This window comes from Anolis carolinensis, chromosome 6 (assembly GCF_035594765.1).
Source record: "Anolis carolinensis isolate JA03-04 chromosome 6, rAnoCar3.1.pri, whole genome shotgun sequence".
Taxonomy (NCBI): Eukaryota; Metazoa; Chordata; class Lepidosauria; order Squamata; family Dactyloidae; genus Anolis; species Anolis carolinensis.
Genome location: NC_085846.1, coordinates 78948685 through 79524205, shown reverse-complemented (window position 1 = coordinate 79524205; position 575521 = coordinate 78948685). Strand labels below are relative to the sequence as shown.

The 575521-nt window shown below is 38.9% G+C and overlaps 2 protein-coding genes and 2 long non-coding RNA genes across 13 annotated transcripts in view; 3 read left to right on the top strand and 1 right to left on the bottom strand.

The window, feature by feature from the left end:
• plcl2 (phospholipase C like 2) overlaps positions 1-29001 on the top strand; it is a 149362-nt gene extending 120361 nt beyond the window's left edge. For all 4 annotated transcript variants that reach the window (XM_008112732.3, XM_008112733.3, XM_008112731.3 and 1 more), the window contains exons 4-7: positions 198-401; positions 8629-8704; positions 21619-21728; positions 27949-29001. In XM_008112732.3, coding sequence (XP_008110939.2) covers positions 198-401; positions 8629-8704; positions 21619-21728; positions 27949-28128 — 570 coding nt within the window. In that variant the 3' untranslated portion in view covers positions 28129-29001. The remainder of the gene's footprint in view (positions 1-197; positions 402-8628; positions 8705-21618; positions 21729-27948) is intronic.
• A 59686-nt stretch (positions 29002-88687) lies between these two features.
• Positions 88688-387042, bottom strand: tbc1d5 (TBC1 domain family member 5). Of its 7 annotated transcripts, XM_062957598.1 has the most exons (24): positions 386862-387042; positions 381014-381097; positions 367737-367799; positions 282341-282475; positions 249222-249288; positions 226486-226594; positions 225031-225120; positions 224877-224948; positions 220566-220633; positions 215528-215630; positions 205372-205460; positions 203482-203532; positions 203320-203389; positions 201945-202117; positions 154636-154778; positions 146490-146596; positions 137094-137179; positions 132837-133093; positions 127642-127731; positions 122643-122806; positions 114222-114321; positions 103697-103776; positions 101882-102058; positions 88688-92631 (listed from the first exon to the last, which is right to left on the bottom strand). In XM_062957598.1, exons 4-24 carry the CDS (start codon positions 282438-282440, stop codon positions 92335-92337), a joined length of 2493 nt encoding a protein of 830 aa, XP_062813668.1. In that variant the 5' UTR covers positions 282441-282475; positions 367737-367799; positions 381014-381097; positions 386862-387042; the 3' UTR covers positions 88688-92334. The 7 variants fall into 7 exon arrangements, with proteins under 7 accessions (XP_062813668.1, XP_008110931.2, XP_008110932.2 ...); XM_008112724.3 differs by lacking the exon at positions 381014-381097; XM_008112725.3 differs by lacking the exon at positions 381014-381097 and having other exon boundaries at positions 367737-367796.
• Positions 365179-380207, top strand: LOC134292492 (uncharacterized). The gene is made up of 3 exons (XR_009999735.1): positions 365179-365231; positions 370923-371086; positions 372800-380207. It is a non-coding gene; the product is annotated as an uncharacterized LOC134292492 (long non-coding RNA).
• Positions 387043-387186: 144 nt separating the features above from the next.
• LOC134292493 (uncharacterized) lies at positions 387187-394369 on the top strand. Its single transcript, XR_009999736.1, has 2 exons — positions 387187-387302; positions 388993-394369. It is a non-coding gene; the product is annotated as an uncharacterized LOC134292493 (long non-coding RNA).
• The last annotated feature ends 181152 nt before the right edge of the window (positions 394370-575521 follow it).

The window sequence follows — 575521 nt, the reverse complement described above, 5'->3', positions numbered from 1 at the left end:
TATTTGAATATTCTTGAGAAATATAGCCAATATCTAGGCACTTTGCTTGTTTTGGAAAATGACTACATCTTGAGGTCACAGCTTTGTATAAGTAATTGGTCGAGTTTGAAGTATGTATTTATTCAGTATAGTACTGAAAAACTGGAGTCTCGGATTATGCATCAATGAAATATAATTTTATTCTCTCTTTTGAACAGAATGCAGTAGGTTTATTTAAAGAGCTGTGCGGACTTTCTCCTGTAGCAAATCTCATGCAGTGCATTCTGGCAGTATCTACGCGCTTGGTGAGATCTGATAACACACCCTTGGTAGTAATGAATCTTAATGACCAGTATCCTGCTATGGAGCTGCAAGGGATTGTTCCAGAGGTTTTGAAAAAAATTGTGACAACGTATGAAATGGTGAGTTAATCCTTCATGTCGTTCTCAATTGTAAAATGTATTTCTTAACAATATTATTTCTGTTTAGAAGATAATTCCTGTTACACAAAGCATATAACAAATATTTTGGGATTACACAATAGCTGTTTATGAAAGTCAATAACTATAATTAAAAAGTGCCCTATATTCTCTATGTATTTATATATTTTCTACCTGTACATGGGTTGCTGCTGTTTCTCCGCCCCATGTAATTTTGAGAAGTAATCTGTATTTTAGTAGCATTCTGCTCTGTATTTTAGCTGACGTAAAAATAGAAAATTACATTGGTTGAGGGTTTAGCTTTATGAAATGTAAATCACTTTACAATCTGTTTTAAAACCTAGGATCAGTCACAAGGCTTAGCTCCATTTTTGGTAACCGTTTTTCCCCCCAGATTTAAATAACTTTTATATGTTTTGGAAAATGCTGTGTTTAATTCTAAGTATATATATCAGCATAAAAATTTAAATATACTCAATGTGGTAGAAATACTAGTTAAATTAAGCAGCTTTTATTTTATGAGAAAGAGGGGTGGAGGGAAAATTGATGTTTAGCCAAACAAAGTAAAACATCTTCTGTTATGCTTTTCCAAATATGGCTCCCTCCATATTGAACGGAATACAAAATATTGTTCTCATTGTAAAAGCGAACTTAGACAAACACTTTTCTAAATTTCACACTGAAACAGTTGCAGAAGAACAGCATAGAGTATCAAATAGCCATGGCAATCCTCATAAGGTTTAACACCTGCACATATGCAGCTTCCATAGTCAGTGATGTCACCATGTCAATGTTTCTTCCAAAGTTTCCAGTGGGAACTATCATATAAATTCATGTATAAGTGGGCTTTGTGTAAATAAGTCGGGCTGGTTTTGAGGCCAAAATTAAGGATTTTGATATGGTCTGTGGATAAGTTGAGGGTCATTCCACATAGAAGGGAAAGTACCACTGTGGATAAATTGACCCAGATTCTTGGGTTGATTATTTGAATAAAATTTCTAGACTTATTTGCACATGGTAGGTTACTGTAAGAATATGCTTGCAACAGTTCAAGCAAGGTAGGACAACAAAGCCTGCTCTTCTGGAAGTACTATCCAAAGCCTACTCTTCTGTGGACTATATCCAACAGTGACATTTCACTAGTGCCAAATATGGCACCAAAAGTGGTACATATTCAGAGGTAGGACAAGGCTGGTGTTCAGTCTAATTTTGGTGCACAAGCAATTGCACCATAGTTCAACCTGCTGCAACTAAGCTAATGGGATATTCACTCCAGTATTATGTTGACAGCCAATGTGGTGCAATCATTTTAGCATTGGGCCATGACGCTGGAGACCAGAATTTGAATCTCTGATGAGCCATGGAAACCCACTGTAGGCAAGTCAAACACTCTCGGCCTGACAGAGAGACCATGACAGTCCCCCTCTGAACAAATCATATCCAGAAAACCCTGTGATAGGTTCATCTTAAAGTTGCCAAAAGTGACAAAGGTCTTGGAAGAGAGATGTCATCAATATCATAGGTAAATGGCTTGTGGGGATGAGGGAGAGGGCCTTCTCCGTGCTGGCCCCTCAGCTCTGGAATTCCCTTCTCAGGGAGATCAGGCAAGCACCCACCCTGTCAGCCTTTAAGAAAGATGTAAAAACTTGGCTTTTCCGGTGTGTCTTTCAATAATTGATCTCAATGACAGGTCCCTCCTCATTGACGAATCACTTTGTCCAACACATTTTTTACTCTGCTCCATCAGTTGAAAATGATTTCATCATTTATCCCTCCTCCAAATCTCCCATCAAATACTTCAGCACTTTAACTATCTACCTCACCCATTAGGTTTACAATATACACTCCTTCCACTTTGGCCCAGTTCCCCCTTTTATTTTAATCTTTGTTCTGCCTTTATATGGCGACCTTTATTTCATTACTATGTTATTGTGTATACTATGTTTTTACTTTGTTTTAATATTATTCGTTGATGATGTGTTTTATGTACAGTAGAGCCCCGGTTAACCGAGCTCCGGTTAACTGAGACTCTGGGTTATCCGAGGCACCACCGGGAGTGCCCCTCCCTCTCCTGCTCCTTCTCTCGAGTTTGAGAGATGGAGAGAGAGAGGGAGGAGGAAGCGCATCGCAATAACTGCTGCCTAGCAGCGATGGCGAGGCACTTCCCAAGGGGCAAGGTTTTGTGGAGGGACATCCCTGGGCGAGACTTCGGCCCAGGCAAGCCCCTCGCCATTGCTCCTGCCTAGACAGCAGCGATGGTGAGGGGCTTCCCAAGGGGTGAGGTCTCGCCGAGGGATATCCCTCAGAGAGACCTCACCCTATCCAAGTCCTTCAGTTATCCGAGATGGGGCCCGCCCCTTTATCTTGGATAACAGGGGCTCTACTGTATGTGTTTTATTCTGTTTTATTGTGATTACCTGGGCTTGGCCCCATGTTAGCTGTCCCGAGTCCCCGCGGGGAGATGGAGGCGAGGTATAAAAAGAAAGTTACTTACTTACCTTAAACATTGCTAATTGTAGTCCAAAAGTAAGAGTTTCATCTTTGTGGGAAGTAAAAACCTCAAAGAATTATGTCCTAGTCAATTGCTCTCTGTTGTTAAAGTTTAAAGTTAAAACTACCATAGAACCCTTCTCTGTTGCAGGAAGTATAATTTAGGCTTGGTCATAAAAGTATCTTAATATAAGAATAAAATCTCTTTAGATTGGTGCAGTACAACTAGTTGATAACTTGTGTTCTACTGTGCCACAGTTCTTGCTGCGTAATATAGTGAAAGCATGAGCATTTTCTTCTCTAATGTTTTTAAAACAAACCTTGGTTACTATGGTACGTGCATGGGCTATCTGTGGTTTATATTGTTGTCTTTTTGATCTGAGTGTGCCTCATGGTTAGCATGGAAGTTTCCAAATGTGCAACAGTTCCAGGGTCAGACCATTTTCAAATAAATACACTAATTTAACATTTAACGTTTCTTTGTCAGAAGTATCTCTTTGGCAATAAAACTGAAAGCAAACATTTACAGTTGTATGGGTGAACACACTCTCACTCTTTGCTAAAAGTTTTGCACAGTGAACATAGAGCTCAGAAAAAAATACTAGCTAAATTATGAAAGTATGTAGACTTTTCCCAACAAAACACACATTCACACACCCCACATATTAAATTAATTGTTAAAAGACAAAATACCAGAGGGGAAATGTGTAATTATTATAGAACCAATGTCAAGTGAGAAAAGCATTTTCATTTAATTAAAATATCCCTGGATAGTAGTTAGAGCTATAAAACTATGAACCATGACAAAATTTATTCTACAAATTAATATATACTACTGTGTGCAAGCTGTCCGATTTGTATTTGTGTATTTAGGTTTGTATTTGTATATTGGGTTCCAAGGGCCAAAATACCCTAAAAGTACTAAATCCTGTTGGATCCTAGAAGCTAAGCAGACCCGGTTGGTACTTGGATGGGAGACTGCCAATTGATACCAAGAATTCTTCAGCCAAAATCAAAACAAAATTCTGTTTATTTCCACTGTTCACTGCAGCCATTCAATATCTCAAAAGATCCTGAAGACTTTGCAAGCTAAGAACTCGAGTGTGCCACTCTTATGTTTCTCAGTGAAAGAGAGACTTCTCATAATTCGTCTGGTAGAAGGCAATGAGATGGGAAGGATAGGAGAGAAAGACACTGAGAAAATACTCTGGCCATGCATGTGTTCAGTTCTATTTAAAGCAGTGGTTCTCGACCTTGGGTCCCCAGATGTTTTTGGCCTACAACTCCAGAAATCCCAGCCAGTTTACCAGCTGTTAGGATTTCTGGGAGTTGAAGGCCAAAAACAATTGGGGACCCCAGGTTGAGAACCTTGATTTAAAGTAATAAAAATAGGAAACGTGTACTTAGTCTACTTTAGAAAGAGAATAAGAATTTCCTCTAAAGACTTTTTCTACCCATCATATGTCTAAATAGCTCCAAGCAACCTATAATATTCAAAGTACTTGAAACTAGTTTGGAACATGATTTATCTGTTATCTGTTATGCAGTGAGATGGTACACGTGATTTCTAAAGAAATATCAAACAAACTTATTCTCTTAAAGCTTGCATAAAAGACGTGGTATATGTATGACAATGTGTGACAAGTACATAAGTAATGCCCGGAAGCTTTGTTTTCTTACATTGGCAATTTTGGACAGCACTTAAAGCAGTAGAAAGATCAATTACACTTCATTATAAATTGACTTTGACTGTCTGGATTTAACCACAGCTGGTTTGTAATGAGGTTGCTATTGATTGCTGTCTTGTTTGCACATTTTTTTCCCTCTATGGGTTGTCATTGAGGTTGCTACAAAAAGAGCATTTCTTGAAAAGCTTTATACTTTACCAAGCTCTGGACCCCCCCCCCCCCAATAGTAGTTTATATAAATGAAGTTAATTATTTTTAGTTATTTTAGTTATGATTTACTAACATATGTTAGAGGCTACGCATTACAATGGTGCCCACTGAAACTCATGAACTAAACCATCAGTGCCAGAGATTCTTCATGCTGCTTAACAAAATATATAGTTCCTTAAGGAATTTGCTTATTGAGTGGGAATTGTGGTAAAAGCACATACCTTCCAGGCAACAGGATGCCTGCTTGAAATGCTAGAAAGTTCTCCCATTAGAGTAAACAGTACTGAGATGGAAAGATCTCACGCAGCACAGAATAAGCTAGATATTGCCTGAAAAAAGCCCATAGCAATCTTGGGCTACCATCTTGATAATTACAACAGTAAATTAAAGTAACAGTACATCGTGTGAGGTTGGGCTTCATTTCCCATTTGGGAGAAAATTAAGAGGAAATGGTTCTGCCTCTGTTTTCTTCTTCACCTGTTAAACACACTTCACAATGCTTACTGAGCAGAAGATCAAATATTTAGTTTCTCTTATTTTTTAATGTACCTACCTGAGAATGGCCTCCTGTTTGCTGGTCTTAGTATCTCTTGCTAACCACAGCTTGTTCTGATCTTTAGCCTTCCCAGCATTGTCCCTACCAGTCTAGGTTACTCACCATTTCCCCACTTTCTTTTCTTTTACACATCCTTTTTATTTTTATCTCAACACTAAGCTGCTTGTGAAGCCACATCAGATGTAGGTTTTTGTTTTTATGGATTTTGCCATATTTGTGACTCACTTGAATTGACAATGGAAGATAATGTAACTGTAAAATAGAATAAAGCTAAGCAAAATAAATTTCAGTGGGTGTAAGGAAAAACTGCAATTTGAATGTGCTCCAAGAACCTTGAAAGTGTGATAGTGAAGGAATGACAAATCTCCTTGAAGAAGGACTATGGGGGATTATTTCAGGCAGTTGGAGTTTATATCTTGGGAGAACATGGTTATCAAGTCAGATGTGACATAAAGTAGCAGATACTGAGACAGTGGGCTTATTTCTGTATTGGATCTTTACAAAATTCACTCATGCAGAAATTTGTCTTTAAATCTGATGGCATCAAAATCAGTTTTTGAAAGGTCGGACTTGGTTGGCAAGTTCAGGATTTAGAATCCAGCACAGTGTAAATTAGAAAACCAGCAGCATGTATCACTTTGAGCATTGGACTTCAACTCTGAAGACCAGATTTTGAATCCCCGTTCAGCCATGGAAATCCACTGAGTGGCCTTGGGCAAGTCACACATTCTCAGCACTACAGGGATGCAAAGGCAACTCTCCGAACAAATCTTGATAAGAAAACCTTGTGATAGAGTCAAACTAAGTCTTAAATGACCTGAAGGCACACAACAACAACAACAACAACAACAACAACAACAACAACAACAACAACAACAAGAAACAGTGTAAATTAGGCGGGTGTTAAAGAGTTGTGCCAGCCTACTAGATGTTATGTGAATGACCCTTTACATCTTGTGAGAAATCAGAAATTGAGACAGGGCTATGTGTGTATCACAAATTGATACCTTGATTCTGCACCTAGTCCTAGACCATACAAAATCAGCTCACATTATAAATGTTCTTCCCTTCTGTAGTAAAATCTCTACTGTCCCATGAACCCCCTCTAAGTATTCAGTCCTTAAAAATATATATGAAAAAATTGTGTCTTAAAGGCACATACTGTAGCTATAAGATAAAGACTTTCAAGTACCATTGCACCGGTACTTGTCATGCCATCACCATGTGGGCATATCCTGCATTTTTATAACATTAAGCTGTTGTTCCCACCCTCACATTTGTAAAAATACCTATCTGCTAAGGATGTACTTCATGCATCTGAAGAAGTAGGCGGTAGTCCACAAGAGCTTATGTTGAAATAAACTAATTAGACTTTAAAGTGCTGTGAAACTCCTTTTGTACTGCTTTGGGGGAGCTTTTAGAAGAGACTTCATAAAAGAACCAGAGAGTTAGACAAATGGAATAACAAGAAAATTCAAAACCATGGATGGCTTGGTAGAACATGGTGGAAATTGTAAACAAAGCTATTAGGAGAAAATTAAAGGGCTATGGGGTGGAGGGGTAAAAAGGAAAATTGTAGGAAGGAGGAGTAAGTCAGATAGAAGAGTTTTTGTTCTGGATGTAGGTAGCAACAGCATGGAATACTGAGGAGGGGGAGGACAGAGAGAAAATTATCCTATCTTATGGACCAATTAAAAGAGAAAAGTGAGAATTGATTCTAAGAATACCTTATCATTTCTTTCTAATGTGAGTATTCCTGGTGGACTTGCTTCAGGAATGAGGAAGAAGATAGAGAAATCAGAAGGGAGGTTATTCTTTCAGTCAGTGAATATGTCCATGAAAGAATTCTAAAGTCTAAAGATTTTAAGTAGTCTACTTACCTCTTCAAACAAAACTTTCACTTCAAAATAGCTCATCATATGTGGGAGATGAAATAAAAGCAACATTAAGAGTGGGAGAGAGAGATAATTAAAATGACTTTTTTATTTCTGATGTATGAGGGCGAAAATGTCTCTTTTTCACTAGTTCTCCAGCCATCCATAGGTCAAGGTGAGAGAAACAAGAGAATCTCTTGGTCATTACCTTATAATATGTCACCTTGGTGACATTAACCAGTCATAAAGGATTGAAATGCAGGTCTAGTTGAGGCAAAATATGCCCTTACCCATCAAGTTTTGACATAATATTAACTAGGAGCATGGAATCTAACTAACAATAATTTGAATAAGTTGAAGTGGTACTTTCCTATTATCTGGGTGGAGGCCACAAAGGGGTGCTGGAGAGAAGCCAAGACCATTTTACTGGGGCGGAGGGGGGGGTATGAGTTAAAGGAGGAAAACTATTCCCCCCACATTTTCATTGGTTATCCTCTCTCCCCATTTCCCATTTCATACTCGAGGGTTGTTTCCACAATGGTAACATGGATGGGGGAAAATAACAGGAAAACAGGGGGAAATGGTTTTACTCCTTCAAACTAAACCCCCCTCCCCCCATAAAATAGACTATCCTTCTCTGTCTAGGGCCCACTTTTGGTCTCCACCCAAATAATGAAACAATACCATTAAAGTACAGTTTTTAATGCCCCCTCCCCATCACCTGATCAAAATAGGAAGGCTAAAACGAAACATTTCTGCTTCTTTGGCCCTTCCCTGAGACCTTCAATGATTTAGGGAGGAATCCAGCAAATTGGGAGATCCGAAGGCTCCCCTGAAAAGATTTCACATATGTTCAGTCTTTGAGATGTGAAGGACTTGAATGGAACTAATGAATGTTGGATCTTGCTACTTTTTCTAAGATCGTTGGAAGTAATTCCAGATGAAAACCCCTCTTTCCACTACAGCAGAATTTGGCGGTATATTATAACTATATGCAACAGTACCATCAACATAGCTTTTCTGAGAATGTTACATTGAGGTTATTAGGACAAAGCCATAACCCAGTGGTAGCATTCATGCTTTGCCTTCAGGAAACCTCTGACATCTTAAATTCAGAAAAGATTTTATGTAGGGAAAGATCATTTCTGCTTGAGACACCGGAGAGCTGCTTCCACATTATGCAAACATGGGGCTCAGTATGCTAGCGGTCTTGAGTCCTAGTTTTATTTATTATTATTTATTTATTTCCAATATTTCTACCCCGCCCTTCTCCCCGAGGGGACTCAGGGCGGCTTACACAACTGGTAGGATCACTACCAGTACATCATAATACAATAAATAGTTTTACACATTTGTTTGGTTATTTAAACTAGTTGCTCTCTTTTTTGCAGATGATTCACAGTATCAAGACTCTGATAGAAAATGCAGATAATGTATATGAAAAAATAGTCCAGTGCCAAAAGGCAGGTAAGAACACATATCTATTTAAAAATGCAAATATAAATATTAACTGTTCTACTTTAATCTATTTTGTGTATATGTATTATATTTTAGTATATTCCATAAACCAGCTGAAATATTCTATTACAAGATTTTGCATAATCTCCCAGATTCAAGAGATGAATTGCTTTGGGGGTTTGCATTTTTAAAAGATCTGAGAATTATATGAAAAGGGCAGATTACATGGCAAGTACACCTGTAACTGTTGTGTAGCTACTCCATTCTTTTAATCTTTAATTTCATGTCAAAGTGGATATAAGCTTAGTTGCTGGCTGAATGAAACATTTAGAAAGGAGGTAGCTTGCCAAAGGTCACAAATTAGTTTAACTGGGATAAGAACAAGGCTCTCTCAGTCTGCCAATGCCAAACTCAAGAAGTGTTAACTGAGATGAAAATCAAATAAGCAGTTCCCTCCTGACAACAGAAAGTTTCATAGTGTCTTAAATCACATACATAATATTTATAATGCATAATATATAGACTCCTCAATTATTTACATCTTTTATTTTACTCTGATATAGAGAAACCATGCCAGCACACCGTGTTTTTTAAAAAATTAGGATGGATGTATGCCATTTGGACATCACTTATATGGTAGTGTGCATTGAGAGCCAAAAGGTGTCACATTATAGGTTGCTTAATTTATTCTTAATTTTCCTTGCTCTGTTTGCAGTGCACAAAGTAATACTTGCTTGGCAGAGATGGTGAATATTCTTAGAACTAAAGAGGTGACCATGGAGAAATATATTTTGCAACTAAGTCAAGTACATGAAGTTAAAAAAATCAAAATATTTACATATGTTCATTTGAGATAAACTTGAGCTCTTGTCCCCCTCTTTTAAGGCTGCATCTATACAATGCCTTATCTATGAGGAAATTATTTTGCACTTAATTCAATTTTTATTCCTTTAGCAGAAAGCCATAGCAAAGAACAATATGTTACAAGATAATACAATATAGTACAATAAGAATTTCCATAGTCAGTGTAAACATATCATTTCTATATGCAATATATTATACCATGTCCTGTGATAGAAAAGTGAAAAGCTACAACTGAAATGCATTCAGTTGGTTTTCTTCAGAGTAAATATGTCTAGGTTGTAGTAGAAAAATACCAGTGGAACCATATGTTATCTTAGCTAAACAAAGTGCAACTCTGTATTTGAGAGGGGTGTTTTTCATTGTGTTGCATTTTATTTAAGCCAGTGAAATTTTTCTGGCATTTAACTGGAAGCTTGGAGAGAAGGAGTGAGGAAAGCATAGCTTCAGGCCCCAAAGGACTCCTAAGTATCCCTGCTTTTTAACAATATTATTTTTAGTTTTGAAAATAATAATGATGATAATAATACCCATCTCTTACTGTTTAAAATATTCCTTTTTGGATAAAAAGGGCAGGTGATGCTTAAAATTGGACAGAATTAGCATACTATATATACTTGAGTACAAACCGAATTTTTCAGCCCTTTTTTTAGAGTGAGGGTCCTGGACGGCTTATATTCGGGTCGGCTTATACTCGAGTATGTAGGTAATCAGAGTTGGACAGTCTTATCTTATTAAAGTATTATTATTATCTTAAATTACAGTTTTATGTAAATATTCAAAAACATTTAACCTACTGATGCCTCAATTAATGTAATTCTATTGGTATCTATTTTTATTTTTGAATTTTACCAGTAGCTGCTGCATTTCCCACCCTTGTATTATACTCGAGTCAATGAGTTTTCCCAGTGTTTTTGTGGTAAAATTAGGTGCCCTGGCTTACATTTTATTTGGCTTATACTTGAGTATGTACGGTATATTGAAGAACAACTGGAAGGTAAATATCACAAAAATGCAGTCCCTGACTACTGTAAGTTGTCCACCCCTGTACTAGACACTACTACACATGGCTACTGTGATTTATAATGTCTTCATTATGTCTTAAAAGAGAGACACACTTAAAACAGACCTTGAGTATGCCACACTATCAGCTTCAGAAGATGGCAAGGGCAAACCTCCTCTGAACAAATTTTGTCGAGAAACCCCATGATAGAGTTGCTTTTGACCACCATAAATTGGAAATGACTTGAAGGCATACAACATGCACATGTCTTAAAGTAGCTGAACTACTTCTACATTTAGCTTATCTGCTTCCCCTGTTAAGATGTCTGTGCCTACACTATTTTGTGCCCACTTGTTACACTAAGCTATATGGCAAATTACTGATTCCAATAGCATTGCACATGGACATTTGGACTGCATACAGAAATGCTGAAATGTTCAATTTAGTGCTTGAATTGGGTGTATATGCGAAGTCTGATTTGTTCTGCTGTTTTGACCCTCATTTAATAAGCCATTAGAATAGAGAGTTCAAATAAAAAAATGCAAATATTCAAATATTTGTATTAATAAGTGACTTTGGTGTGCGTATTAACTCCCTTGTGTGTACTTTTTCCTGTGTTTATTCTGCATGCGATAATGTTGCTCAATGATTTCCGAGCTACTTTTAAGTAAGGCCAAGATTTCCTTCTTTATAAAAGTTTACAGAGAAACTGGATGACAAATTTCGGATATATTTATTCTAAACACAATACTTAAATTTCTAATCCCATTAAGATAAGAATGAAACACTGACTTTAATAAGAACAAACTTCTGTTTAATCCTATGCTTAGGACCAACATTTCCTTACGTTTATATGGGAGGAGTATGATAGATATTTTAGGTTTTAGCCCCACTTAAAATTTCCAAGGTCACTTATTTCAGATGGAGAGTGGCCAGAATTAAAATAAGGATTGCTGCGGCCTTTGAGGCATAAGATAATTCTACACAGCTGTCTTCATGACTTTTTACTCAGGGGCTACTAGCCAATGCCATCTTACCTCATCGCCTCTGTTTTAGCTTGTAAGCTGTGCTTAACCTTGTGTATAATAATAAGATATTATTTAGATTGACCAGAGATATCATCACCGTAACCTAGGCTGATCAAACAGCTCATAACTCCAGAAACAGCAACAGACCTGGTGATTATACTATAAAAGTCATAACCTCTGCAGTGTTTGGTAGACATGAAGGTAGCAGAAACTGCCCTTCAACACCCTTCTGGCATTGAAAAGAGTATAAATAGGGCAAGGAATCTTGGGCTCAGCACATTTTTCTTATGGTAGCTAGAAAAGTGTCACACTCCCATGCTAAAAAGGACTGTGGTCTGGTACGAAAGGGGAATGTATACCATATGATGTGTTGTTGCATTAGTGTTGTAAAATATGAAGTTAATAACAATAATAATGAACAATAATTTACGTTCTGCTAGATTCTGTTAGATCTTAAGCTATATTAGCAGCAATGTTCTAGGGCAGTTGTTCCCAAACCTTTTTGGTGATGGAACTCTTCAGAAAACTACCCCCCCCCCCCCGAACCCTAAGCACTGTGAACCTACAAAGCTCTTAGGTTTTTGAGCTACGCCTCTTGTCCAAGTGTTTTGTATAATATAGGTTTGAAAATAAAGAGTTCCAAATTTGGTTTTTAAAACAGAGGTACTGTACGTTGAATTTCAATAAGATCTTCATAGTCTGGCATGGACTTTTAGAAAAGTTTTAAAAGATTTTTGTGGTACCCCTATGATGCTTTCACAGAACCCTAGGGTTCTGTGGAACAGTTTGGAAAACACTCTTCTACAGAGCTGACATATGGCCCTACTGACCCTAGCTTACAGCTAGTGAATGCATCAGCACACCAAGAAAATCTGTTAAACTTATTCAGGTTCATTACAGGGAACATGTTTATTTATTTACTGTATTTATATCCTGCTCTCTCTCACCCCACGGGGAACTCAGAGCGGCTCACAACATAGCAATATTCAATTCCGCATACACATTCAAATAAAACACAATATATCATATACTTAAGACAAATAAAAAAACATGTAAATACAGTAGAGTCTCACTTATCCAAGCCTCGCTTATCCAAGCCTCTGGATTATCCAAGCCATTTTTGAAGACAATGTTTTCAATATATCGTAATATTTTGGTGCTAAATTCGTAAATACAGTAATTACAACATAACATTACCGTGTATTGAACTACTTTTTCTGTCAAATTTGTTGTATAACATGATGTTTTGGTGCTTAATTTGTAAAATCATAACCTAATTTGATGTTTAATAGGCTTTTCCTTAATCCCTCCTTATTATCCAAGATGTTCGCTTATCCAAGCTTCTGCCGGCCCGTTTAGCTTGGATAAGAGAGACTCTACTGTACCGTAAAATTATTAAAATCATTAAAAACATATCATATATCATAAAGGTAAAGGTTTCCCCTGACGTTAAGTCCAGTCATGTCTGACTCTGGGGGTTGATGCTCATCTCCATTCTAAGCCGAAGAGCCGGCATTGTCTGTAGACACCTCCAAGGTCATGTGGCAGGCATGACTGCATGGAACGCCGTTATCTTCCCGCCGTTATCTTCCCGCCGGAGTACCTATTGATCTACTCACATTGGCATGTTTTCGAACTGCTAGGTTGGCAGGAGCTGGGGCTAACAGCGGCTGCTCACGTCGCTCCCGGGATTTGAAACTGGGACCTTTCGGTCTGCAAGTTCAGCAGCTCAGTGCTTTAACACACTTCACTACCGGGGCTATATATACTCATGTATAAATCTAGAAATGGTAGCCAAAAATCCTGAGTTGACTTATCTACATGTCAGTGTGAGTACTGTACCTTCATTCCTATCAAAAAGGAACCATCCCTTTCTCTGAGTAGAGTGACAAAAGGCAAGAACTTTGGCCAAGGAGAACCTAACATGCCAACCCCTTCTGACATTTCTGGACTTTTTGATGCTTGAAGGGGGAAATGGTAGTGATGGCTAGAGGCGGCTGCTCCCCCTGTGGCAGCATTGCTGCTTTCCCCTCTCCATCGAATGACTCTTGACTCATCCATGGTTCATATAGAAATCTATAATTTTGGCTGTAAAGCTTGTCCTCAAGTAGTACATGGGGTTGACTTATACATGAGCATGTACTCATAGACACAAATATTTATCTCCTGATTTGCATACAAGCTTATATAAAAGCGTTTTTGTACTATGTGTCATTTGTCCACAAATTGTTAACTTGTGAATTCAGAATAAATCTATAACCTTATAGCCTGTCAACAGTTAGAAAAATTATAGTCTCTTTAATTAGCTGAGAAAGAAGATCTGTTGGGACAAGCTCTATCAATTAACCAAATCTTTCGCTGAAGTGACTAATAATTAATTAATTAGCCTTGCTAAAATTTTGGAAGAAAAAGATGCAAGATTTCATTATTATGTCTATGGAGAAAGCTTGTATGTCAGGTAGAGTGTTTCTCTCTCTAACTTACTAGCTTTCAGTGTGAACAATGATGTCCATTTCAAAACCTGGCTACACTTTGGCTATTATGGTACTCAGAAAAATTGCTGTGGCTGTCAGGGTAAATTACCTTATCTGTCACTTCCCTTGAATTCCAATAATAAGTAGCAGTAAATAAATCATAGATGGCTTTTTCCAACAAAGAAATACTATTTTTAAAAATTGAGTTCTGTTGATTTTTTTAATGTTCTACCTTGTATTCACAGGAGCTAGAATTTCCTTTGTGTGGTTTGATGAAAAAATTGATTTAAAGTATTCACAAGGGGAAAGAAAGATAATAGAAAATAGGGCCTATTTATCTATCAAAAATCACAGAACTGTAGCTGTACTTCATCATTGATAAAGCACAGATGGGAACTTTTCGGTTCCTGAACTAAAGCTCTTATTTCTCAAGTACAAGATGCTGCTTGAAACTAAAATTCATTATTGCTGTTGTTTTGAGCAATATAGGTTGTATATCTGTTTAACACAAAGACTGGTTACTACCATATATAGTTTCATCCATTACCATGAATATTTGATAGCATATTGTAGAGAAAAAGCTTGTTAAATAAACAGCCTTGTAAAACCGTAGTAATATACATAGTACTCAAACTGCCTGAGTAGTCACAGTATTGAGAAGATAGCAGCTATATCAAGAGAGACAACATTAAGCTGAATATAACACAAAATATAGATATTTCCTATCAACTCTCTATATGACTTTCCCTTCTTGGTGATGATTTAGGATTCTATCCCAGCAATAAGCATACATTTGTTACTTGTTTGTTGGAGAAAATCAGTACATTTTTTTCTTAAGGAGCCTGATCAGAAACTTCGTTTTTCTATTGTCTATGTATTTTAGTGTGTTATATTTTAATGATGTTGATCGGGCTCATCCCCATGTAAGTCGCCCCGAGTCCCTTTGGGGAGAGAAAAGCGGGGTACACAAATAAAGTTATTATTATTATTATATTCATTTTGTTTGACATAGGAAGCAGCACAATGATTATTTGTAATGTCTCAAGTTACAAATGAATGGGTGGCTTAACATTACGTGCACAGACTCAGACAAATAAAAGTATGTATGTTTGTTTGTAAATTTGTATGTACAGGTCCCCAAGTTACAAACATCCTACTTACAAATGATTCATCATTAAGAACAGGGGTGAGACAACAGGAAGTGAGAGAAATCTACCCCTCAGAAAGGAAATTCAGTCCTGGAAGAGTTGTCATGGGGAAAAGATGTCTCAACTGAAGCTTTATTATTTATTGCTATTGCTTCCACAACAAGCCAAATTTTTCAAAATCCAATAATGACAGGGACAGAAAGTGAGGGCAAATCTTCTGAACAGAGGCACAGACAGCAAAACAAACGCTACAGGGGTGTTAACCCTTCCCAATGCTATCCAAAGCTAGAATAGATGGATGGATGGATGGAGTTACAATTAAAAAATGTATATGTCCCAATTTCCATTCAAATTCAACTTCAGAACAAATCTACAGAACTTATCTTGTTCATAACCTGGGGACTGCCTGTATATAATGTATACTTACATCTTTCTATTTGAAATATGAAGAATACTTGTAATGCCAAATGTAAAACTGAAATAATCAATACCAGGCTAAAAATTACATGCAAAGGCCATTGACCAGAAAGCCTTCTATGTGGTTATTGTTGTTGTTATTTGTCTGCTCTGCATTAGACAAAATCTTTCTGTTTAAAACAAATTAATGTCTTTCCCTCCCCCTCATTCATCCAATTTTATCAACTGTTGTCATCCTTTTTTGCTTCCTGCTGCGATACCTCTCTAACCAAGTGGCAGCCCTCAAAGTCTGCTTCTTGGTGTAATTTATCATGTTTGCCTTGTGTCAGTTTTGCCTTTCTCAGCACTGTGCTGGCATTACCAAAGATGCTGTGATCAGGAAAACAAGATCTTTGTCATCCACTGTAGGAGACTGGGTTTCTTTTATTTTCCTGTTTCAAATGGCAAACAGTTATGTTTAAGTCCCTGTGTTGTAAAACAAAAGACCTGTCACTAATTGGCACCTTGTTTCGCTAGCAGAAAGTAGACCTAGGTAATTCTGCTCTCCCATTCGGTCGGTATAAATTAATGTACGAACCTGTGTTTGCTCAGTTGGGTTGCATTGTTTAAAAGAAATACATTTTCATCAGCAGATACCTGTTAACAATTTCTGCTAGCACAGTTTTGAATGATAAACAAATCAGCAAACAAGAATCAAGAGGAACTGTAGTTCAGGGAGCAAGAGCATCAAAGTAAGGAGATGATTTGTAGAAAAAGATGTGCTTGCAAAATGAAATGCTGCATCAAACATGTTCCATTCCAGAACTGATCACTGGCCAACACACGTTTTGGTGCCTCAAATGTTAGACCTGCTTGTGGGTATATTTGACCTTCTGATTCCAAAAAAAGGCACCAGTTTCTCCCTATCAGCTCTTATTTTGAGATACAGAACATATGCCATATACCATCTTCCATCTGCTCGCCCATAGTAAATCATGAAAACTATATCTAAGAAACCAGAGCTGTTGTGGTCTATCCAATGCAGTTTTTTGAATCAGCGCCCCAAATAACCCCAGGAAGAGGCCTAAAAACCAAGACAACAATAATGTTTTCCCCAGTTGGGCCATGTTATCGTTTTTGCTTTAGATTTCTAGAGTTAATTTCTAATTTTGTCCTATTATAATGTTTTTGGCCAGTGAATTCATTAGCAAACTAACAGACCAGTGGCTGAGCTGCATTGGGATAAATGCAGGATCCAGACTGGAATACCACATCTTCCAATATGAGCGTATCTTGATCTTATCACTATCATGGTCACACTAGGCCGGAACATTGGAAAGAGCCTTCTCTGTGGTTGCTCAGAGGTTGTGGGAGCCATAGAAATCAAGGTTGCCTTTCCTGCTCTCTTTCTGCCAACAGATTAAGTCCTTCTGTTTATTCAGTATTAGCGATGTGATGCAGAAAGTCTTTTAATTCAAGGGTATTGTATTTTTATTATTTTAATAGCTTTTTAAAGCTGTTTTAAAGTAATAGTTGGCAAACCTCTTAGTTTGTTTAATTCTTTGAAAATTTTATTTTAGCTCTATATTGTTTTAATTCATATTGTGAGCCATCTGGTGTCCCATACTGGGCAAAAGTTGGGATAAGAAACAACGAAAGGCTTACTTGTGTCTTCTATTTGAGCTCCATCAGCTTAGCTTATATTATATGTTTTCTTTCCTGCTGTGCTAAAGTGATGTTCAGCAGAATAAATATTCATTTGATAGGAATATTAGAACATTTAATCAAATGTTAGGCCAACCTAGTTTGTTGGAGTTACTCACTAATGTACACAATTGGGGTAAACTGTAAAGGTGATGCAGATATTTGACCTGAACGAGATCTTGTTAACAGCTTACTTATTTTAACTTCTTTTGTACAGTGGGTTGTATGTTATATGTATGTCTATGTGTTAAATGTTTTGATACGGCCTATAGGCTAATGAATAAAAGGTACTTGTACTAATGTACACGTAAGCAGGTACATAGTGGTAGTCTACCTTTATCAAGTTGAGTATTCTTTTTCATATTTCTGTGAATTCATAAAGAAAATAGGCTAGAGTAAATGCATTCATTGTGACAACTGTGAGGACTAATACTGCATTTGAACTTTTAACTTTAAAAATGGCATCAAGTGCCTAAATGTGCTACTATGATTAGTTTTAGCAAATCTGCATTTTGATGAGAGATGATTCGTTATCAGTGTTCTCGAAAACTGTTACATAGTGACATTTTCTTGTGAGCTGTGAAAAGAATTCAACATATTAAATAAAATGGGTCCTGAAGTTACCATGCAGATGATTTTTTAATTTGGAATTAATGAAGTGTTATAGCTGGAGTCCTACCCACTCGCATGAAATTAAGTGGGACTTCATTTTTAAATAGCCATGTAGAGTTGTAGTGTAAGACGAGTGACACAAAAGAATAGTAACCTTTGTTTCCATGTGTTGAGGGAAAGTATCTGGGGGATGAATCATGGAACACATGCATTGTAGGATGAATCATGCATCACTCGTTTTTGGTTTGATTTAAGTTATTTTTTTGGATTTTCAGAGTGATTTACAATAATGAAAACAGTACACTAGCCTAAAGTCAGAATGCAGGCTAAAAGCAATAGTTTCCATAGCAATTTAAAAAAATACAGAGCAAACAATGACAGAAAAACTGAAAGGGCTGGACAAAACAGTTAGATTTTTAGTTCCAAGGAGACAGTGCCTGCAAATACTCCATGGGAGGTAAATTCTATAAATTGTGATGCCACAGTTGAGGTCATCATGAAAATGAAATAATGTTCTCTCCTTTCCTTCCTCTATTCATTCTTTGTTTGTCTCTGTCTCTCTCTCTCTCGCACACACAAACACACAAACACACTATGTATACAGTGTTCCCTCACTTATCATGAGGGTTAGGTTCCAGGACCACCCACAGTAAGTGAAAATCCGCAAAGTAGGGACACTATTTATTTTAATATTTATACATTATTTTAGTAGTTATACATTATTTTAAGTCTTTATCAACCAACCGTGTGTTGATAAATCGCCTCTTTCTCCTCCCGTTGCCGCTTGGGCTCCTTTTCTCTCCCTTTGGCTTCTCCTTCCTCCCTTCCTTAGGCAGTAAATTGTCATTTTTATGATTTATAATAGTCTTTTAGAGTTTATTGAAAAACTGCAAAGCAGCGAATCCGCGAAAAGTGAACCGCAAAGTAGTGAGGGAACACTGTATGTGTGTGTGTATAATCAACTCCTACTGCAGAAAACCTTGTATAAAACACCCTTAATTTTCAAATCATGAAGCTACTACTATGACTACTACTATTACTACTATAGCACCTTTCCCCTAGAGCTTGCCACAAGTTAAAAAAAAACAACATAGTTACAAATTCAGAGAATGCAAAAATTAAAATAACATTAAACAACAAAAAATTAAATCCAGATCGAAACATATATCACACACAGACACCCAGCACAACAGTTAACAGGATCCGGCATATTATTTAGAGGAAATGGGCCTTATACAGTCACTCTTCAAACGCTTGTCGAAACAGCAAACTTTGCGTGAAAAGAATGTAGGGTGCCAGTGTTACTTCTCAGGAAGAAAGTCTCAGTGTTTCCACTCGATGTATCTCTGAGGATTATGATACAGAGAGAAGGGCCTCCCCAGCAGACCTTGAAGCATGGGCTTCTTTGTAAAGGAAAACATGGTTCTTCAAATACCCCCCTTCCTCTTTTCAGAATACAGTTAGCCCTCTACATTTGCTAGGGTTAGTGACATAGGATCCCCATGAAAGTGAAAAATCACAAATGAGGAAATTTCTATTTTTATCTGAGAGACTATCTTACTAGGAATGTCTATGTATTCTAATACAACTTTGGTCAACTTCTTCTGGAAGCAGACCATAGAGAGGTGTTCTCTGTAGAAATCTCTAGGTATGACTGGAGGACGTTGACTATACGGTCATACTGGATGACCCAGAGATTCCTAGATAAAACATTTTAAATCAAATCCATGAATAATCAAATCTTCAAAAGTCAAAATTGCAAATGTGGAGGGACGATTGTATCATAGTGGTCGAAATGCTCATGATAAAGATAGTCATTCAGTATCATTCAATATACATTAATTTTCTGGGTATTCAATTGGATCATACTATATTTACTTCCTAGAAATCTACTTTTTATATTATTTTCCCCCTCCACCGTCCTCCCTGCACATTATTGTATTTTAGAAGTTAACACTGATAGTCTCGGTCAGGATGGCATCAAGTAGAGTCTCATCATCTATCAATTTTGGACACAATTATAAGTACTCATACATTTTCCACCACACAGAAATTCCATTCACCAGCTAGGGGTAAATCTGGACTGTTCTAGTGAGATCTCCAACAATGATATCAGTTAGTTGCTGGCAGGGCAGAAATCTGAAGCATGGTGTTAGATTTTATTCTTTTTGTGCTTTCTTCCCTGCTCAGTAATCAGAGCTGTCCTTGACAATTTGAATGAGTCTCCATGCATGTAACCACAGATGCTGAATTGTGCAATTGTAGTGGGAACAATCTGCATAAACAAATGACTTGACTGAGGCCAGCGATGTTTCTGGCACACGCACACACACATATACATACATATATACTGTATGTATACACATACATACTGTATTGTTTATATAGTTATGTTTGTGTGTGTGTGTGTGTGTGTGTGTGTGTGTGTGTGTGTGTATATATATATATATATATATATAGAGAGAGAGAGAGAGAGAGAGACTGAGACTGTATTGTTTCTTATGAATAAATAAAGATAAATATATTTACTGATACCTTTAACAGCAAACAAAATAGGATTTGGGTCCTGAAGTCTGAAATACTGACTTTTGAAAATGTGACTGATGCCCCTTCTACACTGCCCCTATATCCCAGGATCTGATCCCAGATTATTTTCTTATCCCAGATTATCTGGTAGTGGAGACTCATATAATCTAGTTTTAAGCAGATAATCTGGGATCAGATCCTGGGATATAGGGCAGTGTTGAAAGGACCTGAAATACATATGGCGGGCATAGGTAATTTCACATCCTCCAGAGGTTTCATATTACAGTTTTCATAAATCCTAGCCCACAAGGTTGGTCATGAATTGTGATAATTGTAGTCAAAAATATGAAAGTAATGGGTTTCCCATTTACCTAGTATAGAGCATAATGATTTTAAGGCCAGTTTGTGGAACTCAAAAAATCTTTTTCTTTTGCAAAGTACTCACTGTTGCTATTACGAAAAGTTGAATCCTAAACTTTTGTTACATCAAATTTCCAAAACCAGAAAGTAAGAGGTGTGTATATGTGTGAGAGAGAGAAAGAGAGAGAAAGGGAATGAGAGTAAGCGAGATATTGCATGGGCTAGTTCTCCCCAATTTGTGGAGTATGTCTTTAATAAATTTTACAAATACCATACTTGCCTAGATTTGCATCATACAGTTCAAAAATGTCTTAGGCAAATTCCAAGTTGGGACAAGGCATGATAATATACTTTTCTTTTCATATGGAGAAACGATGAGTGGTGGAGATGCATTTTGAGAACATCTATAATGGTCCTTAATTGTCATCAAACAATTGTATTGTTTTAGAGCCTGGTTTACGATGGCTTAATATTCTATGCTCAGTTGCGCCCTCTTTTAAATCCTGCAGTAATCTTAGATTCAACAGTAGCATTTTCAGTTGTGGGAGCAGGATGTGGATTGGAATAAGGACCCAGTTTCAGGCAATAAGGGTAATGAATATTCAGGGGTTTTTTCTTTACTCATCGTTTTGGTGAATGGAATCCCTTATTCTAAAATAGGATCAAGTTATTTAAAAATAATATTTTCAAATCTATTCTTATTCTTTAAAAAAGTCTTTCCTTTAAATGTGAAATACTGTTTTCGGAGATAATCCTCTAGCTGAGAAATTAAAATTGATTCGAAGGATTTAAATATTTTCCTTTCCCTCAGCAATGGAGTTCCATGAAAACCTACAAAGTATAGGAGCCAAGGAAGGTTTAAAGGAGAGAAAACTTCAAAAAGCAGTTGAGAGTTTCACCTGGAATATTACAATTTTAAAGGTAATACCGTCTAAGATTATTTTCGTCTCTTTAACTACAATATGCCCTTTTTAAAATTCTTTACTCAAGGATGATGATTACACTGTGATACTAAATGTGTTTTTGCTAGTGAATTTGATGAACCATTGAAATATTAGGGATGTTGCCTTTTGTGCTGAAATTACAGAAGCAGTTCATTCTGGACTGTTTCCACCAGATACTAATGGAGTTTTGCATGAATTTTCATCATATTTTGAACAGGAATAAAAAGCACAGATTAAAAAAAATGTTAAGATGGCAAAAAACCCCTACAGATTTATTTTCCAAACAGCCTTATCAACCTTAAAATAGTGACATCCAAAGTTAACCTATAAACATCATGTAGAACCTAAGATGAGTATTCTGTATATCAGTGATTCCCAACCTTTTTCTTTTTAACCAGGGTTCACTTTCACCAGGGACCACTCTCCAACAATAGTACCAAAAGGGTTACAAATCAGTCTTTGGTCAACTTTAGATTCGGTTTGGTTATTTGAGGTGCTGATTCAGAAAATTGCATTGGCTAGACCATATCAGCTCTAATTTCTGACACAGAACATATGCCATCCAGTAATCACCATCTGCCCACCAACAGAAAACCATATTTAATAATCTAGAGCTGATGTGATCTATCCATTCCAATGCAATTTTCTGAATCGGTACCCCAAATAACCCCAGGAACAGGCCTAAAAGCGAAGACACCAAGGCGCTCCCACTTCCAGATGCGCTCAGGGGGAGGGAGGAGGAGAAGCAGCAGTCAGGAGGCTCATTGTCACGCCTTTCGTGGGTAGTCAGTCTCTCCCCTCCTGACATCCCCATTGCCTCAGAGGGTTTTGTGAAACCAGTCATTCTCATCGCAACAGTGTAGTAACAGTGAGGCTGTGAACCGTATTTTAGTTCTTGAGGACCACTGGTTGGAAACCACTGCTCTATATACTACATGACATTCTGGTTTTCATATTGAACAAAGGGTGCTTCTTCCCCCCATTCCCCCCAGATGAATTCAATAGTTTAATTTTAAAAAGAAAAGAAACATTGCAGTGCTAAATAGGCAATTGAATATGGTTGCATTTTTTATTTTTACTTCATTAAAACAAAGTTTAATTGTTATTCTGTTCTTTTTTAAATATTGTATTCTTGTTGTTCTGAACAGAAGCCTGGAATCATGATCGCTATTTTTTGTTTGTGTGGCAAGAAGTCCAAAGACACTTCTTGTAGCCATTAGAAATCTGTTTCTTTCTCTGAAAAGAAGCAGCTGTATTAACATTAATGCAGTTAAGAAGAGAAAATTAAGTGGATTGCCACTCTTTCAGAATTCATCAATAGCATTTAATGCTGTACAGAAAAGATTAATGAATTAATGTATTTTCTTTTTTTAGTAACTTAATATGTTTGCTTCCCATTTCCCCATGCTTAACTACAGAACTTTTTTTATTTTTCATTTTGCCTGAATACAAAATCATGCAATAAGCAAAGCATTCCCCCTCACATATGGAAGTATACAATTAAAATGCAAAACTGTTTGCATTTGTCTCTATGATGTTTTTCATTCAGCAGAATGAAGGATGATAATATTAATGCAGCTGCCTCCTTATATCTTACCAGATAATTCCATCATTCATCAAGCAGATAAAGGTTCCCTTTGCTTGTTGAGTAACTCTGTTCTGCACTAAACTGTGGGATCTATTTTAATGACAAAAATATTCATGCCATTCTCTCTCTCCCACATGCTGTTGAAAGGTTTCTTTCAGTTTATTTCCAAAATGCAGTTTCATCTCACCTCCTCTCAGTATCCTTCTTCCCACTCAGAGGCTTATTGCAGGGCCTGTTACAGAAGTAAATTTGGTACATGAACTGTAACACTCATTCTAATCCCCTCCCCAAATATATTAATACAACCAATGGGTCTTTTGCATTCAAATTTCCGGTGTTTGCATGCACTAATAAGCCAAAAATCCTAACTTATTGAGAAGCAGCTATCTTATTTTATTCATTACTTTATTTTATTTTATTCCAAGTGGCTTTCATACTAGTGAATGCATTCTACATACATGTGCTTAGCTTCTCCCATGTGTGGGTAAACTTTTCCAAATTTTCAAAATTGCTGTGTTGTCTAAACCCATATTCTTGGTATATTGGATATTTTACAAAGATTAGTTCTTAGCTTAAGAACAAGTTTCCTAGCTTGTTTTGCAGCAACAAGTCTAGAGTATAAGTTTGAATGACATAAGATATCAATTTATTTATGATTTAGACTGTTATGTAACGAATGGACACAAATAGACACACAGATGGGTTGTATGCACCAGCACACAGATTCTTATAACATGCTTGGATTATTTAGAGACCTGGGTGCATATGAATATAACTCTAGTATTAACTCTTGGCATCTGAATTAAAATGGATCATGATCCAAGTTCTTGATTATGTGTGTGCATTCGTCTAAGAGAAAACTGACTGCAAGTATGCTTTCCCTGGAAATGAAGTTGAACACATACCAGACCCTGTGGTACAATTCATGTAATAGCAACATTTCAGAAAACATTATGCGCGACACATAAAAATATTCTGAAATTAATTCCCATTAAAGTTTGCTTCCATAGTGTTAGGAACAGAACCTGGGTGCTATAAAACTTTATCTAATGGTAACCATTGACTAGAAGCTGCACAGCAGTTCTCTGCTTTCTGAATACCTTCTTTCCATTAGTAATTAAGTTATGATTTCAAGCAAAGACTGTTTTGGGAGTTCTAGAGGAAGTGGCTAGGAATCTTGTGAGGGCCATTTCGGTACAATTTTTGTTTTTAAAAAATCTACCAATTTGCTGCATGGGAGTGAAATTGGGAGAGAAGAAATCTGTGCCACAGAAGGCTGACTTCTTCTTCTTCAATCACATAGTCGTTTCTGACTCTTTGTGACCTCATGGACCAGTCCATGCTGGAGCTTCCTGTCGGCCGTCACCACCCCCCAGACAGACTCTGCATTTCTCAGATGTGGGAGGAGAAAGCTAAAGATACTAAGGAAAATATGACTGTAAATGGTCAAAACCCACATCACCGAATGTAACATAAAACTACTCTAGGTAGAACCATCCCAGGTGCTATTTCTTTGTGATAGCTGTCCTCCCACAAACGTTTTCATGGGTGGTAGAGAACAGGAGGAATGAGAGAAGTATCTGAACTGTACCCGAATAGCCAGATGAAAGATTCAATATATCATCTGCCAAGATAAAGAATAATTGAATATTAGAATGGGAAGGGATCAGAAAAGGCTAACTTCTGCTTAAAATCTCCAAAGTCTATCATCTCCTCGGTGGGGGGTTCAGATATTTAAAGAAAACTATTACTGTATGTCATCTCTCAGTATTTTCTTCTTTGAGTTAAACATACCCTGCTCCTTAAGTTCCTCCTCCTAAAGCTTGGTTTCAAGAGCTTTGAGCATTTCAGTTGCCATCTCTGGATATGTTCCAGCTTATCAATATCTTTCTTGAATTATAGTGACCAAAACTGGACACAGTATTCCAGGGGAGATCTGACCAGACCAGATCTATCAAGTCCTCTGGAGATTAAGCACATGACATCGTCAGACTGTGTCCCCCGTGGGAGATATAGCCACATGTTCCTGTGATTCAGCTACTGAATGGCCATGGTGAGGGCCATCGCAACAAAATAGTGAGGTGGGGCTGTAGTCATTGTAGAGGCAAGAAGAGGAAAATCAACCTTAACAACACTTGGATCTTGGCTAAAATCTGTTTTCCACTGAGACAAAGCTATAGCAACAATGATATTAGGATTCTCTCCTTCATAAAATCTTTTGAAATGAATTGAAATTCTACAATTTCAGTGGGTCTTGCAAAGGAAAAAAGTTCTTTATTGGCAAAACGTACAATGTAATGTGTGTTTATGACTGATCCTATAGTTGCATACTGTGATCAAGAGAATGCAGTCTTGGGATAAAAATGAGTTCAGCTTTAATAAATGCACTAAATGCATCTCATCATAACGGAATGGAAAGTGTCTGGTATTACTTACAGAACTGCATAAGTTTCAACTTACTTATGCCTGTGCCTTAGACTTCTCATAGATTTCTGTTATCTTAAGCCTATGTATGGAGAATTCTATTGTTCTCATGTATTTCTGGATCAGCATGCAATATCTTACTGCTTGAAACAAGTATGAATAAATACATGAAATGACGGGTCAGTCATAAGTACAAAATAGAATGAATCATACAACAAACAGTCTTGAGAAAAAGCAGAAAATGAAACAGTCACATCTGAAATAGATACATATATCCATCTCTGTCAGTTAGAGCTAACTTTAAGAACAGACACATTTCAGTTACAGTAGAGTCTCATTTATCCAAGACTCGCTTATCCAAGGTTCTGGATTATCCAAGGCATTTTTGTAGTCAATGTTTTCAATATATCGTGATATTTTGGTGCTAAATTCGTAAATACAGTAATTACAACATAACATTACTGCGTATTGAACTACTTTTTCTGTCAAATTTGTTGTGTAACATGATGTTTTGGTGCTTAATTTGTAAAATCATAACCTAATTTGATGTTTAATAGGCTTTTTCATAATCCCTCCTTATTGTCCAAGATATTCGTTTATCCAAGGTTCTACCGGCCTGTTTAGCTTGGATAAGTGAGACTCTACTGTAATATTAAAATCTTGGGATGTAGTTTCAGTTAAGTTTTCTTTTTCAGTAGGACGAGAATGAATAGTTTGCATTTCATTAAGTTTGTTTTAACTAACATAAATCGGCTAAGATCTAAATAAACTGAAATCAAAGTGAACTAGAGTTAAAATAAATTTGCACAGTACTGAAGGTTGTGGCAACATTTGTGATAATGTATATATGAGTCATCTGGTGACAACTAGAATTTTTTCTGTGAACTTCCTCTGGTTTATGGGATTTTTTCCCCCCAAAACACCCACATTATTTTGAAAGACTCAAGGATGCTATTTGAGCCAAAGCTCCACGGATTAATGTTTTCTCATACAGAACAAACATTAATTCCCAAACACAAAATTTTACTCCTCCCAATTATGTGACTCAACAAAAGTAATGTGGTCCTCTTATATCTATACAAAAATGTGTATATCATTAGATCCATATCAAAATACTCTAAAGGCACTAGATCCTGTCTGATCTTGGAGCTTAAACAGGATCAGCCTGGGTTAGTACTAGAATGGGTAGTTACCAATTAAAATCTCATGCTTTAGTTATATTTCAGAGGAATGAACTGGCAAAATAATCTCTCAGTATTCCTTACTTTAAGAAAATGCATGGAGTTGCCCTAAGCCAATAGGCAACCTGAAAAAGATATCTACCATTAGATAGAAATGTGAATGATTAACAGCTTTTGTAGTTCTATAAAAACTGCTGTGCCTTTTTGGACCATGTTTACATTGTCCAGGTTGCGACGTGAACACAACATAATCAAGGAAATGCAGTTCTTGAATTCTGTCATGTTTGTAGTCTTGTGCTTGATAAAACATTGCACCTTTAGGGTCATTGTCCTTATCTTTTCAAGCGGGATTTGATGCCATGCTGCCTGAGTTCATAGAAGTTGCTAATGTTAAGGGGTGTCTCAATAATCTCTTAACAACTAAATGGAGATTGCTGAAAGACCCGCAGAGATGTAATTCTTGTCTCGTAAATCATTCGGCTTCATGGTTGGATTATTTAAAGAGGTCTAGAATGTAAACCAAAGCTTTTCTGCCCACACATGGAATTCTGCACAAAGCAACAGAGAATAGGCAGGAGCTTTAAAGTACATGTACATCCACATTCACAGTTCCCTTTTTTCAGAAAATCCAGCTGTATTCCAGTTGTATGTCCAGAGGTGGTTGTGCCTGATTGAAAATAATGAAAATAACGAAGAAGCCCTATATATGAACACTGAAATAACTGGTTGCAAACTGGTCATGCTTTCTGTGGTTCTTGGATTCCACCCAACATGCTAAAACTAGAGCAGAGCTCCATTGCCAAAATCGTTTGGTGGGAAAGATTCTTGCCTTTAATTCATTTGACTATTCAGATTAAAAACAATTCAAGTCCCATATCATCATGTGTCATTGCTCAAAGTATTCTGGTTTTCATCTTCATTAAGAGAAAGAAGTGTTTTACAGTACTTCAGAACTGGAAAATGGTCTTATTATTGATAGTTGTGACTTCTTTTGTTCCTAACAGGGCCAAGCGGATCTTCTCAAATATGCTAAAAACGAGGCACAGGAGAACCTAAAGCAAATACACTATGCTACTGTTTCATGTGGACTGAACAAGCCAGGATCGGAAAATTCAGAGTCTTCAAAACCTCGTCGAAGCCTGGAAGCTATACCTGAAAAGGCAGCTGAAGAAAATGGAGAATGAAAGAAAATTCTCACTATTTGGAGTTTATAACTCTTCAACCATTGTAGCTGCACAGGACATTTTGCTTTGCACTTACTAGGGGAGGGGAGGGGTGGGGAGATCCTGGAATTTCAAAAGCACAACTGGAAAAGCTAATTACAATCCATGAAAACTGTGAATGTATGTAATGTGTGTGAGGGCAATTGGATTGTTCTACCATGAGACAATACTGCTGGCTAAAACACGCTGTATATGTGTAAACAATGTTCATGATTCAATAACAGTGTGCAGAAAATACCATTGTCACCAAACAGAGAAACACAATGGTCTTCTTGACTGGAAATATGCTATTATGGTAAGGGAAGGAGCTTTTGTCATTGCTCAGAAAAGTGCCTTGATTTGGGGGGAAAATCTAGGTGTACGATACAATTTCCTTGATTTAGGAGCAGTGCAGTTCTACAGTCGTCCTGAGGTAAATAGATTAATTGTTGCACATCTGACCCCCCCCCCCCCGACCCCCTTTTTAAAAAAGCACACATTTTACCCAATTGTGTGGTTCAGATACTTGACAGTGTTGAATTCTGAAAGTGCTACAGTTGTTCTGGGTTTCTTTTTTGTTCTTGTTGAGCCATAAATAAAAAGGGGAATGTAAAGACGAAGTGCTTACCCACGACGCAGCACACTGTGCGAGACCCATTGCATAAGGAGGAACATGTGCAATCGGTCTGCCATTCAATGCCTGAGTAAAGTGCATAACCTATTTACACTGAAGAACATCTACAGATGTCTACAGTTAATGTAAACGTGACCAAACTGCAAACAAAAACATTGTAAATAATTTTATCATTTTGTGGATGTGAAGAAGTATTCACATTAAAATGTTTTATGATACAATTCCCATGTCCTTGGCCTACAACTGAAATTTAATTATGTATGCTTTGTTTCAAACTCAAATAACCTTTCTTAACCTTCCAGATCCACCACCAGTCTCAATACATGGTTTTAACAGTGGCGTATTTCTGTTTGCAAAATTTCATACTCACTGTGAGCTACATATACAATATTTGTATAAACCAAAATCTGCCTCCTAATGTTTCTGATACAGTAGAATCTCACTTACCCAACAATCGCTTATCCAACATTCTGGATTATCCAATGCATTTTTGTAGTCAATGTTTTCAATATATCGTGATATTTTGGTGCTAAATTCGTAAATACAGTAATTACTACATAGCATTACTGTGTATTGAACTACTTTTTCTATCAAATTTGTTGTATAACATTATGTTTTGGTGCTTAATTTGTAAAATCATAACCTAATTTGATGTTTAATAGACTTTTCCTTAATCTCTCCTTATTATCCAACATATTCGCTTATCCAATGTTCTACTGGCCCGTTTACGTTGGATAAGCGAGACTTTACTGTATAAGCAAAATGGAGTGCAGCACCATAAGGTACAATAAGTTTGAAGCATAAGAAGCGTGTGTTTTTTTTAAAACAGAGGTTTAAATCATCTTGTTTGATAACCTTTTCCTCTCATCAACAGTATTCTTGTGAGACACTAGACAATTTGCTAGTGTTTGGGCTAAAAATACAGATTGCTTGTCTCTGGTTCTGTGCATCTCAAAAGCTTCCTTCCCTTCCAGCCAGGATGTTCAATAAAACTACCAGATGCACTATTTTAGATCCTGTTTCTAAAATTTAAAACACTTTCTTGAATTACATTATGCAAAGACTGTTTCAGTGTATGTATAAATGCAGTATTGCAGCCTGAGACTTCAATAATTCAGAAGCAGAGCTGCAATCTGAAATAAGAAAGCAGTAGGGATTGTTGTTGAAGCAGGAGTGAGTGGGAATTATGTAGTCTCCCGATGCCGCAACAAAGCCAAAGATGAAGAATGCTGGTAGGTATAATTTAGCAACATCTAGAGGGCCAGAGACTGCACATCCCTGTCATAAAGTGAACGGATTCTCGGAGAGCACAACTTGATGCCATCAAGGAGAGGAATCTTTTCTTGGAGAAAAAAAAAACATTACCATGGAACCAACCCTAAGTATCCATTAATTGCCATTCATCACTGTGTCCAATTACACACATTGGTTTGCATATAATTTAGATGAGGTAAACAAGCAATTGCACTAGGAGTGGAATGCTGAAACAGCCCAGAGCATGGCCACTCGTTGCCGTCTTTTAAATAATCCTCTCGAATGCTTAAAACGTGTGCTTCAGAACCTTGTTTTTATTTTCAGTACAGGAACAGGCTTTTGTGAGTCAACTCAGGAGATGGAAGAATCAGGCAAGGATCCAAAAGAATAAGAAAGGTTCAGGGTTATTTGAACTTTGCAGACAGCCTTCTTCCCTTACCCCCATACAAGATGTATTGTCACTTTTCTGTTCCAGCGAGAATGGAAGGATTATAGCTGCAAGGATCCAAAGGTGCCTGCTGAAACTGATCTGAACATTCACTTTGAAAAGATAATGGTCAAGATTCCAGTTTTAATCCTTAGTTATGTAATTACCATAGTTATATTCTGGCTTTATTCACCCCAGTCGACTTATCAGATGCAGCTGCTGCAAGTAATGGGGGTATATTCTCCTGTCAATCAGGACACAGGAGACTGACACATGAGTGATTTTGGGTGTGATTGTAAGAGGCAGGATCTCTATTGCAATTTCTTCTCATACTGGACATTGCTTGCTGTGTCCCGATTGACAGAAGGAACAGACTTCCACCATTCGCAGTGGTTGCTGGGACACATTTACTGAACCAAATATATAGGGGTGCGACTATGAATTAATTATGGATGCATAATATTAGTTTACACATAATTACAATTGTGAATTCCAGTGAGTATTGTAAAGTGATATTACAACGGGAGGGCAACATTTCCAACCACATTTAGAACAGAATCCATACAGGACTGCCAGGACTTCTGTCCCTTTAATGGTTATGTAGAAGAGAGAATTTTACCAAGTAAAAGGATTTTTCAGCAGGTTTTGCTGTATTGTCTAAAATTCCTTCTTTTATATACCCATTAAAGCAGTGGTTTCCAACCTGTGCTCCCTGGACCACCAGTGGTCCCCAAGAACTAAAAGATGATTAGCGGCCTCACCATTACTACACCTTTGCAATAAGGTCAACTGGTCTTGTGAAACCCTCTTATAGTGCCGAGGCAACGGGGATGTCGGGAGGGGAGAAGCTGACTATCCATGAAAGGCGCAACAAGCCTCCTGACTGCTGCTTCTCCTCCTCCCTCCCTCCCTCTGAGCGGAGCCATTCCATGTGGCACTTGGAAGCAGGGGTGCCTTGATGTCTTTGTTTTTAGGCCTGTCCCTAGGGTTATTTGGGATGCTGATTCAGAAAATTGCATTGGATAGAACACATCAGCTCCAGATTATTAAATATAGTTTTCTGTGGGCGAGCAAATGGTGACTACTGTATGGCATATGTTTTGTATCAGAAACTAAAGCTGATGTGGTGAATCCAATGCAATTTTGAACTGGGATAACCCAGTTCAAAACAGATATTGTGGGATTTTCTGCTTTGATGTTCTGGGATATAGGGCTGTGTGGAAGGGCCCGTTGATGAGGGAGCAGGTGTACCTGGAACAATTTGCTAGCTTAAGAAGCACAGCATTATCTGCGAGCACTTCATAAAAATCATTAAGGAAGGACATAAAAAACATACAATCGGCAATTTTGTGCAAGCTTCTGCATTTGGTGTTTCTGATCTTTGAAAATAGTCTGAGAGTGAGCTCATATGGGTCCCATAGCCAGTGGAGAGACAACATGGTAAGAGTATTGTTTGCTTTGTAAATATTTGAAAAACTGAAGCCTCTTTGAGATGCAATGGATGCCACAATGTAAAACTGCAGAATTGAAGTGTGTGCGTGTGTGTATATATAATTTACAAATTCTGAATTGAATTAACTTTTTGGCCAACAAGCCAATTCCTTGTTAGGCTCTTATAGTAGGTTGCTCTCTTTCACTTGTCATTTTGGCATTCTCAAAAGTATGTGATTTTTAATTGATACACTGATTTTGGTCTTATTCCCCTTCTGCAAACACTCTTTTACAGTCTACCTTCCTGATTCTTCTGGCAGTTACTAGGATATCTCCCCCATTGCCTCCAGCCAAATCACATGTAATTTAAAATACTTTTATTATTAATGGTACCAGTGTTGTGAGAAATCTCAACAGCCATCATTTCTCCTTGCTTTGAATACTTGCAAAGTTAATGTTTTCAAGTCAGACTGTGTAATACTGATGCCTTAAATAGGTGAGAAAGCTAAGCTTCCTACCTTTTTTCCTCAACTGCCTTTTATTTCTTCAGGAACAGAAACCATCTCATGGTTACGACTCAAACACAGGAAGAACATAATGTAGTGGTTTCCTTTAGTGGTGCAATCCCATTCAATGTAGCTGTTCCTCTGTGTTGTACCACTCCCCTCTTAATAATAATATGTTTGAACACCATTCAACAGATGATTATTTTTGAGGAAAACCACAGAAGATCTTATTTTTGCTTAGAAAATATGCAGTCCAACAGCTTCTTTCTGTGTTTTGCTCTGAAATCTTGTGTTGTTGACCTGGAAGCACTATTGTTGTGAGATTCGTCGTCATCTCACTCGTTCAGTCGTTTTCGACTCTTCGTGACCTCATGGACCAGTCCACGCCAGAGCTCCCTGTCGGCCGTCACCGCCCCAAGTTCCTTCAAGGTCGAGCCAGTCACTTCAAGGATACCATCCATCCATCTCGCCCTTGGTCGGCCTCTCTTCCTTTTTCCTTCCATTTTCCCCAGCATCATGATCTTCTCCAAGCTTTCCTGTCTTCTCACGATGTGGCCAAAATACTTCAGTTTTGCCTCTACTATCCTTCCCTCCAGTGAGCAGCCCGGCATTATTTCCTGGAGGATGGACTGGTTGGATCTTCTTTCGGTCCAAGGCACTCTCAGGATTTTCCTCCAGCACCAAAGTTCAAAAGCGTCTATCTTCCTTCGCTCAGCCTTCCTTATGGTCCAGCTCTCGCAGCCATAGGTTACTATGGGGAATAGTTACTATGGGGAATAGTTGTGAGATTAAGTGAGGATATTTAATGTAGATCAGCATCAAAGATGTCAAGCTCCTGCTATCAAACTTCTACTACACACTGCATTATTCAGAATAATCTGCAACCTTTTATCATCGATCTTCCACAATGTGAGGAATTCTAAGAATGGAACAAATCTGATTAATATTTTCTATCAGATGCTAATTGGTTAATAAACATGATATTTTAATAGAAAGCTCCAATCAAAAGTTTTGTCAGCTTTAACTTTAGATACAAAGATCTCCCATATGTGTTGGTCCCCATGGACATCATTGGGATGGGGACAATCCGTGCATGCTGTTGACTTAGTAATGCAAGCCACAGACTTTCTTCTCTGTTATTACTTCATTATAGGATACATAATGGACCTAAATGGAGGTAAATGGACCCCCCCCCCCCCCCGTAAACTCTCTAAAGTGGGGTTATATGTGAAAAACATGACAGCTGGGGACCATTGTTCAAGAGGATGGGCTCGCTGTGAAGTGTTGTCAAGCTGCTTTGGGAACAGTTGGATGGGCTTCAGAGATGCTGTTTTAGAGGAGGGAGCAGGTGCACCTGGAACAATTTATGGCCTAGTGAGCACAGTATTAGAAGCGATTTACATCTTACAAAACCATAAAACGACATTAGGTCCTTCAAAGATGCAGGTTTATTGGGCTACTTAGAGTGAACAAGTACATGGGCAGTATTCTCAGAGCCTTGAGAATTGTGCAGAAAAGAAGCCAAAAAAAGTATGAATTTTTATCCTCGTTTCTGATAATCTGCACTAGCAAATGTATTATTCAGTGCATTTATGTAACTGAAAGCTATGGAGCTGGTTAGGCGAGACTGCACTAAGAGACATTACTTCTAAACTAAGAATGGGAATGAGTAACCTTCAGTATGTTATTGGAACTTCAACTCATATAACTTACCACTGTTTGAGATATCTGGGGCTTATGGGAGTTGCTTTCTAACAACACTGGAAGACTTTGGTATTCCCTCCGTTTCCTCTAAAACTTTGTTGGCTCATGCTTAGCCTGGTATCTCTGGGCATTTAAAATCCAGAACATTTCCTGCTTCTTGGCAGGGGGTTGGACTGGATGGCCCATGAGGTCTCTTCCAATTCTATTGTTTATTTATTTACAGTATTTATATTCCGCCCTTCTCACCCCGAAGGGGACTCAGGGCGGATCACATTACACATATAAGGCAAACATTCAATGCCTTAACATAGAACAAAGACAGAGACAAACGCAGGCTCCGAGCTGGCCTCGAACTCATGACCTCTTGGTCAGAGTGATTTGTTGCAGCTGGCTGCAGCTGGTTGCTCACCAGCCTGCACCACATTGTGTTGTCAAAGGCTTTCATGGCCGGAATCACAGGGTTGTTGTGTGTTTTCCAGGCTGTAAGGCCATGTTCCAGAAGTATTCTCTCCTAACAACCTCTGAGGATGCCTACCATAGATGTGGGTGAAACGTCAGGAGAGAATACTTCTGGAACATGGCCATATAGCCCGGAAAACACACAACAACCATCCAGAACATTGTCCTTTGCAGGAATATTTTGCAGTCCTTTTGTAAGTAATCTGTCACTCTGGAATTAAAATACTTATCAATACTCTATCGGATTACATTCTGCTTGGAGGTAGCTATCACACAATCCGGGTATCACCTGATAAACTTGCTTCGGCCAGTGGGTGTCACCTGATCAGAAGGCACTCTGTCAAAGCTCTTCTGTGATCACCACTTCATTCTGGCACGCTATCATATAGCAGGATACTTTATCGCATGATAAGCATAGATGTTTGAATTAGCCCTGAGTTATTCTGGTAACACTGCCACTGCCCAATGTGTTCTAGCCTGACTGGTTTCAGCATAGAATAAAATACTCCCAAGACATCTAACTTTATCAAAATTAGACTAAAGAATGTCAACAGCTGGTTATTTCCCTCCGTCACATACAGCAGTAAGAAGATCAGTTTGGAACTTTCTGTGGCATCACTTAAAATCTGATTACAAGGATTTAAAGAGCAAATGTTTACTTTCTTCTTTTTGATTTAACTGAAATCCACTTCTTAATGAATCTCAGCTTGGGAAAAGTTACATCCTGTTAAGACCAAATTGTCTTACTCATGAGCTTTTTAGCCTAATAATAGCCACATATTGACCACAATGTTCCAAATCCAATTACTGCATATATTCGAGTATAAGCCTAGTTTTTCAGCTCTTTTTTAGGGCTGAAAAAGCTCCCCTCGGCTTATACTCGAGTGGGGGTCCTGGCCGGCTTCTATTCAGGTCAGCTTATACTTGAGTATATAGGTATTCAGAGTTGGACAGTCTTATCTTATTAAAGACTTATTATTATCTTAAATTACAGTTTAATATAAATACTAGCTGTGCCCGGCCACGCGTTGCTGTGGCGAAGTATGGTGGTATGGGAAATAAAGTATCTTATATTATCTGCTTAGAACTGGATTATATGAGGCCCCTTCTTCACACCTGAAGTGGATTATATGGCAGTGTGGACTCAAGATAATCCAGTGCAAAGCAGATAATATAAGATTATAAATGGGTTATATAGCTGAGTGGAAGGGCCTTGAGTCTACACTGCCATATAATCCAGTGCAAATTAGATAATCTGTGGAAGAAGCCTAAGTGAGGCCTAAATCTGCCTGTCCCCTAACTGAACCCTGGCTGTCCCTTGGTTGAGTTGGTTGCTAGGAGACTAAGTGGGCAGAGATTAGCCCTCTAAACTGGCAGCAATTGGATAAAAACAATTATTGCTCTCCCTCTAATTAGGACTTTATTTTTCTTTTCTTTTTGTTGTATCAACCTAGAGGCATGGATGATGGGTTGTGTTGTCTAATTTTGAGGTTGGGCGGCCTGTAGTTTTGTTGTTTTGTGGGTCGCCATGATGCTATCACTCATTTATATATATAGATTCAAAAACATTTAACCTACTGATGCCTCAAATAATGCAATTTTATTAATATCTATTTTTATTTTTGAAATTGGCCAGTAGCTGCTGCATTTCCCACCCTCGTCTTATACTCGAGTCAATAAGTTTTGCCAGTTTTTTGTGGTAAATTAGGTGCCTCGGCTTATATTCGGGTCGCTTATACTCGCGTATATACGGTAGTTATTTATTCCAGGTAGACCTACTGAATCAATAAAGATTTTATTTATTTATTTATTTATTATTCAAACTTATATGCCACCACTCTCCTAGGGCTCGGGGCGGCTTACAAGAACAGGTTAAAATCTTTAAAAACATCCTAAAAACATCTTTTAAAAACATCAATAACAGAAATCAAAAGCGGAAAGTAAATACTTGTTAACTTAGTAGTTTACTCTTGCTGGAAGTAATAATGAGATACGGCTGTACGTGCTTTCAAAATTGCACAAAGCTACTTCATTAAGTTATAAAAGCAAAATAAAATGAGCTTCGCAAGCCCAGCTGAGGGTAGCCTTGTTACAGAGTCAGACTAAGGTAATTAAACATTTCAGCACGATAAATGTTTAATAAGATTCCTCATTATTAATCAGAGAGACAAGACATTCGTTTCAGTTTCTATTCAAATATCTGGTCTTCGGTGGTCTGCTCTTGGTGTCTTCATGTGACAAGATATTCATTCACTTCTGTCACCACTCGGATCAGGTGAATAGGAAGAAATAACCTCATGAAATGTTCCACTCGGTTTAAGCACAGAGTGTTTCTCTGCAGGAAATAGCAATTCTCTAACCATGCCCCACAGGCGATGCTCGCTCACCATTAGTAAAGCCTATAGCACGACTGTTGCATTTATTAAGTCTTTCTCTTTTTTGGGCCACCACTGTAGCCTGGTCACCATTTGACTCCTTTCAGAGCCTCACATTCAGATTCTGAGAAAATCTTTCTAAGAAGGGATGTGGTCAATGGTGCACATTGTCATTCTTTCTTTCCTTCCTTCCTTTCTTTCATAGCATAATTCTTTATGTTAAAGCCACATGTGCTACTTGTGCTTTCTCATGAGAAAAAAATAGATCAAAGGCCTCATATGGGCCTTTACTTGCAAGCTCATCAGACAGTTTTATTTATTTATTTACATCATTTATATATTGCCTTCCTCCCCTAGGGGACCCATAGCGGTTTACAGCATACTGTAACATAGTGTTAAAATGGTCAAACCCATAACATTTATTTATTTATTTATGTATTTACAGTATTTATATTCCGCCCTTCTCACCCCAAAGGAGACTCAGGGCGGATCACATTACACATATAAGGCAAACATTCAATTCCTTAACATAAAACAAAGACAGAAGACAAACGCAGGCTCCGAGCTGGCCTCAAACTCATGACCTCTTGGTCAGGGTGATTTGTTGCAGCTGGCTGCAGCTGGCTGCTCAACAGCCTGCGCCACAGCCCAAGTAGAAACAGATTAAAACATTGCAAGTAAAACAGTTAAAATCACACAATCCGAAAGCGTCGATCCAAGGCCAATTCTTTATTGCAGATATGGTTCAATGTTTCTTATTGCTGTTGTGTAAAGGTTTGGTCCCACAATCAGGCTTTTAGTTTCTTCCTAAAGACCAGGAGGGAGCATGCAGATCTGATGTCACTTGGGAGGGAGTTCCACAGCCTGGGGGCCACCACTGAAAAGGCCCTGTCTCTCATCCCCGCCAATGGCGCCTGTGAAGGAGGTGGGATTGAGAGTAGGGCCTCCCCAGGTGATCTTAGATTCTGGGCAGGCTCATAGGGGGAGATACATTCGGACAGATAAGATGGGCCCGAACCGTTTAGGGCTTTATAGGCCAAGGCCAGCACTTTGAATTGTGTCCAGTGTAACAGAGGAGTTGTATGCTCCCTGTATCCTGCTCCAGTTAGCAATGTGGCAGCCATTCGTTGGACTAATTGAACCTTCCGAGCAGTCTTCAGAGGCAACCCCATGTAGAGTGTGTTGCAGTAATCTATCTGGGATGTAACCAGAGCATGGACTACCGTGGTGAAGTCAGACTTCCCAAGGTATGGATGCAGCTGGCGCACAAGCTTTAGCTATGCAAAGGCTCCCCTGGTCAGTGATGAGTCCAGGATCACTCCCAGACTGCGAACCTGTGTCTTCAAGGGGAGTGTGACCCCATCCAACACAGGTTGTAACCCCACATCCTGTTCAGCCTTGCGACTGACCAGGAGTACATCTGTCTTGAGTTGTCGAAGGCTTTCATGGCTGGGATCACAGGGTTGTTGTATGTCTTTCGGGCTGTGTGGCCATGTTCCAGAAGTATTCTCTCCTGACGTCTGGAGAGAATACTTCTGGAACATGGCCACACAGCCCGAAAGACATACAACAACCCTACATCTGTTTTGTCTGGATTCAATTTCAATTTGTTCACTCTCATCCAGACCATCACAGTGGCCAAGCACCAGTTCAGTGAACAGCCTCCTTAGCAGCAGGTGAAAAGGAGTAATAGAGTTGGACGTCATCTGTGTACAGATGACACCCAACTCCAAAACCCTGGATGATCTCTCCCAGCGGCTTTATCTATATGTTAAACAACATATACATGAATTAATGCTGGTCTCCACTTCTTTTAATACATTTTATGCCCACTAATGAGTTCATTCACATGATGTACGGCTGGCCTTTTGGTATTTTTGTGCCATCCTATGTTGGCCACCACTGGCCGCCGCAAATTTCTATATCACAGGCAGCACCCGTGATATAGGTAAGTTAACCGCAATTTTCTACTTTTTCAGCTATTTTCGTGTTTCCCCCTTCTGATGAGGGGAAGCGACAGGACGCCCCATGCCCCGTAGTTTTTTCTCCACTATTCCCTTCCCATCACACAGGAAGGAGGACGGTTGGTGAAGTTTGCGGAGGGAGGTGTACAGTTTCTCACTGCAAGACAGGATTCTTACCTGCATTCTCCAGCTATCTCATAGATATGGTAGGCCCAATATCCCTGGATTCCATTCATGAACATTTCTCTGAAATTTTCTCGTATTTTAAATAATTTATGCAGGTATTTTCTCTTGTATCAAACTAAATGAGGCTTGGTGGGAAAAAAGTTGGGGGAATTTTCAGCTCAGCAGTATCTTGTACTTGAAGTAATGATGTCTCTTTGTTTAAACTTATGGGAATCTTTGCAACCTGAGAGCATTCTGTACAAGAACCGGATCTTTCTCATTTATACATTCTTGCTGGACTGAGTACCATTATCCAAGGCCTCATCATTGCATTGTTGGTCTGATAAGATAAAAGAGAATTAAAACAGGCAGGGGTTTTAACAGGTAAAACAAACTGTGAAAAAGCTGACCATCATAACACAATTTTTATTCATCTTCATTGTCTCAGAGTACAATCCTATATACACTTGCCTAGGAAAAAATTCCATTGAAATCTATGGCACTTAATTTTGAATAGACAAAGATAGGACTACACTTGAAGTCTTATTTTTGTAGACTATAAATCAGGGGTCCTCAAACTTTTAAAGCAGAGGGCCGGTCCACAATCCTTGAGACTGTGGAGGGGCCGAATTATCATTAAAAAAAAAACTGAACAAATTCCTATGCACACTGCACGTGTCTTATTTGTAGTGCAAAATAACAACAACAATGAAAGAACAATACAATATTTAAAAATAAAACAATTGTAACCAACACAAAACTATCAGGATTTCAATGGGAAAGGTGGGCCTGCTTCTGGCCAATGGGATAGTCAAGTTAATTAGGATTGTTGTTGTTGTGTGCCTTCAAGTCATTTCAGACTTTGGGTGAGCTTAAGTCTAAAATTATCTATTTATTCATTTACTACATTTATTTACTACATTTATATTCCGCCCTTCTCACCCCGAAGGGGACTCAGAGCAGCTGTATGTACATACAATATATTATATTATTAGCATAGCACAATATTAGCATTATATATTACTATATTGAACTATACCACTGTACTGTAATATTATATGTCATATATAACATATAATTAATATTATTATATGGTATTATTATTAGTATTATATTGTATGACATAATATTATTATCAATATTATATGTATATACAATATATTATATTATTTAAAATGATATAAAATATTATATTATAAAATAGGGTGGGGGCCAGGTAAATGACCTTGGAGGGCCACATCTGGCCCCCGGGCCTTAGTTTGGGGATCCCTGCTATAAATGATAGTGCTACTAGGAATGAAAATGAAACTGCATTGACTCTCTTGTTCTTTGGCCCTATGCTACCGTGTTTCCCCAAAAATAAGACAGTGTCTTATATTAATTTTTGCTCCCAAAGATGCGCTAGGTCTTATTTTCAGGGGATGTCTTATTTTTCCATGAAGAAGATTTCACATTTATTGTTGAACAAAAAATGAACATTTATTATATACTGTACAGTAGTTGTCATCACAAACCAGCATAACCAGACAAACTCTGAATCCTATCAAGAATTTCATGTACAGCTGGTATGTACATTTACCAAACCTGCATGCTCTGGTGTTCTGTTTGGCGGGCATGCTTCCAAACAAAAACGTTGCTAGGTCTTACTTTCAGGGGAGGCCTTATATTTAGCAATTGAGCAAAACTTCTACTAGGTCTTATTTTTCGGGGATGTCTTATTTTCAGGGAAACAGGGTAGTAGTAAAGCTGTAAGTCATGGCCAACAGGTATGCACTTCTATCAAATTAAATATGTATGTTCAATATGTATGTACATGTGCACTTAATTTAAGCAGTTAGATACAACACTACATAAAACAAACCACATTTTATCACATCACTCACATTATTCTTCATAGCAGCCATTCTGGATTCACAGACAGTAACCTGGCTGTCCTAAATGCAGTGGCTTAATTGAATTTAAATCTAGATCCAATCCACTGTATCTCTGTGTGTGCATAAATAAAAAAATTCCACTCTCACATATGTCTTTGCTTTCAGATGATGTTTACAACTTAACTGCTCAACCTCTTTTGTGATTATGTCACTGGAAACACAGCTTGTGCTATTCTGTGTTTGAATGTAGGACTTGTTTTAGTAAAGGGAAGAACATTACACAGTGAGACAAGTGAATGCCAATGGAACATGACAGCACTGTATGTGTGCTCCTGTGTGTGCATGTATGTTTTTTTGTCTCTGTGTGAGTGTGTACAAGGACATGTGCTCCATGAACAAAAGTGTGTGCAAGATTAATAGTGCAGAGCATGTATCAGGAAAATGCATGGAGTTAATGACACTCTTCATAGGAAGCCTCCATGTGCCGTTTTCAAGAGATGCTGAAATGTCACCTGTTTAAATTCTGTTCAGACACAGCCTTTACTATGAGAGCATCAATAACGGGAAAATCTAATTTGGGGGCGGGGGGAAGCTTGTAAAAATTGAGCCTTTTGTCATATTGAAATGCTGATTAATTAAATGCAAGTCATGGAAGATGTTTTTCTTTATCACTCATGAGTCATAAACTATTCCTCCTGCTGCAGTGTAATTAAGTGAACTGTTTTCCCCACTTTCTCACTCAGCCATTTCTTTTCTGAGTAAGCTAGCATGCAGATACACGCATACAGTGGATTATAAATGTTTTAAGACTGTCACAGCCATGATGGCAACTGAAGATAAAGAACTTGCCTGTGTAAACATTCCACATTAAAACTGCCAGATATAAGCTTACTTCTCATGTCAGGTGGATCTCTCATATCCAGAATTGATGTCCAAGAAGGTGCAGAGCTAGGATACTTCCTCTACATATAACTAATGTGATGTATACAATGGTTACTGGTCATGGTATATACATAAATGCCTTTTTGCTCTTGGCCCAATATCCATAATCATCATGTACATTAATATTATGGTCACTGTGTCTTGTATCTATCCAGCTTGGTAAGAGTCTAAACTTCAGACAGAAGTCAGTTGTAAATGCACCACTGGGCAGAAGGCTATTGTAATTTACACTTCTTTATTTCATATCAAAAGCATTGCATAAATCAGTATAAGGTAAAAGTAAAGGTTTCCCCTGACATTAAGTCCAGTCGTGTCCAACTCTGGGGGTTGGTGCTCATCTCCATTTCTAAGCCAAAGAGCTGGCATTGTCTGTAGACACCTCCAAGGTCATGTGGCCAGCATGACTGCATGGAACGCCGTTACCTTCCAGCCGGAGCGGTACCTATTGATCTACTCACATTTGCATGTTTTCGAACTGCTAGGTTGGCAGAAGCTGGAGCTAACAGCGGGCACTCACTCCGCTCCCCGGGTTTGAACCTGGGATCTTTCGGTCTGCAAGTTCAGCAGCTCAGCGCTTTAACACACTGAGCCACCGGAGTATAAAACTGAGAAAAACTGAGTATAAAACTGATAAAAATAGGAGTACAAGCGGCTAAATATCTTTTGAGCAAAAATGGGTAACAGTGACAAAACAATTTTTCCTCTGTACATGAGGCAGGACATTGTGGACAATCATACAGATGTGGAGTTGTCTGCTCTGCTCCACAGTCACACAAAGTGGAGGATTCTTTTAGGTAGTGCCATTTTGTCAGGTTGTCTTTTGATCTGCCAACTCTGCTTCTGAGTCTGTTCAGGGACTTCCAAGTTGCCCATTCTTGGTTTGCCCCTGGAGGCAGACCCTCTTGGGGGGGGGGGCATCCAATTGGGATTTCTTGGTTTAGCTGCCCAGAGGGATACTCTTACTGTTGTTGCGGGAACGTTAAGAGGAGTGGTGGTTCTCATGAAGCTTTTCCTTGATTTGAGTCTACTGGGAGGAGGCTGATAGTCATGAGGTGGATGGTTTAACAGTGTTCAACCTTATTTCTCTCACAGTCAGTAGCAACTTTGCACATCCTGGGGGGGGGGGGGGGCAATGCCAGCTAGCCTGTAGAGTTTATAAACAGGTGTAGGTTTGAGACATCCTGTGATTATTCTGCATGTTTCGTTCAGTGCTATGTCCACCTGCTTCGCATGGGCAGACTTGTGCCAAACAGGGCAGGCATACTCAGCAGTTGAGTTAGACAAGGCCAGGACTTATGTTCTTATTAATTGTTGGTCTGCACCCCATGCGCTGCCAGTAAGTTTCCGCAGGATGTTATTGCATGCATCTACTTTGTGCTTGGTGTCCTTGCAGTGTTTCCTACACGTTAGTGTTCGATCTATGATGGCAGCAAGATATTTAGGATGGAAACAGTGTTCGAACTCTTGGCCTTCCCAAATAACTTCCCAGGAAGTGTTAGCTTCACGGTTCCATAGGTGGAAAGCACACACTTACGTCTTGGCAGGCTTTCAGGTGGCTAGCTTTGTAGTAGCTGGAGAGATCTTTTAAGGCATTAAAGGTAAAGGTAAAGGTTTCCCCTGACATTAAGTCCAGTCATGACCAACTCTGGGGGTTGGTGCTCATCTCCAATTCTGAGCCGAAGAGCCGGCATTGTCCGTAGACACCTCCAAGGTCATGTGGCATGACTGCATGGAGCACCATTACCTTCCCGCCGGAGCGGGTACCTATTGATCTACTCACATTTGCATGTTTTCGAACTGCTAGGTTGGCAGGAGCTGGAGCTAACAGCGGGCGTTCAAGCCGCTCCCGGGATTTGAACCTGGGACCTTTCGGTCTGCAAGTTCAGCAGCTCAGCGCATTAATGCACTTCGCCACCGGGGCATTAGTAAGTTGGATTTTGACTGTTTCAAAGTCTTTTGTTTGTGTTGTTAGGCCAAGGTCATCAGCATATATAAAACTCTTTGTGAGTAGTGGTTGTGGCTGATGGTTAGTTAAGATGTTTAAAAGGTTGGTGTAAGAAGAATTTACACTTAAATCTGCCTTATACCATTCAAATCACAACTGAGTTACATGTAGGAAGATAATTACCAAAAACCGAAAGAGCAACAGTCTACATGTTAGTTTGCCCTGGATCAAAGCAGCTAATAGGTGCAATTGTAATGTTCATTTAAAGTATAAGTGTAAGGATCCTTGCCCTTTGTATCTGCAGAAATCATGGAGTTAAACTTAACAGCCAACAACAGCTTTAAAAGTTTAACCTTACTACTTGAATATAGAGCATTCAGTTCTGTTCAGGTACTTTCCCCATCTTTTATAACCAAGTTAAGCTTGCTTGGCTTTGCCCGGCATTCACTTATGTATCCAGCTGCTCACTCCAACATTATGGTCTGTCCCCAAAACCACGACTGGCAGAACATGTGCAAGACGTGGCTGCCACACCAGATGCCTTCTCTTCCCCAGTCAATTACCAGCTTGTGTGGAAGAAGTCCAGGCAAGCATCAGCACCACCAGGCTTTCTGAGAAAAGTAACACTTAGCAAACTTTCCTTTCCAAAGTCCTTCCCGTAGAAAGGGACACATAATGTCCTTCATACTGCTGTAATGAGAATGACTGTGGAGGGCCATTGTCAATCCAAATCACAGAATAAATGAGCAAATGAGGCTTGACAGTAAGAAAATGGGGATAAGTACAAGAGAGCAGCCAATTACCGAGAAAGAGGCTCTCTCGCACACTTTTCTCCCTGTATTGCTAAAAGTGACACCGACGTCTGATCCCAAAGTGCTCTATAGCTTGCATTTCTGAAATACCACGGATAAGGACCTTCTGAATACAGAAATGCTTTCATTGGGGGCGGGGAGGACTTTGTTTTAAAATCATACCAAAAGCAACAGCACAAAATTGAATTAATATTTAATTTGCTGGTTTATTTCACTTAATTTTATTGAAAGAGTGTTCTGCTTGTTTCTACCAAGGGGACTCACAGTACCTAACATTGAGGCACTTTCGTTAAATTAAGTAGCATTACAAAACAGGTTGGGGCCTACAGTCGGGGAAAGTCAGTTGGCTGTCTCAGGTGGCAGATTATTTGGAGTGGAAAAATACACGTCTTCTTTTGCCATTGTCTGACCAATCATCCTTTGTAAAGAAACACTGGCCTGGACATCTTTGCTCAGAAGCTAGAAAGACAACAGGATGTAATCACTACGTCTGCAAGTACAGGATGATCCATGTTTCCAGAATCCCTGCAGCATGTAGCAGAACAGGACTTTTTAATGGAATAGATTATATATATATATATATATATATATATATACACACACACACACACACACACACACACACACACATACATACACACACACACACACACACACACACACATACACACACACACACACACACACACACACACACACATATATATGAGTAAGGAGATAAAGGGAAGTACAAGTTTCCGGGCCCAGTGCAGGTGATTACCTACCGTATATACTTGAGTATAAGCCGACCCTAATATAAACTGAGGCACCTAATTTTACCACAAAAAAACCTGGGGAAACTTATTGACTCGAGTATAAGCCGAGGGTGGAAAATGCAGTAGGTACGGGTCAATTTCAGAATGAAAATAGATCCCAATGAAATTGTTTTGAGGCATCAGTAGGTTAAAGGTTTTTGAATATTTACTGTATTCCAAAGAAAAACAGTGAACTAGCTCTGTAAGTGGAAAAGGAGGGTCAACAAAAAATGTGGTATTAACAATAAATTATTATTATTATTTTATTATAATATAGCAAACAAGATAGATATGCTGGATTTTGTATCACAAAATCACAAGTCGAACACTTCCCAAGTGTCTAGGACTGTGTGATGTATTTTCAGATGATGCACGCAGATCCCAGTAGGGTGGCCTTTTGCAGTTGACAGATCGTAATTTTGTCAATGTCCATTATTTCCAAATGCCAGCTGAGATCTTTTGGCACGGCACCCAATGTGCCGATCACCACCGGGACCACCTGCACTGGTTTCTGCCAGAGTCTTTGAAGTTCAATCTTGAGGTCCTGATAGCGGCTGAGTTTTTCCTGTTGTTTTTCGTCAATGAGACTGTCACCTGGGATGGCAACATCAATGATCCAAACCTTTTTCTTTTCTACAACTGTGATGTCTGGTGTGTTGTGTTCCAGAACTTTGTCAGTCTGGATTCGGAAGTCCCACAGTATCTTTGCGTGCTCATTTTCCAATACTTTTTCAGGTTTGTGATCCCACCAGTTCTTTACTGCTGGCAGGTGGTATTTGAGGCATAAGTTCCAATGGATCATTTGGGCCACATAGTTGTGCCTCTGTTTGTAGCTGTCTGTGCAATTTTCTTACAGCAGCTGAGGATATGATCAATGGTTTCGTCGGTTTCCTTGCACAGTCTGCATTTTGTGTCATCAGCTGATTATTATTATTATTAATAATAATAATAATAATAACTTCATTTGTACCCTGCCCTATCTCCCCATGGGGACTCAGGCCAGCTTCCAACATAGTAACATAGTAAATATTCAATGTCTACATAAACAATGCAGAGCTAGATAGAGATCTATAATTAATTTCACATATGCATTTTCCCCCTGAAATGTTTGCAAATCCTCTCTCTATATATATGCATTTCCCTCCTGCAATATTTGCAGGCCCCTGGTGGCGAAGTGTGTTAAAGCACTGAGCTGCTGAACTTGCAGACCAAAAGGTGCCAGGTTCAAATCACAGGAGCAGAGTGAGTGCCTACTGTTAGCCTCAGCTCCTGCCAACCTAGCAGTTCGAAAACATGCAAATGTGAGGAGATCAATAGGTACTGCTCCAACGGGAAGGTAATGACGCTCCATGCAGTCATGCCGGCCACATGACCTGGAGATGTCTATGGACAACGCCGGCTCTTCGGCTTAGAAATGGAGATGAGCACCAACCCCCTGAGTCGGTCACAACTGGACTTAATGTCAGGGGAAACCTTTACCTTTACTATATACAGCATATTCTTCGTGACTTGCAGGGACCTCTTTCTTTTTTCAAAACATTCCCTTGCTTAAGACTGAGGGAGGCTTTGGAAAAGTAAACACTGATAAGGGAGAGTAAGGTGAGAGATAAATATGTCATCTATTGCAAGCAACGGCCTCTGGGCTTCACTGCCAGTTGACTTTGACCTGATTATAAGCCGAGGGAGGCTTCTTCAGCTCATAAAAAGGGCTTAACTTCGAGTATATACGGTATATGGCCCTATACACTTTGAGTCCAACCTATCTTCGAGACCGCATTTCCTTCTATGACCCAACATGGGAATTGAGATCTGATGGGGAGGCCCTTCTCTTGGTCCCACCACCGTCTCAAATGGTGGGAGAGAGGGCCTTCTTCATAGTGGTTCCCTGGCTCTAAAGAAATTAGACCGGCCCCCACCCTTCAAGCCTTTCAGGCGAGTTTAAAAATATGGCTCTTCAGACAGGCCTTTGAGCCTGTGTAATCTGGCCAGCCCGATGACCCACCGAGTGTGCCACTCCGCACTTTGTTATTGCAGAAAGCCACCTTATTCACAGATTCTACTGCATTTTAGGAAATTTTATAATTCTTACAATTTGTACTGGGATTTTATGTCTATTGCTGTTTTATATGTATTTATGTATCTGGAGCCCCCAGATGGCATAGTGGACTAAGTGGCTTGAAGGCTGGTTTGCTGACCTGAAAGCTGCCAGGTTCAAATCCCACCCGGGGAGAGTGCGGATGAGCTCCCTCTATCAGCTCCAGCTCCATGCGGAGACATGAGAGAAGCCTCCCACAAGGGTGGTAAAAACATCAAAAACATCCGGGCGTCCCCTGGGCAACGTCCTTGCAGACGGCCAATTCTCTCACTCCAGAAGCGACTCAAGTTGCTCCTGACACAGGAAAAAAAAAAGTATTTTCCCGTCAGGAGCGACTTAAGAAATTGCAAGTCACTTCTGATGTGAGAGAACTGGACGTATGGAAGGACATTGCAGATGTTTTGGTGTTTTTACCATCCTTGTAGGTGGCTTCTCTCATGTCCTTGCATGGAGCTGGAGCTGACAGAGAGAGCTCATCCGCTCTTTCCCCAGGTTGGATTCAAACCGGCAACCCAACCTCCAAGTCATCAATCCTGCCGGCAAGGGTTTAACCCACTGTGCCACCCTGATGTCATATATTTATACTTGTGTACTGTGTATAGTGGTTTATATGTGGCACTATTGTGCTTCTGTGAGCCTCCTCGAGTGCACCTGGGGAAATGGTGGCGGGGTACAAATAAAGATTTAATTGTTGTTGTTGTTGTTGTTTAGGAGACATTGAGTGGTGCACACACACTGTGGCTGGAAAAATGGATGACCGTGGTGCTCTTCTCCCTGGTACAGTTGATAGGGAAGTTTAAGCCACCACTATAATAAACTATTCTAACAAAATACTATAGATAAGTCACATTAAATATAACGAGCTACATAGCTTTGATGTTAAGAAATCCCTTCACTTGATTGTGAAGATGAGTAGCAGAACATCAGCAAGAGTGTCAACCCATCTGATTATTTATTCTTCTTCTTCTGGTTGTTGTGATTGTTTTTTATGGTTTTCACTGTTTTACGAGTTGTATAGATTTATACAACTCATAAAACAGTTAATCTATAGTCGTATAGATTGTATAGACAGAAAGGTCCCAGGTTCAAATCCCGGGAGCAGAATGAGTGCCCGCTGTTAGCCCCAGCTCCTGCCAACCTAGCAGTTCGAAAACATGCCAATGTGAGTAGATCAATAGGTACCGCTCCGGCGGGAAGGTAACGGCGCTCCATGCAGTCATGCTGGCCACATGACCTTGGAGGTGTCTACGGACAACGGCGGCTCTTTGGCTTAGAAATGGAGATGAGCACCAACCCCCAGAGTCGGTCACGACTGGACTTAACGTCAGGGGAAAACCTTTACCTTTACCTATAGATTTTTAATTTTGTTTTAATGATGTGTGTATTATGCCGCTTATGTGATGTATGTTGCTGTTTTTATGCTTGAGTCCCTTCAGGGAGAAAGGGCGGTATATAAATAAAGTTTTACTTACTTACTTATTTATTAAGAGTGCCCAATCTGCAGGCATGCCCAACGCTCATCAGTTCCATGGGCATGGGCACCAACATGCATCAGGCGCTTTGCTACATAATAATGTAACAACTGCCCTCTACTGGATGTGGATGTTATACAACTGCACAATTTTTTTTTTCGTGTCAGGAGCAACCTGAGTTGCTTTGGAATGAGAAAATTGGCCGGACGTTGCCCAGGGGATGCCTGGATGTTTTTAATGTTTTACCATCCTTGTGGGAGGCTTCTCTCATGTCCCCGCATGGAGCTGGAGCTGATAGAGGGAGCTCATCCGCGCTTGCGGACCAAAAGGTGCCAGGTTCAAATCCTGGGAGCGGAATGAACGCCCACTGATAGCCCCAGCTCCTGCCAACCTAGCAGTTCGAAAACATGCAAATGTGAGTAGATCAATAGGTACCGCTCTGGCGGGAAGGTACCGACGCTCCATGCAGTCATGCTGGCCACATTACCTTGGAGGTGTCTACGGATAACGCTGGCTCTTTGGCCTAGAAATGAAGATGAGCACCAACCCCAGAGTCGGTTACGACTGGACTTAACATTAGGGGAAACCTTTACCTTTACCTATATATATATATATATATATATATATATATATATATATATGCCATTTCTAAGCCAAAGAGCCGGCGTTGTCCATAGACATCTCCAGGTCATGTGGCCAGCATGACTGCATGGAGCGCTGTTACCTTCCCGCTGGAGTGGTACCTATTGATTTACTCACATTTGCATGTTTTCGAACTGCTGGGTTGGCAGGAGCTGGGGCTAACAGAGGGCGCTCATTCCGCTCCCAAGATTTGAACCTGGCACCTTTTGGTCCGCAAGTTCAGCAGCTCATGGCTAGCAAATGGGAGTAGTAGATAGCTCTCAGTAATTGATAGCAGATATAAAAAGAAATAATTTATGATCAGGAATTCTGACCAAATTTACTATTAATGCCACCTCTGAGGTTACACATAGCTGCTTGTTTTATTCCTTTAATGCAGATATTTGCATAAACATGTACTTGAAAGTTTCCTCCTATACTGATGTTATATATGCTGATGTGAGGTGGCAGAATGAGCCAGTACACATGATGCAGAGGTGGGATTAGAGACTTTCCTTTTCCAGGGCAGTAACTGTCTTGGGTATTGACCCTAGAGTGGCTAGAAGGAGATATCTTCTTGGAAGCTGATCTATGTTTACCTACTTGGGACATGTTCAAGTCAAACTATATGGAGAGGATTAGCCTTCATAACAGGTTTATGATTTAATTGCCCCTAACTGCATTTTTAAAGTCAAGAGAACAGTTCTGTAAATAGACAGTATCAGATTGGAGCTTTTAACCATTCTATTACCCCAATGAAAATATTATTATTATTATTATTATTATTATTATTAATAATAATAATAATAATAATAATAATAATAATAATAGTAATAATAATAATAATCCTTGACAAAATTGAAGGAAAAGCTGATAAGGAGAAGACCTGGCTATGGCTCACGAATAGGACATTGAAGAAGGAGACAGAAGGCCTGATCCTTGCAGCCCAGGAGCAAGCCATCAGAACAAATGCAATTAAGGCCAAGATCGAAAAATCAGAGGATGACCCAACATGCAGACTGTGCAAGGAAGCTGACGAAACCATTGATCATATCCTCAGCTGCTGTAAGAAAATCACACAGACAGACTACAAACAGAGGCACAACCATGTGGCCCAAATGATTCATTGGAACTTATGCCTCAAGTACCACCTGCCAGCAGCAAAGAACTGGTGGAATCACAAACCTGCAAAAGTATTGGAAAATGAGCACGCAAAGATACTGTGGGACTTCCGAATCCAGACTGACAAAGTTCTGGAACACAACACACCAGACATCACAGTTGTGGAGAAGAAAAAGGTTTGGATCATTGATGTCGAAACAATAGACATTGACAAAATTACAATCTGCCAACTGCAAAAGGCCACCCTACTGGGATCTGCGCGCATCATCCGAAAATACATCACACAGTCCTAGACACTTGGGAAGTGTTCGACTTGTGATTTTGTGATACAAAATCCAGCATGTCTATCTTGTTTGCCGTGTCATACAATAATAATAATAATAATAATAATAATAATAATAATAATAATAATAATAATAATAATAATAATATGTTGCCATCCCAGGTGACAGTTGCATTGACGAAAACCAACAGGAAAACCTCAGCCGCTATCAGGACCTCAAGATTGAACTTCAAAGACTCTGGCAGAAACCAGTGCAGGTGGTCCCGGTGGTGATCGGCACATTGGGTGCCGTTCCAAAAGATCTCAGCCAGCATTTGGAAACAATAGACTTTGACAAAATTACGATCTGCCAGCTGCAAAAGGCCACCCTACTGGGATCTGCGCGCATCATCCGAAAATACATCACACAGTCCTAGACACTTGGGAAGTGTTCGACTTGTGATTTTGTGAAACGAAATCCAGCATGTCTATCTTGTTTGCTGTGTCATAATAAAATAATAATAATAACTTTATTTTTGCATCCCGCCTCCATCTCCCCAAAGGGACTCGGGAAGCTTATACATGGCACAAAGTTCCTAAAACAAACGCAAAAAACACACAGTACAATACAAAATAAAACCAATAGCATATAACACAACAATTATAAACTCAGAACAGCACCCAAGATGAAAAGATGACATCCAGAACAGGGATACCACTGACAGGAACACTATCACACTCTATTAACTGTGAAGACATTAATTACATGTGTCAAACACAAAGCTTCTGGGCCAAATCCGACCCACCATACCATTTTGTGTGGCCCACGAGGCTTTCAATGTCAGGGCAACATAGTTACATTTATACAGTCGTACAATTACTACCAGCCCTTTGAGGTCAACCCTAAGGCTGATATGGCCTTTAGCGAAAATGAGTTTGACACCCCTGCATTAAAGGATTCATTCTGCTGATGTTTTAACTAGCTATTTCAAGTATTGTACATGTTTTCTGTGTTTAATTGATGAAGTTTAAAGCAACTCATCTAAGACATCTAAGATCATGGGTCATCCCACCTAGCTGTTTATTTATGTTTTTCCCGTCACATTGTTGGGCTCTTGCATTATTTCCCTTGTTATCACTATGACATTTGGGATATTATCTCCAGATTAACTAATTCCCTTTCCCAGATTTGTTTTGTTTCTAGGATAAAATTGGCTGAAGTCGTACAATGTTCAAGATTTTGGTCTAAGGTTTAATCTAGGTACAGGAGTACTGGACATTGACTTCTAAAACCTATTCTCATCTCAACACGGTGTCTGATGATACATTGGTGGATAATCTGAAATGTATGCCAGTTACCGTATATACTTGAGTATAAGCTGACCCGAATATAAGCCGAGGCACCTAATTTTATCACAAAAAACTGGGATAACTTATTGACTCGAGTATAAGCCAAGGGTGGGAAATGCAGCAGTTACGGGTAAATTTCAAAGTAAAAATAGATACCAATAAAATTTCATTAATCGAGGCATCAGTAGGTTAAATGTTTTTGAATATTTACTGTATTTCAAAGAAAAGCAATAAACTAGCTCTATAAGTGGAAAAGCAGGGGCAACAAAAATAATATGGTATCAACAATAACATAATAATAATAATAACAATAATAATAATAATAATAATAATAATAATAATAATAATAATAAACTTCATTTGGATCCCACCCTATCTCCCCTTGGGGACTCAGGCCGGCTTCCAACATAGTAACAGGCAAACATTCAATGCTTATATAAACAATGCAGAGCTAGATATAGATCTATAATTATAGATACTAATTTCACATATGCATTTCCCCCTGAAACGTTTGCAAATCCCTGTGTGTGTGTGTGTGTGTGTGTGTGTGTGTGTTTGCATTTCCCCTACAATATTTGCAAGCCATATATATATATATATATATATATATATATATAGACATGTCTATATATATCTGTGTGTTCATTTCCCCCCTGTAATGTTTCCAAGCCCTATATATAGGTAGATAAGAATATATTCATATCTATCCAGACATCTCTCTTTATATAGATATTTGCAGAGACTTGCAAACATATGAGGGTAAATTCATATATAAAAATAACGTATATGTATGGCTACAGATACACAGGTACATGGATCTATATGTATAAAGGATTTGCAAAGACCTGCAAACATATGAGGGGAAATTCATATATTAAATTAATGTATATAGATAGATACACATATAAAGGTACATAGAGATTGCAAAAGCTTGCAAAGGGTTAATGCCTATATATCTATAGGAGAGTTTAACAAATATTTCAGGGGAAAATGCTTTCATAAGATTAATGATTTTTTTTCTTCTTCTTCCTGATTTGCAAGGGTGTATCTCTTTTCAAAACATTCCCTTAATTAAGAGCGAGGGAGGCTTTGCAAAAGTAAACACACTGATAAGGGAGAAGAAGAGAGAAATAGATCACATATTGCAAGCCATAGCCTGCAGGCTCCATTGCCGACCTTGACCTTGACCCGATTATAAGCCGGGGAGGCTTTTTCAGCTCATAAATAAGGGCTGAAAAACTCGGCTTATCTTCAAGTACAGTAGAGTCTCACTTATCCAACACTCGCTTATCCAACATTCTGGATTATCCAAGCCATTTTTGTAGTCAATGTTTTCAATATATCGTGATATTTTGGTGCTAAATTTGTAAATACAGTAATTACTAGATAGCATTACTGCATATTGAACTACTTTTTCTGTCAAATTTGTTGTATAACATGATGTTTTGGTGCTTAATTTGTAAAATCATAACCTAATTTGATGTTTAATAGCTTTTCCTTAATGCCTCCTTATTATCCAACATATTTGCTTATCCAACATTCCGCCGGCCCATTTATGTTGGATAAGTGAGACTCTACTGTATATACGGTATTTTGTTCTGTTTGCTGGGCTGAGATGATATTTGCAGCTCCTTTTATGATGATAGTTGATCAACTGCACTATGGATCAGGCTATTAAAATCAAGTAGAGGAATCTCTTCCTTACCCTGCCTGCCTACTTGGAATCCAGCCCAGATAACTGGATCTGCTCATGGCTACATTGCCGCCCATAGATACTCTGGGAGAAAGTTTCTCTCCCCATGCACTAGGAATGCTCCCCTTCCCTACACATCATCCTTATAGGGAACACTCAGGAGATGGAGAGGAGCTTGAAGGCTCAGCCTGACATCATCTGGCCCATTGAATGGTGTCAATAAGGAAATCTGGCCCATGGAAGAAAAGAACATTCACATCCCAGCATTAAGGAAACTTTGCATAATAAATCGATAAGACATAATAGAGAGCAGGCCATCTGTGCACAGAGTTGTAAAAGTGGAGTACAAACAGTAGTCTCAAGCTGATTCTAAGAAGCAGTTGGCATATGTCTCGTCCCACAAAGCAAACCATCCATCATTGGTGCCTTATTATCGAGGGGTAGAATGTTAGAAACACGTCACAATTAGTTGTCCCAGTCTCCAAGACCATATCTTGAGGAGAGATTAGAATTCTCTGCCTCATAATGGTCTTGGTTGATGAACTTATGTCCTGGTCTTTCGGTAAAGTTATGTCCTGTTTAATCCAACTTGTTACTAAATATCACTTAATGTATTAGTGGAAGCAAATGTGTTTATTTAGGTGGCATATATGAGTCTGCGGATACAAAAGAAAGCATATTCTGAAGCGATTTTCTAGCTAGCTTCAGTGTAATATCCTATTTATTAAAAGTAAAATAATATAGTTGACACACAGTTGGCAACTAATTTCCGAAAGAATTAAATTAGAGTCTAGTTTAGCTTGGGGACAGTTCCAATTACAAGTAGAAAGGCAAGATTTTACCATTTATATATAAGGATTAATAGTGCTGATTTTGTATGCTGATGTTGTCCAAGTGTAATGGACTTACTGTTTGTTAACAATCACAGTGTATAACACAATTACAAACAGTTCCTCATTTAAATAGAGCCTAACATAAAGCAGTTATATTTAAATGCCCATATAGTGAAGATACCAGTAGATCTTTTTTTAAATTGTTTTCATTGCACGATTTGCAACCAACAGTGTTACATTTTCTTTAACATATATATCTCGTTTTTCTTGATACAATAAAAACCAAATTGACTGCTAAGGATGATTAGGGAAGGGGGGTCGGGGGGGGGGGTCAGGCGGGGAAGGGGAAGGAGCAGGAGGAGAAAAAGGGGCGAAAGGGGGGGAAAGAAAGAATGGTTAATAAAAAAAACAAAAAACAAAACAAAAACTATAAACACAGTTGCTATTATTTTCCTACTACTTCCAGAGTCCGTACCGTGGTGTTTTTTTTCTTTCCTTTTTATGTTCTCCTTTGTAGTTGTATAGATAACTAGACATTTGCCTTTTAGAATCGCCCTGGGGTTCTCAATAATCATATTTTCGTAAATAATCTATCCGTGTTTTCCAATCCGTTCTATTAATTGATATTCTATCCTGGGCCATTTTTCTAATACTAACCATATGCCATATTAATTTTTTAAAGAATGTGGGTTGATGTCATGCCATTTATTGGTGTTTTTTCCATCTATAATAGTGGTTCTAACCTGTGGGTTCCCAGGTGTTTTGGCCTACAACTCCCAGAAATCCCAGCCAGTTTACCAGCTGTTAGGATTTCTGGGAGTTGAAGGCCAAAACATCTGGATACCCACAGGTTGAGAACCAGTGATCTATAACAAAGGTTGGAGTGGGAGGAAAGATAGTGTGTAATGAGAGGTGGCTGTGGATCCCTCCTTCTTTTATCATCTTCTCACATTTCCTCTCCTTTGGTGTTATGATTTTCAGTGGCTTAACAGAAGCTATCTAGTGCAATGATGGGCAACCTTTTGCGCTTGGTGTGTCAAAATTCACCAAAAAACCTAGCATGACTTGAGTGGTGTGTCACTTCGAGAAAAAAACCACAATTTTGCAATATGTACAGTTTAAATAACAAAAATATATAATTGTAATATATAACTGTATTCAATAAATCAAAAACTATTTAATACCATTATTTCCATGTACAACAATCTATGGTACCTCTTGCAGTTTCCACGCTGATTTCTCTCTATTCTAGTTTCAATGTAGTCATGAATAATGAATAATAATCTATATAAAAGGGTGATGGCATCAGGGCAGTGGACAAAACAACAAAACTGCAGGCCCCCCAACCTCGAAATTTGACAACACAACCCATCATTCACGGCTCTAGGTTGATACAACAAAAAGGAAAAGAAAAATAAAGTCCTAATTACAGGGAGATGAATAATAGTTTTTATCCAATTGCTGCCAGTTTGAAGGTTAAGCTCCGCCCACTTGGTCTCCTAGCAATCTACTCAGCCCAGGGGACAGGCACAGTTAGGCCTCACTTAGGCTTCTTCCACAGATTATCATATTTTAACTGGATTATATGGCAATGTAGACTCATGGCCCTTCCACACAGCTATATAACCTATTTAGAATCTTATATTATCTGCTTTGAACTGGATTATCTTGACTCCACACTGCCATATAATCCACTTCAGTGTGCATACTAAACATAAAGACAACCATACAACAGACATTCAATACCACCACTAGCTCAACAATTTCTCACCAACACCACCAGACAACGCCACAGCAACGCGTGGCCGGGCACAGCTAGTATAATAATATAATAGTAATAATATGATAATATACTACAATAATAATATAATAATAATAGAATATATATATATGTGTGTGTCTCTGTGTGTGTGTGTAATGTGCATAATTCCCATGGAGTAAACAACAAAACCACTGGACCAAATCACACCAAATTTGGCCACAAAAGACATTAGTCATCCAATCAATCTGCATGCAGCAGCGTGTCAGCAAAAATGGCTAGGCGTGTCAGTGCTGACAAGCGTGTCATAGGTTGGCCATCACTGATCTAGTGTGTTCTATGTGGCCAAGTTTATATCATGGTGACATGGTGACTTGGATATGGTCACATGACAGCCATGGCAGCTCTCCTATGACCCACAGCTAACTGCAATCTTACTCCTACCACTGTAGATATAATAGATGTAAAGAGGGAAAAGCAGTTTTGAAAATCATAAATCACAAATGGAGGCTTTTCAGTGTGGTGTATGTGCAGAATAACAATAGGACTACCCCAATGTATTGAAGGCGGCACTGCATCATAGTGATGGAATAAGAAGCTGATAGTAGGGCCGGGCTGTGGCGCAGCTGGCTAGTAACCAGCTGCAATAAATCACTATGACCGAGAGGTCATGAGTTCGAAGCCCGGGTTGGGTTAAGCCCCCAACCATTAAATAGCCCGGCTTGCTGTTGACCTATGCAGCCCCGAAAGACAGTTGCATCTGTCAAGTAGGGAAATTTAGGTACGCTTTATGCGGGAGGCTAATTTAACTAATTTACAACATCATAAAACTGCCAGCAAAACACGAGGAAAGGAATGAGGAAGTACAGCCACTAGTGGACAGTGAAGCAACAGCTCCCCCTATGGCCGGAATCGTGAAGCTGGAAAAAAATGTTAAATGCCTCTGTGTCTGTCTATATATGTTGTTTGTCTGTTGGCATTGAATGTTTGCCATTTATGTGTTCATTGTAATCCGCCCTGAGTCCCCTTCGGGGTGAGAAGGGCAGAATATAAATACTGTAAATAAATAAAATAAATAGTTTATTCACTTCCACAAACATGCCCATCAGATCAACTTCCTGAAGGTCGTTCTGACCAGATAATTGGGAAAGTTCTTGGCCCACACCATGGTCATTTGGTCAAAGTGACCATTCTAATTATGCTTTCTTTTATCATGACACTTAGCAATCCTAATTTCCCCCAAAATATTGGGTAATTCCTCTTTCCTTTCAGTTGATCTCTTTATAAGTAGAAAGCTGACAAGAAGCAAGATTGGTGAGAAGAAAAGTCATATCTATTGCAGGTCTAGTGCAGATAGTCCACAGCAGAACCTTGCTTCTCTTCTACCTGTTATGATAACACTTCTGGACAGAAGTCAAGAATGGTTTAGAGAACACCACAAGAAAAACGTTCATAGGATTACCTCCAAAGTTAAACAGAACAGCTTGGGCATTAGGCATGGACCCGACATTAAATACTAATGACAGAACAAAAGATTTAATTTCTCTTGCCATTTTTGTGCTAAATGTTCCATTAATTTCATTTGCCATTTGCTTGAATTACATTTACTTTATTATTCATTTATCTGAATTAGATTTGTTTTGGTTTTTTCCACCATCCATTTTAATTACTCCATTGGTCTTCAGTTTTTCCTGGCATTATATTGTCAGGTATTCTCAGACTTACGTAGTAAATGTGAGACAAAATAAACAATGGGATTCCATTTATTAGGCTCAGCATTGTAGCTATTAATTTCACTGTCTCTCTCCTTTTCCCTGCCAACTGTAAATGTATTTTTTTCACAACTGAAACAAACAGAACTAATGGAACAAATGTGTTTCTTTTTAAAATCGACTTTTAAGAGCTTTTCCCTGCCAATTTCCCAGAGAAGAAAGTAAAGACATTGGACAAACAAAACATGCAATATTTAAAATAATTTCATACAACAACTTTAAAACCCCAAATAAATAAAGAATAACCACAATTTGTAAGAGTTCTTAATTGTGTACAAAGCAGAAAGCTGAAGGATTATTAAAATTTATAGCAAAAAAAGTTCATAGAAATAACAAGATTTTATACAATGTCTAAAGGAATATAGTGCTGAGGCCTGTTTACCATGAAACAGGAACCTGTGGATTATTTATTTATTTATTTATTTACAGTATTTATATTCCGCCCTTCTCACCCCGAAGGGGACTCAGGGCGGATCACAATGTACACATACATGGCAAACATTCAAAGCCATATGAACATAGAAACAGAGACAGATACAGAGGCAATTTAACCTTCTCTAGCTTCCAGCTTCCTGAGGGTATGCTCAATTCCAGCCACAGGGGGAGCGACTGATTCATCATCCACTGTGATGCCGACTTCCTCATTCCATATGCTGCTGGACGATTTTTATGGTGTCGTAAATTAGTTAAATTAGCCTCCTCAGATAGTGGTACCTAAATTTTCTACTTGATAGATACAACTATCTTTTGGGTTGCTTTGGTCAACAACGAGCAGGGCTATTTTTTATTTTAATGATCGGGTGCTCATTCCGATACAGGCTGGCCTTGAACTCATGACCTCTTGGTCATAGTGATTTATTGCAGCTGGCTACTAACCAGCCTGTGCCACAGCCTCCCCACATAGTGGTACCTAAATTTCTTACTTGATAGATGCAACTATCCTTTGAGTTGCTTTGGTCAACAACGAGCAGGGCTATTTTTTATTTTAATGGTTGGGTGATCACTCCGATACAGGCTGGCCTCGAACTCATGACCTCTTGGTCATAGTGATTTATTACAGCTGGCTACTAACTAGCCTGCGCCACAGCCTCCCCACATCGTGGTACCTAAATTTCCTACTTGATAGATGCAACTATCTTTTGGGTTGCTTTGGTCAATAACGAGCAGTGCTATTTTTTATTTTAATGGTCTGGTGCTCACTCCGATACAGGCTGGCCTCGAACTCATGACCTCTTGGTCATAGTGATTTATTGCAGCTGGCTACTAACCAGCCTGCGCCACAGCCTCCCCACATAGTGGTACCTAAATTTCGTACTTGATAGATGCAACTATCCTTTGGGTTGCTTTGGTCAACAACGAGCAGGGCTATTTTTTATTTTAATGGTTGGGTGATCACTCCGATACAGGCTGGCCTCGAACTCATGACCTCTTGGTCATAGTGATTTATTACAGCTGGCTACTAACTAGCCTGCGCCACAGCCTCCCCACATCGTGGTACCTAAATTTCCTACTTGATAGATGCAACTATCTTTTGGGTTGCTTTGGTCAATAACGAGAAGGGCTATTTTTTATTTTAATGGTCGGGTGCTCACTCCGATACAGGCTGGCCTTGAACTCATGACCTCTTGGTCATAGTGATTTATTGCATCTGGCTACTAACCAGCCTGCGCCACAGCCCGGCCCTGGATAACAGTGAATCCAAGTGACATTGACAAATTCTACTGGAAGTTACCATAAAATTGTCTTGGAAAAACTAGGAAATTCCTAGAGAGGTAGCCATTCTAGAAATTTGCTAGGTCCTCCAGTATGACTTCTAGCTGAAGCATGCCATAGCATCATCTGGGGGACCTTGACATTCTTAGAGAGGACATGCTTTATCAGATGTGGGTTGGTGAAATGGCAGGTACTAGAGTTCCATGGGTATGAAAGTTGTACTGTATTTAATCTTTAATCTATTGACATAAATATGACTTTTGTGAATATCAATTAAATTAAGAATGGATTCTGTTGCAGAAGGGGTGCAAAGGCTAGCAACTGTTTTTGTCCCATCAGCTTGGTTGCTTCTCAGGGTGCTCTTCACCTATGGCCTCATCACACAGGCCTTTTTTTTAGCATCTTAGGATGCTTCCCACCAGTCCAGCAACAGATGGGCACGCTGGCCATCACACAACATTGCTGGACTTCTGACGGAGGCCCCATCCACAACTGGAGTGGAGTGGAAGCCTTCCCATGTGATCCACTCCACTTCAGCGATGCTTCCCCCATGTGATGTGAAAGCAGTGGTTTTCCTGAAGGACTTCGGTTCCAGGAGGCCAATAACAAGACATTTTAGTTGGCTGGGAAATGGGCATTCACAGGCACCCCTGGAAAAAATGAAATCATCACACTAGTCTATCTGGGAATCGTAAAGATGTTCCCAGGTCATGTTTTGACCACTTAAAGTAGGAACTGGGAAAGTGTAGTTTGGCCCAACATGCTCCCTTAGGGGCTGTGGCCATGCTCATGTTATTTTAGGCCCTTTTTCAAACAAAAGGAAGTGACCTAGAAATTATTTCCACTTGGAAGCTTCCTCTTTCTGGTAGGCCAGCAAATTCTAATTTCAGTGGTTCTATTTATATCACACGTACTCACTATTCCTTGCTTGATAAAAAGAGTTTGTAATAATTCTATACAGTTACTTGGAGTATGGGCAAGTAGCATTAAAAAGGTAAAGGTAAAGGTTTCCCCTGACGTTAAGTCCAGTCGTGACCAACTCTGGGGGTTGGTGCTCATCTCCATTTCTAAGCCAAAGAGCCGGCTATGTCCATAGACACCTCCAAGGTCATGTGGCTGGCATGACTGCATGGAGCGCTGTTACCTTCCCACCGGAGCGGTACCTATTGATCTACTCACATTGGCATGTTTTCAAACTGCTAGGTTGGCAGGAGCTGGAGCTAACAGCGGCTGCTCCCGCCACTCCTGGGGTTTGAACTTGGGACCTTTCGGTCTCCAGCTCAGTGCTTTAACGCACTTAGATTAAATAAATAAATACATGTAAACATTGACCAGAAGACTGTGTGGGAGTTGTGTCTTTGCAAGTGGACCTACATATGTAGGAATTAACATTGTGAAGATGTACAACATCCACATATCCAGTGGAGGGCTGCCCTTATATGTATATGTAGCAGAGATAGAAATTTGATTAATGTACAGTGAGACTGGTGCACATCATGTGAATCAGGCATTCTTGTTGGTGACTTGTTTGCATATTTGCAAATCACTAACATGGTGGCTTAAAATATCTGGATGTAAATTTACATTGAGTGAAAGGTCATATAGGATTTCAGCAACTGAATAATGTTCTATAACCCGACTCAAGTCATGAGGAGAGGTGGGTAAGTATAATAATAATAATAATAATAATAATAATAATAATAATAATAATAATAATAATAATAAGTAAAGGGCTCACAACATTGTGTGGAAAATGGTATACATCTCCCACACCCCCAAGGGCATAAATACTGGTTATAATAAGGATTTCTGGATTTGGATTGTTTGATTTACACTGAGTTGCAGCCAAGCACATAGATAGTTGTTTTCAGAATGCTTAGACCTCTTTTTTACATGAAAAGAAGTAAAAAGAGGAGAGGAGAAAGACAAATAGTTGAGGGGAAGATTGGTAAGCGTTTTTCTAGATGAAATTTGGCTTATTGGATATTGTAACTACTAGTTGGGGAGAATCTGGCTATGGAGATGTATTGTGCTTTAATTTCTCTTCATACCTATTCAATATCTTGGATTTGTTAAATGGTTATTACCAAGATATCATAAATGACCACAAACATCTACTGCTGCATCTCTGGAAAAATATTTTGCATTGCAATAGGCATAAGTCACAGAGTCGACCCACGTGTACAAGTTGATTATTCATGGATTTGATTAATATATTCTTTCTACAAATCTCTCGGTCTTCCAGGGTGACTCCAAGATCAACTTAATCCAGATACTGACCACTGAGGTCCCTTCTACACAGTCCATATATCTCAGGATCTGATCCCAGGTTATCTGCTTTAAACTGGATTATATAAGTCTCCACTGCCATATAATCTGGGATAAGCAGATAATCTGGGATCAAATCCTGGGATATAAGGAAAATGTAGAAGGAACCTGAGTCTCCCTTGAGAACCTAGAGTAGGTCTACAGTTTTGGATTTCCACTCCCAGAATTCCTGAATATTGGAACAGTTGGCTAGAGCTTATGGGAGTTGGATACCCAAATACCAGGAGTGCTGGAGATTGTCCAGGCATAATCTAGAAATTCATAGAGAAGTTTTATCTCAGGCTGAAAAAGAAAGCATTTTAAAACTACATGTTTTTTTCCCATTTTCATGGGGGTTTGGCGCTCCTAACAACCACAAAGGTGGAGCTCCTAATATATTGTTATCTGGAAATTTACTGCTTCATGCCACTCCTTTCTATCTGTCTCTCTCTGTTTCTCTCCATTATGACGTCAACAAATAGTTCACATGCTTTGATTCTATCAGCCTGGATCCACAACAAACCTGCTGCTCAGGGCATTGGGAGCAAGTAAATAGTTTCATAAGAGGTAGTTGCTACTCCTTTCTAGTAAGTAGCTAATATCTCTAACGAAGCCTCAAGATTGCAATAAAACAAATCCCCTCTGTTATGGTTCCTGCTGTGAAGAAGCAGAGGCATTAACCCCATATAATTAAGTGATAATATTTATGGAGTTCAACGTTGTGTTGTTCTATGATAGACTAGCAGCAAACAAAAGATCAGGTTCTATTAACATTAAGGCTGCTGAATAAAATATGAACAGAAAAGCATTCTTCAAAAAGGAGCTGCTTCCGTTCCTTCTTTTACATTCCAGAAGAAGAGCTTTAAGATTCAAACTATAGTTCCTTTTCAATGCATTGTCTTTACTGACAGAAGACTGGAGACACCTACATTTGGGGGCTCCATCTCTTTTCCCAATCATGGACAAAAAAAACAGCTTGAAGAGGAAATTTACCTTTGTGCTGAAAAACAACAGAGGAGGTTTAAATAGGAACAGGAAGACCCCTCGTAAATGTGGAATCCATATCCACATTTTCATGTACCTGTGCCATGGGGGAAATGGACTGTCAGGGAATTTGCTGGGTCCTCCAGTCAATTTTGTGATATGCTTCTTTTGAGAATATCTTCCAATGCAACTTTATGGTATGCTGGGACAGAAAGTGAGGTAGTTCAATGAGATGTAGAACTGGCCTTGAAAGTGCAGCTCATCTCAGAAGTGTTCTTTATTAAAGCGTCTGCTCTTAAATTATTTTATCAGAAGCCATAAACCTCATTTTTCACCTCCCTACACCCCCACAGTTTTGTATGGAGTGACTCATCAATCACCTTCAAATTTTCCGAGCAATCAATCTACACTGTGTCCCAATGGCACTCGCTCATGTTCCTTCCAGCTGGTAACTCTACAAAAAGCTGTGCTAAAAACACCACAACACCTTTTTAAGAAAGCAGTATATGAGGGTTGGATGAAAAGTAATGCCTCCACCTTCGTAACTCCTCAACAGATGGCAGCCCTGGTATGCGGCAGGTACTGGCTTGTTCAGTAGACTCTCCTCTACAGTTCTGTTTGGCAGGAAGCCTTAGCATTGAATGGTTGTGTTGTTAAACTGCAAAGTATGGAACCCTGTGCAGACAGTCGGTCAATGAGACTTAAGCAACGTGCAGTCATTGAATTCTTGACAGCAGAAGGTGTCACCCCAAAGGAGATTCATCAGAGAATGCAAGCTGTTTATGGTGATTGTGTTGATGTGAGTACTGGGCGAATAAGTTTAAAGATGTTGAGGTGGGAACATCTGACTTGCGTGGCAAAGAGTTGGATGTCCTGTGACAGTAACCACCAAGTTTCACAAGCAAAAGGTTGACAGATTGATTCAGGATGATCATCGTATCACTCAGAGAGAAATTTCAAGCATAATCGGCATTTCACAAGAATGTGTGGATCACATTATTGCTTTGCTTGGCTATTGGAAGATCCGTGCATGATGGGTATTGTGAGACGCTGGTTGCGGAGACAGAGTGTCGACTTCTTCCGTAACGGCTTCAGAAAACTTATTAATCATTGGCAGAAACGTATCCAAGTGTCTGGTGATTATGTGGAAAAGTGAATAGTGGTAGTTAAAGAGCACATTCTAAGGATTGCTTCTGCGTTTGAATTATTAAAATATTCCCATCCAAACCCAAGTAACGAAGTCATTACTTTTCATTCAACCCTCATAGTAATCTGGGATGATTCAATTTTATAATGGTATTATTATTATTATTATTATTATTATTATGGAAGTTTGAAGTATATAACCCCTCGGGTCACATATGGATGTACGGGGCTGGGTACCCTTGATATGAGCTGGTCATTGACCATAATAAAAGTTTACTTACTTACTTATTTACTAATATAGAAATCTGACAAGTATTGTCAACTAGGTGAGCAGTGGCTCTCTAGAATTTTAGGTAGGATTTTTTCCTAACTATCTGGAGATCGTCTGATGGTCTCCTATCCCAATGGTGACCAGGCCTGATGCTACTTACCATTGACTATTTATTTTATTTATTATTTTATTTACAACATTTATATCCCGCCCTTCTCACCCGAAGGGACTCAGGGCGGCTTACAAAAATTGGCAAAATTTAATGCCCTGAATACAATCATAAAAACAAAACAGTAACAGATATATTAATAACATCGTTAAAACACATTATAAAACCTTAAAAACGTATATATAATTAATTCCATTCGTCCGAGATCCTCATTCTTCATCCTTAAATCAGTCCATGTCAACTTTGTCATTTACTCATCAAAAGCTTGGGCACATAACCATGTTTTCACAGCCCTTCTGAATCCCAGCAGGGTAGGAGCCTGTCGGATATCTCCAGGGAGGGCGTTCCACAGCCGGGGAGCCACCGCCGAGAAGGCCCTGTCCCTCGTTCCCACCAGCCGCGCCTGTGAGACAGGTGGGACCGAGAGCAGGGCCTCTCCAGATGATCTTAGTGATCTTACTGGTTCATAGGAGGAGATACGTTCGGACAAGTAGATTGGGCCAGAACCGTTTAGGGCTTTATAGGTCAAGACCAGCACTTTGAATTGGGCTCGGTAGCATATCGGCAGCCAGTGGAGCTGGCTTAGCAGCGGGGTTGTGCGCTCCCTGTAAGCTGCCCCAGTTATTAATCTGGCTGCCACCCGTTGTACTAGTTGGAGCTTCCGGGCCGTCTTCAAAGGCAACCCCACGTAGAGCGCGTTGCAGTAGTCCAAACGAGCTGTAACCAGAGCGTGGACCACCGTGGCCAAGTCAGACCTCCCAAGGAATGGGCGCAGCTGGCGCACAAGACGGAGTTGTGCGAAGGCTCCCCTGGCCACCGCCGAGACCTGGGGATCCAGGCTCAGCGATGAGTCCAGGATCACCCCCAGACTGCGAACCTGTGTCTTCAGGGGGAGTGCGACCCCGTCCAACACAGACTATCAGCTCTTCATGTCCTCCTTGTGGACTAATCAAAGGCATCTGATGGACTAAAGCAGTGTGGGAAACTATTTGGTAGTTGGGAGCACCATCCTCTTTGGACCTCTCCAAAAGTTAAATTGCTTCAGGGAACTGGGTTTACAAGTATCAATGAGTGTGAGAAGAAAATCTCCAGCATTTCCAACAAGCAAACAGAAGAATCCACACTGTTATTTTTGAGAGCTGATCAAAGACAATGGTGATTTTATTCCCTTTCTTCACCAACCAGGTATAAATAAGGTAATTAATTAAATAAATAAATAATAAATAGGGCTTTGAGTTTGGGGGCCTTTAGGAGGAGGGGACTGGACTCCCCACGGGCCAGGTTAGGCTTGGCCATATGGTTTCCTTTGCCTTCAGACTACAGGGATTTGAGCCAATAAGATTTATTAAAATGCATTAAATGTGCGTATAAGAGGAGCAAATAGGAAACAGCATCATGGATATAGATTTCAGAGAGCTGGGAGTAATTACACCATTACTATGCCAAAAAATTACACATTCAGAAATGTGAGATGAAATAACCTTATTCCCTAACCATATTAATATGTCTTTCTAGAGTGACCTCTTAGTTATGGGTGGTCTAGGATGCTTAGTACTTTTACTAATCAAAGATATAAATTTGAAACATGTCTCTAAAAGCCCATTATCGAATGCAATTTGATGTGCCAACGTTCTGGCAAGACAAACACAATTATTTTAAACTAATTTTCAGTTATGTATCTGAAAGTATTTATAGTTTTCCTCTTTACTGCTAAAGACAGAGAAGGTGAACGAATCCTTCAAGAGTACATTTCTGTCTATCACAACCAACACAAGGATTAATAAAAGGCCCCATTGTATGATTTGATGTGTTATTTCCTATTTTGGTCCAATCATGACTTCCAAAAAGTTATTTTAAAGTAGCAAGATCACTATGTGTGAGTTGGAGTATCTTGTTCCCTGGATGTTTTCCAGCACTGGAAGCTGAGGATTTTATATTGAGTCACTGGACTGTTTGGACTGTTACATAGAATTAAAATTGTTCTCTGGGGCCTATGATTCCACATTGCTTCTTAACCTACATTTGGCATGTGTGTGTATGTTCCTCCAAGTCGCCTGTTAACATATAACAACCTTATGCATTTCATAGGCTTTTCCTAGTTCAAGGATACTCATAGATGGTTTTATCAGCCCCTTTCTCTGAAATATAGCATTGAGTACCTGGTGTTTGTTGGCGGTCACGCACTATTACAAACCTTCAAGTTGAGAGGCATTTTTTCCAGGAGTGGAAAAAGAGTATCAAAGAAAACATAATGTCTTTAATATTCCAAGAATAGTGGTGGGGAAAGTGGGGTTTGTGGGTCACATACAACCTCCAGGGCTGTTTTTCATCCCCACAAAAAAATTTTTGGATCATTGTCTCAAAATGCTCTGAAACATATCTTGGGGGGCTGTGACATACAATACCTGTCCTGAACTTAGCCCCTCCGGAGCCAGTTGTTTTAGATCTCAACTAGCTGTGCCCGGGCACGCGTTGCTGTGGCTAGGACTTTATTTTTCTTTTCTTTTTGTTGTATGAACCTAGAGGCGTGGATGAGAGGTTGTGCTGTCAATTTTCGAGGTTGTGGGGCGTTTAGTTTAGTTGTTTTGTCCGGTGCCGGGATTCCATTACCCTTTTATATATATATAGATGAAGCCTTTTCCCCAATAATACTTTACTTCTGGGTCACTTCTTGTTGGAAAAATACTCCTAAAATGGCTTAAAGATGTCCAAAATCATGCTATGATTGCCTTCCATATCTCACAAGGTGATATGGGCCAATTAGAGAGCACAAGTAACTTTCCCAAACATTGTTTTTCTATCTCTTTTCCTCTCTTACATCTTTTTTCTGTGTATCAGATGGCTGCAAGAAAACCGGCACTGCATTTTGATCTAAGAATGAATAATGTTCATGCTTTACACTGCTTTGTTTCTCTTTTCATATTGAAAAAGTAAGTCTTCCCCTCCTACTAGAATTCACATTTACTATACATTGGTCTATTTTTATATGATAGAAAAAGAGTGCCAACTACAAGCTTGAGTGACATATTCAATAGGGCTGTGCACAGATCTGTTTTTCAAAATGGGCTTGGCTGTTCTGGCTCTTTCGGCCAGCCGTAACAGAACGGGCACCGCCACCTTCCTCCCCCCCCCCCCCCCCGGCCATATGTTTGTTGACCACAGCTAATTTGGGTTTCATTCAGCTATATGTGGAATGTGGAGAGACAGTCATGAGCCTGCATGGAGTTTCCCTGTGAGCCTTGTCTGTTGAGCCAATCAGAACAGAAGAAAGCCATGATGTGTCTTTTAGCCAAGCTGGGCCTCTATTTTTCTGTTGCGAGCAGGCTTCTGAGAGTAACAGATCATGCTCTAGTCTGCTGGTGATCTAAATGCTGCTCGCAGCTCTGCATCACTTGCCTTGCTTTTTTATTCAAGTAGCAGTATATGTGTTTACTTTCTACACACTTAAGAAGGTGCACACCAATGGTGCCTTTCACATGATACAAGCTTCAAATGTGGGGTAGAGGTATCTTCTTGCTATTTCTAAAACCACCATAAAATGAGGAGGTAATTTACATCTTTTTAAAAGAATGGCTAATGCTCATTCAGGTGGTGTGGCTCCCACTGAAATAAGTGTTTAAAAAAGGCACCTTAACTCTGCTTCATTGAAAGGGTGTTGAGGAGAAACGATACCAGAAAGTGTGGCTTCTTAAGTCTAATGCCTTAACCCAGGTGTTATTGAAGGATCTGAGGAGAAAGGATTCCAAAAAGGATGGTTTCTTAAGTCTGGTGCCTTAAACCTAGGTCTAGTTGAAGGATATCAGGAGAAAAAATGACAGAAAGGGGAGCCTGGGAAATTACCCCATTGCTGACAATGAGCCGGATCTTCCCTGAGCAAAAACAGATATTTTGTCTCCCAGATCAAAAAACAGAATTTTGCCCACCAGAATTCGGGAGGCTCCCAAAAAATGGATCAAGGAGGCCACTGAAACCTGGCCACCGAAAATGGCACAGGGTTTAGACAAATTGCACACCCCTAATATTCAACAGCTGAATGGTTGGAACTTGGATTTGTCTCTATGACTTCTCCACTTTGTGTTGTTAATGCACTAGCAATAGGAGTATAGTGTCTGTATTGAGGAAAGTCATAATCCCACTTCATTCTGTTTTATTCGGACTTCATCTAGTTCAAGATGGATATTGATAAGATAGAACATGTCCATAGAAGGGTGATCAAAATGATCAAAGATTTGGAAGCAAAGACCTATGAGAAGCTGCTTATATTTAGCTTGGAGAAAAGAAGGCTGAGAGGGTACGTGATAGCCATGTTTAAATATTTGAAAGGATGAGACATTGAGGTGGGAGCAAGCTTGTTTTCTGCCGCTTTGGAGATTAGGACCTCATCACAAGGAGGTCCATAATCCAAGGGACAGTGGGGGAATCTGTCAGGTAGCAGGGCAAATCCCTGGGACAATAGGGGAAACAGTTGGGCAGCGTCTGGCATCACCCCCTTACCATTTTGCATTTTATGATTCTCTTCTAAGTGACTTTCTAGGGCTACAACCTATTTGGTGGGAAGCGCAATGCTACATTGAGGGCACTAGACTGTGACTTCTTAAATTTTTCCACTCAGGATCCCTTTTGTCCTGAGAAATGTTTACATGACTACAGGTATATAAATATATAAAATAGGTATAAAAATCAAACATGTACTGATAATGAATCAGCATCTTTAAGACTTGCTGAATAAGCTGATTTTCCTTTTTATGAAGTATAGCTGAAGCATCTTCTGCAGACTTCACTGTAAACACTGCACAACTGATTCATGTAAATGTCTAAAACAGCCACTAGGAAAAAAATGGGACCTCAACATTGAACTAAGAGACATTTGGGGTTGGGACTTGTTTTTTTATGAAGCAGTGCAGGGAATTTAGCAGGTTGGGAAGAGTCCCAGTCTCAACCTATAGTCCACAGAGAAAGCTGTTGCTGAAGGAAGTGGGAGAGTTGAGCAGGTACCTTTCACATTTGGTCCAAGGCTAATTCAGACTAGAGAAGTACACAAAGTGCAGGAAAAGCAGCTGTTTTACACCAAAATTTTCACTGTAGAAGCTTGGCTTGCAATTACCCACAAAGAACCAAATTCTTCATGTTGAGTTGTACAAATGCTTTCGCTAATTACCACAATTACGCTTACCACTAAACGACCACATATTAAAACTCCAACTATTCAGTGTTCCAAATGTGCTTATTACTACCTCTGTTTGTTTTCATTAACTAAAGATTTAACTGCCTTGGTAACCAGCAATTCTGGCTATATTTGTAGTCCGACTGAGGTCAGGGCAACAGGCAAATGATTCTTTTCAGGGCTGAAAGTCTATGATTTATGTCAAGCTGTTAATCTATTATTATGCCTTGTCTGTTGGTTGCTCTGAAAAAGACAAGAAAAAGAATAAAAAAGACAAGTCAGGGTGTTCTTTTCATAAAAGTGAAAAAGAGGAGGAAAAACTCCAAACTTAGCATTATATATTTTTATATAGTGTCAATATACTAGTTATTGACAACCTGTTGCCTTCCAAATGTTATTAACCCCAAATTCTTAGCCACTTTAACAGCAGCTCTAACCATGTTGACTGGACCTAATAAGAATCCGAGAAATTTGGGCAAGCTACAGGTTTTCCATCGCTGCTATACAAGTGTGTTTTCTCCCAATATGTATAGAATTATTAAAATCTGAGGTCAAATAGAAGACAGAAGCAAGGGGAGAAAGTCTCTGCAATCCATGCATCTGTAAGGTTCGACTAGGGACACAGTTTCAGTATTCAGGGACTCCATTACAGTTTCAAAATAAATGGAAAACAACAAGTTCAGCACGGGTCAATAGCTCTGTTTGAGTCATGGGTGCTTTGCTTTGGGCAGGCAGAGGAATTAGCTCTGATCATAATAGAAATTAATTTGTTCAAGAGACTGTAAACAGCTCAGTCTCTCATGGGCAATTTGAAATATGCTCCACTGTCAGAGCTCTAGCGCACCAAACTCTGACTGTTGCAAGATGAAAATGAAATCAAGCCAATGGCCCGGTATTTTAAGACAGCTTTTGCTACTGAGGGAAATGGACTGACTGAGCAGGTAACATGCAACTCTGAACAATTCAGAGACCCCAAAGCCAAGTTGTAAGCTGAAATGACAACAATGTGCAGATCTAATGTTGCACGTTAACGCTAAACCTATGCAGCAAATGGGATGGGTGCATCTACCCTGTAGAATAAATTTTAACCATAATGGAACAAAGCTGTGGAATAATGAGAGTTATAGTTTAACAAGGTCTTTAGACTATCTTGTCAAGAGTGCTGGTTCCTCACCAAACTACAAACCCCAGCATTCTAGAGCATTGAGACATGGCAGTTAAAGTGGTGTCAAACTGCATTCATTCTGTAATGTATTTGCACTTATGCCTTTCCTTTCAACATATATATTTTTTAAAAACCACTATTTTTTCTCAAATCTAGAATTCCAGAGGCTGCTCTTCCTATGAGCCAAAGTCATGAGTTGCTCAGATTTTTTTTTCCCACAGTTTAGGAAAAGAAGCTTGGATGAGGAATGATTTTTTTCCCCAAAAAAGGCTATATGATGGAAAGGGGTGGGAGGGCGATTAAGTAGTCACTCTCAGTAGTGTTGTTCAGCCTCAAGATTCCAGTCTTCCAAGTTGTTTTTATTGTAAAAGATTGCAGTGTTGCAGGAAATAATAAATGGATAATTTCCACTGAACATCAGAGATTTATTGGTTTTAGGACAGAAGTGGACAACTGGTAGGATTTGGAGGAATGTTCTGCTTCTTACGTTTCTTCCCTCTAAAGCAAACTGCTACTTGGGAAAACGAATTTTCATCAGAAAAAAAACACAATATGATCTTTGCTGGATCAGATGAGTGTCTATCTAGTCCAGCATTCCATTCCCATAATCGCTGCCAGAATGCAATGAGCATAGTAGCACTTTACCACCGATGTATAAACTACTGGGAAGTAATTAGTTACAAATAATTATTTGTAATTATTTTCTTTAGCCAATCATTAAGGTAAAAGAACATGTTAATTACATGCAACTAAATTTTTGAGTGGTCACCTGTGCACAAGCAGCAGTGGTTGAAACCTAGCATAGCTTTGAATCCAGACACCCTACCTGCTTTTCTTGGTGTCCATGTTTAGTGTTATTGGCACTGAAACCTCAGTTTATTATATCCAGAAGATGGTTGCAAGGGTGGAGAGTGAGAGTGGAGATTGTGTTCTCCAGGCAGATGAATAAATGTCCTTCCTGACAATAGAAGCAGGGGAATAAACCCATCCTGCTATGGCCACTAATGTGTGATAATGATGACATTGTTGTATCATGACTGATTTTGATGACCGTTTGAGCTATCATAAAAACAGAAGGAAAGACGTACATCAATTGACTCAAGTTTAGAGGGATACATCCTTAAGTGTGGGATGTTGTCCTGTCCCTGAAGCAGAAATAGGGGCACTATGTATTGGTTGGTATGGTGAGGAGATCTGCTGATGGTCTGTCCCATTGATGGAAAAGCATGAGAGCCACAGCCTTCCTGAGGTTCTGTTCTTGTGACGCAGAGGTCAATCAGATGAGTTAGTCCATTAGAGTGCTGGATGTTTTCAGGTAATTAATGTTGAGTCATAGAAATCTCCAAGGAATGCAATAGTTGCAAAGCTGCGCATATTGGTGAAGAAGGTGATGAGACCTTGTGCCCCTTGCTTGTTGATATAATGTAACACAGTTCAGTTATTCCAAGGCAATCGTTATTGGTTTGTTGAGGATCAAAGGTTCAAAGGCTTGCAGTGACATGTATATCACTGTCATTTCCAGTAAATTTATGTAGAGTTTTGTTTTCTGCTAAGACCAGTGGACTTTGACAGCGAGGGAGTTGATATGTGCTTCCCAACTGGATATAGATGTGTCTGTTATTAAAATGGACGTCAGTTGCCATTCCTCTTTCAAGATTGTGCAGATTCACTTCTGAGTACAATTCAAAGTGAAGGTTATGACCAATGAGACCCGGGCTGTGGCGCAAGCTGGTGAGCAGCCAGCTGCAACCAATCACTCTGACCCAGAGGTCATGAGTTCGAGGCCAGCTCGGAGCCTGCATTTGTCTTTGTCTTTGTTCTATGTCAAGGCATTGAATGTTTGCCTTATATGTGTAATGTGATCCACCCCGAGTCCCCTTCGGGGTGAGAAGGGCGGAATATAAATACTGTAAATAAATAAATAAATATGGCTTGGGTCTATACTATATTAAAGACTAGATCTCCCTGTAAAAGCCAACTGAGTGTTAAGATCTTTGGGGAGGACTTTCTCTTGGCTCCACAACCATCATAGGTGTGCATGGTGAAAGAGCCTTCTTAATGACTGCACCTACATTGTAGATTTCTCTCTTACAGAAGGCTTGATTGGCCACTTCTCCATTCTCCATTCTCTTTTTGCTGCCAAATAACTTTTTAATATAGATTTTCCATTCTTAATTGATTGTGTGCTTTTCACAAGTTTTAGAATTTTGCTGTAGATATTTTCTCTTTCTCTCCTTCTCTTAAAGGTGCTCTGATTATGACTGCAGGCTCAAGCAACTCTGATCATTAGCTGAAATCTTGCACAATGTTTGGTTTATAGGCTGAATTGATTCATTAAAAATGATTACAGTGATATCCACAACACAGCCTGTCAGAAAGCAATGATACCAAGACTGAAAGCATATTCAAATTAAATTTACACCTACTGTAAAATACACACAGTGCTTTCGTTCTCCAGTTGGCATCATTAGCAACATACCCATGTGTTTTGCTAGGATTTGCAAGAAAATAAATCTGCTACATAGCATGCAAATACAATATACAGAACATTTGGTGGTATTTGTCTGAGGAAAGTCTTAGGAAGAGCTTTATTTGCATTGCTACAGGAAACTTTAATTTCCTATGTTACATTTTTTCTGTTTTTTTTTTTACCACCCTCCCTAATAGCCAGAGCTATTATCATATGGGAGGTTCTCGGATTGTACAGACAGGATTTTAGCTTACAGGGGAGCTGTGTGTAAGGGAAGATTAAGCTGAACCTATAAAGACCTGGCTCCTACCCTAAAATGATCATCTCCAGCTGAAAGTCATATTTGGCCAAATGAACAAGGGCCATTAATGGCTATTGAATGCAAAAACAGCACCAATGGGTGATACGTCTGACTCAAATGCATGCTTGACACATCACATATACTGGTTTGTGCATGAAGAATTTCTCTAATTTGCTTGTGTATCAAAATATTCTTTCCATGCATCAAAGACTAAATAAGTAAACACATAGCTGGATCTGCATAGAGTAATGCATGGGAGAGTGCACCATTGATGGCCTGCTTGCTTAGAGGCCAGACAATGCCATGTGCTGTGATGTAGTTCTGGGACACAACATGTGATTGGTGATAAGTGGAAAACTATTTAATGCCAGGCCACAGCCTCTTGAATCTAAGCCTGAAGTATGGGCGTGTGTACAAGCAAGTTGACACATAAACAATAACAAATAATAATATACTGCTCATGTCAGAGCCTGGAAAAATAGTTTTATAAATTACAGTTCCAAGAACCCACCTGGCCATACTCAGTCCTTAGCATCTTCAGTTAAAAGAAACTTCAGTAGGACAATATCAGAGCAGATACATTTAGAGGTTTGGCTGGATGAACCATGCTCTTGGCACATGGCCATTCAAATGATGCCATTGCATCTATGACTTCAATCACCATTCTTCTTGTTTTTTTCAGCTTTGCTTTTCCTTGGCCTTTGGAAATCCCATCGTGTCTCTATCTGTCAAATAATACGAACAGTTAAAGAACATTTTTGCACATAATGCCAGAGTGTCTTTCTCAATGTGATTAATGTAGAGTCTGCCAGGAAATGTTCCTGTGTATCCTCTTCCTCTCCACATTTAACTAAATATTATCTCTCCATGGTTCCACATAGTGAGATGGATGTATTCCTAACCAGAGATGTCAAGGATAAAGTTGGAAACTTGCAAAGTCAATTGGTTGAAACATGTTGGGCAGTTCCAGTGAATAATGCATTTTGTAGTTAAAGTTAGGGTACATAACTATCAAATACATCAGTAGTTCCCAACCTGTGGGCTGTGGCCCAGCAGTGAGCTGCGAGAACGAAAATCCGGTCCGCGAACGTCCTTCCTCTTTTTTCTTCGTGTACTCTGTGAATGCACACTAATGGAGAAGCTGCGCCTGCGCAGGTTCCGACGGAAACTCTTCCAAGCTGAAGTTCAAATTTTGGCGGTAACCACGCCCCCCTTCCCAAGGGGCATATAAGGCAGCCCCGGGCGTCCGCTCTCCAGTTCCTTTTTTTCCGCCGCAAGGTTCACTTCGGACTCTTCGCATGTCTACTACTCGTTTCAAACGCTGCACGCAGTGCGCTGCTAAAATTCCTGATTCCGATGGCCACGCCAAGTGTCTCTTCTGTCTTGGCGAGGCTCATGTGGTCGGTACCTGCCGCTTCTGCCTAGCTCTCACGGCTCAGGCCAGAAAGAACAGAGCCGCTAGGCTCAGAGCGGCGCTCTACGAAAGATCTCTCGCGCCAGAACCGACTCCGTCGACGTCGGGTGCGTCGTCGTATTCAGCTCTGAGAGCAATGTCGGCGCCAACAGCTAAGGCTCCGACAGCTAAAGCCTCCTCGGTCTCGTCCAGGGCGTCTAGGACCTCCAGGGCCGCTAAGCCTGTCAAGCCACCGTGTACTGTGACGACGGCTACCGTGTCGACCCGCTCCGGGAAGGTGGGGCCTTCCTCGACGTCGAGCTCTCTTGCTTCGGTGACCTCGATCCGCTCTCGTATCGGCTCCCCTCCGTCCTCCTCTGCTATCAAAATAGCCTTTAAGAGGGCTCACGAGGAGTCTCGTCGAGCGTAATCTGACTCAGCTGTGGTTCCTCCAACACCAGGCAAATCCTTGAGGGTTGCGTCTAAGCAACCGCCGACAAAAAAACGGCTGACTCAGCGCTCTTCTTCTTCGGCTTCCTCAAAGAGGGACCCGCCGTCCTCCTCGGCAACCTCCTCGAGAAGGTCTTCTCCGATTGTGCCGGCCCAGAGGCCTAGAGATGTCTCTCAATCCCCTTTGCACCCCCTGTCTGACGGGGAGCTGCAGGACTCACCCCACCACTCTACCCAAACGGTGGTCAGGGTGCCAGTGCCGGAGCCTCTTGCACCGCTTCACTCATCGCGCCAACAGCTCTTCCCTCCCACCTCGACACCGGAGCGTGGCAGACAAACAGCTCGCCTGGCTCGAGCAGCCCAGGCCTCAGCCTCTAAAGAATCTCGGCTCCCGGCCGTCTCTTCCCGTGAGGCCATGCCTCCCCCCGAGACTGTACTTTCTTCTCCCCCTCAGTCCCTCCAAGGGGCTGAGGAGGAAGATGTCGACATTGACTGCCCAGACTCTGTCCTCTCGGCCTCGGTGGTCTCTCTCGGCCTCGACCTCTCTCCTCCTCACGATGCGTATGAGGCGGACCCGCCTTCTCCTACTGACAATATTCGTGCTTTCTCTGATCAAATGGTCAGAATGGCCGACGTCCTGGGTATGGAGATCAAGCAGACCTCCAAAGCAGTGTCTGATCCAGTTTTCAAAAGGGTGCAGGCCCAAGCTCCGCCGGCCACGCTACTCCCTTTCCTGCCTTATCTCTTGGACGTTATCCAGGCCTCCTGGAAAACCCCTTCCTCCATACCCCCGACCTCGAAGAGAATCGAGACTTGGTACCGTACCGACGACGATACCCTGGAGTGGCTGAAACACCACCCCGACCCCAACTCCCTGGTCGTCAAGGCCTCCCAATCCTCAGGTCGTCAGTCGAACACTCCGGCCGACAGAGAAGGGAAGCGCTTCGACGCCGTGGGTCGAAAGCTTTACTCCGGAGCCCTTTTACTTTGCCGGATGGCGAACTACGGAGCCTGCATGGGTGCCTACCAGCAGATTATCTGGGAGAAGGCACAACCCTTCTTCGCTAAACTGTCGGACGAAGACCGCTCCGTTCTTACCACCCTCCAACAGGAGGCTGACTCGCTCACCCATCACCAAATCCAGATGGCGAAACATACCGGGGACACGGCGGGCAAAATGATTGCCCACGCGATTGCCATCCGTCGCCACGCCTGGCTGAGGTCGTCAGGTCTCTCCTCATCCTCCAGACAGGTCATTGAGGACCTCCCCTTTGACGCACTTGGACTGTTTAATTCCGGTACCGATGATAAACTCAAGTCCAATCATGACTTTAAAATTCTTGCGTCCAAATGTGGCGACCAACCGCAGCCACAGCGTACCCGCTGGTTCCCTCATCGCTTCCGTCGCTTCCCACCGCAATCCTTCCGGCACCAATCTTTCAAACGCCCCTTGGGCTCGAACAATCAAAGCCATCACCAACCCCGTCGGGGGCCTCATCCGCAAAAGCAACGGGGTCGAACCACCCCCACTCCTCCACAGGCGTACCTGACGCCATCCTTTTTTGCCAAAGCTCCTCGTCCGCTACCGATGTAGAACCCACGCTGCCTCGACACTCCTGTGCCTTCGCCGACCGCCTGGCCCCCTTTTACAATCATTAGGAGTCCATCACTTTAGATGCTTGGGTTCTTCGCATTGTCCAAGAGGGCTACGCCTTAGAGTTCACAGAGCTCCCACCTACAGGTCACGTTCTCTCTTCAACTCCTTCTCCAGAAATACTGGCCGAAATCGATGCCCTCCTGGCCAAAGGGGCCATCCGTCCCTCTCCTCCCGAACTGGACCCGCAAAGCTTCTTCTCCAGGTACTTCACGGTCCCGAAGAGGGGGGGCGGGCTACGCCCCATTCTAGACCTAAGGGCCCTCAATATCTTCATTCGCCCTTCCAAATTCAGAATGGTCTCTATTGCCTCTATTCTCCCAATGCTGCAGCGGGGAGACTACTTTGCCTCCATAGACTTACGAGACGCTTACTTCCACGTAGCGATAAGGGAGGCTCACAGACGTTTCCTCTGTTTCAAAGTCTTCGACCAAACTTATCAATTTACCGTTTTACCCTTCGGCCTAGTCACGGCTCCAAAGGTCTTTACCAAAGTTGTCGCCGCCGTAGCGGCCCACCTCAGGCTACATGGCATCACGGTCTTTCCCTATCTGGACGACTGGCTTCTGGTCGGGCCCGACCCTGTACTTCTCGAAAGCCACGTCTCCTTCACGCTGCGTCTCCTAAACTCTCTCGGCCTCCAACTCAATGCCGAGAAGTCAAATCTCTCCCCGTCGACCAAAATTCGATTCATCGGAGCTCTCTTCGACTCCGTCACACAGACTGTCTCGTTACCGCTCGACAGATTCCTAGCTCTCCGCCACCAGATCGCCCTATGTCGATCCGCCCGGAGGGTCCGAGCCCGTGCCGTTCAAGTCCTTTTAAGCCACATGGCCTCCACGGTTCTCACAACCCCCTTCGCCAGGCTGCGTCTCCGGGTTCTACAAAGGTGGTTTATAGACACTTTCAAGCCGCTCTACCACCACAACTCGAAGTACCTGTCGATACCGTCAAACGTTCGCCAATCCCTCTCATGGTGGACGTCTCACCGGAACGTGTGCAGGGGTCTTCCATTTCATCCAACCCTACCTTCAATAACCATAACCACGGACTCCTCCACCTACGCTTGGGGAGCCCACATGAACGGCCTGACGGTCCAAGATCTTTGGTCCCCATCCGAGAGGACCAACCACATAAACTTTCTCGAGCTTCTCGCCATCTTCAAAGCCCTGAAAGCTTTCTCCCGCCTCATCTGCCACAAATCCATCCTCATTCAATCGGACAATCTAGTAGCAGTCTTCTACATCAACAAACAGGGCGGTACGGGTTCGAGAAAGTTGATGCACCTCTCCTCCCGCCTCTGGCTTTGGTGCATAGCCCACGACGTCCAAGTCTCCGCGATTCACCTTCCGGGTGCCCAAAACGACTTGGCGAATGCCCTCAGCAGGATGGCATCCTCCTCCCACGAGTGGAAGCTCGATCCCAAGATTTTCCACAATCTGTTCCTCGACTGGGGGCGACCTACTCTGGACCTTTTTGCCTCTCCCCAAAACGCTCAACTACCCCGCTACGGAGCGAGGCTCCCCCCGAACTCCTTTCCAGGCTGCCTAGGGGACGCCTTTCTGCTGGACTGGTCAGCAGAGATGCTTTATCTCTTTCCCCCTATTCCCCTCATACCGAAAGTCCTCGAAAGACTCCTCTCGATCTTGGTCACAGCGATTCTCATAGCTCCGGCCTGGCCCCGCCAGCCGTGGTATCCAGCCCTTCTTCGTCTCTCCAGAGGAACGTTTCGCCCTCTGCCTCCCTCGCCGCACCTTCTCTCCAGAGAGGACGGTCAAATTCTTCACCTGGACCTTCCTTCTCTTCATCTCACTGCGTGGAAGATTCTTACCTAACCTCCCTTCCACAAAACCTCCAGGATGTTCTTCGGGCAGCCCATAAGCCGGCTACAACCAAAGCTTATACCTACAAGCTTTCTCGCTTTCACGCCTTCCTTCGATCCCGTGATATCGACTCCTTTCCAACTTCGGTACCGGTGGTCCTCGACTTCCTCATGACTCTCGTCGAGAGAAAACTCTCTCTCGCTTCTATTAAGGCTTACCTCGCAGCCCTTTCCTGGTCTTTTCAACGCCATGGTCAGCCGTCTCTCTTCTCTCACCACCTAATCAAAACCTTTCTCCGAGGCTACAACAACATCTGCCCACCGTCGCTGCCGCCTACGCCGGGCTGGAACCTCGAACTTGTCTCTCTCAACTCACATCCGCTCCCTTCGAACCACTGGCCTCAGCTGATCTCCGCTTGCTTTCGTGGAAACTAGCCTTCCTAGTGGCGATCACTTCGGCATGACGGCCATCCGAGCTTGCTGCTCTCAGGGTCGATGAGCCATATCTACGTTTCCACCACGACCGTGCTGTCCTTCGCCCGGACATTACCTTTCTCCCTAAGGTGGTGTCAGCTTTCCACCTCAATCAGGACATTGTCCTACCAGCTTTCTTCTCTAATCCCTCCTCTCCTCTCGAGCGAAAACTGCACCTTCTCGACGTTCGCAGAGCTCTCCTCTTCTACAAGGACTGTACCAGGGGCATCCGTAAGACTCAGAGACTCTTTGTCACCTATGCCCCGGACAAGTTGGGTAACCCCATCTCCTCCCAAAGGTTGTCCCATTGGATTGCTCAGGCCATTGAGTTGGTTTACGAGCTGGCCAAGCGCCCTCCCCCTCCATCCATTCGTCCGAGATCAACGAGGGGCCTCTCGGCTTCGACCGCCTTCCTCAGGGGTATTCCCCTCGACTCCATTTGCAAAGCAGCAATCTGGTCGAACCCACTTACGTTTGTTTCTCACTACAGGCTAGACAACAAAGCCCTGAAAGACTCGGCCTTCGCAAGATCGGTGCTCTCATCTTGCTTATCCTGACTCTCAAACGGCCTTCTTCTCCCTATACTCACCCGCAGGTGACTCTCTATACCTCTCCTTCAAGCTATGGGGCCAGTTTTCTCCCCATACCTACACCTCCGGGGACATGTTTTTTCCCTGATTGTGTTGGGCCGTTGCTCTGTAACACTTTATTGACCCTGATGGGTGTGCCAAGTTATATGATGTTTCCCCTCTTCCCCTGGGAGAGCGTTCATATGCACTGTACTCAACTTTTGTGTTCTATTACGTTTATTCAGTATTTTCCCTGATATGTTCCGTTTCTTATGTTATGTTCATGCTGACATTGCACTGGTCCTTTCGGACAACTTGTTGCACTGGTCTCTTGGGACTATTACCTCAATGTGTCCTGATGCACTGGTCTCTTGGGACTGTTATCTCAATGTGTCCTAATAAACTTATGTTTGGACATTCATTGGTTGTCGAGTTTGCCTTGTCCCACCATTAGTCAGTGTCAGTCTCCATTAGTGTGCATTCACAGAGTACACGAAGAAAAAGGACAGGTTGCTTACCTGTAACCATGTTTCTTCGAGTGTACTCTGTGAATTCACACAAACCCGCCCTTCCTTCCCCTCTGGCAAACCTCTCCCTTTCTCGTTGCCTTAGCGGCGTAGGAACTGGAGAGCGGACGCCTGGGGCTGCCTTATATGCCCCTTGGGAAGGGGGGCGTGGTTACCACCAAAATTTGAACTTCAGCTTGGAAGAGTTTCCGTTGGAACCTGCGCAGGCGCTTCTCCATTAGTGTGAATTCACAGAGTACACTCGAAGAAACATGGTTACAGGTAAGCAACCTGTCCTTATTTTATTTCCGCTCCTTTCCGCAGAGCTGACCATTGCATTGGCTAGACCACATCAGCTCTAGATTATTAAATATGGTTTTCTGTGGGCAAGCCGATGGCGACTACGGGATGGCATAGAGCTGATGTGGTCTATCCAATGCAATTTTCTGAATCAGATTAACCAAACCGAATCTACAGTTGACCAAAAACTGATTCGTAACCCTTTTGGTACTAATGTTGGAGAAAGTGGTCCCTGGTCAAAATGGTCCCTGGTCAAAAAAAGGTTGGGAACCATTGAAATACACTATCATTTGTGACCATATACACATTTGTTATGAGAATCAATAGCCCATTTCTGACCACTGTCATTTCTTATTTAGGCTTCTGATTTGACAGACATCAAATGGAGAAGTTCTAATGGTATAATATGTTAGCTTCTTACAAGCTTTATACTTATACTAAAATATAGACATGTTTGGAAACAGAATTAAACAGAATGATATCTGAATCAGAGTGGTTCATGGTACTGCATCACCTGTGTAGAGTTTTATTTCAAGCTAGATGAAGGAGAATGCCTTAAAATTATTGACTGGTGACACAAAATTAAATAGAATAATCAAGTCAACATCCCACCTCTACCAGAGGAGGATGCAGTTGGAAAGGAGCACCGTTAATGTTTTTGTGTTGAGAACTCTGCAATAAAACATTTTTGGATGTAGGTAATTGAGCAAATTGGTGAAGTCACTTAGAAAATTATTTCATTCTGAGAGAACTGCACGTGCTTTCTATTTTTGTTGACACCAATACGGGTCCTCAAAATAAGAAAGAAATTAATCATATTCTTGCTAAATGTGGCATGACTAGCGATTGATAGAAGTTGTAAGGGTGCAAAACTCACTTGTATGAATATTTAGAGGAATAACATCTGGCACACAGCACTGGTGGAAAAGAACAAATAAAAGAATAGGTGATAATGATTATTTTAATGAAGTGTGACTCCTGTTTATTCAACATATCAACATGTGATTAGCTTTAGAACTTTCTGGATAGGAATATTTTGATATACAAGTTACACTGACAAACTCAATGAGAAAATAATGATTAGCGATGGATACTAGCTAGTGTTGTATTTCACTGAATATAAGGCGCCATCAAGTATAAGGCACACCCCCTTTTGAAGCTTCAATTTTGGAAAAAAAGAATTTTCTTGAAATATTTCTTAGAATTTCCTCTGCATGCACAATACCTTGTTTTTGTTTCAATTTAGAAATCATCTTGTTTGCACGAGTTGAATTCCTAAATCTATGAGTTGTTGGAGAGATAGGGGAAGCAGGAAGTGGCACTTAGCTCTGCCAGGCTGGTAAACAGTCCTCTAGCCGAGTCTGCAGCCAAAATGGTGCGGGCTACAAGAGCTGTTGGGGCTGGAGCAAGACGCATGTTAGCCATTTTAAGCCCTCCACCAAACTGGAACTATTTGGGGATGATGCTCCCCCTCTCTTGGAGGTAATTTAAAAAAATGTAACCCAAAAATCTAATGTGCCATTGATTGTTGCACCTTGTTTTTGGAGCCCCTAAAATGGAAAAAGAGCATCTTAGAATCAGTGAAATACATTTTGGGATGGATTTTGGAGATTGAATATGTTCATTTCAATAATTTTTTCCTCACTGTTTTTCCTCTTCTCTTTCATTTTTTCATATTGAAGTCTTCTAAGAGCAATGATCAATCTTGATAAAATAGTGAAGAGTAGAGACATCACTGGGCCCCTGGTGGCACAGTGTGTTAAAGCGCTGAGCTGCTGAACTTGTGGTCCAAAAGGTCCCAGGTTCAAATCCCGGGAGCGGAATGAGCGTCTGCTGTTAGCCCCAGCTCCTGCCAACCTAGCAGTTCGAAAACATGCAAATTTAAGTAGATCAATAGGTACTGCTCCAGCGGGAAGATAATGGCGCTCCATGCAGTCATTCTGGCCACATGACCTTGGAGGTGTCTACGGACAACGCCGGCTCTTCGGCTTAGAAATGGAGATAAGCACCAACCCCCAGAGTCGGTCATGACTGGACTTAATGTCAGGGGAAACCTTTACCTTTACTAGAGACATCACACTAGCAATGAAGGTCCGCATAGTTAAAGCAATGGTATTCCCTGTAGTAACCTTTGGATGAGAGAGCTGGACCATTAAGGAAGGCTGAGTGAAGGAAGATAGATGCTTTTGAACTGTGGTGTTGGAGGAAAATTCTGAGAGTGCCTTGGACTGCAAGAAGATCCAACCAGTCCATACTCCAGGAAGTAATGCCTGACTACTCACTGGATGGAAGGATATTAGAAGCAAAGATGAAGTACTTTGGTCACATAATGAGAAGACAGGAAAGCTTGGAGAAGACAATGATGCTGGGGAAAATGGAAGAAAAAAAGGGAGGGGCAACCAAGGGCAAGATGGATGGATGTTATCTTTGAATTGATTGGCTTGATCTTGAAGAAGCTGTGGGTGGTGATGGCAGACAAGGAGCTCTGGCGTGGGCTGATCCATGAAGTCACGAAGAGTCGGAAGTGACTGAATGAATAAACAACAAAAAAGTCTCCTAAGGTGAGGAACCCAGTGAAAGAGGTGATGAAAGTTTAAACATCTCTTCTGCTGCTCTTCTCTCATCCTGTGCCTCAAACTTGAGTCTTCTATTGCTGCAATTCAGTTTGTAAGGAATAGAAAGGGATGACCCATTTACTACTTTCTGCATAATATGCTGTTTGGCCTTTAAAAAAAAAGTTCGAATGAAGTACAATGAGATAGTGAACAGCCGTGATGATCATTCTCTGGAGATCAACAGACTGCAGTAGGCAGAATGATTACAGTCCTGCCCTGAGACAGGTTTAGTGCACCAAATTACACCTTTCATGTTTAATTATTATCATAGGTATACACTTGAGATATACACGCTTAGCAGAACAAAAGCAATGTAGCACATTTTGAAGAAAAAATGTCTACATTAAAAAGCAAGGAAACAGACTGATCTGTCTGTGCTAATATCTAAGTGACACTGCTGTACTTAAGCGAGAGCATGACAATCAAAAATTGTTAACTATTTTGTACAAGTTCACACTGAACCCCCTGCCCCCTTCCAAATTATGCATCTTGGAAAAATAAATGATTCCAAGGCTTTAATTTTAAATTCACACATTTGATTTTAACAGAGATCGTATGTGATGTGCAACATAATGGACAGTCTTATCATGAACTTGTAGTCTGCATTAATATCCACAATCATCAAAGATACACTGAAAAGGAGATAAAATCTAAACATCTTGATTTTTAAAAAAGTAATAAGATCTACCAACTGAAAGGTGGCCAGTTCGAAGCCCTGTCGGGGCGAGGACTCGACCATCAAGCCCAGCTCACTGTTTACCTAAGCAGTTTGAAAACAGCTTTGAGCTGTAAGTAGAGAAATTAAGTACCGATAATTAGTGGGGAGGTATTTTACGATACCATAAAGAACAAGACCAGAAATGCGATGACCAAAAGGAAGGTGGAAGGAGGAAGTCCAGATGGCTCTTCGTTATAGAGAATGGAGCAACAGCACCCCGTGACTGTATCTGAACTCAACATCCAAGGCATTGAAACTGGACTTCTAGCCTGTCTGTCCAAACGGCATTGAATTTTTGCCGTGTATGTGTACTGTGATCCGCCCTGAGTCCTCTTGGGGAGATAGCGCGGAATATAAATAAAGTGTGATATATTATATAAAATATAAATGTGCTCAGATCAGATGTACTATTTTTAGTCTCTGAACCATGCTTATGGGAAAATCAGAAGTGGGATCCTAGTCTCTTTCCTTCTGTCTACCTCCAATGCTCCTTTCCAAAGATTACCTTATCCATGGTATAATATTATGTCCACTATTGTTAGCTAAAATTCTCTTCTTAATTAGAATTTGCAATTAAATTTATCAGAACATTTGCAAAAGTTAATGCAAAGCTTTAAGATAAAGGAAATACATTGCTTATACATACTATTTCAAATGAATATTTTATGCCACCAATTATGAATAAAATAATTATTGGTCTGTCTTACTGGCTAGACTGCTATGACTGTTTCTTTACCTGTTGCCACGAACCAGGTCACCATTCTGGAGATATTATGACATGCGTTACAAGTACAGACAATATATATTACATTTTTTAATTCAAATATGTCTTTGTTTTCTTGAAACACAGTACATTTTAATGTCTTTGTTGTGTTTGTGAAAGAGTTTATTGTTTGTTTATTTATTTATAAGTTTGTTTATTCTTACCATGATCTAATACATTAGAATGAGAAAAGGGATATACATTTGTAGAACTGGGGGCCAGAGAGGAATGCTCTTTTCTTCTTTTACATCTCTCGCTTCCTTAGGCATAATTATATAAATTGCTTTAACTAAATTATCACGAGGAGGAGAAAGAAACATATTTCATAAGATGGGGAGGATGCAAATGGGAAGCTCCAGGATACTGCATGTTAGTTCTTTCTTTAATAAAGTATTTCAGGTATTCTTATAGTGAAAAGAGCCCCTATAGAGGTAGTGTCTGGGAGGGGGAGATACGGGAAAGGGAGACCAAATCATTTAATTCGGCCTAGGGTTTTTGGTAGGACATTAATAGTTCCAAAACGGTCTCCTGACATAGCTAATCTGGGTAGCCAGGATGGCGGTCCCTCCAGGTTAAAGGTGGTGCTGTTTAATGCCAGGTCAGTGAACGGGAAAACATCTTTCATCCAAGATCTCATCTTGGATGAGCATGTAGACCTGGCATGTATTACGGAGACCTGGCTGGACGAGATGGGAGGAGTTAATCTCACCCAGCTCTGCCCGCCGGGTTATTCCGTACAGCACCAGCCGAGATCTGGAGGGAGGGGAGGTGGGGTTGTGGTGGTCTATAAGGATTCCATCCCCCTGACCAGGTGCCCCGTCCCACAGTCGACCATGTTTGAACCTGAGGGTGGGAGACCGGGACAGATTAGGGATTCTGTTAGTGTACCGACCACCCCGCTGCACTACAGTCTCCCTGCCTGAGCTAGCTGAGGTGGTCTCGGGCCTGGCGTTGGAGTCCCGGCGGCTCATAGTGCTGGGGGACTTCAATGTCCATGCCGAGACCAACCTCTCAGGTGCAGCTCAGGACTTCATGGCAACCATGGGGCTGTCCCAATTAGTAACAGGTCCCATCCACAGTGCGGGAGTCCACCTTGCGGCCAACATTGCGTCAGCACAGAACCGTCCGGCGGCGCTGTTCCCTGTCATCAGAGGGTTGTTAACTCCCACCAATCAAGGTGGGAGCCCTGATAACTCGGCAGCCCGCTGTGAAGCATTTGCTCGGTTCTTTGCGGACAAAGTCGCTCTGATCCGTTCCGACTTTGACACCATATTAACGGCAGTCTCTGAGGATGTAACGAGTGCACCTGCTTGTCCAGTTTTGTTGGATTCATTTCAATTGGTTGAGCTCGAGGATGTGGACAAGATCTTTGGAGAGGCGAGACCGACCACATGCATCCTAGACCCCTGCCCATCCTGGCTGGTGAGAGAAGCCAAAGGGGGTTTGGCCGAGTGGGTGAAGGTGGTGGTGAATACCTCCTTCGGGAGGGCAAGTTTCCAGCGAGCCTAAAAACGGCTGTGATCAAGCCGCTGTTGAAAAAGCCATCATTGGATCCCACTCAATTCGGAAACTTTCGGCCTATTTCCAATCTCCCCTATTTGGGCAAGGTCTTGGAACATGTGGTTGCTTCGCAGCTCCAGGGATTCTTGGTTGACACTGATTTTCTGAATCCGGCACAGTCTGGCTTTAGGCCGGGGCACGGTACTGAGACAGCCTCGGTCGCCTTAGTCGATGATCTTCGCCGGGAACTGGACAGGGGGAGTGTGTCCCTGCTGGTTCTGCTGGACCTCTCAGCGGCCTTCGATACCGTCGATCACGGTATCCTTCTGGGACGCCTTGCAGGAATGGGACTTGGAGGTACTGTTTTGCAGTGGCTCCACTCATTCCTGGAGGTTCGGTCCCAGATGGTGTCATTGGGGGATGCCTGCTCGGCCCCACAACCGTTGACTTGTGGGGTCCCGCAGGGCTCTGTGTTATCTCCCATGTTGTTTAACATCTACATGAAGCCGCTGGGAGAGATCATCAGGAGTTTCAGGGTCCGGTGTCATCTGTACGCAGATGATGTCCAGCTCTGTCACTCCTTCCCACCTGTCACTAAGGAGGCTGTCCAGGTCCTGAACCGGTGCTTGGCCGCTGTGTCGGACTGGATGAGGGCCAACAAATTGAAATTGAATCCAGACAAGACAGAGGTCCTCCTGGTCAGTCGGAAGGCCGAACAGGGTACTGGGTTACAGCCTGTGCTGGATGGGGTCACAGTCTTCGTTATAGAGAATGGAGCAACAGCACCCCTGTGACTGTATCTGAACTCAACCTCCAAGGCGCAGTCTGGGGGTGATCCTAGACTCATCGTTGAGCCTGGAACCCCAGGTCTCAGTGGTGGCTAGGGGAGCCTTCGCACAATTAAAACTTGTGCGCCAGCTGCGACCGTACCTTGGGAAGCCAGACTTGGCCATGGTGGTACACGCCCTTGTTACATCCCGTTTAGACTACTGCAACACACTCTACGTGGGGCTGCCTTTGAAGACTGTTCGGAAGCTTCAATTAGTCCAATGGGAGGCTGCCAGGTTAATAACTGGAGCGGCGTTCAGGGAGCGTACTACTCCTCTGTTACGCCAGCTCCACTGGCTGCCAATTAGCTACCGAGCACAATTCAAGGTGCTGGCTTTAGCCTATAAAGCTCTAAACGGTTCCGGCCCAGCCTATCTGTCCGAACGTGTCTCCCGCTACGACCCACCTCGAAGCTTAAGATTGTCAGATGAGGCCCTGCTCGCGGTCTCGTCAGCCTCACAGGTGCGGCTGGCGGGGACGAGAGACAGGGCCTTTTCAGTGGTGGCTCCCCGCCTATGGAACACCCTCCCCATTGAAATCAGGCAGGCTCCCTCCCTCCTGTCTTTCCGAAAGAGGACAAAAAAGTGGTTATGGGACCAGGCATTTGAGCATGAGTAGCAGCAAAAATGAGATAAGAATATATGACCTACTGACAGACCCCCACATGAACATGGAAAGCACCTTAAATGTATATTTAAATGTATAATTATGTATATTTTAATGGATATTCTTAATTTTATTGTAATTTTTAATCTTGATGGAGTTTTAAATTTGACGACAACTGTTTTTAATGTGTATGTTTATATTGTAAGCCGCCCTGAGTCCCCTGATGGGTGAGAAGGGCGGGGTAGAAGTGATGTAATAAATAAATAAATAAATATGATCATCACTATTCTGCTGTAACATGATGCACATTAGATGCAAGAAGCCTGAAACAGAGAGTTACAACAATAGAGATATGGTAAAGTTGCAAGAAAATCAAGTGAGTCTCCAGTCGGTTGAAAAATGCTTTATAGTCCCATCTATGAATGCTAATCACTCACTTATATTGCAGGTTATTTTCTATCAGATCACTATTATCAATGGACAGGATGAACAAACTATCTTTACAGACAAGAATAAACTGGTATCATATAGTGTGAGTAACCACTAGTAAGCCTAGTGTAAGGCAATATAGAATTATTATGAACGAATTGGTTTGCAATGAAATGAACATAAAGCTAAATTATTTCGGCATAACCAAAAGATATACCGGAACACAGTATCACCAGATATAACTCATTTAAAGGCATTATTCAAATTTCCTCTTTCTCCATGAGTAAAGTATTATTTATTTTCTGAAATAATACATAATTACATGAATTGCAGAAGTAAAGATATGCTAATTACAGCAAACTTAAAAAAAATCTATTGAGGTAAAAAGAAATCAACCATACTTAAAAATGTCATTGTTCCATGGCACTAAGTCTGTTAGGACATGTAAGCAATACAATCTTTGAAATCAATAGATAGAAAGAGACAGTATTTTTTAAAGGCAAAATGTACAGTAATTTTTTTCTCTACAAGACTAAAGATTATCTATTATTCTACAATTCCACTTTTGCTTGGGTTCCTGATTTTCAATAGTGGTTAGCTCCAAATGGCACTTTTCACTTGTGTTATAACAGCATCAAATCTAGGCAGAAAGGATTACAGTCGAGCATTTCTAAAGAATCATAAAGTGTCACCAATCATATAATCTTTGTGATGATTCTTACATATTGAAGGAAGTTAAGCAAAATTATACATAGCAAAAGATTGAATCCTGGGATGATTTTCTGTATAGTTTAATTGAGAGTGAGTGCTAGGTTTAAGGTCAATGCCTTGCATAACCACAATATTTTCTTCCATCCAGATCAACAACTATGTGACCATTCTATGTATCCCAGCCAAGCTGAATCTGCTATTAAGGTCTTTGTACAACCTCTTGGGATTACTCTCATTTATAAACTATCATAAGGTCTGTGTGTGATGAATGATTGGATAGTACCTGAATACGCAGATGTGAATCTGCTACTGTATAGCAGCATTTACCTATTAATTTTGATCTTTGCACAGATACATATGGAGAGAAAATGAGCATGAGAGGGCCTTCCACTGATAGCCCAATTGAGATTTAACTAGGAGATCCAATTCACTCAACACTTTACACTTCCAGCATATGTAAAAACAATGGTTTTATCACTCAGCACATTCCCCCAAGATCACAATGTCTGCCACTGAGAAAATTGCTAGTGTAACATTCTCAGAAGAATTCTGTTATGTAACACAATCTGATGTTTTGAGAGGGCATTTGTTAAACATGACTCATGGTTTAGATGGATGGGTCGAATAATTTTCAATGTTAGCTGCAATTAACATTTCCATGCTCTAGCAGTCATAATGTGACTATGCTGTATTGTTCCGTGTGCCCCCAGTAAAAATAAAGATTACAAGTCTTTTCCTCATAAATAAAATACTTAGAACGTCCTTCATCAACCTCTTCCTATGTTAATGCTAGCAAGGGTTCTATTTTGTTCATCACCGAGGTTCTAGAGATAATGAAGTGAAATACCTTTTGCAAAAATTCCCCTCCCTACTGTTACTGATTTCACGGATAAGAGGTTTTAATTTCCAAGTGCAGTCTAAAAACAGATTAGAGTGCTCATTAGCTCCAGAGTCTGAAATCACTAAACTATTACCTGGCTCTTTGCAAGCTCTGGAGAAAGCTTTTGCCATGGTATACTTGCATACACAAATACAAGAGGAGCTGTGGCTAGATACCAAAGTTTTTTCGTTGTTTAAAGCTATTTCACCTTTTAGTTTTACTATATTTAATCATCAAGTTGCACATGGGAAACTGATTCCCACAGGTTAGTAATTAAAGTGTATAAATCTTAATTAACCCAAATTCTTCCCCAAGGTCACTGAAACTAGTCAATGGGCAAGGTTTTATATATATAGTTTAGCCTTGGCTTAAAAGAAAGTAAAGCCCATACCTCTTCTATGATGCTATTTATTTGTTATTCTGAAACTGACACTGTTAAGAGAGACCTTAGAGCAGTGTTTCTCAACCTGGGGGTCGGAACCCCGGGGGGGGGGGGGGTCATTAGGGGGGTGTCAGAGGGGTAGCCAAAGACCACCAGAAAACACATATTTCTAATGGTCTTAGGAACCCCTTTGGCAGAGAAGGCTGAAGATCTCTCTGCCTGTTCTTCTCTTCCTTTTCGGAAACAGACGGCGAATCCTTCCACCAAAAGTATTCAAATTTGGGCGTATCAGGTATTTGTGGCAAATTTGGTCCAGTGAATGAAAATACATCCTGTAAATATTAGTTATTTACATTATGATTCATACATAGTAGCAAAATTACAGTTATGAAGTAGCAACGAAAATATTATGGTTGGGGGTCACTACAACATGAGAAACTGCATGGTGGGGTCGTGGCATTAGAAAGGTTGAGAACCACTGCCCTAGAATAACAATTACTTTGAAATTAGATGCAAAAAGTTAGGAAGAAACAGCACCACCTCATTAGCATGATTTGTTATGTGACAGTTCTGGACACTGATCTATGGATTCTCCCTGATTTCTTCTTTTATCATGGTAACATAGCAAACTGACTCCAAAAATACTTTACGTTGCTCCAGTGATGTCAAGAGAAATTTGCTTTTCTGTGACGTTGAGAAAATGAGTACTAGGAATGTTACTAACCCTTGTGAGAATAAAGTAAATGAAGTAGATGGTGGGCACTTAAGAAAAGTAAACTGAAAGTATTATAAAAGAACTGTGTCTACATAGTTAAGGAATATTGTAGGAGGATGCCCCTCGATGAACTTTGTTCTTGGGCCTGAGGGGATTGGGGAAGTCCTGAAATAGTTATAAAAATACATTCCAGTCAAAGCTTACAAGAAAATGTGATCCAGATACATTAGGGAATGAGTTTGTGTGTCAATGAGTCTGAGTGCCTGCAAATCATTTAATATGCACTTAAGCTGGGGTTTTCCCCTCATTTCATTCTGCCTTATACGAATCATAATTCAGAGCCTTCTCTCATAGATAAACTCAACATAGTTTTTACCCCCTCCCCCTTTTCCCCTGATGAGAAAATGGTTCAGGAGGCCAGCTGTTGTTTGAATCTTTATTTTTCTCATTTTCTAGCTGATGTATTCAGGAAGAAAATCCTAATCTCCCCAGAGCAAATCTTCTGTCAGGACCTGCAATTGTTAGCGTATCTATTTGCTTTCCTCACAAGCGGCGATGCCCACTTGTTTAACCCATGAGATTATATGCAAGGTGCTATTCTACAATGATGTAGGAGACTATAAATGGCTGCTTCGATATTCGAAGAAGCTGCTAAAAGAGAAAACCTTAAATATATTCAGTTTTACACCAGTTGACTATTAATGTGTGGATGTTTTCAAGGCAAACTTTACATATTTGCTTTTTTATTGTTTTATTTTCTTCTTGGAAAGGATTGCCTTTACCATGTCTGTGCTCTGTCTAAATCTTCAGGCTTTTTTTGAGTCTTGAGTCCCAGAATCAATCACCACATTTGTAGGAACGTCAGGTGTGTATGCTGAGGAGGTGTATCAACCTCATAGTCTTATCTGAATGGCTCACTTAAATCTCCAAGGGGCTGACAATGGTAAAGTCAGAATCTTTGCTGTTGTTGCTGCTGTTATCGTCGGGACTGGAACTGAGGTTACTAGATGAGGCAGATATGGATCCCATTAGCGGATCACAAAAGGCTAAAGAAGAGCGGCATGAGGCCTCACTCTTGGTGGTCACATCCTTGCAGGTTGGCACAGTCTGCACATGCTCGGGAGTGGCATTCACGTTCCTCTCTTCCTCTTTGGAAACTAGGATATAGTCGTCAGCATGCCTTTTGGCCAAGCTTGCAACTGGATCACTGGCAGCCTAGAGAAGAAAAAAAAGAATATGGGACAAAGTTGAAAAGTCTTTTATTTCTAGCATTTCTCATGCATCTACCATGACAGCGGGCACATACCTTTACAAGCGCAGCTGCCGTTGCTTCCACCACCACTGCTCACGTCTAAAGGTACATACCCGTAAAGGTACATATAAAGGGGATCCTAGTTGGGAACTCTTTAAGCAGCGTTTCTCCTACAGATCATAAAGGATGAGTGGGTTTACAGGATGGAGGTATTCCTTCCTTAACAGAAACATGCACAGGATTAAGACTATTTGGGGGATTTCTTAGCCTACCCATCACCCAAACGATGCTGCTTGCTTCCCAACACAAAAGCATATGCTCACTCTCTACTAGAATGTACAGTACACTTTGTTTCCCTAACTCTGTGAAGGATATCAAATGTGAAGTCATTCTTGATGACTCATCCTGGGGGAAAGCATTCATAAGGTTTGATGCTAACTGCAGTGTTGAAAATGAGCTATTCTAAAAGATGTGAGAACTAAATTTACACACAATTATCTTCCCAACCAAGTTTCCTATATTTCCCTACAGCCTCCTTTACCACGGCAGCGCTCTTTCGACCCTGATATTTCCAGAGGTGAAACATCTCCCTATCCCTTCCTCTGCCAGTTTTGGTTTAGGAAAACTCATAGTGACACGAAGCATGTTTTTCCCCATCTGCTGTTGCTTCTGAATAAATGGAAAATGACAGAATTATACTTCCAGTAGCTTTGAAAGTTAACAACCTGACACCCAGTGCCATATGGCTCCTTGAAACATTTTTCCTGATATAAATTTGCTAGTGGGATGAAATTTAGTTGTATCACCATAGGAAAAAAAAGCAGAACCCCCCCCCTCCCCCAATAAAATGTTTTAATGAAACTGTAAGCTTCATGGCATGCGTGCTTATTTTGTCACTGGCAAAATCCCTTGCCATTACAATTAGGAAGCAGTGGGGCAGCTCTATTTATGTGTTAGGGTTCATGTACATTGTAGATTTAATGCAGTTTAGCTGCCATGCTTCAATACTAAGGAATCCTGGGGTTTAAGGTTTGGTAAGGCACCAGCATTTTTGGTAGAGATGGCTAAAGATGTAGTAAAACTACAACACACATGATTCCACAGTATAGAGCCATGGCAAGTAAAGTGGTGCCAAACTGCATTACTTCTACAGTGTAGATGCAGCCCATGCAGTGTAGATGCACCTAAAAACCTGGCTCTTCCAAAAGGCCTTCGATGATTAATTATTGTACGTTCGATTTATCTGCCCACTCAACAATAGCTCCATCGGTGATGCCTTGCCAGTATTATAGTGCACTTTATCAACTATTTTAGCTGTGAAACTACCTCTCCCCGATTTTGAAATATTCTGCACTTTGGCCCAGATCCGTGTATTAGTCTCCTGTTTTTAACATTTTATTCTGTACTAGCTGTGCCCGGCCACGCGTTGCTGTGGCTTAGTCTGGTGGTGTTGGTCAGTCTACATTAGGTTGTATTTATGCTGTGACCTCCACCCTTCTTTATACTCACATTAGTAGTAGTTTTTGAAGTCTGTTACCTTCTTCAATTTTTGTGTTGATTGATAATTGCTTGAGATCCCTGTTGTTAGTTGTAATGTCTGATTCTGCTGAGTGCGGTTTATATTTTTATTGTGGTACAATAGTCTTTTTTTTTTTGTTTTGCCTGTGTAGGTGTTTATTATTATTGCTGTTGTAGTGGTCATGAAGGTTGGATAAGTTAGATGCTTCTGTATTGTTTTTTGGAGGCCCAGTGTAGCACTGACTGGCATCTCAGCCTCAGTGCCTGGCTGTTTCTTGCCTGTGATGGTGTTGATTCTTATTGTTGTTGTTGTTGTCATTGTTATTATTGTAATTGTTTTTTTGGAGGCCAAGTGTGAATGTAGGGATTGGGGAGGTGGATGAGTTGTGTTGTCAAATTTTGTATTTGTTATAGTCACAATGCGTTGTTGTGAGTTTTGTGGGTCTGGATTGTGGTTTTGTGGTGTGGTTGTGTTGTTACAACTGAGAGGCAAGGTTTTTGTGTTGTGTTGCCAAGTTTTGTATGTCTGGGGCATTTAGTTGTGTGTCAAGTTTTGTATTTCTGGGGCGTTTAGTTGTGTTGTTATAGTCACGATGCATTGTTGTGAGTTTTGTGGGTCCGGATTGTGGTTTTGTGGTGTGGTTGTGTTGTTACAATCGGGAGGGAATGCTTTTGTGTTGTGTTGCCAAGTTTCGTATTTCTGGGGTGTTTAGTTGTGTTGTTATAGTCATGATGCATTGTTGTGAGTTTTGTGGGTCCGGTGTGGTTTTGTGGTGTAGTTGTGTTGTTACAACCGGGAGGCAAGGCTTTTGCATTGTTTTGCCAAGTTTTGTATTTCTGGAGCGTTTAGTTGTGTTGTTATAGTCATGATGCATTATTGTAAGTTTTGTGGGTCCGGATTGTGGTTTTGTGTTGTGGTTGTGTTCTTACAACTGGGAAGCAAGGCTTTTGCGTTGTGTTGTCAAATTTTGTATTTCTGGGATGTTTAGTTGTGTTATAGTCACAATGCGTTGTTGCGAGTTTTGTGGGTCTGGATTGTGGTTTTGTGGTGTAGTTGTGTTGTTACAACAGGGAGAAAGGGCTTTTGTGTTGTGTTGTCAAGTTTTGTATTTCTGGGGCATTTAGTTGTGTGCCAAGTTTCGTATTTCTGGGGCATTTAGTTGTGTTGTTATAGTCACAATGCATTGTTGTGAGTTTTGTGGGTCCAGATTGTGGTTTTGTGGTGTGATTGTGTTGTTACAACCGGGAGGCAAGGTTTTTGCGTTGTGTTGTCAAGTTTTATATTTCTGGGGCGTTTAGTTGTGTGCCAAGTTTCATATTTCTGGGACGTTTAGTTGTGTTGTTATAGTCACGATGCATTGTTGTGAGTTTTGTGGGTCCGGATTGTGATTTTGTGGTGTGGTTGTGTTGTTACAACCGGGAGGCAATTCTTTTGCGTTGTGTTGTTAAGTTTTATATTTCTGGGGCGTTTAGTTGTGTGCCAAGTTTCGTATTTCTGGGGCGTTTAGTTGTGTTGTTATAGTCACGATGTGTTGTTGTGAGTTTTATGGGTCCGGATTGTAGTTTTGTGGTGTGGTTGTGTTGTTACAACCTGGAGGGAAGGCTTTTGCGTTGTGTTGCCAAGTTTCGTATTTCTGGGGCGTTTAGTTGTGTTGTTATAGTCACGATGCGTTGTTGTGAGTTTTGTGGGTCCTGTGTGGTTTTGTGCTGTGGTTGTGTTGTTACAACTGGGAGGCAAGGCTTTTGCATTGTGTTGCCAAGTTTTGTATTTCTGGGGCGTTTAGTTGTGTTGTTATCGCATGATGCGTTGTTGTGAGTTTTGTGAGTCTGGATTGTGGTTTTGTGGTGTGGTTGTGTTGTTGTAACCTGGAGGCAAGCCTTTTGCATTGTGTTGCCAAGTTTTGTATTTCTGGGATGTTTAGTTTTGTTGTTATAGTCACTGCGCCCGCAACTTTATCCTTTTATATATATAGATGCTGATTCTTATGACTGTTTTATTGATGCTGATGTTTTATTGTTGTGATATTTGTTTTATTGTCTTGCTGTTGTTGTTACATTGTTGTGTTGGGCATGGCCCCATGTAAGCAGCCCCGAGTCCCCTCGGGGAGATGGGGCGGGGTATAAGAATAAAGTTATTATTATCATTATGTCTCAGAGCACCAGAGACAAGTGACACGGAAGTAGGAGTAGCATTTCTGCTACTCTTGGTTGACTGCAGATATTGGTCTTCTGGATACAGAGGTTGTACTGTACAGTTTCCCTCCTTAGGGAATGAGTCGGCAAGTGAAATATAAAGACATGGTGATCCTTGAACATCCACTAAATTCAATGGGAGTTATTTCCAGTCCGTGAATTTAGGATAAAAACCTTGATACAATGATTGATCAGCTGCCCCATAATGCCTCAATTAATTGATGGCAAGATTTCAAAAGCTTATGCTACACTTGAAATTTCTTTCAGCGTGACCTATGGGCATTATTAAAATGCATTTTATTTCATTAAATCTAAAAGCTGAACTACTGCTCTCTTTCTGAAAAAGTAATTAATTAATATTCAATTGCACAGAGTATTCATTTAGCATTTTGAGAAATGTCATTACTAAGGATCATAGTAATCTCCCTCTGTCTCCCTGTCTTTCTCTGCCTGACTTGCAAAAATTAAACAAAAAATAAAATAAAATAAAATGTGAACACGCAGGGACTGTTTTCTTTTATCTGGGGTACAGAATCTATTTCAGCCCAAAGATTGAACTTAATTTTAGTGAAGTTCTCATGTTCCACCAGTGGGTGGGATTAGAAGCAAAAGGTCAGAACCCAGAACACTAGCTTAGTTGAATCCAAAGGGATTGTTGCTAGTGAGCTATCCTTGAGGTGTGCATTTCAACCTCTTAGATGTAATGGTATCAAGAGGAACCTCAGAAGGCCATTTTGAGATCTTAAGGGTATTGGTCAATCGATGATAGACTTGATTTCACCTGCTTCCTATAGGTTAAAGGTAAAGGTTTCCCCTGACGTTAAGTCCAGTCATGTCTGACTCTGGGGGTTGGTGCTCATCTCAATTTCTAAGCCAAAGAGCTGGCGTTGTCCGTAGACACCTCCAAGGTCATGTGGCCAGCATGACTGCATGGAGTGCCGTTACCTTCCCGCTGGAGCGGTACCTATTGATCTACTCACATTGGCATGTTTTCGAACTGCTAGGCTGGCAAGAGCTGGAGCTAACAGCGGCTGCTCCCGCCACTCCCGGGGTTTGAACCTGGGACCTTTCGGTCTCCAGCTCAATACTTTAACGCACTTCGCCACCGGGGTTACCTTAGTATTTTAAGACAAGCAGTAGATTATCTGGTGCTCGCAATTGTAATACTTGAATACATCTGTGTGTATTTGTTATATTTGATGTCATTATAAAAGTGAGTACCCTGTGAGGACATTATATAAACAGGATACCTATGTTTTCTTTACATCAATATAATCATAAATATGTATAAGGCATAAGGTAGTGTGAATACTTATGTGTAAATTATCTTCTCAAAAACCTTTATTTTCTTAAAAACTTCTGTTTCCGTACTATACCATTTGACTTTCATATTGGTCAATAGATTCAGTCCTAGGGCCTGTGATTTCTCACTCCTGTTTTAGTTCATTATTTTCCTTTTAAAAGAAAGTAATTACACAATTAAAATATTTGAAATAGAAAACTTGAAGCTCCCCATACGATGGTATGCTGGACCTCCCAGTGGTCACACCTAGCATAGCCAATTGTGAGAAATGATGTGTGCAATGGTCCAATATCTGTAGAACTACAAAAACATTGACTATCCAAGATTTAAGGGATTACTGTCTAAATTTATCAAATTAAACTTGTTTACACACACTAGAAGAGGAAAAGAGAAAAGAAAATTATAATACAGCATTTTAAAGCTGAATTCAGTATGTCCAGGCCTTATCTATGGAGAAAACCTTATTGGTCATCCTAGACCTGACCATGCCCAAGCAGAAACAGGTCATGATTCACAGATCACATAAGCTCTTATTCTTTACTTTCCTTAGGCTTCTGGTTGCCTGGATAGCTTTTTACAGCTATCTGTATGACATTTCCTTATAATAATACTGTAATTATTCTTATTTGTTTTTTGTTCCTGTGATCCAGCGCTACTTCTTGTAACCCATGTATTCAGTTATGTTCTGGGGCTATAAAATGATATCAGTAGCAGCTGCTCCCTGAGACAGTGGGATCATAATGTCCTGATAATGAAGGTCCTATCTCTTCTTCCTGCTGCCTCACCCTGTTGTCTCACTTCTCTTGCCTATACATAGGAAACATCAGCAGAAACAACAGATCTCTGAGACTTAAAAGGACATATTACATATATCAGCACCGCCTCTCTTTGGGGCCTTTTAGACAGAAAGCCAAGTCATAGTTGGTCATTATGGGCATGAACAAAAAATGAGGGTTTTTTTCTTTCCACTGCATGATAAGTCAGGCAGTGCTATTTAAACAACAACAAAGACAACTTCTTAGAGTTTTCTCAACAAGTGCTAGGTCACTTTAATACACATCCTTCTCAGTTGGTTCAAAGATTAATGTGAAGCAGAAAGGGGAGACTTTGCTATGTGTGTCAAATCCAGTGAAAAGACTACACAAAGACAAGACCTACCTTCCCAAACCACATGTAGATATTTACTGTATTTTACCTATTATAATTTACTGATTCATGGACCTCCTATCCTTATCTACATGTAGACACCAAAAAAATAAGACTCTAATTTTTGATGTTTGCAAGCATTTATAATGGAAGGACAGCAATCAAATCAGATTCTGATACTATATTAAGCATTTTTTTCTTTAGTACTTTCAACTGATTATGATAGCAGATATACTCTGATTGTTAAAAAACAAGCAAGCAAAGTAATTTTTACAAAATGTTTACATTTATGTGGCTATAATCTGTAAGAACTACTGCAGAAATGAGGAATCTCCAGGCTGCAGAAGTTTTCCATCTGTCTGCAAGAGTTTTCTGCTATTATTTCCAACCAGGGATCACACATTAACAAAATCATGAAGAAATGTGAGAGAAGGGGGTTTGGGTGGGAATTGGCCCCCATCCACCATTAAAGGTCTGTTTTTTTAAAAAACTTTTTACAACTTTACTTTTTGAAACCTTTGTTTCATTTTATTTTTTAAACTTTTATTCGCCAATTTCTGGTTTATATACAAGCGTGCCTCTGTTAACAAAGCCTCTGACAATCAGGAAAGCTGATAAAAGACAGACTTATGTTGTGTTGTAACTATGTATCTTCTGTAAACACTGCAATTGATCTAAAAAAGAACAGGATTCTACTTCTGGAAATTCTCTTGCAGCTTTATGTGCTTACATACAACAGGAAAGGTAAACAGCGGCCGCCAGAATCACTTACAAAACGTGTGTGAAGAGGAAAATAGAAAAAAAGCAAAAAGCAAATTACTCTGTTTCGCTAGCTACCCTGGCCTGGCATGTTGAAAATGCACAGATCTGTTAGTTTCAATATCAAAATAAAAATAATAAGAAGAGGGGGGATGTTGAAAGAAAAAAGTCATACTGGGAGGCAAAAATAAAAATAAAAATTGGGAGAAGCTTTCAAGAACTCTGTAGAAGATTCAGAATATTTCTGTTTACTTGTGCAAGCCTTACCTTACCTGACATGTCCGTAACGTTAGTTTTCAATAAACATTTTTTGCTAAAAATGTTTGAACTGCCCTTGCATTCTGTGGTGTGGGACATTATCTTTATTTTTTCCATATTACATCTACCCTTGGTTGCTGTTAAAGAAGTAAAATCCAGGAATACATCTACTTTGTTAATGGAGGTATATCTATAATTTGATGTGTAATATTCTACATTCTGAACTAATTAAATAATGATTGAACGAAAGGTAGAGTACATAAAAGAAATACAGAGTATGCTACTACAGACAAGACTTTCAGGATGGTTAGGCCTATTCGTTTGCAAAGGAGTTAGAAAGAAGTGACTTAAACAGGAGTTGCTCAATTAGAAACAGCAAGCTCTTCTGTAGATCACTGCAAAGGAGGTTAAAACAGAAAACTTCTTGGTGTAAGCTACCACAACTTCAAACACAATTTAAAAGATTTTGAATATTTTTTAAAAATATTGCTTCTCCCTTTAGTTAAAATGTAGCTTTGAACACCATGATAGACATCATCCTAATTAACGAAAATCAATGTTAAATGTATTTTTCAAGTTATTCTGAATTTAACAGGTACTAATTTAACTGGCATTTACAATTGATTCACAACATTGTTTAATTAGGTATTAAACTAAGTCTATGTTCCAACACAGACTGCTGTTTTCTGACAGCTTTATTATCTTTTACACATTTACTCTCTGATCAGACAGGTAGAATTCTTTGAACTGCTTTCTCTTCCTTTTACCTTTTACAGTAAAAGAAAGAGAAAATGACATCCTGGATTCAGGAAATCTCCCTAAGGAGGTAGAGACTTTACATACATTAAAAAAAAAGAATTGCTTCACAGAAAAGATATTTAAACCAAAATATAATTTCTTGATATATATATTGTGAACTCAATGATAAAATCTAAGAATTTTTTAAATCACAAAAACAATCTGGGAATTTCTCATGCAAGCCTTGAAATGAATGCAAATTACTCAAGAAGCCAGACCCCACACAGAAATTGTACAATTTATTGAAGGCACTTAAGTAGTCTATTCTGAAGTGCAATTATCTACTTATATTCGTATTTGATAGAAGAACTGTACACAGTGAAGGCAGACAGAATTATTTGCCTTTTTTCTTTTTAATAAAAAAGGCCATCATGCTGACATGAGATGAAAATACAGAATGGAAAGGAGGACTGGTTCAAAATACTATGTGATAGAAATGTTAGAGAAAAACAATGGCTCGACTGTCCAGAAAACATAAAGAGTCAAGCAATGTATAAAAAGGAAAACATTTTTCTCCAATTGTGGGATATGCTTCCAAAATGTACCAAATCCAAAAAAAGAAAAGAAAAACGAGTCATAGGCAACAGCACATTGTTGGGTAGGAGTAGAATATTATGTATAGATCTTAAACTATCAGAATGTATCAAGTAACTTCAGTATAGAGTTTGGGAAATTGCATTTTATAGCAAAAGAATGCATATCATCAGCGTGTTTTCCCCCTACAATTCCTGAAATTTGTTCAGATGGATACCTTTTGTAAGCAAGCTCCATGATTATGTAACCTTTGTGTTTCAGATTTCCTTCTCTCTCTCTCTCATTGAATATGATTGATGAAAAAAAATCTTATATATGAAAAATTGGAAGCAACATAGATTCTCTATTGGCTGTCTGTTTTTTGAAACCAAATTTTATGCACTTAGAATATAATTGTTGGGTTAAAGACTACCCTGTAAAGGTAAAAATAGTTCAAATAAACTATCAAAACTTTACAACTTTACTTAAAAAATTCACTGAAGGAAAATGAAATTGTTTCTCTTAATTGCTTCAACAAAAACCCAAATTGATAAATACCAGTTCAAAGGTTGGAATCCACTAAACGTTCATTTGTTTATGAATTGCATTGAACACCATGGGCGTTGCCTATAAGGAAAGATGTCTTATAACACGACTCCATCTTTTTTTTTGGGCTTTTAAATAAGAATTTTAGTCTCCTGGAAGGGATAAAGCATGCACTTTACCTGCTTCACTGGAGGGATGGGTTGTTTTGTGAATGAAGGATTTTCCATGACATCATTTGTTGCTTTGTTCTGATTGTTGGAACAGTAGTGATCATCTTCTATTGTAATTTGTTCATTCTCCTCTGCCTCCAATTGACTCTGATTGAAACGTAGGGAACCTTTCAGAATATCCTTGATCTGTTAGGGAAGCAGAGGGAAAAACACATACTTCAGGTGTATTCTAACATTTGCCATTTAGTCAGCAATGGCACAAACTATTAAAAGAAATTTGGAAAAAGAAAAACACTATCTCTGAACAAAACTATTGAGGCATGATGGAATATTACAGCATGAGCAAAATGACGTAGGAAATGCAAGAGAGTGAAGTACAGCACGCCAATCCAAAATCATTACAGCAGTGACCCATGTCATTGTTATTGATTCAACCATTTTCAAGGACTGAATCAGTCTACCATTCCACAAAACTATAATGTAATGCAGGCAAAGAGACATAGCTCGTAACTGATACTCTATATAAAAGCACATTCAATGCTTATTTTTCCACATACAATGATACTGGAATGTCAGAAAGATACTAAATGCCCCCCACAGCTCTGAATGGGATAGGTTATTGTTCTGTAATGGGAAAAGAGGATCTGTTGGGCACAATATCCTTACAAAGAGAACAATAGTGTCCAATATTCAAATCAACTGAAATGAAAGTTGATTTGAAATTATACAAATCCAAGGCATCCCAAAATTGGAGAATATCATAGAGACATTAGAATAATGATCTACCCACATGCCTCGTCTCAGTTTCATTGGCTCAAATAAGTTTTTGTTCAATGAGGGCTGGGAAGTAATTTTACAGACTAATTTGATCAGATGTGCATTCAGCAGGATATAATCTAGCCTCATTATGGAGTTCTTTGCAGTTTTTCCCCCAGTTGCTATATTGAGTAATTCAAATGGTTCCATTGTTTATAGGTCAATAACTGAGCACACCTTATGTCAAAAGTAACAGAGCACAACTAACTGAAACAGAAATATGGGGTTACAATTCTTTAGAAACAAGGTTCCAGCTCTTTGATGTAGCTCTTAAGAATAACCTGTCATCGGTAGTGGACTGGACGAGGGCAAACCAATTGAAACTTAATCCAGATAAGACAAAGGTACCCCTGGTCAGTTTGAAGGCAAATCAGGGAATAGGATGGGGTTACACTCCCCCTGAAGACATAGGCCTGCAGTTTTGGAGTCCAGGTATCAGCAGGCTAATTTTTTTTTTATTCAGGCAAGCTTTCAAAGAAGAAGGTTTTTAAGATCAATTCAAGGGGTGATATGGTTTTAACTTTGAATGTGTATTGAATATGTTTGAATGGTTTTTAACTGTGAATTTTTAATACTATTTATATTTATTTGTGTTTTAATGTGTGTGTATTTGTATATTTTAAATTATGTGCTAATGCTTTTATGTTAAATTGCTTTGAGTCCCCTTTCAGGAGATAAAGCAGGGTAATAATAATAATAATAATAATAATAATAATAATAATAATAATAATAATAATAATAATAATAATTTCTATTCCAGGTTGTGAGAACAGAGGCCACATCTACACTGACCATTTAATATAGAAAGTGGTTTTGCTGTAGACATGATTACAAAGGAAATTCTGGAACCAATTTGAGGCCCATATGGTGATTACACAAACCACAAAACACCAATGCACATTAAGGGCTTTCTTTTTGCATGCTTTTGTGGGAGTTTGTTGTCTAGCTGCCGGTTGGACACTGGCATAAATATTAGATAAATTATCTCCATTCTATCCACAACTATACCTGCTTTAGTCCAGCCAAGGAAACCAGAACTTCATCTTCTTTATCCAAATGTTCTTGCAGGATCACTTCTTGAATATTTCCTGCAATGCCAAAACAATTATTCCATAAGAATGCAAGACTCCAGATTACTGTCAACCAGCAGAAAGGAATAAACAGATTCCCTCCATGGTGCTTTTTAAATTTGTTAAATTGCAATTCCCTTCTGCATTGGCAATGACGTATTTGACTATGCTAGGCAAGATATCCAAGTTGCAGTACAACAAATTTGCAGGGCACTGGTAGGAGAACACTGGGAACAAATGTATACACAATACAAAAGGGTTTGATTTTCAAGTTTAGAATAAGACAAGTTCTGATCACAGTAGTGCTTCATGGTGACTATAGTAATGATACAGAATAGTGCTTCTTAAACTGTGGGTCCCAACCCCAAATGGAGTCTCTTTAGCACAGTGGTGCGATCTGAAAGAATTTGGCAATAGTAAACATTTTTGAACGCCATGTCGTGGCTATTTTAGACATTTACAGAAATCTGTTGTGCAATATTTACATTGCACTTTGCAGAGAATGCTTCAGTTGTACTTTATAAAAAGGAAAATCAGCCTTTTGGCAAGCCTTGCAAATGCTTGTGTAAACATTTCTTAGGCGCAAAGTTTGGAAAAGTTTAAGAAGCCCTGATACTGAACACCTTGCTCTGGGATAAACAGGAATCTCCTCCTCCCAGTGATCTCTTCTTCTGGTGGGAGGTGGAGGATGAGGAGCTGTCCTCCTCTTCCTTCTACTCCATGGTTCCTAGGCTAGGTCAAGATGGCAGTGGTTCCTAACCTTTTGGCCTCAAGGTGTTTTGGACTTCAGCTCCCACAGTTCCTAACAGCTGGTAAGCTGGCCGGGATTTCTGGGAGCTGAAGTCCAAAACACCTGGAGGCCCAAAGATTGGGAACCACTGCTTTACAGCAATGCAGCTCAGCTTGCAGATGCTGTGCATATCATCTCTACTTCTGCGCTGGGCCCCCATTCTGACTTAGACACTGCCACTGAAACAGCCCTCCCAGTTTGGATGACTATCTCACATGGACCATTTCCTTGTCACCTCTTCCATCCCATCCAGGGCCCTCCTTGATGTTGACCATGCTCACCATCAGCAAGGAGTATACCCTTCCCCTGAGTGTTTCTGTGTTGGTGGGGCCTGGTAGGATGGTGTGAGAGGGGGCAGACAAAGATAATACAATTATTTCCTTAATATATCTGGCTGTTAGCCAGAGAACTCATGAGCCAGTGCAGAGTCTCATTCAATGGCAGTGCCCTAGGTGGATCCAGCATCTGAGAAGGCGCAATGCCTCTGCCACTTCTCAACTGGGAATCATGCCTGATCATGTCTTGCAGGAGTGCCTGAAGCCCCTTGCTCAGGGTTTGCATGGGCTGTTGGTCATGCTGCCCAATTTGTCCATTTGAGATTATTATTTCCCCAGGCAACCCCCTCCCTGAAAGAAGAGCCAGTCTAAGAAGGGCTGGAAGGTGCTTTTCTCTTGCAAGCACGTGGCCACCCACAACTGTGACTTCCTGGATTTTTTTCCAGTTTGTCACTGATTGAATTGGGAGAAGTGTAACCCATGGATATGGCTAGCCATATCTGTGGATATTGGAGTTTATGGTTGAATACATGCAGACCACTGAATTTGCAATCAAGTTTCCTAACCACTTGAATTAACAGAGTAAATTGAACATATGAGTGAATGGTGAGTACTAAGGCAACCAATTAAGTCATGTAGGCATAAAAAAGTGAACACCTGGAACGACAGCAGATGGGATATTTAAATCTAGCAATGCAGGCAACAATTTTATTGTGTTTTTCCTGAGTCTGAGGTTTGCAATTCTATAGATAACTTTGCATCGCATATATGACAAAATGCCCATCTGGTAATATTTCTGCTTTGTATTTTTCTTCCTATCTGGGGCTTCTCATATAAAATTGTAATACTTGAAATTTCATTCTTAAAAGACAATAAAATGTTAATGAGCTACATTAAAATGTGTGGGTTGGGGGGGGATAAGGCTCAGAATAACTTTTCTGGAACAATGAGCACTGATATCACACAAATGATTTATGAGACATATAAATTATTTGTAAGGCAAACGGAATCTGTTTCTGTGTCATAAATGACTATCCTGAATTCTGGTTGATGTTGTTCAAAAGGAGATAAAAACCATGATTCTACATCAGGAAATCTGCAATTAATATACATTCTTCACTATCTACCAGATGAAAGATAGCCTGGTTTCCAAATAAATACCTTGCAAATAGTGATATATTTCTGTAACTTTCTTACACAGGTTAGGATTTAATCACAGATACTAGCTGTAAAGATGAATGACATCAAGAATTCAGGAGTACTTCTGAGGAGAAGATGTAATTTGCAACCCACGCTATTTGGCAAAGAATAATGAAACATGCCTCTTTCAAAACCTGAGTTTTGAATCCCAAAGCACACAGGATTACATGAATTTCTAGAGGAATGGCTGTATTGGTCTGCTGAAGCAAATTCAACAGAGTCTTGTCTTTTAATAAATGCATGATGCTATAATAACATTATTTGTCTTTACGGTGCCACAACAGATTTAGATTGTTCTGTCAGGCAATGGAAAAATAAGTAGCAAAAGAAAAAAAGGAATAAAGGTATTGTTCAGAAAGCGAACATCTCATCTGACACCAAAAGCTACAGTAGAAAAATATAGTGGTCACAAGCCCCACTGCAAATTTGCAATTAACATGTATGGACTAAAGAATATGGGACAAATTGTAAGAAGACATTGGTATTGGAAAAATCGGCTGTATCATGCTGATTCTTCTAGTTAGCTAGAGAAATAGCATCCCAACATTAGAAATAATATCCAATATCTTTAAATGATAAGATGGAGAGCATAAAAATACCAAATTAAATATGAAGAATAATTATGTGCCTTCCACACCCTGTCACTTAATAATCAAATGTATCTTATTAGTAAGTCTGAGATGTAAGCCAAAGTTTTCTTAGGAAATAAATATAAGCCACATAGCACAATAAGTCATAAAACCTTATTGTGAAGGACTCATTATCCTAATATACAAAACATATTGCTTGATCACTTCTACTGTGAGATGATCCAGCTTAGCTAGGGGTGAACAAAATGCTGATTTCAAGATGTTGTTAGTTTAACTATACTGGTAGTGTGACCTGTAGTCCAACATCTTTGCACAACACAACCTGCACTCAATAAACACAGGCTTTCTGACTGCATACAAACCCACAACCTTAGCTTGTCCCGTCCCTAATTAGTCAAAAACAAATGAGTCATGGCTTCTTATTATGGCTTGCTGGTGGAGGTGGGGGAAGAGAGAAAACATAATGTTTAGTTTGAAGATCATATAAGATAAACCGGTGATAGAAAGGCTTTCCTTCTGTCCTATCACCATCAACACCATCACAGGTATGGTGAAGATATGGAAGAGAGCCTTCCTGGTTGCTGCTCCTACACTGTAGAATTTCCTTCTAAGGAGGCTGGGTTGGCTTTCTCGCTGGCTACTTTTGTGAGCAGGACCAGACTTTTTTATTTGATTTCTAACTGGGTCTGGCAGAAGGATCTTTTAATGGAATGTACTTTATTTTAGACTATGTGCTTTAAATATTTTAATATAATTTTCTACTTAAGGGTTTTAAAGTTGTATTATGTTTTAATTCTACACTCTAAACCACCTTGGTTCCCATACAGAAAGACTGGCAGGGTATTGCATAAATACATAATTCTATTTTAGTTGTTTCCACTTGCAGCATTAGCTGTTGGCAAGCATATGTTATCATAAGTTATAAGATGTCCTTTCACTGGAACTTACGCAGCTCTGCTGTGTGAACTTGCCCAGTGTATAGACTTGTAAGGATAAATAAAACCTGATGCTGTTTGGAATGAGATTATTTGAAGGGCTGTATGACCCCATATGAGCCTGTTTGCTATTTGAGATGTTTAGATGATGACCTATTTGCCCCACAGACAGGGAGGACGGGAATGGAAGAGAAGAGAGGGTTTTCCCAGCAGCTGCTCCCAGGCTCTGGAACTCCCTTCCAAGAAAATTGAAACTAGTTTCCTCCATGTCTTTTTGGCAGCATGTAAATATGTTTTTGTTCCGAAGGCTTTGGGGAATTGTTTCTGGGCGAAAGGTTTTCTTAATAATTATATTGTACTGCTTTTGTATTTCATTTTAATTATATATTTCACGCTGTTTTAATCATATTGATGGTTTAATTATATTTTTGCTTTTTATATAATCTATTAATGAAATCCTTTAATTATATCTGTATTAATTTTTGTAAGTCTGTTTGTGTCTGATGTTGCCATTTGTTCTCAATGATACAGTGGGGGCCGGGCTGTGGCGCAGCTGGCTAGTAACCAGCTACTATAAATCACTACTGACCGAGAGGTCATGAGTTCGAAGCCCGGGTCGGGTTAAGCCTCCGACCATAAAAAAATAAAAATAAAAAAATAGCCCCGGCTTGCTGTTGACCTAGTAGCCCCGAAAGACAGTTGCATCTGTCAAGTAGGGAAAATTTAGGGATGCTTTATGCGGGAGGCTAATTTAACTAATCTACAACACCATAAAACTGCTCACGAGGAAAAGAAGAGGAAGAACAGCCACCAATGGACGGTGAAGCAACAGGTCCCCCTGTGGCCAGAAATCGTGAAGCTGGAAAGATGTTAAAAATGCCTCTGTGTCTGTCTAAAACTGAATGTTGTTTGTCTATTGGCATTGAATGTTTGCCATATATGTGTTCATTGTAATCCGCCCTGAGTCCCCTTCGGGGTGAGAAGGGCGGAATATAAATACTGTAAATAAAATAAATAAATAAATAATACAGTGGATGAGGATAAATAAAAATGTCCATGTGGATTCATCTTATGTTCCTTTCTTTATTGCTTCCTGGCTTTGTTCCTGAGTTATTCTCCTTGGCTAACTTGTAACTGGCTTTGAACCTTGGTTATCCTCAGACTGTCTCTCATGCTTTGACCTGGATTTCCTCAACACTGCTTCTGTCTTGCGGATTCTTCATGAATGGCCTTGGAATGGATTAGTTGTTCCTCTGCCTTTTGACTCAAATTATTGGTGCATGTTCCTGGGCATTTGCTACCCTTAGAATATTGTGCTGGATGGGGTTACATCCTGCCGCCATTGGAGGTCTTAAAATTGTTGTACTCTTGGATGTCAAGGTTTCAGAGGTGGCCAGGAGTGTGTGTGCCCAGTTAAAACTAGTGCACTAGCTGCATCTATTCATGAAGATGTCAGATGTGACTATGATAAAACATGCTATTTCAGTGTTTGTCATGCCCTTTATGTGAGGTCCTCTTTTGAAACTGTATGGAAAATTCATAAGATCCAGAATACTGCAGCCCAAGTTCTGACAAGCGCTGGTTGCAGAGATTATATAACTCCCATATTGAAACAGCTCTCTGACTATCGGTGATGTCTTGGATCCAGTCTTAAGACTTGTCTTTTTACATATGAGGTTTCCTAAGTCTTAAATGGGGGGGGGGGATATGTCAATTGTTCAAGTCACATCACTCTCATAGGTCTGTCTAGTGAACACTTAAAAAAACAAGAGGGAGCTTCTTGATGGTTGAAGAATGCTGTAGCACATTCTCCTCATCAGGGTTTAAGGTCTACTTTCTTTTAACCCATGACTTAAACTGCCAATTTCAGAAGAAAGATGGGATACAATTTAAATAAGCAGACAGATAAATAAACAGATAATATAACAGGACAGGGGACAAGATGAGATATAAATAAATAAAATACGGATAAAACTAATTATAATATCCTCCTGCCCATATACAGTGAGTAGCACAGAGCCAGTTCTATTAAAAAGCTACAAATATTTTGAGACTTCATACTTCACTGCAAGCCTCCATTATTTAAAATAAAGCTGATGGCCATTCCTCTTGTATGCGGCAAGATGTAGCAACCTATTGTGGATTAAAATGCCTGTTTAAATAAGGGCTTGGGCTCTTTGATCATTCCCCAAGAGAACATGTTAAGATAAAGTTTAGGAACAAAGCACCCTACCCAGGGATTCGTAATACAAATTTTGGTAGTATAAAGAATAGTAATTATATATTCAGGCCTGATTAATTTGGGTTAGATTCTAATATGCACATTTAACTTTCAAGAGCTCACAGAAAAGCACAGACCTCATCTTTCTTAGTTATGCCTTTAGGTGAAAAAGTTAAATCTTTATGTGAAAAGTGTTATTGAAAGACATGAAAGAAACCTGTGTAGACTTAAAAAACAGAGTTCAAGAAGGCTGGAAACAACTACTTATATAAGATTTATAGTAGAAAAAAATTATAGTCCATTGCAAAGTGTATGTTATCTCTAATGCATATCGGATGCTGAGGGATGTGAGAACGGAAGTACAGCAACCAGAATACTGCATGATTGTCATCTCTGAGATACACTTTTCCTTTTCCTCAGGGATGCACTAGGACTTGTTTACATTTGCAAATTCCTAAGAAACGCTGCTCTGTGTGTAGTGGATATATGGGTCTTCAAGTAGCCTGTCATAGGTGCTTATATTTAGAGAGCTGTGAAAGGTTCTTGTACCTGTTATTCTATTACAAAGCATTATCAAGAATAAATATAAATTTAACTCCATTGGGTTCATGGCAATTTCAAACCTTTGTCAGAAAGTCTCCCAGCGTGGTTTGCAAATCAATAGAAACAAGACAATTGGGTCACCAGGTGAACAGTCTAAAACATAGAAGATAAACATAGCATCTAAGCAGTAATTTATCAGCGGGGAAGATCTTCTGCACTCCTATTTTTTCCAGTTTTTCATGAGAAGTTCTGGATTCTCCTTACCCCTCCCCTCTTTTAAGCAGCCAGGTATGAAGTGCCTTTGGAGATGACTACAAATTACCTCCTACATCCTTAACTCTAAGAGAAAAGGAGTAGAGAAGAATGAAGTGGGCAGAGTCTTGGTTTTCGCAACAGGGCCAGAGCAAGATGTTATGAAAACGTCCTACAGAAGCCACTGGAGGTTTGGAGTGATCTCAGTTGCATCTTTTAATAAGCAAAAAGAATAAACACAGCAACCTACTCAGAGGGTCCTTCTTTTGAATTACTAAGCCCCTAGTAATTCTCTCTCTGTTTCTCTTTTACTCACGCATGCAGCTTTCCCTCCTTATGGATTCCCCGTTACCCTTCCAAAGGAGACTTCTAAAAACAGGATCAATATTGTACAGAAACATTCATGATTTGGAAATATTTCTTTCCCCCTCTAGCCCTGTCTGAAGATTTTGAGATTTGCATAAACCTTCTACTTTAAGGCTTAGTTTTGCCATATTTCACCCACTTTCTTTTGATTCTATTAATTCTGTATGTATGCCAGGACTGCACAATGCCACAGGAAAGAAACTGTAACTCTCACAACACTGGGAATGATTTACTATTTACCTTTGCAGTACAGTGTTCAATTTTTAATTAAATTGCCATCATACACATATCTACTCAGAAGTGAATCCCAATGAGATAGAATGATGGCAGTCAATGTGGAATAACAGTGTGATAATTGTGTAGTGTGAATGGACCTCTGGGTCAGTAGATACAAAACAATCTTCAGAAGCAATGCTGAAGATTTAATACACAGTGCAACGTCTCCAATATTATAATGAAAAAGTGTGATTTCAAATTTGTTATTTCCTAAAATAGCACACAAAATGTAAAATTTCTCCTCAGTTTATCAATCATTACCACAAGAAGCAATTTATTATTCTTATAAATGCTTCATTTAGCTTATTCAAAGCACCATACTTATTTCCATAGTAACTTGGAGGGAAGGGCCCAAATATATCATTATGTTGCTTTTATGTGGCAGAGCAAAAGCAATTGATAAACACGGAATGAGAATGCTTTTGTAAAAACATACAAACAAAAATTACTATTCTAACTTCTCTATTCCTCCTTTACATTCCATGGAATACAATTATAACCTTGACAGTATTGGATCAAGCCCATGGGAATAAATGTATATGTTTGAATAGAAACATTATATCATTATAAAGAGAGAAAAAAGGTTTTTTTTAAATAAACCAGTTCTCTGATTGTACATAGTATATTACATGCACCCAGCAATAATTAATAATATAGAAGAGATTGATTTATATGACAGCTGGGAAATGCTAAACATGTTTAGATCTGAAATAAAATGGTTAGTGCTGTGAGCTACTGATATCCACTGAGGTTTGGTTACAACCCCCACCCCTGAAATCAAAATCCATGGATGGTCAAGTGTATAGTAAAATGGTATCCTTAAAGAGAATGGAAAAATCAAGGATTACTTTTGGGATTTTGGGGAATATTTTCAAGTCATGGATGGTTGAATCTGTGGATACAGATAGCCAACTGATGTTGCTTGTATGCAGAGGCGGTCCAACCATAAGGCGAACTAGGCAATTGCCTGTGGCGCCATCGACCCGGGGGCACCATCATCCTGGGAGGAGGGTGCCACTCTCCGCCTCCTTCTCCTTCAGGTCTCCTGGCGGCCGCGCTGGGCCTCCCACTGCCCGTGCTGGGCCTTCCGGCCAGCGCGGGCCCGCCTTCACACCACGTGAGCCCACCTTTGGGACCTTCAGAGATTGTGAGGTCTGTGGGAACTTGGAAGCTAGGTATGTGGGGTTTATATATCTGTAGAAAGTCCAGGGTGGGAGAAAGAAGTCTTCTTTGAAGCAGGTGTGAATGTTGTAATTAATCACCTTGATTAGCATTTAATGGCCCTGTGTCTTCAAGGCCTGGCTTCTTCTTGCCTGGAAGAATCTTTTTTTGGGAGGTGTTAGCTGTCCCTGATTGTTTACTGTCTGGATTTCTTCTGTTTTCAGAGTGTTGTTGTTTATTTATTGTCCTGATTTTAGAGATTTTTTTAAATACTGAGGGCTATCTGGGTTATCTAAGTCCACACTGCTCTATATCCCTGTTCAATGTTTAGTGCTAAATTCGCAAATATAGTCATTCCTACATAACATTACCATGTATTGAACTGCTTTTTCTATTGATTTGTTGTAAAACATGATGTTTTGGTGCTTAATTTGTAAAATCATAATGTAATTTGATGTTTAATAGGCTTTTCCTTAATCCTTCCTTATTATCCAACATTTTCACTTATCCAACGCTTTTATTTTTCAGTGATTGGTTTGGGGGGGGGGGCGCCAAAATTCTGTTCGCCTACACTTGAAAAATACCTAGGGCCGGCTCTGCTTGTACGGATAGGGGTTAAACAAAAATCTAAACTATTAATGAACATTTGGAGCAAAATGGTCTCCAAACCATCACTTGCAACATTGTATCAATTGCAATGAAGAATTCTTCCAACCAGTGTTTCTGGATAAGACTTTAAAAACTAACAAAAATGCAGATCCTCACTGTGATGTTTTTAAAAGGGGGAAATTTCAGTTTTTCCTCCTAAATTCCTTCCTGGTTCGGGAGTACTATTTTTCTTTGTCATTGCTACCATTCCTCTGGCTTACATGTTTCACAATTTGTAATGATATGAATGGCTTAATTGTTGTAAAACCTGTTTCTTTTGTCCTTGAAAACTCAAAGAGCCTGTGAATGAGAAATATTTTAGTCCTAAAATCTTGCTACAGGGATGTTAGAAACCAAACATTGATCTTTTCTTTGACTTTGACTGGCTGGGAAATTCAGGATATCCCTCTCCCACCGCCTTTTCTGGTTATCTGGCAACAATTGCTGATCTGTTTCCAAAACTGATGTTAGAAAGGTTTTCTTGTTTTCTTTCATTTTAAAATTATTAAAATTTGCACTACCAGGTATTATGCTGCTTGTTCAAGCTGTATATCACCTACGGTAAAGTTTCTGGCACCTGATGCTGAAAATCGCACAAGTGCTTATCCTCTTAGAGACTAAAATTAGTAATTATATAACATGCAATTTCTATCCTTCTGTGCTGCCCAAAGTTGACTGCTTGCATTGACCAACAAACTTAGGGTTTTCCCTTATGAACAATTTGTAATAATGCTTGAAACTGACCAAATAAATTAGCCTGATGCCACTGGTGGTGTGCAGTCTAAGTAAGAGGAGACGGGGGAACAACTCATTACTCAGGGATAACATTAATGTTCTCTGCAGTGGGGGCTGATGCTACTTTTCAAATTTTTCAAATTACAGAATGACAAACACAAAAACCACATGAAAACAAAACAAAACTTTTATTTCATCCTCTTAAGTTATAATCAATCATCCAGCAGTCTAAGCATACCTTTTTATCCTGTCTTGAAAGAGCGCAATTTCACAAGTGTACTGAACCTGATGGCACTTTTCTTTTTAATATGTATTATATTAGATGATGGTGCTTCTTTTTCACAGTTGAAAATTTGCATGACAGTTCTACTTTTCTTTAGACTTTGTGACACTTTTATATAAACTTGTGAAGCATTCTTCAAAAGCCATATGCACAGTCATGAATGTCTATGAAATAGAGCATGTTCTTACCCAAATGGGTGTTCATCGTCTTTGCACAGTATTTGCACATGGCTTCCAGTTCATTCAGCTGACCTTGGAGAAATGAAATCTGAGCTTCCAACTCTTCTTCCTATAATAAAATTTTAAAGAAAACATATGGTAGCTTAACAATAATAGCATTTTAGTATCCAACACAACTTGTCTTTATTGCATTTCCATCCCACTCTTTTTCTATGAAATATGGGACAGCATACATGGTGTCTCTATTCACACACCTGTCATTTTATCTTCACAATCTGTGGAATGGCAGGATTCACCAATAGCATGGCCTGTGCTGTTCTCAGCTCTCTACTGGCCTCAATAAAAGCCTCTGAAAGGGAGTGTGATAAAGAGGCCAAAATAACACCACAATTTAGGAGGGAGGGAAGGCTGAATGGTAGAAACTGTATGACAGGAGATGGGTTGTAGGCATCTCCTTTAGATCTGAATACTGGGAGTGGAGATTTGAAGAGGACTGAGGACAAGCCTTTCTCCCAGTGAGAAGGCCATATGGAGGACCCAAGCCCTTCCTCCAGCAACAATTAAACAAAATCTTGCCAAGTCCTGTATCTTGAAGATACTTACTAGGACTTGTGCTGGTGTCCTATTACTTGGCTTAGATCTTGTTGAGCTTACATAAAGTCAATTCCCCCTAATTCAGGCATGTCCTGCCTTCCTCCTGGCATAAGGATGGGGCAAGCAGCCCTGTCCTTATACTGGGAAGACAACCTGATGATGACCCAGGTCCTGCCCTGCCCCCCGCCCTCCCGGCCCTCTCAGTCAGGCCCACAATGCGGCCCCAAGGCAAAAAAGTTAGCCCATGCCTGCCCTAATTGATAGACTTTGAGTGTGTTTGAGAGGCCATACAAGTACGGAAATGATGGATATGGACTCTGTAACACCCATACTGTTTTCCAAATAGAAATGCTCTAGATAGTCCACCAACACTTTGTCTTCACAACAAAAATGCTCCAGATATTATTCTCTATGTCTGAAGAACAAAAGATAAGCACATCTATCCAGAGCTCAGTTTGTCCATATGGTCATTTGGATGTGTCCTAGTCTTACCATTATGCAAAGTGGCTAGATTTTGGAATGCTATCCTCCCTAATTTCTGCTTCAGTCATCTCTGTCTGCATTCATTTCATACACAATATGAAGTCATCACATATTATGTTTACACTGTACTTGTAAATGTTTCAATATACTTGTCATCCCCAGATTAGTCAAACAATGCAACTGTACTCTATTGCAACAGACAGATGGTCTAGACTGCAAATTGTGTTATATCTGTAAGCATGATTCAATGACATTAAATCAATGTAGATTTCTTAGCTATTATCAGCCTTACATTAGCTAAAGCATGCTACATATCACTGATTCCTTTCCAATGTCATCATAACATTCTTTGTATGGAAAAAGGCACAGGAATATTTATGGTGCTATTATTATACTCTTTCATAGACTTTAGTAGAACAAAATGATCAGCTTTCATATGACACTATTCTGACAGACTTTTTTCATACTTTTACCAAAAAAAAAATGATTGACCTTTGTATGAGGTGATGCAGACTTCTAAATTTAGAAAGGCCCAAATAAATGGAAAAAAGATTGCAGATAGTGACCTCAGTGCAGAGAAACAGCGGGTAAGAAGCACTTGAAAAAACACTGTTGGGAATCCAACAGTGCACAGCAAAGTAGCTTATCAGTGATACCTACAGTCAACAGTCGTTCTGGGGAGGCTGAAGGAGTAATCCACCATTAATGTACTTATTCCCTTGTGCCAACCAGATCAAGGAAGGCGTCCTCAAAAATTGTATCCCATTCATACTGCTGATTTCTCTGTTTCCTTTCAGTTTGATCTCAAAGCATTGTTAACTAGACAGAAAAATACTGAGTACAGAAGGAACAGACAGCACAAGGATTTTATTTTATATACTTGGGTGAGTGTGAATAGAATCATAGAATAATAGAGTTGGGCAATTTCAGCTTCCCTAGACAGACTGCTCACTGTTGGATCAAACTCTCAGGAAGACTGAAAGAATAATCTAACATCTATAGTAAAAAGATAACTTCTCTCTAACTTGCAGAAATTTGGATTAATGGACAATGACGCCAACTCAGAGACACTTATAGCTGATGTCATTGCTATTAATAGCATTACTTTTAATAACAGAAAATAAGTGAAACCTCTCAGTTGGTTGAAAGGTGACTTGGCTAATACTTGAAAAAATTTAAATCCCATGAAGGGAACCTATGAACTCTTGGAGATGCCTATAAAATTGCCTCTCAAAGAAATATTTGTACATGACAGTGAGATGATAACGACTTCCCCCTTAATGTCCAGAATTGTTGAAAAAAAATGATAGTTGTGTTTTCAATATATTAGGCTTTAAACCTTTTGTCAGACCTGATTGCAAAATCCTCTTTGACAGAAGTTAAGTCATCTTGTACATTGTCTATGCACCACTTTTTGAATAATTCCAGGTATTCTCATAGATAATCTAAATGATTGTCTTTTAGATGACAAAATAGTATTTGCGACTGCATGCAAGTAATCTTGATCCAACAAATTGCTTTGCTCAATTTCCAAGAGGTTAATGTCAACTGACTTGAATTGGGGTGGAGAACTATACCTTGATGAAGTTCTCCCCACCTACAGACTCATTTGCACTAAAAACCACAGCCTGTGAGGCCAATGAGGTATAATCATAACCCCCTGAGTATGATTATTTGAATTATTGGCAGTGGTAGAAATGTATATAACAGACCTTTCAGCCATCATGCTTTTCTGCACTTAAACTGCACAACTTTCTGATCCTCATTTGGAACGCTCCCAAAGAAAAAAAATCTGTTCCTGCTCAAAAAATCTGTAATGTTGGCTCTTGAACTCTCTTGGTTTGTTAATTTATTTTTTTTGTAAATAATTTTTATTTATTTCCTGTGGGTGCAAAATAAGTGTGGAGACAGAGAAAGAGAGAAAGAAAAGAAGAGAGAAAAAAAAAGAAAAAAAGAAAAGAAAAAAGTGCTATTTGACTTCCCATCTGTGCTTCGAAGACTCATCTTTCCCTTTCCTTTAAGTTTTCTGTCAGTTTCTCTAGCCTCTTTCTCATTGATTCCTTCCTATATATAAGACAGATCTATCGTGAGATCCATTCTTCTTTTTCTCAAAAATTTTATAACTTTTGTCCAGTCAGTTTTATTTTTCCCTTCTTATTTTTTTGTGTCAAAGTGTCCAATTGGATGATATCTAATATTTTAATTAGCCAATCTTTTGTTAATATTTTCATCAACATATTATCTGTGCATACTTGGACATGTTGACTGTATCTTTGGTGCAAAGTGCAGCAAAGCCAGTTTGATTGCCCTCATCTCCAACAGACTTTCCCATGCAATGGGCCATCCATTCAAATAGGTTTACATCTGTTATTACCTTAATTTTCTCCTACAGAGTGAAGGAATTGCAATTGTTCAAAGACGTGTCCCTTATTTACCATTTTAAATCCTAAGCAACTTTGATGCCGCCTTTTCTCAGAAGGCAAGTGGCAATTGTCTTTGTCTTCTCAAGACTTACTCTGTTTATAATTTTTAAATCATCTCAGTTATAACTGAAGGCATAGTTTAATTTGTAAATGAATGGAAATTACTCTAAACATGTAGAGAAATTAGAATGATAAATAATGTGATAGAGGAAGAGATAAATAAAAAGCTTGACCAGTTGGCTAGGAGGGGTAAAGAAAACTGAAGGGAGAGAGGGGAGCCAGTACTATTAATGGAATGGAAGTTTTGAGGACTTAATCTTAATCTGGTTGGCGCAAAGGGATAGATCCACAGGGGATTACTTATTCAGCCTGCCTGAGAATGGAATATTCTGTATGTGTTTTAAAACATAGGTATCTGCAAAAACAGATTTACTGCCATCTGAACAAAGCTGATCAAGATGCCATCTTGGCAGACACAGCAGAATAATTACGAGATTTGGACTTCTATGGCAGCTAAAAATAGTGTTAATAGCAAGTCAAGCAAAAACAAGGAATACAGCAGTAATGATGTTAATAAAACTAATATGCCTCGAGATAAATCAAAGAGACGAAAATTCAACCCATTAGATCCCTCTTTTTGAAAACAAACTGTCAGCAGTTCAGGGAAAATAATTTCTAAGAAATGGCAACAAGTGCCTGCCACGTATAATATTCAGCTCTAGACCACTGTCAGCAACTCTTTGAATTCTATCCAAAAGTGAAACAGGATATTTGAGACAATAAAAATACTGCTGTTTCTTTTACAACTTTTCTATTAACTAAAAGATTACTTCATTACAAACAGTCACATAGCATGTTGTATATAATTATGCTATCAGTTCAAGACGTGCAACTTGATTCCCTCCAAATGCTTTTGGACTGAAATTACCACAATTTCTCACCTAATCAGCTATGTAGTCCGATGCCATTAGGAAGGTCATGAGTTGTTCACCTCAATTCTAGTAAGATAAGACTCTGAAAATAGATTCTTTTGCTTTCACTAGAACATGTGGCACATGTAATCTATTTTCATTTATATAAATGTTGTTGACTTTCTAACTGTCTCAGGACTTTGGCAGCACTACAGTTTTATTCCTAGTCCAATGACACCTGAATCTACTAATGTGGACAGTCAATATCTATTTTTATAGTCTGAATCAGAGCTAGGGACTTTACTTGTTTTACAGCTGAGGCATATGAAATTTGTTTTAAACACACACAGTATTTATTTTGGCTTGAAATGCAGAACTCTTTCAGTTGCTACAACATCTATTAATCATGTGTCCATATACCATACTTGATTCCAGTTCTATCTTGTGCAAAAAACTGGCTGAAACCTTTACTCTATCCAAAAAATCTGGATATACAGTAAAATGTGGTTAATTATTAACTATCACCCCAAGTTATTGCTAGAAATACGCATTTAAGACTCAACAAAATGTCTCACACATCTTTCAACATGAATGAATGAAATTGTAAACTATCTCCCCCAGCCTCTAGATTTATATTAACACATTAACAACACAAAAGGCTAAAGTGCATGCTTGATGAACCCATGCACCGAATGCTGCCTATCCTTTAGTCTGTGTTCCAACTTTTGTTCTAAACAAAGGAAATCTGATTTAAATTTTATCTCCACCAAGAACACACTAGCTATTCTCCTGTACAATTTGCCCTGTATATTTAGGTCCTCCGGGGGACGTTTACTTCAACCAGCCAGAACTCAATTGACAACTGTCATCCAGTGGACCTTTTCGTCAGCTGCCCCTGAACTCTGGAATAATCTGCTGGGAGAGATTCGACAGCTAAATGAGCTGTCAAAATTTAAAACAGAATAGAATAAAAGACCTGTCTTTTCCAGCAGGCCTAACTAGGTCAATTTCAACCTTAGGTCTATGTCTCTTACTATATGTATAACATGTTTCAAAAAGAAGGACCCGATTTGAAATCACTGTATTTATGCAACCATGAACCACCCATGAATGAAATCTTACCACTTGAAAGGGCGGGGTATAGAGTTTCAAATTATTACTGCTATATCCCTCTCCCAGCACACAACTAGCCATTCATGTAGACTTAACAGAAATTTCTACTGAATTATTCTCTGCTGTGTATGTGGTTGCCTTGTACTCTTCCCCTTACACAAACAATTCCTAAAAATTTTGGTACCAACTATAGATGCTCTTTGGCATTGCCAGCTCAATGCACAAACCCAGTTGAAACACATACTGCACGACAATTACAGATTCAGTCTTGATGGACTGTAGAACTCAAAATGTCTTGCGTTGCAGAGTAGCCTGAGGCTAGTGGCTGTTGTGTACCGGGAGAGGCATCTAGTTGCAATCATTCACAATAATCTGAAACTCTATGCCCCACCATTTCACGTGGTAAGGGTAGTTCGTGGTTGCAGAGAGATCATGATTTCAAATTAGTTCCGTCTTTTTGAAACACTCTGTATTTTAATTGCTTATGTTTTTAGTCTGTGTATTTTAACTGTGTTGTACCTTGCCCCGAGGAGAGGTAAGTAACAAAGTATTATTATTTCTCTGTTTCTGACTCCTTATCTTTAATATTAGGATACTAACAATGAAGGAGCACTGAGATGGATCTCTATGTAATACTGTAACCATCTAAATATAAGAATAAGAATGCTATGTATGATTATACTGAAAAGCAATGGTTCTCAACCTTTGGTCCTACAATTGTTTTGGACTTCAACCTCTAGAAATCTCAGTCAGCTTGCCAGATGTTAGGAATTGTGGGAGCTGAAGTCTAAAACACCTGGAGGACCAAAGGCTGAGAACCACTGCTGTAAAGAGACTAGGCAGACTGATAGTTATGGCTAATGTATGCATGTGTGCAGCTATATGTATGAATCAACTAACTGTGGTACAGTTATTTAAATAGGAAATATGATTCCTATTGATCTTTGATTCCTACTGTTTCCTTTATTACCCAGCCAAAATAGAAGGACAAAGAAAGGTCCAGCTATTCACAAACACGTCATCTTCTAGATCAGTGGTTCCCAACCTTTGGTTTTCCAGTTGTATTGGACTTCAACTCTCAGAAATCCCAGTCAGTTTACCAGATGTTAGGAATTATGGGAGCTGAAGTCCAAAACACCTGGAGGGCCAAAGGTTGGGAACCATTGTTCTAGAAACCACTAATTCAATGTCAACCTATTACTTAATATGATAATGATCTACTACACTGTTCCACTTTGGCTCAAGAATAAACTCTTCTGTGGGACTTGGGTTAGTCTCTGTATCTTCCATTCTTAAATACGGCAAGCAACCTATCTAATAGTGCATAATATGAGGTGTCATAAGTGATTAAACCCACAAGAAATAATATGTGAAAACTTGATTTATGTAGTTTGACAACTTTTGGTTTATTATTTGAAACCAATGAAAGTTTGGGAACTGACTAATTACAATTCATAGCTATTCCATTTTAACATATCCAAAACTCACCAATTTTGCACTTTAGATGTTTGGGACATGACCCTCTAGAAGCTCCAGGCAACATGGATAATAAGGAATTGTGAAAACTTAGTCCAATGCTTGGGAGGGGGGCAAAGGTTCTCAACTCCTGAATAAAAAGCAGTGCAAATGATGTTGGCCATGTGCTTCCCTCCTATGCCGTCAAGGACCCCAATTACATAGTATAACCTAATTTTATTTGGTTAAATGTACTATAGAAGGACTCGAATTATCCATATGTTTCTTCTATTTTGCTGATATAATAATAATAATAATAATAATAATAATAATAATAATAATAATAATAATAACTTTATTTATACCCCGCCACCATCTCCCCATGGGGATTTGGGGCGACTCACATGGGGCAAGGCCCAACCAGCATAATTTAAAAAAACAGCAGCATAAATACATTGTACAATATACAAAAAATAAAACAAAGTAAGACAATAAAACAGGAGTTAATTCAGCGGTAATAATATCAATCAACCACCAAGTACAATTCAGTCGACTTCATTGGTAGGGGAGACTGCAGCAGCAATATAAAAATAACATAATCAGTTAAAATACCCGAATAAAAGGAACCGAATAAAATTCAGGACAGAGTTATAATTTTATTAGCTCCCAATAATAAAATATAAAACCAAGGGACCACAATTTCTGAAAAAAATGTAAATATAATAAAACGCCTGTGGTGGCTGCACTGGAAAAACTGCACAGAAGATGTATTACATGATTGTCAAGGAATATAAGCATGACTAATATCAGAGAATTATTGTGGATTAAGAAAAGCATTACAAATGTTAGTTTCATAAGGAAAGATTATCGATCATATCCAAGTAAAACTGGGAATTTCAATAAGCTCATAATCAACATTTGGTGAAGAAAGCATTTTAAAAAAACAAACAAAACATAAATCCTGGAACATATTAATTATTGTGACTGAAAATATCCAGCTTGTTTGGGATAAAACCTATGCCCACCCATGTACACCATCTCTCCTCTCACCAAACTTTTTTTCTCTTGTGCTGATCTTTCTCTCCACTTTGTTATTTATTCATATTGTACCAACTTCATCTGGGTTTTAGAAGCCTCTTGATCTTATTCCTAACATTCCTCACCAACCAACTAGACACCAGGAGTTCTCCTGGATTTGCCATGTTCTAGTTCCCAGATCTCAGCAGTCATATTTGCAAATTTTGGAGTCATAATTGGAAATTACGTTGTCATGCATACACAAAGAACTAGAGTGTAGGAGAAAATTATTCTCTGTTCAATTACTCAACAAATATCTCCTGTGCATCTTCTCTGTCTAGAGATAATTTGCCAGCCCATTTATATAAGTGAACCAGTATAAGTTAAACAATATGAGACACATAAAGTATATTTTGTAGGAAGAAGAGACTTACAGATTCTTTCTTGGATATACTTCTGCTGTGCGAGCGAGAATGGGAAATAGTACTAAAAAAAGATTCTTTCCTGGTTGCAGACAAAGGTGGAGACTCTGTGTGTTCACGTCCCCCAGACAAACTTTCAATACTTGGAGAAGAGCTGACATTTTTTGAACTCTGTCCTGCAAAGCAAATAGAGGGAAGCAAAAAAAAAAAAAAAATCAGTGGGAAATACTGGCATCAAAGACCTCTCTATCTGAAGTTTCACTAAGCGATTTTCACGAACAGCTCAACACAGAGTGAGATTTCATGACACCAAAGCACATCTGTCCTCACAAGTAAGGAGATGTGAAGTGCTACTGTGAAACAGTCAGGCCTAAATTGAACAAGGTCACTGCAAAGCACACATTCAAAGATCGACAAGCAAACTAAGAAATAGAATTCAATGTACAAAGCACAGATACTGCACTAAGAGAAACCTACCTTCAGTAGTAAATTTGTCCACTTGTTTTACTTTCAAATCAAAAGTTTAATATTTTCTGTATTAAGAATTTGAAATGAAATAGCAGAGGAGCTAAGGAAATTGTTCAAAAAGGGCAAAGTAAATACATATTTGAGTATGATGAGTCAGTATGCCAAAAGGAAACTCATTTTCCTTATGCAGCCAAATATAGTCCCATTCACATACAAGGGGGAAACAGGAGCAGCATTTTGTAGAAGTACCGAAAGAAAATCCCAACTGGCATACAATATTGATTGTCTGTTGGTGTGTGTCTGCAAAAAAACAGTTTGAGGAGGGAATGGAACAGAATATCTGGCTGCTGATAACATTCCGGGCCCAATTCAAGATGCAGGTTATTACCTATAAAGCTCTAAACAGTTTGGGACCTGCCTATCTTCGTGACCATGTCTTCCCCTATGAACTTACGCGTTTTCTAAGATCTTCTGGGGAGGCACTCCTCTCATTTCCATCTTCCTCACAGTTACGACTGGTGGGGATGAGAGAGGGCCTTCTCGGCTGTGGCCCCCCAGCTCTGGAATTCCCTCCCCAGGGAAATTAGGTTAGAACCTTCCTTATCCACCTTCAGAAAAGAATTAAAGACCTGGATGTTTCGTCTGGCTTTTGAAGAGACAGTCATTGGATAACCAGCTCCAAATGAAGCTAATAATTTATTCTGCACTTTATTCATTCCTTACTTTTTCATGCACTTTAGCTATTATCCTATCCTGTATTGCTGCGTTAGCCTACCCACCCATGAAGACAATATTAACTGTGCTTGGTTGCCATTTGATATTATTAATCATTGTTATAACATTGCTGTTTAATATTGTATTGCTGTTTTTTACTCTATTTTATACTATGAATTGTGTATTATGTATTTTTTGTTCATTTTATTTCAATTGTGTTGTCGGACTTTGAGTCCCAGAGGGGAGATGGTGGTGGGATATAAAAATAAAGTAGTAGTAGTAGTAGTAGTCGTTGTTGTTGTTGTTATTATTATTATTATCATCTTGGAAGAAAGAGGAGGAATATTTCACAATGCAATGGTTGGCGGCGAATTCCAGCTGTATAGCCTTAATCCTGAAACCATTTGCAGTTTCTTAGACTCAATGTTAAGACAGAAATTGGTTTGTAGTTAAAAAGGAAAGGTTAAACCTACTGGAATTCAAACACGATGTCATTGAATAAATCACTTTCACTTTTGGTTTCTAAAGGCTGAGACAAACAAACAATATAATACTATAATAACTTTGCTGTTTAGTTGTTATAGATAATTTTATCTGAAACTGTTCATCTTTTCTTCTTTTATTGCCATTGTTTATAACACTGAAGAAATGTAGCTACAACAATTAAAGCGGTAAGTCACAATAAAAAAACAAAGTCAGAAGGTAACTTTCAGAAGCTATTTTGTCAGGAAGATTAAGAGATAGTCAATGACTCAGGGAGCTACAAAATCCAAGTACAAGCACCAGGGAAAACCTTCTTCTTTTTCATTCCATTCCAATCTAACCAAATCAGATGTAGGTCTGGTGCAAACAAATTCTGGTGCATTTGAAGAAGAGGAAAAAATACTGTGAAAGTAATAAAAAGCAAAATGAAATATATTTGGACAGAAGTAATATTAAGCAGTCACAGTATTAAGACCTAGTCAAGCAATATATCTGGATATAAAATTTAACACAAAATTGACAATATTGAACTCTTCAGCATCAGAAGTTCTCTCCCATATGTTCCTCTCACAATGGTGAAGGTACCCAGAAGGTACTGAAATGTATCCTAGACGTGAGTACTGAATTGTCTACAGTACATATAGGAATTACTATTCTATAATACTGCATCTTCGTATTCTGTAGTTCCTGACATTTTTAATAAGAAGAAAATAACAGTTCCTACTGTTTCTATTATTTTTCCTTGCAAAATCTCAGGTCAGAAAATTGCTATTGCTAACTCCTAGTCCCAGAAAAATAAACACCTGGAAGAAAACCAATCTCCAAACATGAGATAAATCAGCCAAGATTTTATAAAGAAATACAAATACCAAGGTTTATAAAATTATGTATTTAATGTTTTATAACCCAGACAAAATTGGTTAGAATACATAAAGATGTTTCAAATAGAGTCGTCTTGATTTGTTCAGCTTTCTGGTTGCCAGCTAACCTTTTATGGTTTAACTTGTTTTTTAAAATATATTTATTAAGAATTTCTAAATACATTAAAAGTATACAGATTTAAAAACCAAAATATTCTAGCAATGTGGATAAAAGTGTCATGGGAGACTCTTTTTCAAATACATTGGAGAATTTTCATAAACTAGCACTTTTTAACAGAGAAACATAGATGAATACAGTATCTGTTGCCTGATTTTCCTTCTTTGGAGCCTATGCTAACTTTCCACATAATATTTCTCATTATTTATTGTTTACTATTGTTTTTTGAAAATGGGATTATTCTCTAGCTGTTTACCAATATATCTATATCTATCTATTGCTGAGAGCAGCGTGCAGTGAAATCTGTTTCCTTATGAAGTAAGAAACAAAGTAGCCTATAAGCAGCATTTTTTGTTGGGAAAATGCAAGCAACTAGAAGAAACAGAAAAGTATAAAAGATTAGTCTGAAACTAGGGTTGTCATAAGAGAGAGGATGCAAGGTATGGAAGCAAATGTAAGGGTAAAGAGGGAAGTATGGTGAAGGCAAATTGGAAATTGCTGATGCAAAAAGTAATGAAGAAGCAAAAGGTTATAAGGTGCACTGGTGGGATGCAATGAAGAGAGGTGTGGTAGAAAGGAAGGAAGCAAGACTCTAGCAACAAGAAACGACAAACACATCCTATCTACAGCAATAGACAGGGAAAAGACTCATAGAGTTAGCTTCCCCCATATGGGATCACTGAAATATTTTTCTTTTCCTGCCTATCTGGGACAGTAAGAGGAGTATAACCGAAACTACAGATGTTTCACCCATATCAGCTTGGAAAAAGGGCAAAATAGGTAGCTGCATCATGTAAATGTTCCATTTTTAGAAGCTGGATTTAAATAATGATAAAGTAATATGTCCTTTTGGAAGACTAATTTCACATGCATTTGTCTTGGGCATCTGGTATCATCTATTATCATGTTACCCACACAAAAGAAGCAGAAGTGGGTATATTAAGAAATCAAAAGCAATCGGTAATACTGATATTTTTTAAACTCATAATTGACTCCAAAATGTAAAAAAGTAATACATGACAGCAGACATAGGAGGATAAATCTCAGGAATGAAATGGGCATATTAGTTGCATATTGCTATCCTTTCCTACCTAAGTATGGTACTGCTACCAGAAGTACAAGACAATACAGAGGCAGAAGGCAATAGAGATTTTGATTTTTTTAAATTAAAAGATTGGCTTTAATTACAGCACTGAACCAAAGCAATACATTCACTAGATCAGGAACAAACTTTCTATATATGAAACTCAGTTTGGAGAATTTGGCATTTAAGAATCTCTGTCTCACTTTCTCAAATACAATGAAGCATGTGAAATCGTAATGACAGGTACACCTTTAGTAAAAAACAATTGAATAGTCTGATGTTGGAACTTATAAAGTTTGAAGGACTAGAGATACATGGAAACATCTGAGGCAAAGAAGAATGAAGTATGGACCATAATATATATTGTCAGATTGAAATATTCTGAATTTACATATAAGTGACAAATGAACACAAGTGTTGGAAGAAAAGGTTTTTTATTTGACAGCTAAACAAACTTCATAAAACTCAAGTATTTCTCTACTTTTCATATAATTCCTGGACACTGATGGCAGAGATCAAGAGCTACACGGTTGCACAGAATCTTAAATATTAGTCATGATAGCTTTGGGCAGGTATAAGCAATGTATGACAAACTGACAAAGTAGCACTTTACAAAGAGCGGAGGTGCTTTTGACAATAACAAAAGTGAAATGAATTAAATAACAACAACATCAAAGAGCTCCCGCTCATGAAAATGAAAAATTGAATAGAGATGCAGATGCAGAGAAAATAGGCAACCCCCCCCACGACCACAACAATATATAGAATATAGCTTTATTTTTGCTATATTGAAATGAAGTATCCAACTTTAAACACATTATCTCTGTCAACAACAAAATTAAGAAGCAAGTAAAAATAAGTTCTCTAGATTAAAATGAACAAATATTATGCAGAAGTTCCAAATCAGATTCTTACAGTGGTCCCAAAAAGTATGCTGATAGAAGTGCCCCTCAGGCATAATACTGCATGAAACTGGGTAAGATAAAGAACATGAAATAATATGTATTTCAGTAACGAGTGAAGCTGCCACAAACACACACACACACACAAAATGTAAGAACCCACACTGAACACATTATATACTTCAATGAAATAAAGAAGGTTCTTTTTTCTAAACAACAGTGCCACTCAGTGGAAATACGATGAAGGGTACACACTGGAAACGAAAACACCACAAATGACACTAGTGTAAAATTGGACTCTCCAGTAACAATGTCAACATACCATGAGTTGCTGTAGCAACTGTCCCTTGGAGGGCACTTAGATTCTGGACAGGAGCCGAGACTTGAGCATCATTGCCTGTAACTACATCTCCTAGTAAATAAAGTTAAAAAAAGGCTTTACAGTACCAAGAATAAAGTCTTTCAACTTTTGTACAAGTAAGAATTGAAAAAGATGTGTTCTGCTGAAAAATCAGTATTTGACATTTGGTTTGCTTTTCTTGATATATCTTCGTAATAGCTGTCTGATCATTCCATTTCACTCCCTTCCTAGTTCGTATCTCCTATACCTCTGCCTCAGTATTTCTGAATCATTTGTAGGTTTCTGAAAATAATAAAATGCCATTTTTAATCACAAGAAATTAATTTGTGATCACTGCAAAAGACTCTACCAGAGATACTTCCAATAAAACATTTAAGGAAAATAATCTTATTTGATTTTGAGTTGCACCTGTAAAATACACAAAGAGCTGAGATGGTTAAGCAATTTTTCAAGGGATTGTCTGCCTGGTTAAAAATACTTCAGACGTGATAGAGCTATCTTTTCACAATAATACAGATCAATTGCAGTTTCATGCTAGTTTAAGGTCAGTCTGTAGTATCACTGTTTGTTCAATTATGTCTTCATATCCAAAACTATGAAGATTGCACAAACTTCAAATGGGAAAAGAGTCAGCACTATTTTAACAGGAGATTGTAGATCTTAGATAGTTGTTTATTTCCTGATTGAAGTATCTTGTCAAGGTCCGTCTTCTCTGCACATCTTTTTGATGTTGTTGGTGTATTTGTTAATTTCAAACCAGTTCATGTTATAGCCCTGTTGGTTTATTTCTATCATTGCTTTCAGTTGGAGGTTACCACATGTTTTCTTGAGTATTTCTGCATATGTTGGCCACCTTTTACTACCCTTGGAATTTCCACTTTGTTTGAAAGCTTCCTGGATCGAGTCTTATAACTCTGAAGAAGATAGTTTAAAATTTAGCTTACATACATACTTAATTTATGGAAAAGTGGCAGAAGATTCCAACTTTAACAAACACCCAATTAGGAAAACTCTGATGAAAATTTGGAACAAGTATAAAAAAGTTTTTACACAAGAGTCAACACTATTGATAATTAAATTATGTACAGTCTTCCAAATAATGAATAAAATAATGTATAAAATGTTAATGTATCATGCAGATCAAGAGAATATTTCTGTTCTCACTGTTGCCCAACAGCACTGTAGTGCAATAAAAAATTTAAGATTCAGGACTAAAATAATAAAAAATCTCCTTTTTAACTTTATAAGGTGTTTGAACCCTTGTTTTTTCATACTGTAGTAATGAATTCTAATCCAAGTTAAGAACTTTTTAAAAATGAATTTATATGAACATAATGGGAACAATCAATCTTTATTAACACGGGATCTGCAGATTGAGTTTGGAAGTCTAAAAATGTGGGATTATATATATTTTCTTCATTACATTATACTTTGCTTCGGTCTTCTTTCTTTAGTTTTATTTTATTATACTCTTGATCCTTTCTTGACTTTTCAATGTCACAGATCTAAATTATAGTAGCTGTGCAACCATTAAACCCCCTTTATGCTGAAGTAGGTGAACCCCAGGATATCCATTGTATGGATTTTAAAAAGTATCTAGTATAATGCTGTTAGAACAGAACCTTCTAACACATCATTTCAAAGATATGACAATTTTCCTATTATAAAGAACTGTAGTAAGTAGCAATCCACCTATAATAAGTTATATTGTCTATTGTATATATGAAGTAAATTTCCCCCTTAAAACTGTGTTTGCTACACATCACGCTGGACTGTACATGTTCAGATTTTGTTGCTTTTACTTGCCTAAGCTCTCCTCTAATACCATTTACCACATCTGAAACTATTTCAAGGCAGATGCACGTTTTCCAGTTGTCCCCATCTGACAGAGATTTTGGTATAAAATGCTAGCAGCGGAATTTCTCGAAGTCACTAAAAAGAATTAGGTTTTACACAACACACAAAAACGGAGATATTGCATTCTAATAAAGACACTTTCCTATAAACCTCAGCGGAAAGACTAATAGTGTATCTCAGCTACATTCCTCTTTGGTACCAATTATATGCTCTGAGTCAGCACTACTAGTGCCAATGAAGAAGCAGTAACATAATGTCTACAGTTACATTAAATAGAGACCACTGTTCAAACAGAGGTACACTCATGATACTCCTTTTGAGAGAGCTTTTAATACTAGAGCTTTTAATCTATGTTAATTTTATCAATATTTGTATGTATGTATTTTTATCCTTTACAATTTTATCTTGTAAATCGCCTAGAGCATCTTGGATGGAGGGCGATTAATGAGTAATTAAATGATGATGATGATGATGATGATGATTCTTATATGATCCATAGATAAGTTGAGGGTTATTCTACATACAAGAAAAAGTAACAGCATTGCCTTAGGGAGCAAGTTTCCCCTAACTGTCATTGTCATTTTATCATCCAGGCATTCAAATAGCCAGAAGCAATAACACCGTTGAGAGATTATAGGGGATACAGTTCTTCTTTAAGGTTCTCTCAGGACAGATCAGTCTCACATATTGCCACTTTACTAAGAGAATGGGATTTTTTTTCTTAAGAGTTAAAAGTATAGTACTTACACTGATCTGGAGCTAAGTTGATCCATTTTTGGGGGATTTTTTAATGAAAACGTTTAGACTTATCTTAGAAGGAATGCTGGCTACACAGTGACTGGTTCATTCAGTTAATTTCATTTTAAAGTGACAAACTTTAAAGAAAACAAACATATAAATCATAAACGGAACTTGAGGCTCATAGCCTTAACACATCTTCAATTATTGTTAGAAAATAACTCTGGGTAACAGGGTTGTTGTATGTCTTTCGGGCTGTGTGGCCATGTTCCAGAAGTATTCTCTCCTGACGTTTCGCCCACATCTATGGCAGGCATCCTCAGAGGTTGTGAGGTATGGATAAATTAAGTAAGGAATGGAAAGAATATATATCTGTGTATAGTCCAAGGTGTGGCAAGAGTTCTTTGTCACTGGGAGCCAGCATTAATGTTTCAGTTAATCACCCTAATTGGCATTGGAAATGTTTTGTCCCTTGCCTGGGGGCATCCTTTGTTCAGTCAAGTCCTTACTGTGTTGGTTCCCATCTACTGTTTTGATTTTGGAGTTTTGTAATACTGGTAGCCAGATTTTGTTCATTTTCATGGTTTCTTCCTTTCTGTTGAAGTTGTCCACATGCTTGTGGATTTCAATGGCTTCTCTGTGTAGTCTGACATGATAGTTGTTAGAATGGTCCAGCATTTTTGTGTTCTCAAATAGTATTCTGTGTCCAGGCTGGTTCATCAAATGCTCTGCTATGGCTGATTTCTCTGGTTGAATTAATCTGCAGTGCCTTTCATGTTCTTTGACTCTTGTTTGGGCGCTGCGTTTGGTGGTCCCTATGTATACTTGTCCACAGCTGCATGGTATCCGGTAGACTCCTGCAGAGGAGAGAGGATCCCTCTTGTCCTTCGCTGACCGTAGCATTTGTTGGATTTTCTTTGTGGGTCTGTAGATAGTTTGTAGGTTGTGCTTTTTCATCAATTTGCCTATGCGGTCAGTAGTTCCCTTGATGTATGGTAAGAACACCTTTCCTCTGGGTGGATCTTTGTCTTGACTCTCATGGCTTGTTCTTGGCCTTGCAGCTCTTCTGATGTCTGTGGTGGAGTATCCATTGGCCTGTAGAGCCCAGTTTAGGTGGTTGAGTTCACCTTGGAGGAGGTGAGGTTCGCAGATTCTTTGTGCAAACTCTGGGTAAGTTTAGTATCTTACCCATAAGTTTCCTTTTATTATGAAAAAACCCCAATGGATATTCACAGTAAGTTCAAAATAGACCAATAAGTCAATACTTTCCTGCACCCCATAGGTTTCAATAAAAAGACAAACAAAAGAAACAAATACAGGTAAAATATTTCTTTGCAATATCACTTAGATAACTGTGAAGCATGAAGGGTTGATATGGAGAAGGTAGTGGTGAAGATATGTATCTGGCAATGACTGCTCAGTTTCTTTATTGTTACAAAGGCAGATTTACAGTAAGTCTAGGGGAGCAAGACAGGCAGACTGACCTAGGGGAAAGAGTATGGAAGTGTGGCTATAAGAAAGTGGAACACCAAATTCCAAAGAGATAGCAGTGCAGCTTGGAAAAGTTACTAATTCTGCATCGCCAGCACTTGGGGATTCTGAAATTTTGTCATGGATAGTGTGGATGAGGGTTTGCTGAGTGATGGCTCAGCTGCAGAACTAGAACAGTGGTTCTGAACCTGGGGTCTCCAAATGTTTTGTGGCCTTCAACTCCCAGAAATCCTAATAGCTGATAAACTGGCTGGCATTTCTGGGAGTTGTCAGCCAAAAACATCTGGGGACCCCAGGTTGAGAACCACTGAACTAAAGTCTAGCCAGAAATAGCAACTCTCTCAGCCACATCTAGTAGGAACAACCAGATGCGGCCAAACACATGAGACCTCTGTTGAGCATGCTGAGGAAGAGTTAACTTTGTGGAATTAAGGATAGGAAAGTATCAGCTGAGGAGATCCTTGATGCTAGCTAAGAAGAGGGCCAGCAACAGGGATAACCTGTAAAAGTAGCATTTAAGGGACTGGAGTGCATTACCTGATTGCTGACTGCAACTTCAATATCCATGCCAAGACTGTGGAACGTTGAACTTGCATGCATTTTTGGAATCTGGACTGCTCTTGGACATCAGCTCAGGTCTTGTAGACTCAACCTTGTTACCTGTATTTTTGGCAATTGGCTCTTGACCCTGGACTGGACATTTGGCTTTCCCCCCTGAATTTGGTACTTCTGTGGATTAATTAGCTATACCTTGGATTGTTGTACATTCCTGTTCGTGGTTAGAGGTCGAGGCTCTTGATAGATTTGTAGTGCAAGTGGTAATGAGATTCAGTATTGGAAAATGAAGAATACAACAAGACTAAGTACAGTTGGTCATATGGGAATGAAGAGAAAACAAGATGATGGATAGTGAACTGAAAATTGAAAAAACAAATGAGTTCAGGTGGACCTGGTCAAAACCTGAGACATTAAAAAAAATCAGGTCACAGTTGGAGTGGCTATAGCCACTCAAAGGTTTCCCTTCTTTATTGCAGGCTATGACTTTAAAAATAATAACATCATGTATTTACCTTTACTCAGTTGCACTGGAACACTTTCTGATTTCATCATTCTCTGTTGCTGCTGCTGTGGTTGTTGTGGCTGCTGCTGTGGGAGCTCTACTGCGTTCCTAATGGGCACTGCAACAGATGAAAAGCTGCCAATGCTACCTACAATTGGTCCAGTAGCACCACCTGTAGTCATAGCTGGGGAAATTAGCTTTCGGCCAAAATTCAATAAACTACTGGAAACTTTATTTATGTTCAGTGGAGCAACCTTGGCATTGACCCTGCAAAACAGACAAATAATACACATCACTGCTATTACTAGTGAATGTGACATTGCAAAAATGGGCAAAAACATTCAGAGTAATTTGCTAAAAAGTAAAACTATGAGGAAATGTCATAAGTGATACAGAATATTTAATGATATTAGATTTGCTTGAAAACCCACTTAAAGAAAGCCTTGTTCAATTTAAACAAATTGAAACTGAATCCAGAAAAAACAGAGGTGCTTGCCATCAAGGGTTTCATCTGAGGATAGAGGTTTGTCAACTGGTTCTGGATGGGGTTACACTCCCCCTGAAAACTCTGCTCGCAGCTTGTGAGTACTCCTGGTTCTCTCTCTCCAAATGTCAGCCCAGGTAGATGCAACAGTACGAAGTTCCAGCTGGTTCAAAATATAGCAGCCAGATTGGTTGCAAGAACATTTAGGAGTGAGCATATCACACCTGTCCTATAGTCACTCAATTGGCTGCCATTGGTTTCCGGGCGAAGTGCAAGGTGTTGGTTTTGACCTTTAAAGCCCTACATGGTTTGGGTCCAGGTTACCTAAAGGATTGCCTTCTCCCATACAATCCACCCCACACACTTCAGTCCTCGGGGGCGTCTGCTCCTACCAGTCAGAAATTGACTGGCAACTACCACCCAGAGGCTTTTCATCGGCTGCCCCATGACTGTGGAACGACCTGCCAGAAGAACTCCCAACAGCTAAATGAAGCTTTTGGGATTTAAAAACCATGCAAGGACCTATCTCTTCCAGAGGGCCTATCCAGACAGTCTTTAAACACGCATTTTAAGTGTCCTTTTTAAAATCTCTGTTTTGTGTGTTTTAGTAGACATACGTTTTGGTGTGTAACTTTTATGGAGGTACGTTTTAGTGTGTGTATTTGTAGTGTTTTTGCTGTGCTTATGTATTTTAATTGTTTTGTAATCTGCCTCATGCCACGAGGAGAGGTGGGTATGTAATAATAATAATAATAATAATAATAATAATAATAATAATAGTAGTAGTATTGGAAAATGAGCACACAAAGATACTGTGGGACTTTCGAATCGAGACTGACAAAGTTCTGGAACACAACACACCAGACATCACAGTTGTGGAAAAGAAAAAGGTTTGGATCATTGATGTTGCCATCCCAGGTGACAGTCGCATTGACGAAAAACAACAGGAAAAACTCCCGTTGGTGATGGGCACATTGGGTGCCGTGCCAAAAGATCTCAGCCGGCATTTGGAAACAATAGGCATTGACAAAATTACGATCTGCCGACTGCAAAAGGCCACCCTACTGGGATCTGCACACATCATCCGAAAATACATCACACAGTCCTAAACACTTGGGAAGTGTTCGACTTGTGATTTTGTGATACGAAATCCAGCATGTCTATCTTGTTTGCTGTGTCATAATAAAATAATAATAATAATAATGTTCCATGCTTATCTAAAAAATAAAAACGGGAAAAGTTAGGCAAATAAAACGAAAAAGTTGATATACCTAAGTGACTATGGAATATATGAGACAGAGGATGGGGAGGATACTGACATGAAGAGAATCAGTATATTTTGCTGACTACTTGTCTCTAAAGGAATTAGACTCCATCTGATCATGGAAACTGAGCAGCATCAGCCTTGGTTAGTATTTGGATGGGAGACTACCAACAAATATGAGATGCTGTAGGTTACATTTTGGAGAAACAAACTAACAAAACTATATTTGAGAATCTCTTGCCTAAGAAAACCCTATGAGATATATGGGGTCTTTATAAGTTTCTCTCTCTCTCTGTCTCTGTCTCTGTCTCTGTCTCTCTCTCTCTCTCTCTCTCTCTCTCTCTCACACACACACACACACACACACACACACACACCCTGTGATGATTCGTGGGAATTGCTTGTGTATATATAACCCAAACAACTATGGTGCTTCATTTGCTTTTCTACAGTTAAATATTTTTAACATATAAAATACAAAATGTGACCTTCTTAATCTGCAGTTAAGCAAGCAAGGACTAAGATACAGAGTTAGAAACAGTGATGTTAAGGTGATACAAATCCTGTATCTGGATAGCTTGTCTTCCACCACAATAGTCATAACTGACCTTGTATAGCAATGGTGCATTTTTAAAATAAGATATTCTAAAATTCTAGGACCTCATCATGCTAGGAAATTTTTCTCAAACTGCTCTTCCAGGTGTTTTGGACTTCACTCCCACAATTCCTAACCGCTGGTAAGATGGCTGAGATTTCTGGGAGCTGAAGTCCAAAACATATGGAGTACAGTTTAAGAAACACTGCTAGAGTATCTATCTACTAAATCTTGTGGCTGCTCTCTGCAGAATTCTGGAGGTTGTAGTTTAGGGAGAGGCCTTTAAAATTCTCAGATTGATCCTGAGCCTCACTAAACTACAAACCCTAAAATTCTGCAAGAAGCAGCCATAGGATTTAAAGTGGATAGATACTTTAGCATGATGAGGTCCCAAATATGGTGAAAAGTAATACAGAAATATTTTCAATAGATCAATATATTTATTGCTGTTTTCTTCTTAATATAAAAGTCTTCTAATCACACTGTTGTTGTTTTTAAAAATATATTGCTTTCTTTGTTATATAAAAATGCTTTAACTACATTATTGCTACTTTTGGATCATGGCAATCCTAAGGTGAACCAACCAAGGGGTTTTCTTTGCAGGATTTTTTTCTGAGAGGGTTTAGAAGGAAGCTAAAAGTGTCCAGTGAGTTTCCATGGCAGCATGGGGATTCGAACCTTAGTCCCTAGAATTGCAGCCATTCAAACCAATTTAACATAATGGCTCTCTTTAACTTCATGGCTACCTGACAATAGACTTTTTTCAGTTGGTTCCAGGAAAAAGTAATTAGGCTAATGTTTTTAAATGCTGGTTGCTAGCAAAACTATAATTTCTACTGTTATTGTAATTTCTAGTGAAGTTTTTACAGACTCCAAAATACTCCAAATTTCTCCACATGGGTGGCTAAGAAAGTGCAACATTGTTTTATGATAGTATAATGTACACAAGCTTTGTTTTATGCATTAAATTATTAAAGTATTATGTTTAAAATTATCTTCAGGATATGTGTATATGGTGTATATGAAGCATAAATGAATATGGTATTTAGACTTACATCCCATATCCAATATATCTGATTATGTATATTCAAGTACAAGTAATCCCCGAGTTACAAATATCAAATGTACAAACGACTCATAGTTAAGAATGGGGGTGAGACAACAGGAAGTAAGAGAAATCTGCCCTTCAGAAGGAAAATTCACTTCTGAAAAAGTTATCATGGGGAAAAGATGCCTCCACTGAAACTTTGCCATCAATTCTTGTTTCCACAGCAAACCAAAAATTTCCAAAATCCAATTATTACAGGGATAGAAAGTGTGGCAAAATCTTCTGAACAGGGACATACATGGCAAAAGAAACATCACAGGGGTGTTAACCCTTCCCTATGCTATCCAAAGCTATATACAGTAGAGTCTCACTTATCCAATGTTCTGGATTATCCAACGCATTTTTGTAGTCAATGTTTTCAATATCGTGATATTTTGGTGCTAAATTCATAAATACAGTAATTACTACATAGCATTACTGCGTATTGAACTACCTTTTCTGCCAAATTTGTTGTCCAACATGATGTTTTGGTGCTTAATTTGTAAAATCATAACCCAATTTGATGTTTAATAGGCTTTTCCTTAATGCCTCCTTATTATCCAACATATTTGCTTATCCAACATTCTGCCAGCCCGTTTATGTTGGATAAGTGAGACTCTACTGTATCTATATCTCTGTATATATCTACATATCTATATCTATGTATCTGGAGTTACATATAGAAACTGTATCTGTTCTGACTTACATACAAATTCAACTTAAGAACAAATCTACAGAACCAATTTTGTTCATAACTTGGGAACTGTCTGTATTCCAAAATCTTTTAAAAATGCAAAATATGGCATTGTAAAATATTAGAAATATAAAAATAATTACCGAGTTTTATTCATCAAATCTGCTCCACGTGCTTTGTAGTAATCCAGATTTTGTTGGAACTGGTAAGTCACAGGTCTTGGGTTTCTCTAAAAAAAAAAAAAGGCAGAATATCATAGCAAACAAAATCATGGAACCATGCAGAACAAAGCACTATTTAGTAAAAGCTCTAGCTAGATTAAAATTATATGGTAATTTTTGTTTCAAGATTAAAAACAAGGAATACAAATCCTTGCTTTTCAAATTATCATAATTAAATTTAATAAATCAATCAATCTTCTGAGTCTGGGAGTGGAATTATTATTACTGAGCTTCAGGTTACCAAGTACAACCACTAGATGGTGCATATAACCTTCTCTCCAACAATTAAAAGACTAGATAAAATGTTAATCTTGAATGAAAAGAGGCATATCACTGAGAATTCTCTCAGTTACCCTATTTTCTCTTCAAGAGTGGAAGTGAAAAATATATATAATTAAATCCAGTTATTTTTTTAACAATTTACTTAGATTAATGCTCTTTGAAGGTATCACACATGCAAGACTTGAAGGGAAAAATGTAAAAAAAAAACCAATTGACAGAATCATATATAACCTGCTACATTATGTAATTTTATATACAGGTAGCTTTGTAACAGAGCCACTAGGAAACTGCTTTATCACATTGTATAGGTGTTTTTACAGGACACTGGCAACAGCACTTGATGTGCAAAGGTGTACAATGCACATTGATATGCAATCATTATATATTGCATATTAATGAGTGATATGCATTGCTACTAATGACACATAAACGTAACATCATTAATCAGCTTAATTCCATATAGTATTGCCATGATGTCAACATTGAGAAGAAAGAAATGCCCATAATAACTGCTTTCAGACTGCTTCCCACATTTATAGTTTTGAAGAAGTCAGTAAAATCTTCCAACCAGAGAAGTACATAATAAACCATACAATTATGTTTTGCAGGAATACAAAAGAGTTCCAGTGTCCCTGGCACAGAAGCAAAAAATTATCTCTCTCTGTACAATCCGTTTTATGTACTGTTTGGATCTAATGATAAAAACAATTATCCAACTCCATGACCAATAGGCACCTTTAAAGAAAATTAATATGTATTTTTAAACAAGCAGTTTGTTTGCGATTTCATGTCAGGGCCAATGTGTATCTATAATAATGACTTAAATTGAGAAGAGGTTTGATATTGTTCAGGGGATGTTTCCACTACACTCCTAATAATCCCTCTTACCCATATTGTTCATCATTTTTATCTAGAGAGGCCTTTTGAGATATTCTTTAAGGCCCTAAAGAGAAAGTGTGAAGGAAACTATCCTGTTAATGGTCAGGGTAAAACCATATGGTATTATCTGACCAGTCCAAGGTCAAAGAGATTAGCCAAAAAGTCAGTCCAAAAAAGGACAATGCAGAGACAGCATCAAGGATGCAGCATAGTCAGGAGCCAAGTACTACTAGTAAGCAAGCCAGTTCAATACAAGTCAAGGTTAAACAGTCCAGAGTCAGCACGACATCAGAGCAGAACCCGTATCAATAAAAAGCTAACTCCATGTCAAGGTCCTATGCAGTAAAATAATCACTACTGTAGGCAGTTATAAAAAATCTGGCTGACAAAGTTTTTTTTTGTTTTTGGCTGACAAAGTTTTGATGTTGTTCTTACTTATCTAGCAATGAAGTTGATGATATTTGAGCCTATTAGGCAGATGCAAGCTATTCGGGTATAACCTTTGGCTTATTCCATTCTCGCTCATGCAGCAGGTAGACTGCTGGTAGGAAAATCTTACAGAAATCACAATATCAGTGCACTGGCTGCCAATATTCTTTTTGTCAAGCTGAATGTGCCAAGATGATATTTAAAATTCTAGAATGCTTGGGACCTTGATATGTGAAGGTGAACTTCTTTCTACAAATTCTTATCCAAAGGACCAGTTTAGGAGACCCGTCTCCTTTGTCTTTTATTTACCTTATGCTGGGACAAAGTTGACTCCTCCTTTGTATGCTATCAATGCAGCAATACCTTATGTTGAAACAAGGTGCCTTGTGTAGTGCACCATTTCCTCCTGAGAGACTCAAAGCTGGTTTCATTTTTATGTCAATTGAAAACTTAGGTCTTCAAATAAGTTTCTGGGGTCTATTTATCATGGTTTGACTCTACTTATAGATTTCTGTATATTATTGTCTTCATTATTTCCTTTCAGTTGTTTAACATTATTTAAATTTGTTTCATTTTCTATACCCTGTCATGAAATCTATAGAAAAAGGACAGGATACAAATGTAATAATAATAATAATAATAATAATAATAATAATAATAATAATAATAATAATAATAATAATAATAAAGTACAATATTATAGACATTAAAAAGAGTATTAACAATACCAATAGACACTAAAATATTCCTAAACTGGGGGATTGTTTCATACAGTTATCTGTAATTCTAAATACAGTGCTATCAAGAGACATAGCAAAGTCTATTATATTATAAAATATTATAATATTTTGCTAGTTAAAAATAAAAAAAACACAGTGGATTTGAAAAATATTAAAACTGCCAAAGAAACTTAACTGCCAAGAAACTTTTCAGCTCTCTGGGTGCATTTTCCTAATATACACTAACACATTGTTTTTATACACATAAGCAAAACTTTTATGGTACAAAAAGGAAGAAAATGCACCAACGTCTATTTTATCTTTATCTTATACTTATGACTAGTGTGATATACATTTTCAGCATTTTTCTTGTCTGATTGTGTATTATTATAATAAAATCCATGCTTTTATTCCCCAATTCATCTTTAAACATATATGCTATAACCTCTATTCACTACTATAATGACTAGCCATTAGAAATGAATTCCAGTCAAACTGGGTTCTACGTTATTAATATTCCCATGCACTGTATTACAGAATTTTGATAAATAAACTGCAGATCTGTCCTTGAGGATGGACACCTCCAATTTTTGTTTTCTGATCAATTTGTTTCAATGGGAAATTAGATCCTATTGGAAGTGTACCCTTTCTCCCATAATTTAATTTATTTAAAGTATTTTCATGCCATCTTTCAAAGTATTTCAAAAGCTGCTCACAAAAGACATCCAATTATAAAAACTATAGCTGTAGTTTAAAGCAGTTTAAAACTAGGCAGTGGCACTTTTAATATAGCATTGTTTGAAACAAGTAAATTCCGAAGTTATGGAGCCAGTATGGAAAACTCTTTGCTGAATCAATGAAAAGTTGATATAATAAATTTTATATGAGTTTCACTGATTAAATGGATCTGCTCTGGATGCAATTAACAAGAGAATTCATTCTCTTTTCATTATTTTTGTGGTACTTGCCTCATCCCAATTTTTAGCAATACGCTTACCACTACTTAACCAAAGCTATACTTCTTAGGTTACAATTAAATTGTAGCTGATTCAATTGGTCACTTGTTGGGAATCATTTTTAATTCTTAATTTGAGCTACTGATGGACACTATATTACTGATAAACAGTATGTTAGCAACAATTATTCCATGGCGGAAATTAAAAAATACATATTTGAGTGAATTACAAAATACTATTGTTTAAGTATTGGTTTAAGTGTTGGACAAGGATTCCAGAAACTAGTGTTCGAATTCCTACTTTGTTGTGGAAACCCATTGAAGGACATCGCTGAAGTATCCTATTCATTTCCAAGATCCTAAAGAGTTTAGAATGTAGTAATCTAGGTATAGAAACTTCTTTATCTTTATGATAATATCGTATAATGTTGAAATTGCCTTATTTTGAGATCAATTCAGCTACCCTACCAATCTCCGCCAGGAGATTAGTGAAATGGATTCTGTTTTTGTTTCAGCAGGACAAGTACTGTAAACACTTAAGTAAAAGAGAGTTGGCAAGTTCTTTGTAAACCATCGAAAATGGTAATGTGCCATATAACAGTTAAGCTTCATAATAAGTCACAGTGATAAGGTTAGCACAGCCTTATACAAATAAGAACACCCAAAGATGAAAATTACTTTGCTTATGTCGCTGTATTAGAATTTTATTTGCTATAGGGTAAAACAGATTTACAAAATTCACAGTTAACTTAAAACAATAGTTTAAAACCTTTTATTCCTAGGCTTGACTGCCTTCAGGAAGAAAAGAACATCTGGTTATTTAAGGAACACAATATGTTCACATTTTCTATGACTTTTGTTTCTAATTGAGTTTTTAATTTTTCTTTATTTGAACAAATCTAGTTAGAACTGTTTTTTAATCGCTTTATATTTTTCGATTGCCATCCCTATGTATCTATTTTCCATCTGAAAGCGTCTGCTTTGAAAATTAACGGCAGTTCTCATTTGGTGGGGGTGCACACACACAAAAACAACTGCGGAATAGTAAAAATACAACAAACACCTCATCTAGGTACTTTGGTGAGAAAAACACAATTTCTTACAAAACACACAAACACATTCAGTATACTGTCATTTCCATATCACTATAACATTCAGAGGTATACTTGCATTCTAGATACATACATCTAAACTACATATAGTACGCAGATTTGGAATATATTCCCATTTAGCAAATTAAAATTTAGGGGATACCCTTCAAAAGAAAATTTCATATAAAAGGGACTGGGCTGGATCTAGACTTAATCATATACCTTGAACAAATTTGTATATGTGAATGGCATGCACATTAGTCACAGCTACTTCATATACTGTTTATTTAAATGGGTCTACTCCAGTCTGACTAAGACTACATCAAACCCATAGATCTTAGCATTATTGATGCTGTTCTCCCAGTCTGTTTTAGTGACAGCACCTTTGAAATGTTGCAAAAGAAAATAATGTATTTATTACAACCTTCTTTAGAAGATAAAAAGAAAGTCAAACTAAGCTAAAGAACTTTAGTAAAAACTATTATGTCGGGCAATATATTTAGAATGATCAAATCAGGCATTTTACACCTGTTCTACATAAATCACTCAAAAACTGCATGCAAATACTTTGAGAATTATATTATGCATGAAGCTGATAATGCTGGAGGCTTAACTCAAAACCTGGTATTTAAATTTTTGTAGAATCTGAGATCCTTTTTTATTTTTAGAGCTCAAGATGTATTTTCACTTATTCCCTGATTTTCCTCTGAGAAGATCAGAGAAAATTGTCAGTGTTTCCTAGGTATCAAGACAGTTTTTAGGGTAAAATAATGTATAATTCTATCTTTTAAAAATATTTTTCAGTTAGTACACTATATATGCAATCTATAAGAGTAGTGGTTCTCAACCTGTGGGTCCCCATTTGTTTTGGCCTACAACTTCCAGAAATCCCAGCAAGTTTACCAGCTGTTAGGATTTCTGGGAGTTGGAGGACAAAACATCTGGGGACCCACAGGCTGAGAACCACTGTATAAGAGGGAAGAAGGGAAGCTTTAAAGATAAGCCAAATACAAATATGTATTTGATTTTAGTAAAATGTAAGGCATGATTTTATTGTTTGACCATCTTGTAGAGCCGTGGTTCTCAACCAGTAGGTCCCCAGATGTTTTGGATTACAATTCCAGAAATTCCAGCCAGTTAACCAGCTGTTAAGATTTCTGGGAGTTGAAGGTCAAAACATTTGGGGACCCACAGGTTGAGAAGCACTGTTGTAGAGAAAAAAGAAAATGCATGAGAAACAGCTGCATGAGAAACAGCTATGCACAGGAAAAGAGCAAGGAGTAGTAGTAATGGTAACTTGTACTGCTGGGATCTATAGATCAAAGTTGCATGACCAACCTTCTTTCTGTGGATTGAACGTATTTCCTGAATAAATATTTTCTAAAATTGTAAAGATGTTACAGAGAATATGTGAAAATTGAATTTCAATTGTTTTATAAATGTAACAATATAAAGGTATCTGAAAATAAACCAAGAACTAATTTCTTAACCACATCTAACTGATAGGATACTCAGTAAATCTTATTTCTAAGTAAATATGTGTAGATTGTTCCCGTTATACATTTCTGAATTTATTCTAGAAAATATTCATTCAGTTATAATAATTACAATTACAGGCAGTCCTCGAAACATCCAACTAACAAACATCCGACTAACAAATGACTCATAGTTAATAATGGGGGTGAGACAACAGGAAGTGAGAGAAATCTACCCCTAGAAAGGGAAATTCACTCCTGGAAGAGTTATTATGGGGAAAATGTGTCTCTACTGAAGATTTTTCAACAATCTTTGTTTTTATAAGTCAAAGCTTTAAAAATTCAATTATCACAGGGACAGAAAGTGAGATGAAATCTTCTAAACAGGAGTACAGACAGCAAAACAAACACCACAGGGGAGTTAACCCCTCCTCTTAGGCTATCCAAAGCTTTAAAAAAATGGCTGCAATTACACTTAAAATGTACCTGACTTACATACAAATCCAGCTTCAGAACAAACCTACAGAACCTATCTTGTTTGTAACTTGGGGATTGCCTCATTACCATTTCCTAAAGATATACTAATTTTGTAGAAAACATTAATTTGTTGTCGAAGGCTTTCATGGCCGGGATCACAGGGTTGTTGTATGTTTTCCGGGCTGTATGGCCATGTTCTAGAAGTATTCTCTCTTGACGTTTCGCCCACATCAATGGCAGGCATCCTCAGAGGTTGTGAGGTATGGAAAAACTAAGCAAGGAATGTTTCTATATATCTGTGGGAAGTCCAGGGTGAGGAAATCTTCTAGAACATGGCCATACAGCCCGGAAAACATACAACAAAACATTAATTGTTCATATATATGATCTATTTTTCACAAATATAATTAAAACATTACCTTCATTTTTGCCTGTTGTGTAAAACTAACGGTGTCATTGCAGGAAAGGCTGAAAAGACTTTTAGTCAATACTAAACAAATAATGGCTCAAACTCTGATCTGGGACCTGACAAGAGTAGACCCATGGAATCTAGAGAATGTACCTATGTGTTGACTCACCATTCAACAATTGATTTAATGGTGTTAATCTAGTTCAGACTAACTTTGCAGGATGCCTGGCAAAATAAGAAACTTCTTTGCAGAGGATGAAAAAGTTACTTTCTTGGACTCCAACTTCCATAATTTCTCATATAAAATAATCAGCGACCATCAGCTATTTTGAGTGGGGCTCAAAGTAGCTCAAAAGGTAATAAGTAAAACCTGAGTATCAAATGTTAAACACAAGGAAAAATAATTACATTAAAACCATGGATTATAAACAGTTCATTCAAAATCACACAAAAGTTAAAAAGGAAATGCCCTAAAAGTGGTTTCTCATTAAAGGTCTTCGCCTGCCAGTGAAAGGAGAGCAGGTAGGGTACACATGTGGAAGAGAATTCCATAAGGTAGGAGCAGCTACTGAGAAGGTTCTGTGTTCTACCTTATTTTCACAAACAAATCTGTGATGGTAGAAGGACCAAAATAAAGCCAGCACCCATGGATCTTAAGATTCTGACAGGTTCATATATGGAAATAAAACTTTTGGAGAGTCTGGCCCTAAGCCATATAATGCTGACTAGATCAAGAGTAGTACTTTGTATTGTGCATCAAATCAGTCCCAGTAGCCAGTGGAGCTGTTTCAACAAGTAAGTTACATGCCCCCTGTCACTCGCCCTAATCAGCATTCTTTTTTTTTTTCCATGTTAGGAGCAACTGGAGAGCATTCTGAAACAATGTGAAGTTTCCAAACAGTTTCCAAAAGCGGCCTCATGCAGTGTTCTATTAGTCTAAACAAGATTAAGGAAGCAATGTCTTAACATAGCTAGATCCGACTTCTCAAGGAATGGGGGCAGCTCGCACACCAGTATTAACTGTGCAAATGCACCCCTAGCTACCACTGAACTCTGGGCATCCAGCTCAGGGTGAAATGAGAACATCCAGGATCTTGGGTTGATTGCATCCCAAACTATATTTTGCTTTACATATCTGAAGATGTGACCTGCTCTCTTCTAATATCAATTTTACAACAATCCTAAGTGAGTCTTTATGATGGCTCAAAGTAAAGAAACAAAAATGAAACAAGTACGTGACTGGCCAAAGACTCAGGTACTGGACAGAGCTTGAACAATGCTAAAATGTTTAGTACGGAATACTTGAAATACAGTTGGCCCTCCACATTTGCAAATTTCACTTTTGCAAACTTGATTATTTGCGGATTTGATTAATATGTTCTTTCTAGGAATCTCTAGGTCCTCCAGCATGTCTCTGAGGTCAATTTTCACCATTGAGTTGCACTGGAGGACCTAAAAATCCCTAGAGAGAATGCTTGTTAGCATTTGTAGATACTCTAGTGTGATTCTGTGGTCAGCTTGAAGCAGATCTTGACCAAAGTTGCACTGGATGACCTAGATATTCCTAGAGAGATTTTCTCTCCAGTTAAAAAGAGAGTTGGGAATTCTGCATCCCTAAACCCGGTAAATGTGGAGGGCTGACTGTATATGAAGTTTGTCCAATTGCGATTTTGCACTAATATGCTTATTAAAGACATATTAGATTACCTGCCTTCAGTGATGATACCATTATGTTCTGAAGAGTCACCCAGTCCTCTAAACCTGATTTTCACATGCTGTAGAGGTGAGTGGTGGCTAGTAGACAGCAATGAAAATCAAGTGCCCTGCCTTGATTTTTTTGGAAGTGCTTTCTATTAGTATTTCGTAAATCATTCTGTTTCATTATTTAAAGCTTCTACCAAGCTTGGATATGACTTGGTCATTATCAATGAAGCTACTTAAGAAGCAATCACCATAGTACATCATCTCATAGATCTGTTTGCAAAATAGGAATAGGCCATGAGGTTGGATCATTCTCTCAATCCAAGAGAAAGCTAAGAAAGAGCCCTTTCTTTTGGAGATACAAAACAGGTTGTGCAAGAGGCATTACAATAGTAAAGCAGTGTGAAGGAATACTAGCAATATACTAAACAGTGACATCCATGGAGAATAGTTATGCTAGCTGTGCCGTTTGCAATTTTACATTCCCTTCAAGAAGTGCTGCCATTGCTGGAAACCAACAACTTTTGTGCTATCATAGATTATGTCATGCGAGCAATTAACAATGGTTGTGTAGTCCCCATTAATATCTGGAAAGGCTCTAAGTAACTAACCCACAACCATTATTTTAATACCTGAAACTGGGATTAAAGAGCAAGGGTCTACATGAAAAAATGACATGTATATGCAAATTTGAATTTTAGCATCTTTCATTTTAGAACTGCAGTGACTGCTTTTTTAAACACTTTCACAGTTATTTTGCTGACTGGTAACTCTCCCCTTCCCTCATTACTAATCAGAAATGTAATCTTCAAGTTTTAAGAAGATATGGGAATTTCCACTATTTCAGAGATTTTCACATTTGACATACACTTGTATTAGTATTTCTATTAGTATGACATACCTTTGGATCTCTGAGAAAAAGAGCTCTCAAGATCAATGAGTGAACATCTCCAATAGGTGGGTAATGCATCAGAAGTCCCAAGCAGGTCTGATAATTACTCGATATCACTAAAAATAAAAGGGAAAATGATTGCTATTCTTCTCAATCAGTTTAACAAGAAAGTTACAATTTCACATGAAAGTTATAGTTTTAGCTCCAGTTTGCACTAATAAGCAGATTTGGGTCAGATCATGTTGTATCTTGAACCACTTTATAAAAAGATTATGTAAGCCTTTGTGTGCTCTTGCCACTCACATTTCATTATATTTTGTAATGTTATGATTTCTAGTTTCTAGCTACCATTGTTTTTTTACAGTATTATTATTATATTATTATATTTATTTATACCCCATATCTCCCCCGAAGGGGACTCAAAGCGGCTTAGTATAAAAACATCAGCACAGCATTTAAAATATATAAATATTAAAACAGATTTAAATATAAACATTATTAAAAGATTCACAGTTAAAACAATTTAAACATATTTGATGCATATTCAAAGCTAAAACCACAGCACCCTCTGAATTGAACTTAAAAGCCTTCATCTTTAAAAGCATGCCTGAATAGAAAGGTTTTAGCCTGCCACCAGAAGGACAGCAAGGTGGTGGCCATTCTGGCTTCCCTGGGCAGGGATTTACAGAGTTGTGGGGCAGCCACCGAGAAAGCCTACTCTCTTGTCTCCACCAAGCTTAGGATGGAGGTGGGACCGAGACAAGGGCCTCTCCTAAAGATCTCAGGGCTTGGGCAGGTTAGTACATGGGATGTGGTTGGCCACATAGCCTGGACCTGAACCGTCTATGGTATGCTGGAAATAAACATGAGTTAAATTAAACCCACCTCTTCAGGCAGGACTAGTAAACTATTTAATTTCTTACAGCACGATCTGGCAATCTGACTGTTGGAGCTGTTAAGAACAGTATATTAATCATTTTTACACAGTTCATCATATCTACATAGGTACTAATAGTGAATACATTTTAGTACAACTCTACCGTTTTGGGAACTTCTGTTTCAGAAATATCCTTTTCACATTAATTAAAAACCTTGGTGAGAAACATTCTTTGAGCACAGGCAAAAAAAATCACTGTGATTAAATGAAATCCTAAATATATTGACTGTTTTATAGCCTTAGAGACGTACTAGACTGATTTTTTTCTCCTTTCATGTAAGTCAACCCCATCTCTTTCAGTACCTTTCCATCTCTCCCCAAAGAGGTTTATGAGGAAAAGATGCAGGACTGGGCAAAATGAATAATTATAATCTGTGTAGGAGCTACTTTATCATCTTCATTTCCGTTGCTGATCCGACAGCTTGTAATTTTATACATCTGCTTTCATTTGTAAAACACTCACTTATCCTACTCATTCTTTATCTGTTCTGCCTGTTTCTTTTCCGTTCCTTTTGTTTTTCTTGTTCATGTTCAGATACCTGTTTTTTTCCTTCTCCTTGAAGTTAGCATAATGAATGTAATACAATAGCATCAGTCAAGAGTTCTTTCTGCTGAGTATAATAGATGGACTACCTATTATATAAAACCAATCAAATCAAATGTAACACACTACAAGGCAGTTATGATAAGAATCCTTTATACATTGTTAAAATAAATAATAATGCTGGATGTAGTTCACTTTCCCTAAATGGGTTTTGCGAGAAAAAAACCCCACTTGTTGTATTTTTTTCATCATTCCAACTGAAAACCATTTTAAGACTTTACTTGTTTCTGTTGTGGAAATGAAGCAAAACTAATTTTATTTTTAAATATTATTTCAGTGAGTGGATTTTATTCAATGATTTGGAGGCATTTGCAGTTTTAAATTGTATAAAACAGCAATAATCTCATGTACCCAAAATCAATTAATAATTCTAAAGTGGAGCGGGGAACCTAAACAACTGCTCTACTGTTGGTATTACAGCAGTATTAGGACAGAAATATTTTATACATACTGTAGAAAGGACACTTAGAATACAATCCTGTGAATGTTTATTTTTAAGTAAGTTCAACTCTGTAAATGTAATGGTAAAAATTAATTTGGGTAGAGTCTATTAGATCCAAAGGTTAAGAGATTTGGCAGTTTGTAAAATCTAATTCTTAATTTTATAGCAAACCTGTTGTTTCTGTGTGTCTTCAAGTCATTTCTAATTTATAGTGACCCTAAGATGAAGTTTTATTGGCAAGTTTTCTTGTTCGGAGAGGTTTTTTGCCACTGTCTTCCTTTGAATGAGAGAATGTGACTTGCTCAATGTCACCTGATGCATTTTCATGGATGAGTGTGGATTTGACAGTCCAACACTCAGACCACTACACCATGCTGGCTCAAATTAATTTCCAAACATTAGAGAATATTTTTATGGCAACCATATAATAGTGGACATTTTATGCTAGTGTGCTGGCCCTCTAGAATGCTCTTCTCTCCGCTATTCATGAAGTATCTTATGTCAAGTGCTTTGTATGTCTTCCAAAGATACACCTTTTCACTTATGTCATTCCCAGCACAAGATGTTGAACCTGTCAACTGACAATAAGTTAAGAGGAATTAGCTGTATTGAAACTACAGTTTGTATTCTACTTTTGTGGGGATAGGGGTGCTGCCTCCTCATGAATGTGCCAAGACTGACAAAAGGGCCGGCGAGGGGGCAGGTGGGAAGTGGGCTACCTGACATGGACCCAGTGAGCTCCCTTGTTCCTGCCCTTTTTTTGTACCCCCTCCCCACTTTTTCTCTGCCTGCTTGCTCACTTCTCCTACCTTTTGATGCTTGCTCGTCTCCTGCCTTATTCTCGATTCCTGTCTCCTGCCTCATTTCCCCATCGCTAGGGCCCCTCACTCATTCTCTCATGGCTAGGGCATGCATGGAGATGCCAGGTGCAGCAGAGGAAAGGATCCCAGCATGGCATGCAGGACAAGGTAAGGAACTGTGCTGCTCTCCTCTGCCTTTCACCGCCTGCTAACCAAGCCACAAAGAATGATGCCACTCCACAGGGGCCTTTTCTTTGTGGGAGACTCATCCTCTTCCTGTTGCTGCATGCTATGTGTGTTTCACCTGGATAAAGAGAAGGAGGAGCTGGGTGCCCCTTTCTGTCTCCTCCTGCCGGATTGCTTGCTGCCTACCTACACTTGGGTGTCCAATTTCTCTGTGACTTTCCCTGCCCCTCTATCCCTCTGCTATTGCCTTGCATCATTTAAAAAAAGAGATATGCAAGCTTTGTTATGCATTCACAGTCTCACGAGACTTTCAGTCCCTAGTAATTGGCCCAGGGAATCGGCAGAGGTGACGGCAAATAATATGCAAATGATCAAATTCAGGAAGGTGGAGGGCTAGCTGTATTTCTAGTTCTTGGAATCATTTAAATCCTCAGACAGTGCATGGTTTTACGTGAAGTCATGCACACAACTTTTTAAAAACTGGCATGACAGATATTTGCACGGAGAGCATATTTTGCTTTTATTTAAATATACAATATTTTTTGTATAAATTACCAGATACCAGTTTCCATGTTAGAAAATTCCAGTATTCAGTATGTTTGTCAGTATTATCTGAATAAATAGTGTGCTACTATCCATTCTGAAGACCAAACTATAGTTTCTGTTTGGCAAGTTTGGCAACCACAGAATATTTTTTGTTCTTTTTCATAGGGGAGGGGCAATTCTGACTATGAAAGAGAACCAACTGCAAAAAAAGTTTATTTCTCAGAAGAGAACAAAACCAGACCTATTGCCTGTATTGTGAGGACTAAGCAAGCATAGAAAGAGAGACTCTTTCATCAACATCTAAAATGAAAGCCAAAAGAGAAGACTGCCAGATGTTAAACCTTTCTCAGCATGAAAAAATACTGATAATATTAAACCTTTCAGAATTTTTGGAGTGGTTTGCAGTGACTAGAAATTTCCTTCCCTCGAGAGTAATGTGGCCTGTAGCCTGTCGTTATGAAAACTGCTTTCTTTTAAACTGGGGAGGGGGAAGAGTGATAGTAATATTTTCAGTGCATAAGATGATGACAAGCACACCTTTATAGAACACTTTCTTCTGTTTCCATCTCATCTTCAAGGCTGAAGAAGTGAGCCTTCATGAATTCAGATTGTATGTCATAAGATCACAATAAAGAGAAATTGATAGTTTATGACAGAAAAGTCATTTCCCATTTATAGCAATTATTTGAAGATAAAGGCAGCCTCCCAAAAGCGTAGCTTTTAATTTTTTATGATTAAATAATTCTTTCTACTTATTTGAACAACAAAGTTTGTTCAGAGGAAAAAAAGATACCTACACAATAGGTGAGTAATTATATTTCCAAAAAGTTGAAAGCATCATGACAAAAATGGTGAAGTTGGGGAATGAATTAAGATGAAAACCTTAAAGTCATAGAATCATAGAATAGTAGAGTTGGAAGAGACCTCATTGGCCATCCAGCCCAACCCCCTGCCAAGAAGCAGGGAATCGCATTCAAAGAACCCCTGACAGATGGCCATCCAGCCTCTGCTTAAAAGCCTCCAAAGAAGGAGCCTCCACCACAGTCCGGGAGAGAGTGTTCCGGGGGAGAGATTAGAAAGACTAATCTGGCATGACTAGCACATCTGGGCTCCAGGGACATGGCATATGACGTCATTTGCAAAGCTTGGTCCATACATAATTTAAAAATAAAGCAGTTTAAGAGGAGAATTAAGGCATTTAAGAACTCTCATGTGCCAAAAGTATGGCAACTACAAGCTAAAGCACCTGCCTTAAGTCTTGTACCATATGTTACTTGATTCCAATTCAATTGAGCTTTCAGCCATGATATGACACTGAGACTGCTGTGGTTGCATTAATACATGACCTACAACAGGAAATGAATGCAAGGAGCATAGCCTAATTAATGCTCTTGGATTTCTTGATGGCTTTTGATGTCATCAGCTATGGCATCCTTCTGGACTGCTTCACTGGAATATGCACTGAGGCCTCTACTGTATATTGATCCTTTGTATTAGATCAATCTCAAAAAGTGGTGTTGGATGTCCTCATTTGACTTCAAGGTCTTTGGTATATTCTGTCTTCCACGTTATTTTAACATCTATATAAAACCACCAGAGGAGATAATTCGTTTTAGAGTGAAATGTTATCAGTATGCTGATACTACCTAGCTCTTCTGGTCTTTGTCACTTAACAACAAGGAAGCAGTCTATTTCTAACTCATCTTCAAGGCAGAAGAAAGAAAATTTAATGAATTCAAATTGTATGTTGTAAGATTAAAGCAAAGAGAAGCTGATAAATTAAGTCATTTTCCATTTATAGGAGTTTTTTTGAAAGAGAAAGGCAGATGCCCTGAAATGCAGTTTTTGTATTTTTATCATTAAGTAATTTGTTCTGCTTTATTTGAACACCCAAGTTCTTTCTGTGGAAAAAAATATTTGAAATATTTAAAATATTGCCTTTCTAGATCACTTGGTGGCTTTTATGCTATTAAGCATAGCATCTTTCCAGACTACCTAACACATTTCAGAATACACAGTTGGTTAGGGTTCTTAATAGACTGGAGGAGGATGAATAACCTGAAATGAAAAAATGAAAAAATGGTGCTGGTGGTCAATAGACAATGTGTTGATTGGAAATCAGTGTGTTTTGGATGGAGTTGTACCCCTGAAAATCCAGGTTCAAAGACCTGATAGTATACCTTGCCTTTGCACTGATTCCCATATGACAGAAGTACAAGTCCACCTAATGTGACAGCTACAATCTTACCTCATTTGACTGATTTGGATCTATGCCTTAGTTACATGCATCTTAACTACTACAATGCAAATGTCCCAGTACATCTGTGGGTACAACATTTAGTAGCGAAACTGCTAAATGATGCACAGTATTGATGTCTTCTATCTAGTATTGAAAGACTTAAACTGGTTGCCAACAGCATTCCAGGTAACTTGTTGGGTTTAACATCAAAACCCAACAGTATGCAGCCTGGTTTTCTAAGGGGCCAATTTTATTCTGAGCCTGACTGGATGTGAAGATTTTAAAAAGAGGCTGTCTGAAGAAAGCGGAAACCTGCAGAGGCCTGTTGAACATCTTGTACTGTTCCCAGATGGTGGACCACACTCCCCCGAGTTGCAGTCAGTTCTCATTCTTACTACTTTTAGGAAGAATATAAAACCAACCTTTTACATTGTTTTGACATTTATGCTGTAGATTTCAATAATTTTGATGGTGCTAATTTGGTAGTGGTTGAATGGGCTCTCCCTGGATCCTCTGAACCTTAATAACAACAGGCCAGTCTCTAGGCTTTCCTTTTTAGACAAGGTGATTGAAAAGACAGTTGCCCTCCAACAGTTTGACATGGCACACACTTCCTTGACACATTTCAAACCGGCTTCAGAGCAATACAATATATTATTATTATTGAAATCTTCACTATTTATAAGCAGAGTGTGGCAACTCTGATCATCGATGAAGGATAATAAGTCTAGTGATTGTAGAACAGAACTCTAATGTATCACATATGCCTTCATCTAACAGTGAGTAACTTTGATTCCTGTCTGTTCTCCACATGCTGGATCTTATCCTGAAACAATGCAATGTATGGCTTTGATAACTTGACCTTTGAAATCTTTTTTGTGGCACAAAGTTTTCTGCTATTTCTAACTCTGTTACCAAATTTTCTGTTAAATTTCAGCAGGAACAATCTACTTTGTTAACTGAAGAGCAAGGAGCAACTGATGTCTGGTATTAGCTTTGTGGGAGGAGGCCATCAATAGGTAGCTTGTATTATTCCCTTTATGAGACTGCTAAAAGGTTAGTGCTGGGATCTATACTGTACTATTGTTGTTCAATCAAAGATAAAGGCAGTATAAGAACAGAAAAAATAAAAAAAGGGGGGGGGGAGGAGAAGAAACACTTCACTAAGTTTCCAAACTTTACTAGATACATTATTTTAGCATTAGTGCTCTAGAAATAGCAATAAAACAAAATAACAACCTGGAAAAACCTGGATAAAGCCCATTTTCAAATGATCCTATGAGTTTAAATCCAAATACATTGTTGGAGCCAATTAGAAGATCTAAAGGACTGGAAACAGAATATTTAAGGCAACGGAGTCCATCAAAATAAAGTGTGAATAATTGTTTGCAAGATTTGGCTCTAAAATACTACCAACAGGTGTATGACTCTTACAAGTTAGCTAATACAATCCTTTCACCGATTTACTCATAAAGTGTTTATAGACTTTTAGTGCTGGAATGTTGCCAGGCTATTTTAAGATAAGAGTCCCTGTTATTGTTAACTGTAATTTCTTTAATTTATCATTTTATGGTTCTGCCTCAACCAATCAAGATAAACCGGCAGGGTTTATTATTATTATTTTTAACAAAAAACTTCATTTAGTTTTTAAAATATATTTTGGCATCTATATAAAAACTTGTGTTTGCTCTATATACTCCCATGCATTTGTGCTTTTAATCCACAATGTATAATCCTCTAACCTAAAGGCTCCAGATCCCATCTGATCCTGGAAACTTAACAGGATCAGTCTTGGTTAATACCTGGATGGGAGATCCCCAATGAATACCAAGTGCTATTGGCTAGGTTTCAGAGGAAGGAACTGATAAAACCACCTCTGAATATTGCTTGTCTAAGAAAACCCTGTGAAATTCGTGGGTTGCTATAAGGCAACAGGTGACTTGAAAACATCAGTGCATACACTGTAAGCATTTAAATTAATTTGAACACTTACGTGATGTACTCAAGTATAAACATATATACATATAAGTGTGTTTTATGGGTGAGTGTGCGTGGATGTATATTTGTACATATATGTTGCACAATTTCAGAAATGCAAGCAATATTTTAGTAGTGAACACAATGTTTCACTCAATACACTTCATCTGACAGAAGGAGGAGCTCTATGCTTACTTTGGCCACATAGTTTTAAGGAATGTAGCTTACAGTTCTGCATATAAAAAGCAGCATAGTAAAAATAGGAGCCTAAGAAATGATTTCAAATAGCAATGTTATTGCTTTCTTATATATTGTAAACAATTTGATACCAACTCCAATTAAAATTAATGTTCCATTAGAAATATAATGAAAATTTTTAAAAAGTTATCCATATTTTTAAAAAGACAACATAATTGATACTCACAGGCATCTCTAATATACAGCAACATGGCTAAGAAAACATAGTCAACTAAGTCGAGAGTGATGCTGTCAGCAAATAAAGCATCCCAGATAACTAGAAGGTCCTGGAGTGGAAATTCTCGTCCAAACAGAAGCCTTACCCATCGCCTAAAAAGAAATTCAACAGAACATATCAAAAGGTGCATAATGCTGCCCAAGAATTAATGGTGTACAAGAAAATACAAAAACAACAACATTAATAACAACTTTATTTTGTATCCCACCTCCATCTCCTCAAAGGGACCCGGGGCGGCTCACATGGGGACAAGCCCAACAACACAAGTTAAAACACAGAACAATCAATTAAAACATTATAACTACATAAAACAATAAAACACATCAACAGAATTAAAACCAGGACAATAATAATAACTAAACATTCAGAAGGTAAAAATGTGTAGAACTCTGAATAGGGCTCCTACCCTAGGTATAAGGGCGATCAAAAATAGGGGCGGAGGAGCAATCTCAGTAAACACTAAAACCATAAAGGGTAAGGAACAATGATAAAGTGCAATTACTGATAATCAGTTTTAAGTAGGCTGAGTATCTAGTGGGACTGTTTACTCAAAAGTGCATTGGAACATCCAGGTCTTTAGGTCTTTGCAAAGGTGGACAGGGTAGGTGCTAGTCTGATCCCTGGGGAAGGCGGAAGCAAGAAAAGGGCCTCCCTGGCAGATCTTAAGGCCATCTGGTTGGTAGGGGAGGAGGCGATCGCGAAGATATGCAGGTCCTGAACAAGACACAGTATCTTATAACATTTGTACTTAGATGTGCATCTGTACATAACTGGTTGGTAGAATATAGCACTGGAATTCAAGAGAACTTAAATTAGTCATGGCTACTTTATTCCCCATGAGTTCATTAAATTGACTCCAAGTTTTGTGAAGTGGAGCCAAACTCTCGGATAATGATAACAATGATAATAATATTATGATTTTTTGGCCGCCTCTCCTCGTGGCAGGGCATAACATAGCTAAAAACATATAATTGCAAAACATTAAGTACCAGTAAAACAGACATATTAAATACATTTTTATGAAATACATACTGGTATAATAAAATATCAAAGATTAAAATACAATAAATACTGTCTGTTTGTAATGAATATCTACATTGTGTCTTAACTTGATCAGAAGAATATGGTCTTCAGGCTGTAAGCTCCTTGTCTGCTTTTCTTTTCATTTTCTTATTAAGTGATTCAAGCAGAACACCTCCAAAACTGGAGTCACTAAAATTTTACAGATGACCACAACAGATGAGAGTTTTCATAACAAGTGTTTTTCTTTGGTCATCAGAAATGAATGCATTGTTTTAGGATAATATTAAACCACACTTGCCCTAAATTTTAGCTTAAATTATTGCTTAAGTTTTGGCAATCTCTAGTCAGTGCAATATGGAAATAACTTTCAAGAGTGACTTATGATACTGTAGGGTTATTAAGGAATATGATAAACCAGAGGTCCTCAAACTTTTTAAGTGGAGGGCCGGTTCATGGTCCCTCAGACTGTTGAGGGACCGAACGATCATTTGGAAAAAAAAGTGAACAAATTCCTATGCATATGTCTTATTTGTAATGCAAAAAACCCCCAACAACAATTATTTATTTATTTATTTACTACATTTATACCCCACCCTCTCTCACCCCGAAGGGAACTCAGAGTGGCTTACAAGTTTTATGTAATTACAATATATTATATTATTAGCATAGCACAATATTAGCATTATATATTACTATATTGTACTATACCAATATACTGTAATATTATTTGTAATATTACATTTAATATATAATACATAATTAATATTATATTGTATTATTATTAGTATTATATTGTATTACATTATAATACAGTATTACTATCAATATTATATGTATACACAATGTATTATATTAATTACCATAGCACAATATTAGTAAATGAAAGAACAATACATTATTTAAAAATAAAAACAATTTTAACCAACATACAGTGGGCCTCCTTCTGGCCAATGACATGCTCAAATTAAGTAGAATTGTTGTTGTGGTATGCCTTCAATTCATTTCAGACTTTGGGCGAGCCTAAGTCTAAAACTGAGGGTGGGGGCCAGGTAAATGAACTTGGAGGGCCACATCCGGCCCCCGGGCCTTAGTTTGGGGACCCCTGTAATAAACTATTTATCAACATTACAGTAAAAGTACAATAATGTGTATTTATAAATATTTACTTTAAAAGCTTGCAGAGATGTTACAACAGAAGATGTGGGAGAAACTCCAAGGAAAGCTAATTTTACACATTGTGTTTTATGGTATTGTAGAAATCCTCTGCTCAGTGACTAGCCCATAGAAAACTATTACCTTTCAGTGCCCCATACATTACTTAGACTCTTTAGAAAGCGTATCACTTTAAGTGGGGGTTATACCTTTTGTTAAACCTCCGAACATGCACTGTAAGCATGTCAGTTGATTTAATCCATAACTACCTAATGCAGCTTGGGAGGATAAAACTATTACACTTTAAAGAGAACAAAAATACTCCAGATCTTAACAGGATTTGTTATTAGCCTTTTATCAGAAATCTTGTCTTTATTCTTTGTCATTTTATTATATAGTGCTAATCTTTTGTAGATGTAAGTTTATTTTGCTCAAATCAAAGTCAGTCAGTTCTTTTTCCTCCCCTTTTACATTTTCTCTTGGGAATATTAACTCATAGTCCCTAGAGATATCCTGTTTTCTTGGATGTAGACAGCTGAAGAACTGAACTGCTTTAGTAACTGTAATGCTGCCATTAATGATATGAACCTCTCTGATTCAATGGGTGTAAGCACTTTACACAATTGTAAATGGATATGTAATGATCTGTTCCTTTTTAGTTATATTTTCCTTAAAGCATCAAAACATTAAGGGATCCATGGTCTCTGAACTATGTTCACAAATGGCTTGACTTCAGCAAGCCATCATAACAAAGGATGCTTCAAAGAATTAAGTTCCAGGATGGAGTGTTTGCTAACTAATTAACACATACTTATTGCTCTTTCAAATATTTAGAAACAATCTAAGTTTCACTTAATAATACCATTGGACAAGTGGAGACCTTTTCTTTTCAGATAGCTGTCTATAGTTTAATTATAGCTCTGTCCTGTCCTGTTAATTCCAATTTCACATCTGCTACACCTGCAGATTATCCTTGCTCACAACAGTATACCCTTTTATCACATTCAGTAACAAAATAATTCTTATTTTGCTACAGCAACATAGCAATTTCAGCCAACCCCATCTCTCTCCCCCCCCCCCATACACAAGGTTTCTTTTTTAAAGGAATGGCAAATGATAAAGTGTTGCTACAAGCTCTTTGATGGAGTGTGTAATTCTATGTTCTATACATGTGATCTATGTAATTAAACCATAATTTCAAACAATTCCTAATTACTACCCACAGACTATGACTTAAAAATGACCTGCAACAGAAAGAATTGAATGATCTGGAAACTACAAAGAATGGCATTTTTTTTTAAAAAAAAGGAAATTTAAACTTTAAAATAAAAGCATTTTTATTAAAGATTCTTGGCAGCAAGGTTGCTGTGAGTTTTTCGGGCTGGATGGCCATGTTCCAGTAGCATTCTCTACTGACGTTTTACCTACGTCTGTGGCTGGCATCCTCAGAGGTTCAGAAAATCTGAAGATACCAGCCACAGATGCAGGCGAAACATCAGGAGAGAATGCTATTGGAACATGGCCATACAGTCTGAAAAACTCACAGCAACCCAGTGATTCCGGCCATGAAAGCCTTCGACTACACATTCTTGGCCATAAAAATGATGGAGAAATTAGTCCTGGAAGTGTTCCCATTGGCGGAAATGGGCAGATTAACAAAATAAAATATTAACCATTTTTTTGGTGTTATGAATTCGAATCAAAACAGACCCCTCAAGATAGTTTAGAAACAAAACAGGGGGCATAAGTAATTCATATTTCAAAATGGTATTTTGGCATTCCACACACCTCTAATAAATAGTCATGTTTGAGAAGATGTAGTTTGTGGAAGTTACAGGTCACTTTGGGTCCCACTCTGGGAGAATGGCAGAATACAAAGCAAATAAATAAACAAACTTTTTGGGTGGGGACTACTGCCTAGTCATTAAATCATAGAGGGTGCTTGCAGGTCAATCTTTACTTTAGAATTGCCTCACTCATGAACAGTTAGAAAAAGTTCCGATATCATTTTCAGTTAGCAACCTGCCATTTTTAAAATTGTTCATTTTTTTAACCGATCAAAATAAAATTATGTTGAAGAGAAAAAAGGATAGTGCAAAATGCATAATGCCTTATATCTGTGAATGATATGTAGATTCTTTTTGGAAGTACATTTTCCTCGCATTGAAGGTAAGTAACATTTTTGGTGTTGATATGTTGATAACAGTGTGACCCGAACTTTCCAAAAGCTGCACATAAATATTAAACTGAGCAAGATGAAACCTTGTCAACTTGATTGCTAATCAAGTTAACTTCCATGGAAGTGCCAATTAACTATGTCATCAAATCACCCCATCAAATTGGATCAGAAACATTTCTTAACATTGTTTTATATATGGGGAAGCATTCTAGCAGATATGGAGGCCTCACAATTGGTGCTGATATGGAAGGTGCTAAGGAATGTTAATTGAATGGTTGAAATTAAAGGGAGGAGGCCATGAAACGATAGGACTATATACTTGTGTATAAGTCAATCTCATGTAAAAACTGAGGGTGGGTTTGGGGGCCAAAAATGATAGATTTTGATATGACCCATGAATCATAGAATCATAGAATAGTAGAGTTGGAAGAGACCTCATGGGCCATCCAGTCCAACCCCCTGCCAAGAAGCAGGAAATCACATTCAAAGCACCCCTGACAGATGGCCATCCAGCCTCTGTTTAAAAGCCTCCAAAGAAGGAGCCTCCACCACAGTCCGGGGAAGAGAGTTCCACTGCTGAACAGCCCTCACTGTGTGGAATTTCTTCCTGATGTTCAGGTGGAATCTCCTTTCCTATAGTTTGAAGCCATTGTTCCGCGTCCTAGTCTGCAGGGCAGCAAAAAACAAGCTTGCTCCCTCCTCCCTATGACTTCCCCTCACATATTTGTACATGGCTATCATGTCTCCTCTCAGCCTTCTCTTCTGCAGGCTAAACATGTCCAGTTCTTTAAGCCTCTCCTCATAGGGCTTGTTCTCCAGACCTTTGATCATTTTAGTTGCCTTCCTCTGAACGCTTTCCAGCTTGTCAACATCTCCCTTCATCTGTGGTGCCCAGAATTGGACGCAGTATTCCAGGTGTGGTCTGACCAAGGCAGAATAGAGGGGGAGCAGGACTTCCCTGGATTTAGACGCTATTCCCCTATTGATGCAGGCCAGAATCCCATTGGCTTTCTTAGCAGCCGCATCACATTGCTGGCTCATGTTTAACTTGTTGTCCACAAGGACTCCAAGATCTTTTTCACATGTACTGCTGTCTAGCCAAGTGTCCCCCATTCTGTATCTTTGCATTCCATTTTTTCTGAAGTGAAGTATCTTGCATTTGTCCCTGTTGAACTTCATTTTGTTAGTTTCGGCCCATCTCTCTAGTCTGTCAAGATCGTTTTGAATTCTGCTCCTTTCTTCTGGAGTGTTGGCTATCCCTCCCAGTTTGGTGTCGTCTGCAAACTTGATGATTGTGCCTTCTAACCCTTCGTCTAAGTCGTTAATAAAGATGTTGAACAGAACCAGGCCCAGGACAGAACCCTGCGGCACTCCACTCGTGACTTCTTTCCAAGATGAAGACGACGCATTGGTGAGCACCCTTTGGGTTCGTTCGTTTAGCCAATTACAGATCCACCTAACTGTAGTTTTGTCTAGCCCACATTTTACTAGTTTGTTTGCCAGAAGGTTGTGAGGGACTTTGTCGAAGGCCTTACTGAAATCTAGGTAGGCTACATCCACAGCATTCCCTGTATCGACCCAACTCGTAACTCTATCGAAAAAAGAGATCAGATTAGTCTGGCATGACTTGTTTTTGGTAAATCCGTGTTGACTATTAGCAATGATCGCATTTGTTTCTAAGTGTTCGCAGACCACTTCCTTAATGATCTTTTCCAGAATTTTGCCTGGTATCGATGTAAGGCTGACCGGACGGTAATTGTTTGGGTCGTTCTTTTTTCCCTTCTTGAAGATAGGGACCACACTTGCCCTCCTCCAATCTTCTGGGACTTCTCCCGTTCTCCAAGAACTCTCGAATATGATTGCCAGTGGTTCTGAAATAACTTCCACTAGTTCCTTCAGTACTCTTGGATGTAGTTGATCTGGCCCTGGCGACTTGAATTCGTTTAGAGCGGCCAAGTGTTCCTGGACAACTTTTTTCCCTATTTGGGGTTGGATTTCCCCAAATCCTTCGTCGATTTCATGTTGCTGAGGTTGAAGATTGTTTTATTTTTTTGTGAGAAGACCAAGGAATAAGTTGAGGTTGTTCTGCAGAGAGGGAAAATTGATGGGGTCAGCTGCTCCTGGGGTCACTGCCATTTTCCTACCCAAGTATTAAAATGGCCAGAAGCACCACCATGGCAGAGAGAATTGAGGGTGATCAGTGTTTCTTTTATGTTTTCCCAGGATGGAGTAAACTCTCCCCTTTCACCACTCTACTCAGAGAAAGGGGATGTTTCCTTTTTTGATTAGAGTTAAGGTATAGTACTCACATTGACTCATGGATAAGTCAACCCAGGTTTGGGGGCTTTTTTAGATTAAAATTCTTGGGCTTACACATGAGCATGTAGGGTATATGTATATAACGATTATACAGTCCTAAACAACTACAACACTAGAATTACTTGTTTCTGAAAAAAAAATGTAATTGGAAGATGATGGGGGTCTCCTCCATTGAGATGATGGGGAATACAACTATTCCTTACATATTGATCTTCCACATTGTATAAGAAGATATAAACTATAAGTATAACTTGAGTATTTGTATGCCATATTTGTTGTTAACTTCTATCAAATCAACATTGACTTATGGTGACGTTGTGAACAAAAGGCCTCCAAGTGACTCTATTATCAACAGCCCTGTTCAGATTCAGGGCCGTGGCTTGCTTGCTTGAGTTTATCCATCTGTAATGAGGTCTTCCTTTTTTCCTACTGCCTTCTACGTTACCAAGTATTATTATATTTTCTAGGGTCTAGTGATTGCTTGTTATAGTTCAGGTTAAGTATTTAAACTAAAACATTTTAAGAGTTGCCAATATCTGGACTTTGAAAGATCATTCTTATAGGGTCCAATTGCTGCAAACAAAATGGCACAGGCCATCCTTATCCCCGTTAATAAACTGCTCTCTATCATTATAGCTCTATGTTGCTACCACCCTCTGATAAATCTTAGCCTTGTCTTAGGTAGGTGGCCGTAGGTGTACAACAAAACAGAAATTTAACAGCAACTGGACTAAGCTATTGAAAACATATGTTTATAAAAACCAGCAGAGGTTTCAACTTCTGCCTTCTTTGTTAATGTCTGTTGGGATGGCTGTGATAAAAACCAGTTAAAGAATTCCCAGTGTTTATGCATGGAATTCAGAAAATGGTGCAAGAAAATGGCAAGAGTGATTTGCCAAGGCTGCAGATCTGTTTTTAAAATAATGGTTGATCACAAGGTCCACTTGCTGGAAATATAATCATGTTGGACAGTTTGTGTCCCTCAGAATCAAAATGCTTTTCAACAAGCTATACCAATTTTTTAATTGTAATTTCCAATTTTAGGCTCCTGAAGCTTGTGTGCAAATCAGTTGTGACCTTTACCACATACCGTATTTGACCGCATAATAGTCACCCCTCTCTTTTTGGGGGGAGGGGTGTGTGACTATTATGTGGTGGTGACTATTATGTGATGCAAAAATATGGCTAGCTGAGGCAAGCCTCATAGCTGCAGAGAGGTGAGACGGATAGGCGGGTTCACTTAATCCAAGTAGACTTACTCCCCATTAAGTTTGTCTAGGATTGTTGCATCCATTTCTGATAATCTCTTTTATTAGGTGAGATGAGATGGGATTCAGGATGTTTTAGAACATGGTCACTTTGGAAAAGCAGGAATAGATTATCAGAGTTGATGATTGGATGATCCTGTACCCCTCCTGTCAACATTCCACATGTTCCATGTGTAACAGAGATAGTAAACAAAATAAACAAATCTAAATATTTGAATTTATTTCATTAGTCTGAGAATGTAACAAAAAAAAATTAGAATCCAATACATAAACCCTGAACATTGGATGTACTTGGTTTTATTATGCTTCTGGTTGTAAGAAGAAAGAAAGGCACACAAAGGTATGAAAAAGGCATTATTTTGATACAGTCATGGGATGGGTGGGGTGAGGACAAAACCTGTCCAAAATCCCATTAGCAGGATTTTGATGGGCGATGCACAACTCCTTCTCCTCTCTCTGAAATTGGCTGTCAGCATAAAAAGCAATATCATTTTTATACCCTAATTCCCCTAAATAAAGGAAAAGGGAATAGAGATAGCACCTGGTATGGAAGGGCAACTTCAGAAGACCAGGTTTAAAAACCATTGGATGAAAAGAGGCACCACGGCTTGTATAAAGAGATCAGTGAGAAGAGTCTAGATAATATCTGGCCTTTTGTTTCACCCATCTGTATCTTTCTTTGGTCTATTTCTTCATGAATTTTCCTTCTTTCATATTTGCAAATGTTACTTCACCCTTCTCCCAATAGGTTATTCAGTCTCTTTGTTTTCCTTTATCTGGAACTTGCTAATGCCCCCCCCTCCCCGAAATTTAAAAAACAGGAGTAAAAATTTGAAGTAGAGATGGCTTGCATGGCTGTACAGAACTGAGCTTAGATCGAAGAGGAAGGAATTTTGGATGCTTTGATGACAAGTAGGTCACTCCAAGATGAAGCAGATATTGCAAGATAGGATGACAGAAACTGCAAGGCAAAGAGGTTCATAGTTCAGTGTCTGGGTGATCTGCTAATGTATGAAAAAATGAAACATTTGTTAAGAATATGGTTAAATCAATGGGTTTTCATGGTGAAGCAGACATCTGAACCCTAATCATCAGAGTCATAGTTCAGCGCTCAAACCACTACACCATTCTGGATCCTATCAGTGATTAGAAACAACATTTTCATATTGTTTGGCCAATAAGAGATAAAAAAATCAGCCGATGTTAACCCTAACTTTAAACAGAAGAAGCCTATAAGCAACCCAAGGATGCAATGGAGGAGAAATGATCCAAACCATTTTAAGCCAAAGGGTCCCTGTAAGAATATTGAGAGCATGTTTGGCAGAAAACATCAAGTTCTCAGACCAATAATACTTGTGAGTATGTATCACATCACATCCAAAACATCAGGGCACAAAACTCTCTATATAAGTGAAGAAAATTGATTTGTAGAGAGAGAAAACAGATCCTTAATGGAAATATTGAAAAGTATGTTGCTGGACTCCTAGCTACCGAACTAATATTGCAGAGATGTTATGATGACAGTTACATATCTATAGAAGCGGTGGACAACCAAATAACCAACGGAACTACATTGAACACTGACACAACAGAAGACCAAATATGGGATGTATCAGAGTGTTTGGATCCAAGCTTATGTTCATATACCAATGGAAAAGCAGATGACAAAGCTGGTAGAGCATGAGCCAAGATGTAAAGGCTACAGAATTTGGAATCCAAGATAGGAAGAATCATAGTAAATAGAGTTGTGTACTTTGATGAGACTGAGAGAACAGATGCAGATACGGACTACACTTCAGAGAACACCAGCAACACTGAACAGCTAATAACATATTGGCCTAAACACAGAGATGAAGTCTGTTTGCCTCAAACACCTGCCAAAAATGAGGAGATGGAAGTAAATACACAAACAGAAGGAGATGCAGACCAAGTAGAGAGAGGTTCAGAGAGCAGATGCAGATGGAGCTCTAGAACTGGAACTCTGATGCTCATCTTAGCCAAACAAAAGCATATGACCTCAATTCTCATCATACCTTGCAAGGACAGTGGTTACATGTGAATCTTCTTCTTGGGAAGAAATGGAAAAACTGCCTGCAGTATAAGCAAGTATGGGGAGAATAGCGGCTAAAGAAAAAATAGAGGTGCTTCATAAAAATCAGATCTGGACACAGCTACTAATATTCAAGAAGGCTATAATATGTAAATGGGTCTTCAAACTCAAAAAAGATGCAGAAATGGAGATCCAGAATTGCAAAGACAGATTAGAAGCAGAAATATGGTGAAGACTTGATGTGACTTTTGCTCTTGTCATGTGGGATGCCAATAATAGTGGCAGCATCCAGAAAAATGAAAAGGCTAGGAATATTACATATTATTAGAAAATATAAACAGAAAGAGAGGAAGATAGAAGCAATCTCCTCAGCAAAGAGCTAAATATTCATGAGTTATCAGGGTATCAAGGACTCAAGGAGGCAATCAGGGGCCATACCTATGGAAATAGATCATTACTCAAGAAAAATGAATACAGTGAGCTCCTATCAAATAATAGCCAATACGGAACCACCACAGGAAAGCTGCTATGCCTAGTCACTACAACAAGGCCAGATATTGTCTCAGTGATTGGAATTCTTGTAGAAAATCCAACTCACCAAATAAAAAGGACAGGACTGTAGTGAAAAAAGGGGAGATACTTAAAAGACACAGTATGTTCAGAATTATCAGTATTCTCATAATAGTGGCTTAGAGAACTTGTTCTTCTATAAAGGTGAAGCAATTAGCTGGGCAAGCAGCAAAAAATGCTGTAACATCTAAATAAAAAGGGATGCACAGGGATGGGTAAAATAACTCCTTGTTCTGCTAGTCATTACAAAGCATGCCATATTTGCAGCAATGTGTGTATTGTAGAGTTTTGTCTTACCAACTACTTTACTTGAAACATTTTTCAAATAAGAGCTCAATGGGTGGAGCTCAAGGAAGGATTGGTATTCTTTGGTATTATCATTCATGTTATCTACTCAAACCAAATAAACTTTAAAATCAGGACTGTATTGAGTCAGAATTTATTTCTGAAACTCTTCCACGAGATGGCATTTTTAAAAAGAATTATTTTCAGCCCAATTCAATTACACTATCCAACCATAGCTCCTACTTACGGAAAAGCATGACCTCTTAAGAGATCATAACCTCTTGGAAAACCAGAATCTCCATAACCCTTTGGAGAAAAATGGCATTCACAACCATTTGAAAATCATAACCTTTTGGGAAAGTATGATCTTCCAGAGAAGAGCCAAAAACTTGTTTTGGGTAAAATCTTCTTTTCAGTGGTATATATCCATATGCAAGGCAATTTGGTCTTCAGTTGTCAGACTGATAACCTTGTTGTCTCTGATCTGTTAGGAACAAAGATTATGCCGATGTACAAAAACTGCAGAATATCAGAAGTGTTCCTTTCAGTGCCCCAAAACATGTACTCTCCCATAAAATATCTTGTTTCTATATCATGCTCTCAAGAGACAAAAATAAAGTAGACTTCACTAAAAGTAACGTATCTAGTTTACTCACAACCTTCATGTATTCAGCATACAGATACATAACTTGTCAGTCCAGTTAGATAGGTTTGATATAGTTTCTCTGTACAGATAACACAGGGCATCTTTCTTCTTGCTCTTAACAGTCCAGAGTCTCATAGAGTCTGTGCTCTAATGGAATCTGAGATCTAAAATGGAGTCTGAGCATTGAGCAGTCCCAGATCTGATCATGTGGTCTGCAGCTCCTCCCACAACCTCAGGAAACACAGAGTAAAGGGAAAGCTGCATACCAAAACATACATATACAGTGCAGGAAGCAAACAGAATCATATACAAAACAAATTACTAGTGGAGGCTTGAAAAAGGTTTCTATTTCCAACACCTACTATAAAATATACCTCTACAGAAGAGCAGCTGACAATCTTCAATCAAAGCCAGCTTACAACTTGGGCATTTCGGGGCACTTTCAAAAGAAGCAAAGAAGATTTCAAAATATATTGTTCTGTTTTCCATTCAGAAAAACCGCCCACAACTTTTCAAAAACGCAGGAACAGGCAAGATTTATGTCATCACTGTATTACATCTGTGAGCTCTAAAACTAAATTAAGCTGCCCTTCAAAGGCCATAGACAGCAGTCCATTTCAATCCATTAGTTTGGCTAAATGCCTTCATACATTCATGAAGAGAGTCATTATCATCAATCTTCCAGTTATACCACACAGTTGAAGAATATTTACGCAGGTACCCAGGATATACTGGGTGGCTTCTCAATGCAAGCACAGCTTTAAAAGAGATCCCAGTAAACAACTAGCTCAGTTTGAAGTGTATCAGCCCCAGAGGGTTTTTAATAATCTATCCCGTTTTTATTACGATTTTACCATTTATGTGTTTTAAATGCAATTTTTATCCTGTATTTTTGTTTTAATTGATATATTGTATTATTGTTTTATCTTTTTATAGTGTGATTTGTATTATGTTGCTTATGTTTTGTTCTATGTTGTTTGGGCCTCTGCCCCATGTAAGCCTCCCCGAGTCCACACCGGGAGATGGTGGCGGGGTATAAATAAAGTTTTATTATTTTATTATTATTATGAAGATGATGATTTAGATACTCAGTTAAGCAAAAAGAGCTAAATATCTGCTTTATTTACCACTTGGGTTCAAAGGTAGAGTATAACTGGGAGTTTTAAAACACTTTCAGTATGAAATGTTTTTTTTTTTTAAATAAACAGCATTTCTGAACTCAAAACACAAAGTCTGGACAAGACTTTACAATCATGATAGCAAAACATCAAAGAACTTGAACACAGTATGGAATACATATATTTAAATGTACTTAAATTGATATACAGAATGTTTCTCCTGCCAACCTAGCAGTTCGAAAACATGCCAATGTGAGTAGATCAATAGGTACCGCTCTGGCGGGAAGGTAACGGCGCTCCATGCAGTCATGCCGGCCACATGACCTTGGAGGTGTCTACTGACAATGCCGGCTCTTCGGTTTAGAAATGGAGATGAGCACCAACCCCCAGAGTCAGACATGACTGGACTTAACGTCAGGGGAAACTTTTACCTTTTTTATTACAAGTTTACCACTCTGATTACACAAATTTGTGTATTTGCAGTTTTTATTACATTTGAAACTCTGCAAACAATTACTCTACTGTGACATATTTTAACTCTATTTTACATAGGACAGATAAGCAAGCAAGAATTCCCAAGTTTCTAACAGTCAATTCTCTATAACCAGAAGAGATTCACGCATCATAGTTAGAAACTGCATCTCTGGTAAGAAAACTGTGGTCTCAATCAGTTACCTATACATTTCTAGAACTATAGAATCTGCTGGTAATAAAAGGCTTGAATGAAAAACAGATAAACCAATAATTACTGCCTATATTTGCTGGAAAACATCCACTAAACAATGTAGTACAGAAATTGTGGTTTTCCAGATCTCTGTTTGCAGCATTTGTGTATGTGTGATGTGGAGAAAGAGACTCAGAGGCAAGCAATGCCTATGCTGCTTCTAATTATTCCAATTATCATGGCACACTATGAAAACTTGATTAATAACACTGAAGATATTGTTGTGGCAATTAGCCATATGGTTGTGGGACTTTATTCTGTCACGATTTAGCCATTAGCATCTACTTATGTTTGTCAGAACAGTGCATCCGTGACAAGTTGAAGTTCCGCTCACCTTGCTGATTCCCCTGTGAGCAACACTAGAGAACTGTTTATTCCTGGGAGCCCTTTGCCAGAGTAAATTTTTCATGTGGCATGCGGTCTGACTGGGGACAAATGTCAAGTAGCTTATGCGACGACCCATCAAACCTGGCTCGTTCTGCAAAGGTACTTACTAAATTGCTTGTCAAGGCAGGCTTCTTTCAAAAAAGGATTTGACCAGGAAAATTAGTGTCAAGTGACATGTACTGAATGTTTTCAATGGTTAGTAATTCAAACAATATGCACCTTCCATTATTTAGACATGATAAAATGTTCCATTATGATTTTATACAACTATATGGCACACATTACAGTACACGTGAAATGTATACCTACAAGCCCTGGGACTCGGGGCCCCGGCCACTGTCAGGTCAGACCAACACCATTTGGGAAATGTGTTACTTTTTCTTTTCTGTGCAAGTCAACCATATTGCTCTGATTTCTCCCTTTTTACATGTATGTAAATGTGTGTAAGAAACATTACATATGTGCTGACAATGCACTCATGTGAACAACAGACCTACAGGGACATTTCACTTGATCAGTAATCGACAACAGTTTTATGTTCTGTATGTTCTTATTAATAAATGTTAACATGATTAAAATGATTAAAATAATGAGGTGTGTTCTGAACTGGGTAAATATGGGACCACTGTATTCCCTCGTATTTTGGTCTTCTTAGATCACTTCATATATACATATATATGTATACAGTATATGTATGTATAAGATGATTACTTGGTTGTGAACTGGTGACACAGAATCTCACTTGGATTCTCCCCCACCTCCTGTATTAAGAATTGTGATGCTCTGGTAGTTTAGTTGATGGTACTGGAGCAACCAGACTACAAATTTAATTTGGCTTGCAAAATAGGTCCCAAGACACTGAGGTAAAGAGAAGGCTAAGGACTCTCTGAAGGATTACAAGTACTTTACATATGGGGGAAAGAATAGTGATAAAGGGAGGAGTTACATCTCTGATTGTTGGTTGCTTATGATTTCACAGAATCATAGTTGGAAGAGACCTCGTGGGCCATCCAGTCTAACCCCCTGCCAAGAAGCAGGAAAATTGTATTCAAAGCACCCCTGACAGATGGCCATCCAGCCTCTCTTTATTTCATTCAGGCTAGGAGAGAAGACAGGGAGAGGAGTGTCCAGTTCACTAAGTAGACCCTGAAAATTTAAGCTGAGATGGTCTGTTACCAATTTCTTAAACTACAACTGCATTTAGAATTAACTTCTCTTCAGAAGGGAAGGGAAAGACAGAACAGCCAAATAAAAAGTGTTGATAAAGAAAGAGGTCTTTTGCACTTTTTTTGAGGGAAAGTAAGGAAGAATTTTAAAGACCTTCAGCTGCCTGTGAAAAGCACAAAAGGCAGCTATTGCAAACACATTTTGTGAATTCCAGGTATACAGTAGAGTCTCACTTATCCAACGTTCTGGATTATCCAACGCATTTTTGTAGTCAATATTTTCAATACATCGTGATATTTTGGTGCTAAATTCGTAAATACAGCAATTACAACATAACATTCCTGCATATTGAACTACTTTTTCTGTCAAATTTGTTGTATAACATGATGTTTTTGTGCTTAGTTTGTAAAATCATAACCTAATTTGATGTTTAATAGGCTTTTCCTTAATCTCTCCTTATTATCCAACATATTCGCTTATCCAACGTTCTGCCGGCCCGTTTATGTTGGATAAGCGAGACTCTACTGTATTTGCATTCTTAGGCCTGAATCCAATTTAATGCTGGTGGAGTAAAAATCCATGTAACTGCATTTACACTAAATTATACCTTTACCTAAATTATTGTGCAAAACAGCTTGTGTAAGACTGGTCACTCAACCACTCCCCACTCTCACAACGATATATGTAACTACTTTGCACAATTATTTGCAAAGTAAAACATGGTAGTGTATTTCATTAATTCTGAAAGTGTGGAACTGCTCAAACAATTTTCACACTAGAGCACTGTCTTAATTTGAAACAGGCCCAAGTTTAAATATTTTCAAATTACATGTTCTTGGGCATTTAAAGGCTGCCTGGAGAGAATATTTATAAATAAAAAACAGGGTTGCGAGTTTCCAGTTTAGCTATTGTAAATAAGTATGATTTCTGGTAACTTCAAAGGAAATGCAAAAGAAGCTTGTCTGCATTTACTAGATTTAGATACAGAAACAAGGTGCCCTCCTCTCCGAACCCATTGTTAGAACCTTCAGTAGCTTACTGTAATGCTTTTACAATCATTTTGCAAATAAAATCACTCGCGTAAGAGCCGACTCAGATGCTGTCATTGGAGCAGAAGCTAGCAATGAGATGTCCAGCAACTCTGTGAGTGGGATTAAGGTAAAGGTTTTCCCCTGACATTAAGTCTAGTCATGTCCGACTGCGGGTTGGTGCTCACCTCAATTTCTAAGCGGAAACTAGCGTTGTCCCTCCTAGGTCATGTGGCTGGCATGACTGCATGGAGCGTCATTACCTTCCCGCTGGAGAGGTACCTATTGATCTACTCACATTTTCATGTTTTCGAATGGCTAGGTTGGCAGAAACTAGGGCTAACAGCAGGAGCTCACCCTGCTCCCCGGATTCGAACCGCCGACCTTTCGGTCAGCAAGTTCAGCAGCTCTGCGGTGTAATCTGCTGCACCACTGGGGGTTCCATGAACGGGATTACACTAGATCAATTTCAAATTGGTGAGTACTATGGATGTGGACAAGCTGCTGGGTATGGTGAGGAGAACAACCTCTTTTCTTGATACCTGTCCCTCTTGGCTGATTGTCCAGGGAGGAGATGCAATTCAATTTCAAATACAACAATTTATTAATGCATCTCTCAGGGAGGAAAATTGTCAATCATGTTTAAAAGAAGTAGTAGACCGCTGCTGAAAAAGCCCTATCTGAATCCCCGGGACCTTACAATTACAGACCAGTGTCTAGCCTTCCTTTTTTTTTCCAAGGTTTTTTTCAAGGTGATTGAGAAAGTAATTGCCTTCCAACTCCAGGCAATCTAGGATGACATACACTTCCATTACCCATTTCAAACAGGCTTCAGAGCAGGATCCAGAGTTGAGATTGCTATGGTCTCCTTAGTAGATCATCTCTGTGTCAACACGGGTCCAGGTTACTTACGGAATCGCCTTCTCCTGTACAATGCACTCCAAACATTTAGGTCCTTTGGGGGGTATCTGCTCCAGCCTGCCAGAACCCTACTAGCAACCGGGTTCTAGATCAGCTGTCAGAATTTAAGACACAAGTAAAGACCTATATCTTCTGGCAGGCCTACCCAGACAGTTTAAAATTTAATCTTGTGTTGTGTATTCTAATATGTATTTTATGGAAATATGTTTTAATATGTGTATTTTACGGAGTGTTTTTTACATGATTGTGTGTTTTGATTATGAAGTTTAGCAATGTTGTAACCTACCTTAAGCCATGAGGAGAGATGGGTAAGAAATAAAATTATTATTATTATTATTATTATTATTATTATTATTATTATTATTATTATTATTGCATTTCTAATTCTTCTTGTTATAATATGCCAAACCCTCGTCTTGTGCTCACTTTTAGCTATAAGCCAAATGGTCAGTTAAATTCACCACATACTAGTCTAAGTTCTACAAGTAATATTATCAAACTCTCTCTTCTCTTACTGTTTCATCTTGTCTCTGTATTGTTTCTATTATATCATTTGCACTTTCTGTTTGCTTTTAATAGCATTTATTTAATTTATATTATTCCTTTGAATGTTCAGAATACTGAAAAATTCTACTTCAAAAAAGAACTTCTTAAAATGCCATATTAGAATTAGAATCAAAATTTGGGATGGCAAAGTTTTGGATGCAAATTGTTTTGTGTGCTGTAGGGTAGAATTCTACAAAATAACACTAGAAGTGGAATAACTAGTCATTCCCAACAGAGTACAACCACAGTGAAGTATTTTAATCTGTTGCCTTATTTAATATGTTTATATGCTGTTTCAAACCATTCCCACTGAGTGAAAAGTAACATATAACTTTTGGAAGCCGCCCTGAGTCCCCTCAGGGAGAGAGGGCGGGTTAAAAACAAAGATTATTATTACCATTATATAACTTTTTGTTGTGTTTGTGGGATGGGGGAGAAGAATTAAGATCATATAAATAAAAGCTCTGGGAGTTGTGTTTTGCCATTTTTGCACATATTTGGGGCAACCTTGAGGTGCATCAAGGGCTTTTGAACCAAAGACTGGCACTAGAGCAAGGTCTCCAAACTAAAGCCCGTGGGCTGGATGTGGCCTTCCAAGATCATTTACCTAGCCCCTCGCCCTAAAATTTAGATTTAGGGTCACTCTAAGTCTGAAATGACTTGAAGGCATACAATAAAATACTGCTGCTATGCTGCTTTTGCATAGACAAGCAGAATACAACAAGATAAAAATAAAATTATATAAAAAACTGATAACCACTTCAGATATGATCCGTGTTTGATAGTGTCACCAAACTGAGATATGAGAGAGTTTGCCCTATAAGTTATCACTTGTTTTTAATTTTAAGTCCTGGAAAATGATACCCTGGAAGAATCTCCTAGACCAGTGATTCTCAACCTGTAGGTCCCCAGGTGTTTTGACCTTCAACTCCCAGAAATCTCAGCCAGTTTACCAGCTGTTAGGATTTGTGGGAGTTGAAGGCCAAAACATCTGGGGACCCACATGTTGAGAACTACTGTCCTAAACAGTGGTTCCCAACCTTTTGTCCTCCAGGTGTTTTGGACTTCAGCTCCCACAAAGTCCAAATATTTGAATATCAACTTGTGGGGCCAGAAATGGGAATATACAATTGTGCTAATACGCTGCATGGTGCATATTCTTATATCCTTCAACTTATCTGTTTTATCTCAGGTAGTACTACTCTAAAACTTTCTAGGCAGTAATTTGCTAACTGTAGAGACTATCAGGAAGGAACAAACAGGCTTCTTGAATAAAAGTCAAAATATGTTTTTGGGCTGTTATGGTTATGTTATTTCAGGCAAAAATGGGCATGATCAAAAACAAAGATGGCAAGGACCTAACAGAAGCTGAAGAGAACAAAAGAAGGTGGTGAGACTATACAGAAGATCTGTATAGGAAAGATAATAATATCGAAAATAGCTTTGACAGTGTGGTGAGTGAATTAGAACCAGACATCCTAAGAACTGAGGTTGAATGGGCCTTAAGACGCATAGCTAATAACAAGGCAGCAGGAGACTACGGGATCCCAGCTGAACTGTCTAAAATCTTGAAAGATGATGCTGTCAAAGTGATGCATGCCATATGCCAGCAAATATGGAAAACACAAGAATAATGCTCAAGATCCTGCAAGGTAGACTTCAGCTATACATGGAGCAAGAGTTGCCAGATGTACAAGCTGGGTTTAGAAAAAGCAGATGAATGAGAGACCAAATTGCCAATATCCGCTGGATAATGGAGGAATCTAGGGAATTTCAGAAAAACATATATTTCTGTTTTATTGACTATGTATTCTAAAGCCTTTGACTGTGTGGATCATAATAAATTGTGGCAAGTTCATAATAATTGTGGTATGGGGATACCAAGTCGCCTTGTCTGTCTCCTGAGAAATCTGTATAATGAAGTAGCCACAGTAAGAACAGATCATGGAACAACAGACTGGTTCAAGATTGGGAAAAGTGTATGGCAGGGCTGTATACTCTCTCACCCTACCTATTCAACTTGTATGCAGAACACATCATGCAACGTGCAGGGCTTGATGAATCCAAGGCTGGAGTTAAAATTGTTGGAATAAGCATTAACAACCTTAGATATTCTGATGATACTAATTTGAGGGCTGAATGCGAGGAGGAGCTGAGGAGTCTTATAACCAAGCTGAAAGAAGAATGTGCAAAATCTGGGTTGCATTTAAACATCAAGAAAACCAAGATTATGGCAACCAGACTGATTGATAACTGGCAAATAGAGGGCGAAAACGTGGAGGCAGAGACAGACTTTATATTTCTAGGCGCAAAGATTACTGCAGCCAGGAAATCAGAAGACATTTACTTCTTTGGAGGAGAGCAATGACTAACTTAGATAAAATAGTGAAGAGTAGAGACATCACACTGGAAATAAAGGTCTGCATAGTTAAAGCAATAGTATCCCCTGTAGTAACCTATGGATGTGAGAGCTGGACCTTAAGGAAGGCTAAGCGAAGGAAGATAGATGCTTTTGAACTGTGTTGTTCTAGGAAAAGTGCCTTGGACTGCAAGAAGATCCAACCTGTCCATATTCCAGGAAATAATGCCCGACTGCTCAATGGAGGGAAGGATATTAAAGACAATGATGAAGTACTTTGGCCACATAATGAGAAGACAAGAAAGCTTGGAGAAGATAATGATGCTGGGGAAAATGGAAGGAAAAAGGAAGAGGGGCCAAGCAAGGGCAAGATGGATGGTATCCTTGAAGTGACTGGCTTGACCTTGAAGGAGCTGGGGATGGTGACAACCGACAGGGAGCTCTGGCGTGGGCTGGTCCATGAGGTCATGAAGAGTCGGATGCGACTGAACAAATAAACAACAACAATGGTAAAACTAAAACTCCACAGTCAGAAAGAGTGCATTAAACTGAAATGATTCACAGAGGCTGAAAATCCACTCCCTCAGATGGCTGCTTTTACAGCATATGAAATGACCCCCTTGGTCATCATGATAAAGACTGATGATATTAAGGACCACTGCTCTGGCTAGAGTAGGAGCATAGAGCATAAGTATGTATAACTTTAAAAACACCTCAGAACATAGTAAAAGAAGGGAGGGTGCTGGAATTGAAGGACAAAAATGCTATAGGTAAAATACAGAGGGAACATCTCAGAGGACATTTTTCCTCGGGCATCTTCCAGCTTAGGAATGCTACTGGTAAAAACTTCTTTGGGAAAAGCATAAAGCCTACTTGCCTATATTAATTAATATTTTAAAGCCTGAAATATTATTCACCAGCTAAGCCTTTTCTCCTTTTTAAAAAATTTAATGTTAATTTTATTGGATACATCCATTCAATTAACAAACTTTTGCCATACAGATCTTATCTCAATATACATTGTTCCAAAAGTCACTTTACCTTAATAGACGCTTTATATATTCCTTGTATGTGTATCACCCGTTTCCCATGCCCCCCCCCCCCATTTTACCCCTCCCTCCTGGAACAGCAATTCTATATAATAACATTGCATAGATTTAACCATGGGGAAAGCCTGGTTCAAAATCCTCATCTCCATTTGTTTTGTCGGTTAGAATAGACCATTTCCTATACCAGTCTTGTTTTTGTATAACTATTCATATACTTGTTTTTAATATGATTAATAAAATAATTGATTATATATTCTGAGGGATAAGACCACCAAATTTCCAAATCCCATTTTGTATTGTCTCTCCATCCTCGGACTATAGTAGCCTGTATTGTGGCTATCATATATTTTAGGATTTCTGTCCATTTATAGTTCTGAATTTTTCTGCAATCCCACCACAAATGAGAGAATGAACTTATCCCCCAACAATTATGTTGTTGTATATTTGTTGGAAATATTTCCCATTATATGTGCTAACTGAAAGGGGGTTCTATACCATTTGGAGATTATTTTATGTTGAGTTTCTTTGATCCTAATATGTATAATTTTCTGAATATTGTTGATCCAAGACCTGATTAATTTCTCACTAAAGTTTTTTTCTCATTTCCAACTCTTTATAAGGGTGGTGTTTGTGATTAATTCCTTATACATTAACCCAATAATTCCTTTCTCTTTTTCTACTTTCCTTTTAATTATTCTGTCCAGAGGGGCATCTGCTACTTCTCTTCTTTTCATGGCCTGAGCTCTACTGGATAGGTATAATAACATTATCCAGTTTGTCCATCTTTATCTTTTATCTTGTCCCAGTTTGTTATTTCTCTGTTGGGTTCCACAAGATCCCCTACCTTTTTAATCTTCTTCACCAGCTAAGCCTTGATAAGAATTTTCCACCTAATGTTCTGGATTCTTAGGGAGTCTCAGGATTTGACTTTCTATCTTGGATGTCTAAACTCATAAGCCAGGGCAAAACCTCTCTGTAATTCTGGAGCAGTACATAGGCCACGGCCTTCAAAAATCCTCAAAGCTTGCATTTCTTTTTTGCAACTATCTCATGAAAGATTTTCTTTCATTCATATCTGCCTTATGAGTTTTGTGTTGACGAGGCTAAAGAGGACAGAAAGCTATAGCAAGCAGAGAAATGCTCCATAATGAAAATAATTACTTTGTCCTTTCCAGAAATTTCTTAATGCCTTCAGCTGCAGAGTGCTGATCCCTGGCATTTCCCAGGTTCTCTTGTGAGGTTCATTGTGACTTTATGAGTTAATCACGTCAGGAATAGTCATTTTAGCTCGCATGCCTTTAGGAGTAATTACACATTTAAATGATTAAACAAATCAGGAAAAAATATCTACCGCCTAGCGAAAGCAGTTAGCGCTGAAATCCTTTTTTATATATTAGTATCACAAGTCGTTTGTAAATAACATGTTCATTTTAGAGATGTAAAGAGTTCTGTCATGCCCTATGAAATAAATTATATTTTATTGGTGCCCGGGTGTTTCATAATTTCTATTTATTTGCTGCAAGAGTGGAGAATTAAGATGGAGTAGTTTATTTCACCAAAAGACTGACAAATGGCTCATTAGATACTTATGGAACTGAGGCTAATTGTATGATTTTTTAAAAGGGGGTGTATTGACACTGGCTGTTTAAATAATGCTGGACACAATTATCTTGTCCTAATCCTGTATTCTCACTCAATTCAAAAAATTTTGCATGTTAAAAGAAACAGTAATTTTTTTGCTAACATAAACCAAATATCTCTCTTTGGATTGGAAGAGTATGTAGGAGGAGTAACTGAGGATTAATGGTTCCCATTGGAGACACCAATGACAGTCATATCCAAATTACAGTCACCTCACATCATATAACAGCTTGAATCACAGATATTTCAAGATTCTCCTTTCCCCCCACCCCACCTACAAATTAAATATAATTTACATTACTTAGGATTTTTTTATTTCATCAGAGACATAAGGTCAGAATTGATTGAATATGTACTACCTGCATATAATGATTTCCAGTTTTTTTACAATCATGTGCTAATGCTCCACAGTAATGGCCTATGGATGAAGAGACAGATGTACTACCAGTCATTCGCTACACATTTGCATTAACAAATCATCATTTAATTGAAGCCCATCCAACAAGTTTATGCTACTTAAATAAAGTTCCTTTCAATAAAAAATGCCACGATGACACATGGCTTCTAACTGCAATGAAATTGTGGGTGGATAGGTTGGGATACTTTCAGATTATAGATTTAGGTGTATACTAAAGATGCATTTATTAATATATATTTTCCTGAGAGATAAACCACCTGACAACTAACACAGTGTTCCAAGCTGAAATGAGACCATTTACTCTTTGAAATAATTATTTTGTAACACTACAATTTCATGCCTTGCAGATTTTATCTCCCAGACAAATATATACCAGAGTACACTAATATTCTTAGGCATGCTCTGATAAGAAATCAAACCCTGCCTCTCTGGAAACTACAAACACTGGCTTTACGATTGGAAATATAGTTGCTTTTTAGTAACTTTGGTTTTTGTTAAAAAAAAGTTTACAGACAATTCAGATCATTTGTATGTCTGCATGTATAAAGGAGAGCACTAACTGTTCACTTTCCATTGCACAAATTATTATAAGAAAAATAAAACTGTGAAGACAGTATAAACTCAAAGTATTTGTGAAACTAATCAGGCAATACTATTTGTGAGCACATTTCACTTTTTTGATTTTTACTTGTTGATTCAAGATAAAATATTACCCTTATATGGAACGAAACTACACGTTTCAATTCAGATGCACACAATACACATGCCCATCTTGGTGCTTAAAAGGCAGAAAAACAAGCATTGCTTCCTCACATTAAGAATAGTATATAAAAGTAAAACAATACCAAGTAAATACAGATACAAAATGCCCTACTGTGTCTTGGCTGTATGTTCTCTATGCTCTTTTTATATGCTAACTCAGAACAGTAATTACAGATCTTGTAAGTTGACTTCTGCTTTCTAGAACTATGAGTTGTACATAAAACATGCTTTTCATCACAACAATTACCATTAATCAAAACAGATGAGAGCTAATACCACTCAAGTCCAACCTACTGCTGTGCCTAGCAATATATCAAACTGTATGTTGTCAAACACTCTACACAAACTTAAACAGTCTATCACTGCAAATAACAAAAAGATGTTTGCTGAGTATTTATTTTTAGTCAAACTTTAATATTGCTAAACAATTCTCTTACAAGATTTAATATTAAGTATATCATGCCGGAGAGGGGAATAACTAGCAGTTATTTGTTATCACCTATGCACAATTACTAGATCCTACACAGTATTTATAACCTCTTGACATTTATAGTGAGGATTACAAGAATCATCTAAGAAACTAACTACAGTGGTACCTTGACTTAAGAATTTAATTCATTTAGTATCTGAGCTCTAAACTCAGAACATTCTTATCTCGAAGTTAAGTTTCCAATTAAATTGCTATTAATCCGTTCTGGCCCCCAGAACCCCCAATTTTTTGTTACATATTTTAAGTAAGAAAATATACTTTATAATAACAAATAATTTATGAATGCACATTCACATGGAACAATAAAAAGTATGATCGACTTTAAAATGGTAGAAGCACACATTTGTGGCAAGGAAGCACAAAGCAAAGAGGCAGAAACATCATTTTTTTCATAATGTACACATTCCAGCTTCCCTCCCTTCCTTGCTTCCTCTCTTGCTCCCTCTCCATCTTTCTCTTCATAAAGTCAAACATACCAAGAATAAAAAACACATAAAATTAACTAACCCAAAGTTCCCCAAAGCAAAGTTCCCACAAGAGCAAACAAGACAGCAATCTCCCAAAGCGGACAAGAGCACGAGGCACGGAGGTGGCTCCCTTGAAACCCTAAAGCCCTGTACTGTTGCGCTTGTGCTCCCTTTGGTGCTTTCACTCCCTTTGGCCCTAGCTTTTTTTAAAAAAATGATTTTATTGTATTTTATATTCATAATCATAACAGTAGTACTTCCCTTTCTTTAACATTTGTCTTCCAAATCATCCTATTTTTTCCCTCCCTCCCTCACTCTCCCTCCTCAACCACAGTATAATTCTACTAATCTTGCATGTCCAGCCACATATAAAGTCTTTGTATTTTTTCTTTGATGTAATCATTGGCTCCTCCATTTTTCACCCAGTTGAAGGAGTCCTTCCATTTATTTGTAGTGTCCTTTTGTTTGTTCGTTCTTGTTACTTGCTTAGTCATAATTCCTGTAATGTCTAACAACACTTGATCATACAAATAATAATTCCAATTACTTAACGTCCATTTTGATTTGTCTTTCCATCCTCTAGCGATCACTGCTTGTGCTGCTTTTATTGTTACTTTAAATAATTCCTGGCTGTTGGGTTTTATACTCGGATGATCCAACACTCCCCAAATTAGCAAATCATTGTTAATTTGTATTTTTATCTGTAACAACTCCTGAGTTTTACCTTGTATCATTAGCCATTTTTTTAAATTCAGAACATTCTCACCACATATGTGTATAAGTACCCTTTTCTTTATTACAGTGCCAACACTTTGAATTCTTCCCTTTTATCATATAAGCCAGTTGTTCAGGAGTTCTATACCATCTTAATACCATCTTTTTTCTAATTCGTTATATTTTTCTGTTTTTATTTTATTCATGTTCCTAATTATTTCCTTTATTTCTTGTATGCTTAATGATTTAACCCCATTCCATTTGTTACGTATTGCTCTGATCATAAATTCCTTATCTTTTACCATTAAATTGTATATTTTTGCCACTGTTCTTTTGCTTGTTTTTTCTCTTGCATTTAGCAGTTTATCTACCTCTAATTCTTCAATGGGCTGTGCACCCTCTTTTTTAATTTTTCCCAAATCCCTCTTAATTTTAACCAATTTTCTCCCCCCCCCTTTCCCAAAAACTCTGGCTTTGGCCCTAGCTCTTAACTCAAAATGCTGCTCTTATGTCAAAGCAATACAAGGGCCGGCTGACACCTCTTACATCACTACATAATGCTCATGGAGTATTGGATGCTTTCCAGTTTACAAGAGTAACCATGAATAACTTTATTATTGATCTAACAAGGTTTGTTTTTTAAAAAAACAGCAACAAAAACCAATTTTGTTAAGTCTATTTAAATTCTGTCTGGAATACATGTAAACCCTGTTTACAGAATAGATGTTATCAAAAATCTGCATAAATGTAAGTAGAAAATGTATTAATATTTTTAAATTCCATAATACATGCATTAATATGTAAGTAATGTGATTTACCCTATGGCCATAAATAAATACAGTAGAGTTCCGGTTATCCGACTTAAACGGGTGGGCCGAATGTCGGATAACTGGAACTGTTGGATAATTGGGAGGTCCGGTTTAGAGAAGCCACGGTGCGTGCTTGCTGCTTAGCAACACACGCCGAGGCTTCTCCAAAGTGCCAGGCAGTTGTCGAAGGGAGGAGGCTCCTCCCTTCGCCAAGCGCCCCATTTAGAGAAGCCCCGGTGCGTGCTTGCTGCTTAGCAACATGCACCGAGGTTTCTCTAAAGTGCCAGGTGCTGGGTGCTTGCTGGGAGGGAAAGTCTGCAGCAGCCGCATCTCGTCCCTCCAGCAAGCACCATGGACCACGCGACCTGGCCTGGCATCTCGGATAACATGGAGTGTCGGTTAACCGGAAGTAGGATAACCGGAACTCTACTGTACCTCTAAAATCTACTTACAAATTCTGTATTCCACAATTTGCAAGCCACAGTCTTTTGCTTATAAAGAAAGGCAAGGTTTGCATCTAACACAGACAAAGTACTTTCTATCAGACATAGTCAATCTTTCTTTTGCAATTGGCACAGGCTTTGAATAAAGAGGTAGAAGTTAGGTTAGGCATTGTGGAATTTAACAAACAGATCGGTCCTCAATTACCAGCAAGCTCCATTATGGATTTGTGAGCTTTGTAAGCCTTGGTCTCCCAAGTATAATTACATTTTTATTTATGTGTTTGTGACTGTTAACTTCATGTTGTCTCTGCTTGCCCCCCCCAACCCTCCACCTACACAAGAACACACAGATCACAATGTAAAATGGTATTCAGTGTTTATAGGTGCAGAGTTTATAATAGAAATGTATATCTGGGTTTAAAGAGAAGCTATATAAAAACACAAAATATTTCATTTATAGGCAGCAGCGGAATACATCCAAGACAAACTGTAATACTGAAAAAGAGGCATATGTTACTCAGATGGGCAACACATATAAAATGATATTATTTCCCTAACAAGAACACATTGTACAGTTACATGTGAATATTGTACTGTGAACCTGAAAAGCTTCAGCACTGAGAAAGTAAATGCTCTGCTCTGTATACATCATGCTTCTATTGAAATCTGTTGTTACTGTAAATGTAGCAAGAATGTTTATAATTTCAACAAAGCCATGATATGCTTTAAAAATCCTCTTGTAAAAAAACAAGTCTAAAAATACCTCTGCCTCAATTTTTTTTGTTCTCATTAACTCTTCCTGTACTTAGTCAGGTAACCTTCATATACCCAATACTTTCCCAGAAAACCTTAATCTAAGTAACCGGAGGGGGATCTCTTCTCCCCTTGAAAAACTGCAAATAAAGATGTCAGCTATTGAGTATATTTGTGGCGTCTCCAGCAGCTGCTGTTAAATACCAGCTGGTCTAGCTGATTAAAATTACCTCCGAGTTGGTATTATAAAGATGCCTGGGCAGCATTGCTGTATTAATGGATTATTGAGTGAGCGATGAAAACCTTGGCCAGCTGATGCGTTTTATTACAGATAGGCTTTATGATGTGTAATCACTGTAATTTTTACAACTGGAGAAAACAGGAGGGGGGAAAAGATGAAAAAACTTACAGAAAATGAATTTGCCTAAATATTTTTGCTATTCTGATACCTAACTGTTATGGTATTGCTTTCTTTCTGTATTTAGCCACATAGATACATTCAGTAAATATGAATCACATACACATAGACAGGCATTTAAATATAGGACAATTCCGAACATACATAAATGACTAAGAAGCCAATCTAACTATGTGTTGCTCTCAGTCTTGTGTTACTGAAATCCAACTGGCTGTTTGTCAGTCATGTGATAATAGTATTTCCTTGCATTATTCATGATATAGGATACATTTTTAAAAACCCACCACACCAACCAAATAACATGAAAATAAACATGTCTCCTATTCATCCAAGTAGGCTGCATTTTTCATATAGGCACTTTCTCTTTTTCCTCTTTCTAGTCACATAATTGACCTGTGGTTTGTTTGTGATGGAAATCATACACTGGGGAGAGAAAACCTTGTTGACCTTTGCACTGAGGGTTAAGTGGCTGAATAAAAAGCAGTTTATCTCGGACACAGCCTGTTAGTTAGGAAGTGCAAGAAAAATCAGTCTATCTACAAGAAGAGGCAAATGTCTTGGTCCAAATGACATGTTCTGCAATTCTTGAATGAATGTGTGGTAAACAACTTAGTTCCTTGTGGGATATGACACGTCTTATACATACAGGCAGTCTATGGGTTATGAACAAGATAACTTCTGTAGATTTGTTCTTAAGTTGAATGTGTATGCAAATTGTTGTGGAAACAAGGACTGGTGATAAAGCTTCAGTGGAGACACCTTTTCCCCATGATAACTCTTCCAGGAGTGAATTTCTGTTCCTAGGGGTAGATTTTACTTTACTTCCTTTCACTTCCTGTTGCCTAACCCTAGTTTGTAACTAGGAGTCATATGTAAGTTAGATATTTGTAACTCGGGGACTCCCTCTATTGCCAAGTAGTCCTCTGCAGTTTAAACACCCAAAATAGTATACACCCATGTATAATTTAATTTCATGTATATGTTGAAGGCAGACATTGGGATTAAAATAATAGATTTTACTATGACCCATGGATAAGTTAAGGGTGCAACTTAGAAGGATATAACAAACAACTATTTTTCTCTCCTTTTAAAAATGCATAGAGGGAACATGGGAAGACCTAAAGAGAAGGAGAGGAACTATTTGAGGTGTCACAATGGGTGTGTGAGAATCTTAAAATGTCTACATATATATACCAATACAGATAAGGAAAGGAATATAAATCAGGAAAAAGAATGAAAATGTGGCCTGAAAAATCAGAGAGGAGGAAGACCAAGGAAAACAACTTTCCTCTATTTGGAACCCACCATGAAGACAGAGACAAGAAGTGCTACTTTTGGCATTTGCAATGGTATAGAGCAGTAGTTCTCAACCTGTGGGTCCCCAGATGCTTTGCCTTTCAACTCTCAGAAATCCTAACAGCTGGTAAACTGGCTGGGATTTCTGGGAGTTGTAGGCCAAAATTTCTGGGAGTTGTAGTTCAAAATACCGTATATACTCGGGTATATGGCTGAAAAAGCCCCTCCTCAGCATATATTCGAGTGAGGGTCCTGGTGAGAAGGCAAGGGGCTGAAAGAAGCCCTTCTTTAAGCCCCACACCTTCCCACCAGGATCCTCACCTCTCAGCACAGCAACCAAGCTGGGTCTTTGTGCCGAGAAGGGAAGGGACTTTGATCAGGGACTTTGACCAGAGACCACTTGACCGGAGACCACTTTGACCAGAGACCACACTCCAGCATTAGTACCAAAAGGGTTACGAAATACTTTTTGGTCAACTTTAGATTTGGTTTGGTTATTTGGGGTACTGATTCAGAAAATTGCATTGGATAGACGACATCGGCTCTAGTTTCTGATATAGAACATATGCCACCCAGTATTCGCTATCTGCTCATCCATAGAAAATCATATTTAATTAAGAGCCAATCCCCCCCCCCCCATATCTCACATACCTTATTTTAGATGGGCCACGGCCCTCCGGTTGGGAACCACTGCTTTACAGCATCCCTTACACAACTATATTTTATGTTTACATGTTTGCTTCTTTGTTTCAACCTGGCTTGTGTTGCCATCAAAATATATGTCTGATTGCACTCAAAAACATTTGTGGGATTTTCAACAGGAATTTGCAAATCCTTCAGTAACTGCTTAATAACACAGATTTCTGTGTAAGCTAAACTTAGTGCTCCAAATTCAGCTTCACTGGAACTTAAAGCTACAAATCCTTGCATTTTAGATTTCTAGTCTATGCCTGCATTAAAAAACCTAATCAAAACTCCAGTTGTTGAATTCCTGAATGGACTGTTTCCAAAATCACTATCTACATAGACTTCTAGAGTCAATGAATCATCTGGTTTTAACATGAGACAAAAATTTTGGCTGCAGCATTTGGGTTACTTGCATACCTACTTAAGAAATGTACAGCAAAGGCTATATCTACTCGTGTGTAATTACTTATATATAAGGATTGATCAAATACGCTTTAATACAGTGCTTTTACTTGCAGTGGTTCAGAATTCTCAATTTCATTCTCAAAACCTAAAACCATAGGCAATTATACCCCTTTACAGTCTTCCATGTTCAGTTTCTTTACGATTTGCAATATATTCCTTTTTTTTTACTTAAAGTAAAACCCCATTGTTCAGTTTTCATAACATGCACCCCAAGGAAGTATTGTATCAGACCTAAATTTCTTAACTGAAAACATTTGTCTAGTTCCTCAGCAAATTGATTAATTTCTGATTCAGCTTCTGCTGAAAAACATAAATGATCATTCTACAAAAACTAAGAGAATCTGATTATCTCGCTGAAAATTCCTAGTATATACATATAGATCTGATTTGCTTCTTGCAAATCCCATTTTAGATAGAGCATCACTTAAGACAATCACATCAGGTGAATCCTGCCTGTTTGAGGCCATATAAAGCTTTATTTAACTTATAAATGATATTCATCTTTACATTTGGAACCTGGTAGATGTGTTATATAAATGTCCTCCTTTAAGTCAGCATTTAAATATGTTGTGCTTACATCAAAATAGTAAGTTTTCAGACATGCGGCCAGACTTAAAACTAATCTTAAAAAATTAGGGTTCACAGTGGGTGAGTACATCTCTGAGTAGTCTATGTTTTTTGTCTGACTAAACCCACATGCTACTAGATGTTCTTTGTAGTGCATCTGACCGCTTGTATCAATGTTCTGTTTGAATACCCATTTAGTTTCAAAAGGATTAATACGTTCTGGTAAATTTACAGGTTAATAAACATTCAACTTTCTCATGTTTTGTAATTCCTCATTCATGGCCTCTAACAATTTCTCTCTCTCCAGTAGGGTTACTTCTCACTATAGACTAATCTGCTTTCCCCCCCCCCCCCCCCAAACAGGCTACAATGAACTGAACATCTCTTTCACTAATGTCCCTCTCAGTGTACAAGAAGAGAGTGCTTAAAGAATAGGATTAAAGCATGACCATGCTAAGAAAAGGAGTACACAAGCTAGAGGTACCAAAACTACTGAGAATCTCTCATTTGGACCCCAGCCTGATTCAGAGTAATGAATATCAGACTATTCAAGAAATGCCTCATTTCTTTTATAATGTGTTCCATATCTGTCCAGCAGCACTTCTGGGTCCTTCAGTCTTAAGGTTGTGTACAGCTGCCTAAAAACTTTTTATTCAGGCAGGCTTTTAAAGATGAAGGTTTTTAAGATCAATTCAGGGGGTGCTGTGGCTTTTTACTTTGAATTTGTTTTAATGGTTTTTAACTGGGAATTTTTAATACTGTTTATATTTAATCCTGTTTTAATGTTCTTATATTTGTGTACTAGCTGTGCCCGGCCACGCGTTGCTGTGGCGAAGTCTGGTGGTATGGGAAATAAAGTATTGAGGAATTGGTGGTAGTAGTTAAGGTAAAGGGTAGAGGTTTTCCCCTGACATTAAGTGCAGTCATGTCTGACTCTGGGGGTTGGTGCTCATCTCCATTTCTAAGCCGAAGAGCCGGCGTTGTCCATAGACTCCTCCAAGGTCATGTGGGATGACTGCATGGAGCGGCGTTACCTTCCCGCCGGAGCAGTACCTATTGATGCACTCACATTTGCATGTTTTTGAACTTCTGGGTTGGCAGAAGCTGGGGCTAACAGTGGGGGCTTTCTCCGCTCCCCCAATTCAAACCTGTGGCCTTTCGGTCCAGAAGTTCAGCAGCTCAGTGCTTTAACACGCTGCGCCATCAGGGCATATTATTTCCTAAAGGTTGTGAATATACAATATTTCTGATTGGTTTTTTTTTCTGTTGGAGGCAAGTATGAATGCTGCAATTAGGAAAAATGATTAGGATGTAATGGCCTTGCAGCTTTAAAGCCTGGCTGTTTCCTCCCTGAGTGAATTTTTTGTTGGGAGGTGTTAGCTGGCCCTGATTCTTTCCTGTTTGGAATTCCCTTGTTTTCAGAGTGGTGTTCTTTGTGATATTTTATGTGCTTCTACTGTCTGTGGCCCTGAGAAAACAGAGGATTTGCCAGATTTTGATGATGGGAATACTTTGTTGGGAGGTGTTAGCTGGCCCTGATTGTTTCCTGTGTGGAATTCCCCTGTTTATTTACTGTCCTGGTTTTAGAGATTATATTGTTCTGCATTATTCTATCCCAGTAATTATTTCATATTAAAGTAGAATCTCACTTATCCAACATTCACTTATACAATGTTCTGGATTATCCAACGCAGACTGCCCTTTCATAATAATGTTTTTGTAGTCAGTGTTTTAAATTCATTGTGATATTTTAGTGGTAAATTTGTAAATACAGTACAGTAGAGTCTCACTTATCCAACATAAACGGGCTGGCAGAATATTGGATAAGCGAATATGTTGGATAATAAGGAGGCATTAAGGAAAAGCCTATTAAACATCAAAATAGGTTATGATTTTACAAATGAAGCAATTTGGCAGAAAAAGTAGTTCAATACACAGTAATGCTATGTAGTAATTACTGTATTTATGAATTTAGCACCAAAATATCACGATATATTGAAAACATTGCCTACAAAAATGCATTGGATAATCCAGAACATTGGATAAGCGAGTGTTGGATAAGTGAGACTCTACTGTAATTACTACATAGCATTACTGCGCATGGAACTACTTTTTCTGTCAAATTTGTTGTATAATTTGATGTTTTGGTGCTTAATTTGTATAACGATTACCTAATTTGATGTTTAATAGGCTTTTCCTTAATCCCTTCTTATTATCCAACATATTCACGTATCCTGCTGGCCTGTTTATGTTGGATAAGTGAGAGTCTACTGTTTATTGATAATCTTATATTATCTGCTTAGAACTGGATTATATGAGGACCCTTCTTCACAGCTGTATAAAATGCACACTGAAGTGGATTATATGGCAGTGTGGAGTCAAGATAATCCAGTTCAAAGCAGATAATATAAGATTATAAATGGGTAATATAGCTGTGTGGAAGGGCCTTGAGTCTACACTGCCATACAATCCAGTGCAAATTAGATAGCCTAAGTCTGCCTGTCCCCTAACTGAACCCTGGCTGTCCCTTGGCTTGCTAGGAGTTGGTTGCTAGGAGACGAAGTGGGCAGAGATTAGCCATCTAAACTGGCAGCAATTGGATAAAAAAAATTATTGATCTCCCTCTAATTAGGACTTTGTTTTTCCTTTCTTTTTGTTGTATCAACCTGGAGGCATGGATGATGGGTTGTGTTGTCAAATTTCGAGGTTGCGGGGCCCGTACTTTTGTTGTTTTGTGAGTCGCCATGATGCCATCACTCTTTTATATATATAGATTTTAAATGGTTATGCTGATGCTTTTATGTTAAGCCACTTTGAGTCCACTTTCGGGGAGATAAAGCAGGGATAAATATAATAATAATAATAATAATAATAATAATAATAATAATAATAATACCCATATTTACCATTTTTCTTTCTAGCTTCCCACTCTAACCCATCTTTCTAGTCCTGTCACAGAGAATCCTTTGAGGCAGTGTTCTTGTACATTATGCCTGGCCTCCCTAAGCTTGCTGGATGGCTTCCATCTTTGTCCAACCAGTTTTAGGGCAATTTTCATTTTTTCATCCACTACTGAAGTATGTCTTCAGCAATGTGATGGCATGTGTATACTGGTGGGCATCAAGGGTGTGCAAAATAAAGGACCCCAAGAATGGTTTAGTGATTCTGCTAGGAATCTGTTATATTTACAGTCTACATACACATGCTACAATCACACTGCCCAATGCATGCTATGCTGTACATTGGGGAAAAAATAACAGTGATTTGAACCATACAGTCAGAGCAGACAAATGATCTAAAAATCCTGGTTTGCATCAAAAGGATTGGCAGTGTCATAAACACCTATGCTATACTTTATAATAAATTAAATACAGGGTTTTAAAAACAACATTCAGTAAGCATTTACAATTAAAATGTATTGGAAAACTGGGAATACTGCCATTTGTTTTTGTTTCTTCTGATGTGTATAGTCCCCGTTACTCAAACTGTATGGTTTGTTACCTAGGAAACTGCCTGGAAGCAATATAATTGGATGGGTTTTCAGAGTGATTGTCAGACTTGTGGGCAGAGTTTCAGGTGGAAGATCCATGGTGGTATCATGGCCTAAGTTCAAATTTGTCCTGCAAAAAATAGAGTATTAAAATCTCTCTCTGAGCAGCTCAGGGGAAAGGTTCTGTAATCTCAATCTGCAAAATTAGAAATTTGCTTATTTCTGTATGTAACACAGGGTTAGAAAAAGAAACACATTGCTTCTTTCAGATATATATAAAGAACCATTCCTGGGTAAAAGAAAGTACCACATCCCCTGCATATAAATAGGAAGGCATTCATTTGATTCCAAAATATTGTAAGTTCAAATTCTTCTCTATATTTTGTTTATTTACTGGATTATTGCTCCCTAGTCTTCTCAAAACCAGGACTCAAGGCAGAGCACAACACAATTTATATACTATAAAAATGAATAAAAACTACAATTAAAACACAAAACAGATTAAATATTAAAGCAGAATTAAATTAAAGGCACAATTCAAACAGTTTAAAACAATTAAACCTTTTCTAGTTGCTTTTTATATGTATGCAAATAAAGCATTCACATTAATGTTTGAATATTTGGAATCATGGCACAACCTTATTTATGTAAATATCTAGACATTTTATAATAGAGCGTCTCACCATCCTACCAAAAAACAAGTCCAGTTGATAAAATAAGGAAGAGCAGCTTGCCATGAACTTTAATTTAAAATGACTATTAAAAGATCATCATTGGTAAGATAGTAATATAATGTCCTTAAGCTTAATATATTCTTTTTGCAATACTCTTTTTTATCTGCCCGAAGGTACTAGTTAAATTGGAAACAGTGCATTGTGAAACATGATGGGAGTTGCAGTCTAAAAACACCTGTAGGACCATGCATTGCCTATTCCTACTATACAGGACTACAGGTTTAGTCTAATTCAATCCACATGGTTTACATAGGCATTCACATAACAATTTAGAAGTTAATTTAATGAGTGTACTGTGGCTGGGAATGTATGTTGGATTTATACCTTAGTAAAAATAAGCTATGAAGAAATTAGAAGATTTGGAGGAATTGTTTGCGACAATTTTTAGCTGGACTGTGGTAGAATACAACTACAGATACTCATTTGGAAGTTAATTTTAAGGAAAACAGAAAATGGTAACTCATAAATATGTACATTCAAAGATATACACAAACACAAGACAAATTTAAACATGCTTTCAAAATGGAAATGAGATCCAATGTTATTGTTCTTAATGCATTGGATACACATGCCATAGAGTAAAGATGTTAACTACTGGAGGCAATGAGATTAACTCCAGAAAATTTATTTTCATTACAATATGTTGTTTTAATTGTTAGTCTTATGTATTCACTACTTTTTCATATCAGTTTAATTGATGGACTGCATAATATTCCATAGTATATCTCAAACACATATAAGTAAATATTTTCTCACATACTGTTAAATGAGCAGCACATTGTATGCATCGAAGTTGAAAGATAATACAGACGGTTAAGTTTTCCAAAGTTTATTTATTGATCTGTGAGAACAATCCCAGTTAAATTACCATAAACTTCAACATCACAACAACTGCTAATCCAGCTAATAGGAATTAAGGGACATAGAAGATACATAATAAGCATCTGGGGGATATAGAATTTATCCCATGAGTGCAGTAAAGGAATCATAATTTAAGAGTGCTGAAGCCCTAGTGCATCATGAAGGTCCTTCCTCACAAGTGACATTAATTGCATAGCCCACAGATGCTTATTATGCATTCTAGATCACTGCAAAGAAAAATATTCATTTAAAATGTAAAGGTTTAATGCTATTTCAAGTACAATGCAACACAGCTGTTTGGTGATGTCATAAGCAAGGCTGAATAGCACAATTTGGAGATATCATTCAGAAATTCAAAACAAAAAGGTGTGAAAAAGCACACCTCACACATTTATCTGTCCAAGATGTGCATTCTTTCGCCTGAGAAATCATCTATAATAAGTACTGCATGTTTCAATTGATGTCTCTACAGTGTACGTTTATTGCAACCCTCTAGATGAGAACTTTCCAAGCTCATCGGGTTGGTGACACGCTTTTTAAACATGCATCCTTTCTCAACACAGTAATTCAGTCTATCTAGCAAATCAAAGGTTAAAAACCAACCCCTTACACACACACATATACATACACACACGTTTCATATAACTTTTACAGTATAAATGAGGTTTGGAATTGTTTTTTGTACACTTCTATACTATAGTTGATTCTTGTGCAATTTCCTCTGTGGCTGTTGTGTGGTTCATCACAAACATTGTTGTTAACAGATTTTATTTTATTTTAATTAGCAACTTATCTATTTTAGCGGTAATTACTGTAGCTCAATCAACAAATTGTGCAAATAATGAAAGTTATTACACTTGAACATTCCAGCACTCCAGTCCTGTAGTAATTAAATCTCTCTGAAGGTTTTTGAACTGAGCTGTGATGGCCGTCTTTTGGGAGGTCTTTGGCTGTGTCTTCATGCCTGTCTGAAGGGGTTAGATTAGATTACCTTTGGGAGTGTCTTCCAACTCTGCCCCGCCACCTGCAGCCAGCGGGGGAAGGGCCTGGCAAAAAGCCTAGCTCTCTCCTTTGCCCCTTTGACCAGGGGAGGGGCTTAGCTCTCCTTTTGGCTATTGGAAGAGCTTGGCTCTTCCTCCTCCTTGTTCCTCCCCCCCCCTCCGCTGCCATTGAGGTGGAGAGCTGAGGACAGCAGGGGGACGTGGATGACAGGGCCACAGGCTTGGCGTTGCTGAGTGGCTGCTGCCACCACTGTTCCCGCTGTTGTTTCCTCTTCCTCTTCTTCCTACTCCTCCAACACACTCCTTCATCACATGGCCATTGTTTGTGGGGGCACCAGAGGGGGTGGGACTGGGGAAGCACCTTTCAAGTGATGCACCTTAGGGCTACAGGTGCCACACTAGTATGTCGTGGCCAACAGTTTGGAAAGCTCTGTCCCAAATGAATAATCAACATCTCTTTTTGGAACTGAAAAACTGGCATTGTACTTTCTGATGCCCAGATAATGTATTTTATTACACCTGAATGTATCATAAGATATTTATAGAAATTCACTGGCTATTCTGTACGCAAATCTTCTGCAGGTACATTTAAGCAAGACAACAAGGTATCCAATACATTTTTAAAGCTCTAAGCATCTATATGGTTGGGATAATTCAACAAATCTCTCTCTGCTGCAAGCAACAGTCCACGATTAAGCATTCTCAGATATGGTCAGGCCTGAGAGCCTCATCCTACACATGTTTTCTTTCTTTCCTGCAAGTAGTCTGACTAACTGTCAAACACAAACACACATGTTACCAAATAGCAGTGTCTGTGACTAGTCAATACAGTTGTGCCACATTAATTTCAATGTCTTGGCATATCTGTATCTGACTCTTAAGAACACAAGGGTACAAAATCCTTTTCATGTGAAATCTTTGGTTGCATCTACACTGCCATATAACGCAGTGTAGGAATTGCATTAGCTTGGCATGTCCATACAATGTACACAGGCGAATGCAATTGACCCAGATTAAAAAACACTGGGAAAGATCTGAATCCTGCAGCAAGATCAGAACCTTTCTAAGTGTTGGGGCAGTGGGGATTGCCATTCCGGATCCCAATGCAGCATTCAAGGTCAAGTCACAACAGCCATCCTGTGTTTCCTAGGCTCAGGTAGCCCCACTTAATCCCCAATCTCTCCACTCTCCACCCCCCAAAGACAGAAAATCGTCCTTTCCTGATTTTTCATGATTCAGGAAGCAAAAGAGCTTCAGAGAAGGAGAGGGGGTTTACTGAATGATAAAGAATCAGGAAGGGAAGATTTTCTTTGGTGGGAAATGGGCATGCAGGGAGGTGGGACTGTCCAGCTTCAGCAGGCTGGACAGTCAAGGCTGTTGTTTCCATGCAACTCAGAACCGGTATTTTTAAATGACGGTTTCAGGACACATTATTTGTCTGTGTGGAAGGGCCTTCAGTTAAAGGATTTTTTCTCCCTGAAATGAAATTTCCTCTCTGCCTTGCTGCTTCTTATGCAGCCATGCAGTATGCGTTTACTTTGGTAGTGCTGGGCTTGTATTTTCTATTTATAACAACAACAAACAAATATAAATTGCTAATATGAGCACCCGGTAAGCACAGTTACTATGGGATGAATGATAATTAGCTTGGAAATATTCTTAATTTCTCTACATTGATCCCAAAAATATGTACCCAAATGCTTCTGTACTCTTGAAGTTAGTTGTTGTGATGGAGTCTTTGAGTAATGATACTACTAGGTGCACTAGAAGAGGAAGAAAGACTACTCATGAGCAAGACTCCGATGAGGAGCAACAAAGGAAGTGGATCCAGGAAATACTTATGGAGCCTACTGATGATGACACATTTGAGGGCTTTGAGGGGGATGTTGGGGTTGAGAATCAGGAGGATGGGATGACAAGTTCAGAGGATGAGGTAATGGACTGGACTAAGGTGCGGGAGATCCAGGACATCTGTAGAGAACCCACAAGTAGCGACACGTTTGAGGGTTGGCACAGTGGGGATCCAGCTGGGTCTTGGGGAATTATGGGTTTGGATAAAAGATGGACTGGGTGGAGGGATCGGCAAGGGGCTTCAGCTGAAAGGAGGTCTGGTGGGGCGTTGTCTGATTCTAGCTCTGAGGAGGAATTGAGGCAACAGGCTGCAGCTGCTAGCAGGGTGTTGGCTGATTCTAGTTCTGAGGATGATTTGTCAATAAAAGTGGGTTTGGGAAATGGATCACCTTTGCAGTTGGCAAAGTGTTGTTGAGTGTCCGTGTGTTCATGTGAGCTATTTGGAAAGACGTGCCTTGGGAAGACTTCTGTGAACGTAAATTTAATCTGGATTATCCATGGCTGTGGGGGTTGGAACTGAGGGTTTTTTTCTGGACTGCTTTGTGTTGATCTTATGCATTAGTTGCCGTGCTGCATTCTACGCTTTGGCTCTGTGTATGACCTGGACTGGATTTCATATTGCGGATTTTCCTTCTCTGACCTGGACTGGATTTCGTATTGCTGACCCGGATTGGACTCAACAACGTCAACATTATGTTTGAGTGACTTCAACAGACGTCTTTGGGCCCCTGCTGGTTGTCAATTCCTGCCTGCTGATGTCCTGCTGGGAATTGGAGTGCCTTTTTCGTTGTTTTACAAAGTTTGTTTTTAAACTGGATTATACTCTGGTTTAATCCGGGTTATTTTCCAGGGTCTGGGGTTTTGTGTTGTTTGCTGGGAATTCTGTGTTTCACACTGAAGATTAAGTGTTCTGAGCCTTTTGAGTTTGTTTTTGGGCTCCTTTTGGTTGTGAACTAATAAACTGTATTTTTACTAACGTCTGGTCTGGCACTTTAAGGAGTCTGTGTTGCAACATTAGTCTTACATTAACCAACCTTTGGGAAATACAGCTTTATGTTCTCTACAGAATATGCCCATGGGATTATTTATATGCAGTTCTTTCTTTTAGTTGCAAACTCCATTTTATGTTGTTCTGCTTCTGGATTGATATTCCTAGCAGTTGTTTTGTATGTTATTCGTCTTTAGCAAGTTCCCCTTTATCACAGAGCAGATACTGAAGTTTTAAATACTTTAGCTCTCAGTTTGAGTAAAGCAGGCATCTCATTAAAGTTTCTATCACTCTGACAAACATAAAAAAGGGATTTTCCTCCCAGAAGATTAATGGAAACCATTGTGCATTTTAAATAGTAGCACAATTTACGATACTGCTTTCATAGAGCAGTGTTCCCCCCACCATTACATATGTCCTTTGTTTACACTGACATGTGATTATTCAAACTCACAATGAATTCTGAAAAATATGAACTGACGTCAATCTTACAGATCTTACAGTTCTACAAAACAATGAGAACATACTCCTCCATCTACGAACATCAGAAATGTGTAATAATTTAATAACAAAATAATATTATGAAATTTTACTCTGTAAAAGCAACTTTAAACATGATCAAATTCTTTTTATATGCTACTGTACAGTTTATTGTACTTTCCCAAGCTTATTCTTCTATAAGAGAAGTGATAAATCAGCAGTATTACTCCTAAAATGCTGCTGGAGTAAGACACTTTTGACGATCCTAATAAGTTTTACAGTATATTTAGGAAATATTTCCTTCATTATCTACCTGTGGAAAAATCACTGTGGATCAGAATAATTGAGGTCAAGTCAATGGGCAAATCCTTCAATGATTTGAATTATTTGTAGACATAATATTTTTCATCTATAGGATTCTCTCCCCTTATAGGATTGTATAGAGAAACATTTGTGTGAATTGGCTGAAATACTGTAGTCCATAGCATCAGCAACCATTTCCATGAATGTGGTTGAAAAAAGCATCTTAGTTTCTCTCAATGTGGATAACCTGGTTCCTACATGGAGGTTTCTACATACAATCCTACAAATGAGAGGGTCTCCTGGAAGAAAAAGGAGATCATTGGCATTTGGTCTTCAATTGTACTTTGTGACATTATCCGCGAGTCTATACATGAAAGGCTGCAATAATTCTATCATTTTAGAGGAGTTAAGGAAATTGCAATATTTTATCCTAGTCATATTCTCTCACTTTTCGTGAGGCACAGCTATTTGATTTACAATACCACAGACAGAAATAATCAGTTACCATGTATATAATTATTTCCTCACTTTCAAAATATGACTCATATTTCTTACTCCACTAAGAACGTATTCCATTTACCAGAATATCCTTCTCATAATCTAAAGCTATAGCTACAACAAATTATAATGTTTGCTTGGACTGGAAGAGGAGTAACCAGGAAATAAGTAAAGTCATGCAGGACAGGAAAAGGAACTATTTAGCTCGTTTTATTTTCATGTAATGTCCAACAAAACATAGTTCTTTTAGGGGTTTAGGCTTGCCAAATTAAATCTATTGATGCAGATTGGTATCTCAGCACCAAATTCTGGAAGTTGCAATCCAACACCTAGAGAATCACACTTTGGCTATCCCTGTTCTTTATCTTGGGATTTTTGTGACCTTCACACCCGATATGTTTCTTCCCAAATTAACCATTATCAGTTACTAAACACATTGAATGTTACAAGACCTGTGATTTTATTGGTGCAGGCATTTATGACACTGATAAATCGTGACATAATAAATGGTTCTATCATCTGGACGTCCAACTTCTAATAATGAATTTCTCTATATTCAGTGAAGCTTGTCCATAAATGGCAGGTCTCTAGTCTGCTGCTGAGACCATACTCAAACCCCTAACAACTCAGGAAAATTGACACAGCACCTGTTCCATTGGTATAGCAACTGAAAGCCTAGACTCATTTAACCGTGGGGTGACCATGGTTTTCTGATTTCCAACTATTTAACTACCACAACCACTGCAGAAGCACACATGATATAGCTGAGAAACAGCAACAAAAATGTTAAATGACAATGAATGCATTTTTGTGTAGAAGGGCTGAGAGATCCACCCAAGTCTGATACACAGAACAAATTCCTAAGTTCAACCTTTTTAATGTTCTTTTTGACATGCCTTATTCTAGTTAGCAGATCTGAGGGTTAGAGTAGATACCACGTCTGAAATGCCAACATTAAGCTATAACACATATTCATGTAAAAAGCTGCAAGGGCTAAGACCTCTTCTAAGCTGAAAGAACTGATGTCAGATTGGTAATCTTTTAAAAGTTTACTTCTTAAAGGGAGAGTACTAGCTGCAGGTATCCACTTCTAAATCATATCTGTCTGAAAAGTTTACTTTGATGCAAGTCCATTTTAAATTCTGTTACCAAAATGTTACTAGCTAAATGACTGTTATAACTCAATCAAAATAGAATGTTTCTAGGAACACATGGCCTTATTTATCTTTTTGTGGAATATAGGCTACAAATATCATGTAACCCATTCACGTGCAGCTGTTTTGTTCTTTCATTAATTCTAGCAATCATAATTCCTACGTAGATTTGTAAGGAACCATTATTTGGATAAACACTACTGCAATATTGGATCTTTTCCACTTGCTTCTACAATAGTAACTGAATTGTAGCAAAGACTGCATCTCAACACATTACTGCCAACTTCCACTTATAAATCAGTATGGTCAAATATCTTCATCCAGATTAGATAACACTTTAATTTTAGTACTTAGCAATGTTTCAGTTAGAAGGTTCCTGTCCCTATGGTCCCAGGAAATTTGGTGAGAGTTATTATTAAGTTTACTTGCCATACATGCACTTTAACTGTACTTTTATTCTCAACACTTGAGACTGGAAGCACATCGCCTGCATTGAGGAATAACATGACAAATCTGTATTCTATCCTCACAGCTATACAGTTCTACTCATTAACATCTCAGCACATAATTAAGTGGCAAGAGAATAGAACTCAAATGGATACTTCCCATTTCTCAACCCATCTTTCATCCTACTTATATACCAATCACTTTTGACACCACATATGCAAAGAGAGAAAATTATTGAACAAGTCTAACTTCTTACTTAAACTAAAGTGGATCAAGAATATCAATTTCGTTAGCGCTTTTCATCTGGCATAAAACAGAGCAATATATAGCAGTAAGTTAGAAACACAAATATAAATTAGAAATTTAAGTATTTGAGGACAGTGCTGTAACTGCTTGAATTTATGAAATATGTATTAGCCATGACTGTTAAATCAGTCTCTGAACATGGCTTAATAAGGACAAAAAATATGTTGTTTGAAAGAAATAAGCATGTTAGCCTGTTTCAGTATAAAAAGAAGGGAAGGAAGGAAAGTGGAAATACACTGGGGGTGCATCTTGGCAGGGCAAAAATGGCAAGGCTGATTCAGAGTTGGGTATCCTATATCAGCATCGCTGGAGGCTAAACTGCCTACCTTCAAGTCAACTTGGGAGTTGGATGGAGGCTATACTCCATGCTCCTGAAGCACTCCATCAGCTGGACAGAATTTGTACAGATAAGCAGCAGACAAAAGCAGTTTGGCACCACTTACCTTATCATACCTACCTCAATCTTCTGTTTATGGTGCCCACTGGACACGAAAATTGTGCTGTTCATCGCTTGGTGCCTTGAGTGATGATATCCAGAGTGACAAAGATGGGGGAGGGGGGAGAAGAGGAATGACTCCTCTCTTCCCCAATTGCCCCCATGCTCTGGATATTGTCACTCCAGGCGACAAACAGCTCCATTTTCATGCCTAGTAGGCACAGCAAATGGAAAGTTGAGGGGGGCAAGGTTTTCATGTGCCCGAAGTTACTGGTTATTCTCAAGTTCTTCTGTTAATGTAGTCGAAGGCCATGTTACGCTGAATTAGTTCCATGCATCATGTAAAGGCCAGAGAGCTGATTCGACCCTCCCACTCCACTGAAGTTGCACTCTGAATCTGACCTTGTTGTCTATGACAGCTAGTAGGTAAAGGTTTCCCCTGACGTTAAGTCCAGTCGTGTCTGACTCTGGGGGTTGGTGCTCATCTCCATTTCTAAGCCGAAGAGCCGGCGTTGTCTGTAGACACCTCCAAGGTCATGTGGCCGGCATGACTGAATGGAGCGCCGTTAACTTCCCGCCGGAGCGGTACCTATTGATCTACTCACATTTGCATGTTTTCAAACTGCTAGGTTGGCAGAAGCTGGAGCTAACAGCGGGCGCTCACTCCGCTCCCCGGGTTTGAACCTGGGACCTTTCGGTCTGCAAGTTCAGCAGCTCAGTGCTTTAACACACTGGACCACCGGAGGCTCCATGACAGCTAGTAACTAGCCTTAAAATGCTTTTCAGAGAGAGAGAAATGACGTTTGCTCTCAATATTAGCAGACAGTAACTTACCTAGATAGATAAAAATATCTATGGAACAATATTAATCTAACTTGGGCAAATCATACTCTCTCATCTCTTCTGAAGCAAACCCCAAGATAGCTTTGCCTTGGGATTATCCTAACTTGAAGACTTGAAAGCATAAGAGCAACAACAAAGGTAGCTGCTTTACAGTGTGAAGAGGCAATTCTTTTAAATGCACTGAAGTGTTTATGCTGAATTGCTACTTAAATGCTGGGTTATCAATGTGATCAGTACTTGTCCTCTATCTGGGAAAAGACAAATGTTTGTAGGGAAAGCTATCAGAATGCTGGACACCTCTCTGAGAATGCCTGACTTACATGAATAACAATGCGTGCTTGACAGCTGTGTAGAAAATCAACAGAAGTGCTTACTTAGCATTTCTTATATAAAATGTCTTTAGCTTTTGTACTGAAGACAAAGCATGATAGTTAGGTTTCAAAATATTTAAAGTAAAATCCTAATTTTGTTAAAACAGCAAGAGGTAATAAAAACTAGTAGGAACTGATCCAACTAACAGCTATATTTAAAATTTCCTTGAAACTGTGTATAATATATGCCTTGCATTTGGTCTACCAGTGCCAGCCCCAGTACAAGAAGTGAAGTAGATTATAATAATCACTTTGCACTATAATTTATTAGATTTAAGGGTCAGAGAAATTAACATTTAAATACCATTTAATCTAGGGCATTAATCATTGTTAGTGCATATAACTGTACAACTATATTGGATATTCAATCTGTCAACAATTTATAAGATCTAATATTCTCATTGACTATTTTTGTTTGGAAATAAGATATCCTTCTAATCAATCTATATAAAATATAGATTATTTTGTAAACCAAAAGGGAAAAAGAGCATGTAATCAAAATAGCTTTGGAAATACTGCAGAAATTGGAATTTCAGTATTTCTAGGCAGATACAGATAATATTTTATTATAAGATACTGTTTCATCTTTGTATACTAACCACTGCACTCTAACATTTTCAAATATTCCATATAAAATTTCCATTATAAATAATTGCTATAAAACGTTGTATCTTCCACTTTAATAATCCTATAATATCCGTGGGGGAAATCGTCTCCTCAGAATTTTGCTAGGTTCTGCAGTCAATCCTATGTTGTATGTCCTCAGGAAGTTAACATAAAGTTGTATGAGACTACCTAACAGATTCCTGGAGAAGTTACTATCTAGTAAGGTCTAGGGATGCATCTCCACTGTAGAATTAAGGCAGCATGATGCCACTTTAACTGCCATGGTCAAAGCTATAGAATAATGGGAGATCCACTGTAATGTAACAAATAAATATAAACTTTTGAGTCTACTTCTTCATTAAACCTTCCAAAAATTGTTAATCAATTTGATGATCTGACAAGGAGAGGAATGAATTGATTGTGAAAATCTTTTTTTTTTCTTTTTATCAAAAACAAAGATTTGGTAATAGCTTTAGTAAAATACTAAAATAACATTTTAGAAAAGGGAGTGTTAATATCCATCAGGCTGGTGTTGAAGAATTTGCAGAATTTGCAAAAAAATTTCAGAAGAAAAAAATGTCTATGGATAATTTCTAGCTAGAAATTAAAGTAATAGGATCTGTTAAGGTTAAAGTCCTAAGACAGAGATGGTAAGTTTGAAGAGTCACTTTAAGATGCAATAGCATACAGTTTGGTTTTAAGGGATATAGGCACATAACAAGAATACTGCAGAGAAAAGAACTGAGTAATCCTTGCTTAAGAAAACTCCATGAAATTCATAAGTCATCGTAAGTCAACAGGCAATGTGATGGCGCATGTACAGACAGACAGACAGACAGACACACACACACACACACATAGCTTCAACTGCATTTCTTTTTAATTACAGTGTCCATACACAGACAGCATCCATTATAGTGTTTTTAGGGGATTGTACATGTTTCTTCTTCTTGTCCATACAGCATTGTATCCTACACTACCAAGGCTGGGCATGCCACAGATTATCATCTGTTTTTTAATCCTCCTAAAATCCTGTCTGTTCAGAGACGCTGATACACAGTGCTAATAGTATTTTAATATAGCATTCCACTTTTAAATAACTCTATAAAACCCTGATATTTGTAGGAAAAATACATTATTTTATACTAAACAAGATAAACATTAGTAGCCATTAAGCACACATACGGGATGCAATCTATGTTCATTTATATTTGTTAGGGTGCTTTATTTGCAAAATTTTGAATATGAACACTATCTAATAGTTAATGCAGCCATCTGTACTCCTTTGCCGGGGGATAAGCAATGAGCAAGGTGAATTTGTATGCTTCAGAAGAACACAGCTGGTTGATGCTAGAATTTCTTCCCTATACACTATGAACAATTGTTTCATTTCATTTTGGTTTTTTTGCTAAGGAAGAACAACACTACAAAATATTTCCTAGGCTTAAGATCAAGCACTTTCATTTTTCCAATTTCTGTAGAACACATTCCATACTGCTTTCTTCAAATTAATCTTTAAATTGATTAGAAAGCAGACTAGACAACATTTGGTCTAATTTCATGTAGATGAGATGAACTCAAAGGAGTAAAAGTGGGGCATAAAACTGAAAAAGGGTAGAAGCATGGCAGTGTAGGAGTTGGCAGAAAGAGAAGAAGAAATGATGGCCATGCTTCCTGTTGATTTTAGCCACACCCACCCTTGTTTTCTTTAGCAGATTAGTCATGATGGAAAGCTAATTTCAAGAGGAAAAGGGTCCCTCTTGCCTTGTTGAACAATTGTAGCTTCTATGGTCTTCAACTACTTATGTAACAAAAATACTGAGGATTATGTATCAGTTTATCAGGAGTAATAAGTCACTTGTTCCTATAAAAAATCCTGCATAAGCAGAAGCATGAGTAACTTAAATTCTGCTTTTTTTTGTTGGTATTATAATGTCTGAAGTAGGCATCTCCTAAGGAATGAGCCATAAACTGCATTACATATTAAAAACCTATTGGGGGAGGGAGAATATTAATGTGCATTTATTTAACGGAGTTATATTTGGCCTTTCTTAAAAAAACAGGATTCAAGATAGCAAAGTACAATATCAAATTTATATAAAAACTTGGTAGTTGTTGTCATCATTTAGTTATACTAACATGCTAGATAAAATATCAAATATACTTACAGTCCATAAATCTGTGGTGCAATTTCTAGTCTGTTCAAATGCATGTAGAGCTCAATATCGTGCTTCTTCAGCAAATGATCTTGAATCTGGTTTACTTTTGCTACAATAGCAATGGATGGTCCTAAATCTTGTGGTCTGGCAAATGGAATAGGAGTCAACATTGCATCTTTCTCCTAAAGAATCAACAAAAATTTGAAATGTAAAATTTGATAAAGTATTACATTATGTAACAAAATTTGGAAAAAAAAATCTGTTCGTAGTTTGAAAGTGTTATTCCTGTTTAATTGTGCAGTACTTACTTTGAAAGTAGTTGTTATACCCCAGAAACTTCATTTTTGTAGCTGCCACAAACTAAGTTGAATTGGTTGAAACTCGATGAGATATCCATTGAAAACTATAGCAAAATGTGTTGCAGGATGTCCCGCAAAAACAAAGTTTTTTGCAGTTTAATAAACTTTCCCATTTTTTATGATAGAATAAGGAATTGACATTTATAACCCAGGAACAAACACTGTGTTACATAGTGTTCTATGAGATTCCAACCACAGCTTATTAATAATTCAGTAACTGATTCCTGAAGCATTATTATCATCTCTAACAGCTGAGTTTTATTTCAGAGACAAGGAGGGCCTGTAACTTATCATTTCTGACGAGAATACTATAAGCACTTTTAAAAAATCATTACTTCAGAAATCCCTGCCATCGAAATACAGAGATAGAGAACACGGGGTGGGCGGGTTTGTTACATTCACTATTTATTATGTAACTTTCATTAAGTAATGTCCCCCACCATGTCTGCCAGAGCCTATTCAGGATTTCCTAGTGGGTCATCGTTCTGTTCCTTCCAGCGGATCATCCTTTTGGTATACCCTCCCCCCCTTCCAAAAAAAAAAAAAAAAAAGGAAGAGCAGGCAAGATAAATAGTTGCTGCTTCTCAGCATTACTATAATTTGCTGGCATTCTTCTTTTGGGTCAGATAAGGTGGCAACAGAAAAAGAATCAGCAATCTACTAACATTGTCACTGATGCCTACAATATCTGTGTTTTTCCTGCTGTTCCAGTGTGAGGAGTGGTAACAAATACTGAATTAAAAATTAAAATCTATTAAAATGAACGGATTTTCCTGTTCAAATTGTTCAACTTCATGTGTTGCAACACTGATCAAGAAATAAAACCTCAAAAATCTTAGCCCTGTTCAAGGAACTGCCTGAACACATCAAGAGGCCAATGGGTGGTAGATGATGCAGTTAGCAGGCAAGTCTGCAGAAGGTTTTGCAGTTGTACAGCTCCTCTGATTGATAACCAGGATTTTAGAGTTTAAAAAACAAAACAAAAAACACAAAATATTTTATTAATTTTTTTAATTGGCAAGTACCTTTTGACTATCATGTTCATAAGTTGAAAACCAGTGCTCTGCTGTTTTCATGAGATAGGTGAACATTGCGCTGAAAATAAACACAATCATTTGATAAGCATGATAATACTAATAATTCTGATACAAGTAAATGAAGAAGAAGAGAAAATTATTGAAACTTACTAGGCATCGTGCTCCAGGTATTCAGGCTTCAAAAGTACTTTCATTTCCTCACTGTTCAGAAAAAGCAACACTTTAGAAAACGTGTGCTAGTTTTCTTAGTTAACTCACACAAGAACTACAAGTAAGTAAAACTAGCTTTTGTAATTAAAAAGAGTAACTCCTCTGAAGGGAAATGAAGTCCTTACCCTCTCAAAATATCAAAAACAAATTAGCTGCCTTGTCTGCACTACAATGAAGTAACCATCTAATTATTCCAAATAACAAATTACTTGCATAGATTGGCCAGGATCCAAACATATATATAGAAAGGCCCATGTATCCTGAAGATTTCCTATCCTGCCCCCTTTGCTTTCTGAAAAGCAGGTCCTGGGGTCCCTTCTGACTTTGAAACAAGGCAGCCATGGAATGGAAACTCTGACCTTGTTTGCATTCAGAAATGCATGCAACTTATAGATTGAGACCAAATACAGCCATAATTTGATGCAGCAGCATTTTTTTATCCTATGCTTCCCCCCCACAGTGAGAATGTCAGCAATAATTTTCGATATAGATTGGGATGATAACAGAGAATGTCTGCCTATTTTGACTTGTTCTATTCTCAAGAAACAACTTCCTGTGTTGTTAACAGAACCCATAGAATATGCAGGCTCTGCCAAAGTAGCTGGATAAAAGGTAATCATATATCATTTCACAATTTTAGTGGTATGCCTGATCTATCTATTCATCTATTCGTTCATTTATCCACACCCTTACCCACCTATCCATCTTGTTGAGAATTGCAAAGAGAAATGATGGTAGTAATGCAATAGGAAAGACAACAGGACTAGTAGAAAATGTGTTGAACTTATTTTGGTAACTAAACTTAAGTACAATGGAAAAGAAACCATATATTGGAATAAAATGTATTTGTTCATCTTTAAATCAAGTTAATGATCTTTTTTCATACTATTAACCGATACATTTTAAAATAAAATTATAGTTGAATAATGTGCATATGAACAACAGATATACTCATCCCAGATTTGAAATGAGAAGTTGCATATGGAATGTAGAAACACAGTCAGTTTTCTCTCACTGTTCTTATAAGCAGATCTCAGGGAAAAACCTTTGCTAACATACCCCAGTGTTGAGGTAGAAAAGCTTCATCATTTTGAGAACTTCATGCCAGTAATAGCACTGGTATCTTTTCATCTTATCTTCACAAACATCATGACTTTTATGCAGAGCTGTCCTTAGGTAATTTTCTGTAGTAGGCAAAGGTAATTTTGGCGCCCTTCCCCCGTGGCGCGGGGGACGGGGCCAGGTGGCGCGGGGCCATGGGGGGCGGGAGGCGAGGCCAGGTCACGCGGGCCGCGGTGGGAAGACCCAGCCAGCCTGGCTGGGTCTTCCCGCCGCAGCCTGGCTGGGACTTCCCGCCGTGCGGCCTGGCCCTGGCCCCCGTGAGGCCCTGGCCCCTGCGGGAAGGCCCAGAAAGGAGGAGGCAGGGGGTGGTGGCATCCTCCCGGGGCCTCAACGGCTCCCCCAGGACGATTGTGCCACAGGCAAAAGCCTACCTCGCCTGGTGGTTGGACCGCCTATGCTTTTATGTGTTGTCAAAGGCTTTCATGGTCGGAATCACTGGGTTGTTGTGAGTTTTCTGGGCTGTATGGCCATGTTCCAGAAGTATTCTCTCCTGACGTTTTGCCCACATATATGGCAGGCATCCTCAAAGGTTGTGAGGTATATTGGAAAACACAGATGTGGGCGAAATGTCAGGAGAGAATGCTTCTGGAACATAGCCATACAGCTTGAAAAACTCACAACGTAATACTGACTTTTACATTTTTCATATGTTATAAACTACATGTACTGTTATTTGAAGCAAAGCTTTAAGAAATATAAGATATCTACCTTGGTTGTGCAGCTTCACTTGCATGTAAAAATGCTTGATGATCACAATGTAGAATGAAGACAATGGGTGCTAAGAGTTCATGCATGCCCTACAATTAAAACAAGTCAGAAAGTTACTTCACTTGGCGAGAATTGCACCCAATAAGTTAGGAAAGGTCATTGTAGCATAAAAGGATTACTATCACAGTAAACCCGAGTGTTTATTCTTCTCTAAAGTACAGATGCAAAATCACTTAATTATTCAATAGAAAGTTGTCAACAAATCATAATTTACCATTCAACAGGTATGTACATTAAAATCTACACAAAGAAACGTCTCGTTTTTAAAAATGTACTTAAGATGTATCTTGCAAATACTTGCCCAGAGTACAACTAAGTTTAGCAAAGACTATTTCATAATGTTTAAAAATAGAAGTAATTCATATCAAAAATATAGAAATTTATGTTTAAAAAGAGATTTAATTAGAAGGAATCTGAGCGGTATATTGCCCTATGTTCTAAGATAAAGTCAGAACTTGAAGTGTTTAGCTTATCTCTTGTTATGCAATTTAGATGAATTGCAGGCAATGAGTAGGTTATGCTACACCAAAGACAGATATAGGATACATTTAGTGATAATACAAAATACCATATAGGGTCTAATTATTATTAAATTTGAACATCAAAAGAAAATTACTCATTTTGTACAAGTTGATTCAACAAAGAACTGATCTACATGCTTTGAAAGAAATGATTTTACAAAAAAGGTTTATGATTACTCTGGAGACACTAGCATACTATTTCTTCTCTATAAACATGAAAGATATGTGTTTCTGGGTTCATCATGTGCTTTGTTTTACAAGAGAAAAAGTATATTAAAATATGTAATTGTATGTAGTGCCAAAAAGAACAAAAAAGGCAAAGACATTCTAAAATCAGATAAGGCTGATGGGAGCTGAAATCAAATGACGTCTGGAGGATAAGCTGCACTACAAAAACATATTTGGGATTTCTCTTTGGGATTTGGTAGCTTAGAGCATGTTTTATCATCTTGGGCCAATATATTGATTATGACCCTCCTTGGACAGAGATAGCAAAAGTTATTCACATTCATGTTACCTCATGTTTGGATTATTTCAAGGCATAATGTTGTTTGTTTTTCAGGTATAGAAACTTCATTAAGTCCTTAAATGTATGGGTATGTCATTAAATACGAATTCAGGGGGATGATTTTAAAATTTAAAGCCACAGGTACATCTGAAAAATTGTTTCCTCCCATATTAATATACCATATATACTCGAAGATAAGCCAGATTTTTCAGCCCTTTTTATCAGGTCAGTCCAGCAGCGGAGCCTGGAGGCCACTGCTGGGGTCAAGGTCAGTGCAGCAGCGGAGCCTGGAGGCCACTGCTTGCAATATATGATATATTTCTCCCTTATCAGTGTGTTTGTTTTTCTAAAGCCTCCCTTTCTCTTAGCCAAGGGAATGTTCTGAAAAGGAAAATAAGCCCTTGCAAGTCAGGAAGAAGATGATATATATACTAATTAATCTTATAAAAGAATTTCCCCCTGAAATATTTGTTAATCTCTGCTACAGATATGTAAACACTTCCCCTTGCAAGACTTTGTAATCCCTATGTACCTAAATATTTGTATATCTCTATATATTAATTTTATATATGATTTTCCCCTCATATGTTTGCAAGTCTTTGCAAATCCTATATACATATAGGTATCTAGAAATTTCCATATACCTGTATATCTGTAACTATGTGTATACATTATTTTTATATATGAATTTTTTCTCACATGTTTGCAAGTCTTTGCAAATCCTATGCAGATATAATTATCTATATAGAGAGAGATGTCTAAATAGATATATATGAATATAAATATATAGGGCTTGGAAATACTACAGAGGAAATACACACACATACAAACAAAGAGATATTTCTAGATTGATGCAGGAGGGAATGCACATATATAGAGAGGATTTGCAAATGTTTCAGGGGAAAATGCATTTGTGAAATTAGTATATATAATTATAGATCTATATCTAGCTCTGCATTGTTTATATAGGCATTGAATGTTGCCTGTTCCTATGTTGGAAACTGGCCTGAGTCCCTTTTTCTGAGTTCAAAGCAGAAGTTCAACCCTTCCTTAAATTTCACTCATGCCAGTAACTTGCAGGCTCGATGCCTGGAGGTCATATTGGAAATCCTGCTTACAAACAGATAAATAGAGCATACCAGATAAGACTTCCAAAGGAAAATCAATAACTATTTGGGAATCAAGCTCCTACAATCCCTTTGAGAATCCCTGTGTCATTAACAAAACAAATTTTGACTCTGCAGAAACTGAAAGAGCAGCATTCACTGCTGGTTAGTTCAAATAACAATCAGGTGTATCGGAAGATTTTACCTTGATTAGTTCTATTCACTCAAAATCTTTCATTGCCACACTGACCACTTTTGAAATAAATTACTTATTTCTTCATCTTCAGAAGCTGCACATATTCTATTTTAAATTATGGTGTATTTATTTCATTTGTTACAGTTATTTCAGAATATTGATTTCTTTGGTATAGTTTGTTATATTATTCCTGTTAGTTTGTTACACATTTATTTTATTCATTTATAAATACAGAAGTTTGGTACCTAAACGGAACTAGGGATATATGATTGATCCTGCTGCTATTATGATGAGAAAACATAGACAATACTTCAGTCATTTCACTATTTAACCATGGCCATATCATTCATTGCTTCAGCTTGCCAAGACTAGCACTTCCCTTAATGTCCAGTTGTAAGGTAACTGGATTTTAGCCAGAGGCAGAATACTTTACTAGTTGTACCACCAGCAAATGTTTCAGAGAAAGCAAGTTTCAAGACTAATACTTGATACAATGTAATGCTGTAGTTACAGCCTTTTCATTCTATTTGACTACATAACATATTATGAGGTCTTTCGGATATTACCATACAATGAAAGTCTAATGTGGAGTAATCCTGAAGTGAAAAAAAAAATCCAGGATTTGGGTATATGTGTGTGTGTGTGTGTATATATATATATATATGTGTGTGTGTGTGTGTGTATGTATGTGTATATATATATATATATATATATATATATATATATAGAGAGAGAGAGAGAGAGAGAGAGAGAGAGAGAGAGAGAGAGAGAGAGAGAGAGAGAGAGAGATAAAACTGTAGTGTTTGGTAAAAGGCTAAGAAATCAATGAGGAGATGTAATGGTTAGTGATCTGAATTTAGTGAAATTACTGCCACAATAGTCCATCAACTGCACATGATATATTCAAAATAACATACTGTTTGGATTTGAAAAATGAACTATGTTAAAAACTGCAATGATACAAAGTTTATGTCTCATGAAATGAAATACAGGATAGCTTCTTAGAATGCAATGACCACTGTAAACCGCAGTTATAAAAAACTTATTTGAAAAGTTGTAAATTTATAACATTCAGCCATATATTTTATTTAACCTTGTTTCGTAACTCAGTGTGGTTTGGTCACTTGTTCATATTAACAGTCAGTTCAAACTGAGACCATGCAACAGTGATACGTGTACATAGTATAACAATATATTTCGGATCACAATATAAAGAATGCTTTTTGTTTATTGTAATATTGTGTTGGAGCCACTTAGTCACATTCAGAACACAAATTTTGAAATCACTGAGGATTTAGTGGTCCATGTGATCTCTTCTAGCTCTATGATTCTATGACTTTGATGTTGACAGTGAAGGTACCAAAGAAGCTCGAGGAGGCAGTTGGCTTCTTCAATTGTGTGCCCCAAACATTGCAAGTACTGTCTCATAAAAGAGAGCCTTGAGACATTGCAGGTGAAAAGGCCTGGCAGTGTTTGCAGGAACAGACTACAAGTGCCTCATCAAAGTAAAGGAGGCAATGAGAATGTCTGTCTTTATTGGGGAATCTTTTTCTACAGTTGAGGAACTTTTTTAAAAAGGTGGCAGATGACATCATGCAATCCAACAATCAACAAGCCCAAGCCCAAGACACCAAAGCCCAACATGAACATGAGATCTTTCTTGGCCTACTATTATAAACAGTGGAAGTAATGAACAAAGAAGGCCAAAGTATCAAAGAATAGGATAAGATAAACAAGGGCAATGAAGACAAAGTGCAATTGAGACAAAATGGGGAGTGGAGTCAAAATGAATTAAAGTTGCTTCACTGTTCAGGCAATTCAGCACTAGCACCTAAATATTTGCTATTGTAGTTAACATTTCTTAGTTATTGTACATATACACAGCCATATCTAGCATACTCTTTAGCTTTTTTAACCCCACGATTAACCATCTTCTAAAATTATTGCAATGTGGGAAATTGACACTATTGAAAAACAGAGGTGAAAAAGTTTTCTTTGTTAAGAGCCTGTAGGCTCACAAAATTGAACCTGTTCTTTTATCTGCCGATGTTCATTTAGCCCACCAAGCAGTCTTTATTAAAGCAGTGGCACTAGGCAGTCAAAGTTCATTAATACCATTTATATAATCTCTGCAGTTTCAATTAACTCAGCAAGACATTCTACAACATGATAACAGTCTCATTAATTCAATAAAATCCCATAACTATTAACAATATGGTCTATGTTAAACGGGGTGTCACCTAGTACAAAATAATAGCTTTAACAGCTTGTGAGAAAACTCAAAAGTTTTTTTTAATTGATCTGACTAAATACTCAATCCTTGTGTAGTAAGGTATTATTTCTTTGGAAGCAGTCTTTAAGAGTTTCAGTATAAAGAGAGAACACTTAAGCCTATTAAAGAGGGACATATCACTCTCTATAAATTACTGAGCATCAATATTCTTTTAATCTATCTGTTCATCTCAGCAGATGTAGGCTGCACTCCCTGAAAATAAGCAGATTGGAATTGTTTATCTCTTCAACAAACTAATATCAAAAATATCAAGAAAATTTGTTGTGTGGCTAGACTAAATAAGTGGCAGTATTTACATTTCTCTTTACGTCTTATCAAAGCTAAGAAATATAGTTCCTTTTCACATTCATGTAGAAGGCACCGTGTATTCCAAAACAGAATGAAATTGTCTTGGTGTCCTCCCATGATCTGATTCATGAAGTTTGCCACAAGTCTGCTCTTTCTACATAACCCCCACCTTTCCATTTATTCCTATGTGATGACTAATACCAACTTTTTAAGGGAGACTCAAAATTTTGTATGATTTGGTGGAGATAGGCATAGAACCAAGCCTGCCTGACTGGCTTGACCTCAGCCTCCAAGAAGTAGGACTCTAAAAACAAAGACAACTTCTTTTGATGTTTTGACAACCTTACCCTGATATTCTTCTGTACTACTGACCTGATATTTTTTGAATAGAATATCTGGTGTTTTGGTCTACAATTCCCAGAAATCCCAGCCAGTTTACCAGCAGTTAGGATTTCTGCGAGTTGAAGGTCAAAACATCTGGGGACCCACAGGCTGAGAACCACTGCCTTAGCTCAATGTCGGGGTCGCAAAAAAATTGGTAACAGTAAAAGGTTTTTGAACACCACCTATGGTTGTTTTATACATTACACAAATTTGTTAGCAACAACGTGCAGTGTTTACAATGGACTCTACTAAAAATGCTTCTGCTATACTTCATAAAAAGGCAAAATCAGCCTGTTTAGCAAGCCTTGTGAATGCTGGTTTATTATTAGTAAATGTTTGATTTTATACCGATTTTATATACATATTTATTTATTTATTTATTAATTATTCAAACTTATATGCCGCCACTCCCCTAGGGCTCGGGGCGGCTTACAAGAACAGGCTAAAATCTAACAATGTAAAAACATCTTAAAACATCTTAAAAACATCTTTTAAAAACATCAATAACAGAAATCAAAAGCCTGCCGAAACAGGTGTGTCTTACATGCCCTGCGGAAGGCTGATAAGTCCAGCAAGGCACAAACTTCAGGTGGCAGAGTGTTCCAGAGAGATGGTGCCACTGCTGAAAAGGCTCTGCGTCTAGTTGTTATTAGATGCAAGGTCTTAAAACTGGGGACTTCCAATAGGTCTTGGTCCTCAGAATGGAGGGATCTCTGGGGTTTGTAGGGGGTGAGGCGGTCCCTCAGGTACATCGGCCCTAGACCATGTAAGGCCTTAAAGGTAAGTACCATATTGGACAGAAAGGGCACGCAAATTGATAAAGTTTAAGAAGTCCTAGTCTATTTCATCTCAAACAACAAATCATAAGGTAGAATCTCTTGTTGTTTTAATTCACTGCTTCATGTTGTATCCCTGGACCAGCAAAAAAAACCCCTCTGCCCTCTATCATATCAACTCTCAATCTTTTTTTCTTCAAGTGAAACATACACTGCTTACTAAACTGTTCCCCACAAGATTTGATTTACAGATATTTTATCACCTTGATTGTCTTTCTCTCGAAATGTTCCAGCTTGCCGATATCCTTCTTGAATTGTGGTGTGCAGAAATGGATGCAGTATTACAAGTGAGGTCTAATAAAAGCTGAATAGAGAGGGTCTGTTACTCCTTTCGCTTTGGGCACTGTGTTCCTGGTCACATCACATTATTGGCTCAAGTTCGATCCACTGATCCCTCCAAGACCACTTGGAAGCTCTCTGAAGAGTGTGATTGCTACCTATTCCTGTACTTTATCACTCTTGATTAAGGGGAAAACCTCGAATCAATCACATAGTCATGGTATAGGTCCTTGTAGAATTCACCTCCCAGATCACGTTTTTCAAAGTCTGCTTTTCCTGTGTTTGTGAAACATCTTCTTCCATAAGGGAATTATCAGGTTGTTGCTATTCCAGGAGTATGCAATGCTCTGTCCAAAAAAGTCACTGTGTGTGCAGGGGAAACCACTCTCAGACCTAGCCCTAGAGACAGTCTTACACACTGTTGAGATAACCAAAGGCCACAACTTGTTTATTGATTGCAAGCAAAAATGGGGTTGGCACCAATACGTGGGTCCTATATACCAATGAACCTAGAAATAGATAGAGAGCACAGTGCCGGCTCCTGTCCATGCCGCTCTGGGTCACCGTCTCCATTGTGCCCTCCAGAGGCATATGACATACGCCATACTCCTCATCGAGAGGGGAAAAATTCCTGCACCAGATTCAGGTCCCATGCCAACTGCAACAAAAGGTCTCAGGAAGTGAATTCAAAGCAGAGCATCACCTTAAATACTCTGCAGGTGAACCAGTCTTCTTTCTGGTCCGTCTGCTTCAGCCAACCATGGTGCAGCGTAACGTCTGCCTCTGACTGGCTGAATGAGAAGGTGAGTGGCAAGCATGACGCAAGGCTTCCTGGGGAGTATGAGCCCTGCAGGGCCCGGTAAGTCAGGCAGGGCATTTCATCTTCCAGGCATTCTCTTCCAGAAGTGCAATCAATTTGCACTTGCTGCAAGAATAGTTTCTTACATCTTCATTAAGAACACAAACAGTACTGATGTTTCAAGTCACTGCAGCAGCTTCTTCACCATCCATGCTTGGTTGTCCTATATATGTCCTATATCAAATAACTTGCGGCTTGATGTTCTCAAATACTTGTTGTTCTCACATGAAATGTTCACATGAAGTACTTGCTGTTTTTATCCTGTTTCCTGAGCCCTTGTTCAATCTGCTTCAAAGACTGAGTAAGAATAACACTGGGCTCTTGAGACTATGTGCTCAGATAATACATATGACCCAAAACATATAGGCAAGCTTTCACACAGTTTAATCACCCATCAGCTTTGCTCACAAGGTTGAAACTCCTTCCATTTTGTCTCTTCCACCAAAGGATAATGTTTGTTATCCTTTTCATTATAGCCAGGCTTCTGTTCAACTCAGACTCCTGTTCAATGACAGACAACTCTGATTCTCTTCTGAGCTTAAGGCCTAACACTCTAAAACAGGTTTTAGAACTATTTGAAGTATTATTGTTTGCTGAGAAAATATTATCATTCACCCACATGTTAAAAGGTTTATCCAAGGCGCAACCCTAGAAGCTCTACAGGCAGTTCCTATGTTTTCCTTATGCAACCAAAATGTAGTGTTCAAATATTATAATTGGGTTTCGACTTGAGCCTTTGAAGGAGGCCTCACTAAGATGTCTTTTGTTCAAGGTGCTGTTTTAGTGGCCATTATATTGGCTCAAAAGGTTTATGAACTGGCATCTTTATCCATTAACGCTAATTTTTGTAGCTTTGATGATGACGAGTTATCTTGGTGCATAGATCCTTCTTTTATTCCCAAATCAATACTGATGAGGACAAGTACTCAATCACTGAGATTGCCTTTCTTCTACCCAAATTCCAGACATCCACATGAAAAAGTGCTCGTATCTTTGTTATTGAAAGGGTTCAAGTATGATAGTTTGGGTACAGTTATTCATACAGTAACCTCCAGTTTAGACTGCTACACAATATTACAGTAGATTCTTGCCGGCAGAATGTTGGATAAGTGAAAATGTTGGATAATAAGGACGGTTTAAATAAAAGCCTATTAAACACCAAATTATGTTATAGTTTTACAAATTAAGCAACAAAACATCATGTTTTACAACAAGTTGACAGAAAAAGCAGTTCAATACACGGAACGTTATGTAGTAGTCACTGTATTTACGAATTTAGCACCAAAACATTGCAATGTATTGAAAACATTGACTACATAAACACTGAATACTAAAAGGCAGACAGTGTTGGATAATACAGAAGGTTAGATAAGTGAGATTCTACTGCATATATGAGCTTTTTTCTGAAGACTGAGTTATTTCCTACTTGTGGTGACGTTATCGCAGGGTTGGTTTTTTTTGGGGGGGGGGCAATATTTGTACAGAGGGGGGGTTGTTTTTGCCTTCCTCTGAGCCTGAGTGTGATTTGCTCAAGTTCACGTAGAGGGTTTCCTTGGCTGAATGGGGATATGAGCAGTGGTCTCCAGAGTCAATGCTCAAACCATTACACCACACTGGTTTAGTTAAAAACAACAATAGATAAGCTATCTTAGAAAAATATATATAATCTTTTGTTTTTTAAAATGGTGTTAACTGCCAATACAATAAAGCCCCAGTTAACCGAGATAAAGGGATAACTGAACGGCTCAGATAGGGCGAGGTCTTGCCGAGGGACGTCCCTGGGCGAGACTACACCCCTTGGGAAGCGCCTCGCCATAGCTGCTGTCTAGGCAGCAGCAATGGCGAGGGGCTTGCCTGGGCCCAGGTCTCGCCCAGGGACGTCCCTGGTTGAGACCACGCCCCTTGGGCAGCGCCTCGCCATTGCTGCTGCCTAGACAGCAGTGATGGCGAGGTGCTTCCCAAGGGGCGTGGTCTCACTGAGGGATGTCCCTGGGCAAGACCACACCCCTTGGGAAGCGCCTTGCCATAGCTGCTAGGCAGCAGCTATTGCAGGGTGCTTCCTCCTCCCTCTCCTTCTCCTTCTCTCGAACTCAAGAGAAGGAGGGGGAGGGGGAGAGGGAGGGGCGCCCCCGACGGTGCCTCGGATAACCCAGAGCCTCATTTAACCGGAGCTTGGTTAACTGGGGCTCTACTGTACATTTTAGAAACAAAGTATAGTTGCTTCCCTTTAAACCTCTATACTGCTTGCATCCCAGTCTTTGAAAGATCACACATTTCCACCTGAACTGTAAACTTCTTTGGAGATTTGAACAAAGAGCTCCATCTGCAGTCTCTTGAATGTGGTGAGACATGCTGAAAAAAAATCTCTGGAGCAGATCTTTTTCATTGTGTGAAGAGAAGAAAAAAAGACTAGAAGTTAGAGCATGCAAGGAAGAGGAAATATACTGTAAGAATGTGGACAATGGGACATAAATTATTACTAATTTGTCATGCTGATTTCACTCGGACCTGTGTTCAGCTAATTTAGCCTTGATTTATTTTGTGTATATATAATGGCAGTTTAGGGATAAGAAGATGGAATAACATTATTTTTTTTAAAAAATGGGAAAATTTGCAACAATGAGGGAAAAATCCAAAACTAATGTCACACATAAATGGGATGAATATGGTCTGAACTGATGTTTTTCTTTAACAAGCAATTATTGGACTGCCTGTGCCTCAGCACAAAACTTTCACAATTTACAATATAATTAAAAACAATGTTGTTACTCAATCAATTGTAAAAAATATAGAAGACAGATACTACCTGTAAAACAGTTTCATTACCTGTTTATAAAGTAATTGCTCATTTTCCCGGGCATAACAAAAGAGAACATCTGTAAGAATCTTTCTCACATTTTCTTCTTGGAAATACTGCATTTCTGGAAATCTGAAAAATTAAGAAAATTTCATTTTATAAAGAGACGAATATGAAGGTTGGTCTCTGGCCTCTCCCTAAAATGGTTTAATCCTGCAATCTTAACTCAAACATGCACTAGTTTGGGATGGGTTAGCATTACAGTAGAGTCTCGAATATCCGACTTAAACTGGCGGGCTGACTGACGGATAATTGAAACTGTCAGATAATAGGGAGGGTGGCAGATGAAGGAGCTTCTTCCCCTGTTGCTTCCTCCTTCTCCTCCTCTTCTTCTGAGGGAGAAGAGGAGGGAGATCGCGAGGAACAGTGGTGGGGCACCTTCCAAGCCTTGCTTGTCTTCTTCCTCTTCCTCCTCCTCCTCCTCCTCTCCCTCCAGAGCCAGCTTGCTGGAGGAAGAGTACAAGCAAGGCTTGGAAGGAGCCCCACCGCTGTTCCTCGCAACCCCCCTCCTCTTCTCCCTTGGCAGGCTAACTCTGGAGGAAGAGGAGAAGGAGGAAGAGGACAAGAGAGGCTTGCAAGGTGCCCCGCTGCTGCTCCTTTGCTTCCCACTCGCCCTCCCTTGCTCGTTGGCTTACTCACCAGGCTGGCTCCTGGCAGCAAGGGTAGAACCAGGACCCCACCTGGTGAGTGAGTGAATGAGCAAGTGCGATGGCGGGCGGCAAAGGCCCTCCCTCCCTCCGCTCACTCACTCACCAGACAGGTCCCGGCAGTAATGGCGGCAGTGGCAGCAGACCCAGGACCTGGCCTGGTGAGTGAGCAAGGGAGCAGGGGAAAATGGCTGCCACCACCTTTTTTGCGCTGGCCTGAGAGGGGGTGAGTGAGGGTGCCCCAGGCATCGGATAATACGGAGTGTCGGATAAACGGAAGTCAGATAAGTGGGGCTCTACTGTATATACAAACCATGTCTGCTGGCAGAAATGTCATTCTATTAGCTGATGTCTGCAATCTCCCAAAAAGAAATGAATATTCTAGGCGAACTGAATAGCTTTGGCAAAGAAATAAAAAGAACGAGGACAACAACAGTAATGATGACATAGATAACAACAACAACAACAACAACAACAACAACTAAAAGGGGACAGTCTAATGATGTGAGATATCCAAACTTCCTTGAAGGCAGGAATACAAGCCCAGTGCTGGCATAAACCTAAGCCATGGCTGAAGTAGACTTAAGTGACTTCAAGACTGGGTGGGCTTTTGGATCATCACAATGACAGTTGATTTAAGGCTGGCTCACCCGGTTGTTGCCTGTTTTGGCCAGTTAAGTCTGAGCTCTAAGATTTCAATATTACATAGAATTATATAATAATCCTGTTCATATTTACAGGGAGTCTCCAAGTTATGGACAAGACAGGTTCTGTAGGCTGTTCTTGCTGAATCTGCAGGTACATTTTAAGTGTAACTCCTATCTATCTATCTATCTATCTATCTATCTATCTATCTATCTATCTATCTATCTATCTATGTGTGTGATAACTGGATTTTGAAAAAAATGGCTTGTTGTGGAAACAAGGATTGGTGAGAAAGCCTCAGTAGATGAAGTATTATATTATTGTTACATAACAATAACATGATACTTCATCTACTGAAGCTTTCTCATAACAAATAACAATAACATACTACTTCATGTATCTTAGTTATAGATATTTGTGTTCCAAATATAAAGCTTCAGTAGAGACATCTTTTCCTCACGATAACGCTTTCAGGAGGGAATTTCCCTTCCAAGGGGTAGATTTTTCTCACTTCCTGTTCTTAACTATGAGTAATTTTTAAGTTGGATGTTTGTAACTTGGGGACTACCTGTATATGAAAATTGAAATCAATGGTATCTGTTTCACATTTAAAAACTTTCAGGGAACAAGTGATAAAAGTGTAAAAAGAAAGTGAACATTTTGACACACAAATTAGGATTAAGGAAATAAGATGATGTATGAATTCCTTCAATTATATCCAGAATACTGATCATTGATGTGAATTCTTTATAAACAGTGAACTATCAATTTTCTAATGGAATCATTATGGAAAGGAAAAAGGCTGAGAATTAAATATGGACAGGTTGCTTATCTGTAACTGTATTTCTTCGAGTGGTGATCTGTGAATTCACATAACTGGGTAATCTGTGTCTGTGCAGAGCATTGTTTGGAACCTTCTAGAATCACTAGGCAGAAACGTTTTGGTGGTAATGGGATACAAAGGTGGATGGGGTACTCCCTTTAGCTGCTTTACACAGAGGGGAATGAAGCTCATAATCTTCATTGATGAAGTCCCCATTGAAGGAACGGGCAGACCTCACAGGAGAGTTGTACCCGCTGGAGGCATATAGCAATGGTCATCTGAGAGGAGGTGTTGGAGGCTTTGTCTGCTGGACAGTTTTTTCATGATACTAAGACACTGCATGGGTCTTAGTATCGTCCTGCATGTTGATGATGCGGTGGTACCAGAGAGGCTTCAGCCCCAACAGGGCAGTCCACAGAGGCAGCACGTGACCTCTGATGGGATCTGGCTATGACGGATTCATTCCCATAGTCAACTGGAGGTGTTGCTGGGGGCACCGTGGTGACTTCTGCAGGAGGCTCAAGCTCTTCACTCTCGGAGTGTGGCTCAGCAGTCTCAAGCCCTCCTTCCAGAGGCAAGGCCAATGAGATACATCAGGAGTTGCCCTCTGGGCCCTTGTAATTCAGTGGTTAGGACTGGCAGTTTGCTGTGAGATGCTCAAGATTCCCCCTTCAACATTTTTTTACCTTTTTTTCTAGCCTCCTCAGATTCAAAGGCCTTCACCAGTGTCGGGGGCTTCTCGGGCAAAGGAGTGGACTCCTTGGGATTTAGTTTTCTTTGAATGGGGAGCCATGGTCTCCTCGGCTGAATGTTTCATAGTAGCCTTTATCGAAGAATCAAAGGAGAGATGGGCTTCCTTGAGGCAGGACTTCAATGCGTCCACGTCCGAGTGTTTTGATCCAGCTTGGGATTTTGATGTTGAGCGAGAGGCCATGGAAGAAGGTGAAAAGGCCTGTTGGTACAAGGAGGAATGAAGCCTCGTCTTCCAGTTCTTCCTCGACTGAGGCATACAAGTCTGGCAATGAATGTATAACTGGATGGAGTGGCCCTCACCAAAGCAAAGGAGGCATCCTTTGCTTTGTCCATCCATGTTGGGAAGTTTGTTTGTACATTGTTTGCACCACTTAAAATGAGTTGTATTCATGGAGCAAGATGAACTGAAAGCGGGACCCTTTGTAAGACAAGACTGTATCTGAGGTTCTTCCGAGAAGAAACACAACAGCTAAGTTTGCTTCAGGAAGCAAGAAGTCTGATGAACTAACAAGTTCAAAGTGCAAAAATTCCTGAAACCGGTTGCAGCATGGTGAAAGAAACTGAGGAATTTTGGTGGCAACCAGGCCTTATAAGGCCACGGGATGGAGGACAGGGTTACTGCCAAAACCTTTTGGCCTAGTGATTCTAGAAGGTTCCTAACAATGTTATGTGCAAGCACAGTTGTGTGAATCACAGAGACCACAAAGAAAACATATTTATTCTCTTAGTTGCAAATCAGTTGCAAATCAAAGTGACAGGGGAAACATAGTTGTAGATACAAATGCTAAGAGTAGCTTGAATAACTGGCAGTACACAACTATTTTAAATACCTAGATATTTGAATTTTCCATATAGTAGGACTAGTTAAAAAGTATGGGAATATAATCCCTTTGAAATCTACTATAACTAGTAGATTTATCACTATTCAAACTTTAATTTCCCAATTAAAACTTGGATATTTATATCATCTTAAATATTCTGAATTATACCCATTTAAAAACAAAAAAATGCCATCTGTGAAAATTTGCATGAAGGCATACTCAGATTTTAATTATAGAATGAACCGTATAAATGCATTTGAAAATACATCTAGTGCACAGAGAATAAAATATGAAGCAATTATCAGTTTTTCCTGTCTATTGTTCCCCCCCCTCTATCAATTCTACATAAATGGAAAAAGGTATCAAAATAAATTGTACATTTTGAAATCCACATGATGTATTTACTCAGTCTAAACTTACTGTAGGAGTATGACAGAGTCAGAATAGGAACATGCCACATAACAAGTAATTGAGTTTAATTGGAGTTACAATAAGTGCAATCAGAGTTCTAAGTCTGACAAAATATTTTCTGGAATTGAGTTCTGACACTGATAAGTTCCTTAACAGATATGACCCAAGCACTGAAGAAATGGAAACAAATTCACAATGGTAATAAGGACATTTTAAAAGACATCTCTGGCAGTAGGCAAAGCAATACACATGCTAAATTCCTCTAGATGAATGACATTTCTCACTAATTATACATCACTGTTTATTGATTAAGTGTTAAAAATTATAGAAAATCATCTGTTCAATCTTAAATTATAAACATAATTTTGTCAAACTATCTGTCAGTTCCTCTCATATTTTCTGCCCTGTTCTTACTCAAAATGAATGCAACATCTCATAATATTAATTTAAAATAAACCTGTCTGAATAGTTTAAGAGACAAATTTAAAATATTTCTTACAGACTGAGATTATTTGAATTCTGTCCTTTAATCAGATCTAAATCTTGTTGGGCACCCTTTATGTCATATGCTGACAAGAGAACAATAAAATCATTTATAATAATAATAATAATAATAATAATAATAATAATAATAATACTTTATTTATACCCCGCCACCATCTCCCCGTGGGGACTCGGCATGACACCATCAAAGGCATGACACCATCAAAGATTGGGTTGAAATGTTAAGAAGGGATAAACAAATGTCTGGCTCTGCAACTGTATTTGTGCCACTAATGTATTTCTTTTATGAGAATTATTTTCCTGGGAGTTATTTCCCTGGGGAAATAACATATAGCTCTGATGGATTGAATGTGGTCAAAAGATGACTATCTTTCAACAGAATTTTCTAAAATGGTTAACTCACGTTCTTGTCACATCTTGCTCAATCATTCCTCGAAGTTCTTTGTCCTGAAAAAATTTGTTCCAAAGACTCTGAAAAAAAAATTAGAAAATCACATGAAACATAGAATAATACTGGTAGGTTACATAATGGCATACAAATTTTAAACTTCCCATCTGTAAAGATCAAACCTTCTGATCAAACTGCCCACAAAACAAAATCAATCACAAAACCTGTTGCAATCCAGAAAGCATTGTATGTATTTAAGGTCCCAGTGAAATCGAAATAGCAGGAGTTAACTTTACAATTTTTGGAGTGAAATTTCACTATACCTTGCAAGCAAACATTTATGGAATAAATACTTTACTGAAGGCTATTATATGAGTGCATTTATCTCCTTTATACTGTGGTTACACTTTGCAGAGTTTCTGACTCAGGTTCTTCCCTACTCTATTTGGAAGTATCAAGGATAAAATTTGAGATATTTTGAAAGCAAAGTGTATGCTACTAAGCTGTCGTTCCCATCCAAATGAAGTACAGTAGAGCCCCGGTTAACCGAGTTCCGGTTAACTGAGCCTCCATATTATCTGAGGCACTGCTGGAGGCACCCCTCCCTCTCCCTCTCCTTCTCTCAAGCGAAGGGAGTTTAAGAGAAGGAGAGGGGGGAGGAAGCACCCCGGAAGCACCCTGCGATCGCTGCTGCAGCAGCGCTCATGGGCTGCTTCCCAAGGGGTGAGGGTTTGCTGAGGGCTTCTCTGGATTTCCCTCGGCCAGGCCCTTGCTGGAGGAAAGTTTCCTCCAGCAATGGCCTGGCTGAGGAAAACCCGCAGCACGCTCCTAGTTTCTCAGAGGGAGAGGGCCTTGCTGGAGCAATGGCCTGCCCCTCCGAGAAACGCGGAACACGCCCCAGATCACCCTCGCCCTATCCGAGCACTTTGGTTATCCGAGATTTGGCCCGCCCCTTTATCTCAGATAACCGGGGCTCTAATGTGCAGGTAATACTGGAAAATAAATACCAAATGGGAGAAACAGCTGACAGGTTCTAATTATATAAATATGATAGCATAGTGTTGCTTTTACTAATTTCTGTTCTTCTTACTCCTGACTCTAATTCTGATCTTCCATATACCCCAAGATTTCTGAGGGTTTTAATTAGACCTGATTAAAACTGTGATGTTCTAATTTTAAAAATCTATTGCTGAAAGTTAAACTGAGCTTATGACCCTGAGTTTGGAACCTCTTATCACAATATTGCCCTTCTCGTTTTAATGGCTTGCATAAATATAAAGAAACATTTGGATTTGTCATAACTAACATTTATAGAGCAACTAGCTGGACCTAGCCATGCATTGCTGTGGCCTAATCTGGTTAAATGGGAAAGAAAGGATAGTGAAAGAGCAGATTTCAGATATATGTGATTGCACAATGATTGTGGATAGGCAATATTTGTGGTTGTTCCATTGTCTGTGTAGATATAGAGATGGCGCGGTTTGGAAACTCTGGAACACACATATTATTGTCCATGTGAGAATCAATCCGTGTCTACATGTAAACTGCAGAATTCTAAAGATTGTGCCTGAGTGTAAATATAGATAGCTGGATGGATGGATATAGATCTCTTTCTTTCTCTGCCCTTCGATTGGGGAGAATGATAGGGGCGGCTGTGGCTTCCTTTCTGGCCATGCTCCCATGTTATTTTCCTGCTGGGAGAGGCCATAGGCCCCTCCCAGGAAAAGATCCCAGTGCCTCAACCTTGCCGTCTCCATCCCTGCTCCAGCTGTTCTCCTCTATCCTTAAAAAGTTGTTTGTAGTACATCGGCTGTTGCTTGTTCATCCAACAGATGGTGCTGTTTGTGAACCAAATAATGGTTTTACCTGTCTCAGGTGTGACAGGTATATAATATTACGTATGTTAATGCATTAAAACACTCACGAGTTTGAATGCTACGTTTTGTCCAAATTTCAAAAGCAATTGGTGAAAAAGTTTGGGAGATATGAGGTCCCTCACAAATGGACATTACATTTTTATTTATATAGATTGTTACTGAAACTTTTGCACACTTGTGAACAATGCAAAAGCAGACCTTACAGAACTGCATACAAAAATGGGAGCTTCGTGCTTCCCTTAGCTCTTTCCCAATAATATTTGCTAATTTGCTAACAGAAACAAATAATGTTTCTTCACTACCACACAGATCCACACTTCTTGTAAAGTAGGAAAACTTGAAAAGGAATGATGTCCTACCAAAGATTTTGTATTCGTAGTCATCATTAGGGGAACAAAATGGAGAAGATTCGGAATGTCTGCCTTCGTTGGCAGCCACAGGCCTGACTATATGGTTAATCTACAGCACAATGGAAAGAGCTATTCTATACTATATTGTCTAATTTAAACCAAAAGCTATTCCTGTGATATTTTTACAATTCCACAGCTGCAAACATTTGCAGAAGGCTCTGATCCGTATTCATGCAAAGCTTAAACAAAATGGCTTAGCCTACTAGAAAATAACAGAAAGCCATAAGCTTCACAAAAGATTTCTGGTTATGTGGTCATTGGATAGTTCAAAACTGCCATTGTAATACAGTACATTGCTTTAAAATAATATGAGATACAAATTCAACAGGCAATATATCGACATTATTGATTCCTCTTGATATTCACTAGAGGAATTAATCATGGTATATTCAGCTGTTTTTTTTTAAATTGCAGAAATGTTTAAATAAAAGAGCTGATGACTAACATTTATTTTAAATGAATAAGAACAGGTGGCAACTCTCTGAGAGAATGAAACAAAGTCCCAGCTCTGATCTCTTGCTCATCAAGACATCATCAGCTGAGAGTGATGAATAAACAGCATGCTCCACTTCTGGAGAAGAGCATCTTCAACTCCCTTTTGTCAGTTTAGAGATGGTGTATGAAGTGCAATACTTTTGTTTCATTTCGCTCTTGAATAGTGGACCTAAAGGTGAATTTGAATGGAGTGAGCACAAAATCTCCCCTACTAGATATAAGAAGTAAAAGTATAAAGCTCTGGATTTTGTTTGTATAAAACCTCTGCATTAATACTGGGAATGTTGAGGAATGAACTGGGTCACATCATGCTTTTTTTGGGGATGTTGGAAATTCAGGAATGAATTGGGTGGTGATTATATCTATTGTTGGGTGTAGATGAGATGACAGCATAAAATGATTAATCACACCCCTACTTAACAATTCACCAGGATGGGTTAGGTTATATTAATATTATTATTATTAATAATAATAATAATGTTTATTTATATCCCACCTTCTTTCTCCATATGGGGACTCAAAGCAGCTCACAAACTTATATAAGCTTGTTGAATATGTCAAATGGTCATAGGCTATATAGTAACTATATGTTTTAAGCTTGTATATGTGTTTTTATCAATTATTGTTAATTGTTGTAGATGTATTGTTGATTTTTACTGATTGTATTTGGGCATTGAATTTTTGCCAGTTGTTATAAGCTGCCTTGAGTCCCCTCGGGTGAGATAAGAGTGGTAAAAATGTTGTAAATAAATAAATAGACAGTTCAAGAAGGATAAGCTGTGACTGAGACTGTCTACTTGCTACACTGTCTATCCCCTTCAGCCCCACCCACTGGTAATTGGTAGGGACGAGAGACAGGGCCTTCTCAGTGGTGGCCCCTCAGCCATGAACTCCTTCCCCAATGATACCAATGATATCGGATTGGTCCCCTCCCTCCTGGTCTTCAGGAAAAAAGGTAAATCCTGGCTCTGGAACCAGGCGTTTGGGGAATATGGCAATAGTGTAATATGGAACAGATACGAATACAGCAGCATAAAGGATGAACACAAGTCTAGGATTATGTTTTTAGTCGTTTTAACAGTTTTGTTGCATTTATATGTTTATTTGTTTATTGTTTTAATTTGATGTTTTATGTACTGTGTTGCTATGTTGCACTGAAGTGGCCAAATTGTAAGCTGTTCTGAGTCCCCTTCAGGGTGAAAAGAGCGGGGTATAAGTATAGTAAATAAATAAATGATAATACATGTAATCCACAATCATTATTATGGCACATATATAAAATGTTAATAGCATATTTTATGTTTCAAAACTGAAGGGTAAAGTAGAACTCACATACTGGCCTTGCAGGTGTTGGGCATTTCATATTTACTCTGATAACACTGTACTTTATGTATTTCTTTGGGAACATCTTTGACTCCCACATCCACATTTTTCTGTCACACTGACCAGATTTATCATATGTAGTTTCTATACAAGCAACTTCATTAGAAGCAAGTATTAAATGTTTTGTTGTATACTCAATACATAAAGGAGATTATGCTTACCCCTTCATCCTGTGAAAGTGGATTGTTGATCATCACATCTTGCTGTCCAGCTTTCCGAGGATTTGTAATATGCTGTAAGTGTGAATAAGGATTTAAAGTTTAGTTTCTTTCCTACCAGACAACACTGAAAATATGGAACCATAGAACAACTTACTATTTCTTTTATCTTGTTATAAAATGTTCTTAATTTTGTTGTTTTACTGATCCATTGATTTCTATCAGGAGGTAGAACATTCAAAAAGAGCTGCAAATTAGATGAAACAAATGCTGGTTAGATAGACATACAAGGTGTATCAATCTACAATCTAAATAGCAAACCTTTTATGCAACGAACTAAAATGACCACTGGATTCACCTGTATTGTATTGGTTTAATGTATCAACCCACTGAAAAAGATCAGAGGTTTTCAATTCACTCAAGATTGCATCCTTGGTTGATACTTCACTGATATGTGCATGGGAAAATGCATATGCCTCAACCTAAAACTACATGGAAATATGCTGCTTAAACTTGCCAATTGTAGTCAATGTTATAATCAACACAATCATAACTGATTGTGTTGGTTCTACAAATATGAAATCTGGATATGGAATATGGACCTAAATATTATAGAATCTATACAGGCAGTCCCCAAGTTACAAATATCTGATTTATAAACAACTCATAGTTAAGAATGGGGATGAGACAACAGACAGTGAGAGAAATCTCTCATTCAGGAAGGAAATTCACTTCTAGAAGAGTTATCATGGGGAAAGATGTCTCCACTGAAGCTTTCTCACCAATCCTTGTTTCCACAACAAGTCTTTTTTTTCAAAATCCAATTGTCTCAGGGACAGAAAGCTAGATGGAATCTTCTGAACAGGGGCAGAGACAGCAAATCAAACAGCACAGGCATGTTTTTGGCTGGAGTTACACTTTAAAAAGCACCTGTTCTAACTTACATACAAATTCAACTTAAGAACAAACCTACAGAACCTATCTTGTCTGTAACTTAGGGACTGCCTGTACTTGGTTAGGTACATCTGAATTAGACATACCCAATTTTTCACGATGGTACCAGGCAGCTTCTGTGGTCCCTGATAACTGCACGGAGGAGGTAGTGTTGAATAAAATGTATTGTGGTTCATAGTAAATCCCTCAAAATAATGTAAAAGCCTCTTTGATAAGTGGAGCCCTTCTGTTAATGCAAAGCAGATCCTGGATTTAGTCTTTTTATTGTTGCACTTGATCCATACCTTCTACATGCTCTCCTAGCTTCTTGAACCCAATCAGCTTATAAATTTGGACTTGCTCTTTCACATTTTTCTCCATCCACAGATGGAGAAAATGATACAAAGAACAATTTAAAAAGTAAGGGTGAATTTAAATAGTTACACAATTTTAACAGTATTTTCAATTAAAAACTACTAACGTGATTGAATATTTATTATGAAATACTTCCAAGTCAAAAGCATTTGAAATAACTCCTTCAATTTGATCAGGAAAAACAGACAAAAAGTGATGTCTTCTGCAAAACTCAATGACTCTTCACATAAGCAATATTCAAGTGCATCAGGTAATGTGTTGATATATTACAAATGCAAGCTGTAAATAAATATTTTCTTCTTACCTTCCAACAAACACTACGGAACCTGCTGCTTCTCAGCTGCCCATTAATCCCCTTCAGTCGTATTGTTGCCAAGTAATTGTTGTTTACAAATAATTCTTCCCATTCTTTACTGCACAGAATGAATGAGAGCAAAAAAACTTTTAAAATTATTATTAAGGACTTAGCTAACTGAAAAGCAATATAACATGAAGTAATTTTGGGTAAACAAAAGGAAAGGAAGTTTCAAATGTATATATTTAGTAGTGTGCTATTTCTAAACGCATGGTTGTCTTTTTGGACACATTTCTTCCCTGGATTTAATGAATATGTAGATCACTGTAATTATGCCAGCTACAGAAATTCATAATGTCTGTGGAGGCTATTCTATTTCCTCTAAAATATTGGTACCCAAGCTTAGTGAATAAACAAAGAAAATTAATATTAATATAGCCATATTTTGGTTTCACCCTTAGATAAAACAGAACCTATTTGAAAGGATACCTAATTTCAAAACATGAGAAGAAAAAAGAGTGTTGTCTATTACCTCTTCTCATAACACATTTACCTAAATTAAGCTCCTTTTCTTCATAACATCAAGCTGGGCAGTTAAGCATAAGAGAAGATGACTTCCGTTAACTTTTAGTGCTGTTTACCATCGCCTTCTCTTCTTTCTACATGATCAGTTTTAAAATTTTAACAGGTGCTAGCAATTTTTTAAAAGAAAAGAAACCCTCACTGTATAAACTGTTAAAGGCAAGCTTGAGTACCTGGCGGTACCTACGGCTGACTAGATAAACAACCTAAATATGCCTCCTAGGCACAAAGACACCAGGGGCCTAACACCTGTGCTTCATTAATGTACAAGTAAATCTACTCTACTGGGAAACAATTGGAAATTAATTGTCCCAAACCATTTAGTGAATTTGAATACAAGAATTAAACAATATCTCCTCTATTTTCCACTGAACTGAATCTCAGGAATGCTACCTCCCACCTGAGGATCTAAAGTGAAATAGCCCAAAGACTTTCTTGAGTCAATGAAATGTCAAATATAATTTGAGGAAAACTAAACCAAACTAAATTAAAAACACTGTAAGTATTTACGTAAGTAAAACGGAATAGTACTGAGTTTTTTGGAGTGGTAGGACCAAAGCCGTCTGAATACATTTTGCAAAGGACAAGATAGTGGCCTAATGTATTCCGACACATAGAAGATGCTAGTCTGGCAGCTGCATTGGCAATAGGATAGAACCCCATTACACCTGAGGTGGTGCAGAACAGACTGGCAACACACACTTATCTGTCCTCCAAAACTGGGGAATAGCTGGGAGCTCAGAAGGGAAGAGACGGTGATATCCACTGCTGTCCTCTAAATTACTGCTGCTTGCCTCAATGTCCCTGATAATAAGACTAATTCTGAGGGTAGGTAGAGGTAAGCAACATCACACATGCAATATGTCACATTTCACTGGCACAGTTGAAATACTAATAGAGCATTTGTGTTGTTTAATGTTTCACCTGTATTTTATTATATGAAAAAATCCATGTTTGCTAAGATGTTCCATGTTCAGCTTTTCAAGGCTATAGCATAATTTTGAAAGCAAGTTCCAAAACTGAAATTCTACATATGGTGAATATGTTTCCATTTCACTGAAGCATTTTCTACAACCCAAGGAACTGATTACTGTTCCTTGAATGCAGGAGCAAAAATCTCCTAAGTCCTGAGACTAGAATACAAAAATTATAACCCCACATAGGTGAGAAAACAGAGGAGGAATGATCCAGATTGCCTGTGATTCCATCTGATTGTTTAATTATAAAACCATTGTTGTTTTGTAAAGGACAACCGCTTAGGAAGAATATGATCACATGAAGTCATCTCACTCTAGTTGTCCAAAGATACTTTTATTAAACAAGTACATTCTATCAAAATAGTATTTTCAGTTTTTAGCCATTATAAAGCCAACATCTGTTCCTGCATGGCAGGGGGTTGGACTAGATGGTGCATGTGGTCTCTTCCAACTCTATGATTCTATCTTAAAACTTGCATTACTTGTTAGGATCCTTATATTATTTTTGTTGAACAATTAATTTATAAATCCAAAGAAATAGAAAAGTCTTGCACCATATTTATCATCTATATCTATTTTAGAGTTTTATTAAGCTGGTATGCATTTTGTACTGATATGTAAGATGTTTTGTTTGATAATTGTTTTAACTGAATTGCTTATCTTAAACTAAAAATTACTGCAGTCTTAACTAATCAAGATTGCTTAAATATTATGATCCTTCTGAGTATAGGTAAATAAATCTGTTGTATCAGTCTTCTGTCTAGAACATGTTGGGTATATCTCCATACCTTAAACATTGATTTAGAAAAGATAGCTGCAGAATTAAATTAAACAATGGTAACAAGCTTTTGGATAACTGTGCAGGGCAATAATGGATGCCTAATATGTATAATGACCACGGAATGGCCATAGATCACGATTTTTTGGATGGCGAACACATTACTGTTTGTAATGTGTTCATTTTTTCTGTTTTAAATTTTTAAATATTTAATATTTTAAGCTTTAATTTTATATGTGTTTTAGGGCATCAAAGTGTGCCATGTGTAAGCTGCCTTAAGTCCCCTTCGGGGTGAGAAAGGTGGGGTAAATAAATAAATAAATAAATAGGGCAAATAAAATAAAATAAATAAACAAGAAAGTTACCACTGTTTAATAAAAAAATGGATTCAGAAGAAACTAGTCCTGATGACACACACTAAAAAGTTCTTAAAGAACTCAAATGTTGTCAATCTAAATTTATAATTTAGGAAAAATTGGCAACTAGTAACAAGGTACTGGAAAATAAAGGGATTTTTAAGTAATCAAAAGGAAGCGAAGAAATTACCAACTTTTCAGTTTCAAACAAACTGATGAGACGCATTTGATATATAAGCTTGATTTTCTTTGATTTTCTTTGATATCTAAGGTTAATTTTCTTTGTATTTGTGTGGATGGGGTGAGCTGCTGGTAATTATTATACATTAGAACTTCCAATAGTTATGGAAAAAGAGGACATGGCTGCTCACAGATCAGTATCATAATTCAGGCAACTAAGCAGTCAAATTCCTCCAAAGATCTTTATTAGAACCAGTGCTTATTCTAATAGGGAATAGTACAGTAGTCAAATGTGAAGGAAATGTCAAATTGTTCACACTATGTTACACAATATATTCTTAAGAAGGTCAAAAGGAACTCACAAAACTGATTTTAAAGTAAACAAGAACTATGACAAAAATTGCATGGAAGATTCTATTTAAATATGAAATGTCTCTGGATCAAGGCAGAATAATGACACTAATGATAATAATAGTGACAAGGTGTGACCTAGGGAAGATCTTTAGTTCTCTGAAAATCTGAATGTAATATTGGGTGAAAAAGTGGAATCTCTGGGGTTGTCAAAAATGGATTGGAAATATACTGGTTTAGTACAGTATGTCCATCTGCTATACTATGTACTGCTCTGGTGCCCAATTTCTGTACATTTTCTACATATTTAGAAAAGGCACAGAAGATTCAACCAACAAAATTACCAAACAGATGAAACATTACCCTCACTAAAAAAGACTAAAGCCTCGAGAAATTCCTCAGCCAATGACAGGCTTGCTTTCCCTGTCTTTGCTGGGGATGTAAATATTTGCGAATTTTGTTATTAAAGGCAATTTTACCATTTTCTTCTTTACTAACAGAAAGCCATCATCAAAACTATTCAGTTTCCTAAAACTCACATTCTGATCAGGACATACTCTGTGCCAAAACTGTAAAGTGATATTTTGAGGATTTTCTTTTCACAGAAAATAAGTTTCCTGTACTAAAAACATCAGTACACCAGGAAGCAACTGATCTTCAAGTAAACTGGCCTCCGGAAAAGGTGGAGTATAAATAAAGAAAATATTTGAGTCCTGTCTGTGGACTTTCCATAGGTAGCCATGATTGCGCCAGTCAGGCATTTGTTCTGATCCAGTAGGGGCCTTCTTACAGTCTTATGTTCCTTTAAGCAACTGGACAGAAGCAAGGTGAAGGGATGCAACCTTTGTTTCCCTTTTCCTCTGAGTGGCTGTGCACAAGGACAGGGAACAAATGAATGTTTGAAGTAATGATGAAGAAATGAATCCATGTAGGAAGAGACTCTATCAGAAGAAATCTGGAACTAGTTGATGCTGGCTATGGTTGCTCCGAGACTCTGGAACTCCCTTACCAGGGGAGTTAGATTAGCACCCTCCATACTTTCTTTCTTCTGTCTTATGAAAACCTTTTTGTTCTGGTAGACCTTTTTTAAAAAGGAAAAACAGGCCTTGTATAATGTACTGGATTTTTATTTACTGTGGCTTTTAAATGCTTAATGCTTTTAATTGGTTTTAATATTCTGATAATCGTAGACCAGGAGCAACAGGAACATCCTTGGGAGAGTAATGGGCTCTCGGATGTATCTCAATGGATTGTCATTGATGAATGCACTGGGGATGTTGAGGAGGAGGACAACACTTTACACCTACACGATTCACTTCAACAGGAACACTCTTCAGGGGACATACACACTGTCTTGCACAAAAGGGACCCTGTCAATCCTCAAAGGAAACAGGTCTTGGTAGTAGGTGACTCTCTCCTTAGAGGAACGGAAGCCATCATTTCCAGACCGGATGGAATGGCTCGAGAAACATGCTGCCTCCCGGGGGCAAAAATACACCATATCACTCAGAGGCTCAGCAGGCTCCTAAAGCCCCATCACCCTCCCCACCTTATGTTGATTCATGTAGGTACCAATGACACCGCTGGGCATACTTTTCAAAAGATCACAAATGATTTTCGAGCTCTGGGAACAAAGCTAAAACTGTATAATGTACAAGTGATCTTTTCATCCCTCCTCCCCGTTGAAGGACATGGCTCTACAAGCGCCGGAAAAATAGTACAGGTCAATAACTGGCTCAGAAAATGGTGTCAAGAGGAGCATTTTGACTTCCTTGACTATGGTCTACTCTTCCAAGAGGATGGACTACTGGCAAGTGATGGGGTGCATCTCATACAAGTAGGAAAACATCTTTTTGCACACAGACTCACAAACCTCATCAGGCGCACTTTAAACTAGATCCACTGGGGGAGGGGAACAACAGCCTGGCGAACACTATATTACCCATGTCCACAGGGAACCGCCAAAAGGCTAAACAGAGGGCTGCACAAACACAGCAAGGACCAAGTACGGAAAGCACAATAATCCCAAATAAACAGCTCAAGGGGAGGTCACAGGGGCTTACATGTCCTTACACCAATGCTCAGAGCATGGGAAATAAGCAAGACGAACTCCAACTCTTAGCACAGCACAACACATACGATGTCATAGGCATCACTGAAACCTGGTGGGATGACTCCCATCACTGGAATGTAGCCATTGAGGGCTATAACCTCTTTCACAGAAATAGAACAAAGGGGAGAGGAGGGGGAGTAGCTTTATATGTCAAAAACAGTTACATTGCAGAAGAAATGCAAGACTGTAATCTGGGAAACCAGCTTGAAAGCATCTGGATAAGAATCAAGGGAACCGGGACTCAAAAAGATCTTGTCGTGGGTGTCTACTACAGACCTCCAAGTCAGGATGAAGGACTCGATGAAGCCTTCTGTCAACAGCTGACCAAACAGGCACAAAGAAGAGATATAGTAGTCATGGGCGATTTCAATTATCCCGATATCTGCTGGAAAACAAACTCAGCCAAGAGTACAAAGTCCAACAAATTCCTCACTTGCCTTGCAGACAATTTTATGGTCCAGAAAGTAGAAGAGGCAACAAGGGGATCAGCAACTCTTGATCTAATCTTAACAAATGTGGAAAACCTGATCAATACAGTTGAAGTCGTCGGATCCTTAGGGGCAAGTGACCATGTGCTCTTGCAGTTTGCAGTACAAAGGAATGCTGAAACTAAGACAAGTCAAACACGCATTCTGGACTTTAAGAGAGCTGACTTCCAAAAAATGAAGGAATTACTGAGCGGCATTCCATGGACGCCAGTATTAAAAAACAAGGGAGTTAAGGATGGATGGGAGTTTTTCAAAAGTGAAATACTCAAGGCGCAAATGCAAACAGTGCCAACAAAGAAGAAAAATAAGACAAGTGCAAAGAAGCCAGAATGGATGTCCAAAGAACTTCTAACTGAGCTAAAGCTCAAAAGTGACATGCACAAGAAGTGGAAAAGGGGAGAAATCACCAAAGAAGAATTCAAACGTATAGCCAACACCTGTAGGGAAAAGGTTCGCAAGGCTAAAGCGCAAAATGAGCTCAGGCTTGCCAGGGACATAAAAAACAACAAAAAAGGCTTTTTTGCTTACGTTGGTAGAAAAAGGAAGAAAAAGGAGGCGATAGGGTCACTGCAAGGAGATGGGGTGATGGCGACAGGGGACAGGGAAAAGGCAGAACTGCTTAATGCTTTCTTTGCCTCGGTCTTCTCACAAAAAGAAAGCCATCTTCAACCTCAGCAACATGGAATGGACGAAGGACTGGGGGAAATCCAACCCCAAATAGGGAAACAAGTTGTCCAGGAACACCTGGCCGCTCTAAACGAATTCAAGTCCCCAGGGCCAGATCAGCTACATCCAAGAGTATTGAAGGAACTATCGGAAGTTATTTCAGAACCACTGGCAATTATCTTCGAGAGTTCTTGGAGAACAGGAGAAGTCCCGGAAGATTGGAGGAGGGCGAATGTGGTCCCTATCTTCAAGAAGGGAAAAAAGAACGACCCAAACAATTACCGTCCGGTCAGCCTCACATCGATACCAGGAAAGATTCCGGAAAAGATCATTAAGGAAGTGGTCTGCGAACACTTAGAAACAAGTGCGGTCATTGCTAATAGTCAACACGGATTTACCAAAAACAAGTCATGCCAGACTAATCTGATCTCTTTTTTCGATAGAGTTACGAGTTGGGTCGATACAGGGAATGCTGTGGATGTAGCCTACCTGGATTTCAGTAAGGCCTTCGACAAAGTCCCCCACGACCTTCTGGCAAACAAACTAGTAAAATGTGGGCTAGACAAAACTATGGTTAGGTGGATCTGTAATTGGCTAAGCGAACGAACCCAAAGGGTGCTCACCAATGCGTCATCTTCATCATGGAAAGAAGTGACAAGTGGAGTGCCGCAGGGTTCCGTCCTGGGCCCGGTTCTGTTCAACATCTTTATTAATGATTTAGACGAAGGGTTAGAAGGCACGATCATCAAGTTTGCAGACGACACAAAACTGGGAGGGATAGCTAACACTCCAGAAGACAGGAGCAGAATTCAAAACGATCTTGACAGACTAGAGAGATGGGTCGAAACTAACAAAATGAAGTTCAACAGGAACAAATGCAAGATACTTCATTTCGGCAGAAAAAATAGAATGCAAAGATACAGAATGGGGGACACCTGGCTAGACAGCAGTACATGTGAAAAAGACCTTGGAGTCCTTGTGGACAACAAGTTAAACATGAGCCAACAATGTGATGCGGCAGCTAAAAAAGCCAACGGGATTCTGGCCTGCATCAATAGGGGAATAGCGTCTAGATCCAGGGAAGTCATGCTCCCCCTCTATTCTGCCTTGGTCAGACCACACCTGGAATACTGTGTCCAATTTTGGGCACCGCAGTTGAAGGGAGATGTTGACAAGCTGGAAAGCGTCCAGAGGAGGGCGACTAAAATGATTAAGGGTCTGGAGAACAAGCCCTATGAGGAGCGGCTTAAAGAGCTGGGCATGTTTAGCCTGCAGAAGAGAAGGCTGAGAGGAGACATGATAGCCATGTACAAATATGTGAGGGGAAGTCATAGGGAGGAGGGAGCAAGCTTGTTTTCTGCGGCCCTGCAGACTAGGACACGGAACAATGGCTTCAAACTACAGGAAAGGAGATTCCACCTGAACATCAGGAAGAACTTCCTCACTGTGAGGGCTGTTCGACAGTGGAACTCTCCCCCGGGCCGTGGTAGAGGCTCCTTCTTTGGAGGCTTTTAAACAGAGGCTGGATGGCCATCTGTCGGGGGTGCTTTAAATGCGATTTCCTGCTTCTTAGCAGGGGGTTGGACTGGATGGCCCATGTCTCTTCCAAATCTACTATTCTATGATTCTATGATTCTAATTTGATTTTTAACTTTTGTATATTGTAAATTTTCAACTATGCCTGTTATAAGACTCCTTGAGACTGAAACTGGGGAAAAGGTGGGACATAAACATAATGAAAATGATGGTGAGATTGATAATGTTAAGTGCCTTCAAGACAACTCCAACTTATGGTAACACTATCAATCAATCAATCTTTCTTTATTACGGTCCATGATCAGCACAAGGTGGGGCACAAATGCCCTGGGAAGGGGAAATGCAGTTCTCTAGCAAAGCAGTTATATATATAAACAGATTAGAAAACAGTTTGAAATTACAGTTTAAAAACACAGGTTAATGTAGCAGGTATGGAACTGAGTGGGGGGGGGGACTGATAGGAGGGGTCAAAGCACTGGGGAGGGACACTAAAGGGGATGGGAAGAGCACATTACAAATCTTGTAGCATTTTAGCTGTAACAGGTTGCTTTGGCTACATTCCTGATCGGGTGTTGCCTTGCGGAGTCGATCATCATCCATCTAATTTTAATTGCTGCAGTACAAAACTTAGTAACATTGTAAGTTATTGTAGTGTTAGAATCCAAAAGCAGCAGGATATTTTAGAAGCTATGGTGTAATGAGATTAGCTCTAAGGTCTCTGTAGAACATGCATTGAAAGAGGACATGGTCAGTTGCTTCTAGGGGCATAATTACTCCTTGAAGGGGATCTTCCGATACCTCCCTATCACTATATTGGGTTTTCTTGACAAGATGTATTCTGAGTTTTGCCACTGCCTTCATACAAAGCTCTAAGGTCCTGACTTGCCCAAGGTCATTCAGTGGGTTTCCAAGACTGTATGGAGTTTCAAACCTTAGATTTCTTGAGTCCTGATTAAACGCCCCAATTGCAACACACTAATTCCAATACAGCTACTGTACATTCAGGCTTTGCTGAATAATAGTTTTTGGGCCAATATAAACACAAAACAATATGCCTTGCAAAAACTGTTCTTATTTGTTATAGTAAAGAAAGGAACAAAGCAAAATATACAAATCTTGCCATCACTGCTGTTTGGAAAAAAATTTCCAACACAAACCTGTGTTTCACCAAATCCACTCTCTGGAAAAAAGTGCTTTCTGCACAGCATGGCATTTGAAACTTTTATAGGAAATTCAGCAGAAATATAAGAAGCTCAGATTAGTAATGCCAGCCACAGACGTTAAAGCCTGGCCTCAGAAACAGGAAGCGCTTCAGCATTAGGACTGCAGGTGCCAAGATCAACCAGATAAACACTGTTATCTATAATTACTTCATTTTTAGCTTAAATCACAGGTAATGAGGGAACTCAGCCTCGAAAAGGCAATTAAGAACTGTACACAGTCTTTTTGCTTTCTGTAGAAAGAAAAATATTTTAGAAATTGTTCGAGGATTCATCCATTTTAATTCTTCCCGCAGTAAAGATCTTTTATAATGTTGAAATAATGATTAGTATTATGCACAGTTTGGACAAGTAGGCAGAATCTGCTAGTAAAATGAAATGAGCTATCAAAATATGAAACAATCCAGCAAATTTATTTTAAATATCTGGTATCAAACAAATACTTCTTAATTATCCTTGATATTTATGTTACACAACCATTTCATGATTTTATTTTTATTTTTTACATAAATTGTTTTATGTAAAACTGCTATTCAAAATATAGATATATCTGAATGATTCTACTATATTGTTGTCATATGTATATCGCACCTTAGAATAGTTAAAAGAATAGTTTTTAAAATGTTATTTTTCTGTGCCTTCCAGTTGTCTCTGATGGATGGCAACCATGATGAGAACCTATGACAAGGCTTTCTTGGCAAAAAGCGTTTGCCATTGCCTTCCTCTGTGATTCTGACTATCCAAAGTCACTCAATGGTTTTCATGGCTGGGTAGGAATTTGAATCCTGATCTCAGGGAACCCCAGTACTACACTCAAATTACACCACCATGCTAAAAAAAACCAAAACCCTTCCAAACACGCATACACAAAATTAAACTACTGATAAAATTAAAACCAATTAAAATACAAACACAACAAATAAGCAAAACAAATATACACAGCTCAATTCTGTAAAGATCAGTTTGTATAATCTGTGAAGGCCTGCCAAAATAAAACAAGTCGTAACCTTAATGTGGAAAAATAGCATGTAGGATGCCAATCAAACCTTTCTCAGAAGGGAGTTCAAGAACTTGAATGCAACCCCTGAGAGGGTCATCTAATCAGGTATACATAAGGTTGCTGGGACAAAGAGAAGCCCCTCTGCACAGAATCTCAAAACATAGCCGGTTCATATGGGAAAATGCGGTCCTCCAGATAACCTGGGCAATTCCAAAGCAAACTTCAACCCATGCCACATTATAAGACCTTTGCAGATATGTTTTAAAAAACCCCAAAAAAACCCCAATGTTCGCCCGTTTCCTTAAATTCCAACAACTCTGTAAAATAAATCGAGGAAACATGTTCTGGTTCTCCATTGGTATATGGAACTATGTGTGAAATAGCTGAAGAACATCCATTCTATGTTTGTCAAGTATGAAGCTTTAGGGTGATGAATAAGCCAATAATCTTTTTCAAAAACAATTGATCAGAATCTTGCAATGCTACTCTTCATGAGAAGACATAACTAAGTAAAATGACAATAATACTTGTTAATGTAGAAGGCAATAGGAAAATAGGAAGCCAAACAGGTGGATACACTTAGTCAAGGAAACCACATCCTTGAGTTGGTAAGATCCGAGCAAGGCTGTTGATAGCAGAGTGATTAGGAGATGCCTCCTTCGAAGATTTACATAAATCAAAGTTTGACTTGATAGCAATTAAACACAACAAAGCAATTCTACATCTACTATCCATCCATCCTATTTTTTCAGAGTAGTTTCCTAAAATAACCCTTTTAATTGCTACCTATTGGCACATGGTTAGAGTCAATTTTGGATTTCCTTCTAGAACAACAACAACAACAACTTTATTTTGTATCCCGCCCCCATCTCTCCGAAGGGACTAAGGGCGGCTTACATGCCCAGCTTACAAGCCTGGGTAATTACAATAAACAGAATAAAAATACATCAAATTAAGGCACAAAGTTATACACATTAGTATAGTAAGAATTAAAATGGTGACCACAGTATAGTTAAACATAATTTAGGCACCAGAGTAGAGGTCATTAAAAAACGAACTGAGCCAAAGTGCACCAAATGAGTGTTGTGAACACAGAGGATGAGGTAGATGACTAAAGTGCTAAAATCACTAAAAGACTTCGGATGGTGTAGTGAACCTTACCTATTAGGCCTGGAATGAAGCCTGGGTAACAGTGAGTGAGGCAGACCTCCATTTTGTAGAGGAAATGCCAGGCAGCCATTTTGAGTGTGGTTAGAAAGAGGGAGGCGCTTAGAGAGAGAGACTCCTAGGATTGGCCAAACAGAGCAGATGGGAGAAGGCAAGTCTTAGAGTGCAGAGGGAAAAAAGAGCTCCGGGGAGTTCGGTTTTGGAGTTTGGAGAGGAAAGAGCAGTTTGGAGTTTGGAGTGTGTGTGAGAGAGAGAACTGAAAGCTGTGAAAACTGACAGGCTAGGTCAGGCAGTTTGGATCTCTTGGGGGGGGGGAAGATAACTCAAGGGATTGACTCTCACTACTAGGCTGGTTAATAGAAGGACTCTAGGTTAGAGTTAATTAACAACCCAGGGGAACTCATGACTATTCTTAGCAAATAGAGCGAGGGTTTTTGTGACTAATAGATAGATTGGGTGGTTGGAACTGTTTGAAACTAAGTGAAGTAATCTGAATCATACATGATATTCCTTCATGTGTTTGTGTATGTATATGTATACATTTATTTTAAATTATACATCTTTAGCAGGACTCACTGATTTTAGTTGTTTTACTGGAAAAGTGCCATGCACACCAATGGTACATATACATAAGCAGTACTAACAACAACATCAATATGTTAATTATTCCTGGTTTCATCAGCAGCAGCTGTATATATGTAGTAAATTAATGAATTTCTCCTATTGCCAGTATGGTAATAGAGCACATCATGGTTTCCTTAGTCTGTCATGGAGCTAAAGTAGGATGATTTTCCTGAAGAATTACTACTACACACTGTGGTATCCAGTCACTTGGGTATTACTACCTCCATAAGAGTGTGGCATTCATCTAAAGAACTGCACAGGTAACAACTGTTAAACATCGCTGGATATTGAAAATATTGGAAGCAGTCATGAAACTGCTTGATTCTTGCTGACCTGATACTATATCTGTCCCTTCGTTAACTGTTTATCTATCTATCTATCTATCTATCTATCTATCTATCTATCTATCTATCTATCTATCTATCTATCTATCTGATCACTGGACTTAGTATTCTTTTCTTTAGTTGGTAGAGGTTGGTCAAACTAGAGATCTTATGACCTTTAAACTATGTGTACATAAATGTCAGAACATGGAAAATGGTATATAAAATTACCATTTCTTTAAATAATGTCTCACAAAACAAAAGCAAACATAAAATTTAAAATATAACCTGAATTCTGAGATATTGTAATATAAAAGTGCAAAAATTTCTGGCATTATTGATTATAACAGGATTCAATGGAATGTTACCATTTGCAATGACCATCTCCGTGATGAGAAAACAACTATCATATACAGGTCCCTAAACTTGGTCAACAATTTGCTCATGGTTCAGTCACAGATGTTCTTGCTTTTAGGTCACTAAAAACCTTATGGACTAGTTTCACTCTCCAAGGAACAAGTGCCAGCATGATTAAGATCTGAACATGCACAACTCAACACTAACAGAAGCATGGTGCCATTTATCTGTCAATTTCAGTCACAAAGGCACAAAGATGATTTGAGTTTAGAGTTTAAATGAATTCTGATACAGTAATTTCACTGCGTTATTTAGTCCCACTGTGCTTTAAGAAATTTTAATAAATATTTTAATTCATGCTCACTTTAGTAATGAACAATTTTTATAATGCATATGTGAAACAGTACTTGTTAAAACTTTAAAAACCTATGACAAAGACATTAACATAAGGCATGAAATATATGAAAGGGATGCTAGAATTTATCAGAATAAAAGGAAGCCTTTTAAAATTACAGCCACAGAACATTAATGATTCCAAAATACTAACAATTTATCATGACTGCTTTTGTTACTCAGAACAACTTTCTTGGATACTTCCATTAAAGCTAGCTATAGAAAAAAAGTATAAGAATGTAGCTGTATTCTCTCTGTTCATCCAGACTCCTGCCTGCGGCTGTCTTGACATGATCATTCTCAAAGGCTGTCATGGCAAAAGAAAGCACAGCTCTGTGGTCCTCTCCATACAGAATGAATTGAGTACAGGGGCTGCTTGTCCTACAACCTGGAAGTTCCTAACATCAAACAGCAACGCGGGTAGCTCTCTGTTCCGGCCACCAGGAATAACTTCTCTCTTCTTGTAATTGGAGTCCAAAGAAGGCAATCCCTGTATGCTACTGCCAGAAAGTGCCATAAGTAGACCCTGCTCACAGGCACATGTGGGAGGAGAAGTTTATGTAGTCTCTTTCGGCTGCCAGAAGTTGAGGGGGGCCTCCTGCTGGCAGCTGAAGGAGCCCCTGTAGACCACACTTACCCACATGTGCTGGCATGGGAGGCCTATGAGGTCTCCCTCAGCTGCCAGGTTTTGGGGGGGGGGGCTCCACAGGTGTCCAATCATCACCGCATAATAGTCGCACCCCCATTTTTTTGAAGGGTAAAAAGGGAGAGTGCAATTATTATGCAGTGAAATACGGTAGTTACTTTTTAGGGCTTGAGATAGAATAAGTATATTACCATATGGCCAATATAGCATATTTCCAGGCTTGCTATTTCTCATATTTTCTATCTCATACTTTATATTCGGGAACACCAGGAATATAAGTAATTTCTGATTTTTGATGACACTAAGGCGAAGTTATCCTGGGTTTTGTCAGCAAGGTTTGTTCAGAAGAAGTTTGCCTTTGCGCTTTGAGTTTCCTTTGTGGAGAGAAAAAGCAAGGTATAAATAAACATAATCATCAATCATAATTCCTCTGATGTTGGGAGAGTGTGACCTGCTCAAGATCACCCAGTTAGTTTCCATGGCTGAGCAGGGCTTTGAATCCAAGGCTACAACTGGGTTCCACAGTTATCGTCTTGCACTCAAGTTACTACATCACATTGGCTCGCTGTTCAATGATATACCTGGACATCATTAAAATTTATAGACACAACTAGAGACAAAACTTTTAAATTACAGATGCAGTAGCTGAATAAATATGGGTAAGGAAGACGAACAAAAAGGAACTCTTCTAACACTCATGCTACAAACCATGCAATTCATTTTTAATGGAGCCTAAGTTTACATCCTTCTCAAAGGCAACAAATTTGGGTTTTAAAAAAGTATCAGTGATATTGGTAATGTAGCTTCTTGTTCCCTCCTAGTTGCCCATACAGATCAGTTCCTTTTACACACCCTACAGTTATCCTCACTGTGTTTTATAGTGGCAGATCAAGACATTTTGCATCAAATTTCACCTCCCTCTTCACTGGTATTCTGGTCTAATGTTTTAAAATTCCCACTACCCTAGTCAGATATCAGTCCTTCCCTTCATCTATCTTTCTGTGCTTGGGTGTTGGAAGAAGATTCTTGATGCAGTCAGGCTTATATACAAAATGATTACTTGTCTGACAATATAAAGGAGGCAGGTGTACACACTAACTCGTGCAGATCTACAACTTAAGGTCTTTCACAAATTTTATATAGTCCTTAATGCACAGATGGTGGATACCAGCTCAATATAAATGAATTAAGCAATAGTGTTGAAAATCAGAAAAAATAACCAAAAGTGTCAAAGCAGTCTGCATTTATTAGGATTACATTCAGAGCAATAGTTATAAACCTCAGATCACTAAAAGGAAGAACTAAGGTTAACTTTTATGAATTTACACAATACATATGAGAAATACAGAACAAATTATGAGAAAATCAATTTAAATGATTTTATCTGGAAAATGACATTCCAAGGATTAAAATGAAGGTCTAGTTCAATTTGCTTCCACTGAGGAGAAAAAAACAGCTAGTATTAGTATATATTTAGGAAAATAACTATGAAACCAAAAGTTAAAAATGTTCACCTTCACTTTTATTTCATAGGTCACTGTTATACCATCTAATAAGATAATTAAAAACATGCAAGCAGCTGGTACTGCGGCTAAACAGATTAATGTAATAGTCTGTAGTCATATGTGCTGGCAAGAGGTTCACCTCTTTGGCGAGGAGAAGGTCAACTGCCCTTGGGAAGTAGAAAAAGACAGTATTTCTACTTTCTAGTGACATTGTATTGCAATTGAGACTGTAGTTTTCTGGCCAAGGGAGCTGCTATGCCTGGTAACTGATAAGAGCAAAAAGTTTTACCTAAGAAACAGGTAAATTTCTTCAATTATTATTTGTCTTGTACAAAAAGGCCTTGTTATCACAAACTTACAGCAAATTCAATACCTGCTTCTTTCCTCTCCCACTATTGAGATAATCAGAAACCAAACTGTGGATTAGAACTAATAAGAAGAAACATGGAAAGCTTTGCCACAGTAGCAGTTCATTTTCCAGGCAGAAGTGCTGCCTTTGACCTTTTAATCTCTTGATAGATTGGAAGCAAGTTACATGAAGGATCATATCCCGTGTGAGCTGCCTGTCAATCTATGGATATCTTATTTTAATCCTTCTGACAATCTGCAGCACAAGCAGTGATGTGAAAGAGGGACTTTTCAGTAGTCATGCTTCAGTTCTCATTCTATAATCACCTTTATCTTTCTGTAATACCAGTAGTTTTTTTTCTCCTTAATATTTATATCTCCTTAATATTAAAGCATTAAATCAGGTGTTAATTTTATCTTGAGTAGGCCCCTCATAGTGTAGTGAAGGCATGGGCAAACTTTCTTGCCCTGGGGCCACATGGCGGGCTGGGTTGGGAGTGCGGGCCGAGCCAGGAGGGAGGGTGGGGTGGGCCCAGGAGGAGGTAGGGCTGGGGATGGAGTGGGCCCAGGAGGTGGGGCTGGGGGCAGGGAATGTCATGGAGGTGGAGCTGGAGCAAGGTGAATCCAAAAGGAGGCGGAGCTGGGCGGGGTCAGGGGCGGATCCCCCTCAGGCTTTCCTCCCAGCATAAGGGTGGGGCTGCTCGCCCCATCCTTATGCTGGGAAGAGATTGAGGCTTTGGAGGTCCCTCGCCCCGCGTCTGCCTCTCCCTTCTGCCAGAATCAGGACTGGGATCCACCTCATCCTAATGCCTGGAGAAGGGACGGGTAGGCAGCAGATGAGATGGCTTTGGAGCCGCTTCGCCTGCTGCTTGCCTCTTGGCTCAGGGACTTCTCCCAACATGAGGACAGGGCATCGTCTTGTCCTGATGCCAGGAGAGGGAGGCACCAAGTAAGGCAGCTTTAGAGCCCCTTCACTCGCCACTTGCCTCTTGGCCCGGGAGCTTCTCCGTCTCATCCTAATGCTGGGAGGGAGAGGGAGGTGGAAGGCAAGGCAACTTTAGAGCCACTTCGCCTGCCACTTGCCTCTTGGACCGGGAGATTCTCCTGACATCAGGACGGGGTCTCGCCTCATCCTGATGCTGAGAGGGAGGCGGCGGGTGAGGCAGCTTTAGAGCCACTTCACCCGCCACTTGCCTCTTGGCCCGGGGGTGTCTCCTGGCATCAGGAGGAGGCCCTGCCTCCTCCTGACGATGGGAGGAGGGCCTAAAAGGCACGCAGCAACTGAGAGCCCTGCAGAGGGCTCACAGCCGCCATATGCTTTCCTCCCTTGCGCTTTCTGCATAAGGACATGGCAGGCCACCGCATCCTTATGCCCAAAGGTTGGGGGAAATTTTGAGGGCCGGACATAAGTGCCCAGAGGGTCGTGTCCGGCCCGTGGGCCTTAGTTTGCCCATGCCTGGTGTAGTGGTTTCAGAGCTGGTCCATGACTCTAAGAGACTACAATTCAATCATGGAAAGCCACTGTGAATGTATAAAAAAAGTCAGAATCTCTCAATTTTCCTTTTTTTTACAATGAATTTTTCTTTATTATTATTTCCAAAGTGTACTCATTATAACATAATTACAGTAGAGTCTCACTTATCCAACATCCACTTATCCAACGTTCTGGGTTATCCAACGCAGTTTGCCTCCCGCCCCGATCCACAGTTGTTTCTCTAGACAGCAAGGACTGAACATCTTATGGATTTAATTTCTGACAATGTTGCTACTATAAGTTCATTTTATGCAATTCTATCTTTATTTGTAGTCAATTTGTTAGTAGCCAATGTTTTTGTAGTCAATGTTTTAAATATATTGCAATGTTTTGGTGCTAAATTCATGAATACTACATAACATTACCATGTTTGGATTGCTTTTTCTGTCGATCTGTGGTAAAACATGATGTTTTCGGTGCTTAATTTGTAAAATCATAACGTAATTTGACATTTAATAGGCTTTTTCTTAATCCTTCCTTATTATATTTTAAATAATCTTTATTAGTTTTAACAGAATAATAAAAAGCAAAATCCCAAATTGGGCAAAAAAGAAAAGGAGAGAAAAGGTTAAGAGAAGAAAGGAAGGAAATGTAAAAAAAAAAGATTTTAAAAAGTGAATATAAAAATGACTTCTCGGCAGTTTCTTCAAGGTAATTTGCCTTTTCTTTCTTCCTTCCTTTCTGCCTTTTCTTTCTTTCTTCTTATATATTTGCCATTTGTCCCATCCAAGTTCTCTTCTTTGTAATGTCTCCAGTGGAGAGACCCACAGCAGAATTTTCAAATAGAATTATATTTTCCCCAGATTTTAATTAGAGCAGATCTTATGAAATAGTTGCCTAACTTCTTTTCTATTTTTCTTTTCTCATACCACAGATAGGCATGCCAACCGGCTCTGAGGTCAAATCCTTCTAATGTTAATGTTTTGCATTTATTCAGAGCTGTCCACTCACTTAACCAGAAACAGCCACAACACCTATTAGATTTTTCAAATGGTTATTGCTTTTATATTTTCATATATATTACTAATGTAAAATAAGACAGAACTTCCTGGAGAATCAGAAAATACTGTCTTAACCATTTTTCTCCCCATCTTTCCCCCCCTTTTTATAAACCTAATTTTTATTAAATTTTCCAAAAATACAAATTAAATCCACCCAATTAAAACAAAAAATACAGGCACTAGAATAAAACAATGAGAAAATAATTCCCTAATTCTCCACCCGTATCCCCTTCCTTTAAAAAAATACATAAAAATATTTTGAAAACATAATTGAAAGTAAATTGTAAACAACAGCTATGTTAAAATAGTGCTAAATCTTTTTTAAAGAGAGAGAGACAGCTTTTATTGCCATATGTAGTATTAATTTATTGTAACAATTATGAAGTGAAAATGATCTAGCTAGGTCATACAGTATATTAAAGAAGGGGGGAACTCGGGCTTTTAATAGTTGGCAGACTGACACTCCTATTAAGTAGTATAGCAACATTTAAGGTGTGAAATGAATATTTTATGCTCAATAACAAGTAACTCCAACATATAATGAGGATAACTGTAAATCTGAAAGCTCCAAGTTACAAATTATGATGCAAAGAACAGATAAGGATTTGATGAGCAAGAATACATGATTGTCACACTAAAAATAAAGTATAATTATGTAAAAATAATTTTTAAAGTAATGTCTTAATAATCAACTTTACCACAACAACCTTTCACAGTTTTTGTTATTATATTTATATGCAATTAAATTAAATTTAGGAGCCCCGGTGGCAAAGTGTGTTAAAGCACTGAGCTGCAGACCGAAAGGTCCCAGGTTCAAGCCCCGGGAGCGGCGTGAGAGGCTGCTGTTAGCTCCAGCTCCTGCCAACCTAGCAGTTTGAAAACATGCCAATGTGAGTAGATCAATAGGTACCGCTCCGGCGGGAAGGTAATGGCGCTCCATGTAGTCATGCTGGCCACATGACCTTGGAGGTGTCTACAGACAGCGCTGGCTCTTCGGCTTAGAAATGGAGATGAGCACCACACCCCAGAGTCAGACAGGACTGGACTTAACATCAGGGGAAACCTTTACCTTTACCTTACACAATTAAATTAAACAATTAGAAAGTAATGGCTATACAGTAGAGTCTCCATCATGTTAGACAACAAATTTGACAGAAAAAGCACTTCAATACACAGTAATGCTATGTAGTAATTACTGTATTTACGAATTTAGCACCAAAATATCACGATGTATTGAAAACATTGACTAAAAAAATGTGTTGGATAATCCAGAATGTTGGATAAATGAATGTTGGATAAGTGAGACTCTACTGTATATCTTTTGAATACTTTGCATTGATTCCAAGTACTTAGGGACAAATTGCTTTCCTTACTTTTATAGTGATGACATTTTTTCTGCCATCAGATTTCTTCCCACCTAAAGTGCTTACAATGCATTTTACCCTGGTTGCATAGAAAAGGCAGACAGTGAGGGGAGTAACAATCAGAATAAAATGCTAGTAACCAGTGCAAATAAATCACAATATCAAAACAGAAGAAAATAAACACAGACTATGATAAGAAAATAAAGTAATAAACCAATATCCCATTTAAGATGTTGCTCTTAACTGCTGCAAAGTTGACTTTGTTTTATGGTGACCCTGTCACCCTGTCATCAAAAGCCTTGCAAACTCTGATATTGCGTGTATCCAACACTGATCTGACCTTTCTATTTTCCCCACTGCCTTCTATCTTACCAAGTATTATTTTCTTTTATAAACCAGTCATACCTTCTCATGATACATTTGTGAGAAGATGACTACATTGTAGTCATCTTGACCTCTAGGAAGAGTTTGTGCTTGATTTGCTCTTGGGCCTACTTATTTGTCTTTTTGGCAGGCCATGGTATCTGAACAAGTTTTCAGATTAGTGGATTCTCTTTCTGACAGTTTTCTTCATTGTCCAGCTTCCACAACAATACATACAAAGTGGAAATACAATAGCATGGAGAACCTTCACTTTAATGTTCAATTATATATCTTAACACTCTTCTTACTGTCTGGATGTGTAGCGATGTGCTATTACCTTCCTATAAAATTTAGAGAGAAATTGTGCAATATTTGAAACAGATTAAAACAATTTTTTTGAATAGACAGATATTAGTAATGGAATTATATAAAGCCATTGAAAAGTTAAATGCAGGGAAATTTATTTATTTATTATTTATTTACAGCATTTATATTCCGCCCTTCTCACCCCGAAGGGGACTCAGGGCGGATCACATTACACATATTAGGCAAACATTCAATGCCTTTTAACATAGGACAAAGACAAACAACAACATAGCTCCGAGCGGGCCTCGAACTTATGACCTCCTGGTCAGTGATCCATTGCAGTTAATTGCACTGGCTTGCTCTCCTGTCTGCGCCACAGCCCCGGGCTATCTCCGGGCCCAGATGGGCTGGCTACAAGTTTTTATCAACAGTCTAAAGAAGAATTGACCCATGAACTATGGCAACTTTTTCAGAAAATAGACCACACAGACTTTACCAAATACATGGCAGGAAGCTATAATAATGTTGATTCCTAACAAAGGAAAAGATGAAACCAATATGGTAAATTACAGACCAATTTTACTTTTAAATAAAGACTACAAAATATTCATGACTGTATTCGCAGAAAGATTTAAGAAATTTTAAATGGAAGTTTTTCAAAAAGACCAGAATGGATTTCTCCCAGGAAGACAAATTAAAAATAATACCAGAGTGGCAATTAATGCACTGGAATATTGGGAGAAACATAATGAGAAAAAGGTTCACTAATATTCGTGGATACAGAGAAAGCATTTGATAACATCAGCTGGGAATTTTTAATAGCAGTGTTGGAAAAAATGCAAGTAGACACAAACTTCATAGGATGGATAAATCCAATTTACAAATGACAAGTAACAAGGATAAAAGTAAATGGAGAAGCAACGGCACATTTTGAGATATCTAAAGGAGTTAGACAAGGCTGCCCTCTCTCATCACTTCTCTTCATCAGAGCATTCGAAGTGCTATTAAATCAAATACACGAATAATCTAATATAAGAGGTTTAAAAGTCAGAAAAGTGCAACAAAAATATGTGCATATGCCAATGACCTAATGCTGCTGGTGGAAAACCCAACATAATCAATATTTGCGCTAAAGCAGTTGTTAGGAAATTATGGCACAATATCAGGACTTAAATTCAACAAAGAAAAAAACAAGAACATTGTTAAAAATTTGCAGCAGAAACACAGACAATAATTGATGGAAGACCCAGGATTTCAAATAGACAGAAAAGTGAAAAACTTGGGAATTTGGCTAACAGACATGGTGTCAACAATATTTGAAAACAATTATGTTCAAGTTTGGAAGGAAGTAAGGAGGGATCTTTTGAATTGGAAAAATAAAATTTTCTTTACTAGGAAAAATTGCAAAGAGGTGGACTTGGTCTACCAGACCTGAAATTGTATTTTGAAGCATCTGCGATTTCATGGATGAGGTATTGGATGATGCTAGAACAGTGGTTTTCAACCTGTGGGTCCCCAAATGTTTTGGCTTTCAACTCCCAGAAATCCTAACAGCTGGTAAACTGGCTGGGATTTCTGGGAGTTGTAGGCCAAAACACCTGCAGACCTACAGGTTGAAAACCACTGACTTAGAGCTATCTGGTTGTTCCTCTCTAAAAGGCAAATACCAGGATTCCATAGGATGGAATTAAAATGCTATCAAAGTATTATAATTATATAATGGGAAAGGACCTCTGATTACGGCAGCTGGAAAATGATACTATAGAATTTTTTAAAAGTACAGAATAGGCTGAGTAAAATTATAAATCAACTGGAGTTCTCTGTGAGAATTTTTTTTACAATATTTGGGACTTTTAAAAATGGAAAATAGGTAAGTACAGGGAAACAGGTCCAGGGTATATAAAGGTACATGTGGTGTGAACAGTGTAGAGGGATAAATGATTTTCACCTTTCACACAAAACTAACATTATTCCCTGTAATTGAATGGTGAGTTTCACAGAAAATAAAAGAAAGTTTTTTGTTTTTTTCCCCCCCGTAAGAAGTGATAGCTGCTTACTTGAATATCATTAAAAGGGAACTGGATCAGTTAGCTGATTATGGGGTATCAGTGACTTCTAATCAGTATGAATGCAGATATAGATAGATAGATGGATAGATAAATACACACACACACACACACACACACATATGGGGGCAGTATGTTCTTATACATTAGTTTGTGGAGAGCATGGGCAAAGGATACTGTTGCACATATATCCTGTTTGTGGACCTTCTATCAAACTGTAAAAGGATGAAGGACCACACAAGCTTTTTGGTTTGAGTCAGCATTCTATCTTTTAGGTTTCTAACAACATGCAGGTACTGTTGGCTAATTTATGGACTCAAAAGTGAAAGCTTTCAGGTGTCTTCCTAATTTACTTCATTGATACTTTCACCATACCAGAAATAGAAAGGCAAGTACAAATCAAAATATGTAATATATAGATTGAATATACATCATATTTTTCTGTCTTAACAATGTAAATTTCAACAAAATAATTCACAAGGAGACACAAGAAATTCTCACCTATATGTAAGAAATGTCCCATCAGAATCTGAGGTATATTGCTTTCTTCCATTCTCGTTTGACACATCTGGGAAGATGAACACAACCATTTTAAGCATATTTACTCAGTAGCATAAATTTAGTACATGTAGAAATAATAGACCTTTTCACATAGGATTGCGCCTTAGGAGAATATGCATAATTACGCAATTTTAAAAATGTACTTTATATACTTATGTACTAATCCTGTCTCTGAATATAGTGGGGAAAGGTGAGACCTCAGTCCATCCTGAGAGAACCTAAAAGAAGCACTGACCATCTTTGGCAAGAAAATGGCAGTGACAACCAGGGATGGCTGATCACCTGAGTCAGTGCTGGTGCTTTCCCCTTTGTGGAATGACCACAAGTTACATCAAAATCCATACTTTTGCCCCCAAAACTTGCCCTCAACTGAGGCTGACTTATACCTAGGTATATATGGTATAACATAGTTTGCCAGGTAGGAATCTAATAACGTAATAAAAGATCAATGGTAATACACAGGGATAAGTAGCAATAGTTTATTAATGCCTAGACCATAAGTCATTTGCATACAGGTTGAGGACTTCATCCTACGGTTTACCAACTGTTAAAATTTATGGGAGTTGAAGGTCAAACCATCTGGGGACTCACAGGTTGAGAACCACTGTCCCAGCCCCATCACAACGAATCCTTTTCTCAACTGTCTTTAATATTTATCCATTTGATTTGCCATCACATAGGAGACATATGTCTCCTCTCACTGTCTCTGTTGTTTGCCCTGATACCTTTCAACTAGAGCAGAGTGAAGGCATCAGACTTAAGAAACCACTTTTTCTGGGGTCGTCTGCCCTCAACACCCTTCCAATGAAGCTGAATTAAGGCATCAGACTTAATAAACCATTATTTCTGCGATCGTCTGTCCTCACCACCCTTCCAATGAAGCTGAGTTAAGGCATCCTTTTTAAACACTTATTTCAATGGGAGCCACACAACCTGAAGGAGCATTAACCATTGTTAAAAAAAATAACTTATATCTGTTTGGCTCTAAAGATTATGTCAGAAAAAAGACTTCTATACTGCCTCGAGAGGTGGAGAGTGAGGTAAATTTTACCATGTTTGTTGACATTTGGGCTCCTGGGCCATTTTTTAAAATGGAAATGAAACAGATTCCCTAGAAGGCATTTGTGGACAAATATTTTTGTAGTAGAAGGTAGGCGTGAGGTGCTAATCTTTCTCCCAATCCCTGGCAGTTCCCCAACATTTTCATACTCAACCATTTCACAAATAAGTTATTTGCATTTCCCTTACACAGTTTTATTGTAATCCTTGTACTTCATCTCTTGGTTGAACTGCTTTTGTAGAGTTCCCTTTAAATATGAATTATTTTACCTTATGTACACCTCTTTCCTTCAAACTACCAAGTTATGAAATTTTCATTTTTTAAAAAAGTTTTAAAGAGAAGGGATATAGATCAAATTCTTTTCTCGAAATCCTAGGCTCGTTTCTTGGACATGTTGTGTATGTCCATACATTTGGTGGAACAAAGCACATGGCTTTCTGGGTTACCGCTGACAGGCTCTGGAAGTTTCTATCAGGGGAAATTAGGTAGCTCCCTCTCTACAGCTCTTCTGCAAACAGACATACATATTTTTTTAAAAATCCAGTTCTAAGACAGATGAAAGATGAGTCTCTGCAATCTGTTTTTATATTTTAATTATATTAATTTTTATCTGAATTACTGTTAAGCTCGCCCAGAAAGTTAAGATATGAATACCATTAACGATAAGAAAACATGAATAAAAAGGAATAATATTTATTGACTAGTTAAGGTAAGACATACATATATATAATACAAAAGTAGAAAAAAACACAATGGCTAGAAAACTATATTTGTTCAGACTGGCAAGAATAAAAAGAAAAGGAAATGTTGCTATTAACGTTACAATGTTTTGCAGTTCAAATTTCTACTCTGCACATAAAAGTCATATGGCTGATAAGCAACTAGAACAGTATTAAATTCTGTTTTCATGGTTAATGTTCGGTAATGATTAATCACCATGGTTTCTGCTCTGAAGACATTAAATCATACACCAATATGTATATTTTAAAGGGCATAATTTGTGATCTTAGAGAAGAAAAAGTAACAGAGAAGAATTTCCTCACATTATTAAGTTTGAATTGTGATAAGAGTTTTAAAAATGTTCGCATATTTAAAGCTTAATAATTTAATGATTTATTCAAGTTTAAGTTATACCTTCAAAACATTCTGATATGCCACTGGAGATCATAATAGTGGTCTTGCTTAAATCAAATAATAATTAGAGCTTTCACTTTAAGGATGAGATTATTTTTAATTATTGAGTGAAGTACTTGAGGTACCATACTTACATAATTACACTACTCATTAAATGGTTATTGAAAGCTGAAATGTAATTTTAATGACAGCTACCTATTTTTCTTTGCACATTTTGTAGATGACAGATCAGTCACGAATACTGGTTTGTTCGAAAGTTCTTGCAGCTGCAGTAGAGATTTCAGGTGTAAAACAATTAGGCTATGCTTATTTTTAAACTAAAAAACCCCACACTCTCAGGCAGTATTGAGTGCAAAAATATCAAGGAAAATAAAATGAAATCAAGGATAGTAAAGAAGATTCTAATAAGTGGATACTTTTTCTTCTGTGCGGTAATAGTAGACACATTATTCAAATATGGTTGTTGACGTGTATAAGCTTTTGAATTCTGGCCCCTCAAAGAAAACTACCAAGCTTGGGCATAAATTAATTACCAATAACCTAGAAAACAAGGTAACCTACAGTATTAAAAAGTAGCCTATTAGTTAATTCCAGAACTAGCAATTTGTCAACAGAGATTTTACTATATCATCTGTTCAAAGCTAAGTAAATGTTTAAAGTAAAGATACTGAAACATTATATAAAAAGTACAACCATGTACTATCACATAATTTTGATCTATTTATATAATACGAATTAATGTAAGAGGAAAGTGGCACCTAATGGAATAGTTTAAATTTGAAAAAAATCCTGAAGACTGATACTTTCACTGCTGTGTTGTCGAAGGCTTTCATGGCCGGGATCACAGGGTTTTTGTATGTTTTCACTGCTTATACAATGTTTTCTTTTTGTTTCAAAAGAAAGAATACAATACAAGTTAAACTTTTATTTCTTGCTGTGAAAATCAAACAGAGAAGCATATTTATTTCGTAACAGTATTAAAAGAACGGTTTCTGAGTTTGCTATATGGGAGAAAGATATTAAAAGTTTAGAAAAATGCACAACTGCTTTGTTCCCCCAATCTCCTAGTTGAAATTAATTATAGCAAATGTTTATGAAAACATCTGTTCCATACTGTTATAAACTCTAAATTTTAACATGGACAATTTCAGGTTCCTCCTATTTTGAAGCAGTGTAGTCTACGAATTTCAACGTTAACAGAGGAAAGTCTGTACTTCAGCACAGCATAGATGTGAAATCTGTAACATTTTGGTATTTCGGTTAAAGAAACCCTACAAAAAAGGACCTTTTTGAGGAGAAAAAGGCTACATAAAGTATATCAAAAGAGGTACAATTGTTAAAATATAAGTCTATGATTTAATTGATTAATAAAGAAAGAAAAACTCAATTTAAATTAGCTTTTGAAAGATTATGGGAGTGAAAAAGTACACATCTGAAGGAATTGTGCTGAATAGTTTGATAATTTTGATGACTATTCAGCTGACAGAGATAATACACTTGGCATTGCTTGTAAATGACAACAGAGGGTGCTAGAGAGTTTAAGATCAGTAAGAGCCTGAGCCATAAGCATTTCTTTTGGACTTTTTACATAACACCCTTGCAACTACAGTGTTAAATTCAATTTACACCAACTAAGCTTTTAAAATGATTAAATGGAGCAAGCTTGAAGCGGTATACAGAAACTGAATATAATGCCTTCAGCTAAAGAATTAAGTGCACTGCACTTCTGATATTTATAAAATAATTATTAGGACGCAAAATTGAAGTACATTACACTTTGCCAAAGTTGCTGAAGTTTTCCAAAGTAAAAAAAATGCAATATATACCTCAGAATTTTAGAGAGAAACAGCCTGTAAAAGATAATTTTGCAGCTGCTGAAGTTTAAATGTTACTCTTCTTTGCTAAGGGATAAATCAAATAGCAGATAATTTGGGTCCTTTAACCTATCAATTTATGACCTCATGGAATAAATACAAAGGTAATCAAGGGCCAAAATTAAACTGCTTTTTCAATACACCATGGGTCATGTCTCTCAAAATTAAATATTATTAGTTCTTGAGTTAGAACATATTGAAATCACAAATTATGAAATTCCAAAGCCACAGAAACTATTTAGTGATGGCATCACATGAGCAACTGAAGGTGGAAGTGACTCTAGAGTTCAATATTAACACATAATGGGACTGGCACCAGCTTTCACACTAGCCTTTATTTGTCACAGTTGCAGCTGCCTCTGTAACCTACTGCCACTAGCAGATATTGGTGGATCCAGAACCTCAGAAAGACCTTTTCGTAATAATATCCAAAGAATAGAAACCCTGCATCTTGGATACTCACTAAAACCACTAAACTTCTAGGGCAGATTTCATCAAAATTTTTAAGCAGAATGCTGGTTCATGGTCCCTCAGACTGTTGGAGGGGTGTAATATAGTTTGAAAATAACACGAACAATTTCCTATGCTCACTGCATATATCTTATTCATAGTACAAAACGATAATAATAATAATAATAATAATAATGAAAGAACAATACAATATTTAAAATGAAGAACAATTTTAACTAACATAAACATATCAGTATTTCAGTGGGAAGTGTAGGACAGCTTTTGGCTGATGAGATAGTCAAGTTAATTAGGATTGTTGTTGTTGTGCGCCTTCAAATCATTTTAAACTTAGGGTGACTCTAAGTCTAAAGTTTAGGGCAGGGGGCAGGTAAATGACCTTGGAGGACTGCGTCTGGCCCATGGGAATTGGTTTGGGGATCCCTGTTCTAGGAAGAAAACATAATTTTATTATTTAATCAAGTTTTAAGCGCCTAAATTTTGGCTAACTATTACAGGAGTGTTAGGATAGGAATTTGCGTATATTGTGTCTTTGTTTATTTATTTACCTTATTTATACTCTGCCTTTCTCAACCCCTCAAGGGGACTCAAGGCAGCTTTACACATAGGCAACTATTTGATGCCTTAAAAATAACGTACAATTAAAAAACATTAAACAGAATTTAAAACATATTAAAACATTTTAAAACATTACTATCACTATTAATCACACTATCCGCAATCCTAATCCAGGCCGCTCCAATAGTAATTTCACATAATTCCATATCTATTGCACTACAATTGTACACGGAAGGTTTGATCCCAAAGCCATGTTTTTACTTTTTCAGAAAGTCAGGAGGGAGGGTGCTGATTTAATATCCTTGGGGAGGGAGTTCTATAGCCGAGGAGCCACCACAGAGAAGGCCCTGTCTCACATCCCCACCACTCATGTCTGTGATGAGGGTGGGATCAAGAGCAAGGCCTTCCCGGACAATTTTAATCTTCGAGATGGTTCATAGGAGGAGATACGATCAGAAAGGTAAGCTGGGCCAGAACCGGTCTTTATAGACTAAAGCCAGCACTTTGAATTGTGCTCTGTAGCAGACTGGCAGCTATGTACCCAAGCCCTTGAGAGACATGTTTGTTGTGACCCCCTACTAGAGGACAGAATGGCATTCTGACAGTCCATCCTACATCAAAGAATGATGCATGCTCTGCAGAATCATGAGTTTCTTGCATGGACAGTTGGTGAGAAGATCAAAGCAAAGATAATAAGCTTGTCTCATGACTTTCGCCAAATGAAACACCAAGGTTGTTGTGAACATGAGTTCTAGGAGGACCTGAACATCTCTGGCCCACACTATTTGATTGCAAAGACTCCAGAAGGTGGCCTGAGTGTGAGAATCTACAAAGGCTCTGATAAATTATACCAGTTAAGATGGTTGTAGATGGAATTTCTTGTAGTTCGCAACAAGTCTGAAATAATCCAATAGCTGAAATATGACATGAATTTTCATAGAAGCTGCTTATGAGTGTGAGCAACCAAGACTCAATAATTAAGGTATAAAAAAAGAACAATGCCTTTTTGACAAAGCCAAGTAGACATTCCCACCATGTACTTGGTGAATATGCATGATGCCAAAGTGTACAGAATGTAAACATTATGCTCACCTTCTCATTGCAAAGCAGAAGAAATGCTATGGAAACTCACTGGATGACCCTGGGCAAGTAAGTTGGAAACAATTTGAAGGCACACAACCAACAGCGAACATACTACATTACTGTTGAAATTTTGGGGCAATAATATGTGCAAATAGCCAAAGGCTACTCGAGAGCTTAATCCCTCCATTAAATGCTATCAGGAATCCTACTGTATGCATCCAATATATGAATTTAAAGAATTCATCAAGTCAAAATACTAAGCAAGATGAAAATGGCAGTGCTCAAAACATTTGTTGTACTTATTATTTGGTACCATGTTCTGAAGAATGCTAAAAGAACTAAAGCTTGATGGTACTTTATAATCGTTCTACTGTAGTAAGCTGAGGGCTAAATAAAGTAATTATTACCATACAACTGATTTTCTAATTACACCCTATTACAATGAGAAGATCTGTTACAATAGAAACAAAATATGTGTACATTCTAAAAATAGATTGAACAGAAATTAAGTTCAAAAGCAAGAAAACATGAAGTTCTTCAATATTTTAACATGGCCAGGTCAGAAAGCAGCACAGTAGTTATAAAAATCAAAAGATAATGTCAAATATTTCAACTTCTGTTGCAAAATCAGACCAATAATACTTCTATATCTTGGGACATGCAGCAATGCAGCAATGTATAATATGGACAGAGCTTAGAAACCCTAGACTTAAAAGCGATTCTGTTAATTTTAATTTGAAAATAGAATAAATTGAAACTAATTCAATGGACTGTTTGTTAGAAGTTAGTGACATGTTACTTTTCATTGGAAAGGAGATTTACTAAAATAGCCTAAAATGACCATCCCCTCCAAATTTCCACCCTAGTAATAAATTAAAGTAACAGGATGTGTTAATTACTTCTCACACCACCAAACCATTGATGTTATAATGACTGAAATAATGACTTTCAAAATCATTGCTAAAATTATAGCAAATAGAAAGTAACAAATTAATTTTTAACAAATTAATTCCAAGGTCTGCCCAAGGATTACGTATTTCCAATTTATGTAATATAGGAATGTGGATAAGAGCAACAGTTTAGTAGAGAAACTATCCGTTTATTTAATTGAACCAGATTATCCTATTTCCAGGGGACTCTTGGAATGATCCTTTGAATGAAAAATGTGCATTCATTGTAGACAAAGAAGGAACCTGAATAAAAATGCAACAAAAGCTGGTATTTACTGTCATCTCCAGACACTATTTTGTATTTCTTAATGAAAGTTGATGAATAATGCCTTCTTTCATATATTTAAGAAGACAAAATACAGAATGCATAGTAGGAAAGATATGAAAAAACAGACTGAACAAATGTTTGTCTTTCCCATTTTTTGACACCTTGCATGGAATATTTGTGAATGGATATCATTACTTATTTTGCTAAAAGACAGCTGTCTGCCAATTTGTTTAGCACAATCACAGGAAAACAGGACGATAAACCCTAATTTCACTTTTCTAACTTTGGATGATTGATTTTGATCTGGAACATATTATGTGGAGGAGAAAAGGTTAAAATTCCCTTGGACCAAATTGGCAGCCACCCACAGACATATTTCAGAAAACATACACACACTGTCTCACTCTGTCTCTCTCTCGCTTCAAATCTGAAAAACCAAACAGGTTTGGCCCTTGTTAGATATTACTAACAGAATTAATATCTCACTTAGCTTGAATGCTGGATTGGAATAGATGGACAAATGGTCTCACTATGTACATGGCAATTTGCTCTGTTTCTAAGGAGGTTTGGTATGAATTTAGAGAACATTGGCTGTAATATTGCAGCTTTCCAAACAGTTTTGAAATTAATAAAATAGGAAGCATCAAACAATTGTTATTTCCTGTCACAAGGTTTTTTTTTTTTACCTGAACCAGGTACATGCTGGATCTCACCAAAATGGTGCACATATTGGGGTAACTAAGATTACCAATAACATATTTTCTGAAAATTGTCGTTGTCGTCATCGTCATCCTCATTATCTTGCCCCTTTCCCTAGTTCAGGTCTCTTAGAAACATAGCTAATCCAAATGTTTATATTTTATTACAAACATATTTATAATTATTAAAATAATAAAATCTGTTAAAACATATATCAAAACGTTGGCCCTTGCAGTTGGATTGCCATGCAGTGGGATAACTCATCCATGGTGGATTGATCCTTGTGTCATTTCAAGAATATAACCCAGTACCCTTTGCCACACCTTTTCTAAAGTATGTCAAAACAATTAAGTATTTACCCTGACGGCGGAAAAATAGTAAGAAATAAGCTAATGTAAACAGTCTAGGAAGACAATTTGAAGGACTGCGAGCAGCTACCAAGCAGGCCTGCTTCTGTGAAACTACATCTTCCTTCCCAAATGAGATAACACACAACACTCTTGTTTATCTCAGGATATCATCAACGGCTTAGAAATGGAGATGAGCACTAATTCCTAGAGTCAGACATGACTAGACTTAAATGTCAGAAGAAACCTTTACTTTTACTTATCATCAATTGTGCATACTGCATCAGGGTAAACTGCATTTATATACTGCATCAAAGTATACTGTAAGTTTTCTATTAGTGGGGAGATAATTTGAATCTAACAAAATGTAGCCGTATCTCAATTTGCCAGTCTCATTTTAGATTGGAAAGGTATTATATATGCTCATGTTTAAGTCTAGAAATGTTATATAAAAATTGACCCACCACCCACCCACCCCTGCAAAAAACACCCTAGGTCAATCTATCCACAGGTCAATATAAGGACTGTACCTTAACTCTTATCCAGAAAAAGGAGCTATCTCCTTCCTAGAGTAGTGCAGAGAATTTAAAAGAAACAAGGTTTCCTTCTACTCTCTCCACTGCAGTGCCACGTCTAACCTTTAGAATGCTTGGGTGGGAAAATGGTGGCAGTAACAATCAGGGGTTACTGCCTACACGAGGTGGCATAAGAGTTTTCCCATCCCCACAGAATGACCTTCGGCTTATCCACAGGTCATACCAAAAACCCACAATTTTGCCCCTAAAAACCTGCCCTTGACGTATACACCAAGTCAACTTTTCACTGTATATTTTATTTTGAATTATTGTTCAGGACTTCCATAAGAGCACTCATTAATCTTCCGATAAAATAAAATACATGCCTTCTCTTCAAATCAATGAAAATGCACATTTGTCATCCCAGTTTAGCCCAATAATTTACTACTTAAATAAAATGTAGGATAGATATAAGTACATGTGGGAAGTGGAAGTATTATTTGCTCCTATTTGCCCCACTTATATAAAACTTCCAAATAATATATGGCAATCCTATGTGCTTCTACTCATAAATGTGTTGCACTGAATTCAGTGAGGCTTATTTCCAAGTTGAAGGACTACAACATAAAGGAATTTTCTTAGAACATTGCAGTTCTAAACATTAGCCTGGTAACATGTAGAAGAATGAGATAAAATGTCTTCACAGTGACATGAAATTGGAACAGTTTGCCACAAAGACAGATGTGTGACTTAAGTCGCACGCTGCTGATATTGTTTATGACCAGCAGTGTTATGTGACTGCCACACACTTCAGGTAAAATGATGTTATGTAGAAGAATTAAATGGTAACAAAAATGTAAGGAGAATAATTTATATCATGAAAGGAACAAGAAATTTGGAATGTTTTCAATGTTTTACCACCACCCCAAAGAAAAATTTAAAAAGTATATGCCAATGTTATTTTAAAAAAAAAAAATTAAAGTTTGAAGAGGACCATTGTTAACCTAGCCACAAAAACCTGACAGGAGAGAAAGAATATCCTAACACACTACTATGTAAGCTAATGTTACCGTTATGTCTTCATTTTCTAGGACATGTCCTCTTTTTTCTCTCTCCAGGCAGAATTTTCAAATGTCTAAGTTTTCTTTCAATGTCTGGATTAGAAAGACTGGAATTCAAATAGTATAACTCTGAAGAGCAGGAAGAGAGACAGTCCAACTTAACTCAGGGTGAGGGAAGTAGCTAACCTCAGTTCCATGAAGGTTACCTACTCATTGATTTCCATCTGGGTTAGGACCACTACTGTTGTTGACGTCACCAGGGCTGCTATCCTCCTATGGTGAAGGCCAGTCAGGGAAGAAGGTGGTGAGAAAAGAGGTGGCCCATCACCTGGAGCCTCAATGCTGCTTTTTTCTCTTATGTGCAATTGTGTTTTATATAGATTGTTTATTTTATGATGCTTTTATTTTATTTTCTTGGTGGTTTTGTTTTAATGGACTGTTGCTTTTATATATGTATGTAGGACTTTCTGTCCCATATGTAAGCTTTTTTTATTTCGTGTCAAAAGCATTGTACAACAAATACATTTCAAATAATGGAAATTAAAAAAAAAGAAAAGAAAGAAATCACAAGCAACTAAATAGTTTTGGACCAAAAGCGGGCAACAGCAACCGCATTGTCTGTAGCTTTAAACAACTCCTCCTCCGTACATGAGGCAGGGCATTGTGGGCAAGCATACATGTGCTGAGTTGTTTGTTCAGCTCCACAGTCACACAAGGTGGAGGATTCCTCCAGGTAGTGCCACATTGCCAAGTTGTCTTTAGATCTGCCCACTCCACTTCTGAGTCTGTTTAGGGACTTCCAAGTTGCCCATTCCTGGTTTGCCCCTGGAGGAAGACCCTCTTGGGGGGCCATCCAGTTAGAATTGCCAGGTTTAGCTGCCCAGAGAGACAACCTTGCTGCTGCTGGAGGAACATCAAGAGGAGTGGTGGTTTTCATGAAGCCCTTCCTTGATTTGAGTCTGGTGGGAGGAGGGTGATAGCCATGCAGTGGGTGGCTTTCACAATGTTCGACCTTTTTTCTCTCACCGTTAGCAGCAACTTCCCGTCGCACGTCAGGAGGGGCAATGCCAGCTAGCTTGTAGAGTTTATCAACAGGTGTAGGTTTAAGGCATCCCGTGATGATTCTGCATGTTTCATTCAGTGCTATGTCCACCTGCTTTGCATGCGCAGACTTGTGCCAAACAGGACAGGCATACTCTGCAGTTGAGAAAGACAAGGCCAGGGCTGATGTTCTTATTACTTGTGGGTCTGCTCCCCATGCGCTGCCAGTCAGTTTCCGCAGGATGTTATTGCGTGCAGCTACTTTGTGCTTGGTGTTCATGCAGTATTTCCTATATGTTAGTGTTCGGTCTAAGGTGACACCATGTGATGTCTCATGGGCCTTGTAGTCCCGTTCCTAGTGCTATTGTGGCAGATGAGGAGGAAAATTTGGGATTTCCACCGGTTCAGCTTGAATCGGAGCCTCGCCACCTGGAGGATGTTTGTCCTCAGGAAGCTAACCAAACAAGCCTTGGGCAGAATTCTCCCCCGTTTTCCCGAAAGGACAATTATAATAGAGATAGAGGAGCGAGGGAGGCTAATCGCCAGAGCCTCAGAATCGCTGCCAGACAATTAGCTGATTAAGTCTGCTTCCCTTGGGAAATTCTAAGGAGTCATGCATCTGGACACAGTTTGAGTTTCACTTCTTGTTCTCCAGGGAAAGTGTTCTATTGGCGGGAAAACAAGATCCTATATAGGGGTTTTGCCGCAAGGGGAACCTTGCGGAGTCAATTTGTTCAGCTTGAGGAGAGAGATCGTGTGTGGACTACGAACCCTAGTTCTCTGTTTCCTGGATCGAGTTTTCAGCCTTGTCTTGTTTCACGGATCAAGTTTCCAGCCTAGCCTTGTTTCACGGACTTCTATGGACTCAGTTCATGTTTCATGTTTGCCTTGTTTCATGTTTGCTTGGCAAAGTGTGTGTTTTGGTCAAGTGGATTATAACTTTGGACTTTAATATCTTATATTGGACAATATATTTCTGGACTATATTTGACCTCATCAGAAAGGTCTGCTTCTGAACTATATTCTTCACTTGTTTTTATTGACTTTATATATTTCTTTAATAACGATATTAGATAGATTCTGGTCTCTGCGCATGGTTATTGGTGCTCTGCAGCCTGGGTCCTGACACACCAAGGTATTTAGGATGGAAACAGTGTTCGAGCTCTTGGCCTTCCCAAGTAACTTTCAGTTTCCTGTTGGCTTCGCAGTTACGTAGGTGGAAAGCACACACTTGTGTCTTGGCAGGGTTAGGCTTCAGGTGGTTCTCTTTGTAGTAGCTGGAGAGATGTTTCAAGGCATTGGTGAGTTGCTTTTCAACTGTTTCAAAATCATTTGCTTGTGTTGTAAGGCCAAGGTCATCAGCATATATAAAGCTCTTTGTGAGTGGTGGTTGTGGCTGATCGTTCGTGAAGATATTAAATAAGGTTGGTGCAAGAACGCTGCCTTGGGGTAAACCATTCTTTTGCCTCCTCCACCTGCTTTTCTGGCCCTGAGACTCCACATAGAAGCTGCGGTTTTCTAAGAGAGTCTGGACAGTTTTTGTAAAGTCAAAGTCCCGGGTGATATGGTAGACTTTATGCAGCATTTTTCTATGTTGCACCGTGTCATAGGCTGCCGTAAGGTCCACAAAGACTGTTCCCGTAATGCAGCCTTTCTCATAGCCTTCCTCGATATGTTCAGTCAGATAAAGAATTTGACCTGTACAGTTTTTCCCTGGTCTGAAACCTGCTTGTTGTGCAATAAGCTTGGGTTCGATAACAGGTCCTAGTTGATTTAATAGCATCCTCTCATAGACTTTATATAGATGACATAAAAGGGAGATTGGTCGGTAGTTCCTGGCATTGGAGGCATCTTTACCAGGTTTTAAGATGGCAATTATCTTAGTTTTCCTCCATGCTCTGGGAATCTGTTTGTGTGCCAGGCATTGATTGTAGAATTTCAAAAGCCAGTTTTCAGCTTTGGGCCCCAAGTGTTTGATTTGCTCCATCATCAGGTCATCTAGGCCAGGTGCTTTACCAGTCTTACATTGCTTGATGGCTTCTCTGAGTTCTTTCAGGTTTAGAGGAGAAGACAATTGGTGGGTTTTAAGTTCTGGCATATGTAAGCTGCCCTGAATCCCTTCGGGAAGATGGTGGCAGGATATAAAAGTAAAGGTATTATTATAGTTATTATGTCTGTCTTCTCTGTTGAACTGATCCAACTGAGGAGTGGGAGCTCCTCTTACAACTTATTTGTAATTTGAAGAAGTCATTTGGTAAATGTGTTCTCTTTTTTATTTTACCTTTTAAAATATGGCAATCCTAACCTGGATATCCTTTTTGGTAGAAAAAGCTATCTGCTTCAGATAAAGGGAGATTTCTTTATTTAAAAAAGTTTCCTGGATCTTTTCTATAGAAATTATCCATATAATGATCTATGTATAAAAGTAATGTAAATCCATTTATTTCAAAGAATATTGGGTTGTTGTACGTTTTCCAGGCTGTATGGCCATGTTTTAGAAGTATTCTGACATTTTGCCCACATCTATGGCAGGCATCCTCAGAGGTTGTGAGGTATGGAGAAACTACACATCACAACCTCTGAGGATGCCTGCCATAGATGTGGGCGAAACGTCAGGAGAGAATACTTCTGGAACATGGCCATTGTAATGCCTCATGGACCTTGTAGTCCTGCTCCCAGTGCCACCGTGGCTGATGAAGATGAAAACATGGGGTTTTCGCCGGCTCAGCAAGAGCCGGAATTTTTCCAGATGCCTGATGTTGATGTTTTTGCCCAAGAACCCATCAAAACAGACCTTGAGCAGCTCTCACCCCCTTTTGCTAGGAGACAGTCCTATGCTGCGGGCAGGGGAGAGAAGGAGCAGGTTCGGAGGAGTTTGAGACTTGCAGCTAAACAAGACACTGATTAGCCATGTTCCCCTGGGAAAATCTAGGGAGTCTCACATCTGGAGAGACTAACAGCTCCGTCAACTAACAGCTCCGGAAAGGAATTACACCATCTGGGAAAAGGAGCTCTTAGCCATAAAGACAGCCTTCGAAAATTGGAGACATTGGCTAGAGGGGGCCAACTTCCCTATCGAAGTTCATACTGACCATTGAAATTTGGAGCATTTAAGGACTGCGCGGAAGCTAAACCAAAGACAACAACGCTGGGCTTTGTTTTTTGAACGTTTTGACTTCCGGATCCACTATGTGACTCCTGCCCAGACCAAGCAAGCAGATGCCCTATCATGGAAGCCAGAGTATGCAGCAGGGCGTAAAGACATCCCAGAAACCCAATTGTTGCAAGCCGAGAACTTTGCCACACTCACGGTGGGAAATACCAAATCCACTTCAGTCGAGCCAGCTTCACCTAACCCAAAATTCACAACCACAGACTCTCTTTTCACCCAGGAGATCAGGGCCAGTCAACAGACAGATGCCTGGGCCCAAGAACAGATTTGACAAGGACTACGTTTCCCATTCTCACTTAAGAATGGATTATTATGCTACAGGAACCATGTTTATATTCCTCCAGGGCCCGAAAGAGAAAAGGCTCTTCACTTGTGCCATGACAGCAAGCCTGCCGGGCATTTTGGACTGTTTAAAACCATACATCTGATCTTGCGGGATTTCTGGTGGCCCAGGATATATAAAGATGTAGAGAACTATGTCACCACCTGCCCTATATGCCAGCGCTCCAAGACACGAAGGGAGAAGCCGACAGGACTCTTGCATCCCCTTCCCACACCCTCTCGCCCGTGGGAGATAATTTCAGCGGATTTTATCACAGACCTACTGCCGTCCCTTGGATTCACCATGATCTTAGTGGTGGTGGACCTTTTCACCAAGATGGGCCATTTTATCCCCTGCGAGGGGCTTCCCACAGCCAAGGAGACTGCAGACCTATTCCTTCAGCATGTATTCCGACTGCATGGCCTGCCCAAGAGTTTGGTCACAGACCGAGGATCTCAATTCACCTCTCGCTTTTGGAAAGCCCTTCAAAAACTATTGGGCATTGACTCCCGTTTATCCTCAGCTCACCACCCTCAAACGGATGGACAGACTGAGCGCACCAATGCCACTCTGGAACAATATCTCCGCTGTTATGTCAACTACCAACAGGACAATTGGGCATCCTTGCTACCTCTATCGCAGTTTGCGTTCAACAATGGTGTCCAGAATTCAACTAAAGAAGCCCCGTTCTTTGCAAACTATGGAGACCTCGGAAGTTCCAGCAGCAGAAAATTGGCTACAGGAACTCACAGCAGTACAAGAACTCTTACACCAGCAACTCGACCAAGCCAAGGAGGACTACAAACGTCACGCTGACAGCCATCGCCAGCCTGGCCCCGAGATCAAGGTAGGAGATTGGGTTTGGTTGTCCACTCGCTTTTTGCCCTCCCAACGCCCTTGCTGCAAGTTAGATGCCCGCTTCATTGGTCCCTACCCAGTGGTGACGCAACTTAACCCCGTGACTTTCAAACTCCAACTTCCACGTTCCATGCACATTCAACGGTGCACGTTCCATGCACATGTTCCACTGTTCCCTCCTCCTTCCGGCGGATGGTGTACGTCCAGATGTGAGCCGGCCACCCCCTGCCCCTGCATTGGTGGACGGGGAAGAGGAATTTGAGGTCCAGGACATTTTGGATTCTCGCCTTCATCGCCGCCGCCTCCAGTATCTGATTGATTGGGTGGGTTATGGACCGGAAGAACGCTCCTGGGAAGACGCTTCCACAGTCCATGCCCCTGACTTAGTTCGGCGCTTCCACCGGGCTTACCCTTCCAAGCCGCGCCCCCGCAGATCTCAGGGGACGGCCCTGAATGAGGGGGGCCATGGGAGGGAGGATAGTGTAATGCCTCATGGGCCTTGTAGTCCTGCTCCCAGTGCCACCGTGGCTGATGAAGATGAAAACATGGGGTTTTCGCCGGCTCAGCAAGAGCCGGAATTTTTCCAGATGCCTGATGTTGATGTTTTTGCCCAAGAACCCATCAAAACAGACCTTGAGCAGCTCTCACCCCCTTTTGCTAGGAGACAGTCCTATGCTGCGGGCAGGGGAGAGAAGGAGCAGGTTCGGAGGAGTTTGAGACTTGCAGCTAAACAAGACACTGATTAGCCATGTTCCCCTGGGAAAATCTAGGGAGTCTCACATCTGGAGAGAGCTGTGTTTCGTTTCCTGTTCTCTAGGGAAAGAGAACGCTGGACACCTGCTTTGCAGGAAAACGAGACCCAGATAAATGTGCCTGGCATGGTAGGTTCCGTGCGGAGTCAACAGAGCAGTTTCAGGAGTGATTTCATGTTTCCAGCCTAGTGTGGACTTCGCAAAGTCCGCAACTCCAGTTCCTTGCCTTGCCTTGTCTAGCCAAGTATTCAAGAAAAATCTTGCCCTGTTTCCAGCCTTGGACCTTGCATCTAGCATCAAGCTTTGTTTCTACCTTTGCTGTGGACTTACTTTGAACCTTGGAAAGTATTTGGACGTTTCCCCACTCTATTGCTTGCAATTAGAGTGTGTTTCGGTTTGGATCTACAACTTTGGACTCTAATATAAAATATTGGACAATATAATTTTGGACTATTTCTGACCTTTCCTGAAAGGTCTTTTATTGGACTATATTTCCTACTTGTTTTTATTATTCTTATATATTTCCTTAATAAAGATATTAGATAGTTTTTGGCCTCTGTGTTCGGTTCTTAGTGCTCCGTTGCCCAGGGCGTGACAGCCATACAACCCAGAAAACATACAACAACCCTGTGACCCCGGCCATGAAAGCCTTCGACAACTCAAAGAATATTGTTTAGTCATTTGGCCAACACAAGTTTGCAACTTTTTTGAAAAGACAGGCTTATACATTTAAGGTTAAATAGAGATTTTTCTGCTTTTCCAGAACAGAGGTTGTAAATACAAAAAAGGAAAAAAGCAACCAGAGCTTTGCCAGTTATTAGCTATAAAGTAACCTATATAATACCATAAGCCCCAGCATAACATAGATATCTATGTGGGTCTGCCTCATGTGCTAGATAAATATTTAAGAAAATAACTAAACATTTGAATAATGGTTTGTTTTTACATGAAAAAAACAGCTATCTAATGAAAATATTTATCATGATCACATCATGTCTATATGCCACCAAATGGAATTTTAGAGAAATGAGATGTTGATGTCAATTACACATAGAAGTGGTAGAGTATGGAAGTTTACTAGAGTTTCTTTGATGAAATTATCAAGAGTTACAAATGCTTCACGTCTAACAGTAGACTAAAAAGTATGTTAGTGAGGTGCCAGTGTTGTGTATAAATAAGATTAACAAGGAGGGCTCGGGCTGGTTGGGGTTGATAGTGCAGCGAGCTCTTCAATCATCTGATGATCAAGTAAGAGTGTTCAAATTCTTCTTGAGTGGTTCTTCCAAAGTTCAGATCATGGATCTGTCTGTGCTTCAAAACTTCTTGGGTCCTGAGATATTTGTCATCAATGTGGCAATCTGTGAGGTGGACAGGAGCTAGTAATACCTGTACTGGTTCCAAGACTGAAATGGAAACAAGCTGAAGTTACTGGACATGTCAGAAGGAAGGCAATACAATGGTACTACATTTGGCTCCCCTGGATTTCTTTGCCTTTGCCGTCTTTGATCCTTAAGGGCCTCATAAGGATTTTTCTTAAATAGGAAGTTCATATGTCAAAGTTGTCAAAATTGCATCCAAGAGTGAAAGAGCACTATAATCTATTGATGTGGAATATTATACTGATTCCCTGAGACAAAAGAAGTTGGTATAAAAGAAGTTAGAGTTGGTAGTCAGAATATTGTCTGCAGGGCTCAATACTAGTCTCAATGCTTTTGAAGTGTACTGTGATGTAGAAACTCTTTCTTGAGCAATTCTTTGACAAAATATTTTATATTATGGGGAGGTTATTCATGAAAGAAGATGCAGAATGTAGTGGACAATTTCGAGCTCATCAAGAACTTTTAACGGACATTTCCAGGAGTAGAGATGAAGCTAAATCCTTAGGTACTAAAACTCCAGCAACACTGTGAATGGAAGAAGACAATATCTGGTCCTTTTGAAAACATCTTCATATGAGTGAGTATCGAGCAAATTATCTAGTAAAATGTAATCTGGAAGCATCTAAGCAAGGATAAACCATAGATTTCAAAAGAATAAACCCAGCTGTATAAACTATGATATATACATAAACATTACACTATCCAAATTCTTAGTTACTGTTAGTCTGTGTACTACTCACACATAAGAATTAATTGATGCAACTATATTTCGGTTAAAAAACATTTTAAGCAAATGTTTATATAAAACTTTCACCTGATGGGTCAAAAAGTAAATCTCCCTACTTTATATATAGTTTTGGAGAAAAATAAAATAATTAACATCTAGAAAAACATAGAAACAGAAAAGTTTGTCTATTCCTCTATGTGAAACAATAATTCTACAAAGATGCTTTTTCATTTTATATTTGTGCTCCAGGAAAAGGCCATTTTCTCTATAGACAATTCAATTTATCTTAGAAGTGATAGTCATACAGTCACAGATGTGGAGTAAAGATTTACAAAGTTATTGAAACTTTTTAACAAGTAAAATGCATCTTTACTTAGCTACACCAGAATGAGGAATAAAGGGGTTTACATATGTTCCAATTCTAAACCTATCAATCAAACCCATGTTATTCCTTTGGGAACTTATTTACATGCATATTTATCAGCCTCACATGCTAATTCCCTGCTGTTTTATGCCTGCGAGGCATGTTTATGAGTCATAATTGTTGATCTCATTTGATGTATTTCACTGAAGAAAGACATTATTCAGTTATGTGGCCTAATGTCAATGAATTACGATGACCTGATCTTCCAAATGCAACTTGCTCTTTAATTTTTATTAGAGCATAACTTATGCAGACAAAAAAATGCATTAAAATGGGAGATCAAATGAACTTACTGTTGTGTTAGTTAACTATCTTATATCAGTACACTTCCCTCAAGCTGTGTCTGATGGAAGAATACAACCTTAAATGTTTTCTATTATAGATTTAAAACAAAATCAGCTTTATAATATAGAAAATGACATATATGAATTATACATATGCACAGATCCCTGGTTTAATTCAAATATTCTGTGAAGATTTCATTGTAGGCAAGATAACATTTTTAGAACTTGTACAATGAATTTCAAACATTTGATGTTAGCAGCAGTTGCAAAGTACTTGTTCATCTTTTTTTGCATCAAAGTTTAGGTGGTTTCTGTTCCAAACTGGAAGTTTGGTCAACTCTCTGGAAGTACATGTTGTACTACTGCTCCTTCATGCAATGCTGGGGTAATATAAAAATGCAAAACTATGCAAAAGGATCCAACAATAGCAATCTTCTCCCAGAAAAATAGAGGGTTGTAACTTAAATGTGTTAATAACGCATTATCAGGATGACTCAAATTTAAAGGTTATTGATTCAAAGTTATCTAATCATAAGTATTTGTATGGATGCATAGCCAATTTTACTGAATTGGAACTAACTTTTAGTTGTAGTGAATTTTTACTCTGTGCTGATCATTCTTATCCTGCAGTGCAATTGTGGAGAGAAAGGAAATTAAAGGGCATCCAAGTCACAAGGAGTGTACAAGAGGAACAGTGTTCCCACATGAGGAATAGGACAATATCCAAAGAAAGCAGACAGTAGCAAAGTCTTCACATGTACAAATTAGGTATTGTATACTTGAGAATCAAACTGCACAAGGAAATACTTCATATTATCAAATTTTACCTTAAAATGATTTACTAGCATGGGCCCTGATCCAGACATACCTATGCCCAGAATTCCACTCAACAGATGGTCAGTGCTGCCACCTTCGACCATACCAATCACATGCTGGAAGGAGGCCTAATCCCACCACCCTTCTGCCTCTCTAAACCAGTGATCAGCATTGCCAAAGCCAACACCACTGACCATCTGTTCATTGTTGCCCATAGATTTTGGATCCTCCCCTCTAAATTGGTACACCCCCTGCCCTTAAATTGAGATGACAGTAATATTCATATATCGTATTATTAATGTTTATGGAAACAAGGTAAAACAGTACTATAGTTACTACACAACATTTGCAGAATTTAGGCATATCTGTTGTAATATGAAATGTTTTGCCTTTGAGGTTATATTAGAGAAGGGGGCGACAAAAAGTAAGTTTTCTTACTTAGATTAGTTTTCTACACCTAAATGCAACAGTAGATATTCATAATTCACTGGACCAGAATATTGTGCTGTGATATAAGGCAAGGATATATTTGCAGGTATAAAGCCAGTACTAGCAAAGGAAAGTAGACCTTTCTTATTTAACTAATACTATTTTTATTCTAGCATCATTTATAATACTTTTTAAAAAGCAGGATTGTAGCAAAAATGCCTGTATACTTCTCACTTCATTTCTTTTATCTAGATCCTATTGTTATTTTTGTTTGCTTTATAATTCAAAAATTTAAGAGCTCTGTTAAAAAGGGGAAGGAATCATAAATCTGTCCATTAGCAGGCATTTCTACCTTGCGCTCAGATGAATTCTCATCAAATTTGATTTGCTGACTGGTGGCCAGAACAGATGTTATCTTAATGGAAGAGAGAAGAAAATTAAGTGTGTTGAGCCACTGAGCCACTTCTGAATTGCTATGGCTCAGTTTGTATTTCTTCTAAGATGGAAAACATCAGCATGTTCATGGCAAACAAATATTAAAATGAGGAACATGGGAGTCTCTTTCCAGAACAGAAGGGACAAGCACAAGGGATATGCTGAATCCTTCCCTTACAATTCCCTCAAATCTCCACTCAGGTTCCTTCTTCCAATCCCTGTCAAATACTGAGAATGAATGTATGCACTCCTGGGAGAAAAGCAACCATAGGGAGCAAGTTCTAGAGTGGCAGCAGGGCTGCACTATGGCCCCTTCTGAATTTTGATTGCTTTCACTTGTCACTACTCCTTTATTTGGCATGTGTATATCCTAACTCACAAGCTGTGCTATTATTATGAATTGGGTTCTTTGGTTATTTTATACAATGCATACATAGAAAAGCACATATCTGCAACAATCATATCTGGTTCAGATGCAGCAATTCATTTGAATGGGATATTTCACATTCATGTTAACATTTGTAAAGTTTCTGCTCATGCAAAGGGATCTCCTCAGTAATTCTTAAAAACAGGGAAGATGTTGCTCAATATCTTATCATGTGGTTTAGTGCAAATCTCGTAGTGTTCATTTTTGTTTTCCAATGTTGCTGTACATATATTTTATATTGAATTATACTTCAGTAATGATGATAAAACGGTTCAATGAACAACATAGACTGAAAAACAGGATAAACACTCTTAGAACCTCTCTCTCTCTCTCTCTTTTTCTTGTTCCTGCAATAATAAAACTGCTTAACACTATGTTATTCAAAAAATTATCTCTCCTCTCCACCTCTTCAACTCTATGATTGCTTTATTTTATTATTCTATTGCCCTCCCCTAATTTACTAAGCAATTATTTTGAACAGATTTTCTTGGAAAATCTGCTTGATCTCCTCTTCTAGAACCCCCCACAATGCATCGGGTGTTTAATATAAAATTAATAGCACTAAGAAACACCTACCTAAGCCTCAGCCTGCAATATTTTGTTTTTCCTTAACCATAACAATTTTAATTCTTACTTTTTTAATAGTCTATTATTTAAAAACTGTTTACCTCTAGTATTTGACCACATAAATATAGAAAATTTGCAGTGAAATTACTATGGAACTAATAAAATCCTAATTTTATATGCCTACTGTATAGGTTAATTTATAAGGTGACCTCAGGTCTAAGTGGAGGGCAGGTTTTGAGGCCAAAATTATGATCTGCTCTGAAGACAAATGCTTTCAATAATGAGTTAAACGATGATAGTTCTGTGAACTAAACAAATCCAATTATCAGTGTTGATGATAATGAATAAAATCTATTTCTAATGGCTAACAGTCCTGGGTTTCTTTTCAAATCCAATGTGCAATGTATTTGTCCAGTTCCCTTTTATGCTACACAAATTCATAGTTTGTCACATTAACACTAAACGTGGTATATTACCAAAAGGGACCAAAATAAATAGTACCATAAGAAGTTTCTAGTACCTTCCAAGCAATATTACAGGCAATGAGTAATAGTCTTTCAAATTGTTTTCTTCTGGAGTAAACTTCACTCAATGTCAGCCTTATCATTCTTGTGAACAAGAATACAATACAAATTTAACATTTATGGTTTTATATAAGCTCCCAAAAATATTTATGCTTCTGGCCCAAGAATAACACAGAATAGCACTGGAGGACCTAGATAGGCCCGCAATGTTTGTGAGCTTCACTAGGTCCTCCAATGCTATTCCCTGCTATGCTTCCAATCTAAATGTAATCAAAATATAGGATTTGTTATTATCCAAAATCTCTAGGTATGCATGGCAAGTCTTGAAACTTAAATTAATTTCAAGATAAATTAATTAATCCAAATATTACATTATAATAAAGTTGTATGAATAAGGACAAATATAATCTCAATTTTCTTCATATGTAAGTATATCAAGGAGGAGGAGGGAGAAACATTATGGCATCTGTCTTGGTAAACAAATCACACTTCCCTAAAAAGCCCACATATTGTACCAATAACAATAAGATATATTAGAGGCCACCACAAGGGAAATCTAAATCTCATCTGCTACATATTCTTCTATGTCATTTGCACTGTATTTTCAGACAATACAGCTATGTGATTACCGCTTCAGAGAGATGAACAGATCTGACAATCAGAGTGAAGTTAAATGATATGCATAACAGCGACCACTTTGGATAAACTTTAAAAAATGTATACAAGCACTCCCCGGGTAATGAACAAGATAGGTTCTGAAGTTGTATTTGTATGTAAATCGGAACAGGTACATTTGTAAATAAGTTGGCTGGCGCATGAGGAGAAACTCCACCCAGGGTGTAATGCACAGTGGCAGAAAGTACACTCTGTAATTTGGTCAAAAAAAGGTATGAATTACAATTGCTGTGTGCTAAGAATTCCTTCTTAAAAAACAAAAGTGTTAGAACATCAAAGCTCCCAGAAATGGAAAGGAAAACCAGATAAATAGGTAAACCTTCTCTAAAGGAACCTTTTCTGTTTATCCCACCTCAGCTTCCTTGGGGGTGGGGGGGCACATATGCTTTTGAATGCAACTTGACATCACTTTAACTGCCTGGCTCAATGCTGTGGAATCCTGGGGGCTGTAGTTTCACAAGGTCTTTACATTCTTTGCCAAAGAATGCTGCTGCCTCACCAACTACAAATCCCAGGATTATGTAGCATTGGGCTGCGGCAATTAAAGTGGTGGACACAAAGGAAAGGAAAGGGGGAAGAGATAAAGACATAAAGGAAAGGAAAGGAAAGGAAAGGAAAGAGAGAGAGATACAGAAAAGAAAGCAGGGGCGAAACAGACATGCCTTAGCTCAGCACTAAGATTTCGTGGCAGGGAGAGAGGGGAGAAGCCCATTCGTAACTATGAGTCATATGGAAGCCAGATGTTTGTAACTGGGGGACTGCATGTAATTTAGTTGTAAAATTTGATAACATATACACATGCATAGTGTATACATGGGCCATATACATTTATTGCCATTTAGCGAAGCAATGAATGTACTCTAGGTTTAAATCTGAGCCCAGAGCCTATACATGCGTGAAATGCTAACTGTGAAGATATTAATTACAAAATACAATTGTAAGTTGACAAGAGAAAGTTGTGCATTTGATATAAAGTTTATAAAGTAAAACAGTTGGCTTTTGGAAATTGTCTACATTAATTTATTCCATTTTTCATAGCTGAATTATTTTAGCCCTATTAAACAAAATTCACATTTTACATTTGCAATAATTTACCAAAAATCTAATGGCGTCCTGAAAACATCTTCCTGTGAAAAAAATCTTGACTCATTGTATATTGTCCCTGAAAAACCCTTTTTATTATCCCTTTATTCTTGGTTTGAAAATATCAGTTAACAAGCTTTTGTTAAACATATGTATATCTCTTTAGAAAGATGAAAGAGTCCATTACAAGAGTATAATCCAAAACAGAGGTGAAAACTATCCAATGTGGCCATTTCACTTAATTACCAGCTATGTTGTTCAAATTGATACAAATGGTCTCCTTCTGTTTCTGACTGTCAGCTCGTCTGATTAGTACAACTAATTGTTTGGGCTGGGAAGATATCCTATATCTAAATAGAAGATGTGCAGTTTGTAACCTGCTTAATTTGCCTTATGTCCTACATGGCCCTCAGTATGGTGTTCATTAAGCTATCAGCTGTTTTGTTCATAAAAGTGGCAGGGTAAGCACAGAAATATTTTTCTTTGTTTAAAAGGCCAGATTGCCTATAAATAAAACACACCTTTATAAAAATGGCAAGAAACTTGATGGCACTTTTAAAATTTCTCCATGTCATTCTTCCTCCTTGTAGCTACACTGGATACAGTGACAGTAAAGATATTAGAGGACAGAGACTTCAGGAGGAATTAGGCCAACTTGTCCAAACCGCCTTCATTTTGGAATTTGCATTTTAATGTAACGTTTACATGACAACTAATGACTGAAAATCAAGAGGAGCTAAGTGTAGACATATATTTAGGGCTTATATCCAGAGTCAGATTGCGTAGACAATTCAGCATAATGACCAAGAAACAAAACAAACGGAAAAAAGGACAAACAATTTCTCTACTGTACTCATCTTTCTGTATTGCAGCCACACTTTATAATAGCATTACAGAGGTTAGTTTTCTGTATTTGTGTGTGTGTGTGTGTGTTTAAAAACAAACAAAACAAAACAAAAACAAACAAACAGAAAAATTCGTGAAGAACTGTTTAGTTTCCAGACCTATTCTCTGGAATTAAATACATCTAAATCTAAATCCATAATAAAAGCGAAAACCTGAATGTGTGTATGTGGCACAGATGTCTGCTCACACAGACAGCCTCCGGCCTCCACAAACAGGCTATAGTTCCCAGGGTCAATCTAGCAAGTCACTCTTTTCCACTGACATGTGGTCACAGCGAGCGCCATGAACATGCAGCCCAGCTCCTGCCAATGTCCTTCCCAAACACTACAGCCCACCACCCAAGGAATGCTTTCGTTTGGGGACCATTTCATCCTAGATTTTGCTTTTTCTTCCACCACAGGCAGGCATCCCAGGGTTCTCCATTGCTGTGGAATTTGCATGGCCCCGCCCACTGCCCTTTCCTTTCCAATCTCTCTGCATAACAAACAGAGCAGAACTGAGCAACAACTAAACTTACTGGAGGAGTTTAGGAACTGACTCCACATGGTGGAAGTTGTAGTTCACCCTGCATCAAGTCAGAGCACTGTCACTCCTACTGGGGAATATAGAGGAGTTGTAGTTCACCTACACCCAGAACACTATGAACCCAAATTATGATGGCTCTCGGCCAAACTTGCCATGCAGACCCAATATGCCCAGATTTGACTACTGGTGGGTTTTGAGGGAAACTGGACTGGAAGTTGAGGAGTAGTAGGTACTGGGATTTATAGTTCACCTGCAATGAATGAGCATCACACTTGGCACACAGAGCCCCCATAACCAATACAACATATTGGACAAGTTTGGGAAAAAGGGAGTTATAGTTCACCTGCAGCCAGATAAACATGACCTACTGAACATACTGCAGGTATTTGTGGGAAGAGGCCTTGATTTTGGGAGTTGTAGTTCACCTCCATCCAAAGACCACTGAATATAGCCAATGACGATTCTAGACCAAACTTGCCACACAGACTGAATATTACCTGCTGGGGATACTGATAGATATTTCGGGGCAATTGACCCGGGAATCTGGAAGTTGCAGTAGTTCACCCCCATCCAGAGAGTACTGCACCACACCTGGTACACAGGCCCAAAATGGCCAACTTATAATACTGGCAGGGTTTGGGGAGGATTCAGCCACAATTCTGGGAATTGCAGTTCACCCACTCCAAACAGAAAACATAACATTAAAAGATGAATAATACCATTCTCAAATGACCCGGGCATCGCCGGGTCCCCAAGCTAGTTATTGATAAAACTTAAAAACAAAAATCTATATGCACTGTTATAAAACCACTATCTATTCCACTTTACCGTATCTACATACTACTTTAAATACATGGAAACTAAAATTACCAAAGGGATCTAAAGAACTGCAACAGAAGATTTCTATTTCTTTGCTTCTGAACCATTCCAAGTTGATGTATGTGTATGAGTGTCTGCGCAGATTACTAAAAAGTTGAAGCTGACAATAATCTCGTTTAACCTATCTTATGCCACCATTCTGCTATTAAAGCTGATGTAAGAACAGGTATCATGATATAACCCCACAAGGCTTTTGTTGTTGTTTATTTGTTCAGTTGCTTCTGACTCTTTGTAACCTCATGGACCAGCCCATGCCAGAGCTTCCTGTCGGCTGTTGCCGCCCCCAGTTCCTTCAAGGTCAAGCCAGTCACTTCAAGGATACCATCCATCCATCTCGCCCTTGGTCGCCCCCTCTTCCTTTTTCTTTCCATTTTCCCCAGCATCATGATCTTTTTTAAGCTTTCCTGTCTTCTCATGATGTGGCCAAAGTACTTCATCTTTGCCTCTAATATCCTTTCCTCCAGTGAGCAGGCAGGCATTATTTCCTGGAGGATGGACTGGTTGGATGTTCTTGCGGTCCAAGGGACTCTCAGAATTTTTCTCCAACACCGCAATTCAAAACCATCTATCTTCCTTCGCTCAGCCTTCCTTATGGTCTGGCTCTCGCATCCATAGGTTACTATGGGGAATGCCATTGCTTTAACTGGAAACCTTCGTTTCCAGTGTGATGTCTCTGCTTTTCACTTTCAAGGTTGGCCATTGCTCTCCTCCCTTCTGATTTCCTGGCTGCAGTCTGCATCTGCAGTGATCTTCATGCCTAGAAATATAAAGTCTGTCACTGCCTTCACGTTTTCTCCTTCTATTTGCCAGTTATCAATCAGTTTGGTTGCCGTAATCTTGGTTTTCTTGATGTTTAACTGCAACCCAGCTTTTGCACTTTCTTCTTTCACCATGGTGATAAGGCTCCTCAGTTCCTCCTCACTTTCAGCCATCAGAGTGGCATCATCTGCATACCTAAGGTTGTTAATGTTTCCTCCAGCAATTTTAACTCCAGCCTTGGATTCGTCAAGCCACGCACATCGCATGATATGTTCTGCATACGAGTAGAATAGATAGGGTGAAAGTATATAGATCTTCCGTACTCCTTTCCCAATCTTGAACCAGTCTGTTGTTTCGTGGTGTGTTCTTATTGTTGCTACTTGGTCGTTATACAGATTTCTCAGAAGACAGACAAGGTGACTTGGTATCCCCATACCACCAAGAACTTGCCACAATTTATTATAATCCACACAGTTGAAAGCTTTAGAATAGTCAATAAAACAGAAATGGATCTTTTTCTGAAACTCCCTAGCTTCCTCCATTATCCAGTGGATATTGGCAATTTGATCTCTCGTTCCTCTGCTTTTTCTAAACCCAGATTGTACATCTGGCAACTCTCGCTCCATGTATTGCTGGAGTCTACGTTGAAGGATCTTGAGCACTACCTTACTGGCATGTGAAATAAGTGCCACTGTATGAAAGTTTGAGCATTCTTTAGTGTTTCCCTTTTTTGGTATGGGGATATAAATTGATTTTTTTCCAATCTGATGGCCACTTTTGTGTTTTCCATATTTGCTGGCATATGGCATGCATCACCTTGACAGCATCAACTTTCAAGATTTTAAACAACTCAGCTGGGATCCTGTCGTCTCCTGCTGTCTTGTTATTAGCAATGTTTCTTAAGGCCCATTCAACCTCACTCCTTAGGATGTCTGGTTCTAATTCACTCACCACATCGTCAAAGCTATCCTCTATATTATTATCCTTCCTATACAGATCTTCTGTATATTCTCACCACTTTTTCTTGATCTCTTCAGTTTCTCTTAGGTCCTTGTCATCTTTGTTTTTGATCATGCCCATTTTTGCCTGAATTTACCTCCCATGTTTCTAATTTTCTGGAAGAGGTCTGTTGTCCTTCCTATTTTATTGTCTTCTTCCACTTCCATGCATTGCTTGTTTAAAAATAGTTCCTTGTCTCTTCTAGCTAACCTCTGGAATTATGCATTAAATTGGGAATATCTCCCCCTATCACTGTTTCCTTTCACCTTCTTTCTTGGGCTACTTCCAATGTCTCAGCAGACAACCATCTTGCCTTCTTTGTTTTCTTTTTCTTTGGGATGTACTTTGTTGCCGCCTCCTGAACAATGTTGTGAACTTCTGTCCATAGTTCTTCAGGAACTCTATTTATTAAATCTAGTCCCTGCAATCTATTATTCACCTCCACTGCATGTTCACTAGGAATATTTGTGAGATCACATCTAATTGTGTATTTATTTATTTATTTATTTACTTACAGTATTTATATTATTTTCCCCAATCTCTTTAGTCTGATTTTAAATTGTGCAATAAGAAGTTCATGATCTGAACTACAGTCAGCTCCAGGTCTTGTTTTCACCGAATGGATGGATGTCTGCCACCTTTGGCTGCAAAGGATGTAGTCAATCTGATTTTGGTATTGACCATCTGGAGAAGTCCATGTATAAAGCCTAAGTCCTGCTTCATTCTGTTGCCCCAAACCATGTTTGCCTGTGATCCTGGTTGTCATTCAACTGCCCACCTTAGCATTCCAATCTCCTATAACGAAAATAATGTCTCTTTTTGGTGTATTATCCAGTAGGTGCTGCAGATCCCCAGATCAGAACTGATCTAATTCTGCTTCTTCAACAACTGTGGTTGGGATGTATATTTGGATCACTGTGATGTTAAGTGGCTTACCGTGAACTCAAATTGAGATCATTCTATCATTTTTTGGGATGTATCCAAGCACTGCTTTAGCAACTTTATTATTAATTATGAAGGCTACTCCATTTCTTCGGTTTTCCTCTTGCCCACAATAGTAGATCTGTTGTGAAGTGGCCCATTCCAGTCCATTTCAGTTCACTGATTCCCAGAATGTCTATCTTTAATCTTTACATTTCACCAATAACCATGTTCAATTTGCCCTGGCTCATAGATCTTATATTCCAGGTTCCTATAGTGTGTTGATCTTTAGAACATCGGATTTGTTGTTCACCTCCAGCACCGTCGGCCGTTAGCCTTCCTTTCGGCTTTGAGCTAACTGCGTCATCACATCTAGGGCTAGTTGAGCTTATCCTCTGTTCCTTCCCAGTAGCATTTTGACCATCTTCTAACCTGGGAGTCCTATCTTCCGATGGTATACCGACATATCTCTGGTTGTACTGATCCATTTAGTTTTTATGGCAAGAATACTGGGGTGGGTTGCCATTACCTTCCCCAGGATCGTATTTAGTCTGACCTCTCTGCCATGACCTTCCCATCTTGGGTGCCCCTTCACGGTTTAGCTCATGGCATCATCAAGGTGCTCAAGCTCCAGCACCGCATCATGGTAATGATTCTTTGCAAGAGCAACAAGGCCTAAACATGGTCATTAAAGCACAATATTATAAATGACTACTTATGTTCCTCACCTGAGTTCAAATGTCACATCTTCAAAGCATAGTCAAAATATTTTCAAGGTGCACCCTAACAGAGGTAGCATTTTAATGAACTGGTTTAAATACATTGAAATGTTTTATTTATATGATGGTGTTAGAACTTTTAAAAATGCTCCATGCTATGTTTAATGCTGTGTCCAATAAGAACACCGTACATGAAAGTATTAGCGTGATTACAAGACAAGAGAACACTATTTAAGAAGGAAGTGACAGGAAAGATTATTACAAGACATAAGTGGAGATGTGATATACCAGTGGCCTTTGTCACTACAGATCTGTAGCTGTTCAAGTAAAATCAAACTACACAGAAGCTATTATTAATAAATGACTATTAAAAGCTTGCTAAGTAAGCATCTGGTGTTGGAAAGAGTAGGGGAAAAAGCATAGCTACTATTTAGAGAGAATAAAATATGGCAGCCTGGATAAGTTTCAGTAATGAATGTTCTATTCAAAATTATTCATCACCATCTTATTACAACACAATATTTTCAGTGATACCATATCCTAAACATCTGTCAAATTATGATGTACACTTGTATTGCTCTCTACATAGTTGTTCCTATCATTTGAAGAAACTTGTAACACTAATTTCTTTCAACAAACTGTATGAAGTAAGAAAATGCACCACGTATATCTAATGCCTATACAGCAGGCCTGTATACTTGCCCACAAACTAAATCCCAAACCATTATAGGTGGCTAATTTTAACACACGAGTACAGAAATGAACTCAATCCAAGGACAATAGCACACATGAAAATGTTACAACAGAGGAGTGATTAAGTGTGAGAAGTTTCCATGAACACTCAACACTCAAGCTGCCAACCCAAAGACATTTATTTTATAACAGATCCGTTGGCCATTTGCGAATGAGGAATTCTTGGCTACTCTTAAATGAGTGTCACTGGCAGAATTCCTAGTACTGACTTTCTCACTGTATGGGAATCATATTAGGGACCTAAGATATCAGGTTGCAAACTGTAGCTATATTTCTTAAACGATAAACTAGCCAAGGACAGTTTTTCTTCAAAACAAAGACGGACAGTTTAAACATGCTTTTCAAAAAGCGTGAGTAATGTAATATGTAGTTTGTCTCTTGGATTTTTATCCAATGACAGTTATAGTAATCTTGTCAATCTGAGATGAAATATTGTTAGATGCTGCAACAGGTCTTGAAGATTAACAAGTCATACTCCTGTCATTCTAAATGGGACTAGCATTAGATGCAGCCACATACGTTATCTCCTGGATTACAATGCTGTCTGTAAATGTAAGCTGATACATAAACACATAGTTGAAACACCAAGAATGGAGGCCTCCATGCAACACATAACATTAAATTCCTATCATGTGATGATGTCTTTGTTACAAAGCAAGTGCTGACTTTCAATATTGAAATCCTGATTTAAAGCACTTGGCCTAGGAAAATTACAGGTTAAAGTCCATCCCACCCTCAATATCCATAGCATACTTCATTTTAAATAATAGCACAACACTGAATGATGATGAATCTTGACTGCATATGGCATCAAATTAAAATGCAGTCTGTGTTTCACTGTAAAAAAGCCATGAAGATGAAATGGATGCTTTATATAAAATATTTACATATAGAATGTAAAAATGTACTATGGTTGGTAACCTTTATGACTTTGGGGAACCATGTATTTACATATCTCTATCTTTGCATGTGCGGATCTGTGTGTTGTGTATATATTTTTAACAGTTGACAGCTGTTTTAGAGCATACAGAGATGCCAAGCTGAATGAGGGTCTTGATTACTTCAAGATTAGCTATCTTAAGTTTCTATTCATTTTAAGTGTTGTTAGTGCGAAGAGTCATTAGTCACTTCCTTGTCTCATAGAACATCAGCATACATTTACATTGTTAATGAACATTTGGGGTAAATGAATTAATGGCACTTTTAAACATCAATTCAATACTAATAACATTTCATGTTGCAGCAATGTTAAAGTTCAGATAAAAACTAGAAAGTCTTCCTTGGCTACATAACTAATTACTCCTGGGCACACATACAGACAAAAGGGGTAAACTAAAACCCATTCCAGGAAAGGTTAAAATCATGCACCAAGTCCAAGACATACAACAGATTATCAGTTTTGCCATTTCTAATTTCTATTTAATATTAGTTGAAAGATAGCAGGGGATATGATATGATATGGCGTATTCCAAAGGCTGTTAATTTAGGACAACAAAGATGTGAAAAATTGGGTATTTGATTTATAATACTATTTTCTTGCATTTGTACCTTATCAGGTGTTTTCCTGATAAGTGCATTCATTACTTACAACAGTAGAAACTGTCACAGTAATGTTTCTACTGCTTTTCCAGACCTATACCAACATGCATGCAATCTTTGTACATTTAGTAGAACACCAGACAGTTGAAGTCTATGTTACTGTACATCTGCCTCAATGAATGTGCCACAGTGAGAGGTAGGGGCACATGCCCATAAGGATAAAAACCAAAAGGTGAGCCCTGCTTCTTTCTCTATGTACTGTGTACTATGCACTCTGAGAAACCCTACCGTATTCAGCTGTTGTTGTGTGCCTTCAAATCATTTCTGACTTATGGATGCTCTAAGGTGACCCTATCACAATTTTCTTGGCAGAATTTGTTTGGGGGGGGGGGAGTGCCTTTCCTTTGTGCATGAGAGACTAACTTGCCCACAGTCACCCAGTGGGTTTCCATGGCCAAGTAGCGATTTGAACCATGGTCTCCCAGCATACCAGTCACATCATTACACCATACAAACAACTCTCACTATAGCCAGTAATATCAAATAATAAGAAAATGCATGTACTAATGTAAATTAGTGAACGTATTAATATGTTCATGCATTTGCATTATTCCAGGTACAAATGTGCTGCCATAATAATCCAGGTGTTCCACGCGCTTTATAGACAAATATCTGAAGGATTGTGTGACCCATAAAAGTGCTATACTGTTAAGATCACATTCCGAAATCCAGTGTACAGTGCCTCATCTTCTGAAGTGAAGTGTGCAGCAAAGAGCATTCAGGGCATCTCTCCTTTGTGATGCCCTTGCCAGGTCCATTATCCTAGCCCAATTTTGGCCAATATATAGAAATTATTTGTTTTTTCATGATTTTTCATTAGCATATATCAAATTTCAAAATTCATGAAATGGATTTTTGTTATTGTTTCATAATTGTAATCTGATTTTTCAAGATGTCATACTGTTACATTAGTGTCGTACTGTTCTATAGGACCTTCCCAAACACAAAATGAAAATGTTAATATTTCAAATTCAGTATTTTTGGAGGAAGGAAAACATATTCACAGAAAACAAAGAAGCACTTATCCTTCAAGTTTCTAAATAGGAAATGAAGAAGAAGAGTTTTACCTTCCTCGGGTTTGTTCACATAACTTTGCAAGGGATCAATCCCTATTTCTTGTTCTTCTGTTTGTAAAGGATGGGTAGCTCCAGCAACTGATTGATACATGTTCACACCCAGCACTTTCAGTATGTAGCAATTACCTGGACAAAAATACAGAAACAACAACAACAAAAAAGATTATACTCCCCATTCTTTAATTTTCTGAGGCTGACATTATTCCAGAAAATTAATTATTATTCATTTATGTATGGACAAATGGTGACTCTGAGATTGCATTCTGAAATAGATTTGATACCTTCACTCATGTTTCTAAATTAAAGACTGAAGTTTCTTAACGTGGAACTGTAGAAGTAGCAAGTAGGTCAACAATGAATTTCCACTTATGTTTACAACTGGGTACTTGCAAAGCTATAGTTCTTATATATTCAGAAGAATTTGAGCAGTTTTATAGTTCATGATTTATTTTCTATGCACAAGGTGATTAGTACCTTTGGAAGCATATCATTGAGTACATCGATATTTCATAATTTAAAGTACATTTCATTGTGTTTAAATTAAGTTTATCATTATAAGGCACATGTCATGATTACAAGTTACATTTTAGAAAATTTCAGTATTCTAGATATACTACAATATTTCAACATTTAACACAGTAAGAATTTCAGTGTAAAAGACGTGAATTTGGAGAGATTGAATACAGCTCATCGACAATTCTATTCTTCCAATTTGTGTATAAGAAGATATAAATTCATACATCAGAATATTATTCCACACCCACCAGAAAATCATTGTTTCCATAAGAGAACACAATTCAGTTTCAGTGAAAGTGGCCCACTGAAGAACCTTACATCTATCTCGTTGTTAATTCAGTTACTTCATTCTATTCTGATAGGCATGAAATGAGTATTCAAATGCACAATTTATTTGTCTGTGCCAGTATGCAAAGAAATCTTGTAGCACCTTTTGAGACTGAGATAAAGAATTTTGTAACATACGCTTTTGTAGATTGGGTCTACTTCATCAGATGCGTGGAGTGAAGTGTCCACAGACAGATGCTTGGTATAAATGTCCATAAGTACCTCGCTCCATGCATCTGATGAAACAGATTCAGTCTAAGAAAGCTAATGCTATAGACTTCTTTCTCTGTGCTAATCCAGAGGTGTTCTAGAGAGTGCCACTCACTGAATTTTTCCTGTTCTGTAGTAACATTCTTACAGTCTTTTCAGCTATGGATCTTTCTGCTATAAATGAATATTCCATTTCACTTATAACACATTCCAAATCCTAAACACCTTTTCTGGACATTTTTTGGTTAAAAAATATCCAGATTTATTTATTTTCTGCCTAAAAATGGGTTTCCTCATATCTAGGAAATTAGTCAAGGATTTTTTTTGGGTACAGTATTTGCCCATTCACAAATTACTGAGGTTTTGTTTTGTTTTGTTTTTCTGGAAGGGGGGATTTTTGTGCAGAAATACACAAAGGATCTTTGTCAATGTGTGTGTACAAAATAATATATATATACTTTTTTTCTAAAATACATTTCAAAAAATCCACAAAATTTGTGTGTGTGTGTGTATGCAAGACTGCTGTTTTTGTGTGTGCAAAATAGTGTATTTCTTGTTCATAAATATTGTTTCCAACAGACCTCACAACCTCTGAGGATGCCTGCCATAGATGTGGGTGAAACGTCAGGAGAGAATGCTTCTGGAACATGGCCATACAGCCTGGAAAACTCACATCAACCCAAAAATATGTTCTTTCTGCAAGAATGCTGAGTTGTGCTCAAGATATTTTTCTTGGTTTTCCGATGACCCTTTATCGTTTGACTCATTGAATCCAGCAGTGTTCCCCTGCATGCCTATCATATGGTATTAGATATGATTCAATTGCATGACTTGCCAGGAAAAACCCATTTGTCTCATTTTCTTTAGAATTCTTGGATTTAATTACTCAAAAATAACAGGATTGAGAACAATTATTTCACTCAGGTTTGCTCAAATGCGTTGAAAAGTCTGACCAATAGTGTAAATCACACCCTAGGGGAAATATCCAGTGAATTTTTTTTTTCAGATCTGCAGAATTATGCTCTGTTCATTTCCAGTGCAGGACGGTATGCTAAATTTTATTTTTTATTTATATTTAACAAGATGTAAAGTAACAAGCCACTATATAATGGAACCCATTTTTCCTCCCTAATTTGATAGTGCAGCTTACTATGTAAACAGTACACCATTGTTTAGTATTCAGTTTATCTGCAATCATTGTATAGAATGAGAAATAGTTACCTTTGGGGTCAACATAAGAAAGGAAGATGGCTGTCAAAATGCAATTTAAACACCACCTTAATAAAATGTGTGTAAAAGTCGTAGAAAGTTCTACCAAGTTCTACCTAAAGTAGCAATGCAAATTCTATTGAAAAACTATTTTTACATCAGAAATTATGAATAATGGCTTGAAAAAGGATCAATGAACAATATCTACTAACCCAACCTCTCTGAATATCTAGAATCCTTCCATGAGTTTTAGAACTTGAAACATCAAAAACGCGCATGAGGCGTTTTTTAAAGGAAAAAACCAACAACGTTCTTTACTGATTTATAATGGCCTGCAAACTATTGTTCAACGTGCACATGATACAATTTAACAAAAGCGTTATATAACGTATTTTTAAACACCAAAACAGCCACTGAAAGAGGCACAATTTATTTAAGGCTTTAATCTTAAGACCATTTACTAAGAATTTAGTCCCACTGAATGGAGTGGGACTGGTATTTACTCCTCTGCAAGCGTGCACAAATTTGATAAATGAGTCGTGTTGCTTTATTTCTCTACATCAAACTCTAGCAGTTTACCACTCTATTTTAATTAAAATATAAAACTCAGGCTCATCTGTTCTTCTCTTAGGACTATAACCACAGTAACAATATCCATCCTAAAACAGGTTAGTGGCAACCCATGCTCTGGGTGTGGAGGAAATACATTTACTGTATACTTCACAAGTAGCTTAGAGACTCTCATGTTACTTTAGAAGCAGGGGAAAGAGGGTAATGCAAAATAATGCAAGAGAACTTTACAGCCTACCCAAAGGGAGAAAGTATGTCATAGTATCTATAAAAGCAATTTATGTTCAGATTTTGACAATGTAAAGAGCTGGTGGTGGAACTTGAACAGGATTAGTGCTGTGTTGAATCAGAATGAGGTCTCAAATCTTCGAAAGCAGCCCCAATCAAAATCACATAAAATATATCAAAACCCACACAAAAATCATACTATCACACATTAAATGCCACCTGATAGAGCAAGCTTGGAAACTGATCACATAATATTTGTAGTTTCTCATTCAGCTAGAGAAATCAATGCAGAAGCTTGCTTCAAAAGTATGTAGGTTAGGATCTCTATATGTCAGGACCTGGTCTCTCCTCGGGGATTAAAGAGAAATATCTCAGGCTTGAAAATATTTTTCCCCCAACGGATTCTCCAGGGCCCTGTGTGGCCAGTCCCCAAATCTGTTTTGTCTCCAAGTCCCTCAAATCTTTGGCACTAGGACTCAATGACAGAGAGGGGTGAACATAAGGAACTTGTTGCTTCAGTATTTGCTTCATCAAGAATCAATGAATAAAGTACAGTAGGATTACTTCTTTCTGATCAACCCTATTGTTAACTTTCCCAGTTCTTTTCCCATCTTCCTTTCTAGTATGATTGCCTCCTTATGTACTATTGCTCCATTGGACGATTATTATTAGTAATGCAACAGCATCTCCCCCTGCCCCCACTTTACCAGATTTACCAGCCTGGGCTGTGGCGCAGGCTGTTGAGCAGCCAGCTGCAACAAATCACTCTGACCAAGAGGTCATGAGTTCGAGGCCAGCTCGGAGCCCGCGTTTGTCTTTGTCTTTGTTCTATGTTAAGGCATTGAATGTTTGCCTTATATGTGTAATATGATCCGCCCTAAATCCCCTTCGGGGTGAGAAGGGCGGAATGTAAATACTGTAAATAAATAAATAAATATTAATAGCATGGTGATGACAATGAGAAAGATGTTTGAGTGAAGGAAGATTCCACAATAATAATAATAATATGACTATCAAGGAAAGGGAACAAAGAAAGAAACTATGATCAATAACAAGCATGAGTTAATGGGAGCAAGTCATTAAAGCAGAGCTTAGAAAAGTGTTTCTGACTGGACTGCAACTCCTATGTTTTGTTAAAAGCACTACAGTAGAGTCTCTCTTATCCAACATAAATGGGCCGGCAGAATGTTGGATAAGTGAAAATGTTGGATAAAAAAGGAGGGATTAAGGAAAAGCCTATTAAGCGTCAAATTACATTATGATTTTACAAATTAAGCACCAAAACATTGTGTTTTACAACCAATCGACAGAAAAAGCAGTTCAATACATGGTAATGTTATGTAGTCATTATTGTATTTACGAATTTAGCACCAAACCATCACAATGAATTAAAAAAATTGACTACAAAAACACTGACTACTAAAAGGCAGACAGCATTAGATAATACAGAATGTTGGATATGCGAAGTTTGGATAAGCGAGACTCTACTGTACCACCAACAACTGCAGAGCTTGGCCAATAAATCTTGTTCTCCAATGAACATGGCAATTCCATTCACTCAGGGAAATCCTGCCTATTATATTACAACGCTCACTAACCCCATATACAGGAGAGCCTATATGCTGGCCAGATTCAACATTATGCCATCCCCACTTCATAGAGGAAGGCTCAACGGATTACCGAGCGACAAGAGGCTCTGTCTCTGCAGCTCAGGGCAGCTGGACTCCATCGCACATATTCTTCTCCACTGCCCACTCTACCAGGAACTAAGATCAAACTTGCTACTGCAAGCTATAGATTTTATGAAACACAACGCCTTTTCAATGTTTAATATTTTTGTTGTCACAATGGCCAAAATGGAGCTCATTATCAATTGGCAGTGACTCTGAAGAGTTTCAGATATGACTGGTTCCCAGATTTACCTGAAGATGACATGGAGAATATGGAGAACATGGAGAAAACCAACCACTAGGAAGGGAAATTTAAGGGGAAAACGGGTATCAGCTGAAGCTTCTTCATCAATCCTTGTTTCCACAATAAGCCAAATTTTTCAAAATCCCATTATCACAGGGACAGAAAGTAAGGTGAAATCTTCTGAACAGAGGCACAGACAGCAAAACAAACAACATAGGGGTGCTAACCCTTCCCTATGCTATCCAAAGCCTTAAAAGTATTTTGGCTAGAGTTACACTTAAAAATGTACCTGTTTCAATTTATGTACAAATTAAACTTAACAACAAACCTATAGAACCTATCTTGTTTTAACTTGGAGACTGCCTGTACTGCTGAAACGACAAAATTGTATTCAGATGTACGTACAGGGCAGCCAGGAAAACTCAGTAAGAGGCAATAGAAATTGATACATTCCCTGTGCAGGAGGAGGCTGAATAAAATTTGTAGAAATCACTGAATAATCAGCACCTGCAAAACCCTGTGAAGTGTTTTGACAGTATAAATATTCCTTTGAAGCGTTTGCATCTTCTAAACATGGAGGATCTTAAGCAGGGCAAACAAAAGAATCCAAACTGGCTTTAATGTTTTGTTTTTCATAGTTTTTAGATTTGCAATTATACAAGCCTGCCTTGAAAACTGTTCTCTCTCTAGCACCTTCCACATCGGTATGAGGGGCATTAGGTCCTTCCATCTCCACTGCATACAGCAAGAGAAGTCATCAAGGACTGAGTTTCTTTCTTATTCACCCACCAGGCTTCTTTCATAATTCACTACCAACCATCTGTCATTGAGGAAGTGTTTCCTTTAGATATAAAAAAAATGCACAATTTGACATATTTTAGGTAACGCAAAGCAAGCATGTTTTCTTTTATAAACTGTATCAGATTATAGATCATTAAAATGGAATGATGCAGATATATATCTACACACACACACACACACACACACACACACACACTAATGCATGTAGTTGATAAGCTGGATTCCAGAATGTGGCACACTAGCTCGTATCACCAAATGACTTGATGCTAGTAACTAGCAAATCTAGCTATTAAGAAGGGCAGTTAATTTTGATTCCATTTATTAAAACTTCTGGACTTGTAAGCCATGAGTTGGATCTTTAATATAAAACAGTTACATTAGAGTTTAAATAAGTTAATTAAGTATTAAAATCAATCATGTGGAAGTCTTAATATTTAATATTGTTAGATTGTGTATCAAAGTGGTTTTATTATTTATTTACTCAAAACCTTTCCAGAATACTTCATTTTGCATCAGGGGGTCTGTATCTCACAAGATAAATGCATTTACAATGCCAAATAAATTATATATAAAAGCATTTGTCTTAATACATGTCATTCAATATTAAATATCACCCATTGGTACCACCCTGAAACCTTAATCCATTTTTACCAACCAGACATTTGTATTATTCAAGTGTTGTCTATTAAACAGTTGTCTCTAGAGCTATAATGTAGAACTACATACCCAAGGATAATCATCATAGGACTTTTAAAACATTGTCTGCAAATTTAACTCTGCATTCTTTTGCATCTTAGCAGCACTTAACACAAAGGGTATAAACTCTTTGGTGAATTAAAATGTCAGGCATGAAAGATCATATTAACTACCCAGAATAAACAGAAGCCCATGTGTGTAGATTCTTTTAAAAAACAATGGTGTTACATTTGAAAAGGAAAACAGCACAAAAATATGTATTGCTCTACCTATAGCATCCTGTCCTTAGATCCATCATAACATTGGCAAGACTGTGGATTACTACAGAGCGGTTGATCAAAATGGCTTCATTTGAATTGCCTAAATATGGAACAGTATCCTTTCTAGATCTTGGCTTTAAAAAAAAAACCATCACCCTGTTACTAATATAATTCTTTCCTTTGTAAATATAAATTATTTGCATTAGAAGGCACTGATTACTAAAATGAAACTCCTAGCAGTTTTGAGCTCAGGAAATAAGGAGGAATCATGAAGAGGTGACAGTCACCATACGCATGACAGACAATTGCCAGCAACCCTTTAATATTCTCTTACTGAACAAGGTTCTGTAGTATGTGGTGTTATCCTAGCACCAAGGACTCCCATATAAAGTAGGCTATATATCTTCACAGGCTTGATAAGGTATGAAGTTGGTTTTGGTCACCTTGGTAAATCAAACGTGACTGCATCCCTGTTGCTTCTGCTGGACTTCTTAGCAGCTTTCACGCAATCTACTATGCTTCTGTCTCCCAGAAACAAGACTTGGAGGCATTGTTTTACAGTGGCGCTGGAATTATTTTGAGAGGTAAGCACAGACAATGATGCCAGAGGAATTGTGTTCAGTATTCTAGCCCTTAACCTAGAGGTCCTTAGATCAGTTCTATCCTCTTTCCTATTTTGCACATGCTTGAAATTGCTATGAGGGGTTTCCTGGAGTTTTGGGATTTGATGCCAGCAAAATGCTAGTGACATACTCTCTTCTTCCCACCTAACTGCAAGGAAAATGTTTTGGTGCTAAACTACTGCCAAGTGTTAATAATGGACTGTATGAGTGTAAACAAATTGAAGGTGCTCTGTCAGTCAAAAGATATATTAACGCCGATAAATACACAAATGTCCATCCCTGATATAAACCAATCTAGGTCTAGGCATCAATGTGTATCTGAACAGAATAGTCTCTGCCAGTACCTGGGGTAAGTTAACAGTCCACGATTTCTCCTTAGATAGTGTTCACCATCATTATAGTTCCTTTGATGCCATTCACCATTGCACCATATTGGATTGATTCTGTGATATGGAGACTGGAGTTATGATAAATCTCCTTATTGCAGGGACTGTTTCGAAAAGCAGCATGGTCAGTCACTGAATCTCACAACATTTAACTTGTGATGACCTACAAGACTCCATCTTGCACCAGAGTCCCTGACATTCAAACAAATCAGTTGAGTGATGCTGTACGGAGATTTGGTGTGACACCCAGCTCTATTTCAACTTGCCTTATATAATACTGTGAGCTGAACTAATGTCTCTTACAGAAAGAAGAAACCCTTTCCTGCCTGTTTCATTTTCATCATTCTGTTATAGTTTTAGTATTTTTATTTTAATAGTATCGATGTACCATCTTGGTATTCAAAAGGGAAGTTTGGTTTAGATGTTTTGATAAATAAATAAATAAAATTATGCATGTATAATCTATTCCAATATCTGCTTAGGACCTGACAGCCATGCGACTCATACAGCCATAATAAATAAACAAATGAGAATGGCTAATTTACTTCTCAAGAGATTCATTTCTTTGGTTGATGCTAACAGAGATTGAAGAGGTCAGAGAGAGAAGGATTCTCTCTTATTCTGAGATATGCCATGACTCAAATTCCCAGTCTCTTATTTAAAGACAAATAATCTCAATTGTTGCCTTGGATCAAGGGGTTTTGCCAGATATTATTCCTGTGATAGAATGCATTACCTTCTGCCTCAGGAAAGCTACCACTGCTCTGAAATCCTAGTGCTTTATTTGAAAGGTCTCTGGGAGGTTTCCTTTTAAACACACACACATAGAGGGAGAGGGAAGTAGAGAACACTTCTACTAAATTCAGATTTAGAGCAGAGAGCAATTTGAAAATAATGTGGTTGCTGGTTGTCTTTAAGTCATTTCCAACTTACGGCAACCTTAAGGTGAATCTAACATATATTTCTTTTGGCAAGATTTGTCCAGAAGGGCTTTTCTTTGTCTTCTTCTGAGACTGAGAGAATGTGGCATATAAGTGTGGCATACAAAAATGCTGGCATATAAATATTTCATTCTTTTCTAATGTGTTTGCTTCTTCTAGAAGGTGTGTGTGTAATGAAGTAAGAATGCAATTGTATTCACGATTTGATTCCTTAAAGTAGTAGAAAACCATGAGACATTGCACATCTGACTGGAAGAGACTTTGTGGGACTCCTCGTCTCATATGATGGCTAAGATGTATATCCACACTTTGTTCACCTCCAAATAATAAATGGATCTGTAAATCCTTGAGACTTGACAAATACATACATCCTATATCTCTAGTTTATAAACTAAACAATTTCCTGTAGTTTGTAATGTGCACGTATGGAGTCTCTCTCTTCAATACTGATTTTCACTGAAGCTTTGCTTTGTTGTTATTTGTGTAAAACAAATACAAGATAGTAATTTAATTTTTTCACTGAACATTAAGAAGAGTCTAAGAACAACATCTGGTTTTATATTTTATATAAATCTTGCACCACCTTGCGACTAATCTTTTAAGCTTATTTTATTAAAAAATACAAGCGATGTAAACAAGCAATAGACATAATTCTCCTTGATTTATTTTTCTTTTGTTTTAGGAAACCTATTGTACTCCGGTTTTCCACTTCATTTTTATTACTAATCTCATTCTCCAACCTTTACTAATTCACCAAAAGTGTTATTTTCATATTTTGTTTAGCAAGGACTCCATTACCTGCTGGGCTGTGCAACCAACTGGGAAAATCAAAATTTAATCAGAAGTACATCATCATTCATGAGTTGTAGTTGGGTCTCTGTTTTAATGATGACAATTTCTGAAGCTAAGCTGTCTTGAGTTCCAGACTGGGAAAATATTATCACTACCACCACAATAAGATGGAATGGGAAAACTAAATTCTTTGCTCAAGCACCGGAAGTAGTTTTAGTCAATACAGAGTCATCACTGGATGTAATTAAATAAAATTTGTACTTGTGAACCAACCTGATTATGAAGAGTATTTCATACTGAACTAAAGAAGCACACCACTGCAAGCTAAGAATTGTATACATGAAGAAAGTTTTTGTTAGTTGTGCCTGAACCAAGATACTCTTGCCTGTCAGTAGCTCTAGAACTTAAGTAAGGAAAATAATACCTTAGCTGCTAATATCGCTTTCTCTACAAAGATCACAAAACCAAAGAAAAATATAAGAACAATGAGCCCAGCTATCAGTCATAGAACAGCTGTAATGAGTGGGCTTTTCCATTTCTTTGCCAGGAAAGATTTTGTATTCAATCACTATTTAATCTGTGCAAAGGAATAGTTATCCTAGTCATGCAACACCAGTCTTAGCCAGAAAAGATGAAAACATTTCTTATTAATTTGCTACTTTCTGTAGGATTGTGAAACCAACCACTATATGGTTCAAATTTGTGGATGACACCTTAACCATTTGGAGCCATGGAGAAGAACTAAATAAGTTCCTGGACCATCTCAACAGCATCCACCCAAACATCCAATTCACCATGGAAAAAGAAAATGAAGGAAAACTGCCATTTCTAGATGTCCTAGTCATCCGCAAACCCAATCAACAATTGTCCACACACAGATAGATATCTACATAAAAACTCCAACCATCACCCAAGTAAAAAAAGAAAGAAAGAAAAGAAGCACAATTAAAGCCCTGGCAGACAGTGCAAAAAGAATCTGCGAACTCCACCTCCTCCAAGGAGAACTGAACCACCTAAACTGGGCTCTACAGGCCAAGGGATACTCCACCCCAGACATCAGAAGACCGCAAGGGCAAGAACAAGTCATGAGAGTCAAGACAAAGATCCAACCCAGAGGAAAAGTATTCTTACCACACATCAAGGGAACCACTGATCACATAGAAAAACTGATGAAGAAACACAACCTACAAACCATCTACAGACACACTACGAAAATCCAACAAATGCTACATTCAGCAAAGGACAAGAGGGATCCTCTCACCTCTGCAGGACAATAAATAAAGAACACCACTCAGAAACCAGGGGAATACCAGACATGAAACAATCAGGGCCAGCTAACACCTCTCAACAAAAGATTATCCCTGGCAGGAATTACCCCGGCCTTGAACGACATACTACACTCACACTTGCGTCCAACAGACAAAAAGTTATTTCTCCCACGCTGGATCTTCCACCTCCCTTGTTTAGTTTTCCAATATACCTCACAATGTCTGAGGATGCCTGCCATAGATGTGGGTGAAACGTCAGGAGAGAATGCTTCTGGAACATGGCCATACAGCCCGGAAAACCCACAGCAACCCAGTGATTCCGGCCATGAAAGCCTTCGACAACACATGTTCTCTTGCTGTAAATCAATCTCTCTCCCTCTCTCTCTCTCTCACACACACACACTAATTAATATAAATGCTCTACAAAATAAACAAATTTGTTTCCTTCCATCAAAAAGATCAAAGATCAGCAGCCTACCATGAAAAACAAATACAAAAATGGAAACAAACCCCACTCAGGGGGCGTGGCCAACCATACAACATGGCAGATATTTAAAGAGAACATATACACTAATATATCTGGTAGTTCTGATCGAGGAATGATAGCATTGCAATCTAAACATAGCAGCCAGCAACTACTAGGAGCAGTTAACAAGAGGAGGAAAATCTGTAAGGTGGAGCAGAAACTTATTGTAACAGATCCCCAGTTTAATGGCATGAAAAGGTGTGACAACACAAAAAGGGAACCAAAGAGACCCCCACTGAAGCATGAGCTGTCCTACCGGAACAAGGGAAAACAAATATGTTGCCACTGGGTTCTGTCACAATATGCTATGTGAAAACTTTTTGCAGTGTGCACTATTAAAATATCACCTATTTCAAGCTAACATGTTGTCTATAAGAAACATTCTAACCATGCATGAACATGACTTAATGGGAGTTCATATGCAAACTAAATCTGCATCTTGAGCTGAAAAGTCTTTCTAAATGTCAACTCTCAACATTATAAAATTATACAGAAGGAGAAGAAAACAGGGCTTACAGTGCATACAAATATGATAGTGTATTAGCCTGCATTTAATTACCAGTTCAAACAACAACCTGATCTAACCTCTGACAAGTAAAATAAATGTTCTGAATAATTTAACCAAAGCAAACATTTGCTGTTAATGCTGGCTAATTATAGTAAGAGTTTGGGAGGTTGGGAGAAGAGAAGAAGAAAATGTACAAAATTATCATTTCTACACTTGTATTTCTATACGTGTACTGCTGTTGTCACGACTATTTGAGACTTTGAATGTTTTCCTTTGTAATGTTCATATTAAGCAGCAATTTAGTACTGTACAAAATATTAAACATCCTTTTGTTACACAAATATATAAGAACCAAGGCAATTGGCTAAATATGCAACAGTTCCTAGACATCTTGTATTCTTTGGTAATTAATTAATCAGCTCCAGGCCTTATATGCTTTATCAGGTAAAGGGCTATATAACAGATGGTTTTCTCTCACACAATTATTAGAACCTTTGTCCAGTAAAAGTAAAACTACATACTTCACACATTATTTGCTGAAAATATTTTGTTACATGCAAGAGCTAATCAAATTGTTAAACGTCATAATTTCAACCACATTAACATTTGCAGATGTCTTAAAGGGACTTGGACAACTGTTCCATCAAAGTCTGTCTATTCTGCATAGCAGTGGTTCTCCAGCTTCTCGAGGAGAGGTTTTTATTTCTTTGTTCTTTGAATTTTTTTTAAAAAAAACTATGGATTTTGTTTACCACAAAATAGTGATAGAAAAACCTGGATGGCTTTAAAAGGAGTAAAATACTGTGGAAAATAAGAGTATCAATTGGTACTGGTTATATTGCCTATCTCCAAGAATGTATTTCTCTATCAGTTACTGGGAAATGTGAATGGAAGTGCTTTTGTGTACATGACCTGCTTATCAGCTTCCAACCTTCTGAATGGTCATTCTTGGTAGGATTAGATGGACCTTTTACTCTGACCCTGCATAACCTTATTACTTTTTACTGTACACGATGATGATGATGATGATGATAACAATACTTTATTTATATACCACCCTATCTCTTCAGGGGACTCAGGGCAGTTTCCAACATGATAACAACAATACAATACAATAAAATACACATAATAAACAGAACCATGCAACAATTTAAAATAATACAAGTAGTAAACATAAATACACAACATACAAACCAAACAATGAAAAATAAAACTAGTAACAAAACTCCCTTTATGTTAGATCCCAGCCACCCATAGCACCAGGGCCTGCAGTGTTTCAGGACATGCATTTTGACACAGATAATGCTGAGGATTATACTAACATTTCACCCTCCACGGAGGGGCCTTTGCAGCTGTAGGTGCCCAAAGATATTGACTTTGGAGACTTACTAATTGGGGAAGATTCTTCTACTCCTCCCTAGCAGATAGAGCCAGACATTGCTAAGACGCCTGAGAATGCGTTTTTTAATCGTAAAGATTTTGTGACCAGAGGGAGAAGTGCAAAACAAGGGGTTCGCCGGAGCCAGAGACTGGCGAATAGATGGGATAATGGATAGTGTTCCCATGAGAAAGTTTTGGGAGTTCGTACTCCCCAAATTGTGAACAGTCCGGAATCTGTTAAAAGTGTTTCAATCTGTAGAATTGGTGCGGTGTCAACGTTGCTCTTCCTTGAGAGAGGTTTTCTCCATCTCCAGCTCTTGTTTGTTTCCAAGCCAACTTTTCCAGTTCCAGTCGGGCCATGCCGTGCCGCAACTCTCGAGTAGACCTTGACTTTACTTCAGTTAATTCCTTGTTCCTGATTCAAGTTGCCTCAGCCTTGACAACTTTGCTGCCTTGATTGCTACGAAGTTTTTCCAGTGGATTGAGCTCTGTTTCTGCCAGCCTTGTTTCTCTGTTTCAACTCATGGGCACTTTGATTTCTTTGGAGAGATATCGAGTTCTCATTGTGGATTGTAATATTGTACCTTTTCCTTTACCCATTTGGAACTACCACTGACTTTCTAAAAGAACTATTCCTTACTCAGACTTTATACCTGATTTCCTTTGGATATATAATTGCTTTAATAAATATATAGTGTGTTATATTGGCTCTTGTTTGGTTTTTGAGTGCTTGTGCTGCCTTGGGGTACAACACTTTATGGTGACCCAGAGTTCAATGTTGGAATGGCCAACTATAAAGTGCTATTCAAGGCTTGTGCAACAGGAGGGCTTGGGGCCAGGAAGTGGATAAAGTGCTGAGCTGGGGTCAAAAGGGCGGGCCAGGGACTAATCCTGCTCAAAGATCTGTAGGAACCACCAAGTTTTCAATCCCTTGTGGAAGGGGCTTGTCTTATCTCTCTAGGATGGGTGTTCCAGAGCCAGGGGAGCCACCACTGAGAAGGCCCTCTCCCTCGTCCCCACCAACCGTGCTTGTGACGGTGTTGGGAGAGAGAGGAGGGCCTCCCCATGAACTTCTGGAAATAGATTTTGTAACCATTAAATGGGTGCAAATCTGTATTTGGAATAATGAAGAGTCACTTTAGGTTGCACTGTTCCAGTAACGATTTGGTTTTAAGTCTGGAAAGCTAAAAGCAATAGATAAAGTTTTACTGAGCATTCTTCAAAAGCATCATTCATCCAGATCTCATGTAAACTTAGTTTCAATACTCTAACATTAATTTATGTACATATATATTAATGAAGAGGGCATGTTAATCCCCCAATGTCTGTGTCTGTGAGGCATCTTAGCTCTTACTTCCTTCACTGTCACTCTTGTGTAAGTAACATACTGTGGCAACATATGAATAGTTCATAGTACCAGCAATGAATGAATGAATGATGGCTTAAACTCTGAGTAGCAATTAAGGGTTCTGTTTCTTTACTGATCAGCTGCTCCACAGTTACTGCAAACAAGTGTGTTTCCTGATACACGCACTTGTCAGTTAGTTTGATTTTTTTTAAAAAAAATTCAGTCAAGGATATTTCCAGTTTTATCTACAAATTCTATTTCTTGATAAAGATTAAGATTATTCCATTAGAGAATTCCAATACAAGAACAAGGCAGAAAAGAGATGATGGAACACTGGCTATATCTTAAGCAAACAAAGGTCTGTTAAGAGCCTCAAAATGTTTCTAGTTTCCTTCTTTCAAAATCTAGGGAAAAACATATGGAAACACCCTAAGGCTTATAAACAGGTTTATTTGGCTCCTCATAACTTGGATGAACATAGACTGGCCTCTGGGAAAATTATGAAGAAAATCTCAGTGGAGTAAATATTTTGTTTCTCATGGACTTTCCAGCTTTTGGCAGATTTCTCCTGCATAAAAATGAAGACATTTATTTATTTTATTTATATACCGCTCTTCTCCCCCAGGGCGACTCAGAGCGGTCTTACATAATGGCAGGATTAAATGCCACATATAATACAACATGTAGAAAAACCAAACATAAAAAACAAATAAAAGCTGGTATCCAAATCAAATTAAAACAATTGAAACCATGTGACCATTACAAAGGGGAAGTTTCAAGCCAAAGTCAGAGCCGGTCTGTGTTCAAATTAATACCAACCCATCAGGTCATATCAGCTGATATTTTAGGATGGGCCAAATGCTTGTTCCCACAGTCAGGTCTTCAGCTGCTTCCTGAAAGACGTGAGTGAGGGGGCTTTCCTAATCTCCCTTGGCAAGGAGTTCCACAGCCACGGAGCCACCACTGAAAAAGCCCTGGCTCTTGTCCCCGCCAACTTCACCCGTGACAGTGGTGGGACCAAGAGCAGGGCCTCACTCGAAGATCTTAATCTGCTTAATCTTAATTTTCTTACAGAAATGTCATGTGATATACTTACAAGTACATTACAAGGACAAAATAGCTTGTACAGGCCAAACTTGTTACATTATCAATTATATTAGTGTGAAAACCCCTCCCCTCAAATGCACTGCTACCCTGTTTACCCAAAAGTAAGACAGCCCCTGAAAATAAGACCTAGTAGAGGTTTTGCTGAATTGCTAAATATAAGACCTCCCCCGAAAGTAAGACCTAGCAAAGTTTCTGTTTGGAAGCATGCCTGCCAAACAGAACACCAGAGCATACAGAATTGGTAAATGTACATACCATAGATTGCTGTACATGGAAATAGTGGTAGTAACAAGAAATTCTTGATAGGATTCACAGTTCGTCTGGTTATGCTGGTTTGTGATGACAATTATTGTACAGTATATAATGTTCATTTTTTTGTTCAACAATAAATGTGAATTCTTCTTTATGGAAAAATAAGGCATCCCCTGAAAATAAGACCTAGCACATATTTGGGAGCAAAAAATAATATAAGACAATGTCTTATTTTCAGAGAAACACGGTATTATACCATCCCTTAATAAGTGGGAAATAGAAAAGGGATTACACTTCTGGAAAAGATTTGGGATGGTCTTGGATTGCTCTTGCTAACCACCATTTTATTTTCCTCATAATACCCTCTGAACACTACATCAAGTATGATAATTTTGAAAAACATAATTGAAAAATAAAATAAAACAAACAAAATAGACTGTAATCATCAGCTTCGTCATTTCATTTTCCAAATCATGTTTTTTCATGTAAATATGTTGCATCGATGTAAACTAAGTTGTGGGTTGTTGCCTTCAAATCACCTGTCAACATGGTAACCCCAATAATTGTATAGGGTTTTCTTAGGCAAGGAATAATCAGAGGTGATTTATCCAGTTCCTTCCTCAGAAAGATAGCCTACAGTACTCGGTATTCCTTGACAGTCTTTCATGAGAGAACTAGTACTATATGAAAAACTATATGCCTACAAAATGTGTGTGCTGCAAAACAGACTGTCAGAAGCAAAAGAGAGAAGCAAACTTCATCTTTCATCCCTGAAACCACTTTAAAATACGGCCTAACAATTTCTTATACTAACCATGGGGTACAAAAATAATTCAGATTACTAGACAAAAGGTATCTACATGACCAAGGATAGAAAACGTAACCCAGATTATTGGACAATAGATTAACAGTTTTAGGGATGCAGGTACCTAGAAGTTTCTCAGTTTTCTAAAATTATACATTCACAAATTATATGGATGTACTTGTTTTACAGCCCCCAGTGGCACAGCAGATTAAACCGCTGAGATGCTGAACTTGCTGACCGGAAGGTCGTCGGTTTGAATCTGGAGAGTGGGGTGAGCTCCTGCTGTTAGCCCCAGCTTCTGCCAACATAGCAGTTTGAAAGCATGCAAATGTGAATAGATCAATAGGTACCGCACCGGCAGAAAGGTAACAGCGATCCATGCAGTCATGCCAGCCACATGACCTTGGAGATGTCTACGGGCAATGCTGGCTCTTAGGCTTAGAAATGGAGAAAAACACCAACCCCCAGAGTCGGACAGAACTAGACTTAATGTCAGGGGAAAACCTTTACCGTTACTAGTTCACCTAAATCCAGAGAAACTGTGATCCCCATTGACGATGGATCTGGATCAAACTTGCCTCACAGAACCACCATGACCAACTGAAGATACTAGAGGGGTTTGAGGAGAACTCACTTTAATTTCAGAGAGTTGTAGTTCATCTACATCCAAAGAAATGGAGACACTAACTGACAATGAACCTGGATCATAAGTTATATGGATGTACTTGTTTTACAGCCCCTGGTGGCACAGCAGATTAAACTGCTGAGATGCTGAATTTGTTGACCGAAAGGTTGGCGGTTCGAATGTGGAGAGTGGGGTGAGCTCCTGCTGTTAGCCCCAGCTTTTTCCCAGCTACTAATGGATTTATTTATTTCTAAGTAAAAATAGACTAACATAGCTATCTTTAGATGCAACTGCACTTTTCAATTAATGCAGCCTGATGATGTAGAAAGGATCTCTGGAGAGATAAGAGCTGCCACATGTGTACTAGGCACTTGCCCTTTGTGGCTAATTCAATAGGCTAGGGGGTGGAGGGCTGGTTGAGTGGGCAAGGGAGTGATTAATGCTCTTTTGGATAAAGTGAGAGTTCCAACATGCTTGAAGAAGGCTGTAGATTCAGACCTGGTTATGGAACAGACAGCTTTGGTCGTGGTGGTAGATCTAGGTATTCAGGGAACAGGACAGGGGGAGTATGTCCCTGTTGGTTCTGGTGGACCATTTGATACCATCAACCATAGTATCTTTCTGAGTTGCCTCTCTGGGATGGGGCTTTCTGGTACTGTTCTTCAATGGCTTCATTCTTTTCTAGAGGGGTATTCACAGAAGGTGGTGCAGGGAGATTCTTGTTTGACTCCTTGACCTGTGGAGTCTCTAAGTGTTCAGCCCTGTCCCCATGAAATGGCTTGGAAAGATTGTCCAGAGATTTGAGGTTAGATGTCACTAGTATACTGATGACACCCAGCTTTATAACTCTTTCCCTCCTAATTCCAAGGAAACTGTTCCTGTGCTATACCAGTGTCTGGCAGCCCTAAGGGACTGGATGAGGGAAATCAAATTGAAGCTTAATGGATACTCAACCTGGTGTTACACATCTATGAAGCAACTGGGAGAGATTGGAGATTTAGTGCCATTAACCAACTACACCTCTTTTTATTTACTTTAAGCCAAGGAAACTGTTTCAGTTCTAAACTTGTGCTTGACAAAAGAACATTCTAGAAAAATAACATACTTCCCCAAAATTTAGGTTGCATACATTAAGTGTCAGCGGGGATGATGGGTAGCAGAGTGAAATCCAAAAATTCACCATCCCGGTCTTAACCTCCTTCTCTACAGACTGTCTCCCGGTGTGGAAATACAGCACTGGACAAACACACTCCAGCAGATGAGGGTTCGGTTGGAAAACCAACGGCAATAAACTTTTATTTACATTTCTATATACAAAATGAGCAAATCAGTCCTTCTCTCCATGAGTGCTTGCCGAAGCGACTCATGCACACACAGCACACTGCTCAACTCAGGAAACTCCTCTGCATTCCACAGGAACAAGAAAGAAAGTCCCGGTCAAAACAAACTTGACCCCATTGGTCCTGTGATACATCAATCATAGCAGACTCTCATTAACTCCATAACTGCTGAAATGCCTTGCCGGAAAAACTAACACATAAGGCATTTCTAATAACCCAGATTGATTTTAACATTTCACAATACACAATACCCTGACATTAAGCACAGATTGTAAAAATGTTTAAATATATTTAATATAATGTTAATGCCTAGATGAATATTTAACTGCTCACTTAATACATTTTTTCAGAGCATTTAGAGAGAGGCTAACACTGCTGAATTGAGAGAGCAAGTCTGGAAAACTGGTATAAAGAAACACAAATACCCACAAATGTAGCCATTAAACAGAGATAACACCTATGCCACTGAGACATGGATTTTCCCAAACACTACCTTAATATTGTAGAGGCACAGAAAAAAAGTTTAAAACAAGAAAGAACTGAATATTAAACATTACACTTCAATCCTTGGATCATTTCCATTTCCGTTAGAACAATTTAAAATTAAACACCCTGTGTACAAAGTAGATAACACATTCTTTCTAGTCTACTCCTGTAATGCAGAGGTTTGTGAACTTCAGTCATGACTATGTTACAGGGGTTTGAAGACCCACCTATTTGTGGCAGTTTCCCTACACTGTACTTTACACCAAATGCAAATATAAAGATGTGCAAAATATATTCTGTGCATACTTTCTCTTGGAACTATCTCATTTTGAATGTTTCCATTCAATAATTCTTAACATCAGCCTTAGTTTTTTATTGTGTGCCTGATATGTCACATCACACTTCAAAGCACTAGATTTACACTTACAAAAATGTAGAGACATGGGAAATTTTCATGGACCTTTTACACATTTATTAATATCATCAGTTCCATCATATCCCAGGGAAAACATCCTATTAGTGCTACAATTAAATGATTCAGCAACCATCCACACTATCTTTGCCTTTTAACAGTTCCAATCAGTGGCAGATCTAGGTGTAATCAACAGCAGCAGGGGGTCTTAAGAAGCAAAACAAAACAAAAACAGTAGGGTTCTTTACTAGTATACTCTAAGTGATAACAAGGAGACATATTTTATTCTACCTAGCTTCCAGACAGAACTTTGTAAATCTTGTGAGATAATTTCTACAAAAAGCACATTAATTTCTCAGCAGCAAGACAAAAATATCTTTAAATGTTCATATTTGTTTTTTAAAAAACCACTAACACTATAAAAAGCTTCTGTAATTTATATAACCAGTTATATGGATACATCTGTATCTGAGAAGACAACACCAGAACTGCTCCTACCCTCAAATTTCAATGGGATGTGTGTCCAAATAGGTCAGGCCAGGTACAGGTATGATAATTACCTATATTAACATGCACAATATTCCCAGTCCCAGTCCATGAAATAACACAATGAAGTGATATCACTGGTGAATAATAAAATACTGGGGCAATATAATATTTCAACACGTCTATTTCACATTGGTTTTTGGTTGGTGATTTCAATTCAACACCATTAAAAAATTTCAAGAAGTATGTTCTCACTTAAAGTCACATTCCATGACATTTAGAAGCCTACACAGATTGATTGAAAACACTTGAAAGTTGGCAGGAGTAGTATTGAGCTTCACAAGAGATATCACAAACTACAGCAAAACTTTATTGATATATATTCAACAAAGCTCAGTAACAGGAAGAGGGGAGTGGACAAATGTACACAGGAGGGCACTCTCAAAAATTTACTGGGTATTAACTCTTATAACTTTGACAACGTCACATTACTTGTCAGAAAAAGGTCTAAAAATTCTTCACATGTTCTAGAAAACAAGTGAAGAACTTTTAGAGTATAATATAGTCCATATGAAGTAATAATAATAATAATAATAATAATAATAATAATAATAATTTTACATCACACAGTCCTAGACACTTGGGAAGTGTTCGACTTGTGATTTTGTGATATGAAATCCAGCATATCTATCTTGTTTGCTGTGTCATAATAAAATAATAATAATAATAATAATAATAATAATAATAATAATTTTATTTTTTACCTGCCTCTCCCTGAGGCTTGACATGTGTTACAACAAAATTAAAAACATGAACATTGCAAAAAATTTAAAAATATACTTATTTCTATAAAAGATCCACATTAAAACTGCATTTCTATAAAATACATATTAAAGTACACAAAACAGACATCAAACAAAGGGCATGGGTTGAAGATTCATAATTAAAGACTGTCTGGGGTAGGCCTGCTGGAAGAGATGTGTCTTTTAAAAAATATATATATTTTATTAACATTTGTTTTAATATGGAAAAGAGAGAGAGAGAGAAAAAGTAAAAAAGATATATATACAGTAAAATCCTGCTAGTCCAAGCCTCCGTGCAATCCAAGCGGGTGAACGGGGAGGGCCGCAAAGGCCCTCCCCGTTCATCTGCTCGCTGGCTGGCTAGGTGCGCGTGTTGCTAGGAAGCTTGCTATCTATCTAGCAACACACACGGCTGGCTTCTTCACCATGCCGGGAGCTGGTGCTGTCGGCCCCCGGGGTGACGAAGGAGCCGAGGCACGGGCAGGCAGGTGAACAGGGAGGGCTTTTGCAGCCCTCCCCCTTCACCTGCTCAATGGCTGGCCCAAACGCCCGCTGAAGGGAGGAGTTTCCTCTCAGTTCAGCGGGAGCTTGAACCCAGGGAAGCGCGAAGCATGCCGCTTCCCTGGGTCTAAGCACCCGCCAAACGGAGATGGTTCCTCTCCCTTTGGCAGCCGCTTGGACCCAGGGAAGCGCAAAGCGTGCCGCTTCCCTGGGTCCAAGCGGCCCCCAAAGGGAGAGGAAACCTGTTAATCCGAGTGATCTGGGTTGACCGAGCTGAGGTCTGCCTGTTTAACTCGGACTACCGAGGTTCTACTGTGTGTGAGTATGTGTGTGTGTGTGTGTGTGTGTGTGTGTGTATATATATATATATATATATATATATATAGAGAGAGAGAGAGAGAGAGAGAGAGAGAGAGAGAGTAATAATAGGAAAAACAAGAAAAAAAGAGAAAAGGGGGGGAAGGATATTTGGCATACTTCCAATCGCCTTTGAAGAGGCCTTGTTCCTCTTCAAATGTGTCTTTAGATGGTTTTAAAATTCCAACACCTAATACAGCTGTTGGAGCTCTGCAGGCAGGTCATTCCAGAATCTTGGAAGAGACCACATGGGCCATCTAGTTCAACCCCCTGCCATGCAAGAAAAGCACAATCAAAGTATCCCTGACAGATGGCTATCCTGATTCTGTTTAAAACGCCATAATATATGAATAAACATCTTCTGAGGACAAATGCAGTATGATAACTTGTCTAGGGCTTGGTCTAAGAGAGAGAGAGAGAGAGAGAGAGAGAGAGAGAGAGAGAGAGAGAGAGAGAGAGAGAGAGAGGACATTCCTTAGGCTTCCAAGAAAAAATAAGAGTGTGAAGGCTCTCTTCAGGGTATACCCACATACATCTTTTTCTCAAGACCTTTACAAATTATATTTCTCGTATGATCCGTTTCACATTCCTGAACCTGCTAAATTCTGGGTGAAAAACCATTACTACTGAAAACTGGATAGCATGGCAAGGTTGTCACACCTACCTTAATTCCCTACTTTGCCTTGCTAATCCACAGCCGTCTTCTATAATATGACTGTAATAATCATGCATCCATTGACAATGGATCTTTATCTAATCTATATCTATATATTGTGTGTGTCAGTTTTTTTTAAATTACATCTAAGAAAATGAGGCTGTCTTGGCTGCTCCCTTTTGTTTTCGAGGAGACATGCTAATGCCCAATCAAAACTTTATATTTTGCTTCATTTATGGTACTACTAGAGGCAAAAAAAGGATGAAAGCTAGGAAGCCAGAGAATATATCTTAAGGGGGTAGCAGTATCCTATTTCAATTGTCTTCTCCTCTGGATACTCAAGTTTATACCCCTTAATTCTCTGAGACTAACCATTATCTTTGTATTCCTAACAAAAAAATAAATCTTAAAAGAAGGATTCAAACAACAACCATTTTAGTTTCAAATAGTGTGTATTTTGACATATTTATTTCTCCCCATTTATATGACCAGCAAAATATTAATAACTATCATTTTACCAATTTTTAATTTAATAAGCCTATGTTTTTATACTTGCTCAAAACATTACCTGAAGGTTGTGTGTAACCCTGTTAGAAATAGGTACATTTTCTTTTCTATGTATAAATTAATGATTAGTAACAATCAAAACAGCTACTTTTTCTAACTAAAGGACTCATGTTGTTCCACTTGATCCATTTCATTTTTGCAGATAGCATTGTCAGTCACACTGAAGATTATTCTTTCAGATAAAAAAGCAAAGGTTAGAGGTCAGATGGTGGTCCCCAAAGCTCATTTATATGATTAAGAGTTGCTGGGATTGTTTGCAGTATATAAAAATGTTTTTACACTTCTTAAACTTTAGTGTATGTTTATTGTTTGTACCTTACAGCCGGAGCTCCCTTTTGAAACTGTTATAGTCTTCTCCACATGAAAGTGAATAGCAAAATACTTCCATCTCTTTCTGTATAGCTCCCCTCTGCTATGTGCTTAGCGCTTAGAAGGAAAGCAGCAACTAATAACTATTCTCCTGAGCTTAGTGTGGCAGTATGAAGGTTCTGATCTCAGAAAGAGCAATTATGTATTTCTGCTCAAGAAGACTAAATAATAATATGTTTACAGATGGTACTGTAGAATTTCAAGCATCTTTTCAATAGTAATTGAAGATGTAACTGGTGCCATAAGTATGGTAGTTAACCACACAACAAGCAGTAGTTTCTGTACTAAAGTACCAGTCTAAAAGAACTCTTACAACTAGTTCCCTAGATAAATAGGATTACAAGAGATGAAAAAGGACCACCCAAACTTCTAGCAAAGTGAGCATTACCTATTCCTAGAAGTAATAACATTTGCTTCAGACTGGGTGAGACAGAGAAGAGTCCTCCTTTTATTTGTCATTTTTAACTAAGAAAAATCAAGATCCTCTACACAGAGAGATCAATTTCTGTGCTTTATGTATTTCAGACCTGACTGAGATTATTATGATATCATAACAGTTGGTACTACACATTTCTGTGTTTATTTGTTGTGTATTTGGTTATTCATCAATTTGATTAATATGTTCTCTCTAGGAATCTCTAGGTTCTCCAAAGTGACATTATCATCACCACAGAATTATGCTGGAAGACCTAGGGATTCCTAGAGATCATTCTCTATGAACCTCTAGGTCACTTGAGTGACTCTATAATAAACATTCATTGGAAACTGACCATGGAGTTATCCTGGAAAATCTGGAGAATCCCAGAGAGATGTTCTCTCAGGTAAAGAAAAGTGGTTTTAATTTGTGGTTTTTCCATTTTTGCAAGAGCCTTGGAGGGCTATTAAGTGGAGGGGCTACTAAGGTTTCATATAGAAAGGTGTAAACTGTTTTTTAAAAAGGTACTTACTGAGAAGACCTTATATACATATTTCTTTCTCAATGTGAAGGAAAATGCATACAGCGAGTGTAGAAAGTTTAGCTGGCTAGTGAAAAGACTTTTAAAATGGCATATTTGAATTGTTTAGTACTGTAGCTAACATAGTTTTGTGCATTTGTGTAAATATCAGCTTCGCAAATGCAAAAAAAATCAAGTGAACAGGGATATCAACATTTGTTTGTCAGTGTACTAGCATACAGTATTTCAACTTCATTTTGAAAGGGGGCACTAAATATACAAAACTAAATTGAGAATACTTGACTAGGATGATAATCTGATGAAAAAAGTTATCACTTGTAATTTTTCCACTTGTGATTGTCCTTCCTATTCCACCAAGATTGTAGGACCAGGCTGTGGCGCAGCTGGTCAGTAGCCAGCTGCAATAAATCACAACTGACTAAGAGGTCATGATTCGAACCCAGCCTGGGTCGGACAGAGTGCCTGACCATTAAAATAGCCCCGCTTGTTGTTGACCTAAGAAACCCAAAAGATAGTTGCATCTATCAAGTAGGAAATTTAGGTACTGCTTATGCCAGGAGGCTAATTTAACTAATTTACAACACCATAAAAATCGCCCAGCAGCATGCAGAAAGGAATGAGGAAGTAATTCATCAAGGTCTCGGTGTCACAGTGGATGATGAAGCAGCAGCTCCTCCTGCGGCCGAAATCGAGCACAACCTCATGAAGATGGAAGATGGAAAATGTTAAATAGCCTCTGTGTCTTTGTCTCTGTATGTCTAGTGGCACTGAATGTTTGCCATGTACATTGTGATCCACCCTGAGTCCCCTTCGGGGTAAGAAGGGTGGAATATAAATACTATAAATAAATAAATAAATATTGTAAATTGGCTGAAATTAATTTTGTTTTCTAAAAGTAATAGCGCCCCCCCCCCCCCATTATATCAATCTGAAACATATACCGCTTTTAGGCTGCAAACCTATACCAATATACAGTAGAGTCTCACTTCTCCAAAGTAAATGGGCTGGCAGAACATTGGATAAGTGAATATGTTGGATAATAAGGAGGGATTAATCTTGTACCCATTACTCTGGCCCGGCCCAGTTCTATTGTGTTTTAGCTTATTGTTATTGCTTGTTATTTATTCTGTTTTAATTGTTTTTAATTTGCTTTTTGTTTTGTATTGTTATATTGTGTGTTGAGGCCTTGGCCTTTGTAAGCCGCATCGAGTCCTTCGGGAGATGCTAGCGGGGTACAAATAAAGTTTAATAATAATAATAATAATAATAATAATTAAGGAAAAGCCTATTAAACATCAAATTAGGTTATGATTTTACAAATTAAGCACCAAAACATCATGTTATACAACAAATTTGACAGAAAAAGTAGTTCAATACGCAGTAATGCTATGTAGTAATTACTGTATTTACGAATTTAGCACCAAAATTCTACGATGTATTGAAAACATTGACTACAAAAATGCATTGGATAATCCAGAATGTTGGATAAGTGAGACTCTACTGTAACTGGGTATAATGCCTATGAATTCAACGACATTTCTGAATAACCACACAAAAGACTGAGATAAAAGAATATATTTGTTTTCGTTGAAAAACTCAGATAACTTTTCACACTGGAAGTTCAATAATCACTGAGTGCCATGCAGATTCTGAAAGATGGGCATTTTACAAAAAGGAAAAAAAATATTCAACAGACATTCAGAATATAACATTATTTGGCCAAACCTACAAGGGTACAGACTATGGAGACAGGGCTGGGGCTGTATGAAAGCAGCCTCAATCCCAAACGCACACCTTTGCAAAATTAACTGTCCCTTCTATTCCTTTGCTTTGTGCGTTTAGTGTAATAGATTGAAAGAAATTCTTAATACACTCATTTGGGATTAGTTAGACACCCTTTTACAATTGGAGACTAGCAGTGCCATGATTTTTGGTCACAGGCTTCTAAAATGAACAACCTTAGATCATGAACATATTTAGAATTGCCACCATGACCTTGAAGTTAAATATAGAAAGGTCAGGAGGTGAGAAAATAAAGACAACGTGTACTGGTTGTTGGGAGGAGGGACCGTGTGTGGAGCATCCAACTTGTTACACCATTCATGCTTTTGACTCTAAGCCTAAAGGAGGAGGTGCCCCCCTTCCCCCAAATAGGTATGAGTGTTCAAGTATTTAAACCTACTGATTGTAATTGTCGGAAAGGCCTACCTATATCTCTTTCGCTTCATGACAGAAGTAGATTAGAGAAAGTATTTTTATCACATAAAGATTAATTGCAACATAGGCATTCCAGGGTAAGGATAACATATTCGTATTTGAAACTGATATCTTCAATAGAGAAGATAGATTTTGTTAATGTTTGATGAATGGGATAAAACAAAATCAGTTGGGATATACATTCCATTTACATGGGCCTAGAAGCTTTAGCTAGATAAGTGAAAAGACAAAAGCATTGCAACCTTCTTTTTTGTTACTATTCATTTCTGAAATGTGTGTGGAATCACAGCGATTATGAGGAAAGCGGCATGTATATGTACACAATAACCTCCCCCTGTACCAATATTTCTGTGGGTCTAGACTCTAGAAGCTTTGCCAAAATGAAACAAAAAAGCAGAACAGTATTTTTAATATTCAAAATATGCTATGCAACAGAGCTCAGAGAAATATTGTCCAACATTCCTCTATTATTTGTTGAATAGTAATACAAAAGCGTTTCAAGAAGGATTGGCAAAAATCCATAAACCTAAATTACAAAAGTGTTACTGAACATCCTCCTTTCCACTTGATAGGGACCCAACACAAACCCTCTTGAAATTAAAATATTTTGAATATTGCCAATGCTTGGTGAATTATGCCCCACATATTTCTGTATTCAATATGCATTTACCCCTCCACATAGAAATAGTTGCTTATGTACAACTAATCACAAAATAGCATATAACATACCAGGGCTGTTATATTACTGATGATTAAGATTTACAAAGAGGCATAATTTTCCCTTTTCATTTTTATATCCAGCTTCTGAAATAATGTAAACGCACCCAATTTCCTTTAAACATACCCATTTTAAATGCTTCCACATCTTCCAAACATTTCCAAAGTTTTAAAATATGTAATGGTTGCGCTGAACTTTTAATATACTTAAGCAATTTCAACTTCATTTCCTATACTAACAAATGAGGATTAAATACAACAGAAAGGAAAAGACATGCCCACGCGCACAAATGCAATACCTACAAAAGATTTCCTCCCTTGGCTATACCATTGCTTTGCAGACAACAAGCTAATTTGAGTTCCTATCATGCATCTGATCGGTCATACAGCAATACAAAACAGAAATAAGTAAAGACGACCATCTGCTTGTTAGCTGAAACTATAAAAGTACATCTTTTTAATAAACAATAAAATTAGTTTGACAGGGCAGAGACCACCTGAATAGAAAATCAAATATTTCATGTTATTTAAGGTGTATGTCTGCTGGCTATTAAAATACTCCTCTTTAATTTATTACAGCAACACACACAATACTCATGTCATCCTCATTTTCTAAATCAATAATCAGCACAGCATGCTTCATTAACAGTGACCAATCACGAATGAGCTAGGGATCTCATTTTACAACATGAGCATTCCTAAGACATAAACCATCTGCTACTTGTAGTAACAGAAAAATCAAATTAATCCATTCTTATCATGCATTCAGATTTTAAAGCAATTAAAGATGCTCTTAGTGTAATCGCAGCCACAGAAGTAGTTCTGTAATGAGGAAAGCAAACTCTTCACTGAACTTTCTGTCATTCTCAATACATTTGAAAACTTTACAAGCTTCCTGCACTCCAGTGGGCCATTGTTCTCTGAACACAGATGCTGAAAACAACAAGCAATTTTTATTAAACATTTAATCTTTGCACATTTGAAGGAGTTTAAATACTGAACAGTGATTGAACATGGAACATAACAAAAATTATTTTCCAGTAAAATAATGCAGAATGCAACTTAAATATATTACGCTATGTTAGTCATAAAAGGTGAAATTTTCACAATATATTTATATTTTTCTCTTGCTGAAACATATGGTATGTAAGATTTCATACGTAACAATAGATATCCTTGATTTTCAAAAAAATGTATCTATCTGTAAAGGAATCTATCTTGCCTGTTAGCTTTCAAATAGACATGTTCAACATGCCATAAGAAACCCAATATATTCTCTGTGTGTCAAAGATATAAGCTGGGCAATTTCCTTTCCCACTGGCAACAAACTGAAGCCAGACCCCAAAAGACACTCTTTGGGTTAAAAATGCAAGGTATGTTAAATGAGGGCAAGATCACCAACAGCAGCAGGATATCAAGTGAAATGGAATATAGGTTGTCAGTTTAAACATCTCCAAGCAATCCAGTGTGCTTTTAAAAAGGCATTAACATATGTGGTGACTGGCAAGAAAAAAGAAGTCAATTCAAAATGCCCAAAAGTCAGTCAGTTCATAAGACTGTTCTTCAAAAAGAGATTTTCTTTTTTATATTTAATGTGTCCCCAGAAAAGGTTAAACTTAGAATGGATAATTGCACACCCTTAATATGGGACAGCCTTGGTTCAGCCAGAAGGAGCTATAATATGTTTTATTTATTTAAAATATATTTCATGTAGTAACTCAAAGTGGCTTACAAAAAAATTGCAAGAATATCAACACAGTTTAAAATGGAGCACTCCAGTAACAAAACAACAGCAATTTGTGGGGAAAATGTAAAATTGATCCTTAGCCAAAAACAGAATGTTCGTTAACTGAAAGGGCCTGCCTCTTGTATTCATCAGCGTATTTTTGTCATCCAATTTTTGGATAGAATTGAATTATCAAACTTTTATTTCTTATTGTAGAGTCAGTACTCAATCTGGTTTGAGACTCTAGCATGGAGATGTTCCAGGACTTTAACCCTTTAACATATTGATAAGGAAATCTGCAGATAACTTGAAACATACCACACTAGGTAACATAATTGGAGACATAGGATCACACTGAAGAGGAGCATTAAATGTACTTTAATTAAAGTAATAAAACAGTACCTCGATATCTACAAATTTTGCATACTGTGATTCTCAACCAGAACATGCAAGAGAACACATAATGGAGTGGCCTCCGCCCTGATAATGGAACAGTACTGAATTTGTAAGTAAACTAACAATGTAGATTTGTAAAACACTAAAACAATATTGTCTGTCAAGCCTGTCAAATGTCTAGCAGAAGCATGTTGCACCAGTTGAACCTGGTAAAAAGTACTGCACATTCATGTCTCAATCAGGCACAGGCTAGAAAGGACACTCTCTCTGTCACGTGACTGTTATATACCTGCTCATTTCTGCCTGTTATGTATCAGTTAAAAGCACAATATAAGAAAATAATTGACTATGAGGCTATCCTACAGGTAAGTTCCATCTGGCTAGTAAAGGTCTTTATTTCCAAACTGCAAATGTGTAAGTATTTATCTCAATTGCCTTGAGATTCTTAAGGAGAAGGCTTACAAAGTTCTTTTTAAACAACAAAGCTGATACACAACTGTTCTGGTAACATCACTCAAGCTAGCAAACTATGAGTGCTTGCTGCTTGAATATGGGAGTATTTTTCAATATGAAAGAAAGAACCCAGGCATCATCCCCGCACATATCCAATCTATGATCAGTGCTGCATTCCAGACATTGTTCAACTGCCGCTATCAGCATCTCTAGCCATCATGTTGGTATTTGCAGTTCAATCACATCTAGAGTGTCACATGATTCCCAGCCTGTCTTAATAGATCTTAATTTTGAATAATTCTGCCTGAGATTTTTGAAAGTAGCTGTATATCAAATAAAGACGATACTTGGATAAAGCAAGGGTCTTCTTAGAGCACCACAATATAAAATCAAGCATACACAAAAAAGATTCTGAAATATCCCTTTCAGTTCATGATAACCATCTGATCAACACATGATAATGAGCCTCTGATAATTTGTACAGCAATATAATTATCTTCCTTATCTTAGTCACAAATCTTTCTCTTCTAAAGATCTCAGAGACCAGATAGTCCTTCAGAATGCTTAGACAGGAGCTATATGGACCTTTGTAGGTCATAATCAGAACACTGAATTGTGTTTGGAACCCTTTTGTTATAACAAGGTAATCACATGGTCACCAGTCTGGCCCAAGTGCTTTGGTGCAGATGAAGTTTCTGAATGTTTTTGAAGGTAGCCCCATGTACAACACGCTGTAGAAATTGAAATGGGATATAACTAAGGGCATGTTTACACAGAGAGAAAAAACAACAACTCTGGACTCTTCTTGAATCTAGTGCTGGCTGTCAACATAAAGCACTAGAATTTCTGGTGTGTATTTTGGGTCTTTTGCCCATAATCCAACTTGGCTACACTCTAATTTGTTGCTTTCTAAGGCTTCAGGCCTCTTGTTGGTGAAAACACTGAATGTAAAGGTTGTTTGATTTGCTGAATGTACTGAGCTGCTTGATCTGCTAATTGAGGGGTTTTCTTCCAATGAAGAAGGGGGAAAACTTAGTACTTCAGGCCTTGGACCATAAAATCTTGAAAAATATTTTGTTTGTTTATTGACAATATCTCTATCACATGATGTATGGGCACCTTACAGCAAAATAATCTGGAACAATTTAACAATTTAAAAGGTAAGAATTGAGAGAAGGCTCAAAAAGTTGTTTCTCTAATGATAGACAAATAGGAACAGAGAGATAGCAGTAAGACCAGCATAAAGGACAGGACAAGTCTGCCACCAAAGCTAATGAGATCTAGAAGTTTGCAGAGGAGTCTTTGTGCAGGCATGAGATCAATCTGTGAGTTGCACAGAGACCATGACAAAGAGATGCTACTTACTGCCTTTAAAGCTCCAAATGATCTGTGACTAGTTTACCAAATGGATCTGATTGTCAAGGATTCTGCTTATCTGCCCATCAGTTTGGCTGGTATAGTGATTCTCAAATTCTAATCCTCCAGGTGAGGTACTTAAGAAAGTTATTATGGGTTAACTGAATGGCCCTAAACTGGTCACCAGTCTCAACTGTGAAATGATGCACACTTTCTAGACTGTAAATTGTTGGTTTGTGTGTGTGTGATGATACACATGATGATGTTCATTTTCTTAATTTTTAATGTGACTTCAATCATTTGCTTGAATCATGATGCCATCATCTCCTGGTTTGCCATCATCTACCATTTTTCTGTGTCACAATGTACTTATGCACAGGATTGCCCACACTTTCCTCTGACAGATCACGTAGAAAGGAACAGAATAAAGATATAGAACTACAAGAACTGTGATTATCTTTTATACTGAGTGTATATGTATGTTTGAATGTATGTATGTATCAGTGGTGTATACTGTATATGAAAGGCATGAATCAATTGTATGCATACAAATAATATGTGAGAATTGTGATCTCACAAAAGATACCTCCTGCAGGTGTCTATTTGTACACAACAAATGATGACCAAATGTGTTGTCATGGATTTTTTCTATGTGAAAAATCTAAAGCACGTCATTAAGTTGCCTCTCGCAACTACATTTGGCAGCAAACGATTTATGAGAACTGTGCATTATTTAATTTTCTATTTAGTGGCATATTGAACCAAACAAAACATGTGGAGTGGATTCTTTTGAATCCCTCTCTATTCTATTCTATTCTATTCTATTCTATTCTATTCTATTCTATTCTATTCTATTCTATTGAGTCCCTCTCTATTAAGGAATAACAGTATTAGGTACAACAAAGCTCAGAGATAATCATTGGAACATAAACACTCTGAATGGACAGAATAATAATTATTTCTATTTATGTTGATAGCTTAAAAACTAATTATACACAAATTAAACATTTTTTTCTATTTTTCTGTTGTTCAAATACATTACAAAAAGATAGTGTAGACAGTCAAATGTTTTAGAATTGCTATGTGATTTCAGTGCTGCTAATTTCTTCATGTGAACATGGTAACAAAATAATCTTTGGTTTACAAACCCATCTAAAATAATCCCATACTATCCCCTCACTTGTCAGTAGATCTATTTAATGATATATTTTAAAGCAGTACGTGTCCTGGGAGGAGCAATTAAGAAGGAAAGAAAGAAAAGTCACCATAAACACATTAGGTGTAAGTAGCAAAAGTTACAGGTTTCAGGAAGGGAATGGAGCGTGGTAAACTAGTCTCAGTACTAAGCATCTGTTGTTGTAGCATATGTATAAAATGTATAAAATGTGTGCCAGAAGAAGAAGGCAATTTTATAGATCAACTGTTTGTCGAGTCGCCCACTAAACAAGTCTTGAAATTACAGCATTCCATGTGGCCATCTGTTTATTTTCCCTAACAAAACTCTGACCGAATCTTCAAGAGAAAAACTGTCAATATTTTAAAACACTAATATTACTACTGATTACGCTTTCATGCTTGTTTCCTAATTTAGGAAAAAGATCTGGATAACACAACCTAACAAACTTCAAAAGTATAAAGTTATCCTGAAAGGGAAAAACATTAATTTGGTTTAGATACCCTTTCGAGAATATAGAGGCCTTACAAAAGCAGGAGCACCCTTCTGACAAGATCAATTCACCTTTATTTGTGAAAAAAACAAACAAACTTGGAACCAGCTCACAGCTTACTTCTGCTATTTCTTCCAAAAAAAAAAAAGTCATCAACTTGCATGAACTATGCAATTTGTGAGGTCATAACCTTTGTTGCCCTTCCCCTGACAAAGATCCTTTCAACCAAGAAGTTATTTAATAACCTTCTAAAAGATAGGTTAAACCTAAGTCTAAAACTTAAACCCTAAATTGACGTGCTGCACTTTTCATGTACAGGTATACCTCTGTTAATCAAGTCAACAGGCTCGAGGCCATTAGTTCTTAATGGAAAAAATTGTACTAGAGATAGAAATAACATCAAAAGAATAGGGGTAGACTCCAGTGCTACAAAAAGGAAGGGTGGTTCAGCATGTTTCAGTGAACCTTTTCATCCAAAACTGAAAACACAAACATGTGAAATAACCAGCTGAGGATGAGACTGGGATATATAAACAAAGGCATACTGAACCTTTGTCGAAAGCTTCTTCAAAGTATATTCAGGGATTATTTTTTCTTCTTTCACAAGCCTCCACTTTTCTTTTTATTTCTATATTGATGGCCAGGGATAAGGATGTAAGATTTGAAGATGCTGGGAGCACTTGGTGAGGCAGCTTGTGTGCTTTCCACATTTCTCTCTATTTTGATATTCATAGATTCTCAATAAAGGATTCTGGAGACAGCTGTAGTTTACCTTGCCTGTTGTAGGCACACACACCAGGCACACACACACAGCAGAATTAGAGAAGCATTTTTCAACCTGGGGTCAGAACCCCTGGGGGGGGGGGTTGCGAGGGGGGTGTCAGAGGAGTCACCAAAGACCATCAGAAAACACCTATTTCTGATGGTCTTAGGAATCCCTTTGGCAGAGAAGGTTGGATGTAGGTGAACTATAACTCCAAAACGTAAGATCAATGCCCACCAAATCCTTCCAGTATTTTCTGTTGGTCATGGAAGTTATGTGTGCCAAGTTTGGTTCAATTTCATTGTTGGTGGAGTTCAAAATGCTCTTTGATTGTAGGTGAACTATAAATCCCAGTAACTACATTCTTCCAAATGACAAAAGCAATCCACCTCAACCCCACCAGTATTCAAATCTCAGCATATCAGGTATTTGTGCCAAATTTGGTCCAGTGAATGAAAATACATCCTTCATATCAAATATTTACATTACAATTCATATCAGTAGCAAAATTAGTTATGAAGTAGCAACAAAAATAATTGTATGGTTGGGGGTTCACCACAACATGATGAACTGTATTAAGGGGTCACGGCATTGTGAAGGTTGAAAACCACTGAGCTAGAGAAAGCTTCTGCTCATTTCCAGTTTGGTTTTTATTGCATTGTTTGTTGGGGGCTGGGGAGAGACTTTGTAAAAAGAAGTTATTTTGTCAGAGGTATGCCTTCATTTATTATACTAGTGTTTTAAAGTAGTTGAATGACTGTTTCACACTTATATACACGCACGTACGTGCGCATGCACACACAGTTTTATTAGATCTTTCAATATGATGTAAACTGCAATGTATGTCACCCTTTGGACAGTGGTTGGATGTAAATGAAATAAATAAAAATAAATTGTTACCAGATCTTTGTGAATTGTGAATTATCAAGATGTTTCTTAGAAATCAAGGACTCGTGGACCTTTAGATCATATGTTGGTCATATAAATAGCCTACTACTTGAACAAAGAAAACTGCCCAAAGCATTTAAATCTGTTTTGGGAAAGTACATAATGATTTGAGTTGAACCTTATATTTCAAGCTAAATGCAGTCAACAGCTGAGAACATTTTTATTTAGAAGGTTTTTAGCTGAAGGGCAGAGTATGCAAACTCTAATTAAATAAATAAAGGTTTGAGCCTTTCTGAATGTTAATACAGTAGAGTCTCACTTATCCAAGCCTCGCTTATCCAAGCCTCTGGATTATCCAAGCCATTTTTGTAGTCAATGTTTGCAATATATCGTGATATTTTGGTGCTAAATTCGTAAATAAAGTAATTGCAACATAACATTACTGCATATTGAACTACTTTTTCTGTCAAATTTGTTGTATAATATGATGTTTTGGTGCTTAATTTGTAAAATCATAACCTAATTTGATGTTTAATAGGCTTTTCCATAATCCTTCCTTATTATCCAAGATATTCGCTTATACAAGCTTCTGCCGGCCCGTTTAGCTTGGATAAGTGAGACTCTACTGTACCATACTTTTATAGTTTACATCATACAAGTTTAAAATCAAGGAGAACAAAACATCTAAAGCAGAGGAAGATTAATGAATTTTGTCAGAAACATCTTAGCCATACATTTAAAACATTTAAAAAATCCAATAACTCTGTCTTTGCAAACAAATGCTTTGGATGACTCTTTTACTTTGATGCAAATGCCACTAATTTCTGCACAGCCAGTTCTATGGCATGCATTACACCCTAAGCACACTTCCTTGGACACTCTAAAAAAAAAATCAACATGTGTGTAATGTTTAAAAGTTCTTCAGGAGAATAACCTGAGTAGAGCAGACTACATACTAATAAAGTGCAACTTAATAAATCATGTGGAATCTTATTTTGTTCAAACCCTTACTAACTCCTAGCACCATCTGTTACCATCAAAACTATATGACAAGATATGATATATAATTAATAGGTAAACAACAATCTAATTAAAATGGACAAATACTCCATGTTCCTGCCATTTGGGAACTCTAATTACAGACTAAATTTTAAGCTTGAATTAAATATTTAAGCTGGAAAATTAACTTTCCTTCTCAAGCCTTGAATACATTAATACAGATATGTGAAGCGACTTCCTGATGGGAACTTAAACATGTAATTTAGTTTCATCAAAGCAGTTACTAATTGTTAAGCAGCAGTACCTTACCATATGTACACAATAGCTATTTAGAGCTGAAAAGGTGGTTTTAAAGTACCCCTCTGCAACCTTTCTCTGAGATAAATCTAAAATGTATATGCAGTGCAGCAGTTCCCACTGCATGCAGAAAATAAAATACATGGATTCCTCAAAGTTTTAAGCTCCTAGGTACTTATATACACAAAGAGAACCACAGAAACAAGCATGCCTCCCTTATATATTTAGGCTCTAAGAGGTCAAGTAGTAATTAAACACAGTACTACATTCAAACACCCATAGGTATAAAAATATAGGCACCTAAGGATGGTTTTCAATCACATGGCTTGACATTATTTATTGAGGTCTTGAACATTGCTTATAGAGTGACATTTCAAATGTTAGTATGCCTGTCTTATCAATGCAGCCAAAAGAAACCACCTACAAAAGAAGGTGCTTCAAATGCAAATGATAGAAAAATAGATGTCTTTTGTGACCTATTAAATAGCAGCATCAGTAGGTTATCACAAGTAGAGCTAAGGGCAAGTTTCTCAGAACATTTTACACACCAATAGTAAACTCTCTCCCCGCTTCAGTTATAACCATACACAAATTGCCTAGAACTTCTAAGCAAACCGAAACAAACGGGATTATGAAGATGGATATCTTTCATCAGCAGTGCTCTAAGCAATAAGTCCAAGCTAAAATCAAACAAAATTAACCTTGTTAGACATGTAGGAAATATTAGCACTAGGTCTTACTAGGTACATCTTAATAATTTGTCCTTCTGAGAAGTGTAATGTAGACATGTAATCTAGCAATCATATGTTAGAAATAAGACATAGTAGCATAGGAAATGCAAGATCCAAAGAAGGTCTGCTAAGGAGTCATGGGGGCCTGTGTGGTTGTTATATAATTCACTTGCCTATATTTGGCCCCAGTTGCAGGCAGCAGGCCCGTAGCCAGGATTTTGATTTGGGGGGTGCTGGGATTTTGCTTCGGGGGGGGGGGCTGAGTCTGGGGGGGAGAGGATCTACCCTAGCAAACCTTTTGTATCGTTATCCCAATACCCCCTTGCATATGGGATATATTGAGCATGGTGATCAGATCATGATATGAATAAACATAACAGTTTAAATAATAAATGTAAGGCCTTCTCGCGGACCACCCTGAGAATTTCGAGGGGGGGTTAAGCCCCTCAACCCCCCCCCCCCCCCCGGCTACATGCCTGGCAGGCAGGCCCATTAATTCAGTTAAAAAACTAGGTGGTTTTTAAATCCCTGTGATCTCTTGGATTTATTTAAAGACAGAGAACCCTGTTGTTCCAAAGATACGAGGGGAAATATGCAGGCAAAAATTTTCCCAGTCATTCATCAAAAAGCAAAACTTCTGCTTTCCAGTGAATGGATATCAGTGAGATGGCTGACATAAGAAGAAAACAATCATTCCATGTTTCCTCCTCTCTCGAATGAATATAACAGTAAATGAAGATGTCACAAGTAGGATCCCTATCAATTATAGTAATCAGCTCCTCCTCGATCCCCACAGTTATGGGGAAAGTTACTTTTCTGACTAAAGGTCCAAGAGTGCCCCTTGTCAGCAAGTTCAAAGAGATTTTCCTACTTCTTGACAATGAATAGGCCAGAGTCTTAGCTGGATTCAAAAATAAAATAATAAGCAGTGCAATTTTACACTTTCTTCAATCTGTACCATGTGTTTCTAAACTGTTTACACCACCAGATCAAGGAGCAGAGCTGAAAATGCATTGGTCCCATCAGCAGATCTCACACCTTAAAATTCTGTAATATGTATGTAATAGAGTCCCCCCCCCCCCCCATTTGCAGCATGCCAATGGTGAAACCTGCTGGCAAGGGAAATTAGACTGACTCCATTCCTTCTAAGCTTCCCGTAGACAGCTCAAACTGTGTTGCTTTGCATAACTAGGGTGGCCACTCAGGTTTTTTCTAACTTTCTGTGATTTGGTTTAAAAATATTTTAAAGAGTTGTTTTAGTCTATTTTTATTTGTGTATTTAATGTTTTAAAATATGTAATTGATTGTACGTTCATCAACATGTTTGCCCTGACAGATTGAGAGGAGATGGACAAATATGTTAAATAATTAAAAGTAGTTTTATACTGACCAGAAAACACTAAGCTGTAGATTTATCTTGTGGAGAAAACTGACACTGTCTCAAAGAGCATTATTATGGATAACATTTGTTTCTGCAATGCTTTGTTTGTTTGTGTCTTACACAAACCCAACACAGTAATTAGTGGGGGTTTTTTATTTATTTATTTTCCTAAAGCAGAGTTAACAGTACTCAAAAATTGGCAGTTTGGTTGTAGAAAACTTTCAATTTTGTCTACTCCCTAATGTTTTGTTTCCAACTTAATAAACAAATTTCTGATTGGATAAAGTGGGAAATATGCTGCCACAGCATGACATTTACAGGCACAGATTGATTTGTGAATATTTTGTGACTATTTCTGAGCTCAGCTGTATGCAGCTAGAGTTTTTTTAAATCACATTTCTGGGCTATAACCTACATCTAATAAGATATGAAGTACATTTGATACCATTTTACCTGTCATCGGTCAATCCTATGAAGCATCTGATATGAATGTCTGAAAATGCTTTCAATATTTTGTTAAGACAGCCATAGTTCTGTAATTCGGATAACTGTACACCCTAGTAGAGATTTAAAAAACCTCACCAGGATTTTGAGGTGTTGAGTCTTAACAATTAAAGTGATATCAAACTGCTACAATTGTGTAGAGCAGACACATGACATAGAATAATATCTGAAATGGTTAGCTCAAGCCTAAAGGGTTATTAAAAGCAATCTGGTCTGTGGGCCAAAGTGTCCAGGGAGGACTGGCTTCTGTGTATAAGACTTCAATTGCAGACATGGTTTTAGGAACTATTTTGGTATATATTTTATGCTGAACTCTACAGCCAGATTTAAATTGTGTAAGAATTTATTTTAATAGCATTCATCATCATTCAGAGATGAATGGATATCAATTTTACTTCTTCCCATGTCTGAATTTTTAAAATATAAAGTTTTCTCCAACTGTTGTATGCAAAAACATGAACAGTCTGGTGAACTGTAATTAAAATTTTCCTGCTTCTTGGCAGGGAGTTAGACTGGATGGCCCGTGAGGTCTCTTCCAACTCTATGATTCTATGAAAAGTAATTTTTAAAAACCCACACCAATTTGCACTGACCAGATTCAATTATTACATCTATATTCCTACTAGAGAAAACCAAGATCTGCCTGTTTGATGCATACCTTTTAAGTTGGGGAAAAGGGCTTGCATACATTTTTTCATACTTAGAATCATGTAATTGGAAGAGACCACAAGGATCATCCACTCCAAGCCTTACCATGAAGTAACACAGAATTAAAGCACTCTTGGCAGGTGCCAAACCAGTCTCTATTTAAAAACCTCCAAAGCCTCACAGTCATTCAAACCAGTCTCTATTTAAAAACCTCACTCTGAGGAAGTATATTCCAAAGCTAAACAGATCTTACTACGAATCAGGAAGTTCTTCCAAAGTTTTAAGTGGAATTGCTTTTTCTACATTTAAATCGATTGCTCTGCGTCCTAATCATTGGAGTAAAAAAAAAACCAAGCTGGCTCCATTTTCAGTATGGCATCCTTTCAAATATTTAAATATGACTATTGAGTCATCTCTTAACCGTGTCTTCTCCAGGATAAACATACCCAGTTCCCTAAGCCATTCCACAGAGGGAATGTTTCCAGGCCTTTAATCATTTTGATAACCCTTCTCTAGACACATTCTACTTTGTCAATATCTTTTTTGATTTGTAGTGCCCAGAACTGGACACAGTATTCTAGGTGAGGTCTGACCAAAGCAGAACATAGTGATATTAACACTTCTCTCGATCTAGACAGTATACTGCTATTGATGTAGCCTAGAATCACATTGGCTTTTTTAGCTGTTGCATCATATTGTTGATTCATATTCAGCTTGTGGTCAACTCAGACATCTAGATTTCTTTCGCATGTACCGTTGTCAAGCCAGGAACCACCCATCCTATATCTGTACATTTAATTTTTTCTACCTATGTGTAGTACCTTGTATTTCAATATTTGTGAACATTCATTTCACTAGTTTGGCCTAGCTCTCCAATCTGTTAGTTATTTTGAATTCTGATCCTGTCCTCTGGGTTACTTCCCAGTAATTATTCTCAAGTTCCCAACCTTAGAGAAAAAACATGTAAAAAAACCCTATCTATACAAACACATTCAAGCTGAAAGAAGTATAACCAACATTTAGCAGGATCAAACCTTAGAAAAGAAAATCGCAAGTGTTTGTTAATAAGCTATTAACAGATTCTTCACACTATACACAATATGAAATGTAACTGCTTTCTATCATATGGTATTACATTTGCAAGAAACACCAATTAAAATATACTTGAAAGCATTCGGGTGAAATTAAAAATGCATGGTATTGATGTATTTTGATGTATTCTGATATTTTGAATAGTATACAATGTTATGTATATAATACGCCACGTGCACAGTATAATAGCAACACATTGACCATGAACCTGGGGCATTCTGTGCCTTCAATCAAACCATTGCAATTAATATGAAATTCTAAATACAGAGTATAATGCCACATAAATACTATAACAGCCAAGTCCTGTCTAAGAAGCCATATGTTTTTTCCCATTGTTCAAAAAAAGGAGATGACTTCCCGTCACTTATGTTTCTGATTAGCAAGGTGATTTATGCCACAATCACTAAAAATGCCAGCAAGTGAATGAGAAAATGCATAGTGACTGCACCAGATGTGCACAATAAACAGGAATCCCATTGTAATCTCTGGTACTTAGTTTATATGAAGGTAATGTAAGAAACACTCTTGGATATGGCAAAGTCACTTTTTTTTACATTTGACTATAAATGATATGAAATAAATTGTGTGTTTTATACTTTATGGCATGCATACATTGATAAATTAGGTACAGTTTTGTATCCTGACTTATCTTCAAGACAAACCTGGCTAAGATCATGGGGATTAATTGCTTCAGAAGTGTGAAATGCAGCTTTTCCATTCTTTTCTGCACACTCAGTGAAGAAACAATGATTAATCACTGTTTAACTATTCTCTTGAGGATCTACAAGATTGCCAAAGCAGGACTTATCCTCATAAATCCAAAAAAACAGAGGTTTAGATTTGTTGCCAACAACTGAAGGAACATGAACTTAAAGCCATTCGTTATCAGATTAAAACCATGTCAAGGCTTTAGAACTCTAGCAACACAAAATTCTCTTTAAATCTTCAAGTGAACAATAGGGATTGCATTATAAAGTCAGCTTATTTTTGAAAAACAATATAGGTGTTTAAACAATATTTAAATGTACACCCTGAAGAAAACCCATATACTATTAAACATTAAACCACAATAAAAATAATAAAACTTATTTTATTAAATTTAAAATAGTAAGCAACAGCACAAATTACCACTTTTAAGGCCAACATAAATACATCCTGGTGCAGCTGAAACTGCATCCGTTTTCTCACCTGAAACTACCAATTAACTTGAAACATGAAAACATGGGCTATTTGCTATTTGAATGCCAATTTTATAAGAGAAAATCAGCTTACTTCAAATGTACAATAGACACATTTTCACACTTATGGGGAAACGTTGTATCAAACTATTTTAGATATAAACTGCAGTAATAAATGAAATATTTAGTCACATTTTTTTCAAAATCTTCAGTTAACTAATTTTAAAAAATAAAAGACTGGAAGAGCTAAAATTTTATGATGGAAAGAAGAGTTGGGAAATCAAGGTATTTTCTGAGGCAAACTCTTCCCTATGACTACAAAAATGAAGAACCTAAGATCTACATCCCAAAAATGTCTTATGTGGAAAAAAATATTGGGTATATGATAGATTAGAACAGATAAAGAATATGCCTTGTCTTGATTGCATCCTGTTAAGACTACTATAACACATTCTACACGAGGCTACAGTTGGAAACTACAGTAGAGTCTCACTTATCCAACGTTCTGGATTATCCAACGCATTTTTGTAGTCAATGTTTTCAATGCATTGTGATATTTTGGTGCTAAAATCGTAAATACAGTAATTACTACATAGCATTAATATGTAATGAACTACTTTTTCTGTCAAATTTGTTGTATAGCATGATGTTTTGGTGCTTAATTTGTAAAATCATAACCTATTTTGATGTTTAATAGGCTTTTTCTTAATCTCTCCTTATTATCCAACATATTCGCTTATCCACCATTCTGCCGGCCCGTTTATGTTGGATAAGTGAGACTCTACTGTATTTGGAAATAGTTTACACATGCATGGTATTATGTGAAGAGGAAATGCAGAACCAATTTAGACATCTTTTATGTTTGGAAGAGCAAGTTACCATAAACATAAATTGGTACCAAGTAGGAGGATATGATGGAATAGCAAAAATATCATGCATTTAATACAGGGTAATATGTTTGATAAATCATCAATTGAATATCCTGAACACAATTTTAAATTAAACTCCAGTGGTAACAACAAACGTGGAGGCAGTGACAGACTTTATATTTCTAGGCGCGAAGATCACTGCAGATGCAGACTGTAGCCAGGAAATCAGAAGATGTTTACTTCTTGGGAGGAGAGCAATGGCCAATCTTGACAAAATAGTGAAGAGCGGAGACATCACACTGGCAACGAAGGTCCGCATAGTCAAAGCAATGCTATTCCCCTTAGTAACCTATGGATGCGAGAACTGGACCATAAGGAAGGCTGAGCGAAGGAAGATAGACGCTTTTGAACTCTGGTGCTGGAGGAAAATCCTGAGAGTGCCTTGGACCGCAAGAAGATCCAACCAGTCCATCCTCCAGGAAATAATGCTGGGCTGCTCACTGGAGGGAAGGATAGTAGAGGCAAAGCTGAAGTATTTTGGCCACATCATGAGGAGACAGGAAAGCTTGGAAAAGATCACGATGCTGAGGAAAATGGAAGGAAAAAGTAAGAGAGACCGACCAAGGGCAAGATGAATGGACAGTATCCTTGAAGTGACTGGCTTGACCTTGAAGGAACTGGGGGCGGTGACGGCCGACAGGGAGCTCTGGCGTGGACTGGTCCATGAGGTCACGAAGAGTCAGAGACGACTAAACGACTGAACAGAAATATTATAATCCCTCTACTCATCCTGAATTCATGTTCTGTGCTTGCCTATAGTTTGAAGATTACTGACAGAGAAATAGCTTCTTCCAATTTAACAATGCTAACATACATTAAATGTAGAGACCCAGGCATAAACCCATATGTTGGTTCTAACTAGAGTAGATGTATTTAATCAAAGGTGTTTTTCTAACTATTATTTATTTTTAAATTTTATTTATTTAAAACATTTATATTCCGCCCTTCTCACCCCGAAGAAGCACAACATATATACTGCAAGCATTCCATGTCGGAACATAATAACTATAAATATACACAAACATTAAAATCAGTTATATCTTCTTTAGAATCATAGAATCATAGAATAGTAGAGTTGGAAGAGACCTCATGGGCCATCCAGTCCAACCCCCTGCTAAGAAGCAGGAAATCGCATTCAAAGCACCCCCGACAGATGGCTATCCAGCCTCTGTTTAAAAGCCTCCAAAGAAGGAGCCTCCAACACAGTCTGGGGGAGAGAGTTCCACTGCCGAACAGCTCTCACAGTCAGGAAGTTCTTCCTGATGTTCAGGTGGAATCTCCTTTCCTGTAGTTTGAAGCCATTGTTCAGCATTCTAGTCTGCAGGGCAGCAGAAAACAATTCCAATTGTTCAATTGGTGAGCACCCTTTGGGTTCGTTTGCTTAGCCAATTACAGATCCACCTAACCGTAGTTTTGTCTAGCCCACATTTTACTAGTTTGTTTGCCAGAAGGTCGTGAGGGACTTTGTCGAAGGCCTTACTGAAATCTAGGTACGCTACATCCATGGCATTCCCTGTATCGACCCAACTTGTAACTCTATCGAAAAAAGAGATCAGATTAGTCTGGCATGAGTTGTTTTTTGTAAATCCATGTTGACTATTAGCAATGACTGCATTTGTTTCTAAGTGTTTGCAGACCACTTCCTTAATGATCTTTTCCAGAATCTTGCCTGGTATTGATGTGAGGCTAACCGGACGGTAATTGTTTGGGTCGTTCTTTTTTCCCTTCTTGAAGATAGGGACCACATTTGCCCTCCTCCAATCTGTTAATTTATTCAGCTGTTAATTTAATCAGCTGTTTAAACCAATTCAAGACACCATGATGGCTCCGGTCTGCAGAATAGGTTTCCTATTATTACATTATTATTAAATTACCATGCTCCCATTGATTTGGGGATCTGCTCGAATCATTAGATTTGTGACACAATTGGCTCTACGAGGTTTATTGGGTACTATTTTCTCTCAGAGTCGGTCACTAAAAGCAAAGGTTTAAAACCTCAGAGACTGCATACCTTCCATAAAAAATGCAAAAATTGACTCCCGATATAAAATCTATAGTTTACTGATGGGTTACTAACAGTTTTAAGAAAAAGATAAAAAGTACTCTATTAATTTACCTTCTTGTATCAGATATTCATCATCTGACCCAACCATTAAACAATTCCTCTGAACAACAGGTGTGATGTTTGCTTTTTATAACTTTAAAAAAGGCCTCCTCCAATTTCAACTTTTTGGAAAACTCTTTATACACTACATAAACTGTAAGAAAAAATTAGAAACAGAAATCACAACATACACATATAAAAGTTATTGTCAGTTATAAGTTACGGTTACCAAGGGATTGCAATAATTTATGTAACATCTGTTTTCATATTTTTTCTAATTAACACAAATATTTAATGCGTAAACGCTCAGGCCACTTTTTTGCTACTGACTGTCTTCCTTCATTCTGCACCCCCTCCGTTTTAAAATCATCTCTGCTCCTGGAAACAGGTTCTTCTATTTAACTGGGGAGAAATGGTCAAGGGAGTTGTAAACTGTCCAATGAAAATTTAGGTAGAATGAGTTGAAACACTGAAAGGAATATGCTCTAAGCAGCTATCCTGCCAAACAGGGCATCAAGCTTCTGAATATTGAATTGAGACTTCACGTGCTCATGTTTATGTAGCAAAAACCACACCACTCAAGTGAGAAAACTGCACAATTATAAAAAATAAACAAACAACAACAAACAAACAAAACAAACAAACAAACTGCAAAATGGAGGAATCCTCATAGAGAGGAACTCCAAAAACAGCCCCATAAAAAGTTGACAAGATGAGATTTACAAGACTGAAACACTATCCGAAAGTTCTATACCCAAGTTGTGATCTAAAACCTGGAAAAACCATAATGGTTCTAACTTATGCCCAGGTCCTATAATGATAGGAATGGCTCCATTGCTGAAAACTGCCCTGAACACTTGAAAAGTAATGTACAGCAGATGAAATGTTCATATTCATCCTCTTTATTTACTCATTAAACTTATTACAATGAAAAAGAACCTGAGGGATTGAAAACCATTACCACTAGACTGGAGGCAAATAGAATAGATGGTCTACAAGGGGAAAAAAGAAACATAAAAGATTAGAGGGGATACACAGAAAATAAACTGTCATTTAGAAATTTTACTTCCTGGTTCATACCAGCAAAAGCTTGTTAAATGGAACCGAGTCTAGATTCAATGACAAAATCCAGGATTTTATTAATGCACCTCATGAAAACAATAATAAAACAAAATGTAACTGTAGGAACAGAGGAATTCCTGTATTTTTTCACTCTATTTGTATTCAGTATGAAACTTTTTTTACCCAAATCAAATAACTGGAAAATGTAAGTTTCGAAAATGTTGCAGGATATTTTCCATATTGCATGTTAGAAAGGTAATATGGAGAAAGTGATATAAAATGTTGTTTCCAAATTAATAACTCAAGCTCATCAAAAACCGTTGGGTATTATTCTCCTTTTGGAATGAAAAGGCACAGATAGTTAAATTCACATTATCTCATCCCTGTCTTTTGTTTTTAAAAAATACTCAGAAGCAATTTAATTCAATAAGCAAAATCTATGCTCTATCTTTGATCTTTGCAGATCATGTTCCTCGATGAGACACGGGGAGGCAGAAAACATGTATGAATTCAGTTGTACAGAAAAATGTCTTGCAGATGCTCAGATACATTCAAAACATTTATGATTAACAAATGTTCACCCTTGATTCATTGACTGACTTTATATACATTATTCTAATTAAATTAGCACATAACTCTTTAATAACACAATAGTGGAAATCATGTGGTAGCCCTATTCAGCATAGCCAAAGCTGAGGAACACCAGACCCTGCAAAACAACATGTGAAAAACGGCAAAATCTCCACTCTTGTTTTAATATAACTCCTTATCAACCTATATTAAACATATCATATGAAAGCTAAGTTTACATGTTAATGAGGGTGTAGAAAAAAGAAGTACAGAATAGTGACAACTGTTAAAGGTTATAACAGTGATTCCCAAAGTGGGCATTACCGCCCCCCGGTGGGCGCTGGAGCGATCCAGGGGCCGGTGATGGCACCTATTAGGACACAGGGGCGGGGCCAGAGGAGGGGCAGAGCCTCTTCCCAAGTGCCAGAGACAGGGCTGAGCACCTGAGGCGACTGATAGGACACACAGGGGGTGGAGCTAGAGGAGTGGCCGTGGCTTCTGCCCAAGAGCCCAAGACAGGGCTGAGAATCTATACCTCTCCTGAGGCGCTTGTTGGGACACAGAGGGCGGAACTAGGGAAGGGGGTGGGGCCTCCTTCCAAGAGCCCGAGACAGGGCTGAGCCTCTGTACCTCTCCTGAGAGGCCTTTTAGGACTAAAGGGCAGGGCTAGGGGTGGGAGCGGGGCCTCTTCCCAAGAGCACGAGACAGGGCTAAGCCTCTGTACCTCTCCTGAGAGGCTTTTTAGGACTAAAGGGCAGGGCTAGGGGTGGGGGCGGGGCCTCTTCCCAAGAGCCTCTGTATACCTCCCCTGAGATGCTTGTTAGAACACGGGGCGGGGTACAGAGGTCCAGTCCTGTTAGACACTTGGGAAGAGGCCAATCCCCTCCTCTAGCCCCGCCCCCTGTATCCTGGCAGGCACCACAGGACAGGGATAGAAGCTCAGCCCTGCCTCAGAGCTCATAACTTCGCCCATCCCAGTCCTGGCCTCCCATTTGTGGCCCCGCCCACCTCCCCCTCCCAGCCCTGCATCTTGGACTGGGGAGAGGCATAGAACCACGCCCACCCCCTCTAAGCCACACACCCTTTCCAGGGGGCGCTGAGTAATATTTTTTCTGGAAAGGGGGCAGTAGGCCAAATAAGTTTGGGAACCACTGGGTTATAACATAGCTTTCCATGAAAGCAGCAGAGGTCAGTCATGGCTAGTGGCTCGAATGGGGTCCCTGAAAGTTGGGAGAGTACAAGCTTGAGGCTCCAGCCAGGCATGGGTGGACGGACTGGAGGGTGGAGGTTATTGCACTCTTTCAAGAAGGTCTTGACGAGGTGACTGGCAAAGAGGGATGGGTGTCCTTGCTGTTGTAGGGACCACAAGGTAGGCCTTGATCAATGAGAGTGCCAGAGTTCTGTTTAATAAGGTGAGGAGGAGATTGAGTACATTTGGAACTGATGCTGAATTCAGCAGGATGCCTCAGGTTCCAAGCAATCCTGTATGCGTAGGCCTTCACTGTTGAGGGCTTGTGTGCTGCTTGGAGAATCGACAGGAGGCCCAATGAGAAGGAGTTCCACGAAGCCATCAGGTGCAAGGAGGATACATCTGGGTGCAGAACCTTGCCATCTTTCATTGAGAGGAGGTGTGGGAGAGTCGAAAACTGGTAGCAATGACCCCTGGAGATGCTTATAAGAGTCGGATACCAGACTTGCCTTAGCTACAATCCCCAACATTCTGTGTCAATTCCCCCTCCCACCAAACCCCAACAATATTTAAAGTTGACCATGGTGGGTAGGTATGCCACGTTTGGTCCAGATTCCTCATCAGTGGGGGTGACAGGGCTTACTGGGTGTAGAGGGACTGGAACTCCCATTATTCTGGATCAATCACCCCCAAACCCTTCCAGTATTTTCTGTTGGGTCATGTGTGTGTGTGGGGGGGGGGGGTCCTGCATGCCAAGTTTGGTCCAGATTCATTGTTGATGGGAGTCAAAGGCTTCTTTGATGTGTGAACCATTTTGGAAATCCCATACAAATATACATAGATAAATAAAAACACATTTCCACTTATATTATACATATAGATATAGAACATATAGATATAGATAAGAAGAATTGCACTCATGATCTATAGGAGATATCCAAAGCCTCAGTTACACTCCTAATTTACAGTTGCACTCCTAATTTACAGTTACACAACTGATTTTCTGGATTTATCAACAAAAGAATGCTATCACTTTTTCTCCTCATACTGATTATTCTCAAATAACAAGCTATATTTCCTTCAGTTTGATTGACATAAAAATCACTATATGCATCTGACAATCAGAAAGTAGTATCTTCTTCAGATCAGCATTCAAATACATTTGACAGATGTCTATTGAAATAATGTCATGACCAAGAAATTCTTATTCTATCATTTTAGGAAACAAACCAACCACAAGATTCAGTTTGCCCCTCACTTTATCCTTGAAAGAAACCAAACCCAATTTGGCATCTTGAAGACAAGCCTAAATCTGAACCTTAATTTGTAAATTCATAACTTTATGCCTACTATTGACTTTCACTGAAAATCCATAAAGAATAAATAATTGTGATTTTCTTTCCTGTATAGCAGATTTAGAAGAAATTTCAGGCATAACAGCATTTTTAGAAACACTACCACAGCTGATATTCAGGGTAACTTTGTCCAGAAGAAGTTGGGAGATGAGCCTATTACATAGGCCTCTCCTATAACAGGAATATTAATCAACCAAAATTCAAGACAGAACTGTAGACAAATGGAAACGAATGTAACAGGACAACTTGATGTAGGTAGAAAATCCCAACTATACAAGAGGCATCTGCATACTCTTAAACTACTCTCTTTTTCCACTAAAACTTAACTGATGCCTGGTGTCAGGGAAGCTCCAGTTCACAAAGTCTGACTTTATTCTGGGCCCAACCCATCCTCCCAGATTCATTACCTGTTTGCCTTCTCCAGTACTGTACACTAAATTTTTTGAGAGGAGACACTGGAAAAATTGAAGCAGCAGATCACATCTCTGTACAGATGATCTTTCAATTACAGTCAAACATCTCTGTCACTTTTTTGACAATGGAACCTGCTTCTATTCCAGCACCAGGTCCATGACAGTAAATTAGCACAAAACAATTGAGCTTTAAATCAAAACCTGCTTGTATTTCAGCCTCCTTGTGATACCCTACATCCTACCTACTTGCTTGTCTTGGAAAAAGAACTTTTAAAAAATTGCCCACAAAAGTTATAAACCTGGACTAGCAAATTGAATATTTCAAAAGTGATACATCTAAAGTAGATCTTGGCTTGACATGTCTCCAAACCCAATACAACACATTCATGTTAAGAGACTTGCTCTCTGTAATAAAGAAGACACAGTCCTCTGATACTGCATCTCACTGATACCACTTTTTGTTATCTTTAAAAACAGTCTTAGTTTTAAGAAAAATGAGGTGAGGCTCTATAAACTGCAAAGTTTGGAGAACACCTAAGACATGTTATCTTTCCTGCAGCTGGACTTCCAACAACAGTATTTATTACCCACACTTGACTTAATAAGAACTCAACATGATGGCGATGATGGGCAGAAATGCTAGTTGTAAGTTTAAACTGTAACTTTCCAAACATCTTTCAAACCATTTGCAGCCTACACATACAAATGATCGTGTATATGTGAAGACAAGGGTCTAAATTTTCCAAATTCCTTGAGTTTAAAATTGTGGTTTGGGATTATAAGTAATATTGAAATCTTGAAAGAACAAGTAGCATTGGGCAAAGAGGGTGAGTGGGAGTGAACTTCTATTTACTTACTCATGAGTTAACCAGCCTCTTTCTGTTCTGAGTAGGCCAGAAAAGAAGGAGCTTAGTCCATCCCAGCCCATCTATGCCAGTGCGGAAAATAACAAAATAGCTTCCAACACTGCTGTTTTTCTGTTCAGACATTCCAAAAGCCAGAAACAGCACTGAGGTGGAAAGAGGCGTTCCCACTGACTCATGTATAAATTAGCCCAGAATTTGGGGGTCAATTTATTCCAGTTTACAGTACATATGGCACGATCTTTCAGCCTCCTTTAAACATTTCTATGTCAAACTGAATTCAACTGACTGCAATGAATGCAAATACCTTGAGCTTGTTTTATGTGAAACAGTGAATAATCTCTCCAATCACTGAGTCAAAAGTCAGGAAAAGTGTCTGGGTGTACCTGGGGACAGACTGACTGCACTAGGACCTATAATGGAAAAATGCAAACACTTGTGCATCCTGCTTTACTTCTGAACTACATAATCTAGATGAAATCTTTTATAGCCTTGTCAACAATAATTTGCAGTATTGGTGAATTTCTGCTAAAGAAAATTCTCAGTTTGAAAAATATTTTTAAGTACGCTGTCCACTGCATTTCAATTTTATCTACAATGCTAAGAAAATTATGTTGTCAGTGTTTTCAGATAATTAGCTGTTTTATATTGCAACATCTGGTAGATTATGAAGCATGTACCAAAATGTACAATATTTTGCTACACATCTTCAGCAGAGTTTGTGAAAGTCAACGTTGTTTCTACTGCAGCCATTTTCTTTTAAGAGAGGAGGGTTACAATATGGAGTGTGCTCCTGATACCCTTCCTTATTAAAAAAAATAGAAAGAAAGAATGCAAACATGTTTATTTCAGTGTCAAAGACCAATATGAAAGGATCCTAGTTTACTGAGGTACAGTAAAATGTTCAGAGTGTGCTGCATAAGTCTTTTGTTTGTCTTTTTATAGTAAAGTAATTTTATGGTATTTGTGTCACAATGAAGGACAAAGATAAGCCAACTGTTTAGATTCCTTTCCTTTATGTTATGCCTTTGATCACTAACAATGCTGCATGAACAGCCAACAGAAGGCTGACATTTCATAAAATATGCAGTGATAAAAACTAATACTGTAGCATCTGGGAACGATATATAAAATGCAGGAATACACCTAATAACTGTGATCTTAAATTACAAGTTACCGAAAAGCTAACTTGGAAGCAAACACATCAGAAATACTGAGATTTTTTTGTGTGTTTTTTCCTTAAAATGCTTAAAATATTAATCTCAAAAAATAAATCAATAATTTGCCACAATACCTCAGGTGCATAAGAAATCTATTCAAAAGCAGACTTCTAAGTAAAGTTTTCTTTCTCCCTCTCTGTCTGTCTGTCTGTCTGCCTCCCTCTCCCTCCCTTCAGAGAGAGAGAAACAGAGAGAGATGTCTCAGCTGTAGTTATCTATATGAACAGTTTTAACTTTTTTCAAAAGTTTCTTGTCTCCAAAACTACAAATCATATTCTTCTGAAAAGCTTTATAATTTGTTTTTATAGCAGAAAATACAAATTTTCTAGGTGTGAAGTTCAACATGTTTGTATAACACAAAGTTATAGAAGTAGATTCAAAATCAAATTCTATTGTATCATAAATGAAGCGTAAAAGGTAGAGGTAACTTTTGAATTTCCTTGAATCCCTACAAGGACAAAGGAACTATGTAAATCAAATAATAACATGAGTAAAAATGCAAGACACTGAAGAAGAAGAATGTATAGGAACAATTTAGACTATCTTTCCTGCCTACCATACTTTTCTGTCCATTCTGATACATAGGTCTTATCTTCAATGACCCATAAAGGGTAACTGAAAAAATGCTATATAATTTGAGATGTGGATCAATCAATAGTCCAATAGAAGTATGGAACCATGAGTTAGTAAACAATAATTACCCTCAATTGGCTTACCCAGTACAGGCACAGAATTGAGTGTGTGCAAGAATACATTAAACCATCTTAATTGAAACTCCAAAGGAAATTAATTATTTTTGTGTGAAAGCTTTTGAAATATTTTTTCCATTCCCAACTCCCAGAATTCAATCAAAGATATATTCCCAATAAAAACTGTATATTAGTTATAATTCTGTGAACAGCAATTCCATGGATGTTTATTCCACAGGAACCTCAACTGATTTCATCTGAACTCATGTTTAAACATATACAAAACTACAGTCTTCTGTGTACTAGTCCTTTGACTGTTTTTAAGTTTTTTAAATGTATCCAAGTAAAAACAATGAACAGAATAAACAGAAATCTTTTTTTAAAAAAATGCATGGTTATAAGAGCAAGTTTTCTTTTTGATTCAAGCTCTACATTCAAAATTAAATTTAAAAAATTGAAAACACTAATGGAGAGGCTACACTTGGACAGCTTTGCCGCTCCCTGCCCACCCAATCACCAGACAAAAGATTTTCTCTGGATTAGTACTGTCACCTTCAGATCTAACATTTGCTGATAGAGATGATAATATGTCCCCATGTATAATCCTAGAGAAGATGAAAAACAAGAATTTCATGTGTCAAAATTTTATTACCTTGAGGGCAGGTAATTTGGTTAACTCTGCCAATTATCTTCATAGATGCATAGGTTTCACACAGTTAATGTGCAATATATTATTCCAGACACATCAAAGTTTTGTTTTAAAGTAGGAATGCTGTGATATGTTTGTTTTCAGAAGATAAGGGAGAAGCAGACTTTAAACTTGGGTTGCTACTTCCACTTGCTCTAATAAGCTGGAAAAAGAGGACCTTCAAGAAAGACATGGGGAAGCACCCCTAGAAGGTCAATTGATAACAACTCTCAAGAGACAAATGCTTCAGACACCAACATTCCTTTTTCAAGCAGGTAAGTGAAGAATATACTTTAACTTGGGATCTACTAAAGCTTTCCTAATTAGAGTGGGCAATGCTGGCACCCCAATGTTCTAGGTTTTAATTACCTGCTGTATGATTAGCCCAAAGGCAGCTTCAGCGGAGTCAAATGTGCAAAGATTGTAATGCCTAATGAAATGAGGAGGGTGACTTCCCTCTAGCTGCCCAGCAAACATTTGCTAGGTTATGTTTGTGAACAGTGCTGCAGTTGCTGCACTCCTCATGGAGTATATTATCAAGTACCACAGGGGTGGCATTTTTAGTTTCATAACAAGCTGCAATCTGTTCACGGTCGAAGTGGGCACCTTCAATAGAGGATGGCTAGAAAGAGATTTAAAAGAGCACCTGAGGACTGGATGCTGCTTGTCATCTTTAGGTAGATCCAGATGGCCCTGTGCACTTCTAAGGTATGTCATATCTTCTCCAATTCTTTGATTGGCAATGGGCAGGAGAGGAGGATCACTGTGCTCTACCCAGTATCCATGCCCGAACATAACTAAGACTCATTGATCTCAGATGAAGGTCTTGCATATTGGAGTCAATGGGAGGAGAAATTCAAGTTACAGAATGTTCTTCCCTTACAGGATGTCTTTCAGACATATAGGATTTGCTCTGGAAAATACTATACGCAAATGTAAAGAAAAACTGAAGTCTATCACTACATTTGCAATGAACTGGCCAGAAAATTGCCAGCTGAAGTTCTTCAGGACAAACGTCAACTTATTTTTTTGATCCTTGCAAGCCACTTTGGGGGATCTTTTGGCTATCAAAATTTTTTAAATAGATTAATTAATAGGCCAATACTTGCCTAATGTTGAACAGCTCAATTATATATATTCAAAAGTAATTTATGCTGTATTCAAGGAAGATTACTCCAAGAGAGAGATATTGTGAGAGTGAGATCGAAAGACATACACTGCTGGTAACCTAAAAAGAATAGTAATATCGCATCAGGATCAGTTACAACCATGGATGCCAGGTAAATCTGAACTATGTGTCAAAAAACAACAACCCTGAAAAACCCCTAAATAATTATATATGTGGGTGGCAATTTTCCTTGTGTTGGTAATTAACACCCAAATTTAAGTATTTCACAGCTAGATATACACCCACCTACCAGTTACTCTTACATTATTTTCATCTTACATAATAGAGATAAACATTTTCCTCTCATATTTACATCAAAGCTCTTTAACATTTTTAAGAAATGCTGTAATAAGTGAAAGTTACAGTAATGACACAGCTCCCCCCTTCCAGTTCTGTCATCTTCTTTCATGTAGAAAGGGATTTTCTGAAGTGGAGATATTCTGCCACTTCTATATGAGCTAGATTGTCCAGGTCCCAACTCAATTAAAAACTTTCAAGGAAAGCAGAGGCCTTCTACTTCAAACTTCACATTTAATTTACAGAATAACATGGAGTTGATGACAAAATAGTATGGTTAGTATACTCCATCACCTAACATGGTGAATGAGTAGTATTAACAAATGATCGATCCAATTACAGTCAGCCTTCAAGCTTGTGGGTTTCACAGCCATGGCTTTGATTATTCATGAACTTGTACTGTCAAACCTACCAAACACACCTAGTTCCTGAAGATGGGACTCTGACATGCTAGCTCCATTCTCAGGAGATGAGGGGGGCTGTTTGGGAGATGGGGATGTTGCGGGCAGTGATGACTCTCCTCCCCATTCACCTCCTGAGGATAGGGCTGCCTCACATAGCAGTGCCGTCTTCAGAAGTCTGGTGTGCCACTTCACCAACTCCTTTTCCCCTTCCTGTGTGCTGTGTGTTTTTGTTTTCTGTACACATACAGTATGTAGGAAAAAGGAAAGGGGCCCAGGATTTGCAGGGTAAGTGAAGTGGCAGTGACACAAGGGGACTGATCCACCTTCTCTTCCCCCTGGCACCACACTGGATAGCAAATTCCCCCGGAGTTATTCACAGTTTTTCCACTTTTGCAGGAATATGTGCCCCTAACCAGGGTGAAAGTAGAGGGCCAACTCTATTAGGGCTTCTGATATCTCTTGGCTATATTGCTCTTTGGCAGATATTGGCTTTATTATAGGCAAAAATGATTTTGAAATCAGAATGAGGGCCAAGTGAATTAGGTTAAGTCCATTGGCTTTCCACTATGACACAGAACAACGTTGCTGATTACATGAAGGAACCTTAACATACAATTTATATTTTTGATATACATGTTTAGTTGTACCACCTCTAACTTTTCCATTAAGTTGAAGTCTTTTTTTAAAAAAAACAAAAACAAAAATGACCAAGATTAATTTCTGTATCTAACTCAAATTAACACAATCATATTTTATCTGATTGTGACTTCATCATTACACCAAACAATATACTTTAAACAGTATACTGTATGCTAGATAATTATATTCTATTCTGAGGCATAGTTCACAGAGCAAAGTTTTGTCATGTATTCTTTCTCTGTGCTCATATGCTAAAGTCAAAAAGACGTATGAATTAAAAGGCAGAGGTAGCAAAACTTTTCTAACTCTTTCCAAACACAATGCAGATTATAAATTATGAGCTATTAAAAATATCCAAAATCCCATGTATCTAGACACTCACATTAGCCAAAAGGTGATAGGAACTGCATGAACTTCAGTAAGCAGGTTGGCACAGGAGAGATGGAAGATTTTGTTCTCTTTTGTTTCCCATGGGAATTTTAAACTCTGGATGGCTTGTAAAGTGAGATACAATCTTTCAGACAGTCTGGACCCAAGACATACAGATCATGTCAAGATCGTTTTGAATTCTGCTCCTGTCTTCTGGAGTGTTAGCTATCCCTCCCAGTTTTGTGTCGTCTGCAAACTTGATGATCGTGCCTTCTAACCCTTCATCTAAGTCGTTAATAAAGATGTTGAACAGAACCAGGCCCAGGACGGAGCCCTGAGGCACTCCACTCGTGACTTCTTTCCAAGATGAAGACGATGCATTGGTTTGGATTTGAGATCTTATTTTTTAAGAAGAAATATAAACAACAAAACTCAACTAAAATATGGACATGACAGTGTCATGTATGACCGCAAAGTAAGTAGAGACAATTCTTTGCATTATATATTAAAAAGAGGATCTAGACCAGATATGTACTTCCTGAAAACATTTATTTTTATTATTCTGCATATTTTAGTGTAAGATTTGTTTAATTCCAGGTACTTAAAACTAAGTTAAATATCTGATTTATCTCATATTATTTCACTTTTTATTTTAAACGAAATAATTTTCAAATTTATGCCAATGTGTTCACTACATGTTCTACACTAGTAAAGAAAAGCTTTAAGGGAATGCTTGCAGCTATTGCTTGTTCCAAGAGTTCCAGATAATTTTAAATATTATGTTTGTGTGAAGGAGTAAGTCAATTTCTTAACTTGTTTTTGACAGTTCCAAAACCCATACATGAATCCAGAACAACTTTCTACCCTAAGTCTGGTCAGTAAAGAAATTGAGGTTAACCTTTAATTTTTAATGTCACCTGCAGCCAGTGATTGCTTTTTCTAATGCAAGTGACAGATAAACAGAAAAACACTCCCAAGATGATACACAAAGCACCACACACCATAAGTGCATTTTTATTTTTAAACCAACTCAATTTCTCAAATGGATAACCAATGTTCTTACTAATTTACATTAGGAATTGAGTGAGGCATGAAAATTGTTCTGATGCATAGACACACTATATAGGATGCAGAATTTCTACTGCAACATGAAATAAATTTAAAGCTGGAGAACTTCATCTTCTGATTACCAGCACAAACTATGAAGAGCCTCTAAAAGCAAAAGAGAATAATAAGGATGAGGAGAAAAGAAAACTAGTAAGAACAACTGCTTACAATATAACTTAAGAGCAACTACTAACTGTCCTTATGTTAACTGTGCTTAATGGGCACAAGTAAAAAATTACTCATACTAAAATTAATCATGCATCAGTGATATCAATGTGATATCAACAATACATTTGATAGTAGCCACAAGCAACAGTAGAGGTGTTCATGGACTTTGCCTCATTAAGGATTTAGCATGCAAGGTGTTACATTTGCAACTCTTCTGGAAAAAAAGGTAGATAAATCTGTGGTGATTCTTCTGAGAACTGACATACAAGTGACTCTGCCTCAAACAAATAGAAGAGTTAAGAACTTTCCTACTGAATATTAGAGTCCAATAACAAAGGGCATTACTGCAACTAGACTTAACAATGATCATAAACTCACTTCTAAATTAAGTCTGAAATTAAAAATGAACCCAGTTACACATTTCGGAGCAACCAGAATGGATCTCAAAAATAAAAGCTGGACATTTTCAGGGTGGGCTGCAGGTCAATGATCGGCACCCTTATTACATATGCAACATGTGGAATTAATCTCAGACACCCCAATTACAGGGGAGATAAAACTATCCTTTAGTAAGAAACATAAGATGACAATAGTAATAGTTGCAACTGCTGTTCTTAATCAACATTTTTCTGTTCTGCCAATAGCATATGTCTTACAACATTTATAACAGCTAAAAAATAGATATCCAGGAATTGATCTTCCAGCAAATATGATTTAAAAAAAAAACATGAGCAAGCACTTTAGACATCTCAGAATTAATAGCTAAGTGGCTAATTCTGCAGTAATCTCCAAAGCTTCACAATCTTTTAAAATACTACTTAAGTGTAAAACAGTAATTCTGTGTCATCTGCATATATAAGGTGCTTTATCAAGACTAGTTTTGAGATTAAAAGCATATTATGCCAAGTGGATGAGGTAAATCATCAAGATTCATTTTAAATAAGAGGTTAGTTTCTGTGTGCTTTCAAGTCTTTTCCAACCTATGGTAAATTTACAAATTCCAACAATGTGGTGCAATGGGGGAGGGAAAGAGAGGGCGAGAACAGCCTTAACTGTACATTGTTGCTGTTGTTGTGTGTCTTCAAGTTATTTCTAGAAGGCTGTGTAGAAGCTGTGAAAAGATCCTCGAGGCTCTCAATCTCTAGAGGCTGTCGCACAAGTTACCTTCCAGGCCTAAATGAAGAATCACTAGTTCAGCTACAGGAATACCTCAGATTATTTCAAGAGAATCCATACAGTGATGAAACCATAGCAGCAGGCCACAGATTATCTACAGCCATAGCTAATGCTAAGAAAGGCGGCTGGATAGAGCTGCTTGAGAATCTTGATATGTCCCAGAGTAGTTGTAGAGTCTGGCAGTTGTTGAGAGGCCTGGATAATGACCCTCTGATAAACTGTCAACATGCAAACATAACACCTGACCAGATAGCACACCAGCTAATTCAGAATAGGAAAACCAACTGCAGCAGAGTAAAGGTGAAAATCAACAGGGCACCAGAACTTGAAACCCACCAGATGTCATCTCCCCTAAACCTGAAAGAACTCAGAGAAGCTATTAAGTGATACAAAACTGGTAAAGCACCCGAGATGACCTAATGATGGAACAAATCAAATACTTGGGCCCCAAAGCTGAAAACTGGTTTTTGAATCTTTACAATCAATGCTTGGCACACAAACAGATTCCCAGACAATGGAAGAAAAAAAGATTATTGCTATTTTAAAACCTGGTAAAGATGCCTCCAACGCCAAGAACTACTGACCAATCTCTCTCCTATGTCATTGGTATAAAATATATAAGAGGGTGCTATTAAATCAACTAGGCCCTGTTATTGAACCACAGCTTGTGATCCCACCAGTTCTTTGTCACAGTTATTATTATTACCGTGTTTCCCCGAAAATAAGACAGTGTCTTATATTAATTTTTGCTCCCAAAGATGTGCTGGGTCATATTTTCAGGGGATGTCTTATTTTTCCATGAAAAAGAATTCACATTTATTGTTGAACAAAAAATGAAAATTTATTATATACTGTACAGTAGTTGTCATCACAAACCAACATAACCAGACAAACTCTGAATCCTATCAAGAATTTCTTGTTACTACCATTATTTCCATGCACAATTGATATGTACATTTACCAATCTTGCATGCTCTGGTGTTCTGTTTGGCAGGCGCTAGGCATGCTTCCAAACAAAAACTTTACTAGGTCTTACTTTTGGGGGAGGCCTTATATTTAGCAATTCAGCAAAACTTCCACTAGATCTTATTTTTTGGGGATGTCTTATTTTCGGGGAAACAGGGTATTATTATTATTATTACTGTGCCATTTTAATTATGTATTTCATTTATCACCTAATGGTCTGTTGCTTGTAATAAAGGTTATTGTTCTTATCTTTGCGTTCTATAATCTGGGTCAGTATGATGATTCCCATTTGAATAAAAAGTGCCTCCAGAAGGCAGGGCTGGGAAACCTCATGGGGTAAAGAGGACATGCGCATTCCTCCCTGGACTTTGGAGAGCCACACTTTTTAAAACAGGCTCTATAAACAAAAAATAAAATTTGGGTGGGAGAATGTGGGATGCTACAGAAATGGGGTGGAAATTGCATTAAAAGCCATGAACAATAGCTAAGCACAAAATCCTTGTTCAGTGCTTGGACTATTAACCACCAGGTATTGGGAAAACGGAAGAAAGCAACATCATTCACAATTCATTGTAAAAGATGCCAAATGTTATCAATTCTAAGAGGATTTTCATTACTATGTTTGATGTTAATGAGACAGAAAGCAAGATAGGTTTTTCCTACCTAATTTTTTGAACAATGAAAGAGTTACTTATGGTACAAACCTTTCAGTTTAACTTCAGGCCTGGTTCTGAAACTGGTACAGTTTGGATCACCTTTTGATAACCAACGCAGATCATAGATAGGTGGAATGTGATTGTGCTGGACCTCTCTATGGTTTTCAATACCATTGACCAAGCTATCATTCTAGAATATGATTTGAGTGTACTGTTTTACAGGGGTTCTAGGCCTTCTTGGAGGAGCAAACCCCAAGGCTGATGACTGGGGATTCATGTTTGATACTAGCCATAGGCCTGTGGATATCTCAGGGCTCAATGTATCCCACATATTATTTAATACTTACATTAACCTGCTGGGAGAGGTAATTTAGAGTTTTGGGATTTGGTGTCACCAGCATGTTGATAATACTCAACTCTATTTCTCTTTTCCATCTAACCCCAAGAAAGCTATTTTGGAACTAAATCAGTGTCCACTGTCAATAGTGGGCTGGAGGAGGGTAATCAAATGTAAACTCAGTCCTTACAAGACAAAGATGATCCTGCTTAGTTGGAAGACAGCTCAGAGAATAGGGATTCAGTCTGTGCCAACAAGGGTTAGACTCCCACTAAAATCTAAGGCTTGTAGCAGAAGAGTATTTTAAGGGGATGTGCTATGTACACACACATATGTATATGTGTGTGTGTGTGTGTGTGTTATATCTTTTAAATGAGTGTTTTAACTGCCTTAATGTTGCACTTTTAGTGCAACTGATCATTTTAAAATATATTTTCGACAATAAGATATTAATTTTATTTTGTTTTAGCTTGTTGTAAGCCACTTTAGGTTCTCTATCAGGAGAAAGACAGAATATAATCTCATACAGAAATGAAAATAAGTAGTTAATTACTATTATGTATGGTTCTTGTGACTTTTTGGACCAATTACTACAACATGCTCTCCATATACTTGCCATGAAGAACTACAAATGATTTTAGAACAGTACATTTGAATTTTTTTCATGATTTTGCTTTTCTGTTCAAAGGAGGAAAATAATTTCCGTTTCCTTATGCACCCGCCCCCCAGGTTCTCCAATGCCCAGATAAGATTTCAGGCATCTGGAGATAGGAAGGGGACAGGAAGTCCTATTCCACTAATGTAATGTAAAGTAATGATATGACCTTGTTCGTTGGCTGATGGATTTAAGGTCACATCATTATTTTTTCAATATACCGTAATTAAAAGTCATACTAATGATTAAAAATCTAGTTTATACTGCTCACTGTAATAATACCATCTTCAATTCTCAATAGCCCTTTGGAAACTACCTCCATGTGGGGACATGAGAGAAGCCTCCCATAAGGATGGTAAAATATTAAAAACATCCGGGCGTCCTCTGGGCAACATCCTTGCAGACGGCCAATTCTCTCACTCCAGAAGCAACTTGCAGTTTCTCAAGTCGCTCCTGACACGAAAAAACAAAACAAAACTAGTTAAACAGTACCTGCATCACATAATACTTATCTCCAGACTTCTGGTATTTTATATGGATGGACATTAAAGTACAAGAATAGTCTATGATTTGTGTTAGCATGGGGAAATGATTTATGCTCCAAATTTCTTATGGGAGGCAGAGAGAGGATACTTTCCAAATATAATGTACTAAACATGTTATACCAAAGGTGTTATCTAGAAAGTGTAATACCGATCTTGGAACCAGTTTGTGGTGTGCCAAGCGCATTACAATTGTATCCATCCTGGTAATATATCGAACATCGTTATAACTTCTACCCAGTTATCCAAAGAATTAAAAAACAACTTTCTCCCCCATTGAAGATATATATGAAAGCAACAAACAACAAAACTTTTGAAAAGTCCATTATTTATATGACATGAAATATACCCTTAAATTATTCACTTATTCTTTTTGAATGAAAAGATGTCAATCTAACACTAAGAGACCTCAGGAAGATTTCTAAAGGTTTCAAGGAAATTGCCTTATTTATCAAAACTTTATTCCACACGTCAGTTCATTAAGTACTGTAGTTGTGCATTAAGGTCAAACTGTGTCAACCAATTATTTTGTAGGGAAATTCCTACTCAAAACAAACAACGTAGACACTAAATTATTTTAATAGGCTGGTTGAGCACTATTTATCCTAAATGTATTTCAACCATAAATGCATATTTTAAGGTACTGAAAACTATCACTTATAATGCCATTTTACCAAAGCAAGCATTAAACACTATATTTCATATTCTTGCATTTATTCAAATACTCTCAAGTCAGCATATTTAGAAATGGGTTTCTAAGTTGTTTGATTTTAATTAGAAAAATGTAACAACAATAGTTGTTGACATATATACTACATTTTAAAGGTCTTTGAATTTTTTTTATTTTTAAGAGTCCGCTATACTAAAACTATATCTTAGTGTGCATGTGTTTAAAATGAAGCAACTGAAAGCTTAAACATCTTTCTAATGTGTTGTGAAATTTGTTGTTGAAGGCTTTCATGGCTGGACTGGGTTGTTGTGAGTTTTCCGGGCTGTATGGCCATGTTCCAGAAGCAATCTCTCTTGACGTCTCGCCCACATCTATGGCAGGCATCCTCAGAGATTGTGAGATATATTGGAAAACTAAACAAGGGAGGTTTATATATCTGTGGAAGGTCCAGAGTGGGAGAAAGAACTCTTGTCTGTTTGAGGCCAGTATGACTGTTGTAATGTCTGACCTCCAACAGATAAGAGTTCTTTCTCCCACCCTGGGCCTTTCACAGCTATATCAACCTTTCTTGCTTAGTTTTACAATATGCCTTGCCAGTACTGAAGGGGTGGGGGGCAGTGGAGCTTGCTTCCTTAACCAGACACTCTCTGAATCTCCTAGAGTTTCTATTATCAAAAATATTTTATATTACGTTAATGAAAATGTGTGAGACCAGGCAGTTAGACATCAAAGCTATAGAGCTCAGACCCAAGGGTTCAAGAGCTGGATGTTTTCAAACCCTAAAATTTTGTCCAGATGTCCAATGCATTTGTATGTTATTAATTCATTCACTGGATCCCTTACTGGAAGAAAGCCTTCAGTCCAGGTGTTTGGGCCTCTTAATTCAGGAATGATCAGGAATTCTGGGAGCTGAAGTCCAAAATACCTGGAGTGCTGCAGGTTGTGCAGGCCTGGTGCAATATAATGTTAACAAACATAATTTCTATACCTCCTCTTTAGAATTTACACAAATAAAAAAACCCCTCCAGATCTTATTAAAACCCAGTCTTATCTGCCATTTCTCTCCATCCTCACCACAACATGCCCAGACTGCCTTTATCTGTCTATCCAATGGGTTTCAATGTTTCATTTTCTTGCAAGACGGTAGAGCAAGGGTTGGGGTAACTAATAAGAATATATAATTATTTGTCATATGTTTATTTTTTGCTACCAATTCTTATAAATTATTACCTTATTTCCTGTCTATTTGCGCAAAAAGTAGTAGTTCTAAATATTACAAGTAGATTTATCTATATATATTTAGAATTTTGATTAGTTTCCAAGTGGTCCAAAGCTGATGAAAGATTATCATACTATCTCAGGCCCCATCTACACTGCCATATAATCCAGTTTCTGAATCTAAATTATCTGTTTTGAGCTGGATTATATGGCAGCGTACATTCATATAATCCAGTAAAAAGCAGAAAATCAGGTTTCAGAAACTGGATTACATGGCAGTGTAGATCCAGCCTTAAGTTAAAATGAAGACTCTCTACTTTGCCAAGATTATTAACCCCAGTGGACAGATTTATCCTGTAGCCATATGGAGGTGGCCACTAAGATAAAGAACAGGCTACAGGCAAGTAAAGTTCTTATAATTATAGCTGGGAACACCATTTGTTAAAGGAAGTGTACTGTATAATTATATTTGAAATTTTAGCAAGATGCCCAGAGGCTGTCTTACAGCTGTCAGGAACTGGTAATACTCATGAGTTATTTCAAAAGGCAGCTACAATAGCAGTTCAAGACACCTTTTCTCTAGTCAACCTAACTTTGGAGGAGGAGGGGTAAGAGTACACAGGTCAATTTACTTTATTTATCTGAAATGCTTTAAATACTATCACTTGGCATCGTTTGTTTGGTGGAATACATTACTTCTCAGAGAAGAAATATGGGATATACAAATCTACTTAGGTTACCAACTAAATCAAGATCTACTATGGAATTTATAACAATGAATAATATGCAAGGACTTACAGGTTATGTGTCATCCTGACATTCTTTCCTATTAAAGAAACAAACAACACTGACACGCACAAACATTTCAGTACTTTTGAGCTGCTTTCCATTTTATAGCCTTTTGAACAAGGAGAGCAATTTAAGAATCAGTAGCATGTTTCGGTCAATATATGTTTAAATCAGGATGGGCAAAGTGCAAGCCATGTGTGGCTCCCCCAGGGTCATTTTTGTGGCTCCCAGGGAGTCAATCTTTTTTTTTTTTAAAGGAAGTCTCCCCCCTCCCCCTTCCTCAAAAATGACCCCAAAACCCTCTAAGGGTATGGATAGCATTCCCACCACATTTGAAGCCCTAGCTGGGGTAATTTCAGTTCAAGAATGCTTTTGAGGTTTTTTTTATAAGAGAAAGTAAATGGAAAGTAAATGGAAAGAGATTTTTGCATCTTAAAAGGGGGGCTCCACTGAGCTTAAAATGGTTCAGGCTGGCCTAAAAGCATGCTGAAAATGGCATTTAGGGGAGGAGGAGAGGGGGGGAGAAGGAGTTAATGATGTTGTTTTTAAGGAAGTGTGTTGGAGGCATGGCCGTTCAAGCTCTCCTGGAGAGCTAATGAAGTCCTCTACGCTTCCAAAATTGTGTATCACTGGTTCAAATGTGCAGAGAACATAGAAATTACTTATGGATTGAAGGGAAAACAATGTATTAATTTATAATAATATTTGATATTCATCATTGAAATCCATTACATTTTTGTGCTTTGTTACTGGCAGCCCACGTTGTTATGGTTTTGGCTTGTATACACCATGTGTATAAAAGATTAAAAATCATATTAACTAGGCATATGCATTTTGGCTGAACCTCAATCTGTTTCTGCTACCTGAATTTCAGTGGACTCCCGGATCTGATTTTGCGGCCGGCTGAATAGCCGTTTTCAGTCTGCAGACGGAAATGTGGCTAGATCCGGTCCATTGGCAGCAATGGGGGGCTTCCTGGGCTTTCCTTTCTGTCATTTTTAGGGTTATCGGGGTGAAAATGGAGGGCACATCTATCCTAAATCCAAAATAGGAGCCCCCCCCCCCCGTGGCGCAGCGGGCTAAGCTGCTGAGCTGCTGAACTTGCTGACCAAAAGGTTGGCGGTTCAAATCCAGGGAGCGGAGTGAGCTCCCGCTGTTAGCCTCAGCTTCTGCCAACTTGGTAGTCCAAAAACATGTAAATGTGAGTAGATCAACAGGTATTGTTCCTGTGGGAAGGTAACAGTGCTCTATGCAATCATGCCAGCCACATGACCTTGGAGGTGTCTATGGACAACGCTGGCTCTTCGGTTTAGAAATGGAGATGAGCACCAACCCCCAGAATCGGACACAACTAGACTTAATGTCAGGAGAAAACCTTTACCTTTACCTAAATCCAAAATATGACAAATTCTGAAACTGACTATATTGGTGGCTGAGATACTGACACAAAACTTTGTTTCATGCATAAAACTATTTAAAAATATTTTATAAATTTGCCTTCAGGCTATGTGTATTATATGAAACATAAATGAATTTTGTGTTTAGATTTGAGTCCCATCTCCAAAATATCTCAGTATGTACAAAATATCTCATTATGTATAGAGGACCATCAAGGGAGTGAAGGTACCATCACCAGGGGCTTTGAGGAAAGAGGCCGCTTTGTTTTCTTTGTTGCCTCTGGCTCAGCTCTTGGAACTCATTCCTTGCAGAACTGAGGCCCTATTTTATTTTAATTGCTGAAATAACATGTTTCACCCGTATACCTATGTTTGATGTTTTTGTAGTTTTAATGGTATAATCTACAGCTATGTTTTTGATTTAGATATGTGATATATTTTTATACATATGTGAGGCATTGAATTTTGCCATTTATTACGTTGTAAACCGCTTTGAGCCCCCGCCCCAACGGGTGAGAAAAGCAGTATAGAAATGCAGTTAATAATAATAATAATAATAATAATAATAATAATAACAATAACAATAACAATAATAATAATAATAATAATAATAATAAACAGAAATATAGGTATGCCCCCCCAAACACTTCAATTCCCAAGCATTTTGGGTAAGGGATAATCAACTTTCTATATATAAATAAAATAACAAATAAATAATAACTCTGGGAAGACAGGATTCACGAATATGCTATACAATTAACTTGTATTGTGATAAATAACAAAAAAAACATTAGAAATATTCTTTGAAATGTATTAATTCCAGAGGAGAATGACAAAATGTACAATGTGTGCAATTTAGTAATAGGCACAGAGAATTTTGCCAGCAAATGACATCCACTATGCTATTACCATAATAAATGGGGAGGTACGGAAAATTCTGTCAACAATATGTTTTGGGGAAAACATCATCAGAATGACAAATATGTCATCCCTAAACAAATATAGGTCATGCTGACATTTAAAATTTACAAGTTAACATTTCTTCTTCTGTTCATTTTCTTTCTTTTAAAAAATAGGTTTTAACTTTTTAAAGTATTTTATTTTATCTAAAATATATACCTGATTGTTCATCATTTAATATTAAGATTGCTAATATTACACAGTGCAAATAAAAGTCAAGATTTGCTTTCTTCCTAAGCACTAATGATAATAAAAATGCTGAACTTTTTAAAGGCTTATACAAATCTATAGTTTGTGTTATAGCTCTCCATATTTCTTTAAACCTTAAATATATTTTTTAAAACTCTGAAGCTAATATGCAATCTAAGTCTTGTGGGGATAACACATCTGGTTGCATGCACATGCTGTAAATTAATTTTATCATATCAAAGAAAGCAAAAAAGAATCAATGCTCATTGAAGGTTTAGGTTTTTATAACGCATTACCATTGTAAAGCTTGTTTCATATTCTTCCTACCTTCTGTATTCAATAGTTAGCATTACCTCTGATGAACAGAGGCCCAGCTGACTGAAGACAAAAACATGATTTTATAAGTGTAAAAAGGCACTGGGTTGGATCCAATATACAATATACAGAGATCTTCTGTTGATGGAAATATAGTATTGTATCTTGCTTTGGGGCACTACATGGAAGAGAAAAATAAAATTTGAATGTAAAATTACCATCCCTATCTAGGTGGTGTAAATTTTTATTCATCTGATGGAAGATTCAGATCTGAATGGCTGAATGCAAAATGTTCCAGACAAAATAAAAACAAAACACAACTGGTCATACTACACTATAAGCAAAAACAAGATTCATGATTGGATTAATTTTAGAACCAACCTAATTGCACCAAAAGTATGAAATCTTTAAGGTTTTCCAGATCTCTTTATCAGAGCAGGTGATATCAATGAACGGACAGACAGTATGGAAAAGTCCCCAGATTAAGTCATGTCTATGAGGTCTGAATTTAAACTCAGGATGGTTCTATACTGACCACTTAACCCACAGCTGATCTGGCATGGCGAACACTGGCTCACTCTTAGGATAGTTTACACCACCACCATCCCGGCTGCTGTAAAGGTGGGAGGGAGTCTTGACCATCCTGTGGGGCTGAACCTGGTTTGTTGGAGGAGGGCCAGCCTTGAATCTCCTTCCATTCTCCTTGTTGTGGCAGCCAGGGTATTGAACATAAGTTGTGCTGGTTACTCGTTGAATGAGTGACATCAGCTGAGGTGCTGGAGTAGTGGGGGGGGGGGGGCACAGGGGAAAGGAAGAATCGCTTCCTCCTCTTCCCCTCCCTTCTCCAATCATCTCATCATTCTGGCCAGCATCACTCCTGGCAATGAGCGACTGGCATGACCCATGTTGCACCTGCTGCTGACGTGATTAAGAGAATGGTGAGTGTGTGTTGGGGGGGGGGGACAGTGAGTGCCATCCTGTGTTCCCACATCACTTGAGCCCAGGAAACATGGGTTGGTCATGTAAAGAGTTGTGGATAGTTCCGTTTTGGAACTGGTCCAACTGATGGCCCAAAGTCACAGGTTCCTCCAGATTCTACGGGATAATTTCAAGAAACCCACATCTTTGGTTAGCATTGTTAAACAGCTTTGACCTGCATTTTCCTGGATTAGCTCTATGCACCATTTAGCTGCCACAGATCTGATTCAGCTGCCCTTTGCACTAAGTGGGTAGTGTAAATGTGCCCACAGTCTCAAAATGGAGATTGCAGATTAAATGGACAGAAAGTTACACCTGTAGATTACACTCAGCAGTGCATTAGGAAAACAATGTACTGTGTGTTTGTATATGGGTGATCTGAACTGTTAAGAAACATGAGGGTAAGTAATTACCAACAAAGGAGAAAAAACCTGTTTTCTGTACCCTGCAAAATACATACAGGTTTCTTTCAATCCCAGCTCTAATACATAACAAACAAAGCAACAGAGGGTTCTCTCATTTTGCAAACAGGGGTCTGCAAGAACAAGCAGCACATAAGGGTAATTTTTCAAAAAGCTGCCTTCTGAGAAGTACTGTAAGAGGAACATTTGCCCTCACTGTCTTTCAACGTTAGGCATTTTTATGTTTTGGCTGATATGACAATTTTTTCTGCTTAGCAAATTGGCCATTTTAAGTCTACTGGGAACCTGCTCAAATGCCTCCCCCCCCAAAAAAAAAAACTTATCTTGGAAGTAGCAGCATACAAAACCCACGAATAATGGGACAAGAATAAAGGAGCATTCAAAACCCAAGAATAGAGGAACAAGATCAGGTACTTGTCCTAAGGGAATAGAGAAGGCAAGAGGCATGAAAATGTAAAAGCTCAAGTGAAGCATATATGCAGGAAGTAAGAGGCCTAAGAAAGCGGAGATGTAAGCTGGAGATACAAAGGAAACTTCGGTTAAAGTCAGTATTTGGAAAGAAAATGAGAAAGAAATCTAAGGGAGGAACATTGCCGAAGTGGATAGCAAGTAAAAATTAGGTAAGGAAAATTCAACTCTGATTTATGAATGAAAGTTGGGGCTAACAGCTATTCAACTTTCAACCTATTTTTATGACCATATTTCAATGTGCGTAATTATCTTGTCTGAATGTCCTAAGCTTCCTTTCATACCTCTCCTAAACTGATGTGTTTCCTTTCAGAAGAAATAGAATAGCAGAGCAACACATATAACTCAAACTGGAATAAGCAGCTCCACTTACTATTAAAAAAAAAAGGCTGAGAGGTCTAGAGGTTTGAGTATTAGACTGGGAATCTGGGAGACCAGGGTTCAAATCCCTGCTCAGCGTTCAAAACCCATTGGATGCCCCTCCTTTCTCATACTTTCTCAGCCTGAGAGAAAGGCAATGGCCAATCTGAACAAATCTTATCAAGAAAACACCAGTTGTAGATTTGCCATTAGAGTCACCAAAGTCAGAAATGATTTTAAGTCACACAACAGCAGCAAAACCTACAATTGAGGCTTCTGTCTCTCTCTCTTACCCACACACACACACACACACACACACACACACACACACACCTTATTGAAATTTAAGCATTTTGAAAATTTACTGGCACGTTATATTTATTAATCTGGAACTACAGGAAGTCCCATTGCAGTTATCTAACCAATAAATAGATTTATCCAAGGTTATGTAAAGTACTGCAAAAGAAGCTATTGATGACACATTTACAAAAAAAAAAAAAAAAGAATTTTCAATCTTGCCCTGAGGGTGGATTAATTTGGTGACAATTTAGAATAATGCCATACATGTTTCCAAAGCAGATGCTAAGGGACTCTAAAAGGACACCCAGCTCAATCAGAAGTTATATTAAAGTTCCATCTGGAATGTCATTTTTCTATAAATGTAAGTCGTTAATGTCTGGTGCTAAAAAGTTATACAACAGACCAGAATCACTGTATATCCCATGAACCAGTCAAGTATTCTATCTAATAATAAAATAATAATAATAATAATAATAATAATAATAATAATAATAATAATAATACTTTATTTTTCTATCCTGCCACCATCTCCCCGGAGGGACCCGGGGCGATTAACAGGGGGCAAAGCTCAAAACAGAAACAAAGAATAACAAATTAAAACACATATCAATAACTAATAACAATAGTACAACAATCAAGTAAAATAATCAGTTAAAAACATACCATATCATAAAACATAGAATGACCAAGTAAGTTAAGGCAATAATATCAACATCACCACTATGGATAAAAGGGTCGAGTGCAAGAAAATACATAATTCCAAGGGCTTTTGATAAAGTGCATAGACAAGTGTCAGAGAGACGGCTGGGATAATGTGGGGTAGGATAAATAGGAAGAAAATAAAATGCTGGAAAGTATGCATCAGTTGTAGGGGTCTGTCAAATTGGTGGTTATTCAAACTCATGCTGGCAGTGCTATGTTTTCAGCTGTTTGATAAAGACAGACAGGGTTGGGGCCAGTCTGATCTCCCTAGGAAGGGAGTTCCAGAGCCAAGGGGCTACTACAGAGAAGGCCCTCTCCCTCATTCCAGCAAGCCGAGCCTGCAATAGTGATGTGAATGAGAGGAGGGCCTCCCCTGAAGATCTAAGAGATCGTGCAGGCTCATAGGGGGATAGGCGATCGCGAAGGTAGACGGGTCTCAAACCGTTTAGGGCTTTATAGGTCATTACCTGCACCTTGAATTGGGACCGGAAAATGACCGGCAGCCAATGGAGCTCCTTGAACAAGGGGGTTGACCGCTCCCTGTAAGTTGCTCCTGTTAGGAGTCTGGCTGCCGATCATTGGACAAGTTGTAATTTCCGGGCCGTCTTCAAGTGCAGCCCCACGTAGAGTGCATTGCAATAATCCAACCTGGAGGTAACTAAGGCATGGACCACCATGGCCAAGTCAGACTTCACGAGGTACGGTCGCAGTTGGCGCACAAGTTTTAATTGTGCAAAGGCCCTCTCGGCCACCTCCGATACCCGAGCATCAAGCATCAGCGATGAATCCAGGAGGACCCCCAGACTGTGGATCTGTATCTTCAAGGGGAGTGCGACCCCCATCGAGCACAGGTAGCCACCCTATGCCCTGATCAGCCAAGCGACTGACCTGGAGGACCTCTGTCTTGTCAGGATTAAGCTTCAGCTTGTTCATCCTCATCCAGCCCAGCACAGAGGCCAGGTACTGGTCCAGAACCCAAGGGGCTTCCTTGGAATTCAGTGGAAAGTAGTAGTAGAGTTGGGTGTCATCTGCGCAGAGATGGCACCCAACTCCAAATCCCCGGATGACCTCTCCCAGCGGTTTCATGTAGATATTAAAGAGCATGGGGAAGATGTTGCTTTTAACATGTCAGATAAGAGTCTTGTGGCATTGCAAGCCAGATAGTTCATGAAATAGTGATTTGTAAAGGGCCAAATGATTTCTGGAAGACTGGAAGGAGTAATACTAAATTCTCACATTCACTCTATATATAAGACTCATAACACAGCAAGTGAATGTTTAGTGATTATTTTAATCTGTGTTCCATGTAGTTTAAAGTGTGTACATTATCAACAACTTTATGATTTTTTTTTTTAAAAAAAAGTGTCTTAGAAGACAGAGTTAAAGTATTCAAACACCCATACTTTGCCTAGGTCTTTGAGCCCAAATCCAAATGGGGAAGAGTGACTGTGTGGTACCAGCAAAGATTTTTCACCATCTCCTGATGTCATTTCACCTTATGGAGCCCTAGCAATAGTATTGTTAGAGAAATTCCCCTATGAATTCACTCATACCTATTTGTTGCTTAGGTCACTAGCTGCATGGTATTTCAACTTTGCTCTAAACAGGTAATGGACCTCTCTCCAGGATGTAGAAAATACACAAATGTAGAGGCTCTGCTCTTACCAAGATTTACTCTTAGTCTGTTGGTCCTCAACCAGGCAAGGCCTGCATCTAAAGAGTGGTGTTTCCCCCATATGGCCTCAAGTGATGCAGAGGTCATAAAGAAATATGCAAATGTCAGCAGCATAACTGTGGAAAAATACTCTAAATCCCCTAATAATTATATCCAATAGCTTCATGTGAATGTTTACCAGCACAACTGCAAGATAGAGAAACAATGCCCCCTCCCTCTGCCATGCTATTCTTTGAGATTACCATCACAGATATGAATTGAACCACAGGTCACTTGATGCCCTGCCCATCCCATGGATACTCATGGTCAAGGAAGATGCTATCATCAAAAGGCAATCTATTGACACACATACTTAAAAGCTATCTGGATGATCAAAGTCAACTTGAGATTAAGCTCTGAGGAATAGCATCACAACTATGGTACATACATCAGGATTTCAACTAAAATGCATATTGGGCTTTGCATATAAAAGAACATGGATTTGATTCAGACTAAGGTGGTTGTATTCCACTCCCATAAACTCAACAAGACTTAAGTTAGCCATTATTTAAAATGTTCTATGATGATGCCTCAGAGCATTGATGTGCTGCTCAAGACCCCACACTGATTGCTTTTAAACTGATATAAGTGAGATTCAAACAGACTGGATTTATCGCTATTGCTACACATGAAACATATAATGCAGTGTCATTTTACAGCACTCAATACAGTCAACAAACAGCACCATAATCAGTCCTCAAACAAAACCATAAAGGAATAGTTATGTATAGTTTAGGGGGTGGAACTGAATTTATTTTAACAAAATTTGATTCCCTATGTTTCAAATAGAAGAATTTCAAGGTTGTTATCTATTGTGAAAAAGAGACCTCACAACCTCTGAGGATGCCTGCCATAGATGTGGGCGAAACGTCAGGAGAGAATACTTCAAGAACATGGCCATACAGCCTGGAAAACATACAACAACCCTGTGATCCCGGCCATGAAAGCCTTTGACAACATATTGTGAAAAACTAAACTAAATGTTTAGCTACAGGCAAAAACAGGCATTCCAAATATATCAACATCTACACAATTAATGAGTACTAAATGGATGACTGCATACTTAAGTTTATTCACCATATGGATAATAAAATGGTTTTTTGTATGACACCCACTTTTGATATAACCATATCTGAACAAAAACTAACAGGTTGTCTGTATATGAGGCTTTTATTGCACACTGACCTAGGATTCTGTTTTGGTTCTTTCTTAACTCATGGGAATAGATGTCATTGTTTACTATATGTTACCTTGTTTTCTTCCTCTGCTCCTTCAGTTGTTTTTTTCTTCACAAAAATGAGGGAAAATACATTTGTTTTTCATGTTTGCGGTATTTGGAATTGTCCATCTGAAAATATCCCTAACAAATCCATAATTATTCAAAGGATCAACCATTTCTTTGCTACAAAAAAAATGGCTGTAGCTCTTATGTAACTGAAATGGCAAGTTTCATGCAAATTTGATAACACATAACAGTTTGGAGTAACCACAGTGATTAAGAAATTTAGTCTTAAATAAATGTTTCCAAATGCGGAAGCGAAACAGTACACTTCTGGGTAGGTCTACAAACAGTTCTAAACAAACAGCTAGCAGCATACAGAAATGTAGAATGCCTGTATCATATACTGCACTTGCTCAAGAAATCTTCAAAAATAAGGGTAGGTAGATAAACAGCAATTCTTCCCTTAACCTGTAGAAAGTTTAGATAAACTTGCCTTTGATAATAGACTGAACAAGCTGCATTGCCAGCATCAAGGGATGGTGGAAGGATATCTAGCAGGTGCTGCAGTTTATCACAAAACCGTCTAAAATAATTGGAAGTGACAACCAGCACTACCACAAATGATTTATTAGTCTTTCACTCAGCTTTTCAGCTTCCTTGGGGCCAGAATAAATAATTTACCAACTCTGTATCTTCCAATCATTAATTCTTGCCTGTGCTTCCAAACTACATTTAACTCTGCTGGTTTCAGTTGAATTAAAAAACACAATATGAAGACACTTACTCCTTAAGTATAGTACTGTTTGGCTGCATCTAAAGCATCTGATTGAAACAAATTCATTATTAGAAGAGAACCAAGGTCATTTTGTTAATAAAGAGCAGACTTGCAGAATATCTTAAAAAACCCACAACTTTTAAAAGAAAGATTACATACCAAAATTAAAATCAAGGGAGGGGCAGCAGCTGTGGGGAAAAGCAGAGTATTTTAAATATCCAAGATATTCTCATACCTCAGGGGCAAAGTTAGCACACCTGGCTTTCCAATTCATGAGCATGCCGTCTGCAGTGATCCTAGAGAATTGTCTTGATTATGAATATAAACAGATCCCCCACCCATTCCAAATTGACAGAGATTGATAAAGCAGTAAAACAGACTTAAGGTGGAAAAAAGAGAAAATATTTCATTTCTTTTCTTCTGAATAACTCCAATGTTGTTCTGTTTAAATGACACCAGAATTCTAAAAAAAATGAACTAACTCTCTCTTTCAAATGATTACAAAAGGTAACAGATCATTCTACTAATTCCACAACTAAAAAGAAAGTGCTGTACTTTCTACTCAGCACAATTCAATTTAAAGCACAAGGTACCATATTTCCATTATGTAGTGAAAATACACAGAAAACGAAATCACACCCTAAATCCATTTTTCATGTAAGCTGGTTGTGTGTCTCATTAAATCAGCATCTATGATTAAAACAGAGATCATTTTTGGTACATAATGTATTGCATTGCGACGCAGCATCTGTTTATAAGCAGAGGATAACTTTTTTTTCAAATTAGAAAAATACACAGATACAAAAAAAAGGCAATGTAGATTTCAATTATATAAAAGCTATTTTTGCTACTAAATGTACTAAAGGGGTTAATGACACTAACATGCTAATATTTTGCATTCTTGTAAGGGGCTTCAAGCTGTTGGAAACATTCAGAAGAAGAATTTCATAGTGCTAACAGCTTTTTTAAAAGTCCTATGGGGCTGAGACAGCTCAAACTTTAAGTGCTTAGAAGAAAAGCTCTGTCAACCTGTGAAGGCTAATCAATAGGGTTTTCATCAAATGATAATACAATCTGAAATGAAATAAATAATCCCTATGAAAAATGGACTATGATAGTTGTGATATGAATTACTAGAGCATTTTTCTCACTAATATCAATACAGTCATTTACTTCTCAATAGCATCAATATAAAATAAAGCAAGAAACTCCTTTTCTATCAATCTGTTATAATACAGTACATCTACATGCTTGATCACAGACACCTACCTACACCATAGCTTATCTAATGGAACCAACAAAAATTATAATAAGAATTGGGACCTGGTCTGTCAATGACTCTAGATACTTCCAAATAAAATTTGGATTTTATTATATAGGCAGTCCCGAGTTACAAACATCTGACTCATAGTTAAGAACAGGGTTGAAACAACAGGAAGTGAGAGGAATCTACCTCTCAGAAGGGAAATTCACTCCTGGAAGAGTTATCATTGGAAAAAGGTGTCTCCACTGAAGCTTTTTCACCAATCCTTGTTTCCACAACAAGCTGATTTTTTTTTTCAAAATCCTTTTCAAACCGTTCTGAGTCCCTCGAGGAGATAGGGTGGTATATAAAGTTATTATTATTATTATTATTATTATTATTATTATTAATTATTATTAATTATTATTATTATTATTATTACAGGGCCAGAAAGTAAGGTGAAATCTTCTGAACAGGGGCACAGAGAGCAAAACAAACACCACAGGGGTTTATTATGCTATCCAAAGCTTAAACATACATTTTTGGCTGGAGTTACACTTTTAAAAAGTACCTGTTTCAACTTACGTACAAATTGAATTTAAGAACAAACCTACAGAACCTATCTTGTTTGCAACTTGCAAACTTCCTGTATTTAGCCACTGAGTCCCCTTCAGGGGAGATAAAGCAGGGTATAAATAAATATAATAAATAATTAGTTCTAGGATGTACATTTATGAGTTACGTAATTCTGACCAAACTTGAAGGAAAAAACCCTTTAATAACTTACACCAAGAACAGTACACATCACACCAAAATTAGTCAGTTTTTTCAAACAGTATATAGTAAGTGGTAGAGGACAGCAGTTAAATACATCCCTGTGAGGGAAAACAGAATGTGAAGAAAGAACAGGACAGGGCCTGTTGTGTTTTGGGATTTGGGGGTGGGATATGAGTTTTAAATGCCATATTAGTATATTTACTGTATTATAATTTTTTTACCCCACTGCTACTATTGAATTACTTTTTAATTGATTAACTTTTGTATTGCACCTTTTAAACTTGCCAAGTGTGAAGTGTTAGCTGCCTTGAGCCCCCATGAGGAGAAAGGCAGGGTATAAATACACAGCACACACTTTTGTAAAATGATAAAACCTGCTTGTAACTTTGCAGCTCAGGGCTAAACGAGAACTTACATGGAATACCAAACCTTTTGTGTTCAAGGAAGTTACTATTTCATTCAAGTCAAAACAATACGTTTCAATAGGTAATGAAATTCCATTCCATTCCATTTCAGCATGACCAAAAAACAACTCAGAACAGGTGTTGCAAATTATACCAGTTCTGCTTCATTAAGTTTTCATGGAAGAACCAATGCCCAATTTCTGTTCTAATTCTAAATATTGTGTGCCTAATTTTGAATTCTGCATTTGTATATATTCTATTATTCTTATAAGCAGTGTTGATCTTCCAGTGAATTGTACAGCTAAACAAATATTTGAATTGGGTATTCTCAGCCGAAATCTGACATGATAACCAGAGTTCTTAACATAACAGCAAGACTTCTCAAAATGTGCACATTTATCATTCCTTCCATATACACTATTAAGGTTCTTCCCCTTCCTCTTTTACACATATGCCTATAAAGCTTACATATTCATGCATATATCTGTATATAAAACACTGAAATGTATTATGTCTCAGCTCAGAAGGTTCAAGGATGGTAATGGAGTTTAAATTCACCGTTACTTATATTGTGAATTCATGTGGTAAACACCACAAGAATATAGCCAAATGGAACCACACAAATTCAAAAATGAGATATCAGAATGTTTAAGGAACTTCAAGGTCCAACCAGAGGTGTCAAACTCATTTTCATTGAGGGCCACATCAGCTTTCCGATTGTCTTCAAAGGGCTGGCTGTCATTGTAAAACTGTATATACGTAACTATGTTGTTTTGGAATTGAAAGCCTTGCAGGCATAAGGCGGCAAGCTGGATTTGGCATCTTGGGATTTGTAGTTGGTGAGGCTCCAGAATTTGTTGGCAAATAGCTAAATATCTTGTAAAACTACAACACTCATGATTCTGTAGTATTGAACCATGGCAATTCAAGTGCTGTCAAACTACATTAATTTTATTGAGTAGATTTGCCCTATGTCCAATAAAAATAAGTCAAATTTAAAAATAACAACTCTACCTGTTCCACAAAACAATGTATCCAATGACCTTTGGAAAAGATGTAATTAATAATAACAACAACAACAACAATAATTTTATTTATTTCCAAGCACCATCATCTGGAACCTTCCTCATGCATACCCGATGCATGCATGGTGAGCACACAAGTACCTGCACACAATTCAAGCCCAGCCCCCCCCCCCCAAACAGTTTGAGGAACCATGAACTGGCCCTCCGCTTTAAAAGTTTGGGGACCCCACTGCACCAAGGTGACCAGTCTCAACTCCATGAATACCAAGGTCTCACTGTACTTTGAAATGCTGTGTGTGTGTCTGATCCTGGAAAATGTTTAGAAACTAAAGTTAGTGCAATACATGGAAAACAGATTTTTATCTCACGTGCATTTTACAGACAACCAATTTCCTATTGATCTCACAATCACAGGAAGAGGATGCCAGCCAGTATGTATAAAGAATCTCTCATGATACTTTGAAGACATTCCAGCACATTTCATATTCTTCCAGAGATCTAAAAGATTGCAAGATATATTATGATTGCTGATGACATAATATACCATTTCTTTTGGCCTGCTGTATGGCAAAATTCTTACTTTTGAACAAGGATTTGTAGTCAGCAATAAATAAAATCCTTTCAAAAAGGTTCAATGAGATAGTTTGGAATCCTAACGTCAGCAAGTATCCTCTATAGAGTCATGTCAGATGGTATCAAATGTTTTTTTGCATAGTCAATGAAGCACATGATCAATGAATGACTCAACTCCTTAAATTTTTCAATGATGTGACAGATGCTCATGATTTGCTCATATGTACTTGTCCTTCTTTGAAATGGTCAGGATGTGGTGGGATTTCTTCTATCATTTGCTTCACACAGTGTTAGAACCGTTATGATTGCAAGTGACAGATGAAGTACATGAGACCCTAAAAAATGTTGCCTATACCATGGAAATTAGAACGCACCTATTGTTGGGCTGGAACAATAGTTGTAAGATAATAGATTCAGTAGTTAATTTTCAGAAGACCCCTTCAAAATCTAAGAATACTTGAAATATAAAAAAATCACAGAGTCCAAGTAAGTTTTTGGGACTAAATAAAAGTATAAAAACTTCAGTGGACTGCCTAACAACAGTGAATATCTATGAGACATGGTAATGTCATCAGTGCATAGCTTGCTTCCTTATTTACTTAGGCGATCCCTTGTTATCTGCTTACGATAGCCTTCCAAGTGTAGTGTCTTGGCGGTGGGTACGTAGGTGACTATGGAGTCCTATTCTTGACCCACATGTTCTTCCACAGATAAGACATCGGTTTCCAGGTGGAAGGCAGTCCTGGTCAGGGTTAGCTTGATGCACTTTACTCTTGGCACTTTTCTCCCTTTCGCCTTCCATTCATGCCTCTTTCAATTCCACGGTGCTGCTGGTCACAGCTGACCTCCAGTTAGAGCACTCAAGGACCAGTGGTTCCCAGTTCTCAGTGTCTATGCCACAGTTTTTGAGGTTAGCTTTAAGCCCATATTTAAATCTCTTTTCCTGTCCATCAACATTCCATTTTCCATTCTTGAGTTGGGAGTATAGTAACTGCATTGGGAGACGGTGATCAGGCACAATTAATTAATTAACATTAATTGTGTATCAACAGTTGTTAATTAATTGTGCCCTGCACTCATGATGTTACTATGTCTCATATATATTGTAGACAGTGTTCCTATTAAAATTTGCAATATTCTTGAAAAAACAATAATTTTTTCATTAGAAAACACAAACTGAAATTCTCCACATGTTAATTAATGGTGGTAGTTCCTACATATTAGCATAGGAACAAAAATTGTGGCCAGGAAAAAAACATATAAGGACATTTCTGAACATTTCTAAAACACACCACATTATAGATCATATAATTTCATAATTAATCCAGTGAACTCAGAAATGTTTGATATTTTCATTCTGGAGCATTGCTGATTTCTGGATAAGGGACACTTAACTCATGTAGTTGATGAAAAAGGTTTGAAGACTACATCTTTACATACACTTAATATAGGGAGTAAATTACAGTTGGGTTCATTTGTGAATTAACTCCCATAGGATTCTGCTAGAAATCTTGCAACTTAATCAATTAAATTTTAAATGTCGTACTTCCAGTCTTTATTGTCACGTTTCATGCCTGAAGCCTGCTTTGGTTTGCTTTTGTTGCATTTCAGCAGGCATCAATAATATGTGGTTTTAGATAATGGTGATATTAGAGATATGTAATTTATTATTTTGGTTTGCTCTTTTGATATTTGTTAATTTATAATCTTAGCTGTGCTGGTTTTACACAGACTCTAATCCACTCTTAAGCTCTTCTGAAGAAGGGAGTGGCATAAATGAAATATTTTTAACAAATATAAGTAAAAAAATTAACAACAATCACAGCAAGAAACAGCTGAATATTCACACAAAAGAAAAGTTGAACAAACAGGATGGAAGTGAAAAAACCTATAGTAAATCAACATGAATATCAATTTTATCCTGGATATATTACACAGTTATTTAATAAAATGATTTTGCTGATTTAAGCAACAAAAATCTTTAATATTGTCATTAAAACATATACCACCAGCTTATACTACAAGAATCCTTATTGTTTTCAAAAAAAAAAAAAAGAGTATTTCAATCACCATATTATCCGTCCACCTTGGCTGCCAAGACTTTGCCCACATGTCCATATCATAACAAACTTCCACATGCTCATTTTGTTTCCTCTTGACTTGTTTCCAAAACATTCTCCTCGTGGGACACCTACTTCAATCAAGAACAAATGTTTACCCTTATTTACTTTAAAAAACAACAACAACAACAACAACAGCGTACAGAGTCAGGTCGTCTGTTTGATACAAGAAGTTATCAGAGATTTCAATTCCCTTTTGAAACTCAAACAGATCATCCATTCACTTTTCTTGGTCATTGCAACAACTTTCTGTAGGATTCCCACAACTAAACGCTGAGCAGCTGAAAAATGATTCTAATGAGCAAAACATATTTTGCAATTCTTAATATATAATGTTGTCTTCACAATGGGCTCAAATAGTTGAGTGACAAACATTGCTTTCTTCTTTTGAAAACAAATGGAGCCATCTATTTTAACTTTCATTCTACAAATCCTGTGTCCTATTTATTCAGCAATATTCATACCAAGTTTCTGGCATACCCTCCAGCATTATGTATTTTAATATACTAGTGAAGTTTTAGCTTGAATGGAAACTGGGGACAACTACTCTGCCAAAGACAACTGACTCATTAGGAATATAAAGACAAATTTCAGTACAACAAGAAGGAATGCTGTCTTGTGCCAAATATACTACCACATCAACAAAGCAACTGACGAAGATTCAGGATGCCATGAAATTGTCAACATTAGATAAACTTTAGCGGCATGTCTGCAACTCTCATTTGGAACCACACTGACAACAGAACTCATTGGGAGATTCTTATCACATTTCAGGCTTTTCTTAGAATGACACTATGCCACAACTTGACACTGTTAGTTTATAATCATGGGCTGTGTCATCAATAAAGTCTTCTCATATCATTTTCCTTGATGTTCTTTCAAAGTTTGTACTGGTGATGTTTCTCTTCCTTGCTTTGTTATATCTTCAAGTTTCCCAAAAATTCAATACTTCTCTTTCTGATATCATATGTATATGTGTATATATGTATGTATACACATACATTTTATATAACTGGAATATATTTTATTCAGCCAAATACAACCATAACAAATTCATCAGTACCAGAAAGACATGGTCACAGTACAGAAATCAAACAATAAGGGTTTAATAATTCATATGTCTTTTTGTTTCTTCAGCATAAATTTGATATGATCTATCAAATTAGCTACACAGAATTTCCACCACTTTTAGGACTATAGGGACGAAAATGGCCACACTTGGAGGGCACATTTACCACTGTAAGCCTCCTAAGTTTCACAAAGTTTGGGTCATCCGGTTATTTTTAGGAAATTCTTAAGGTTTCTGCAATAAAATCCCCTTTTTAAAAAACCAAAAAGGAATCTCCCGGTATTTTTCCAAAGCAACAGAACAGGAGCAGCAGCAGGGCATCATTCCTGCCAACTTTCATAAAGATTTAAGAGTGTATGTGTGCGCAACTGCAGTACTTTTGCAAGCACACACAAACCAGACAAATAGGGGAAAGCGTAACAATGGGGGGGTGGGTTGTGTGTTTTTAAAATATTTTTGAGGAAAAATAGGCTCAAGCTCCTGGCTTTGCAAAGAGATAGTTAAAGACGTGAACTAACAAGATAAGGCTTTTTGGGGGTAATTTTTTAAAAAAATGGGGAGGAGGCTGCTGGACTGGTGCAGGGCACACACACACACACACACACCAGCCAGAAGGTAGGGCTGGGAAAGGTATAGCAAAGAGACTGGGAGTCAAAGAGGTGAAAGGGCTTTTTTTTTGGGGGGGGGGGACGACTTAGGCTGCTTGTGCAAGACAGAAATCAGAAGACTGGGCTGGAGAAATTCTCCCCATGATAACTCAAGTGAATCAAGCTATTATTATTCCCAAAACCTATCCCACAATCAGTCAACTTAAAACTTAAAGCAAAAAAGCCCTAAAAATTAAAATACTTAAATAAAAACTTTAAACTCACAGCGCCCCTCCTCAAAAGTACGCCACCCACCAATTCCTCCATAGAGAAATTGCTAGTAAAATAAAAGGACTAAGGATATTAAACTAATAAAATTTATTAATGCAGAAGAAAAATAAAGAGTAATTCTCCAAAAGTGTTCCTATTCCCAAGTAGCTACTAGAGCTAGCACTAGAGAAGTGACAATGAGAGATACAGAGTGATCTCCCCCCTTGAACACCACGACCCAACTGAAAAATGGTGGAGCTCGCCCTGTATATATAGACAATGCTATTGCATTCCAAGACACAATTATTTTTTTCAACTTTAACTGGTAAGTTGTTTTAACAGCCGTTGGGACAGGTGGGTGAAAACAGAGCTACTTTAAAGAAAAATTAAGTTGTACTGTACAAATCTAAATGTGAACACATGCATTTGCATTTGAAATTATTTTCAACCCTGGAGTTGTTGAATAAAGCTGCAGAAATCATTATTTAGCTTTTTTGAAATTACTAACACTGAAAATCCTCAAATCATTAAAAAGCAGTATGCAAAACACAGTTATTTTGTTCAAGAAGATATAATAATAGAGGATTAAATTAGGGTGGGATGTGAAATAACTTGTTTCTTTAATAAAACCTTTGGTTGCTCTTTCATTGCCATTAAGTAGCTATTTTAACGGTCAGTACATGAAATATCTTACATTACTCCTGTAAATATCATAATATGCCATTCAGGAAGCATTTAATAATACTACAAGGAAGTAAGAGAAGCAGTAACAGCCTTTTCCAATGAGGGTTTTTATATTGTGAAGAGTAGCTTTTGCACTAGAGAGTTTCAACTTCAGATTAAAAGGTTAAAATAAAGCCCAAAAAATCCTCAAACAGAAAATAAGAATTCTTGGAGATACTTTAATTTAATTTAGAAAGTATAACTCAAACTATGCCAAAATGTTTCAGTATATATTTTCTTCTTAGGCTATACAATATAAAAATCATTGGAAAATAATAGAAAATTCAACCATAGGTGTTAAAAAAATCACAGTCAACATGGTTTATGCATCTTCTGCAAATTTAAGTATGAAAAAAACTATAATTATCTAAAGCCGTTCATCTAATACAGGAGAAGAGGGAGAGAAACCATTGAATATAGACTGTACACAAGTTTTTATCCATGTATATAAATCAAAAGAAACAACTTCCTTTAAGGCAAGCACACGAAGATACTAAAGTAAGATACCAATTAAATATTCATACATTCAATATTTCAAAATAAGGAATTTAGATATACACATGCATAATTTAAGTTATATAGTGAAACCTATCTGGCAAGGCTATTTCTTCTGTATTTCAATAGCAACTCAAGTTGAAATGTACAATGCATCCTTTCCCTCACCATGTTAAACTTTAAATTCTGTAGTAATTCATTTCCAGCACTAAACACAGAATAAAGGCCATGGTACAATTATGGGTACAGCTTTGTCCTCATCAGTATACCAACCACAGCACACTACACAGCTATAGAAAAGAAAAACCGGATTGGTAAGTAAGTACAGGCATTAAATGAAAAAAAATTAACTGTAAAACATTTATAGCTGATGCTATCACAGAACTACTATGTGTGTGCGTGTGCGTGTGTGTGTGTGTGTGTGTGTGTGTGTGTGTGTGTGTGTGTAACTCTGCACTATATATTCACATGTAAGGTATAAATATAATTCTGTGTCTTTCTTTCAAACACATTAAATATTTACAGATTTACTCAAAGCACACATACATCCTCCTCTTTGGGATTTTTCACGATCTCCAACTCTATTCAAGACATTCTAGATATCAAAAAGTTGCCTGAGCACTTATGAATATATTTTATCTCTCATTGCCTTCTCTCCAATGTGCAAATTTCTTATTGTAACTCTGTATTGTTTTCTTCATTCATTATACCTGCTTTTATTTACACCAACATTGTATCCCAATGAGATTGTGCTTGTCCATGAAATATAACCCAACCTTCATTGAACACATGGCTTGGTAGCCAGTCTGTGACCTAGGAGGACTCTACCTTTTTAGAAAGTACAAGGAGCCTTCTTGATATGTGTACAGTTAGTACAATTTGGTGTATTAAGATGCACATCCATACACACAATATTTCAAAAGTTTGGATATAAGCGCTGACAGCACTATGTAATTACCACCATTACTTTGTGCAGTGAAAGCTTCCACATTTTATACAGATGGTAGATTGAAGCTGGAAAATTATTTAATGCACTTGCACTGTTGAGAAGGCTAAAAGGTAGCTCCTATCCTTTAGAACAGTGGTTCTCAACAGCTGGTCAACTGGCTAGGATTTCTGGGAGTTGTAGGCCAAAACACCTGGGGACACACAGGTTAAGAACCACTGGTGTGGAGGAACAATTTTTAATAGGATCTTACATTGTAAGGGGGGGTTTCTACTTTGAAAGGTGGCACATAAATATTTTAAATAAATCCATATATAAGCTTATCAAGGAGAAGGATTTCTCTTAATATTACAATTTAATCAAGTACATAGGACATTCTTGGTGACTTCTTCTATACAGCTAACCTACCCCCTTTCTACCTGCAGGAAAATGACTTTTTATTTAGAATTTTGATTACTAACTGGTTGCTGCGGAAACATGTTTTAATTGGGGTGGAGCTGTGGGGGCTGCCATATTTCACTCACATTGTTATATTTTAATTTTCTAGCTCATTTTATTCTAGGTATATCCTGTGTACTTTAATAGGAATGTTTAGTTGTTCACTTTTTAACAAGTACTATAATTTAGTTTTATGTATGTTATGAACCATCTTTAATTCCATATTGGGAAAAAGGAAGGATATAACTTTAAAAACATGAATGAATTAAATAAAATGTATTATATCTGCTCTGTAACGCATGAAACAGAGCACATGTGAGGTTGAAGAAAGCTTTTCTGCTCTATAATACATGAAACAAAGCATTTATGAGGTATAAGAAAGCTTAGCATAGCCACAAGTGTCTAATTTGGAATACTACTGTAGTCAAACTTAGAAATTGAATGATTCATGGGACATTTACAAAGCAGAGTCTACTGAATTTGGAAGAGTTTTCAATATTAACAGGTATATGTTCTGAAAGATCTTTGTAAACCAATCCAATTATTGTTCTATTATGGCATAACAGTGAAACAAATATTCATACAAATAGCTGTGTCAAGATAAGTTTTTTTTCCATCACAATGATCCTCTTGATCCACAAAGAATATATAGAGAAAGTATGTTTTTTGCACTTCTAAAAAGTTTTCATTTTCATCCTCATGTTTACACATTTATCTCTGCATAACTTTTTAACATCTTGACTAGGAGTGTGAACAGGTAAGTACAGAATCATGGTACAAAAAACACCTCTATGTAAAATGTGTACCTATAAAGAAAAGTACTTCATATGCACAAAAAACGTCTATGGGTTTTGCAATGAATATAAACTTGCCTCAAAGCTAATACTTTAATTTTCAAGAAGCAAGCAAGGGGATAAAAAACTAGTCAGTAACAATGCAGCGTCAAAAAGCAATAAAATCAAAATTAAGTTATAAATAATTTAAAGCTTGTCATGAAGATGTATTAATAATTCATCAGATAAATAATTTACTAAATAATCAAATAAATAAATAATGAAATACATAAATAAATCAGCAAATAAATAATTCTGTAAAATAACCTAAACAATAAGTTACTAAAACAAATGACAACCCTACAAAACTATAACGATTTTCTAAATTCTGATAGTTTTAAATAAACAAATGCATATAAACTAGATCAATCTCTGTTAGAGAAAAAAGAGAGAGATTTGTCTGTGATACTGTTGGATTCCTGATTACATTACAAAGATACAATTTAAATTTCACCAGAATGAAACAATACTTGTAAATTAACAAGACAGCTTCTTTGTATCCTGTCCCTTACATTCCATACCAGTTTTACACAACTAATTTTTCATCAAATATATGTGGACAGGGTTTTTTGTAAAGTTCTTTATTTCAGTGTGGTACTTACAATACTGCTATAGTCGTCCTTGGTAGTTTTCTTACTATCTTCTTCAAATCTTTAGAAGTTCTGCTGCAGGGGAAAAACAAGGAGAGTAACCTTAATTATTACAGATGGTATCTCATTCATTAGTGGATGACAACATTTTATTTGAAAGCACACAAAAAGCTGTTTTATAATTCTACAAAGCAACTTAATGTGTAACAACCATTGCTGTTTGCCGACTACCTAAAGTTTTAGAAGTCTTTGGTGGAATGATTTCAAGCAGACTGATGCCTGTTTGTTGTATTTAAACTGACACACAATCTGTGCAAACTGGCACTCATTCAGATATGAAAACAAAATGTGAGGAGGACAAACTGCTTGGCTGACTTTTAAATCCCATCCTTAATGCTTAAAGCTCATGTTCTTGGAAATATAGAGGGGTTACAAAGTCTTTACTTTAAGAAGCATAGCCGTATTTGTCTGTTGAAGGAAAGGCAATTGTTGTGGTATCCAGAAGGGTACACATGTATTCAGGCACTGCATTCATGGAGTTCACATTTTCAGATACGGAGTCCCTCTTATTTGAGTATACTTGTAACCTAAAATTTGAACAGTGGAATATACTCAGCATTAACAAGGTCCATCAGTGGAATGTTACAAATAAACGTGGCTTCAATATTTATTTTAATGACTATAACACAGGACAACAAAAAGGTTTTTTTCTTGGTGTCTTTTTAGGCCTGTTCTTGAGGTTATTTGGGATGATAATTCAGAAAATTATATTGGATAGACCACATCACCAAGACTTTTTCTTGGTGTCTTGGTTTGGAGGCCTGTTCCTGAGGTTATTTGGAATGCTAATTCAAAAAACTGCATTGGATAAACCACATCAGCTCTCGTTTCTTAGATATGGCTATCATCATTTTACATGGGCAAGCAGATATATGGCATATGTTTTGTATCTGAGGCTGATGAAAGGGCCCGGATTCCCCCCACATTCGGGTTCAACCCCCTCCTCTGCATCATGCCATTCCCATGGAAAGGAAAGCAGCTTTCCTTTCGGCACGGAAAGAGGGAGGAGGTGTGGCCTGCCAAAGGGTTTGGGGCTGTGCAGGCCTGTTCTAAGCAGAACATCAAATGATGCTACAGATATGGTTGAGGAAATATTACAACAACTGAATGCTGGATGTCAAAATGTTTTACATTGTGTCAGAATCATACACAGGGCCATTTCAATAGTTTTCATGTCAACAACTCTTACTACTTCAATATTACAATAAATTTGCAAAGAAAATGCTAATCATTTTCCTTCCAAGTTATTAAACAAATGACAAACAACAACAATGCAATAGTGATACTCCAACAATAGTGTCTGACTCCAGAAACGTTTGATTTGTGAAGATGTATTGAAACAGTTCATTATTCCTGTAAAATGCAGTGGGAAGTGTCAATAGCTCTTGTCCTATTGGCAGCACAACTACTTTAAATGGGATTTTGTTTATTTCTTGAATACAGCAGAATTAATGACACTAGAATTACCTAACACTTCTTGACGCATTATATGAGACTATTCTTTGGTCTCTTCCTCTTTGATTTAGTATACCTTTTAAGATTATTTATTAATGTTTGGATATCTCATCCATCATCCATTATTATTGATGTCGTAAATTAGAGGAATGGAACGAAGCACTGGACTATTCACTTTTTCCATATTCATCAATAAAACCAACGCCTTCTCTGGCACACTGTGAAAAAAGTAAGTTTGGTCTAGCTGTCAGAATGAAAGAACTATCTCAGCATAAACAGCTACGGGATAATTTCTGAAATTTGGCTCAATCAAATCAAAGGCCACTGAGAACTCCTCCATCATGGCAGAAAGTTGCTGGGGCTGATCAAACAGAAATAGAAAGAGATTTGACACTGTTATAAGAAGAGAAACTGATAAGGAATGATATACTGTATTGTATATTCAGGCAGACTAGGATACGAATGGCACAAACTGGAACTCAGTAATAGTGAAGCTTTCAAGCAGTGGCAGCAATAAGGGTGCAGGAAAAAACATCCGATTGTGTGATAATAATTGGCTAATACAAACTAGTCATAAATGTCATTAACGTGTTGTCGAAGGCTCGCATGGCCGGGATCACAGGGTTGTTGTATGTCTTTCGGGCTGTGTGGCCATGTTCCAGAAGTATTCTCTCCTGACGTTTCGCCCACATCTATGGCAGGCATCCTCAGAGGCTGTGTGGCATGGAAGGCCACTGAGGATGCCTGCCATAGATGTGGGCGAAACGTCAGGAGAGAATACTTCTGGAACATGGCCACACAGCCCGAAAGACATACAACAACCCAATGTCATTAACCTTGGCCCATAGAAATCATTTGTGGGAACTAGAGTACAGCACATAGCTAAATGTCCCTGGGGCATCTGCCATTATGTGTAAATGGCATTCAAGACAGAACAGATCATATGAGTGTATGGAATATGTATTTTTTCTGTAGAACTGTACTGTTTTCAAAATATTATGCCAAGTTTCTCTGTGATGGTACAAATTTCTTCTTTTTTCTATTTATTGCATTTTTAAAATTATTTATTTATTTTCAGCATATTATTCTATTTACAAAATTATAGGAATGGAAAAGATAGGAAATCTGCTATTTGTGAGTAGAGGCAACTCCACTATGTGTTCTCAATAATGTTGGAAGATACTTTCAATCAACTGTTGTTCAGCTTGAGTCCTTTGTCAGTTCAACGTACTTTATTCAATTTACGAAGCCAGCATTTATATTTTTAGATTTTCCAAGTAGATGGCTAACAGTTCCCAATTACTTTTACTTATGGTAAAAGAAGCCAACCGCTACATTACATTTGCAACAAATATTCTTTCTCTTAGGTTGAGTTTTAGCTAGTTCTTCTGCCATCATATACCAACAATGTATTATAAAAATTCTCATGGCCATAGTTGTGCGTGTATTCCCATGTACTCATTTTAATATTATGTCCAATGTTTTCTGCCCATTTAATCATGTGGTCTTTTACTTGCTCTTCCTCTTTGTGTGTTTTTAGTAATACTATGTAGTTTCTAGCAGTTTGCCTTTTCTTTGCAGTTGTAGATCTTATTCTGTATCTACTTCTTGAATACCCAGTCTTAGATCATCTTGCCATCTCCGATAGATTTGAAAACACTGTTATATTTTTGTATTTTTAAGCAGTCTCATTCTTCATACAAATAGAAAACTGAAGACTTTTTGGAATACCACAGATACACTTTTGAAAGCAGTACAAGTTCCAATTTTGCCATATCTTGTAATTGGAATTTTGTCTACCTGTTCCTGCCTGAAACGTAGAGGCTACTATAAAGATCTACTTAAAGGTAAGCCACACTGAGGTTAATAGGATTTCTTCTGAAGTAAATGTGTAGAATTGCAAGTACTTATCTGACACAATGATAATGTAGTGTTTCATTCCATTTTCCTTAGAAACAAACAGCTGAAGTATTTCTGTTTGTTATAGGTATACTATCCACTTACAATTAATTCCATGTAATTTTAGATCTAAACTCAGCTGACAGATATTAGAGTATATTCTGTCTCTGTAACTTGAAGCAATCTTATTGGTATGCTATCTGTTCCTGATTTATTTATCTCAAATGTTCTATGTGCAGTTTCAACTCCATTTTCTAAAACTGTAAGTTCATTTTCAAGTGGTTTTTATTTTACTGGATCTGTCATCCTCTCATCTATAATTCTTCAGTGTATTATTTCTACCATCTTTTTATTTGTACTTGGCCATATCATGCGTTCTCGGATGGAGAGCATACCCACTTTTGGTTTTAATTTTCTTTTGACTTCTCATATTTTCTGCAAGAGATTCCTTGTTCATCATTTTTTCCCTCTATTTCTATCTGCTTTTACGTTTGCTTCTTATCTGTCCTTAATTAGTTTAAGGGTTTTATCTGTCATCCATTGAGCCCTCTCTTTTTTATGCCTTCAGACAGTGTCTTTTTGCAATTCTTCATGCTAATTGTCCCTGGCTTCAATTCAGGCCTTCACCACCTTCTATTTCCAATTATGTAATTTTATTTGATTTATCTATTGCCCATCAGGTGATATCCATGCACAATTGGCCCTCCGAATCCATGGGTTCACCATCCATGGATACAACAAACAATATATTGAAAATATTCAGGAAAAAATCTCCAAAACCAGCTTTTATTTTGCACAACACTGATGTTTAGAGATATCCTACTATAGCCTCTTGCCATTTCACTGATCCTTGGGATGTTTGCTACATTTCATTCCAATCACCTATGAATTCATTCCAATCGCCTTTGAATTACTAGAAGTCCTGTTTTGGTGTGAACAATTTTCTCCTGAAACCTCTTCTTAAGTATCTTGGAGCATTAACTTGGATTATGGTTAATTTGTTGGGTTTTCCCTGAAGGCTTATTGATATTATTTGATCAGACTTTGGTTTATATCTCCTGACTGATTTTGCTACATCTCTCCTCACTGTTACTGCCACCATGTTTTTCCTGAATAAGACATTATAAATTATCTGATTTAAAATATCCTGTTCCTGTTGACATAAGCTAAGTCACTCCACTATATTCAATTTTTTTATTTTATTATGTCTGGCTTTCCTTTTTCATGCTTTTCACATTCCATGTTTTCATTATATGTGTTATGCAGCTTTAGACTTGCTTTTCACCAGATACATAACATGTCAACTGCTGAATGCTCCCTCAGTTTGAGTCCTATTTTATCTTTAGCCACAGTGGTACTCCTCCTTATCATCTGCTATTTCCTAGTACAGGCATCCTCAAACTGCGGCCCTCCAGCTGTTTGGGCCTCTGGCTCCCAGAAGCCCTAGCCAGCTTGTTCAATAGTCAGGAATTCCTGGAGTTGGAGGCCCAGACAGATGGAGGATGACAGTTTGAGGATGCTTGCTCTTGTAGCTCAATGAATGTAATGCAATTGGGGAGTATCATCTTTTGTCATTTTGTTTCAATTTGGATTGTCTCATCATAGTATTTTCAAGATTAAAAAAAATCAAGAAGTGGTTTACCATGTCTCCTTTTGTACAGTACAGGCAGCTCCCGAATTACAAATATTCAACTTATAAACGACTCATACTGAAGAACGGGGCTAAAACGACAGGAAGTGAGAAAAATCTACCCCTCAAAAGGGAAATACAGTCTTGGAAGAGTTATCATTGGGAAAAGGTGTCTCCACTGTAGCTTTCATATCAATTCTTGTTTCCACAATAAACCACATTTTTCAAAATCCTATTATCACAATGACAGAAAGTGAGGTGAGATCTTCTGAACTGGGGCAGACAGTAAAACAAACACCCTTCCCTGTGCTATCCAACACATATATAGATGGATAAAAGTTACATTTAAAATGTATCTGTTCAGGCTTACAAATTCAACTTTAAGAACAAACCTAGAGAGCGTATCTTGTTTGTAACTTGGGCGTTGCCTGTACTAACATGTATTAGAATGGGGCCACTGATATTATCTTTGAGAGAATCTTAGCCAATGTCACCCACTATTGTAGCTGCTATTTGGCACATTTATTCGTGCAACATTGTTGCCATCAGCATAGCCTCTTGCCTAGAGAAGCATACATTCCCATGAGCACAGAAAGATAGTGCTATTGATGAAACCTGTATTCTACAAGAAATGAAAAAGGCCAAAAACCGATTGGAGCACAATACTGTTTGATGGTTCTAAGTCACTTAAGAAGACTGTCCTCACAATTAAGGAAGGGGGGAGGTGTGTCCCAATACATCATGATAAGCACTACAGTATTATTTGATTTCTGTGTCTCAGTGTTTTGCCGGAAAACTTAAAGTTCTGCTCAGGGATATAACCTAAAGAAGCTAAAGATCACTTTTAATTGTTTTTTAACTTTTGTACTGCAGTTCTTAAACTTGACTAAAGTGTGAGATTGTCAGTGCCTTGAGTTCCCACAATGAGAAAGCCAGAGTATAAATAAAGTTAATAATAATTTTGACTAGCACTCTGTATCTCACATTGGCTCTACAGTGTGGAGACCTCTGAAGGCCTATCATGCAGTCAAAGAGGAAAAATTAATATCACTAATCAAATAAACCAATTATGGGAGTAAGCAGAACAAATTCTGGGTCAAGTTACAACTACCTTCCTCTGCAAGACATGAGAAGCTAACATGATAAACAGAGGTGGTAGGTTTTTCGTTGCCTTCTTCCTTTGTATTTCCCAGAAAACTACATTTTTATAAATTGCATATTAAAGAACACAAAATAGACATCGAACAAAGGACATGAGCTTAAGATTCATAGTTAAAAACTGTCTGGTTAGGCCTGCAGGAAGAGATGTGCATTTAGATGGTTTTTAAATTTTGACAGCTGATCTAGCTGTCAGAGATTTACTGGCATGTCATTCCAGAGTCTTGAGGCGGCCGATCTAAAGGTCTTCTGAGTGATAGTCAAGTTCTGGGAGACTGGAGCAAACACCCTCCAGAGGACCTAAGTGTTCAAGGTGGATTGTATAGGAGGCGGCGATCCTGAAGGCTTGATGGCACAGATATTACTACCACTGAAGAAGATAGCAAGACAAAGAACAATTTTAAATCTAGTCCTACATATGTTGCTTTATAGGATATAAGCCACAACGATTGTTTTATCCTTCTTGTTAGCTTTTCAAATTTTAAAGAGGCTTAATGAAATAAATTTAGGAAGATCTTTATCACAATATTCTTAGCTTTGTATGTGAGTGCTTTACTTCCCTGTTTACATTTTACTTGTAAAATAATCTTTTAAAGTCAGTTTTAAGTATCTTTAAACTGTTTGTGTGTGTCTTCAAGTTGCTTGCTAACTTACAGCAATCCCTAAAATTGCATACCGTTTCCTTAGACAAAAAAAATTTAAGAAGTGGTTTTGCTAGTTCCAGGCTCTGGAATATATCCCACAAGACCTGGTATTCATTGACAATCTCCCATCCAACTATAAACTAGAGTGGATCCTTTTGAACTTTCAAAGTCAGGCAGGACTTGGTGCCTTCAGGGTATTTAGGCCCAATCCACTGAAATAAAAAGCTGGAAACTTCTACTGCCACAACTTTTGCCCCTTTCCCATTTTGGGGTGTTTTCTTAAATAAATTAAAAGGCTCTCAACTGTATTTTCAGATTTTATCCACATTCAGTCTTTGAAACACCTATAATACTAGGTGGTAACTGTCCAATGCCAGGGTTTTTTAAAATCCACCTGCTTTAAATTTTCTAACCTACCAGTCTACTGAGGTCAATACTAACCAATTAGATAGATTGTCACTTTTGAAAAATGGAATTTATAACCTTTTGGGAAAAAACCTTTTGGAGATCATAACTTTTTTTAGAAATGAAGGACCTTTCGGAGGAAAGCCAAAAACCCTTTAGAGTAGAATCTTCTCTTGTGTTATACAACCATAGAATCATAGAATAGTAGAGTTGGAAGAGACGTCATGGGCCATCTAGTCCAACCCCCCGCTAAGAAGCAGGAAATAATTAGATATAATTATGCAAGGCTGCAGTAAAGGAAGCTGCATACCAAACATGCATACGGGAAACAATAAGCAACAGGGTCAAGATAAGCATATTACTAGTGAAGGCTTGAGGATGGTTTTCATTTCCAACAGTCACCACTTTTTAATATATCCATTCAGTCACAGTTAGAGGAAACTCAGACATAAATCAGTTTTGAGTTCTAAAGGCCAAAATAATATCCACTGGTGGTCTAGAACCAAAAAACAAGAAATTAAGGTTGCAAATGCTAAAACACCACTAAAAGTCAGTAAGGACAATAAACATCATTTAATAGTTGAGATTACTTGAACTCAAAAAGAACAACACAATAATCTATGCATTTTTTAGAAAACTATCCAATTATTACAGCTACTTTCATAGTAACGTAGAACTACAAACTGTTGGACAGAAAAAGAAGCAGAAAGGTTTTGAATGAGATGTTACATGCCATCTCATCCCTGAAAATAAAAATATGTCTGAATCTAGCCAAAGTGCTGAGATAACTAACACTACTGGATAGAAACAAAATTGCCATCAATCTATAAATAGGCTCTGCAATCATTCTAATTACCTTATTGACTTCTTTCACCATTCCACATTTGCTTTCAACCACATTCAAGAGTCTAATTGTCTCAGCTCTTATATCTTTACTCTCATCTTTAGTGCCTGTCATTATATTTGCCCCATGAAAGCTGCTAGGAATACTTTTGTATGATCGTAGTTCCTCACAGTAGATTTAATATACCAAAATTGCCCATCACATAAAATATTGTGCCAGATGCTCCTATGAAGGTGTAGCATTGACTGTGATACTAAGAAGTGTTAGTCCATGGACCTGACTTGGCATGTGAGCAATTACCTGATGCTCTACGATAGGTTTCTAAGAAAATATTATAATAATGTGAAACAAAGACAACATAGCCCCTTACACATTAGGGAAGAATGCTGGTTTGCTATATCAAATAGCTTAAGATGGATAAATAGGACCAACTGCTTGAAAAGAAACAATCTTAAATTACAAATGCCATAATTATGGAAGCATTTTAAAGATATTCCAAAATATTGTTCTAAAATTAATTTGCTCTAAGAAAACCACAGTCCATTAAAAATTAAGCATAACTTTTTTGGAATATAATAACTTTAAAATCTGTCATATCTGAAATAATAAAGCTTCAATCAAGTAAGCAATGTGCAAACCCTAAGAACATTTCATCACATTAGAGATTTAATATCACAAAGTGCCATGTCATACTAATTGTGATATACAAAATATATATTCTCACCTCCATGCTCCCCAGCAAATTTATATTGATTGCAATGACTGTGATTTGTTAATTCAAAATCCTATTTAAATGGAAGCTTTCAACTGCTGAAGTCAGCAGCCATGCCATTCATGTCTCCAAGACTAAGAAAACATACTATTTTCCTTCCTAGAACCAATATGACTGTGATGAAATAAGTGCTTATTCAGCAAGCACTTGAAGGCAATGCATTACTCTACTTAAATATACTACCACTTTATTATCCATTTTACACACGCTTCCATAACAGTAACAAGTGTATTGTTTGACACATAGTGAAAACTTATGAGTAACCCAAAGATATTCTGTCTGACCCCTGTCAGATCAATTAATAATTTATTTAACAGTGACAAAGTATTATGACAAAAAAATCCCAAGGCAACACACAGAGAGGTATTCTAATACTGAGCATACTATCTGCCAAACAAAACACATACAGTGACAACATATGCATAAAGTAAAAATATAAAATGGTGAATAATGATTTTTCTTCTGGAAATCTTTTTGTTTTAATCATATATTGAATGACAGAAATGAGAACAGTCAAAGTTATGAACACCGTGATGACATCGAAACAAGATATTGTTTGCTGTACGTATCATCAGTAAAAAAGTAAACTATTACACCCAAACCGTGTTTCTTAGAAATATGTTAAAATAGAAGAATGCACATACATGAAAGCATACCAAAAAATAAGTATAACTCTGTATGAACACATACTCTCACTATTCAAGCATATGATCAAATTTCACCCTAAAATGAAACTTATCATCTTTTAGCTGCAATTGATTCAATGTCAGAAAATCAAAGGTATGTAACGGATTCCTTCTCGTTATTATAGGCTGAATCGGATGAATTTCCTTTACTCCCACAACCAAAAACCCAGAGGGGACAGTATTTTCTATGATTACACTGAGAAAACAGCTCAAAAGATTGGCCTGTAACTAGGGCCATTCCAATTCAATATTGATGATATAGGTGTTATAAAGATTCCACATCACATTCTATGAACAAATATTAGTCTTAGGTCCAGCACTCTATTAGAAATGAGTATCTTGCTTCACGGTTGTGGCAAAACTAGAACTAAGCATTGCCTAGAATAAGGCAGATGAAATGAAGTGTCAGCTAAGTGCATAGGCCTGAAAAGCTTAAACTTCCTGGCATATTGGAGTTTAAGTATACGTAATACAACAAGCTAAACAAGCTGCTTGTGAATTTGATTACACACTTATATAGCAATAGATTTCCATGACCAGGAGGTAATTTGAACCCTGGCCTGACAGTGTGCTAGTTCCACAATCAAACAACTACACCATACTGGTTCTCATGAAATAGTATACCATTTGCAATAAAAATCTAGGCTGATAATAAAGTATGGGACAAAAACAACATTGAGAAGCATGTTGCTAGAAAAACAGATGATTTTAGAAAACCTTTACCAGAAACAACAAGCCTGCTACGGGGGTTGGGCCAGCAACAATTGTTGGACAAGGGGACTACAGAGAAAATTTGGTCTTCACAGTACAACTATTTTTCTAGCAGTCTTTAGAAGACGGAAGTGAGATGTGTGGAAAGAAAATGCCCATATACTCTATACTGCAAGAAACGCCCATATACTCTATATTGCAAAAACTCTATACTGCAAGAGTTTACCTTCTCTAATTCTTCAAATACTCAACAGCTTTACTATACCCAGGAATTGAGATTTTGCCCTTTTGTAGTAAGTCTTTTTGTGCATTCTCTTATTTCAATTTCACAAAGATGTGAGATGGCTATGACCAAATTTAAATATATCACTACCCTGTTTCCCCTAAAATAAGACATCCCCAGAAAATAAGACCTAGTAGAGGTTTTGCTGAATTGCTAAATATAAGGCCTCCCCCGAAAGTAAAACCTAGCAAAGTTTTTGTTTGGAAGCATGCCCGCCTAACAGAACACCAGAGCATGCAGGATCGGTAAATGTACGTACCATAGAGTGTTGTTCATGGAAATAATGGTAGTAACAAGAAATTCTTGATAGGATTCACAGTTTGTCTGGTTATGCTGATTTGTGATGACAACTACTGTACAGTATATAATAAACATTCATTTTTTTGTTCTACAATAAATGTGAGTTCTTCTTCATGGAAAAATAAGACATCCCCTGAAAATAAGACCTAGCACATCTTTGGGAGCAAACATTAATATAAGACACTGTCTTATTTTCGGGGAAACACGGTAGGTCCAGATGTTACACACTGGAGCTTTTAATATACTCAAATCTGAAATTGTTGGTCTTCTAACATATGAAATGTTACTAATTCAGCTTCTTTACTGAAGGATTGCAAGACCAATATTAACATCAGTGTAAAAAAAAGTGATCTGAAGAAGACTCAAAAGATTACAAGCATCATAATATCCATCCAAAATAGAAAGCATTGTTAAAGCAAGATTTTATAACATTTAAAAGAAAAAAGATCTTGATAAATCGGAGATCGGAGCTCAGTGGTAGACTTGGAGACAAAGCCCAGCATGAGGATTAAAGATTGTGCCAAGTGATTCAAGATTATGAAAATCCAGAAAGACCATGAAGCTTTCCATAAACAACTCTCCTTTCTGAAAGAATGGCTAGTAATATGAAGAATTAGGTTTTGTGGAAATAAATATAAAGTTATGCACACTAGGGTAAAAAGGAATCCTAATCAGGTGTATAAATTATAAGAGTCTAAAGTAAGTACTGTACTTCTTCAAGTAGAATATATGTTGCCAGAAGATTTGTTGATGGTGACTAATTTAGAAGGCTTTAAAAGCAGTTTAGATAGAACAATAACAGGTAGATAGGCCTATGGATAATAGTGGTCATGATTACTAAACGGAACCACACAGAAACTCTTCCAATACTGCCTGGGTGTGCATATCCTTCATACCTTTTGTGAATTCACTGTAGTCATCTGTCTACTAATGTAAGAAATGATATGCTATACTAACACAGAAGACCTGGCCTGTGATGCATGAACAGATTAATAACAAGTCCGTTATAATTCTGGTCCTTATCTATATTTGAAATTTGCTTGGTCACTTTATAGCTGATTTCCACCTCAGAATTCATCCTTCCCTTTCGTGTGCCTTTCATGTATGTCCTATCTGATACAGACACTTTTACCAGTTTGGTTGTTGCCCATTCATGTCCTATTGGACTTTTTACTGACATGTGATGACTGTTAATTATTTTGTGTTTTTAATGATTTTTTTTAATCACGATCTGTTTAAATTGTTTTAATTATGATGTTGCTGTATAATTGATGATTCTATGATGTTAAATGTATTGATTGGGCCTGGTCCCCATGTGAGCCGCTCTAAGTCCCCGTTGGGGGAGATGGAGGTGGCATACAAAAATAAAGTTATTAATAATAATAATAATAATAAATGGCTGAAATTTTCTTATTTTACTAAGAGAGTTAAGTACAAAGGATTTCCTAAACTTTGCTGATGGGATTACAGAATAGGGGTAAAAACAAAAGCTAGGGGAGAAATAACAGTTTTCTCACAGTGAACATCAACAAGCAGAACAATATCACTGCAAGCTCTCTCTGTTGCACACATGGGCACAAGAAACAATCATGTGTGAGCCTTTTATGCTTAGGGTTTTCTTGGGGCACAAGCTACAAATAACTGGATAGGAACCCATGCACACCCTGATTTCTAAACACAATGACAACTCAACTGCCTCTCCTTGCTCCAGTACCTTCATCCTCTGATTCATATGGATGAAGTGGTAATATAAAATTCAGTCTGTCGTTAACGTTTATCCATATATTAAGCACTAATCCTAAAGGTGTGGCAGCATAGGAAACTCAGAAACTGACTCAGAAAAAAAGAGGTGATGGTTCAATTATTTTTATAATCTAATTTCAGACTATAAGCGAAGGAGAAGAAAAAGGCACAAAGGCTACATTTCCTTTTCTTGATCTGAAAGCTACAAGAACTACTTCCAGTTCTAACCATCTGAACCACAAGATACTAAGTATACTAACAAAAAGAAGAGGAAAAGAAGACTTATTCAATACTAGGCTATATTTTTGTACCATTCTTTTACCAGGTTGCTAGCTCATACTGGCAGTTAAAAACTTTAGGCAAATATGGCAGCCATTCAGAAATTCACCACTTCACTTCTAAGACACCAGGCTATGATCCACTATGATGTAGTAACAGCTATTCTATCATGTTACAATAAAAGGAGAGATGGGGTCACTGAGAGACCTAGCATTTGCCGGTTTGAACTTCCCTCACTGTCATCTCTTTATTCATTACTCGTGCTTTGGGAACCTTCTGTGTCATTCAGCTTCATCAAACAAGTATTTTCTTTCTCACTGTAATTATGACATTTTGATGCCACTTTAACCATCATGATTTTCATCTATTTGAATCCTTTGATACTTAGTTTCATGAAGTATTTAGACTTCTCTGCCTTACCAAACTATATATTCCAGGATTCAATAGCAGCATGTCACCATAGCAGTTAAAGGTGTCATCAAGGTGCTGTGGATTGTCTTCCAGCTGGAAAGAGAACTATATTTGTTAAGCAAGTCCTCTGTGCTTTTTGGCCTCATCTTATGCATGATTACTCAGAAATACCGGTATGTGCCACTGAGTTCAATGGAGATTATGACCATGTCAGGATACAAGACTGAAGTCTTTAATCACTAATAATATCTGCTATTTCTGTGTTTCTGTATATGGAGCATGGGCTGATGAGCTTCCTTTATGAAGGAAAGCCAGAGCCATCAATACAGAGATTATCAGGGAAAGCAATCATGAACTCTGACACCTTGTTTACTCTGTTACAGAGAACACTGTTACTGGGCTGCATATAAATGTGTTAATGATAAATAATGTATGAGATAAAGCAACTGAGAAATAAAATGCATAATACAAGTATAATAAAAATTATATAATAATTACAACACACTTTTCCAGGGTATACCACTTTCTCATCTTGTACTGAAAAGCAGTATGCAATAAAATGCTATTTTATGTCCTTATGCCTTTTCAGAACAAAACGGCTAATTTCACAGGATTATCAAAAGGGTCATAAAAGCAAAGAATATGGCAGCTCAAAAGGAGAATAGATGCAATGTAATCACACCAGGAAATGTTTCCATCCATCTGGGTAACTGAACCAATTTCCATCCTGCTTTCACCCTTCTCCCTCAGTACAGACAGTCCTCAAGTTATGAACGAGATAGGTTCTGTAGGCTTGCTCTTAAACTGAATTTGTATGTTTTGGTGTCTGTGCCCCTGTTCAGAAGATTTCACCTCACTTTCTGCAATAATTGGATTTCTAAAAATTTGGCTTGTTGAGGAAACAAATTCTGGTGAGAAAGCTTCAACTGAGACATCTTTTCCCCGTGATAACTCTTCCAAGAGTGAATTTCCTTCCGAGGGGTAGATTTCTCTCGCTTCATGCTGTCTCACCCCCATTCTTAACTATGAGTCATTTGCAAGTCAGATGTTCGTAACTTGGGGACTGTGTGTACCATTATTTATGTCTGATGCTTTTGTATTGTAAACCTGAAGACAAGAAATGTCTTATTACTGTAAGCCACTCTGGGAGCCAGTTTTCACAGAGTCTCATTATGGAGAGAAAAAGTGGGGTATAAACACACACAATAAATAAATACCTTGATAAAGATTATGGCTAGAAGTAATTTAGGGCTGTCCACGTATTTTGTTACACTTACTGAGACTTCTACCTCTTTAAATAGCACACCTCCATGCCATATCATAAACCTACCATACCAAAAGTCGTGTCAGTTTCAAATGGGATTAGCCAAGTGGCATGGAGGGAGGTTTACAGTTTGGAAGGAAGGAAGGAAGGAAGGAAGGAAGGAAGGAAGGAAGGAAGGAAGGAAGGAAGGAAGGAAGGAAGGAGCATACCATCAATTACGTTGTTCTTCATAACTGAGTGATTCTTAATCCACTTTATAAATGTACACTTATCGATTATAAATGTAGAATGACTGATAAGCTGAACAAAGGTGTGAATAAACTTCAGGATCCCTCTCCACCCCAGTTTCTCGAGAAAACAAAGTTTGTAACATAAGCTTTTGTATATTAAGTGTGCATCTGCACTTTAGAAATAGTGCAAGTTGACTCCACTTTAGCTGTCATGGCTCAAACCTAAGGACTACTTGGCTTTGTCGTTTGGTAGATACTACATCATACTACACTGTTATTGAATTATTATTCTACTTGGAATTCCCACAGCAACTTTCAGTGGATTGCTGGGGTTTGTAATTTAATGATATCGAAAAGCTTTTTGGCTGGGAGTTATAAACACTCCTCCCTAAACTGCAAAGAGAGCATGGTGTACCAGTTAAAGTGTTGGCCTATGCCTCTGGACACCAGAGTCTCCTGCTCGGCCACAGAAACTAACTGGGCGACCTTGGGCAATTCACACACTCTCCACCTCAGAGGAAGGCAAGGGCAAACCTCCCCTGAACAAATTGTACCAAGAAAAGCATGATAACTGCATTTTAAATTGGAAACAGTTACATATTCTATGAAGTGCTACAAGATCCCTCTGATACTCAAACTTTTTTCATGTCAAGAACGACTTGAGAAATTTGAGAAGTGATACTCAAAGGTTTTTTTTTAATTGTAGCCATTGGAAAAACAAAAGAACATTAGAATCTAACTATGGCTGCATCTACACTCAAGAATCAATAATATTTGACACAACTTTAATTGCCATGCCTCATTTCTATGGAATTCTGGGATCTGTAGTTTGTTGAGACACCAACGTTATGTGGCAGTGTAGACATTTTAAAATGGCAACTCCCATAATTCCATACCATTGAGTCATGGCAGTTAAAGTGGTGTCAAACTGCATTAAGGCATTGAAGCAAGGGATCTTACTTCTGAGTTAGGACTGTATCTGCAAAAGTGAAACTGCCCTTAAGAAAAAAGGGAACAGGCCTGAATTGAAGCTTTGGTTGAAATAAACAAAATACAGGCAGTCTCTACGGGCCCATCCAGACAGGACCTATATCCCAGATCTGATCCCAGGTTTTCTGCTTTAAACTGGATTATATGAGTCCACACTGTCAGATAATCTGGGATAAACAGAAAACTTGGGATCAGATCCTGGGATAGAGCGTCTGTCTGGAAGGGCCCTGAGTTACAAAATATCACATAGTTAAGAATGGGGGTGAGACAACAGGAAGTGAGAGAAATTTACCCCTAGGAAGGGAAATTCACTTCTGGAAGAGTTATCATGGGGGAAAAGGTGCCTCCACTGAAGCTTTATCAACGACCCTTGTTTCCACAACAAGCCATTTAAAAAATGCAATTACCAGAGAGACAAAGTGATCTGAAAACTTCTGAACTGGGACACAGACAGAAAAACAAACACCACAGGGTGTTACCCCTTCCCTATGCTATCCAAAGTTTGCGTGCACGTGCGTGTGTGTGTGTGCGCGCGTGTGTGTATGGCTGGAGTTACACTTTAAAAATGTATCTGTTCTGACTTACATACACTCAACTTCAGAACAAATCTACAGAACCTATCTTGGTTTCTGTGAGTTTTCTGGGCTGTATGTCATGTTCCAGAAGCATTCTCTCCTGATGTTTCGCCCTCGCAGGCGCGGTTGGTGGGAACGAGAGAGAGGGCCTTCTCTGTCGTGGCCCCCCAGCTTTGGAACCTGCTCCCTAGGGAGATTAGGCTGGCCCCCACCCTCCTCTCCTTCCGGAAGAATCTGAAAACCTGGCTTTTCCGGAAAGCCTTTGATGAGTGACTTTTGTTGGTTTAAGATGCCTGCCTATGTAATAATAGACCCACTGATCTGCCCTTTTATTGTCACTATTGTCATTTATAGTACTTTATTGACTATGTCAATTATGTAACTATCTCCTCCCGATTTGACACATTCACCTTTCGGCCCAGACTTGTGTTTGATATACCTGTTTTAACATTTTATCTTTTAAGATTGTCCTTTTGATTGTTTTACCGATATTGTTGATTTATTGTTGTAAATTTGTGTTTTTGTTTTGATTTTATATTGTGATGTTGGCCAAGACCCCATGTGAGCCATCCCGAGTCCCTTCAGGGAGATGGGGCGGGGTACAAGTTTAAATTTAATTAATTAATTAATTAATATCTATCTATGGCAGGCATCCTCAGAAGTTGTGAGGTCTGTTGGAAACTAGCCAAGTGAAGTTTATATATCTGTAGAATGTCCAGGATGGGAGAAAAAACTCTTGTCTGTTTGAGGCAATTGTGAATGTTGCAACTGGGCAACTTGATTAGCATTGAATGCTAATCAAAGCCTGGCTGCTTCCTGCCTAGGAGAATGCTTTGTTTGGAGGTGTTAGCTAGCCCAGATTGTTTCCTGTCTGGAATTCCCGTTTTCTGAGTGGTGTTCTTTATTTGTTGTCCTGATTTTAAGAGTTTTTTTTAATACTGGTAGTCAGAGTTTGTTCATTTTCATGGTTTCCTCCTTTCTGTTGAAATTGTCCACATGCTTGTGGATTTCAATGGCTTCTCTGTGTAGTCTGACATGGTGGTTGTTAGAGTGATCCAGCATTTCTGTGTTCTCAAGGGCCAGCTGACACCTCCCAACAAAGGATTCCCCCAGTCAGGTAGCAGCCAGGCTTGAAGCTGCAATGCTATTCAATGCTAACCAAGCTGGTCAATTGGAACATTCACACTTGCCTCAAACAGACAAGGGTTTTTTCTCCTGTCCTGGACATTATTCCAGATATATAAACCCCACTTGCCTAGTTTCCAAGAGACCTCACAACCTCTGAGGATGCCCACCATAGATGTGAGTGAAACATCAGGAGAGAATGCTTCTGAAACATAGCCATACAGCCCAGAAAACTCCAGCAACCTAGCGATTCTGGCCATGAAAGCTTTCGACAACACATATTAGGGCCTCATCACACTTGAGCATTTATCCACTTTAAACCTGGTTTCTGCCTCCTGCAGAATTCTGGAGTTTGTAGTTTGGGGAGGCCCAGGATCTTTATGGTTGAGCTGTTTAAAGGTCCCTCCCTAAAATGGATTCAAACTCTAGTGTGATGAGGTTGTATCAACTACAGTAGAGTCTCACTTATCCAACATAAAAGGGCCAGCAGAACATTGGATAAGCGAATATGTTGAATAAGGAGAAATTAAGGAGAAGCCTATTAAACATCAAAATAGGTTATGATTTTACAAATTAAGCACCAAAACATCATGTTACACAACAAATTTGATAGAAAAAGTAGTTCATTACACATTAATGCTATTTAGTAATTACAGTATTTACGAATTTAGCACCAAAACATCACAATGCATTGATCACAGCCCGGGCTGTGGCGCAGGCTGTTGAGCAACCAGCTGCAGCCAGCTGCAACAAATCACTCTGACCAAGAGGTTATGAGTTCGAGGCCAGCTCGGAGCCCCGCGTTTGTCTTGTCTTTGTTCTATGTTAAGGCATTGAATGTTTGCCTTATATGTGTAATGTGATCCGCCTTGAGTCCCCTTTGGGGTGAGAAGGGTAGAATATAAATACTGTAAATAAATAATAAATAAAACATTGACTACAAAAATGCATTGGATAATCCAGAACGTTGGATAAGTGAGACTCTACTGTATCTTGTTCGTAGACGTAGAAACTATCTTCTTCCTAAGACTGCCTGTAATTTGATGTTCCATCTACACTGCCATGTAATGCAGTTTGAAACTTCATTCAGGCTGTTAGGAATTGAGGGAGTTGGAGTACAAAACACCCAGAGGGCCCAAGTTTGCCTATACCTGGTTTAAACCAGTCTATATGGTGAGCCTATAATGCAGCTTCATATGATATAGATGGGGCCTGATTCACTGCCTCATCACACCAGAGCATGCCTCCTGCAGAATTCTGGGGTTTGTAGTTTGGTCAGGCCCAGGCCCAGATGTTTAAAGGCCCCTCCCTAAAGTGGATTTAAAGTGGGTCCAAGCTCTAGTGTGATGAGGTCCTGAGAAGATGGGGAAAGTACTACCAAAAACGAGGAGTAAAAAGATGAGAGGTGGTGAGGCCCCCAAATGTCCTGGAAGGCCCAGGAAGCGCCTGGCTCAGTTTGGCTCCCAGGGAAACAGCTGAGGAGTTGCCTCAGCAGCATGTACAGGCCGCGCCGCCGCTCCCTCCCCTCAGTGTGGTCTCTCCTTCCCTGACAGCCGGGAATGGAGGCGAGGGAGGAGTAAAGTAAGCAGAAAAGGGGGGAGGGATGGAGGGAGGCAGGAAGGGAAGCAATAGTGTGAGAAACGCGGGCCACGGCGGGGCTGCGTGGGGTTTACCTGCTCCCGTGGCTGCACTGGCGAAGCGGGCTGGGCTGGGCTGGGCTAGGCCGGGCCACGGAGAAAGCAGCAGCTGGGGGGCAAAAAAGGGGAAGGGAACTCGGTTCTTTCTCCCTCCCTCGCTGCTTCCTTTTCCGCGGCCCTTCGGAGCCCGCCTTCCCGCAGCCGACGACGCGGGTTGCGGAGTTCAACCGCCGCCCCTTCCTTCGCCTCTCGCTCGCACGCAGGCGCCCGGCTGGCAGGGAAGCCGCGCAGGCCGCCCACAAGCGAGGAAGAAGGAAAAGGAAGAGGAAGGAAGCCCCTCATTGGAGGCAAAGGCCGCGTTCCTGAAGGGACTCTGAAGGCACCGACTCGAGGCCATGTGTCCCAACAAAATGAATACACAGGCAGCCGCCGAGTTACAACTATCCAACTGAGGAACAAACATCGAACTGGGTTGCTGTGAGTTTTGCCGGCCTTGTTCCAGAAGCATTCTGTCCTGACGTTTCGCCCATATCTATGACAGGCATTCTCAGAGGTTGTGAAGTTGGGAACTAGGCAAGGGGGGGGGGGGGGGTTATATAACTGGAATAAAGTCCAGAGTGGCAGAAAGAACTGTCTGTTGGGGGTACAGTAGAGTCTCAATTATCCAACGTTCTGGATTATCCAACACATTTTTGTAGTCAATTTTTTCAATACATCGTGATATTTTGGTGCTAAATTCGTAAATACACTAATTACTACGTAACATTACTGCTTATTGAACTACAGTAGAGTCTCACATATCCAATGTTCTGGATTATCCAACGCATTTTTGTAGTCAATGTTTTCAATACATCGTGATATTTTGATGCTAAATTCGTAATTACAACGTAACATTACTGCGTATTGAACTACAGTAGAGTCCCACTTATCCAACGTTCTGGATTATCCAACGCTTTTTTGTAGTCAATGTTTTCAATACATCGTGATATTTTGATGCTAAATTCGTAATTACTACGTAACATTACTGCGTATTGAACTACAGTAGAGTCTCACTTATCCAACGTTCTGGATTATCCAATGCATTTTTGTAGTCAATGTTTTCAATACATCGTGATATTTTGGTGCTAAATTCGTAAATACAGTAATTACTACGTAACGTTACTGCATATTGAACTACAGTAGAGTCTCACTTATCCAACGTTCTGGATTATCCATCGCATTTTTGTACTCAGTGTTTTCAATACATCGTGATATTTTGGTGCTAAATTCATAAATACAGTAATTACTCCATAGCATTACTGCGTATTGAACTACTTTTTCTGTCAAATTTGTTGCATAACATGATGTTTTGGTGCTTAATTTGTAAAATCATAACCTAATTTGATGTTTAATAGACTTTTCCTTAATCTCTCCTTATTATCCAACATATTCGCTTATCCAACGTTCTGGCCCATTTATGTTGGATAAGTGAGACTCTACTGTAAGTGTGAATGTTGTCAGGCCCCAGCTTGATTAGATTGAGTAGACTTGCAGCTTCAAAGCCTGGCTGCTTCCTGCCTGTGGGGAATCCTTTGTTGGGAGGTGTTAACTGGCCCTGATTGTTTGTTGTCTGGAATTCCCCTGTTTTCAGCATTGTTTTTTATTTACTGCCCTGATTTTAGAGGGTTTTTAAAAATACTGTTCATTTTTATGGTTTCCGTCTTTCTGTTGAAATTGTCCACATGCTTGCAGATTTCTATGGCATCTCAGTGTAGTCTGACATGGTGGTTGTTAAAGTGGTCCAGCATTTCTGTGTTCTCAAATAAAATGTGCCATGGATCCCGAGGAGGAGGCAGTGAAAACAAGCATGTGGACAATTTCAACAGAAAGGAGGAAGCCATGAAAATGAACCAAATCTGGCTACCAATATTAAAAAACTCTAAAATCCGGACAGTAAATAAAGGACAACATTCAGAAAAACAGGAATTCTAGATAGGAAACAATCAGGGCCAGCTAACACTTCCCAATAAAGGATTCCCCCAGGCAGGAATCAGTCAGGCTTTGAAGCTTCAAGACTATTCAATGCTAATTGAGCTGGCCAGTGGCAGCATTTACACCTGTCTCAAACAGACAAGAGCTCTTTCTCCCACCCTGGACCTCCCACAGATATAAACCCCCTCTTGCCTAGTTTCCAACAGATCTCAGAACTTCCAAGGATGCCTGCCGTAGATGTGGGGAAAACGTCGGGAGGTAATGCTTCTGGAACATGGCCATACAGCCTGGAAAACTCACAGCAACCCAATGATTCTGGCCATGAAAGTCTTCAACAACACATTAAACATCGAACTGAGAAACATACATCCAAGGAAAGTCCGCCCCTCTCTTGGAGACAAAGACCACGTTCCTGAAGTGACTCTTAAGGAATGGAATAGATGCCATGTGTCCCAATATAATCAATACACAAGCAGTCCTCCAGTTACAAACAGACAAGGCTGAGGCAACAGGAAGTGAGAGAAATAAGCCCTTCGGAAGGGAAATTCACTCCGGGAAGAAAAAATGTCTCCACTGAAGCTTTCTCACCAATCCTTGTTTCCACAACAAGCCAAATGTTTTAAAATCCAATTTTCACAGGGACAAAAAGTGAAGTGACATCTTCCAAACAGTGGCACAGAGAGCAAAACAAATTGGGATGTTCCACAAGAATGTTTACCCTTCCCTAGGCTGTCCAAAGCTAAAACATATATACAATGTGTCACGCACCACTAACAACAAATAATTCTGGGTTTTTTAAAAGTAAAAGTTTCCCTTGGGACCACGTTCATGAGGGGGGCAACTCTGAAGGAGGGGTTTATGCTTGGAATATGCATTGCTCATCCATTTTAATGAAATTTTAACTGAGTTGTTTTAATGATTGTAACATTTAATTCTATTTTAATACTTACGTTTTGTAAGTTTTTCAAAATATGTAGTTTTTAAGGTTGTGAGCCGCTTTGGGGCTCAGTCCTGAGAGAAAAGCAGGATATCAGTAAATATCATATCGTCTTTATCATCCTTGTCCAACTCACAATCTCACCAGGATGGGTTTATTCCAAGGAATGCAGGGACCCTGCACCATTCAGAACAATTTTTCAGTCATCACCACCGAAGTATGTTTTACTACATGATGAAGGGTTTATGGGCTCTGCTGTTTTGCAACTCAACCCTCTTTGCAACCTGGCACTTCTTTTCAAAAGTTTAAAAGAAAATATCCAATTCTTCCAGTTGTATCAACAAATTGTATTCAGGATAATCAGAAGGTGATACTTCTCATATTTTAGGAAAGATGCCAAACACTGTCTTCTAGGCTTGTGCATTTTGGCAGGACCTTAATCTGTTTCTGGTACTCCAATTTGGAGGGGGTAGCCATTTTTGCATGCCTCCCAAAAATGTCCAGCTGGACAAGAGTTTTCGTTCCATAGCCAAAAAATGTGGTTTGATCCGGCCCATTGGCAGTAATGGGCGAGGGGGCTCCACAGGCTCCCCCCCCCCCCGTCATTTTCAGGGCTATTGATGTGAAAATGGCTACATTTGGAGGACACATCTACCACTTCCTTGTACAATGCTTTTGACACGAAATAAATCTACCACTTCCTGCCCACCAAGTTTCAGAACGTTTGGGTCATCTCATATTTAGGATTTTTTTTCTTTCTAGAAATACAGTGTTCCCTCACTACTTCGCGGTTTGCTTTTTGCGGATTTGCTGTTTTGCGGTTTTTCAATAAACTCTAAAAGACTGTTATAAATCATAAGAAATTACAATGTACAGCCTAAGGAAGGGAGGAAGGAGAAATTGAAGGGAGAGAAAAGGAGCCCAAGCAGCAATGGGAGAAGAAGGAGGCGATTTATCAACACACGATTGGTTGATAAAGACTTAAAATAGTGTATAAGTACTAAAATAATGTATAAATATTAAAATAAATATAGTATCCCTACTTCACGGATTTTCACTTATTGTGGGTGGTCCTGGAACGTAACCCCCGCGATAAGCGAGGGAACACTGTAATACCTCTTTAAAAAAATCCCAAAAAGATATCCTACACTGTAACTTCTCCAGGAGCAACAGCAGGGCACCATTTTTCCTGCCAATGTCAAAAATGCCCTTCCACAACAGCCTAATGATTATAATTTTTATTAATTGAAATTAAGAAGACAGTGAGATTGCAAATGATAGTTTTGGTCTAAGACAAGTAGAATTTTACTTTTGTTTCTTGCTGGTACAATCCTTTGGAAGATTATTATATTAACAACAATACCCTTTTATGTCCAGAATCAGGGACGATAGGTTCTGTTGGCTTGGCAAAGATGCCACAGAAGACCAACGCTTTTGTTGTTATTGTTATTTTTGGTAGCCGGCAGCAGCCAGATTATTATTTATGACTTGAAATTAAGAATGCAGAGAGATTGCAAATGATAGGTTTGGTCTAAGGCATGTAGAACTTTGTCTTTATTTCTTTGCTGGAACAATCCTTTGGAAGAGTATTATATTAACAATAACCTTTTATTATATGATTATAATTACAGTAGAGTCTCACTTATCCAAGCCTCGCTTATCCAAGTTTCTGGATTATCCAAGCCATTTTTATAGTCAATGTTTTCAATATATCGTGATATTTTGGTGCTAAATTCGTAAATACAGTAATTACAACATAACATTACTGCCCATTGAACTGCTTTTTCTGTCAAATTTGTTATAAAACATTATGTTTTGGTGCTTAATTTGTAAAATCATAACCTAATTTGATGTTTAATAGGCTTTTCCTTGATCCCTCCTTATTATCCAAGATATTCGCTTATCCAAGCTTCTGCCGGCCCGTTTAGCTTGGATAAGTGAGACTCTACTGTAATTGAGATTAGGAAGGCTGACAGTACAGAGAGAAATATAAACAGAAATAACTTGTTTGCAAAGAATAAAAATGGTGGTAAGTTTAGGGAGTAGAATGAGGCCTTGCTGGAATTATTATTATTATCAATAATTATCTTTTAAAAGTGATTTATGAAGGTGGGGAGGGAGGAGAAAGAATATAAGGAGAGGAGAGAAGGGAAGAAGCTAAAAGGCGACTCAAGGCTCAGAGCCACCCTAAAGAAAAGCACATCCACTCACCCAAGAGATGCTTTCTTTTTTCTCCCCAAATGCACCCACCCACCCGCACTCTCCAACTCCGAGTCCCACTAAATATAAATCAAGAAAATGAAGGAAAATAAAAAAGATTCCATTCTACAAGCCAAGCCAAACCAAAAACTAAAATGTGTATATGAAATGTATTCTTGTGTTTCTGCATCATGTATGGCTGATAGTGTTGTAGTTCAGCCCATAGTTGTGCCTGCTCCTAATGTCTACGAGAAGCGGATCATGGGATTTCTGGGCCTGCGAACCAGCATGAGATTTTAGGTCCTGAAACTGAGTAGTCTGTGTCTCTAGCAGCGAGTGAAGCCCACATTCCAAAGAGGGGCCCAGATGCTGCTGAGAAGTCTTTCTCTAGGGAAGCAAGGTCAGAGGCTGAAATGAGTTCAGAGGATGAAATCCCAGGTGGAGAGGATAATGAGCTGATAGGTGGAGAGGATAATGAACTGACTTCATTTTCGTAAACTCCAGGCTGCTCAACAGACTTGGCAAAAGTCACAGTGCTTGTTTGAGGAAAAAGCCGTTATCAGGGAAGACAGCATGATTTCATGTCTGTATTAGTGAGACCAGAGGGATTTTCCAGCAATCTGGTCAACGTTGGTTATTGAGGCCACATCTCTTGCCATGTCCTGGTCAAGCCTGCTAAGGAAATTTAGTTCCATGTCTTTATTTGTTCATGTTTCATGCTACCAAGTTTAAAGGACTGTTCCTGGATTTTTGTATGGGATTTTATGCTTACTTGTGTATCCTGCTTCTTTTGTATTTCTGTATTGGAAGCCCTGTTGTTCTGGGTTTTTGAAACTATTCTTGTACCATTAATCTTGTGGACTATTTCATACATTTAGACTTTGACGTTTTTACTACTTTTGCTAAACTGTTTTTTATATAATCTTCAGTAAACTGCTTTGCTGATTTAACTGGGACTGGAGTGTGGTGGTAAAGTACAGAGGTGCTTCCTGTCCTGGAGTGCAACAAATAGTTCATATTCTAAGGAGGACAGACTTAATTCATATTTAGCACCCATTTGAAAAAATCAGATCTTATAGATACTATACATCAGTGGTTCTCAACCTGGGGTCCCCAGATGTTTTTGGCCTACAACTCCCAGAAATCCCAGTCAATTTACCAGCTGGGAGTTGAAGGCCAAAAACATATGGGGACCCCAGGTTGAGGACCACTACTATACATGGTCATGTGATCATTTGAAAAGGAAATACTTTCACACAGTCCGTTTATAAGATATAACATTGATCTTCAGCTTTGTAGTTGATTTTATTAGAAGAAACACTTTTATCCCTCCTGAGCAGCTTCTCATTTTTTTTACCTTTCTGACATAAAAATGAAATAGCTGTAAAATCTAGACTGCTGACAATGGTATTTTACAGCCGCACATTTAAACATCCTGTTGTAATATGAGCAGAGTAAAGTTTTAGGCTTATTTCTGGCAACAGCAATTGCAAGTTATCAACTGCTGAATATGTACAAGATTTCCTCAGTATCAGGACATTTTAATTTCACTCTGATCAGTCTGCTTCGTGAAGAAAATCATAAGCCATCCTTTCAGCAAGCTGTGGTTGGCAGCAGTTTACCAGGTTTTCTTATGCTCATTATGAGAATATGTAGCTCATATGAAACACTAAAGATTAAATTCACACATGCAATTACAATTAAAATTGACTATTGTTTGAGTCATTTCACACATGGCAATTAGTGATTACATACTAATAAATTGTTGTTGTTGTTGTTGATTACATACATGTGTTTTATGTATATCCATATTGCTTGTAACATAAGATATGTGGCAGTTCTGGGGTTGATTTTCAAACTATTTTTAATATGCCTTGTGTATATAAACTATGTTGGTCGACGGCACATAGTGAACACTGAGGTTAAAAACAATATGTAGAGCTCTCAGGTGACATGATGTATGAGATGGTTGTATATCTACTTATATAGTATGTAAAATGGCTCTTAAAAGTATCAGGTTTTGCTTAATACAATTGTAGAACAACTCTACTAGCGGGATACAATAAACAGAGTGATGGTCGGTGAGTAGGAAGTCTCAATTCATTTTGCAAAATTGTGAGTGAAAATGTGTGCTTGGAATGCTTAAAACCAGGTGAACATACTGTAGCATGTTTGTAGGGCTATTGTTGATTCATAGCAGATTTCAATCTTTGCACTTCTTTCCTCTCTACTGTATTTGTATATATTATATGTTGATGTGGTTTGACTGTTGTATCCCGCCTCAAGCTGTTAGGAGAGACAGTCAAGAAATATTTATTGTTGTTGTTGTTATTGTACTTGTACACACATTGAAAATTATGTGAAGATTATAGCTTTAATAAATAATGTCCTTCTGGGGAGATAGGGCTGAATATAAATAAAGTTGTATTTATTATTATTATTATTATTATTATTATTGTATGACACAGCAAACGAGATAGATATGCTGGATTTCGTATCACAAAATCACAAGTCAAACATTTCCCAGGTGTCTAGGACTGTGTTATTTATTATTATTTTATTGTATGACACAGCAAACAAGATAGACATGCTGGATTTCATATCACAAAAATCACAAGTTGAACACTTCCGAAGTGTCTAGGACTGTGTGATGTATTTTCGGATGATGTGTGATTATTATTACTACTATTATTATTATTATTATTACATCTCCCTTCCTTGCCCTACCCCTAGAATTTTGCTACAAAATAGTGTTAAACAGTGGTGGGCAACACACACACAACCAAACTACCCCCAACACGAATCTACAATACTTTTAATGTTTTTCTGAGCCTTCACGACATAGGAGTGACAGTTTTAATTTGCAGTTGGTTGCTGCATTCCCCAAAGGACACAATCAGTGAGTGAAACTAATTGGAAATGATCCATAAAAATAGAACGACAAGGCTGACCTTATGTATCCTGCATTCAGACTTTGGAGTCTGGCTAGTGATCCTGAGGTCATGCTGAATAGAGACGAGTCTGTCAACAAGGTAGGCAGCAAACACATCAGTGTGGGCAGAATTTATCTAGGATTCCAGAGACAGCATGGATTTACCACACTGTTTATCACCCATTGTCCTTTTAAAGAGATCTGTGCCACAAATGGTTGACTTTGGCACAAGTTAAGCACTACATGGTCTCACTCACTACCCTCCTGTTTATAAAGATTTAAAGGGTCACTGCAATGTCAAGTGCAGTTTTTGCTACCAGTGAACTTTCCAATGTGAAATATTCAGAGCATATTCATATTTTAAATTAACTTTAGAAGAATTATTACTTTGGTATACAAAGCAGTTGCTGAAAAATGTTTTTGGATTACACAAGAACACATACCAATATACTAATGCAATCATATTAACTGGTACACAGCAGTTTCATTTATGTAGGTTATAAGCAACAGTATGTCAGTGTGTTTTTTATTCAGACAAACATGGGTTGTTATTGAAGTTATTGTACTTCTTTTTTATCTGCTACCACAATAGCAGCATTATATGTTGTCTATGGTCTTTATCATGCACTGTATAATTAAAAGTCAGTTTGTATTTTATGTTTAGAATACAATTTAGAATTATGACATAGTGAAGATTAATTGAACCGATACTTCAGTTCAGGTAAATGGTTTATATATGCACTTAGTACTAATGTACATATGTGCATCTTTTTAGACATACCATCAACCTTGGCTCATTTTTGGCTCATTTTTTGTTCTCTGTCAGATCTTTCACCTAGATAACATGGGTTGAGTTTTGAGAGGATTGAAGGGGCCTAGAGTAAATGATCTGCTGGCTCTACAAATCAGTTTATTGTTTGTCAATATGCCAATAAATTGACTAAAATTATGGATGATAAAAGATTTGCTTTTGCTATGGTTATATTTTGTAAAATACAAGAAAATATGCATGGTGCACATTTTTGTATAATGCATAAAGTTTGTACCTATATACGACCTCAAAATATAGCATGGTCCAGGAGACTGCCATCTAGTGATAGAGAGAAGTCATGCCTCCAAATATAAATTAATCAGCATGGGTAGAAGAGACAAGAACCAGAATGAAAACCAGTGGGGTATCTTGAGCCCCTGCTATACTGCCATATAATCCAGATTATCAAATCAGATAATCCACGCTACCTGCTTTGAAATGGATTATATGAGTCTACGTTGCCATATAATTCAGTTCAAAGCAGATAATTTGGATTTTATATGGCAGTGTAGAAGAGGCCAAAGTTATTCAGGAGGAGACTATCTTTAAGGACTAAGGGTTAGACTAAGGTCCTTTCTAAACTGCCATATATAATCCAGATTTTCAAAGCAGATCATCTGGATTTTATACAGTGATGTAGAAGGGACATAAGGTCCCTTCTACGCTGCCCCTATATCCCAGGATCTCATCCTAGATTATCTCATCCCAGATTATCTGGTAGTGGAAATTTAAATAATCCAGTTTAGAGCAGATAATCTGGGATTGGATCCTGGGACGGAGGGCAGTGTAGAAAGGGCCCAAGGACTCTGAGGGCCTTTCTACACAGCGCCTAAAATATGCAAGTTACTATGTTAAAGGAGGGGTTGGCTAAATGATGCTAGTGCTAAATCACATTAACAGATGAAAAACACATGGTAAAAAGGTTTCCTTATATCCTGATTGTCGCACCTCAGGTTAGCTTCACCTTGCTAAAGACACCAGGCTGCACACAGAATGTAGTCTTTTGTAGTTTATTAGGATATAGGGAAAAATAGTTCATAAAAGGCAAAAGTATAGTTCCAAAAGATAGTTGCAAAACAAGGCTATAAGAAACAAATCCATGGGAACAATAGACATAAAGCAGAGTCCTTTCAATAGACACCAAAGTCCCAGAAACGAGGTTACATCCAAGCCATAAGATAACACAGGAAAGCAGTCTTGGTTCTTGATTCAAGCGAGGAAATTGCTTTGACGAAGATTTCCCTCTCAGCCGACTGCTTTAATAGCATAACATGAAGGCATTTCTTTGCCCTTTCACCTTCCTCTTATTTGCTATTCTAAGACTTCTGCGCAACCCCCGAAATTCCAGACAACAAGCTCGATCCAGAGATGTGGCCGCATCGTCAAGGCCACAGGCTTCATTAGTGTTATCAGGCTGAGGCTGGGAGCTGCTCTCCCTTCCTGCTTCTTGCACCTGAAAACCATCCTCATTAACAACAACATTACTTCCGGTGGGAAAGCCTCCCTGCTCTTCATTTTCCACAGCAGGAACACCCTGCACCTGAATCCCATAATTCCCATCAGAGTCATCTTGAAACTCATCCTGAACCTGAATCCCATCATTTTGAAACTGCATCCCAGAATCGTTATCAGAATCACACCGAGGCTGAGCCACAACACTGATTTCATTCAGAAAATGTGCCTATTCACATGACTGTATAACCTTGTAGTAATGCAAAACACGTGATTTCCTTCCCTCCTCCCTGTGGAGACTGCTCCAGAGCACGCCCTCTTTTAACAAGCCAGAAACAGCTAATCAGCTGATTGGGCTGTCAAACGAACACACCGCTGGTTTAAAGGAAGCACAAACAGAGAGTGGACTCAGATAACTATTTTAGCTAAATGTGTTCAATAGAATTAGTTATTTAATTAGTTTTGGATCAAATAGTCTTTATTTTAGTTGTAAGATGTCCTGGGTCCTGTACTGGTAGAAAATGGGGATAATATTAACTAGATGAAAGCGTGAGAAATTTAAGATCAAGCATGAAGCTATCTTTATAGATTTATTTCCATTATCATAGAATAAGTGATAGATTATAGTAGCATCCAACTAGATACACAACTGGTTGGAAAAAACATACTGAGAGTGTGCTCGTCATTAAGGGGAACATCTGTTTCAATGAAGAAAACCCTCAAAGTCTGTAGCAAAGAACGGGGAGGGACATCTTTGACATCTCGACATCTTTGATATCAAGAAGAAAAATCAAGATTATTTTAATAGAATAGAACACTGAGCTGAGACTAACAACAACAATAATGAGAAAGAGGAGGTTATGCATTTAGACAAAACACAACTAAACAAAGCCAAAATAGAAGACAGTTAGCTTGACAGCAGTACTTGACTCAATCACACGTTGATATGAATCAGCAGAGTCAGCAGTGTGATACAACGGGGTGTGTGTGTGTGGGGGGGGGGGACAGAGAATGGTATATAATGTGATTTAATGGTTTCCAATCACAGGAATAAAGAGCTCCACATTATTTTAAATTTGTTTGATGTCTCTGGAATGTGGGTGTCACACTTTCAGAAGACAACTTTGAATCAGTTCAGAGAAGGACAATGAAGATGACAAAGAGTAAGCAAAACAAACTCTATTCAGGAAGGCTGATATCAAGTTTAACTCAAAGATGTATTCTTCAAACACCTAAAGGGCTATTGAAGAATGATCAAATCACAGGATTCTAGAATTGGAAGAGACCACCAGGTCCATCCAGTTCACCTTCCCCATCACTACCCCTGCTTTTCACGATTACCAAAGAGAACAGAACTAGATTTTATTAGCTTAAAATATGAAAGGAAGTAACAATAAGTGTGAATGTTTGACAATCAACCCTGCTACCTAAGGATGAGTGTGTTCTTCAATAGAGATTTTCAAGTCGAGCCTAGACAGTCTTTCAGTGATACTCTAGCTCTGGGTTACATGAGCTTCAAGTAAGGCATGAAGCTAAAGGCCCGAAATGATTCCCCTATGATTCCCTAAGTCATTCTGCTGGCAGCTTAACATTTAATGTACTGCAAGTTGTGTGCATATGTTTCTGTTAGTTTATGTGTGGCTGTAATTCCTCTATAAACTGAAATCTTTCTTGCAGAAGTCCTGTTTTCTTCTGTGAAGTGATTTATGAGTGCTGAGGAATGAGTAAAGATAATTGTGGCATGACCTCAATCTTGTCCACATCAACTTTATGAGGGAGGATGGCCACTTGTGGGGGCACCAGAATGTCCTTGAGACATGAATGCAGGCAAGGGGAGCGTACATGTTGATTATCCTGTGAATATCTCAACAAATATCTCATGCTTCCAACTTCCACGCAGAAGTTTTGCTTCCTCCAGTAATGTTTATTGTACTTTAATAATGTTGGTTTATTTGAATGAGTGAAGCATAAATGAGTGAAGCACAAACAACACATAGTAAGTGCTCTTGGCATCTATTATGTTCTATTTCAGATCCCCATGAGATGCACCAAGCATCCCACTACACTTCTAGCTTTCAGAAAACTATTTTTCTCTTTCTAGTGTCTGCTGTGCTTGATTCCTACATGCAATCTTAGATCATTCCTCTACCCCCGTAACTACCGTGTTTCCCTGAAAATAAGAGTGTCTTATATTATTTTTTTGCTCCCAAACATGTGCTAGGTCTTATTTTCAGGGGATGTCTTATTTTTTCATGAAGAAGAAATCACATTTATTGTTGAACAAAAAAATTAACATTTATTATATTATTATATTATTTCAATTAAATATGATAAGGAATCTCTTGACCAGGCATGGGCAAACTAAGGCTCGGGGGCCGGATGCAGGCCCCCGGGCGCTTACCTCAAGCCCTCCTCATTTTCCCTGTCCTCTCGGCATAAGGATGCGGTGTCCCATCACATCCTTATGCAGAAAGGACTGGGGAGGAAGGCACGCAGCAGCTGAGAGACCTCTGGAGCGCTCTCAGCCACCGCACTCTCCTCACAGCATAAGGATGGTGTGAGTGGCCCTGTCCTTATGTTAGGAGGATGGCTCGAGGAAGGCACGCAGTGTTTGAGAGCCCTCCGGAGTGCTCTTGGACATCGCTTGTCTCGTCCTCCCCAGCATAATAGCCCAAAGATTGAGGGAGGAGTATTGGGGAGGAGGATCGGTGTAATCGCCACATGTCCCAATTCGGGAGGAAAGTGGGATAGAAATAAAGAAATAATAATAATAATAATAATGGCTTGTTTTCCTCTCAGCATGAAGATGGGGGAGTGAGCAGACCCATTCTTATACCAAGAGGACAACATGAGGATGACCTGCCCCCTCCTGGCCCTGCCCTCTCCCAGGCCCTCCTGGGCCCATTCCACCCAGCGTGTGCCTGAACATCCTCCCTTCCGGCCATGCCTACAATGTGTTCCCAAAGCAAAAAGGCTTGACAGTAAGAGTAATTTGGCTATATAAGAAATTGATTTAAAAAGTAGCCAAAACTCCTTATCTGAACATCTACAAACAAAAGGTGGATAGATGCTGCAGATGCTTTAGCTAGGAATCCTACACTGACCAAGGTGTTGAACTCAATTGCCATAGAGCCATAGAATAATGTAGTTGAAAGTTGCATTACATTCAACTTTCAACTTAACAAGAAAATAAATTCAGTGGAGATATGTGGAGTCCCACTTTGAAATTAGGCAAGGAACTCCCTTTTTGGTCTATGGGTTTCTTGTGCATATACTTCAGTATTGTTGAGGAGGGTTCAGGTAACCTGTGTGGCTTCTCACTCTGCTGTGAAGTTGCTAGCAGTGCAGTATGGACTCCTATTGTCTCTGTCAAATGAGGAATTTGAAGAAGTAGACCTAGTCTATGGAATAATAGAATTAGACATAATCTATGAAAGCTTGCACTACTAACTTCTTTTTCTCAGTCTCTAAGGTGCTACAAGATCCCTATTCATACAGATATTCCAGACTAACATGGTTATGCCTTTGAATTCTGTCTCTATCAAAGTTCATGAACATTGTCATGCTTTGTTCTTCTAACCAGCTGTCTTCTCTTCCTGCCCCTGCACAAGGATCTCTGAAACTGGCAGATCTTGTGAAAGTATGTCATATACTGAAGCTTTCTGTCTCTCAGACTACAAGCCTAATTTACTGCATCACACAAACATATTTTCCCACATTTTCTGACTGGTCACAATCTTCTTTATCACCTTGTTATGTTATGATAACAAGTCTATAAATAATGCTTTTAGGGAACTGGTTCAAAAAGTTATTTTTCAAAGGATGGTTGCCTTCTGTATCCTGATTTTTACAGGAGGAAGCTGTTACTGAGTTGACTTCTTTTATTGTCTTGTTTGACTGATCATGATTAGTTTAATGCTTTAAACATTTACATTTCTATAATAGCTGATTGACTTTTGACTATTTAGGAAATCATTCTGAGATGACATAGAAAATGATGCCCCAGGCTAATGTGATGTGACCTGGGATAAACCTGTTACTGTGGATTTATCCTGTGTTAAAAATCACTAGTAAAGGTCCAGATCTTCCAGGAAGATCTGGATCTTTGTTGGTGCTGTGACTGTGGAGACTGCCATTAGGATTGCCGGTCTTCACAGCCATCTCGTGCTCCCTGGGTTCAGGCAGCCCTAGGAGGTGGGATGGCAGTGTCACCCTTCCCTCCTGTGCCCCATTTTTCCCCATAACTGAAGAAACATCGCATTTACTGATGCAGAAGGAATTCTGTAGCTCCATGGTGCTCGTAAATGACACGGCGGAGCTGCCACACATTAGCCCCATTGTCACGCTCACTTCAAAGGACCAGTCTGAACGCAGATCAAAGATAGCTGCTCTCAAATCCAATCTTTATTGAAGAATACATGACTTTGGAAAAGTCGAGAATGACCTAATGTTTACATACATTCAATTTTATCACTTCTGATGCAACGTAATACCACACGCAAATATCATCATCAAATCCCACCCTCTGGATCACATTACTACCATTCCCACACACTATATCAATTATAATTGTTTATACTTTCAACCCTGAGTTCCCAGGCTCATTTTATCTTCTCCCGCCAGGTGCTTGCAGGGTTATTTATGTTATGTTATGAAGCCAGATTCAGGGCTTGGAAATTCAGCCCTGGGATTTGGCTCCATGACATGGCGCCCTCGTTTTCTTCGTCCTCCTCTTCGGTTCTTCTTTCATCATAATCCTGAAACAAATCAAACAATAACTCTATGTGTCCATTTTGTCCAAAGTCCCCATGTATTTTTTCAGCAAGCTGCGATGGAATACTGGGTGTATTTTCCCTAAACTTTTTGGCAATGCCAACTGGAAAGTTACTTCATTGATAACACCCTGTATTCTGAATGGTCCAATATATTTGGGGCCCAATTTTCTCGAAGGTAGCCCCAATTTGATGTTTTGGGTACTTAACCACACTAGATCTCCTTTATCCAGTTTATCGCCTTCCACCCTCTTTCTGTCTGCGAACGCTTTATACTTTTTGTGTGCTTCCTTTAAGGATGCAGTCACTTGACTCCAGCATTCTAGCATTTGCGTTTTCCATTTCCCTGCCTCTGTTTCCTCATTCTCTGTCCATCTTGGCAACTGGGGCAAAGGCTGTATTTCATACCCGTAAACCACTTCAAAGGGGGTTTTATTTGTTGCTGAATGTATAGTCGAATTAAAAGCTAGTTCTGCAAAAGCCAACCACCTAGACCAGTCATTTTGTCTCATGTTAGAGTACATTCGAAGGAACTGCCCAAGTGTCTGCTGAGTACGTTCTACCGCCCCGTTTGTCATGGGGTGAAAAGCAGAACTTAGACTCCTTTCTGCTCCTAGCATTTCCAAGAATTTTTCCCAAAATTTTGCTGTGAATTGTACTCCTCTGTCACTGACCACTCTACTGGGACATCCATGCAGTTTGTAAATGTGGTTTATGTACAATTCAGCTAGTTTCTCGGCTGATGGTAGTTTCGTCAGTGCTATAAAGTGGGCCTGTTTAGAAAACAGGTCTAATACTGTCCAAATATAACGATGTCCTTTGCTAACCGGTAGTTCCCCCACAAAGTCCATAGCTACACATTCCCAAGGTCTGGTAGGTTCTGCTACTGTTTGTAATAATCCCATTGGCTTCCCTCCTCTCGATTTATTTCTGGCACAATCATCACATTGAACAACATGATTCTTTATGTCCTTCCTCATCCCTGGCCACCAGCAATGTTTTGCTATTGCCTTTGTTGTTTTTGTAATTCCTGTATGACCAGCGCTCTGGTTATTGTGAAAACGATGCAAAATTTTAATCCTTAATGTTGCTGGGATATACAGTTTCTTGTTCACAAACCAAAATCCCCCCTTCTGCTCCCCCTTTTCTGCGTTGGATGCGATCCACTGATCTCCTTCATAAGACTGTTTCAGTTCGTTTCCCCAATTATCTTCCCCGTCGAGTTCAACAATAGCAGTGTTCTCCTTTTGGGTTTGCGCTCTTGTCCTGACAGCTAAGCCCCATTGTTTATCAGAGAATATTGTTCCCTCTTTTGCTGTGGTTATGCCTCCGTGTTGAGGCATGCGTGAAAGAGCATCTGCCAAGACATTCTGCTTCCCTTGAAAAAACTTTAATTGGAAATCGAACCTGCTGAAGTATTGCGCCCATCTAATTTGTTTGGGGGACAATTTTCGAGGAGACTTTAAATACTGGAGGTTCTTATGGTCAGACCAAATTTCAAATGGGATTCCGCTTCCTTCGAGGAAGTGTCGCCAGCATTCTAAGGCTTTTAATATGGCTAATGCCTCTTTTTCCCATATTGGCCAACATTTTTCAGTTTCGCTGAACTTCCGGGACAAATATCCGCAGGGTTTTAAGTTCCCATTTTGATCTTTTTGCAATAGTACTGCCCCATACGCACAGTCTGAGGCATCGCAATGGATTATGAAAGGGCTCCTGATATCGGGGTGTTTTAGGATGGGTCCTTCTGTGAAGCATTCTTTTAGGGTTTCAAATGCCTTTTGGCATTCTGGCGTCCAACCCAGTTTGGCGCCAGGAGCTTTTACTTTTGCTGTCTCCCCTTTCCCTTTTGTTTTTAAAAGTTCAGTAAGGGGTGCGGTTATTTGCGCGAAGCCTTTTATGAAGGATCTATAAAAATTTGCAAACCCCAGAAATGATTGCAATTGCCTCCTTGTTTGAGGCACTCCCCATTCTTTCACATCTGATACTTTAGCTGGATCCATAGCTAACCCTTCTGGAGATATCCGATACCCCAGAAAGTCAATTTGAGTTTTATTAAATTCACATTTGGACAGTTTTGCGTACAGCTTTGCTTCTCTTAGTCTCTGCAAAACTTCCCGGACCAATTTTACGTGCTTTTCCTTATCTTCGCTCACAATCAAGATATCATCAAGAAATATGAATACCCCTCTGTACAACAATGGGTGTAGTATTTCATTTATAAGCTGCATAAAGCAACCGCCTCCATTTTTTAATCCGAAAGGCAAAATTTTATATTCAAAATGGCCGAATGCGCAGGAAAATGCAGTTTTCCAAGTATCCTCCGGTTTGATTCTTAATTTATGATATGCTTCAATTAAATCCAGTTTAGTAAATATGCTCCCTTTCTTCAATACGGTAATTAAATCCTTTACTAAGGGCATAGGGTATTTATTGTCCTTAGTAATTGCATTTAAATTTCGATAATCAATGCACAATCTTAGGGAGTTGTCTTTCTTTCTCCTAAATAACACTGGGGCCCCGAGAGGAGAATTGGATGGCTTAATGAAGCCTCGCGCCAGGTTTTTATCAATATATTTCCTCAATTCCTCCTTCTCCTGCACAGACATGGGATACACTTTTGGTTTTGGTAAGTTTGCTCCTGGGGTTATTTCAATTTCTACTTCTATATTCCTTTTGGGAGGTAATTTACTGGCCTCTTTCTGATTGAAAACATCCACAAAGTCTCTGTATTCAGGTGGCAATAGCTGTGGGTCTATTTCATCTGCTTCATCTCCCTCGTCCTCCTCTTCTGCAATTTTGCTTATCTCCCATTGCGTCTGCTGTTCTTTAAATGCTAGGCTCTTTCCTCTCCAATCTACTTCAGGATTTGCCTGTTCGAGCCATGGTATCCCTAATATTACGTGGTATGTGGCAATAGGGGCTATCACAAAGGATATTCTTCCTTCCCATTTGCCTATTTTACATGGGACCCCCCGTATTTCCTTTGTAGATACTTCCCCAGCAGCGACTGATCCATCTAGCTGCGAAAATGCAATTGGGGAGTCAAGCGCCATCTGCTGGCATTTCAGCGCTCCTGCTAATTCCGGAGTTATAATGTTTCTAGAACAACCACAATCCACAAATGCCTTGCAGGTGGCCCGATTCTCTAGCCCCGAGAGGCAGATTGGCACTACTATCATGCGTTTGTCCCGACTCACCAGTTTTTCTGAAGATTCTGGGGCTTGCACCTCCTCTTCCGCACGCCTCCCGGTTGCTGGCTTGGGCTTTGGGGGTTTTGGCGGCTCCCCCTTCCGGGCCCAGCATTCTGCTGCTCGATGGCCCGTCTTCCCACATACAAAGCATCCCGGTTTAGGTTTGTTGTCGTCTCCTCTGGAGGGAATCCCCGGCCTCCCTCCGGGTCTTTCCTGCTTCCTCGTTTCTCCTCGACCTCTCGCCACCGGTCTTTGCTGGCCGCCGCTGCTCCTGAAGCGCTTTACTTGGGCCAGGGTGGATTCAACGCGCCCCGCTAGTTGAATCCATCCCTGGAGCGTTTCGGGGTCATCTCTGTGCGCTGCCCAGCTGAAAATCTCGGGGCGTAGTCCCTCTTTAAATAATTCCACTTTGGTCACTTCAGACCACTCTGGTACCCTTTCCGCGAGGTGGAGGAATTCCTCTGCGTACTCGGGCACTGTTTTGTCCCTCTGCTTTATTCCTTTCAGCTGGTCTCGAGCCCTCAATTGCTCTAGCCGGTCTCTGAACCGGTTTTCCAGTGCGGCGAGGAAGCGGGGCACTGACCTCAGGCATGGGTCACGTCTGGCATGTAGTTGCACATACCAGCTGGCTGCTCCTCGCTTTAGTGTGTTGCCGATGGCTCGAACCCTGCTTGCTTCGGAGGGGAATGTGTGTGCATTGTCTTCCATGTATCCTCTGATGCTAATTAGAAAAAAGTTCAGTTCATCTGATTCCCCTCCGTATTCTAGTTTGAGATCTTCCCTTCTTGGCATCCATTCTGCGGCCCGTTGATGCTGTCTGGGAGGCATGGGGAAGGGTTGCATCGGGTTTCCTCGGGCGGCCCCTTGGAACACGCCGCGCCCCACTCCGGTGGTCATTCTGCGCGGCTCCCGAAATTCTGCCGCCGCTGTCGGCCCTTCCACCCATCCGCATACTGGCCTCGCTGTAGCCCCCGCATCTCGCCTTTCCTCGTCGTACGGCACATCCTCCTCCTCTTCCTGGATCCCCCGCTCCTCTCCGCCTTCGTCTGCAAATCCACTGGACCCGATCCCTGGCCCCAGTGGTCTTTCCACCCCGACGCCCATTCGGGGGGTTGGGAGCTCTGTTGGAGATGGCGGCCTCAGAGTTCCCAGAGCTCGCTGGCGCTCCACTTCGCGTGCCATTCTGTCTCGGAACTCCAGCTCCTGCCAGTATTCCTCATCTCCCTCGTCCCTTGCCGCCACGGGACTCTGCGTTGATGCTCGCTGGCCCCTCTGGCTCCAATCTCCTTCTTTACTTGGCTCTCTCTCGGCGCCATATCGGATGGGCTCCTTTTGGAGACTCTCTTCCAATAGTGGCACCAACCTCCCCACGGTTTCCGACAGCCTGGATAAATTAGTTTCCAGGATGGATAACCGCAGGGCCACGGTCTCCGGCATACTTCCTCCAGATCCCCAACTGGTTTCTGCAGCCGCAGAGACGCCTCTTCCTCCCCTGGGAATCCTCTGGGTCACGCCGTTCGGCCTGGGGTACCCCGTAGAGGAAGCTATGGCTTGCAGCGTCTCTTCTCTCTTTGGCCGGGCCCCTTGCAAAGGCCTCCCTGCTCCATTTGGGCTTTGATCTCCTTCTTCACTCATTATCACTTCACTGCGAATTCCGCAGGAGGGTGAGAACTGGATTCTCGACTTAAATGTCACGCTCACTTCAAAGGACCAGTCTGAACGCAGATCAAAGATAGCTGCTCTCAAATCCAATCTTTATTGAAGAATACATGACTTTGGAAAAGTCGAGAATGACCTAATGTTTACATACATTCAATTTTATCACTTCTGATGCAACGTAATACCACACGCAAATATCATCATCAAATCCCACCCTCTGGATCACATTACTACCATTCCCACACACTATATCAATTATAATTGTTTATACTTTCAACCCTGAGTTCCCAGGCTCATTTTATCTTCTCCCGCCAGGTGCTTGCAGGGTTATTTATGTTATGTTATGAAGCCAGATTCAGGGCTTGGAAATTCAGCCCTGGGATTTGGCTCCATGACACCCCATTATGTGGCAGTGTAGATAGGTCCAGAGAAGACCTCTTTGGTTCATTGCAGCTGCTGACTGTTGAGGTGGGCTTGAGGGTGAGTCAGGCCAGGAGATGTGACTTGAAGTTTGTCTACATGGACCGAATAGCCTGCACTCTCCATGACTTTGCTCCTAGCTGACTTTATGATGTCCAGGAACTTCCAGTCATAGTGAGGTAAACTGGGTTAATCTGGTTTAGCTCTTCATTAAGAGAATTCAGGAGAAACTACAGAGCAGTCCCACAGTTTGGGTACAGTGAGGACTTGTCCTCTGTCCACATGGGCTGCTTCAGCCATCTCCTTTTCCCTGTGCCCATTAGCACAGGGGAAAGGGAATAGGTTAGGTCTATGGTGCCACTGTCACAGCTGCTGCATAGCTGGAGAGCTCTATTGCAGGTGTCAGAGAGAAAGTGATAGTACATTGGAGTTGAACAGGCCTTAGCCCAGCTGGACTTTGCCCCACTGTCACCATGGGTTGGGGACAGAGTGTGTGGCTGCCTCTGAACAGCTCACAGATTAAGTGGCAGGTGTAGATGAACCCTACGTTTGTTTATTTGTTTGTTTATTTATTTATTACAACATTTGTATCCTGCCCTTCTCACCCAAAAGGGGACTCAGGGCGGCTTACAATAAAACACACATATATAAAAATATAAAATACAATACAAATCAATTAAAATAGTTAACTAATTAATTACATTCATAAAATACAATACTAAATAGCAGATAGGCACAATCAGATCTAGAAATATGAGTCTATCAAATTGAGGTCCAGCACACATTATAATACTGAATGCTGCTATTGTTGTTTGATGGCCTGGTCCCACAACCAGGTCTTAACTTTCCTATGAAAGGATAGGGGGGGGGGGAACCTGCCTGACTTTGCTTGGGAGGGCGTTCCATAGGCGGGGAGCCACCACTGAAAAGGCCCTGTCTCTTGTCCCCGCCAGCCACACCTGTGAGGCTGGCGGGAGCGAGAGCAGGGCCTCACCTGAAGATCTTAAACTTCGAGGTGGGTCGTAGCGGGTTAAAGCCAGCACTCTGAATTGTGCTCAGTAGCTGATTGGCAGCCAGTGGAGTTGGTGTAACAGAGGAGTAGTACGCTCCCTGTACGCCACTCCGGTTATTAACCTGGCTGCCTCCCTTTGGACTAGTTGAAGCTTCCAAACAGTCTTCAAAGGCAGCCCCACGTAGAGTGCGTTGCACTCTATGTTATGCTTTAATAAATACCCAATGTAGGATATTTGTGGGCTGCTAAGATGCATATGTGATTGCTAAGAGGCAATCTATGTAAGATGAAGCATGTATGTACTTATGCTTCTAAGTACATACATGTTGGGTGCTGGTGACTTCTTGGGAAATGGAATCATGGTAAATAATATAAATTTTATTCTCAGTTCTGTTTCTGTTTTTCTATGTCTGAGTTTCTCAAATTGTGCTCCTCCAGATGATTTGGATTTCAGCTCCCACAGTTCCTAACAGCTGGTAAGTTGGCTGGAATTTCTGGAAGCTGAAGTCCAAAACAGCTGGAAGAACATAGTTTGAGAAACACTGCTCCATGTCATCTCACATGCTCACTGGCATGAACGGGTATTTTTAATGCAGGTTCGTGTCACATTTTGGCCAGTGTAGAAGGGCCCACAGCTCCTAATCAGCTTTCAAAGAGGATGCTTTCAAACCCCTCCAGCCAACAAGCAAAGCTGAAATGAAGAATTATGGCAATGGTTCTACTTCTGATTGTTAAAGCCATCATCTTTTTATGCCCTGATCAATAGCTAAACAGACCTACTCGGGTCCATGTGGCTTCTAGCTGTTCAGGTGCCTTTGGAGGAGCATTTACGATCATGGTAATAGTGCTATGCTCATGACTAACTACTGTGACTGAATACAGAGCAGTAACAGATCTCAACTATGGTTACAAAGCCATAACTGCAGTATAGCATGCCAACCACTATGTTCAGAGAGTCTGGAAGTAAATAGGTTTGTACTGGTACCCTTTCTATTTCCAACAATGAATGTATGACTACATTTGTTATGATTGCAATTTAATGAGGGATAACATTATTTCTTCTGCAGTGCTAACTATAATTTATAGTTTGGAGGTTGTAGGCTCAATAAATGGAAGAGGAGAATTATCACAAGGTTCAAATACAGTCTCATGCTATGCCTTATGCTATTGTCTTGGGCTCTGTTATGGGTGCTGAAGCAACAAAAAGATGGAGAGAGTAGCCCCACCTTAGCCCCACAAGCTCTCACATAAAACTTGCTTCAAAAAAAGTAAGATATCTATTTTAGTTACGTTTGGAAAGAAGGAAAGGATTGGGGTGTTTAAAAAGAGTAACTGGAATTGTAACTAACTAGTAGTGGATCCTCTTTGAAGCTATAATGAATTATATTCAATAGTAATTTTCCAATCTCTATATTTTTAGACAAATACATGCTAAGGGTACAAAAAAATTAGCAGCAGTCATTGGGAATGTTTATTTAGTAACACTATCTAGCAACAAGACATTCTAATGGACACCTAGCAACTAACTTTATGTTTGAGATAATGAGAGTTATTCATTTTAATGCACTTTTATTGGACTGCTTTTGGAACCTGTTACTAAAATAGCAGCAGGTATAATGAACCGCTGAAGCCTGAGCATGACATGTAGTTAAACAGTGCTTTTAAGGCCTCTTCCACACTGCCCCTATATCCCAGGATCTGATCCTTGATTATCTGGCAGTGGAGACTCACACAATCTTGTTTAAATCAGATAATATGGGATCAGGTCCTGGGATATAGGGACAATGTGGAAGAGGCCATAGGTACACAGGAATACAGGAAACTGCCATATACCCAGTCAAACCATTGGTTCATCTATCTCAGTATTGTTTCCGACTGATAGTGATTTGCGATATTTGTTTTTTGTCTTATTCAAGATCTCAGGGATTGAATCTTAAACATTTTTCACTGAGTTGTGGCACTTTTCTGAAGATATTTGATGGTCACAGATGAGAAGAAAATTTATATGTTGTATTTTAATATCAAACAATTTTCGATTTTTTTGCATTCTCTTTTAGCCTCATATAGAGAAAGTAATTAATTGCATTTTAAGAACACATGAAAGCTGTTGATCTGTTATGCTGGGCACAGTTAAATTAAAGGAGGCTTAGTCTTTCATTTGAAAATTATAGAAAAATGTGTACTGATGAACTCTTAAACCCACACAAAGTTTTACTGATGTCAACAGGTTTAACAAGTTGTAGAAGGTCCTCTATCAGAAAAAGACTTAATAGGTAAATTTAGGGTATGGGGGTGAGAGAAGATAAGAGTGACAGTATTAGGAACACAAGTTTGCATATATTAAACAAGCATACCATCTGGAGGCTTTATATAGTATTTTTGGGTTTAATGTGATTGATTTGGCCTTTACATTTTTTTAATATATCCTTAAGAGATACGTGAATAAATTTAGGCTGTTTCTACTGATTGACTTCTGGTGCTTTTCTACCCTTTTCTTCAGTGTTAATTATATATATATATATATATATATATATATATATATATATATATTCACTCAGAACTATGGAAGAAATTACAAAAAGTAGAAGTTGGGAATGATGGCTTCTAGGTCAGTTATGGAATTTTAACATAAATCTCAACAAGTTTGCTGAATTCCAGAAACAACAAAGCATACACATACAGTAGAGTCTCGCTTATCCAACGTAAATGGGCCGGCAGAACGTTGGATAAGCAAATATGTTGGATAATAAGGAGAGATTAAGGAAAAGCCTATTAAACATTAAATTAGGTTATGATTTTACAAATTAAGCACCAAAACATCATGTTATACAACAAATCTGACAGAAAAGTAGTTCAATACACAGTAATGCTATGTAGTAATTACTGTATTTACGAATTTTGCACCAAAATATCATGATATATTGAAAACATTGACTACAAAAATGCGTTGGATAATCCAGAATGCTGGATAAGCGAGTGTTGGATAAGTGAGACTCTACTGTTCTTAAAGCTAATTGTCATTCCCAGTTCAGTGTGGACTTGCCATGTTCCTGTAGATTCAGTGGGTTTACTGCAATTGAAATTTGGTCATAGGATCAATTCCATGTTAGGATGAAGCTTCTAGTGCCTTTTCATTTTAACAGTCATATATTTACAGAAACAAAAAGGATTACAAGTGTAGAAAAATGTTTTCAGCCTGGGCAATTTCACATGAAAATAATTTTTCGGGAAGCATAATTGGGAGTTTTGCAGTTGTGGGGATAAGGCATATGGTAACTGAAGCAGGATTATTATGTTTTGTGCAGACGCTTGTTGTAGTTTCCACCGAAATGATTTTGCAATGAATCTATAAATGGTGATACATTTGGCCCATAGAAGAAACAAATGAAGCAATATAACAGTCACCTGCATTTATCTGAATGACTGGTGCACAGATGATATTTTTTTCTACTATTCCAAAGAAAGGATCCAAATCAACAAGGTCACATTTTGACTTTCTTTTACTTATGGAGTTCAAGCTGTGTCATTCCTCAAGTTCCCAAAATAAAGACATCCACCTACAAGAGGGAGGAATCAACAAGAAGATTCTGAAAGTTTATAAAAGTTTATAAAACTTTTGGCAGGAAGGATATTAGAAGTTCTGCCTATTGAAGATGCAGAGTCTGAGTATGTTTATGGATTATAGAATGTAGGCTATTAGAAAACAAATACTAGTTGTGAATTTCTCAGATCTATAGCCCAACTTCCACCCTAAAATGGGACTCGTGAACAGGCCCAGCACAACATGGAGACCACTGAAGCCCCCGCTTCGGGTGCACGGTCCCCGGGGGCGCCGTTGAGCACCCCCCGGCGGGTACCATGGGCTCGCTCGCTGCCAAACAGGAAGGCCTATTCGGCGGCGAGCGAGCTCTCCAGGTCCATCTTCTCACATTAGGTTCTCATTTGGAGGAGAAATGTTTTTTCAGTGTATGCAACTGAATATTTATATTAGTAAAATTCCACAAAGTTTTTACAATATTCTTGCCTCTGTATCTTTTTGTTTTATTCAGGCATTGCTAATTTAGATATGGGTGAGAGCGAGAGGAAGGAATGTTTGGAGCTCTACACCAATTGCAGAAGGAACTTTTAAAAAAATCAAATAGTGAAGAATTTGTAATCTATAGATCCTACATAAGAAATGAAATTTTGTAACTTTGCAATGAAAGATGTGAAAAATAAGAAGGGAATAATTTTGCAAGTATTTGTTCTTAATGTTCTGATTGCTGAATTCCAAAACTTAACAATCACCTTCAGTGCCCCACATTTTCTAAAGAAAGCCTTACAGTTTTCTTTAGAAAAGCTGCCTATTACATGCTCATTGTGTGTTATCATTCCTTATTTTTTATAAATTGTTATAATGTTGAAATTTGTATTTCCCTTTTTATTAAGGCTGTTAAACTTCTACCAGTTTTATTTGAATTATCACAGAAAAAAATTATTTCCCCCATAAACATAATTGGCTCCTTTAATAGCAATATTATTCAACAGTACCTTAATCTATAATATTTTATATAAGCTTTTTACCATGGAATGTTGATGTCCCTTTTTTAATTGCCATCTTTTTGAATAGCTCTGATTCTTCTTGCCCTGAGCATTTTCTAAAAACCTAGCTTCTAAAAGTCACCATGAAAGCTCCCAATATATTATAGTATGATACCATGCTGAAATTAAAATGTGTTTCTTGGTTTTTATTGTAATGGCTATTAGAAATTCTTTATTCTTAAGTAATAAGAGTACTGTGTCTGTGCTATACAAACTTCTCTTATTTTTTTCCTTCTCATATTATCTGTATTGTTCCTTTAGTATTGGAAAAAATTAAAACACCTCCAAGCGGTTAACTTTGGCCCTTTCTACACAGCTAAATAACATCCCACATGTTTTGCTTTGAATTAGAATATATGGCAGTGTGGACTCAGATAACTCAGTTCAAAGCAGATATTGTGGGATTTTCTGCCTTGATATTATGGGTTATATGGCTGTGTGGAAAGGCCCTTTGTGAATGAAAGAACTTCTAGCAGTTTCGGTGCAATGTATGTCACACAAATATATATAATAAATAACTGTTGCAATTCCAATTTGAATATGTTAGTGAATAATTGAGACAAATGAGGGGCTGTGTGATGTAGAGGTTTGAATCCTGGATTAGGACTCTGGGATCTCACATAAATGGGCCTGTAACTCAGACTCTTTGTGCATTTGATCCCGGATGTTTGCACAATGTTCCTGAACGTCTTGTGGGTATCAGCAGAGGCATTTGCCTGACCAAAAAGAAGGTGGGCATCACTCCTCTCCTTCCTCCTGGTTGCATGGGTACCTCTGCTAATGTCTGTATGGATCTGGACTCCAGCCTGCTTCTACTATGGGTCCAGGATGGTGCGTGTGGCCAGGAGCTCTCTGTGTCCCAGAGTCACTGGCATGTATAGAAATGCCAGTGAGATCAAAGTTTGAATCCCCACTTAGCCATTGGGTTTCCTTGGGCAAGTTACCCTCTCACAATATCAGGGGAGTGCAATAGTAACCCCCATATGTAAAAGTCTTGTCCAAGAAATTCCTAGGATAGAGTTGTCAAAAGTAAGAGCTGACTTGGAGTCACATAACAAAACACAATTAGCCCATAGATTCTTAGCTATTTAGATATCCTTAGTATAGTAAAGGGTAAAGGTTTTCCCCTGACGTTAAGTCTTGTCGTGACCGACTCTGGGGGTTGGTGCTCATCTCCATGTCTAAGCCGAAGAGCCGGCGTTGTCCGTAGACACCTCCAAGGTCATGTGGCCGGCATGACTGCATGGAGTGCCGTTACCTTCCTGCCGGAGCGGTACCTATTTATCTACTCACATTTGCATGTTTTCAAACTGCTAGGTTGGCAGGAGATAGTATAGACAGTCCCAAACGCCATGATAAATGTAGAGGCTCTCATAGCTAATATATATGTATGATGAGTTCCTTAACACAGGGAAGTCATGCTACCCCTCTATTCTGCCTTGGTCAGACCACACCTGGAATACTGCGTCCAATTCTGGGCACCGCAGTTGAAGGGAGATGTTGACAAGCTGGAATGTGTCTAGAGGAGGGCGACTAAAATGATCAAGGGTCTGGAGAACAAGCCCTATGAGGAGCGGCTTAAAGAACTGGGCATGTTTAGCCTGCAGAAGAGAAGGCTGAGAGGAGACATGATAGCCATGTACAAATATGTGAGGGGAAGTCATAGGGAGGAGGGAGCAAGCTTGTTTTCTTCTGCCCTGCAGACTAGGACGCGGAACAATGGCTACAAATTACAGGAAAGGAGATTCCACCTGAACATCAGGAAGAACTTCCTCACTGTGAGGGCTGTTCGACAGTGGAACTCTCTCCCCCGGGCTGTGGTGGAGGCTCCTTCTTTGGAGGCTTTTAAGCAGAAGCTGGATGGCCATCTGTCAGGGGTGCTTTGAATGCGATTTCCTGCTTCTTGGCAGGGGGTTGGACTGGATGGCTCATGAGGTCTCTTCCAACTCTACTATTCTATGATTCTATGATTCTATGATTCTATGATTCATGCAACAAAATAAGAAATTTTCTCCCATGTGTGCTCAATGTAGGGACCCCTGCCACAATCAAGCTCACACATTTAAATCAATCATTATGTTTTTGTTATTTTGGCCTATTAATCATTGTGCACCAAAATTATATTATATGATATCACTTTACCTGCTAATATGTTTTAATTTAGTAAGGCTGTCTGGAGTAATGTGGGACAGTAATAAATATTGTTTGAAAGGATTTATCAGCACTATAAGTCCATCTAAACTCTCTGTGATATTTTTCATAGTCACTACCACTCTTGCTGTCTCTAATTTTGTTGAAATTGATGCCTCTGTTGATGAGTGAAAGGAAGAATGCTTTAATATGCTTTCAAGATCTATTTGCCAGGATGATGACTGCTTCCATAATATTATCCTTGCAATATATCTCTGTCTGGAATTCAGGATTTTTGTAACAATAGTATCCTTAGGTTTTGAATATGTCATCTACTTTAAGAAACAAATAGATATTAACAGAAAGATGTTTAAATGGTTGATATCACACTGTATCTTATTCTGGTCCACAAGAGCTTTAATACCTGTTTCTTTTATAGAAACCCAATAGGCCATTTAAAAAAGTACAGCTCTCAGAACAATGTAGAGGAAAGCATGTCGAATAGTATTTTGCCTTAAGTTTACTATGGAAGTGTTAACATGTCAAAATACAAATGAAGAGATCCAGCATTTTCTGCTTCTAATGTTCAGAGCTGAATCCCAAGATTTCAGTAGTACAAAATTTTCTATGGAAAAAGGTGAAAATAGAATATGGTGAATCCGTGGGGTTCACTACTACAAGATATAATTATGGTCACCAAATTTAGTTTTAAAAAGAGACTGAACAAATCCATGAGGGTGAAGCTGTCAATTGCTACAAGTCAGGACGGAATAATGTCTCCTTCAATTGCTGTCAGGATATAGTTGCAGTTATGAAGGCTATATGCAACATATGCAACTAGTTGGCGAGTGCATGATTTGAATTTTCAAACAGATAGGCCTTTGATCAAATCATATAGGACCAAGGTATAGTAAAAAGCCAATGAAGACTATGTGGGCTCAATGACCATAGAATGTCGACATGGGGCAGGTGTAGCAATTTGGAAAAGAGATGCATTGCCATATTCTTGAAAAGGGTTTGGCTGAGTGGCTAGAATTCTGATTACAAGTCATCCATGCTTCAATAATTCATCAAAAGTTTCACCTGTGTTACCATAATATCCATTTTTGTTTCCCCTCACACACACCTCCTCTCTCTCTCTTCTGAAGAAAAAATAGTGTTTCAAAAGTATTTGGGTGTTCCCTTATTTTGAATTCCCTTCTAGCAGTCTTCAGTGCACATTTTTCTAAATTACAGCAACTTTTCTGCCATGGAATACTAAATTCCTCATTAAACTACAAATCCCAGGATCCCATATGATGGAGTAGGCATTAAAGCACTATTACTATGCAATTTAGGGCTCAAAATGCAGGCTTGTCAGATTTTTACCTGCGTCCAAATGACACCTCAGATAAAAGAGGAATAATTTGAGGCAAAGCAGGTAAATCCTGCTTTGTCCCAAATTATTTAGATACCCCATTAGATCCGGGTCTTCCTGAAAGGCCTGGTTTTAATGGGGTATGGGCCCTGTAAGGACAGACTACTAGGGCTGCTTCTGCACAGTTTGAGAAACTCTGTTCTAAACTATTATTTAAAGTATTTATTTATTTATTTTACAGTATTTATATTCCTCCCTTCTTACCCCAAAGGGGACTCAGGGCGGATCACAATGTACATATACATAGCGAACACTCAATGCCATTAGACATACAACATCTCTGTTTCAAAAGTATTTGGTTGTTACTTTATTTTGAATTCCCTTCTGTGTCTAGAGACACAGAGGCTATTTAACATTCCAGCTTCTGGCTTTCATGAGCTTATGCTCGATTCCAGCCATAGGAGGAGCTGTTACTTCATCATCCACTTTGATGCCGAGTACTTGATGGAGTACTTCTACATCTTTCGGCATGCTGCTGGACATTTTTATGGTGATGTAAATTAGTTAGATTAGCCTCCCCGCATAAGCTGTCCCTAAATTTCCTACTTGACAGGTGCAACTGTCTTTCAGGTTGCTTAGGTAAACAACAAGTTGGGGCTATTTAACGGTTGGGCACTTAATCCAACCTGGGCTTCGAACTCATGGCTTCTCGGTTAGTAGTGATTTATTGCAGCTGGCTACTAACCAGCTGCGCCACAGCCAGGCCCCAAGTAATTTTTATTAAACTCAATTGGACATACAGTACAACCTCCCTGTCTGCCATGGGATACATTTGAAGGCCTCACACAGACACTGGAAACTGTGGATGATAGCTGACCCTGTAGTGTGACTATACATGTGGCAGAAGCATATCATAGAATCTCACTAGATAGCCACATAATAAGTAAGATTCCAATGCCAGTCCAGCTGGCTGCTCTAGCTGCATGGGGTAACATTTTGGGCTATCTTGTCCAGAGGTGTCCATAAGTATTTTGCCTTAGTAGGCAAAATTAATTTTGGTGCCCCCCCCCTGCGGCGCAGGAGGCATGGCCACGTGATGCGGGAGGCGTGGGCAGAACTGGTCCCGCCTCCTTTGCCACGTGCCCTGGCCCTGCCTCCCGTGTTTGGTGGCCACGCCTCCCACATTGTGCGGCCACCCCTCCTGGCAGGGCAAGGGCACATGGGCTGTGGCGGAAGGCCCAGCCAGCTTGGCTGGGCCAGGCTGCACAGCGCGGGAGGCAGGGCCAGGGCACATGGGCAATGGTGGGAAGGCCCAGGCCTGAAGGAGAAGGAGGCGGGGGTGGCGCCATTCTCCCGGGGACTCGACTGCGCCCTGGGATGATGGTGCCACAGGCAAATGCCTCCCTCCCAATCTTGTTCTTTGCCTTAGCCAAAAGAAATGTGCCGGTCCTGCATGCTCATTTCTTAGTAGTTGGATTAAAGTGGATAACTGTGGCCTCCTGATCATTATGGACTGTAGCTACTTTCATTCTGCACCATTGGTTCTGTGTCTAAGGATGAGGGGAAGTTATAGGCCCCCAAAAATCTGAAGGACAATGTTTCGCCTTCTCTGATATAGGTACAGTAGAGTCTCACTTATCCAACACTCGCTTATCTAACGTTCTGGATTATCCAACGCATTTTTGTAGTCAATGTTTTCAATACATCGTGATATTTTGGTGCTAAATTCGTAAATACAGTAATTACTACATAGCATTACTGCGTATTGAACTACTTTTTCTGTCAAATTTGTTGTATAACATGATGTTTTGGTGCTTAATTTGTGAAATCATAACCTAATTTGATGTTTAATAGGCTTTTCCTTAATCTCTCCTTATTATCCAACATATTCGTTTATCCAACATTCAGCCGGCCCGTTTATGTTGGATAAGTGAGACTCTACTGCATTTTAATTTTAAAGGAGAATGAGATGTAAATTGTGTTTTAAACATAGTTTTTATAGTTCTAGCTCACATTTCCATCAAAAAGAAATCCTGATTTTAAAAAGAGGGTGAGATCATTTCTTCTTCTTCTTAAATGTCTGTATTTGTATGATTCAGTTATTATGATTATTATTATTGGTAAATCACCTTGGAAAGGATTTACATCTTGAAAGTTTATGCCATAAAAAATTTGCAGCTCTTTAAGTTACCTTGAGTCTCTTTGTTGTCTACACTGAAAGACAGAATGTAAATAATTAAGATAAAAAAAATAACAAGAAGAAGATATATCAAAATCAGTGGGACTTCAGAGAAAATATCTTTGGGATGGGGAGTCAATTATTTATTATTTTATTTATTTAAAATACATCTCATATAGAGCCTTTTATCAAAGATTTCAACACAATTTACAAAAATCAAAACAACAAATAAAAATAACAGAGAATACATTCAAAACAACCAGCAGATAAAAGTGCCATTAATAGTCATATAATTCATAAGATAGTTTGAAAAAACACCAAAGAGCATTGTGGCATTTTAAAAAGTAACTGAATTTTCTTTATAATAAACTTTCATGGAATGGAGATCACCTCATGAATGCTCAAAACGTCTCATTTGACTGATGTCTATACATGCTTGAGTGAGTAAGGGGGGGGGGATTATAGAACAAAAGCTACAAGCAGTCATTGCTTTCTAGAATGGTCATCAAGAATTTACTCAGCGATGATATTGACATCTTATCACACATGAACAGATTAATATATTTCTTTAGATGAAAAGACTTTGCCCTCTATTCAAGATGAAAGAGACCTTCATAGTTATAGAACTATGACTCCACATTAACAGCCATAGTTGCATCCTGTGGAATCCTGAGATTTAGTAAACTAAGACAGAAATCTCAAGCACTTCATTACATTATAAACTCTACAATTCCATAGGATGCAACCATGGTAGCTAAAGTACAATAGTAGAGCTATAAGTTTTGTGAAATGAAGGTCCTTAACTTCAGTCTTATGTGCCAGAGATTCTACTTAATAGGGCTACCTACAGACTAACACAAGCAATCTCTCCCCATACCCCATACCCAGTAAACATTAGTTTTATGTCTGGTTACAGTGGTTATTTTATTGTATGACACAGCAAACAAGACAGATATGCTGGATTTCGTATCACAAAATCACAAGTCAAACACTTCCCAAATGTCTAGGACTGTGTGATGTATTTTCGGATGATGCGTGCAGTAGGGTAGCTTTTCGCAGTTGGCAGATTGTAATTTTGTCAATGTCTATTGTTTCCAAATATTGGCTGAGATCTTTTGGCACGGCACCCAATGTGCCAATCACCACCGGGACCACCTCCACTGGTTTCTGCCAGAGTCTTTGAAGTTCAATCTTGAGGTCCGGATAGCGGCTGAGTTTTTCCTGTTGTTTTTCGTCAATGTGGCTGTCACCTGGGATGGCGACATCAATGATCCAAACCTTTTTCTTTTCCACAACTTTGATGTCTGGTGTGTTGTGTTCCAGAACTTTGTCAGTCTATTATTATTATTATTATTATTATTATTATTATTATTATTATTATTATTAAAAAGTTGTCCTTGACATTCAAAAGGAAGCAGAGCTGGCACCAGAGAGATCACCTGACCTACAGTGTGACTACCAGAAAAGTTATCTTTCTTGTCCTCTAACAAAAAAAAAGTTTTCTTGCAAATGACATCAATTAATGATTTCAGTTTAAAGAGAGTTTGTGTGAGAAGAGACTCTATATCAGTGTTTATATACATGTTTTTCCTGAGGAAATTACTTTTTTGTATTAAACCAGTTTAAAACAAACAGTTTCAGATAGTAAATGTATGAGCTAAAGCCCCTTCCCAGCTGCTTTGAACCCTATCATTGGGGAAAAGCAAGATATACACAAATAAAATGTTGCCCTTTATCTACTTGTTGATATGTTTTCCCCCTGTGAAATAGGTTATAGTGAAAGAGCATGGCCATGTCTATACAGGCAGGTTACACTGAGGTATTTCTGCTCCAGAGCTGCCTTGAATCCAGCATGTACCTGATGAATTCAGGGCTCATGTCCAAAAGGTCCAGCTTGGCTTGTCTGTCTCTGTCTCCATATTGCCACTGCCACTCCTTGCTGGCCGTGAATTTCCATGTCATAGCTCGGCTGTTGCTTGTTTCTTCTGCTTGTGTCAGAATGAGTTGCATGCATGTTCAGAAAGAAGTGGGTATAGTGACCTCCTTCTTGTGAATCATATGCCGATATTGGCAGATGCAACTGTGACAACCAGGCACTTGAAGGGGCTCTGTGAGCAGTGGTGGAGTGAGCCCTTCCCTTCCCTTCCACCCTCATCTCCTCTCCACTCTAACCTGCCGAGTTGAGTACAAACTATTTTTGCTCTTCTAAGTTTGCAGCTAATGAAGCTAAGGGAAATAGGGAAAAGTGAATGTCCAGTTCAAACAAATACAGCATGTTCTCTAGAAGACTATGTGGTAATTTGAGAAGATACAATTTGATCTTGGAAAGTAAATAGATTTGGCTTGTTTTTTGAAACCTAGACTCAAAATCTCTCAGGACCCATCTACGCTGCTATATGAGGACCATTCCAACACAGTAATGATCACTACCACATGGGTTCCCAATGAGCACCCATTTCCCTGCCAGGAAAGCCCCCTGTCAGCAAAAGGGGGCGGACTCAAACACAGCAACAAACTCAGGTTTTTATCCAATAAAAACTTAATTAAAGATCCTGTCATGCCTCCGCAAGAATTCTTATTGTTTACCCCTATTTCAGCCCCCTTTTTAGAGAGGATTTGCATTGGATGCTTAGTTCTGTGGGGGTTCAGTCTAGAGAGCCTTTTCCTCTTTAAAGCCTCCCTTGCCCCGCCCCTTTAAGAATCTTTTCAGCGGCGAAGCCTTAGGCAAAGCACTTCTGGTTCTTGAAAGATTCAGTTGTTTTCATGAGAGGAAGGCTGGGAAGTCTACAAATAGCACGTCCAGTCAGAGCTGTATTCAGGTCCAGTCAGTTGAACACCATACAAGAAAGAGACAATAAGAAGAAATAAAAATTCAAGAGCCTCAGTTCAGCCAGAACTGTGTCCATCTCTCAAAGACTTTACCTCTCCTCATACGGACTTTGTAGTGAGACTCAGGAGGAGAGAAAGTCTAAAATTCTTGTCAGTTAATAAACGCTTGTTTGACTTAACTGTATAGTCTCCGATCTGTTCTCTGTGCAGCCAGTTCACCTTCCAAGTACTTACGATAACGTGGGGGCAGAACAAGTCCCGTCATATATACCTACCAACCACAAGCTGGAAAACATCACAACAACTAATGAAACCACCAATTGTAATTTGCAGAACAATGTCTGTTATTTTGAGTGTCTATAAAATGTTGATGTCTATAAACTGAAGGCATGTCAGATCTGGGATTCTCCCCTGACATCCTTCTCTGATTACTGCAGCAATGAGGATAACTTCTGATCCTTTCCTCATCTATGTGTGTCTTAATTGGGAATCAATGAAGCTGGCACACTGAGAATGGACTCTGAAATTCAGGACAAGCTATGATAACTAGTACTTGGATGGGAGACCACCAATGAATACCAAGTGCTATACACAGTGCTGGATTTGGGACAAATGAGGACCTATGTTACTGAAGTTATGAAGACCCTTACTTGGACCCTGAAGGATGTAGGACCGGTAGGCCTACACTGCCTGCTTTGTGGCACACTCCCATAGACCATCAACTCTATCTTTATGTCTGGAATCGCTCCTAAACAGGACGCCGTCAAATTTAGAATTGCACCACATAAGCAAAATCCACCATAAATATGTTTTTTGGGCAGGCAGATGCCCCCCCCCCCCCGGGTCCAACAGAGCCCTGTGCTTAAGCACACCTAAGCACAATGGTAAAGCCAGCACTGGTTGTAGGCTATATCTCATAGGAAAGAACTGACAAAATCACCTTTGAGTATTCCTTGCTTAAGAAAAGTCTATGGAAATCATGGGGTCCCCACAAGTCAACAGGTAACATCAAGGCACACACACACACACACTCACAACTTGGCTGCAACTGACTCAGTGACTAAGGACTGACGACAATATAAACATAATGTAGAGTAATGCAAGTGAAAGATTAAGCCACTCTAACTAATTTAAACATTTGGCAGATGATAAATTTCAGGAAAAAACAGATCTATTCCTAATCTTTCCAATTTATGTCTTAATAAATATTAAAATGTTTTTTAAAACCTGCTGTGTGATTTCATGAGTATTTTAATTTTATTTTTGTCAGTATTAAACTGAGACTGAATGTTTATGTGTGTATGCACGAAACTGTGATCCCAGTATAGCAGTAGTAACATGTTTTGCAATGTGGCAGTGATATAACTGCTGGTACACCTGATGCTAAGCTCTGTTGCGCTAGTGTGGTGCAAACCAGGGACTAATTAAACCAAAGGAATAAGGATAAATAATCCTCCAGTTATTAAATTGGAATTCCATTGCAAGATAGGCAGTAGAAATTAATTTTACATGTTTTATTTACATAAACAGTAGCATGGCAAAATAGCACCACAATCTGAAGAATAAAATGTCAGATAAAAGACAAGAGTGTAAAAATCAAGAGACTTAAGAGTGATTTTACTTGCTTTTGAGGCTAGTTGTTTAACACATCTATGTATAATGTGTTAATGCTATATACATGGTATGTATATATATTTGTGTGTATGTATGTATCTGTCAGAACCCTGCTCCTAGAGCCTGGATATGGAGCTGAGTATCAGGGTCACTGACATTGTGAACTGATAAGACACCTGCATCCTGGGATCCTGAGAAGAAACAACTGCTGGACTTGGCGGGGAAAATTCTCGGGATTTTGTTGGGTGGGAAATGTATCTTTGAATAAGGGGGAAGGGTATATAAAGGAATGTTGGCCGACACCTCCCATTCTTGGTTTTTTCATGTTGATGTGTCCTATAGTAAAGTTTCTTGTGATAACACAGCGAGTCTCGTGTTATCATTTAGAAGCGGCTGTAGTGAGCCGACATGTATCTATGTATATATGTGTGAATTTAGTGCAATGTAAGTGAATTTGGTCATCCAAGAACCAGAGGGCTGAAAAGAAACAGGCTACCAAAAGCTATTTGAAAGTTGCACCCTATGACTGTAAAGATGGAGGCCAACTTGGCTCCCAACATGGTAAACAGACATCCAGCTTCTTTCTATGCATAAGCCAGCAAAAGATCTGCTTTGGGGAATTTGCTTCCTTGATCTGGAGTGGGAGAGATACTCTAGGAATATAGAACAGAAGGAAACACATTATGGTGGAGCACGAGTATGTGAAAGGTTGTGTTTCCCAGGAAGAAAATTGTGGGAAATGGAGAGGCCCACCATAGCTCCCAATACATTGAACAGTGAAGGCGATGGTGCAAGAAGCTGTCTTTTGAATAGTCTATAAGCCTTAATAGCCCGTATTCATTGTGCAGTTGATCCTGCACAATGGGTTCTGGTCCAGGATATCAGGATGGTGCTGAATTAGAGAAGGATACAATTCATGATATTCCTGAACTTCTGGTGCTTATTGTGGTTTAGCCCCATGTTAAGAAAAGTTGAGGCATGCTTCAGAGTTTGATCCAAACTCTGGAGCAACCCCATGGCTTTAGTGCAGTGTTGACAGCAGGACTGGTTTTGATTTTGACTGGCCCACTGTCCACTGTTGATAGAGGGACAAATTGGGTTCATGTCACTGCCATCACTCCTGCCAGATGGCTGCAGAGCTCCAGGACATCGTGATACAAATGTTAAGGTGACAGTCCAGAGGGGTTGAAGTGGTCTCAGTATGGTTGGACTGGCTGGACTCTGTCTTGCTGCTGCCATGGGTTGGGAATAGAGTATGGGCTCCCCAGAGAACTGGCTCCTTTGGGATTAGTATGGAACATTTCTGCTCTCGGTTGACCCCAGATTAAGCAGCCTTCAACTTGGCTCCTGAGGGGTAAAACCCTTGGGCCAACCATAAAGTCATTAGAGGTAGTGCCCACTACAATTTCATATCTAGAAGCCAACTGGATGAGTATTTTTCCAATACTGAGCAGATTTACTCATCACTGAACTAAATCAAGGTGTTCAGAAGAATGAGGGTAAAAAAATGTGCCAATCATGTCTTCAAAAGCCAGTAACATCACAAGTAAAGGAATATATCCTCACAATGACATCAGCTTTTCCAGAATTCAGAACTATACAGATGGAGAGGAGCATCCTTCACAATGTTACTTCCAATGCGTAGAAGGTGTTAGAACAATGGTAGGGTGTAACAGGGCAGAGTTAGCATGTGCCCTCCCCTATAGTTTTACTATTTAGTTTGAAAATACCTGAATAACTCTGTAATTGCACACAAATTTGATTTTAGTGCTTTGGAAAATAGTATTTAAAAAACCACAACATCTTCCTAAACTATTTTGTTTTTGTCCTGTTGGTAGACTGCAAATTTATTTAGAACCATTTACATTTGTTTCAGTGAAATATAAAAGCTATCACTCTTTTTAACCATGCAAACAATTCCTGATACATTAAACTTATTTTCTTTAGTTCTGTGGGCTACTTGTCTGTCAGAGGAACACTGCGCTTGGCCAGATTTTGAGAAATGGTTCCTTAAAAATTCCGTCAGTTCCATTCCTTCCTTCATCCTACAGAGCTGTTGCCTGAGGGCCCAATCTTGTCATCATTCCACACACAGCTCTTCCACTGAAGTCTGGATCAAGAAAATTGTAAATCGTACCGCGTAAGAAGATATAGTCCATTTCATTTGGCAATCTTAAGATGCAAGTCTCTTCATGACAATACATAGAGTATGGTTATAGAATCCTGGCTGAGGCAAAAGTACCACAAAGCGGATGGGAATTCAATAAAAATAGATTCAAGATACACATATGCACAAATGAGCATTTGGATGAAGATTAAACATAATGTCTGGCATTATACTGGCATCTCTGATTGAGGGCATACATTCATTAATTCAGTATCTTCCAAACTGGTGTTCTCTTGATGTTGCTGGCTTTGGTTAATGGATTCTGGTCCAGGATATCTGGATGGTGCTGAATTAGAGAAGGATGCAATTCCTGTTAAGATGTCAAAGGGGTGTTTGCCTTTGTGGGGGCAGTGGTACATTTGACTTTCACAACCTAGGCTTCTTAAGGGATCTTTGTTGCAGGACTCTGCAAATTTGAGAGGTTGTTCTTTTTCTTAATCTACAGAATCATTCATGCATTTATTTCTTTTCTTGCCACCTAAGACCTGGATCCATTGGTTATCTCTTTAAACACAGCAGTTAATCTCTGTCATTCCAGGCACAAACCTGTTTATTCAGAAGCACCTCTCATTGGTTTCAGTGGGATGTGCTTCCAACTAAGAATGCCCTGGTTTGGAACTTGTGCTAGAAAAATGGGTACTGTGAAATGTGTGATATGAATGCTGATAGTGCTTTGGTTGACCTGAATGTAAATTTAAGAGATAGTTCCGTGCTTGCATGCAGCACTATGGCTTAGAACAGAGATAAGAAATCTGTGGTCCTCCTAATGCTGTTCAACTAATCGTCCCATTAAAGGAAGTCAGTGGTGGAGATTAGAAACTAAGAGGACAAACTGAATCAACATGACATGCAGGCAAACAATGATAAAGAAGGAACTGAAAACATATTATGGTCAATCTGATGAATGGAGAATTTTTTGGACATCACTGGAAACCCAGCTTAAGTTATAATTATGTATTTCAGTATTCTTCCAGATCAATGTAAGATAATAGGAACTATGTCAAAAATTGGATTATCAGGTGGCATTGGAAGAAGCAGGCTATGCAGGAGGAGAGGGAGTGGGAGGTTTTATGTACAGTACTCAGAAATAGATTTTAAACAGAACTAAAAGACAGATCTTGTCCAGAGAGATTGTTTTGTCTTATCTTCAGGCTTTTTCTACATCTCATGGTGAGTTTGAAATGCAATCTGCAATGGGTGACTGGGTATAACTAGCAGCTATAGTGAAGCTCATTGTAGGCCAAATGCAAAAAGGGCTAAGGAAAAATAAGCTCCCCAACAATGCCCTCTAAAGTTGATTGTAATTATTACAACCGACATTTGTGTATGTGTTAAGGCAGAATTAATAGGTTTATAAATTGTCTTAACAATTTGTTGCCAGCCCTTCTGATCCTCCCACAATAGTCAAGAGGAAATAAAATATCAGCAAGTTCATCACTGCAAATTCCCTGAGAATCTTACAGTAACTCTTCATTGTGACTGATTCTTTTAACTTTTTCATGACTTTAATCTTAAAAAATAGACTTTTAATTAAATTCAGGACTATTATTCCCCTTTAGGGGAGGTGGGAAAAACAAATGCAACTCAGATGTGGGACCTCTGAGCATAACACTATCCCTCTCTTTACAGTTTGTTTTGGCATTTTTATATATCGCCTGCTAATAAAATGTAATGATTTTCATCTTTTACTTTGACATCTGAGACTTTATCTTTTATCTGTTGCTTACAGTGTTTCAGCCCATAAATAAATCATATGACAAAATAAATTACTTAATCTTGTATTTTATTTGGAAACACATTAAAGTCTAGCTCAGTATGAAAAAAATCACGTTAACACCTTAGAATTGTTTATATACTTTATGATTTTTGTGTCACATTCAAAGAGCATCAAGGTGTCATATCAATAACAAGTGTTCACAAGAGCCACATTGTAAGCCTTTACAATCTTCTTGTGGAGTTTGAGAGGAGTGCTTTAAAATGAAAGTACATCCAAGAGCCTTTTCGTTTCTTTTACTTTTTCTAATTCCCCACCCAATAGCTTAAATGATTATAGATTCTCAAAAATTACCTTGGAAAAGATATACAGGTTTATTTCTTGACACCACTTCAGTCTGCAATGTCCCCGTCCCTTCATATTCTATTCTTATCTCACAAAGTCATTGCTTGCTGAAAATAAATTATGGAAATATTTTATAACAATGCATCAATTTTTGAGGGATTCAGTCATCTAAGATCTTTTTTGGTGATAACTTTGGAATACTTTCAGTTGTATGAGCCCGTACTCATTCTAGACCAAAGGATAAATGAATAGTCTTTCTTTTTAAACAAGTCAACAAAAAGTTTTAATTTCTCTCTCCCCCCCTCTCAAATCTTCTTTTGAGCATTTGCTTCATTGATGGAAACAAGAAAACAATCTGAAATAGATTTAGTAAGTAAATGGTTTCCCAAGCTTCTTCTATTGCTTCTCAGATGCTTCTGTCATAGAGAATGTACCTCTTTTCTTAGGTTAATTGCTGAAATATGATGTGGTATGGCTGGATTCTTAGTCATTTCCAGATTCTATTCCAGGACATTTGGGATAGAGCCCAAGAGCTTAGCATGTTTTCCTTTTTTCATGGTAAAATTGTGCAAATATGCATTAGAGTGTGAAAACAAACAGTCTAATACATTTTTGCAAAGCTCTTTATGTTTACTGTTTATTGCAGATACCAGATCCTAATTAAAAATGCGCTAACAAAAGCCAAGATACAAAGAACAAAGATATAATGAAGCCTCGTATTTTTTTTTTTTAAAAAATTCTGATTAATCCCACGGGACTTTCCTGCTTCTACTCCTACAAAATAAAAGTTCATATAGTAACAAAGAGGACATAACATTGGCTATTATGGTGGACCTCACCAAACTATATTAAAAATGGATCTTCACATGGTTGTAGTCTTATAAATTAAGCTGCCTTCCAACTAGCAGAGCCTCATCCTGCCGCCCTCCTCCATTTTAGTTTATGGTGATGTGCCCTTGGTACTTTCCTATTTAAGGGGTGGGGGAGGCATCTGATGTTCAGTAGAAAATAATTAAACTGCTTTCATTCTTCCTTTCAAAAGGAATGAATTCAGTTTATCATGGTAGTGCAACATAACAGTAATTTTTCAAGTTATATAGAAAACATTTTGCAAGAAATGTATACTGATCTATGTAGATGATCTATTTTACCACTTGTTAGAAAATGATATTTCAGACCCCATCTACACTGCCATATAATACAGTTTGAAACTACATTATATGGCACTGTAGATGGAATCTCAGAGAGTGGGAACTAGGAATTGAGAACAATGGCACACCTCAACTTAAATGAGCAGGTAGCCAATGGCGGGAAACAACTTTTGCCTGAGAACCCAGATTCTGAAATAGTTTAATTGTACTCTCACAGTTTGGTACAACATATTTTTCTATTTCTTGAAAGCATTTGTTTGGTAATCTTAAAAAAACCCCAATATGAATATGGATTGGTATTGCCTTGTATGAACATGAGCCTTTATCATTCATGAAATAAACAAAAAGGTGGTGCTAATTGTAGTGGAATCTGGTTAAAATCAATATGGACAATTTTAAGGCTGCAAGTCATGATTAAAGAGAGGTTATAGACATACCTGCCAATTGCCCTGATTTAGCAGTGACAGTCCTGATTACCATTGTCCAACTTTTCAGCTACTTTTAAAATGACCCAGTTTCTCTTCCGTACTCCCACTTTCTTTGTTCGGCCTCATCTTACTTCCATTGTTGCAAACTGAGTTCATAGTGTAAAAGGAGGATACTCTTGACGGCAGTCCATGTGAAAAAGATGGAGTCTTCATGGACAATAAGTTGAACATGAGCCAAGAGTGTGATGCAGTGATGCAGCAGCTAAAAAAGCCAATGGGATTTTGGGCGGAATCAAAAGGAGTACAGCATCTAGATCAAGGGAAATCATGGTGCCTTTCTATTCTGATTAATTAGACCTCACCTGGAATACTGTGTCCAGTTCTGGGCACCACACTTTAAAAGAGATATTCACAAGCTGGAAGGTGTCCAGAGGAGGGTGGCTAAAATGATCAAAGGTCTGGAGACCATGCCCTCTAAGGAGCAGCTTAATGAGCTGGTTATGTTTAGTTTGCAGAAGAGAAGGTTGGGAGGAGACATGATAGCTATGTATAAATATGTGAAAGGCTGTCATAAAGAAAAGGGAGCACACTTGTTTTCTGCTGTCCTGGAAACCAGGACCTGGAGCAATGGGTTCAAATTACAGGAAAGGAGATTCCACCTGAATATTAGGAAGAATTCCCTGACTGTAAAAGTGTTCAGCAGTGGAACTCTCTGCTAGTGTAATGGAAGCTCCTTCCTTGGAGGCTTTTAAACAGAGGCTGGATGGCCATCTGTTAGAGGTACTTTGATTGTGCTTCTCTTGCATGGCAGGGGGTTGCACTGGATGGTCCATGTGGTCCCTTCCAACTTTATTATTCTATAATTAGGAGCCTCTGGTGGCCTAGGGAATAAAAGCCTCGTGACTTGAAGGTTGGGTTGCTGACCTGAAAGCTGCCAGGTTCGAATCCCACCCAGGGAGAGCGTGTATTAGCTCCCTCTATCAGCTCCAGCTCCATGTGGGGAAGCCTCATGTCCCCTGGGCAACGTCCTTGCAGACGGCCAATTCTCTCACTCCAGAAGCAACTCCAGTTGCTCCTGAGACGAATTTTTTTTTCTATAATTCTATTATTCTATAATTCTATTATTCTGCAACGAGAAAGAGGAGAGGAGGGGGAGAATCATGCCCTTCTCTGTAAGATTGAGCAAAAGGAAACTGCTGCACCCTCTCCTAGCTTGTGTGTTCTTCCTCATTTATAATGTTTGCCTTTTTGACCACACTGTGCTGTTGCTTGGCTATACATGTCCTGATTATCATTGTTATGAGTTCTTTGAAAGTATTTTCACTGACGTCACCTATGTGTGTGCCAGAGAGCTCCTATATTGTTGAAGAAATTATATTGTCTGTATGCAGCCTACAGGGGCATTTTGTGTGCCTTCCCACCAGTTATTCCCATAAGATTCCAATGTTTTGTTGTCCAAACTGGAGAACTGGGCCTTTTGGAGGTTGTTAGCAAAATTAAAAAAGTATTTGGCATCCAAAAGTCAGGATATCTAAAAATGAAAGGTAAGATATGTGTTAGTGCATGTGATAGTTTTAGGTATTTATTCAGCATCAGTGCACTGTCATGTCACAGTGGTGGCTAGATTTCAAATGTTATTTTGGAAATGTGCCCCTTGACACGTTTTCTAGATTTTTTTATATGTTCAATCCATTATTCAAATGAATTAAATATGACCGCTTTAGTTTCCTTTCCAATTAATTTGATGGGAAACAACATTTTTACTGGACGACATAGTTTATGCAAACTGACTTGCACCCATTACTAATGATTTATTTCAAAGTCACACAGTAAAAATCAATGCATGTTTACACAAAAGCAAATTTTATTGTTTCATGTGCTGGCTACTGCTAACTAGGCCCATGTCTACTTGGCCTAAATAAAGTGTACTCACCTTTCAACTGCTGAGGGAAGTCGACATGATGTATGGCTGGATTCACAGCAGAGGCGCTGCAGACGTTAATTTTTCACAAGAGGAAATGGGATTTAGGAAGCTCTGGAGTGATCCCAGTGTTTTCGAGGTGTAGACAACTAGATTGGGTTGGATCCAGACCAATTAAGTGTCTACACATCCAACAAACTCACTGCTTTGTCACAGTCACAGTAGCTTCCTTTTAGAAGCTTGTTGGTAATGTCACTTCTGGTGAGGTCACAACAGGGCCCCCAGTCATATAACCAGAAGAAGTTATGTCTCCAATAAGCGTCTATGACGGAGATGCTTGTGGCCAGTGACACAGCAGTGGTGTCCCAAATGGCTCTGCTAGCGATCTGGATGCTAAAAGGACTCCAGGGATACTCCTGGAGTTCATTGGGGCAGCTCCAGAGCAGTTTATTTCTTATGTATTTCAACAAACGGTAATGATTAATTAAATTATTTCCCTTATTAAATGCTTTCCTTCATATTGGGGACCACAGGCGGTTCAACCGCCAGGCGAACCAGACCTTTGCCTGTGGTGCCATTCTGTTGGGGGCGCAGTTGAGACGCTCCCGGGTGCACGCACATGTCCCCCGCCTCATCTTGTCTTTGGTCTGGGCTGGCTCGCAGGTGGAAGCCTAGTCGGCCCAGAGACTGAAGCCAAGAGGAAGCAGGGGGTGCACATGCATGCACGCATGAACATGCACCCAGGCATGCACCCCCTGCCTCCTCTCAGCTTTGGTCTGGGCCCACTCGCAGGCCGAAGCCTAGCAGGCCCAGATACCGAAGCCGAGAGGAGATGGGGGTGCGCATGCATGCACGCATGAGCACTCACCCGGGCATGCACCCTGTGCCTCCTCTCGGCTTTGGTCTGGGCCTGCTCGCAGGTTGAAGTCTAGCAAGCCCAGAAACCGAAGCCGAGAGGAGGTGGGGGTGAACATGCATGTGCACGCACCCAGGCACGCACCCCCGCCTCCTCTCGGCTTCAGGGCCTCCACCCAGCCTCTGGGGCCTGGCCCAGGGCCGGGTCCGCCTCCGGGGCCAAGCCTGCCTCCGGGGCCAGGCTCACACCTATGGCAGGCATCCTCAGAGGTTGTGAGGTCTTTTGGAAGCTAGGTAAGTGGGGTTTATATATCTGTGGAAAGTCCAGGGTGGGAGAAAGAGCTCTTGTCTGTTTGAGGCTAGTGTGAATGTTGCAATTGGCCAGCTTGATTATCATTTAATGACCTTGCAAATTCAAAGCCTGGCTGCTTCCTCCCTAGGGACATCCTTGGTTGGGAGGTGTTAGCTGGCTCTGATTGTTTCCTGTCTGGAATTCCCTTGTTTTCAGAGTGTTGTTCTTTATTTAGGCTTTTCCTTAATCCATCCTTATTATCCAACATTTTCGCTTATCCAATGCTTTTATTTTTCAGTGATTGGTTTGGCGCCAAAATTCTGTTCGCCTACACTTGAAAATTACCTTGGGCCTGCCCTGTTGGGGACATAGAGGAGGTAGGAACCACAATTCAGCAAAGCCAGCTGGTTAATCTGCTACTGCAGAACTGGTGAATTACCACGGCTATTTTTGTAGTTGCTTCAAGAGGTGCTCCGCCGGTGCCAAACTAGACTCCAGGAAAGACTTCTGTTCAATTCAGAACATCTGTAGGAATAACAGTAGTAAAATCAAGGGCAGATTTGCTCCCTCCAGGACTGCAGACTTCAGGACAAACCATGCTGTACCTTAGTGGTATATATTCACCTTCCACATAAATGATCTCAGGTTTGATTCCTGATATCTTCATTCCAAAACAAGTAATACGTCAGATGTTGTAATGCTTGGACTACAAATCTGTGTACTCACTTAGAAATAAAATCTTGTTAAATTCAGTGGATTTACATGAGGAAGCATGCACTAAACTGGGCTGTTGTTAAATATAGAATAAGAAAATAAATCTATTTAAAATATTCTCTGTTTCTATTCCACACATCCCTGCACTTTGTGACTGTAAAGGAGAAAAAGAATCTTGAAAGCCTTCTTAGAATTTATTTTCTACCTCTCTTTGCTGAACAAAGATATCAATATCCTTTTGCTTGAGGGTCCTCCCTCCTCACTTTCTGGAGCATTGAACACTGCTTTTCTTCTACTCTGCTGAATGTCCTGTACCAGCTTGGCTACTCTGCAGTAGGTTTGCAATCACCTTTTCAGGGAACATTTTATACCCCAAGTGGCTGCCAGTTTTTGCCCTATATATCAACTCCTTCCTGATTTTGGCTGGCAATTGCTGGTGCTGCTTTGCAATTGCCAGTTATTTATTCAGTTTTAACCCTATTGTAAACAGCCTTGCCATGAATGCACAGTTATTCCATGGGGGTGAGCCATTTTGCTGAAATAACCTGCAAGTGGAGGGATGTTGGCAGTAGTTAATAGAGAACAGACTCCATGTTGCATTCAGTCCCTTCTCTTTATTGTGGAAGCATCACCTTTCATAGTCCCTCATTCTTTGTTGTGCATATTTTTAGTATTTTCTTTCAGGATTTTAATATCACAGTCATAGTCTATTATTTCCTGTCATTGGATTCAGGACAGCAGTATGACATAATGCATATGTCCCTGTCTACCTGGTACTTTTGGTATAGTAAGTTTTTTAAAACTTGCTTTAGAAAATCTATGCTCAGGAAGATTTTCCCCCCAGCTTTTCGTGGGTTGAGCCTTGCAGAAAGCTGCATGTTTGACACAATTAGTTTCTCCTATGGATATAAATAAAAAAAGTAAAGTTGTTCATAGCTATTTTTTTTAAAGGTATATAGTACTTTGTTTAGCTGTTTGTGGAGTTCAAAGTGATTGCCAGAACTGTTCTGGCTAGGGAAGAGAAGGCTGAGAGGAGACATGATAGCCATGTACAGTAGAGTCTCATTTATCCAACCTTCACTTATCCAACGCTCTGTATTATTCAACACAGTCTGCCTCCCACCTGGATCCACAGCTGTTTCTCTAGGCAGCAAGGTGCAGTGGGCCAACATGCCCAAAAACAACACAAGTGCAGCCATGCTCACAAACAAGTGGCAGACTTGTTGTTAAACATGATGTTTTGGTGCTTAATTTGTAAAATTATAACATAATTTGATGTTTAATAAGATTTTTCTTAATCCCGCCTTATTATCCAACATTTTCGCTTATCAAACGTTCTGTCAGCCCATTTATGTTGGATAAGCAAGACTCTACTGTATAAATATGTGAGGGGAAGTCATAGGGAGAAGGGAGCAAGCTTGTTTTCTGCTGCCCTGGAGACTAGGACAATGGCTTCAAACTACGGGAAAGGAGATTCCACCTGAATAAGACCTTCCTAACTGTGAGAGCTGTTCAGCAGTGGAACTCTCTGCCCCAGAGTGTGGTGAAAGCTCCTTCTTTGGAGGCTTTTAAGCAGAGGCTGGTTGGCCATCTGTCAGGGGTGCTTTGAATGTGATTTTCCTGCTTCTTGGCAGGGGGTTGAACTGGATGACCCATGAGGTCTCTTCCAACGCTATGATACTATGATTCTAGGGATTTGAAACAGAATAGGTAGACCAGGATTGAAATCTCCACTCAGCCATAAAGTTCATAGCTTTGGGTTAGTCACTTTATTATGCAGATACCTATCAGAGTGCATCTGCACTGTAGAATTAAGGCAGTTTGACACCACTTTAACTGCCATGGCTCAATGCTTTGGACTCATAGGTGTTTAAATTTTTCCAAGGTATTTAGTCTTCTCTGCTGGTGTCTCACCAAACTACAAATCCATGGATACGATTTTGCCTCAACAAAATCTCAAAACCTCCTTAAAGGAAAAGCAGTCAGAAAGACAAAAAGAAGGGTTGGCAGGATGGGTGAGAGTTCCCTAACCTGGGACCAGTAAGGCTTTCTCTTGTATCCTCACCAGATATGCCTGGGATTGTGATGGGATCAAGACAAAGCCTTTTCCTAAAAATCTTACAGTCTGGGAGGCTCGTATATGGTTGTAGGGACTTAAAGGTTATAGCCAGTACTTTGAATTCTACCTGGAAATGAAACAACAGCTGGAGGAATTGTTTAGGAAATGAGGTTATACGATCCCTATAATGTGGCTCAGTTAGCAACCTGCTTGTAAAAGTTAAAATGCAGATATTGAATCTGTGGATAAGGGTGTGTGTGTATTGTATAAAAGCAGGGGGCAAAGCAGTGTTCATCTTTAATTCAAATATGGAAGACAAGACAGTATAGGAAGCAGTTCAAAAGAGACTACGATATGCCTCTTCTTGCTACCGAAGAACTAAAATTAGGAACACCTTCCCACTTAATCTGGAGCCAGCAGTAATAGCTTCCAGATCAGAGGGCACATGTTTCTGGCAAGCTCCACCCTGGCTACTCTCTTTCTCCATATTTATCATTATGACAAAGCAAAGTTTTCTGCAAGTTAGTTTGTTGAGCCATGCTACTACTTGTCATGTCCAATGATGTATTTTTTGTTATAAGTAATCCTTCAGTGAAAGTCAAGCTAAATCCCACCGCACACTGTGTTTTAGACTGCTTAAGACGCCATCGTGCCAGTTTTCATTATTATTGATGCTAAACACTTCAAGAATATTTCTTGCTTATACAAAGGTCTTGAAGAGCTTCAATGATTTATGAAGCAAAGAGATTTCCTGGATGTCTGTGAAACACCACTGATGGATTTGGCAAATGCAGCAGCGAGCACCCATTACGGCACCTAGAACACAGTATCTAACCTGTTTTTTTGTTCCATTAACAAGTTGTGAAAAAGTCATGATGGTGCTTTTAGCTGTAAAACACTTTAGAGTGTAATCTGTTTTTAGAAGATTAATTCAATCCAAAATACCATGGCAAATGATAAACAACTCAAAGGAGACAGAGAATCTATCAGCGTTCCCCTTTAAAGGAGACTGGCAGCAAAGAGTACGTTACATCTCATAACAAGAAGATTGTCTTGCGTGTGAAGAAAAAAAAACGAGGGAGAGAAAAGGAGGCTGGCTCCCCCAGTTAAACATCATACTTGCTAGAATATTTTCAGCTGTAATGCGTCTGTTTTAACCTTTTTGGTCATGTTTGATGTCATTTCAAGAGCTGCAAATAGTCTTCTCTGTTTTTTTTAAATATATGTTATTACTGGATAGCATTAACAAGAACTGATAAACCAGAGAAGTCTAGAATATAGTCCAATCACATCCTAGTTGACCTAACTGTTATTCAATCATTACTGCTTTACTCTAATGTGGTTGGGAACACACATCTATTATTAAGGGGTGCTGAAACTGGACTCCCTATTTTAACTCGTTTACCATCCGGTCCTCTAAAATTACTTACTTAGGCAATCCCTTGTAGTTCGAGGGTGATGGTCCTCCATTTCTTGGAAGACACCTGTGCATGATTTTTTTTAATGTGTGGAGGTCGGTGCACGGCCGGTCAACACATAGTCTTCACAGATTGAGGTCCCAGCAGTGGTGTGGTTAACACAACGAGAGTGGCTTCTCAGTCTGTTGCAGCCTTCTTCCGCCTTCACAGCCATTGTAACATGTACACCGCCTGTTCCGCCGTTGAGGTCTTTGGGTCTTTGGATTGGTCTGGATCCTCCCCTGTGGCCACTCCAAGTGTGTGACTCCTGTGGTTGTGCCCGCAGGTTCATTGGAACACGCAAGCCCCCTCACCACGTCAAGGTGACAATCCATCGAGGGGACAATGAAGGCCTCCATGTCTCAGAAAGCTTCAAAGGAGAGCTGAGAATCAGTGTCACTGGCTGCATGGAAACCTATGACAGCTGGGGAAAACGTACAGATCAGACAAGAAGTCATATGTAGTTCTCTTCCAGTCCAAGAAGGCCAGCCTGGGTGAGCAAGGATGCTGTAGAGCAGGGGTCCCCAAACTAAGGCCCGTGGGCTGGATGCAGCCCTCCAAGGTCATTTCCCTGGCCACCGCCCTAGTTTTAGACTTAGGCTCACCCAAAGTCTGAAATGACTTGAAGTCACAAATCAACAACAATCCTAAATAACTTGACTACCTCATTGGCTAGAAGCAGGCCCACACTTCCCATTGAAATCCTGGTAGGTTTATGTTGGTTAAAAAATTTCTTATTTTTAAATATTGTATTGTTCTTTTGTGGGTTTTTTTTTTTTGCACTACAAATAAGATATGCGCAGTGTGCATAGGAATTTGTTTGTATTTTTTTTCAAGCTATAGTCTGGCCCTCCAACACTCTGAGGGACCATTGACCGGCCCTCTGCTTTAAAAGTTTGAGGTCCCCTGCTCTAGAGTCTAAGGGAACGTTATTGTGTGTACAGGGGGAGATGCCTCGTCTGACAAAAACACACCAAACACCGGATCTTTGGGATAACAAGAGGACACAACTTTATTGATTACAGCTGATGCTATGGTTGACACTAGCACATCGACCCTGGATCTATGCATTGACCAGCTCACCTGCTGATGGAGCCTAATGCTCTGGACTCGGGCAGGAGAGTCTTGTATGCCATAGGCAGAGGCTGTTGAGTCGTATCACATATGCCTCTACCCTTGTCCAAAGGGGGTGCTGCGAAGGTTTCTGTTCTCCACCAACTTGGATCTCATTGAGCAGTTTATTTATTTACGACATTTATATCCTGCCCTTCTCACCCCAAAGGTGACTCAGAGTGGCTTACAAGTTATATGCATGTACAATATATTATATTATTAGCATCGCTCAATATTAGTATCATATATTACAATATAGTTCTATACCACTATACTGTAACATTATTAGTTATATTACATGTAATATATAATTATAATATTATTATGCTGCTGTTGCTCAGTCGTTTAGTTGTCTTCGACTCTTTGTGACCGCATGGACCAGTCCACGCCAAAGCTCCCTGTCGGCCGTCACCGCCCCCAGTTCCTTCAAGGTCAACCCAGTCACTTCAAAGATACTATCCATCCATCTTGCCCTTGGCCAGCCTTTCTTTCTTTTTCCTTCCATTTTCCCCAGCATCTTGATCTTTTCCAAGCTTTCCTGTCTCCTCATGATGTGATGATGTCTCCTCATGATATTATTATATTGTATTATTATTAGTATTATTTTGTATTACATTATAATATTATTATCAATATTATTTACATATACAATATATTGTATTATTAGCATAGCACAATATTAGTATTATATATTACTCAGTCTACCCCAGAGTCCCCCAATAGGAGACCCCCTATACTATGCCAATTGCTGATAGGGCACAAACCCGAACTTCTGGATCCATGACCATGCCACCCATCCCCATCCCTCCAAATTCTGTCAAAGAAATAACAAATAGTAAAGGAATCGGTCTTTCCTCAAGTCTACTCCCAATCAGTCTGAATCAGAAGGTTCAACTGGATTGGCTACCCACTCTTCTTCCATGGGGTCTTTACGTGAAGAGGCTGCAAGGGAGAGGGAGAGCCTTGGGAGGGGAGAAAATGGCAGTTGGGCAGCCCACCCAAATTGCAACTACTTTGTCTGGGCAAACAATTTATGGAATACATCTTAAGCTGGTAAACGTACAGGCAGCTGTACATAGAACTGAAGTTGCCTAGTTTTAGTTCCAGCTGATTTCTGCTGATTAAGGATCATAAGATGAACGTATATTCCCTACAAATAACTCCACGGCAAGGTTTCTTCAGAGATGCATGCTTTGGCAATCAGATTTGTAAATTAAGGTCATTTTTTTGCTTCCAGTGATCACTCACTAAACAAAACATGATCAATGCAAGATATGCAGGTAGGGAAAAATTTGCATGATGACAAATTTCTTTTATCACTTGGGGAGGCACCTCTGCAAAAATATATTAAATGTATTATCCAGTTTTATATCAGCAGCTGTTTAATGCCCAAACTGGCCAGTTCTCATGGCAAATTGATAACTCTATCTGTATAAGTACGAGCAGGTAGGTGGAGAAGAGCCCCCTTTCATTGTATGGAAACTGGATGATCCACATATAGCAACCAGTTACTGACAGTTTCTGTTTGTCACAATATCTCAGTCTAAGTGGTATCTCTAGCTTCTTTCCATGTCATGTATATGTATATAAAAACAGCAAAACAGACATTATCACAAAGAGAGCATGAATCTAACTTGCATTTTGATTCTTCTTCCCAATACTTATCACTCCTCTCCTAAATAAAGAGTGCAAAAAGAAAGGTTGGAGGGAAAGAAGACAACAGAGGCCATATATTCTCTTAATCATGTGAGAAAATAAGATGACAACAACAGGGCTTGAAGCTTCTTTGTTCTGCAGAAAATATTTTCAGTGATCTATGCAGGACTTAATACCTTTCATGTATATTTAATATTCCACCATGAAGCACAGTACTTTATGGATACAGAAGCTTACATGATTTTCAAAATACAGCAGGCATGCATAACTCAACTCACTATCCTTGAATTAACACATGAGATTACAGTAAGTCACTATATAAAATGTTTTTCTGGACTCTATGGTTTTGTATCCTTGTATTTTGTTTGCAAAGTAATTATCTACATAAAAGTTGGCTACTGTGATTGTTTGGCCTTTACAATTAGTGAAATAAATTGCAGAATTTTATCTTTCCCAATAAAGGAAGATGCATTTCTGCATTTTTACCTGAATAAGTTTAAAGGTTTGACAGTCACAACAATCATCTGGTCATGGTTTTCCATTATTCATTCTCCCTTTGGGAGAAAATTCTAGGAAACCTGTACAATCTAGCTATTGAATGGTTGGAAGTACAGTAGAGTCTCACTTATCCAACATTCACTTATCCAAGGTTCTGGATTATCCAATGCATTTTTGTAGTCAATGTTTTCAATACATCGTGATATTTTGGTGCTAAATTCGTAAATACAGTAATTACTATGTAGCATTATTGCGTATTGAACTACTTTTTCTGTCAAATTTGTTGTTAAACATGATATTTTGGTGCTTAATTTGTAAAATCATAACCTAATTTAATGTTTAATAGGCTTCTTCTTAATCTCTCCTTATTACCCAACATATTCACTTATCCAGCATTCTGCTGGCCCGTTTATGTTGGATAAGTGAGACTCTATTATATTTGTTAATTAATCAATTATACTGATATTTTACAATTTTTCCAATGAGTTAATTGTTACATAACTATCCTTCTGGAACTTTACCCACACAACAGCTATTTGTGGTAGATTATGTTGACAAAGAGTGACAGATCCAAGGTCAACTAATCAGTTTCATGGCTATGTGGAGATGCAAAAATGGATCTCCCATAAACCAGGAATGAGTGTGCAATGTTTGATATAAGCGAAAAGCAACAGTGGGGATTATGCAGGCATCCAGGCATTGAACTGCAAGGAAGTCTGGGTGTTCAGTGTTGTAATCTGAAGTCATGTTTGTTGAATCAAAAACATTAAATATAATTTTAAAATATGAGATACAAAACACAATACAGCAGTTGCAACGCATGATAAAAGTCCATATATTAAAACTGGAGTACCAACTACAGTTTGGCCAAAGCTATAGCAGGTACAGATCTCTTTCTAATAGTAATAGATAAAAACCAAAAAATAGTCATCTGATATGTAACATAAATCTGTCTTCAGACCCCAGGAATCTTATAATGAACTGGTTCAGGAATCTTTCTCTTATGTTACTTTAAAAAGAACAGTGTAAGACTGCAACCCGCAAGATCCTCAACATTGACTATTGGCTTTTGGGAATTGTATGATATCTGAAGAACTCAGACATGACCATTCATATTCCAAAAGTTTCTTTGGCATTTAAACTGTTTAAAAAAATGGCCTTTTCCTCTACATTCTGGCACAAGATTTGAATGAGTTCCAGAGTATTTTTTTCATGTAGCCGTTCCTAACAAACAGTTTCACATTGGAGCTGTGGAAGGACTTAGGGGTGGCCCAAACTGGTTGGTGGCAGGTGACAAAAGCCGGCCACATGATTATTCCCGCTAGGAAGTGGGCTTGGTTATGGCAGGGTGATTATTCCCGCTAGGAAGTGGGCTTGGTTATGGCTGTATTTTTAAAATACACACAGTTTATCACAGATCAGTATATTCGTATATCAGTATTAGCACATCTCTGCATAACAGAATGACTAAAGTCACCATAGGTGGAAATATGTATATTTCAATGAGCAACAGGGAGAAAAAAATAAAAAAGAGATCACCACCATGTGGCCACCAGTAGTGCACATGAGAGTTTTTTTTTCTTCAAGCAAATTCACATCAAGTTGAGTTCATCCAAGGGACATGTGTAGCTGCTTAAAATGTGATTGCTATGTATGATGTTAATAGAGCAAATACAAGATTCATGAAGATCTGGAAAATCTGGAACAAATAAAGATGTTTTCATCAGGTATAGACAGGCCCACAGAGAAAAAAGTTGGTAGCATAAGCTTTCGTAAACGAAGTCTGTTAATTCTGATGTAAGGTTCTGTTTTGTATATGCTACCAACTTTCTCTCAGTCAGTTTCTAAGGTGCTGCATAGTCCCATTGCATAATAACATCTGAAAAGATACACACCTCCCTCATGTATACAGAACTAAATTTGCCTTTCCTTGGTGATGTAGGTTGGTATCTTAAAATAATGTAAAAGTATATCAATTCTGCCAACCTAGCAGTTCGAAAACATGCCAATGTGAGTAGATCAATAGGTACCGCTCCGGCGGGAAGGTAACGGCGCTCCATGCAGTCATGCCGGCCACATGACCTTGGAGGTGTCTACGGACAACGCCGGCTCTTCGGCTTAGAAATGGAGATGAGTACCAACCCCCAGAGTTAACGTCAGGGGAAACCTTTACCTTAACCTATATCAATTTGAAATTTAACCCAAGAAATGTGTTTACTTATTATAATTATTCATTAGCAATATTTCTGTACCACCCACTTTACCAAAAAGTAGAGTGATATACAAACATTTTAAAAGAAAAACTCATTTGCAAAACATCATTTGCAGAAGTATTAAAACCACACAGGAGTAATAATAATGTAAAAGAAATACAATGTCACACCTTTTCTGAAAATCAAGTGAAGGGTGGACCAGTAATAATTCTAAAAGGACTGAATTCTCCTGAATAGTCTTAGTGTGAAAACATTAATTTTCCTGGAACCACAAAAAGTAGGGAAGTTGCCAGTGTTTATTTCTGCTGAGTACAGTGGCGCTGTGATGCTTCAGGTTGCCTTGATTTCGTTACAGAATCTTGTTTTGTAAAATGTATTTACTGTAAAAATATCTGAGGTTTCAAAGTCTCTTCAATATCCCCTGCTGCTTTCTTTCCTTAAGCACATACTTTCATGAACACTATGTACATGTACACGCACACACATGGTTAACAGTGAAAAAAGCCACAATCAACACTATGCATTATCGCCTCCTATCCTACCATTTATTATTATTTTTTTACCTTTTAGAACTAATGGGTTAGAACTAATGCTTTTTGGAAAATTACAGGAAGATTTGCAAAATGAATTCTGCAAAAATACAATGTTATGCTTCAAATGAGCCATAGATCACAAAAATAAGTAACACGTTTATGAAAATAACTACCAAATACATACTGAGCTTGTTTCACTAAAAGACAGATAAAAATATGTTTCATTTGATATTATTTTTACATTTTCGTAAATCATTAATGCCCCCATTTGCCTGGGGAGGGCATCATGGCAAGGCACAGAGGGAATTCTAGTTCTAAATGAAAAAATATTACTTTCTCTTGAAGTTCCCCCAAATTCAAATGTACCCTTTGTGTTTAGAAACTGTTATAAAACCTTTGTATCCGAGTACAACTAAAACATAAGGGGATATTTGTGGCTGTTCATATCAGTTCCAGCATGTTGACATCAATCTAAAAAGTGAACATTGTGGATAGCAGTGAGCTATTCAATTATACACTATGGACAAGGAATAATCCCTATGTTATAGTAGAGGTTTATCTGCCAGACACAGTCATGTCACCACATAATGTATCAAAAGAACTCTGGGTCTTAGCCATTATTGTTTGAAACTTGGGTTATCTATCATTTAACTGTACATCTATGTATTTCTATATCCACAACTAGAGCATTGGCACCAAAAATGTATGTGTATGTGCCTTTAAATTGCCTATCAACATACGGCGACTCAAGGCCTTTCTTACACAGGCTCAGGGACTTAATGAATCACTTAATTTTAGCTGTTTCCTTTAAGTTACCAAGTACTCTTTAAAAACCTTTGAATGAACCTCCAGAATCATTCACTGTTGAAATCACCACAAGCAGAGTCACTCCTTGTAAGCAATTAGGCACTATGTAAGTATATAACAGTTACTTCTGTTAATACTGCTGGTAAAATACTTGTTACTCTATGTCAGGGGTCCCCAAACTTTTTAAACAGGGGGCCAGTTCACGATCCTTCAGACCGTTGGAGGGCCGGACTATAGTTGGCCACTGAGCAATAATAATAATAACAACAACAACAACAACAACAACAACAATAATAATAATAATAATAATAATAAAAGAGTTGAAAGAGTTGAAAGAGACCCTTTGGGCCATTGAGTCCATTCCCTTTCTGCCTTTGTGCAGCAAAAGCACAAGCAAAGCACCCCTGACAGATGGCCACCCAGCCTCAATGTTAATAATAATAATAATAATAATAATAATAATAATAATAATAATAATAATAATAAAGAGGGTTGGAAGAGACTCCTTGGGCCATTTAGTCCAACCCCTTTCTGCCTTTGTGCAGCAAAAGCACAATCAAAGCACCCCTGACAGATGGCCACCCAGCCTCAATGTTAATAATAATAATAATAATAATAATAATAATAATAATAATAATAATAATAATAATGAGCGTTGGAAGAGACTCCTTGGGCCATTTAGTCCAACCCCTTTCTGCCTTTGTGCAGCAAAAGCACAAGCAAAGCACCCCTGACAGATGGCCACCCAGCCTCAATGTTAATAATAATAATACAGTAATAATAATAATAATAATAATAATAATAATAATAATAATAATAAGTGTTGTAAGAGAAGAAGAGACCCCTTGGGTCATTTAGCCCAACCCCCTTCTGCCCTTGTGCCGTGGGGGCCGGATAGATAGCTTCGATGGGCCGCATCCGGCCCCCGGGCCTTAGTTTGGGGACCCCTGCTCTATGTTTTGTTTTAGATATAAGTTCATTGTTGCTGAGTATACCAACTCCTGAAGAAGGGGATTTTCTCCCCGAAACAGAGTACAAAAATACCCAGGAACTCCTGTAGACTTGGGACTTTAATTGGACTTTACTTGCGAAGACTTTCTTGAGAGCGGTGCTCCATCATTATTTTCTTCATTCCAGTATACAGCAACATGACCAACTGTCTGTTTACTTTGTTTGGAAGATATTTTCATTGATTATGTATCCCTGAAGCCTATATACATTGGAACCAATGGACTTGGATAACTTTTGTGTTAGAGCCGTTGTTCCTTTTCATTTTGTCTGGTTCTACCAAATTGAGCTTTGTACGGGGAACTTTAATAATACTATATGCTATTTGGACATATTTTCTTTGTACATAGACCATCTTGTGTTTGTGTAGACCAGGGGTCCCCAAACTAAGGCCCGGGGGCCAGATGCGGCCCTCCAAGGTCACTGACCTGGCCCCTGCCCTAAACCTTAGACTTAGGGTTGACCTAAGTCTACCTGGTCTTTGGAGGTCTTTTTGCTTACCTATGGTCTTATGAGATCGTCTAGATGGTCTTTGAAGGTCTCTTTGCTTAGTTATGGCCTTATGAAATCATCTAGATGGCTTTTAGAGGTCACTTTCCTTACCTATGGTCCTATGAGACCATCTAGATGGCCTTTGAGGGTCCTTTTCCTTACCTATGGTTTTATGAGATTATCTAGATGGCCTTTGGGGGCCCCTTTCCTTACCTATGGTCTTATGATCATCTAGATCAGGGGTCCCCAAACTAAGGCCCATGGGCTTCCAAGGTGATTGACGTGGCCTCTGTCCTAAACTTTAGACTTAGGGTTGACCTAAGTCTGAAATGACTTGAAGGCACACAACAACAACAATCTTAATTTTGGACTATTTCATCCTAGTCTGGCCCCCTAACAGTCTGGGGGACTGTGAATCGGCCCTCCACTTAAAAAGTTTGGAGACCCCTGGTGTAGACCTTCTACACAGGCCCCAAACCCAGAAGAAATTGTTTTTTTAATTCAGTTCCTCCTGGGTTTCTGTCCCTATCCCCCAACCCAGACCCTGGGCTTTCCCTCATAGAGTGGCTAGATGCATCCAGCCCCTCTCCAGCCCCCCTATTTTCCCCTCCAAAATGTACCCAAGGGAACTTCTGATAATGCAACACCCTCTGGAGGGTACCTCTGACATGCAAAAATGATGCATCAGGAGGTGGAGGGGAAGAGGAGCTCCCCTCCTACCTTGTAGCACATCATTTTCGTGCACCAGGAGTACTCTTTGGAGTGGGGTAAAACATACCCTCAAGTAAGTTTTAGAGGGGGAAATGGGATTGGGGGAGGGGGTGAGTGCCATCTCACTCTTTTGAGTTCCAGGAGCCCAAAGAACCAGGATGGCTGTGGGGTCATGTAGGCCTAGCACCTGCAAAGATCTGGATCTTTGGAAGTGTTAAATTAATCTGGAGTAAACCAGGAAATCTGAGTTTACTCTGGATTAATCCAGGTTAATTTGAGACATCATTTGGATGTCTCAATTTAACCTGTTATGGGTTGTGGGTTTTGGGACAATGTAGAAGAACCCTCAATGAATTTCATAGGATTTTCTGCCATGGCTCAAAGCTATGGAATTCTGGGATTTGTAGCTTTTCTAGCTATTTACCCTACTCTGTCAGAGAACACTGGAACCACGACAAACTACAAATCCTAGGATTCCAAAGGAGGAGGCACACTAAATAACAATGAGACAATATTAACAAAAACAAGAGGAAACTAACAATAATCTCAAGAAAAGAAAAGAAAAACTCAGCAAAATAGGTTGGTGGAGAGGAAGTAGGGACAGATATTTCTTGGCAAGATGCCTTGATGAAAAATGCCACCCATCTGGAAAATTTTTGCCTAGTGGTTTTCTTCCACTTGTAGACAAAAATGAAAAAAAGAAATCACAGAAACGTATTTTGTACCAAAAACATATTTTGCATGAAAAATAGATTCTACACAAAACCGTTTGAGTATGTGCAAGAAAAGCTTCACTTTTGTTTTTGCAAAAATGTCCTGAGATAGAAATACGTGTGTGTCTCCCTCTGTGTGTACCCTTGGTTGTATGATCTTTTTTCTTATGATGTTCATAGACCATAATAAAAACTGATTGCTATTTTAACAGAGTACAAAAACTCTGGTAAACTTATATTGTGCAGAGATATTATTTGAGAATGTTCATGCTTGCATATCAGAATAAATAAAGTTTTGCAGCCCTATCAGCCTCCCATTTCTTCTTTATTATTATCTGCCTGGCCTCCTCCACTACAAAAATGAACTAAATATGCTGCAGTAGCTGTATATGCTCAGTTGGGTAGCATATACAGCTGGCCTTTATATTTTTGAGTTTGATTTTTGCAAATTTCATGAAATTGATTTAAAAGGTTCTCTATAGGAAGAGCTAGATCAGGCATGGGCAAACTTCATCCCTCCAGATATTTTGGATTTCAACTCCCAGAAATCCCAGCCATTTTACCGGCTGTTAGGAATTGTGGGAGTTGAAGTCCAAAACACCTGGAGGGCTGAAGTTTGCCCATACCTAATCTAGATCCTCCAGTATGACTCTATGGTCACACTGGAGGACATAGAGAGTCCTAGAGAGAATACCACTCTAGGAATCTCTAGTTTCTCAAATACAATTGTATGGTCAACTTCCAGTGGAACCTGTCCATAGAGTCATGCAGGAGGACCTAGAGATTGCTAAAAATATCTTCTCCCAGCTAAAAAATAGTATTTTTTATTCATGGATTTTCACTTCTATGGAGGCCTCTATGCTAACGTAATCTGTGCTCATTCAGAGGAAGACCTACAAGCCACTTTTAAGACCTTCACTGAAGCATATGAAAAGTTTGGCCTTTCACTTAACATAAAAAGGCCAAAGTACTCTACCAGTAGGCACTAACCAATCTTTCTGCAATTCCAGCAATACAGATGAATACTGTAATGCTGGGAATGTTGACAATTTCCACTATTTTGGAAACTACCTCTTCACACAAGTTGAACTCGATGCTGAAATACAACACTGTCTGAGCTTAGCAGACACAGAATTTTTTGAATGAAGCAGAGACTGTTTGAGGATCAGGACATTTGTAGAGATACCAAGATGTGTGTTTATAAAGCTATTGTCCTACCAACTCAGTTGTATGCTTGAGAAACATGGATCATCTACAAATGTCACTCTCAATTTCTGGAACAATTCCATTAGTGTTGCCTTAAAAAAAAGTCCCGCAAATCTCTTGGGAAGATACGCAAATAAACATCAGTGTTCTAGAAGAAGCAAAGACCACCAGCACTGACGTGATGATTCTCCTCCATCAAGTTTGCTAAATTGGTCATGTTGTCCAAATGCCCAATCACTGTCTTCTAAAGCAGTTACTTTAGTCTCAACTCAAGAATGGAAAACAAAATGTTGGTGGACAACAAAAAGAGATTTTAAGGATAGTCTTAAAGCTAACCTAAAAATGTGGTATAAACATCAAGAACTGAGAAGCCCTGGCACTCTACTGTTGTATCTGGAGGTTAGCTGTTACCAACAGTGCTGTGGATTTTGAGGAGGCCTGAATACAGAGTGAAAGGAAGAAATATGCTGAGAGGAAGGCATGTCAAGCAAACCTCTGTCGTGATCACCTTCCATTTGGAAATCTATTTCCTTAATCTGAAAGACCATGTGCACCCAGAGTAGCTCTTCACAGTCACTTGCAGATTCATCACTAAGACTGTATCTCTAGATGACAATCCTACTTGACCATGGGTGATCGCCCATGATGGGCATTTATTACAGTCATAAATTAGTCAGGAAAACAGAAATCACAGACACAAACAGGGTATACAGTGTTACAAACAAAAATTCTGGGCAGAAACAATGGAATAATATAACAGAGAGTGGAGTTTGAGAAGTTAAATAATAAATTGGTGAAATAAGAGAAGAGAATTTTCTTCCCATGGTTCATTTTTAATTTTTTTAAAAAATTGAATAAGACTGAATTATGGTTACAGTACTGCAATGGAATGCCTAGAAGAAAAAAGAATGTTTTAGATTCACTTGTAAAATTAACTATGGAAAAGCAGTAAAATATTGATTGCTTACCACAACAGTTGTTTTCACTTGTTGTCTATAATGCAATAACAAATCTATCACCTGTTTTTATTTGGGTGCTTTCACGCATTACAAAGTCCAACCAATAAGATTTATTTTCTGAGCTGTGCAAGCTGCTAAGAAGTATCACTTATGGTGTTTAGTAGATGCAGAATAGATATTCAGTGTTTGCTCTGGAAGTGTGAGGATTAGAAGCAGCCATCAGCAAATTACCAGAATATACCACTGGGAGATGATGATTGATTTTTCCATTGTAAAAATAGCCAAGGCCATTGCTTTTGTGGTTTAATCCTAATGTATGAAGAAAATGCTATTCTGCATACACTATCATGGCAAAAACATGAAATATGGCCATTGGCCATCCTTTCATTTGCTGGTAAGCAGTTAGTGCTTATCAGAGTGTTTTGGGAGGAACAACCTATAACTTGGACAGAAAATGGAACCATTTAATAATACTATAGCAAGCATGGGCAAACTTTGGCCCGACGGGTGGTTTGGACTTCAGCTCCCAAAATCCCTAACAGCCTACCAGCTCTTAGGAATTGTAGGAGTTGAAGGCCAAAACACTCGGAGGGCCGAAGTCTGCCCATGCCTGCTATAGTGGCTTGTGCATAGGTTTCTTTAGGAACACAGGAGTAGTAAGTGTGTGAATTTAAAAACAAAATATATTAACTCCCCTCATTACTGTCTCACAAGTCAGCAGATTCTATGAGGGCTAGTTCCCTATAATACAGGGGAAGTCAGTCACAAACCAGTATCTTTTCCCACTCCATTTCATACCTCATCAAGTTGCCTTAGAACCTTCCTCTTTTTCCAGTCACTTCTCATTTTTCCAGTCACTTCTCATTTTTCCAGTCACTTCTCAAAGACAGATAGTGAATAACAGCATGACCCACAACACGGGTCTCGCTACTTGGAGTTGCAATTTTTACCCATTGTTAGAGAGCAGCACCTTGTAGGTAGGTGGAATTTGGCTGGAAGTATGATTAAGAGTTGCTCTTCCCCAGAAAATATTTTGGTTATCCCACAGTGGCTCCTTCCCAGGTAGGTTCAATACTTTTAATCCACTCCTTGTACATTCAGATGATGAGAGAGAATCATGTTTGATTTTAATTCCCCCTCACATAGAGACAACTGGAGACCTTTGTACATACACAGCAGAGGGCCTTCTCTGCTGTGGCCCCCCGATTGTGGAACTCACTGCCCGGTGAGATTAGGCAAGCCCCCACACTAGCAGCCTTTAAGAAAGACCTGAAAACATGGCTCTTCCGCTGTGCTTTTGGAGAGTAATTTGCTACATACATCCTTTTGCTGTTCTCCTCCAATATCTGTCCTCCAGATTGCCCCACTACTCTATAACCCTGTTCTCTGTGGTTTTTACTCCTACTTCCTTTCTCACCCCGGTGTTAACCTAGTGTTCATGTGGCCCACCCTTGGTTTTATTGTTCTGTTGTTCTTTTGATTTTGTTTACTGTAGTGTATATTTTCTTTCATTGTATTGTTTAATGCGTTATGATTTGCTGTTTTACTTATATTTTGTTATATTGTATTGTTCTGGGCATGGCCCCATGTAAGCCGCCCCGAGTCCCCATTGGGGAGATGGTGGTGGGGTATAAATAAAGTTTATTATTATTATTATATATTTGAATGCATCAATATATTGTTCACACCATTGCCAAATATTATGATCAGGAGCAGGGCAGTTTCCCCATGTGTGGTATCATCTTATTTATTTATTTATTTATTTACATCACTTTTACCCCGCCTTTCTCTCCGAGGAGACTCAAAGTGGCTTACAGTAAATAGGCAAAAATTCAATGCCTAAAAACAATGTAAAAACAACATTTTATGAGTACTATATATGCCCCCCCTTTCAACTGCACATTGGTTTGAGGTTATGAATTAGGTCTATGGCTGTTTGAGATATAGAATGAGTCTTAACAGTAGAAAGAAGATGAGAAGAAAATGAACAACAGGGGACAGAAAATATGAGGTATATGAGCTGCTTGAATTCTTCACAGACATGGATCCCTATGAAGCTTTTTTCTTCATAGGAATTAATGTCTCTCATGGATTTCAAATAATGGCAACTTCAGTATCCACCAAAGCTTGCTGAGGAGAGAGCCATTCAGCTGTTCCACAACCAGTTTCTCAAACCTGGATAGGGAGCCATTATCTGGAGCCAGAAATATCTTGCAATTAAACTACTCTGATTCCACATATGACCTGATCACATTGATGTTATTCTCCACTTCTCAGCACTGCAAGCACACTGCCATCACGGAGTACATTGAGCCCATCAAACAATGCATCAAACTTCTGGCTGGGCTCTGTGCTGGCAATGCTGAGAAGCAGAGCCCAGAGGAATCAGGTGTACACCCAACTCCACATATAACAAGCTGAGGAGGAAGCGGGACAAAGTTGGAGACAACACAGAAAGGTTGTGAGATGGGATCTCATGAACACCATTTGTAAAGGGATGAAGTCTTATGCTGCCTCACCGTTGCCCTCGCTGTCCCCCCAGCCTCTCGACCTCCATGTGATGAGGTCCTTGTGAGGTGTGACAGGGCTGGTGTTTTCCTGTTAGGGCAGGGATGGGGAAATTGTGGCCTTCTGGATACTTTTTGTGTTGCAGATCCTATCACAGCTAGCTAGACAATTCAATGGTGAGGGATTATGGGAGATGAAACACAGCAAAATCTAGAAAAGCCACTGTCTTAGGCGTAAACAGACATTTAAACTTTTCATTGCAGGTTTCACTTATTTTGTAGTAATTCACATTTACATTTAAATTCTTATTTCATATTCAGTATCTGAGGCATTATGTTGTTAATGTCTGTGGTGCCACAGTAATCAAAACATTCAATTTGACCATCTCACCCCAATTTTTGCTCACATAGAAATGGAGAGTTAAACAGTACTAGCATTTCTGACAGCTAGTGACTAATAGTCTGACCTCTTAAACTGCATTTACTGTTTACCAATGATTATGTCATTAGGAATGAATTAGATAGTCAATGAGGGGAATCTCCAAATCTAGTCTGCCACAATGAAAATCTCAATTATCTGACTGGTGGGAATACATCGGCTTTTTAAAAAAAACCAGTGTGGCTTTATGGCTGCAGTTTTGATTTGCTGTCATGAAAAGAAATATTATCATGGATATATTTCTAACTGTTATTGTGCTTTGTTAAGAGTAACACATCTGCTCAGATTCAGGTTGACAGTTAAGAGTGATCCTCAATTTCTGACTGTCTCTCTTACATTCCTACCTCATAAAGAATCCCAGAACAACTTATGTATGAGCAATAAACAAAGGGCAGTCCCTGTTCCCTGGTTTGCCAGGTGTGCCAGAAAAAGAAAAAGGGAATAAGGAAGAAGAGAAAAATAAGAAAAAACAGTGTTGTTTAACAGTTTGTAGGATGACAACTTTGAATGAAAACATACTTTATTCTAACAACTCTTTCAAATGTGTAATGTAATAGAGTTGCTTTTCATTTTTCCTCTGCTTTCACCCAATAGAAAACATGCTGCCAGGTAAGTAACACTTTAACAACCTCATCAGACAGACTGCTGGAATCGCCATGCATGGTCGTGATCTGGTGGTGCCTGTCAGGAGCTGTGGGGAACCTGTTGCGCCATGCCCTGCATTGCTGGACTCACTGGTTCCTATCCAATTGGGGGAAGCGTTGGGTGCCTGGTTTCCCCCATTGATCAATTGAACATGGGAAGCTTGGCATCTTGTCACCATAGTGGCATGTGCCAGTTCACTTTCCCTTTTACCATAGAACCCCGCCGGAAGTAGCTGTGTATCATGGAATGGGAGCCAGTGGGCTCTGTGGCAAAAGGGAAAGTGAACTGGCACATGCCACCGAATTTACCCCCATCTGATGAGGTCATTTGACAGTAAAAGTGATTTCCAGTGATTTATTTGTATAAAGTCACATTCTAGGTAGGCTCTCAACAAAACTAAATCTATCATAATCACAGCATATCTATCTATCTATCTATCTATCTATCTATCTATCTATCTATCATCTATCTATCTATCTATCTATCTATCTATCTATCTATCTATCTATCTATCTATCATCTTCTAACCATCTATCTTCTATTTAATCTATATTAAAGCTGGAACTTTTTTGCTATATTTAAATAGTTCTGTTTGTTAATCATGCATGCATTTGTTCTTTGTGAGAATTGACACAAATAATCACCAGTGTACTGTGTACACCCTTCTGAACACAGCTCAAAAGGAGGCCCATTGTGGTGAAGTTGTGGGCTCCTTGTGCCTGGCTTAATGACAGGCTCAGACAGGGACTCTGAATATGGAGAAGAGATCTCAGAATGGGTATAATCACACAAGACAAGTTAACCTTGTGAGATTGAGTAGTTTGTCTTTCTAGCATCGACTTATCAACCACTTCAATTCAAATGTCCCTAGGCTATTGCAGTTGCTCTTAGGGAGCAGGAAGGGCTTTTTATTTTTGGTCACTGTGGCATATTTTTCATCTTCCCTGGAGACTACTTCTGGCGGATTAGAGATCAATGGGAGAATGTTAGCATATGATTGGACAGCTTTTGGGATGTTACATATTTTTTCATGACTGGTGGGGATTAAAGGGACTAATGGGAGGCCTGAACACTATAATGCTTAGGAATATGGGCATGGGAGGGAAAGGACATTGAAGCTTGCTTCTCTTTCATAATACAGCAAGTCAGTTTGCCTAAAGGTAGGGTTGGCCACATGAATGCAGTCCTTGAACTGATTAGCTATGAATGATTTGTAGGAATTCTTGAGATGAAAGAAATTATTTCTGATTGGAGATGTGTATGATTGCACTGTAAGTCCTTGTGCTATTGTTGTCAGTTAATTATTACTAACTTTCCTTGGGCTATCTTTGCTATGACAACATAAAGCAAAGAATTAAGATAATTCTGAGTTAGAATAGATATTAATGGTCAGAAATTAATGGAAATGGACTCAACATTTTTACATGATTCCATCTGTCTCCTGTGGTAGGAAATGTGAGGAATTATGCTAAAGGAATGCAGGATATGTATGGTGTCCTTGTAATGCTTATGTCTAAATATTAGGGGTGTGCATGACTTTAAACGAAAATCAAGCAACCCCCATTTTGATTCTAAAGTGTTTTGGAGTAATTGGAAGGCGTCAGTGTTGGAACTATTACGGCATTCCGAAAAGGCTGTTTTTTGTTATTCGCCCATTTGCACTAATGGGAATACTAACAAGGCTCCTTCCTCTCTCAATTTTAGGGCTATCGTGATTAAACTTCCTACAATTGTAGCACACATTTACTACCCGAAGCTTCCCAAGTTTCAGAATGTTTCACCCATTCGCTGTTTTTCAGGATATTTTTGAAGTTTTTGTGAACAACAATTTTTTCTTTAAAAACTACAAGAGCTATTCCCTCGAATTTCTCTATAATGACACACAATAACCAGGGCATCATTTCTCCTAAGTTTCAGAAAGATTTGAACACCCACAGATATTTAGGAAATTTTTAAAGTTTTATTCTTTTTCTCTTCTAACTCCACAAAACACAGATGGGAAAATTAAGATATGATAGAACTTCAACTGCGGAATTTTCCTCCTGACTAATCAGTCCAGCACATAAATACTACTTACTAGCAGTTCTCCTTGCAGATTCAATGTATTATTTATTTATTTATTTACAGTATTTATATTCCGCCCTTCTCACCCCGAAGGGGACTCAGGGCGGATCACATTATACATACATAGGGCAAACATTCAATGCCCATAAACACATCAAACAGATACTGAGACAGAGACAGACGCAGAGGCAATTTAACCTTCTCCTGAGGGGATGTTCGATTCTGGCCACAGGGGGGAGCAGCTGCTTCATCATCCACTCTGACGGCACTTCCTCATTCCAGGTCGTAAATTAGTTAAATTTGCCTCCCCACTTTTATAAGTGGTACCTTATTTCCTACTTGATAGATGCAATTATCTTTCGGGTTGCTAGGTCAGCAACAAGCAGGGGCTATTTTTTATTTTTAATTGACGGGTGCTCACCCCGCCACGGACTGGCCTCGAACTCATGACCTCTTGGCCGGAGTGATTTATTGCAGCTGCTCAACAGCCTGCACTGCAGCCCGGCCCCAATATTACATGGAATCTTTTCTCCCATTAAGCTGTGTTCTTCTGTTGCAAACAGAATTTTGGGAAATGTAGATCGGGAAGGCAGTTACATACCCCTGTGCCAGAGAATTGAAAAGACCCTACCCTAAACTACATTCCCAGAATTCTATTCACATTAAACATCCCAATGTGAGGAGGTTGGTACAACACACCCCTCTTCCTCAGCCCTAATAGGCTGAGAGATATAATATGTTTGGCTTTGCTCCTGGTACAGTTTGCTTGTGCTGAAAATGTAACTGACTTTGGAAGACTTCCGAGACTTACTTCACTCTTTCAAAAAGTTTAAAAAAAATGGAAAAATTATTCAAAATACCAATCCAGATAAACATTGAATTTATGTTAATGGCAATAACATTTACACTTTTAAAAAAAACCTAGAAGTCCAAAGTCTTCTACCATCTGGAACACAACGGAAATTGTGGTTTAGAGAATGGAGTCAATTATGTATAGCACACTATGAGACAGTGAGATGACTTGCACACACAAATCTACATCTGAGTTATAAAAGATCATATCTTCTAATAGTTTTACTTAAAGTACAAAATGTCTATTCTTAAATAATCTTGTAATGATATAAGGCGAATCACCAAGAGGGCTTCTTAGTTGACCCTAATTTACTTTTTCATCAAACCCTTCAGCTTGAGGATGCCATCTGTTCAGGTGGTAATGATAGAGGCTAGAGAGCAATTTCTATTGAGCAGGAGATCATTTACTGATCACCTAATAATCAGAATATAATCTCCTAAAGCATTACTAGACCACTCATGGCTATTAAACTACCTTAGGCCCCTTGGCGGGAGAAAGGTAGGTTATAAATGGAATGAATGACCAAACAAATAAATAAATATCATTCATTCATTCATTCATTCATTCATTCAATTTAACAAACAACCATTTTACAAAAAGCAGTCTAAGCAGTTTTTATAGTAATATATTCAGTTAAAAGTTCTACAAAATATCTAAAACCATATTATAAAACTGATAGTTTAGTTTGTATCTGACAAATGGCTTGCTTGTTAAATTCTTTAAAGTTTATTCAAATGTATATGTGCTCATAATTTACCTTCTGTAGTTTTTTTTTGCTGACATGTATGTTTTCAGCACACAAAATATTTTGACAGGTGGCATATTTAAACAACCAATTCCTCTACCTGTCCAAATATTATAAAGTAGTGTTGTTTTATATGTGGACTGTGCTTTCTTGGATGTACAAATCTCCTCTTCTGTGGGGTTTATTTAAAGTAATTAGGATGAAATAATACAAAGATTTCCAATTTTTTGTTGAATGCTGCATCTATTTTGCAGCCCTTCATGGAAGCGTTAACATAATAATGTTTTGTGTCATGCAGTAGTTATTAGGTTCATAATGACTATAATACTGTCTTTGTAATATTTGCTAATACAGTAGAAAAATACAGTATGTTAATTGAGTGTTCTTTGAAGATTAGCTACTGTAAGCTAAACTACGATTTGATGTTAATATGGTAAAAATCTATTAAAGCTACAACCTTTGTGCATGAAAAGGAATTATTTTAACAGATTTATACCATTAATAGTGTCTGTCTGGTAGAGCTCCTCAAAGATAATATATTTAACATATAGAGAAGAGGGTTTTTCCCCCCATGAATGTGCGTTACTCATTGGAAATGAAATGCTTAGAAATAACATTACAGCAAAAGAAAAAGTCAATGTGGTGTAATGGTTCAAGTTTAGGACTACAACTCTGGAGATCATGGTTTGAGTCCCAGTTTGGTCCATTGAGTGACCTTGGGCAAATTATATTCTCTCAGGGCCCATACAGACAGGTCTTTAAACTGAGAACAGTTTAAATGACACCTCTGGTATAATCAAATTAATTAGATTCTCCTTTAGATCCGTGCCTTCCTGAATGGCCCAGATCTAATGGGGAATTGGGCCTGTGGGGACTCAACTACCGGTTACCCATCAACTATCCATCTCGCACATTTGGGCTCTTAGAGTCCAAAGGTGTGAGATGGCACCCACGCCTCCCCAAAGCTCCCCAAAACAACATTTAAAATTTTAAAAATGTACCCATCTGCCATTAAGATACTCCTCGAGTACTCCTGGCACAAAGAAATGATGCGGCAGTCGATTGCGGGGGGGGGGGGGGAGCAATTTTCCTCACCCGTCATTTCTTCATGCCAGGAGGACTCAAGGGGTACCTTAATGGTGGCTGGTTATGTTTTTAAACATTTAAGGGTTGTTTTGGGGGCTTCAGGGTGGTTGCATGCCATTTTGGTAGTTACTTGGTTTTTGGGGAGGGTGTGGAGACTTGAACGTGCGCTGGAGCTGGTTTTTTAAACCCATTTCGGCACACATTTAGGTGTACTGTGGAAACGCCTAGGTCTCAGAGGAAGGCAAAAGCAAGCCCATTTTGAACAAATCTTTCTAAGAACCCCACCACAACCAATAGGTTTGCCTTAGGTTTGCTACTGGTTGTAGACAACATAAAGCACACAATAACAACAACAATATGTTGAGGAACTAGGTCTGCCTTTGCTGTGCAAAATAGTCACTCTAGTCTGCAGAGCAGGCCCTAGGTATTTTTCAAGTGTAGCCGAACAGAATTTTGGCACCCCCCCCAAACCAATCACTGAAAAATAAAAACGTTGGATAAGCGAAAATGTTGGATAATAAGGAGGGATTAAGGAAAAGCCTATTAAACATCAAATTACATTAAGATTTTACAAATTAAGCACCAAAACATCATGTTTTACAAGAAATCAACAGAAAAAGCAGTCTCGACTGCTCCCCCATATGTTTTGCTCCCGGAGCGACCGCTTAATCCGCTTCATTGTTGGACCGGCTCTGCTAGTCTGGTTCCTACAGTGCCCACTCTTCTCTACAGTTTCTGCATTCATTTGTTGTGTGAATGGATTCTTTGTGGATTTGAGCTGATTTCCTACACCTGAGCCGGTGCAGTGACTTTATGGGATCCCTTTTCACACTGAGAAGCTATCTGTACATTGATATATCTTTAGGGATTTTCATACACAGAAGAAATAATCTTATGTTGGATTGGGGGCATGGTAGTAATGCATCACATATGGTGGGTAGAAAGAGACTAACCCATGTTGCCCTACAATCTCCTTTGAGAGAGAAACTATGTTACTTGACTGAACTATGTTACTTGACTGTCATTTTGGAGATGGGCCCAGGTCCATGTGGCTGGCCTTATTATTAGACACAGTGAGGCAGCCACCTCAGACATCCGATCTGGGTAATGGAAAAGAAACAATCATTAGGGAACAGAATATGTATGCCACATGGCTGTCCATGGTCTGTAAGCTTGTCTGTTGCAGTGGAAAACATTGTCCTGTTAGTAGTGTTGAAGTAAGACAGAATTGCCAGTCTTGAAAAGACTGCCATCTTGTCAACTTTATGTATGCATGGAATAAAAAGGAAATGCCATCTTGCCCTTTTCATCAGGCATAAAAATATCTTAGTCTGGCCCTGAACTTTCATGAATAGAAATGAGGAACAACATGTTCTGCACATAACTGCTAGAGAAACCAGACAAGCCTGACACACCACATGTCCTGAAATATATCACTCTGCTCCACAACAACACAGATTAAACAGACTAAGCTCAAAGATCTTTAAAAATCAGTCAGGGTTCAGTGCTCTGCCCCATAACTGCTTGTTGTCCTGAAAGTGCAAGGCTGAACATTTATTTAAAAAAGAGAGTGTCTGGAAGCCTTCCACAGGTTCCCTTCAGAGTGGAAACTGGTCATTCACTCTATATGAGCCCTGGTTGTGTCATGTTGTCAACAGTGCATCACTTTGAGAGAAGGCATGAGCACAATTCTTATAGGTAAAGGATAGATTACTGCAAGAGAAAACCCACTATTCCAGGCATGGGCAAACTTCGGCCCTCCAGGTGTTTTGGACTTCAATTCCCACAATTCCTGTTAGGAATTGTGGGAGTTGAAGTCCACAACACCTGGAGGGCCGAAGTTTGCCCACGCCTGCACAATCCCATGGTTGTTCCCTAAAAATATATCATTACTGCATCCAATTGACTGGAGAATTTATATTCTTGCCAACTGTGGTCCAGCAATGACCACACACTTGCAAGTGTGTGAGGACACGAAACATGGTGACCTTCAGATGACCATGTTTTCAAGGGACACATGATATTTGAAAGTGAATGGTCCAAAACATGAGAAGGCTAGAATTTCTTGTTTCTTTTATTTCACCCATATATGTATATAAATGTGCTTGGAGTCACAGTGCCTCTCTTCAATCCCAAATATGGTTTCTACTGATGAGAGCTTTAGGAATTTCTGTCTGGTATATTTGCAAAGGCTTCAGCTATTTGGCCATTATACAATGTTCATCTTGAGAAATCCACACATTTTAATGGGCTAAATATTCAAACACATTCTTTAGAAAAGATTGATTCCTGCTCCTTTGCAGCATAGTTCATCATCTTCTTAGTGCAGAAATGAATGGATGGTAGTTCTTTTCTCAGCGCAACAATTGTACGCCTGTATTTGGCTAGCAGCAGGGCTTGCTGGATGAAGCATGACTGTTTCACATTCAGTTCCTTTGTTAATGCTAGCAATCGATACAGTGGTTTTAAGTAGAGTCCCCCTTCTCAACATAGAAGAACAACATAGAAGCATCTGTCCAAAATATGTATATTGTGGCCATTGTCACGCAAAGAGGTGCATAATAGCTTTACAGGCTGGGCAAAGCATAAGGAGAATTGACTCATGTCAACACTGTTATGAGTAATACTTGTCAAAAATTATATATCTATTTTGCATAGCATATTGATACAAGCTTATACAATTGTAATATTAATCCTTGAATATTCTCTGCAGCATTGTCAAAAATCGCATGCCAAACTTCTTGATGTGCCATATTCTTCATTGTTGACCATTTATCCTAGGAAATCTAGGATTCTTTCATTATTTTTGATATGGCTGGGACATGTACAAAGTACAACCCAACTGAATAGAGGCTTCTCTAAAAGAGTGCTAACAGACTCAATATTACCTCACAACCTCTGAGGATGCCTGCCATAGATGTGGGCGAAACGCCAGGAGAGAATACTTCTGGAACATGGCCATACAGCCCGGAAAACATACAACAATCCAGACTTAATATTAATATTATTCTGATATTCCTCCCATTGGTAGCTTAAAAATGTTTACAAGGAAGAAACCATTTTTTTAAACAAAAAGCAGAATTGCATATCTTTAGGACCTCAAAATAATTAAATTCTCTTATGAAATGTATTCTCTACCTTGCAACCTATCCCTAATTTGTCATTGTGATTTTCTAGTAGGTTCTTTTTATAGGGGTGCATGTCCAAACCAGCTGTTGAGGGATTTATTTATTGTGTCAGAAGCGAACCGAGAGTACAAGTTGTAACGTATTTGAAAAAACAAACTTTTTTTTAAAAAAACAACAACAACTTGGCATTATACTAAATGTCCTTTGACCAGTAGCTGGCCACTTGAGTGCCTCTGGTGTCGCTGTAAGAAGATCCTCCATAGTGCATGTGGCAGGACTCAGACTGCATTGTAGTAGGTGGTCTGTGGTTTGTTCTTCTCCACACTTGCATGTCGTGGACTCCACTTTGTAGCCCCATTTCTTAAGGTTGGCTCTGCATCTCGTGGTGCCAGAGTGTAGTCTGTTGAGGGATCATTCATGTTCATTCTAGTTATGTGAAAGAAAAGAGCTGCTCCGAGTATAAGCAACCATCTTTGCTCTAGCCTTGGAATGATATGATCATTGTCAGTGTATCGATCACAACTGAAAACTTCTTTGTGCAGGGGAAATTCTCTCCCCAACAGCACATGCAGGGGTAATTGTGTGGCAATTATTGCTATGTGCTTACCTCACTCCATATTGACTTTTTGCGTAACATTGTACTGCTTCTTACTGAAGTGCTGTATCAAAATTGTGGTGTATATCAAGTAGGGCATATCTACATATGCAGTTTAACCCAGAGCAGGTGAGAATTGGCTCCATGGCATCTGCATGACACATGGGGCCTTCTTGCCCCCAGTATGGCCAAGGCTCCAAAGTCAGGCAATGGTCTGGAGCTTCCATGAAGCTCAAGAGCAACCCCTCACTTTAGGGTCAGGTGAAAAGTTAGACTAGTTATGATTCAAACCTGCCCTGCTGTTTACTGGGTTATCCTATTTTCCCCACTGAGCAAAGGGATAGGAGGATGACACCTACCTTTGTCATTCTGTCACTGTTGCAACTATGGCCAAAGAGCTCCTGACCATCCCTGAGAGCTATTGGTGATGTTAGCAAGGGCGTCTCTGCGGGTTGGAGGGGAAGCATATTCCTGCATGTACTGGTTGAATCTAAGTGGTGGTGATATTATGGATGAGAGACATGGAGAACGAGTGTCTTGTGCTTTGTTCTTTTTCATAGGACTTGGACATGCAGGTGTACTGTTTTTTCACATAGGCCTCCAGAAGGCACACATCTTGCTCGCCACCTTTGTATCTTTTCCCCTTCCATCTAGATCTATAATTCCCAAATCGTGGGTCTTCATTACAAGATATGCTTGCTTCTGAGAGTGCTCAGCAACGTCTGGGGATCCAAAGTTCCAAATCAACTTTGGGAACCACTGAAATAGGCCAAGGACCCATTGCTACAAAGAGATAGGAGACACATTTGTAAAGAGAAAGAAGTATCTTCCCCTTATGTGTGTCACCATAAATGCAGAGACAGCATATGAGAGTCGGTAATAACAATGAGAAAGAGTAATAGTACTAGTGGGTTCTAGTTAACAGTGATCCCTTGGCTAGATCAGGGGCACTTCTATATGCCTGACTGTGTCAATCTCCAATGATGAACCTTGCTTCAGACAGGACTGCATCTGCCCCTATTTCACAAAACACATGAGTGCTATGACTGCTATATATAACAAAACATGCACATTTGTGATATTGTATGAACATTTGAAAACAGCAGCTCATTACCAAATATTTATTCTGAGTGACTGGAATGACATGCCAACTGGAAAATTCCCAGTCAGGTGTGTGTGAAATGGAAGCCCTCAAAAAAGCAAGCTTTAAAATCCGCTAGATAGCAATGTTCCTTTCCATGGAACAATAACTGTATGCTATGCATGAAGGAGTTAATATTTACCAAGGTGTAGCAGACAGAGGGAAAATAAAACATTATAGCTTGAAGTATCTAATGCGCCTGTTTCATAGACGAGTAATTTAAATATGTTTGGAATTGCCAGCGTTTCCAAGAAGACTGGAAAATTCCTTCTGTCAAGCGGCTGAACTTATAAGTTACCACCGCCTTCATCCCTCTCCACATTTCCTTCTATTGCTTTTATGAAGTTGTTAAATTGGTTCCAAATTTATATTTTATTCTGAGTAAAGGAATATGCATGTATTAGGAAGGTAGAATCTAACTCTGATTATTCAATGTTAATGTGCTATCAATGGCACGCTAGGCAAACAATAGAAATGCCATGTGGGGCTAGTGGGCACCCCCAAGTTTCTTCTCCTAGTTGGGGAGGGAATAAAGGGATGAGATAATACATTCTTTTGCACATTCAATTTATAAATATTTCTTTCAGCATGTCACGAAGAGTACGTCTGTGTGGCTTCTGCTATGGAAGATTTCAGCTAAAGCGTTTAACTGACTCCTAGATCCCCATATAAACTTCAGTTTGTATCCATCTAGTTGCTCTACTACCTAAGGGAATATAATGTATGTACTACTGCCTCCAAATGAGAAAAGAGTATCTGTGCTTGAAAGCTTCCTCATATATAGATCCCAGAAATAAACTCATGGAGACATTATGAAAATCAAATCTTGTTTATTTGCAATTCCCCAGTCTTCCCCATCAACAAAACAAAACAATGCATGTGAATATTTTTTTAACCATCTTCAGTTAGTTTTATTCTCTCTGTGTGTTTTTTCCAAGGAACAGAAAATTACATAAGTGACAATGCCAGAAAAGTCTAGATTTATTACTTTTTTTTAATTTTCTGTTTATGCTGGCAATGAGTGAAAAAATAAAATTTTGTAATTTTGAGGCGAGAATAATGTACTTTTTTATTAAAACAGAAATGACACACTGCTGCATATCTAACGTGATTTAGTGTTTTTATTAGTTATAAGTGTTTTAATACCTCGCTAACTATTGTATCCTCCCTTAAGGCTTTCATTGTTCTCATACGCTAGAAACAAATTGATAATTCAAAAAAAAAATTAAGTATTTCTTGGTTGTTTGCTAACAGCAGAATAGCAATCAGTCACCACAGGGTTACCACAATGGGCATCATTATATCTGGAACCTTATCAATTTCACTATATGGGTAAGTATTATTGCTGCATACCGGAACTCCTTTGGTGTTATTGCTTAATTTTAATTGTGATTGTAAAATGTGAAAAATGTGGATATTTAAACAACAATTAAACACCTGCTATACTTGTTGTGCGTTGGCATTTAAAGATATATTAAGTGTTTAAAAATCTGCTGATTCAGATTTGATGCTGAATGAAATAAGGAGGAGGGGAATCTTTTCACAACCAATGTTTGGATAAGGTAGCGGCTGTAGGGGAATTTAATTGAGTCAGATATCTGCCACAAGTTCTACAACAGACGTTTCCAAAGGCACATTTTTATATCATGCAGCTTTCGATATGGTGCCAGTTCCCCATAGTTCCCAATAATCCTTCTCTCATCTGTGTTTGTCCCACTGACATTGTGTTAATGGAAAGCTTTGCACTGGGAAACACCTGCCCAGCATTAACAAGATGTTAATGGGAGGGAAAAACATTGGAAAGTCAAGTTGCCGAGAAGCAAAAATGAGAAACAAAAATGTGTAAAACCAAGGAGGAGGAGTAAATTTCAATTGATTCCCCGTCAAAGCGTCTTTCAATTTGCAGGCCAAATCAAATGTTAAAGACACAAGAGCATCATAATATGTGTACCATATAATTTTACTAGTACATATTGGAGCACAGGGGTGGGGAAAAGAGGGGAAAAATACCAGGAAGACACTGATAGAAAAAAAGAAGAGATTTTGTAGTTCAGTTCGTAAAACTGCAATAGCAATACCGAGGACTCTCTTGTATTTTGTAAAGCATGAGTGTTCAAACTGCATGTGTGGAGATTGTCCACTTGCAATGGCCCATGGGAGCCCTGGTGGTACCTACTCCAGATTTTAAACCTTCCAGTCTTTCTTGACAGCTATCTGCAGCAACACTGATCTGTATTCAGTTCACTAGAAAAGGAACCTATAGAAGGGTTGTCGCCAGGCCTGTAGCGAGGGGCGGTTTTAGGGGTTCAACCCCCCTCCCCGAATTTTTTCAGGTTATAAAAAAACCCTGGTTTACTCATGAATTTTAACTGGTTAACCAAATCCTCATGCTAAGTCTATGAGACACAAAACATTAAGAGTCCCTCCAGGCACTATCTCAAGCAGATATTGACAGGTTTGTAGTGGGGGAGGGGTGTGTGCTAGGGGTTAACCCCCCCCCCCCCCAAATTTTCAACCCCCCCCCCCCCCGAAATGTGTTTCTGGCTACGGCCCTGGTTGTCTCTCTCAATGAGGAAATAGGATTTCTAGAGTGTATGTGTTTATGTTTGCACATGCGTGGGCATGTAAGCTTGGGGAAAATAGCTTTTTTGGAGTACAATTGCCAGAATCTGCCAGTATTTTCCAAAAAGGTTTCCAAGCTCTAATGATTGTTTGTGCATGTATGCTTGTTTATTTATTTATTTATAATGTCAGAAGCAAAACTAGGGTACCATTGTAATGTATTTAAAAACACAAACAAAGTTAAAAACTTGGCATTATACTAAATGTCCTTTGACCAGTAGCTGGCCACTTGGAGTGCCTCTGGTGTTGCTATAAGAAGGTCCTCCATAGTGCATGTGGCAGGGCTCAGACTGCATTATAATAGGTGGCCTGTGGTTTGCTCTTCCCCACACTCGCATGTCGTGGACTCCACTTTGTGGCCTCATTTCTTAAGGTTGGCTCTGCATCTCCTGGTGCCAGAGCACACCTTCCAAATTGCCTGGTCTTTTGTGTGCCCAGGAGGGATTCTCTCATTCGGTATCAGCCATGGGTTAAGGTTCCGGGTTTTAGCCTGCCACTTTTGGACTCTTCTTGCTGAGGTGTTCCCACGGGTATCTCTGCAGATATTAGAAAACTATTTCTTGATTTGAGGCTTTGGCGTGCTGGAACAGAGGATACGCCGGAAATGTCACTGCCTTGGTACTTGGTTGAACTTCTCTCATTTGGAATTCAAAATCATTCCATGGGTGGCTGAGGTAGTAGTTTGATGTTTGCAACTTTTGTTTAATGCATGAAATTATTAATTTTTCTATATAAAAGTCAAAGTATGTATATACATTTGTACCATAAAGGCTCCTATATGACTTAATGGATCTGGACCAAACTTGGCACACATACCTTTCGTTATCCAACTTAAAATGAATGAGGTATGGAGGAGGGAAGGAAATAAAGAAAAAAGAAGGGAAGAGAGATCATCCCAGAACTCTAAACTAATCTGGTCCAATACAGTATAATTCCAGAGGTAGATGCAAAGTGCAAGAAGCAAAGTTGACCACTGCTTCAGATGGTATTATACACTGATTCATGAAGGATGTATCATTCTGAGAGCTAAAGAAGTAATAATAAGGATATCAACACCAGTTCCTTAGAAGGGAGGGAAACAATGAGAAAGTGCTGTGGTCCTTTATACACTAGGTATTTGGGGGGGGGGGGGGGGTTAGAGCATCTTATGTTGCTGAATTACAATAACTATCATTCCTGACAATTGGCTTTAATAAATAGCGCTCATGAAAGTTGGAATCCAGCAATATTTAGAGTGCTCCATGTTTCTCAATCTTCGTTTATCAGCTTCCTGGAAACATCTGGCTATTCATCACAGGAAGCAAGATTCTGAATTAGATCAGCCTTTGATCTGAACCTAAATGGCTCTTCTTATTTTCCTGCATAATCTCTGTTGAAGTATTTATTATTTATAGATTTAATTTATATCTCACCTTTTTTCCCCACAGAATGTCTGATGGCATGCATAGTGTTCTCAAGCCACCCAGAGAGCTCTAGTTAAAGGTTGGCATATGCTCTTAAATAAATGCATATTCAGAAGCCAGAAATTCACAGAATAGATTCAGTTGTGTTTAGCTTCTTCAGCAAGCCTGATGAATTGTTTGACACCAGACAATGCTGAGGAATTTTAGTTTTTAAACAATGCAAATCTTTTAAAATAGGTACCATTATTCTCATCTACTTTCTCTCTCCCTAATAATAATGTCTGGCATCATGTAATTCATTCCTAATTAATACAGTACCAATAGCTTCTGGCTTTAACTGGGAATCTGTGTGTGGCCTTCACTAAGGACTTTATCACACAGGGCTTTCCCCGCTCCTAGGACGCTTCTGAGACAGAGCCTGTTAGAGTCCATCACATGATGCAGGGCTACAGAGGGCTGGGCTATAGCACAGCTGGTAAATCACCAGCAGTAATAAGATTTATGAACTGAAAGGTGGCCAATTCAAAGCCCGGTTGGGGTGAGTGCTCAACCTCAAGCCCAGCTCGCTGTTTACCTAAGCAGCTCGAAAACAGTTTATAAGCTGTGAGTAGAGAAATTACGTACCACAAATTGCGGGGTAGATATTTTACAACACCATAAATAACAAGACCAGAAATGCGGTGACCAAGAGAAAGGTGGAAAGAGGAAGTCCTGATGACTATTCATCATAGAGAATGAAGCAACAGCACCCCGTGTGATTGAATCTGAACGCAACCTCAACCTTCAAGGCACCAAAAAACTGGACTTCAAGACTACATACTTCCTTCTGTTTTGTCTTGTTCTGTTCTGTCCTGTCTCCAAATGTTTGCCATGTATGTGTACTGTGATCTGCCCTGAGTCCCCTTGGGGAGATAGGGTGGAATATAAATAAGGTGTTATTATGATTATGATTACTTCCGACAGGGCTCTGTCCTGGCTCTGTCTTGGAAGCATGGTCAGAGGCAGCCCTGAGAACACAAGTGTCTACCCATGTTCTCATTCACTAAGCTGGGGACAGAGTGGGAGGAAGCTGGGGCAGCCGGAAAATGTTGTGTGAAGGTAAGGGGACGAAGTGATGTGCTGCCCCGCAGTGTTCCCCACTGTCACATGATTCCCCCACTGCCCCACAGATTCCTCTGCTGTCCCCTGGCTTATGGACCTACGTCTGAGGAGGTTGTTACTCTGCCTCCTCCCCAGACAATAGATCACCTTGTATAGCTTCCTTTCCTTTCTCTTTTTGCAAGTTGGATTTTTGAAAGACTTACATGTTATTCCAGAACCCCATGGTGGTGCATCGGATTAAACCGTTGAGCTGCTAAACTTGCTGACTGAAAGGCTGGCGGTTCGAATCCGGGGAGCGGGCTGAGCTCCCACTGTTAGGTCCACCTCCTGCCAACCTAGCAGTTTGAAAACATGAAACTGTGAGTAGATCAATAGGCATCGCTCCGGTGGGAAGATAACGGTGCTCCATGCAGTCATGCCGGTCACATGATTTTGAAGTGTCTTTGGACAATGCCGGCTCTTTGGCTTAGAAATGAAGATGAGCACTAACCCACAGAGTCAGACACTACTAGATTTAATGTCAGGGGAAACCTTTACTTTACATGTTATTCCCTACATTTTATTAAGGCTATTGCATAGAATTTTGAATCTGATGAAATATGACCTACTGTCAAACCTTTGATGCATATAAGGTAACTGAGTAATTTCCATTCTCTGTCCTGTTTGATTAAATAGACATTAAGCCTCTTTTTCCCCTTGATAATTAGAAGCATCTATGTCTCTCATCATCAGGGACCTTAAAAAGAGATTATTCCAAGCATTGGTGAGATGGAAAGAACAGGAAATCCTTTGTAGATTCTCATTTCCACAGGTAGATATCAATATCCTATTTTGGAGATTCTGGCATTTGTTATGGATTGCTCCTCAAATTCCTTACCTCAAAGAAATCATTTAAATATAATATGCCTGTCTTATAGAACATCTTGGCTAGCAGAAAGTATTCTGTCAATCTTAAGTAATGGCTTGTGTCATATTGGATGCACTTGGGAAAGAAAGGGGTTTATCTTTCAAAGTTTAAGAGCATCTCTTGTATCTCCAATGTGTGTCACAGAAAGAGATTATTAAATATAGAATAAATATCAGGCAAGTGAATTAGGTCCTATCTTTCCACTGTGGAACTACCATTTTCCCTTCCTTTCTTTTTTTTTCAAAAGCAAATTTAGTACTCATGAAAGCTGCCAGACTGACAGCTTTGGAAATGGAGGTGCTCATTTAATTCACACAAAGCGCTGGCAGAAATGATGTGGGTTCTCCTCTTTTCTTCTACTTCCTTTTTGCTATCATAAAACAGGGGGACAGTAATCAGCAGAGGTAGTTGAACACTCTGAATATCTACAACAATTAGCTTTATAATAGATATCTTAATTAACCATCTGATTAGTTTTATATTGTTAATATACCTTACTGCTATTGTATGGCTTTTTAACTGTGATATCTGCAGATTGCCATTCCAATGAAGGCGATTCTGGAATGCTACAAAGTGTTATAAATAAGGGTTGTGCAGTTAATACTCCAAAACCCCAAAGTAAAGAAAATATTAAGACTAGTCTGATGATCAGTAAATATTTGGACTATAGATTAGTGCAGCATACCAGAAGTTTGTGGTTAATTCTTTTTTTCCAGTAACAAATTGTTTAATCACATACACACTACAATTCTAAGAAGGGATAAAAATTATATTTTAAATCTACCTTTGATAGTGTGAATTCAAAGTGGTGCAAATTAGGGTTGTGACAAAATCTGGTCATATTACAATTGGTTCATATTACATTGTGTTGGTACTAGGCATGTGCGAGCCATGAAAAAAATGGTTTAATACTTGCTTCTAAAGTAGAGGGCGCTGGCACTTCGTTTCTGAAACTACTTCTGAAATTTGGCCCAGAAAGTTTTGAAACTTAACAAGTATTCGGAATATTCTAAATTAATTCGTTAATGGCAGATGCGCATGTGCATTGGCCAAAAACAGCACTGGGGGGAACTTTACAGGACTCTCCTGTCCTCATTTTTTGAGCTATAATCTTCAAACTTGGTACACTGGTAGAACACATTTAACACTGCTAGCTCACCAAATTTCAGAACATTTCCCTTATCTTCTGATTTTTGGCGAATTTTCATAGTTTTTATAATAAACCATTTTTTAATAATTGCAGAAATCTGTTCCTGGTTTCCTGTTCTTATTTCCTGTTTCATTGAGTTGTCTTTACTTTGAAAGTCATTGTTCTACTACAGAAACTTTGTTTTTGAGGCTGAAACTTTGTTAAATTGGTGGACAGTGTCCTAGGAAACCATAATGTGCTATTATAGCACCATGTCCCTTGTGCAAAGACAAAGTTCAGGCAGTGTCATAAAATTTTGCTATGTTTCTATGACAGAACCAATTAGGAAATGACATTTATCACCCAGGAACATAAATCATTGTATATCATCAAATCACTCCTGACAGATGGCCATCAGCCTCTGAAAAAGAAAATCTGTTCCTGGTTTGAAACTGTTTCATTGGGTTCTCTGGGGCTGAGAGTTTGTGACTTGCCCAAGATCACCCAGTGGGTTTCCATGGCTGAGTGGGGAATGAAGCCACAATATTCGTCCAACTCTCAAACCACTACACACACCATGCTGTCCCAAAAAGGGGCCGCTGTTTCTTTCTATGAGGCTTAAAACCTCAGTCTTTTGTTTTTTATGAATGCTCCCATGATAAAATGTATTAAGGATGGGGGTGAACTAAAATTCCCAAAAGGGTCAACCCTCCCAAAACTCCCCCAGGATTCACAGCTGGTCATATTGGGTCTGTGCGCCAAGCTTGGTCCAGATCAATCACTTTTCTTCTTATCTCAGATTATATGGTAGTGGGGACTCATATAATCCAGTTTAAATCAGATAATCTGGGATCAGATCCTAGGAATTAGGGCAGTGTAGATTCGCCTGTGTCCCCTTCTACATTTCTATTATATCTCAAGATCTGATCCCAGATTATCTACTCTGAACTGGATTATATGAGTCCACTCTACCAGATAATCTGGGATAAGAAAATAATATGGGATCAGATCCTGTGAATTAGGGCAGTGTAGATTCGCCTGAGGCCCTGTTCCTATATCCCAGGATCTTATCCCAGATTATATGGCAGTGGGGACATATATTATCCTCCTCCTCCTCCTCCTTTTGAAGGAGAAGGTTTGCAAAGCTTTGGATAACTTTTGTGCAAAAGAAGGAGAGAGAAAGAGAAGCCAAGGGAAACTTCTTCTCCTTTTCCTCCTCCTCCTCCTCCTCCTCCTTCCTTCCTTCATTTTCTTCTTATCCCAGATAATATGGCAGTGGGGACTCATATAATCCAGTTTAAATCAGATAATATGGAATCAGATCCTGGGATATAGGGCAGTGTAGATCTTCAACACTGCTCATCTATCCACGGATCTGATCCCAGATTATCTTCTTTGAACTGGATTATATGTCCACACTGAAAGATAATCTGGGATAAGAAGAATCTAGGAGTGGATTTCTTCCGATGGGGCTTAGCCTGCTTCTAACCAGGAGGGGAGGGAGCGGGTTTACACATGTCACATACACACAAATATAGAACAAATTTTAAAAGGAAAACTACTAAAACAGATTTAAAATGAAACCTTTTCCCTTCTCAGAATGATACTATTAATATTATATATATATTAGCTTTCCCTGTCCATTTCCAATTTTCTTCTCCCCCTGAAGTGGAAAGTCACTCACACACCAACCTGGGTGGAGAGTTCTAGTTTGGGGTTTTGCCAGCACAAAACCAGAGTGAAGTGATCTGGATCGTGGATTGGGATTGATCCCCCCTCCTTTCCCCCCTTTCCTCACTTAAAGATTCTGGCAAAAGCAGAAGGGGAAGAGCAAGTGGTTTCCAAGGGAGATCCTGCAGAGCGAGCAAATAAGACTCCCTCCTCTTGCAACCCGGTTCTCTTGCAACCCGGTTTAAGAGGCCCATAGAAAGCAACCACTCCAGGACGGGGAAAGGGGAAAGGGGATTTTTCTCCTGAATAGCAACCGCAGCCAGCCACCAATGCACTTTGCAAACGAGACTCCCTTCTGTGATTGGCCACAGGAAGGCAAGGCAAGCCCAGGCTAGCCTGCACCTCTCTCAAACCAAGTTTGGATGCTTTAAAAATGCATGGCTTATTGGCTTAAGTACCGAAAAACATACAAAGCCATTAGAAAAATTGGCTATCCCAGTTTGATATTGTGGGATACACACGGAGGGATAACCTGCTTCAAAGCTTGGTTCAAAAGTGACAAAACAAACAAATTGGATCCGACATATGAGGGATTCGACTTTTTGCCCTACCCTAGTTGGTACAAAAGGTTCTCAGAGTTGAAGTTGCTGCCTCTAAGCACTCTTTTTCTGAACTGCTGAGACATGTTCAAGTCCTGAACCAGTGCTTGGCAGCTGACGGTCTGGATGAAATTGAATCCAGATAAGGGGGAGGTCTTGGTCAGTCGCAAGACCCAAAAGGGTATAGGGTTACAGCCTGTGTTGGACGGGTTACACAGCCTAAGAGTGATCCTGGACTCATAGCTGGGCCTGGAACCCCAGGTCTCGGCAGTGGCCAGGGGAGCTTTTGCACAATTAAAACTTGTGCGCCAGTTGCGCCTGTATCCTGGGAAGTCTGATTTATCCACAGTAGTCTACATTCTTGTTACATCCCGCATAGATTACTGCAACATGTTCTACGTGGGGTTGCCTTTGAAGACTGCTTGGAAGCTCCAACTGGTCCAACGGGCGGTAGCCAGGCTGCTCATCGGAGTGGCGTACAGGGAGCACGCAATGCCCTTGCTACACCAGCTCCACTGGCTGGCAATCTGCTACTGAGCACAATTCAAAGTGCTGGCATTAGCCTATAAAACTCAAAATGGTTCAGGCCCAGTGTACCTATCCGAATGCATCTCCCCCTATGAACCATGATGATCATCTGGGGAGGCCCTGCTCTCGGTCCTGCCTGCTTTGCAAGCGCGGCCGGCAAGGGACGTGAGACAGGACCTTCTCAGTGGTGGCCTCTTGGCTGTGGAACTCCCTCCCTAGCGATATTAGATCAGCCCCCCTCTTCTAGCCTTCAGAAGGAAAGTAAAAACTTGTCTCTGGGATCAGGATTTCGGCAATTAGTACAGTGCAATAATAGACTTGGAATTATGTACAGTATAATTGACAATGGAACGACCTTGGACTATGATTTTCAGATGATGTGATTTTAATATTGAATGCAATGTTTTTAAATGTTTAATATGTATTAATTTTAATTTAATTGATTTTAAGCTTCTGTTTGTATGTATTTTAAGGCATCTGATAGTTGCCATATGTAAGCCGTCGAGTCTCCACTGCTTTGTATTGGGGGCAGAGCCGGCCCTAGGTATTTTTCAAGTGTAGGCGAACAGAATTTTGGCACCCCCTCCCCCAAACCAATCACTGATAAATAAAAGCGTTGGATAAGCGAAAATGTTGGATAATAAGGAGGGATTAAGGAAAAGCCTATTAAACATCAAATTACATTAAGATTTTACAAATTAAGCACCAAAACATCATGTTTTACAACAAATCAACAGAAAAAGCAGTCTCGACTGTGCCCCAGTATGTTTTGCGCCCGAAGCAACCGCTTAATTCGCCTCATTGTTGGACCGGCTCTGATTGGGGGGTGTAATGGGTAGGGGTTGCAATGGATGTGGTGTGACAGCTTTAATTTCGAGTTTATGACAAGTATTTCATTGGGAATTTCTGACAGTTCCATTTGCAGCATTTTTCTTTGTGTGATGTCATCGTTATATTCCTGTTTCTTGCTTTTTCTGTTACTTCTTTTTGGGGCCTGCTTGGGAACAAGTTGAACACAGAATATTAGATAAATTGATTTGAGAAGATTTTAAATACTGTTACGTGCATGTTATTACTTTGGTTTTTTTTAAAGAAGCTGGTGTGTTCTCCCTTCTTCTCTGGGTTTACACATTTCCTCCATAACCTGTTGTTTGCGTGCCTTCAGGTTGACCCTTGACCTATGGGGAACAATGATTTTCCTAGAGTTTTCTTATACTCAGAGGTAGCTTGCCGTTGCCTTCCTATGACCTACAGTTTACAATGTCTGGTATTCTTTGGCACAGGTATTAACCAAGCCTGACCCTACTATTTATTTTACTTAAAGCCAGACCACAGCATTTTAGCCTGAACTAATCCTAAATAGTGCTTGATTCCTGATAGTGCCAGCACTCCAAATGTTGCACAATTCATAGATCAAAATGCTGAACACTTCGTACACCAATTCTAGCCTCTGTTTATCACTCATTTACCTCTCAGTGCCTCCTAAAATAGGTATATGTCATCTTTCTGGATGTCAGCAACAGCCCTGCTTTCATATTTCACATCTTTAAAAAGGACACTTCCCTTCTACACTTAGGTGTCTAACCGAGGCAGCTTTATATTTCCTTTTTAGGCTTAAACCTTCAGAATGAACAAGCACAACTTTTCAACATTTACAGTAATACTTACCTTATTTTATTTATTCACCTAATCTTGGGGCACTGTTAGCAATGGTGTGAGCTAAAAAAAATGAGAAAGATAAAATGTATAGTAATGCATCAAGAGACAAAAGCTTGGATGGGTTGATTTCTGAGAGTCATTTTATAATATTTAATCATGAATATTTTCATAAAACTTGCTTTTTCAAGATGCACACATGTATTTGGTATTTATATATTTCGATGTATGATGTATACAATCCATGCTGTAACTTGAGAGGTACAGCCCTGTATTTTGCATTATACGTGATGTTTCTTCAATGGCAGGTTTCTGTGTTTATGTCTACATCTATTTTTTCTTATGTGAGAAGTGAAGTGGTCCTTAAAACAAGCAAGCGTGTGCACAGTATGTGAGCATCCAAAACCTGTTGTGTGATCCGTATGGCTCCCCTGTTCCTAAATCCTTCTATTCATTGGAGTTGCCTCTTTCAGTGATCCTAAATCAGCAGGAATTGCAACTTCCCTGCTGTGTTTTTAATAGTGTAGAAATGGCGATCTGATGTCAGTCATGTTGGCTGGCAGTGGAGGTTGGTGGATTCCTTGTCAGTTGAGTGGGATTTTTGGGTTTTTTCCCCCCTGTGTCAGTAGCGACTTGAGAAATTGCAAGTTGCTTCTGGTGTGAGAGAATTGGCCATCTGCAAGGACATTGCCCAGGGGTGTGAACCCTATAAATAGTATCAGTGTAAGACAATTTATTTCAAAAACGAGTTCTGGCACAGGAGGCAATGAGACAGAAAATCCAGTCTCGTGAGAGTACAAAAACAAAGTTTATTTTCACATAGCTATGAGAAGGTGGGACAACCGTACATCCCAAAAGGTTTGTACTTGCAAATTGCTACCGCAAATCATGGCATCGCAAACAAAGAATATATATCTTGGCTTATCTAAACTTGACCAATTACTGAGGGTCTTCTTCACCTCCACATCTCTTTGGCACAAGTGGTGTCTATGATCTCACTTGTTGATCTCAAGCTAGCATTTGGCGTTGGAACTTTCTGGAGAAAGGTACCAGCTCAAGAGAAAGGGAGGGGCACAGGTCCTTTGTTACTTTGGCTCATACAAAGAGCTTACAAAGACTTTCTGTATATATTTCAGATTTCAATATTAATGTCAAAAATACGTAGTATGATTTTACATAGGATTTGTGCTACATTAGAACAGTAAAGACAAATATCACTTAAGTAAAATAAACATTAAATATTAAATAACCAAAAAAATAAAATAAGGTGTAAAACACTAAGCTAATCTGGGAATCTGCTATTGCAACACATCCAATGAAGTGGTTTAAAACCAGTATAAAAAAAAGATTAGGACTAAGTACATTCCAGTCTACTTGGAATACACGAAGCTCATTCCAGAAGCGTGTTTAAGAACTGGTCCAAGAGTCCAGAAGAGCCTTGACTCCCAGTGTGACCATCATCCCACTTTCTTTGCTAGTTAACTTGCACCCAGTATGCTTTATGGATTCATTGCCCCACTGAAATGGGGAATACTAGTTGTGATTGATCATTAGGAGAAAGAGGTTTTTAGACCCCCTTTCCCATCTACTTCAGTACCTTTGAACCAATCAGCATTGCTATTTTTTAAAATAGTTTTTTATTGAATTAAAAAAAATCATACAATAATTACTTTTATCACATAGCAGATATATAATGTATCATACAATGCTTGCATAATTATTTTATATCTATTGTTGATTTATATCTATCAATCAGCATTGCTATTTTTGTGATGCTAATCGAAGCAGTGCAGTAGCATGGGGAGAAACACTTAAAATGCCCCTCAATCTGCACAATCTTTGGCAGGGTGTATGTTCAAGTTTTTCCCAGGTCAAGCAATTCCAGGCCTATTTCCCCTAGTAACTGCTTGTGTGTGGTATGACGCCTACACACACAGTGCCTATGTGCACCATTATTTGTTAGGACAAATTTCTCTCTCCCTCTCTCTCTCATTAACCCTCCAGCTTATGCCACCCACCTCCCATCTTCTCCAGAACCCACTCCAAGCTATTTTAAGCCGTAAGCCTCAAGGGAAATAAGAAAATAAGGGGTTTCTAAAAAGAAACAAGTGCCTGTGTCTTCAAGTCACTTGTGGAACACTGCTGCGACCTAATGATCAAAAACAACAACAACAACAACAACAACAACAACAACAACAACAAAACAACAACAACAACAACAAAAACAACCCCTCAGTAAAATACTAACCAGTAAAAGTTTTGTTTTTAAGGCATCCTTTTATGTATATAAATAATGTGAGGATGGTTCACTCTGTTACAGTTGCATCCTTCCTAACCTTTCCCTGGTCTCCACTTCTCCACTTAGCTCCATTGTTGTTGTTGTTGTTGTTGTTGTTTGCCTTCAAGTTTCAAGTTGTTTCCGGTTCATGACAACTTGGATGCAAATTTATTCCTGGTTTTCTTGACATGATTCATTCACAGGGGTTTTGGCTTTTCCTTCCTCTGAGGTTGAGAGAATGTGGCTTGCCCAAACCGATGGCCACTGATCTCCACACAGTCCGCTTAAATCACCACACCACACTGTGTCTTACATGATGAGATATCAATACCATCAACTACTTTTTAAACTAGCAACTGCTTTTCTACTAATGAGTAAGATAGAGTAACTCAATTAATTCTCCTCTCTTCTTTTTTCTTCCTTAAACTACAAGGAAAACAAGACTTTTTTTCTCCTACCAGGAATGGACTGGTACCACGAAAGATGTGGGGAATTCTCTGGCAAGTTCCCTCTTCTTCCAGTTTTAGGCGATTGGAGTCAACTCTTTCTCTCATACACACACTGTTTTGACTCAGCCTTTGTGTGACTCTGATGATGATTCTGGGATGCAGTTTGAGGATTCTGGGATGCAGTTTCCAGATGATAGGATTCAGGTTCAGGAAGAGTTTCAAGATGACTCTGATGGGAATTATGGGATTCAGGTGCAGAGTGTTCCTGCTGTGGGAGATGAGGAAGAGGGAGGCTTTCCCATGGGAAGGAATGTGGTTGTTAATAATGATGGTTTTCAGGTGCAAGAAGCAGAAAGGGAGAGCTGTTCCCAGCCTCTGTTTGATAACACTAACAAGCCCTGTGGCCTTGAAAGCGAAAGCGATGAGGCCATGTCTTTAGATCGGGCTAGTCGTCTGGAATTTCAGGGGTTGCGTAGAAGTCTCCGAATAGCAAGTAAGAGGGAGTTCAAAGGGCAAAGAAACGCCTTTATGTTATGCTATTAAAACAGTCTGTTGAGAGAAAGAAATTCGTCAATGCAGTTTCCTCGCTTGAATCAAGAAGTAAGTCTGCTTTCCTGTGTTACTTTGTAGTCTCGATGTATCCACGTTTCTGGGACTTTGGCTTCATTTTAAGGACTTTGTTTCATGCCTAATGTTTCCATGGATTTTTTTCTTTCAGCCTTGTTTTTATAACTATTTACTGGGACCGAACTTTTATCTTTTATGATCTATCTTTTCCTTATTTTCTAATAAACCTCAAAAGACTATGTTCTGTGTGTAGTCTGGTGTCTCTAGCAAGATGAAGCTAACCTGAGGTGCAATACACACTCAAATACACTATATGTCTCCATTCTAGCCTGCTTTATACCAATTAGACGGCTAACTTTATTCAGTTGCACAAAATTTAGCACTATTGTGTCTAGTTAAGGAGATCTATATCTCTATCTATATATCCTATAGGGTCAAAATAGCCAAAGGACACTAGAGGCCATCTGATCCGGGAAGCAAAGTAGGGCCAGCCCAAGTTAATGTTGCAGTGGAGGACTACCAATGAATACCATGTGTTGTAGTCTATATTTCATGGATAGGAAGAGGCAAAACTACCTCTGAGTATTTGTTGCTTAAGAAAACCCAACGAAATGAATGGGTTGTCGTAAGTTGACAGGCAACATGCTATATCCCATGTCTGTTACTATCTTAATCCTTATCTATGCATCCATCTACCTTTTCCTTTGCTAGTGAATCTTACTGCAGGAAAGAGAGCTATGAGATATATATATATACACACATACACACACACACACACACACACACACACACACACACACACACACATATATATATATATATATATATATACACACAGACACACACACACACACACATAGAGTAGAGTCTCACTTATCCAACAGTTGCTTATCCAACGTTCTGGATTATTTGGTGCTTAATTTGTAAAATCATAACCTAATTTGATGTTTAATAGGCTTTTCCTTAATCTCCTTATTATCCAACATATTCGCTTATCCAACGTTCTGTCAGCCCATTTATGTTGGATAAGCGAGACTCTGGTGTATATATATATTTCTGTCTTCATTATATGTACAGTCTGAGGTTCTGCTTGTGGGTGGCCCCTTGTTTCCTGTGTGGCTTGGTAATTATTCATAAGCGCTACCAGTAAGTCTTTTCTCTCCTTCAAATTATGTACATACATACATATATATTCAAATTCCATTCATTTCGAAATATTATTACCATTGCAAACAAGGAAAATGTGTTTATCAGAAATTGCAAACTCCTTTAGGGCCTCATAGGATTAATCACGGTTATAAAGTTTTATTAAACACAATTTTTGTTTAATGACAAGCTCCACCAGTCCTTCCCATTCCAAACCAATCCTGTCCTAAGGGTGTATCTAGCATAGCAGATTGTTTTCAACAGACTCTCAAGACAATCCCTATTACTTTGTCATGCACAGAGATATTTTTCTTCCTGGATAATTTGAACTTCCTTAAAAATCACATCTGTTTCATACTTTATTTATTTGTAATTTAAATCCTTAAATTGAATCTTTCATTACTAACATCTGGGCTTGAAAGGCAGCCCACTTGAAAAAAAATACAAATTTTATTTTATTTGTAGTCAGACCCCTCCCTTTCAGTCGGTAGCATTGGTACAAACATTCCCTGGCCAGAGGCAAAACAGCCGGGTATCTTAATGCTGTGATGTCGTATCACGTGTATTATGGCTCACTTGAACGTCCCTGAAGTGACTGGCAATTTGCCCAGAATTAGACTGAATGCAAGTAATAAGCTGTAGAAATTCCACAATATTGACAATTAGATATCTCTATATAGCAGCAGCTGTGTATTGTTCTCATGGTATATTCCTCTCAAAGCACCTCCTGAAAGGAAGGGGGTGGTGGTGGAAAATCCTGGCAGAAGGTTGTAGGCAGCAGAAAGGTAATGTACATTGTAGGAAATATCTCAAATTCAGATTAATAGGGATGTTTCTATTAGTGCCGTTTTCCTGCGGTGGAAATGATGGCTGGAAGAGAATGCCGGCAAATCCTGTGTTTATAGCAGCACATCTGTACAGGATAATTACTATATTTTTAGCATTTTTAGAGGAAGATACCTACTCTGATTTTCATTAATTGGGAAGTCAGGAAATTTTAATCAGGAGTGCCTTCAGATGCTCATCTGGGAAAGATGACTCCCGAGGCCTTTTGAAATTTGCTTGAAAATGTGAAAGAAAGAAAGAAAGAAAGAAGATCCTTAGTACTCTTTTATACAGATATGTCTAAGTATTATGGAGAGAACACACTGAGAACAGGTTCAATTTTTCACCTGTTACTAGATTATCCCAGTTTGTGTAGGAATCATTAAAGTAGATTTTAAAAGCTGCCATTTATGCAGTCCCTTTGCCTCCAAGTCTGTTTGCCAGTTTCCTCTACAGAAAAGGAATTAATTGAGCATATATTTTACTCGCAAGGCACAGCAGCCCACAATGAAAACATTCCAATATTATTTTTAAACAACACTATTGAAGTTTGTATTATGAACTACTAATCTTTGATATTTTGCCCAGTGAATATAAATGGAGCTTGTTTTCCCTCTAATATCCAGCATGTCAAACTTTGTTTTTTTTCTATCTATTTATATTATATGAGAAATGATAATTTTATTATCAAGTAGACTGCAATTTTTTTTTGCAGAGTTACCATAAAGTGGAGACAACAATGAGATGTCAAGTTTTATATTGCAGATGCTAATTTATCAAGCTAATTACTAACAAAATGCAGCTAAATTGCTGATAATCGTGAGACTGATTAATTCAGCAACACAGATATTGGTGAGTATTTAAAGGTTATGAATAGCCATATGGATTCCTTGTCTCTTTCTGTTCTTGCTATGCCATTAATACACTGTGTATTGTGCAGGCTGTGCAAATTTTTTTTACAAATGGTATGATGGTGAGCCATGTGTTTTAGAAATAATTGGAGTCAAAGGGGTTGGTGCTATATATCGATGAAAAGAATGCTACTTTTGTATACAGTCATTATTCCAAATATTTAAAGAAATAATTGGAAATGTTCTGAATTTTGTCCTACTGGTGTTTACTTCTTGCTTCAGCAGGAGACATTTTTGTTTTATTCATTTCACTTTCCCCTTTACCAGCTGTCAAGCTCTGAGCAAGTCATCTTTAGGTATCCTTCACTTGATAGGAAAGACAAAGATGGCACCTTTTCTCATATTCCACAAATAGAAGGTGACTGAATTACCTGCTTCATCTTTCTTTGATGCTCAAAGAGGGATGGCATTCTTCAGCATGCCTGAAATGGCAGAATCAGCAGAGTTAGGTCTCCTATGGAAAGGAATGGCAAGGGGACTAAGAAGGGACAAGGAAATGGCTATTAGAAGTGGCAAGTGGAAATGTTCTGAACACTTATGACCATGTAATCCAATCACATAACGCAATTATGGTAGTATTGCTTCCCTTTAACTGTCTTGGTTCCACGTTATGGAATCCTGGGCTTTGTAGTCTAGCAGCATGATGTCATGGTTTGAGTGTTAGAGTATGTCTCTGAAGACCAGAGTTAAAATTCCTGCTCATCCATGGAAATCCACTGGATTACCTTAAACAAGTCTCCATCTCAGAGAAAGGCAAGGATGAACGCCATGCAAATAAAGAAAACCTCATGATATATTCTCCTTAGAATCACCATAAGTCAGAAGTGACTTGAAGATACATCACCACCACCCTCAACAACAACAAGAACAGTCAAGGCTCAGAGCATTCTAGCTGACAATTCTAAATGCCCACTCTAAACCGGCAATCCCAAGATTTCAAGAAAGTTAGAGGGCTATAGCAGTACTATAGCTTTTATCATTCAGTTGCCCTCTCTTATTTATGGACTTTTCATGGACTGCCCATATGTTAACATCTTTCTCTCCTTGCTATGGCATTAATACGTATACTCCTTTCTCTTCCCAGCACCTTTCCAAAAAAGGAACAGCTATGAAACACTTTTTGATGGGTGAGTACCACTAAAGCAGAGCCGGTCCAAGGTAATTTTCAAGTGGAGGCGAACAGAAATTTTGGTGCCCCCCCCCAAAAAAAACCAGTCACTGAAAAATAAAAGTGTTCCGCAAAGCCCCAAACACCTTCGTTCTCGCTCCCCAAACCGCCAAATGCCTTCCTGGCAAGGCCTCCAGGAAGGCCTCGCAAGGCCTCTTCACCCCCATAACTCACCGGCCTCGTTTTTTCCCAGGAAACTTTGCCCCAAACCAGCCAGACTGCTGAAGCCCCGATGAGGACTCCTTGGCTGGGCCTCTCCTTTGCAGGGCTCTGATTCATTCTGGGAGCTGCCAATTACCGGCCCGGAAAAGCAAGCTCATGCTTCTGGCAAGAGCTCCCCTAGTAGCCGCGGCCGGGAATACGGCATTTGATTTTTCACCATGTTTTCAAGCCCAGGCACTGCCCCACTGCTGGCGCCATCTTGCTTTGGGGAGCTTCTCTGCTCCCCAAAGCAGCAACCTCGGCTCCTTCCTGCCGCAGGAAACAGGAGTTGCCTCGATGGTGCCCCCAACAACATGGTGCCACAGGCAAATGCCTAGTTTGCCTGGTGGTAGAACCGCCTCTGCACTAAAGGTTTGCCATATGGGAGCCAGTTGCTCTCTGTCATAGTGTTCGGTAGGTCAAGCTTTTATTTAAATGTACTATTAAGGTAAAGGTTTCCACTGACGTTGAGTCCAGTCATGTCTGACTCTAGGGGTTGGTGCTCATCTCCATGTCTAAGCCGAAGAGCCGGGGCTGTCCGTAGACACCTCCAAGGTCATGTGGCCGGCATGACTGCATGGAGTGCCGTTACCTTCCCGCCAGAGCGGTACCTATTGATCTACTCACATTGGCATGTTTTTGAACTGCTAGCTTGGCAGAAACTGGAGCTAACAGCGGGCGCTCACTCCGCTCCTGGGATTTGAACCTGCGACCTTTTGGTCTGCAAGTTCAGAAGCTCAGTACTTTAACACACTTCGCCACTGGGGCTCCCAAATGTACTATTACTCATTCATATTTCTGAGATGACAATGATATATGTAACTTTGTAGTTGTCCATCAGTGCAACAGATCTTGCACAGTGTAAAATCTTTTTAATTTTTGTGTGTGTCAGGAGTGACTTGACAATCTGCAAGTTGCTTCTGGTGTGAGAAAATTGGCCGTCTGCAAGGACGTTGCCCAGGGGATTCCTTGAATTTTTTTGATGTTTTTACCATCCTTGTGGGCTGTGGCGCAGGTTGGTGAACAGCCTGCTGCAATAAATCACCCTGACCATGAGGTCATGAGTTTGAGGCCAGTCCGTGGCAGGGTGAGCACTTGTCAATTAAAAAATAAAAAATAGTCCCTGCTCATTGCTGACCTAGCAACCCAAAATGTAGTTGCATCTATCAAGTAGGAAATAAGGTACCACTTATAAAGTGGGGAGGCAAATTTAACTAAATTATGATGTTGGAATGAGGAAGTACAGTCACTGTGGATGATGAAGCAGCTGCTCCCCCCTGTGGCCAGAATCGAACATCCCCTCAGGAGAAGGTTAAATTGCTTCTGTGTCTGTCTCTGTCTCAGTTCTATGTGTATTTGGGCATTGAATGTTTGCCCTATAGGTATATAATGTGATCCGCCCTGAGTCCCCTTTGGAGTGAGAAGGGCGGAATCTAAATACTGTAAATAAATAAATAAATAAATAAAAATTCTCTCATGTCCTCACATGGAGCTGATAGAGGGAGCTCATCCACACTCTTCCCGGGTTGGATTCGAACCAGCAAACTTCAGGTCAGCAACCCAACATTAAAGTCATCAGTCTTGCCAGCACAAGGGTTTAACCCACTGCAGGCTTTTAAATGAAAAGATATGACATTTCCAGAGAAATTGCTGAGAAAAATACAAATCAGTACAAAGGAAGGACAGTGGGAGTAGTTCAACGTGCTCAAATCCACCATAAATGTGCAAAACTAGGATCATTTTCACACTGCATAATGATAGGTAAAGGTAAAGGTTTCCCTTGACGTTAAGTCCAGTCATGTCTGACTCTGGGGGTTGGTGCTCATCTCCATTTCTAAGTAGAAAGCGTTGGCGTTGTCCGTAGACACCTCCAAGGTCATGTGGCCGGCATGACTGCATGGAGCGCCGTTACCTTCCCGCAAGAGCGGTACCTATTGATCTACTCACATTTGCATGTTTTCGAACTGCTAGGTTGGCAGAAGCTGGAGCTAACAGCGGGCGCTCAAGCCACTCCCAGGATTTGAACCTGGGACCTTTCGGTCTGCAAGTTCAGCAGCTCAGTGCTTTAACACACTTCGCCACCGGGGCTCCTCTGCATAATGATATTGATATTGTGTTTATCTGGGCTTTGTAGTTTGGAGAGGCACTAGAGCTCTTTAACTAAGAATTCTACGTAATCCTCTTTAAACTGCAAATCCCACAGTATTATTGAATGTAACCATGCAAGTTAAAGTAGGGCCATAGAGCTATAATTGCCTTGGGTTAAAGAAACCTGATGCAGTTTTGGATTGTACTGTAGTAAATGAGAACATCAAAGAAAACCTATTGGGCCGGTACCTGGAACTGTCCATTTTTATAATCTTTATACAGCATTATATTCCTTCGGAAGTGAGGCTGCTGAGTCAGTGCTTAATGAGGCTAGATCATGATGTGTAATTTCTGTGTACCAAAGACAAGGCTGAGGCTGCATGAAATTGCATCACTTGGGTCCTTGTACTGCCAGCAACATAACAGTTAGGTCCCCACGGTGTCAAATGTACTCCAATAAAAGAGGTTAAAGAGCCAGTACATTAATTGATTCTGGTGCCAAGTCCCTTTTGTAACCTGTGTTATCAGCAGAAGTACAAGTGTGGCATGGTAAAGAATATCATTATGAAACAGATTTCCTGGGAGAGGAATTAGCCAGCTCAGGTAGCGATCCTGCTTGTAATGAACACAGTGCCCTGTTTATGAACCCGGCTATAGATGTTTCTTTCTTTCTTTCTTTCTTTCTTTCTTTCTTTCTTTCTTTCTTTCTTTCTTTCTTTCTTTCTTTCTTTCTTTCTTTCTTTCTTTCCTCGGGGCTGTCAGAGAACGGGAGAGAGAGACTGACTGAGAGAGACTGAAAGATCTCTTTGTGGGGAGTTTTGTGGATACTTTCCGGCAGGATCTCAAAGGGTTAATGTGCAGTTTACTATTGAATAACACAAAATGAGCTGTAAATAATGTAATGATATGTATTGTTAAGCGACATATACTGTACCAGGTGCAAGTACTCCCACTCCTCACTTAGATATAATCTGGGGCAGTCAACAAACACAGATGTATTTTAACAAAGAATAAAGAGAGAGGGAGAGAAAGAATGAGAGAGAGGGAGCACGATAAGGAAAGAACAAGAGGGGAGAAAATAAGAAAAATGAGTAATGTAATTTAATCAAGATAAGGACCCAGGTAAAACTTGGCCTATTTTCGAGAATATCTTTAACTATGCTTTGACTTGTTTTTGGAACACGCATGAGCCAAACACGTGTGAAACACCTTGACAGGCCTTTTGTATAACTACAAGAAAACTGATAATCCTAAATCAATTACATGCAGAAAAATATGAATCTTTGAATACTGGTAATTATAATGGTTATCGTTCACCATTGTAGCACCTGCAAATGATGCATCGTATATATAACAATGATTCAAAAAGCCCCTAATTAACTGTTTAATTTTTTTCTTGTTTTCTGGCTGTAAGCAATGTGCATTAATTGACAATTTATACATACATATTCCCCCCGCAAAATATTTTCCGTTACCTTAGGAGTGCCTGAAAAATCACACGAAATAGAATTTCTTTTCTTTTTCCTTCCTTCCTTCCTTCTGCTAGGCTTCATCTAAAATCTTCTAAGGATGTTTATTTGTTTTTTTAATGAAATTCAATAGATGGCAAATCTGAAAAGTAGGAAATGCGGGGATGATCCTACCTCTAAAGACAACTGCAGCCCTTTCTTTCAGCACACTGACATGAATCCTGCCTAATAGTGCCAGTCAGAATTCCTAACTGTCCCTACCAAATGTGAAAGAGCAATTCTGGAACACCTCCAGTCATGGCTTCGTACTGCTGACAGATTACTCTAGGCTATTCATGAAGCAAGATTAGCCTGACCACCATGAAGAAAATTCTTTTGTTCTGTGTCGTTAGCTAGGATGGGCTTGAACCAAATCGGGGAAAGCTGCGATGGTGAGCTAAATGCACACAGAAATGGGATTGGCGATGATTTACAAAGTCTTACTGTTCTGGTTCACGAGGAAGAAGGCAAGGTAGATTTGTCAGGGTTCTAGATAAAGAGTGTGTAAAATAAAGCTTTGGTTTTTCTCGTAAAAACAGTGGGTGGCTTGTGGCAGGCATTATTAGCATTTTGAACATGGCTACAAATGAGGAATTGCTCCAGTTATGTATTTATTTCAAGAAACTCAGACCAAAGGATGAGGGATGCTTAACTCGGGTGGCTCCGTGTCTTTTTCAGTCGTACTGCAGCAATTCCAAAGGCAGTGAGACAGAACCGGAAACATTCCTGTGTTCAGAGTAAAGGCACAGCAGCGCCACATACGACGACACAAATGCAAGATGGCTGAGGCAACCATCTGCAGGACATCAAAGTCTGCTGCCTGATGGCAAGTGGGCTGCCAAAGCTTCTAAAGGCTTTGGCGCTGGACTGTCAATCGGATGCAAACTGTCCATCTGCTGCATGGCACAAGTGACAGCTGATTCTTTTGCCGTCCGTGAGATGAACTAGACCCTAAGCCAATCCGTCCCTGTTCCTAATCACACAAGGTTTGTTCTACCAGTATCATTAGCCAGACACACGAGATACAGTATGTGGTTTTTCATTTTGCGCAGGACGTGACCTGGTAAAAGCTAACACTGGGGATGGGCTGTGAAACCAAAAGGGACACACTGCTGCTACTGCTGAGAAAGCATATTGGCAATGTTCAAAGCATATTGGGGGCATAACAGTAGTCTAAAAACCCCAATATGGATTAGGACAGCTGACCAGATGTCTTGAGTGACATTTTTTAAATGAGATTCAAGCGTGTCCCTGCAGTACATAAATGCAAACTATACAGCTGTATATTTTTCACCCACTGGAAACAGGCTCTGACTATGGTTGATCATTCCAATATACAAACAGAGAACTGTACCATGTTAGCTTTGCGGCATCTCCTAAAATAACATCAATCTCTCCGTGCAAGATATGCATCTGTGCGAAAGCAGGCAAGTCAGATTCAGAAAGTGGTTTTATAACAACTTTCCTATATTAAAATGAAGTTAAAGATGCCTTCTAGGGGGCTTTTGTAAAAATCCAAAATGAGACCTGAATGATGCTATTTTAGGAAACTCTATATGCTGAACTGGGCAGAAATGTAGAACTGAATATGCTAAATAATACTGTTTCTTTATTAACATTTTTGTACAGACACATTTGAAATGCTTTCCTTTGTTGCATTTAATTTTTACTTCAAATAACTAAAATATCATATATATGACTATATACAGTAGAGTCTCACTTATCCAACACTTGCTTATACAACGTTCTGGACTATCCAACACATTTTTGTAGTCAATGTTTTCAATATATTATTATATTTTGGTGCTAAATTCGTAAATACAGTAATTACTACGTGTGTATTGAACTACTTTTTCTGTCAAATTTGTTGTATAACATGATGTTTTGGTGCTTAATTTGTAAAATCATAACCTAATTTAATGTTTAATAGGCTTTTCCTTAATCTCTCCTTATTATCCAACATATTCGCTTATCCAACGTTCTGCCGTCCCGTTTACGTTGGATAAGCGAGACTCTACTGTAGTGTGTGAGAGAATACTGCTTACTCACACTTCATTTTAAAATATCTTTATTACATTTTAAAAATTTACATCAAATGAAAACAACACTCCCAACTCCTATTTCTCCTTTTTAGCAATTAATTTGTGCTTCATTATTCTTTTGATAAAAAAGATAATCTCTTGATTAAAAAAAATTGTTACACTCATTACAAACAGATTCAGGTGGAACAAGTAAACTATATACGTGTTTCTTTAAAATTCTTTGTATCCAGCTCAATTTCTTTCAAGAAGAAAAGAAAGAAAAGTGAGAAAGAGAGACATATGCTAAGAAAAGAAAAGAAAAAAAATCAATAAATGAGAGCACAAACTGCAAGCAATGATTCAGGGATGGGTCAAGAAACATTTGTACAGGATTCTTATGCATCTCCCATTCTTCTCACAGTGAGGACTTTCATGACTGGATTTTTTTTTCGTGTCAGGAGCAACCTGAGTCGCTTCTGGAGTGAGAGAATTGGCCATCTGCAAGGACGTTGCCCAGGGGACGCCCAGATGTTTTAATGTTTACCATCCTTGTGGGAGGCTTCTCTCATGTCTCTGCATGGAGCTGGAGCTGATAGAGGGAGCTCATCCGCACTCTCCCCGGGTGGGATTCAAACCTGGCAGCCTTCAGGTCAGCAACCCAACCTTCAAATCACAAGGCTTTAATCCACTACTCCACCGGGAGTTCATGACTGGGGTGTTGGTGAGAGAGAAAAAAGTGGAAATGGTATGTGTGTAGTATTTGCTGTATTTACAAGAGACAAAGCAACATGGGATCAAATGTAATTCTGTATACTGGTGACATGGCTTCAAATTTTGCATTGTCCTTCACAACTGAAAAGCCATTGGCACAGCCACTCTGAGGACTGAACCCCAATTTCAGCCATCTCTTTTCTGTTCACATTTCATGTTGTCCAAATGGTCTCTCTTCTCCTTCCCACTGATTTAGTTCTCACTAAAACCCTTGGAGCTTAAACTATGTTTAATACATCTTATTGCTTTCAGTGGAATAAAAATTCAAATAGTTGCACAATATCGTATGTGTCCGCTAGATATAAGCCTCAATGACCCTAATGGGTCTTATTGATAAGTAAATGGATATAGGACTACAGACTTAGACTCCATTGGACTCAATGAGAATTAGTCCTGAGCAGACAAATATAGATTTTCACAGCTACTTAGCTGAATTTAAGGCTACAATAAAATCAGCAGGATATACTAGTCACAAGGGGTTTTAGGGAAAACTGACCTATTTACCTTGCCTTGTCATCTCTGGAAAAATCTACTAACTATTTAATGACATTTGGAGGTTGATTGACAGCATGGCAGTTATACAACACATACGGTGAATGCATGCTGCAGCACACTTTGAAATGGGATAAGCAAAGTTGAAATGTAGAGCCCTAAATGCACATCAGCACCACATTGTATATTGGAAGCGATTCTGCAGCACCTCCGAAATGCTCTGCTGATCAGCATACGCACATTCGAGTGAGGGTTATTTAAACATTTTCAGTGGCTTCAGGTCCTACACATGGTTCAAGGACATCCTCTGTGGTAAGCACCATCTGATCCCTGAAGCAGTTCCAGGGATTGCAATGAAATCATCTGCACAGAGAAACTGCTTCCTTTTATTTGAGAGTTGACTTTTAACCCCCCTCCCCAACCCTTATCTTCCTAAATGTAGTGAGAAGAACTAGTAACTCAAATGATTAGCCATTTTCATTGTCTGATCTTTTGTTTCTTGGAAAATGTAAACCTGTGTTTGCTTTGAGGCACACATTCTTTTATAAACCTTTCCGTTTTTCATCATAATGTGCTCTGAAGGGGGGGAAAACCCTCTATTATAACAGTAATGTTGTTGCAGATATAAAAAGTGTATTATTTGACCATAATGACAACTCTGTCCAGCCACTGAAAGTGTATTTTCATTGGTGCCAGACACGTGGCCACACACATTCTGTGACGATCTCTTAAAAGAGAAATATTACATATTTAGCAAGTTCATAGTCTAAAGAAGAGAAATATTAAGTTTATAGTATAAAGTTTAGGATTTTAAAAATCCTCTTGAGCTCAAGTTTGCACTTTACCAATTTACCCTGTAATAAGTATTTAACAATCCAAATTCAATAGGACTCTCAGATGTGGTCCAAAGAGAAAGTAGAAATTCTGGAAGCAGGAAAGGTCACACAGTGCCAAATAAAAATTGTGGTACTTTCATACAGCACAGAAACAACCTTGCCCATGTTAGTTTATAGCTAGCTGTAACTCAGCACAGCTGTCCTAATTATCTCAGCCTTTCCCTCCTAAGGCAGGCCACACCCTCTCCTGTGCTTTTGTTGCTGCTGTTCCAGGCTATGGGCACATGTAGACTGATTCAAAAGACCAGAAATTCCCAGATTTTCTTTCTATTCTTTCCAATTTTATCTTAGAGATCCATACACATTTGACTAAACTTAGAATTTTTTCTGCCAGTGTTTGGAATGTTCAAGACCTTTTATACTAACTCCCCAGATTTGTTTATTTTAACAAAGTATAAAATGGGAAAGAACAGGAACAAAATCTGGAACTTTTTGATCAGTGTAGATGTGCTCTATGATGCTCCAAGGGAGGAAGTGATTGAGGATTTTATTGCACAAAGCTAATATTCTATGGCATCATATTTGGATCCCCAAAAGTAGCAACATACCAGGATGAAGAATGAGAGCAGAATGTCTCATTGTTTATTATCAGAAGTCAGGGGCTCTGTGTAGTGCCTGCAGTAAATAATACAACCCCATGCCTTGGGTAGGGGAATAGGAGGATGTGAAAGATTTTTATACTCTGAAGTACCTCCCCATTCCACATACACCAGAAAGTCCAGGCCAGGTGCACAGGTAACTCTATTCTCCAACAGAAAATAATGGCCAGGTAGTCAGGGAGAACACCAGATGAACTGTTTTGAGTGCCCTCAACCCCTGCCATCTAAGGCAGTTTGTTTAACATTTTGTCAAATGGAATGGCCAGCTGTATGAGAAACTTACATATTTTTTTGACGCTTCTTTCATCCAAGCCTTATTCAGCAATAGGGTTCAGGTCCCAAGACCCTGAAGCCCAAACCTGTGACTTACGGATGATTACTTTTGAAGTCATAGAAGGGAAACTCTAAAGGCCCTTCCACACAGCCATATAACCCAGACTATCAAGGCAGAAAATCCCACAATATCTGCGTCCACATTGCCATATATTCCAGTTCAAAGCAGATCATGTGGGATATATTATTCAGCTGAGTGGAAGGAGCCTTAAAGCCTGCCATTTCTAATCAGTGGTCTTTTCTAACCTTTCATGTAGCCTGTCTGCTAGTGTTTTTTAAACAAATTGTTCTGTAGATGTTGAAATGCTGACATGAAAATATCAGGTAGCATTTACCCTACCAACCTGTACTGGCCAAAAGAGAGTGTGCCGTCCGCCGGACAATAAAAAACTATAAAACTGAAACGTGCTGTCCTTTATCCGGGCGAACTGCAAATCCCTATAAGCTGTCCTATAGATATTGAACGACTGAGTCTGGATAACTTCAAAAAAGGATGTTTATTCATACAAGGTTGTAAACCTGGCACAGATCTTAAAGTTGCAGAAAATGAAACAAATTTCCATAGGTTTTAGTTGCAGAATTATCCCTGGTTCCAGAAGGCAAAAGTGATTATAAAACCACTATACCCTAATCACGCTGCCTATATTAGAAGGAGAAACTCTTTCCTTCCCTATCTTTACAGCAAAGATTAGTTCTAGAAGCGATGGAATAACTTTGCTCCTCTAACTAGATTTCCTATTCCAGATCAATATAATTCAATACTTATCTAATTTGGATAGGCTTAGATTGGCCTGGTTTTGAGGATGATTTGTCCCAGTTAGCTTTGCACAGCTCCAGCACGTTGGAAGACTATAGCCAGAATGAAGCTCCAAAATGGAGACTAGACCCTGGTAAAAAGGGCGGTCCTAAGATGTTGCACTCTTTGACCAATCACTGCAAAGAAAACTGCAGCCAGCTCTTGCAGATTCCAAGCCACCTTTCCTAGGCTTTTGCAGCCAGAGGCTCAAACAAAATGTAAAGGAGGGAAAACAAACAAACGACCAATAGGTAAGGCAAACCATCGTCCTGGGGGACGGAACACTCCCCGCTAAATTCCCAGGATGTGGGAATTTACCAATCAAAAACATACAAACACCTTTGTATACACAACAATACAACAGTATAAAACTTACACACTTTGGACAAGCAACACGAGATTGCTGGTTGGTCTGTCCAGGACAGACATTTTGTACTTACTATGAGTCTTTACCTGAACTTTTCTAACCTTACCGTCAGGGCAAGGAAAGGTCTTTAGTGTAATGCCCATAGGCCAGGCATAGCGGGGCAAGTCTTTGTCCTTTAGCAACACAAGGTTTCCCACCTTGAAATTGTCCTCTGGGGTTTGCCAGAGTCTTCTGGTTGGAAGCTGGCTTAAGTATTCGGCCTTCCACCTCTTCCTGAAGTGGTTGGCTAAGGTCTGCACATGCAAAATTGGTGCCACAGTCCGATCGAATTGACTTAATTGGCCCTCTGAGGGCTATGAACCTTTTCAATGCATTTAAAAATGATGAAGTGTCCATTCCCTCTACATCCTCAATATAGACAGTTCGTTTTGACAAACAAGTAAACAAAACCGCACATCTTTTGTTATTTACAACACCACCCCTGGTTTTCCTAGTGACAACCTCCCAAGGACCAAACACATCGATTCCCACATGGGAAAAGGGGGGGTCTGTCAAAGTCCTGTCCTGAGGTGACTCAGCCATCAGCTGACTCTGAGTCGCCGACATTTGACACACTTAAAAATAACACTGCTGACCAAACTTTTAGCATTTACCACCCACAGGCCTTCATTTCTAAGGGTCGCCTCAGTCAGAGTTCTACCTTGATGATGGATTTTCTCATGGTAGTGACGAACCAACAACAAAGCAATATGGCTATTGGGGGGTACAATGATAGGGTTCTTTATACACACTTTGAGTTTAGCCTTAGCTAACCTCCCTCCCACTCTTAAAATGCCCTCCTTGTCTAGAAATGGGTTTAACTCACGCAAGAAACTCCGGCTGGGGGTGTCAATCCCTTGTTCTAACCTGGCTATTTCTAGACTAAACTCATGCCTCTGAACTGACCTGAATATTACTCCCTTAGCCTTCAACATGTCCTGAACTTGCAAAGGCTGACTATCTTTGCAGACTAAGCGATGTATAAGCCTAGCAACTGCTCTAAGAAGACTGTGCCACTCCGAAAAACGTTCAAAACGGTGTGGTTCCAGGCAAGATCTTTGGCCCATCTTGATTTCTGTGGTCATCTTGCAAACTTTCACCTCTGGAACAGACTCGGGCAATTCTGTATTATCGGTGGGAGAAAAGGCTGATGGAAAATTGACTTCGGTTAAGCATCTGGGGCCTGTCAGCCAACTTGAACTTGACACTCGTTGAGCTGAAGCTCCTCTGGAAGCGATGTCAGCTGGGTTGTTGCTGGTGGCGACATGGTGCCACTGGCTAGGCGTAGAACTGGATAGAATGTTGTTGATTCTATTAGCCACATACACCTTGAATCTTTTGGTTGTGTTGTTGATGTAACCAAGCACAACTGTACTGTCCGTGTGGAAATGGACATCTTGAAACAAGTCTCCTATCTCTTGCTGGATGATGCGCCAGAGCTGGACAGCAAGAACTGCTGCACACAATTCCAGCCGGGGTATTGAAGTTCCCATAGGAGCTATTTTAGCCTTTGCCATGATGAATCCTGCGTGACAAAAATCTCTGTCCCTTTGTCGCATGTATGCCACAGCTGCTATAGCTTGCTCAGATGCGTCACAGAAGATGTGAAGTTCTGTGGTGGGTTCTATCATCGCCTTGCAGGGAACAAATTGTCTGGGAACTGTGATGGTTTCCAGTCCTTCAGCTTGAGAAGTCCAATTTGCCCAAGCTGCTTTCACCGATGGGGTCAGCTCTTGATCCCATCCTATCTTCTTCAGTGACCAGAGTCTTTTTTCTGTCACATGCCTATTGTTTGGCAAAGTGGGTTTTTCTGCTTTAAAAGGCAGAGGGGCTATCCAATTTCCCTCGGGACTCTGGGAAACTTGAGAGTTCATGATCTCTAAAAACCTCTGTTCATCTTTGGAAAGCGCTGTAGTTTCATCCCTTTCGGAGACCTCAAAGATGGAAGAATACTCTGGTGTTATTGCTTGGCAGTAGACTGAGATATGACTTAGGCAACTGCGCACAAGTGTAGGACGTCCACCTTTAAGCACCTGTGCTTGATTGGAGTCCAACGACGATGGTGGGTGCATCTTGTTTATGCACACTGGGCCTATGACTGTCCAGCCTAATGGCAATTGTTGTGCGATAGGTGCACCTGGAGGTCCTTTAACTTGGTCGTTCACACAGAACAAGCTCGGGCAGTCCGAGCCAAGCAAAAGGGCAATGTCCACATCTGGCCGAAAGGCTGGTATAGCATTCTTTAACCGTCGCAAATGTGGATGAGCCTCCACAACTTCTCTAGTTACAATTTGTTTTCTGTTCCGAGGGATGGAGGAACACTCAATCAGGTCTGGCAACTTGAACTGTCTCTTCTGGTCGCAAGAGGAGACAACAAAGCCAGATGCTATGCGACCCTGCAACTTCTTTTTTCCTGCACACGTAGTCATAGTGTAGTCGACCATCTTGGTTTTAAGGTCAAACATGCGGAAGAACTCTGGAGTAGCCAGGGAGGCGTCGCTCTGTGAATCCAGGGCCACATAGAGTCTCTTTCTAAGCCAAGGGCTCTTGGCTGGATATACATCTGCTAGGCAGATGGGATGGCAGACTCTGAACTGGTGCACGTCAGAGCATAGTTCAGTACAGGCGACCGATGGAGCATCCTCCTGCATCCGTGACGCGGCCTGCATGTTGGTGGCTTCAGTAGATGACCCTTCTTTGGAAGACGTGTCCCCTTTGGCGCGGGAGACAGCGTCAGAGTTGTGCATCGCGGTGCAATGCTTAAGGCTGTTACACCTTGCGCATTTGACGTCCTCTTTGCAGTTGGATGCAAAGTGAAGAGTTGCTCCACAGCACCTAAAACATATGCCCAGCTTCTGTACAATCTGTTGTCTTTCTTTATAAGGCTTCTTGCCAAATTCCCGGCAGTTGGCCAAACTGTGAGGCCTTTGGTGAATGGGGCAGAGCACCTCCTTCACCTCTGACTTGGATTCGTTGGCCCTGTGCTGAGTTTCAACAGCCTTAACACTAACCGGTCTTTTGGCCTCTCTGGATGGTTTTTTCTCCACTTTAGGTGCCTTCTCTGGCTGGGTCCCTTGGTATAAGGTGGGGAGGCCCGTCTGCGGATCATTCCTTTCTCTGGCCGCCCTGGTGATGAACTGGACCAAATGAGAAAATGGAGGGTATGCCTGGGAGTGGGCCTCCTTGTAGTTGAAGACCTCCTGTCCCCAGCGTTCTTGCAAAGTGAAGGGCAGCTTGGTCAAGATCTGCCTCTGGGACAGGTGCTGATCGAGGCACTTCAAACCGGGCAGTTCTGGATTCTCCTTGGCCGACTCTAATTCCGCAAGGAGATCGCTAAGGTCCCACAAGAGTTTGAAGTCTTTGAGTTTTAAAGCTGGGAACCTTTGGAGCTTGTCCATAAGAGATGCTTCAATCTCTGTGCTGGCCCCATACCTCTGCTGCAACCTGGCCCAGGCCTTTTCCAGGGCTTTGTCGGGATCGGCTACGTGGGCTGCGTAGATCTTCTTAACTTGTGAGGATGAGGCTGGGCCCAACCATGCAGCCAGAAGAGTCAGTTCTTCCTCAGGCAATAACTTTAAGTCTCTGATTGCTCTCTGGAAGGTGGCCTTCCAGAGAAGAAATTCCTCAGGCTTGTCCGAAAACTTTTCGACACCCTTGTCCTTAAGATCTCTTCTGGGACTTCTGATGATGGAGACAAGCTGGGACTCCGGCGTCGAAGGGAACAATTGAGGAGTTTGCTGTTGTGGAGTGGACTCCCACCGTGTACCTTGCGTCAACCTTTGGCCTCTTGGAGGGATGACATCGACCACTGACGAATCGATGGTTCCCTGTGCAGCTGTCTGTAGGGGCCAACTAGCGCTCGGCCTTGAGGCCCTGATTGACTGACCTAGGGTTTTAGCAGGAGGCACAGGTAGCTCGAGCAAGGGTGAGCTCCCCGCTATGACGCTCTGCTCTGCAGGAAACTCAAAAGTGACTTTGGGGCCCTGCTCTGGGTAAGGAGAGAAGTCTCCCTGTTCCTCATCCGAAAACTGGCTGTACATGCTGCCAAGGTGCGCAAACACTTTGGCAGAAGGGTCCTGTATTGGTAACTGGCTTACATTTTCTTCTGTGAGTGGCTCAATTAGGGCCTTGGCCAAAGTCTCAGCCCTTACCCTTTTGGCTGCGGCATCCATCTTTATTCTAAGCATCTCTATACGAGCCTGTTCTATTTGCATTTCGCTTTGTCTACGGGCCTGTTCTATTTGCAGTCGTTGCTCTTCTTCTTTAAAGGGAAGGGTGAGATCAGCTGCCTTAGCATCAGCCTCCGCCCCCGCTACCTTGCTCTTTAGCTCCAGACGTGCAGCCTCCTTAATGTGCAAGGCAGCTAGGGAAGAGATGGCACTCCCAGCAGCAGAAGACTTGCTAGAGTGGCTATGTTTAGATGATGCACACTCCCTTAGTTTAGATACCTGGCTAGAGCGGTTGGACTTAAGACTAAGTGCCACAGCAGGTGATTTTAAAAGATTGGTCTCATGGCTGCATAAGGAAGACTGATTTCCTTTTGGCTCAGACCTTAGATTAACAGGTGGAGAACTAAATTCCAAGGCATCTAGAATTGCCCTCACCTTATTTTCTTTCTCATTAGTGTCAGCTAAGACACTCACTATTTCTAACTCTGAATCCTTGGCGTTAATGCGCTCGAGGACCTGGACTATCTTAGACACCAAACCCCTCCAGAGACCGAAGGTCTCTTCAAGGTCTGTCTGTAATATGGATGGCACCCTTGTAATACCCAAGCTCTCAATTCTGTCCATCAATGTTACAATTCGCTCCCATGCCGAACCTAACCTCACATGGAGGAGCTCCTTTTCATCTATTAGATGGGCTAGCATCTTGGCTGAAGGGTGCTTTATCCTTTGGGGCCTTTCATTCCTACTTTCAGCCTCAGAAGGAGGTATACCATCTGTATCATCTTGAAATTGCATAGACATTATGTATTCTTAATAGCAAGTAAATTTACAACAAAGGCAAATACAACATACCAGCAAGTAAATTTACAATAAAAGCAAATGCAATATATAATACAATGCACAACACTTAACCATAGCAATATATATCACTAAGTAACTATACTTTACAAAGATTGTGACCTTTGGCGCCAGACTTTGGTAGGCAAGCTGCAAAATGTCAACTGACAGCAACTTGCCACTTGATACCTCCCTTGCCCGAGTGACGTAAACTGCCAAAATGGTGACTTCGCCAAATTTTCAAGCACCTCGTGCTCTGCGGCTCGAGGCCTGCCGCCGAAGGAGCACCGAGGCTGGCTTTGGAAAGGAGGAGAGAAGAGACGCCTCCTCCCCGCTGTGAAGGGAGGTCACCACCGCAGGTCGATGAAGCAGGTCACCACCGCAGGACGATGAGGCAGGTCACCACCGCAGGACGATGAGGCAGGTCACCACCGCAGGACGATGAGGCAGGTCACCACCGCAGGACGATGAGGCAGGTCACCACCGCAGGACGATGAGGCAGGTCACCACCGCAGGACGATGAGGCAGGTCACCACCGCAGGACGATGAGGCAGGTCACCGCCGCAGGTCAATGAGGCAGGTCACCACCGCAGGACGATGAGGCAGGTCACCACCGCCGGACCATGAGGCAGGTCAAAGCCGGCCGAGTGCTCCGGCCGAACTCCTGATGAAGAGGCTGTCAAAGCCGGTTGAGTGCTCCGGCCGAACTCGCAGCAGCGTTGCCAGGCCTGTCCAGGTTCTAGCCTGGTTCTGGTGGGCTCCACGCCTCAGAGCCAGCCAAAGAACTGTCGCTGGTGCTCCGCGGCTCGAGGTCTACCGCCGAGGGAGCCCTGGACGTTGCTGGGAACTGCACAGCCTGTGCAAACCCAGAAAGCCACTGGGCTACGTGCGCACACGCGAGCCAAATAGCAAGGAAATAGAGCCCCACTATTTGACTCCTTCAGGTCTGAGAGCGGGCTCCACTGCCTCAGACGCTGGTAGAGTCTTTAGGTATGCAGACTGAGCTCAGGCGGAAAAGCCGCAGCCTATACTAAAACTTCCTAAACTATAAAAAACTATAAAGCCGTGCAAGCTAGCTGAAGCGGAAAAACCGCTGATCGACCTCAAAACTGTGCCGTCCGCCGGACAATAAAAAACTATAAAACTGAAACGTGCTGTCCTTTATCCGGGCGAACTGCAAATCCCTATAAGCTGTCCTATAGATATTGAACGACTGAGTCTGGATAACTTCAAAAAAGGATGTTTATTCATACAAGGTTGTAAACCTGGCACAGATCTTAAAGTTGCAGAAAATGAAACAAATTTCCATAGGTTTTAGTTGCAGAATTATCCCTGGTTCCAGAAGGCAAAAGTGATTATAAAACCACTATACCCTAATCACGCTGCCTATATTAGAAGGAGAAACTCTTTCCTTCCCTATCTTTACAGCAAAGATTAGTTCTAGAAGCGATGGAATAACTTTGCTCCTCTAACTAGATTTCCTATTCCAGATCAATATAATTCAATACTTATCTAATTTGGATAGGCTTAGATTGGCCTGGTTTTGAGGATGATTTGTCCCAGTTAGCTTTGCACAGCTCCAGCACGTTGGAAGACTATAGCCAGAATGAAGCTCCAAAATGGAGACTAGACCCTGGTAAAAAGGGCGGTCCTAAGATGTTGCACTCTTTGACCAATCACTGCAAAGAAAACTGCAGCCAGCTCTTGCAGATTCCAAGCCACCTTTCCTAGGCTTTTGCAGCCAGAGGCTCAAACAAAATGTAAAGGAGGGAAAACAAACAAACGACCAATAGGTAAGGCAAACCATCGTCCTGGGGGACGGAACAGAGAGACTACAAGGTTGGTGCCTGTTTAGCCTGTGGTTGTCCCTGCACCTGCCTTGTCAGAGGTGCAGCCAGAGTTTGTCCCTGCACCTGCCTTGTCAGAGGATTCTGGGTTTGGACCTGAGATGCAGCCAGAGTTTGTCCCAGTGAATTCTGGGACCAGAGACATAATGGTCAATAGTGATTTATAGCAGCTGGTTACTAGCCAGCTGCGCCACAGTCTGGCCCGACTATGTACCTTGGACTAAACTTGGAGTTTTGTTCCTGTATTCCAGTTTTGATTCTTGTGTTTCCAGATTGACTCATGCCTTGATATCTTGTTCAGACTATTCGTGATACCTTTCTTGGGACTTACTTTGATATCCAGTTTGGACTATGTTCTTTGAGTGACTTTTATAGATTCTTGCTTCAAGATTTTTAAGTACTTTGTTCTTGTGAATTCCAACCCATTTTATTGACTTTGAACTTTGATTTGCTATTGCTTGCATATAATCTTCAATAAACAGCTTACTTGCTTGCTTATATCCTGGGGCTCCAGTGTGGTTTTGAAGTGCCTATGCAGCCTAGGGGTGCAACACAGGCTTTAGCACTGCAGGTTAACCACCAGCTGCAATAAATCTTACCAATTGAAAGGTTGGCAGTTCGAAGCCCAGGGTGGGGTGAGTGTCCAGTCTTCAGCCCAGCTCACTGCCCACCTAGAAAATCGAAAACAACTGTACATAGATAAATAGAAATTGGCAGAAATTGAGCACAACCTCCAGGACTCTGAAGATGGGAAATGTTTATATACCTCTATCTGTTGACTGTCCTGTGTATAACGGCATTGAATGTTTGCCGTATATGTGTTCTGTGATACATCCTGAGTCCTTTTTGGGGTGAGAAGGTCAGAATATAAATGCTGTAAGTAAGTAAGTAAGTAAGTAAGTAAGTAAGTAAGTAAGTAAGTAAGTAAATACAGAAGGATGGACAACAGGTGAAATGCAGTTTTAAAGATTCATGGCATATGCAGTTCAACAACATTGGAAAATCCATAGTTGTCCACTTTGACATGGCAAGAAGACCAGCCACAATCAAGGCAGTTCCCTTTGATCAACGGATCAAAGTAAATGAGGCATTTCTTAACTTCTGTGAATATTTGATAGACCACTCTTGTTCATTGTTTTGAATGACTAGGATATTATTTCTGGTAGCCACAAATTAACTACTGATGTAGGAGAAGAAAACATTACACAGATACAACATTGTGATATGGATTATAAGTGTGTCCCATTGCAATGACATGATTTACCATAATTGAACATATATTGCAGTGTTGGTACAATATTCTGGTTGCATTTCCAGTGTGGACACAATGTGATAAGTATTGCTACTATTGTCGCTTTGCTGTTGTTATGAACTTTTGGCTTCCGACTTATTTTTTTAAAATATATTTTTATTAATTTTCATCAAAAATGATTTACTGTAAAAATGGACAAAGAAAATGGCACACATAAACATAACATAATACATTTAAATAAGAAAAATAAAGACACTACTTCTAGATTTCCTTCCCTCCCTTAGAGGTAGAGGTACTTCCTTAGTCGTCTTACATTCCATTTGGTGAAAAGGAGACTTAAATACTTAATGTTTATTTTCTGTTCACAGAGATTACTATTACTTTCTTATTTCCTCTAACATTGAGGCCTTTATGACTTTTCGAGTCCTTCTTTTTATGTAATTACTTGCTATTCTCACAAATTCCCTATTCATATTATATTTATTGATAGAAATTTTCTACCCTTCCTGTTGTAAAACATATTATTTAAAATATTTCTCTACTTTCTCAAGTCACTTCCGAATTATGGGGGCCTCTAAGGCCCCTTCTAAATAGCTGTATAAAATCCACATTGAACTAATACAATGCAAAACAGATTTTGTAGATTATCTGCCTTGATATTCTGAATTATATGGCTGTGTGGAAGAGCCCTAAAATGAACCTATCACAGGGTTTTTGCTGACAACAACATGCTTATTTGCTGCTGCACAGATTGATAAAGTCTGTTTCAATTTATAGTAACCAAACCAAACACCTCTGAAAACAAATGGAATAGCTACAGTTTAAAACTTGTAATTGATAGAGTGGTGTATGGTTCTGAATCCAAATGAATTGGCACAATGGGACTTTCTCCTTGGGGAAAATTAATTTACATCCAATTTTCTTGTGTTTATTCATAAATAGCACTAGATCCACAGCATTGTCTCCTGGCCAGCTTTTTCAAAGCACTTCAGTTTAGTTTTAAAGATTGACTTCAAACCAGCTTAAATTCTAATATTTGGGTTTCAGAATTACAAATTGAGCAGTAGGGTTTTGTTTCTCTAAATTCGGTTTCATCTTATTATTTTCTGCATGGTTATTTCGGTCTCTTATGAAATTCTCCTTATTCACAGTACATCCCAATTAGACATCATCTGTGAATTTACTTCCTCTTTTTTATTAATAAACTTTAGATTTCAAAGAGCCCTTTAGAATATATGATAACAGTAATACTGTGTGTTGTGCTTCATCAAAGCTAAATTTAATGAGCTCTACTGCCTACCTGTAAAAACTGCACCTGGAATGAGTTGAAAAGAGATCATCATTCTTCCCCGCTCCCCAAAATATTTATTAGGGGAGCTGGAAGAAGGAAAACGTGTTCAATATTTCTTAAATCTATAATATGGTCCTTTTAAAAAGCATTAATAGACTTCGAGTCAAATGTCTTCTTTTCATTTTACTTGCAAACCTTGTGCTAGAATTGTGTTTATATATATAGGAAGCAATAGTTTTCCAGTAATTAAAAATATAGAATCATGTTGACTCTTATAAATAGCTATTTGTTTATAAGGTTAGAAGTCTAATCAAATAGACTCTCCCTTCCCCTCAAAAGGCAGACTTATGCCTTTGAGTTTTAGCTACATTGACTCATAGATCCACACAGGTCATGTCTTACTTCACATAACCGGCAGGTAAAAGTATGTGATCCATACACATAAAGGCTTATGAATCTGTGTGAGATACATTTTCTCCTGACAGCCCTCATATTTGTTCTCTAGTGCTGTGTTGGCAGTAATCCAATTAACACATTATAGCCCTGGGATTTTATACAATGATGTTGTTTTTATGATTCCAGTGGCAAAACCAATCACCTAAGCTGGGCTGGTGTTAGCACCTGATATTGTTGGGAAGCTGCCAACAGAGCCAGCTCAACCATTAGGGAGAATGAGGCTACAACTTCGGGTGGCAGGTGCTAGGGGGCATGAATTAGTAGCAAGGTGTCGGAAGGTAGAGATGTGTGTGCCACTAAATCCGTCTGCATGTACTACACAAATCTGCTATCCTCAGGTACAGTAGAAGACACCGTCTCACCTTCAACAATATTTTGCTTAAGTAATTTGCCTGTCCTGTTTTCAACGTGTTAGGTAACCTTTTGCCTCAGGGCCCTTCTACACAGCCATATAACCCAGAATATTGACGCAAAATAATCCAGAATATAATAATTTTATTTTTGTATGCCACCTCCATCTCCCCAATGGGGACTCGGAGTGGCTCACACGGGGGCAAGCCCAATACAATCATATAATATCATAAAATCAACAGTTAAGACATCAAAGAATGCATTTAAAAACAAATTAAACAAGTCATGATTTAAAATAGACATAATTAAAATATTAAACAATCATCCAAGGTGTTAAAAGGTCCAATATAGGACAACAGTTTGGGCAACAGTCAAACTGATGAAGGGAGTGTCTATTGCAGAATAGAACATACATCAAATAGACACAACAAGCGTCTTCGTCGTCTCACTCGTTCAGTCGTTTTCGACTCTTCGTGACTTCATGGACCAGTGCATGCCAGAGCTCCCTGTCGGCCATCACCACCCCCAGTTCCTTCAAGGTCGAGCCAGTAACTTCAAGGATACCATCCATCCATCTCGCCCTTGGTCGTCCTCTCTTCCTTTTTCCTTCCATTTTCCCCAGCATCATAATCTTCTCCAAGCTTTCATGTCTTCTCATGATGTGACCAAAATACTTCAACTTTGCCTCTAATATCCTTCCCTCCAGTGAGCAGTCGGGCATTATTTCCTGGAGGATGGACTGGTTGGATCTTCTTGCTTATGAATCAAGGCACTCTCAGGATTTTCCTCCAGCATCAGAGTGCAAAAGCGTCTATCTTCCTTCACTCAGCCTTCCTTATGGTCCAGCTCTCGCATCCATAGGTTACTATGGGGAATACCATTGCTTTGACTATGCAGTCCTTCGTTGCCAGTGTGATGTCTCTGCTTTTCAGTATTTTATCGAGGTTGGCCATTGCTCTCCTCCCAAGAAGTAAACGTCTTCTGATTTCTTGGCTGCAGTCTGCATCTGCAGTGATCTTTGCACCTAGAAATATAAAGTCTGTCACTGCCTCCACATTTTCTCCCTCTATTTGCCAGTTGTCAATCGGTCTGGTTGCCATGATTTTGGTTTTCTTGACGTTTAACTGCAACCCAGCTTTTGCACTTTCTTCTTTCACCTTGGTGATAAGGCTCCTCAGCTCTTCCTCACTTTCAGCCATCAGAGTGGTATCATCTGATGGCTGAAACAACAAGCATGGAAGATAAATCCGAATGGAAATCAAACTATAAAGTGACAGGATAAGTTTCAATGTGGTTATGGGCCAGGTTATAACAGACTTGTCTACTCAAAAGCACAACAGAACAGCCATGTTTTTAATTGCTTCCGGAAGACAGTGAGGGTCGGAGCTAACCTAATCTCCCTGGGGAGGGAATTCCAGAGCCGGGGAGCCACCGCAGAGAAGGCCCTCTCCCGCATCCCCACCAACCGCATTTGCGAAGGGGGAGTAAGAGAGAGAAGAGCCTTCCCAGAAGATCTTAGAGATTGCACAAGTTTGTAGGGGAAGATGCAGTCACGAAGATAGGCCAGTCCTGAACTGTTTAGGTAAGCACTTGCACCTTGAATTTGGACCGGAAACTCAGTGGCAGCCAGTGGAGCTGTTTAGAGGAGTTGTCCTCTCCCTGTAACTGGCTCCAGTTAACAATCTGGCTGCTGATCTTTGAACTAGTTGTAGTTTCCGAGCCGTCTTCAAAGGCAGCCCCATGTAGAGTGCGTTACAGTAATCCATTCTAGAGGTAACTAAGGCGTGGACCACCCTGGTCAAGTCAGACTTCTCGAGATATGGTCGCAGCTGGCGCACAAGTTTTAATTGTTCAAAGGCCCTCCCAGCCACCACTGACACCTGAGCATAAATATCTGCTTTGAACTGGATTATCTGAGTCCACACTTCCATATAATCCAGTTCAGTAAGGATTTTATACAGCTGTATGGAAGGGCAACCGTCAGACAGCAAAATGTGTTAGATTTTCTCTGATTGTTCACCTTACATCATGTAAGAAAAGCTGACACTTGTCTTTAGTACCTTCTTTAATATTGTAAGAACTTCTTTAAGTTTAAGTTTGGCGTTCAAAGTACTATGCATTGCTGAATCTAGTTACCATTTCAGTGCTCCACAAAGACATGGAGCAATAGTAGATTTGGGGTCAGGAGAGAATGCTTCTGGAACATGGCTATACTGCCCAGAAAACACACAACAACCCAGTAGATTTGTGGGAAACTCAAAAGCCTATAGCCCAAGCCAGTTGGTGTCATTTGGAGTGAAACTGATGCCTGCTTCCAGGCATGTCCAAAGGGCCAATAAATTGAATAAGACATCTGCTGAAAAAGAAGGGCAAGACCCCTTCAGATTTAAAGTCAGCGCTATTCTAAAGGGCACCATACTACACTCAATATTCACTGACTGCAGAATTGAGTGATGATTCACATGTATGAATGAGTCAGCACAGTGGAATCAACATGTCAGAACATGACTAAATGTGGTGACAAGTCATGGAATCAATTCTTGTTTCTGGAATTATGTATTTGAAAATCTAAGAATGATGGCTTGGTAGCTGTGAGCAGAAGGAAGTTTGGGAGCTCTCATGCTCAAAAACCCTGAGGATATATGGAGTCATCTGAGATTTACTTTAAGAACGAATCCCCTCCCCCACTCTACCATACCATACAGCTATCTTGGTGTGGAGATCAAGGAGTCCTCAGTTTAAAACCCACTTTTATTGATTTATTGAATTTATGTCCTGCCTTTCAAAGTGAGATTCCATCCCTTAAATAAGAAAAATTTCTCATCTTTAGTGTCATCATATTCATTGCCCCTCACGGCCCTTTCTCATATTGTCTCTGGATCTCATCACTTTGACGTCCACATGGCGGCGATAGGAGCATGGTGAATCTGGTGAGCAGTGTGGGGAACCCAATGCCCTGCATCGCTCTTTTTCCTATCCCATGGGGGGAACCGCCCAACTTCCCCTTGTGCTCGTCTCATTCTTCTCAGTGAGAACAGGGGAAGCCTCCTGTGTTCTCCTTGCTGCATCTTATGACAATTTCACCACAGTTGAGGGATGGAGCCCCACTGGACGTTAGATGTACAGTACTTAATTTTATTTATTTATTTATTTATTTATTTATTTCCGGCACTTCTACCCCACCCTTTTCCCCTGGGGGACTCAGGCCAGCTTACAAATTGGCAACACAGTGCCATCACATCAACAATACAATACAAAAGGCATTAAAAACTAAAAACATTTAAAACATCATAAAAACCAATATACAATAATAAAACATTACCATGCACTGAGGTAATGTCCTTTCATTCACTAGACCTTGTTAATCCAGAATCTTAAAAACCGACCGTGTCAAGCTCGAAAGTTCATTCATTGAACGCTTGAGCACATAGCCATGTCTTTAGTTTTTTTTCTGAACCCTAGAAGGGAAGGAGCCTGCCGGATGTCACTGGGAAGGGAGTTCCACAGCCGAGGAGCCACCACCGAGAAGTCCCTGTCTCTCATCCCCACCAGCTGTGCCTGTGAAGCAGGTGGGATTGAGAGCAGGGCCTCCCCAGATGATCTTAAAGTTCTTATGGGCTCATAGGAGGAGATACGTTCAGATAGGTAAATTGGACCGGAGCCGTTTAGGGCTTTGCAGGTCAAAACCAGCACTTTGAATTGGGCATTTGATGGGATCCAGTGGGCATTGTCCCTCAACTGTGGTGAAAGTGTCATATTTTAACTCTTTATCTTGTATGTGGTTTTTTATGACTTGCTTTTATTGTCTGATTGATTGGTTTTATTGTTTTGTTTTTATATTGTTCTGTTCGGGCTTGGCCCCATGTAAGCTGCCCCGAGTCCCTTCGGGGAGATGGGGCAGGGTATAAGAATAAAATTATTATTATTATTATTATATGACAGGTATATTTACCCATGTGATGAGATTGTCTGTTTAACAGCCTATGTTTCCAACATGCCATACCACCAAGGACAGTAATGTCTTGGAAACTCTTTTGGATGACCAGAAATGTATCAGTGGAGCCAAGACGGAAGATATACCTTGTGATAGAATTCATCAGTCAGAGGATTCGTCCTACCCGAAGGTTGGCATCTTTGGGCATTGGTAGAGAGTTCCAATAGATCCACAGTCCTACTTCAACATGGAGCTGGGAGTATGATGCCAAGAGATTCAGAATCTCTATATTTATTCTGTACAAAGCTCCCAAAGGAATGATACTTTGGAGACATTGTGAGAAAATGAAATGGTGGCTGTAAACTACACTATTATTTGCAGGACTGTTGCTCATCACTTCTACCCAGGGCTGATAAGCCCACCTGGATCTACCAATATAGAGGGACATTCTTCTTTGTTCTGGAGTCAGTCTGCCCTGCCCTGTCTACATCATTAGGGGATTCAAAACATTATTGCTTTAATATGGGAAGAACTCTCAAAGTAGCAGCTGCTGTTCTGCTGTGATAACATATGAAGGGCCTCAATGGAGCTACTTAATAGATTCTGCTGTGATTAACCAATTGTTAATGAACAACTATCGCAGAGCTTGGAAGTTGCCTGAAACATGTTACTTCTCAATAATGAGAACATAACATCTCTTTTGCAAAATAATAGAACTATTGGTGTTTGTTAATATGTGTGTGCAAAACTAGTAATGTTTGTGCTTTATTTTCCTTATTGTTTTTAGTGCATAGCGATGTCCATCCCCACTGAATTCCCCACTATTTTATATAGATTTATATGGACACCCCCCCCAAAAAAGCTAAAAAGTACAGAAAAGGCTATGAACGACATAATGAGCAAAATAATGAGTTAGTTAAAAAAAAAAGTAACAGCAGGGGCAAAGAACTACCTGTTTTCATTCTGTAACATTTTACACAACAGGCTACTTTTAGAAAGTAAATTTATAGGCTCTGAACTAGTTTACATATATGGGCAAACCAAACTGTAGCTGATGTGTAATCTTAGAATTTTGCTTATCTCCTGTTTGCAATACAATTAAATGATTTGATCCTGAAAGTTGATGCAATGTGGTTTATCCTTATTAATTACTGTTATGTCAATAATCCTATGGTTTTATTTTTTCAAAAGACTCAGTTTGCAGCAAGTTCATGTTCGCACTATTTATTTGTTTATTCAAAACATTTCTAAACAGTCATTTAAAACATTTATTTATTGATTCAAAACATTTTGCCCTGCCAAAAAGTCTCCCAGAGCATGTTGCAAAGCAATTAAAATTTTTAAAAAGTGGTTTCCCTACTCTCAGTGTTATAGTCTAAGATATACAGCACAAAAAAGGGACAGTGAGGGAAGAGGAAAACAAGTAAATCCAGGCACTAAGTCTTATAATAACCCACTGGAATGGAAACAGTTCATGAACAGCAGGAGCCAGACACAATTACTGTTTTTCCTTGCATAATAGTCCACTTTTTATCCTTTTAAAAACTATTATACAATAAAAAATATCTTTGATTATCTGGTTTCTGTTTTTATAATAATAATAATAATAATAATAATAATAATAATAATAATAATAATAATAATAATAATGCCTTATTTCCAAGACAGGAGGAAGAGGAGCTCAGTTTCTGTTTGTTTGTTTTTTAAACTGCCATGTCTTTGAGAAAGGAGTAAGGGAGAGGGAAGATCCAAGCTCCATTTTAGATTTTGTAGATTGCCTTGCCTTCAGAGAAAGAAGGAAAGAAGGAAGGAAGGGTGAATCTGGATCCTAAACAGCTGTGCGACAATTGTGAAGAAAGACTGGAAGCCTATTTTTGAAGCTAAAAAGGGGGTGTAATAATTATATGATGGTGACTATTACAGGGTGAATTATGGTATTATCTGGTGGCACAGTGTGTTAAGCGCTGAGCTGCTGAACTTGCGGACCGAAAGGTGCCAGGTTCAAATCCCGGGAGTGGAATGAGCGCCCGCTGTTAGCCCCAGCTCCTGCCAACCTAGCAGTTCGAAAACATGCAAATGTGAGTAGATCAATAGGTACCGCTCTGGCGGGAAGGTAAAGGAGCTCCATGCAGTCATGCCAGCCACATGACCTTGGAAGTGTCTATGGACAACGCCGGCTCTTCGGCTTAGAAATGGAGATGAGCACCAACCCCCAGAGTCGGTCACAACTGGACTTAACATCAGGGGAAACCTTTACCTTTTTACCTTAGTATAGCTCAGGCATGGGCAAATTTGGGCCGTCTGGGTGCTTTGGACAGTAGGCTGCTGTTGTGGGAGTTGAAGTCCATACCATAATTCACCCTGTAATAGTTGTATAGCTGTAAGAGATGCCTTGCTTCCCTTTTGCACCACTCTTTCATGATGAGTTGAGGAGCAGCCTGAAATAACCGACTTCCCAGTAGATTGATAGAGTATTCCTGCTTCTTCTTCTCCCGTGGCAATCCTAATGGAATTATTACTGTAAGGAACAAATGTGGTTTTGTATGAATCTGTTTCAGTCACAAAAGATGTAACATTTCCATTTTGCAAAGGGGGCCATTTACGAAAAGCGATCCAACCACGAATGATTTGAATGAAGTTTCAATATCCTCCAAAATTTCACAGATGAAAATGTGAACATAAATGACCAAACAATGGCAGAGTGTGGTCAAGGTGGTTAAATTATAAAAGAAGGAGAATACATAAGCTAAAAGAGGGTGCAGCAGTTTGCTTTTGGCTGAGCCTTCTGGGATATGCATGATTCTTCCCCTCCTCTCTGCCTCCTACTGAGTAAACTCAGTTTATAGCAATAGAAGTAAGCAGAGGAAGAGGGGGAAAGTGGGAGTAGGAGAGAAAAATTGGGACCTTTTAAAAGTACTGTAGTTGGAAAAATGGATTCATTGGGACTCTTCTTGTCAAACTGGAACAGGTGGAGGATATACTTTTCCCATGGATGATCTACTTGATTAAGTATATATTTTGGAGGACCAATTTATTAGTGTACTAGTATGATTAAACCCGTCAGAATGACATTGTTTCTTAATTATACATGTATGTGTGACAAATGGATTGTGCCTTTGTTATTATCATCTCCGACTTATGGTGATCCTATGGTAAATCTCTAATCAGGTTTCCTTGCCAGGGTTTATATAAAGGGGGCTTGCCCTCATCTTCCTTTGAGGGTGACTTGCCCAGGTCATCCAATGGGTTTCCTTGGCCAAGTGGAGATTTGAACCCTGATCTTCCAGAATCACAATCCAAATCTCTGATCACTACAACACGCTGGCTCCTTCTCAAAATTGGCATATGTGCATCGCTTTGTTTCACTTTTACTCCAAATCAATTTCATTTTATTCCAATGTTATTGTGTTAATTTATTGATAGTTATGTACACACAATTTTATTAAAAATAAAGTCCTCGTTGTGATACACAATGTCTCTATAGCACAATATTCAGAATATTTCATGTTGTTGCATCTATTCACATTATTTTTATCCAACATTAGATTCCTATACACTGTAATTCCTGAAAACAGTACTAATGACATGCTTCTTCAGGAAAAGGTATATACACAAACCATTAAAAAGCTCAACCTCTGGTGCTGTATGTGGGTGTAAAATCCTCAATTGCCATTAACAATGTACAGCTAATATAAGTGGAACTAATACAGGATGTCATTACAGCAGTTTTGAAGTAAAATCTATTATTAAAGCAAAGGACTAGGCCATCAAAATACAGATTAAAAACAAACAAACAAACCATTTTGAATTATAAGTAGTCCAGACCATTTCCACCAGCACCAAGACTGTGATTATAAGTGAGAAATAATAATAATTATTTGTTCATGTAGTATTATTCAGCATGCAAAGTGCTTGTAGCCACTTAGCTCAAACTCCACAGGCAATCCACTCTAGCATACCAGCTCAATGGAATTAAAGAGGTCTGTTGACCTACTGACAATATTGTGGCAGTCCAAGGAACACTTCGTGGAAGGTGGAGGTTTCTGAGTTGAAATATAAGAAGATAGATTTGGATTGATGTGTTAAGGCACGTAGACTCTTTGCTGCATAGAAAACTACATTAAACTACACAAGAACATTGAAGGCTGGTTTATAGCTTTGAGACCCAGCCACACCAAATGTCCTAGTCTTCCCTCCTAGTGTGGGGACAGATTGCCTTTAAATCACCCAGGTAATACTTGCTCTATTCATTCACATATTTATTTCCTACCGTGTTTCCCCGAAAATAAGACAGTGTCTTATATTATTTTTTACTCCCAAAGATGTGCTAGGTCTTATTTTCAGGGGGTGTCTTATTTTTCCATGAAGAAGAATTCACATTTATTGTTGAACAAAAAAATGAACATTTATTCTATACTGTACAGTAGTTGTCATCACAAACCAACATAACCAAACCAGACAAATTGTGACTTCTGTCAATAATTTCTTGTTACTACCATTATTTCCATGTACAACTGGTATGTACATTTACCAATCCTGCATGCTATGGTGTTTTGTTTGGTGGGTGCTGGGCATTCTTCCAAACAAAAACTTTGCTAGGTCTTACTTTCAGGGGAGGCCTTATATTTAGCAATTCAGCAAAACCGCTACTAGGTCTTATTTTTTGGGGATGTCTTATTTTAGGGGAAACAGGGTAGTAGACGTGGAGTCTATTTACAACTACACCACTTTGAATGTGCAAATAAATCTAATTTCAGAAATCTGGTGAGGTCTTGTAGTATTTGGATTAAAGATAACTAGAGATCTCCAGGTAGAACAAGGAAGGAATTCTGTCTGAAAGTCTAAACAGTTGCTGCTACCCATAACTGAAGATCTCAAATTTCTGGCAGGCTCATAAGGGAGAAAGAAGTTTTTCAGATAACCTGGTCCTAAGTTGTTTAGGGTTTTGTAGGTCAAGTTCAGCACCTTGATTTGTGCTCAGAAACTAATTGGAAGCCAGTATCATTCTTACAAGACTGATGCTATGTTGCCTCTAAAATTCCTTCCACACAGCCATATAACCCAGAATAGCAAGGCAGATAATCCACAATGAACTGATTATCTGAGTCCACACTGCCATATACTCCAGCTCAATGTGGATTTCATACAGCTGTGTGGAAGGGGCCTAAGATGCCTATCTGATGCCATTCTGGCTGCTGCAATTTGCATTAGCTGCACCTTGAACTCTTTTGAAGGGCTCATAGAGTCCCACATAGAGTGCATTACCATAGTCTAATCAGAAGGTAACTATAGCATGAACCACTGTGGCTAGATTTGTCTTCTGCAAGAAAGGGAGCAATAGGCCCACCAGCTGAAGCTGGGCAAATATGTGTGGCAACAGATATCTGTGGCTATGGTGCATGACTAGTGAACAAGTGTAACTGGCAGTTCAGGTCACTGGTATCACTAGGGAAGTGTGCGGGGTGCAAGTCACACCTGTTGACATCATCGGGAGTGTCTGTATAAAATGTATGTGTGATGTTTCAGCAGAATTTTTTTTTATTGAAATATAGTTAGATACAACATTTTTCATAAATCCACTTACATGTACTTTATCAACATACCTACAAGACTAATGATGTTATCACACCAGGGCTTTAAAGCTGGCAGCCCCGCATTTCCACTGCCTGCAGGATTCTGGGAAATGTAGTTTGGGAAGGCAAGGACCACTGTAGCTGAGAATTCAAAAGGCCCCATCCTAACCTATATTTTCCAGAATTCTGCAGGCAGTAGAAATGTGGGGCTCCCTGCTTTAAAGCCCTGGTGTGATAATGTGGTAAAACCCAATTGGGTCATTATCAATCAATTGCAATGATGACACTTCAGATCCTATGGTTTCATCTGCATGCACTACAAACATGCTTCTTCCTCTTCATTCACTCAGTCGTTTCCGACTCTTCGTGGCCTCATGGACCAGTCTACGCCAGAGTTCCCTGTCGGCCATTGCTGCCCCCAGTTCCTTCAAGGTCAAGCCACTCACTTCAAGAATACTATGCCGTCACACCCAGGCACCCTTTAAAGATGTGCTTCTTCCTTTGCCCAGGTGAACTGCGGGGCCTTACTTAGAAGCTCTGGAAATCCCAGTAACCAAAGGCACTTCAAGTTGAACAATCAAACAACATTTTATTTTCACAAAGTCCATGGCAGCCTTGGCACACGTAGTTAAGGTTGCAAATATAAACAGTCAACTTATAAAACCTTGCAGATGTTCCTTTCTTGCTTTTCCCCTTGTTGCTTTCCCCCTAGTTGCTGGTTTAACTTCCCCCAAAGGCGAAGAGATCCTGAGATCCTCTTTACCCTAGCCCTGATCTATCAGAAGGAGCAGGTCTATAACTATCTAAGCTCAAAGCTAGTTTTTGAGGCGAGGTAGGTAGAACTTCTTCCAGTGGCAGAGAAATCCTGAGATATTCTCTGCCCCAGTGCTAAGCTACTATTTTTAGAAAGAGCAGGTCTTTCCCTATCTACGCTCAGCACTGGCAGAGGTCAGTACTTACAATGGCTTTGTCAGAGTTGGCCTGGCTTGGCCACACAAGCACATCTGAGTTCTTTTTTCTTCAGTCTAGAAGGCAAGAGGCTTCTCAAAAATGGAGCTTTCTTTCCCCAGGAAAAGGGGCGGTCTCCAGAACAAAAAGATACATTTGCAAGCTGCAAGTCACTGCTATCATTTTTTCTGCATATTGTGATATGCATATTGTACAGGAGGAGATCTAAGGGGATGACACCACTGGTGACTGCACTGGGTGACATCAACCCTAGCGACACCACTGCTCCAGATGTTTGTGAACTATCATAGACTCAGCAGTGGCTGTGAACTAGACCCCAATAACAGCTGGGTAGTTATGTCCTTCAGTAGTATGTGTGCATGTGCATATGATACTCTAAAATACATAAAAATTCAGTGTAACATGACTCCTTCAAAATTTGTACAAGGGGACGATGCTGAGGAAACCTTCTCTAGAAGAATGATAAGTTGTGATAGACAGGCAGTAGAGAGGTTGTATAGGAGGCTGTAAGACTGGCGATGCTGCTATATTGCTGCCCCTCCCCCCCCCCCCCCCGGTATTGTTTTGCTTTCTCCCCTCCTGGGAATTCATAGGACAGTGAGTTGTACGTTACACTGGCACAATGCCAACATAACCGTGGTATAGCAGACACTAGTTTACTGGGATCATAGGATAACCTTACTTATGTGTGGATTTGTGTGTGTGTGTGTGTATTTAAAGAAATTATGACCAGGCATACCTCTGTTTATTTACAACCAGACCCAAGATATCCATTCTTTTATGAGCTATAAAGGTTAGGATTGTGCAATATAGCTGGCATCTCAGAAAATAATAATAATAAATACTATAGTTCTGCCTGTGCGTATTCTTTTGATAATGGCAGGTAATAGACTATCATTTCAGCTCCCTTAGCTGCCGTCGCCTTTCCCAGCCTCCGTTCTTTATTGTCATTATCATACTTATTTCAGCATTCTTCTATCAGCAGCATTTAGTGACATTGCAAAAACATGGTTCAAAAAAGGATGAACTTTTAATTGTGACAAGAAATAAGTTAAGCTTAATTATTCTATGTAAGTAGAAAAGCTGTGGTTTGTTCTTCTTCCTAAGTCCTTCCTTCCTAATCGCAATTCAACACCCTTTTTAAGCATCGCTATGTATGAACTTCATGCTGCTAGACAAATAAATTCTTTGGAAAAATGCACATTTTTATTTGGAAATAATGCCATCTCTTTGTTAGATTTGCAGCAATCCTATTTTGCCTCTACTGTTTTTAAGTCGAAAATGAAAAATTATATTGAAGATGTTTGTGCATCATATTGTGCTGAATGGTATGTAGGTCAGCATGCTGCACCATAGCAGATAAGGCACAGTGAACAAGTGTTCTATGTACTTACAAGCAAATATCAGTCATAATAGAAGTAGACAGATCTACAAGAGCGTTTTGGCTTCGGAAATGTTTCTTGTCATTAGCATTTTAAAAAAGCTATGAGATTCAGGCCTATCAGCACCGATTCACTGCAAAGCCTGGCTTGCACAGGTTGTTATCTGTTCAGTACAGAGGTGCAGCTGGTTAGCAAATGGATTTGCGGATTTTTTTCCAGTTTTTTTTAGCAGGGATGAGTAAAAAGGCAAAGAATCAGGTACTTACAACCCATTCAGAATGTAACAATTTTGTTTGTGTTATAAACCAAACCTTCTGTTTGCTAGGTGGTAATTTTTTATTTTTTTAAATTTTGCTAAACTGCATTATTTTTAGAAACAGAACAAGAATATCTGATTTTTTTTTAAAAAATGTATCTTTGTATTCATATCACAGTCTCCCTAAGGGTTTCCATATTCAGGAAGCAATACTAGCAAGGGAATCTATGTATTTTCCCATGATGCACTCTATGCAGCTACTCTGTTGTCTTACATAAGTCAAAAGGCAAATGCTGGCATTTTTTGAAAAAAGTTTATTTTCACCATGGGTGTTTTGAGACTCTTCCTGACTGGAGAAGAAGGAACTGCAGCAGCTCCATGCAGAGCTGATAGCATGGAGCTATCTGCACCTTGGAGGTCTGCAGCAGCCCCAATGCTCAAACCAGTGGATGCCCAGTTGGCGCAAAGGGGCTACAACTGATGGCAGTTTTTCTTAACAGTTGTTCCATGCAGCAGGGAAATATCAATGAAGCTAGTAAAAGCTCTCTTTATGAGGGAACCCCTCTTACTTTGCTCTGTCTTCTACACATTCACTGTTTCTCTAACAAGGGTTGTGCTTCACTTTTGGGAGGAATGCAATGGAGAACCAGCATGGTGCAGTGGTTTGAATATTGTACTATGCCCTCATCTACACTGACCATTTAGGGGATGGATCAGCCCACGGAGTGACCACAAAACACACGGGTGCTGATCTGAATTAACCTGGGGAAACCCGTTTAATGCAACTGTAGCCTGGGTTAATATAACTCAGTGGAAAACCCAAATCCTGCACCAGGATTCAGGTTCTCCCCTAAGTTATGGCAGCCCAGACAGCCTCAGCCAGGTCCCAAGAGACCCGGGGACATGGAATGACTGTGCTCTCCCATCCCCTTCCTACTTGTCACTGCTGGCTAAGCACTAAGTTCACAGTTTATCTGATGCTTGGGGGGGTCTCCCTACCTCCTCCTATGTCTTGTGACTTATGAATAACAACAACAACAACAACTTTATTTTTGTACCCTGCCTCCATCTCCCTAAAGGGATTCGGGGTGGCTTACGTATGGCACAAGGTGCCTAAAACAATGCATAAAATAAACCCACAGTACAATACAAAATAAAACTACTAGTATATAAAACAATTTGAATTCAGAACAGTGTCCTATAACCTATAGCATCATCTGTTGTAAAAACATGACCAACTAGAAGAAAGAAAAGGAATAGTGCAAGTTGTAGCTAAGGAATAAGGGAAAGGGACGAAAGTGCGGTGCTGTATCATAATTGCAGACTATTGGGCTAGGCATTCTCAAAGGCTTGTCTAAACATCCAAGACTTCAATTCCCTCTGGAAGGAGGATAGGGTGGGGGCCAGCCTAATCTCCCTGGGGAGGGCATTCCAAAGCTGGGGGGCCACCACCGAGAAGGCCCTCTCCTTTGTCCCCACCAACCATGCTTGTGACGGTGGCAGGACCGCGAAATGGGCCTCCCCAGCAGATCTTAATACTCACGCAGGTACATGGGAGGAATACGATCGCAAAGATAGGCAGGGCCCAAATCATTTAGGGCTTTACAGATGATTACCTGTAAAGTAATAAGAACATCAGCCCTGGCCTTGTCTTTCTCATCTGCAGAGTACGCCTGTCCTGTTTGGCACAAGTCTGCCCATGCAAAGCAGGTGGACATAGCACTGAACGAAACATGCAGAATCATCACAGGATGCCTTAAACCTACACCTGTTGATAAACTCTATAAGCTAGCTGGCATTGCTCCCCCTGACGTGCGACAGGAAGTTGCTGCTAACTGTGAGAGAAAAAAGGTTGAACATTGTGTGATGTGAAAGCCATCCACTGCATGACTATCACCCTCCTCCCACCAGGCTCAAATTAAGGAAGGGTTTCATGAGAACCACCACTCCTCTTGATGTCCCCCCAGCAACAGCAAAGGTGTCCCTCTGGGCAGCTAAACCAGGCAATTCCAACTGGATGGCCCCTCATGAGGGTCTTCCTCCAGGGGCAAACCAAGAATGGGCAACTTGGAAGTCCCTAAATAGACTGAAAAGCGGAGTGGGCAGATCAAAAGACAACCTGCCAAGATGGCACTACCTGGAGGAATCTTCCACCTTGTGTGACTGTGGAGCTGAACAAACAATTCCTCATATGTATGCTTGTCCACAATGCCCTGCCTCATACACGGGGGAGGAGTTGTTTAAAGCTACAGACAATGCGATTGCTGTTGCCCGCTTTTGGTCCAAAACTATTTAGCTGTTTGTGATTTCTTTATTTTATCACTTTTAAACTTATTTATTATGCAGTGCTTTTGACACGAAATAAATAAATGATGATTACCTGCACTTTGAATTTGGACTAGAAACTTATTGGCAGCCAGTGGATCTGTTTTAATAGGGGTGTCGTCCACTCCCTATAATTAGCTCCAGTTAGCAACCTGGCTGCCGACCTTTGCACCAATTGTAGTTTTCGGGCCCTCTTCAAAGGCAGTCACATGTAGAGTGTGTTGCAGTAATCCAACCTGGATGTAACTAAGGCATGGACCACCGTGGCCAAGTCAGACTTCTCAAGACACAGTCGCAGCTGGTGCACATGTTTTAACTGTGCAAAGGCCCTTCCAGCCACCGCTGACACCTGAGTACTGAGTCCAGAAGGACCCCCAATCTGTGGACCTGCCTTCTCAGGGGGAGTGTAACCCCTTCAAGCAAAGGTTGCCATCCTATACCCCAATCAGCCTCGTGACTGACCAGGAGGACCGCTATCTTGCTTGGATTAAGCTTCAGTTTTGTTAGCCCTCCTCCAGCCCATCATAGCGGTCAGGTATTGTTCCAAGATCTAGAGGGCTTCCTTGGAATCTAGTGGAAATGAGTAGTAGAGTTGAGTGTCATCTGCGTAGAGATGGCACCGAACTCCAAAACTCCAGATGACCTCACCCAGTGTGGGGATGAGAAGAGGAAAGGAAAGCTTTCCCCCTCATCGAATCCTTCTTCGTGAGTGATGTGACACAGAAGGAAGAAGAAAAATCCCCAGGAAAAGATAAGTTGCAGTGTTGCTGCTGTAGCCAATAGTGACACAGGAGAAGGGGGCTGGTGGGTGAGTCCCTGCCCAGTAGTGCTGAACCAAGTTTGGTATGATTGGGCAGTCGAGATGCCTGTCAGGAGCAAAGTAGCCCAGAACAGGCATCTCAGATGCTGGTTCCAGCCCGCTGTATTTGGCAGTATAGAACCACCCCTATTCTAGGGGAACGGTGCAGTATTTGTTAAAAAGGATGGCTGGATCATAGTGAGCTATCTCCCAATCTGTTCCCCATCTCTCCCCCTCCTCCCTGGCAACTGCATGGCTGTGGGGAGGAGTGCCTAGGGAACAAAGTGGAGGTAGCTGGATGGGAATTCTTTATAACCCAAAATTTTACATATACAGACATAATCAACAGGATGGAAGCCTAAGATCCAAATCCCCAATTTTATACATCTGATCAGAACATTTGTTGGCTAGACATTTAATACCGCTTTATTTGACACAATCACTTCTGATTGATAACCATACTATGAAGATTGACCAAGGTTTCTTCTTAGTGCGGGGTATATAATTTGCAATGAATGCAGGGTATATAATTTGAAGCAGTGGAGTGTATATATAAGTAACATATGCATATAATACAAATATATAACAAGAAGCAGTTTCCCAGTTGTATAGTGTGTTTCTTTCATGTCTATTGGAAAGGCATCATGAGACTTCAAGTATTATTCTCCATATTCGGTATCATTATCTCCATATGCCATATGGGAGTCAGAGACAAAAATATTAGTGGCTTGCCTAGAAAGAGTTAAGAGAGTTCATAGCCGAGTTGATTTCCTGATCACAATTCTAATTCTTAAGCACTCTGCTACATCCGCTCTTTGTGCTGCTGGATGAAGAAACATATGTTGAAGTTCACAGTACCCCCAGTTTGCAATCCTCTTTCAACACTATGTGTCTTCTGGCCAATATTTGCAAATCACATAGTAAAAGTTAAGGCTTCTGCAGGATTCTGCTACTCGAATGAACAAACAACAAATTGTAGCAAAAACAAACAATGTAGGCAAAATAGCATGAAAAATTGCTCAAGGGGCATTTATGAAGTGATCAAAATGCTTCGAATTTTCAGAATGTCTTGTAAGTAAAGTATTGAGATATTTACATTAAACAGATTCCAGTTTCATGAGGTATCCAAATGGGGAGCCGATAGAAACCCATCCAGTAAAACAGAACTCCTTGAATACATTGCCAAATTCTGACAAGCAGAGATCAAAGCTTTAAATAAAAGGAATAAATACTTGTGAGCAAGTGTGAATAAGAGAATTGGACTGAATATTTGGGGGCTAGGCAAACACTGAAACTCTGAACTGAAGAACACACAAAACATTATTTGATTTTATTACAAAAAGGAAAGAAAGCAGAGAAAGTGGGAAATAACCAACCCTCCCAAGAAAAGTTTACTTGAAAGTTTGGTGGCAAAGGGAGCTGCTGAAGTTCTCCAATCACAAATTGTAGAAGAGTCAATTTTCTTTCACCATCTCTATTTGGAAAAATCAAAACATAATGGTGGAACCCATGTAGATAATGTCATATTCAGGCCCTGGTGGCGCAGTGGGTTAAACCGTTGAGCTGCTGAACTTGATGACTGAAAGGACAACGTTTCGAATCTGGGGAGTGGGTGAGCTCCTGCTGTTAGATCCAGCTTCTGCCAACCTAGCAGTTTGAAAACATGCAAATGTGAGTAGATCAATCGGTCTGTGGGAAGGTAACGGCGCTCCATGCAGTCATGCCAGCCACATGACCTTGGAGGTATCTACGGACAACACTGGCTCTTTGGCTTAATAATGGAGATGAACACCAACCCCCCAGAGTCAGACACAAATAGACTTAATGCCAAGGGAAATCTTTACCTTTAATGGTGGAACCCATGTAGATGATGTCATATTCAGGGTCCTTCTACACATGCTATAAAATCTGGAAATAATCGGGTTAAAAAAGGGGCTAGCTAAACTATGTTTGACCAAAGTGCAGGAGGGATCAGGTTAAGAGCTTAAAAGTACATGTTTAAAAAGGTGTACTTAAAACCCAATTCAGCCTATAAAAAGAGGACTGACTGATACTTCTAGTAAGTAAATCTCTGTGCTGGGCTGGGAAGAAATCCCTAAACGGAAGTTCTTTTTGGTTAATATGACAGACATCCAATGAGATAGCTGTTGTGGCTTTTTTTGCAACTTTTTGTCAAAACTTTTTTTAAAAAAACTCCCTAAAATCAGTAGCTGTATGAATATTTCAGAAAGTTGGGGGGAATAATCCCTGTTATCTTGTGTCATTGTATAGAAGATTCAAGGAGATAGCTCTTGTAGTCTCTTTAAAAATGTTGTTTACAAAAACTTTGAAAAGTCGCCAAAATCCATGGATAAGTGAAACATTCTGAAACTTGATGGGTTAACAGTGGAAAATGTGTTCTACCGTTGTAACACATTTCACCCCAATAGCTGTAAAAATGAGGGAGAAAGGAGCCTCTAAAGTTTCCCCATTTGCACAATTACTATAATGAAAAAGTAACAAAATTTCATTACTCTCATTATAGTAACAATTTTTTTTTACTAATGATACTTTAGAAACAAAACACTGGCACCCCCTAATTTTGTAATGAGTGTTGAAACACTTTTTAAATAAATTGCACCGCCCTATTGGCTACTGGTTCATAGCAAGTTTCAGGAAACAAACAAACAGCTGTAGTCAATATACACAAATATGGTGCTGATCCTTTCAGCATTGAGGGGAAAAAATCCCTGCTGGTTCTCCCAACTTTGAAAGCACCATTCTTCATTGCTCTCTACAGCTTCATTGCATCAGTGTTCTGTTTCAAAGTGAACATATACTGTGGCTATACTGTGCAGAAAAAGAATTTTAGAGGACATCTCTTGATTATTGCCAATGCAGTCCTAAATATATTTGTTCTGAAGAAAGACTTATGCAATTTAATGTGTTTTATTAACAAGCGAGATAGTACAGGAGTGCAGCATAAATCTATATTCTGTACTACATAAGTGTGCCGTACTATTAAAATGTTTTCCCCAAATTAGAAAAGTTAAACATAAAAAGGGTGGGAAGGAAACCATTCCCAGGGATTTAAGCTTGCCTTGCTTTATGCAGGAATTCTGTGACTTTTGAAAATGTAAAAATGGTTCCAAAGCACATTGGCACATGTACGACACTGCAATGTTGACTTGGCACTGCCTGCTCCCATTGCTGGCAATGTGGCACATGGACATCTTTAGGCTCTTTCTCTGCGGTTTTCTGCATAACAGCCAATCATTGTGGCTGCTCACGAGGCAAGATTGGCAGCGGAAAAACCCAGATGCCAAGCTCTGGATTGTGTGTCTGTTAGGTTTGTGGCTGATCCCTTCCCTGGCATCTACCCCGGCACTGCAGCAGACTGTATAGCTGTCTTTCGAGCTGGGCTTAGGGTAGGTCTTCTCTTGGAAGCATGCTCTCCTACTCCCAGTTAGCTTGTCAAATTACCCTTTATTCTAAGGAACGGGCTCTTCTTAGATATGGCTTGCTGCACCTAGCATAAAGAGAGTATATGGCCCAAACCAGTGTTTTTGGCTCTTTGAAATTACTGAATATAGCTAGATTGGCCTTACAAACAGTGAGACCTTATACACTATGAGACTTATAAGTTAGACATGAAAGCATTTTAAGAAATTAATTGCATCAAGTCCACTTACCTTTTCCTTCACATACTTCCTTAAAAAGCATGTTATGAGACTTTGTGACCTAGGGGAAGGTAGTATGCCAGATTAACAAAATAGCAGAACTGGGAGGAAAAAAGTCCTGTATACACAATAATATAGAGGCAATTAAAGGACTGCAGCTATGCTTGTTTTGGGTAATTCACTCACCACACAAGCAACCCATTAGTTTGGTGACTCCTTCACTCCCCCTTAAGATCAATCTTCCTTTCACTTTCCTTCTACTTTTAGGAATAAGTAACCACAAAAAATGAAGAATTTTCCTCTTGCCACAGAAGTTGCATCTACACTGTTGAATTAATGCAGTTTGGCATCACTTTAACTGCCGCTGCTCAGTGCTATGGAATATGGGAATTGGCTAGAGTATTTTATCCAAGGAAACAAAGTTTCTTCCTAAATATGTGTGCATCTGTGTGCTTGGGCCCTTGATATCTGCTGAAATTTGGTTCCAGGATGCTTGTCAACAGTGTAGCAAAATGGTCAGCTCCCCGAATTAAAGGTTTATTCTTAGCTGGGGTCTACATCTATTGGCTCAAAGTTACATCTATACTCCTTAAGTTGTCACCATTAGTAGGATGACAAAATGACAGTAGTGAAGAAAAAGAGTGATTTTGTGTCAATAGCTACAGGAATTTCAATACAGTAGAGTCTCACTTATCCAACATAAATGGGCCGGCAGAACACTGGATAAGCGAATATGTTGGATAATAAGGAGGGATTAAAGAAAAGCCCATTAAAAATCAAATTAGATTATGATTTTACAAATTAAGCACCAAAACATCATGTTATACAACAAATTTGACAGAAAAGGTAGTTCAATACGCAGTAATGCTATGTAGTAATAACTGTATTTACAAATTTAGCACCAAAATATCACGATGTATTGAAAACATTGACTACAAAAATGCGTTGGATAATCCAGAACATTGGATAAGCGAATGTTGGATAAGTGAGACTCTACTGTAGTTAAAGAAGATGACACTAAAATAACTGAGCCATTTTTGGAAATTCTTTTGGAAAAACAAGACTACCTGAGTCCACAGTCCATAAAAAGTATGCTTTTGGTATATGAAATTTTAAAAAATCTGCAGATTAGTTCCATGGATTCTCATTTGGAAAAGACAGTAAGAATGGCATGGTGGCTTGAGTGCTGGACTAGTATTCTAGGAAATCAGAATTCAAATCCCCACTCAGCCATGGAAACCTACTTTGTGTCCTTGGATCACCCATTCTCTCAGTCTTAGGGCCCTTTTACACAGCAGAAAATGCACAGGGAACTCTGGTTCCTTGTGGATTTGATGCCCGCACAGGGGGCCAAAACCTTACCTTTTTGGTGAGGGGTAGACACCTTCCATCCCATGCTGAACCAGCTTCAGCATGGTGTGTGTGTATATGTGTGGGGAGGTTGGACACTGGCCCCCTGCCTTACCTCATCCCCTTTCCCAGTTATAAAGGGTTAAAATAAAGCGCCTTACCGGGCATGGAGGCTTCTAAGGGGTTTGTTTTCTGTCTAAATGACACAACAAGTTTTTGGAGAAGGAAGGGGAGAGAAGGAAAACAAAGCCTTTAGAAGGAAAACAAAGCCCTTAGAATCCTCCAGGCTCAGTAAGGAGTTTTCTTTTAACCCTTTCCAGACAGGAAAGGGGACAAAGGAGGGGAGGATGGCACTTGAATCTCTCCTCTATGGGCTGCTTGAGGTCTCAGAAGCAGGATCACTGTGGAGACTGCTGCTGAGATCACTGATGGTGGTCTGAGCAGCAGTCTCCACAGGTGTCACAACTCCAAAGATCTGGACCTTGGTGAAAGGTCCGGTTCTTTGGAAATGTTATTTTACCTTGGAATAAACTTGGATTCCTAGGTTTACTACTGGTTAATCTGCATTATGTTGTCGAAGGCTTTCATGGCAGGGATCACAGGGTTGTTGTATGTTTTCCAGGCTATATGGCCATGTTCCAGAAGTATTCTCTCCTGACGTTTCGCCCACATCTGTGGCAGGCATCCTCAGAGGTTGTGACCTCACAACCTCTGAGGATGCCTGTCATAGATGTGGGCGAAACGTCAAGAGAGAATACTTCTGGAACATGGCCATACAGCCCAGAAAACATACAGCAACCCCAATCTGCATTATCATGATGTATTGTTTGGCTGCCTCATGATAATACATCGAGTTTTAGGGCTGTGTAGATGCGGCCTCTGAAGAAGTTAATACTTCTGAAGAAATCTTGTCAATAATTTTTTGCCTTAGACTCAAGTCAAAAAAGACTTGAAAGTATAGAAGAACAACTTGGAAAAAAAAGGTAGTTTACACCAGTCACAAAACACAAAGTGGCTCAGAAGTTGCTTCTGGCTTTCTACATGATGTGCAGGAACCTCCAGTCTGTAACACGAAGTTAACTGGGTTAAACCAGTTTAGTCAATGTTAAGGAAAGTTGGGGAATGTGTCATACTTGGGGCATAGAGTGGACAGTAGGCTGATTCTGATCCAACACTCTATTGCTGTATATGCATGTTTTTGACTAAGTTTCTGTGGGATCACTACTTGTTTATGTGTGTGTTAAGGGAAAAACACCTGGTCAATTACAACTTAAAGTTGAGTAATTAGAACAATCAAGGATAACAAGCTTGAACCACTCCCTGAATGGGGTATAACTTGGGGGAATGTTTGTAATGCTTTTTGGGGACTTACTGAATCACCTGCTTCAGAACTTGCTGAGAGTCTACTATGCTTGTCTCCTTACACCATTGAAGAAATCTCCAAAGAAGATGCATGAATTTAATGCAAAGAACTTTATGTGAGTTTTGTTGCTTCAGATGGACTGAGTTATTTTGAAGCTGCTTGTTTAATTTTCTCCTTGACTCTGCTATTTAAGAGTAAATTTTGATTTTTCCATTTTCCTGGCTTGTTTCTTTTGCTCATTGTGGATGCACAAAAGGGCTGGATAAGTCTGGACAGGACTTCACGCAGTTTGTTTTGCAACAAACCCGTAACACACTCCCCCTTTTTTTCATCAGCCTATGGAAAAGGGGATGGATTAGGCCTTTGTCATCCCTGTCACTGCTGTTGTATGGACACAAAGCTCTAGGAAAATTCTTGGCCAGCACAGGTGCCCTGTGTTGATATCACCAAAGGCTCTTGTGCAACCTAGACATGTGGATGACTTTGCTGATGTCAGTACAGGATGTCTGTGATATTCAGGACTTCTTCTGAAGCTCTGCTACTGTCTAGTAGTGGTGATGGTAACAGTGAAAGAAAGGTGATAGACCAGGGATCCTCTAACTTTTTAAGTGGAGGGCCAAATCACGGTCCCTCAGACTGTTGGGGGGCCGGACTATGATGAAATAGTCAAAAATTAAGATTGTTTTTGGGTGCCTTCAAGTCATTTCAGACTTAGGTCAACCTAAAAGGCAGGGTAAATGACCTTGGAGGGCTGCATTCGGCTCATGGGCCATAGTTTGGTGACCGCTGATCTAGATGATCTCATAAGACCATAGGTAAGCAAAGAGACCTCCAAAGACCATTTAGATGGTCTCATAGGACCCTAGGTAAGGAAAGTGACCTCCAAAAGCCATCTAGATGGTCTCATAAGGCCATAGCTAAGCAAAGAGACATTCAAAGACCATCTAGATGATCTCATAAGACCATAGGTAAGCAAAGAGACCTCCAAAAACCAGGTAGACTTAGGTCAACCCTAAGTCTAAAGTTTAGGACGGGCCCAGGTAAATGACTTTGGAGGGCCGCATCCGGCCCCCGGGCCTTAGTTTGGGGACCCTTGTGATAGACCATAGGGGCCAAATCAGTTATGACTCACCTAGACCATGTACACTCCACCCACTATTACTGCAGGTCAGACACGGAGTGTATGGCTGCCTTCAGGGCCAGGCTGAAGTATTGCTGCTTCAGATTGGCCAGAGATTAAACAGCTATCTAGAGAAGACTAAATGACATTTTTTTGGGATGAGACCAAAATATTTTGCCATCCAAAGAAAAAGGGCAAGATAATACTTCCTTTCTTATTCAAATATAAAAAAACTGACTGGATTGCTAATTAATTCAACAGTGTGGTTTGGATAGGCTATTCCATTGCACTCGAGGCAGCCAGTTGGTTTAGAGCAGTGGTTCTCAACCTGTGGGTTCCCAGATGTTTTGGCCTTCAACTCCCAGAAATCCTAATAGCTGGTAAACTGGCTGGAATTTCTAGGAGTTGTAGGCCAAAACACCTGTGGACCCATAGGGTTGAGAACCACTGGTTTAGAGGGCATCAGGTGGATAGGTTTTGTGTAGCCTCTGAAAGAAGTGAATAGAGGAGTTCAGAGAAAACAACTGGAAGGTTGCCACTGCTGATCCTATGATAGTAGAGCCAGTCCTGCACTTCCCTCCAAAGTATGTTCAGGGTTACAGACCTACACTGCAATCTAGTATATAGTTATATCATTTTTATGTTATGTTGAAATTAATGGGTCTTAAGTGTGCATACATCTGAGCTTGATCACAACCTTGTTTTTTAAAGCATAGCTAGTACTATATTCATTTTATAGCTCTTTCAGAATCTAACATAAATCGGCAGAAGATAATCCAATTTTACATTAATGGCCTAACATCAGCCAACAAACTAACCAAAGGAATGAATAAGTTTGTTCAGAACTCAGTGGTTATGGTACTCTGCTGTTCATTTGATTTCCCTTCAGAAATGCAATATGTTGGTAGGAAACTTTATTGAAAGTTGTTTAGAAAGAATTATGAATACTCAGTATGGGAGTGAATTCCTTTTCACCAAATTAAGCAGAAAGAAAAAAATTATGTCAGTGAAATGAAAAAGACACACAAGCAGCTGATCAGTTTTTGATGCTTTTGGTACTTGATAACTCTTACATAGCTTCTATTTAACATGAAATTTGGCAAATGATTAGACCATAAAATATCTAAAATGCTTCTTAATTTTGAATCTTTTTTTAGAGAAGCCAACATAATAAAACCTCAAAAGTTTTATTTGCTTCACATATACAGTAAACATTTTGGAATGACGTATTATAAGAAGTTTTAATTGGGTGGTTAATGCAATATATGATAGACCACAGCATGGTCTGTGGGGTAAATAATGTGCATTTTAAAAACATTTCTAAATCCACATCCCCCCAATTGCCAGAGCTGTTCCGGTCCATTGAGTAAATAATGCACATGTTAAAAAATTTATAAACTCATATGATATGTAAAAAAGCTGTCTCTGTTTTGTACATTTTGGACTTAACTGGTATGAATGGCTCTGAAGCAACTGGAGTCCCAAATGATAATGCTATATTCTCTTTAACGTCTAAAGAAGAATTTCTTGAAATAAATAGATAAAGGAAGTTAATTCTATGGGCAACATTCAGTTGCGTGAACATAAGCACTGTGCCAAACTATGGAGTTCTGGGAACTCAAAGTTGTGTTTTTATTCTAATCAGATTAAGTTATTGGCCTTTTTCTTTTTCTCATGATAAAATATATTTTTTATTTTTATTTATTTCTTTAAAAGAAAGCCTATCTCATTTTTTTAAACTCTAATTCTCAAAAGTTTGTGCAGAACATATCAAAGTTTAATTTTATACTTGAAGAAAAAATTTACAAAGAAATATATGGAAGACAAATATTTGAATTATGTTAAATCCAAGTGTACCTATCCAATTCAAAGTTCTGGCATTGGCCTATAAAGCCCTGAATGGCCCCAGCCCAACTTATCTGTTTGAACACATCTCTCTCTATGAACCATCATGGAGGTTAAGATCTTATGGGGAGGCCATGCCCTCGGTCCCATCACCTTTGCAGGTGCGACTGGTGGGAACGAAAGTCAGGGCCTTCTTAGTGGTGACCCCTCGGCTGTGGAACTCCCTCCCTAGTGGGATTAGATTGGCCCCTTCACTCCTGTCATTTGGCAGACAAGTGAAAACTTGGCTTTGGGAACAAGCATTTGGCCTGGCATAATTATCCGTGCAATATAGTTGGAATTGGCTCAGGATTGATGAATATGATTATCTGATTATCTGGCTTCGGATGCACAATAGTTGTCTAATGTTTACATATTATTTTTATTGTTGTTTTAAATTGTTGTTTAATTTTGATTTTGTTGTTGTTCAGGCATGGAATAATGCCACTCATTTAAGCTGCTCTGAGTCCCCTTCGGGGTGAGAAGGGCGGGATATAAATGTTGAAAATAAATAAACAATCCATCAAAGTCATAGGACATAAGCACATTCTGTCACAAAAATTCAGCATACTTGGAAATTACAGTTATGAAGAACAATAGTACATTATTTCAAAATAATTATGAGAAAGTAATTGGAAAATAGGGAGAATTGAATTCATCTTTTCTGATGAAAATTGTTTTAATAAAAGCAAATGTCCTTTTAGGACTAATATTTTATTGTCAAATGATCCTCACAGTAGGAAATGGGTTGTGACATGGCAGAGGGATATTTTTCAGATTTATGATATTATGTGATGATAAAGAAAGTGGTGGTCTAGATTGACCTAATCTTAAATTTTATCATGAGGTCTGTTTTATGTGACTGAAAGAATGGATTTTGCTTAGAGATGGATTTAGAAGATTATCATTTTAGGATTTGGTTGGTACAGGTACCTGTAGTAGGATAAAGCAGATTTATATGCTGTATTCAAAAATCATGTTTTGAGAAAATATCTCCTATGTATACTAAACTCATACTAAATACAAGGAAATGTCCCCATCACCCTGCTACATTACTAGTTATCTCAAAGCAGGAAGCTTTTTTTTTTTTTTTTTTAAGATAATGGGTTCAAAGTCAAAATGGTTGTTTTGAAAAATCTTTTGTACCTGGATCAAAAAAGGTGGGAGTTTTAATCAAGAAAGACACTTCCTAAGGTTGGGTATAGATCTTAATTGGCTTGTTTCTTTACAGCTGATGGAGTGGTTTAAGTGAGACAAGAAAAAATTGGTTAAAGATATTGGAGAAATTGAATTTTACTCAGAACTGCATAAAGGTGATGATCACGTAATTTAAAAAGTTTGTATGTTTCATTTGAAGTTGGAGACAGAAGAAAAATTGGTAAAAGACAACACAATAATTTGGCCATAACGTGAAAATGGTGTCAAATAGGGAAATGGATGTATAGGGGAAATATATTTATATTCAGAAATATATCAAATTTACTTTGTTAATAATATGTGTAAAATAATGTATGGATGGTATCCAAATAAATTGTCAAAAATGTCTAAGGATATTTCAAATCCTTACTGGTGTTGCCAGGACATTATCATCTCTTTTATTGTTTATACATCCCAGCACATAACAGAATTATAAGAAGACTGTAGAGACTTATTCTGGATCTGCATGGTATTTTGCAGTGGTGACATGCATTTCCAGATAGAAGGTGGTGTCGAAAAGGGTTTGCTTGGTGTGCCTTCCTCTAGGCATGTTTCTCCCTTTCTCTTAAAAATCCATAGCACTGTTGGTAACAGCTGGACTCCAGTTAGAATGCTCAAGTGCCAAGGATTTCCAGTTCTCAGTGTTTATTACCCCTTTTTAGGTTAACTTTTAGCCAGTCTTTAAAACTTTTTTGTTGTCCACCAACATTCTGTTTTCTTTTCTTGATCTGTGAGTAAAGTAACTGCTTTGGGAGACAATGATCCTGAGTTTGGATATATTTAGTGTTCTATCCTGATTTATTAATAAGCTATATTAAATATAGTGCTAATACTTTGCAAATAATTTCAGGAATGATTTATATCTAAAATCTATATTCATTCATTTGTCCAAGTTTTGATTTTGACTCAAGAAAGAATGTTCTTATTTAATTACAGAATGCTTCGTATCAGAATTTATGCTAGGGTGCTTTTAGACAGAACTGAAACCCATGCGGAAACGGGTTTTATTTATTTACTTTGTGTTATACCCCACACTCTCTCGCTCATTGAGGGACTCAGAGTAGCTAACATTTGGCAACAATTCAATGCCATCCAAACCTAGGATAATGCAAACTCAAATTCCACGTGGGTTCTAGTCCCCACCCCAACCCAAATCCCAGACCTTCCCTGGGGAGATGGCTACATGCCATCCCGATTCAAATTGGGATGGCATGAAGTCACCCAGAAGTCCCCAATTTCACCCCTAAAACTTACCCAAAAGGGGCTCGCAGCCACAGAGCCTATCAGTAGGGTTCTCCTGACTGGAGGAAATGACGACTTGGAGATGGGTGTGGGGGTGGGGAAATCCATCCTCTCTCCCCTTGCCTCCTGAGTCGCCATTTACTCAACTCAGGAGGAGTTTCCAGAGAGGCTGTGTGACTGCCAGCCCCTTTTGGGTAAGTTTTAGGGGTGAAATTGGGGGCTGGGGAGAGGGGTTGGGTACTCTCTTGCACCCTTTGGGCTCCAGAAGCTCCAAACTGTGAGATGAGATGGCTGTAGAAATTGATCCCCAAGTGTTGCAGATGTTACTGTATCACATTTCCCACCAGCTCTAGTCATGATGTCTAAAGATGAGGACTATAGGAGTTGTAGTCCATCATCTGAAGGGCCACATAAAATTATATGAAGGGCTAAATCTAGCCTGTGGGTCTTGGGTTTGACACCTGTGCCCTCAATGGAGGGAATATGATCCACTGGTGCAAAATGAGGATCAGAAGGAGAATGCTGCGGAAGCCCAGTATCTCATCAGACCCAGACCTTACATTGAGGTGCAGATCTGATGAAGAAACTCCGGTTTACTCCACATTAATTCACTTTTACCAGAAGCGTTGTTTGGATGCCTTCGGTAAAACTGAGACAGGTCTCGGATTAAAGGCCTGTCTGGAAGGGCCCTAAGAAGACCAGGGGAATACTGTGAGAGAGAACGACAGTGTTTTGCAGTATTCGTGGGTGGCATCAGATATATTAGTATCTATCTTTAGTTTCCCAAGCATCAGGCCTCTTTTTAAAGCACTTCGGTATTCAGGACACATCAGGGTCTACCTACCACAGTAGACAATGAAACCATTGGCATGAGTCTAAGGAATTGGCAAGCATTTTTTTATCCCTGCTTTTATCCTTTCATTTCTCTTCCAACAGATTCCTATGTTTAATTCTAGGTAGCTAGCTACAAAGCTCATGTCTATTGAACGCCTCGCCTAGAGATAATTAACTAGGTCAGAAATAAAATCCAAATGATTTAGATGACCATGTTTCCCACTGAGCAGATGTCCATTGATTGCATCAATAAATTTTCACCAGAACTATCCGTAACACATACATTTGGTGAATATGGGAACCCACTAAGCTCTAGTGCAGCCTTCTTCAACTTGATGTTGTAACTACACCTCACGTAATCCCTTTCTATTGGCCTTGTGGACTGAAGCTGTCAAGAATTGTCATAAAAACACAACTGGATTGTACCAGGGTAGAGAAGGCTATTTTAATTACTAGTAATTATGCCTTAAAAGGGGGAGCCATCAATTCCACTTTTGAAAGGACAAACCTTGCTTTGAAGGTCTTTATGGTTTGAGTATAGGCAGTCCCCAAGTTATGAACAAGATAGGTTCTGCAGGTTTATTCTTAAATTAATTTTGTATGTAACAGGCACATTTTAAAGTATATTTGGCTTGTTGTGGAAACAAGGATTGGTGAGAAAGCTTCAGTGGAAACAGCTTTTCCCCATCCACTCTTTTAGGAGTGGATTTTCCTTCCAAGGGCTAGATTTCTCTCACTTCTTGTCTAACCTCATGAGTTTTTTGTAAGTTGGATATTTGTAACTTGGAGACTGTCTGGATTTAATCATGCCTGGTTCAAAGACAAAGAACCAAAAGAAGAGAAAGCAGCACCCTTGAAGTTACTTAAGATACCAAATTGCACTAAGACACCAAATTGATAGCATTAGGATACACAAGTCATAGTTTTTCTCATGATAGTGAGATACATTGCATTACTGTTAAGATTATAATTATTATTTCTGACTTTTTGCATTTGGGATATACAAATTCTGTGTTTATCTATGTCCCCTTTGTCTTCTTTTTATTATGTTAACAACACTATGATTTTGCATTTCTGCTTGCTAGAAAGGCGGCTGGCTGCAACAATGTATTTCTTCTTTCTTTCAATGCTTAAGTGACAATCATCACACTATATCAAAATCAGGGATGAGGATCTCCATCATACATGCTGAGTGTTTTCCTCTTCTGGCCCAGCTTCTTCTCTCCTGATACCCAATCATTGTCAGTTTTGGAGTTTTGGTGATAACAGTTTTTTTTCAACCAAATTTTTGCATGGAAATGGGCACCAGTTTGCAAACAGAACAGAAATTCTGCTTTGCAGCCTGGAAAGCTATTGCATGAAATTTACCGTATTTACTCAATTATATGCCAATCCCATATATATAAACTAAAGGTGGATTTGGAGGGGGGGGGGGCAACATTTTTGGATTCTGCTATGACCCATGAATAAATTGAGGGTCATTCTATGGAGAGGGGAAAGTGCCAGTCTCTTCCCAGAGGGTCAGCTGCTCCTGGTCACTGCCAACATCATTTTCTCACTGAGACACTCAAAAAGTCTAGAAGTGGTGCCATGGTGGAAAGAGTAGGTTGGTGCTTCTTATAGGTTCTCCCAGGATGGACAAAACTCTTTTGCCACTCTACTCAGAGAATGGGATGGTTTCTTTTTTTGATATGAGTTTCTATATACAGTAGAGTCTCACTTATCCAACACTCGCTTATCCAACGTTCTGGATTATCCAATGCTTTTTTGTAGTCAATGTTATCAATACATCATGATATCTTGGTGCCAAGTTTGTAAATACAGTAATTTCTACATAGCATTACTGTGTATTGAACTACATTTTCTGTTAAATTTATGGTATAACATGATGTTTTGGTGCTTAATTTGTAAAAGCATAATCTAATTTGCTGTGTAATAGGCTTTTCCTTAATCCCTCCTTATTATCCAACATATTCGCTTATCCAACGTTCTGCCGGCCCGTTTATGTTGGATAAGTGAGACTCTACTGTAGTACTTTCATTGAGCTATTTAGTTATTTTTTTACTAAAATTCCTAGACTTATACATAAGTATTGTAGTAGTTACGGTTGCAGCCAGGAAAACTGGCTCTTACTCTTGAGAAGACAAGCATAACATAGAGTTATATTGTACAAGCCTGGAACCTGTTTTATAGTCGCTTACTCATGATTAGAATAGGCTAGAAATGAGTTATGGTTTACATATCTGGAAACCGTCACTCTGAGGTTTACTCTTAAGAAGAATACTGAGCTGTGTTTTATATATTTGGTTGGAAAAAAAAGCACATTGGTAAGAATTATCATCTGGTCTCATCCACTTTTCTATCCTTAGCTTCACTTTGCTATCTTTAGCTGGAATGTAGTCCACAATATCCTTCCTAAATGGACATTCATTGCTCAGGCGTAATATCCACTGCTGCTCCAGAATGAGAAGCAATGCTACCAACTTAAGTATAAACAAAAGTTATTCACTAATTCTGAGTGGTAAAGTGAATTAACAAGTCTGTTTTACTTCAAGCACACTGTATTGATTCATTCCAATTAAAATTGAAATCAAATATTTAAGTATCAATCCAGAAGGGGAGATGTTGGGAACTTTGTTTTCTAGAAGTGCATGAAAGGCATGGTAGAAACCAAAGTTGATGTTAATTCCTTCATGATGCACAATCCTATGCATGCACAAATGCAAATGAGTCCCACTAAATGCTATTTATTTTCTGGGCATAACTTTTCAAGGTAGTTTGGAGAAAGTAAAAAGAAAATCAGAAAAGTTGAAAATAGCTGAAAATAGCAACAATAAGTAGTAATGCAATAAGAACAAGGAAGAAAGAAAGGTAAAGGAAAAGGTTTTTCCCTGACATTAAGTCTAGTCATGTCTGACTCTGGGGTTGGTGTTCATCTCCATTTCTAAGCCAAAGAGATGGCATTGTCCGTAGACACCTCCAAGGTCATGTTGCCTGCATGACTGCATGGAACGTTATTATTTTCCCGCTGGAGCGGTACCTATTGATCTACTCACATTAGCATGTTTTCGAACTGCTAGGTTGGCAGAAATTGGGGCTAACAGCGGGAGCTCACCCCGTTCCCTAGATTCAAACCACTAACCTTTCAGTCAGCAATTTCAGCAGCTCAGTGATTTAACCCGCTGCACCATCGAGGGTTCCAAGGAAGAAAACATAGGAGCAAAACCTGTTTTAAAAGTTACAGCACTATTTTAAAGTCCTTAGGGGAAAAAAAAACAAAGGTCTCCTCTGCAGTTTTTTCTTGAGTCCATTTGTGTCACCTATCCTCCCTCTTCTCCTAACTTAACTGAACACAAACCTTTAAATTAGTATGTAGCAAATGAGATATGCAGAAGAGAAAGGAGGAAAATGGAAGGAATAAAGAGAAACTGGGACACTTTAATAGCAGCTGGAAAAGTAGAATGACGGGATGAAGTGGGACTGCCCTTGCCAAAGTGGGACAATTCGAGGGCATGAAGTCCCAAGCCAGTACTTAACTTAATATACCACAAAGGCTGTTGAGTTACTGCGTAATGGTTTGTCACACAGTCTAGCAAATCATCACTAATATTAAATTAGCATCAATTAATTCATAAGATTGTAAAAATCGAATGTTTCTCTGCAGATCCCTCCATACAATCTTCATCTTCTCTCTTATTAGTGCAACTTACGCCTTCTTTTACATGTTTTCTTAGCTCCTAAGTACTAGGTTTCTGTGCGTTTTGTATCTGCTAGCCCCAGCATTTACTGCCTATGAAAACCTCATAAATCTACTTCATTTTTCTAATAAGACATGAAAGTCCTTAATTGGCCTTAATGAAATGCACTTAAAGGGCAATAAACGTGTTTAAGCCCCTCTTTCAGGGTGAGCTACAGTACTCTCACTCTGCTCTGTTTTAGCCTTTGTGGTAATTAATCACTTATTCATATGTGGCACATCAGTAACAAGATCAAGCAACTACTGCACAATTGCATGATAATAAGCCGCTCATATATGTGTCAAGATTTAGCAATCCTTTTAAAAGCCTAATTTAAACTCATTTTACAACTAAGCTGACTGCTTCTCTGAAGCATTTTTATCCCGTATCTTTTTACATATTTGTGTTGAAACTCTTTCTCTTTTCCCTGCCTTCCATTTTGTTTATAGAGCTCAGTTTGCCCTAAATCCATTTATGGCACCAGAGTGCATTTCAGCAGTACAAACATTTCATATAGTTGTTCGAGTCAACTGGAAAGACTCGAGGCTTGAGTCACAGCCTTAGGTTTAAAAACGAATAGGGCAGAATTAAGGGGAGAGATTTCAGCCAGTCAGCCAATGGCAGCACCATCTCATATTCTTAGCTGTCTCTTCAAAATGGTCCTTTATCAATGTCTCTACTAGTGGACCATGAATAGACATAAGTAACACTTTCTTATGGACATATATCTATTGTCATGTGTTTCCTAGAATGCCTCTTTTGGTCCAGTTCTCAGCATACCAATTTTAGTCTAGTTCTAATTATATTTATTTATTTACAGCATTTATATTCCGCCCTTCTCACCCCGAAGGGGACTCAGGGCGGAACATATTACACATATAGGCAAACATTCAATGCCTTTTAACATATAACAAAGACAAGACAAACATAGGCTCCGAGCGGGCCTCGAACTCATGACCTCCTGGTCAGAGTGATTCATTGCAGCTGGTTGCAGCTGGCTTGCTCTCCAGCCTGCGCCACAGCCCTGGCTGTTTACTTGAACATCCTAGCAATTCCTTTTAAGACAGACTTGTTTGTATCCTTAAATGCAAGGAAAGCAGAAAGTACATTATCAGTAAGCCCTTACAGATCCACCGACAAGACTCCACCCTTGGAAGACAATCATACTTGGCCACTAGTGATAACCTAGTGGCCGGTCTGTGGCACAGGCTAGTGAGCAGCCTGCTGCAATAAATCACTGCAATAAATCACTCTGACCATGAGGTCATGAGTTCGAGGCCAGCCCGTGGCGGGGTGAGCACCTGTCAATTAAAAATAAAAAATAGCCCCTGCTCGTTGCTGACCTAGCAACCCGAAAGATAGTTGCATCTATCAAGTAGGAAATAAGGTACCACTTATAAAGTGGGGAGGCAAATTTAACTAATTTACGACATTGGAATGAGGAAGTGCGGTCACAGTGGATAATGAAGCAGCTGCTCCCCCCTGTGTCCAGAATCGAACATCCCCTCAGAAGAAGGTTAAATTGCCTCTGCGTCTGCCTGTCTCTGTCTCAGTTCTATGTGTATATGGGCATTGATTTTTTGCCCTATATGTTTATAATGTAATCCGCCCTGAGTCCCCTTCGGGGTGAGAAGGGCAGAATATAAATACTGTAAATAAATAAATAAATAAATAATGATGATTGCAACAAATTAATATTATTATATTTATTTACACCCCGCTTTATCTCCCCCAAAGGGGATTCAAAGACTCCATCTACATGGCCATATAATGCAGTTTGATCAGCATAGACTCATATAATATCCTTCAATGCAGTTAAAGTACATTATATGGCTATGTAGATGGGGCCAAAGAGAAGAAAGGGCTTGGCAAAACTGAGGACCCTTTCACACTACACTGCCATAATAGGATGAGTCCACTGACTACATCCTACAGAATCTTGAGATTTCTAATTCAGCCAAGAACAAAAGCTTTCTGACTGAGATTTCGAAATATCTTTTCCCAAACTGAAAATCCTAGGATTTCGTAGGATGTCACCATGGCAATTAGAATGAAACTGGCCAAAGAAGTTCCAGCCTTGGATTTAGGTTATTTGAAGGACCATATCTCTCTCTATGAGCCTGTTAGAACATTAAGGTCATCTGGGGAGGACCTTCTCTTCATCCCATCACCCTCTCAAGCCCGTTTGGAGGGGAAAAGGAAGAGGGCCTTCTCGGTGGCTGATCCCACACTTTTAATGGTATTTAACTGTATTTTAATTTTTGTATCCATGACTCAAATATTAAATTGTTTTTTTTAATTTTTGTATTCATCTGCATATGTATTTGCCTTGTTTTTAAAGGTGGTATGGAAAAACTTGCATTGATAATCACTTATCTAGTGATATGGTTGATTGTACAAAAAACTTGCCCATATTTTCTCTGCCTTTGGCAAAACTCTGTGGTTCTTCCTCCTTTGTTATGATATTTGAGAATTAGGCAGCACAGAGGTAGCAGCTTTCTACTGCTGCTAGCTCCTTGCATGAGAATGAAGGAAGTTAATATATTACATTTGGCTTCCTAGATGTTCTAGGACTACAACTCAACATTCGTCATCTTTGGTTGTGTTTACTAGGACCGGGAGTTGCAGTCCAACAATATACAGAGGACTACATGGTTCTCAGCCTTGCACAGATCATGATTTTAGCTGATTACCCTAATAAAATCATACCTAATATAGCATTATAGTAGCCATTTTCAGTGGGAGCTGTCTGATATTTCATTCAACTCCAGATCTACTAATCTTGTACCTACCCATCCTTCAAGGGCAAGAGAAAAATAAGTTTTGTCTCACTTCACCCTTAAGTCAGCTAGATTAGTGTTTCTGACCAAACAGCATTAATTGCCTGAACCTAGTCTGGTTCCATAAGAGGCCTAAACGACTGGTGGAAGATAAATTTATATTACCCACGATGACTATATCCAATGTTCAGAGTAAGAATCAGTATGTCTTTAGTTACTGGCTTCTGTGTCACTAGAGCAGGGAGTATTATTGTTCGTCCCATTTGTGAACTTCCTATAGATGTTTCTTTGGTCACCATGTACTAGGTAGATCTTCAGTGTGAACCAACACATTACAGGGCCCTTCCACACAGCCATATAACCCAGAATATCAAGGCAAAATAACCCACAATATCCACTTTGAACTGGGTTATCCGAGTCCACACTGTCATATAACCCAGTTCAAAGCAAATATTGTGGGATTTTATTCATCTGTGTGGAAGGGGTCACAGTCTTATTTCACTGAGGATAATTTAGTATAGTATTTCAACAACATTTGACCTAAATGTTTGGAGGGATATAATAATAATAATAATAATAATAATCATCATCATCATCCTTGCAGCCCAGGAGCAAGCCATCAGAACAAATGCAATTAAGGCCAAGATCGAAAAATCAGCTGATGACCCAAAATGCAGACTCTGCAAGGAAACCGACGAAACCATTGATCATATCCTCAGCTGTTGTAAGAAAATCACACAGACGGACTACAAACAGAGGCACAACTATGTGGCCCAAATGATTCATTGGAACTTGTGCCTCAATTGTCACTTTCCAGCAGCAAAGAACTGGTGGGATCACAAACCTGCAAAAGTATTGGAAAATGAGCATGCAAAGATACTGTGGGACTTCCGAATCCAGACTGACAAAGTCCTGGAACACAACACACCAGACATCACAGTTGTGGAAAAGAAAAAGGTTTGGATCATTGATGTTGCCATCCCAGGTGACAGTCGCATTAACGAAAAACAACAGGAAAAACTCAGCCGCTATCAGGACCTCAAGATTGAACTTCAAAAACTCTGGCAGAAACCAGTGCAGGTGGTCCCGGTGGTGATGGGCACATTGGGTGCTGTGCCAAAAGATCTCAGCCGGCATTTGGAAGCAATAGACATTGACAAAATTACAATCTGCCAACTGCAAAAGGCCACCCTACTGGGATCTGAGCGCATCATCCGAAAATACATCACACAGTCCTAGACACTTGGGAAGTGTTTGACTTGTGATTTTGTGATATGAAATCCAGCATATCTATCTTGTTTGCTGTGTCATAATAAAATAATAATAATAATAATAATAATAATAATAATAATAATAATAATTTTATTTCTTACCCGCCTCTCCTCATGGCTTGAGATGGGTTACAACATTGCTTAAACACATAATCAAAACACATAATAATAATTTAAAAACACTCTGTAAAATACATGAATTAAAACATAGTTCCATAAAATACATATTAAAATACACAAAACAAAAGCTGGATATAGAGTGGAAAATTATATGGGTAGGCCTGGCAAAAGAGATAGGTCTTCACTTGTGTCTTAAATTTCGACAGCTGGACAGAAGAACATATACCCTACTTTCAAAGCAAACATGTTTCAGTGAGTTGTTGGGTTTACTTTCTGAGCAGAATCAGATGTTCCAGAGATCATGAAAAATGTTGGTTCTTTTTGACATAACTTTGATAGCTATTGCATACAACTTGACTATGTCTGAGGATTTTTTAAAAGGTTGAACTTAAGGGTTTTTCGTATCTGAAATCATTTTGCTGTGAGAAAAATATTATGGAGCTATGCCAATTTCACAAACTCTACTTTGGAATCCTATCTGTTTATGAAATTAGCCTGCATGTTGTTAATTATTGTCACTGAAATATGTAAATTAGTGCTGAGGGCTGTACTGGAAATGTCTAGTGATCCACAGCACTGTAGCTAAACAGGTTGTCCATCCCTTTGTCTGGTGGGACAATCTGGAGCCATCGATAATATGGCTGAGGAGGACAAGAATTATGCCAACTGAGCTTGCTTGAGCACCTGTTCAGTAATATTGTCACATGATATAATCACCATTTAAGTACTACTTAGTCCTGTGAATGATTAATTCCTTAATTTGAAATTGCTAAAAATAACAAAAAGACCAATGAACCAAACTTGAACAAAATGAAAAAGAACTTGTATCTTGAATATTTATGCTTAATATATAAAAGCAAGAGAAAGAGCTTTCTGGTCAGTAAACACAAATGGAATTACATGATCCTTCATCAGTTCTCTGGCTGGCCTTGTGATCAAAAGATTTTAAAATTAACCCAAATACATAGACCAAGTTGTGTTTCTAACCACCAAGGGGAAAACAAAGGAAACCATAAAAAAGTAAAAGGGAGCAGGAAAATCAACAAAATCTTGACTGACCTTAATCAGTCACTGCTTTATCGGCTATTCTGATTTGTTGTTCATTTACGCTGGGCAGCTGGACAATAGGATTTTCCATGGGCCACAAACAGTGAAATAAAACAGCAAGATGTACTGTATTTTACTGAAACATAATATAAAGGGCAGCAGGGGACTAGTCAAACTGCAATACTCTGAGACTGTAATTTTTTTTATCACTTGTTTTATTTCTTAAAACAAGATATTTGAGGGAGGGGGGTTTAAATAAGCCACCTCACATTTGCTGTCACAAAAGCAGAGCCAAAACCATCTCTTTATTAGGATTTAATTAATATTGTGTAAGTAGTTTTATTGCCCTAACATTTTCATTATTATATATGTTCTGAACCCTTTGCATACATTGAACTATGCCTTGCTCTCGCATTTATAAAAAAACCCCTACTAATAAAAAGGAATAGACATAATAATTTAGAGAGTGTTGTATTCCTAGGCACCTTTGGTTTACCTATTTGAGGATGCCAACACTAGACCATGGAAACCAGAAACATTTCTACTAGGAATACATGAAATAAAGATGGAAAAAATACAGACAAATTGTTATTCTTACTGACCACAGCTGCAAGACAGTGTTATGCTAAGTTATGGAAAAATCAAGATATACCTGATGAAGAAACCTGGATTACAAAAATCTTAGAAATTAGAAATATGGATAGGCTTACCTTTCTCATGACTAAGAATAAAGGAATGAAAATAAAGGAAACCAACTGGAAACAAGTAAATGAATATCTCATGTTAAAGAAAAATATATATTGATATAAGAACTATTTGTAAAAACAAAACTATGTACAAAAACAAAGGGGAAGAAAGAAGAAAGGGAGAAAAGAAACAAGAATAGAACAGAAAAATAGAAAAGGAACAGACCTCTGGAAGATACCAGGAAGTCAAAACGACCAATCATTTTTCTATGTAACATCGTTTCTCTATCCTGATAATTTTAACCTATGTTTATATTTCAATTTCTTCTTCGCCTATGCGAGATATATATATATATATATTCTTCTATATACTGCAATTAAGTAACTATAACAATAATAACAAAAATTTTAATTATTTTTTCCAGAATATACACAATTTAGTGTACGTAATACACATAGCAAAATAGATACTCTAACTTGCAGTCTTAAATCTGTTCTATTTATGTCCCTTTTTCATATCTATATATTAATCTTTCTTTTTCTCTTTTCTTTTTTTCCTTTTTGCTTTTCCTTTTTCTTCTTTATTACTATTATATTATTACTGTATTATAAAAGAAATCTTAATAAAAAGTATTAAAAAAAACACTAGACAGGGACTCTTCTCTGTCGTAGTGGAGTAAGTATACAAGAGAGGAAGAATAGCTAGAAATATTCATACAGTTGAAATTATTAATCGAAAACCATGCTGATTAAAGGCGGGAGCACAAACATGTTAGAATGTGCAGAAATCTGCAAGGATTGCCCTTCACTTTCATTCATATGCAATACAGTAATTACAGTATATTAATATATTAATAAGCATCTTCTCTTAATTACCCGCTGATTTCCCACAACGCTCAGAAATGAGAGGGAAAATGGCTTTATTAATGATGGATAAGAATGAAAATTTTTAACCAAGACAATTAGGAAAAAAAATCACAACATTAAAATGCCTTCTTTTATTTTTAAAAGTGTCATTTTCTGAAAGCAGATGTGATAAGATCCTTATTTATGTGTTTCAGATTTTTTTAAAAAACATTATTTTGAAAAAGAACACATGGAAGAACACAGTGTGAAGTTAAAATGTTGAAGGAAAGGATGAATATCCTTCAGTTGTGTCCATATTTATTCAGAACTGACATGCATAGAACACTTTGGAAACAGAACGCTGGGCAATACATTCTGATTAATACATTTCCAAGCTGTGACTCTACGTTTAATCCTTGTACTTGGCTTGCATCATTATGAATGATTTGGTAGATGTCAATATTGACGCAATGCCTTCCACTCCACTGACTGTCTTACTTCAATGCGCACTCTTTATCTGATCACTGTCAATGCTATACTACATTTGGTGTGTGCCAAGGTTTCAAATGCCACATTTGTTAAAGTCATTGTTTTATCTCAACCCCATAACTTGTTATTGCCAGTAAAATGGTATTGTAAATAAACGGTGGCCAATGTGATGTCAAACTAGATCTGGGGCAACATAGCTTCAGATGACCGTTCTACCATGAAGTTCACTTTATAGGTGACCTTGGATATATCATCTTTGCTTGTCCTTGTCTAACCTACCACACAGAGTTAATACAGTCAAGATTAAAGTTGGGGCATGGACTTTGAATTGTCTTTTTAAAATGGACTAAAATTTGGGGCACATTCACTATCCTATAGGAATTGTGTGTGTGTGTGTGTGTGTGTGTGTGCATTTGTGTCTGTGCGTGTGTGTGTGTGTGTGTGTGTATGTGTGTGTATATATATATATATATATATATATATATATATATATATATGTGTGTGTGTGTGTGTGTGTGTATATATATATATATATATATGTGTGTGTGTATATATATATATATATATATGAAAAAACAACAACTTAAATGTATATGCTCTCATGTAGGTTTTAATGTGTGTATTGTGGTATGCTAGTATATAGAGTATTTTCTTTACAGTCCCAACTGGGTACTATCTTATTATGAAACATATAAAGAAAAACACACATAATCCTCCAACCGAAAACAGTCCACAAATATGGTATATATAGAATTATACAACCTTATTGTGTAACATATAAAGTAAAGCATACATCAAACTCAACTGAAAACAGTCCACAGCTGTTGTGTGTATGTAGACAAAACTATGCAACAACAAGTAATCCCTGGTACACTGCCTCGTTTCGGGAAGTCCTTCTTCAGGTTGTTGATATTTATGTGAGATCTTAAACAGTCTTTTGATGTATGATATTTTTCTTCTTACTGTGATTCTCAGATCTTCTATGGTATGTTGTGGATGTATTGCTGTCTCTTTAATCTTAATGACTTGCTTGGTCCTGCTTTAGTTCAAGGCCTTTCAATGTAGTCAATTTCTAAAACATAAACATAGGTACATACTGATAGTAACTATGATAGTTATACCAGAATAGATATGTATAAACACCCCATATGTCTCCTTTATTTGAAATTATAATCCACATTGTGCTCCCCAATGATTTTTTGCCAGCTCTACACAGTCTTCACTTTCTAACGGACTCGTAAAGAGATAAGTGCAGGAGACTGCATGGTGTTAGAAATATATCCTAATATTGAACTAGATTCTTCAAAAATTAACACAAAAGGGAAATGCTTATATTTAGGATACCAATTCATTTGCAAACAACTTTACTGCCCCATTACATATAGGGCACTTGTAAGGAACATTGCCATTTTAATATACTAGCTTGTATCAAGGACTTCATCAATCATTTCCTTGCTAATAAAAGCCTAAAGGGTTTATGCCTATGGCCCACAATTCTAGCAGTAAGACCATAGGGCACTGGTTTAATGCAGAGGCTTTATATCTCTTACAGTTGAGGCATTTTTATGAGAGACTCGTTTTTATGAGAGACTCATAAAAATAGGAGGTTTTTTGGACACATGGATGGATTGCCTTGCTTGGGTCATTCATGAGTGAAAGGTGGTGGCATGTAGTGGCAAAGAAGGAGTATATATAGAGTGAGATTCTTTGGGTCCTGCCTCCCCTACCTTCTTTTCTTTCAGCAAAAATATATTTTATATAATTTGTATATTTATTTATTTTTATAAACATAAACTGGAATTGTGAAAAGTAATGTGGATGTTTGTTTATATTTCATGTTATTATATAATTTTGTTTGACTACATGTAGTTTACTTTACTGATGTTAGGTTTAACTTACTGATGTTAGGCTTTAGTGTTTGTTTTTAATATTATTTTTATATGCAGGGTTTCACTGGGATTTTATGTCAGTATTTGTTTGTTTTACGAAGGCATTGAATGTATGTTGGAATCTGCCCTGAGTCCCTTTGATAGGATGGAATTAAATAAATTATTATTATTATTATTATTATTATTATTATTATTATTATTATTATTATTATTATTATTATTATTATTGGCATTATACTAGAGCCGTAGTTCCCAACCTTTTTTTGACCAGGGACCACTTTGATCAGGGACCACTCTCCAACATTAGTACCAAAAGGGTTACGAATCAGTTTTTGGCCAACTTTTGATTCAATTTGGTTATTTAGAGTGCTAATTCAGAAAACTGCATTGGCAGTTCTAGATTCTGTTTGCCCACAGAAAACCATATGTAATAATATAGAGCTGATGTGGTCTATCCAATACAATTTTCTGAATCAGCACCCCCAATAACCCCAAGAACAGGCCTAAAAATGAAGACACCATGGTGTCCTTGTTTCCAGGTGCCACATTGAACAGCTCCTCTCAGGGGGAGGAGGGAGGAAGAGGAGAAGCAGTAGTCAGGAGGCTTGTTGTCATGCCTTTCATGGCTAGGCAGCCTCTCCCCTTCTGACATCCCAGTTGCCTCAGCACTATAAGAGGGTTTCACGAGGTCAGTCACTCTCGTTGCAACGGTGTAGTAATGGTGAGACTGCGGACCATATTTTAGTTCTTGGGGACCACTGGTGGTCCATGGACCACAGGTTGGGAACCACTGTCCTAGAGTATAGGAGGGTTAACTTATGGAAATTGTTCAGAAATACTGATGCTCATATTTTATTACTTTCATTCTTATATTACTGAAAAAGAAATATATAATAGATACAGCAGAGAAGACATATTTAAGACAACACTTTCATTTTTGTATGAAGGCATTCTTGTTAATGTTGGCTTCTCAAGGAGAAAAGAAAGCCTTCCCTTTCTCCATCTCACCACCAACATTCCTAATAAAATATAACCTTTGCAGCAAGAGATTAAAGCACAGAATGTGGCTCTGAAAATGTTTGGCTTTGTAATATATGTCTCTTTTCATGCTCTTAGCAAGCAAGTCACGTGTATCAGAAAATGTTACAATAAAGTTTGGATTCATATTGTCTGCTTCCAAGCTCTTTATTGTTATACTTGGCTAGATTCTGACTGTGGCTGCAAGATATTTGTTGTTGTACATTTTCAAACAAACAAACAACACACCATCCCAGTTCTGCACATGTGGATTTGCTGCACATCATGCACTGAAGATCACAATCTGCCCAATACATGTGTTTCCAACAAATATAACAAACAAGGTCCAATTTGATGTTATTCCAAAGGAAGCAATGTCACGATTTAGGAAAAAGTAAAACAGCATTGTATTTGATTTTTCTAAAAGCACATTTAATACAGATCTACATATCATAAAGAGATTAATATGTGTCATATGGTTATCCTAGTTCTCTCTGGTATCATATATGAAGAATTGCTAAGCTACATTTTTGCACTTGCTCCCAAAACAATAATATAAAGTTGGGTATGTCTCAAAGTATCCCTGATGACTAATGTCAAATAAAACAGATTCTTTTACTTTGTCCACTTCCACAAATTACATCTGAACTCCTCCTAACACTGTTTCCTTTTCAGTATTGTAACAAGTGAAGCATAAGAGAAGCTGCTTTCCTTCTTTTCACAGAGGTAGTTGAGAAAGGCTGGCATCCACAGCAAATTAAAGAGGTAATTGTGCTAGGAAGCTTGAACAGCGTTAGTTATGCCTGCATTAGCAGGGGTATCTCTTTTCTCTTTGCATAGTTGTTTGTAACCTAAATTCACTTACTTCCTAGAGCTGCACTTGTTTGAGACAATAAAAATCAAACCATTGACCTCACATATCTCCATCCTTTAAAATATATATCCAATGTTAGAAGTTCAAAAAGAAGAACTAACTTTGCCCTCATGAATTTACGAACTTCAGGAAAAAGAAACAAAGACCAAGCCTTAATACCCTATACAACTTCAGACCTTGAAGAATATGTTAGATGTCAATGCTCCACCCTAATTTCTTTCGTCTGTAGAAGAACTATGACCACCACCTGGTAGTGATCAAGCTTTGTTATCCATTACAGCATATCTTTAGCCCTCCATGCATTCCCATATGCTCCAGGCAGTATGGCCAGTGGCAAGGGATTACTGGATTTACAGTCCAAAATATTGAGAGAAACAAGGATTTCCACCTTTGTCTTATAGTTACGGACCGAAAGGTCCCAGGTTCAAATCCCGGGAGTGGAGTGAGCACCTGCTGTTGCTCCAGCTTCTGCCAACCTAGCAGTTCGAAAACATGCCAATGTGAGTAGATCAATAGGTACCACTCCGGCGGGAAGGTAACGGCGCTCCATGCAGTCATGCCGGCCACATGACCTTGGACGTGTCTACGGACAATGCTGGCTCTTCGGCTTAGAAATGGAGATGAGCACCAACCCCTAGAATCAGACATGACTGGACTTAACGTCAGGGGAAACCTTTACCTTTACTTATAGTTACATCCTCTGTTAGGCTTTTATCATGTGCATACCTCCAACACTCTTCAAATATGAAAATTGGGGATTTGAACCTTAGGTTTGCATCCTGTTACATCCTTTCCCAAATGATCTGCCTTCTTTGTTTGGTCTAAGCACTCCTCCCTACAGTCTTAAAGTGACCAGGGGATTATGTCAGGAAAAAGGGAGAACAGATTGGGAGGTTACTACTTTTTTATACTGTACCTTTTCCATAGACTAGGATTCAAGGTAGCTTACCAAAGAGAGACAATTGCAATAGTAGGCATATGCTAAAATATCAGAAAGCGTCGTAAGTCGGATCAGTTTCGTATGATTTGTACTTACGATGCTACATCCAATGCACATGCGCGGCATGCACCAAAAATTAAGAAATTCAAACTTAAGATGTCTTCATTTCTTAAGTTTCAATTTCTTCGTAAGGCTTTTATGATGCAGTTAGAGTTCACAGGCCAAACAAACCAAAAAGTTGCCATACCTCTCAGACAATTAGGACTGATGGAGGAGGGAAGGGGATGTGGAGTGGTCGCCATTTTGTCTTTAAATTCCAGAGCGTGCCTCAGCAGGCTCCATTTATGTTCTGGAAGGGATTAAGGAGAGCTCGAGAGAAAGGGAGGCAGGCAGGCAGGCGGGCAGAGTAAAGAGAAGACACATCGAAGGAGTGAAGGAAGTGAGAAGGAAGTCAAGTGAGAGTCGTGAGACAGAAAAGGGAGACAGAGAGCATGGACGAAGAAAGATAGGAGAAGAGTGGTTGTGTCCTCAGGAGCTGTGTGTTTTCTACCAAACAAAAAGCAATCCTGAAATTGATGTTAAGCTGCTGCACCACAATGACACTGTCAGAGCTGCCATAAGTGCCCTCTTCTCAGTGTTTCACTGTCTCAGCTTACAGCAACAGAAACCAAACTGACTGGGAAAAAATGATTTGAAGTTAATTTGGGTTAAGCCTTAATAAAGGAAGCAAGCAGGCAGAACCTTTAAATCCATATTTGTGGACTAATATTATATTAGCTGGCCGCACACCGATTGATGCACCTGGCCTGGAACAAAAGAGCCAACCCTGTTGGGAAATTGAAGATATATTATCTTGAGTCTAGCAAGCAAGAATGTACTTGGAAATTGATATTTTGAGTCTAACATTACAGCATTAATAGCAGCAGCCGGCTTGCGGCCACACAACTGCATTTTTGGGCAAACATTTATTGCCTGGTGTTATTGCCTTCTCTGTCAGAAAAAAAAAAATAAACAAAAGTTGTCTGATCAAAGTTGTGTCAAGATATACAATATGAAGCGTCCTGGACAAACTGGTTTGGGTCCTCTGGGCCTACCCATTGTTCCTGAGGGGGGAAGAAAGGGAGGAGAGCACCCTGCAAGCAGCAGCAATGTGCAACTGTGGGTGGTGGAGGTGGTGGTGCTAGTACTAGTAGAACTGCTGTGATTTGACCCTCTCAGTCAAATCTCTTGGGAAGACAGGCTGACAAATGTCAGCGTGCTGGAAAAAGCAAAGACCACCAGCATTGAAGCGGTGCTCCTACGCCATCAACTCCGCTGGACTGGCCACGTTGTCCGAATGCCTGATCACCGTCTCCCAAAGCAGTTGCTCTACTCCGAACTCAAGAACGGGAAACGGAATGTTGGTGGGCAGGAAAAGAGATTTAAAGATGGGCTTAAAGCCAACCTTAAAAACTGTGGCATAGACACTGAGAACTGGGAAGCCCTGGCCCTTGAGCGCTCTAATTGGAGGTCAGCTGTGACCACCAGTGCTGCGGAGTTCGAAGAGGCACGAATGGAGGACTTAAGGGAGAAACATGCCAAGAGGAAGGAGCATCAAGCCAACTTTGACCGGGACCGCCTTCCACCTGGAAACCGATGTCCTCACTGAGGGAGAACATGCAGATCAAGAATAGGTCTCTTCAGCCATCTACGAACACACCCCCAAGTGGAAGACAATCATCCTCGAACTACGAGGGCTCGCCTAAGTACCAAGTTGCCACTTTCCATTTCTGTGGTGGAGGCAGAGCTGGATTTGTCTATAGAGCTAACACATGAGGAGAATAATAATGTCTTTGACTCTGAAGGGAGGGGGAATCATAGAACTTCTTTCCCTCCCTCCTTAAGTCATCAGCTGTCTGAAGAGGAGTCTGCATCATCAACCCTTTGCTCCCTTCGCCCCACGACAACATCCACGACCATGCCCACAGCCATACCCACAGCCACTGTGTTGGTGGAAAGACTGAAGTCATACTTGTGGGATCATTTCCAGGTCCATCCTGAGTCTGCCTTGCAGGAAGTTTGCAAGCATTGTGGTGGGAAGGTCAGCAGGGGAAAAGACTTGAGGCTTCTGGCTACCACAGGATTGAGGGTGCACATGAAGAGGCATCGCCCAATGGTTAGATTGGGGTGAGGAACCACCACTAGCAACAGCAGCCAGAGTACTCTAACTTCTCCTGCTGCTGTAGGGGGAAAGAAGACGCAGACCACCCTGGAACTTTGGGGCATGCCTACCAGGGGCTAGATTAGATCAGGGGGAAAGCTGCCCACTGTCAAGCATATCACCCAGTGTGTGGGAGAGATGATGGCTCTCAACCACCAGCCTTGCCCCATATGTATGCCTTTTTGCTGGGAAGCATATTAATAATTACTTAATTTAGAGGCTGCATAACCACCTGTCAGGAGAGTTTTGATGGTGCCCTTCTGCCTGGAAGAAGGGAGTTAGTCTAGATGGCCCTTGGGGTTCCCCTCCAAATTTAGGATTCTATGAAAATGTAGAATTGGTTAATATTGTTTTCTTCTATTGGTTAATATGAGAGATATTCACTGTTGTGGCTTTAAAGAAAGATTTTCCTAAAATCAGTAAATGGATATTTTTGAAAGTTGGGGAAATGATCCCCTGTTACCTTATGTCATTGTATAGACAATTTAAGGAGATAGTTCTTGTATGTGTTGTTGAAGGCTTTCATGGCCAGAATCACAGGGTTGTTGTGTGTTTTCCAGGCTGTATGGCCAGGAACATGGCCATACAGCCTGGAAAACACACAATAGCTCTTGTAGTTTTTTAAGAAGCTGTTTATAGAACTTTGAAACTTCCCTAAAAATCTGGGAATAAGCAAAACATTCTGAAATTTGGTGGACTAAGAGTGGTAAATGTGTTCTACCATTGTAGCAAGTTGCACCCCAATATCTGTAGAACTGAGGGAGAAATGAGCCCTTGAAGTTTCTCCACTTGCACAATTATTGTAACAAAATAGTAACTAAATTTTCACCAAGCACACTTTAGAAACACTTTAAAAATCAAGTGCCAGTGCCTCCCGTTTTGTAAAGACTTTTGAAACATTTTTAATCGATCACACATTCCTAGTAATTACAATAATCACAACAAAACCACACGTAGTTAAAACATACAAAAGCTGAGATAAAAACTAAAAAGCTGAGATGAAAGCTAAACATTAAAACCATTTGAAATATTGCTTTAAAACAAAGATGAAAAGCAGCACACCATCATCTTGTTAACAATCAGTAACAAAAGGCCTGCTGGAACAGAAAGGTCTTCACTTACTATCCAACTGAGAGGAAAGGAGGAGACATTGGGACCTTCCTGACATGCCTAAATCCCGAGAGGAGTGGAGATTTAAAATTCTGGTTCCTCTAAGGATTTAGGCAACACAGCAGGCCTATATCCCAGAAATCTTAGTGGGGGTGGCAGTGATGATGGCTAGATGCTCTCCTGAGTTGATCAAAGATGTTCCTCCCTTTCCTCTCCAAAGCTGCTGACGTGTCATTTTGACAGGAGCTTGGTACATGATCCTGAGGGTCAATCCACACTGTCATTCTCGTTCTTTGGGCTCTTGTAGCCTGAAAAACAGAGCTGGCAGTGGGGATTGACCCTCAGGATCATGGAAGGTGATCCCGAGACTCCATCTGCACATGGCCCACACCTTCAAAGATCCAGACCTTATTGAAAAGTGCAGGTCTTTTCAGTTTTTTTTTTTTACTCTGGGTTAATCCAGATTTGCCTGGGATCTCGTTTGGATGCCTTAGGGTAATCTGGAACTATCACGGGTTTTGTCTATGTGTAGAAGAGCCCTTCCTCACCTCACGAAGGAAATAGTTCTATAGTCTGGGTGCAGCCATGGAGGAGGCCACATTCCCAGCAAACAAGCCTGTGAAAGTGGTGGGAAGAGAACAGTGTCTTGGCTGAAGATCTTAGAGTGGGTAGCACGTATGGAAAGATGTAGTCCTTCAGATAGCCTGGGCCTAAAAACGGTTCAGCTGTTCCTTAAGATGATGACATCTACCTGGACTTCCAGAGACTCATGGAGAGTCTGGGACAATGCCTTTTTCTTCCCATAGGCTTCTGCAGGAGCATTCATACCCCGGCATAGATTGTTTTTCAAGGGTCGGGTTTTGGTGGTGGCTCCGTAAGTGACTGTAGAGACCTATCCTGGATCCACATGGCCTTTTGCAATAGATTTCCAGATAGAAGGCGGTCCCAGTTCTTAAGGGTCAAGGTTTCCCAGTTCTTGTTTATGCCACAATTTTTTGGATTAGCTTTAAGCACATTAAATGTTTGTTTATGAAGTTACCCAACCAGTATAAAAATACATTGAGCATGTGGGGTGTGGGGAGAAATGTAATTAACAAGACATTTTAAAATAATGATTTCATATCCAAATGGACACCCAGTTCTAGCTTTTGGACACACATTGGAGACAAAGGGACACATTTAATTTAATCAATGAAGCAGTAACACAGACACAAATTGGAGCCTGCACTGACATACTAACATCTGATGAAGCAGATAAGGGTATACTTCAGACAGTCATGATATTCTGTAAGAGTCAATTACTGATCTGTTGGGGCTGGGTTTCAGGCAGCAAAACATGCTGGGCTGGCCTGTTCCCACCTCAGTTGGAAGATTTGTCTGGGTATGTAAATGCACTGTTGCCATAATGGAGACCGACATCACTTGAATAGATAGGTTTAAATCTATCTATTAAGCAAGATGACAAAACTTATAATGAGGAAGAATATACTAACTAGGAGAAATGCAGCAGTTTGCTTTTGTCTGAGCCTGAAGCGAAGGTCAAGATTCTAACCCTTTCATCCTCTCCCCTTGTTAAAATCATTGAGTGCAAACCACTTTTGCATTTTGAACTTGACAATTGAAGTGACCTGAAAACAAAGGTGATAGAGGATTAATCAGGACCGTTCTTCCAAAATCGGGACAGTTAGACGGTATGGTCCCAACGATAGCCATTGAATCAATTGAATTTATTTAGTTACTAGGTTCTCATTGATTAAATGTGTCTTCTTCATTTGAGACTAACAGTTGGATGTAGGCTAAATTTAATTTTTTTTTCTACTATAGGGGAATGATAGAGTGACCCTGAAGCTCCAGTCAATCACACAAATATGCAGGCCTCTGGATCTCATGGTAATCTGTACCTTGAGCTTTTGGGCTACCTAGCACTATATTTTAATGGATTTTTGTGAACTGCAAGAAGCCTATATTTCTGAAATATATTGGGAAGTATCTGCATATTGGGGGAAAATTTTCCTACAACGCACATCGTAAACAAGCAATGATGCTCACACTGGTACCAGAGGAAAAAATATATTTCACTCTCACGGGCTTTCATTGAATAAAGAGATTCCAAACTGAGCTCCTTAAAACATCAATGCTCTATATTACTCCCCTGATATACATATAAATCTTTATAATGGGGCACTTTACAAGCAAAACTCCTGAGTCTTTTTTGATTGGTAATCACAGAGTTTCCTTATTAATACAGGAAAAAATGTAAAAAGCATAAACATTTTGCCATCTATCTTTTCTTTCTATGTGGATATACATAAGCAACAGCTTTAAGCATTCTTTATGTTTCACCCATCTTACTTTTTATGGGCATATATGGGAAGAAAAAAAGTATCAGAAAACTAACTCCAATGACTGCTATTTGATGAATAAATCCTGATATCATGGATACTTTGGGTGTACACAAGTAACAATTTTCCATCACCAGAAACGTATGTCTATAAGGGGACAAATTTGCATCTATCTATTTATCCATACTCTGCTCCCAATATTGCATGATTTTACATTATGTTTTCAAGATCAAACTCAAGACATAGGACGTTTTATCATGGATTTGTTTCAGTCACAAAGAAAGAAGTGAGTCTTCTTTTTAACAGCAGTAATGTGAATGAAGGACACAGAATTCTTCTTATGGCCACTACTTCCTAGACACAGCTGAGACAACCTTCATTCCTAGAGGTCATCAGAGAAGATAATATTTAAGAGAAGGGAGATAACGAAGTTTTATTATATGGATGAGAAAACTAGCACTATCAGGAATTGTTTCTTCCTCTGTTCTTGTCCTCCTCCTTCCCTGATTTCCCTCCATGATTAACTTTTAGAACCCTGGTCAATCTTACTGATAGACAGAGTGAAGCAATCACATTAGCTGGAAGATATGGGAAGGTAGTAGCAAGCAGTTTCTCTTTCTTCAATGTTTTTTCTGGTCTTCTCTTGATGACAAAGCTGTATGTGCCATATGGCATATCCCTTATGTTGGCCTTTCCCAGGTGCAACGAACGCTGCCCATCATTAATACTGATGTAGTACTCAACTAGCAGCCCAGGCTGTGGCACAGGTGGGAGAGTAAGCCAGTGCAATTAACTGCAATGAATCTCTCTGACCAGGAGGTTATGAGTTCGAGCTCCGCTCAGAGCCTATGTTTGTTTGTCTTTATTCTATGTTAAAAAGGCATTGAATGTTTGCCTATATGTGTAATGTGATCCGCCCTGAGTCCCCTTCGGGGTGAGAAGGGCAGAATATAAATGCTGTAAATAAATAAATAATAAATAATGATGAATGAGGTGCCTACTAGTTGGGTTTTTTTTATTTTGTATCAAAAGCACTGCATAAATTAGTATAAGACTGATAAAAATAGGAGCACAAGTGGCTAAATATCTTTTGTCCAAAAAGGGCAACAGCAACCGCATTGTCTGTACTCAAACAATTCTTTCTGTGTACATGAGGCAAGGCGTTGTGGACAAGCGTACAGATGCGGAGTTGTCTGCTCTGCTTCACAGTTGCAAAAGGTGGAGGATCCTTTTAGGTAGTGCCATTTTGTCAGGTTGTCTTTTGATCTGCCCACTGTGCTTCTGAGTCTGTTCAGGAACTTCCAAGTTGCCCATTCTTGGTTTGCTCCTGGAGACAGACCCTCGTGGGAGGCCCTCCAATTGGGATTTCCTGGATTAGCTGCCCAGAGGGATACTCTTGCTGTTGCTGGGGGAACATGGTTCTCATGGGGATGTTTTGAGGGTGTTAAATACAAAATGTTTTGAGCTGGCCCTTGAAAGAACTAAGCCTCTTCACCTTGGGAAGAAGCTGGGGCTTTACTTCAAGTATAAACTGAGGGCTCTTTCATACAGACCCTATATCCCAGGATCTGATCTCAGTTTCTCATGTCGCTCCTGACATGAAAAAAAAAACCCTCAGGTTTTCTGCTTTAAACCGGATTATATGAGTCCGCACTGCCAGATAATCTGAGATAAACAAAAAACCTTGGATCAGATCCTGGGATATAGGGCCTGTCTGGAAGGGCCCTGAAGCCTCATCTACACAGTCATATAAAATCCAGATTATCTGCTTTGAACTGGATTACAGCACTGTAGACTCATAATCAAGTTCAAAGCAAATATTCTGGATTGTCTGCTTTGATAATCTTGATTATATTGCATTGTAGATCCAGCCTGAATCACTCTACAGGACAGTGGAATATCTCCAGGTCTTTGACTGGCCCTGTCCACTTGGACTGGATCTAGACTGCCATATACTCCAGTATCTGATCCCAGATTGTCTGCTTTGAACAGTCTTTATCACAAGACACCATATGCATCCTGTTTGCTCGCTGATCCCTAGTGATTCTGAAGTACCTAGTTATTTACTATTCCAAAGGTGTATTTTTAAAAGCAACAATGAGGGTATGCTTTTCTGAAGTGAAACTGTGTTTTGAAAAATGAAAATTTTTTTTATTGTTGCTGTTTATTGGTTCAGTCGCTTCCGACTCTTCGTGACCTCATAGACCAGCCCACGCCAGAGCTCTCTGCTGGCTGTCACCAAGGTCAAGCCAATCACTTCAAGGATACCATCCATCCATCTTGGCCTTGGTCGGCCCCTCTTCCTTTTTCCTTCCATATTCCCCAGCATCATTCTCTTCCACAAGCTTTCCTGTCTTCTCATTATGTGATCAAAGTACTTCACCATTGCCTTTAATATCCTTCCCTCCAGTGAGCAGTCGGGCATTATTTCCTGGAGTATGGACAGGTCCAAGGCACTCTCAGAATTTTCCTCCAACACCACAATTTTAAAGTGTCTATCTTCCTTCGCTCGGCCTTCCTTATGATCCAGCTCTCGCATCCATAGGTTACTACAGGGAATACCATTGCTTTAACTATGCGGACCTTCATTGCCAGTGTGATGTCTCTGCTCTTCACTATTTTATTGAGACTGGTCATTGGTCTCCTCCCAAGAAGTAGACGTCTTCTGATTTCCTGGCTGCAGTCTGTGTCTGCAGTAATCTTCATGCCTAGAAGTACAAAGACTGCCTCCACGTTTTCTCCTTCTATTTGCCAGTTATCAACCAGTCTGCTTGCCATACAGATGTTTAACTGCAACCCAGGTTTTGTACTTATGATTTTTTATACAATAGTTCAAAAGTGCTATTTCACTGAACTATTAATGATAACAAATTAAAAAGTGGAAAGGAGAAAAGTGCTTTTTTGTTATCAGAATTAAAAAGAACCTCATATTTCAATGGGAATAAAATGTTGTAGAAGGTGATGGGAACAGCTAGACCTTTTCTATACTACAAATTCCTGACACATTTGGCCTATCTGGAGAAGTCTAAAAACATTTTAGATGTTGCCAAGTTAACTATTTTCATCAGCAGCTTTATCATGCTGTTTTGTGCAGTGTAGTTATTAGTTATTATATTATTGCCATTTGAATGTTTTACGATGCTGTGAGTCACTTTAAAAATGAATCGACTACCACGTCTGTTATAAATCCTGAACACAAAAAGATAACATAGATTTTCTATGGGTTGCAACATTAAAATGTATGTGTGAAAGGGGGAAGAGAAATGTGTGGGAAATAGCATGTGTCCAAAGGTTAATTCTAAGGTTTACTTGGAGTATAACGTAGTTAAGTATGATCTCTTAAAAATAATCAGTATTTAAAAGATACCAAAAAACCATTAAAGACCAGCATCTTAGTTATATTTATTTATTGTATCAGAAGCAAAACTGAGAGTACAGTTGAAATGTATTTAGAAACCCAAAGTTAAAAACTTGGCATTATACTAAAACCCTTTGACCAGAATCTGGCCACTTGGAGTGCCTCTGGTGTCATTGTGAGAAGGTCCTCCATTGTGCATGTGGCAGGATTCAGAACACACTATAGTAAGTGGTCTGTGGTTTGCTCTTCCCCACACTCGCATGTCACGGACTCCACTTTGTAGCCCCATTTCTGAAGATTGACTCTGCACCTCATGGTGCCAGAGCACAGTCTGTTCAGTGCCTTCCAAGTTGCCCAGTCTTCTGTATGCCCAGGGGTCTCAGCCATGGATTGAGGTTCTGAGTTTTTACCTGCCACCTTTGGACTCTCACTTGGTGAGGTGTTACTGCGAGTATCTCTGTAGATCTTAGAAAGCTATTTCTTGATTTAATGCATTGGCATGCTGGCTGATATCCGAACAGGAGATGGGCTGGAGATGTCACTGACTTGGTCCTTTCATTGTTGGTTTCTACCTCCTGGCGGATGTCAAATGGTGCAATATCAGTCAAACTGTATAATTTCTCCAGTGGTGTGGGGTGTAGACATCCTGTGATAATGTAGCATGTCTCATTAAGAGTCACATCCACTGTTTTATTGTGGTGAGATGTGTTCTACACTGGGCATGTGTATTCAGCAGCAGAGTAGTGTCTTCATTGTGTCTGGTTGTGATCCCCAGGTTGTGCCAGTCAGCTTTTGTATGATATTGTTTCTAGCATCCACTTTTTGCTTGATATTCAAACAGTGCTTCTTGTAGGTCAGAGCATGGTTCAAGATAATTCCCAAATATTTTGGTGTGTTACAATGCTCCAGTGGGATTCCTTCCCAGGTAATCCTCAGAGCTCGAAATGCTTGTCTGTTCTTAAGGTGAAAAAAGCATCCTAGTGAAAATACTAGAATAAGAATTTTCCCATTGCTTTGTCTCAGCTAGGCTAATCACTGAATATTTTCCCCATGCAGCCACAAAATCTCAATACATAAAAAATTTGCTTAGTTCTACCAAATTTGAGCAAGTATATATAAATAAAACACATCACCCACACAAAGAATGTTCATATTTTCAAGGTAGGTAGACAGTCAATTTCATAAGCTTGGTATCTGTGTGTTGTTTTTCTTTAATGCATGGCATAACTTTTGTTCCTGAAGATCTAATGGAAGCTTTCAGTTCCTCTTAGTGCACATGTTTGATTTTGGATGCTAGGTTCCACAAAACATAAAGCCTTTTGTCTGTTTAGGACTATCACGAAAAACTACTGGGAGCCAAAGGCTTTGCTTGTTGTGCCCCCAGCTCCAGAGAATGGTGCCAACTGAGATTCAGGATGTTAATTCCATAAATGCCTCCAAGTGAAGACTAAAGGCATGTCTGCTTAATCTGGCTTTTCCTAAACAATACCACCATCAGGAGAGATTCCCTCTTATGTGCTGAGGGTTTTTTAAAAATCATAAATAGGGCTTCGTGAAACAAATATACATTTTATTCCCATTGGAAAGTCTGCATGAAACACATTTTCCTTTCACCACCCTCATCTAGAAAATAGCCTTAATTTATCTGAGTGTTTGAGGCAATACAAACTAATGGTAATATTGAGATCCCTCCATTCTGAGACTATTTTTCAAAGAAGAAGAAGAAAAATCTTTCTGCTTTATCCTTGTTCAGCCAAAGCTTTTTCAGCCATTTTAATCAGTCCATACAGTTTTGATAATTTATTTGCCACTGTAAGGCTTTCTTTTAAAGACTTATATAATATACTGATTTAGTAATTTATTTTTTCCAATTTTTGTAACAATGTTCTCAATGCATCTCATAATTGTAATAAAGGGTAGTGAATACAATAAGTTGAACACACTAAGAATGAATGATTATAGCAGGTGACAGAATAAAACAGAATAAGTGATTTCTTGTCTTTCCATGAAACCTTGACATAATGCAATCGTGATGGACGAAATCCTGTGGGAAAGGATGGGGCAGGCCTGTTAATGCCAGATATAGGTGAGAAATGTATTTGATTCTCATTTTAATGTGAGTTAACCTGTTAACCAATGTGAACTTGAGTACAGATATATTTGTATTTTTCCAGTCTGGTACTGACAGAGGGATGCTTTCCTATTACAGCTGATGTGTACCAATGAGTGTTAATAATAATATTAATATTAATAACAATAGTTATTCTGGGACCCTAAGCTGAATCTGAGAGAGGAGTGCTTCAGTTTCCCCATTACATCTGATGTATACTAATGGGTCTTTATTATTATTATTATTATTATTATTATTATTATTATTATTATTATAACAATAGTTATTCTGGGACCCTAAGCTGAGTCTGAGAGAGAAGTCCTTTGGCTTCCCCATTACCTCTGATGTATACTAATGGGTCATTATTATTATTATTATTATTATTATTATTATTATTATTATTATTATTATTATTATATTAATATTATTATATTAATATTATTATATTAATATTAATAACAATATTTATCTGGGACCCTAAGCTGAGTGTGAGAGAGGAGTGCTTCCCCATTACATCTGATATGTGCCAATGAGTGTTAATATTAATATTAATAACAATAGTTATTCTGGGACCCTAAGCTGAGTCTGAGAGAGAAGTCCTTTGGCTTCCCCATTACCTCTGATGTATACTAATGGGTTATTATTATTATTATTATTATTATTATTATTATTATTATTATTATTATTATTATTATTATTATATTAATATTATTATATTAATATTATTATATTAATATTAATAACAATAGTTATTCTGGGACCCTAAGCTGAGTGTGAGAGAGGAGTGCTTCCCCATTACATCTGATATGTGCCAATGAGTGTTAATATTAATATTAATAACAATAGTTATTCTGGGACCCTAAGCTAAGTCTGAAAGAGGGCTGCTTTCCCATGACAGATCATGTGTGCCAATGGGTGTTAATAATAACAATATTCTTATTAACAATAGTACTCTGGGGAAGACCCAAATGTTTTAAATGTTGGTGGGCTAAAAGGGGTCAAATGCCCTCTATGTGTGGCGATTTTCACCCCTCTAGTCCAAAACCTGAGGGGGGGGGGGTCTGAAAATTTTCATTTTTTCGTAAGCCAGACAAAAATTTTGTTTGGATAAGTGCCTCATTTTCATTAGTGGGAACAAATACGAAAATGAGATGAAACGAATGAAACTACACAAAATGAACAACATACAAAAGCACAATACTAATAGATAGTAGCCTAGTGTACAAAGTGTTGCTTCTAACTTTGAAAGTCCTACATGGTTTGGTTGTATGTTACCTACCTACAGGGTTGCCTTCTCCTGCCAGCCTGAACCCGACTGGCAACCTTCACCCAGAGGATCTTTTCATTGACCGCCCTATCGATTGCTGGAAGGGATCTGACAGTTAAAGACCTAACTAAAGACCCATCTCTTCTGGCAGGCCTACCCAATCAATCATGAGTTTTGGATTACTATAAGTTGATCTTTATATTCTGTGTTTGAAGTATATTTTTCGTAACGGTATGTTTTGATATATGTATTTTATTGCATATATTTTATGTTGTACTTTGTTGTACCCCACCTCAAGCCATTAGGGGAGGCGGATAATAAATATCATCATCATCATCATCATCATCATCATCACCATCACCATCAGTTTGTAAAAATGAACAGAATATAAGTTAACATACTTCCAAGGAGGTGGAAATCAGTTAGCCCAGGTTTCCAAGGCAAGCTTCAAATTGTCATGGGGAAATATGAAAGGCACTTTGATACATCTAACAAATACGTCTGGAAAGCCTTGATTCTACAAGGTGATGTGTATTGGGCCCAACGCAACAAGGTACTTTAGCATATGTTTAATTTGAAACACATGAGTGATCCCATTAAATCAAAATATATCCTCACAGCCTTAAAGCCGGGTTATGTACTTTACTGGATCAAGCACCTTGCAACTAAATTAACAAACAGAACATTTGTCTCGGAAATGTCCACAGACACTGAAAGGCAGCTGCTCAGCATGAGCAAATAAAGTCCGTGAATGTTGTGGCAGTTGCAAAATACTAGTGGTGACAGTGATGGTAAGGAAGAAGAGTTGATGTTTTTCATCATATCTTGTAACATGGCTATAAAATTACATATAATTTGGAGGAAGGAAAATAACTCTGTTCCCCTTTCATGCCTACTATTCAATCCCTGGTTAGCAGCTTCAAAAGAAGGGAAAGGAGCAGTATTTAACTTATTTCTCTGCATCTAGACTAGTAAATCATAGCTAATTATTTATAACTTAGAAAGAAAATTCACAAAGCTTAGCAAACAGTCAATTGTTTTAATAGGCAGCAAGACTAGACAGGAGTCTTTTCCCCAATGCTTTTTCTATTTGCCAAAGTAAACTCTGCAAATGTAAAGCCTCTGCAGACTTGTTTTTTCTTCTATTAAAGCAGCTATTGTTCTGTCATTCCCTGTAAATTTCTCCTTTATTCTCTCTTCTTTTATTAGGCTTCTATTCCAGGAGGTAAAATTTGAACAAGAAATTTGTAATGATCAGTGATCACACACACACATACGCACTATAGTTGCAATCAGTTATAAAGGAATGAAATTTCTTTTTACTATGTCAATTCTATAGAAGGTGGATTTTTTCCTACTAAAGAGGTCTGTTTCAAGTGACCAACCACCATGTGGATAGATTTTGGTCTTGACTCTTTTTAAATGGTAGTAGGGGACATGCATATAAAAGGAATGCTATTGAAAAGGTTTAGATATAGTTTGTGCTTGTAAAGCTCAAAGGACAGCTCAATACTGGACTTCCTCTAAATGGAGAATGGAAGTTTTCGTCTGGTCAAAATGTAATCTTAAAACACTTGAATCCTGTTGTGGTGGGACAGTCAAAGAAAAAGGCCAGGGAAACAGTGAAAACATCACAGCAACATCTCCCACCTGGAAAGTGGATTTTTAAAAGTGGTATAACTCCAAGATTCTTTACCAAGTTCTCACCATTGCAAAAAATCCAACAATGCACAAAAAGAAAACAAACAGAAAGCAAAAGCCAAGAGGCGCAGTTTATCCTGTTATCTGGGGGCCCTTCTACACAGGCCCAAAAAACCAAGAGAAACCAGGATAAAGGAGGGTGGCTAGATGATGCTTATTGAAAATGCACACTGAATCACTTCATCAGCTGCAAAACATGGGTTAAAAAGCTGCGCTTAAAATCTGAAATTGGCCAAAAATTGCGCATATTTGCATCACTATATATCCCTGCACAAGAAAAACATGGGACTTTGTTGTGATATGGTGGTGTGGACTTCCTCAGCACATGTGCACATTTCAAAATTTCAAAGCAGTTGATGAGGTCTGTAAACAAATGAAGCTACTGACACACAGGTAGCTAAATGTAAGTACAAATGGAAAGCAATTCCCATGAGAATTCTTTGCCCACCAATTCCCATCCAATCACGTACATCTACTTCAGGCAGGTCTCCATTGTAAAATTGAAGTGGAACTGGCATACATCATGGCGGTGGCAACATGGGAGGCTTTCCATGTTGCAATGGATCAACAGGGGAAAGCCGAGTGGAGGACGCTTTCCTCCATGGGATGGGGCCAAAGGTAAGTTGGGTGACATGGGGCTTGGGGTGATGGGTTTCCCCCACTGAGCACCACCAGATCCGCCACAAGCCATGCCGATTCTGGTGGTAAATGTGACGAGGCCCTTAAACTCACTTCTTTGTCCCACATTATGAGGCTGTTGGGAAGGGCTCTGGGTGGTAAGATACCCAGTTGTCAACTGCTTGGTCTTGTTTAGTAGGCAGCTTTCCACTATGACAAGACAGACTACTGTTAAACATTGCAACCTTAGCATGTCTATAATTAATATTTGCTAGTCTGCATGTCTCCAATAGCTTAGGCATTGCATGTATTCTTAATTTTATCATTTCCTATTAGTTGGTCTAAGCCACACCCTGTCTCTTCTCACTCAATTAGTGTGAGATTGTTTCTCCTCCATTATGTAGTCTGCAGTTCTCACATCTACATTTTTGAAGTGCTTAAGATCCTAGGAAAAGTTTAATATTAGCAAATCTACTCAATTTAAAAATAAAAATAAAGACTAAGCCTACTTTATTTCTCTTGGAATCCCACCACCCCCAAGGCCTACTGTGATGGTGTGTGATAGGGTGTTGCTCAATTTCTGTTTGTGAACACTAATCACTTTGCTTCTGAAATACGCTTCTATCACTTACGTTCCCAACAAAGGCTATGAGAAACCAAAGGACCATGGCTATTGCTTGATCTCAACAGTCCTCATACTTCTCTCTTAGTCTTCTACACTTTGAATTTTCTCTCAATAATTCCTTCTAGGGGTTATGAGTCACTATTGCAGGGTTGTTTTCCACCCAACAAATGCAGTGGGATCCTTAGTGGTGGGACACAGTGAAACATATCATATGAAGTAACTATGAGGCCCTCTTATTGTTGCTCTTATTGTTATCTTTTGATGTCTCTTGCCAAGCAGAAAGGTGTGGTAGAAATATTTTCAAGACATGAAATAATTAATGATTTGTTATTCAAATCCACCAAAAATGCACTGAAAATGCAATCTTCACTTCCTGATTTGGTCAATGGATTGAAGTTGAGATGTCCTTAAGCTCGGAAATATATTATGAAGGAAAGTTTGTACCTTAAGAAAACATTTATGTGGCAATACAAACCTGAATTTGAGCACCTCCCCAAACCCAGACAGAACAAAACAGGAATTATCCGAAATTCAGGATAATGTTCATAAATATTGTCAGTATTCTGTTTGTTTTGCAAGCACAAGAAATCTCTCCATGGTGGGAGTGAAGGGGTTGAGTGGCAAGCAGTCTGCTTTTCTATACCCAAAGGGGATCCAGCCAATCAAAAAATATCCAGACAAGACACTGAGGATACGGAGGTCCCGCAAAGCTCACATGCTCTTTCTCAGCCAATCACAGGGCTGCTTTTCCTCTCTATTCTCCTCCCCTCTTGTGGTGCTGTTTTGGACTTGAAGTCCTAGAAATCCCTGTTGTAACTTCCTTTTTAAAAATGTTATTGGTAAAAACTTCAACATTTCCCCAAAATCCGTGGACAAGTGAAACATCCATGGATGAGTGAAATTTGGGGGGCTTACATGGGATCCCCGGTGGCGAAGTGTGTTAAAGCACTGAGCTGCTGAACTTGCAGACCAAAAGATCCCAGGTTCAAACCCTGGGAGCAGCGTGAGCGGCTGCTGTTAGCTCCAGCTTCTGCCAACCTAGCAGTTCGAAAACATGCCAATGTGAGCAGATCAATAGGTACCACTTCAGCAGGAAGGTAACGGCGCTCCATGCAGTCATGCCGGCCACATGACCTTGGAGGTGTCTATGGACAACGCCGGCTCTTCGGCTTAGAAATGGAGATGAGCACCAACCCCCAGAGTCAGACATGACTGGATTTAACGTCAGGGGAAACCTTTACCTTACCTACAGTGGTAAATGTGTAGCACGTTTCATCCCGATAGCCATAAAAATGACAGAGAAATGAGCTTCAGAAGTGTTCCCATTGGCACAAATGGGTTGATTAACAAAACAACATTTTTGGTGATTTGAATTTGAAACAAAACTGACCCCTCAAGATAGTTTAGAAACATTTATGAAACAAAACAGGAGGCATACTAAATTTGTACAGTATTACAAAACGAAATGGATTTTTGGCATTTCACACACTTCTTACATTTATATGTAATGCACACAATATTACAGTGACAGAATATTGTGCATCTATAGATTTTAATGCTCAAGCATCATCTTGAATCCAGTGGTTAAGTGAAGAATATTTATAGCTCTCTTCCTTGCTGTTTCTGGAAGTGTGGACTTCATCACATGAATGTTGAAAAAGTTCATATGTCTAGTGAAGGCAATCATCGCTTTCGATCACCAATTGCCCCATTTAAAATTCATGTCTTTGGGTTTCCTGTTGTTGCCTGGGTTCTGAATCATCACACGGGAAGCCTTTTCTCCACCCTCTCTGTATCTTTTACAAAATGTAAAATCTTTTAAAGGAGACAGAGAATTTACTTACTCCCACCACACAGGATTGCCTCTTCCTGCCTCTAGCTTAACTATCCGCTTAGAGGAGACACAAGACATAATTCTTAAGATACTTCTATGGGCTGTTGTGCTTCCAAAGCCCCATTCTTGAGACACATCTATGGGCTGCTTTCCTTCCCAAGCCCCATTCTTAAGACACTCCCCCCCCCCCAAAAGACCACCCATCAGAAAGCCCCTCAAAACAACACTGAGCAATGATGAAATGGGACACGCAAGTTAGACACTTCCCACCCCAAGTGTTTTCCAGCTGAAACTATGGACCTGACACACGCTAGGAGCTCAGAATATGTTCAGAGTTCCATCTTTGTAGGACACTTCAGTTGCATTTCAAGGAGGGAGGGGGGCTATGCATGATGGCCAAAAGTACTTAAATGTTATGTGATGGGCTTTGTGCCTCTCAGTGCTTGAAAAGCAGCTGAAGTCATACGACGGGGAAATTTCTCCATATAATGAGGTCCTAAGAGAAAAAGAGTTCCAGTACAGTTCAGAATGGTCAGACAAATCTATTTAACAGCCATAATCCTATTATCATCGAAAACGGGAGGGTGTGTGTGTTATTGTCAGTGAAAGGTGTAGCAAGCACACCTCACCATTAGGTTTCAAAGACACGATATGCTCCGAGTTCCTTTACTTTTCCCCTCATTCTTCCATTCAAAGCTGTACTGCATTTTTACATTTTTATCTCCATATTATTCCAGTTTTCTTCTCTATTATGCCTGTTCTTACAGTATCATTTGCAGAGTAGAGAAAAGCTTTTCCATCCTTCACATTCTGCAATTTCAGAGGAAATACCTACTTTCCTGAATAAATGGATGAATGAATTGAGTGAATGAATGAATAAAACCCATACTGGTTTTGCAGTTTGTGAAAGATGGGGAATGGATAAGTGTAGCTCCAGCCAGGAATATGCTGGGCAGAGAATGCGGAAGCATCAAGCCACTGTATTGCCAATGCAATTTGATCTCAACTGTCAACCCTGCTGTTCATTCTTAGGTCGTTCCTAAAGACAGATTTGCCAGCTCTGTTTGATTCTGTAACGTGGACAAATGACAATGGAAATTTCACTGCTGATATGAATTTTCCCTGAAGGGGTCTGAACCCACTCTCCCGAGGCGAGACACTAGGCAATAACCTGTTGTAATGGGGTATTCAAATGCAGTCATTCCCATTTGAAACCTGGTAGCATTCCATGTGTGTTCTATATTCCCAATGTCAAAGTCATCAATAAACAGGTCCTGAGGGCATGCTTTGGCTAGTGGGGACTGACTTGATGAAGTATGGCTCCGTTATTAACTTGTCAACGCACAATGCAGCTGCATCATTTGTTCACCCATTTGCTTAACTTAAATAAAGGTTGGTGGTTAGGCTTCTGTTCCATTGTGCTCTCCTACTAATTATCAGTGTATTTGTTTGAGAGACAATTAGCCACCTGGTTCATTTTCCCATTGAAGTCGGGTCATCATGAGTTACATCTGCTTTTAGGACTCTTCAAGTCCGAGATATCATAAAAAAGATGATGGCTATGATGATAAAAATCGTGCTGGGTTGGGCGTAAGTTATACAGTGCTTTGAGGTGCCAGGGATGGTTTTTGCTATCATGTCCCGATAGTTGTGAGTCACAGTAAGGCAGATGAGGAAGAAAACTGGTTGTGAGGTGCCAAAACTCTTTGAGCCCACAAATGGCAAGCAAGCATATTGTGCAAAGGTAGAGTGATAACAGCAAGGTGAAGTGAGACATCATTTCCTCCCCAGGCTATCCTGGTGCTGCGATAGGGAAAAAAGTGACAAGTAAGCATTGTGTTATATCCTCCATCTACATAAAATAAAGTTGTTCAGACCTGTGGGTGTTTCCCTTTTTTGTTTTTAAAGTGTTTTATAATGCGGCATAAGATTATGTGAGATGCAAATTTAGTTTTATAATCCCATATGTTTGAGTGAGATTCTGTATCTCAGAGTGAGATTTTATTACAGTAGAACCTCATTAATTCTCACTAATGACTGGGAGACCCTTTGCAAATTACTGAATTTTGTATGCAATCGGTTGCCATTAAATGCAGTGTGGTGCTAGAAGATGTTCTGCTACATCCTGAGGGGGATGATAATCCTCACATTTTTACTTCCACTCTATTAGCAGGAAATAGAGCAGGAGTCATTGCAATGAGTTTGCTCCAGGTGTCTGTGAAATGATTCAGGATGCAATCCTAGACCTCCCTTCTGTGGCAAAAGCTGGCATGTGGGATTTCACGATGACTGCCAGTAAACAGCCTTTGGGGAATCAAAATTCTGGATTTGATTGTTTCTGGGATTAAAGGTGATCTCTATATTTTCTGTAGAGAAGACTTGCAATAAGAATGTATAATCCACAGCTCATAGAATGTACTTACTTCACCCCCATGGTTGAGACAAATTGTGTTCATGAGCATATCTTGGGTGCAGAGCCGGCCCTAGGTATTTTTCAAGTGTAGGAGAACAGAATTTTGGCGCCCCCCTCCCCCCAAACCAATCACTGAAAAATAAAGCGTTGGATAAGCGAAAATGTTGGATAATAAGGAGGGATTAAGGAAAAGCCTATTAAACATCAAATTACATTAAGATTTTACAAATTAAGCACCAAAACATCATGTTTTACAACAAATCAACAGAAAAAGCAGTCTCGACTGCGCCCCCATATGTTTTGTGTCCCAAGCTACCGCTTAATTCGCCTCGTTGTTGGACCGGCTCTGCTTGGGTGTGTATTTTTGGATGGTGCTGTGTGCAGCCAAGTTTCTGCTGGATAGGTGACCATTCCAAAGTCCCATTCCCAAGCTCTTCTTCTTTTGAAGGTTAAGTGCAGTAATACATTGAGCCAATGTGGTGTAAGGTTTGAGCATTGGACTAAGACTAGAGACTAGGGTTCGATTGACCGCTCAGCAGTGGGAACTCACAGGGTCACCTTGGGTGAGTTAGCCCTCCAAAACCCCATGATAAGTTTGCCTTGAGCATGACATAAGTTGAAAACTACCTGAAGGCACACAACAGCAACAAAGTGACAAAGTAAGGTAAAGGTAAAGGTTTCCCCTGACATTAAGTCCAGTCATGTCTGACTCTGGGGGTTGGTACTCATCTCCATTTCTAAGCCGAAGAGCCGGCATTGTCCATAGACACCTCCAAGGTCATGTGGCCAGCATGACTGCATGGACCGCTGTTACCTTCCTGCTGGAGCGGTACCTATTGATCTACTCACATTGGCATGTTTTCGAACTGCTAGGTTGACAGAAGCTGGAGCTAACAGCGGGCGCTCACTTCGCTCCTGGGATTTGAACCTGGGACCTTTCAGTCTGCAAGTTCAGCAGCTCAGTGCTTTAACACACTTTGCCACTGGGGCTCCTTACAAAGTGACAAAGCATATTGTAATAATTAAATTATAACAGTGGTATTGTAATATGTAAATAAAAATAAACCAAAATCAGTACTAAATTAATCTGAAACACATTTACATGAGTTGACTTTTGCAAATTAAATTGGAAAATTGGGGGTACTGGGTTAAAATAAAGCAATGTCAAAACAAATGTAATGAAACATATTGGAATAAATGTTAGGACACTAGAAATGTGCGTGAAATTAGTTCTTACCATTTCTTCCGTGTCTTTCGTGTCTTCTGTTTATGAAACAGGAAGCCCACTTCCCACATGAAACTCAGCTTAACACAAAAGCCTGCTTTCTTTTCTTTTTTTTAAATAATTTTTATTGGTTGTTTTTAATACAATGCTTTAAAAAAACCTGGGGGAAATCACGGTTGGGGATGAGGAGAAGGAAAGAGGGTTGATAGGAGGCGGGGTTTGTGGGGGGGGGGCACTTCATGCAAGGTAAAAGGAGGGGGGAGAGGGGGAAGGGTAGGTAGAGGGAGTGAGATGATATAATTTGGGAGTGAGTAATCTTCATTTGTTGAACTCTGCATTGTTGGTCGGTAGGTATCCGATCCTCTTGTCTCGAATGTCCTAATTTCTTTCTGGATGTTTTCTTTATTCTCTTCCTTATACTTTGGTCACTATATCCTAACCTCTGGTGCAGTCATTCTTTGTCTCATGTATTCCTCAAAATTCGACCAGTCCGTTTCTTTCATTGGGTTTCCTTGTTGTTTCTTCATTAGCCTGCTTTCATGTGGAGCCGAAATTTCATACATGCATGCTTCTTCTCTTTCTCCTCCTCCCTCCTTTCCTCGCACCCACAATGCCCCACATTCACTCATAGGAGTTGCGGCCGGGCAGCCCCACATCTGGACTTCAGCTTCAGGGCAGAAGGAACCACCTCCCCTCTCTCCTTTCCAGGCATGTGTGTGTAGGTGTGTGACTGTACCGGCACTCAGCTGCAGGCAGGCACTAAGAGGCATGCACATGCTTTCCAGGCCTGTCTATGCCCCACCATACACACACTCTCTTTCCAGGGAGAGAGGGTGTGTGACCTGGGGCATGCAGACAAGCCTGGAAAGCTTGCGTGCCCTCGGTGCCTGCCTGCAGCTGAGTGCCGGTACAGTCACACACCCATCCAAACACACACAGACACCCTGTTGCCCACCACACTCTCTGAGTTGAAAGGAGGGAGAGCGGTGGTTTCTTCCGGCTTGCTTGGTGAGGTCTGGATGTGGGGCTTTGATGTGGGCCATGACTTTTGTGAGTGAATGTGGGGCATTGCGGGTACGAGGGAGGGAGAAGGAGGAAAATTTATTTACAACATCTCTACCCCACCCTTCTTACCTGAGGGGACTCAGGGCGGCTTACAACAACCAGCAAAATTCAATGCCAAACAGATCAATAAAAACAGCAACACATTAAAAACCATTAACAATAATCCATAAAATACATTAGTCAAGCTTAAAACATATAGTTACTTAATACCATTCTTTCAAGGAACCATTGCACATAAAACTAGGTTCAGACCATGCCAATATAGTACTTATTCATTAAATGCTTGAAAAGAAGAAGTGCAGTGCCTGCCAGGCAGCCGAGTGCCTTAGGAAGGGGAGCCAGTGGGCGGGAAGCCCCCCTCCCATAATGGGTGGAGTTTTGGGCCCCCGAAACAAAACAACTGAAAACAACCCTCCCAATCAGGCCCCACAACAAAAGATGGAAACAAAATAGGACAAGCTTCTACCCGAATGCATGCCACTATGGTACACTAACTTTAGTTGAAGGCATGGTTAATATGAATTCTTGAATTGCAAGAAAGCTTTTCTCTGTCTTGCCACATGAGTGTGTCTACATGTAATCAGTTTGTGTCTACATTTATTTATTGGTTGAAATCCTTGTGATGACTTTATGTTGTCATCATGCTGCATTAAATTAGCTTAACATGCTTTTTGGAGTGGTGTATAGTAATGTAGGAGCCCCGGTGGTGAAGTGCATTAAAGCGCTGAGCTGCTGAACTTGCAGAACGAAAGGTCCCAGGTTCAAACCCCGGGAGCGGCATGAGCGGCTGCTGTTAGCTCCAGCTCCTGCCAACTTAGCAGTTCGAAAACATGTCAATGTGAGTAGATCAATAGGTACCGCTCTGGTGGGAAGGTAACAGTGCTCCATGCAGTCATGCTGGCCACATGACCTTGGAGGTGTCTATGGACAACGCCGGCTCTTCGGCTTAGAAATGGAGATGAGCACCAACCCCCAGAGTCAGACATGACTAGACTTAACGTCAGGGAAACCTTTACCTTTTTATCTATAGGTTTGGATTTTGGCTGTTTTCTTGGTTGAATGAAGCAGGTTTGTGAATAAGAATGCTTTATTTAACAATTGCCAGTGGAGATAAAATCCAGGAAGATGACTCCTATTCCTTCAGATGCCTGAATAGATAATGAATATGGAAAGCTTCAGTGGCTAAATTTCTTCTTAGGAGCAGTTGTTGACACTGACTGGAACCCATCTCGTGATGACCTGCTCTCACTGTCAGTTTGGATTCCCAGAGCTTCCCTATATTCCTTATTCCAAATGCTGATATACAACAGAATTCTGCATGTCCAAAGTCTATGTCTGTGACCACACTGAAAGTGTGCATACCCAAAGTAGCAAGGCTCAACTTCCCCAATGTACCAGTGTGAGAGAAGCTAATTCATTTGAAAGGCTTCTCATCCTTGGAATCATATGGTTCTTACAGCTTGCAAACATTTGCCATTTAGGAAAGAAAGCAATGCATTGAAAAACATGAATAATTTGCACAGAGTGAAAATGAAGGACCACTAAGGACTTTATCCCATGGGATAAGTAAAGCGTTTGGGATCTTTGTTTTTCCCTTAAGCTTCGCAACACCCCATTTTGAATTTAACGAACGATGCTTGCCACACTTTGCTTTTGTCTGAGCCTCCTGGGGAAAAGGAGATTCCAGTATCTTTTCTCCTTCTGCTTCAAAGTAATTGAGTGTGATCTCGTTTTGTATTTTGACTTTATGTAACAAAGTGGGAGAAGAGAGAAACTGGGACTTTTTCATATAAGTGGACAAAGACACAGCTTACTTATCAGAAATGTTTCTGCCAAGCCAGGGCAGCTGCACGGTGATTCAACCAAGGCAGCAACTGTATAGCTGAATGCCCAGGCAAATGTGCATGCATATCTATGCACAATGGGCTACCACAGCCACAATACCACCTTTGCAAATTTGACCTGAGTGTGGACCTTGTGTATCAGGAAAAAATGTCCAAGGGCACCATTACACAAATTTAACCATACAGAAGACTCCAACATGAATTTGGCCTTGTGTATGTGTGTGTTTCAGTTTAGAAGCTGCTTTTGGGCTTTGAAACCATGAAAACAATTTATACCACATTAGAAGATTTTCCTACCCGCATGACATGGTTTCCTGCTTCCCACTTACTTTTCTAATTATCTGTTTGCCTTCTCATGACATGGAAGACATATTTCTCCTCCCTTATTTTGTTTGGATATGACCATTTCTCTTTATAAGTATAGATAGCTTTCAATTCTAAATATAAGTGTATTTGTTTTATGTTTAGAAAGAGATATAAATTTCCACGGTAATGGTGGAAGAAAATAATCAATACTGCCCATCTTGGTTCTTCCCTCCATGATGATGTCATCATTATGTTTACAAGTGGGTAAGGGGGAATTCTTATCTGTGATGGCGCGAGTGGCACCATCTATATGTTGAACTGTAAGTTGCAAGATTTGAATTGTTGTATCATGCCTGATTTTGCCTTTACCCTGTAAATGTAGTTGGATTGATTGGTTATTTATAGCTGTCAATCAATGTTGTTTGCACCAGTTATATTGCTTCCTCAGCTCAATTGTTTGGCTCCACCTTTTCCTGGAGTAGAACAGTGTTTCCCTTTTTCATTCCATCATCAAGCTTTCTACCAGATGGACGTGATAGAGAGACTTGGCTCTAAAAGCCCTTGATTAAGTTACCTCTCAGCACCAATTCTGAGGTTCTTACCCTTGAGACCTATGCTTCATGTTCAGGGTCAACCTGAACGACGTTGAGGATCTCAAGCGCCTTCAGATCAGTTCTTTGGTACCAGAGGAAGACTGTGTCTTCAAACATAGGTCATTTGGACTGAGACTGAGGATTGCTCCGGCATTCACAGCCATTGAGAAAGAGTGACCTGGAAAAGCTTCTCAGCTACAAAGCTCCTTGGACTTAAGACAACCAAAGACTGTAATGTATATTTTCTTTTACCTCTTTGAAACTTCCAGCTTATTAGGATAACCTTTTGTGAACAATAAAACCAGTTTTGAGTTATTTACAGTGTTTTGGTCCTTGGGGGTTCCAGTTTCCTTAAAGGAGGGCAAGAAGCAATCCCCTGGAGAAAGATGTCACGTCCATGCCTCTTTCGCTAAGAGTTATAGCCCCAGACGCGACAGCACATTATCACATGGTAAATTGTTGCTTTTTTACACATCTCTACGTGGGAAATTGAAAAAGAAGTTGATTGCCAATAGACTGAGGAAGCATAGGAAAAAAAACACACTTTAGAAACAGCAGAATACCTGGAACTCACGGTATGAGTTTGCATCATGTGATGAGCTCCATTGGTAGCTATTTCCTAAATGAGTAGAAACACTGATTTTATTGCATGTGATGAAGTCCTAAGTTTATAGTCTGCTAGCACTGGTTTGTACCACTGACATTTTGAAGGTTATGAGGAGTATGAAGTAAAAGCCACCACCAAAATACCAGCATTTTTTTGGACTATTATGAAGCTATTGCAAACTTAATCCTGTTTAGAAATTATTATTTACTTCCATTGGCTTCATTCCTTCTATTGTCTAAACTTAGATTTAAAGAATAATACTCACCTTGTTACTCAACCTAAGCCCTGTTAAAAACAACACATATTTAAAATGCCATACTTGGCACAAAAGAACAGTCAAACGTGCAGTCAAAAGCATACTGTACCTCTGATATATATACTTTCCCACCTCAAACAAAAGATCTTTTAATGAAGACATCAAAGAATATATCTTTCCTAGCTGAAGAGGAATGTCTCTCGACAAAAGCCAATTAGAGTGAATACATTTTGTTGATTTAGACTTGAAAAAATGTATATTCTTGTAAAATGGATTTTTTTCACAAAAATAACAACACCCGCAACAACAACAATTCAGTGTTTTTACTGCTGCAAGGAACCATGGAAACAAAAAGATTTTGCACTCACTGATGCTTGATAGCACATGAAAGAAATGAGAAGCTTTCCCCATCATTCTGTGCATGGTAATGTAATGCTCAGAGAAACCTGGTGCTCGGCTTGAGTAATTGATAGTGTTCGTCTCCCCAAACTGTGCTATAATATACAATATGACTCGGATGGTTTTTTTTAAAAAAAAATCTCTTGGTTCTACTGTGGCTTTCAGTGTCTAATGATTTTATCTAACTTTATTTTCCTGTCTTCCCTATCTGCATCTCCTGTGTAAAATACCTGACATTCCCCACTATATTCCTTCATGATTTAAAATCAGCTTTCTATAATAAGTCTTGGAAGATTTGTGCATTGATTAATGTCTTGTCATTAAACTTGCTTACAGCAGAATGTGAAGGCAGCCCTTCCAACATAGGATTGTCTCAGGCAAGGCTGGCTTGGCTTTTCATAGAATCATAGAATTATAGAATATTAGAGTTGGAAGAGACCTCATGGGCCATCCAGTCCAACCCCTGCCAAGAAGCAGGAAATCACATTCAAAGCATCCCCGACAGATGGCCATCCTTTTGTTACACCCACACGTACCCTGACCCCCTGGCTCTGATCTTTGACACATCCAGCCTCTGCTTAAAAGCCTCCAAAGAAGGAGCCTCCACCACAGTCCGGGGCAGAGAGTTCCACTGCCAAACAGCTCTCACAGTGAGGAAGTTCTTCCTGATGTTCAGGTGGAATCTCCTTTCCTGTAGTTTGAAGCCATTGTTCCGCATCCTAGTCTCCAGGGCAGCAGAAAGCAAGCTTGCTCCCTCCTCCTTATGACTTCCCCTCACATATTTGTACATGGCTATCATGTCTCCTCTCAGCCTTCTCCTCTGCAGGCTAAACATGCCCAGCTCTTTAAGCCGCTCTTCATAGGGCTTGTTCTCCAGACCCTTAATCATTTTAATTGCCCTCTTCTGGACACATTCCAGTTTGTCAACATCTCCCTTCAATTGCAATGCCCAGAATTGGACTCAGAATTGGACACAGGTGTGGTCTGACCAAGGCAGAATAGAGGGTAGCATGACTTTCCCGGATCTAGACGCTATACTCCTATTGATGCAGGCCAAAATCCTGTTGGCTTTTTTAGCTGCCGCATCACATTGTTGGATCATGTTTAACTTGTTTTCCATGAGAACTCTGAGGTCTCTTTCACACATACTGCTGTCGAGCTAGGCATCCCCCATTCTGTATCTTTGATTTCCATTTTTTCTGCCGAAGTGAAGTAGCTTGCATTTGTCCCTGTTGAACTTCATTTTGTTAGTTTTAGTCCATCTCTCTAGTCTGTTAAGATCATTTTGAATTTTGCTCCTGTCTTCTGGAGTGTTAGCTATCCCTCCCAGTTTTGTGTCGTCTGCAAACTTGATGATCGTGCCTTCTAACCCTTCGTCTAAGCCGTTAATAAAGATGTTGAACAGAACCGGGCCCAGGACGGAACCCTGCGGCACTCCACTTGGTGAGCACCCTTTGGGTTCGTTCACTTAGCCAATTACAGATTCACCGAACTGTAGTTCTGTCCAGCCCACATTTTACTAGTTTTCTCTACTAGGACTTTTCTATCTGATTTTGCTATTGGCTACTCATATGGGGACAAGCTAAGTCAAGATGGAACTTTGCTATGCATCAGATATGGAACATCTTTCTTCCTCATTGTCATATTTACTCTGGTTAACTTGTTCTGTACTTTTTTTATTATGTCCATAACTCTGACACATGCTGTCCAGAGTTTAACCAAATTGCACACCCCTACTATTTATATATACTTTAATATATACTTTGATATAAGCATTCTGGCCCTTAAAAATTACCACTGAATGTGAGGTGGGGACATCAGCATGTATCTGTTGGATCTGCTGCTTCCATCAATGCATCCATCCATTTATTTATATCCCGCCTTTCTCTTAGATTGGGACTCAAAGCATCTTACAGTCTCAGGTCTCCATCACGTTTACCTTTGGGAAAGTGAATGTGTGCAACAAGTAATAATAATAATAATAATAATAAAACTTTGTTTATACCCCGCCACCATCTCCCCAATGGGGACTCGGGGCGGCTTACATGGGGCCATGCCCAAGACAATACAATATAACCATAACATAATACAATTAAATAATACATTACATAAAATAAACAGTACAACATAAGATCGAAACAGCAATATAACAAGAGCGGACCGCATGAACACTACATTTAAAAACTAGATTAAAAATTAAAACTCTGGGTGAGAAAGGGATCAGAATAAAAACCTCGAGGGACGGGACATCAGATAGTGAACCAGTCTAGAGGATAAATATTGGGGGGGAGTAGCATAGAACATTTACTCTCCGAAAGCACGCCGGAAGAGCCATGTTTTTAAATCTTTCCTGAAGGCTAAAAGGGTGGGGGCTTGCCTGATTTCAATGGGCAGCGAGTTCCACAAGCGAGGGGCCACCGCAGAAAAGGCCCTCTCCCTTGTTCCTACAAGGCGGGCCTGAGATATAGGTAGTGGCGACAGGAGGGCCTCCCCTGATGATCGGAGAGGTCGGGCAGGTTTATGGTAGGAGATACGGTCACAAAGGTAGACTTTTCCACTTAAGGAGGTCTGAACTCTGGAAAGAGAACCAAGAAAACATTGCATGATAAAGTAAGCTAGAAATTTTGGATAGAGTATTCAGTTTTCAAATAGAGCAATAGGAAAGGCTCTGGTCAAAGAGGTTGATGTTTATATTTTTTATAATCTTAAAGATAACTTTTTATAAAGTAATGTACCCTTGACATATTACCCTAAAAAGTTGTTTAGAATGTAGAAGGTAATTTCAAGTGTGTGTTGCAAGCGTCAACAGCAAGAAGGGACTTTTTATCATGTGATAGACTTATGAGAAGGCAAAAATGTTTTGGTGTGAAATACACACTTTGATTCAAATAATATTAAAAACTAGCATACAGATAAAACCAGAACATTTTTGAGACTTAAGGAGTAAAAACTGGGAAGGAGCAATAGGATTCTTCTTCAGTATATGATTACAGCAGAAATGTTGATGTATGCCCAGAATTGGAAGAATATATTAATACACATATAGGAAGACCAGATATATACCCACCCAGAAGGCCTTTTCATTGGTCACCTCAGGACTGTGGAATAACCTGTCGGAAGAGCTCTGACAGCTAAACAAGCTATCAGAATTTTAAAAATAATTAAATACCTATTTCTTCCAGTAGGCCTACACAGTCAACTCTGAATCATGATTTTTGAATTTACATTCTATTACCGCTGTGTGCCCTGTGTTTAGTATATGGTTTTATAAAAATGTGTTTTTAATGTATGTATTTTATTGTATGTATTTTATGTTCAAATATTTTGACTTTATTATGCCCCATCTCAAGCCATTAGGAGAAGCAGGTATCAAGGAAACTGCATTATTATTGTTGTTATTATTATTATTATTATTATTATTATTATTATTATTATTATTATTATTCAATAAATGAAAAGTGGCATATAGTACACTATGTAATAGAAAATGTATATTATATTAATAAAATATTTTAAAGGCAGCTAACAATAAATGTAAAACAATTCCAATTAAATGAATGCAAATACACACATATATATATACACACACACACACACACACACACACACAAAATTATATATTTTATGCTATTACAACCATTAAATCTCATTTAAAAGCCCAAGCTTTTATAAGTGGTTTATAAATGTCTGATGGCAGAGAAATGTTTTTGCCTGCCGATGAAGCACAAATTCTACCTTTTTTGTTTGTTTTTTTTGTCCTTTTTTCCTTTCACTTTTTCCACTGTTTTTTCCCTGATTCACTTTTCTTTCTGTTTATGTTTACCTATGTAACATTTCAATAAAAGAATTTTTTTAAAAAAAAACTAGCTTGGAAGGGTGAAGGGACATCCTAAGTGACCTTGTCCAATTTACACTTTTTCAGCCTCAGAAAAAGGCAAATGCAAACTTCCTTTGAACAAATTCTGCTCGGGTTGCCATATGTCAGAAATGACTTGAACACACACACACACACACACATTCTCTACAAAAGTTTCAAAATCTCTTTTATCGGTATATTCTAGGACTGAGTTTAAAAATCAAATGGTAAGAGTAAGTAGGAAGCAAATTAATCTTTACACATCAAGGCATTACATTGCTCTGTTCTTATTTTTATTTTTTCCCCTTTTGAAAAATAGATTTTTTTAAAAAAGTTGAAATCACGATCTTACTGTCCTTACAAAACAACAACAGTGATTTAAACAGTGTAAGCCCTTAGCATGCCTTTTGTACTGCATATATTTCTATAGTGCAAGAATGGGTAGCTTTGTTAGATAAACTAAATAATAAAGTGGCTGATATGTTTTTATGACCAAAATGAAACAAAATACTTGCACTTTCAGAATCTCGGAGGCACCGTCTATATAATGGAGTCATCTACAGAAGCCAGAACAGTTCCAAAAGGTGGGTTAGGAAAAAAGGTACTATTATAATAGTAATTGAGCAAGAGTCCCATTGTGCAGTGTGCGATGCAAGGGAAACACCCACCCATTAAATATGCATTTGCAAAGAAAAACATATTTGCAAGGGAAAATGGAGTACAGTCTCTCCTCTCCCAAACTGGAAAAAAAGGAGTTTCAGTGCACAAGCAAGCAAAACACAACTTCATCAGATAGAGCAAAGGAAAACTCATCCATCTCTGCACCAATTTGGAAAAATTACATCTATTTATCTATATATCTATCTTTCTGTCTCATAGTTTAGGCCAGCTTGTGAATATCTGTGCATGCATATACAACTGCACATATGCCTACCCAAGGAGTGTTTGTCTACTTTGTAACATAGCTTTTACTCCCATATGTGGTAGGGGTGTGCAATTCTGTTAAACCCTGTTCTGTTTTCAGTATCCGGATTTTGGTGGACCCTCTGATCCATTTTTTGGGAGCTTCCCGAATTTGGTCAGGAAAAAAAGATCTGTTTTTTGCTCCAGCAACCAAAAGATTTGGGAATATCCGGCCCATTGGCAGCAATGGGGAACTTATGAGGCTCCCCGTTCAGTCCTTTTTAGGGCATCCATTTTAAGAAACCACCCTTTCTGGGATCCTTTCACCTGAATTAAAGGCATCAGACTTAAGAAACCAGTCTTTCTGAGATCATTTGCCTTCAACACCCTTTCAATGAAGCTGAGTTAAAGGAGGCACCCTCTTTAAACACTTATTTCAGTGGGAGCCACACCACCTGAAGGAACAATAGCCATTCTTAAAAAAGATATACATTGTCTCCTCATTTTATGGCAACTTTAGAAATGGTAAGATATGTCCTCTACATTTGAAGCTTGCCTCGTGTGAAGGGCATCATCAGTGGTAGTTTCTTAAGTGTGTTAAAGTAAACTGCTTATTTATTGCTATTTGATTTGAAAAGCAAGCCAAGCCATGCAGAGCTGCTAGTGGCAATGAGAATTTAGATCACAGACCTGTCTCTCTCAGAAGATTGCCACAACAGAAAAATGGAAGCCCAGCTTGGCTAAAAGACACCTCATGACTTTCTTCTGTTTTGATTGGCTCAACAGGCAGGGCACATAAGGAAACCCTGTGTGGGTGCACGGGTGCTTCTCCGCACTCCACATGGAGCCAAAAGAAATGGAAAGCAGTCATTTTCAGCAGTGGTCTGTTGTGGCCGGGGAAAAATGGCAGTGGAGCCTGCGCTGTTATGGCTGGCCAAAAGGG

Coding starts and splice junctions, on each gene's coding strand:
- tbc1d5 (XM_008112722.3), bottom strand. CDS start 355,386: ATGCTGGCAATGCAGCTTGTTCAGTCTATTATCAAAG. Junction 220,634..224,876: donor CACTTTCACAGGATGAAGGG/GTAAGCATAATC, acceptor TTTTTTTTTCAG/AGTCTTTGGAACAAATTTTT. Junction 102,059..103,696: donor CCTTGGCTGGACTAAAGCAG/GTATAGTTGTGG, acceptor CTTCCCTAACAG/ATCAAGGATATTCTGAAAGG.